At 43.4% G+C, this 410641-nt stretch overlaps 3 protein-coding genes across 5 annotated transcripts; 2 read left to right on the forward strand and 1 right to left on the reverse strand.

Moving 5' to 3' along the window:
• Nucleotides 1-18757: 18757 nt before the first annotated feature.
• NSUN6 (NOP2/Sun RNA methyltransferase 6) lies at nt 18758-38271 on the reverse strand. 3 transcript variants are annotated; one of them, XM_069960527.1, is made up of 12 exons: nt 37981-38271; nt 33548-33647; nt 31508-31663; nt 29205-29281; nt 28205-28314; nt 27797-27950; nt 26508-26589; nt 25977-26096; nt 22496-22640; nt 22138-22289; nt 20630-20755; nt 18758-19405 (listed from the first exon to the last, which is right to left on the reverse strand). In XM_069960527.1, the coding sequence occupies exons 2-12, from the start codon at nt 33620-33622 to the stop codon at nt 19208-19210; spliced, it is 1395 nt and encodes a 464-aa protein (XP_069816628.1). In that variant the 5' UTR covers nt 33623-33647; nt 37981-38271; the 3' UTR covers nt 18758-19207. The 3 variants fall into 3 exon arrangements, with proteins under 3 accessions (XP_069816628.1, XP_069816626.1, XP_069816627.1); XM_069960525.1 differs by having other exon boundaries at nt 29205-29284; nt 37981-38270; XM_069960526.1 differs by lacking the exon at nt 37981-38271 and adding an exon at nt 37917-37955 and having other exon boundaries at nt 29205-29284.
• A 290-nt stretch (nt 38272-38561) lies between these two features.
• ARL5B (ARF like GTPase 5B) lies at nt 38562-53710 on the forward strand. The gene is made up of 6 exons (XM_069959033.1): nt 38562-38769; nt 44631-44691; nt 46564-46711; nt 49427-49510; nt 51378-51529; nt 52944-53710. The coding sequence occupies exons 1-6, from the start codon at nt 38724-38726 to the stop codon at nt 52990-52992; spliced, it is 540 nt and encodes a 179-aa protein (XP_069815134.1). The 5' UTR covers nt 38562-38723; the 3' UTR covers nt 52993-53710.
• A 58705-nt stretch (nt 53711-112415) lies between these two features.
• Nucleotides 112416-400920, forward strand: MALRD1 (MAM and LDL receptor class A domain containing 1). Its single transcript, XM_069959034.1, has 41 exons — nt 112416-112680; nt 131829-131951; nt 140219-140316; nt 141438-141599; nt 152210-152303; nt 159035-159166; nt 181386-181546; nt 185132-185224; nt 187707-187872; nt 193141-193290; nt 198663-198763; nt 203928-204092; nt 208685-208784; nt 210482-210613; nt 212442-212594; nt 213489-213594; nt 215447-215814; nt 217545-217966; nt 226285-226372; nt 231475-231651; nt 234321-234480; nt 243054-243210; nt 252040-252150; nt 255673-255886; nt 263806-264053; nt 265331-265625; nt 266153-266398; nt 276127-276284; nt 294539-294719; nt 311038-311166; nt 313593-313742; nt 326306-326463; nt 328723-328924; nt 342248-342517; nt 354262-354384; nt 355319-355385; nt 390652-390734; nt 391999-392080; nt 392979-393054; nt 394142-394204; nt 400516-400920. Exons 1-41 carry the CDS (start codon nt 112512-112514, stop codon nt 400585-400587), a joined length of 6405 nt encoding a protein of 2134 aa, XP_069815135.1. The 5' UTR covers nt 112416-112511; the 3' UTR covers nt 400588-400920.
• Nucleotides 400921-410641: the final 9721 nt, after the last annotated feature.

Consider the following 410641-nt stretch of genomic DNA (forward strand, 5'->3'; position numbering starts at 1 on the left):
TTTGTGCTACATGCTCTATAACACTCTTGTATGGGGTGGACTCACTTTCCCATGTCTCTTTCGCTATATCCAATAAACCCCTAGGGTGACGACCATAGACTAATTCGAAGGGAGAGAACCCTGTGGACGCTTGGGGTACTTCCCTAATAGAAAACATCAGATAAGGTAGTAAGTGATCCCAATCACGACCATCCTTTTCCACCACTTTTTTTAACATATGTTTCAGGGTTTTATTAAACCTCTCCACTAACCCGTCTGTCTGTGGGTGATATACAGAGGTACGTAGGTGTGAGATTTTAAACAGTTTGCATAGCTCTTTCATCACCTTTGACACAAATGGTGTACCTTGGTCAGTCAAGATTTCCTTGGGGATCCCCACCCTGGAAAACATATAAAACAATTCCCGTGCAATTGTTTTAGAGGTAGTGTTTCTTAGGGGTACAGCCTCAGGATAGCGGGTCGCGTAGTCCAACACCACTAGAATGTACTGGTGTCCCCTAGCCGACTTTACAATGGGACCCACCAAGTCCATTGCGATCCGGTCAAAAGGTACCTCTATGATGGGGAGCGAAACCAACGGGCTGCGGAAATGCGACACTGGAGCGCTAAGCTGACATGTGGGGCACGACTCACAGTATTTTTTTATGTCAGCATAAATCGCAGGCCAATAAAACCTCTGGAGGACTCTCTCCTGTGTTTTATCTGTCCCCAAGTGTCCCCCAAGGACATGATTATGGGCCATGTCGAGTACCTGACGCCGGTACGACTTAGGCACCAGAAGCTGTTCCACCACCTCATCATTAATCCTAGTGACTCTGTAGTAGAGATCATTAGTCATAGAAAAATGTGGAAACTTTCTCTCAGCTTCTGGTTCCTGAGGTACCCCATTCATAACAGTGACCTGCTCTCTCGCATTTTTGAGAGTGGGGTCCTGTAATTGTGCAGTACCAAAATTATCCCTAGACACCTCTAAGTCTGGAACATTTTGCGCAGTGGGAGGAGCCTCTTCCTCACCAGCCAGGACCTGCAAAGGAAAAGCATCATATTCCTCCTGTACATTTTTATCATTTACCGTGGGTAATGCAATAGGCTTAGGGGTCTCCTCACTCCTTTCAGGGGATTGTTGTTTTCCCCATAGAGCCCAGAACAAAGGAAAATCACGCCCCAATATAACATTATGCATAAGGTTTTTAACCACACCCACTTCATATTGTACAGCACCTAGTTCAGTCCCGACATTAGCCCGTACTATAGGGTAAACCTTTGTATCGCCATGTATGCATACCACACTCATATGTCTTGCTGGCACAAAGTCCCCAGTCACCAGGCTGGCATGCACCAGGGTGACAAGGCTTCCTGAGTCCAGCAACGCCTTAACAGGAAAGTCATTTACAGTAATGTTGCAGACTTGTGGTTCAGTCTCTAGTCCAGTGACTGCAACAAAAGACGGCTCCGCAAATAGCGACTGACGCCGGCTAGCGTCACACTCCATGGGCTCAGAGGTAAGAGGGCAATGGGCAGACATATGTCCCGTCTCGTGGCATCTCCAGCACTGGATAGGGCCTGGTCTCCTTGGCAGGGAGTCCTTTTTAGGGCCACTTAGCCACCGGGGTCCCCCACCAGTCTTTTGCCCCTGAGACACCTCCTGAGCGCTCTTCCCTCTATCAGCACCCCTCCACACTCCCCCAATAGATGGAAGTCTCTTACCAGATGATGGCACAGATCTGGCACTCCGGGGAGGTGACGGTGCTGCAGGAACATCACGGAGGTAGTCCTCGGTCGCCTGGAACCTCTCCACAAGGCTGACAAGTTCGTCGGCACTCTTAGGGTCGCCTTGTCCCACCCAGCGTTGTAGATCAGCAGGAAGGGCACGGAGGTAGCGATCCATCACGACCCTCTCTAGGATCTGGGCAGGAGTAGAGGTGTCTGGCTCCAACCATTTTCTTGCCAGATGAATCAGGTCGTACATCTGGGACCTCGCTGACTTGTCCAGACTGTAGCTCCAGTTGCGGACCCTCCGGGCACGGACAGCAGCAGTAACTCCTAGTCGGGCGAGTATCTCTGCTCTTAGCCGAGCATAGTCCTTGACCTCTTGCTCACTGAGGTCATAATAGGCCTTTTGAGGTTCGCCTGTTAAATAGGGAGCAATGACCTCTGCCCACTCAGTGGAGGGTAACTTTTCTCGCTCAGCCACACGCTCAAAGACAGTTAAGTAGGCCTCAACATCGTCATCAGCAGTCATCTTTTGCAGCGCACACTGCACAGCTCTTCTCACAGACAAAGTCTCTGGCGCGGCTGCTGCCACCAGCTGGGGATTAGCACCTGCAGACGCCTCTTGCTTTGCTATCAGGTGCTCAATAAGTCTCTGTTGTTGAGCCATTGCTTGCTGATGTGCAGCCATTGTCTGTTCATGGCGCAGATTAGCGGCTGCCTGATCCTGTTTAGCGGCTGCCTGAGCCTGTTTTTGTGCGGCCAATGCCTGTTGTTGTGCGGCCAATGCTTGCTCATGGCGTAGGTTAGCGTCTGTCAGAGCCTGTTGTTGCTGCATATTCACTTGCATTAACTGCTTCATCATCTCCTCCATGTTGCTTGACTGTTTTTGGAGTGAAGCCGCAGCCTTCACCCAGGACATAAGCAGCTGTAGCCAAGTTGATGCACACCGTTGCCCCTAGCAACCGTTTTGCCCGCTCCGCAGCACCAATTGTAGGGATCTTCCCGGGGGATGGTGTGTTTGGACACAGTTCAGGCAGCAAACTTGGGCTCATAAAACAGCTTTGGGTGTTTATTTGTAGCATAAACAGTCCAGTAACATAAATACAGCAACACTGTGCAGTGAGAATAAACAAAACAAAAAGTCCTGCCCGTCTGGGCGCTTACTAATACAGCAGGTTACCTCTCTGGCACTTCAGTGATCAGTATTGCGGGGTGTGAACAGGCCCCAGCAGCGGCTGTCTTCCCAGCTCTCACCAAACAGCATGCAGGCTGTTCACTCCTGGCTGAGAGAGAGACCTGTCCACTGAGCACAGCTTTTGCCTTCTCAGGCTGATTGGGATCAGAGCTCACCTGATCCCAAAACCCACACTGGATCGAGGGGGAGGGAATGGCAAGTCCCACTACCAAAACCTACCTGCCATTCCATGTAAGTCCAGGCCCGGCAATAATAAATAATAGCTCAGCAGCATAACACTGCTGAGCACAGATGCCTCCTGGACTCACCATCTCACACTGTGTATCAACCTGGGTGAGATGTACATCCCCTCGAGCACTTTACCAGTGACATGTCCACAATATATATATATATATATATATATATAAAACCAAACAGTCTGATAATGCAGCAAATATCAGGTACCAGTGTTGCCAGATTAAAGGAATCTTGCTGTATGTATTTCTATATTTAGAATATTGCTCACATTGTGTAATACCACCACTGATAACTGGACTGGAAATATCTACTATGTGCTTATATTATGGACAGCAGGTATATTCTGCAGTGATGTCCACAAGTTAGCAAAATTAAAGGGGTATTCCAGCACTTAAAATATTCCTTTGTAATCCCTTCCTTATTTCCCAATCACTGCCGTTCTCTCAGAGCTAGTCCCATGACAAACAGTTTTACTGTAAGGGCCCCATTACACAGACAGATTTATCTGACAGATTTTTTACAGCCAAATCCAGGAATGGATTTGAAAAGAGGTGAAACCTCAGGCTTTCCTTTATGACCTGTTCTCTGTTTACAGTCTGTTCCTGGCTTTGGCTAAAACAATCTGTCAGATATCTGTTGGTGTAATAAGGCCCTAAGTTTTCCAATGATACAACCTGGGAGAATTCCCCCACCCCCTGCTAACTCTACTCCACACACTGTAATACAGCATGCTGTACTGTACACAGAGTGGAGAGCAGCCCTGAGTGGAAAGCAGGATTAGCAAACTTACCGAACGTTCAGATTTGTAACAATACGTTAGTTTGCTCATCACTAGTTAGGGGCATTCTGACGTATCATCTTGGTCAGAAGCTGCACAGTGAACTATGTACAGGAATGGCGCAGTCTCTACATCAGCAAAATGGTAAGAAATTTTTAATGAAGAATATTAGAAAGTTGATTTCTTTTGCAATTAAGAGGCAAACAAGCAATGTGATTGAATCTTAGAACATGGACTGAAAAGAAGTCCAAAGCCCCCCCTCCCCCCCAAAAAAAATATCTCAAACATTGAAGGTGATAGATTTATTTATTTCTTCTGAACTGTACCCGGTAGTGAGGCTGAAGAGGGATATACCACTAGGCTATGTTCACACAACGTATATTTTCGTAAATTTGTACAACGGCCGTGATTATTGAGGAAATATGCGTTATCTCTCAGTCTATGGGATCCCGGACGGAGCGTATACACATAGTTTACAACTGACATATCAGTTTTCTGCAGCCGCTATTCATTGAATAGCGGCCGCAGAAAACCCTGTCAGTGCACACTGTGGAGGGAGTGGATCCGGCTGCTCGCTCCATAGCGTGCAGTGGAAAGTTCTGATGCGGGCGTGCACGGATGCACCCGCATCAGAACATTGCGGCCTGAAAGATCATCCAGCTGGTACTGCAGTATCAGCAGGGATGATCTTTTCAGAGACCGTCCGGGTCACGCAACGGCCAGTCTGTTATGCTGTGTGAACATAGCCCAATACTAGATATAGCTCATGGACTAGGGCTGTTTCTGGAACATAAAGAGCAGCTTTCTTTTCCTAACCCTGGGCAAACCCTTCAATTGCAGACTTCAAACAGCAGCAGATCCTGTAAAGCCCGGTCAGTTCCAGTTACACATCAATGAACATGTGTGAAGTTTTAAGACCTTAAACACATATTAAAAAAAAGTTGTCTGGAACTTTAGAAAAAAAACTCTAGCTGTACTGTAAAATCAAACACTGCGCATTGAACACGATGTTATTAAAGGGAATCTGTCAGTGCCTGGACCGGGGCCGAGGTGCTGACAGTGTACAGTAGGTGTGTGTGTCTTTTTATGTATAATACCTTTCTTGAAGCGATCCGTTCAGTAGATTTGCCACATTCTTTGTGCGGCATTTTGGCACGCCTCACCACTAACTTCCTCCTCTCTAATTCTGCTGCATAATTATCGGTGTTCGGACTCCCGCTCCAGCCTGGCGTCACCTACTTAAGTGCATGCGCCGTTGCAGGCAAGGGTTGTGCGCAATGACTGGCCAGTTTGCGCCTGTGCCGTTGATTTCCAGTTCCGCGCTCCTGATAACCACGATTGCACACACACGCTGAGGGCCTGGTTGAGATGCACAGCATGTGTGAGTGTACCTCTGGAACATGCGCAATCACATTTATCAGGGGGACCCTAAATACCCTATTCCACGGGCCGACTGACAGGAGCTAACGAGCGCTATTAGCTGCAGGGGGCTGCACGGGTGATCGCAAGATCATCCGAGCAGCCCATAGCATACAGCAGTGGTCTGCTACCGCCGTTCCTATTCCACGGAGTGGGAGGCCAGACTCATGTAAATATGCAGCAGCATTAGGGAGGAGGAAGTAGTGGTGAGGCGTGGCAGAGTGCGGCACAAAGCCAAGCCACTGCTCCTCTTTTACACTTGGTTCACAGGTGTGAGACAGGAATGTGGCAAATCATACACAAAAAGACACACACACACCTACACTACACTGTCAGCACCTCAGTTCCAGTGCAGGTGCTGACAGATTCCCTTTAAGAACCGAAAGTGCACTTGAAATGTGTGAATCTGTGATTTCTGTTTCCAAAAATCAATGCTTGATGATATATATATATATATATATATATATATATATATATATATATACTCACATCCCTGCCATCTAGCGCCATCTGCTAGACCCTCCAGCTGCCAACATGGCTGGCAGAGATGTGTAGCGCACTTAAGGGGCCTTATTTAATTTGGCCACTCCAGTACTAGTTATTAGGTTACATACGTAGCTAGACCGATTACTCATATGGTTCCTATAGGATGATTTGACTTTGGTATGACCTGGCCAGTCTAAAACGAATGGGAGTTAATGGACAGACTAAAACAGCCTGAAAAACACACGTACACGAATAGAACAGCTGACGGTGGGGCACGATATATTTGCCCTGTTATATCACGGCTCCCATTGTTCTATACAGTAAAGCGAACCTCCATATAATAAAGATTGGATAGAGGCTAAACGTTACATCTACTCCCACAAGTCACAACCCGGGGTCAATGAGTATCAAAGGGAAATGCTGCTTTACATAGAGCCATATCCCTTATGTTTTAGGATGCTACGATATGGCAGAATTTTCAGCAAATCTGCTATCGGCAGGGCAGATGCCGACTTCACGAATCCCTTTAAGCATCACTTTATTACAGTCTATGGAGTAAAGCTCAGATGAAAGCCTTTGGTCCAGTGCTCCTCAGGGTCCTGGCCCTACATAGTTTGTATCTTTTTAGGCCATAAAAGTCTAAGAAAGGGGAAGGAGGAGACCTTGGAATCAAAGAGGTTATATAGGATTTAAAAAAAGAAAAAACGACCGCTACATTATTGCAAAAAGAGCACCACCCCTGTCCTTAGGTCATGTGTGGTATTACAATTCAGCTCTATTCACTTCAATGGAACTAAACTGCAAAACCCTACGCCCAAACTGAGGACAGGAGGGGTGCTGTATGTGGAAGAAAGTGGCCATGTTTTTCTAAGCTTGGATTACCCCTTTAACTGCAGTCCTTCAGGTATGTTGTAAAGCGGATCTGCCAGCTCTCAGGTCTGTTTTAGGGCCCTATTACATGGAACCAGACTGATTTGGCAGATCATTGCTCTGTGTAATAAAGACAAAGATCATCGGCTGATCAGGTCTTTAGGTCCTGACTAATGGTGGTTTTACACAGAACGATGTATCGTTCGAATTTGCACGATAACGATCAAATTCGAACGATAATCGTACGTGTAAACGCAGCGAACGATCAAGCGATGAGCGAAAAATCGTTCATTTTGATCTTTCAACATGTTCTCAAATCGTCGTTGATCGTTGGCAAAAAATTCGCAGATCGTTCAGTGTAAACATTCTTTCAACAATTTCCCCTTATGTGTGAGATAGGCTTAAGCGATCGCAAAACGATTTTTCCGTACGATGTATCGTTCCGTCTAAACGCCGATCGTTATAAAAAAAAATTGTTCATTCAAAATCGTTAATCGTGCGATTGGGCGAATTATCGCTCCGTGTAAAACCACCATTAGGCTTCGTTCCCACTAAGCAAAACTAACGGAATTGTCCGCGGCGGAATGCCGTTAGCCTCCCTCTCGTAATGGAAGTCTATGGGAGGCGCGCGCTCCTGCTTTGTCTGCGCTGAAGAACGAACATGTTCATCCGCCGTGGAATTCCGCTAGTTTTGTTCAGCGGGGACGAAGCCTAAAAATCATCAGCTGCCGGGAACGCATCACTATGTGGAATAGCTGATGAATGTGTAAAGAAAATAATAAAGTACATAGATACATTTCCTACTCCCGGGTCTCTTGTTTCTGTCCACTCCCTGCAGCGGCCGGTGGAACTTCAGGCTGCTCAGCCAATCACTAGCCAAGACAGCTAAGGCCACTGATTGGCTGAATAGCCTGTCACTTCAGAGACCACCGGCCGATGCAGGGAATGGACAGAAGCAAGGAAGAGACCCAGGAACGTGGAAGGTATTATGTACTTTAGTATTTTTATACTTCTAAATCAAGGGATGCATGGACATTGCTACCGATAAAGATAGATAAACAGACCTTGCTGCACGATAGTCGAGCCATGTAAAAGAGTCTGTAAGCGAGCGCTGATCTCGTTTACATTACTCATCGTCCCTTAGTTAATACTTGTATCTCCCATTATAAGCATATTGATTAGAACTCTGTTATTCCTCCTGGAAATAAGTTAATATGAGTATTCCTATTCCTCTTGTGCACCTACACAGCCGCCCACTCTCAGCATTGACTGAACAGCACCAGAGAATGTATGGACATACCCCTGGACTAGGCAAATACTAATTCCCAGTTCACTAATACATTTCCAGGAGGGAGAACAGAGGACCAGCACAATGTGCAGTTCTAAGAAATGCTGCTCTGTAATAAATATTTCAAGGGAAATACAAGAATTTACTAAAGGTGGTCATATATTGTCAATCAGATCTCCAGACCTCCTCATGCACATAGATCTAGGAGGGATAAGCTGCAGCCAGAGAGCTCAGCTGGCTTATTTACCAAGAACAAAGGGATCGGTGGTGAAAATCCAATTCTTCTCTCCGCCAACGATATCTGTTGGAGGAGAGTCAGGAGGCCCCCATACACTTTTGACTAGAAGGCGGTGAGTTTGGTTGATTTTATTATAAGGCGTATAGGTAGCTCACAGAGAACATGGGTAAAGAACTGTCTTGTCTATTTAAAGGGGGATACAAGTATTTGCTAATGGTGGCCATACATTTTCAATCAGATCTCTTCTGACAGCCTCATACACACGCTTAAACGTTAATGTGGGACAGGAGAGGTAAGCCGCAGCCAGAGAGCTCTGGTGTTGGCTTATCCCTCCAAGAACAAAAGGGTGGTGGAAATCTATTATCTGTTGGTGGAGAGTTTGGAGGCCCCATATTCTTTTGACCTGACGGTAGTATGTTTGACCAACTTTAGTATAAGGTGATGGGCACGTCCAGAAGACTGCCAGGTCTCCTTTAATGGTACAGCATTTTGGTTTTAGCACCTATCATATCACTGCAGGGTCACGTCACTATGAAATATGTTGCACCATTACAATATGACGCAGAACTTCATGTAAATAATTTGAAGTACAACATTTCTCTTTGCTAAAAGCCTCAATAAACAGAAGCCGTCCCTCCCGTCCAGCGCCCCGGAGCATGCCATAATCTTATTTCACTAATGCAATGTCCGTCATTTATTTTATCCTTCATATCTAGAATCAATTAACTTGCCAAGGACTTCATCACCTTGTGTTGTTTCCCTCTTTATGGCCATTGTGCCCTTCATCGGCTCCTCTCCATCTGCCAACACGTATTATTGTGTAGTGGAGTCTGTACACATCAGTATTCTCCACAATTATCTACTTGTAACATACTATTTAAAGTCGACCTCCATTAGTGATTATAATGACAAACTTTATCAAATGATTTTATTATATCACTGCATTAGGGAATTTCATCTTTGTGCACAGGGTGCGGTTTAATAAAAAAAAAAAAAAAATTATAATAATACATACTTACCCTCCCCACCACTTCAACTGTCTTGGTTTTGGACTTTCTTGTGTCAGAGTTGGCACACGGACCTTCCTGCTTGGCCAATCAGTGATGTCCACCTCTGCCCCTGAATGGCTGAGCAGGAAGGCCCTTGGAAAGAGATGCTTACAACAGGGAGACAGTGGTGGCAGTAGGGGGAGCAAGGAGGGTGAGTATAGTTCTTTTTTATTCTTTATTCTACCTAACTGCACCCTGAGCACAGTTAGGTAGAAAGGAAAATGTCTTCCAAGTACCCCTTTAAATATTCTAACTTGCATAATTTTTTTTAAACATTCTTGATCTAAATTTGTCAAATACATCGGTTACAGAAAAAGAAAAAGTAGCAGTATATAAGACGTATAAAACAGCAAACCATATGGTACGCCACTAAGACGGAGCACTATGTCCGAAGAGACAACACCGGCCGTTAATAATTCTGCTACAGCAGAGGCTTGGTGTTCTGCTAAAACATATAACACACATAGACAATCACAGCGGTCAGATGAAAAAAAGTGTGGTGGGGGGGGGAAATAGGAGGTAACTTGAATAATCTAATTGGCTACTGTTATTAAAGGGGTTGTCCAGCGAAAATCTTTTTCTTTCAAATCAACTGATGTCAGAAAGTTATATAGATTTGTAATTTACTTCTATTAAAAAATCTCCAGTCTTCCCATACTTATCAGCTGCTGTATGTCCTGCAGGAAATGTTGTTTTATTTTCAGTCTGACACAGTGCTCTCTGCCGACATCTCTGCCCGAGACAGGAACTCAGTCTTGGTTTTCTATGAATCCACATAGAAAACCTCTCCTGCTCTGGACAGTTGTCAGCAGAGAGCACTGTGTCAGTATTTCCTGCAGGACATACAGCAGCTGATAAGTATGGAAAGACTTGAGATTTTTTTAATAGAAGTAAATTACAAATTTATATAAGTTTCTGACACCAGATGATTTGAAAGAGCTGGACAACCCCTTTAAAAAACACAACTTGAACATAACATAGAGATGTCAAACGTTTTACCCCTCTTATTTTTGCTTCTTTAAGGCTCCCATACACCTTCAATAACTGACAGTCAAAAGGTTATCGCTTGCATTCAACCGAAACACAGGAAGGTTTGTCACGGCCGATCGTTCTTGTGTTCTCTATGGGGACAGAAAGCTCTGGCTGTGGTTTATCTCTCCCAAAACAAAGGGGTCCGGCAGTGATTATCCGATTAGACCCCTATCACCACAGACATCATCTGTCGGTGGTCAGTCAGGAGAGCCCCATACACTTTATACTAAAGGCCGAACCTGCTGTGAGCTGCGGGTATGGCCGACAAAATGATAAGGTATATGGGGACCTGTACTGTCCAGACCTACATAGTGACCTCTGAAGTTTTCCTCACTGTGTAACTTCCTTCAAGCTAAAGGCGCTGATGAATAAATCTGGAATAAAGCTACGCCATGGCCATGGCGCAGGTTATTACACATGGACTTGGAGTCCTGCCTAAATGAAATTTACATTGATATGGATGATATGAAGTATGATTCATTACCGCCGCATATGAGCACAGACTATTAGAGGGAGGCAAGGTGCCTTTGTCAGACAATCTCCTTCATAGGGCATCCTTACAGGAAAAGCATTACATACAAATGATTCCTGGTTTATTTAACTATTTTCTGTGCAATACATATACATGTCTCCCTGTCCGCCCTACAGAAAAGGATAAACTCAATGCAACGCTGGATTTTAGCTCCAGGGTGTAAACAGAACAACAATCAAAGATTTGGACTATGGTGACAAAAGGGAATAAAGTAAATGTGAAGATTTAGAGGAGTGTACTGCATACAATTATTATATTAAACCCAATATGAACACTGTATGCGGTATGCTTCTTTTTTTTTTATAACTGTAATATTTATTAAAGTTTTCATATAAACAGTAAAAGAATGCAGTGCACAATAAACAGCGGTAGTATAAAGCAATCTGCAGTATGCAGTATAATCGTGGACATGTTTCAAAACCGCAAGTACAAAAAAGGTCAAGGAGTCAAACTAAGGTGAACACCATAAAGACCTACAGGGGAAGACGTACATAGACAATAAGACATCAAAGACAAGTTGAGGGGGAGGAGATGGGGAAGGAATCGGGAAGGTAGAGAGGGGGTTGGAGGGGGGGAGGGGGGATCAGTTCTGGAGTCCATCAGGTATAACCCTGTTGTGAACAATACCCATCCCATGGGGCCCATACAGCCTCAAAGGCAACCACACTATTATTCAGCCTTGCCGTCAGTGATTCCATCGTTCGTACCTCCTTAATCCTCGCTACCAAGTCAGTAAGGGAGGGAGGGAGAACTGACTTCCATTGTCTAGCGATCAAGGTTTTAGCTGCCGTCAACATTTGCAAGAGCAGCTTGGTGGATTTCTTTCCTACCGACTTAGGGGTCAGGTTAAGGAGGCAAGACACTGGGTCAGGTGGAAAGGGGTGTTGCAATACTAAGGAAAATACCTCGCATACGGTGGTCCAATAAGGCCGAATAACAGAGCATTCCCAAAAAACATGGTATAAAGTCCCCACCCCAGTATGGCACCTCCAGCACAGGGGCGATATGGATCTGTTTAGTTTGTGGAGCAACTCGGGGGTGTGGTACCAAAACATTAGCAATTTATATTGGGTTTCTTTGTAGGTAACACATGGAGAAGACTTAGCCGCCCTGTCCCAAATAATTTCCCAGTGCTCAGGGGGTATTGGTTTGGCCAAGATCGTCTCCCACCTAGTCATGTATGCGTGCCGGACTGGTGAGTCATTTACTGGTGAGCCCAATATCTTATATATGTCGGAAACAAGACCTTTCACACCCGGGCCGGCTCTGACCAATTGTTCAAAGGCCGTGGGCTTAGAGACCGTGGTGCTACCTATGTGCGTCGACATGAAATGCCGCAACTGCAGAAAAGTGTAATGCTCCGAGGTGGGCAGAGCCCGTCTCTCACATAAATCGTCAAAAGAGAGCAGGGAGCGCGTCAGAGGGTTCACAACATCCGCAAAATGAAAGAGTCCTCGAGGACCCCAAGCCTGTACCACCACGGACTCCAAGCCCGGCCGAAAAGCCGGAGTGAGAAGGAAAGAGACCAGGGGGGGAGCTGTGGAAGAGAGTTGAAATCGCTTAGAGCAAGTGTCCCAGATATGCTTAGTGAATCTGATAGGCCCTAAGAGTGATCGGGGCAAGGGGGTGACAGGGTCAGGAAGCCACAGGAGGGAATTTGGGTGTATGGGGGCCAGCCACCTCCTTTCTATTGCCATCCACTTGCTGTATGCATGGTAGGAGGACCAAGATGGGATAACCCTTAGGTGCGCTGCCCAATAATAGTGCAGAATATTAGGCGTCGCCAACCCCCCCTGAGTCTTACTGGCCATCATGACAGTTTTGGGGATTCTATGGCGCTTAGAGTTCCATATAAACCGGAAAATGGCGGTTTGGATCGCTTTTAGTTCCCGCATAGGGACTTTTACTGGTAATGTCACAAAATGATATAGTAATTTGGGGAGGATAGTCATCTTAACCGCCGCTATTCGGCCTAGTAGGGAGATAAAATGTTTATTCCAGGACAATAGGAGGGATTTCACAGTTCGGAAGAGCGTGGGATAATTAGCTAGGTACAAGGAAGAATATGAGGAGGTGAGGCGGATACCCAGGTACCCGATGGAGTCGCAGGACCACCGGAAATGGAAATTGGCTCTGAGGGAGCGAAGTTCATTTTCGGGCAAGTTTAATGGAAGAGCCTCCGTCTTGGCAGTATTCACCTTGTACCCAGATAAGACCCCAAAGTCTTGGAGCAATTTATGGAGGTTCGGGAGAGTGGTGGGTAGATTAGTTAGGGTAAGTAAGACATCATCAGCAAACAGCATCAGTTTGTATTCCATACCCCTAATGTGTACCCCCTGGATATCCGTACTGTTTCTGATGGCTGCCGCCAGAGGTTCTATGCAGAGCACAAACAGTAGCGGGGACAGGGGGCAGCCCTGGCGGGTCCCATTGTGAAGGGAGAAAGTTCTCGAGAGTTGGTGAGGCATTTTAATGGAGGCCGTGGGGCGGGAATAAAGCCCCTGGAGGGCTGTAACAAAGGGACCTGCAAAGCCAAAAGTCTGAAGAGTTTCAAAAAGGAAGGGCCAACCAAGGCGGTCGAATGCCTTCTCCGCATCAAGGCTTAGTATCAAGGCTTTATCCGCTTGTAAGTTAACCGCATCTATAATGTTGGCAGCCCGTCTAGTGTTATCCGCTCCCTGTCGGCCCAGCACAAAGCCCACTTGGTCCTTATCCACCAATCCTGGTAGCCAGAGATTAAGGCGGTTGGCCAAGATTTTCGTGAAAATCTTCAGATCAGCATTGAGCAGTGCAATGGGCCGGTAGCTGGAGCATTCTAGCGGGTCCTTGTTAGGTTTGGGGATAAGGGTGATCAGGGAATGGAGCATAGAGGGGGGGGGAGTCTCAGAGCCCTCCATGAAGGAATTAAACAGGGATACTAGCCGCGGGCCGAGCTGCTCCTGAAAGGTCTTAAAGTACAGATACGTAAATCCGTCTGGTCCCGGCGAGCGTCCCGAAGGAAGATCCTTAAGCACCCCAGATAACTCCTCTAAGGAGATTGGAGCATTTAAGTGCTCAACCGCCTCCTGGGAGAGTGTGGGCAGTCCACACTGTGAAAGGAAGGCTTGTATTTGTCTGGCTCTCGCTGCAGGATCAGAAGGAAGGGAAGAGGGTAAAGAATACAATTTCGAAAAGTATCGCTCAAAAATCGAGGATATGTCCTTAGGGTGAAATTTGGTACGGCCCAGGTGGTCCCTAAGGGCCTGCGGAGACTGAGCAGCCGAACGGTCGTTTAGCATACGTGCCAGCAGGGTATGAGCCCTATTCCCCTTCTCATAGAAGCGTTGCTTCGAGAACAGGAGCAAGCGTTCCACTTTGTGTGTAAGGAGGTCTTTAAGTTTGGCTCTGGCCGCGATCAGTCTACGCAGACCCCGGACAGATGGCCGGGAGGAAAGAGCAGCCTCCAAGGCACTAATCCTTGATTTGGTCTCTTTAATAGCCTCTAATCTATCCTTCTTCCCTCTAGACCCCAGGGCGATGCAGTGGCCTCTAATAACCGCCTTATGGGCTTCCCACAGGGTAGACTGGGCAGAGACCGAACCTTCATTCTCAGCAAAGTAGGTCTCAATACAGTGTTGGATAGAATCTTTTAGAGTCTGCGTTTTCAATAGCGACTCATTGAGACGCCAGTGACAGTGGCGAATAGGGGACAGTAGGGAAGCTAGAGAGATGCTAACCGGTCCGTGGTCTGACCAAGAAATGGGGTCGATATTTGAACCTTTGAGCAAACGCACTGTAGGGATGTTGCCGAAGAGATAATCAATTCTCGTGTGTGTTTGCCTAGGGTGGGAGTAGAAGGAGAAAAGTTTCTCCCCAGGGTGCTCAATGCGCCATAGGTCAAAGAGACTGTGTTGTCGGATTAGCTTCCGAAACTCAGTAGAAAGCCGACACTGGTCGGGGGAGGGTGGGGCGCCAGAGATCGAGTGCCTATCCATCACCTCAGAAAAAGGGAGGTTAAAATCGCCTCCTAGGATCCATGGCGAAGGAGGGTATCGAGAGAGGCGCCTGAGGACCCCGCGGAGAAAGGGAATCTGCTTCCTATTAGGGGCATAGATGTTGCATAACAGTAGAGGTCTGCCTTGGATGGACCCCTCGATTATGACATATCGACCGCCGGGGTCTGAGTAGGTCGTCTCCACCTGTAGGGGACAGGTCCGGGAGACCATGATGGCTACACCCCCCCGTTTACAGCCCATAGAGGCAGAGTGAACTAGTGGATATGAGTGTTTGGCAAAGTTAAAGGTGGCGGAGGCATCAAAATGAGTTTCCTGTATATATGCTATATCAGCTTTCTGAGATCTTAATTCCTGCAGGAGCAGGCGTCTCTTCAGATTGGAGTTTAGTCCCTTAACATTAAGTGTGACAATCTTAGCCATAAGAAGTGTAGGGGGAGAGTACAATGCGTGTGCAGTGAGACTCACCAGACCCCATCCAACGGGCTCCAGGTAGTGGGAAGTCAGGAACAGCGGCGAACCAGGGCAGCAACCTCCAGAACTGCAGGAAAAAGGAGGGGGACACAACAGTGGGAGAGACATGGAGGGAGGGGACGAAAAAGACAACACGATAAACACAAAAAAAAACACATTGGTACAGAAAATCAATTAAGAACAAGGGCTTCCATAAAGGAAAAAAGTGGCTGTGAGCCAAAAACCCATGCAAAAAATGCATGGGTGGGAGCAATAGGTCCTTCCTCTGTCACCAAGGAAAAGGAGTTCGGGGAAGGAAAGGACAGAGGACAAACGCTCCTAGGGAAGCGGGGGAGCCAGGCAATGAGCCCAGAGGGAGAAGAGAACTAAAGACAGCAACCACACAGCAAACGGAAACCAACAGTGTGGGTACTCCGTCCTTGCAGCTTTGTAGCTCATAGTTGGCAAAAAAGTACAGCCCATCAGGGGTGTGGCAAAGGTCCCGGCATCAGGAGAAAAAAATGGGAACAAGGGAAATGGAGGAAGGGTAGTCCCCAAAAGTGGACGGGAAGTAGCCTGTCATCAGCGGCCGCTCAAGGAGGTGATGAAGGGTTTCGGGGATGAGGCCTCTGACGCTTCTGTCGCACAGGCCGCCAGACCTCATCCGGCGGGGGTGGAGGAGGTGGGGCAATCACCCACTCAGAGATCTGCGGAAGGGGGATGTCCAGGGTTTCACAGAGATGCGGCAGGTCCTCCAGGTCACGTAGAGTGGCCGACTTGCCGTCCCTCCTGGCCGTCAGGGAGAAAGGAAAGTTCCAGCGGTACGTTGCCTGGTGATCCCGTAGGACTTGCAGGAGGGGGCGTAGAAATCTCCGCTTCTGTAGAGTGACCCAGGCAAGATCCGGAAAGAGCTGAAGAGGCGCTCCATCAAAGTCAAAGTCCTTCAGGGAACGTGCTTTGGTCATAATGCGTTCCTTTAAAGCAAAATCGTGTACGCAGCATATCACATCTCTCGGGTTGCCGTTAGCTGACTTAGGCCGGAGAGCCCGGTGGGCCCGGTCCAACTTTATCTTGTGGGAAGCGGGTTCCCCCAGAATTGTATTAAATATGGCTTCCAAAGTGTCCGGAAGATCGTCAGCCTGAGTCGCTTCCGGCAAACCCCGGACTCGGATGTTATTGCGGCGTCCTCTATTATCTATATCCTCTAGATGGCGTTGCACGTCATTCAGCATAGATGATTGGGCCGCTACAGTGGTGTGTAATTGGGCTATATAGGCCCGAGTGGCATCATGTTCTTCCTCAACACCCTCAACTCGGTTAGTAATGTGCTGGATGTCTTTGCGAATTTCAGAGATTTCGGTTTTAAACGCTTCCTTAACCTCGGCTATCAGCAGTTGGAAATCATTTTTGGTTGGTAGCTGAGATAGAAGTCTATGCATGCCTCTCTGTGATTGCGGGCCAAACAAAGAGGAGTCAGAGTCTGAGTCTCTGGAGGTCTGCCAGTCATTAGTATCAGGGCAGGCATCCCTGGCAGTGTCTCTGGTTGCGGGCTGGGGTGGAGGCTGTTTAGGTGCTTTCTTCCTCATAGTGCCAGCCTGCCCCTCCTCATGAGGTTGAGGGGCAACAGACATGGCTGGCTGTAGCAAGACAGGGATAGAGGAGGGGAGGGGAGCAGCTCCAGCCACAGGGAAGTGGGCCTCCTCAGTAAGCAATATGCCCCCTGATGTTGTGGGGGTAAGCTGTCTTGGAGCTGGGGTGAGAGAAGCCGCAGGGGGACCAGCCAGGTGGAGGGTAGGCAGTCTCTGTGAGGAGGAGAGGGGCTGCGGGGTGACTGCGGTGTGTCCCCCGGGAGAGCAGTGCCGCAGGCAAGATGGCGCCTCTCCAGCAGGAAGAGCCGACTGAGGGGACCTGCCGTTTTCCGAGCCTCCCCCACTCACCCGACTCAGCAAGTTCGCCCCCCGGAGAGTCCTTGGAGAGGAGGCCTGCGAGCGCCTGGTGGTCCGAGCCGGCAGCCAGGAAATGCCCGGTCTGGATCCCGCACCTCTGCGCCGGACACGTGGGCAAGATGGCGCCCGTCTTCCTCCTCCCTGCTGAGCCGAGCGCGTCAGAGGACCTCTACTCGCCTGTTCCAGAGGGGTGAGCGGATGCGTGACCGGCGGGTCCGGCGGTGAGGTAAGATGAGCCGGGGACCGTGTCTGGCGGGTGGAGACCGCCTCAGCCTCCGACGGGGTGTCCGGTAGGGTGCTGCTGGGCCCCGGAGCTAGGAACCGGTCCAGCGTCTGGGTACGGCTCCTCCGGTGGGTTTCCGGTACGGGGTGCTGCTGCCGGCCTTTGGGGGTCTTCCCCATGTGTAGGGGGAATCTTTGGGGGTGCCGGGAAGGCTAATTATGGGCTGATTTGCAGGCTACAGGACGGAGCTCCAGCACCACGCGTCTGCTCACATCGCTGGCTCGCTCCGCCCCCCGCGGTATGCTTCTAAGCTCCCCCTAGTGGTGGCTGCAGGTGGTGAGAATTTCATCATTTAACTCTACAGGGATTGGTGTTCTGTATAAGAAAAATAAAGTCCGGATATGTTAAGAAATTAAAGGGGTATTCCCTTTCTAAGAGGAAAAAAAGGCTATTAGACGGCACTTCTGTGCCTAGGGTGGTGCTCGCAAAAAGAAAAAATTCCAGTAGTGTTATAAAAGTTCATTCTCGGCACTCACCATCATGCTTCATAAATTTTTATTGTAGAAAAAAGTCCATCAGAAAAATACATACAACGGCAACAGGACGTTTCGGCGTCAAGACAGTTGAGGGAGGCTTGACCCCAAAACGTCCTGTTGATGTTGTATGTATTTTTTTTGATGGACTTTTTTCTACAATAAAAATTTATGAAGCATGATGGTGAGTGCCGAGAATGAATTTTTATAATTCCCTTCCTAAGAGCAATAACTTTTTATTTTTCCATTGACAGAATTTGTTTTTTTGTTGGACAAGATGTACTTTTAATAGAACTAGAGATGAGGAAAATATACAGTAACAGTAATTTACGGCATTTGACTATAGGTGGTGGGAGAAATTGGATGAAGCCCTAGGACTGCCTGGAAAACATGGATACAGCCATAGGCTTATGATATATTGCAAAAAAAACATAAAAAAAAACAGTGAAGTAAAATATATATATATATATGAAAAATTAAATAAATTTGAAAAACATAGTTGCCATCTTCCAAAAGCAGCTCCACCTCTATCTTCAGGTTGTTTGTGGTATTACAACTCACTCCAATGGAATTGAGCTGCACTACCACATCGAAACTGAGGACAAGGGTGGTGCTGTTTCTGGAATAAAGAGGCCACATTTTTCTAATTCTGGAAAAACCCTTTAATCTATAAAACTTTATATTTTAACATTTGCAACATTTTTGAACATAGCGATACCTCTTATTGTTCAGATTTGCATCATTATTTTTCTGCACAATAAATAGGAAGCAAGTAACAATTTTTTTAAAAATTTTATTAATTTAATTTTTAGTCATTTTAGAACATTATTGACATAAAACCCCTTATAAAAGTATAAGCCAAGCTTATTATAACAAGGTTTTATTCCATTAGCGGTCAGGACCTCGGCCGCCATGTAAACAGTGTTTGTTTATGTTAAAAACCGAATTTTGCTTTGTCCTTGACAAATCCCCTGGATGTATTGTATTGATGTGCAGAGAACTAGCCGCGGCCCCTATGAAGCCCCCCAGTAATTCCTTTAACCTGCGGACGCCGAAGTAGCTGATTGCAAAATGAACAGCTGGCAGACTGTCTGCTTCTATGGCAACAGGGACCTTCATTAGTTGTCGTGGTAACAGTGAGATGGCGACGGCTCCACCACCTGAAGGATGCACGGCTTCACCCGCACGCCGTACAGTCACAGGAACAAACGTTAAAAGACGGATCAACTGTTTTTCACGAATTTTGCGATGAAGAATCCAATGGTGTCCGTGTTTGCATGAGGAGTCCGGTCCTTATCGTCGTGGTCGCCATCATTGTGGTCACATAGAACAGCGAGGGAAGGGTCAAACCTCTGCAGGAGCTTCAGCTCATCGGGGGACAATCCGGCACCCATCATTCCTTCTCCTCCAATGTGAGGGTCCTGCATTAGATTGTCATAGGCTTTGTTGAAGACCCATATTGGAGCCTACCCTAGGCCTATCCTAGGTCTAACAAATGTTGCCAAAAGTTATGGAAAACTGCTGCAAATGGGGTAGGGCTGACAGCAAAGGGGGTGGGGCTGGCAACAGAGGAGGAGGGGCAGACAAGAAGGGTTGACAACAGAGGGGGTGGGGCTGGCAACAGAGGAGGTGGAGATGACATCAGAGGGGGTGGGGCTGACAAGGGTTGACAACAGAGGCGGTGGGGCTGACAACAGAGGAGGTGGGGCTGACAGCAGAGGGGGTGGGGCTGACAGCAGAGGGGGTGGGGCTGACAGCAGAGGGGGTGGGGCTGACAGCAGAGGGGGTGGGGCTGACAAGAAGGGTTGACAACAGAGGGGCTGAGGCTGAAAGCAGAAAAAAGGCTAAAAGCAGAGGGGGAGGGCTGACAGCAGGAGGCGGGCTGACTTCAGAGAGGGTGGGGAAGGCAGCATAAAAGGTAGGGCTGAAAGCAGAGGGCGTGGAGCTGGCAGCAGGAGGGTGGAGCTAAAAACAGAGCAAGTGAGGCAGACAGCATAGGGTGTAGGGCTGACAGCAGAGCGGTTGGGGTAAACAGCAGGAGGTGGGGCTGACTTCAATGAGGGTGGGTCTAACACTAGAGGTGGGCAGACAGCAGAGAGGGGCGGGCTGACAGCAGGAAGGGGCGGGCTAACAGCAGAGAGCCTTGGGCTGTCAGCAGGAGGGTGAGGCGAACAGCTGAGCAGATGGAGAAGAGACTGACAGCAAAGCAGGTGGGGTTGACAGCAGGAGGGGAACCTGACAGCAGAGGAGGTTGGGCTGACAAGAGGGTGGGGCTTAGACGATCACAGGATTACGACTCTACAAGTTTGGACCATGCTTTCAACATGTACATCAGCATACTGGCATGGAGGTATGTGTATATTTCACTGTATTTGCATTGGTCTCAAAGGCCCAAATGTAAAAAAAAAAAACATAACAACACATCCAAAACAAATGATATAAATGTGCAGGTGCCACGGATGAAAGCAATACAGCAGTAATGCTATTCATACTGATCCATATGTTAGGGGTCTTAGGGATTACAGTATACCGCTTTGTGTGTTAGCAATGGACTGAATATAACCTACTTGTGACTATGTTTGGTCTAATGGGGGGGGGTCAGTGGGGTCTGTCGGATCCAGTGGGTTTCCCGTATATTTTGTTACCTGAGCCTGAAGCTGGAGGCAGGGAAACGTCCTCAGGGCCCAGGCCACTTGTTCTTCATTCTCCGATAAGGTTATAGTACATGTGCTGTAAACCAGCGTGCCGCCGGGTTTTAATAACGACACCGCCTGAAAAGAAATAAATTGTAATAATAATGGAAGCGACATCGCATATTCTGTTTTATTCCTTCATTTATATTTAGTAAAATTTCTTGTCAGCTGCTTGGGACGCCCAACTATGAGCCAATGCGGTTACCTAGACACTGCAGGCTCTCCATTTATTACGTGGATGGATCTTCATTCAACTGAAAACTATGTATTACTACATTTTAGTTATATATTTTAGTTAGAGATGACTACCCCCTCCCCCTACCTTCAATGCAAGGGGCAACATGTTCCCCCCTCCAAAGCAGGGAATGACATCTCCCCCTTCCCCCCATTTGCTAATGCCAGGTATGAAATCTTCCCTGTTCCAATACAAGAGATGACATCTTCCGCTCTCCAATGCAAGGGATGACATCTTCCGTTCTTCAATACAAGGGAAGATATCCCCCCCAATACAAAGGATGACCCCCCCCCCCCCCCAAATATAAGGGATGGCATCTTCCCCCTCCAATACAAGGGATGGCATCTTCCCCCTCCAATACAAGGGATGGCATCTTCCCCCTCCAATACAAGGGATGAAATCTCCACCTTTCTGATGCAAGAAAAAAAAATCTTAACGTGTCACTGTCGTTTACATTTTTTTGCAGAAATCAATAGTACAGGCGATTTTAATGAACTCTGTATTTGGGTTTATTAGCCGAAAAATGCATTTTTATCATGAAAAAGCAGTTTGAAGCTCTCCCCCCTTCTTCATTGTTTTTTATGGAGAGGGGAGGGGTGGAGGGAGATGAGGCATCAAAACAGGACAACAAAGAGTTAATTTACAGCTACATCACTGGGCTATCTCCTCTGAAGTCAGCATTGACCTCTCTGATCTCTGAATACAGGCTTTCATACAGATGCCACTGTGTAATCATTTGTTCTCTGCTCTCTGCTGGTGACTAATCTCCCTCCTCCCCCTCCCCCTTCCATAGGTTACACAGGACTTGACTGATGTAACGAGTCGAGATTTCCTTATAATGAGCAGTGAATGAGAGAAAGGGGGGAGGGGGAACCTGGGGAAAGTTTTTTGAATGCAGATAATGGCAGATTTGCCTAATAAACCCAATTACAAAGTTTCTTAAAATCGTCTGTACTATTGATTTCTGCAATAAAAATAAAATGACTGACACTTTAACAAGATAACATATTTTCCAAGTGCAATGGGCGACAACTTCTCAGCTGCTTTTAGAATTTCTTGATGATCAGATGACATATTGTTGGGGTACACATATTAATGTAATGATATCAGGGAACTGGCTCATTATAAGCGTTCTCAGACAAGACATGTGACCTGCCAGGAACATACGAGACGGCGGCAGCAGACATAGACGCGACTCACGGAGATCAAAAACATGGAGACTCACGGTGCTGAAGAGTTTACGTTGCAGCGGCTGATAAGAGGTTAATTCCTTCAGGGATAAAGCACAGGCCATGTTAGGTCTCTGTCCCATTCCACTACACGGGGCGTCTAGAAGTACACGATCAAAGGATTCTGGTGGGAATGGAGGACCGCTACCTGGAAGGTGAGAGCAAGTCACAGGAGACAATACATCAGGTACAAGGAACAGATAGGTAACTCTGGGGGGGGGGGGCACAACAACCTCATCTATTGGGCACAAAAAAGAGTGACTACAAAGAGTGTCTCTCATTCTGGAGGACCCAACATGTCCAGATGGACACCACATAATGTTATATTAGCCAAAGAGAAAAATCCCATCTCACCTTGACTACTGTCACCTCCATCGTGCGCCGCGGCCTTAGTACTATTATAGCAATACGCCTGGATGCTATTGAGCTGTAGCATAGATGCGTTTTGCTTTATCTTCTCCACTTTGTTGGCTATCTTGTCCATTGCAATGACTTCTCCCTATGGAGCAGAGCCGTCATCTGTACAGTCATTATTACATGTTGTATTCTTACATGTAGGATCTTATAATACGCGGTTCTCTATTATAATCAGTAATTAAGCGGCTGGTAAGGGTTTTCCCATCTCCTTGTTTCTATACCTCTCTCCCATGTGTATGCACCTAAGCCGCTGCCAGACACCTCTTCAAAAGAAAAACATGCAACTGACATCCAACATGCCTGATCCTCTTTTGGGGGAAGAGTCGGAAGGGCCTCCAGCTGGACCAACTCTTTTCTTATATTTATAGGAGCTTTTAGTCCTAGGATGGGAAACCCTTTGTCCTCTAGCTGTTGCTACACTACAACTCCCATCCTGCCTGGACATCCAAAGCCAAGGCTTTGGCTGTCTAGGCATGATAAAAATTGTAGTTTTACAACAGCTGGAGGGCCAAAGGTTCCCCATCCCTGCTTTAGTCAATCTGATTTCTCTCTATTGCCCTCTCCTCCCTCTTACAGTATGGTTACAGACACAGTGACTAATGCTTCTCCCTCCCTCTCACAGCATGCTGACACACAGTGACTGCAACCCCCTCCTCCCTCTCACAGCTTACTGACACATACAGTTACTGAAACTGCATCCCCTCCTCTCTCTCAAAAGTTGCTGACACATACAGTAACTGAGGCTGCACCCCCTCTCACAGCATGTGGACACACGCAGTAACTAAAGCTGCATCCCAGTACTCCCTATCATAGGATGCTGACACACACTGTATATGAAGCTGCACCCCCCTCCTCCCTCTCACAGCATGTTGACACACACCGTGGCTTAACTGCATCCCTCTCCTCCCCCTTTTTACAGCATACTGACACACAGTAACTGAAGCTACCGTATTTTTCGGACTATAAGGCGCACTTAAAATACTATGATTTTCTAAGAAATTGTAAGTGCGCCTTATAGTCCAGTGCGCCTTATATATGGACCGGGATAGATCCGGCCTCCATGGCGCAGATAGGCTGCCGAGCTCACATCTCGCCGCCACACAGAACAGCGCAGCGCTCCCTCACCTGGACTCCCGGCCCATGGCTCCGCAGGCCTGTCCTGCTGTCCCGCTCTCAAGGTGTCCCGCTCTCTCCAGCAGTAGTAAGCTGAGTGTCAGGGATGCACAGATTGTCAAAGGGATCCTCTACAGGCAAGGACTTAACAGGAGCGGAGGCAGGCAGAAATGGATGCAGAAGAGGGCCTGAGCGCTGCTGTGCTGAGGAGCTGTCTGCATTCCGAATGGGAGGGGGAGCCCGAGTGGAGGCAGAGGGGAACTGATGCTGCGGCTCTGCGGCTAAGCCCGGCAAGGGTCCGGGGAAGCCGGTATTTGCAGGGAGGCTGTTCCGATTGTTACCTCTGTCAGATGAGGGAAGAGTATGGGTTGCCATGGGCTCCCTGTGTGTCCCCGCTGATGCTGTGTGTGATGGAGCAGTCTGCCACACCGCTCCGCGGCCGGCATATGAGCAGGAGGGAGGGGGAGCCACAGGGACTCCGGCGCCATGTTGCTTTGACCGGGCAAAGGGGAGAGAGGCTTCCAGCTTCCTCCGTGCTTCCTCCGCCAAACTTATACACTATAATGCGGTGCGCCTTATAGTCCGGTGCGCCTTATATATGAACCTAGATGGCTTAGCAGGCTAAAATTGGAGGTGCGCCTTATAGTCCGGTGCGCCTTATAGTCCGAAAAATACGGTACATCCCCCTCCTCCCTCCTACAGCATACTGACACACAGTGACTGAAGCTGCATCCCCCTCCTCCCTTCTACAGCATTCTGACACACAATCACTGAAGCTGCATCCCCCTCCTCCCTATCTTATATTTGATCTAATGGAGACTAAAAACATTTCTGAACATGTAGAGAGAACATAGGAAATAAGAGGAAACTAAAGGCTACTGGAATCTAAGGAATATGCTTACTCCCCCCGCAAAAAAAAAACACAAAAAAACAAACAAAAAAAAAAACAACACATTGAGTATTTATTATAGTGCTAAATATGCTGTAAGAATTACTAAAATCAGATTATGTCTGCAAATGGTTAACAGCGTCCCCACAGACCCTGCATAGTGAGCATTTACCGCATTACAGGCCGAGCAGAGGAGACACAACATGGATGAAATTAATACCGCCAAACAATAACTCCACGCTGTGCCATCCAGTAAAATGTTAATTGCCGTTTTTCATAAGGATATAATCACCACAAATAAACGTAGCTAATTATTTATTGCGCAGCTTTACCAAACCGCAGGGATCACGCTGAAACGGAGGTATGTTTAGACAAATGACGGCATTAGTATGGGAACACTCACTCGGGTTTAGTCACTGTATGTAAAAAAGGGAATAAATTACCAGGGCATCCTCAGAGGAGACTGTCACTGTGGGCTCCACAAGGTTTATATTGCTAATACTAAAGACACACAAATAAGTTGCCATAAAAAAACGGAAATCCTAACCGGACCTGTAGGAATGGCAGGCTGAAAGTGTTCTTTCAGAAATTCTTCAGAAAGAACTTCTTTCAGAAATATAGAGAAGACACGGGTTGTGGACACCCTTGTGGTGACTGGTGTTGATTTCTTTCCTAAATGAAGACATTTTCTGAGAGGTCTTCATTAAAAATTCCCTATCATTTAGCTGCTACTCAAAGAACTTTTTGTTCTATCAGTGTTAGAGGAAAGGGAAATTGGAGTTACACACCAACTCAAATAGTGGAAGGGAGGTGAGGATCCTTGGAGGACAGCTCACATACAATGCGGTCTGCATGAAACAATCATATAGGACACAGGTATTAAACCTGCGTGTCCCCCCCCCCAAATGTTGCAAAACTGCAATTCCCATCATGCCTGGACACCAAAAGCTAAAGCTACAGGCTGTTGTACAAGTAGAGAAAGAGAAATGAAGCTCACAAACTACAGAAGCAACAGTAAGCAAAACATTTAATAAAGACCTATGTTGTAAAAATTTTCAAATTTTTTTTTAAAGCAAGAATTTAAAAAGTTGCCCTTTGAAGGTGTCTGAAAGTTTTAAAGTGATACTGTCACCCCTGCTTTTCTGTGTGCTGTTACTAGCACCATGAGTTACAGACAGTGTCACTAAGGTGGGGCTTAGCATCCGTTGAACCCCTTCTTTCTGCCTAATCACAGGGGGAGCGTGGATAATAGCACTGGACCTAGGCAGGAAGAGGGGGCTCAATGGATGCTGAGCCCCGGTTAAGTGACACTGGCTGTAACTGATAACACTATACAGGAAAACTGGGGTGACAATATCAATTTAATCATCGGCTGATCTATTCTGTTTAAAAAATATTAGCCAGATTTTAGATTACCTGGTCATTCATGAGAGTGGCAATGTGAGTGGTCTTTCCTCCAGGAGCGGCACACATATCCAACACCCGTTCACCAGGCTGAGGATTTAAAACGTGACCAACGACGGCAGATGGTAAATTCTAGGAATAAATTTATAAGAGTAAAATAATGAATAGTAGAGAAGGAGGAGGGAGATGCAGCTGCAGTCTCTCGCCCTTTATTAGACAGCTGTGAGAGGGGGCAGCAGTAAGCAGACTTTTCATTGGCTTGGATTGATGACCCAGCACTAGTGTCACCATGAAATCATACATTTTGTGTCTTTATATAGGGAACACCTATTTAGGCACCGAACAGCAGCTGGGGCATGCACATATGCAGACTGGCTCCCTGACCATTGACCATCATTCTTTAAACCAGGCCTGATTCTGTTCTCCCGATAACTTAGGTTCTGACCTATCAAGACATTTATGGCATAACCTTTGGATATGCTATATGTGTCTTAAGTGAGAAAACTAGGTCTAATATAACATTGAAACATACGTAAACATTACCTGCAAGAAGATGTATTCAGGAAGGACGTTATCAAAGGACGGGCTTAAGTACACGGGTTCTGTCATTCTGATGCCTTTTCCCCTATAAAAGAGAACAAGAGGTAAAATGAGTAACAGTAACCTATGGCTGCCATCTCTTTAACAAACGCTCCATGAATCTATGGTACTATCCAATATAAGCAATAGTGAGGTGTTGGAATAAAGGTTACTCGCTTAGATAATGTGGGGCTCGGTCAGACCAAGGAAGTGTTATAATCTGGAGGAGACATTCCTGGGAGACCCTTGTGTGTTGGGGGAGCCTTAACCTGCAGTTGGAAGCCATAAGAGGCATGCGGCTGCAGGATGCCCGATACATATCACTGAGCTGTCAGTGTCCCTCGTATCACTACTATGAGTGGCCGCCTGTATACAATGCACCCCGTCATCATCATCACACTACCAGGAAGCAGTGTGTCCTTCCTACAGCATCACACCAGCAGGGGGCAGTGTGTCCTTCTCACACCATCGGACCATCAGGAAACATTATCACACCAGCAGAGGGCAGTGTTTCCTTCCCAAATCATAATAACAGCAGAGGACAGTGTGTCTTCCCCACATCATCACACCAGCAGAGGGGCAGAGTGTTACTCCCCCATCATGACACCAGCAGGGTACAGTGTCTCCTTCCCACATTATCACACCAGCAGGGTGCACTGTGTCCTTCCCTCATCATCACACCAGCAGGGGGCAGAGTGTCATTCCCCCATCATCACACCAGCAGGGAGCATTGTGTCCTCCCCCACATAATCACATCAGCAACGGACAGTGTGTCCTCCCCAAATCATCACACCAGCAGGGGGAAGTATGTTCTCCCCACATCATGACAGCAACAGAGGGCAGTGTGCCCTCCCCAAATCACCACACAAGCGGATTGGTTGATATAGAAAAGTTTATAAGTTTCCCTTTATATGTATTAGTAAAAAAGCAATTTGTGAGCAAACTGACTTGTCTTACAATAAGGTCTGCAGGGCTGGGCATTTACAAGCATGCAAGTGTGAGAAAATATAGACGAGGTGACATCACCTTAAAAAAAAATACATACACTGCCTGCAGGGCACAACTATTCAAAATACAAATCCTATTTGTTTGCCGAGTTATATTTACATACATGCGGACGTCACTTATACTGGTAGGTGTAGATCATGGAAAATAGACACATTACAAGTTAGTCTACATTACAGGACAGGCATGTATAAGGAATAATGCTCTGCAGTGGTTAAGCGGTCATTGAGACGGATACTATCACTTACTTTATCGGGATGTTTGAACAGAAGATTTCCGAGCGACTCAGTTCTGCAATCCCGTTCCCGATGAAAACTTTGGTTCCATCAAACTCTATGGCCCCCCGCTTACACTGTCCTTCGATATCTGAGTAAACAGAGACCTTGTCGCCCACCTTCATCCCTGCGGTTAACATGAGAAGAACATTTAATGACATCACATGGGATAAAGTTATAGGATTTTCTTAACCTGGTTTTTTGATATGTATGTGAATAAAAAATTAAAGGGGCAGTTCCTATATCCACAGAATAGAGGATAACAAGGGCAAACATATCCAGGGTAGATGCGACATACAAGCTTCAGCCTTGCCTGCTAGTAGTGGACCCTGCAACACTTGGGCTCCTGAGCATTGTATTAGATCCCCTCATTGATCTTACATTTAGAAGCAGAGAGGATTCCGGCGGAGTAAACGTGGGCCCCACGGAGGACGGCATTGCCACACTGCGCTCCGACAATCACTTGTACTGGATGTTGCGTCAGAGCTCTCCTGTAGTAGAAATCAAGGCAGGAAAACTGGTTACGCAGAAGTCTCAGGGGTAATGGATCTCCTTGAGGATTTTTTTTGAGGAAATTTTTAATTGTTTTTGTATGTTTTGTGTGTATTACGGATAGAATAACATTTTCTCTAGAGGTCTTTACTAAAATTGTTGCTTACCTTTGCTGGCACAGGTTCTACAATGTGTTATATAAGCTCTGCCACCGTTAATCAAATGCCGAATGATCGGACTCGAGCATGCTTGAGTTATGCTCATCTTTTTTTTTTTTTAATAAGGGCAGCATTCTATTAAAAGTCACTTTAAGGATTTTTTTTCAAGCTATTGTGATTACTTTGCACTGATTTTTTTATTTTTATTTTTTAAATTGCCGACTTATTTCTTGTTGTGTTTCTTGAAGGCAAAATTAAACAGTTTTTTTTTTCTAATATGATCAATGGCCATCAATTTCTGATCTGATCAGCTGGTTGGCACAGCCCCGACACTGCACAGTCATTGTCTCTGCCCACAGTGTACTGGTTGCCCCAGCTCAGCCCTTGTTTAAATGAATGGAAGCTGAGCTGCACTACCCAGGCCTGGCCACTATGCTGTGTAATGGGGTTGCTGCACTGTAGAAATAGCTGAATGGTCAGGGTGTCCCCACCCCACTGATCGCCCCTTGGTAAAGGCCTGGAAAACATAAAAAAAAATCATTGCAAAGATATCCATAGCCCTTAAATCGTATAATATTTTATGTTGTTTACTATCCTCAGTGAACTCGCATACAGCCAGAAATGTTGCCACCGGTCAAATGTTTAATAACAAGACTGAACTGTAATGTAATGTAATGAAGAGGAGAAATAACATGTACAGACGCTGATCACACATAACACATCGCACTAACCTTGGCCCAATGACGGGAATTAGTAAGAGGTCGCTAAGCTGAGGATGAGGATGGACAGGGATGATGACGCCGGGGAACTGCTGGAGAGTAGGAAGACAAATATCTGTATCAGGGAATGGGAAGGGAATACTGAGATAGATAGGAAATAGATAGATAGATAGATAGGAGATAGATAGATAGATAGATAGATAGATAGATAGATAGATAGATAGATAGATAGATAGAATGTGTCATTGGCATGCATAGGATAATATCTGACTATGGACCTGGCAGACAGCAGTAGGCGCTCCATGGATATAACATACTATGTCTTATACACTATAATTATATATGGCAGCTCTGTATAAGTTGCCCTGTATCCTTCCCCCTGCCCCCCGCACAGCTCTGACTATAGACACTAGATGGACGTTGCTCCCATTGCTCGGGGATTCTGAGTGCTTTAGCCCTTATGTTCGACCTAGAAAAGAGACAAATAAAAAGCTGGCAAATTAAATGTCATTCTGCAGGGCCGGTGAGCGGGACAATGCGGCTTATAGCTGGAAAGCAGATTAATTCTTTGCACTTTCCAGTCATCTCTTAATTGACGCTGGGACGTAAAAGACTAATGTTATAACACACGCCGCCCCGTATAGAGACGCACACAGCCCCCAACATACTGTGCCAGCTGCTCTGTATACACCAGGCCTGGGGGATCTAACCCAGAAATGGCATTCTTTTATTTGCTGGGATCAGATGGAGTAAACGATCTAGGACACAGGTCCCCAAACTATGACCCGCGGGCCACATGCGGCCCCCTGAGGCCATTTATCCGGCCCTGTGTGCATGTCTGTGTGTTAGTGGAGTGTGTGTGTGTTAGTGGAGTGTGTGTGTGTGTGTGTGTGCGAATGGAGAGTGTGTGTTACTGCTCATGTGTGGTTGTGGTAGAACATCAACTCCCAGCATGATCCTGTGTGGATTTGCTAGAACTACAACTTCCAGCATAATCCTGTGCGGCTGTGGTAGAACTATAGCTCCCAGTATGCTCCTGTGTGGCTTTGGTAGAACAACAATTCTCAGCATGATCCTGTGTGGTTGTGGTAGAACTACAACTCCACCATCCTTAGCCACCCCCAATGCTCCTGCCCCGGACCAGAGACAGATGAGCAGTATGATCCTCCATTCCACCTCCTCCTCATGGGCAGAGACAGAGTCTCGGCATGGCTGCCGTTAGCACCATCCTCCAGCTGCAACAGCTCCCTGCGGACCACATATAGCAGCAGCATATAGTTCAGCCCTCCACTGGTCTTAGGGACAGCGAACTGGCCCCCTGTGTAAAAAGTTTGGAGATCAGCGCTCGCTTACACACAGTCATCAGGCTATGTAATAGGCAGCCTGATGTTATTACTCCTCACACTCCCTATGGCAGTTTCACCACACTTTTTCACCCATTTCCCCGTGAATTGAACAACTGTGGTAAAATTGCTCCATTTTTGCTGCAATTTTTACCTAAATGCTGCAAAATGGCGCTATCTTACCTGTTACCGCAACTGAGCAATTAGCGACAAGATAGTGGGAAAACACGAAACAAAAACATCATCTGCGAACACAGCCTTGGGGAAATCAAGGAGTAAGGACACTATGCTGCCTTGGGCCATGTTCAGACGCTGTATAAACATCGGCCGCTGTTTATTGTAAAAATACGTAGTGTGAACGTGGCCTCAGGCTGTGCTCACGCATTGCATCACTTCATCGCTGTACTGTATTATTTCTGTGAATACGCTGCGGTACTGCGATGAGACTTGTGTGTGAACGCAGCCTAATGTTGAATGACGGGCAGGTGCTGCAATGTCCTTGATGCACTGATGCATTCTGGGACTTGTAGTACTGAGTAACTACTCCACCAGAAAGTACAACCGCAAAATACACAAGTAACAGCCTCAAAACAAATGGAATTTCGGTGGTTTCATAACTGGGGTAGACAAGTAAGCAGTGCTATATGCTTCTGCAGCAGGTTTATTTTTTTTCCTGATGTCGGAGTACCCCTTTAAATAATAGTATTTTGGTCCTTTACAGCCAATAAATGCCATCGCTAAGGCTGTGTTCACACAACCCTAACCCTAGACACAGACTATAAGATTTTTTGGCAGTTCCCCATATTTAGAGCTGCTGGAGGTCTGTTCACACCGACTCAAAGAAAAAAATGTCATATAAACATCTTAGTAAGTAACACTTCTGGCGGCCATAGGTTTCCAATATAAAGAGAGAATGGAATCTGTGGAAATAGTCCAATACTGGGAGAAGACTAGGAGGCATAAATGACTAACCTTGTGTATTTCTTCTTTAAGAAGCTGCTTCGCCTTTTCTATGGAGGTCAGTCTTGTGTTTACACGGACGGTGGTAAAACATGGTGGATGGGACAGATGATTCTGCAGGCGAACGAACCTGCTCTCTGCTTCATCTACGCCCAATGCGGCCACGAGCTGTAAGACGCCAAACAATACAAGAATCAGTAACTCCTGGAAGATAGGGCTTCTTCTTATAGAGACACAGCTGGTGTACGGAGTCCTACAACTATAACTTTTCATATTACAGAAACCTCGGCTCAGGGACACATGTAAGTCTATGGAAGGAGCACTTTCACTAGCTGTGATCATGTGCAGGTGATGTCTCCTGGAGGGCCGAGTTACTAAAGGCCCTATTCCACGGAACTTTTTTGAACGATTATCGTTCATAAAATCGTTCAAACGACCGCTCGTTAACGACGAAATAGCGAAATCGTCGTTGAGTCGTTCACTATTTTTTTTCAACATGTCGAAAAAAAATCGTTGGTCTTTCAACAATAATTTGCTAATCTTTTCGTTGAATAAAAAATCTTTCAGTTCTTGAAAATGTCTACCTACATTTCCCCACGTTTTAAACAACCATGTAACGATGTAACGACCGCAAAAAAATCGTTACACTACGTTCACGGTCTCACACGTATTATGTGTTATCGTTCGCTTAAAAAAATCGTTAAGTGCTCGTTAACGAGCGGTCGTTGGAGCAAGTCTAAGAACGATAATCGTTCCGTGAAATAGGGCTATAAGTCAATAGACAGGTAACCCAACCTCCCCGAGAGGAGATCATATGTCCTGTGTCTACAAAGGGAGGGGGGAAGAGGGAACAGTGTGTTGTCAGAGAGGACACAGAGACGATGATTTTAGATGTCCGGAGTGGGTTATTATGAGGGGAAAAAACAGGGAAAGCGTGCAAGATAGGTTATACATGTATATTAGATATAAGGTGGCATTGGGAAGGGGGATCCTTTAGAATATTGTTTTTGTTACCCAACTAACCCCTTTAAAGTGTACCTGTCACGACTGTCCTTTCCAGATCTTGGATGAGGTCCACTGTTCACCCAAAAAAAAAAATTCTTTCAAATCAACTGGTGCCTAAAAAGTGGTACAGATTTGTAATTTACTTCTATTAAAAATCTCAAGTCCTCCAGTACTTATCAGCTGCTGTATGTCCTGCAAGAAGTTGTGTATTCTCTCCAGTCTGACACAGTGCTCTCTGCTGCCACCTCTGTCCATGTCAGGAAATGTCCAGAGCAGCAGCAAATCCCCATAGAAAACCTCTCTTGCTCTCCAGACTGGAAAGAATACACCACTTCCTGCAGGACATACAGCAGCTGATAAATAAATCTCTGGCACCAGTTGATTTGAAAGAATTTTTTGGGGGGTCAACTACCTCTTTAATCTGGAATTTTGGTATTCCATGGATACAAACACAATGAGACCGTAATGTGCGCGACCCCCATGATCAGCTAGTTATATAACGTCTTAAGATAGGAATACCCCTTTAAATAAATTATCCTAAGATTCAAAGTTACCATCTATCCAGAGGTTAGTGGTTTGGTGGGGTGTGATCACCAGAACAGGGGTCCCTTGTCCCCTGCAGTGCACATGCTCAGACTCCAGAGCATAGCTGAGTCCTGTACTATCTCCGATCCCGGCTGCGGGAGCTGCGTGGTAGATGTATGTTCTAGTTCAGGTGTGTCAAACTCGTAGCCCTCCAGCTGTTGCAAAACTACAATTCCCATCATGCCTGGACAGCCTTTGGCTGTCCAGGCATGATGGGAATTGTAGTTTTGCAACAGCTGGAGGGCCGTGAGTTTGACACCAGTGTAGTAGAGGATGGTATATAGTAGTAGACACCCACACAATATTATTATGATGCTATGCTGTAAGGGGTCCGTTTTTTTCTTCAGTCTCGGACAAACACAGCTCATAGAACAGTTATGCCTATGACAATATCATCAATGCTTAGGGCCGGACTGCCCCTTTAATTATCTGAAACACATTATACTGTAATTTTTCACGCACCTCGTTGTTGTGGTACACATGACGCAGATAATCCTCCACTTCCTTTCTCAGACGTATCTTCGGGAAGAATGACATTTCACGCCGGAGAAGCAATTAACTTCTGAAAGCCAAAGGAAGAAGAGAGACGGCGACCATCAGTCACGCAGCGCCTAACAACAAAGGACCCACCGCACATACTCAATGGGGACGGAAATTGTTAGGACAAACGCATAAGCTGCCTTTTTGTTTAAAGGAGACACATGAAGGGAGATTTATCAAACATGGTGTAAAGTGAAACTGGCTCAGTTGCCCCTAGCAACCAATCAGATTCCACCTTTCATTTTCCAAAGAGTCTGTGAGGAATGAAAGGTGGAATCTGATTGGTTGCTAGGGGCAACTGAGCCAGTTTCACTTTACACCATGTTTGATAAATCTCCCCCTTCGTGTTTATATGGACTCATCATAGAGGTGGGCGTCTGGCATGGGACCCCTGGATAAGCCACAATGGCATATCCGACCTGTCCAAGCATAACAATGAATGGCCACCTTCATCATTAGTAGTCATGCCTAAGGTCACTGTACTAATAAACCCGCAAGATCACAGGGAGATATCATATATAGGTGATGGCATATACCATATACCTACAATGCTATGTGTGCACGACATAACATTGCATGCACTTCCCCCCTATTGACCCACGCAATAACACACACACACATGGACAGATTCACATACGTCCGAATATCTGGACACGTTTAAAGGGTTACTCCAGCAAAAAATCTTTTTCAACTGGTTTAAGAAAGTGATACAGATTTGTAATTTGCTTCTATTTAAAAATCTCAAGTCTTCCGGTACTTATCAACTGCTGTATGTCCTGCAGGAAGTGGTGTACTCTGTCCAGAGCAGCACCAAATTCCCATAGAAAACCTCTCCTGCTCTGGACAGTTCCTGTCTCCGCCAAAGATGGCAGCAGAGAGCACTGTACGGAATTTGTGCGGATACAATCCGACGGATTCCGTTGCCTGTACACGCTCACGGCCACGCACCTCTCCGTACGTGCCATAGACACCATTTTATGCACGGGCGGATTCCGACGAAAGAATTGACACGTCAATTCTTTTGGCGGATAGCGGAATCGGCCGGCCCATAGAATGGGGTCTATGGAGCCGGCTGAAAAGTGCGCGGCCGTGAGTGTGTATGAGCAACGGAATATGCCGGATTTTATCAGCGCAAATTCCTTAGTCTGAACCTGCCCTCAGACTGAAAGAAAAACAATATTTCCTGCAGGACATACTGTACTGATGAGTAAGGGAAGACTTGAGATTTTTAAATACAGTGGTACCTTGGTTTAAAAGTAACTTGGTTTAAGAGCGTTTTGGTTGAAGAGCTCACAGTTTTTCAAAATTGTGACTTGGTTTAAGAGCATTGCTTTGGTTTAAGAGCTCCATGTTCTGGGTGGGGCTTACATCAGGGGACAGGACTGTGGGGGGTAATCTCTCCATAGCTGTAACCCCTCTCTCCCCGGACACAGCGCTGCATGTATGTGCCCACATCTGTCCTGCTCCTTCCTTCATGCTCCCTGCAGTCTCTCTCAGCTCTTGTGTTTTCCATCCTCTCCATTACTGTACAGTAGTTTATGATATCACATATTCTGCTGTTTCTTAATCTTTGTTTCATCTGTTTTACATGTAATTGAGAAAAATAAATCATTATTTTTGGGGTGTGGAACTAATTGTCTGCACTTCTATGATTTCTTATGGGAAAATTTGCTTTGGTTTAAGAGCAGATTTGGATTACAAGCACGGTCCCGGAACGAATTATGCTCATAATCCAAGGCACCACTGTATAAGTAAATTACAAATCTATACAACTGTCTGAAACCAATTGAGTTAAAAGAAAAAGACTTTTGCTGGAGTACCCCTTTAATTAGGAGTTAACCTTTAGAGTGCCAAAATCGACACCAGGTGCACCTCATCCAGCCCATTGTATTGGGTGTTCCCATATGGATTGGCTCCAGATTTCTGAACATATGTAAAGCAGACTTTAATAAGGAGCTATATGGCCTTCATGCAGTGGCCTATAGGTTATGTATATACAGAGTATAGTCTCTGTTATAAAGCAATGGTCTTAGGGGGAATACCTATGTATGTATGTATGAGGCATCGATACATACAGCCAGGAGAAGCGCACAGGCTATGGGCTTCAATCCCCAGCTTGTTGCTGCCATCGGTCTCCATTATAAGGGTATGTTCCCACTAAGGAACAGGCGCAAAATTTCTAGTGGACTCCACTTAAAGTTCCGCCTGTCCAATTGACTCAATGATATTCTGAAGCTCAGCCGCTATCCGCCCAAAGAATTGACACTGTCAATTCTTTTGGCAGACGGCAGATTGAACTTCAGAATATCAATGGGACAGGCGGAACTTTAAGTGGAGTCCGCTGTGCGGCTTAAGCTTGAAATTTCCACGCGTGTTCCATAGTGGGAACATACCCTAAGGCCCCGTTCCCACTGAGGAAAGGTAGCGGAATTCCGCGACGGAATTGTCCGCCGCGAAATGCCGTTAGCCTCCCGCTCATAATAGGAGTCTATGGGAGGCGCGCGCTGCTGCCCTGTCCACGCTGAAGAATGAACATGTTCATTCTTCAGCGCGGACAGGGCAGAAGCGCGCCTCCCATAGACTCCCATTATGAGCGGGAGGCTAACGGCATTCCGCGGCGGACAATTCCGTCGCGGAATTCCGCTACCTTTCCTCAGTGGGAACGGGGCCTTAGTCTATGAGATGGATCAAGTGCTGGAGTGAAGGGCACAGACATACACTTCTCCTGGCTATATCTACAGATCACAGGGGTCTAAGCACTGAGACCCTGACTGATGAATACTTTTGATGTGCCAAAAGTTTTTTTTTTTTTTTTTTTTTAATAACAGTAACCCTTTAAATGTAGAACTGTTTCATATGGGGTTTTACTACTAAAAGCATTTGTCACCTACCCATAAGTAAGGAGATAATAACGTGTGATGGCCGGGGGTCCGACTGCCAGGACCCCCACTAATGGCAAGAACAGAGGTGAATTGTCCTGTAAGTGAACAGAGCCATATCTGCATTCTGCACATCAGGCTGTGGGCTTTAAAGGGGTTATCCAGCGCTACAAAAACATTGCCACTTTCCCCACTCTCTTGTCTCCAGATTGGGTGAGGTTTCAAACTGAGTTCCATTGAAGTAAATGGAGCTTCAAGGGGTTATCCAGCGCTACAAAAACATGGCCACTTTCCCCCTACTGTTGTCTCAAGTTTGGGTGGGGTTTTGAAACTCCGTTCCATTGAAGTAAATGGAGCTTAATTGCAAACTGCACCTGAACTGGAGACAACAGTAGGGGGAAAAGTGGCCATGTTTTTGTAGCGCTGGATAACCCCTTTAATTGCAAACCACACCTGACCTGGAGACAAGAGAGGGGGAAAAGTGGCCATGTTTTTGTAGCGCTGGATAACCCCTTTAAAGTCTGCTCCGCTCCATGCTGCTCCTCCCCAGGTGCTGGGAAAAGATGGATCCAGTCCTGGGAAACTGGAAGAAATTTCCCAGCACCCGAGGAGGAGCGGCACAGTGTGGAGCAGACTTCAAAGCCCGCAGCCTGTTAAACAGAATACAGACAGGAATGAAGCAATTTGCTTTATTCCTACAGTAGATTAGCTCATCTTTAATAAATACTTTAAGTGGTAAAACCCTTTAAAGGGGATATCTAGGATTAGAAATACAGGGACAGTGCCACTCTTGTCCTCAGGTTGTGTGAGGTATTTCAGCTCGGTGTCATTGAAGTGAATGGAGTCGAGTTGTAATACCACACACAGCCTAAAAACATGTGTGGCGCTGTTCTTGAAAACAGCAGCTGTGTTTTTCTAATCCTGGATGACCCCTCTTAAAGGGGTTATCTTGCGCTACAAAAACATGGCCACTTTTCCCCCTCTCTTGTCTCCAGCTCAGGTGCGGTTTGCAATTAAGCTCCATTTACTTCAATGGAACAGAGTTCCAAACCCCACCTAATCAGGAGACGAGAGGGGGAAAGTGGCCATGTTTTTGTAGCACTGGATAACCCCTTTAACTGTGACACAGCTTGGCCAATAACCCTATTGCAAAACCTCAACAAATCACAGTAAAGCAGGTAAGGTTTTGCAGCTGGGTTCTCGTCAATTACATCTCCCATAGGTTAATAACCCAACTTTCCCAGACTTCTGAGTGCCAACTCAATTTCATAACATTGTGAAAGATATGAGCAATCCCATTAAAAGCTGCAATATATAGTAAAATGACACTACACATCTGCTGTGGGACTACAGGTCCCAGACTAGCATTATAGAACATATAAATGTATAGTCTGAACTATAGGGATACATACACACAGCAGTCAATTGAGTGACAACCCAAAGGCATCTACATTAGCCACTCCTCTTTAGCAGTACCTGGGTACGGATAGTAGCAAGGGTCAAATATTCTTCATAGCAAACCTTCCCAATCTTGTTATCCGGATTTCAGTTGACCATACACAGTACATGTGCCTCTTCATAGCCAACGTGATTAAAACAAAAAATAAACAATAAATATTCAGTGTCTTCAGTTTAACTCATAGAGTATTCCTGCGGCGGCCATGTTTCTGAAGACCAATCCTCCTAGCCAATAAACGGGAGGCTAAGCCCGTAGCCAGCAGACAGAAATGTGCACTATTACCCCGTTCACCAGTATAGAAAAGAAGTGCTTTACAGGTTATCAGTTTTCCCCCTAGTGTTCAGTTTCTGTATGATTAGCTTTAGCGGCCATCTTTGGTGTGGTCATATACGCCAATCATATAGGGAAATGAGAGGTTGCGATACTACTGGAAGATGTAGTTTTGACGGATAGACAAATCAACCAATCACAAAGCATCTTCTTCAGCAAGCATTTATGTTAACCAATCTCCGATTGGCTGAAAATAAAAAGGTAGCTTTTAGCCAATGGCATTAAAGAGGCGGAGTTTGATGTCAAAACGTCATGACGTGAGCCGGCCGTACGTGCAGAGCGTACGCAGCGGTGGAGCCAGCTGTTGAGCGTTGTGTGTGGGAGAGAAGAGTCTCGTAGTCCGTGAGGGTGGATGGAGACTGCGGCCTGACAGGCGGAGAGAGCCGGTACCGGGCGGGTCCTGTCACACTGGGCTGTGGCCTCTAGCAGCATGGGCCTCATCTTTGCGAAGCTGTGGAACTTCTTCTGCAACCAAGGCAAGTGTCTGCGAGCGGCGAACAAAGAGCCGTCACCCTGCGGCTCCTGCCCCATCCAGCTGCTGCAAAACTACAACTCCCATGATGCCCGGCAGCCGAAGGAGTTGTAGTTTTGCAACAGCTGGGTCGTAAAACAATGAGATACAGTATAGTTACTATGTGAATTCTACTGAACTATTATTGAAACATTATTACACTTTATAATTTATCCTAATAGCTGTTTATACAGTGTCTTCTCTCTCTCTCTCTCTCTCTCTCTCTCTCTCTCTCTCTCTCTCTCTCTCTCTCTCTCTCTCTCTCTCTCTCTCTCTCTCTCTCTCTCTGTATTTATACTAAAATTCCCTTTAAAGGGGTTGTACATGACTACAAAACAGTGCTACCCCCTTGCAGAGGTCAGGTCGGGTATTGCAGCACAGCTTCACTGGATTTAATAATGTTTGGCTGCAATACCAGGCACCGCCAGCCTATAGGAGTGGCGCTGCAGATGGAGGTCGTGTTTTTTTTTTCCTGTAATAGTATCTATGAGACGTGACTGTCGGCCTGGGTTACAGCTCTGTAAGAATACCTTCACAGTATTTTAACCAAATAACATCTATATGTTTTATGCCTTGAAGGGTAATAAGTAGTTTATGACGCTGTGTTTCTCTAAAGACATAAGCATAATAGCAGTAGTAATATTATTTATATATATATATATATATATATATATATATATATATATATATTAATATAATCAAATTTTTTATTTTTTTTTTTCTCTCTGAAAACACTGTAAAGAGACATGGTACACTGTAGCCTCACTCTATGTGGTAGTCAGCCATCTTACTGTATGTCCCACTATTGTTAGGCTCCTATACTGTAAGTTCCCCTATACTGTATACTTCCCCCCCCCCCCCCCATACTGTAGACATGCACTTCCATACCGTATACCTCCCTCCACCTTTGTAGTTGGCCCATGTACCGTCCCTTTCCATATTCAGTCTCCCCTACTGTGCCTCTTCTTGCCCCTCTTGCCTCCCCTGCAGCTTGTGTTGAGCAAGTGGGGGGGGGGGGGGGGGCATAACAAGTCTGGCCCTGATTGGCTGTTGCTAAGTCACCCAGCATCAGGGATCTGGTCAGCTGACGGTAACTGGGGCTTATGTTTCAAGCATATTCCAAAAAGCCTGCAAAATGATGCTAGGTCTTATTTTCGGAGATACACAGTAAGTGAGAACCTACCTGGGGAAGGGAGTCTGTGTGTGTGTGTGTATATATATATATTAGTGGTAACTTGGTTTAAGAGCTCACATTTTTTTAAAATTGTGACTTGGTTTAAGAGCATTACTTTGGTTTAAGAGCTCCCTGTACTGGGTGGGAGTGCGAGTGGGGGAGGGGCAAGGCCTGCATAGCGGGGTCTACAGCACTGTACTCTGACTAAGGATGTCTTCCTCACCTTCCAAATCATAGCAGATCCACTTCAGGCTGTGGCTTACATCAGGGGACAGGACTGTGGAGGTAATCTCTCCATAGCTGTAACCCCTCTCTCCCCGGACAGAGAGCGCTGCTATACTGTGCCCACATATACTCTGCTCATGCCTTCATGCTCCCTGCAGTCTCTGTCAGTCCTGATTGCTCCATGCTGAACACACCCCTCTTCCCCATTACTGTCATGTGATCACACAGATTTGACAGCAGCCCTGCTTCTCTATTCTAGCCTGTTGTACTACACTACTGCATTATGGGGATCTGCAGTTCCATCCTGTATCTACAAACTGCTGCTGTTTTTCAGGTTTATGCCCTTACTATACATTACACACCACATGCTGATTGCTATACTGTACAGTAACTTATAATATCACATATTCAGCTGTTTTTCATTGTTTTTTTATTTGTTTTACATGTTGTTCAGAATATTAAATCATTACTTTTGGGTTGTGGAACCAATTGTCTGCATTTCAATGATTTCCTGTGGGAAAATTTGCTTTGGTTTAAGAGTGGATTTGGATTGCAAGCACAGTCCTGGAACGAATTATGCTCGTAATCCAAGGCACCACTGATTATATTTATATATATTTTATATATTATTATTATTATTATTTTTTTTTACACACACACTTGCAGTGAAATGATAGAATCAGGGATTTGATCAAATCCCTGGAAGTTATGAAATGACCGCGCCGTTCCATCATTTCCCTAGGGAATTGCTCAAATTACTGACCCCTTTCAGGGAAATGATGGATTGAATTCTATCATTTCCCCCTGCGACATAGAATTTGCTTACCGCATTGCCTCTTTGCTTCCCCCCCCCCCCCCTCTGCTCCCAGTTCTGCTTGCTTCCCCTGCTACGCGCATCCTGCTCCCCCGGCCTGTCCGCTCCGCTCCCCATCAGCCCCCGCTGCTGTACGCCTGCTGGGAGGTGTGCCGCTCTGCTCCCTGCCGCCATATGCCTGCTGGGAGTTCCTGTCCGCCATACGCCTGCTGGGGTGTTGTGCTGATCTGCTCCCCCCGTCCGCCTCTGCTGCCAAACATAGAGCGGGGCGACTCCTCGATCATTTCATCGTTTCCCTGAACGGGGTCAGGCATTTAAATCCTTAGGGAAATGAGGGAACGGCGCAGTCATTCCATAATTTCCCAGGATTTGCTCAAATCCCTGGATTCGATCATTTACGGCAACATATAATATATATATATATATATATATATATATATATATATATATATATATATATATATATATATATATATATATATATTTTTTTTTTTTTACTTTTTTTTTCTTTTAATACTTTATGCGCTCAGACGGCTCTTGTCTATCAAGTTGAGGCATAAAGAGGCTCTCTAAGTTGGCAAACTTCCACCTCTTAGAATATCCATAACGTTTCCCCTGTTAGCAGTCATCTCTGTGTAATGCAGGACCTGGGTTTGGACTTGTTGCCATTCATCACACCCTATCTCCCCCCGCCCCCCTTTATATACACATATCTTATGGGGATCAGACATCTTGCACATCAGATGGAATAGACTCCTCCAGCCATTGTGCGGCCAGCTTTAGGCTTATGAGACGTCCCAATCGGTGCAGACACTAGCCTCAGTACGTGTGCGATAATCCGATCTGGCGGTGACACCTGGTTGTGTTAGTCATACGTTGTTACAGGCGAAATGTCTCAGGTTTCTGTCTGGCTGTTCTTCAGTAATAGGATAGCTGCAGGTCGCACCATTGTGTAAGCTGCTTGTTCTTCCACTCTCTATAAGCCAGTATAGAATAGCTGTCTAATACGCTCTTCCTTATGGGAAAAAGGTATGCCGGTGCATTATAGCTATGGGCACTGTCCTGGCAAAGTTAGATATGAATGAGCATTAATGTATAAATGAGCATTAATGTATAAAGTATTAGTGTACCTGTCACCCGCAGCGGCAAGGTCCTCTGTTCATCTGGAAGTTCAGGTCACCATATATACGAATGTGCAATGAGGCCTTAAAGGGTTTATCCAGCAAAAAAACTTTCTTTCAGATAAACTGTTTTCAGAAAATTATACAGATTTGTAATTTATTCCCCTTTAAAAAATCTGAAGTCTTCCAGTACTTATCAGCTGCTGTATGTCCTGCATGAAATGTTTTCTTTTCAGTCTGACACAGCGCTCTCTACTGACACCTCAGTCCAAGACAGGAACTGTCCAGAGAAGTAGCACATCCTCATAGAAAACCTCTCCTGGCAGTTCCTGTTTCTGACAGAGGTGGCAGCAGAAAGCACTGTGTCAGACTGAAAAGAAAACATTTCCTGCAGGACATACAGCAGCTAATAAGTATGGTAAGACTTGAGATTTTCAAATAGAAATAAATTAGAAATCTAAATAACTTTCTGACACCAGTTGACTGTAAAAAAATAGATTCTTGCTGGAGTACCCTTTTAATGCTAGTGGCCGCTTATGGGATATAAGGGGGGGGGGTGGTTTCACGCACATTACAGATTCATAGCGTATCTCGGCACTGGTCTAGCAGCGGGCAGTCATGGCGGCCACACTGTAATGCATGAATAGGGGTGTTTTCTCATGAACTAGCTGTGTACATGGCTCCTTGCTGTTGGGTTTTCTTGTTGACGTGAGACGTCTGTAGATCACTTTGCACTACTATTCAAGCTGGACCTGAGCCTGGAAACGCATCCTAAATTGAGCTGTGACACTTCCTTTGCAGCGCTGTGACTGCTACTGGCACATTACTCCGCACCTACGTTTGTTCACCTCCCCTTTGATAGTCAAATTGAGATCTTTCCCTGTCAATTATACTGGCAGACATTCAACTCACATGCTCTAGATTAAAGAGATACCCAAAACAGCGCCACTCCTGTGTGTACAGGTTGTATGTGTTATTGCAGATTATCACCATTCACTTCTATGAAGCTTCGTTGCAATACTGGAAATAGGCGCGATGGTGTGTTAGAATAAAGCCGCCATGGTTTTCTAATCCCCCTGTAACCCACTTTAAATTTTTAGTTGATCACCTGGTACCTGCGGCTGGATGTGTATGTGCTGTGTACAGGTAACAGACCTTAGTAGTGATCACGTGTACATAGGCGGCTGTGATTTTTATCTCTACAGCTATGTTTACACACGGAGGTGGTGAGTCAGGATCCTCCCTGCCGGTGATGTGGCGGCTTATGTCATGCTTTACCTTACGTGGATCTTTGTTTTTCATGCGATTAGGTGTCCAGTCGCCCCATAACATATATAGTGACGAGAGTGACACGATGAGAGGGAGGAGCACAGAGTGCTTAAACGCAAAGCTTGCACCCCCATAATGGGTAGAAGGGTAATGGAGAATGGTGTGTGGACTTATTAGACGGACAATCTGAGGGGGGATCAAAAGAACACCAGGGGGCATCAGAGAAATTATGCAGCAGCAATATTTAAACACTGGAGCATTATGTTAATGCTTTAAATAGACCTTTTCATTAAATAGAAACTTTACATGTGATATGATTAGCAGGGGGTCTTATTGGTAACACCCTGGCCAATCTAGGTAACAAGCTGGGAAAAGCCTATTGTAATGCGTTTCACTCCCCACTTAGCTGCTGTATGTCCTGCAGGAAGTGGTGTACTCTTTACAGTTGGACACAGTGCTCTCTGCTGCCACCTCTGTCCATGTCAGGACCTGTCCAGAGCAGCAGCAAATCCCTATAGAAAACCTCTCCTGCTCTGGACAGTTCCTGACATGGACAGAGGTGGCAGCCGAGAGCACTGTGTCAGACTGGAAAGAATACACCACTTCATGCAGGACATACAGCAGCTGATAAGTATGGGAAGATTTGAGATTTTTAAATAGAAAGCTATATAGATTTGTAATTTAATTCTGACACCAGTTGATTTGTAAGAGAAAAAAAAACTCCCTAGTGCCCCTTTAAATATAGGTCCTGTAGAATCTGCCTTCTCTAGCAGTCAGACGTATTGTTACAGGCGCTGGCATGTGGTCCGTCCGCTCTGTTATTCTGACGTCTCGTCTGTCCATTATGGCTTCTCTATCTCTGTGTAACGCACTTGGCTCCCTCCTCTTGTCTTAATGCAGGTCTTGGCACTGGATTGTTTACATAGTTCAGCTTGTAGGTAAATGTAATCATTCTTGCTTTATTGATGTAATTATGTGCGTATATATCGTCTGCATGGACGTTTATGCGTCTTGGAGACGCTGATGCCATTCCTCGGGGTGAGAGACTGCGTTACTTAAAGGGGGAATTAACGCTGCGGATTTATTGCAAAAACATATTCGGCTGAATGGAGTTGTAGCTCCAGATTATCGGTATAGGATTCTGTAATCTTCAATTACCTTGTATAGAAATGAGTGGTCTATGGTGGATACCATCTCCTAATCTGTTCTGTTTCTCGTTGCAGAGCACAAGGTGATCATTGTCGGCCTGGATAATGCAGGGAAAACCACTATCCTTTACCAGTTGTAAGTATTACCCATTACCCCAAATATACACACTGACCTCTGCAATATACATGAAGTCACTATTCAGTGACCTTATAACAAGGACTGCGGCAATAGCTGAGTAGTTGGCCTGTTTGGGTCGGGACCTGCATCTACATTACATTAGTAATATCTGTACACCAATGTGAATTGGGGAGGAATCAATCTTTTTGGTGCAATTTATGAACCAGAAGGCCCAGGATGAACAAAAACCAGCTCCCCTGAGAATACAGCTCCAATTTACACACAGGCCCTTAAAGGGAGCCAATCAGCCCAAATGGTTTGTGCCGGGAGCTGCACAGGAGCCCTATAAATTTTTCCAGAGAACCTTTAAGGGAAATCTTCTGGTGTAAGCGTGTCAATGATCAAATTGCGAACAAAATTTTTTTTATATCTATATAATTTTTTTATTTACTTGCAGTTACAATTGCATTAACAGCGTTTTATAACGTTTTGTCATCTTGTCTAAACGCTTTAAAAAAAATATATATATATTGCTGATAGCGCTCACTTACAGAGCCTGTGACATGGCTCGATAATTGCTCAGCAAGGACTGCCCGGTCATTGTTGGCGATGTCTGTGCAACCTTTGCCTTTTTAAGTGTAAAGTATAGTTTGTACGTACCTGTCCGAGCTTCTGCTCGCTTCCCACAGCTACCGTTGGAACTTCAGAGCAGGTGTCTGAAGTGACAGGCTGCTCGGCCAATCACTGGCTACAGTGATGATCAGTCTTGGCCAGTGATTGGTTGAGCGGTCTGTCAATTAAGAGACTGACTCTGACGTTCCAGTGACGGCTGTGGACGGAGAGACGAAGCCAGGAGAACACCAGGGAGCATGGACAGGCATGAAATAACTTTATTTTTTATTTTGCATTGCAGTGGACGGCCAATTTTTCAGCAGGTTGGAAGATAATAATCAGCCTATACACATAATCCTCCCTATACACATGCCAACAATGTGTTACCAAAATATGTGCAGGGTCCCAGTCCGTTGGCCTACCACCTTACTCCAGCGTTGTTTTGCCACTGCTTCCTCAGGAAGTATCTGTGCTATCAGTTTCTAGGGCTGCACAAACCATACAAGTATCAGTCATGCAGCTTGATTTGTCGTGCCATGTAAAGGCAGTGCGCTTGGTTGCGGCTGACAAACCATGGCTCCTAAAGGACCCTTAGAACAGGCCATGAGGTTGCTATCTGAGATCAAAAGAAAGCATGATTGGTCAGATATACCAAAGAACAGCACACAGTTTTGGTCCACACAGCCTTGTGTATATATATATATATATATATATATATATATATATATATATATATATATATATATATATATATATGTATATATATATATATATATATGTATATGTATATATGTATGTATGTATGTATGTGTAATTTTTTTTTTTTTTTTTATTATCCATTTATGGCTCCAAAACAGCCCCAGATAATCGTGACAACATAGCTTACAGAAAATTTTTGAGAGCGATAGGAGCCCAAAAGAATCCAGTGCAAAATTATGATCATGTGTCAAAAATGTTGAGCATTTTAGAAGCTAATGGAATGCAATGGGACCTGCTGGTTCAGTAGAATATGCTTGGCCGCCATACACGCATATCCTTATCTACAGGAGCACATGATGCTGGAAAATTCTTCAGGCAGTAGTCACACAGTCTTTGTTTGCTTCTCCTATATACTTTTCCTTCATCTTGGATCCACTTCTAACTTTGGCTCAAAAACATTAATATTTACTTTCAGAAGTTATACCGCCCCATGGCCACTGTGTTATGACTTGACTGTGTCGGCAATCTTTAACGCTTTCTTTTTTTTTGTTGTTTTTTTTTTCCTTTTTTTTCTTTCAGTTTAATGAATGAAGTGGTTCACACCTCTCCGACCATTGGAAGCAACGTAGAGGAAATAGTGGTGAAGAATACCCACTTTTTGATGTGGGACATTGGAGGCCAGGAATCCCTGCGCTCGTCATGGAACACCTATTATTCTAACACAGAGGTAACTGGCAGTGACGCCTTCATCTGGAGGGCTCTGGCAGGCTTCTCCACTCTGCCTTACATTCAGACTTCTCTATTGGCTCACTTGGGTGGAACAGAGAATTAAAAGTCATGGAAAAGCTACAGTATGTCTCGGCCTGCTGCTTAATCTGAGAAAATTGCTTTAGTGGAAAGTTAAACATTGTCTGCAATATTCTGCTAAGACCAAGATCTGCAAAATAGACGATCAAATAGTCCCAAGTAGGGCTGGGTAATTTTATTCAAATTGATTTGCCCTTAGGGGCGGGGGTCTGACCATTTTTAGATTTATTTTTATTCACCAACTCAATTTTCACACACTGCAGTACATAAAGTGTTGAGCAGGAGGACACTACCAGGCTTACCCGACTCTGTTCCTGCAATCTCCTAATGAGCTTTTATAGTTAAATTCTGTGGACTGACAGAGCAAGCAGCCATTGGTTCCCTGCCCCGGCAGCCACTCTTGTGGCCATAGGCAGCATTCTGCTTACTTCTAGAGGGACTACCAACCTGGGGGAGAGGTATAAGGGGATTCTACTTACTGGGTAGGGGCTACCTGCATGGATGCACACATTGGCCTAACTACTGTGTGGATGCACAGAAGACCTCCTGTACTACGAGGGCAAATATTGGGCATAACTACTTATTAAGGTCTTATGGGGGCACTGATACTATGTAAAGTAATAGTTTCTGCCTAAACAAGTAAAATAGAATCTGAGGTGCCAGCAAGAAGAAAAGTTTTCTGCTTCCAAAACGAAAGCAAAATCGAGGTTTGAATCAACCATACTGAAAAAAAAAAAATTGAGATTTTTATTTTTTGGGCCATATTAGATTAACACTGATAGGATCAGAAACATTGCAAACTTTACCTTTACCATGGTTTTTTTTTTTTTTTTTTTTTTTTTTTGTTTTTTTTAATATGTACAGAGAACTTGGGGTCACTGCCTCCACTTAGAGATGTCAAAAGTTTTGATCTGTCGGTGTCTGAGTGTTCAGACCGCAACCGATAAGAACGAGCCAGGAAGAGTTTGCATGAAGCTTGTTCTCTTTTGGTTGTACTGTATCTTGTGAGCTGGTAGTCGGCATGTAGTGTGCGCTGTGCGGACTTTTGCCAACTTGTGTTTCGGGGTCATGGTCTAAACACTGAAAACTTGTCATGTCAAAACTTTTGACTTGATGGGTCACCCAGCTTTCCTTGACTCCTAAATGGGAATCTTATCACAATATAACTAGGGTTGTCGTTCAGGAACCTAGAAAAGCTGGATGTTCAGACAGGATGGTGTATTTTTCCTGTTGTAGTTCTTGTTTTTTTGAGAATCCAGTTCTAATAGGACCAGGTAGTTGCTGGGCTATGGGAGTTTTCCTTATAATATAACGAGGCTCTGATCACTTTCTCCCATTTAGAAGCCTTTGATCTGTCTGACACTTCTCTATTTAAAGTTTCCGTCATGTGACCTGTAAACCTTCTGGTGGATAATTGTGTTCGTGTATATTGCAGCTCATCAGCTGATTGATCTTCCTGACAGACGGCTTTGTTGTCATAGGAGCTCGGGGAAAAATGTTGCACTTACATGATCTATAGTCCCTATGAATAAAAGAGCATTGTATGTATTGCTGTATGTGTGAAGCCCTTTGTGCCAGTTACATAATCATTTAGCTCACAAGCCTCTGCGTCAGCACCGTGAACTGTGAGCTTTAATAATGCATCTGGCATGTGAGAATACTAAAACGTATGCAATGCTGTAAAGCAGATGGTTACGCTGACTGTACCATCACCTTACAATACATGAAGGATCAGAGCTGCACGTCCTGCACATGGCCTTGTCTAGTGGGGAAAACATACGAAGGTGTCATTGTTCCCAAAGGGGTTGTCTGGTAAAAAAAAAAAAAAAATCATGCTGCTGGCGGACACTTCAGTAATGTATACTTACATGTCCCGTTCCTCGGCCGCCTGCTCTGTGCTGCTGTCAGCATTTTTAAAACATCCAATGACCTGCCGCTCCCACCACAAATGGGGGCTCAGTATAGCCAATGCTGACAGGCTATTTCCTATGGGAATGAGACATCATTTGGAGGTTATAAAAACAGTGGTAAAGAACATCTTGCCTGAGATCTGCCAGTGGCGGGGGGGGGGGGGGCGCGACAGGTAAGTATACATTACTGACATGGCCCCCGCTGCTGCAAGAATAAGTCTGAATTTTTCCTGGACAACCACTTTAACTAGGGATCAGTGAGGGCCCCCCCCAGCAGTCTGAACTCTAAAGTAGCCCCATTAGTGTCTGTTAGGTGTGGAGAAATCTGTATCTGCTGACACCTTGTTGGTGGGGAATGGTTACACTCTGTTGTGTATATGTATGGCGCAATAGGTAGTAATAGATGCTTCAAAAGTGTTTACACACTCAGAGCCAGATCCACTTTAAATCGTAACTTTTTTTTTTTTTTGACAAGTTTGTGTGGTTTGGTGGAGGGGAGTTTTGAGACCTCACTTACTGTTGAAACAAAGGGGCAGAAGCACTCATCTGAGAGCTGCCTTCTCTCCTTGTCACATCTGAAAAATTCTGCCCCTTCATGTCAGTGATTATTGTCGATCTCGGCACCCGGACCTGTCAGTGTTTCAGACATTACCCTTTCAGTAAAGGTAGTAGTGTAATTGCTGCTGTTCTATTGGTTAAGATCTAATTGTATTATTTCTCCTTAGTTTATCATCCTGGTTGTGGACAGCACTGACCGAGAGAGACTCTCCATCACAAAAGAGGAGCTCTACAGGATGCTGGCTCATGAGGTAGGATACAGCACTGGGTCATGTGTTTGCAGCTTCTAAAGCTCCTATTACACAGGGCGATGGAGAGGAGCAAAGAGAGATATAGGCGCTCGCTTGCTCCTCGTTCCCAGCTCGCTGCCAATACTATTATATCTGAACACTTCTGCCCCTTCATGTCAGTGATCGTTGACGATCTCGGCGGGTCACAGGGTATAGATCACTAGAAAATCTACATGTAGTCTAGTAGCCTCTCCATATTTAAAACGTGCACTTACATAGGGGGATTGGTAGAGGTAGATGCTGTCCTCAGTAGGGGGATTGGTAGAGGTAGATGCTGTCCTCAGTCTCAGTTTTAAGGCGGTTGTCTGGTGGTTTATATTACAGCACTCAAACTGTTAAATCTCTGCACTCCTGTACTGACATGGCTGTATCAGTATAGTAGCTTGAAGATTTGACTCTTTCGAAGCTCCCAGCAACCTCATGAATGATTATGCCAGGAGTTCCGAGGTCTGGTCCGTAGTATACAGTCTGTGTGCAGACCGTATATTACGGACATATGAATTGGCCCTTACTGGGAGTGGAGGTAACCCTTTTGAAAGGTTATAAGGACATAACTAATCTCCCTATAGGTCTGTTCAAAAACATCCTGGGTTACCTGTTGGCCTTTACTTTACTTTCAGGTCCCTTTCAACACTGGCTACTATAGCCAGTCGCATCTAGTTTCATTAGATACATTCTCACTTAAAGGAGAAGTCCGGTGAAATTTTTTTATTAAAGTATTGTATTGCCCTCCAAAAGTTATACAAATCACCAATATACACTTTTTACGGGAAATGCTTATATAGTGCTTTTTCCCTGCACTTACTACTGCATCAAGGTGTCACTTCCTGGATAACATCGTGATGTCGCTTCCTGGATAAAATGGTGATGTCACGACCCAACTCCCAGAGCTGTGCGGGCTGTGGCTGCTGGAGGGGAAGATGGCAGAGGGACACTGAGGGACACGGGGTGCTGGAGGGACACTGAGCATCCCTCTGCCATCATCCTCTCCAGCAGCCACAGCCTGCACAGCTCTGGGAGTCTGGTTGTGACATCACCATGTTATCCAGGAAGTGACATCACCATGTTATCCAGGAAGTGACATCACCATGTTATCCAGGAAGTGAAGCCTTGATGCAGTAGTAAGTGCAGGGAAAAAAGCATATAAGCATTTCCCGTAATAAGTGTATATTGGTGATTTGTATAACTTTTGGGGGACAATACTATACTTAAATAAAAGCTTTCATCAAACTTCACCTTTAAAATGGGATCAAATAGTCAATGCGGGTATATACTATTTTAGTGTCTCCATAGAAGAGCATGAGGGACTATGACAGAACACTCTGGCTGGGTGCATACAGGTATATATCAGGAAGAATCCATGACCTACACTAATGTACCTAAAAATTGCATCAAGGACCGTAGTCACGGGCTCTTGTGTCCTGGAGCCGTTCTGTAATGTGGCCTATATTGAGGTAGCACTGAGAAACTTCTTTTGAACGATCCTAATAAAGGCTTCATTCCAGAGGAGAATAATGACTTATTACAGAAGAAATGTGATACTGATGTCTCAATGTTCTGTCGTCCTGGGTGGATCACGTCGTGTAGCACAAAGCTCCATGAATTGAGTTTTATTACTGGTATTGTCACACCAAGAAATATCATGATACACTGTAACCTCAATGACACCCGAGCAGCCTGGTAACTAAAGTGCAGGAAAGCTGAGCCATGACGCCTGTGTGAAAAAAGTCAACAAACTTTGCCTGTGCCGTGTATGTTTTTCTCTAATTTAGGTAACTTGTCTACAGAGTCGATATATAGCTGACTGTGTAAATTTGCTTTTCTTTAGGATTTACGGAAGGCGGCAGTTCTTATCTTCGCAAACAAGCAAGATATGAAAGGATGCATGACGGCAGCCGACATCTCCAAATACCTCACCCTTAGCTCTATAAAGGATCATCCGTGGCATATCCAGTCCTGCTGTGCACTCACAGGAGAGGGGTAAGTATAGCGGGCACATCTGGGACGACTTATTAAACCTCTAAATCAGGGATGGGGAAACTTTGGCTCTCCAGCTGTTGCAAAACTACAATTCCCATCATGCCCGGACAGGCATGATGAGAATTGTAGTTTTGCAACAGCTGGAGGGCCGAAGGTTCCCCATCTCTGCTCTAAATGAACGATCAACATTGGCTGGTCCTTTTACACAGACCAATTGTTGGGTAGATGAGTGTTCTTAGGAAGGCTGACAACTGATAATCGGCTTAGTTATACGTGGTACCTTTCATATATTGGTCTGTGCTTAAAGAATTTAGAAATAAGCTCTTATTTTCCCGTGAAAGAGGCATTCCCTAGTTGCTGAGGTCTGTAACTCCTCTCCCCTTTCCTGTCTCTGGTTTCCCAGAGCTCTGTTTACAAATCCCGCACCAGAAGACAATTTGTACGCACAGCGCAGCTATGAGACTTGCAATTTTGTATTTTGGAAGCACAGACTAATCTATGAAAAGTACCATGTGTCTCCTTGCATTACCAGCTATCTAACCGACGGTGAATTGCAGCTGACATATTCCCTTTAAACTGTGCTAGAATTCTGGTTTGTCCAGTCAAAATATTGGCAGAAGCAGCACCACTCTTGTCGTCAGTTTGGGTGGAGTTTTGCAACTCTGTTTCATTGAAGTGAATGGAGATGAATTTATAAAACCACACACAACCTGAGGATAGGGGAGGTGCTATTTTTGCAAGAAAGTCATGTCCTCTAATAGACATGAGTGAACCGCTCATCTAAACGAAGCGAAGAGCTTCGTTTGATCAGTACTTCACTCAAGTCGGCTGCCTGTCAGCGCTGCTCCACTCCGTCACTCCTCCCAGGATGCTGGGAAAAGCTGGATTCAATCTTGGGGAAACTTCTCACAGTTTCCCAGGATTAGATCCAGTTTTTCCCCGGCACCTGGGGTGGAGCAGCAGGGAGCGGAGGAGCACTGTCAGTTAGCCATCTTGAGTGGAGCACAGATCAGACAAAGCTCTTATCTTCGTTTAGATGATCGATTTGCTCATGTCTACTTACTGCATTAGAGGACATAACTTTCTCGCAAAAAACAGCACCTCCCTTTATCCTTAGGTTGTGTGTGGTATTACAGTTCATCTCTATTCACTTCAATGAAACAGAGTTTTAAAACCCCACCAAAACTGATGACCGGAGTGGTGTGTGCAGTATTACAGTTCATCTCCATTCGCTTTCTCGATCTGCTTATCTATCTAATATATATATATATATATATATATATATATATATATATATATATATATATATATATATATATATATATATATATATATATATATATATATTTATATATATAATTTTATTACACACAAAAGGGTTTGTATAATATAACTTTTATTTCCTTCCTTGCAGGTTATGTCAAGGTCTTGAATGGATGACTTGCCGAACCGGCGTGAGATAACTCCACCCCTCCCTGGTGGGAGGACACCGTTTACCCAATGGACTCTTTTCAGTACCTTTTTACACTACAACATCTCCATGCTTAATTTATAAGAGAATCGGATCTGTCTCTGAGCCACACTTGAATCAAGTGACGCTGCATCAGGAAACTGACGACCATTAGACTGTTCCACACCCGACCTCCGTTTTTCATGATTATTTCGAGAATCCACCCGTACATCCGAAGCATTAATACACAAAACGCTGCTTTTTTTTTTTTTTTTTTTTTTTTTTTTTTTTTAAATAATGACTTCTGTCATTTTTATCGTTTTTAATGGTTCTCCTACATTTGTCAGCATAAGCTAAGCAGCTGTTGGCTTGGCATGCTGGGAGCTTAAGAGGCCACAGTTTGCTGACTTCTGGGTTTAAATAGGTCAATATTCAATTCTGTTATATTATATTTTGGTCTATGGCATATCATTGCGGATGTCACACTGGGACTAGGACTTTATGGGAGCTTTGGTCAACACAAACTTGCATCTGTACATTACTGTTTACTTATGGGTATAGGGATTGCACAAATCAACTTTTTTTTTTTCTACATTTTTTTCTAGAATATTTTTAACTTAGAGGGATGAAAAACAGAAGAGAATTTTCTGACCCCTATAGGTAAAAATTTTCTCTTATCCCAGGAAAAAAAATTCCCTTACTTTGTCTTTGCAGCTGTTGCAAAACTACAACTCCCACCAGTGATGGGAGTTGTAGTTTTGCAACAGCTGCAGGCCCACAGGTTGGTGAACTATGACATGGGAGTTGCCTTTGAGCTTTAGCTTAAAACTGCCTTAGGGTGCGTTCACACGTACAGGATCTGCAGCAGATTTGATGGCGCGCATTTGAAGTTGCAGATTCAATGCAAAGTAACTCTGGGCCATCAAATCTGCTGTGGATCTGCTGCAGATTGAAATCTACGACATCAAATCTGCTGCAGATCCTGTACGTGTGAACGCACCCTTAAAGGGGTTTCCAGGATTAGAGAAGGAAAAAAAAAGCACAGCTACCTCTTTGCAAAAACAGCGCCACCCCTGTCCTCAGGTTGTGTGTGGTATTACAATTTAGCTCCATTCACTGAGCTGCAATACCACACCTAAACTGAGGACAGGAGTGGTGCTGTTTCTAGAAGAAAGTGGTGAAATTTTTCTAAGCCTGGGCAACCCCTTTAATTACTGTGTTTTTATTAATTTTCACTGCCGCCATTCTCATTTCCTGCTAGATATCTGCCTTAGAAAATTCCCCTAACCCTTTTATAGAGATACTATGTTTACTTTGGATTTTAATTTTGTTTCTGTATACATTTTTTTTTTTTACGAATAGCAAAGGATTGTCGGGTTATTTTGGGGCTTTCTGGAGCTTAGACTGCTTTCCATGCTTTATTCTGACACTATTGCATCTCTACGTTCTTACATGGAGGAGAATAGGTAAAATATTCATTATAGGGCAGGTTAAAACTAGTATAATAGGTCAACAAAGCATCAGCTACTGTATGGAAGATCAGTATGCCAATGATGATGCTTCAACTGGGGATGATTATATGGATATTCTATATAGACTAAGGATACAAGAAAATTTATAAATCTAGTTTGGAGAAAGTAAGATCCAATATTGCGGACTGTATACTTATACCAAGGACCCCCTGTATACTGTTTTGTTGATCTATAGCATTTTCTTATGTGTTAGTTTTGTGCATGGTAGACAAGCTTTTTGGGTTCGGGCTCAGCATGTCTCTATGTATATGTAGCCCTTATACATTTACCTTTCTGATCTGATTCTCTTCCCCTCCATCCTGCATCAAGATGCTGACACACACTGGATTAAGGAGGGGTTATCCCAAGATTATAACCTGTCCTATTGCTGGAACATCCTTTGCTCTTTGGAACAGGGGTCCCCCGTCCTTCGAGTGGTGCCGTGGTTGAACATATGCACTGCTGCTCCATTAACTCCTTTTAGGACTGTATATAGCAGATACCTTTACCATTACGAGTGATTTGGATTGGTGGTATATGTGTGCGTGTGCTCTACCGTCGCGTTACTCAGGATACGCAGGTCCTAGTCATCAACTCCAAACAGATCAGATGCTGATCTGTAGTATCGATCATTTCTTTTTATTATGGGATAACACTTTTAACATTGGTTGATTATTCGCAAAATCAATGTTAATGTATATGGGAGCTGGTGCAGGGACAAGTGCTGGGTATATTGGATGCCAATGTATCCAGCCGTTCCTTAGCTCTCAAGGTGCGCTTAGCTGGGGACGTCTGTGTCCGTCCTAGCCCCTCGGGTTGAAAGAAAGTCATACTTGGTAAACCCAAGATTACTGACCGATACATCTGCTAATCAATACCTCATGCGCATAGCTAGCGGTTAATAGAGGGGTTGCCAACTCCAACGTATATTACGAGCCAGTTTTTTGGTGTGAATGTCCATGTGCATCTAAAATCTCAACAGGTGCTAACTGGAAATCTCTAGGAGAGCCCCTAGTGGTTGGTGCTTCGCCTGCACATACATAGACCTAAACTGTGGCAGATGGTTCAGCGACCGGGTGGATAAGTTGGTGGTAGTTATGATAGACCCCTTTTAATCATAAAAATATATATTATTGGGATTCCTTTAGTCACTCGGTCATGAAACAATGATATTTGTATGAGAATTTGTTGGCTTATAAACACTACACTATAGTCACTAATAGCCAGGATTTAAAGTTTGAAGAGTTTATCCAGGATTGAAAAAAGAGACAGATACTTTCTTACAAAAACAGCGCCACCCCTGTCCTTAGGTTGTGTGTGGTATTACAAGTCCACTCCAGTCACACCTGTGGAACTGAGCTGCAATACCATATCCAAACTGAAACCAACAGTTTTTCTTACCCCTTTAGGGTGTGTTTACACGTACAGGATCTGCAGCTGATTTTCTGCAGCAGATTTCATTTAAATAACTGAACACCGCATCAAATCTGCTGCAGATCCGGTACGTGTGAATACACCCTTTAAGTGCATTGGATTGGGCAACTGACCCCATAGATCCACTTTATTTTTATTTCCACCTTTTTTAACTGGGGTTTATCACAGGTGGTCCAAGGAGTAGATCTATAGGATATTCAAAAGAAGGGACTTATGAAATCCACTTCTAAACTTTAATATGTTCCTTATTCAATGTAAAAAAAATAGATAAGGAAACTTAGTGCCTTTTGATATATGCACCATATAGGAATGCTGAATGTGTAGACCTTAAAGGGATTGTCCGAGACTCCAATTTTGTAAGCCCATCTAAGCTTTTTTGTGGTTTTGATGACAGAAAGCAAACCTGGGGACATGGCGGGGCTCACTAGTCGTGTGACTACCCTAGAGATATTAGAGGGGGCAGTGGTGAAAATTGAGACAGTCTTGGACAACCCATGAAGTTTGTTAGAAATTTTTAATGTTTTCTTTAGCTCCATTATTTTGATAGTCTTAACCTTTTTCCATAACCTTGACTTAGTGTTTTTAGAAGCTTTCACACCAACAAAAGGTCAACCCAACCCTGCCATATTAGTGTTTTGTTTGGTCTGTATTATCGATCAGGTGCTTTTTATGTTGCCCCCTTCCTGTCAAACCAAACGGGCAAGCTCACTAGTTTTCTATTCATTTTAAAAATGAGGATGTGACCATAAAGTATTGCATCTTTTGTCGTCAGGTGATGACGATGTGAAATCTATAAATGTCTTTCAAAAACCAATTATTTTTTTTTTTTATTTCTGAATAAATATTTAATGCATTTTATTGAACTGTCTGTTGCTCTTTATTTGCAAACTTTTATTTATTTTCCCATCATGCCTGGACAGCCAAACTAATTATATAATCTCCTTAAACTATATGGGGCAGTGATGGGGAAGCTTTGATTCACCTTTTTTAGGCACAGTGTGAAGGACTCTGGAGGAGACAGATGGGCTACGCTTGCATTTCCACATGTCCAGGCTTTTTCCTGCATGCAGCACTATCTAAGCCCCGCCTTCAATTCCTGTGTTCTGTCCTGGTCTCTGCTGACAGAATTCACGGCATTGGGCATCAGTTTGCTAGGAAGGAAGACATCTAGTGGCCAGACTTAGTGGCAGCACTGAAGTTTTCATCTGGAGCGGCAGGAGGCTGTGGCCCTGGGGGGGTAGTGGGTACATTGTCTTATCCAGGTCTGGGGGAAGGGGGATGCCTGCTGGGGGGGCGTGTCGGGTGAGGTGCCAAGTGGGTAACTGGAGATATGATGGGAGGCACGGCCCACTGAAGATGATGTCAGTGGGGTCACATGTCCTGTCGCTTCAGGGGGCAAGGTTATAATCATTAACCCTGCCCATTGACGAGAGGGGAGGACACGTGATCCATGTCTCTGAAGGTGGGGACCAGGAGGAAAGAGCAAGACGGAGTGGACTTCGTTTAGCTCACTTTTTTGCATCCAGAGGGGATAAGTCTGGGAAAAATAGCCCCAAAACGACTCCGGAAACAGGTAATTACTTGCTTTGAGCATTACATGGAGCTATGGGTGGGCTATTTAAATTTAGTGCTACTGAGCCACTTTGGGAATCAGCCTGTGTCAGTAGCGCTGCAGCACAGTGTAGTGAGCAATGATTGACAGTTATCTGGGAGAAGTTTCCCAGGACTGGATCCAGCTTTTCCAGGCACCCAGAGAGGGACGGCATGAAGTTTAAAGGCCGATAAGCCGACTGCTGAGCTAACAAAGCGATTTCTTTCATTATTACTGCAAATTTGATCATCTCTAATTTCATGGATGTGATTGATATTACAAGTCATTGATTAAATTGTGCCCATTGCCCGTGTCTATCATCTTTATGTAGTATGATAAAAAGGAAGTTCTGTATGTGAACTGTGCCTAGATGTAATATAAGTGTCTGCTTTAACAGCATTATAGTGTTTCTCCTCTAGGTGGCGATAGAGTATTTATATATACCTTATAATTTCCCCCCCCTTTTTTTTTTTTTTTTTTTTTTTTTTACTATGCATTAAAGGGATAGTCTAGTTTAAAAACTCACTTTCATATACCTTATTAGGGAATTCTTTGTTAATATGGTGGTGCAGGAAATAAGGTTTTATATAATTGCATAAATAGCAGTCACTTAATATCCAGGCAGGGCTGACTACTAGTAGGAGACTGGTGACCATTGTTTATAATGACCATTAAAGGGGTAGTTTACAAAAAAAAATTTCTTTTAAATCAACTGGTCAAACCAGAGATTTGTAATTTACTTCTATTAAAAAATACTCAAGTCTTCCAGTACTTATCAGCTACTGTATGTCCTGCAGGAAGTGGTGTATTATTTCCAGACTGGAGAGCATCAGAGGTTTTCTATGAGGACTTGCTGCTGCTCTGGACAGTTCCTGACATGGACAGAGGTGGCAGCAGAGGGCACTGTCAGATTGGAAAGAATACACCACTTCCTGCAGGACATACAGCAGCTGATTAGTACGGGAAGAATTTAGTTTTCTTTTTAATAGAAGTAAATTACAAATCTCTGACACCAGTTGATTAGGAACTTTTTTTTTTTTTTAACTACCCCCTTTAAGGCCAGACTCGAGGTAAATGTCAGCTTTGGCAAACAACCGTATGAGTCCACATACGCCAGCAAATTGTGCTTTAGGCTATGTTTACACTTTTTTTTTTTTTTTTAACCTTTCTTTTTTTAACCTGTTTTTGTTTACCTGTTTTATGGATAACAAACAATAAAAAGCCTAAAAAAACAAGTGTTTCTTATGGGAAAATGACTAAAATAAATTTATTTTGCACAAGACCCCACATTTTTAAGATAATAAACATGCCCAAAAAGCCCCTAAAAGAACAGAAAAAAAAAAAACCATACTTCCCTAACCTCAGTCCATTGCAGGTCCTGTTAGGTCCCCAATCATGTCTCTTGCTTCTGAAATGTTCAGTCTCCTTCAGTGATTGGCTGTGCTGGCCTGGCCTGCTGGCAAATGTTCAGCTCGAAAGAGAGGAGATCAGGGGACTGGACAGAGCTGGAACAGGAACTGCGGGGGATCAGGGCTAGGTAAGTATGTTTTTTTTTTTCTTCCTATTTGTTAGTTTACCAACAAGCTTTTTGCATCATTTCCCTTAGTTTTTCAAGACCTTTGTCATCGTTCAATAGGAACCTTTGTTGTTTGCTTCCAGGGTATATATTCTTTCTCTTGTCATGTGATGTGCACACAGCTGCAAGACTTGGTACAGTGCAGGTATCAGAGCTGTATCTGCTACATGACCAAGACAGGTCTGCACACAGCTGCAGGGCACACAACCATGTACTGTGCCTTATCCAATAACTTGCTCACCTGCATGAATTCTGCACAAGTCGCTTAAGATGGGATTGTCTATTATATTATCCATCAGAGGCAGTGCTGCAGGGGGCCCTTGCAGGGATTAAGTGGCCATATGGCATTTCCGGCAAATGCCAGATGGGTCAGTCCCATCTGTGGGCCAACTGCCACTGGCGATGTGCATGGAAATAGCATCACTAGGTGTGGGCTGGCCCATGAGCAGGGTGGCATATGCCCCCTGGCCTGTCCCCAAGTGGATGCTTTGGGATGCCGATGCTCCGACAGAGTTAGGAGCCCCTTTTAGAGTGGTGTTAGTGGCCATGGGTTGTTAGCTGGAGTTGTCACTGTTACACGGTCCAAGTGCAGTGCCGCTAACACCCCTGTAAGAGCCCCCAATGGCAGAAATTCTACTGTCGTGTCCTGCCCACCAGGTCTATCTATCTATCTATTTCCCCAGAATGCACTGTGTCTGTACTCCACCCCATCACTGTCCTCATTGAAGTATATGGTGTCTGTAGTTGAACCGCATCACAATAAACCTCATTCACAGCCTCACCTAGCGCCCTGTCAGGGGCCGGAGTTTTAGTGAGCCGGCAATGAAAAAAATTGCAGCCTGCAGGTATTTCATTTTAGACTTTTCATATCCCAAGTGACAGCGAGGTCCATTGAGAAAGTATTTATGGATCATGGAGCTGCAGGCTATCTAGAGGGAAGAACATAGAATGCTGAAGAGCAGAGAATCGGCTGAGGCTTCTGCCTGCCGTGAACTGTATTACCTTCTAGTGTGAGCAATACATTCCCATCATCCCTGGCTATACATCTCCTTTATAGTATGCTGCCATCTTATGAATGAATATTCAGCTCTAGATCAGCTGTCTCTATCTATCTATCTATACACATTATACAGCACTAGGTTATGATGTCATGAATAGGCATATGGTAGCTTCCAACCGTCCTGGACAAGTGCCCCGCAGCACTGCTACCAACCGCCATGGCAGGACAAAATCCGCCCACCCCAAATACTGTTCCAAAGTGCTACCTCCTGAGTCAGCAGATTCCGGCCAAATCTACAAATAGGTAAATAATATAAGACCTTGCCTTATGTTTGGAGAAACATAGTAATATATACCGTAGCCTCTTGACTCTTCCCGATGTCAGAGAAGATAAGGACTGGACAGTTGGGTTTTAACCTGCTGGATCCTTTTATTGTCCAGGAAATAAGCCACCAAAGAAGTCTGGCAGCGGCTTTGTCCTCTCCTCCTTTTGAGAATACATGCAGAGAATAGGCTAATCGGTTCGGCAGAGATAGCTGTCGGCTAAACGAGGGCTCAGCCAATGGCTACGTAGTGTATATGTGCCGTTGCCTGGGCTGCTGCACACTGGGGTTGTGGCTGCTGGGGGGCTTCTGGTTTGGGGCAGTTTTGTCACAGCACTCGTACCCATAGATATATATGGGCTTGCATATATTACTCCCCTCTGCCCCACCAGCTTGGAGACCACCAGGTAGATTAGTACGAGTCCTAGGTTTCTTTTTTTTAGGTTTAGCTCCCACTGAAGATTCCCCCAAGTGGATGAGAGTTGTCAGTAAGATACATGGGCACTTAGCAGCTTACTGGGGATCACTCCCTCTTCCTCTCTTATAGGAGGTGACTGTCCTGACATTTAAGAAGATCCACAGCATAGACAAGGGTGTCCCAACCCACAGTTACCCCATTTCTAAGGGCACAGCACTGCATAATGGGGGTCTGAGGCTGCATTCACACATTCCGTACAGAACACGGATGTGGAAGGCCTGTAACGGACTTCTCCCCCCGCCTGGCAGCATCTGTGATTAGATGCTGGGAGTGGGGGAACTGTACAGATATGCGCTGCTCTGTAATGAATCAGCTGCACGGCTCTGTCATTACAGTCATTCCTCTGTCACGGCTCTGTCATTCCCCCGCTCCCAACATCTAATTACGAATGCTGCCCGGGCTGGGGGAGAAGTCCGTTACAGGCATTCCACGTCCGTGTTCCATGCGGAACTCGGAATGTGTGAATGCAGCCTTAGACTCTAAACTGAACTGTACTCCACTAGGTCAAAACCTAGACTGCAACTGCCACTGAACTCAACTGAACAGAAAAAAACCCTATCCTATATAGGGTGGTGTGACAGGAAAAAAGGAGAATGGAGGAGCATAGAGTAGAGTGTCTGCACCTGTGATTGGCTAAACACAAGATAACACAGTTAGGGTGCCTTCACACACACTGGATCTGCAGCAGATTTGATGCTGTGTTCAGTTATTTAGATCAAATCAGCTGCGGATCTGCTGCGAAAATCTGCTGTGATACGGTGTGTGTGAAGCTACCCTTAAAGCATAACTGTCATGTTTTTTTTTTTTTTTATTGCAGAAATCAGTAGTATAAGCGATTTTAAGAAACTCTGTAATAGGTTTTATCAGCCAAAAAAGCCTTCTTCTGTACTCAAGAAGCAATCTCCCAGCCTCCCCCCCTGACTTCTTATCTGTGCATTATCAGGCAAACACGTCTTCATTACAGAGAAGCCAGTGAAGACGGGCTCTGCTCTCTCCATTCTATCCTTATGGAGGGGGGAGGGGCTGAGGGAGATGAGGGAGCAGGAAGAGGTGACATGAAGGTCAGCTGTTTGTAGACTCTCTGGGCACCTAAAACGCTAAATTCAGGTGTCAGAAAGGTCAGTGCTTATCTAGGAACTTACTGAGAGAAGATTGCAGGGTGTTGTGCTTTGCAGAAATCCTCCGTGCTCAGTCACTCCTAACAACCCCTCCCCTCTCCATAGCCACATAATGGAGACAGAAATCCTGCTTCATTTGATGTGAGGGGGGAGGCTGGGAGATTGCTTTTCCAGTACAGAAGGAAACTTTTAGTACATAAAACCTATTACAGAGTTTCTTAAAATCGCTTGTACTGTTGATATTTAATGTTTTCAGAAAAATGGCCCTGAAATGACAGTTACGCTTTAAGTTAAACATTATACACTGCAGCTGTGCACAGGGGAGAGTGAGACACCTAGTGGCTGGATCAGAAAACAGCAGCTTCCAACTATTGGTGTAGCACCTGATAGAGTTACTTTCTGACAGGTGGTAAACTAATTAGTGACTTCTGTACTGGGACATGACATATGGCCATCTGGTCACTCAACAGTGATGTCACTTCCTCCAAAATGACATAATAAGTGTCAGTGTTCAAAATACATTCATTGTATAGCAATATGCTGGCTTAAAGGGGTTATCTAGGATAACAAAAACATAGGGGGAGATTTATTAAACTGATGTAAAGTGAAACTGGCTCAGTTGCCCCTAGCAACCAATCAGATTCCACCTTTCATTCCTCACAGACTCTTTGAAAAATGAAAGGTGGAATCTGATTTGATAAATCTCCCCCATAGTTTCTTCCAAAAACAGCACCACTATTGTCCTCAGTTTGTGTGCGGTATTGCAGCTCAGTTTTATTGTGGTGATTGGAGCTAAGTTGTAATACCACAAACAACCTGAGGACAGGGGTGGTGCTGTTTTGGAATAAAACAAAACAAAAATATATGTTTTTCCTAAGGATCAGGAAAAGGATCCTGAACAGAGGCTCTTCTGTATTAACTCATCATAGAGCATAAAAACATGGCAACTAAGCACTTGCTTCCTGACAACCCCTTGAATACCTTGATGGCATTTTGCCTATATACACCAATATCTGATTAGAAGTGACCCCTTCTCAGGAGTGTAGCTATAGGGGCGCTACAGCGCTATCCAGCGCTACAAAAACATGGCCACTTTCCCCCTACTGTTGTCTCCAGTTTGGGTGGGGTTTTGAAACTCTGTTCCATTGAAGTAAATGGAGCTTAATTGCAAAGCGCACCTGAACTGGAGACAACAGTAGGGGGAAAAGTGGCCATGTTTTTGTAGTGCTGGATAACCCCTTTAAAGTCTCCCATATGAGGAGGCCAGTACTAAGAATGAAGCAATACAGTTGAGGGCCCCTGTGACATACTTTCCACTGGAGCCCATCAGCTTCAAGTTACGCCTCTGCCCCTGCTGATCACTTTAAATAAGGGGCAACAGCACCACTAAAGCTCCACACCATCACTGCTCCCATGTTGGAGTGTCATAGTGACTGGACCCCAGCTGTTCACATGTCATCAATATCTCTTTGAACATACAGTTTCAATCGAGTCATCAGGCCTAAAAATCCATAGCAACCACTGTTGCTATGGACTGTCTGATTGTTCAAGTCTTTATCCTAAGACAGGAGAGGAACACAGACTATTTATATAGTCTTTTCTGACGCTTATTACTGTACTAATATAATTTTTTATTGGCTTCGGCCTTCTAACCAGATCAATGCATTTAACTATTGCGGCCTAGTGAAATCTTACTTTCCTACGAGCAGGTCTTGTAAAACCCAGAACTGCACACAAGAACATGTACCAATAAATGACACAGCGTAGACATTCATTACATATGGCTCATTCCCCTGAATAATAATAGGGATAGCATTTATATAAGGGGACGTCTAACTCACCACAACCATGGTCCTCCATCTTAGGACTGCACAGTGTGTGTTTTGGCATAAAAAATGAGATGTGAGGAAAAATAAGCTTCCTTTATGACCGCCTACGTTCGCCTCTCTCCTTCCTCCGCCATAAATCCTGAAACATTGCCGCAGTTTTATCTTTTTAAATTTCTATTTCTCCTCTGCCGGCGTGTTTTATGGAACCTATTTTTTAGCCTCCGTATGCATAAAATGACAAAAGAATTAGAGTTTTAGTGGCCACGTTGGGCTGAGATAAAGCCGCTTTCCGTGTTGGTTATGACAGATTTTCACTGACAAGAACACATTTATTTATCATGTTCCCGAGTCACCTGGGTGCTTTCTATTGTGCGCGTCCCGCTGCTGCCTGCACAGAGCGCGCTATATCTTATGCGTACATAAAGTTTCTGACAATACAAAGTATGAAAAGATACAAATTTATGTTATGGTTTGTGAATATACAAAAAAACAACAACAACAACAACAAAAACACTTTATTCCAGCTCCATACAACTTCATGTATATGGGACTCTTCCAAAGGGGGATAGGCGGTCAGTGGAGAACCCTCTTATTGCCGGACCATATCCTTTAAAGGGGTTATCCAGCGCTACAAAAACATGGCCACTTTTCCCCCTCTCTTGTCTCCAGATTGGGTGGGGTTTCAAACTCCATTCCATTGAAGTAAATGGAGCTTAATTGCAAACCACACCTGAACTGGAGACAAGAGAGGGGGAAAAGTGGCCATGTTTTTGTAGCGCTGGATAACCCCTTTAAGGTAATGGTTATGTGGTGACCCGGGGTGCAAGGTGTTATATGATACACTAGGTATTGCGGTACCACTGTGGCAGTTGTCATGGGGCTAAGGACTGGTAGTATCTCTCTCTGGGACCCTTAGTATCCCCACTGTAATGTGATGGTGCAAGGTATGAACACACAGACTCCGGGATAACTGTAAAACAATGGATTTTACTTTGTAGTCTCTTTAAAGTCACAGTACAATAGTTTTTAGTGACTGTGTTCACAAGGTGTGGTTTGAGCTTGTGAGTTAGTTTTAATAACAAGCTCCCTTTAGGGTGCGTTCACATGTACAGGATCTGCAGCAGATTTGATGGCGCAGATTTGAAGTTGCAGATTCAAAGCAAATCAAATCTTATGCAGATCCTGTACGTATGATCGCACCCTTATAAGGCTGGGTTCACACTACGTATATTTGAGGCTGTATTTGTGAGGCTGTATAGCAACCAAAACCAGGAGTGGATTGAAAACACAGAAAGGCTCTGTTCACATAATGTTGTAATTGAGTGGATGGCCATCATTTAATGGCAAATATTTGCTGTTATTTTAAAACAACGGCTGTGGTATTGAAATAATGGCCGTTATTTACTGTTATATGGCGGCCATCCACTCAATTTCAACATTATGTGAACAGAGCCTTTCTGTGTTTTCAATCCACTCCTGGTTTTGGTTGCTATGAGGACCTGACATGAGGACCAAATACAGCCTCAAATATACATAGTGTGAACCCAGCCCCCGGGTACAAACCCACTTGACGTATTTGCTGCGTGAATCAGTCTTAAAAATAAGCAGGCAAAACGCAGGTTGGCTTTATACAATTGTTCTGCGTTAAAATACGCAATTGCGTATTTTTGAAGCGTGAAGCTTGTTGTTAGCAAAGCATCAGTTGTTAACAACCTGTGCGAAAAACGCACGTAGCTTCACACGCAATTGCGTATTTTAACGCAGAACAATTGTATAAAGCCAACCTGCGTTTTGCCTGCTTATTTTTAAGACTGATTCACGCAGCAAATACGTCAAGTGGGTTTGTACCCTTAAGAGGTTTTTAGTGTCCCACATTTACAGATTAACTGAGAATAGGTAATCATTTTTTGAAAAAGTTATAGTAAGAAGACTTGTACTTAAAGGGGTTATCAAATCAACTGATATCAGAAAGTTATATCGATTTGTAATTTACTCCTATAAAAATTTTTCTAGTCTTCCCATACTTATTAGCTACTATATGTCATGCAGGAAATGATGTTTTATTTTCAGTCTTCAGTGTTTTTTTGAATCCCCATAGAAAACCTCTCCTGCTCTGGACAGTTCCTGTGTCGGCCAGAGATGTCAGCAGAGAGCACTGTGTCAGACTGAAAATAAAACATTTCCTGCAGGGTATACAGCAGCTAATAAGTATGGGAAGACGAGATTTTTTTTAATAGAAGTAAATTACAAATCTATATAACTTTCTGACACCAGTTGATTTGAAAGATTTTGGCTGGACAACCCCTTAAAGGCTTGTAGCATGGGTACTACCTGGAGGGGACCTGTCCAAAACACATGGCTGGGCAATTCTGACAACCTTGGCTACAGTTGCGATAACTTACAATATAGAGGAATAACCCATACTCATGATCCGTCAATGCTGGCCAGGAGTGGCAAGTCCAGGTGCACGGGTTCCACGTCTGCATGACTAGGCAGAGATGGCTCCTGAACTTATGCTGAGGAAACTGAGCAGGAAAGCAGTGGAGCACATCAGCGATGAGCAATTTCTCCAACTTTTTAAGTCCTTGTACAGACTGGTGGGACTTGACAGAGCCCTGAGAGCCACAATTATCTAGGTGGTTAAATGACTGGGATCGGCACTAGTTCCAATGCCGGTTGGTGCCCATACTATCAGCTACTGCTTTAATACTATTGCCTAGCAGTGCTGGAATCCTGGTTTCAAATTCCACTGACAACAGCTGCAAAGAGTTTGGATGTTCCCCTTGTGTTTGTGTGGGTTTTCTTCCACACTCCAAAAACATACAGATAGGTGAATTTGGAATTTTGATTGTGAAAGTCAATGGAAGTTACGTAAATCACGAAAATGTTCAATGATCGTTTAGCAAGGGCTGCACGGACATGATTAGCAATGTCTGTGCATTCTTGCCCTAAGCTGTTAACAAATTACGTCATAACGCTCCTGGCCTTCTGCCCTCTGCTTGCTTCCCGGCATTGCAGTGGCAGCTTCAGAGCGGTCTCTGAACCTACAGGCTGCTCAGCCAATCACTGGCTGGGACCACGGTCAGTGATTGGCTGAGTGGCCTGTCAACTCAGAGACCGCTCTGAAGCTGCAGCCACGGCTGAAGCTGTAGCTGTCGGCTGTCGATGACTTTGGTGTCAGACCATTTGACACGATCAGTCTGATCCGGGCCATTATTGCTCCAAGTAATAGGGCCCTTAGAAATGTACGTCTACATGGGAATATCCCTTTAAGAGGTTAAAAGATCTAGAGTACATTCCAAGTGCTGAATTACTAGCTGTTGGTAGCTTTTCATGGCATCTCCCAATATGCCGACCAAAGGAACCAATACAAATATATATAATATATACTGTATATATATATGTATATATATATATATATATAGATATATATATACAGGGCCGGCGTTAGGGGGGGCAAAGAGGGCAGTTGCCCAGGGCCCCCATCCCCCAGGGGGCCCCCTGCAGCTGCCGTGATTCCTGTGTGTTTAAATATGTGTGAGATTGTATGTGTGAGGCCAGGTTTACACTAAGTATAACACCGGCCGTTCTGTGGCCCGGTTGGATCACAGAACGGTCGGTGTTTCTGAAGATCATTCCGGATGGTACTGCAGTATCGGCTGGATATTCACTTCTATTGAATTCAGACGCGGGCGCACCTGTGTGCACCTGCATCCGAATTCACCGCTGCACACAATGGAGCATGCGGCCAGAGCCAGACGCTCCATTGTGTGCACTGACAGGTTCTCTGCGACCGCAGAAAACTGACTTGTGGGTTTTTAGTGTGGCCGGATCAGGGGCGTAGCTAGGGGTTCAGCCTAGGGGGGGCGAGTGAGGCTGAGTGGGCCCCCAACCAACGTTACCCATAGGGAACCCCAGCAGGTGACAAGGATTTTTTTGAATAATAAAGGGAATATTCTTCTACATTTCTTATAGTGAATAAGGATACAGAGCCGTGTAAGAGGCTTCTACATCTGGAATATAGAACCATAAAAAAAGTAAAAGTGCTTAACATTAGAAAAATATAGCTGCCTTCTTCCACAGACAGCACCACTCTTGTCCTCAGTTTGATTCTCCTGGTGGCTGCAACCTGTGGGTGACAACCATCAGCCCTGAAGTTCCAGCAATACATCTGTCTACAGCGGCAGGTATCGGAGGATTGTACTACTGTACTACAACTCCCAGCATACCCTGAGGGCTGCAGACTGTCAACCTGGAGCCCCCCTTCCTCGACCAAGTGCATGCTACTGGTATATATATATGGTATTACCAATAATACCAGTATACAAGGGGGAAATATCGCCACAACCACTACCATCACCACCATATTGTTACTGACTAAATCCTCTATACTAAATCCAATAAAACACAGTACCAGATTACAAGTAACAAATAACACCACTACTTACTGACTAATACCAGCACATACCGACTAATACCAGCACATACCGACTAATACCAGCACATACCGACTAATACCAGCACATACCGACTAATACCAGCACATACCGACTAATACCAGCACATACCGACTAATACCAGCACATACTGACTAACACCACTGCTGCAACTGAATAATCCACTGTACACAGAGCAATATCACCTCTTCAAGTCATTTAGCAGTAGCCCCAGCTCTACACAGGCTCTACACACCATATACATTACAGTGCAGATATATTTAGTGACTCACAGGGGACGTCTTCTCTGATCAGAGTTCTTCCCTTTTCATCATCTTCTCCATCTGTCCTGGGCCGTTATGAGAACTTCTCCGAGCCACGAATCCACAGAATCTGCCAGACATACATATTAGGCTCCACACTCTGTCACCATCCTCATCTCTCTACACACTGCACATCTGTATTGGCCCCTTTACACCCTTGTTTAGTGGGTAGGCTGACTCTTATAGATGGCTCCCCCCTGTATTGCCCCCTTATAGATGCCCCCCCTGTATTACCCCCTTATAGATGGCTACCCCTGTATCCCCCCCCCTTATAGATGGCTCCCCCCCTGTATCCCCCCTTATAGATGGCTTCCCTCCCCTGTATCCCCCCTTATAGATGGCTCCTCCTGTATTCCCCCCTTATAGATGGCTCCTCCTGTATTCCCCCCTTATAGATGGCTCCCCCCCCCCTGTATCCCCCCCTTATAGATGGCTTCCCTCCCCTGTATTCCCCCTTATAGATGGCTTCCCTCCCCTGTATTCCCCCTTATAGATGGCTCCCCCCCTGTATCCCCCCCCTTATAGATGGCTCCTCCCCTGTATCCCCCCCCTTATAGATGGCTCCCCTCCCCTGTATCCCTCCCTTATAGATGGCTCCCCCCTGTATCCCCCCTTATAGATGGCTTCCCTCCCCTGTATTCCCCCTTATAGATGGCTCCCCCCCTGTATCCCCCCCCCCCTTATAGATGGCTTCCCTCCCCTGTATTCCCCCCTTATAGATGGCTTCCCTCCCCTGTATTCCCCCCTTGTAGATGGTTCCCCCCCTGTATCCCCCCTTATAGTTTGCCCCCTGCACAGCAGATTAAAAAAAACAAACACACAACTCACCTAACAAGCGCTCCCCCGTCGCTGCTGTCCTCTCTTCTGCCCCCAGCTGATGCGTCCCTCCCTGGGGGATTCCCGGGCAGTGCACACATCCGGAAGCTGAGTGTGCGCCCAGGCCGGGACTTCCGGTACAGGAAGTCCCAGCGACGCGCACCAAGGTTCCTGATACGTGCGCTCCCTGGGAATCCCCCAGGGAGCGACGCATCAGACAGGGGCAAGATTGCCTCTTGCGGCCGCAAGCAAGACCGTGCTTGCGGTCGCAAGAGAGGTATAAAGGAGGGGGTGGGCTCGGCGGTTCGGGGGGCGTGTGCGGATGCGGAGCGCAGCCTCTTGTGGCTGGAGGCATAACGCTGCCTCCGGCCACAAGAATGATTGACACAGCCAGGAGCCAATGGCTCCTGATGCTGTGTCAATCACATCCTGGCCCAGTCGGAACTGTATGCGCTCATTAGGAGTGCGAGCGCATACAGTTCCGGCCACTACTGACGTGTTAATGCTGTCTGCAAAAGCAATAGCTTTTGCAGACAGCATTAACTGTCTAAGACCTCAGTGGGCCCCTGTCTGAGTGGGCCCGGGGGCGACCGCCCCCCTTGCCCCCCACCAAATTTCGCTACTGGGCCGGATGGAACCCCGACTGGAGTGTATACCACTTGTATGTATATATATGTACTATGTGTATACACTCCGGCCAGGATTCCATTAATTTCAATAGAACGTGTATTTTGTATAAATCACGGCCATTGTTGCAAATTGCAACAACAGCCGTGATTGATACAAAACATACGTTGTGTGAACATAGCCTGACACTGTGTATGTCTGTGTTCTCATGTACAAGTAAACATCACAATGCGTAGTGGATATAATACAATGTAGTGCACCTGGCTAGTAACACCTCAATATGGAGTAAATGTAAAGGTCCTCAATACATGAGTATTATAGGAAGTGGCACTATATATATATATATATACACACACACACTGTGTAAGGTGTATTGTATTATATTTATAATATATTGAGGTATTAAAGTGGTGCTGTCATTTGTCTTATCTTGTGACATGTCATTCAGAGACCCATGGCGATCACCAGTTATATATGGGTGATGTGTGCAGCAGTGTGCGCCCCTCCCTGGCCGGCTCCAAGGTCTGATTTCTAGTCTGTGGAGTGAGTGAATCAGCCAGGGAGTGAAGTGCACTAGTGCGTGCTTCACCAACTTATAACTGACAATTTCAGCAGGTCTCTCAGTGACATGTCAGAGGTTTAGATAAGTGACAATACCGCTGTGCAGCGCAGCACTTTTCTGCCCAATTTGACATTAGGTATGTAGAGAAACTGCTGCACGCCATGTGGCACAGCTGCCAAGCAAACCATCTAATGCAGGTACTAGAGAGGAGCAAAGTAGATTAGTTTTGCTTTGTACGAAGTAGAACAAATCTCCTTTGGGGTGCATTCACATGTAGCAAGTTCGCAGTGGATTTCACGCTGCAAGTTTCTCAGCAAATCCGCTGTGATACTCAGTATCATTATAGTCAATGGCCCTGGATTCTTACAATGGATATTCATTCCACTATGAGGATGTAGTGACGGCCATATTTAATTAATTAGCTGCCAGTAAAAATAATAACCAGCCCAAGCGTACCTGCTCGTGCTTACCTGCCCGAGTCCTGCTCACTGATGGCCGCTCAGCCAATCACAGGCTGCTGCAGGACAGCACACTGGCTGAGTGCAGAGACCCAGAGACTCCTGGAGGAGCGTGACGAGGGAGTGCGGGCAGGTATGCAGTTGCTCCTTAGGCTGCATTCCTAACGGATCACGGACGTGGAATGCATGTACCGGAGTTCCCCCGCGCCCGGGCAGTATCTGTAATTAGATGCTGGGAGCGGGGGAAACTGTATTCATAAGCGCCGCGCTGTAATGAATCAGCCGTGCGGTGCTGTTACTACAACGCGGCGCTCATGAATACATTCTCCCCCGGGCGCGGGGGGACTCCGGTACATGCATTCCACGTAATGGATCACAGAACGTGGGAATGCAGCCTTATTATTTTTACTGGCAGGTAATTAGGTAAACATGGCGGTCACTACATGCTAGCAGCAGATATTCAGAATGCAGGGCCAGAGAGTATCGCAGCGGATTTGCTGAGAAACTTGCAGCGTGAGATCCGCAGCTAACTTGTTCCATGAGAACGTATCTTCAAGGGGACATTTACATGTACTATGTTTGCTGAAGATTTTACGCTACAGAATTCACACTGTGAACTATGCTGTGAAAATGAATGACGAAACACCACATCCAATCTACAGCAAACATGGTACCTTTTTGGGGCCCCACTTTTAATTTTGCCCAGGGCCTCACTTAGCCTAAAACCGGCCCTGTATATATATATATATATATATATATATATATATATATATATATATATATATACCAATGGCATTATAATTTTTTTTCAGAACTATTATTATACATAAAAGAAAACCTTCTGGTACCCTACATGTTAAATAATGCCGTCTGACGGCCGTCGCTGCTTTGACAAATATATGTGCCTGTGTTTCTCTAACATTTATACCTTTGTTTCCCAACTTTCTCATTCATTTGGAAAATTAATACAAGTCAGACATCTAAAAAAGCGAGTCGCAGCCCATCAATAATAAGCGAGACTCGGGGGATCTCTCAAGAGTTATCAAATGCATGGGAGAAATGGAGAATGGGTTTAAATTGCATTAACCATTCTGCTGATGTAAGCCGCTGGCGTTCAATGTATTTTCATGCCAAGTAGAATAGATATTTGGCTCTTTGTGAATCGGTCGTATAAATAAAAGCTGCTGCGATTCGGCTCAATAATTGTCAATAAGTTACTACTCCCTGTATTACCCTCTAATTGTTAAATTAAGTTAAGAGCATTGATTTATTCCTCTCACGTGACCGCAGAAATACTTCCGTACTACGTGCGCTAAATTGGTCCGTCCTTTAAACTGACAGCTACATTTAGACTTGGCATAAAAATACTGGGGGAGATTTATCAAACATGGTGTAAAGTAAAACTGGCTCAGTTGCCCCTAGCAACCAATCAGATTCCACCTTTCATTCCTCACAGACTCTTTGGAAAATGAAAGGTGGAATCTGATTGGTTGCTAGGGGCAACTGAGCCAGTTTCACTTTACACCATGTTTGATAAATCTCCCCTACTGTACATAGTAAAGTCATCTATGGATAATAGCATCTCTGCTGACATGTAATATACTGGTCATAGGTGATATTATAGAACAATAGTTGGGATTTGACAAAGTTGTACTGCAAAACAAATATTTTACTCGAAAAAGTCCTTTATTGCATCCATTATTTCTTATAGACTATAAAGGAATAAAAATAATATTAAGTTCACATAATGGAACCTATAAAGTAGGCAATTGATGAATTCCATTAAGGCGGTGTTCACACACAGTATGACACTGGCCATTCTGTGATCTGGCCGAGTCACAGAATGGCGAGTGTCAGTGAAGTTCATTACTGCATTACCAGCTGGATGAACTTCATTTCTTTAGAATTGGGATGCTGGTGCACCCGTGTGTGCCCACATCACAATTAACCATAGCACACAATGTGAAGTGTGGCCGGAGCCACACTCTACATTGTGTGAACTGTCAATGAATAGCGGCCGCACAAAACTGACCTATCAGTTTCTCCTTAAGCTGAGAATTAACAAGACTTTCTGTTGTGTCTGTAGTGATTAAAGGAGGCAGCTGTAAAGTGATGTGCACACCATTGCAGCGTCATGTGATCCCAGTAGATAGAGGAAACAATAGCAGCTGCCTGTGGAATCACAGGTCACAGAGCGCGCTCAAGGATGTTTTACACTTATCACAAGGGGACAGACACTGTCTGTTGTAGTCTATATCCATGAGGCTTGCTGTAAAGCATGTCACTTAGTGGTGTTGAGCAACATGGCATAACATATGACCCATGTACTAAAAGTGAAATAAAAAAAGTCAGAAAATATAAACAGATTAGAATAAAACAATATGTTTTAGTATCTGAGTCTAATCAATAAAAGAAAATTTAGATGACACATTCCCTTTAAACAAACTTCCTATACTTATATCATTTCACCCAAAAGAAACCCAATTAGAGTGGGTGGGATCATATCTGCGCTGAGGCTCCCACCGAAGGATGGATCCTGCCCGGGCCCCAGGTAGTTATGCTTTTAACCCCTCCCCCGTTCCTGCCTCCCTAACGTCCCTCCTACATCCCCAGTCTTGCAGGCCTGCGCATAGACCTACAGCCCCAACCCGGCCCTCCTTTCTCCTGCATGGTTTCTCTTTAAAAGACTTACTTTTCTTCAAATACAGAGCGGTCTTGATGGTTACAGTTCTTAGATGTGGTACAAAAATGTAATGGTTACACAAGTGGCACTTTTAATTAAAGGTTTTTAGAAACCGGAGCAGAACAATATGCAGCAGAGTAGAATCTCTTACAGGTCCCAGTTCTCCGGGAGTTTAGTACGGCCTCTGTCTTGTGATTATTTTGCACCTTTAGACTATCAAGGACTATCAACACCCCCTCCTGCTCTCAGCACCACACAGGACCTAAAATCGTTGGGCGCCCACTGCGCATCGCTACATGTAATAGCGATGCGTGGCTGACGATTGCCCAAACAGCTGATACCTTACCTCTACCCGCTACCAGTCTTCTCTTCGGTGCTCCACAGCTTCCAGGCCGTGGCGGTCCCGTCCTGTGATTGGCTGAGTGGCCTGTTAGCCGACAGCCGCTGGGACTGGGAAGCTGTGGAGCACCGGAAAGAAGACCGGGAGTGGGGAGAGGTAAGGTATCAGGTATTTGGGCAAGGGCCGCATGGACATCGCTAGCCCTTGTTGCCTTATTATTAGGCTGTCTAATAGGTCCAGTAAACCAGCGCTGATTTAGCAGATTGGCGCTCCTTTACTAAAATGATCGGGCCGTAGTCTGCACATGTAATAGGGCCCTCAGGGGTCGATGGGGGCCCGATAATAACTCTAAACGAGCCCAGATCTGCTAGATCGGTGCTCGTTTACTGGGCCTATTACACGGCCCCATGATCATTTAACAAGGGCTACATGGACATCATTACGGATGTCCTTGCAGCCCTTGCTTAAACTCCATACATTACCTATCCAGGCTGCAGGGCTCCTCTTGCGCTCTGCTTCTCCCCGGGTCCTGCACACTGCAGTTTCAGAGCGGCCTGTCTCAGCTGACAGGCCGCTCAGCCAATCACTGGCTTGGCGTTCCCGGCCTGTGATTGGCTGAGCGGCCTGTTAGCTCAGACAGGCTGCTCTGAAGCTGGAGCACGTGGGACCCGGGGAGAAGCAGAGCGCAAGAGGAGCCCTGCAGCCTGGATAGGTATAGTATATCGTCAGCCGCCGGCCAGCGATGCGCGGTCGTCGCCCGACAATTATAGGTCCAAACCTAAATCAACGATCAGCCGATGGTTGTTGTCATCGCCTGATCATTGTGTTTATTACACAGAGCCGGATAGGGCCGATTCGGTCGATTATCATTCCGTGTAATAGGACCCTTACTCTCCCGCTTAGGCTTTGTTGGAAATGTAAGCAGCATTAGAAAATATCAGTGGAGAAATGCAAATCAATATGACTGAAAACCCATTTCTACCCCATTAGCTAAAACAGGTGGGCACAAGACATACACAGAAACCTCTGCCTTACTTTCTAATAACAGAGAATAAAATACAAGTCCTTCTTTAGTGTAACAATATCTCATACCATGCTGGGGTATGCTCAGATTTCTTCCTGTAATGTCACCTTCCGCAGTAAATTTTTCCTTATTCAATCATGAAAGACTGCCAGGCATGTGATTATTTGTCAATGAAGCAAAGCAATGCTCACTATGTGGAAGTCCCAACCGGGTAGGATAGGTGGAGTGGAAGGAACCTCGGCCCAGGATGTAGATGTTATGCATGCATGCATGACCATGAAATCCTAAAGCTATATAATAGATTCAAGATTGGTTTAAATCAGCACAGATGTGTTACAGCTGTCCTAAATCTCAAGTCTTCCCATACTTATCAGCTGCTGTATGTCCTGCAGGAAGTGGTGTATTCGTTCCAGTCTGACACAGTGCTCTCTGCTGCCACCTCTGTCCATGTCAAGAGTTGTTTAGAGAAGGAGAGGTTTTCTATGGGGATTTGCTGCTGCTCTGGACAGTTCCTGTCCTGGACAGAGGTGGCAGCAGAGAGCAATGTGTCAGACTGAAAAGGAAACATAGTTTCCTGCAGGACATACATCTGCTGATAAGTATAGGAAGACCTGAGATTTTTAAACAGAAGTAAATTACAAATCTACATAACTTTCTGAAACCAGTTGGAGTACCCCTTTAATAAACTAGCGGAATGAAAAAGCTTCTTATTAATAAAAAAAACCTTATCTGTTGCTCTGGAGAACTTAAAGGGGCACTTCACATCGAAAAAAAATTAAATCAACTGTTGTCAGAAAGTTTTACAGATTTGTAAATTATTTCTAAAAAAAAAAAATTAATAAACAAGTCTTCCAGTATCAGCTGAGGAATTCAAATTTAATTAATTGGGTGGGGCCTCTTATACAGAATCTTAAAGGGGGTGTTCACCCCCCAAAAAAGGGTTTTCAAATCAACTGGTGCCAGAAAGTGCCAGAGATTTGTAATTAAATTTTATGAAAAAATGTCAAGTCTTCCAGTACTTATCGGCTGCTGTATGTCCTGCAAGAAGTGGTGTATTCTTTCCAGTCTTACACAGTACTCTCTGCTGCCACCTCTGTCCATACCAAGAACTGTCCAAAGCAGGAGAGGATTTGCTACTGCTATGAACAGTGGAAGTGGCAGCAGAGACAACTCTTCCAGTAAGAAAGAATACACCACTTCCTGCAGGGCATACAACAGCTGAAAAGTACTGGAATACTTGAATTTTTTTAAATCAAAGTCTTGTATACCTATGGCGTCCATTGGGAGTTCATGACTTTGACATAACATGACCTGAAAGCAAAGCTAGAGCTATGAACCCCTAGTGACCTGTATAAGAGAGCAAGCTCCTGCTGCGCCAATAGGCTGCGACAATTATAAATCAAATGCATTAAAAAGTTCTACTCTTTCTTTCTTCCGTCTCTGAAGGGCCGTGTAGCGGCTGATAGACCGAGCGACCGTATCATCCCGTCTCTCCGCTTATCACAACCATCATTTCCTCTCCCTACAAATCACAGAGATGGCCGCCGATAGATCTAATTGCACTTTACGCACATGTTTTAGGAAGGGATTACAGCAAAAGTTTATCCCGCTCTTTTCCCTGCAAAAATATTTGCCGAAGTTAATTAAAGATGAAAATCTCTTTGGATAAAATGGAGATATTTATTACCGGAATAACCCAGCGCTGCTGGACGCAGCGGGCGCTCATCCTTCTATACTAAATGCTTTAGAGTTGTTTTTTTCTTCTTTCTTTTATTAAAGGAAAATTACAGTAAAAATAAATAAACAGTTTAAGTTTTAAAGTGACAGTGCACAATTATTTAAGAGTGGTGTCAGGAACTGTCCAGAGCAGGAGAGGTTTTCTAAGAGGATTTGCTGCTGCTCTGGACAGTTCCTGACATGGACAGAGGTGGCAGCAGAGAGCACTGTCAGACTGTAAAGAATACACCACTTCCTGCAGGACATACAGCAGCTGATAAGTACTGACATGAGATTTTTTTATAGAAGCAAATTACAAATCTTTGGCACTTTCTGACATGAGTTGATTTGATTTTTTTTTTTTTTGCTGGAGTACCCCTTTAATCAGTTGAATAACTTTACTGGCAGATTCTTAAAGGAACACAACATTGCAACTCTGGTAAGTTCAGGTTTAGCATTTTACGCTTGAGAATTGATTGCAGCTTTTCCCTGAATAATCTAGAGAATAATCTAGCGGCAAAATGGTTAGGTTAACTTTTAGTTGAAGGCCAGGGGGTACCAGGTAGGAACTGTCTAAGCCAGGGCCTGTGTCAGCACCCGACCCTGCCAGCAGGGGCGTAGCTAGGATTCATGACCATTAGGAGCCCTTATGGTTAAATACATAGGTGCAGGGGCAGACTACCTTCTGCTTAACCCCTTATGTACTGCAGTATCTAGGTGACCCAAAGTTACTTACATGCTGAAACACATTACAGCATTATATGCTGAAAACGGGTTAAAAAGCAGAAGACAAGGAGATCTCTGCTTCATTACTGGTGCACAGATAAGCCCTGACCTGAAATTATTAGAGCAGTGAAGCAGAGATTTCATTGTCTTTAGCTTTTTAACCCTTTTGTTCACTTACACACTGCAGTCCATAAAGGGCTAAGCAGAAGGACACAGGATGGCTCTTACCTTCCCTGTGCAACCTAGGACCCCCTGCAGCACGGGCCCCACAGCAGCTGCCTGGCCTTTCTCTATGGGTGCCAGGTGTCAGACCCCACAGATCTAACATTAGGGACTTATACTGAGGATAAAGCAGGCATGATGGGAATCGTAGGTTCCAACTTCATGGTCTAAAATTTGGCTTGAATAGTAAAGAGGTGGAGCGTTAAATCACTGGTTATCTGGACTGGTGTAGGCTTTATATTTCATCTACATACAGTAGATGTCATGTATAGATCACATGCATCTTACTTATTCTGTCCTATAGGTCAGGGCAGGAGACAGGCAACTATGAAAACCTATTGAATATTAGTGTTAGGACTCGGGCCGTGCGTTCGGCTCAGCGTCTATAGCAACCAATATGCTTATGTTTTTTGCTATACTCTGCTCTGCTGCTCCTGGTAGTAGCAGTGTCCAGTGTTGCACTCCACCTGCTGATCAGCACTAGCTGTTTGCAATCACAGTGATTTGACTGACAGCTGACTCACCCAGTTAGCTGTCAGTATCTGGGTGGGGCTGGGACTTCTAGTCTTATAAGTCCTTCATTCTGTCTCATGTTCTCTGCCTATGATAGCGCCTAGTTTCTAGTGCCTCTACCTGGGATCTCCTGACCATGTGTATTCTGTGATGCTGACCTTTGGATTTCGTGACCTTGACCTCGCTTTTTGGATTCTGACTTTGTACTTTTGCTGTCCATTTGTTGCCGACCTTGACCACTGACCATTCTATTATTTTGTCGTTTGTCTTGTCTTTTTTTGTGTTCGCACTTGATACAGTATAGGGAACGTCGCCCAGTTGTCCGCAGTTATTTATAGCTTTTGTGGCAAGTAGGTAGGGCCAGCTGGGACGGGAGCCGGTTTCAGGGCTGCACTCGTCTGTTGTCTTCCTAGACCCCTATCTGACAATTAGATTTATCATTACCTATGATCCTATTGCAAATATTAATTTAAAAAACAAATCATATATATTTTGCAGTGAAATGATAGAATTCAGGGATTTGATCAAAACACTGACCCCTTTCAGGGAAATGACGGAATGAACGATCGAGGAGTCGCCCGACTCTATGTTTGGCGGCGGAGGCGGACGGGGGAGCAGAGCAGGACATCTCCACGGCAGGCATATGGTGGTGGGGGCGGATGGGAACTCCTGGCAGGCATGGCGGAGGGGGGAGCATAGCGGCACACCTCCCCGGCAGGCATATGGTGGCAGGGCGGATGGTGAGCAGAGCGGCACACCTCCCCGGCAGGCATATGGTGGCAAGGCGGATGGTGAGCAGAGCGGCACACCTCCCGGTAGGCATATGGTGGCGGGGCAGAAAAGGAGCAGAGCGGCACACCTCCCGGCAGGCATATGGTGGCAGGGCGGATGGTGAGCAGAGTGGCACACCTCCCGGCAGGCATATGGTGGCAAGGCGGATGGTGAGCAGAGCAGCACACCTCCCCGGCAGACATATGGTGGCAAGGCGGATGGTGAGCAGAGCAGCACACCTCCCCGGCAGACATATGGTGGTGGGGCAGAAAAGAAGCAGAGTGGCACACCTCCCGGCAGGCATATGGTGGCAGGGCAGAAAAGGAGCAGAGCAGCACACCTCCCGGCAGGCATATGGTGGCAGGGCGGATGGTGAGCAGAGTGGCACACCTCCCGGCAGGCATATGGTGGCAAGGCGGATGGTGAGCAGAGCAGCACACCTCCCGGCAGGCATATGCTGGCAGGGCAGAAAAGGAGCAGAGCGGCACACCTCCCGACAGGCATATGGGAGCAGGGCGGATGGTGAGCAGAGGGGCACACCTCCCCGGCAGGCATATGGCGGCGGGGCGGAAAAGGAGCAGAGCAGCACACCTCCCGGCAGGCATATGGTGGCAGGGCGGATGGTGAGCAGAGTGGCACACCTCCCGGCAGGCATATGGTGGCAAGGCGGATGGTGAGCAGAGCAGCACACCTCCCGGCAGGCAAATGCTGGCAGGGCAGAAAAGGAGCAGAGCGGCACACCTCCCGACAGGCATATGGGAGCAGGGCGGATGGTGAGCAGAGGGGCACACCTCCCCGGCAGGCATATGGCGGCGGGGCGGAAAAGGAGCAGAGCAGCACACCTCCCGGCAGGCATATGGTGGCAGGGCGGATGGTGAGCAGAGTGGCACACCTCCCGGCAGGCATATGGTGGCAAGGCGGATGGTGAGCAGAGCAGCACACCTCCCGGCAGGCATATGCTGGCAGGGCAGAAAAGGAGCAGAGCGGCACACCTCCCGACAGGCATATGGGAGCAGGGCGGATGGTGAGCAGAGCGGCACACCTCCCGACAGGCATATGGGAGCAGGGCGGATGGTGAGCAGAGCGGCACACCTCCCGACAGGCATATGGGAGCAGGGCGGATGGTGAGCAGAGGGGCACACCTCCCCGGCAGGCATATGGCGGCAGGGCGGAAAAGGAGCAGAGCAGCACACCTCCTAGCAGGCAAATTCTATGTTGCAAGGGGAAATGATAGAATTCAATCCATCATTTCCCTGTAAGGGGTCAGTGATTTGATCAATTCCCTAGGGAAATGATGGAACGGCGCGGTCATTTCATAACTTCCCAGGATTTGATCCAATTCCTGATTCTATCATTTCACTGCAACATATATATACTCTTAGGTTAGCATTACGTAACCGCTCTTGTGCACTACAATGCATGTAGTAAATGTATTCAGACACCAGATGGCGCTGTTATATCTGTTAAGCTCAGACAAATCCAAAAATTAAAACAAGTATCTAAAAGTGCTCCCGTGTTCAAATGCGCTCCCCCGTTTGAGGATAACCGGATAAAACCTTATCTAGCACTGAAGCCTGGCTGCTTGCGGGCGCTATTTAAATTTTTTTTTTTATAATAAATATCATAAAGTTGACTTAAACCAAAGTAACTGTTTCATCCCACGCGTACCATCTAAAGTCATTGTCATCCTGGACTTTATAGTATCACTAAACTATCATTGAGATTTCATATTAACAACAACAACGGAAAAAAAAAAAACCCTCCCGGTGTCTATAATGCATCTTTTATGGCAGTATTTGTGCACCGGGATGGCGGTAGGAACGGCCTCATCATTGTAATGTCCTTAATTAAAGTTGGGAGCGATGGGTTTCTCCTTGGATTTTGACATTTGATGGAATGAGATTGCTGGGAGCGTGATTCAGCAGATGCATACTGTGTCACACCATCAATTGATCTGCATCCACCGGGGCTGCACAACCTTACATGTATAATGTTAATGAGGATCATCACTCTGGGATGTGAGCAGTGCCGTGCCAGCCACAAGCTGCTCCAGGCTCTTCCCTTATAAGACGTCTTATGCCATGGAAGGGGCTATAGGATGGGCATCACAGGGGCTCGCTGTTTAGCCCTGCTACTTTGTGCTGACTTAAAAGGGTACTTTTTCTTTCAAATAAAGTAGTTTCACAAAGTTTTAAATTTATTTCTATTTAAAAAATCTCAAGTCTTCCCATACTTATCAGCTGCTGTATGTCCTTCAGGAAGTAGTGTTTTCTTTTCAGTGCTCTCTGCTGACACCTCTGTCTGAGACAGGAGAGGTTTTCTATGGGGATTTGCTACTGACATGGACAAAGTTGGCAGCATAGAGCACTGTGTCAGACTGGAAAGAATACACCACTTCCTGCAGGACATACAGCAGCTGATAAGTAGTGGAAGACTGGAGATTTTAAAATAGAAGTAAATTACAAATCTATATAACTTTCAGAAACCAGTTTATTTGAAAGGATTTATTTCTAGGATAAGATATTATATCAGTAATAGGGAACAACTAAAATAAAAAAATAAAAATTAACAAGCCTTTTTATTGTTGCTCTGAAGTGTCATAGAGGCGTGGCTGGGGCACTAAAGCACTCTAAGCACTTCCATCTACAGGAGATCTAATAATCCCCAGTCATGTTTCAAGTCTCTTTAATGGGGATATCCAGGTTTAGAAAAAAACACTCTTACAGAAACAGCGCCTTACACATCTTGAGGACTGGGGGTGGTGCTGTTTTTGCAAGAAAGTAGCTCTACCGTTTATAATCCTGGATAACTCCTATAAAGGGCCATGCTGTCACTTAAAGGGACACTTTATCCAATAGATAGCATTAGATAGCAATCTCTCTTCCTTCTGAAGGTGAGTAATTTGTCTATTTTTTTTTCCAATAAAGTTTTGTTCTTTAGGGATTCACACACACATTTTAAAGGAGAATCTTTACCCCTTCAATCTCATGACAAAGACCTTTCTGCAGCCAGCAACCTGCTCTGTACTGAGGAGGGACAAGAACCTTGAAATGGCTGCCTACAGATGGGTAACTCTTCCTTTGGGGGAGACATTCTGGCTTGGCGAACAATCCCCAGTCATGTTTTAAGGCTATTTAATCCCTTCACGTCAGCAATACGTATATAACCGTTCCTGACTTCAGGGGCTGTAGAGGTTTGCGGGACCGCTGACACGTTTTCCTCAGAGGACGGCTACCCCTCCTGAAGGTTTAGCACTGCATGCTGGAGATAGTCAGCAACAGAGACTAGAGAGTGTTTGCTCACGTATCTCAGTCCCTCCCCACCTCTACTGACAAAAGACCGCCCTCCAGGAACTAAGCTCCCTTTTATAGGGGTACGTAAACTGAATAGATAGGATTGATAGAAAAAGTGAGGGAAAACACCTGCACCTGGGATAGGACAAAGCAGGACATGTGACAAACAATAGTTTACCCATTACTCCTTCAGCTGTGCCTCATAAACAACACAAGTATTAAACAGAGAGTGACACCTAGTGGGGAAAATACATAACAGCAATACCTTCATCCCCTGCACTACCTGACAGAGATACTTTGCTCATGTAAAAAAAAACTTAGTGGATTCAGGTGTACTGGGACACTACACTGGTGCAGCAGAACTCCACTTAAAGGGGACTTAACCAATGGGCTTGCTGGACCTTGAAGTGCCATTGCCAGTCAGAGTCACATGGGTCTAAGGGGCTGTCAAGTTATATCTATTTCCATGGGCTGGTTCAGGGGTCTGCACTCTTGATCTAATAGGAGACACCCCTTGGGCACTCCATAATGCAGGTGCCAGATGTGGCTGAAGTTGGGGTGCAAAATAATTCCAGACACACGTTTAAATTTAAAGGGGTTATCCAGCGCTACGAAAACATGGCCACTTTTCCCCCTACTGTTGTCTCCAGTTCAGGTGGGGTTTGCAATTAAAGGGGTACTCCCCCCAAGAGCTTAAAAAATGAAATGCTCCCAAACCTAGCTGGCCTTACTCACCAAGTCCCCCTGAGTATTTTGAGCCGTCTCCCATCTTTCTAGCCGCTGCCGTTCCTGAGTTACAAGTTTTTCTAAAAGCCAATCTATATTCAAGATAGGGAACTACATTTCCCATCATGCAATGCTTATGCCTAATGATGGGGAAGTAGCAGAGCTGAGACAATGAAGGAGATGATGACAGTGTAGCAAAGCTGAGATGGCGGTGTCGGTGTAGCAGAGCTGAGTTGGAAGAGACGTTGTAGCAGAGCTGAGTTGGAAGAGACGTTGTAGCAGAGCTGAGTTGGAAGTGACGTTGTAGCAGAGCTGAGTTGGGGGGGACAGTGTAGCAGAGCCGCGGATGATTGGGGGGGCGGAGCTTGGCGCGGGCGATGGGGGCGGAGCTTGCTGTGGGCGATCGCGGGGGCGGAGCTTGGCACGGGCGATGGGGGGCGGAGCTTGCCGTGGGCGATCGCGGGGGGGGGGGCGAAGCTTGTTGTCGGCGATCGCGGGGGGGCGGAGCTTGCCGGGGGGGGCCGGGGGTGAGTGCAGCGGCTATGCTTCGGGTGAGTGAGGGATGCCACGGGTGATGGGGGGGGGGGGGGGGGGGCTGTGTGCTGCGGGTGAGTGCTGCCGGGAGGCTCTGGATACAGGGGGTGAGCTCTGGGCTGGGGGTGACCGGGTGGCTGCTGTTAGAGAGGGATGCAGTCACAGCTGCGCTGATCACTGTCTCCCTCTGTAACAGCAGCCACCGCATCAGTGTTCTCAGTCACTTCACTGTGCTGGGACTGAGGACACGTGATGCCGACTCGGAGGGTGGGGGCCAGGAGCAGGGAGCGTGTCGGTGTGGACTGAGGTGTGATGATTCTATACAATCCGTGGAGGTGAATGCAGCTGGATAACAGCAAAACTGTGCAGAATCCGTAATAACTTTATATTGGAAAGATGGAAAGCTACGGGTGGGCAATTTGTATTAATACAAAAATAATTTTGGGGGGAATACCCCTTTAAGCTCCATTTACTTCAATGAAACTGAGTTTCAAAACCCCACCCAAACTAGAGACAACAGTAGGGGGAAAGTGGCCATGTTTTCGTAGCGCTGGATAACCCCTAGCTAAAAAACATTTCCTTAACTAGTACCAGAAAGGGCCAGAAATTTGTAGTTTACTTCTATTACAAAATCTTAAATCTTCCAGTACTTATCAGCTCCTGTATGTCCTGCAAGAAGTGGTGTATTCTTTCCAGTCTGACACAGTGCTCTCTGCTGCCACCTCTGTCCATGTCAGGAACTGTCCAGAGCAGGAGAGATTTTCTATTTGGATTTGCTACTGCTCTGGACAGTTCCTGACATGGACAGAGGTGGCAGCAGAGAGCACTGTGTCAGACTGGACAGAATACACCCCTTCCTGCAGGACATACAGCAGCTGATAAGTACTGGCAGATTTGATATTTTTTAAATACAAGTAAATTACAAATCTATATAACTTTCTGACACCAGTTGATTTAAAAACCTGTAGTATCATTCATGCATCGAATATAAATGTACATTTACCAGGGTTGTACAATGTGACGGCTTCCAGTTGTCAGCACTTTCCAACAATTACAGCACAAACCCAAGTTGACTGTCCACTTGGGCATCTAGACTTGGCCGGCTGCCTGAACGAAAGCATTTGATGTATGAGTATAGGCTCTGGGCTGCCAACAATTTGGTTCATCTGCTCCTATGGATCTTCGCCTATTTGCAAGTTTGTTGGTCCATTTAACTTTGAACATATGCCAGTAGATGATAAGCCTACAGTAACAGGATTTTACGTTTGTGTCATTTTTTCTCTTTATCCGATACGCTATTCTGATTAAATTGCTGTTTTATTCCCTCTGCACGTAGAGGAAAACATGTAAACAGGAAGGAAATGACAGGAGAATGCAATGATGGGTTAGGATATAAGACAAGTAGATATGGATGCATGTGGTGCATTCATTGCAAGTAGTTAAAAAAAAAAAGTCTTTTTCTTTAAAATAAACTGGTTTCAGAAAAGTTATGCAGATTTGTGCTTTACTTCTGTTTAAAAATCTCCAGTCTTCCAGTACTTATCAGCTGCTGTGTGTCCTGCAGGAAGTGGTGTGTTCTTTCCAGTCTGACACATTGCTCTCTGCTGCCCCCTCTGTCCATGTCAGGAACTGTCCAGTGCAGTAGCAAATCCTTTTAGAAAACCTCTCCTCCTCTGGACAGTTCCTGACATGGACAGAGGTGGCAGCAGAGAGCACTATGTCAGACTGGAAAGAATACACCACTTCCTGCAGGACATACAGAAGCTGATAATTATGGGAAGATTTGAGATTTTTAAATAGAATTAATTTACAAATCTGTATAACTTTCTGAAACCAGTTGATCTTAAAGAAAAAAGATTTTCGACAGAGTACTCCTTTAAAATTGCTTACATCCTGACCACCCCCCGACAGCACTGTGTCAAACTGGAAAGAATACACCACTTTCTTCAGGCCATACAGCAGCTGGTAAGTACTGGAAGGCTTAAGATTTTTAAATAGAAGTCATTTACAAATCTCTATAACTTTCTGATACCAATTGATTTGAAAGAAAAAAAAAATCTTCTGAATATCCCTTTAAGAAAATTGGCTTTCTACGTATCCACAAAGGCTACATTTGAAAGTTAAAGTGAATCTGTAACCAAGTTGATGGCACCACTGGGTAGATATCAAGGAAAGCATTCACCTATTGGTTGCCTGTGTTTTTAATTTCATATAAAACACTTTGATTTGGGCTGATAATGGTGTCAAAGAGGCGGAGCCTATTATTTCTTGGGACCTAGAACCGCTACACGTCAGTATTCTGTATGTATTATGTACGTGGCTGATTATGCAAGGGGCGGGCATATAGAACAGTGAGGCATGGCGGCACTAGGGCTCAGGGAACAATAGGCCCCGCCTCTTTGACAACATTTACAGCCCAAGTAATGGTGTTTTTTTAAAAAAAATGAAAATAGAAAAACAAAGCATATGTTCTAAATGCTTGAATTTAGATCTATCTAGCGGTGCCGTCAGCTTAGTATGCAGTCAGGAGGTCAGAGATTTACTTTAATTTTACCAGGAATCACCTCCAAAAGGAAGAGTCACCCATATGTAAATGTCAGAGGCTCTCACTCCTCCTAAGTATACAGTTGACTAAAAGTTTAGTTTGTGACAAACATTTTCTGTATTGTTTCTTAAGAACCAAAAATTTTTTCATCTTTATAATCTGCCTGTAACTTCAACAACATCTTGTTAAAAGTTACATCCTGAAAGTCCTTCTCGGACCTCCGCCTTGTGAGGGTGCGGCAGAGTCCACACCGATGTTTAGACCATGTACATCCTCTTTAATCTGACACAGGGATAGATCGGCGCCGTCATGGGCAAGCCGATGCTGCGGTCCGTTATTTGATCCGCGTCCCGGTTCCCGTGTACGGCGCCGTTCTATCCACGGGTCCCGAGTTTAAGCAGCAGGGAATTCCCTCCCACTGTATGACGCGGCTCCGTTAGAATCAATGGAGCCGCGTAATACAGGAATTCCCTCCCACTGGGGGCGGGCCGGCCTACCTCCTGTGCTTGAGCACTGGCCCGGTACCTGTGGATAGAACGGCGCAGTTCAAGGAAACCGGGCCGTGGATTGAAAAATGGAACTGGCTTGCCCCTGACGGCGCCGTTCTATCCCTGTGTCAGATTAAAGAGGGTGTACCTGGTGGTACAACCTCTTTAAGAGTCTTCATTCCCAGTCTTGGGGTGCCAGACCTGAAATGATTGATGTAAAAGTAAATCTCATATCGGACCTATTAAAGACCCTTCTCTTAAAGACTCTGTACCGTTTTTTAGGAACTACAAACTTTTTCATCTTTATATTCTGCCAGACAACATCTTGTTAAAAAGTTTCTTCTGGAAAGTTACAGCCACCTTCTAGGACCTCCACGTTCTAGGAGTCCGCACCAATGTTTCGGAGTCTTCGTTCCGAGTCTTGGGGTGCCAGACCTGAAATGATTGATGTAAAAGTAAATCTCATCTGTCTTTCCCTTTAAACATTCGGCATTAATTAGCTTTCAACTTCAATTAACCAGCATCTCCCCTTCCTTCACCCCCGCACCCCCCCTCCCCCGGATACAAGTGCTCGGTCGCTCGGTGATTGAGTTGCTTTTTTATCTTCCGCCTTACAGACTGAAGATATCTCATTAGAATTCACGGCCATGAATCTCCTGTCTACTTGCCTTACAGAGTACAGCGATGCTGCTTTTATCCCCAGTATACCTTTCACGGGCCGGTCCTCTTGACCCAGCCTGTCTTGTCAAATCATCCTTATTATTTGGTTATCTGCCATCTATCACGCCGAAGCTAGAGACAGGCAGTATATTCGCGGTTAGCAGGATGGTAGGCGGTTTCTGTTGTGCTGAATTTCATTACTTTAGCAACTTTATTCATTTGAAGGAAGAGTTTCAGAATAGTCATCACTTAGCGGGAAGATCCAACGCGAAGAGACATTTTCGCGAATGAATTTGAGAACTGCTCAAGTGTAATGTTATTCTTGGTGATGAGCCCGAAACTATTAGCTCCTTGTCACTAATGGGACCGGGGAAACTTTGGGAAGAAAAGAGGTTGGAGATAAAGGTTTCCTGTGGAAAAAAAAGATAAAAACTCTATGGGGGAGATTTAGCAAAACTGGTGTAAAGTAGAATTGGCCCAGTTGCCCCTAGCAACCAATCAGATTCCACCTTTCATTTTCCAAAAAGTCTGTGAGGAATAAAAGGTGGAATCTGATTAGTTGCTAGGGGCAACTGAGCCAGTTTCACTTTTCACAGTGGGGGAGATTTATCAAAGGGGTGTAAAGTAGAACTGGCTCAGTTGCCCCTAGCAACCAATCAGACTCCACCTTTTATTTCCTCACAGATTCTGTGAGGAATAAAAAACTGAATCTGATTGGTTGCCAGGGGCAACTGAGCCAGTTCTACTTTACACCCCTTTGATAAATCTCCCTCAGTGTAAATTGAAACTGGCTCAGTTGCCCCTAGCAACCAACCAGATTCCACTTTCATTCCTCACAGACTTTTTGGAAAATGAAAGGTGGAAACTGATTGGTTGCTAGCGGCAACTGAGCCGGTTTCACTTTACACCATGTTTGATAAATCTCCCCCTATGTCCCAATGTCTACACTTCCTATAATCTCATAGCTCAGTGTTATCAGAGACATAGGACTCAGAGACATATCAGAGACTCAAGGCTACCTGTTACTTTATTTTTAGCACCTTTAGTTAAGGAGTACCTGTCCGAGAGACATGTCAAGAGTTTTCAGTGAATAGTGGCCGCAGAAAACCGTTAGTGCACACTTGCTCTTTTGTGTGCAGTGCGGAGTTCTGATGCGGGCGTGCACGGATAAGCACGCATCAGAACTCTGCGGCCCTAAAGATCATCCGGCTGGTACTACAGTACTTTAGAGACAGATCAGCCGATCTCAGCCGGTCTCTTACGTAATGTGAACATAGCCTTATTCAGCGTTAAAACCACCGATATGACATGTGCAACAAAAACTCCAACGCGTTTCCGATGTACTCTTGACACCCTTACTCATGGCTAGTGAGGGCAGTAATGCAGATAGTATTTATAGTGGCACCAGGTGTATACTGACAGCTAACATCTGGCGTAATTGCTATAATATATTTAGCTATATATACTATTTGCATTATTGACCTCACTAGCCATGAGTTAGGGTCCTATTACACGGAGCGATTTTTAACGACTAACGATAAACGATCAGCAAACGAGATTGTTTATCATTTACCTGAAATCGTTCACCATATTACACAGATCGACGATAATTGAAATGCTGCGTTTACACGGAACGATTATCGTGCGAATTTGCACGATAACGATCAAATTCGAACGATAAGTGTACGTGTAAACGCTGTTGGCAAAAAATTCGCAGATCGTTCCGTGTAAACAGTCGTTTGCCGATTTAACCAATGTGTGAGATAGGCTTAAGCGATCGCAAAACGATCGCAAAACCAATTATATCGTACCGTCTAAACGCTGACCATTATGAAAAAAAATCGTTACTCCGACATTGTTAATCGTACGATCGGGCCAATTATCGTTTCGTGTAAACGCAGCATTAGTTACGATTGTTACTACGATCGTTATTGCGATTGTTTATTCCTTCTGATCCCAGCAAAACAATGAACAATCGCTATAACACTGAACGATTAGTGAAAAAATGCAGAACTTAAGCGAATGAATGTGGAATTACAGTGAACGATTAGCGAACGATTAACGATAATTTTAGGTTCAGATCTAGATCAGCGACATACGAACGATTTTTCGACCGTTGCCTGCAATTACACAGAACGATTATCGTTTAAATTCGAACCATTTAACAATTTCCCGCGTGATAATCGTCCTGTGTAATAGGGCCCTTAGGCTGCATTCAAACATCCCGTAAAACCACGGACAATTTTAGGAACCATTCAAGTGAATGTAGCCATTCACACGATCCCCCTGCCGTCCGGCAGCAGAGATGACAGAAGCACATAATGTGCGCTCCTTTCATCGCATCTGACTACGACCACGATCCTCTCCCCCACCCCCCCCACCCCCCCCACCCCTTTTGTGTGTGCAACCTGGAGGGACCTCACAGACTTTTGATGCTGTTTTTAAAGATAACCCCTGATTGGTGAACTATTCTGCTATTTTTGAAAATTTAAAAAAATCCATATATGTAAATGAGATCTTTTGGGACACTGGTGGCATTCCCTGGACCCTTAGTTCATGGGTTATCCTGCCTGGCAGACTCTTCTTTGCTGTACTTAAGCATATTAATGTATACATAAAGTAGTGAGTGACCCATTTTTCCCTCGGCCCAGGATCCTGCAACGTTAACCAGGTGCCGTGGGCTAGAGGAAGAAGACGATAGACATTTTTACTTTGAATTGCAGTAGTAAGGGGAGACATGGATCAGCTGCTGCTACCAATGGATGCCTCTGGAACTGCAGAAGTGCTGAAGCCCTGGTCCATGCAGCACTAGCGATACTGAGCCTCCCCTGATTTCTATATAAAACATATTAGCATTAGAATAGACATTAGACTTGGGAAAGCTGTCTATGTCAGTAGTGTTGCACCATGTAGCAGAGCGAACAGGGATAATTGTCAATAACTGCTCGCTCCACACCTGTGGTGTGCAGGAAAATTGGACATAAATTACCTTTATCCTATGTGTTTTAAGGGAAACATGTTTTAAGGGAAAGGATACTTGTGGTGCCCACATGTGGACAACCAGTCACTTGCCAGATGGAGCTGAGCGATGCCACTACGGTGGTGTTTGGTCGAGATATAACACAGCCAGGAGATGATCCAAGTATTGAGTAGTGACTGTGTAGGTAGGTGCCGGAACAATAATGCCGTTATTATAAATAAAATCTTCTTTACTGTGAGAATACTTTGTACAGTAGTAGACAATAAACTTCTGACTTGAGTAAACACAATCTGCGTTAAGAGCTTTAGGAGCAGAAGAGCTGTGCTGACTTGGTTGTGTGCTGGGTAGAAGTGTGCTCTGCTGGAAGAAGAAGTAAAATACTGAACAATACTTGAAAATAGAAGTATACTTGTGCCTGTGTTTCGACCTTTGTGGTTGCTGTACCACCTGTTGCCCTACAGTGTCGGGCGACCCGTCCTATTAGGGTGACACAAGCCCCAGACCTTGTTACCTGAGTTGAGCAAGGTGGCCAAATTACCTGGTTACACCTGCGCTGCGAGATAGAGTATTTAGGCTTGCAGCAACTTTGCTCTATCCGGATCAGTTCCTCTTGTTTCAGGATACTGTCCTGCACTTTAGAAATGTTCACGGCGTGGGTTGGGGTGATCTTTGACTTTTCCTCTCTCAAGTAGTTTAGCATTTCATAGTTGGACCAAAGATAGCGTCTAAAAGAAAAGTCTGTCCGTCTCCCATGTGCGTCCGTCCACTACCACAGCAGGGGCCGTCTTGTCTTGCATCCTCTCTCTACCAAGACTTGGGTAAGACTCACTAAATGTGGGCGTTCACTTCCTCTCCCCATGTGACAACTTCCTACAGGAGGTGTAATGCCCCCTATGAGTGGTGGAGAAGAAAGTGTAAAGAGAAAAAGGAAAATAAAGGTAGGTGAAGAAGAGAAGAGAGCTAGCGCTTATTGATGCGCAGATCATAATAAGCAATAACCCTTTGTTCACTACAGCTGTGCAATATACAAGTGCATATACAGATAATAGCGACATCTAGTGGTAAAACCTAAGTGTCACTTCATTACCACGTTAACTTGTAGTACAGGCTTTTGCGAGGGGTGTATAAACTAGCAACACCCGTGGTGGGACACCACATACTCAGCAAGGTGCTTTAAAAGGGTTGAATCTTGGAAGTTAATCTATGAACCAACCTAAGTAGATGAAGAAAGGGAATTGTTTCCTTTCTAGCGAATGTTTCATTAAACTCGATGCATATGTTGTTCTGACAAATTACATAGTTAATGGCATTTCTATTATCAATATCTTTACAATTAGAGCTTGTAATTTAGCCGACTTCTAATGACTGTAAACTCAATACGAGGAGAGAAAAAAACAGTCAACCCTCTGTATTGTGCGGCTGACATTATGATTAACCTCTGTCATTTGCTTTGTATACTGCGCTTTTATAAGAGATTTAAAGTAATGAAGACATTAACTAAAGGCCGGGCAACTTCTGATATTGTGAATTTTAAAGTGGCAGTGATCAGATCTGTATTATATAAGGGAAAACTACAAAAATGCAATTCAGAACAGTATGACCCCTTTACTTTAGTGTGTTCTGGATATGGTTGGTGGGTTACCTACTAGAGATGAGCACAACCGAGCAGGCTGGAGTCTAATCGTTGGTCATTTTATTACTGGTGGCTAAAGAAGATAGATGCAGCCCTAGGGAGTCCTGGAAAACATGGACAAAGTACTTATCAGCTGCTGTATGTCCTGCAGGAAGTGGTGTATTCTTTTCAAGCTGACATGGTGCTCGCAGCAGCAAATCTCCATAGAAAACGTCTACAGTTCCTGTCATGGACTGAAGTGGCAGCAGAGAACCCTGTGTCTAACTGGAGAGAAAACACCACTTCCTGCAGGACATTCAGCAGCTGATAAGTACTGGAAGACTTGAGATTTTAAAATAGAAGTAATTTACAAATCTATATAACTTTCTGCTATGGTTTGATTTGAAAAAAATATATAATTTTTTTTTAACCAAAAGTTACAATTTTAGCTATAATAACTAATAAAACCATTTCTTAGGCTCCGTTCACACAGAGTAAAACTGGCGGAATCCCACCAGCCTCCGTGTCATAATGGGAGTCTATGGGAGGCTCGCGTGCGCGAGCCTCCCATAGACTCCCATTATGACACGGAGGCTGGCGGAATTCTCCGCCGCAGAATTCCGCCAGTTGTACTCTGTGTGAACAGAGCCTTAAACAGAGATGTTAGATGACATAATGGCCAAAGAATTAAAACTTTCAACAACTTCCACAAGGGATTATCCTGCTGTCTTGTTTTTCTCACTTTCACAGGGAAGGAGCTGCATCTGCTGCAATGATCTCATGGTTCACAGGTTCATGCCTTCCCTCAACTCCCAACTATTTCCATAGAATTTTACAGCATGTTTTATTCCTTAAGTGGAAATGATATCTTAATATATCTTGTTTTCACTAAATTGCTACATGAAATATTTCAGTCACTTACAGATGGTGCACGACGAAACATATCCAAATGAAAAGAGAGCTCCCGAGACAACCGAAGTTCATTTATGTTACGTGTAATTGGCTGTAGTGTGGCTAGAGGCGATTTTCATCAGTGTATGGAAAGTATTGCAGGAAAGAGCTGAAGGACCTAACAGGAAGGACTTTATTTTTGTAAATAAAAATGGAATTAGAAAGTTATATAGATTTGTAAATTACTTAAATAAAAAAATCTCAAGTTGTCTAGTACTTATCAGCTGCTGTATGCCATGCAGGGCAGTCTGACACAGTGCTCTATGCTGCCACCTCTGTCCATGACAGTAACTGTCCAGAGCAGTAGCAAATCCCCATAGATAGAAAACTTCTGCTCTGGACAAATCCTGACATGGACAGAGGTGTCTGTAGAGAGCACTGTCTCAGACTAGAGAGAATACACCACTTCCTGTAGGACATACAGCAGCTGATAAGTACAGGAAGGCTGGAGATTATTAAATAAAAGTAAATTACAAATCTCTGGCACTTTCTGACACCAGTTGATTTGAATAAATTTGTTTTTCACTGGAGTTTCCATTTCAAATTACATAAAACATGTAAAACATGTAAACATAAAATTTCACCAATTCCCCTTATAAAAATGATAAGTGTGAATGGGCAGAAAATGATATTAATAAAAATTTTAAAACATTTCAGCAAAAAACAAGCTCCATCTACCTCCATCAAGAAATAAATAAAACAGTACTTGTCTTTGGTATTTAAAATTAAATAAAAATGTTTCTATTGTGGCAAATTAGTGGGGAAAAAAACCTATATAAATTTAGTATAATTTGGTATAATTCTACTGACCCAGAGAATATCATTTCTTACAGAATGGTGAATGGCATGTATTAAAAATCCCAAAAAATAGAGACAAAATTATTTTTTTATTTAAATAAAATTTAATAATAATCAGTCCTGCAAAAAACAAGCTCTCATACAGCTATATAGATAAAATGAATAAGAAAAAAATTAGCTCATTAAATGTGATTTAAAAAAAAAGGAAAGTAAGTTTTTTACTTGCTTTCTATATTTGAAAACTGAGTCTTACATAGATGCCCCTAAGGTCACCATGTAGACCCATGGACAGTATAAGTTACCCTTAGCTGGATTTGAACCCAGGGCTACAACGCAATAGTGCAAACTAGAGATGAGCGAACCTCGAGTACGCTCGGGTCCGTCCAAACCCAATCGCACTATGTTGGTTGTGTCAATGTTTTCTCAGGATTCTATAGGGCTGCATCCAACTTCTTCAGCCACCGCTAATCAAATGCAGAACGTCCGGGTTTAGACAAACCCAAGTGTGCTTGAGATTCGCTCTTCTCTAGTACTAACCACTGGGCCACCCATCAGTTATGACAGTGGCATTGCAAAACATATACACATGAAATGCAAGAGGGTAATATATGCAGCTGTTTCTAAAAGACATACGTGATTCCACCCTGGCCCATGATCTCCATAGGAGATGGATGCCATTTGTTAATATAGGCAGAGTTCCCCTCGGAATTCCATGGAAATTTCTATGAAATAATTTCTCATCCAAGAAAATGTCCTCTGGGAACATTGTTCCTTTATTGTGACCTTTATTTTATATCTCACTCAAGAAATTTTTAGCCTTTTGCATATCGTTGTGTCATTATGAAAGCGTGGCCTATGGCGGAGCCCGGATATGATGCGTGCCATTGAACATAGAAAAGGTTTAAGATTCCATAAATGTGAGCTCAGTAGAAGAGCAGTTATGAAGTTTAATTTGCACTGTAAAAAGCTTGCACCTAACCCAGCGTTCCTCTGCATTATCTTCAGTGATTTCCAATTCGTTCAGTGAAAAGCTTTCTCGCTAGTGAGCACTGTCATTTTATCAACATTGCTTGCATGAATAAGATTAGACAGTTCAAGAGTGCTGTCAGGAGATAGGAGACTCGTGAGAGATACGGGCAGCACCTACCTCGGCACTTCAATACATTTTAAGATTATTTTCTATCACCTCTCAGAAACATTACAGGGTTTAATAAAGAGACTTTCTTCTAATAGGAAAAAACTGCTTTTCTAATATTTCGGTATTATGTAGTGTTGGAATTATCGTCAAGCCTAATGTGACTACGTAAGATTAGGGACAAGGGTCTAGTGGACTGTGCTATTTACTGGCAGAGCTCTAGGCTCTAATAAATCTGGTTGCGCCTCATGATTTTGTAAGGCCCAGCCAACAATCTAATATATGGTGGCTTCCAGATTTCATCACATGAGTCAACAATCTAATGAGTATGGTGGCCTCCAGATTTCCCCCCACACTGGTCAACAAGCTAATGGGTATGGTGGTCTCCAGATTCCACTGACTGGTCAACAATCTAATGGGTATGGTAGCCTCAAGATTCCATCACAATGGTCAACCATCTGATGAGTATAATGGCCTCCAGATTCCATGACACTGGTGAACAATCTAATGGGTATGGTAGCCTCAAAATTCTATCACAATGGTCAACCATCTAATGAGTATAATGGCCTCAAGATTCCATCACACTGGCCAACAATGTAATGGGTATGGTAGCCTCTGGACTCTCCCCAAGATGACAATCTAATAAGTATGGCGGCCCCCAGATTCAATCACACTGGTCAATAATCTGATGGCCTCCATATTGGTTAACAATCTAATGAATATGGTGGCCTCTGGACTCTCCCCAAGAAAACAACAATCTAATAACTATGGTGGTTTCCAGATTCCACCCACTGCTTAATAATCTAATGAGTATGGTGGCCTTTGGACTTTCCCCAAGAAGACAACAATCTAATGAGTATGGTGGCCTCTGGACTCTACCCACATAGACAACTATCTGGTGAGTATGGTCGCCTGCACAATTCACCCACTGGTCAATAACCATGGTGGCCTCCACAATTGACACCACTGGTTAACAATCTAATGCATATGGTGGCCTCCTGACCCCCCCCCCCAGTCAACAATCTAATGGAGGTCAACAATCTAATGAGTTTGGTAGACTTTAGGGTTTTCTGATGAGTATGGTAGTCTTTGGGCTCTCCCCCAATGGTCAACAATCTAATGGGTATGGTGTCCTCCTGATTTCACCCAACTGGTCACAATCTAAAGAGTAAGGTAGTTTGTCGGTGTCTTTCTCCTGTATCCTTGTTAAAAAATACATACAAGATTGGCCAAGGACGTATATGGGGAAATCACCTTTTTCTCAGTGTGGTCATGTGTTATCGGCCTTCAGCTTTATAACATAGATGTCGCACCATCGGTATAATCCTGTCTGTGATGATAATGAGGTGACTGCGGAGAAGTGATCTTTACACAACAGGAAGGGGCACACTATTCTAAGGCCCAGTGGTCAGTGTGAAATCTGTGACATTATAGGATTTTCTTTCATCTAGGTGTTAAATTAAATGAAATCACCAAATATTAATGAAAAATTATAGGATTTTCTTTCATCTAGGTGAAAAATTAAATGAAATCACCAAATATTATTGAAAAATTTGCTTAACGTTGAAACTTCTATTAGGTTCTATTAGACTAATTGATTTTTCATTGTCTCTGATGAACGATAAACAATTGCAAACAAGCGTTTTTGGAAACGACCTGAAATCATTCACTATAAGGCTATATTCACACAACGTATAGAGACTGGCCGTTTCGTGACCCGACCGGATCGCGGAACAGCCGGTCTCTGCCCGGATCATCCCGGCCGGTACTTATCTTTCAGTCACAGGGTTCTGATGCAGGTGCATCAGCGCGCGCCTGCATCAGAACCTCCCATAGCACACAATGAAGCGAGCGCCCGGAGCCGCTCGCTTCACTGTGTGAACTGTCAGGGTTTCCTACGGCCGCAAGTCAATGAATTGCGGCCGCAGAAAACTGACATGTCAGTTATTTGCGGCCCCGTGTAGGATCCTGGCTGGAGCGTAAACGATGTGTATACGTTCCAGCAGGGATCCCATAGAAATATAGGTATTGTTCACCCGTACAAAGTACTGTCGTTGTTGCCGATGGCAACAACAGCCGTACTTTTACGTAGTGTGAACATTGCCTAATACACAAAACGATATATCAACAATTATAATTATGAATAGTGATGAACAAACATGTTCTTAAATGTTCGGATGTTCGTACGAACATGGTGCTTATTGTTCGTATTCGCCGATCACAAACAATTTGTTTAATGATCAGAATGGTTATAACGATCATTTTCGAACATATTCGAACATGAGAATGTTTATCTCGCGATGTACGCAACTACGTAAGTTTCCTTCCACCAATTTGAAAGAGCCAATTAAGGTGTGGGGAAGGAAGGGCACCTCAGGGAATGTAGTAGCCATGGTCACTACTGGCATTACTGTGATTGGCTGTACGATTAGCGTCATTACGTATGTTATGTATATGCTATAAAAACTCAATGCTGAGGCAAATTTTCTCACAGTCTTTCCAGATACTTGTGCGGTTTCGTAGGGAGAGTGACACGAGCAGGGACAGCATCTGAATTTAGTTAGGCAGCAATATTCACAGTGGTAGTTAGTCAGTGTAGGGAAGGGGAGCTGACCAAGTAGGGCTTAAATTGTTGTGAAATTGTCCGTGTAGGGAGGGTGACAGAATCCAGAATTTTAGCACTACAAGGCTATGTTCCCTCTACGTAAAAGACCAGGCGTTCCGTGACCCGGCCGGGTCACGGAACGGCCGGTATCTGCAAAGATCATCCTGCCCGGTACTTAAGTACCGGACGGATGATCTTTCCGGCCGCAGTGTTCTAATGCGGGCGCATCAGTGCGGGTACGCATCACGACTTCCCATAGCGCACAATGAATCGAGCGGCTCCGGTTCATTGTGTGAACTGACAGGTCTTTCTGCAGCCACTATTTACTGAATTGCGGCCGCAGAAAACTGACATGTCAGTTGTTTGCGGCACCGCATGGGATCCCGGCCGGAGCGTATACTATGTGTATACACTCTGGCCGGGATCCCATACAAGAATAGGCAGTGTTCCACACCGTACAAAGTACGGCCGTTGTTGCCGATGGCAACATGTGTTATTTGTCCTTGAATGTTTGCCGAACCTATCACGATAATTTTATTTTATGATCGTGTTCAGGATTTGAACCAAACATCGGGATGTTCACTCATCACTAGTGATGAGCGAATAGTGAAATATTCGAATATTCGTACTTATATCTCCCGAATATTCGATCCCATTAAAGTCTATGGGAACAAGTATTCGATTATTGAAAAACATCCATTCGACCACTTGGAGGTAAAAAACGGAAGCTGGGGGATTTGAACGCTTATCGAATATTCTTCGAATATTTGGCGAACTATTCGATAATATTTGATAAATCGAATACCTTACTATTCGATCGAACAGAATTCGCTCATCACTACTCATCACTAATAGAGATGAGCGAACCTGGAGCATGCTCGAGTCCATCCGAACCCGAACTTTCGCCATTTGATTGGCGGTGGCTGCTGAACTTGGATAAAGCCCTAAGGCTATGTGGAAAACATGGATATAGTCATTGGCTGTATCCATGTTTTCCAGACAATCTTAGAGCTTTATCCAAGTTCAGCAGCCACCGCTAATCAAATGCCGAACGTTCGGGTTCAGATCGACTCGAACCCGAACCCGGTTCGCTCATCTCTAGTCACTAATTATGAACGAACGATGTGGACAGACACTGAAAGATGCGATCAATGTCTTACGCACAAATTTTTGCTAGTCATTTGATCGCTGCCTGCGTAGACAGGGAAAGATTATCACTTTAATTGGAACGTTACAACATTTTTTCGCACGATAATCATTCCGTGTAATAGGACCCTTACTTAAAACAACAGACCGGTTCCTGATGACTCCTTCCCTTTAAGACGCTCTTATCTGCACTTCGGCTCTTGTTTGCATACTGTAATATACGGCTTGAGGAGAAGAATAAATAACTCATTTGTCATGAAGGTGTCAGCCGACGAAACTTTTAAGTTAAAAATAATGAGCGTCTTGATTAAAAAACGAGGCCCAGTAACTACAGTAATTTAATTGTACATTAATCATCACCGGGAATATTTCTCACATTGACAGATTTATGCGGCAAAACAGCAGGGTATTAGCCACAACAAATAGGCGAGATTTATTTTGATACTTTAATTCTGAAGGGTTAAGTATATAAAGTGGGACCATAGTTATAAAGCTTTGAGGAGTGCAACTACTTTTCTCTAAGTCATAGTATTTACCTGATGTATTACTTTTACATTGTTTCTTTAGAATAATAGGAATATAAATAGTATCAGCATATCAAATGACATATACAGTGGTGCCTTGGATTAGGAGAATAATTCGTTCCGGGACCGTGCTTGTAATCCAAATCCACTCTTACACCAAAGACAATTTTCAGTACTCTCTGTCCGGGGAGAGAGGGGTTACAGCTATGGAGAGATTACCTCCACAGTCCTGTCCCCTGATGTGAGCCCCAGCCTGAAGTGGATCTGCTATGATTTGGAAGGTGAGGGAGACTTCCTGGGTCAGAGTACAGGGCTGTAGACCCCGCTATGCAGACCATGCCCCTCCACCACTCCCCCTCCCAGTACAGGGATCTCTTAAACCAAAGCAATGCTCTTAAACCAAGTCACAATTTTGAAAAACTGTGAGCTCTTAAACCAAAACGCTCTTAAACCAAGGTACCACTGTGTGTGTATGTATATATATATATATATATATATATATATATATATATATATATATATACACAGTGGTACCTTTATTTAAGAGTAACTTGGATTGAATGCATTTTGGTTTAAGAGCTCACAGTTTTTCAAAATTGTGACTTGGTTTAAGACCATTGCTTTGGTTTAAGAGCTCCCTGTACTGGGAGGGGGAGTGGTGGAGGGGCATGGTCTGCATAGCGGGGTCTACAGCCCTGTATTCTGACCCAGGAAGTCTCCCTCACCTTCCAAATCATAGCAGATCCACCTCAGGCTGGGGCTTGCATAAGAGGACAGGACTGTGGAGGTAATCTCTCCATAGCTCTAACCTCTCTCTCCCCGGAAAGAGAGTGCTGCTATACTGTGCCCACATATACTCTGCTCATGCCTTCATTCTCCCTAAGAGAATCTAAGCTCTAAGACCGCCCTCCCCTAGCTTCTCCCACCAGCCTCCTTCTTCCCTGGCTTCCCTGGCTGCAAGGGGACATGTATCTACCTACACAGGGAATTGTATCTACCTACACAGGGACATGTATCTACCTACACAGGGACATGGGACATGCACCAGTTCAGGCAAGCCCAGCCCTCCCCCACTGTAAGGGCCCTATTCCATGGGCCGAGCAGGGCCCGAGCAACAATGTAAACAAGCGTTTACTGGGCCTATTCCACGGCCCCAACGATCGTTTAGCGAGGGCTGCAGGGACATCGCTACCGATGTCCTTGCAGCCCTTGCAGCATACATTACCTGCAGGGCTTCTCCTCCGCTCCCTCTTCCTCCTCGGGTCCCGCGGCGTAGCCAGTGATTGGCTGAGCGTCTCCGGAGCTGCTGCTGCACGCGCAACCAAGGGAGAAAGACGGAGCGGAGGAGGAGACTGGCAAGGTAATGTATGCTGCTCTGCTTGAATCGTCGGTCGCTCCCGCGCACCGCTATTCCACCGTAGCGATGCGCGGGTGGCGAACGGCCGATTATCGCTCCTGTGGAATAGGCCCCTAAGTGTTCCCAAAGGTTTTGTACAAGGTTTATATTTCTCACACTCTCCACCCATGTGTGTGTGTCCAGTGTACTACAACAAGCCTGGCGTAGAGCTGCAGAAAAAAGCAGATTTACTGCGCAAACCAGTCAGTCTGCATAAAAATCGGCGAATTTTTTGCAGATGTGCACCCTGCTTACCATATGTGTGAGCGTGGGGGCATGGCCTCATTTTGTGCCTGATTTACCATAATAAAAATCTATACCAGCTTAGACCTGTTGTAGATTTCGCCAAATATACTGAAAGACGTCCACTGCTAAAGAAATCTGCAATGGAACCATATAACCACCTGTGTGTAGTCTGATGGTTTTCTCATATTATAGGTGTTTTTTTCTAATAGTTTTAGGCTGTGTTCACACTACGTAAATCTACGGCCGTAGTTCTCGCCGCAGAACCACGGCCGTATATTTGCGGTGTGGACACAGCCTCAGTTTCAATGGGATCCGGGCGGAGCGTGCACACATCGTATACGTTCCGGCCGGATCCCATGAGGCGCCGCAAAAAACTGACAGGTCCATTATTTGCGGCCGGAACTCAGTGAGTTCCGGCCGCAGAGGAACCTGTCAGTTCACACAGTGAAGCGAGCGGCTCCGGCCGCTCGCTTCACTGTGTGCTATGGGAAGCTCTGATGCGGGCGCGTGCTGATGCACCCACATCAGAGCTTCCAAGGCGGATAGATCATCCGGCCGGTACTTGTACCGGCCATGATGATCCGGGCTGGAACCGGCCGTTCCGTGACCCGGCCGGGGTCACGGAACGGCCGGATGTTCACGTAATGTGAACATAGCCTAAATCTGTACATGAGAATATTCATAAGTTAAAACCCTAAAAACACATTATTATTATTATTGTTATTATTATTAACCCCTAGGTGGCCTAGGACGTATCGGTACGTCCTGGAAGTCTGTCCCCAGATGACCCTGGATATACCGGTACATCCTGAGCTATGAAGCGCGCTCTGGAGCGGAGCATGCTTCATAGCAGGTGGGGGCCAGCTGCAATCAGCAGCCGGCCCCTCACCGTTAATGACGCGCTGCAGCGATCGCGCTGCAGCGTGACATTAACCCCTTATGATCTCGGCGCGGCCGTGGCGTTTAAGTGTAAGTGACTGGGGGAGTCCCCTGTCACTTACCGATCGGGACCCCCGAAGTCACACTGTCCCGATCGTTGAAACGGACCGCCGGAGGTTTCTCACCTGCCTCCGTGCGGTCCGATCGGTACTCTGTTCACTGAGCCTGCACAGGCAGGCTCAATGAGCAGAGTGCCAACACTGATCAATGCTATGCCTATGGCATAGCAATGATCAGTGTAAAAATCTAAGTTATTTATGTACAAGTCCCCTAAATGGACTTAAAATGTGTAAAAAAAAAGTTAAAAATCACTAATACACTACCCCCAAACCCCTCCCCCAATAAAAGTTTAAATCACCCCCCTTTCCCATTATATAAATAAAACATATAAAAATAAATAAACATATGATATACCGTAGCGTGCGTAATTGTCCATATAACAAGCGTCATTGCGAACGGTGAACGGCGTAGGCGAAAAGAGGGAAAAAAGTGCGCGGATTACCGATTTTATGTTACATTATATATAAAAAAATTAATAAAAAGTGATCAAAACGTCCGATCTTCACAAATATGGTATTAATAAAAACTAGAGATCATGGCGGAAAAAATGACACCACATACAGCCTCACAGGTGAAAAAATAAAACTGTTATAAGCGTCACAATAGGCCCATTTTATTAATATTTAATTGCCAAAAAAAAGGATTTCATTAAAAAAATATATATAAGATTAGAGAATCTGTGTAACCTGCATATGGTTGTGTTCAGACTGACCTATAGAATAATAGTATCATGTCGCTATTACTATATAGTGCATTACATAGACACAGGAACCCCCCAAACGTTACCATATTGCATTGCTTTTTTACGATTTCACCTATTTATATCTTCAGAAATAATATATTTGGGATTCCATCATACATGTTATGGTAAAATGAAAGACGCCATTACACAGTACAACTATTCCTGTAACAAACAAGCCATTACATGGCCTTGTAGATAGAAAACTGAAAGTGCTAGAGCTCTTAGAAGGGGAGGAGGGAAAAACGAAAGCGCAAAGATCAAAATTTGCGCGGTCCACTGGGTCATTTAGGGCCTGGTCCTCAAAGGGTTAATCTAAATCCAGTTCCTTATAATATTATTATTATTATTATTATTATTATTATTCTTAATCTAAATCCAGTTCCTTATTTTATTATTATTATTATTCTAAATCCAGTTCCTTATTATTATTATTATTACAATAATAATAATAATAATAATAATAATAATAATAGCTGGATTAATAATAATAATAATAATAATAATAATCTAAATCCAGTTCCGTGTACTTATTCTTAAGCCAAGAGGCAGCGATCGCTCTGATCATGGTCAATATAGTAAATAGATACGCAGACAAGAACGAAGCAACACCAACATAAATTCTAATTCTTTATTCTTTTTATTTTTTAAAAGCAATATGCAACATTGTAATGAAATATTACCGGCCCTTTAATAACCAGTTGATCCGGTGACACTCAGGTCAGGTCTGGTGGAGACCACAGAACGTGCCGCAGTCCTCCCCACCCGTCCACTATTATCCTGATCTGAGAGCCACCGGACCTACAGATCCAGAGGAAGGCGAAGAAACCCCCCGGAGACTTCTACCTCAGGGGGGAAAAAAATTCCTTCCTGACCCCACAAGTGGTGATCGGATCTGATCTCCCTGAATCACCACTAGCCTGCCGCATATTGCTGAATAGATCATATAGGATCAGGAGACTTCATTCTGTAAGGAAAGAGAGAGAGAGAGAGACATTAATGCTGCACAATATGTTGTCCCTATAGAAGTAACTATTATTATTATTATTATTATTATTATTATTATTATTAGTTTGGGAGATCTGCCCTTAAGAGTTTACAAGCTAATATTCACAATACATGTCCTGCCCACAGAGCTTACACTCTAATTTATACAATCTACAAACACAGGCCCTCCTCTTAAGAGCTTACAGGCTGATATATAATACATGACTACATGTCTGCCCCGAAGAGCTTACAATCGAATGTACACTACAATACCCCACTCCTAAGAGCAAGGCATTGCAATGTACCATACAGATGTCGCCAGTGTTAACATGAACACGACAAAGTATTTCTTGGTAACACAGGCTACATGTGTAGAGGCGCTGCTCCAGCCAGGTTCACACATGTGCCCAGATGTGTTTACTAAAATCTTTTTAGCTCCATGTGTGAACGAGGCCTCACCGAAGAGCTCCCTACCTGGACGCGTCTTCTTAAAGCTGCCGACCTGTAACTAACAGCAGAAGCCTCAGCTACAACTGTATATTCTGCACCATGTGTGACATCATCAGACTTGTGCTTGTGATGTCATCATAGCTGACAGTGTTGTTTATGTATCAGGATTACAATTAATAATAAGTGCTCAGCTGTGATTGGTTGCTATGTGAGCGGTGATTGGTTGCTATGGGCAACAAAGGACATTCCCACTGTAAGGCTATGTTCACACTACGTAAAAGTACGGCCGTTGTTGCCGATGGCAACAGCGGCTGTACTTTTGGCACGGTGGATCAATGCCCTACTTTCAATGGGATCCCGGCTGGAGCGCTTCACTGTGTGCTATGGGAAGCTCTGATGTGGGCGCGTGCTGATGCGCCCGCATCAGAGCTCTGCGGCCGGAAAGATGATCCGGCCAGAGACCGGCCATTCCGTGACCCGGACGGGATCACGGAACGGCCGGTCTCTTATGTAGTGTGAACATAGCCTAAGACTGTGTGAATCTTCCCCAAGTGATTCATTTTATCCAAAGGGAACAACGTTGCATCCATTTTCAAGCAATGCATGATGGTCCATATTTATAGGATGCAACTAATTAACATCCATCCATATTAATGAATGAATAAAAGGCTAACAGTGCATAGAAGTTATGTACACACACAATGGGACATGTATGGCTACAAGGGATGAGGTATATAGCTGTAAAGGGATATGTATCTGGCTACGAGGGGGAGGTATATAGACATAAGGGGACATGTATGTGGCTACAAGGGGAAGTGTCTGGCTGTAAGAGGACGTGTATACGTGTATCTGGCTTAGGGGGAGGGGTATAAAGGGGGGATATGTGACTGCGAAAAGACATATATCTGGCTGTAAGGGAACATTTATCTGGCTACAGGGGGAGAGGTATATGTCTCCATGGGGATTTGTATCTGGCTACAGGGGGACGGTATCTGGCCTTGGGTGTCTGTGTGAAGTGTCTTGGACACCTGGAAGAGAAAGAATAAAATAACAAAAGCAAACATACATTTGGGTACCCTCATACACACCACTCAATCATGCCACACAAGCGCTCTATAGGCCAAACACACAAAAAGGCATCCAAGGTGCAATATGTATGAACAAATGTAAACGTTAAGTATGACTATGTGTAGCAACTACGGTGTGTAGGGACAAGACAGAGGTGAACAGACACTGGAAACAGAAGGAAAGGAAATACGAAAGACAACAAATACTGTGAGGTCTGGAGGAGGATTGGCTCACATAACTCTGAAGACATCTGAAGAAAACTGGCTCAAATAATCTTTCCAGCTGTAGATATAATACTGTAATGAGAAATACAAGACTTGTTAAGAAAAGACACTCCTGCAAAACTATACTTTCTCTGAGAGGTATATAAACTGACTTCTCTTACTCAGCAGAGGAGGAGCTATCTGACTCTGACACAAAAACATAGATAGATACTGTTCCTTTTTCAAAAGAGGCACTCTACTCTGAGGTTATCTCTGTGACCTTTTGCTTACTCAGAGGAGGAACATACACGAATAACCTTGATACTACTGGAATATGATACTAGAAATAAGTGCAATACTGACATAAGTGCAATGACAACCTGTTGATACCACATAATTATGAAAAGTGCTTTAGGAAGGAATGGGTTAAGTGTCTCTGTTAGGTAGAGTCTCTTTTAGGCAATTGAAACCATCGTCCATGTAAAAGGCTCTGGGACAGGCACTAGAGAACAGTTTTGTAATGTTCAGTGTCCATCAGCTTATAGCTGGTTAGTACAGGAAACTTGGTCAGGAGGACCAGGCACAAACCTTTAACGTTGCATAGCTAAAACTTAGAACAACAACAGTCAACAAAACAAGAAGAACAGTTTAAATGCTTATTGGGAAGAGGCAGGAGGAACCTCATTAGGCCCCTTCTCGCTCTTCTGCTTCTTCTTCTCCCAGGGGTAATAGAAGCGTGGAGGGCCTGGAGCAGAAGCATCGCTGGAGCCAGTAGTGACCACGATGCTAGACGTTACCGTGGTGATAGGGGAAATTATGGGAGCCACGTGGTAGGTCACGGAGGTAGTCAAGCAGGCAGCTTTAGCCACAGCAGCAGAAGCAGCAGAGCAGGCTGCGGTGGTAGTGGACTCCGCAGCTCTGGAGGTAGCTTTTAGGGAGCCTAGGGGCTTGAAATCGTGCCAGTCCTCGTCCCAATCTTCTGAAGGGGTTGGCAGAAAGGGCCTCTGTACAGCCTTTATAGGCCTGGTAATGGCAGCCGCCCATGGACCTTTCAGAGACCCCACAAGGGTATACTCCACAATCTCCCCGGGGGTGAGGTTATTCAGATAACCCGGCTGATAGTCTCTTATGACAGCCCGGCGGTTGACCAGTACGAGGAGACCGGTGTAGGAGTCCATCACCAAGCCGTAACCCTGTTTCTTATCAAACTTAGTGACAGTACCCCTTCTTCTCTCCAGAGGGGCTGAGCCTGGCCTGGGTCGTTCGAGCTTCTGAATAAAGAGCCGCTCGGACGCAGCGTTGGACTCCAGGTATGGGGTAAAGGGGTGTCCCCAGAGTGGAGCATAATCTGGGTAAGGCACCGCGGGAGGCTGTCCCGGCGCTAGGCAGGTCTTGACAGGGGGTTCCCCGCTGAAACTAGGGACTTGGATGGTGTGCCGGACAGTAGTAGAGGCCGCTGGTACCGTCGTACCCATGGTGAGAGCAGTCTTAGTGACGAGCGGCAGCAAGGACAGTGCCTGTTGGATCTCCTCCGCTAACTTAACAATTACGGGTTCATCCCGGAACACCCACTGGGGTAAGGGAGGTGACTCGGGCCCCGGGAGTCGCCAGGGGCTCGTAAAAGAGGAAGGCCTGAGCTTTCTTTCCCCGCTAGGGACAGGAAGAGGGCCTCCGTAACCCCGGTACTCACAGCCACATCCCAGTCAGGCGAGGTCGACCCTCCGGTAGAGAACACCAGGTCAGAGTCACTCGAGCGGACTGGTACCGGCGACAGGCTGCAGTCGGAGAGGGAGTCCGGGCCCCGGTGACTGATTGCCGGGCTAGCGGGCCGACTAGATTCGGCGGCGTCGGACTTGACGAACCCCCAGCTGTCGTCATCTGATGGAAGCGGGACCAGCAGGCAGGCTGGGTCCAGCTCAGCAAGATGGCTCGGGTATTCTGGTAGCACAGCAGCACGCGTGTCTTCCATACGAGTCGCCATCTTGATACTCTCTGACCGGATCTTGTAGCAGGAAGAGGAGGAGCAGAGGGCTGGAGGATCAGGTTCCAGAGTCTGCCCGGCAACAGTGACGTCATCCGGCCTAGGCAGCCAGTCAGGAGCAGTCAATGTAAAGTCCCTGGCGCCGGGCGATTCCCGCGCTTTGGCAGCATGGCGGTTAACCCCCTCCTCTCTGGGGTATGGCGCAGCCAGAAATTGAAGAAGTCGGCGGCCATCTTGTGTACTGTTTAGGGCCTGAAACACTTCAATCACACAAATAGTAATTGGCAAAGTCTCTGGGGGGGTTTCAGTACAGTTCTGGGCACTTAAAACACAGTCTGTATCCTGTTCGTGACGCCAACATTGCGATGCCCTGACCCGTGTGGGTTACTTTGCAGTGCGGTATACTTGCTACTGGGCATGCGATTCTTCGCTGTTCCTAGTCAGGGCACCAGTAAACGGACACCAATGCCAGGGTTCAGTAACAGCGGTGGTTACACTTTTATTGTAACTGAGGTAACTGGTAGCAACAGTCTCTTCCGGATGCAACCAGGTATATAGCAGACTTATATAGACAGAGCTAAGGTGGTGCTGCATAGGCTGAGGTGAAACGTGCAGGATGATGGGAGTAGTAGTGAGAGAAGACAAGAGATGCTGGGTGGATTTAGAGTACTTGCGGTATGAATCTTGACTTGATGAGGAGATGAATAACAGGAACGACACCCAGATGAGAGGATACTCCAGGCACTTGAGCAGTTGAACAGCCAGGATCTGTACAGCAGAGCACCAAGTCCACTCTTCTGAAGGTGAAGAGGGACACACAGGAACACAACCTCCTTGCTTGGGAGCAGGGACAAGACTCCCTGGCAAGAGGAAGTCACATGGTAACCCCTGGCCAAAGCTCGACGGCCATTGGAGGAACCATGGTTACAGGGCATGGTCACGTGATCCTCAGCCTTTGCATACCACTGCACAGAGTTAAACACATGTACAATATACAGGAACCTGAGAGTGATAGGGACTAAATAGTCACAGTTGCAGTGCAAATAGTTTCCAAAACAGGCATGGCTGTAATAGGGAAAAGAAACTGACAGTGAGAAACAGACAGCGTGTTCTGGGACACTGCATGTACACATCTGGATGTGAGGGGACATGTCTGGATGCAAGAAGGCATACCTGGCTCGGGGCATATCTAGCTCCATGGGGCATACTTGTCTGCAAGAGGCATATTCAGCTGCAGTGGGCATACCTGGTATCAAGGGACATAACTGACTGCAAGGGCTATACATAGCAGAAAGGGACACATCCATTTCCAGTGGACATATCTGGCTGCAGGGGGGGGTATACCTGGCTTAGGGCATATCCAGTTTCAGGCGCATACCAGTCTAGGTAATTATTTGGCTGCAGGAGACATATCCTACTGCTAGAGGTATATTTGACTCAATTGCACATATTTGACTACAAGGGGCATACGTACCTAGCAGAAAGGAGCATATGTGGCTGCAGGGGACATATTTGGCTCCAGGAGGCATCCCTGGCTAGGGACGTATCTAGGCATGTAAGAGAAATATGTGACTGCAGGGGCATATCTAATTGAAAGGGGCATATCTGGCTGCAGTAGGCATACCTGGCCACAAGGGGCATATCTAGCTGCAGTGAGCATACTTGGATGCAGGTGTCATACCTGGCTGAATGGGGCATATCTGGCTGCAAGAGACATTGCATCTAGCTACAGGGTGGGCATTATTACTGGCCACAGGGGCTGTTACTATTGTGAAGGGGGCATTAATCATGGCTACAGAAGGCATTATTACAAGGGAAGGGGGATTTACTATTGGGGAAGAGGACATTAATACTGAGTACAGGGGCATTATTACTGGGACATACAGATCAGTCACATTGTTTTTTTTTTTTTGGGGGGGGGATCTAATCTGGAAATGAAAGGTACCATGTGTCTCCTTGACCTAACAGCTATCTAACAGTGTCAGCAGCTTAAATTGTGAAATGCAGATCTGTTATTGTCAATTTGATATGTCTGTTTAAATTTTTTTAAATGGATCAAAAAATTCTGTCAGTGGTATATTCCACTTATTTTCCTATGAAACATAATAGATGTAATTGTTTGTAGCATGTAATTTATTGATTACATTCTAATGAAAAATAGCATTTCATATATGCCTTCACACGTACCGGATCTGCAGCGGATTTTTACTCTGCGAATTCGCAGATCCGGTCCCATTCATCCCTATGATAGCACAAACTCGCAGCGAGATTGACATCACGTTGCCAGCATGTGCTTTAACCCCCTGCAGCAAAATTTGAAAGTTGCACTTGCACCAACACCTCGCACCTCACCTTAGTCCTAACCAATGTCCGGTAGCTATGTGTCCGGGGGTGGGTGTTACCACTTATGGCCACCGTGACAAGTAGCCTCCAACATACCAGAACCCACCAGCAGGTTCCAACACCAGTTCCAACCGGGGTCAAGGCAGACGTTCTTGGAGAAAATCAAAAGAACACAAGGGGGCGCCAAAACAAATATCTTAGTATACAATAGTAGTGATTGTATATTTGTTAAACAATATTTTTTAATGATATAGTAAAAGATGGATGATCAAAAAAAAAAAAAAATCATAAAACTTCACATAAAGCATAAAACTTTGTCAGGAAATACATTTTATAGTATTCGGTAAACGCAACATGACAATAAATAAAAGATGTATCTTACAGTAACAACGTAGTGTGGCCAGAATGTAAAAGGTTTCTTGTTTGAATAGCAGAAATGAGAGTGCGGCGCGCCCTGGGCCAGGTTCACAGACGAGCGCAGGATTATTTGCCTTCAGGTTTTTAGCTGTAGACTTGCTGTGAAAGTAAATTCCATATTACTTTAGATTTTATTAGTTTTGGTATAATTACTAATTGCCTTTTATATCCTAATTATATCCAAATTATATTCTAATTAACTAGCGGTGAATACAGTCCCTGCAGCCCTTTTTCTTAAAGGGGAATCCAGATGAAATGATCTTCTAAAATATTATCATAGATATGTGGGAGAAGATCAAATTCTGAGGACAACCATTGATTAAATTTCTTGAATTGAGGGGCTGTGTACTGTAGAATGCCCACTTGTCGGCTGATTTCATCTTTTGGGTGGCCCATAAAATAGTTGATATCACCTGCACATCTCTCTGTCTGAACAGAGGATATGTGGCCGATTGTGTATTTAAATGACCACACGAACAATTCACCAATTGTTTGTGCGGCCCGGTTGCCTTGTAGAAGCGCTGCGCCGGGGATCCCCAAAGCTTTCCCGAGCAGCCAAGCGTCTCATCTGAAGTACTTAGAGACACTCGGCTGCCGGAAGAGTTTCGGAAGAATGACAGAGGCTTCAGGTACTTCCTGAGCCTCTGTCATTCTCTCGAAGCTCTCCCGGCAGCTCGGAGTGTCCCTGAGCTCCTCCAATAAGACGCTTGGCTGCTCGGGAGAGCTTTGGGGATTCCCGGCGCAGTCAGTGTACTGTTCTGGGAACACTGCCTGTGCCGGGAAGGGGCCAGGAGACGCGCGGAGGCTGGGAACGGGCCCCAGGTGAGTAAACTGTTTTTTTTTTTTTTTTATAGTGGTTGCCCCATACTGTGGGGATGCGGCCATTTTTTAGCTCCCCCACTGTATGGGACGACGATTCCCGTTGTATAAGACGACCCCCGACTTCTAAGAAGATTTTGTTATTTTGTTATTACACTGAACGATTTTCAAACGATTTGAGAATGATCAACAATAGAGATGAGCGAACCTGGAGCATGCTCGAGTCGATCCGAACCCGAACTTTCGGCATTTGATTAGTGGTGGCTGCTGAAGTTGGATAAAGCCCTAAGGCTATGTGGAAAACATGGATATAGTCATTGGCTGTATCCATGTTTTCCAGACAACCTTAGAGCTTTATCCAAGTTCAGCAGCCCGGGTTCGGGTTCGGATCGACTTAAACCCGAACCCGGTTCGCTCATCTCTAATCAACAATAAAAATAGGTCCAGATTCTATCAAACAATCAATGATTTCTTGTTGGTTATTCAATAGTTGACTGTTATTACACAAAATGATCGAGCAGGAGCAGGTTTAGATTTGTATAATGATTTACACCTATGAGCGGGCATAAATCATGATAAATCTTGGCACCAGGGCAGGGTACAACTACATCCATTGCACCCCCTATAGCTTCACTCCTCTAAGGGTCCAATTATACGAGCCAAAGAAGACCCAATCACTACTGTAAGGGCCCTATTCCACCAGACAATTATTGTTCAGATTATCGTTAAATCGTTCGAATCTAAACTATAATTGTTCGGTTGAAATGCAGTTAACGATTAACGACCGAACGAGAAATCATTGATCGCTTTATAAGACCTGGACCTGTTTTTATCGTTGCTCGTTCGCAAAACGCTCCCAAATCGTTCGCATTGAATAAGACGTGGTTCGGTCGTTCGCAGTAGATACGAACACAATAGCGAAGAAATAGCGAATACGCAAATACGATCATAAGTAACGACTATCGTTCCATGGAAATGAGTGTACATTTTCAGGTCTTTCGCAATAGCGGCCGTTTGAGATTGTTAATTGTTAATGATTATGTGAACGATAATCGCCCTGTGGAATAGGGCCCTAAACGAGTTCCAATCTGCTAGATCATCGCTCGTTTACTGGGCCTATTACACTGCCCAATAATCGCTTAGCAAGGGCTGCATTCGCATCTTTAGCGAGCGATGTCCATGCAGCCGTTGCCCAAACAGTAAATACTTCACCTGACCACGCTCCCGGTCTTTGCGCATCACTTTTGCGCAGTCGGTGGCCAATGATTTTTGGGCAGTGCCTAAAAAAACGATCAGCTGATGATGGTTCCATTGGCTGATGATTGTCTCTACTACACGGAGTGATAACCGGCCAAAGTAGATGCGAGTCATTTTCTGTAATATTACATGTTCTTTTTTCATCTCAATTATTTCAGCATGGCAAAACTTTTTATAAGTCTTCTGTTTCTTCCGGCATTGACGTTAGTTCTCATCACATTCCCATAGCAAAGCCCAAAGTTTATTTCAAGAAAACATGAGGAAAAAAAAAGTCATTAGAATAAGTCATGTTGTACGTTTCACTTGAAGGCTGTTTATCTAAGGGAAGGTATCAGATCTCTCTGCCAGGCACAATAATTGATAATCCTGGAGCAAAAGCACTAAGCGGCCGGCCATAAACCCTGCACAGGTTAAACATTGTCTAAGGACACACCTGCCCATTATAGTGACGGGAGACGATGTGACACCAGTTATGACCACGGAGAATCAGCCATCAAAATACATGTCTCATTTTTTTCTCCTCATTGAAAAATTCTGGTTTTTATTTTACCCAAATGAGTAAAGCCTGCAGATTCTTTGGTCCTCTTATATTATTCTATATCAATGCCATTATAAGACCAAGCCATGGGAACGGATATCAGTGCAGCCAAGGGTTGTCTGTGCCACTGGATTACGTATGTGATTTCACCGATCAGTGCGGGGATGGAAGTGATGAAGTTTCCTGTAAGTAACCATTTTTTTATTACCATTTTAAAAAATAATTTTATTGGACTTTTTGATTTATATGTTTTTTTTTAAATTCTTAAGATATAAAGTAAATAATTTTGCTCTGAGAAACGAGTAAATGAACAGTAACTCTTGTGTACAAACCATTTTTTTAATAATGCTATTGGTCAAAATCTAAAAAAGTTGATAAAGTTTGTAAAAAATTATTTTTACCTTTAAGAAAAAGTATATACAGTATTTATTGTGTCTCCCTGTACCTAGTGTTGTCGATGGTGTTTACATCCAGTAGTAGTAAAGCAGTAAAGTGGAGACAGTACTGGAACTAGGAATCCTCTGTGAGTAGTGTTGGGTTTAGGGCTATAAGTGACGAAGTAAAACTTTTCCAAAAGACCCCCTCCTTGAGAGGACCACTTCCTTATCCAGACTTTTCCTGGGACAGATTTTCCATTCCTTATATATCCTATATATTATACTTACTGACCATCTTCTTTGACAAGACTGTTCCCTAGCTCAGTGTTTCTCGACTCCAGTCCTCATATAACCCCAACAGGTCATGTTATGAGGATTTCCTTAGTATTTTGCAGGTGATATAATTATACTCATCAGGTATCATCTCTTGTGTTCCCTGCATGGGATATCCTCAAGTCATGACTTGTTGGGAGGACTTGAAGACTGGAGATAGAGTAGGGTGACTATTTCAAATAGACTATGTCTATATCTCATCCACTTTGTACAAATTGTTGTGCAAGGTACATTAAAGGGGTTTTCCTGGGATAACCCCCTTAACCCTTGACTAGAGATGAGGGGACCGTCAGACCAAAAGTCCGGCGCTCTCTCGTCATGCCTGTGATCCCGGCCGCATAGTTGCAATCCCGTGAATATGCGGCCAGGATATTCCAGGGATTTCAACATCGATTCTCTGGAATATCCTGGCCGCATATTCCCGGGAGCGCAACTATGCGGCCGGGATCACAGGCATGAAGAGAGAGCGAAGTGCTTTCGGACCAAAAGTCTGAACAGTTCGCTCATCTCTACCCTTGCCCCTATAGAGAATGATTGGATTGCTGCCACTCCGTACTGGGGAAAGAATCAATGAAAGTTCCAGAAGTCAGACACCCACAGATCAGCTAGCTATCCCCTATCCCATGGATAGTGAATGACTTTGCATCTTGGTAAAACCCCTCTAATTTGAAAGTTTTAAGTTAAAAACAGGTGTCGTTTAGCAGGAGGAATGGTAGGGCGGCGGGGGGGGGGGGGGGGGGGGGGTGTTACTATGTTACTACAGCTTTGTAAATTTACTGTAATTAAAGGAGTCATCTAAGACTGGACTAATTTTCCAAAAGCTTGTTGGGTTCTCTGGTCCTATATTTTAAACGCTACAGATGTAGATGTTGGTGCCTCCAGGCTATGCTTCCTCCAAGACTTTCTCAATTGTTACATACCGGTTCTCCTCTGGTCATATCACTGTTAGCAGGGTTCTAGTCCTTAAGGTGCTTCAACAGGTGATGATTGGAGCAGATATCACAATTATATTCCCAGCCCCAAAAATTCTAAAACATGACCATTTGGAGGTCCTCAAGGACTGGGGGTTGCGAAACCCTAGACCGCAAACAAGAATTAAAGAAGCGGAGCTAATATACCAGTATAAGCAACACATCAATAATATGATTGATCATACCCTTGATCAAAGTTTCTTTAGAGGTCCTTGGCTTGAAAACTTCGAGAGACACAACTGTAGATTACCAAGCGACCGACCAATTCTTTCTCCTTTAGGAGATTCTGTATTTTCATTGCTACCATTTCATAGCAGCACACATCAATGAATAATGCAAGAAAGAGGTTAAAAGAAGTTTGGCAAAGTCAGATTTGTATAAATCATGTCGGAAATAAGCCTGCATTAATGTTATGCTACATTAGAATACAAATGGATTGTTTCCCAGTAATGATTTAGACCTGGATTTTGAAACGAGCCTCGGTATAAAGCATTGCCCATCTGTTAGTCTCTACTTCTGGACTTCAAACTCTTTCTCTGTCTAATATGTATTTTCAAGGAGAAAATTATTAAAAGAGGTATCACAGTTCAGGCACTCATAATATGGAAGCTCATTATGATAAAGAGGCCTTAATACACTTTATCGGTGACAAGTGGAGAGAACTTATGGTTCCATACGTGATCTGTTAGCCCTGGGAGGCTATATTTATGAAATCAATTCCCATAAAGTAATAATACCATTATAAGAGATCAGAGCTGGGAATTAATGACACCATATAGTTCTACAGTGCAGTTCTGTAGAATAAGGACATTACTGATATAATAGAAGACATACGTCTGTTGATGGAGCGGATGTTCCTCGCGTGTTTACAAGCATCCTATGGATTCAATTTACCTGTTCTATGGATAAATCTGATTTTTTTTTTTGATTGTGTAAATAAGTATCAGAAACTAGAATTGCTAGTCCCTAATAGGATAATGCTTTGAACTGTACACTGGCTGAGGCACTGTTCACACAATCATTAGATGCTCCACCAGATTTAAAGGGGTTGTTCACCAATTTATTTTTGTCTTTCAAATCAACTGGTGCCAGAAAGTGCAAGAGATTTGTATTTTACTTCTATTTAAAAATCTGGTGTTCCAGTACTTAGCTGCTGTATGTCCTGCAGGAAGTGGTATTTTTTCCAGTCTGGAGAGCGGGAGAGGTTTTCTATGGGGATTTGCTGCTGTTCTGGACAGTTCCTGACATGGACAGAGGTGGCAGCAGAGAGCACTGTGTCAGATTGGGAAGAATACACCACTTCTTGCAGGACATACAGTAGGCAATAAGTACTGGATGACTTGAGATTTTTAAACAATACTGTAAGACTGGAGATTTCTTAATGGAAGTAAATTCAAAATCTCTGACACTTTCTGGCATCAGTTGATTTGAAAGGATCACTAGATCCTTCAGGCAGCCCATAGGATATAGCGGCGGTCTGCTACCGCCGCTCCTATTCCACGGAACGACGGCAGCAGAACGTTGCTAAATAAGTCGTTTGTCTTTCAACATGTTGAAAGACAAACGACTTCAATGATCAGCCGACATGAATGATGTTGGCTGATCGATGCCTCCTATTCCACGGGATGATTATCAGCCGTAATGGCCGATATCGGCCGAATATGGCCGACAATCGTTCCCTGGAATAGGGCCTTTAACCCCTTAACGACATCGGGCGTAAACTTACGCCCTCGCGCCCTGGTACTTGGCGCATCAGGGCGTAAATTTACGCCCGATGTTTCCCCGATCGCTGCGTGTTCACACACAGCGGTCGGGGAAGATGGCCTGCTATAAATCATAGCAGGCCATCTTAGCTTCACGGCACGGGGGGTGGTTAACACCCCCCGTGCTTACGATCGCCGCTATAGGCTGATCAATTCAGATCAGCCAATAGCGGCGATCGGAACCTTTCCGGGTCATCGGCGACCCGATGACCCGGAAAAAAATGGCGGTCGGTGCTGTCCGAGGACGGCACCGACCGCCATTACTGTAAAAAGTAATGGTGATTGCCGTGCCACCGGCCCGATCGCCGTGAACGGCCGGCCGGTACCGGCCGGCCATTCACGGCGATCGGGCCGGTGGCACGGCGATCAGAGTCCCACAATATAGTAAATACCTGCCCTGGACCCCTCAGCTAGGCAGCCGAGGGGTCCAGAGCAGGTATTTGTACATTACTCACCTGTCCCGGGCTCCTGATCGGCGTCTTCCGGGTTCGCGGCATCCTCGTCTTCGTTCGGGTCTTCGGCTTCTTCCGTGACGTCACGTTCGGCTTCTCTCGGCTATTTTCGGCTCCAGCGTCGGCTCTTTCCGTATTTTGCGCTCTGCTGCCCTCTAGCGGCTGATATGTGTAATACACTTATCAGCAGCTACAGGGATGTTCAGAATTTTTTATTTTTTTTTTTCAAATTTTTTTTTTTCTATTTTCCGCACCCTATCGCCGCTGAGTGTTGATCAGCATCGCACGAAAGTGCGCTGCTAATCAGCAACTCCTCCTTTTTGGCGTAGGGTGTTTTTTTTCTATATTCTACTGCCACGGTCTGCTTATAAGTGCCGCACATAAGTGCGGCATTTATCAGCAACTCCTTTGTTGGCGTAGGTTTTTTTTTTATACTTACTGTAAAAAAACACGTAAAAAACACTACATTACACCACACTACATTGAATAAAGTTTGACACTACACCACTACATACCCCATATACTAATCCCCGTATAAAGATGGCCCCCTGGGTGTTTTCGGCGTCAGAGGGATACGTTATTATTACCTCCGACACCGAAACAGCCAGTGAGGATGAATGGGGGGTCCTTCGTTCCTCCATTCATCCTCATCATCCTCATCCTCCAGTGACGTGTCTGGGGGTAGCGTAGCGTACGCTGCCCCCCAGACACATCTTTTCCGCCAGTACCGTCCCAATAAGAGATGACGGTATGGAGTGAAATTCTACAAACTCTGTGAGCGTACCTTAGGGTACACTTACAGATTTCGGGTACGTGCACACTGCGGAATGGCGAAGGATAACCCTTCGTGCATTCCACAGCTGGCACCCGCCGGCGGACTGATGCAGGCATGTGTCTCCACCCGTGTCATAGAATCCATTCTATGCACGGGCGGATTCCATCGTCCATCCAAAGAATGAACACGTTGGACGGAGAGCGGAATCCGCCCGTGCATAGAATGGAGTCTATGACACGTGTGGAGACGCGCGCCTGCATCAGTCCGCCGGTGGGTGCCAGCTGTGGAATGCACGAAGGGTTATCTGTCGCGATTCCGCAGTGTGCACGTACCCTTAGAGTGTATGTAGGAAGGGACACCCGAATCCAGCCCCCAGATGCCCCCCCATCCTCGGAGTTAGTGGGAAGATCGTCCGGGAACTGATCTTCCCACTGCTGGATAAAGGTCACCATCTGTACGGGGATAACTTTTATACCAGCACCCCCCTCCTCTGGTCTCTCGCTGCCCTGTAGCTTGCGGCACGATCCGAACATATCAGAAGTAGTAATAGCGCCCTAATATTTAGCAGCCATGGAGCGGACCCAGCGCTTCTGGATATGAAGGACCCCGTATCGCACCAGGACAACATTTTCCAGGTGACGTCCCCCACACTGGAGAAAGGGAGACCCCAGAAGAAGTGCAGAGTGTGGTGTAACAGGGGGATCAGGAAGGACAACATTTTCCAGTGTGACGCCTGTCCTGATCCCCCCGGCCTCTGTATACTGGATCGCTCCAAGGCGCACCACACGTCATTGGGGTTCTACATTATCTAAATTCTGTCCCTTATTCCTATTTCAGGGGTCACGTTGATCCAGGGATTATTCTGATCGCCATTATGGAGTCGGGAAGGAATTTTTCCCCTGTGATGAGGCTACTGTCGTCTGCCTTACGAGGGTTTTTTTTTGCCTTCCTCTGGATCAACACAGGTTGAATTTGATGGACACCTGTCATTTTCAACCTTATAAACTAATAATTGGCCTAATACCCCCAAAATAAATTAGAATTGTTCCTTTTCCCCAGCTAAATAGGTATGGCCGCCATTCCCATTAGAGGATGCCATGATGCAATTACAAAGCCTCTGTGCGGCCAGGACAGTAGAAACCCCCCACAAGTGACCCCATTCTGGAAACTACACCCCATAAGGAATCTAAGAAGGGGGGCAGCGGGGATATGGCCCCCTGGTGACGGCCACATTTGGGACGTGAAAATGAAAAAAATTGTATTTTTTATTTTCTCGGCACATGTTCTACGTAAGTGCCCGTCACCAGTGGGGTCCATATGCTCACTGTACCCCTTGTTGGATTCCTTGTGGGGTGTAGTTTCCAGAATGGGGTCACTTGTCGGGGGTTTCTACTGTCCTGGCAGCACAGGAGCTTTGTAATTGCGACATGGCCTCCATCCTCCATTCCAGCCTCTAAATGGCGCTCTGTCCCTTTGGTGACTTGCCCTGTGCCCATATGGCACATTATGTCCACATGTGGGGTATTTTCGTACTCAGGGGAAATTACCCTACACGTTTTGTGTTCATTTTCTTTTTTAACCCCTTGTGGAAATGGAAAAAAATCAAGGCTAGACCAACATTTAGTGTAATTTTTGTAAAATTTTTACTCTAAATCATTAATCTTGTCATGTTTTTTCATTTTCACAAGGGGTTAAAAGATAAAAAAAACATTTAATGTGTAGAGCAATTTCCCCTGAGTTTGGAAATACCCCACATGTGGACATAAAGCGCCATGCGGGTGCAGGGTAAGCCTCCGAAGGGAAGAAGCGCCATTTGGTTTTTGAAGGCTGGATTTGGATGGAATGGATTTCGAGGGGCCATGTTGCATTCAAAAGGCCCCTGTGTTGCCAAGACAGTTGAAACCCCCCACAAGTGACCCCATTATGGAAACTGCACCCCTCAAGGAATGTAACAAGGGGTGTAGTGAGCATATGGACCCCACGGGTGACGGACACAAATGTGGAACAATGTGGCGTGAAAATGAAGTATTACATTTTTTACACTATAATGTTGGTTTAGCCTTGAATATATCATTTTCACAAGGGGTTAAAAGAGGAGAAAAAAAACTAAATGTGTAGCGCAATTTCCCCCGAGTCCGTAAATACCCCACATGTGGACATAAAGCGCCATGCGGGTGCAGGGCAAGCCTCCGAAGGGAACGAGCACCATTTCGTTTTTGAAGGCTGGATTTGGATGGAATGGATTTTGAGGGGCCATGTTGCATTCAAAAGGCCTCTGTGTTGCCAAGACAGTTGAAACCCCCCACAAGTGACCCCATTATGGAAACTACACCCCTCAGGGAATGTAACAAGGGGTGTAGTGAGCATATTGACCCCACTGGTGACGGGCACAAATGTGGAACAATGTGGCGTGAAAATGAAATATTACATTTTTTACACTATAATGTTGGTTTAGCCTTGAATTTATCATTTTCACAAGGGGTTAAAAGAGAAAAAAACACACAATATGTGTAGAGCAATTTCCCCCGAGTCCGTAAATACCCCACATGTGGACATAAAGCGCCATGTGGGCGCAGGGCAAGCCTCCGAAGGGAAGGAGCGCCATTTGGATTTTGGAGGTTGGATTTGGCTAGAATGGATGATGAACGCCATGTCGCATTTACAGAGCCCTCGTGCTGCCAAAACACTGGAAACCCCCCACAAGTGACCCCATTCTGGAAACTGCACCCCTCAAGGAATCTAACAAGGGGTGCAGTGAGGATATGGACCCCTTGATGACGGGCACATTTGTGCCATGAAAGTGAAAAAATGAAATTTTTCCCTTTCACGTCACATTGTTCCACATTTGTGCCCGTCACCAGTGGGGTCCATATGCTCACTGCACCCCTTGTTAGATTCCTTGAGGGGTGTAGTTTCCAGAATGGAATCACTTGTGGGGGGTTTCCAGTGTTTTGGCAGCACGAGGGCTCTGTAAATGCGACATGGCCCTTGAAATCCTTTTCAGTGAAATTCAGCTTCCAAAAGCCAATTGGCGCTCCTTCCCTTTGGAGGCTCGTCCTGCGCCCCCTTGGCACTCTATCGCCACATGTGGGGTATTTCTGTACTCGGGAGAAACTGCGCTACACATTTTTTGTCTTTTTTTGCCTCTTATCCCTTTAAGAAAATGAAAAATTGAAGGCTAGAACAACGTTTTAGTGTAAAAAATAAATTTTTCTTTTTTCACGCCATATTGTTCGGAAAATCTGTGAAGCACCTGTGGGGTCCAGATGCTCACCGCACCCCTTGTTACATTCCTTGAGGGGTGTAGTTTTCTAAATGGTGTCCCTTTAGGGGTGTTTTTTAGGTTTTAACACCCCAGAGCCTCTGCCAACCCGAAGTGGTACAGTCAAAAATGACCAAATATAACGGAGGCGTTGAAATTCACTAGGCGCTCCCTTATATCTGAGGCTTGTGGTTGCGTCAAATAGCGCAATAGGGCCACATATGGGGTATTTCTATAAACTGCAGAAACGGGGCAATAATTATTGGGGTGCATTTCTCTGGTAATAGGTTTATAATTATGAAAAATATTGGATTACAATAAAATCTCTGCACAGAAAATTAAAATTTTCAAATTCCTTACACACTTGGCTTTTATTTCTGTGACTCCCCTAAAGGGTTTAAACACTTTCTGGATGTGCTTTTGCAGAGTTTGGGGGGTGCAGTTTCTGAAATGGGGTGCTTTGTGGGGCTTTCTAACATACAGGCCCCTCAAATACACTTTAAACCTGAACAGGTCCCTAAAAATATCTGATTTTGAAATTTTACTGAAAATTTGGAAATTTGCTGCTAATGTTTTAAGCTTCCTATCGTCTAAAAAAAATGAAAGATAGTTTAATAAATGCCGCCAACATAAAGTAGACATGTTGCTAATGCTATTTAATATATAATTTATGTGGTATAACCACTTTCTGTATACGCAAAGAAGTTTCAAAGTTGGAAAAATGCATTTTTTCACATTTTTTCACCTTATTTGGGTTTTTTTCATAAAGATTTGTTATGAGTATCGACTCCAATTTACCAGAAATGTAAAGTACAATATGTCACGAGAAAACAATCTCAGAATCAGCCGGATAGGTAAAAGCATCCCGAAGTTATTAATGACTAAAGTGACACTGGTCATATTCATAAAATTTGTCTCTGTCATTAAGGCCATTTCAGGCTCTGTCCTTAAGGGGTTAATGTCCACGGGGTGACAGATGCATCAATGCCATCGTGAGATTGCCAGCGATAAAAGCAAAAAAATTAACAAACAAAAAAAAATTGTTTGGGTTCAGCAATGCTCTCCTCTCAACACACCACTCCCGATCTCTGTTTTCGTAAATATCTGCAATGCCAATCAAATAACAATTCTGGAACACCTATCCTATAACTCTGTGATGTGCTGTTCCTTTGATATTCTTACTACAAATGAATGGCTCGATAACCAACCGGGCGTTACCAATTAGGGGCGTGTTTCTACACTGCCTTAGGCTATGTTCACACTACGTAAAAGTACGGCCGTACTTTATACGGGCGAACAATGCCTATTGTTCTATGGGATCCCCGACGGAGCGTATACACATCGTATGCGCTCCGACCGGGATCCTGCATGGAGCCGCAAATAACTGACATGTCAGTTTTCTGCGGCCGTAATTCAATGAATTGCGGCCGTAAGAAACCCTGTCAGTTCACACAGTGAAGCGAGCAGCTCCGGTTGCTCCCTTCACTGTGTGCTATGGGAAGCTCTGATGCATCAGAGCTCTGCGGCCGGGAAGATCATCCGGCCGGTACTTAAGTATACGTAGTGTGAACATAGCCTAATGGTGCGTTTACACGGAACAATTATCATTCGAATTTTCGCAATAACGATCGCATTTGAACGATAATTGGCTCGTGAAAACACAGTGAATGATTAAGCAACAAGCGAAAAATCATTCATTGTGATCTTTCAACATGTTCTCAAATCGTCGTTGGTCGTTCGCAAAAAAAATTCGCAGATCCCTTCATGTAAACAGTCTTTCAAAGATTCACCCTATGTGTGTGATGGGCTTAAGTGATCTTAAAAACGATTGCAATAACGATTTTTCTAACAGATTTTCTAAAGAATTTTCTAACGATTTATTCATCTAAACGCTGATCGTTATAAAAACCAAATCATTGCTTCAAAATCGTTAAACGATCGATTGGGCAAATTATTGCTTTGTGTAAACGGACCATGACATTGTCCAATCAGAACTGACAGTTCCAGACAGTGTCCCCAACTGGTAACACCAAGTTGGCCAATTTCCGAATATATTGGACGCTCACTAATCCGACTTGCAAGACATGATAGATTTTAAAGCCAAGTAGTGTACAATAGAGCTGTGTGCATTGATGATCAATCATATATTAATCTACAAAATTAAAAAAAAAAATTCTGGGCGGGTTGTGAATCCATTCCTTAAAATTGTGCAGATCCATTGGTCTATGTTACAAAAGGGAACTGTTTCAGTTTCACGTATAAAAAAATAGTCATCGATTAAAAAAAAAAAGGAAAATCACCTACGTTATATTTACGCTTTGGATTATCCTAAATTATCCCTTTTTGGGTGAATTCTTATCTTTCTGTCACTGATCAAAATATTTGTTATTCCAACGTTAAAAACGTTTCCCCCGACTGTCAAAACTCAGCTGGCGAAATCTGATTCTGATATGTCGTACAAATCACTCGTCTACATAAAAGAAAATCTGCAGATGTTCTCAAAATGCTAAACGTGGTATTTATCAGAGAAGACATTAAACTCTTTTATGCTATCAGTTTTTACATGTCTCAAGGGTTCTTTTACCTAATGTAAAAGCACAATGAAAGGGCTATTCAGCCCTGATCTCCTTAAGGACTCATCAGGCTTGCAAACGTGTAGATGCAATAAAGAACAGAGTGGCTATATGTCAGATAAGATCTCTCTCCGAAGGAATATTTACTATGGGTAAAACTGGCTCAGTTGCCCCTAGCAATCAATCAGATTCCACCTTTCATTCCTCACAGACTCTTTGGAAAATGAAAGGTGGAATCTGATTGGTTGCTAGGGGCAACTGGGCCAGTTTCACTTTACACCATGTTTGATAAATCTCCCCCATATTACTATGTATTAAGGCTGTATACAGCTTTTATCTAGTTTATAAATGGCCATAAGGGTTAGTTGACCTGGGTGACTAATAATAGGGACCCTTGAGTTGGTGTCATGGCCGAGGCGGTCCGTGCTCTGGGCCGATACCGCTCCTGGTCACCAGCGGACAGGGGTCTGGGGCTGCTGTTTCTTCAGCCACGCCGGGCACCTCACGTGTCCACGCTTCTGCTTCCTGTCTTGGATGTCCCCGCTGAAGGTGCACGCCGCTCTTCTATGATTTAAAGAGGCAGTACACTTTTAATTTGTCTGGGCACTCTAACACCACCCTATAAATTCCTGCTTCCTCCTGACTCTGGTGTTGGAGCTCTGGATCCAGCCATGGGTCCTTCTGTGTTCCTGCCTGCCTACATGTCTCCAGCTGCCTGTACCTCACCCACCGCTGCTGGCTAGCCTAGCCAGGGGTAGCGACCTGGTATGCCGCCTTGCTATGAGCACTGGTGAAGACCAGTGGCCCCTTAGACTCCGCTCCCTGGTGCAGCTTATGCCATACATTAACCCTTTAAGGACAGAGCAAATTTAGATTTTTGCGTTTTCGGTTTTTCCTCCTTGTGCATAAAAGGCCATAGCACTTGCATTTTTCCACCTAGAGACCCATATGAGCCCTTATTTTTTGCGTCACTAATTGTACTTTGCAATGACAGGCTGAATTTTTGCATAAAGTACACTGCGAAACCAGAAAAAAATTCAAAGTGTGGTGAAATTGAAAAAAAAAAACGCATTTTGTTTATTTGGGGGAAATGTGTTTTTACGCCATTCGCCCTGGGGTAAAACTGACTTGTTATATATGTTCCTCAAGTCGTTACGATTAAAACGATATGTAACATGTATAACTTATATTGTATCGGATGGCCTGTAAAAAATTGAAACCATTGTCAACAAATATACAACACTTAAAACCGCTCCATTCCCAGGCTTATAGCGCTTTTATCCTTTGGTCTATGGGGCTGTGTGAGGTGTCATTTTTTGCGCCATGACATGTTCTTTCTATCGGTACCTTGATTGCGCATATACGACTTTTTGATCGCTTTTTATTACAATTTTTCTGGATTTGATGCGACCAAAAATGCGCAATTTTGCACTTTGGGATTTTTTTGCGCTAACGCCATTTACCGTGCGAGATCAGGAATGTGATTAATTAATAGTTCGGGCGATTACGCACGCGGCGATAGCAAACATGTTTATTTATTTATTTACTTTTATTTATAACCTGGGAAAAGGGGGGTGATTCAGACTTTTATTAGGGAAGGGGGCTTTTTACTAATAATGACATTTTTTTTTTAACTTTTACACTTATACTAGAAGCCCCCCTGGGGGACTTCTAGTATAAGTGCTTTGATCTCTCATTGAGATTGAGATCCATGAGATAGGCACTCGAGTAAACGAGTGCCGAGCCGAGGACGGCGCCATCTTGGAGCGGTCCCCGGCCGGCTTCATTTATGGAGATCGCTCCTCCGGGATAACATCCCGGAGGAGCGATCTCCCCACTAGACACCAGGGATGACGCTGCGTCCGGTAATCGGATGCAGCTGTCAACTTTGACAGCTGCATCCGATTACTGTATTAGCGGGCACGGTGATCGGACCGTGCCCGCTAATACCTACGGTCCCGGGCTACACGCGGCACCCGGGACCGGCGCGGTTCAGAGCGGGGCCGCCGCGCGGCCCCGCTCTGAACTCCCTTACCGGCATCAGGGCGTAAATTTATGCCCGATGTCGTTAAGGGGTTAAAACAGGCATGGACTCTCGGGACAGGGATATAATATTACCGCTTTATAAAGCTTTGGTGCGGCCTCATCTGGAGTATGCCGTCCAGTTTTGGAACCCGATTCCTAAAAAGGACGTTCTAGAGCTGGAGAGGGTACAAAGACGGGCAACTAAACTAATAAGGGAAATGGAGCATCTTAGTTATGAGGAGAGATTAAAAGAATTACATTTGTTTTGTCAGACTTTTGATGTCCTACTATTTGATTTGCGCACCATATATTTAGTGCTATTTCTGTATAAGCAGATGGTATTTTACGTTCACAACTGTCATGCTTCTTAGCCCATTGCGGGTCATGATTATATGGAGATGATGACACGGATGATTGTAACTTCTTGTATTACTATTTTATACCATTTGTGATACTGAAATGTTTGTTCTCGGTGTGCAATAAACATCTTATTTACCCAAAAAAAGAATTACATTTGCTTAATCTGGAGAAGAGACGTTTAAGGGGAGATATGATTAATTTATTTAAATATATAAATGGCCCCTACAAGAAATATGGGGAAAAGATGTTCCAGGTAAAACCCCCTCAAAGGACAAGGGGGCACTGCCTCCGCCTGGAGAAAAAAAGGTTCAATCTCCGGAGGCGACAAGCCTTCTTTACCATGAGAACTGTGAATCTGTGGAACAGTCTACCCCAGGATCTGGTCACAGCAAAAACAGTAGAGGGCTTCAAAACAGGGCTAGACAAGTTCTTAGACCAAAATAATAGAAATGCATATGTATAGAACCGATCACCCCTCCCCCTTCCCTGTATCCAACCCCCTCCTTGGTTGAACTTGATGGACATGTGTCTTTTTTCAACCGTATTAACTATGTAACTATGTAATCTCTAGTGGTGGTACAGTGGATCCACGACTCTAGTTGTAAGGCTACGTTCACACGTAGCAAAACTAGCAGAATTGTCCGCCGCGGAATGCTGTTAGCCTCCCTCTCATAATGACACTCTATGGGAGGCGCGCGCTGTTGCTCTCCCCGAGCTGAAGAATGAACATGTTCATTCTTCAGCGCGGAGAGACGATGTGAGAACAGCAGCGCGTGCCTCCCATAGGCTCCCATTATGAGAGGGAGGCCAACGGCATTCAGCGGCGGACAATTCCGCCACGGAATTCTGCTAGTTTTGCTACGTGTGAACGTAGCCTTACAGTTTGCCATACACTTTCAATATCTCCCTGCTGAACACTTGTCCAACTGACATTTATCTTAACTGACATCCCTTTATACATGAATTTCATGCATGGCTCAAGGGGTTGGGAAAGGGTAAGCTGCAGCCAGACAGCTCTGGTATTGGCTTATATCTTCCAGAACAAGTGTCGGGCAGTAAAAATCCAACATACACGACCCTCCGATCCACCAACATCATCGCTCGGGGCAGGATCGGGAGGCCACATTGCACTTTAGACTATGATGAGCCAACCTTGAGATGAGCGAACCTCGGTTTGTCCGAAACTCAGAATCAGAATCTAAGCATTTGATTACCTGTGGCTGAAGAAGTTGGATGCAGTCCTAGGGAGTTCTGAAAAATATGGATACAACCTATGGTCTATGGCTGTATTTCCAGAAAGCCTTAGGGCTGCATCCAACTTTTTCAGGCACCGGTAATCAAAGGTTGAGAATTTGGGGTCGGACAAACCCTCCCCCAACACAGTAGAGAAAGAAAAAGGCTTGTGTTCATTATCTTGGAATACTTTTGAGAGTGTGGATACTTGGTGGTTAAGTAGCTCGATGATGGACTAACCATAACACTAATCAAAATAGGCAGCACCGGATATGATGCCTGCCTCCCTGGGATAGGTCCAAGTTCTGTCCTGGTCAATCCATGGATGAATCCAAGGTGTCACAAGGTTCCCCACACTAAAGACCTCTCTAGTTTTGGAAACTTTTTAAAGAGAAAAAAATCAACAACAACGACTATTGGCAGCCATGGCTGCAATACCCTGATGTCACCATATAACATTGCGGACCATTCTCTTTACAGTTTATACTACGTTTGACATATCTTCTATATAAAATGCTATTGCTTTGCCCGCTCATGGTCTATGGCTTCCAGCAATAATCATTCATTAGGTGGAACAGTCCAGGTTTCATGCACCTATAAATTTTTGACATTGAACGAATGGCCATCTATATGCTATTGGAGCGTAGTTTTATGGCTCCTACACAGAATTTGAATCAGAGATGTCTGTATAAAGGGATTTTCTAGAATATACAGGTTTATGAAAGATACAGTAAAGATGTAAAGCAAGGACCTCTTTACCTTGGACACGGGTGTAATATATTTCAGAATTAACAAGCAAAGCAAAAGTCTGCATTATGTTAAAGTTAACCCGGAGTGCAATAAACCAAAGAGTACCTGGGTACTAATAACCCACATGAATCATTTGTCCTATGGGGAGGTACACTAGGAGAATCACTGGTAAAGAAGGATCTGGGTGTACTTGTAGATAATATGTAGTTTCCCACAACGGGTGGTTCTTTTGTCTTTACACACCAAGGTAATGTAACTCCTTCAGGTGTCACACCAAGTCATTTTTGCTGCAATTTCTATTGCAGCCACTAGGTGTCTCACTCCCCCTGGGCACAGCTGCAGTATGTAGTAAGGTTAAGCTATGTTGTTGTGTATTATCTAACTGTATCTAACTCTGATTGACACTCTATCCATTTCTTCTCTATATCCTCCACACTTTCTGTCACACCACCCTATATATAAGAGGTTTCCTGTTCTAGTAAGTTCTTCCTAGACAGTGTATGAGAGACAGACCACAGACCAGAGTTCCTGCTGCAGTAAATAAGCAGGCCTAGCTTAGGCCAGAGCCTTGATGGGGACTATACCTTCTTTCCTATTAAAAAACTGATGCCAACAGACATGCTCTGCTAGAACCTGACTAAGGGGGTAACTGGACAATGGGACAACCCTTGCCCATGCAGAGGATCTTAACATCCGGACAGTCACCCCTTAGAAGCACAGGAAGAGGGACTTATCCACAGTAGAGCACAGTGCAAGTAAGCCACTCTCTACTGACGCTGGCTACGTGAGAAAACTTTCACTAGTTAACTCCACCCAGAGACAGAGACCTGGGACTCGTACTACCTACCAGGGCGGTCTCCGAGACTGTGCAGGTAAAAGGCGGTCAGATAAATCAGAATCTAAATGTGAGTATGAGGATTCTTTCAAGAAACACTTAGCACACATCCCGGCAGAGTACTGATACTAATCGGGTGAGGGCTCCAATCCTGCCCCTGTCTACTCTTCTATTAAACTTCTACTTCTCTACCTCAAGTCATCTCTATTCTCCTATTTGATTTCTAAATAGTATCTAAAGCACTGTTTTATTTTTGCCTTCAGTAAAGTCCAAGTATCTGTTTAAGTGGGACTCTGCCTCTCCTTGTCGCTGCACCGCTGCATCTGCACTTCACACTAGTCCTAACAAAGTTTTGATGCCCATGTGTCTGGGATGGGTATTACCACTCCTGGCCACCATGACATGTCGCCCCAAAACATCAGAGTCCACCGCCTGGTACAGCAACGGTATCCAGCACACTAGGCAATGGCAAATAGACTACAGAACAGTACACAATGTCAATCAGCTACTTCAAAGGCCAGCAGGATATTATCATGTGTTAAAGAGGATGTACCATCAGGTACATCCTCTTTAATATGGCCCACAGATAGAATGGCACAGTCACGGGGAAGCCGGTGCCGCGGTCTGTTTTTTGAACCGCAGCCCTGTTTCCGTATTCGTTCCATTGTGTACATTCTATCCAAAGGTACTGGGCCGGGGCTGAAGCACTGGAGGTGGGTTGGCCCGCCCCCAGCGGGAGGTAATTTCCTCCCCTCTATGACGAGGATCCTTTATAATCAATGGAGCCGCATCATAGAGGGGCGGGGGTTTCCTCCCTTTGGGGGCGGGCCGGCCTGCCTCCTGTACACAGGGATAGAACGGCGCTGTACACCGGAACCGGGCCACAGTTCAAAAAACAGACCGCGACACCGGCTTTCCCTTGACTGCGCCGTTCTATCCGTGGGTAATATTAAAGAGGATGTACCTGATGGTACATCCTCTTTAAAACAGGCCTGGACTCTCGGGACAGGGATATAATATTACCGCTTTATAAAGCTTTGGTGCGGCCTCATCTGGAATATGCTGTCCAGTTTTGGAACCCGATTCATAAAAAGGACGTTCTAGAGCTGGAGAGGGTACAAAGACGGGCAACTAAACTAATAAGGGGAATGGAGCATCTTAGTTACGAGGAGAGATTAAAAGAATTACATTTGTTTAGTCTGGAGAAGAGACGTTTCAGGGGAGATATGATTAACTTATTTAAATATATAAATGGCCCCTACAAGAGATATGGGGAAAAGATGTTCCAGGTAAAACCCCCTCAAAGGACAAGAGGGCACTGCCTCCGCCTAGAGAGACAAGGGGGCACTGCCTCCGCCTAGAGAGACAAGGGGGCACTGCCTCCGCCTAGAGAGACAAGAGGGCACTGCCTCCGCCTAGAGAGACAAGGGGGCGCTGCCTCCGCCTGGAGAGACAAGGGGGCGCTGCCTCCGCCTGGAGAGACAAGGGGGCACTGCCTCCGCCTAGAGAGACAAGGGGGCACTGCCTCCGCCTGGAGAAAAAAAGGTTCAATCTCGGAGGGCGAGAAGCCTTCTTTACCATGAGAAATGTGAATCTGTGGAACAGTCTACCACAGGATCTGGTCACAGCAACAACAGTAGAGGGCTTCAAAACAGGGCTAGACAAGTTCTCAGAGCAAAATAATAGAAATGCATATGTATAGAACCTATCACCCCTCCCCCTCAACTCCATCCATCCCCTCCTTGGTTGAACTTGATGGTCTTTTTTCAGCCGTACTAACTATGTTACGCTGGGTTCACACTACGTTTTTGCAATCTGTTTTTTTGAAAAAGAACTGATGCATTTTTCATTGACTTCCATTATAAAAAAAAAAAACTGATCAAAATGGATCCGTTTTTTTTAATGTACACAAAAATGTAGTCGGCTTCATTTTTGTGTCCGTTAAAAAAAAGAAAGGATCCCTTTTGCTATTTTTTTTTTTAAATATTGGAAGTCAGTGGAAAAACAGATGCAAACAAATGCATGTTTTTTTCATCCGTTTTCCATCCGTTTTTTGCAAAAGACAGATGAAAAAAAAAACGGCTTGCAAAAACGTAGTATGAACCCAGACTTACTATGTAACTCTATTACAGTCCATTAATGAATTGATCTGATTTTCGTCAGGGAAAGCGAAGCATCTGGTATAGCATGAATACGCCGTTGTCCTCTCCGTTACTGTTAATATAACACTGCAGTATCATTAGCTGCGTGAAAGCAAAAAAACAAACATGGTGACCTGCGGTGAGATGGCGGAGAACAAAAACACATGCTGATGTATGAGAACATTGGCCGGCAACCAAGAGTACCCTACTGGAGCAAGGCTCGGGGATACTGTGTACTTAATTTACTTAGAAGATGTACTGTGGATATGGTCAGCATACCTTCCTGCTCATGTAACCTGGAGTTATGTTTGTAAAATAAAGAAAACCTAAGAATTATGGCGGAGTGGCGGTGTATACCACTGCAGTCCGATCTACCGGCAGCAGCAGCCGAGAGCAATATAACACAGATCTCATTGATTTATGCAGCATATCTATACTGCATAGATCTCAATGAGAGATCAGTGTAGGTATACTAGAAGTCCTCCAGGGGGAATAACCCTAACCCCAGGGGGAATAACCTTAACCCCAGGGGGACTATTAGTATGTGTGTAAAAAAAAAAAAAAAAAAAAATATATATATATATATATATATATATATATATATATATATTAATAAAAAAAATCCCCTCTCCTAATAAAAGTCTGAATCACCCCCCTTTTCCCATTTTATAAATAAAAATAAATAAATAAATAAGCATATTTAATATCACCATGTGTGTAGTCCCCTGAACTATTAATTTATTTCATTTCTGATTCTCACGGTAAAAGGCGTAAGCGCAAGAAAATTCCAAAGTGCAAAATTGCGCCTTTTTGGTTGCATTAAATCCAGAAAAATATTAATAAAAAGTGATCAAAAAGTTGCATATACGCAAACAAGGTACCGATAGAAAGTACCGATCATGGTGCAAAAAATGACACCCCACACAGTCCCATACACCAAAGGATAAAAGCGCTATAAGCATGGTAATAGAGCGATTTTAAGGAACATTTATTTTTTTAAAAAAGGTTTTACTTTTTTAAAAGCCATCAAATAAAATAAAAGTTACACAAGTTACATATCGTAGTAATCGTACTTACTTGAGGAACATGCATAACAAGTCAGTTTTACCCTAGGGAGAACGGCGTAAACACAAAACCTCCCCAAATAAAAAAAAAATCATTTTTTTTGCAATTTCACCACACATTTAATTTTTTTCTGGTTTCGAAGGATACTTTATGCAAAAATTCAGCCTGTCATTGCAAAGTACAATTAGTGGTGCAAACAATAAGGGCTCACGTGGGTCTCTAGGTGAAAAAATGCAAGTGCTATGGCCTTGTAAACACAAGAAGGAAAAAACAAATGCGTAAAAATGGAAATTGGTGAGCCAACCGGTTATCAGGTGTATAAGGCGGCCGTCCAAGAAGATTGTTTATGGTTGTTCTATAACAAGATGAAATGGAATATTCTTTCTTCTTACATTTCATTTTTTTTTTTTTATAACAGGCTCCTTATATGAAAGATGTGATTTTGAGTGGGATTTATGCGGCATGACATCTGAAGGATGGGTCCGCACCAACGGGCTAGAGGCTACCAGCGCACTTTATGATCAAAATAATAATCTTACAGGTAAGGTAATGGCTGGTAAGGGCTATGTATTATTTTAGTATTTTTATCATACTATACAATGCCATACAGTGACAAGATGGTAGGAAGATCACTGGTGTAAAGTGTAAGGGCCCTATTACACGGAGCGATTTTTAACGATTAATGATAAACGAGATAATTTATCGTTAACCTGAAACCGTTCACCATATTACAAAGAACGATGGTTGTTAGTTACGATCGTTACTATGATCGTTTATTCCTTCTGATCCCAGCAAAACAATGAACAATGCGCAATTACACTGAACAATTAGTGAAAAAATGCGGAACTTGAGCGAACGAATGTGGAATTACAGCGAACGATTAACAAACGATTAGCCATAATTTTAGGTTTAGATCTAAATCAACGCTCAACGACATACAAACGATTTCCTGATTGTTTCCTGCAATTACGCAGAACAATTATCACTTAAATTTGAACGATATAAGATTTTTCACCCTAAGGGTCCTATTACACAAAGCGATTTTTAAAGATTAACGACTACCTATAAACTATCGCAAACGAGATTGTTTATCGTTAACCTGAAATCGTTCACCATATTACACAGAATGATGGCTGTTAGTTATTGCAATCGTTACTATGATCGTTTATTCCTTCTGAACAATGTGCAATTACACTGAACGATTATTAAACAAATGTGAAACTTGAGCGAACGAATGTGGAATTACAGAGAATGATTAGCAAACGATTAACGATAATTTTAGGGCCCTATTACACGGGAAGATTATTGTGTGAAAAATCGTTGTATCGTTCAAATTTAAACAATATTCGTTCTGTGGAATTGCAGGCAACGATTGAAAAATCGTTCGTACGTCGTTGATCGTTGATTTAGATCTGAACCTAAAATTATCGTTAATCGTTCGCTGTAATTCCACATTCCTTCGATCAAGTTCTGCATTTTTTCACTAATCGCTCAGTGTAATTGCACATTGTTCATTGTTTTGCTGGAATCAGAAGAAATAAACGATCATAGTAACAATCGCAATAACGATCGTAATAATGATCATATCTAACGATTATCATTATGGGTGATATAGTGAACGATTTCAGGTTAATAAACAATCCCGTTTGCAATCGTTAAAAACCGCTCCGTGTAATTGGACCCTTAGGTTCAGATCTTAATCAATGATTAACGGCATACAAACGATTTTTCGATCGTTGTCTGCAATTACACAGAACAATTATTGTTTAAATTTGAACGATATAACGATTTTTCGTCCCGTGTAATAGGGCCCTTAGGGGTAAGGTAATCCTCCGCCAAACTCTACGACCATCGTGACTGGGTTTATTCCAATAGTTCTTGGCATATGTGTTATAATACAGGATGCTTATTCTAAATAATTTAAGGGGATAGTTTAGATACTTCATTCTCATACCCTATTAGGGAAGTCTAATTGAATTATTTGGCTGGGGGCCTCTTATACAGAATCTTAAAGGCGTTGTTCACCAAAGAAAATGTTTTTTTACAAACTAATACCAGAGATTTGTAATTTACTTTTATTAAAATATCTCAAGTCTTCTAGTACTTATCAGCTGCTGTATGTCCTGCAGGAAGTGGTGTATTCTCTCCAGTCTGACACAGTGCTCTCTGCTGTCACCTCCGTCCATGTCAGGAACTGTCCAGAGTAGTAGCAAATCCCCATTTTTTAGTGAGCTACCTTAATACATTGGTCAGAGTGGATATTAATTATAAAGAGTGTCTCTCACGCTGGAGGACCTGCCCTGTCCTACATTACACAGACAACACACATTCTGGGTACTGTGTAATATTTAATTTTAACTATGAAGGTGCTGCAGGGATATTGAACATTGCTGCTAGGTTTCTCCTCAGGTTGTCACTCTCTGGGGCCCATTCTAAACTTTATGAGTGAAGACTAGCGTGGAGCCGACCTGTCAAACTGTTCAGGTTCGGCAACGTTTTTCCAACCGGAACGCTCAGCATTTGATTACCTGGAGAAGTTGGATGGCGCCCTAGGGAGTCCTGTTAAACATTGTTACAGCCATAGGCCAAATGCTGAGTACCCGAACAGTTTGACAGGTCAGCTTAACGCGTAGACATTGAAGACAAAACATGTCCCCTTCCTATTTTTGTATTGTAGTAATCTAGACAGTGTTAGGGATATGAAAATGTTGTTAACCCTCGATGACTCAACTGTTCCTAACATCAGATGACCCAAAAGGAAATCCTTTAAAGGAGGCGGCCATTTTAAAGTAAAATTGTTCAATGTACAGTATTAGTAACTGTACTCACTGTATATACTGACAGCAGCTCGATGTGTACTTCATAGGGCTAATATCAGACTCCCCTCCTTCAGGCTGTGCTGTCCTGCTCTGTGGTGATTCTGTCCATAAGATGGCCGACATGGAGGAGCATGTGACCATGCCCCACCCCCCAATGTCTAACACTGAGCCTTTTATATGCCTGTGGTGGACACTGGGGGAGGCAGAGCATGGTTACATGCTACTCCATGTCGGCCATCTTATGGACAGACTCACCACAAAGCAGGGTAGCCCAGCCTGGAGGAGGGGAATCTTATTTTAGCTCTATGAGGTACACAGGGAGCTGCTGTCAGTAAGTGCAGTACACTTACTAATACTGTACACTGAACTATTTAATCATAGTACAACATATTACATTTGTCAAAGTCATTGAGGTCAAATTTATCATGGCATTACAGCTGGAAAATGAGTCTTGAAAACTTCCCTTGATTGAATGTAGCATGCTTATTATTGAAGAGACTGTGAAGGTTTATTTTCAGGCACTACCTCATGGGAAAAAGAAAAAAAAAACTTCTCTTCAGTGACGCTTCACTTTAGAGTAGACTATAGTCTGACTAGAATGACTGAAATGATGGTGAAAAATACTCTGGCAAAAAAAAATTTTTCTTTCAAATCAATTGGTGTCAGAAAGTTATATAGATTTGTAATTTACTTGTATTTAAGAATCTCAGGCCTTCCAGTACTAATCATCTGCTGTATGCCCTACAGGAAGTGGTGCATTCTTTCCAGTCTGACACAGTACTCTCTGCTGCCACCTCTGTCCATGTCAGGAACTGTTCAGAGCAGGAGAGGATTTCTATGGGAATTTCTGGACAGTTCCTGACATGGACAGAGGGGGCAGCAGAGAGCACTGTGTCAGACTGGAGAGAATACACTACTTTCTGCAGTACATACAGCAGCTAATAAGTACTTGATTTGAAGGAAAAAGCTTTTTACCAGAGTACCCCAATAAAGGAGTGCCTCAGGATTAGAAAGTGGCTTGCTTTTTTTTACATAAATAACACCCCTGTTCCCTATGGAATTCCTTGGTATTGCCATATTAAAGGGGTACTCTGGAGAAAATCTTTATTTTCCAGATCAACTGGTTTCAGATAGTTATATAGATTTGTTATTTACTTCTATTTAAAAATCTCAAATTGTCCACTACTTATCAGCTGCTGTATGTCCTGCAGGAAGTGGTGTACTCTTTCCAGTCGGACACAGTGTTCTGTGCTGACACCCTTGTCCGAGACAGAAACTGTCCAGAGCAGGAGAGGTTTTTTATGGGATTTGCTGCTGCTCTGGACAGTTCCTGACATGGGCACGGGTGGCAGCAGAGAGCACTGTGTCAGCCTGAAAAGTAAACACACTTCCTGCAGGACATACACCAGCTGATAAGTACAGGGAGACTGGAGATTTTTTATATAGAAGTAAATTACAAATCTATTTAACTTTCTGAAACCAGTTGATTTGAAAGAATTTTCTTTTCGCTGGATTACCCCTTTAAGCCCCCATTCACTTCAGGCATAGCTCATGGGCAAGAATGAAACTGTTTCTGCCAAACTTTATTTGTAAACTAAGTAATCCCTTTAATTCCACATCTGAAAAGTAAACTACTAAAACACAATGTATAAAAACCGCAGTCTATGATGAGCATTGAGTGGCAGCAGGTAATAGACTCCTCCACTGAATATGGATCCTCATTATATGACATGATGCTATCGCAATATGTTTTGATAACATAATTTCAACACCAGGACAAAGTCCTTGGAGCAGATTCTATTACCAGAAATATCATTTTACTAAATCATTAACTTGGGCCTGATAATTGTCACTTTGAGTTATGAGTAATTATTTGCATTATTAGCTGCCTAAAGATGCACAAAAAAAGGCTAAACGTCCTATATTAAGCTTAATCTGTATTTTCATGTCTTAAATAAAAATAAATTAATTATGTAACGAGACCAATAATAAAATAAGTAGGCTATAAGGTTAGGTTCACACTACGTATATTTCAGTCAGTATTGTGGTCCTCATATTGCAACCAAAACCAGGAGTGGGTTAAAAACACAGAAAGGATCTGTTCACACAATGTTGAAATTGAGTGGATGGCCGCCATATAACAGTAAATAACGGCCATTATTTCAATATAACAGCCGTTGTTTTAAAATAACAGCAAATATTTGCCATTAAATGACGGCCATCCACTCAATTTCAACATTGTGTGAACAGATCCTTTCTGTGTTTTTAATCCACTCCTGTTTTTGGTTGCTATATGAGGACCACAATACTGACTGAAATATACGTAGTGTGAACCCAGCCTAAAGCATTATATATATATATATATATATATATATATACAGCCCATCATACCATTATATATACAGCCCAACATACCATTATAATATATACAGCCCAGCATACCATTATATATACAGCCCAGCATACCATTATATATACAGCCCAGCATACCATTATGTATATATATACAGCCCAGCATACCATTATATATATACAGTCCAGCATACCATTATATATATATATATATATATATATATATATATACAGCCCAGCATACCATTATATAGACACAGCCCAGCATACAATTATATATACAGCCCAGCATACCATTATATATATATATATATATATACTGCCCAGCATACCATTATATATATATATATATATATATATACAGCCCAGCATACCATTATATATACAGCCTAGCATAGCATTATACGTAAAGCCCAGCATACCATTATATATATATATATACAGCCCAGCATACCATTATATATACAGCCCAACATACTATTATAATATATACAGCCCTGCATACCATTATAATATATACAGCCCAGCATACTATTATATATACACAGCCCAGCATACCATTATATATATATATATATATATATATATATATACAGCCCAGCATACCATTATAATATATACAGCCCAGCATACCATTATATATATATAGCCCAGCATTCCATTATATATATACAGCCCAGCATACCATTATATATACAGCCTAGAATAGCATTATATATATACAGCCCAGCATACCATTATATATACAGCCCAGCATACCATTATATATATATATATATGTATATATATATATATATATATATATACATACAGCCCAGCATACCATTATATATATACAGCCCAGAATACCATTATATGTATATATGTATATATATATATATATATATATATATATATACATACAGCCCAGCATACCATTATATATATACAGCCCAGCATACCATTATATATACAGCCCAGCATACCATTATATATATATATATATATATATATATATATATATATAAAGAAGATGGTGGAGCTCTCTATACTTTACTGCACCTGAGGTCAGAGGTCAACCCAGTACCATGGGCAAAAAATTGCAAGATAAGGAATAAATAAAAAATGACCAATCCTCAAAGGTACTTGCCCAAATGGATATATTGTCAGTTTAAAAATACAATGTAATAACAATCAATACAATAAATTCAATAAATACATATATGTACACAGTTACCATAGGGCCCTAATGGTATAATAAATGCAATAAAAGATAAAAACCAGAATTGAATATATCAAGTGGAGCTTGGTATGGCTCCTAAAACTGGTATCTCAAATGAAGGAAAGAAAAAAGAGGGATTTGTATGGTGCACCTCTCACAAGACCAAATGGCATTGATGATTTTATCATAATATTCTGCGACCTGTGGTACGCCAGAGATGTTATGTCCACACAGGTAACGGTATTTGGAAAAGATCGCTAACGGTACTTGGAAAGAATCGCTAAGTACTCACTATTTGCGACCTGTAGTCCGTCTGTGGTTACCACTGTGGATCGCCAAAATGGAACGCTGAATGTCCGCTATATGCGACCTGTAGTACGCTCGCGGTTTCCACTGTGGAGCACCGTCCTGGGTCTCCGGTCTGAGGTATGGTTGTCTTTTTGTTTATACCGCTTCTAATGCCGGGAGCGCCGGCTGGAGAATGGCGTCTTCTCCGCTCGCGGTGTTGTAGTGAGTCCTGTTCGTGGCGATCCAAACGCGGGAACTCAGCTGTCAATCAGTGTTCCGTGGCGGTATACGCTGAATGTCGTAATCTGTAGTTTGACCAAGTCTCAATGCTCAAGGTCAGAGATGGTGCACTATCGGTACCAAGAGGATTAGCTATACGCGTTTCAAGGCAACCAGGGCCTCTTCGTCAGTAGCTTGTCCACAAGCTACTGACGAAGAGGCCCTGGTTGCCTTGAAACGCGTATAGCTAATCCTCTTGGTACCGATAGTGCACCATCTCTGACCTTGAGCATTGAGACTTGGTCAAACTACAGATTACGACATTCAGCGTATACCGCCACGGAACACTGATTGACAGCTGAGTTCCCGCGTTTGGATCGCCACGAACAGGACTCACTACAACACCGCGAGCGGAGAAGACGCCATTCTCCAGCCGGCGCTCCCGGCATTAGAAGCGGTATAAACAAAAAGACAACCATACCTCAGACCGGAGACCCAGGACGGTGCTCCACAGTGGAAACCGCGAGCGTACTACAGGTCGCATATAGCGGACATTCAGCGTTCCATTTTGGCGATCCACAGTGGTAACCACAGACGGACTACAGGTCGCAAATAGTGAGTACTTAGCGATTCTTTCCAAGTACCGTTAGCGATCTTTTCCAAATACCGTTACCTGTGTGGACATAACATCTCTGGCGTACCACAGGTCGCAGAATATTATGATAAAATCATCAATGCCATTTGGTCTTGTGAGAGGTGCACCATACAAATCCCTCTTTTTTCTTTCCTTCATTTGAGATACCAGTTTTAGGAGCCATACCAAGCTCCACTTGATATATTCAATTCTGGTTTTTATCTTTTATTGCATTTATTATACCATTAGGGCCCTATGGTAACTGTGTACATATATGTATTTATTGAATTTATTGTATTGATTGTTATTACATTGTATTTTTAAACTGACAATATATCCATTTGGGCAAGTACCTTTGAGGATTGGTCATTTTTTTTATATATATATATATATATATATATATATATATATATATATATATATATATAGCCCAGCATATCATTATATATATATATATATATATATATATATATATATATATATATACAGCCCAGCATACCAAGACGTGTGAACATAGCCTTACTGTTAAAGTTATGGCCGTATTACACAGTCTGATATACCCAATAAGCGAGCGTCGATCTGCTAGATGGTAGCTCGCTTACAGTGCCTATTACACGCAGCAAGGGTTGTGTGTGTGTATATATATATATATATATATATATATATATAGTTAGCGACATACTGTAAAATAATAACAATATATACTTACCTTTCCAGGTTCCCCCTTGTCTGTGGGATTCCCCGGTCTCTGCAGCTCCAGCTCTCACTCCTCGTCCTGTCTATGAAATTACAGGATGCTCAGTCAATCACTGGCCCTGGTGTTGTCCCGTATCGACCAGTGATTTGCTGAGCAGCCTGTCACTTTAGAGACGGAAACAGAAGTGAGAGTTGACCAGGAAATCCCACAGACAAGGCTGGAGGACACTGGGAGAGCCCCGACATGTAATTAATAGCTATATTATTTTACACATACAATCATCAGCCGTCGGCCGCGCCACTTATGACATGTAGCGATGTGCGGTCAGAGGCCGATGATTTTTATGTTTGCCCTATGCCGATGATCGGCTCTTCAGCTATTCATTGTCTTTATTACATACATAGAGCAATATCGGACTGATTCGGCCGATCGTTGCTCTGTGTAGTGGGGCCCTTACTCTTGTAACTGTTAAGAAAACATGTAAGAAATTTTTTTTTTTGCAAAAAAAGGATAGAAAAATAAATTTTTCAGACAATATAGATTTTATTAAAAAATTATTCTAGAGGAAACTCAAATATATATTTTTCTATTTTCCCAGCTCATTTCCTGGCGTTCACATCAGAGGGTATCCCTGGTGCCCAGGCCACCTTAAGAAGTATAAATTTGCTTCCGACTGAAGATCTGATTTCCTGTCAGGTAAAGCGTGGCATTATCAGGATATATTTAAAAAAAAAAATATAGTACCAATGGTTAATAGAAGAGAAAACTCCTGTGTACAGTATGATGTATTGCATTTACCATAGAAAGTTTGAACAAATACGAGGTATTAAAAATATAGGTACAGTGGTGCCTTGGATTACGAGCATAATTCGTTCTGGGACTGTGCTTGTAATCCAAATTACTCTTAAACCAAATCAAATTTTCCTATAAGAAATCATTGAAATGCTGACAATTGGTTCCACACCCCAAAAATATTGATTTTTTTTAAAATTCTGAATAAAATGTAAAACAAATGAAACAAACATTTAGAAACAGCTGAATGTGTGATATTATAAGTTACTGTGCAGTATAGCAATCAGCATGTGGAGTATAATGTATAGTAACTGCAAAATCTGAAAAACAGCGGTTTGTAGATACAGAATGGAGATGCAGATCCCCATATTGCAGTAATGCAGTATAACAGGCTAGAATAGAGAAGCAGGGCTGCTGCCAGAGGTCTGTGTGGTCACATGACAGCAATGGGTAAGGGGTGTGTGTTCAGCATGGACCAATCAGGAAGTGAGAATCACAGAGCTGTGCAGGAGGACAGTGACAGAAACTTTTCTATACAGCAGTGTGTATAGCTGAGTGTGAGTGCAGGCAGATTATAGCAGCAGTGTATATAGCTGAGTGTAAGTGCAGGCACATTATAGCAGCAGTGTGTATAGCTGAGTGTAAGTGCAGGCACATTATAGCAGCAGTGTGTATAGCTGAGTGTAAGTGCAGGCACATTATAGCAGGAATGGAGAGGATGGGAAACACAAGGGCTGACATAGACTGCAGGGAGCATGAAAGAATGAGCAGGGCAGATGTAGGCACATAAATGCAGCACTACAAAGAGATAACCTTCACAGTCCTGTCCTCTGATGTAAGCCCCAGCCTGAAGTGGATCTGCTATGATTTGGAAGGTGAGGGAGACTTCCTGGGTCAGGGTACAGTATAAAAGAGAAAAAAAAATTACAGTTCTCTTAATTCAGTGCAAAAGTGAACTGGGGTGGGTGAACCCTCCAATAATAAAGTGGTGACATCACAATATTCCATTATTTCCTCTCTCTAAGCTGAGAATGTACTACTACTTTGCCGATGACAGTTCCGTTCTCATGGTGGGACTGCAGAATCCGACTCAAGATCAAGTTAATGACATTTGGAAACAAGACTCAAGCCATAAAAAGGAGTGGAGACGAGGGGTCATTACTATTAGCAGCTCGGAGCCCTTTCAGGTTAGTCCTGCATAATTTCATTTTTCTCCGTAATGACTTTGACACAATGTTTTTATAAGATCCGCCGGGTGAAAAGGAAATATCAAGTGGTGTTATGAATTGCAAAAATGGTCACGTCTCCGGAGACTCACATCGGAGCGTTTGTCCTTATGTAAGAGTTTCTCTTTAGAATACGAAATTCAAAGGGAAATTTTGAAATCGCAACTTGAATATAAACTTGTAAAAAATTTGGGGAGTATAACTTATCTGTTTTGTTAGATTTATGCAGTCGAATAATTTGAAGAATGTTTGACTAAGACACTTGCTGTCAGTAGCAGCGAACGGTCGGAGCGCGCCGACGGCTTCCCAGGTAACTGGGCCGCCGGTTTCTTGGAGTGCATTGGCAGTGTCCCTAGTATGTCTCACCGCAGCCGGGGCTCGGACAACCCATGTGCTCTGCATTGCTATCATACTGACTGGCGGCCACCACCGCAAGTCAGCTCTGTGAAAGTGTTGGGGGCTGGAGTCTCTGCCCCAATCACTCCCTGGGGCTGGGACTCCAAACTATATAAGACTACTACCCCCATCATGCCTCCTTGCCTGTGATAGAGCCTCTTTAAGTGTGACTGAGCTACGGTTGTATCCTGATTGCTATTCCCTGGATTTCCTGATTTTGGCTTGTCTTTCCGACTATCCCCCCAACTTCTGATTTTGTACCACGGCGATCTGACCCAGCTAGCTGACCCCGCTTATATTGTGTTTGTTTCGTCTTGTCTCCATTTTGTATTTCACCTATACCAGTGTAGTACCAGTCTTCAGTTTGGGGCCGGCCTGCTAAGTAGCCAATCACTCCAAGAGGAAGGGACAGCATTAGGGATTCACTCGTCCTATTTTCCTGGGTGCCCGTCTAACACTTGCATTCAGTTTAAAGGATAGACCATCAATATTTCATAGGTTGGGGTCTGGCACCTGCCCCCCCAGTTGTTTGCTGGAGCTGTGCAAACATAGAGAACAGAACAGGAAATAGGCAGCTCCACACATTGTGTAGTGGCCATGTTGGGGTACTGCAAATCAACTACCATTGAAGTGCTTAGCGCTGAGGTGACGTCCTTGGTAGCTGAGCTGTATAGTGCAACATACACTGGACATTGGATTGCTGATAGATCTGATGTCAGTAGAATCTAATGTATATAGGTACAACTCCGTTTTCTCTTAAGACTACTTTGGGGGAAATAGGATATAGCATTTTGAATCACATATGATCGTTCTTTGTTCAGCTAGGTATAAAGAGATCTAAATCTCTGCCTATTGTCCTTACAATGTGAACAGAATCATAAGCATGAGCACTAGATTTCGTATAGTAAGTAGTAGCGGTGAGTGAACCTCTAGCACACTTGGGTTTGTCGGAACCAGAATTCTCGGCAATTGATTAGTGGTGGCTGAAGAAGTTGGATGCAGCCCTAAGGCTGCCTGGAAAACATGGATACAGCCATAGGCCATAGGCTGTATCCATGTTTTCCAGGACTCCCTAGGGCTGCATCCAACTTCAGCAGCCACCGGTAATCGACTGCAGAATATTTGGGTTCCGACAAACCCAAGCGTGCTAGAGGTTGACTCATCTCTAGTAGTTCAGACTTCGGAGCTTTATATTTTTCACCTCTCAGATCTTACTGCTGGGGTGTCTGGGAAGGACTGCATGGTATAGACCTCTTAGAGGTGGAGGCTCCGGAAAATTGTCTGTTTTGGCTTCCCTATAATCTGGGGCTCTACTGCTGCTTGCAAAGTGGATTGATAGGACGGCCTACCAGAGCTTTTTTTTTTTTAGGACTTTTAATACATTATTACAAGGAAGCCATTGGTCTGGGCATTAAGAGTTATGGCTACATTCACATGTTGCTTAAGTTTGTCCGTAATTGCGGAAACACAATTACAGACAAATTTAGGGCCCATTGATTTCAATTGGGCTGTTCACACTGTCCATAGTTTTACGGATCTGTAATTTGTGCTGCAAAAATTACTAACAAGCTCTGGTATGGGCCATAGACTTCTATGGGCCACACATTCACCCATAGAAGTCTATGAAAGCTAATGTTACATCTGTAATCTCCGCAAAAATTACAGACAACTATCACCTTTCCATTTTTTCTTTTTTTGCGAATCAGCAAAAAATAAGGATTACGGATGAACTATAGATGATTTTTTTTTTTAAATCTGGCTCAGTTGCCCCTAGCAACCAATCAGAATCCACTTTTCATTCCTCACAGACTCTTTGGAAAATGAAAGGTGGAATCTGATTGGTTGCTAGGGGCAACTGAGCCAGTTTCACTTTACACCATGTTTGATAAACCTCTCCCTATGTGTTTATGCTCCGTCCGGAATTCCATACGCTCAAACGCAACATAGGTTTTGCATAAATTGTGATTTATGTAAAACATGCGTTGTGTGAACACGGCCTAATACTGTACACTGAGCAATTTTACTATAAAGTGGCCAACCCATTTAACTACAACTATTTCCCGCTAGCTTTACGACCGTATTGGATTTCTATAAAAGTTTACCAATGACTTTATTCACCGTACAAATTACTTTTCACCAACGCGTTTCCAGTTAGGGGTTACAGTCCACAATTACGGTAAGATTCCTATCAGGTCGTATTGCTGTGAGATGGAAATTACTTGTTGAAGTTTGTCAGGGTGTAAGTGACACGAGGTCTATTAGGAAATATTAAGCTTCATTTGCCGCTACTTAGAATGTCTCCGAGATCTTTTCAAGAGCTGACATGTATTAACTCCTGACCTAGTTTTAACTAAGTTAAAATGACTGCACCTTCAGCCATCGAGCAGGAGACGTGAAACAGTGGAAAAAGTCTATTCTCATTAAAATTCGGTAATTATCTCAATATATTACAATTTTATATTACAATGGAGTTCACATAGTAACAAATGCCTCAGAATGTAGCATGTGTGGTTTTTTTAATGCAGTCAAAAACTAAGATTTATAGGGGTATTCTGGCGAAATCAACTGGTGTCAGAAAGTTATATAGATTTGTATTATATTTCTATTTAAAAATCTTCAGTCTTCCAGTACTTATCAGCTGCTGGATGTCCTGCAGGAAGTGGCGTATTCTCTCCAGTCTGACACAGTGCTCTCTGCTGCCACCTGTGTTCGTGTCACAAACTGTCTAAGGCAGGAGAGCAGTGTGTCAAACTTGAAATAATACATCATTTCCTGCAGGACATGCAGCAGCTGATAAGTACTGGAAGACTTCATATTTTTAAATAGAAGTAAATAACAAATCTGTATAAATTTCTGATACCAGTTGACACCAGTCCAGAGCAGGAGAGGTTTTCTATGGGGGTTTGCTACTACTCTGGACAGTTCCTGACATGGACAGAGGTGGCAGCAGAGAGCACTGTGTCAGACTGGAAAGAATACACCACTTCCTGGAAGGAATAAAAAAAAAAAAAATAGAAGTAAATTACATATCTGTATAATTTTCTGTCACATGTTGATTTAAAATGTTTTCTTTCTCCAGAGTACCCCTTTAAGGCCATGTTCACACAACGTATCTTTTGCATAAAATAGGGCCGTTGTTGCAATTTGCAATAACAGCTGTGATTTAGGCATAAGATACGTTATATGTGAATTAAGGGAATCCCATACACATGGTATACGCTCTGAACAGGATTTCATCCGGCTACATGAAAAACGGACATGTCAGTTTTGTGCGGCCGCTATTCATTGAATAGCGGCCGTACAGACATTTCAGTTAACACAATGGTCCGGCCGCACACTTCATTGTGTGCAACGGTTAATTGGGATGCAGGCGCACACGGATGCTGTTCAAATGCAGTACCAGCCGGGATGATCTTAACTGACACGGCCGGGTCACAGAACGGCCAATGTCATACAACGTGTAAATGTGGCCTACGTCTGTATATTAGCTGTATACAAACATTTTTTTTTGAAGGGGCGCTCCGCCACAAACACTTTAGTTTAAATTTAATGTAGTGTAGAATGATATGAGCATCAACCATCAGCACTGGAAATTTAATTGTTCTTTTTGAGCAAACATGCTGGAACCAGTACAATTAGTGATAACATTATATTAGTGAGTTATATGTCTTGGGGAAAGTGTTATTTAAAAAAAAAAAAAAGATACCAAAATACCCCTTTAAATCTATGTAAAGGTTAAATGGACACTGTTATAGTTAGGCCAAATAAAAAGCCATAGAGAGTTTAGGATGCTTGCTGATGGTTTCCACGTCGCCGCAAATTTATTCTTACACAAGACCGAGTAAAAATATACTAAAAAACATAAAACCAGCAAAAGTTAGATGAATACAAGTTGGATAGATGCTGTTTATTACAGTCGGTGTGGGATGGAGCTATACAGTCAACTTATGAGGATCTAATTAGACGTTTGGTCCTTGAGGAAACCTTGGACGCGTAGGAGGCAATGACAGCGTACAATAAATGCAATATGGCATTCGGGCCTTGAAAAATCACTCAGATTGGTTGTGCTAATAGAAACTGGCTTATTACTAAAGTCCATAGTGGTGATATAATGACAAGACCCGAGCTGGGATTAGTCCTCGGTCTCCGGGGTGGTCGGATGATGAACGTTCTCTGCAGTTATCAGTCTCTTCACTTGTTGTTGATCTATTGCTCTTTTCACGTGCTAATAGTCTTGTGTATGTTGAGTATTAGTATACGGCGGCAGCTGTGGGCGGTAGATACGACTAAATTGATGGGTTTACCGGAAGGACATATGTCATTCCAATGTATTCTGCAAGGTAACCGGCTTCCATTGTGTAGACAAAAGGGGAGATTTATCAAACATGGTGTAAAGTGAAACTGGCTCAGTTGCCCCTAGCAACCAATCAGATTCCACCTTTCATTTTCCAAAGAGTCTGTGAGGAATGAAAGGTGGAATCTGATTGGTTGCTAGGGGCAACTGGGCCAGTTTCACTTTACACCGTTTGATAAATCTCCCCCATAGTGTTGCCTTATGCCGTGCAATTTTCTTGGATGTCACCATAGTAGTAGTAACTGTTTCATTTAGATTGTAAGCTCATATGCCCTACCCTCTGCCTCACCCTCTTGTGCTGTAACTGTTAGGACTGAGAGCTTTGTACACAAAGGCTATATGGCTTCTTAGTATTGAGTTATACAGGATCCATAAGCTACTGTATATACTCCACCTGGTACCAAATGTACCAAAATATTAAGCAATTGCCCACTCAGCCAGTCAGTGACATCGATGGTGTCCCGTCCTAGTAACTGATTGGCTGGGCGGGCAATCACTCAGCCAGGGTTGTGACGTTGCAGCTAGTGGAGCTGCAGGACCCCGGCTGATGTGAACAGAAGCTGGGAACAGCCGTACAGTAGCACGGGGATGGGTTAGTCCACTTGTTTGTTATTTTCTCACCAACCCCCGCCTGCCTGCTGTTTTTTCAGTAAAGGTACCCTTAATAGTAAAAGTAAATAAAGCAGCCATACTTACCTGGCCATGCTTCTCCCAATGCCCACTGGCTTCAGCTCCAGTTACCACCCAGTTACAGCCTGCTCAGCCATTATTTGGTCCACCAGGACAGCACAATGATAGGCTATCACTAAACGGGGGACTGGAGTTGGCGCCGGGGGCATCGTGAGGAGGGAGAACAGGTAGGTAAGTACGACTGCTTTAACTTATTATATTATTTTATTCTAATTTGTTTCTATATTTCGGTTCTTGAAGCGATGGTTACACAAAATATAACAAAAACAAGGAAAAGGTTAACCAGGCACCCTGCGACCTGCTGAGGTTTTTACCTGGCTAAAAACTCAATTTTTCTATTGATTTCAATGGGGATTGTTAATCGAATCGAGCACTCCAGCACTGAAAAATGCTCAACTCGCATAATGAGAACTTGAGTATTTAAAGGGGTTATCCAGCCCTACAAAAAGATGGCCAATTTTCACCCTCTCTTGTCTCCAAATTGGGTGTGGTTTCAAACTCAGTTCCATTAAAGTGAATGGAGCTTAAAGGGGTACTCCAGCAGGGGGGGGGGGCACTTTTTTGCTGGGACTGGGGAGGAGGTGGCTGAGGGAAAACATGTCCACTCACCTCCCCGGTTCCAGCGGTGGATCCCTAGTTATATCCTTTATATTTTTGAAACGTGAATGAAACACATGTAGGATTTTCCCATATTCCATCCTGTTATGTAGCATTTAACCTTCTGCTTCAGAACACAGAGTACAATCATTTCGTCTGTGTGTTTTTTTTTTTAAAAATGTTTTTACGTATTTGGCATTTAGCTAGTAATTAAAATAAACTAATCAAATCACAATGGAGAAACCCTCCACCACGGCTGGCGCTCATTTATCCTCTAACAATAGCTGCAGGATAACAGAACACTTCTTTGCGCTTGGAAATGTCTTAAGAGCATTTTGAGAATAATTTACATTACAGAATGCCAGGTGTTGGAGCGCAGCTGAGTTCACTGAACAATAAAACATCCTTAAGGGACTCACTCTATAAAACTTGACACTTACAGTGGAATGTGACCAACTCCAACGTCGGAATTCTGGAAAACTCCGGAACACAGCGGAGGAAAGAATCTTAATACTGTAAAGAATTAACTGCGTGTCCGCTGGTCGTGTGGGAGGGCTGACCTTTGGAAATTTTTATGGTTGTCTTCATATGGAGGGCTGAAGAATAAAAACTAAACAAACTAAGACTAAGAAGAAAGGAATTCAAGATATAGGGGAAGATTTATCAAACATGGTGTAAAGTGAGACTGGCTCAGTTGCCCCTAGCAACCAATCAGATTCCAAACAGTCTGTAAGGAATGAAAGGTGGAATCTGATTGGTTGCTAGAAGCAACTGAGCCAGTTTCACTTTACATCATGTTTGATAAATCTCCCCCATAGGGTCCAAAAACACTGACTTCACCCCTTTTGGCTAATTTGGCCTTGTTGTTATAGAGAGGGCATTTACTTTGTTGCAGCAGTCAACAACTTTACGGTATAAAGGTCTAAGGTTGTCTCTGATATGTCCCTATAGAGTCATTTACTTACCTTGATCATCATTTTTGGGAACTTTATAGTTTATTAGATATGTAAATGAGGCGTTGAGGTGCACTGGGGGCGGGACTACCACCCTCAGTGCACTGATTGTCTCCAGTTTGGGTGTGGTTTTGCAATTAGTCTCCATTTGCTTCAATGGAACTAGGCTGCAAACCCACACCCAAACTGAGGACAAGAGTGGTGCTATTTCTGGAGGAAAGCAACCATGTTTTTCTAAGCCTGGATAACCCCTTTAGTATGCAAAAAACAAAACAAAACAAAGGCGATTTTTTTTTTTTCACATTCCACCAGAAACAGTTTATAAAAGCTAATCAATAAGTTATATATACCCCATAATGATGCTAGTAAAAAAAAAATGCAACTAACCCCACAAAAAACGAGTCCTTATCTGGCTCTATCTAGAGTTGAGCAAACTTTGAGCGCGCTTGAACCAGAGCATGCAGTATTTGAATACTCGTGTTTGAGTGGATGAAGCCCTAGAGAGTCCTGAAAATAATGGATACAGCCATAGGCCATAGGCTAATATCAATTTTTTCCCAGATTCCTTAGGGCTGCATCCAACTTTAGCAGCCACCACTAATTAAATGTAGCATGCTTCGGTTTGGACAAACCCGGTTGTACTCGAACTTTTCTCAACTCTACAGAAAAGTGGGGAATAGGAAGAGAAAAATGTAAAGAATTGCTAAACCTAACTTTGACGCAAGGGGTTAATCTCGGTAATGTTTTTTTTAGTGGTGACTGCGAGGGGGTACATACTTTCTGAAATACTAAGACCACATAATCCATTGTGATATAACAGAATGAACCGCTCAAAGTCATTTTCCAATTTTTTGCTTTTCCAAATGAGAGGCACACTGTTCCTGACGCGTTCCCAGCCTGGATCTGGGTGGTTGTCCGCATTTCATCACAGATGTGTTTTGCAGGCATGGATGATTGGTCGGAACATAAATTTCGCCTCACCATGTCATCACTGTGTTTTATTTGACAGAAGTGTGTATATTTAGTCATAAACACCAGCGGAGGATTGGCCGGTGCCCAGCGCTATATAAACCTTTCACAAATCTCAAAATGTTTAGATGAAAAAAAAAAAAAAAAAAAAGCTAAGATTAACAAATCTGCCAGGCGAGCGTTTATTTAGAAAATGAATGATAATGACCTCGTCTATTTGCTGTAATGCACATTAGTATTAGTCTAAGTGATTTCTAGCGTGACTTGTAACCAATTTACGAATGGCGCTCAACACGAGCAGAGAATGATAGAGTTTATAGAAGGTAGAAAAAAATAGAGAATTTGGAAACGAAAAGATAGTAGTGACGTTATGCATCATAAATATGTCCTGGTATCCGGGAGAATATTAGCTGTATGTAGTATAATATACAGCTGCTGTTTGGCTATGTTCACACATAATATTTCCGTCAGTAGTTTTTGAACCAAAACCAGCAGTTGGTTAAAAATACAAAAAATTGTGCAAATTTTTCCATTATAATTTTGTCCTGTGAGTTCAACTCCTGGTTTTGGTTGGAAAAAGACTGAAGGAAACACAAACCTGTGACTGTGATGGGCACTGTTCTGTATCCTGATAGACCTTGGGGCAGATTTATTAACTTCGTCCCTGGTGTACGCCATGGTAAAGGCACAAATTTTTGTGCAAACCACCTGGTTCTTGCAAAAATCACCCCTTTTTCTGAGGTGTTAGCCCCGCTCATCTGATGGGCAGGGAAGGGGGGCATAATAAGTACCAGGAGTAAATCATGGTAGAAATCTACACTGGCTCCAGAGTAAGTATAGATTTCTGGGCCCACGGTGGAGTGGAGGGCCCATCTTAGCAAAATCCAGCGGATTGATTAATGTCCCCCTATGTTTACACAAGGTTATTTGAGGGTATTTTAAAATTCAAAACTACTAAATATTTTTGCATTTTTAGGCTATGTTCCAGCTACGAGATCATAACAGGAAAAGGAGGCCTTCTGTTAATGTTCACGGCTGCAAATAATGATCATGATCATTAGCAGTTGTCATTAGCAATAGACAGCCACCTTTGGGTGTGTTCACACAGAAGAATCTGCAGGAAAACATTCCGCGGATTCCACCACAGGCCCCGCACGTTCCTGCTTGACTCTCCTCCCATGCCATAGACTCCATATAGACTCCATTCTGTGCTTGGGCAGATTCTGCCCTCCGTCCAAAGAATTGACATATCAATTTTTTTGGCAAAAGCCTGAGCCTAGAATGGAGTCTATGGCACTGGCGGGGGCAAGCGGCGGAATCTGCATGGGGTTCTCCTTGCTGATGCCGTAGTCTGAACGCAGCCTTTCCCTGATATAAGATGGCATGGCTGTTCTTATTGGATGGATGTCATTTACCAATAAATAATGTTTTTTTCTTAAAATAACAATGGCCATTATTCATATTTTCTGTGGCACTTTTCTTCACTTTTGGTCAGTCACTGGCACTTTGTTTTGGAAACACAGCTTGTTCTAAGCCCATGTTGTTTAGGTAGCTTGTTGCATTTTTCTCCCAGAGAATTCAATTGTATTTTTTCCTTAAAGGAGAAGTCCGGCAAAATTTTTTATTAAAGTATTGTATTGCCCCCCAAAAGTTTTACAGATCACCAATATACACTTATTACAGGAAATGCACATAAAGTGTTTTTTCTCCCTGCACCTACTACTGCATCAAGGCTTCACTTCCTGGATAACATGGTGATGTCACTTCCTGGAAAACATGGTGATGTCACTTCCTGGATAACATGGTGATGTCACTTCCTGGATAACATGGTGATGTCACTTCCTGGATAACATGGTGATGTCACTTCCTGGATAACATGGTGATGTCACTTCCTGGATAACATGGTGATGTCACGCCCCGACTCCCAGAGCTGTGCGGGCTGTGGCTGCTGGATAGGATGATGGCAGGGGGATGCTCAGTGTCCCTCCAGTGCCCTGTGTCCTTCAGTGTCCCCCTGCCATCATCCTCTCCAGCAGCCACAACCCACACAGCTCTGGGAGTCGGGTCGTGACATCACCATGTTATCCAGGAAGTGACATCACCATGTTATCCAGGAAGTGACATCACCATGTTATCCAGGAAGTGACATCACCATGTTATCCAGGAAGTGACATCACCATGTTATCCAGGAAGTGAAGCCTTGATGCAGTAGTAAGTGCAGGGTAAAAAGCACTTTATAAGCATTTCACATAATAAGTCTATATTGGTGATTTGTATAACTTTTGGGGGGCAATACAAAACTTTATTAAAAATTTCCACCAGACTTCTCCTTTAAAGGGGTTATCCAGGATTGGGAAAAAACACAGCTACTTACTTGAAAACACAGCACCACCCCTGTCCTCAGGTTGTGTGCAGTATTACAATTAAGCTTCTTTCGCTTTAATAAAACTGAGCTGCAAAACCTACACCCAAACTGATGACAAGAGTGGCGCTGTTGGAGATGTTTCTTTTTAAAACCTGGACAACTACTTTAAAGAAACTCAGGTGTAAACAGGTGTTGTACTTTCATGTTTTACAAATCATATTTTTAAGATACTATTTTGTATTTCCAGGTTATCATCAGAGCTGTCACATTGGGTAATGACACATCAGAGTCCATAGCCATTGATGACATTTCCTTCAGTGAAGGCTGCAGACCCGCTACTGGTAGGTATTTCCCCATTCTGTGATTTCGATCTGATGTCTGTTCTTCCAGAATGTAGAAAGATGCTTTTAGTCTATTCTGCAAAAAGTCAAAGAGACGTTCCCAGTAGAGAAGAGCGAACCTCGAGCATTCTTGGCTCCATCCAAACCCGAGCGTGCAGCGTTTGATTACCGGTGGCTAAAGAAGTTGGATGCAGCCCTAAAAAACATGGCTTCTACCTATGGCTATGTTCACACAACATAGATTTTGTATTAATCACAAATCGGCAACAACGGCTGTGATTAATACAAAACTTACGTTGTACTGCAGTCAGCGGTAATCCCGACCGGAGTGTATACACATAGGGGGAGATTTATCAAACGTGGTGTAAAGGGAAACTTTCTCAGTTGCCCCTAGAAACCAATCAGATTCCACTTTTGATTTTTCAAAGAGTCTGTGAGGAATGAAAGGTGGAATCTGATTGGCTGCTAGGGGCAACTGAGACAGTTTCACTTTACACCATGTTTGATAAATCTCCCCCATAGTATACACTCCAGGCGTGATCTGGATCCTGGCCGGTGTCTGACATGTCACACAATGTAGAGTGCGGCTCCGGACGCACTGTACATTGTGTTCAATGGTGAATTAGGGAGCGGGTGCACGCCTGCATCCCAATTTAATAGAATAGTACTGTAGTACCGGCTGCGATAAACTTCACTGACACTGAACCCATGCAAACATGGAGAAAAAAGATGTTGCTCTTCATGGGATTTAAACCCAGGGCCCCAAGGCTGCAAAGTCATAGAGGGACATTTTTGAATTCTCAGTCCGAGACCAACGCCAGGGAGAAGGCCCAGATTCGCCCCTTCTCCCTGGCGTACGCCTGCCGTATTCCCCGCTTGCCCAATGGGTGGGCAGGGGGCGTGACAAGGTGGGTAGGGGGTGTGGCCTCATCCTAAGCCACAGGCGTAAATCATGATTTAAATCCACACCTGCTGGAAGCAGGTGTAGGTTTGGTATGCCGAGCGCAGATTTGGATGCCAGGCTGGCTGGATCCACTAAGAGGTGTGCGCCTTTTAGTTAATCTGGTCGCCCAAAAGGGGCGGGGCCTAATTTAAGTCCTGTGTACGAGTACGCCGTTCTTCATAAATCCCCCCCATAAGGTTAAACATGGAGCCACCATGCTACCAATATGCTACCATTCCCTATCTAGGGTTCTCATAGAAATCACACGGCTACACCCTCTATATACTGTATATACGTCCTTGCTGGAAAGGTCTTTTAAATATTTCTGTAACCTTTTCCTGCTATTACTCGCCCTTCTTACATAGAATTAATTGCAGCTTCTTATACGTGAAGACAGGTTGTTGTTTTAGCAGAGGAAAGAAGATAAATTGTTTTCAGACTTTCCTTATGTTCTTTTCCAGCCACAAATAAATTTCCCCTGTGCTGGCGATCACAGGAAACACTGATCTGTGGCGCGGAGTCGGCTGCCCAGAACTATCAGCTCTGAATAATTTATCAATAGATTTTATTTTCAGCAATTGCTACATTTGTTACTGCAAAAACCCGAAACTCAGCTAACGTCCTTCACTCCCAGAGAACGTCATACGGAGAACGAAAAAGCCTTTCCAATGACATTATGAGCATTATATTAGTGAAACGTTAGACAGAGAAACACTCTCTGATATTGAATGGTAGAAAGGGTTCGGCATTGGCTTTTTATGGAGTTACTTAAAGTGACACTCCCAAAATTATTAAAGGGGTACTCCAGCGAAAATCTTTTTCTTTCAAATCAAGTTATATAGATTTGTAATTTACTTCTATTAAAAAAAATCTCGTCTTCCCATACTTATTAACTGCTGTATGTCATGCGGGAAATGTTTTATTTTCAGTCTGACACAGTGCTCTCTGCTGACATCTCTGGCGGAGACAGGAACGTTGTCTTGGTTTTCTATGAATCCCCATAGAAAACCTCTCCTGCTCTGGACAGTTCCTGTCTCGGCCAGAGATGTCAGCAGAGAGCACTTTCTGACACCAGTTGATTTGAAAGAAAAAGATTTTTTACTGGACAATTCCTTTAAGGGTTTTCTGCTTTGGACAACTCTTATTTACAATGGTAAATTGGCAATAAACTGATCGGATAGTGTCTTTATTTTGCCAGTGATATTTGGAAGAAACCTAATGGGGTAGTTCAGAAATTTATATTTATTTATTTTTTCATACTAACTGGTGCCAGAAAGTTATAGATTTTCAAATCATTTCTGTTTAAAATCTCCAGTCTTCTCATACTTATCAGCTGCTGTATGTCCTGCAGGAAGTGGTGTATTCTTTCCAATCTGACACAGTGCTCTCTGCTGCCACCTCTGTCCATGTCAGGAACTGTCCGGAGCAGGAGAGGTTTTCTATGGGGATTTACTTTTGTCTGTACAGTTCATGTCATGGAAAGAGTACACCACTTCCTGCAGGACATATAGCAGCTGATAAGTATTGGTGGTCCCCAGTGGTCTCCAGATCAGCGGGTTGGCATGTGACCTAAGGCGCTATGGAGCTGCCAAGAGGAGCCGAGTACAGCTCCGACCAGAAAGAAAATAGCCTCAGGAGAAAGCCAAGTACAACACACGGCTCTTCTCGGAGGCTCCATAGAGAATGAATAGAACCGCGGGTCACCCGTGGCCGTATTCAAAACAAAGGAGATGGGGCCAATCTGGAGATCTGGAGGTCTGTTCGGTGATGCAGTTATTGTCCTAAAAAAAAATACTTTTAAACTTGCAGCGCTGTGTCAAATTGTCTGTGCCCTAGGCCTGCACCACCTCTCCTTTCCTCCTCCCCGCCCTCTTCATCACTAGGAACGCCCAGGCAGGATTTCTCCTAATCATTACTTGTCTAAACACTGCACATGTGTTGGATTGTTAAAGCCCATGTGCAGTGTTTAGACAAGTGATGAATAGGAGAAATCCTGCCCGGGAGCATGCCTAACGACAAGGAGTGTGGGGAGGAAGAAAACAGAGGCAGTGCAGGGCTAGGGCATTTAGGAAAATAACTGCATCCCCTGCCGAACGGACCCCAGGACAGATCTTGGCTTAAAAGCAGCTATCCGAAGGTACAAGCGGTTTGGGGGGGGGGGGGGGGGGGTCAGATTGTGGGTACAGAGTCACTTTTAGCAGTGAATATTCCCTTATTTTCTGTACAAATCACTATTTAGTATTACTAATCCCTCAATAAAGAAAATATAAAAAAACAAACGCTATTCAACTTAAAGTGACTCTGTACCCACAATCTGGCCCCCCCAAACCACTTGTACCTTCGGATAGCTGCTTTTAATACAAGATCTGTCCTGGGGTCCATTCGGCAGGTGATGCAGTTATTGTCCTGAAAAACCACTTTGAAACTTGCAGCCCCGTGTCCTACGGGCGTGGCCTAGATTGTGTATGCCTTAGGCTGGCACACCCTCTCTGTCCCTCCCCGCCCTCTTCATCATTAGGAATGCTCCAGGCAGTTTTTCTACTATTCATCACCTGTGTGAGCACAGCACATGGGCTGGATTGTTAAGGCACCTGTGCAGTGTTCAGACAAGTGAGGAATAGGAGAATATCTGGCTGGAGCATTCCTGATGATGAAGAGGGTGGGGAGGAGGGACAGAGAGGGTGTGCCAGCCTAGTGCACAGATGCTCTAGGCCACGCCAGTTTGACACATGGCTGCAAGTTTAAAAGTTCTTTTTTAGGACAATAACTGCATCACCTGCCGAACGGACCCCAGGACAAAGCATGGATTAAAGGCAGCTATCTGAGGGTACAAGCGGTTTTCACGGGACAGATTGTGTGCACAGAGTCACTTTAAAGTTCTTTATAAGGCTGGGTTCACACTACGTATATTTCAGTCAGTATTGTGGTCCTCATATTGCAACCAAAACCAGGAGTGGATTAAAAACACAGAAAGGTTCTGTTCACACAATGTTGAAATTGAGTGGATGGCCGCCATTTAATGGCAAATATTTGCTGTTATTTTAAAACAACGGCTGTTATATTGAAATAATGGCCGTTATTTTCAGTTATATGGCGGCCATCCACTCAATTTCAACATTGTGTGAACAGATCCTTTCTGTGTTTTTAATACACTCCTGGTTTTGGTTGCAATATGAGGACCACAATACTGACTGAAATATACGTAGTGTGAACCCAGCCTAAGTTAAAGTGTACTTACCATTTGGAAAAACATTTGACATACCATAGAGACACGTCAAAAGTTTTGATTGGTCCGGGTCTGAGTGTTCAGACCCATACAGACCAGGAGAACGAGCCGGGAGTGGACCGTATTGTTGCCCCATTCTGTGTCCGTAAAATGTCAGGCTCCTTAGACATCATGTGATACGATCTCGGTCTGAACGTTCAGACCCAGACCAATCAAAACTTTTTACATGTCCCTGTGACGTCTCTATGACATGTCAAAAGTTTTTCTAAACGACAGTGACACTTTAAGTTTATTGGGTTTGAAAGGTTTCTCCTGAGATCCTGATAAGCTACAATTATATTTATCTTTGCTTCTGTCTGATCAGGGACATGTCAATAACCTCCATTACACTTTACAATATCTACACATTACTGACAGATAAGATAAAATCATACAATAAATGAGTTTACACGTATTGTCCATCCATACTGGGTATCCACAGATTAGAATGACCCTTTGCCCAATAAGGATGGGATCTATTTAGAGTTTTTTTTTAATTATTATTATTATTTTTTATTTTTTTGGGGCTAAAGGGGGTTGGGTGATCCAGTAAAATCTGCTATAATTAGGGGGCAATAGACTCTAGAAGCATAGTGTATGGCACGTTTAATTTAAAGGGATACTCCAAAGGGACAAAAATGTTTTAAAATCAACTGGTGTCAGAAAGTTGTATAGATGTGTAAGATGCTTCTATTAAAAAATCGCAAGTATTCCAGTACTTATCAGCTGCTGTATATCCTGCAGGAAGTGGTGTATTCTTTCCAGTCTGACACAGTGCTCTCTGCTGCCACCTCTGTCCATGTCAGGAATTGTCCAGAGCAGGAAAGGTTTTCTGTGGGGATTTGCTGCTGCTCTGGACAGTTCCTCTCACGGACAGGACGCTATTTCTTCTTGTTAAGTAAGCCAAAGCCTATAAATTCATATTAGTGTCACCGCCATATCACTTCTATGTTAGATAATAGGATTTGATTAACAACCATGTGGCCCTGGAGCTCGGCCTGGCTGAACCTTTAATTGCATTAGATACATGATCAATCTGTATCCCGATATCGACCCAGCACGAGCTGAACAGTAACAAAACTTTGTTAGGATGTATCGGCAAATGTATTTTTATCTTGTATAATCCATTGTAGCTATGGCACAGACTGTATATATTCTCTGATGAAATGAACTCCTGATTTATTTTATGTTTGTGCTATATAATGGATTTGTATTGTACATGGAAGAGCAATATCTCACAATATTATACAATAAAGTCATTTAAAAAAAATCATCAAAAAAAAAATTGTTACCTCATTCACCATAAGATTTATCTTATATTACTATACCGTACTGTTTGTCCATAACTGCATGGTTATGTATATAGTAGTGTTGAGCGGAACTGTCAAACTATTTGCTTTGGCAACGTTCTCCAAACCCAAATGCTGGCTGAAGAATTTGGATGCAGCCCTAGGGAGTCCTGGAGAACATGGATACAGCCATAGGCCAAAGGTTGTATCCCTGTTTTCCTGGCAGCCCTAGGGTTGTATCAAACTTCTCCAACCACTGGTAGTCAATTGCCGAAAGTTTGAGTTTGGAGAACACTGCCTACCCCAAACGGTTCAACAATTCTATTCAACACTAATCAAGAACACACCAGCATTTTTGTACTGTGGTAAACACAGCCACATGAATGGGAAAAAAGGGTTTTCAGGACTCACCATCAACTAAAGGGCCTACTGTGTTCTAGGGATTGTTTACCAGGCACGGTGCCTTCAGTGCTCCAGAGGATGTTTACCAGGCATAGTGCCTGCAGTGCTCTAGAGATTGTTTACCAGGAATGGTGCCTGCAGTGCTCTAGAGATTCTTTACCAGGCATGGTGCCTGCAGTGCTCTAGAGATTGTTTACCAGGAATGGTGACTGAAGTGTTCTAGAGATTGTTTACCAGGCATAATGTCTGCAGTGCTCTAGAGATTGTTTACTAGGCACAGTGCCTGCAACGCTGTACAATGAGTAGTGGCTGTTTCTAGTACTGCAACATGGTCTCATAAAGTTAGGCCACCATCACTCACATATTGATGGCTTATTCTAAGGATAGAGAGTCAATATTATAGAGTAATTGTAGTAAGCAGGCATGGCACTATTTTCCATTGGAAATGCAATATTGAGTAGAGCATCATCTGTAGCGCACTCCAAAGACCAGTGTTCACACTTATGGATTGGGTCGAGTAGCGTTAGTGCCGAGGAAACTCTTTGTTAAACAAAGTCAATATTATAGTCATGGAACAATTTTAATATTCTCCATTTGTTTAGGTGTCTAGGATAGGGGATCTATATACATAATGGAAACTAAAAGATAAGTGAACTAAATAAATATAATGAACAGGACAAATATCTATAGACATTATGCAGGGAAAAGCTTTATAGTACTGTGTTCTCAGGCTCTGTGTTGGATCTGTGCAACCATAATATAGTCCCTTACCTGTAAGTACCATATTGATCGATTAGCTGCTATAATAAAGCCATCGCTTATATTTTCCCAGAAACCATCCTGTCCTGTGAGTTCAGCGCGGACACTTGCACATGGAGCTCGGAGGCATCCCTTGGACACATTCCCTGGAGACATACGAGTGAAGAGAACACGCCAAACTTTATGTCTATACAAAACTATGGAGGTAATTTCTAAAGTCACAAAAAAAAAGACATAAGCCCATTTACATAAGGCAATCAGGACGCTTGGAAATAATTGTTTTATTAAGCAAGAAATGTGGGATTTATCTATTCGTATAATTCTCCAGAAAAAAAAAAAAGAATGCACTTTAGAATGTGGAATTAATTGCCTAATAGGAACATGTAAAAAAGTCTAATTATATTAGCATAACACCTGCAGCTGCTCCGGGCGACGCGGAAAAGTTACTGCCGAGAACTGTACTAGATCTTATTGTAATTTTCCTTTCTGCTGTGTTCTATTATGTTTAATTTACTTTACGTCTGTGCTGATTGTTTATGTTTACTGAGGGGGGAGAGTTGTTGATACAGCAGGATATGTATAAGGGAAATAAGCGGCTGCCATGTTTCACAATTAAAACTTGCAGGTATGGCAATGGGTAATAGTCCTTTAATTCGGCCAATAAATCGTTTAAAGATTTTGAGGCCACGATTTTATTTTTATATCGATCAGCGTTTAGACGAAAAGATAAATTGTTTAAAAAAATCGTTATTGCGATTGTTTTAAGATCGCTTAAGCCCATGTCACACATCACATGAATATGTGAAAGACTGTTTACACGAAGCGTGCTGAGAATTTTCAGTAAACGACCAACGATGATTGAAAGACCAAGAGGAACGATTTCTTGCTCATCACTTGATCTTTTGCTGTGTTTACACATCCTTTTACACGGAGCGATTATCGTTCCAATTCACGATAACGATATCACATTTAAACGATAATCGATCCGTGTTATGCTGCATTTACACATAACGATTATCATTCGAATTTTCAAAATTTTCGAATTTGAGCGAGAATTGTTCCGTGTAAACACAGCGATCGATCAAGCGACGAGTGAGAAATCGTTCAAATTGATCTTTCTACATGTTCTCAAATCATCGTTCGTCGTTCGCTTCGTGTAAACAGTCTTTCAAAGATTCACCCTATGTGAAAGGTGGGCTTAAGCGATCTTAAAAACGATTTTTCTTACGAATTTTCTAACGATTGTTCTAACGATTTATTCGTCTAAACGTTGATCGTTATAAAAACCAAATCGTTGCTTCAAAATCGTTAAACGATCGATTGGGCTAATTATCGCTTCGTGTAAACGCGGCATAAGTTACGATCGTTACAACAATCGTTACTGCGATCGTGTACTCCATCTGATCCCAGCAAAAGAAGGAATGATTTGGAATTACAGCGAACGATTAACAATAATTTTATGGTCAGATCTAAATGACCGATCAACGACACGCAAACGATTTTTCGATCGTTACCTGCAATTACACGGAACGATTAAATTTGATAAATTCGATTCGTTTAAATTCGATAAAATACGATACGGTCAATTTGTTTAAATACGATTTTCTGCACAATAATCGGCCCATTTAATAGGGCTCTAAAGCCCGTATTACACATAGCATTTATCATTTAAAGAATCGCTATAACGATCGTTTGCTAGCGATAACTAGCGATTTCGTAGCAAAAGATTCTGAGATTATTGCATTTACCAATTACTGTTATGAATGATCCTTTTTACGTTGTACGTGATTGGCTGAACGGGCAGTTCCTGCACAAATGGGATATCACAGGAAGCAAGAAGAAGGAGAAGAAGAAGAGCACTATGGACTAAGTGGCATCAAAGTGGGAGCAAGATACCCCTTTAAACTCCTTTAAAAGCATCTAGTTATAGGTATAGATTTTCCTTGTTGCAAATTCAGGCTATGTTCACACTACGTATATGTCCGGCCGCATATTTTACGCGGCCGGACACATACGTGTGAAACTCCGGCCGGGGATTTACGTAAGTTGCGGCCGGCTCTGTACGGTCCGCAAACTTACGCCTGTAGTCTACTTACGCTTCCCGAGCGCCGTATGTAGCGATCTGACAGCGGTCTTTTACTTGGATATCTTCGGCTAGCCCCGGACACCCCACAGAACCTTTTGGATCGGCAAATCAAAGTGCAAAAATAAATAAATCACCACTCTGTATGGGACCGCATGTTACGCTACGGGCGTAAGTTACAGCATTTACAGCACATACGATCCGGGAGTAAGTTCTTACGTAGTGTGAACTGTGCAGCCGTAGATCGTATACTTTCCATTGTATGCAAACTACGTGAATCTCCGGCCGCTTATTCACGGAACGCGCTACGGCCGGAAACTCACGTAATGTGAACATAGCCTCAGGCTGTATAATGGGCTCGCCAGTATTATTTGCGACATGGATCATGATCTTTTTATGTATGTGTAGCAATTACGGATGTGTAAAAAGTCCATTGAAATGGGTACCAATATTATAATGATGTGTGAAATAGGCCTAAAGGCCTAGAAACATGTAAGAGTTTCAGTGATCAGCCGAGGAGTGGGGAAACACCTGCTTGTCGGCTGATCTCATCTTTTGTGCAACCCTATAAATCATTGTTCATTGGCTGCACATTTCCCTGTGTAAACTTGGCATGTGCGGCCGTTAGTAATTTATGAAAATGGCCGCACAAATGATCAGGGATCATTAGTGTGGCCCAGCTACTTGATTAATGGTGCAGTGTAAAGGCACTGCAATCTTGTGGATCAGTGCTTGTTTGTGAACTCGGTTTGCCGCAGATTGCTCCATCTAAAAGGACCCTTAAGCATAGGACTTATTTAGCTTCAGCCATCAAATGATATATGAGAACCAACCTTGTATTAAAGGGGTACTCCGGCCCGGGGGTATTTTTTAGCTATGGCCGAGGAGGAGGTAGTTATGGACAGCGGAGGTTACTTACCTCCCCGGTTCCAGCACCGTGTTGCAGATCACGCCGCCTGGTACACCCGTCCCGCTTCCTGCTGTGAGCTGCCGCATGAGATGTGCCCTGCCTCGGCCGCTGAATGGCTGAGCTGCCTTGCGACGTCATGTCTCATGCGGCAGCTCACACCAGGAGGCAGGACTGGTGTATCGGACGGCGCGATACGGGACCCAGCGCTGGAACGGGTAGGTAAGTGACCTCCGCCATCCATTACCACCCCCTCCTTGGCTATAACTGAAAAATACCCCCGGCCAGAGTACCCCTTTAACCATTCAACTTCCCTACAGAGGAGGAATGATGCATTACACTATATAGCGGCCATTAAAATAAATTCCATAGGCTTTCAATGTAACGCAGGAATGGGGAACCTTTGGCCCTCCAGCTGTTGAAAAACTACAATTCCCATCATGCACCTGGACAGCCAAAGCTTTAGGTCTCAGATTGCAAAAGCAAAGAGCTCTATAGCTCTTAGATCGCCCAGGCTGCAGGAGATCAGATATGTCTCATATGACGCACCTTTAATAACTGGACATATGATTTGCAGTAGTTGGTTAGTGATATGTAATACAGTCTCTCCTCTCCTCAGCCAGGGAATTAAGGTTAATATATCTAGTCTTATGTACAATGACTGGGAATCAATGAAGCCATCATTCTTACTAGAAGGTAGAGCTTCTTGCAGGAGTTGTATCTCAAAGAAGTCGCGGCTGAGGGACTTCCAGACGTCATACGGCCGGAGACCTTTATACTCATTGTTATAAATAGTGCCAGCTGGGTTGTGCTTAATCTGCCCCGTCCACCGGTCCTACCAGATGCACTATTGATTATCACACTGACAAGATGGGTCACAAAGCTTTAGCCTATATAATGGACTGTGTCCCGGCGGTCATTTCATTCAACATTTCAGCCTAGGATGCAACTTTTTTTTATCCTCCATCAGCTAAAGGTTATTTCTATTAGCATAGTATGTAATTTCCCATTACAGCCGGGACCCGTGCACCAGAGAAAGAGAGGTATAATCTCCCCATAAATGTCAGAATTCAGAGAGAAAAGGCTGAAGATTGATCTTTGACATTTCCAGAACTGGAATCGTTGCATTAAGCAGAACACAAAGGTCTGGCTGCCGAGAGTGGGGGAGTTTGTGTTCCCAGGCATTTCTTAGGCTACTGTAACATGGAAAGGGTAATCCCTTATCCCCAATGCAAACTCCGAAGACTTATAAAGGATCTGAAATGTAAATAGAAGGCATCACAATGTATGTGTGGTGTATCCCCCTCGGTGATGATGTTATATCGGAGAATCGGCCGGTCACTTGCTAGGTGGTCAGGTGTGACTCCAAGCCAGAGGTGGTTGGCCGAGATACAGCCGGACCTTGGAGTGTTGTCTCGTGAAACCAGTGCCTGGTGGGCACACAGGTATGATGGCCACTCTTGGGTTAGAGTGTTCATGGATGGCCAGAGTGGTGTAATGACCCTCCCGGATTATAGGAACCCCCACCCACAGAAAGGGGAAGTGTTCCAAGGCTGCGGTGTGTGCTCTGTCAGTGGATAGCGGAAAAATCACAGAGTCTCTTTCACGTAAAGAAGGCTGGTTTACTAATTACAAATGTGCAGCAGGTAATACAGAGTCAATGGTATGAGGTTTCTCTGGATAAAGCACTGGATCACACACACTTGACAATAGTTCTGAATAAATACTGGACAACACAGCAATCTGTTTGTAGTAGAAGTGCAATGTAGGATTTAGACGTGTTGACTGAGTAGTGCTGAGTAGTACGAAGAAACAGAGTAGCAGAGAGGAGAATGCCCTGAGAGTCTCAACGCATGTAGTACTGTGCTCTGCCGGGATTTTGGAGGATGAGGTAGAATACTTAGAAGAAGAAGACCTGTGCCTGTGTATTGACTTTGAGTTAGTTTTCACACCACCTTATGACCACTAGACTCGGCTGAACCTTCCTAAAGGGTCACACAGGTCCCAGACCTTGTTACCTGGGATGAGCGGAATGCTGAGGGTTCTCTGCTGACACCCATGCTGTGAGATAGAGTTCCTAGGCTTACTGCAACTTTGCTCTATCTAGATCAGTTCCAGGGTTGAGGTTGTCTCTGGCTTGTCCTGTCCTAAGAGGTGTTTGACAGGACATAGTGCTGTGGAGGATACATTAAAGAGAAGCTGCAGGTTGCATCCTGTCTCTGCAGAGTCTAGCTACAAAAGTCTCTCTGGACTGGTTCTACTGTACCTGACAGGGGACCTGGCAGGAGCCAGGGCCCAGCTTGACTGCACCCATGTGACTTCCTATCTCCCAGCATGTAAGGTGTGCTTAGAGTGGGTGAAGAGTGCAACAGAAGAAATAAGGAGAGAGGTGATAGGACAGAAGAAAACAAGACTCCTACTGGTCCACAGATTCAGGTCACACACAAAGAAACAATAACCCTTTACATCCTTCAACTGTGCGGCTTCCAAATACACATACATAATACAGCGACATCTAGTGGTGAAACTTAGTACTGCCTTTATCACCACAATAGTACAATAAGTACAGACTTTTGCAAGTGGTGTATCTAACTGTAACACCTGTGGTAGTACACCACATATGATCGGACCTTTTTGTCTTTTTTTGTTATTACTATGCTTTTACTGAGAGACTCTAGTGCATTCAAGGTGTTATCCTGTTTCTCAAAAAATAAGCCCTATCCTGAAAATAAGACCTAAATAGAATTTTTGAAATAGATTTTAAATATAAGCCCAACTCCAAAAATAAGCCCTAGTTACAGTCAGTGTGCCGTATGCCGGGGTAGCTGCGTGATGTTGTGGCAGCTGCATGGGTGCAGGGTCACTTGGGCACTTGACTCAGTGGCCAGCAGTGGTATTGGAACCCACCCTCAGACAAATGGGCACTGCGTAGGTATATGTGCGACAAAATAGACCAATAGCTTAACAGAGTTAACTTGGTTTACTGGTAAGAACTTCAGTGCAATACAAGTTAGGTACACTTAGTTTGCTGGAGGTACAGGCAAGAGGTAGTAGTAAAAGTTGTAATAGGAGGGTAGAGGAAGGTCTTGAGGGCCCTGTCCAATGTAGCAATGCACTCTGCTGGGATAGCTTAGTGGAAAACAGAAGCAGAAGAAGATACTCGTACTTATGTATAGATTCAATTTTGCCCTACAGTGTCGGCTTCCCGTCCTGGGACCCGGCGCTGGGCTGACCAGACTTTTTCGAGACTTCTCAGAACAGCTGTACGTTGCAGTAGGATATGTCAGCTTTCTTAACGCTATTTGTCCTACTGGGGTCAGTACCTAACTCTAGGTGACTGCCCTGTGTCTTGTAAAAGGTATCTCTGGCTTGGACAAGGTTTTCCTTAGAGGACATCACACCCTCTTAAGGTTTCTAGCACTGCATGCTAGATGTATTCTCCAACATAAAAGAATAAGTCTCTTGGTCCCTTACAAGTGTCCTGTCCTGTCCTGGCTTCACTGTGCAGGAACTGTGCTATCCCGGTCTGGTTCTCACCACTGACTCAATTAGAAAACCCTCCCACCAGGAACTAGCTCCTTTTTATAGGGAATACTTAGCTAGTGTGTGATTGGTGGGGCTGTGTGTGGGTAAGAGAGAAAAGATAGGATAGGCAGAAAAGTGAGGAAAATGAGTCTGTACCTGTGATAGGAGGAAACATAGCAGATAAAAGAAAACAGTTTAACCCATTACTCCTTCAGCTGTGCATGGCATAGTACACAGATAATAAATACAGCGACATCTAGTGGGGAAAAACACACAAGACACTCTCCTTCATCCCCTTCTGTGTGAACCTGAGAGAGTTACTTTACCCAGGTGTATAAAACTTAGCGGCACATCTGTGCTGGGACAATACAAGCGTCTCCAGCACTAGGTTATGTCAGGCACAACACGTTGACGGAAAATAGGCATACTGTAGCTCCTAACCATCCTGGACGAGTGCCCTGCTACCTCTCACCACAGCAGGGCAAAATCCACTCATCTGCTTCCGAGTCCCGCTCCAAAGTCCGCCTCCTGCTTCCTGAGTCCACAGATTCTGGCAGAATCTGGAAATAAGGAGGGTAGATGTATTCGTAAGCTTCAACTTAAAATATATTTCCATTTTAAAGTACAAGATGTAAATGTACAAAATGTAAATTGGCCACACTGGACCTGTTTACAACATAGATAACAGAATGTTGGTTCCTAGACATAGGCGACTCCTCATATGTGATTTGATGTAGAATTCCTCTATTTCTGGCAGTGCATTTGAGCCATCGATGTCTAGGTGCAGAGCAGAGAAGCAAGGCTCAAGCTGTAGAGAATGTCATTGTAGTGTAAAGTGAGACGAAAGAGCTGGCATAGCCTAAAGCGCATAGATAGGAGAGACCGGCAATTCACATCCAGCCTCTGGGTCTAGAGATGCAACCCTGTCACATCGATAACAAGTGCTGCTATACCTTTGGGACTATGGAGCGGCGGCACTCGGCTCCTGAGAACTGCTGGATATATATGAAGTTATTATAACTTTAGGGTAGTATGGAGGGATGTGACATAGTTCATCTTATATATACCATAAGACCAAACTATAAAACAACTCTCTTGTATATTGTTGTAGTCAAGGCACCTTGAGGAGGAGCACAATGCATAAAAAGAATAGGAGATTTTGTTAGGCTTCTAAAATTTTGTCTCTAGCTGTGAACACCACATTCTACTCAAAAAATAGCATGTCATTGTAGAAGTACCAATTGTTAGAGAAAAATCCAAGCAAAACACTGTGTTAGGTCTACTTCAGAGCTAAGATGGTGTATAACATCACCATTGTGTCGAAGTATCACCATTACCCCATAGTAGTCACTCATGGTCCTCACTAAAGTTGATCGAACCTCGGGAAATCCTAAGTTCGATCGAACTCGAACATTCACGAACCTGCCGCATTTGATTGCTGATGCCTTCCCGATCCGTAGAGAAGGAGGAGAGTGCCAGAGTACCGCCCAGAAATTCCGGGATTCAGCCTATTACCTAGGAATTCCCGGAATTCCAGGCGGTACCCGGGCAGTCTTCTCCTTCCCCACGGACCGGGAAGGCATCAGCAATCAAATGCGGCAGGTTTGTGCATGTTCGAGTTCGATTGAACCTAGGATTTCCCGAGGTTCGATCAACTCTAGTCCTCACCACCTAAGCCTTTAGTCACTCTTTCTCGACATCTAACTTGGTGGCTGTCTAATCCCAGACCTCCACTCGGTCTCTCAGCAGGTCTCTCATGAACTTGCTGCACAAATTGACATGGAAGGAACCAAAATACAAACTCTTAAAAGTTGCATCTAATTCTGGCTACAAATATGGCGGCACAACATGGTGTCATCAGCTAACATACAAAATGAGACACCACCCAGACAACAGCTTGTCAGCTCCTACTGAAAATGCTAGGCAATGGCTGGACACCATGGGGCGCAACAAGTGCAATACAATATTAAACAGTGCAATGCAACTACATGCAATATATTGGGCATCCATATGACTCTTCAACATGAATTTTTATGGGAAATGCAACAACCATACAGAATGTGATGGAGCTTGGTACTAGGGTTGAACAAGCAATAAAATGCCTGAGTGCTCATTTTTCAATGCTCGACTGCTTGACATGAGTAACGAACCACATTAAAGTCAATGAGAGACTCGAGCATTTAATATGCATTTAATATGCAGAAGTGGAGGGTATCTGATTCACCTGAAAACCTCAGAAAGTTAGTTTGTCCCCCAGACTGTCTGGCATCCGTATTTAAAGGAGAAGTCAGTCGAAAACTTTTATTAAAGTATTGTATTGCTCCCCAAAAGTTATACAAATCACCAATATACACTTATTACAGGAAATGCACATAAAGAGCTTTTTTCCCTGCACTTACTACTGCATCAAGGCTTCACTTCCTGGATAAAATGGTGATGTCACTTCCTGGATAAAATGGCGATGTCACTTCCTGGATAAAATGGTGATGTCACGCCCCGACTCCCAGAGCTGTGCGGGCTGTGGCTGCTGTAGAGGATGATGGCAGAGGGATGCTCAGTGTCCCTCCAGTGCCCTGTGTCCCTCAGTGTCCCCCTGCCATCATCCTCTCCAGCAGCCACAGCCCGCACAGCTCTGGGAGTCGGGTTGTGATATCACCATGTTATCCAGGAAGTGACATCACCATGTTATCCAGGAAGTGACATCACCATGTTATCCAGGAAGTGACATCACCATGTTATCCAGGAAGTGACATCACCATGTTATCCAGGAAGTGAAGCCTTGATGCAGTAGTAAGTGCAGGGAAAAAAGCACTTCATAAGCATTTCCCGTAATAAGTGTATATTGGTAATTTGTATAACTTTAATACTTTAATTTAATAAAAATTTTTGCTGAACCTCTCCTTTAGACCCCCTAGTGGCCAGTGCTTTGTTTGGGGTGGGTGGGGGGGGGTTATTCTTACCATCTTGGGCTCCCATCAGAGTCTTCTATCAAAAGCTCCTTCTTCTGCAATCAGACACGAAAGGGTCTGAGGTCGGACACGAAAGGGTCCATTTACACAGAAATATTATCTGACAGATTATCTGCCAAAGATTTGAAGCCAAAGCCAAGAACAGACTATAAACAGAGATCAGATCATAAAGAAAAGCGTGAGATTTCTCTTCTTTTCAAATCCATGCCTGGCTTTGTCTTCAAATCTTTGGCAGATAATCTTTCTGTGTAAATGGACCCTTATAGCTGCTGACTGGCTGGGTGGAGACTCCTGCAGTTTCCACTTAGCCAATCAGCAGCTGCAGCGGTGTCCCACCTCATCTGCTGATTGGCTGATTTCAGATGAAGGAGAAGATGCCGCACACTGGGATCCCAGGACTGAGGTGTCTGGTTGAGCATCGCTGAGCACCCCGATGCTCGATCAAGCACTATGCTTGATAAAGTATGCACTAGGTGGTACCTTTTACACGGCAGTAAAGGCTTATGGACAAAAAAGAAACCAAGATGATATTGCAGACTATTTTGGCCGGCTACATAGGCAAAAGTAAAACCACTGCTTTATGACATAATCTCCAGGCTTTCCCCAAACATGGGAGTGAGATTCAGAGCCCCCCTTATCTATAGGGAATGATGTGCTTAATTACGACTTGGCAGAAGGAATAATTAAAGCTATCATTTACATTCTGAACGCTTGGGAAACATCAACAAGTCATTGTCTCCTCTTATGGTTTATGGTTTCTGAATAGACCTTTAACATACAAGATATAATTATAGAGGCCGTCCTGTGATGGAGCAGATGAAGCCAAATTGTGGAGCAATATTTATTATCCATGAAATCCTGGATCCTGTGGTTGAGGGGAGGAGGAGGAGGAGGGCGACAACCCAACCGCGATGTTTGTTTCTCTAAAATGTTAAGCTCTTCTTTATAATAACAATTAAAAAGGATTTACAATACAGTAAAGTAAAATGTCACAATGGACTCCAGAGATCATCACTTTTCTTTACTAGGCAATTTATTTGCTTTTTAACCTATTCCTAACCCTTCCTAGGTCCCAACATATGCTTATTAAAGGGTAGTCTATGGGGTTCCCTGTAGCGTAGTGGTGCAGTGGATAAAGGCACAGAGTCCAGGATAAAATTAAAGGGGTTGGTCACTTTATAATAAAATAGTTTAGTATACAGTATTAGTAGGTGAACTCACTGTATATACTGACAGCATCTCCCTGTGTACCTCACAGAACTAATATCAGACTCCCCTCCTTTAGGCTGGGCTGCCCTACTCTGTTTTGTTTCTGTCCATAAATGGCCGATGTGGAGAAGCATGTGACCATGTCACGCCCCAGTGTCCACAGGGGGCGTGACATGGTCACATGCTCCTCCATGTCGGCCATTTTATGGACAGAAACAAAACAAAGCAGGACAGCACAGCCTGGAGGCGGACAGGGTCTGATTTAAGCTCTATGAGGTACACAGGCAGATGCTGTCAGTATATACAATGAGTACAGTTACAAATACTGTACACTGACTTAAGTGGCCAACCCCTTTAACCAGCAACAATGTTTATTGAGGTTTTTTTTTAAAGGTACAGTACAACAAATAGAAAGTCTCTTGAATGCAGTTTAGTTACTTTAGAAGTTGGTTTGTCAGGGTGACTGCCTTACGAGGTATGCTAAGTTTGATAAGAATCTGAACTTTTTGGCAAAGTCTTATTAGCAGGTGACTTGTTAGGTCTTAGACTTGAGAACTAGACGGACTACCTTAATGGGACCTATCTAATAAGTACAGCACTCTACTGTAGGGACTCTAACCACTTTAAGTCGGTGGTGATATACTTGAAGAACAACCTGTACTTTCAACTATGACGATCCGTCTATTGCTGGGCAAGGACACCAAGGGGGAGATTTATCAAAGGATGTAAAATTTAGACTGGTGCAAAGTACCCACAGCAACCAATCACAGCTCAGCTTTAGGCAGTGCTGAAAGGAAAGCTGAGCTGTGATTGGTTGCTGTGGGCAGTTTGCACCAGTCTAAATTTTACACCTTTTGATAAATCTCCCCCCAAGTGTCTAGTAGTGCAGGCCCAGATTAAGGGTGAGCCAGCTTTAGGTATAATCTTTAGGACCTTGCAAGTTGCAGCAGGGTACGTCGGCGTAGTTTCTCTGGCATGGTGGGAGGACTCTAATAGAGAGCTGAGGGAAAGCAATGCTCGATCTTCTGATCTTCGATTGTGGTCTGAACACTAAAACTGTGACTGATAAAAAAAAACATAACAGAAATTGGCAGCACTCCAATGCATATGCTCACACTGTAGGTTGCACGCCGCATGTGGCTAAAGTACAGACAAAAAAAAAAGTGCAACAGCAACCTACAGGTGCAAGTGCTTACCATATATACTCCCCCCCGGTGTACACATAATAACAATCTGCTCTGTAGATGATAAAAAATGAAGATCTTAGCAAACCATTGTGTGTACACCAGGAGGAGTATATACAGTAAGCCCTTGCACCTTGGACCTGAAGGTTGCTGTTGCACTTTGTTTTTTGTATCTCTCTATTGTGTTTCTGTAACATGTCAAAAGTTTTTTTTTCCGTGACAGGATTTTAGTGATTAGTAAACAACAATAAACATATAAAAGAAGCAAGTTAGGTACACTATCATACATTATATGGACCATCTCTTCAGAGCTGAAACAATGAACATTCCAATATGTCTTCCATCGTGACCAGCCTCATTCCTATTCAGATCTTGTCCTGTAGCGCAATGACTTTCATTTGGTATGTTGCACTTGAAGTACTTTGCTATCAGGTGCAGGTCTTTTTTTTCTCTTTTTCTCTTCTATGAAAAGCATAAAACATGAAGCGTATAATTGCAGTACCATAGGAATGTAAGGAAAGTGCCCTAAGACACCAAACAAAACGCACAGAACATTATTTCCTTAGTGCAATAAATTATAAGCCTGCGAGTTGCGAGGCCGTCGTGTGCGTTTGTCAGTGATTGCTTTTGATACTTGTTAAGTGCGACGCCTCGAACAAACAGGTTCAAATGGTTCCTTTTGTAAATGCAGGAAAATCACCTGAACTAAAAGCAACAATTTCATCATTTGCAGCTATTTGAAGTTCTGATGGCAGGAGTAAATAGAATGAGCAATTACGGATGTGCGGCCTGGCCTAGATCCTGTGTTGTGCCGCAAGTGACAGACCCAACAGTGGAATTACCACCATTAAACATACTTTTCTTTAGGAAAAAATAAATTCTTGCTAGACAATACAAACTGGATCAACGGTTAAGGTTGTTGGTATTGATGACGCATTGTCCCAGCACAGATCCTGCTTTATAGATCACGTTGGTTGTCATATGGTTAAAGTGTTATTACTATGTTTCATTGCCATTAAATTACATTGTATTCTATTGAAGAGGGCACGGAGAGAGGTGCAGCTTATTGTAGGAAAGGCATGACTGGGTTTAGCTGGGATTGGAAGAAATAACAGGGTTAATGGGTAAAGAAAGAGGTGAGGGTCTTTTTTTTCTTCTTTGACATGGCAGCCTGCGGTAGGTAGGTCTGGTCTGGTAAAGGGGGGCCCATAAAAGGGAGAGTACCCCTTCATATGGTTTAAAGGATTTTGTTGTTCCAGTTGGAATAGATCTCAGGGAACAATGGAGTTACAGTGCCCTATGAAGGGTTGTCAGCTCGACGTGGTGCGGCTGGGGGATACGTTGGGTTTGGAACTGACCTCACTAGCTTTTGCACTGATATATGTTTATTATTATATGATTATTAAGTTGATTTATTTGTATTTAATAGAGATGTTATTATGGCCATCTCTTTAATCACTAACCTTAGTGTTTCTTGATTTGTGGGTTAGTAGGGGGCAGTCTGAGTGGAGTGGGACATGGTGGAGTTGTAAGGTGTACAAGGAGAGCATAGGAAATCTGGAACCTGAAAGGGCTTCAGGCCAGTCCCAGAGACAGTGTGGCTATCACATCACACACTTATTCAATGACATGGCAATTTTTCCTCAAGTTACCAAGATACCAATTGTGGTTATTTTTTTTTTTTTTTTTGTCAATTTACCTTTTGGTCAACCCAAGTGATTTCAGCATACTATCACTTACTCCCTTGTAGAGTATACTGCAATACTGCAAAGACCATCTTCTTATTACATGCTGTCTCTAGCAGTATGAAATAAAAGTACTATCATGGCAAACAAGGAGGCCTGAGGAGACTGGTAATGTTTTTTTCCTCCTTTCTTCAATATAGAACATGTAAATGATAGTCAAAGCCAAACATTCATGTAAATGAGCAATCTGGTGAGTTACTGTACCTTTTTGGCTGGCAGCTATTGCATGAGTATGGATACCTTAAAGGGGTTATCCAGCGTTACAAAAACATGGCCACTTTCCCCCTACTGTTGTCTCCAGATTGGGTGGGGTTTTGAAACTCAGTTCCATTGAAGTAAATGGAGCTTACTTGCAAACCACACCTGAACTGGAGGCAACAGTAGGGGGAAAAGTGGCCATGTTTTTGTGGCGCAGGATAACACCTTTAGGCTGGGTTCACACTACGTATATTTCAGTCAGTATTATGGTCCTCATATTGCAACCAAAACCAGGAGTGGATTAATCACAGAAAGGATCTGTTCACACAATGTTGAAATTGAGTGGATGGCCGCCATATAACAGTAAATAACTGCCATTATTTCAATATAACAGCCGTTGTTTTAAAATAACAGCAAATATTTGCCATTAAATGACGGCCATCCACTCAATTTCAACATTGTGGCTGTGTAGGGGTCGTAGTAGGTTTGCTGTGGCCCAGGATGCTGGTTGCAGATGTTGTGTGCAGCTGGTGGGCTCTGGTGTTTTAGGGGCAACTTGTCACAGTGTCTCGATGTAGGTTGAATAATATACTTGAAAAACTTCTCGTACTCACGTTTAGATTCCTTTGTATCTGATCGCCTTTTGCCTACACTAGATCGGAGACCGCCTAGGGAGGTAGGACGTGTCCCAGGTCTCTGTCTCTGGGTGGAGCTGACTAGTTAAGATTACTCCAACTAGTTGAGCGTAGTATTAGTAAAGTTCTTCAGCTTAGTGTACTTTTGCTTTACTGGGGATCAGTTCCTTTCGTTTCTTTTGAGGTTGACTGTCCTGACTTGAAGATCCTTGGCGTAGACAAGGGTTGTCCTGTTTCCTGCTTACCGCTCTTCTAAGGTCTAGCAGCGCATGACTGCTGTTGGTCCCTCTCTAGTGAAAAACAGGTGTTGTCTCTTTCCTTTCTGGAGCTAGACTAAACTGCAGAGGAAGTGTAGGTGAGCGAGTGTAGTGGTGTGCAGAGAGGAGGCACCTGATTGGTTAAAGACATGAGTTCCACAACTGGTCTCGCTGTTTGTAACTTTTATTTAAGCCCATACAATCCTCTAAAGTGTGACTGTCATTTATATTTATTTATTTTTGCAGGAATCAATAGTACAAGCAATTTTGAGAACCTCTGTAATAGGTTTTATTAGGCAAAAAAGCCTCTATCTCTACTCAAATAGCGGTTTTGCAGCCCCTCCCTCTCTCTCATACCTTGTCTGTTCATTATCAGGCAAAGCCATCTTCATTACAGAGGAGCAAAGTGAAGCTGGGTTTGCTGCGTCCATTATAACCTATGGAGGGGCTGAGGGGGATGGGTGAGCAGGAAGAGAAGATAAGCAGTCCTGCTGTTTGGAGACTATCTGGGCACATAAAATACTGGATTTAGAGGTCAGAAAGGTCAGTGCTTATCTGAGATCTTGTTGCAAGAAGATTGCAGGATTTATTGTTTTGCAGGGCTGCCTTTTCTCCTCTCTGTGCTCACTCGTCCCCCCATGACCCCTCCCCTCTCTATAGAGAAGAATGTACACAGAAATCCTACTTCTTCTGAAGGGGGGGGGCAGCTTTTTAAGTGCAGAAGGAAACTCTTTGCTTAATAAAACCTATTACAGAGTTTCTTAAAAACACTTATTAATTTCTTAAAAATTACATTTAAATGACAGTTGCACTTTAAGACCCCATTGGATTCTTATTATGTGGGATTCTTGTACGCGTCTACTCCGTAACCTCAATTATTATCCTCTCAAGAAAGAACAGACATGTCACACTAATAGCTCCAATAGTTTATTGCCATTGCAAAAAGTTCAAATTTATTTTAGAAATACAAATCACTCAGCAATTCACAATGAGGACAGCAAACCTTAACCCGACACCGAGGCAATCCATCAGAGTAAGTTGCGGAGCGCGGTATTAGTATGCATCAATTATCATATTCATGAAGAATTTAAATACAGAATTATTTATAGCATTCAAACAATAAGAAAGCAGGCAGGCGCTCAGCCCCGCTACATACGGCAGAGGGAGAAATAATAGAAATTACATAGATTCAGATGACTTCCATAATCTACATCACATTGGTAAATTTCTATGCATATACATTAAGTCTTCTGTAGTCTCGAACGCCGAACCGGGGATAGATTATTGTGGGCGCACGCGGATGTAAGGAAGTCGTCGGGAGGGAAAAACAAATTGGAATTTGAAAGCAGCTAAGTGATCTTTGCGCCTGTACACGGGACTGGATTGATTGGCGGAATAAGCGGTTTGATGCATAATCATACCAATAACATTTCCTAAAATGTTAATTGTCGCGCCTTTAAAGTTTATCTGCTGCGGAAACCGCCGTAAGATAAAGCTCCTCAACCACTCGCAAAAATGATTTGCTTATGCGGAGTGTGATACCATAACAGAGGAAAAATTAATCTTAAGACTTAACCCTGTCGTCACTCAACAAGAGCTCCATTCACTTTGTGATGATTTAAAGGGATGATTTTTCAATTTTTTTCTAGTTAGAATCAGATAATAAAACATGTCCTAATCTGTTTCTATTCTATTATTTTTTACATTTCATTGTATGTAAATTACTATGGAGGCGGCCATTTTGCCTGAGCTGCTTTTAACAGCATTTAGGCCTAATTCACACGTCAGTATTTTTCATCTGTTTTCCCGGACCAGAAAAAACGGAATTCATTGCAACTCATTATTTTCAATGGTGCTATTCATACACCCAGTTTTTTTGACAGAATCCGTGACAGAAAAAAACAAAAACGGACATGTAACACGGTCAGTAATTACGGAACGGACACCCCAATAGAAGTCTATGGAGAGCACAAACTTTGCGGAAAGTACATTGCAATCCGCAAAACCATCCGTTTCACGGGTCCGTTTTTTTGTGACATCACCAAGCTCCTCCTGCCAGAAATATCCTGCCTAGTAGAAATGACTGTAGAATGACCCCCAAATGACCAGGTGACCTTTTTTGGGGGGTTGGGACAGCGAATGACATCATTTTTGCCACCCCGTCTTTTTACGTTTACACCTTTTATTGCGGATCCGCTAAAAACGGATAAAAATACAGAACACAATACGGATGCAAAACGGATGATTTTTTTGCGGATTGCGGATGAAAAATAGAGGATCCAGATTTTCATCCAGGAAAATATACTGATGTGTGAATAAGGAATCTCTACGTATGAGGGGGCCACCTGGAGGGAGGCAAATATCCGCCTACTGGGGGAAATATATACCATTTACCTTACCTGTCTAGGTTATCAAAATGCCTTGTTCCGGCCCAGACCTATCCTGAGGATAGGGGATAATTAAAGGGGTTTTTCAACAAAAATGTTTTTCTTTTAAAGCAACTGGTGCCAGAAAGTGGCAGACATTTGTCATTTACTTCTATAAAAAAAAATCTTAAGTCTTCCAGTACTTATCAGCTGTTGTATGTCCTGCAGGAAGTGGTGTATTCTCTCCAGTCTGAGACAGTGCTCTCTGCTGCCACCTCTGCTCATGTCAAGAACTGTCCAGAGTAGTAGCAAATCCTCATAGAAAACCTCTCCTGCTCTCCAGACTGGAAAGAATACACCACTTCCTGCAGGACATTCAGCAGCTGATAAGTACTGGTAGACATTAGATTTTTTTAATAGAAGTAAATTACAAATCTCTGGCACTTTCTGACACCAGTTGATTGGAAATATTTTTATTTTTATTTTTGGGTGAACTACCCCTTTAATAGCAAAGCCTCTTTAGGCCCTATTCTGCAAACCCCAGTCTTGTTACAATGATGACATTATCATTCCCGAGCGTTGGCTTCATTTTTCCCTCGCTATATGTCCCCCCATTCCTGTGTTTATTCTTTACAATTTTGATATTTTTTATGTATACATTAATAATTTATGAACCACCCGGAATGTGTGAGCCGACCAAGGGGAACATATGGAAAGCATATACAGTAGATTCTAATAACAAACCTAATCCCGCAGAACATGTGCTCTTGTTTAAGATACAGCCATTTATTTCCTTTCTGAAGATTGTATCTAAGTAATAAAGGTTATAACATCAAAAAATATTAGGCCTAATAGAAACGAATGACTACAGACAATATATATTTATAGGAAACCAATATATTTTATAGTCTATCATGACGCGGGCAACGGCTATCGATATTAGATGTTATGTGCAGGTTTATTCAATATAAGCTAGTAGGTTCCAGTTACAATAAATCTGATATAATTAGAAACACACTTATGGCATACAATATACTGAGAGCTCATGGGGGGACTTAGGTCTGTTTGTATTCTGCAATGGAGCTCCGATAAATGGTTTCTAATAAATCTTAAAGGGGTACTCTAATGATTTTTTTGTGCTTTCATATCAACTGGTGTCAGAAAGTTATATAAATTTGTAATTTACCTCTGTTTAAAAATCTCAAGTCTTCCAGTACTTATCAACTGGTGTATGTTCTGCAGAAAGTGCTGTTTTCTTTTCAGGCTGACTGTACAGAGCAGGAGAGGTTTTCTATGGGGATTTGCTACTGCTTTGGACAGTTCCTGTCTTGGACAGAGGTGGCAGCAGAGAGCACTGTGTCAGATTGAAAAATATACAACACTTCCTGCAGGACATATAGCAGCTGATAAGTACTGCAAGACTTGAGATTTTTTAAATAGAAGTAAATTACAACTCTATATAATTTTCTAAAACCAGCTGATTTGAAAGTATTTTTTTTCCGCCAGAGTACCCCTTTAAGCAGTTAACACTATATAAAGCAGCATCATTTACTGAGAAGCAAAGAACAGCAATCTTGGCCCTGGCAATCTTCCGACAGTAAGCTATAGATGCATAAATCACCTCTGTCTTACTGTTCTGTGACCACTAGTAGGACACCATGAAGATTGTGCAAGGGAGCATGGTTTCTGCTCCATACTTTTTTGGGATGGGGATAGCCCTTTTGTGTACTTCTATTTGGACAGTATAATTACAAATATCCATGTTCCTTAGGGTACTATTACATGGAATGATAATCGGCCGAATTGCCCCTATCCGGCCGATTATCGTTCCGTGTAATAAACACAACGATCAGCCAATGACAACGATCATCGCCTGATCGTTGAGATAGGTTCGGACCTATAATTGTTGGGCACCGACCGCTATGTGTAATATCGGTGCGCGACCGGCGGCTGGCGATTTGCAAAGTGCATACATTACCTATCCATGGTCCAGGGCTCCTCCTGCGCTCTGCTTCTCCCCGGGTCCCGTGCGCTCCAGCTTCAGAGCAGTGTGTCTTAGCTTACAGGCCGCTCAGCCAATCACAGGCCGGGACCGCCGCGGCCAGGGATTGGCTGAGCGGCCTGTCAGCTAAGACACACTGCTCTGAAGCTCCAGCACGCGGGACCCGGGGAGAAGCATAGACCCGGGGAGGAGCCCTGGACCATGCATAAGTAATGTATGCAGTTTAAGCAAGGGCTGCAAGGACATCAGTAACGATGTCCATGCAGCCCTTGTTAAACAATTATCGGGCCGTGTAATAGGCCCAGTAAACGAGCGCCGATCTAGCAGATAGGCACTCGTTTACAGTTATTATTAGGCCATGTAATAGGACCCTTAGACACTTTAAGACTGTGGATATAACTCATAGATCTGACATCTTTTACGGGAAGAGTAAAAGATCCTTAGTGAGTGATTCCCCTAGACTAAAGCCATGTAGATCTGCTTTGATATCAGACATAAAAGGCTGTCAGAGCCCGAGTATTACATTATCGGCATTAGTTCTTATTTGAACATTTAGCTATCCCATGCATTAGGCCATAAAGAGGATCCCCAGAGAGGGGTCATATCTCACAGCTACAGTAGGAGCATTGCTAATCTGACGTCCCAGCAGACAGACCATCTAACCATGAAAAATGGTTAAATATCCGGCTAACAGTGCGAATCAGCGTGAGCTCCGCCATTCCTTGAGAGCAGGAGGAATTGACAGCTGCTTATGTCACGCTCCTATATTCATTGTGCTTCCTATAAGTACAGGCTGAGGCTACCAACATCTTGGAAGAGACAGATGTTGGAGCTGTAATGGGAAAAATTTCAGCACCAAAGTATAAAATGTCAAATTGTCTTTCGGTGGGTCTTGTTAGAGGAGGTCACAGGTCGTGATTGAATCCCATAGTGTCATGTGCTGCGGATGGGAAAAAGACTGGGCAGCTGACAGATTGGAAGACAGGATCAGCCAGCGGTCTGCTGCCGGAGATAGCACGCCGAGCAGCTGTGTGAATGGGAACTGTCAGGATGATCTTTATTCTCTAAAAAAAAAAATGTTCCATACGAAAACAGACAGACTAAAATAAAAGAGCGGCGATAAAACCTGCACCTCCGGATAAAGCGAGACGTACAGCTCCACGAATGAGAACTGAAGGGAGACACAAATATCCCGTTTCTATTTTGATATGAAAAGTCGACCTCGTAAAACATTTACTTTTCTATTGGAAATAACGATGATGGCGAGTTATGGCGCATTTACTTTATGGGGACTGGGACTAGGCGAGTGTGTGAGCTCCGGTTTATTGGGAACACAATAGAGGTTTTATTTGGGTGGCTCGAAACGAGATAGAAAATAGCAATACATAAATGCTATAAAGGGAATGTTCTAGAAACTCAGCTGAAGAGGGTAAAGTTATGAACAGGAAATGTGAAATTAGTGTTGAATTTTCTTGCAAAGGGGGATAGTCAGAGAATCTATCTGGTGCTACCTTTTGGAGGCAGCTTTCAATATTTCTCCTTTGGGGTACGTGCACACTGAGCAATTCTAGCGGAATTCTGCCCGAATTCCGCCATAAAAAGCGGGCAGAATCCGCATGGAATTCCGCCCGTGTAAATGCAACATTGCTCTTTCCATAGAGAACAATGGGATTTCCGACTGCCCATGCACACAGAGTAAATTTCTGTCCGGAATTCCGCACGGATTCCGCGCAGAATCCGCATTCCTCCCAAAGGGCGGGTTCACACTACGGAATTCTCGCGGACAATGTCCGCGGAATTCTGTCAGCTGTCCGCCCGCACGGGCACGCGCTTTTCCGCCGGCTCCATAGACACCATTCTATGGGCCGGCGTATTCTGCGATCCGCTGAAAGAAGTGACATGACACTTCTTTCAGCGTATAGCGGAATACGCCGGCCCATAGAATGGTGTCTATGGGGCCGGCGGAAAGGCGCCCAGATGTGCGGGCGGACAGCTAACGGAATTCCGCGGACATTGTCCGCGAGAATTCCGTAGTGTGAACCCGCCCAAAGAATGTACATGTCAATTCTTTGGGCGGATTCCGCTAGAGGAATCCTATAGAAGTCAATGGGGTTTGAATTCTGCTGGTAATTCTGCTTGCATTCCGCTTGATTTCCGCGCGGATGCCGCTCAAATTCCGCTCAAATTCTGCTCAAATTCCGCTTAAATTCTGCTACAGCAGAATAAGCGAGGAATTTCAAGCAGAAATCTTTCAGCTACAATTCCTCGAGAATTCAGTGCACATACCCAAAAGAAGTGACATGTTAGGCTATGTGCACACTGAGGAATTCTCAAGGAATTGAAGCAGAAAGTTTTCAGGCAGAATTCAAGCAGAATTTAAGCCCCCCTATTGACTTCTATAGGATTCCTCTAGCAGATCTACAGCAGAAAATTCTGCTCGGAAATTCTGCAGTGTGAACAACAGAGCAGAAAACCCATTGAACACAATGGGACTTTGCTCTGTACATATTTTACGGGAGGAATTTCAAGCTAATGGTTAATTGCATTGCAGGCGCACCCAAATGTGTCCGCAATCCAAATAAAATAAAAGGATGTACCTGTGACTGATATGGTAATGGAAGCAGCGGCTGTTCTTTATACATAGTGTGTACATAGAGGAACAACGGCAAAAAAAAAAAATCTTTCAAATCAACTGGTGACAGAAAGTATTATAAATTTGCCATTTACTTCCATTTAAAAATCTTGTCTTCCAGTACGTATCAGCTGCTGTATGTCTTGCAGGAAGTGGTGTATTTTTTCCAGTCTGATGCAGTGCTCTCTGCTGCCACCTCTGTCCATGACAGGAAGTGTCCAGAGCAGAAACAAATCCCCATGGAAAACCTCTCCTGCTCTGGACACTTCCTGTCACGGACAGAGATGTCCCCTTTGGGTTGGAAGTTTTATAACTTATGTTTGGTGCTGATTTTAGGCACTTTATATGCTTTATTTGGTTATTAATACGCAGTATACCAAATGAAGTGGGATCAATAGAAGGTACCACCCAGGGTGACATTCATCATGAAGCCAGCGCTGTTCACAAAGCATAGAAGGTATACGGGAAGCGACTTCATCTGCCAGGATCCACAGCAGCCGCCTATGGCAATAGTCCCATCTCTGCTCAGTTGATATCTAGGAGTCTCCATTCGTAGTCCTTATTCATTTACATTTTTAGGTCTTGGACTAAGTGTACAAAGCTTATGGGAATCGGAATATGAGATGAGATAGAACATTCGCCTGAAGTCTGGAGCAGCAGGCCATCGAGATCTAAATTCCCCGACATCTAACTACTTTGTCTTTCCCCGCAGGACACTTTCTGTTTGTTGATGGGAACCCCGACAATTTGCAGAAAAGGGCTTATATAACAAGCTCACTGTTTCGCAGGAGTGAAAGCGAGCGCTGCCGCTTCCACTTTCATTACATGATTGAGAAAAACAACAGTCTGAGGCTTCTGCTCTACTCCGATGAGGTAAGATTCCATTAACCGCCACGCGCTCGTAGGCGCTTCTGCTCAGCTGGAATATACCGCCATGGCGGGGAAACTGCGTTGTATCATTTCAAATGATAGAAATATTAAGTGGTTTCGTTGCCCACAGCAGTCATTTGCTGTGAGAATATAAAAAAAAAAAAGGGGAACCAAGTCTCTGAACATGGGATGTAAAACTTTTTATTATTTTAGTGACACAAACAATTGGGTGGATATGCAATTTTAAACTTAGGATGAGTTCACACTGCGTTTTTGCATCCACATTTACTTTATGTTTAAAATATATGTACAGAAAAAGGTGGTCTTTTTGTATGTTAAAAAAAATACAAAAAAAAAAATGTCAATGGAAAACAGATCATGCAGTATGGCATACAACAGCATCCATTATTGCCCTTTAAACATATACATTAAACAGGCAGCAAAAAGGAGAAACCTCCGACCACATGAGTCAATGACAGGGCGGGTAGCCGATGGATCCTCACCCTGTCAAACACAGTACTGCATTTAAAGGACAACTCTGGAACTAGGGAGAAAAAAAACACAGACAGAAACAGACACAGATTTTATACTCACCATCCGTCCTGAGTTGATCTCCACTCAAATCTCCTGTCCTCCCTGTCCTCATCTTTGGTTCCTCTTTATTTACGAATTCCTCTGTAATGAATTGGAGCGAAAAGGCTACTGGAGCCCATGCTCACTGGCAGCCTTTTCATTGGCTGGAGCGCATCACATGGCTTCCAGCTTGCTCAGCCAATCAGGGCTTACTTAAAAGTTGCACTTACATTGCCCTCTCCCCCAACACCACAGCTGTACATGCGCCAACCATGTGCCAATTGCGGGGAAGCAGGAAGATAAATGTAGCTTTTTGCGTTCACTTCCTCACTGAGAGTAAGATCCGCATATTCATACTCACACAATGGCAGATCCAGTTATTCTCAAGCCTCCAACCTGGCCCCCATGTAACATGTGATTCAGGATTTCTCTTCTTCCATTATCATACGGTGAAATAATCCACAGAGTCTGCAGAAAATTGTAGGGGTAGTTGCAAGATAAGAATTAAGCAGAGAATACACATATATATATATATATATATATATATATATATATATATATATACCTTTACGGTACGACAACCACCTTAAAAAAGTTGTCTGTAGGTTAAGAAAATTATATATAGGTTATACATGGCGTCAAAATATTAAAGTGATACTCACCTCCCCTGAGTCCTCCCTGCTACAAAACCAAAGCTCCCAGTCCCTGCTCATTACTGCTTCTTCTTGGTCATGTGTCATCTCACCAGGAACTGCCCTGCTGAGTGATTGGATGAGCTGGCACTTACTTGAAAGTATTGGTGGCAAGTGGGAACCAGTACTATTGGCAGCAGCAGCAGGGGCTCGAGGTAGGGGACCTCCATTCTTGTAATTGGTAGAGTTCCCAGCTGTTCAACCCCCACTGATCAGCTAATTTTCACTTATTTTGTAGAAGAGGGATAACCGTTTTAATAAATTTTGTCATAAGTAAGTACTTAAAGGGGTTGTCTGGGCAGGGCTCTTCTATGCTGTATGCCTAGGGATGATGTTAGTGAAAAAAACAACAACATGTACTTACCCTCTTGGCTCCTGCACTGCTGCTGATACTATGCCGCTCTGTCTATGTTTCTTTGCCGGACCCCCCTTGGTGCCAAGCGCTGGTACCCCCTGGTCCACTTGGCCATCTGATGCCCACACCAGAACCAAACTTGGAAAATAAACGGGTGTCCCCCAGCAGCTAAGTCCACCTTCTGCATTCTGGAGCAGGATAAAAAGAGAAAACCTAAAAGGCAGGGATATTCGGCTGAATCAGGACGCTTTGGATGATTATCACTCTGTGTCATAAAGAGAACGATCAGCTGATGAAGCAATCATCAGCTGATCGATGCTTTAGGTCCAGACCTAAAATCATAGGCCGTCGGGCCATGTGTAATATAGATGCGCGGCTGATGGCTGATGATTGTAGCATAAAATAATAAAGTATTTACTTTCCTTACCACGTTCCCCCCGTGTCTTCGGGCTTTCCCTGGTCACTGCATGGACAGGTCGATCAGCCAATCCCTAGCCGAGGCATGACCACCGCCAGTGATTGGCTGAGTGACCTGTCAGTGCAGAGACCAGGGAAGGCCCGAAGACACCAGGGAAGGCCCGAGGACACCTAGGAACGTGGTAAGGGAAGTACTTTATTCTTTTACACTAAAGGCAAGGGATGCACAGACATTGCAAATGATGTCCCTGCAGCCCTTGCTTCCTGATAGTTGGCCCATGTAATTGCTCAGTAAATGATCTAGCAGATTGGCGCTCTTTTACACTTTGTGTACACTTTATGGTCGGACTGTCTAACAGGACCATTAGACTTTGCCCCAAATCTAAGCCAGTTTGGTAGCAAATCGGTTCCATCCCTTCGGCTCCTTCCATACCGCTATACGCATGTACCTCCTGCAGTAGAATTAGGCATTTAATGGTTAATTCATGTTTTGTTGGTTGATGAAGATAACATCACTGGTGGAGTTACTCTCTGTACTCTCTAGAACTCTTAAATACAAGTTTTGAGTGTAATCCAATTCATGGATCTCGAATGTAATCTTCACCTCCAATCGACGTTGTAATTTGTCTAACTCACTTGAAGACGCTCTCATTAGAGCGCTCATCACTTTGTTTTCGGAGTTGTGATTGTTTACTGACATAATGCTTCAGATCTTAATGAACGGAGCCTGATTGCGCCCTTGTTTCGGTCCTCAGGCTTAATCTACTTTTAGACGAGTGTTTGGGTATATGTGACACGCTCATGTTCAACAGGTTTGGCTTTCTTTCACATTATTATGCAGGCGCCACAGAACTAAGAAGGTTCAGGTGGAAACTCAGAGCTAAACAGCATATAGTTTATGGCACCATCATGGAAGTAAGGGTGATACTGATGCCAGACACTCAATGGGCCCAAACTTACAAAGAGTTGTTAAGTCACAGTTAGTTAAAGGGTTAAAGAAATTGTTTCTATATCAAAAAGTTATATAGATTTGTACATTACTTCTACTTAAAAAAAAAACAAAAAACTTAAGTTTTACAGTACTTATCAGCTGCTGTATGTGCAGCAGGAAGTGGTGTATTCTTCCCAGTCTGACACAGTGCTCTCTGCTGCCACCTTTGTCCATGTCAGGAACTGTCTAGAGCAGGAGAGGTTTTCTATGGGGATTTGCTACTGCCCTGGACAGTTCCTGACATAGACAGAGGTGGCAGCAGAGAGTGATGTGTCAGATTGGAGATAATACACCACTTCCTGCAGGACATACAGCAGCTGATATGCACTGGAAGGAAGACTTGATATATTTTGTTTGTTAGATAGAAGTAATTTATGAATTGATGTAACTTTCAGGGACCAGTTGATTTGTAAACTTTTTTTTTTTGCTGTAGTACCCCTTTAATAGACATAATATGGACTACAGTGGCCCTGACTTTTTGACCAAATGGGGTCCAAATATCTCTAATGGACATAGTGATAATGCTTATAATGAATCTTGATGTAATATTTTATTCTTAGAAAGAAATAATACTTTTTGAACAAGATGTCGGAACCGAAGGCCAGTGGATGGAATGGGCGGTGTGTCTGCCGGATAGATCAGAAGGTCTGCAGGTACTGAGAGCTTATCAGAGTAATCTAGCACATATGGACAAGTTTCTTCCTCATCTTCTGATTTGTCTTATGCTGCGCTTACACGTAACGATTATCGTTTGAATTTTCGCAATAACGATCGCATTTGAGCGATAATCGGCTCATGTAAACACAGCAAAGGATCAAGCAACGAGCGAAAAATCGTTCATTTTAATCTTTCAACATGTTCTCAAATCGTCGTTTGCCGCTCGCTAAAAATTCGCAGATCGCTTCGTGTAAACAGTCTTTCACCGGTTCACCCTATGTGTGAGATTAAGCGATATTATAACGATCGCAATAACGATTTTTCCAAACGATATATCGTTTCGTCTAAACACTGATTGTTATGAAAAACACATTATTTCGAAATCATTAATCGTTCGATTGGGCGAATTGTCGTTCCGTGTAAACGCAGAATTATACCTTTCAATCATTATTAACTTACCTACTTCTTTAAAGTTGTAAGGGCTCCTATCCAAGCAGCATAGAGGGAGAGAAGTTGAGTTAAAGGGGTAATCTGGTGAATGTTTTCTGCTTTTAAATCAACAGGTGTCAGAAAGGTTTATAATTTATAGATTTGTAATTTATTTCTTTAAAAAAAATCTCACTCTTCCAGTACTTATCAGCTGCTAAGGAAGCAGCTGCTGCCAAGTGTTTGTGTGGTGGGCGCTGCTGTGCTGCGACCGGTCACTTGCTAGATGGTACTGTGTGATGCCACTACTGTGGTGGTTGGTCGGTGGAGTATAGCTCAGCCAGGTGGTAGGTTGTCGTGACGCCAGTGCTGACTCAGCACACAGGTATGAGGCACACCGGCTTTTAATGTGTGGCTGGCTATACTTTTCCCCAATGGTCGGTGACCTGCCGGGTTGTGATGGGTCCCTTGGGCGCTTATCGTGGTGGTCCGGAGTGGAGATGTGACCCACCCGGACTGTCGGTACCGCCACCCACAGAAAGGGGAGATGACCCAAGGACGGTGTAGCATGTGTGTAGGTGCTGGTGAAATAACCACTGAGTCCCGGTAGAATAAATAAACTTTTCTTTACTGTCTCTGGTAATACAGGACAATAAATAACTGTTCAAATACAGACTTGCATTCACTGAATCTGTGCTGAGAGATACTGAGGTAGTGAGCAGAATAGCAGTGCTGACTTGGTTGCGTGCTGAGAAGAGTAGAGAGTTCAGAGTAGTGGAGAGGAGTTTGTCTTGAGAGTCCCAACCCAATGTAGTACTGTGCTCTGCCGGAACTTCAGAAGAAGAATACTTGAGAAGTGAATACTTGTGCCCATGTTTCGACTTTTGTCGCTATAAACCAGCTCTTCCCTGTAGTGTTGAGCTACCCGTCCTGCCAGGGTGACACAAACCCCAGTCCTAGTTACCTAAGTTGAGCAAAGTGTCTGAAATTATCTAGTGTCACTTGCGCTGCAACATAGAGGACGTAGGCTTTTGGCTGCTTTGCTCTATCCAGATCAGTTCCTCTGCTTTAGGATACTGTCCTGCCCTGTGTAGATATGTTCACAGTGTGGGTTGGGGGGTTCTCTGATTTGTCTTCTCTTTAAGTGTTTAGCACTGCATCTTTAGTGGAAATGTTGCTTTTAGGAAGAAAGTCTCTCCATAGTGTTCTCCATACATGTCTGTCTACGACCACACTCCAGACTAGATTACACTGAACCCTGAAGGTTGTGTGGGTATCGAGAACAGGGATAGAGACAGGGTAGAGAAAAAACAGCATCTCTCATAGGCTGACACAGATCATGTGGTACAAAACAGTAACCCTTAGATGACTACAGCTGTGCAACATAAAACAATGCATAAAAATAATACTGGCACCCTGTGATAAAACTAGAGAATGCACCTTCATTACCACTGAAGGGATAACTCTCTGAGCGGTGCCTAAAGCACTTAACTGTGGGACACCACATTTGTACTAGGAATTTCTACGTATGAGGGGGCCACCTGGTGGGAGGCAAATATCGACCTACTGGGGGAAATATGTACCAATTGTCTTACCTGTCTATGGAATCAAAAAGCCTTGTTGTGGCCCAGCCCTATCCTGAGGATAGGGGATAAATTAAAGGGGTTGTTCACCAAACTGAGTGTCAGAAAGTGCCAGAGATTTGTCTTTTACTTCAATAAAAAAATCTCAAGTCTTCCAGTACTTATCAGCTGCTTTATTACCTGAAGGAAGTGGTGTATTCTTTCCAGTCTGACACAGTGCTCTCTGCTGCCACCTCTGTCCATGTCAGGAACTGTCCAGAGCAGGAGAGATTTTCTATACTGATTTGCTGCTGCTCTAGACAGTTCCTGACATGGACAGAGGTGGCAGCAGAAACCACTGTGTCAGACTGGAGAGGAAATACCACTTCCTGCAGGACATACAGCAGCTGATAACTATGGGAAGACTCAATATTCATAAATGCAGAGAGAAACATGACAACAACTAACGTATCTATGGTATAATGTAAAGCTTGCTTTTGAAGGAACAGTAAGGAGCAGCAGCGGCTTCATTGCCTTGGATCGATTTAAATGTGATGGCTGCCAAGAATATTCTGGAATACCAAATTCTACCAATGGACCGTGCTTCAATGGAGAATCAATAAGTGATGGTGGCGATGAAGACCCAAGAGATTCCAGTACGTCTGGTTTGGACATCAGTAATCTGTTATGTAAAGAACAATTAATGACATTGATTGAATGATGTTTGTAAAACAATCTACTAAATTTCAAGTTTTTCATTTGCCTGGAAAACCCCTTTTATTTGAAAAAGAGTTGGGGAACCTTTTTCTGGACGAGGTCCATTTATAAAACCATTTGAGGGCCATAAATTACACAGCTGCCGCACTCAATGTCGTACTGTGTGTGTCCTGGCATAAGGCCAGCTGACAGCACCCGGGGCAAGTATTGTGCCTCCCGATGCCACTGATATTGTAGGTAATCCCCCAATGATACCCCCTGGTATTGTACCTAATCCCCCCAATAATGCCAGCTTGTATTGCACTCCCCCCCCCAATGATGCCCCCTTTGTATTGTACTTAATCCCCCAATTATGCCAGCTCATATTGCACTTAAACCCTCCCCCCAATGATGCCCCCTGGTACTTTACTTAACCCCCCAAATGTTATCCGCTTGTTTTGTACCTTACCCCCCCCCCCCCCCAATAATGCCCCCTGATATTGTACTTAATTATCCCAATGATGCCCCTTGGTATTGTACTTAATCCCCCAAATGATGTCCCCTGGTATTGCACTTAATCCCTCCAATGATGCCCCTAGTATTGTACTTAATCCCCCCAATGATACCCCCCGGTATTGTACTTAATCCCCCCAATGATACCCCCCGGTATTGTACTTAATTTTCCTCAGTGATGCCCCCTGGTATTGTACTTAATACCCCCAATGATGCCCAGCTGGGAGGAAGGGGTGTGGAAGTCGGCCCTCCTGGACGTAGAAATATAAAATTTAACTTTTATTCGTGCACTTAAAATCTGTTGGTGGGCATAGCAGGACCTACGCGTTTCGCGCTACTGCGCCTAATCATGGTCTAATGTTAAATGAGTCTCTTGGCGAATAAAAACAGGTGACCAACCAATGAGAAGATCCCTACGTCATGGATCATGTGCCTCAGCGGCACAGGTGTAGCGTGAGTGCGACTCCCATTCATTATACACGTGTGCGGTGTCTCAGGGTACAGCATGCTTGGTGACAACACATCCCCCAGCGATCTGCCTCTGCGTGATACGCATCTGAAACCCTGATCCAAAATCTCGGACAGGGTTTCATCCTGGCGTAAGATGGAAATATTTTTCCTAAGAATGTTTACAATTTGTCTGTATTGAGGTGAGTATGTGGTGGAAAATGTTATCGGAGTGGGTGACTCCTGCGCCTTTGATGCACTGCTGGCAGACTTTGACAGCAATGATTCACGGTCTTTGGCAGCCACAATGCTTTGGGCTCTTCGTATTATCTGTCTGTTATAGCCCCTCTTGGCCAAACGAGTTGCAGTTTCTTTGCATTGTGTATCAAAGACCGTGCTGTCTGAGCAGATACGCTTTACCCTTGTGAACTCCCCTACAGGGATAGCTTGTATAGTGTGAAGGGGGTGTTCACTCGTATAGTATAGTATAGTATAGTGTTGCCCGCAGTGGGCTTACGGAAAACTAAAGTGGTGACAGCTTTTTTGAGGGCCGAGGCTTGTAGGTTAATGTCCAAGAAGGTGATTTCTGTTTTATGGAAATAGTGAGTGAAGGATAAATTAAGTGTGTTATTGTTTATATACTGGACAAACTGACGTGCCTCCTCCTCATTGCCTCCCCAAACCAATAGCAGGTCATCTATAAAGTGGCCATACCATTTGATGTGCTGGTGGAATGGATTGTTGGGGGTTAAGATGAACTGCTCCTCCCACCAGGCCATATAGAGACCTGCTAAAGTTGGGGAGAACCTAGCCCCCATAGGAGCTCCCTTGGTCTGCAAGAAGAATTCATTGTTAAAAGAAAAATAATTGTGTTTCAATAAATATGCAGTTAGGTCAACAATGAATTCCTTCAGCTCATGACTGTACTTGCTATATTTATACAAGTGATGTGATAAAGCTGCAATGGCTAGGTCATGAGGTATAGACGAATATAAAGCTGTCACATCACAACTTAGCCAGGATGAGTTGAAGTTCCACACAAAATTTTTGAAAATATTCAACACTGAGCCTGAGTCCTTCAGATATCCTGGTACTCTCACTACCAGGGGCTGAAGTAATGAGTCCAACCAGGCACATACCTTTTCATTAAGGGAGCCAACCCCCGAGATGATCGGGCGTAAAGGAGGGGGGTTGACTCCCTTATGAATTTTAGGTAGGCCATAAAAGATCGGCAAAGTGGGATTGGCAGGGACAAGAAAATTGTATTGTTTTTCCTCCATTATGCCCAATGCTATTCCTTCTTGCACTATGTTAGACAAAGTCTCTCTGAATGTCATGGTGGGGTCAGACCGTAGTCTGCGGTAGGTGATAACATCATTAAGGATTTCATAGGCACTGTCGCAATAAGAAATGCGATCAAGTAGTACGATCTTCCCCCCCTTGTCGGACATTTTGATTATCAAATTTTTGTTGGCCTGGAGTTCTTTTATTGCGTTCCTCTCCCGGTTTGTTATGTTGTTTTGAGTGGAATTAGTGGATAGCTTCTTTAGATCTCGTTCCATAGCGTATTGGAAATGATCCAAGGCTTCAACACGGGATTTGAACGGGTAAAAAGAAGGTACTGGTACTGTACTTAATCCCCCCAATGATGCCCCCTGGTATTACACTTAGTCACCCACTGATGCCTCCTAGTAGTGCGGCCTCTGCACTCAATGTTATATTGTACGCAGCGCACACTGTAGGGCACACATGTCCACAGAAGATCTCGGTGGCCAGATGCATTCTGAGGACCATGGTTTCCCTGACCCTGATTTAGAACAACCAATTATATTCACATGAGATGAAATCAAGATATAAAGTAAAAAAAAAATAAAAAATATATATATATATTTGTCTTTTTGGGATATATGGAGTAATGGTTGTATATAGGATGACTGTACAGTGAGGGGCCGCACACCATTCTCTATTTGTAAATATTCCAATGTTTTTTACTTAGAGTCTGTAATTAGAGTTAGCGAGGTTACCGCAAATGATACAGGAATCCACAGGAAGTAGTGACTGCTGCACTAGATTTAGGATGGGATCAGTCCATCACCTGCAAAGCCACAAATTGATTTAATGGCATTTGTATTTGCCAAAACCTGGATTATGTGAAAGTAAACAGAATCGATAGAGAATGACTCCAAGAAAACAAATCTGGCATGTTCCATCTGTCAGTGCAGCTGTAAATTGCACTTAATCCTTAAATAACTTTGCACCGATCCCTGACTTTTTATTACTTTTTTGACTCAAGAATGCAAAATGAAAGTTGCATATATCTACTGTGTATTCTAATGTTTTACAATCTATGCGGCTTGATCTCCTTAAGGCTGTTTGCATTTAAGCTGTCTCATTGAGGCGAAGGGTGGGTGTATACATCTGCATTCAGTTTGCTTCCCTAAGTGACAACCTTCCGCTTTATAAATACATGCATTTTGCTAACCTGGGTATGCCTATAAATGATGTCTGTACCATAGGAAGAGCTGGGAACCCTAAAGGGGTAAGGGTAAATAGAAGACATAGGGTAGATGCTGTCCGATGTGAGCAGGAATCACATAGATCTTACACAGCCTCATTACTATGTGCAAAAGAAGAGCCTGTGGAGCCTCATTGTCTCGAAACACAGGACTAGCCAGATATCCCTCCAGGATGGACGCAGCCAAGGGCTGGCTCCTGTAAGGAAACCAACAAAACCACAATATTAAGTGGCCCTATAAGTCAATGTAATGGCAAGGGAAAAACCAAGGCCAGGTATCTATCCACATACAGCATACTACAGTTCCGGGTTGTTGCCCTTCATCAGTGTGGAGCAGGATTCTGGCTAGGTGGGATCAATGCCTAGTAGAGCCATACAGGATCGCTGATGTCAGGGAGACCAGCCAAATGACAACACTAGCAAAAGTGCTCAATGCAGTGAAATCCTAGGTGCATTGTCCCCTGGGAAACATGACTATGCAAAAGAAGAGCCTGTTTACTACTATGTGAACAGGGTCATACAAATGTAGTATACAGGAGTTGGGGGTTTCCCTAAGTTTGGGCAGAGGATAGGTCCTGTATTATCCTCATCTCCTGTATAGTACACAAGTGATTGTTATATCATTCATGAGGACCATTAGTTCGGCCATTCTTGGTTGCACATTGGCGGAGGTGCTCTGATGATGTCACCGTACACAATGCACTGGACCTCTGCGGCCAAGAGAGGTCCAGTGCATTGTTGCATGCGACTACTTAAGCCAATGATCGTCTCTATAATTCCTGTCCTCAGTGTATGGCGACTAGAGATCTAGAGATGAGCAAACCTCAAGTACACTAGGGTTTATCCGAGCCCTAGCACTTGGCTTTTGACTTCCATTGTTTGGAGAAGTTGGACACAGTCCTAGGAAGTCCTTGAAAATATTGATACAGCCATAGGCTGGGATAAAACCGAGCATACTCAAGGTTCGCTCATCGCTAATGACGATTTCACTGGGCAGTGGGAGACCAATGGATCGGAAGTGACCAGAGAAACTGTGGTCATGCTGAGTCCCAGCAATTGGTACACACTATTAGTACATTCTATCTGTCCTACTGGGGTCAGTACCTAACTCCAGGTTACTGCCCTATGTTTGGTAGAAGGTATCCCTGGCATAGACAAGGTTTTCCTCAGAGGATGTCACTCCCTCCTAAGGTTTTCTATCACTGCATGCTAGCTGCAGTAACTGGTATAGAAAGAATAAGTCTCTTGGTACCTGACAAGGGTCCTGGCCTGAGCCAGGCCCTGGCTTCACTGCAGCAGGAACTGTGCTCTCTGTGTCTGTCTCTCTCCTCTGACTCAACTAGAAGACCCTCCCACCAGGAACTAGCTTCTTTTTATATGGACAACTTAGCTAGTGTGTAATTTAAAGGGCTGTTTGTGGATAAGAGATAAAAGATAGGATATCCAGAAAACTGATGGAAACAGAAGATTTCTTCCTTCAGCTGTGCATAGTACAGTACCACTGTAAGAAATACAACAGTGACACCTAGTAGACACATAATACAGTCACGGTCATACCCTATTGTGTGAACCTGAGAGAGTTACTTTACCCAGGTGTATAAAGACTTAGTGGCACACCTGTGCTGGGACAATAGAAAGACTCACTAAAAGGTCATAGTTGGGAGACCTGTTGAACAAACACTGGAATGTGAACACTGACAAATATAATAATCTAAAAAACTATACTTAATCTGCTACTTTATGATTATTTCAGAAGAAAACTTTAACACATGTGACTTTGAGTCTGGCTTTTGCGACTGGAACCCTCTCAGTACCAATGGGCATGTCTGGAAAATAACCACAGGAAACACATATAGTGATGTGAGGCTTAATCAAGAAGACCATACAACCGATAAGGAATATGGTAAGTAACACCAACACTCATCATAAATAAGTCATCCTGATGTCTGCCATCCACAATGTCTGAATTTAGCTGTTATCAACCCAATGAGGGCAGCATGGTGGGCCAACAGATAGGACTGTTGCCTTGTAGCATTAGGGTCCTGTGGTCGAATCATGGAGCATGGAGTTTATATGTTCTCCCAATGTTTTGCAGAGTAAGTTTCCTTTCACACTCCAAAAACATACAGATAGATGTCTCGTTCAGACATATGGGACCTCCATTAGTCAAAGCAGAATGTTCCTCTGTCTCCAGAGCACCCTCACATATGCACAAATTGCATATAAGGCTCAATGATTTCAATGAGAACAGTGTAATGATTCATTTCCTGCCTCCTTATGGAGCAGAAAGTTGCAATGACAAAAATTCCAACAGTGTTTTACCTTAAGGAGACATTGAAGTAGCAGCTGTTTTACTGTCTTGATATTTCCATAACTCCTAGGTCATTTTATTCTCTAGACCAAGTAAAGTTTCCAAGTAAAGTATCCCCTATAGAGATGAGCAAATTTTCCGAAGGTTCAGGTTCACGCAAACCAAACGATCGGTATTTGAATCCTGCTACCTGGGGAAGGTGGATGCAGTCCAAGGTCTGCCTGGAAAACATGGATACAGCCTACCACCTTCTCCAGGCAGCAGGACTCAAATGCCAATCATTTGGGTTCTTGCAAACTCAAACTTTTGGTGGATTCTGTCAGTAATGTGCAGTAACCTGGTGTGAACTGGACCTGGTTTTGCTTTTGTGTGACATACCCGATTGCTTCTCAGCTCCCGGCAATGCAGGAGTTACACTGAGCTCTGCTAGACTTGATTTCTGCAGCTGAGCAAGTCTTTTTGATTGACGTTTTCCTTTACCTGTCTGGAACCTTGAGGATCAGAGCGCCGTTCCAATGGGAATCCGGACCGGGCTTTTGATCCTCATAAAAGAAAGCTGAGCCAGTCTCACAGCGCTGGCTATTAAGGTTCATACCCTGATCCCAGCTCCCCTGTCTATTCCTTCGATCCCTGTACCTAATTCCTCTGCTCGATTTAACTGTTACCTGACCTCCTGCCTGACCTTTGACTATGCGATTGTTTACTGATTTTGTACTGCCTTCCCCATTTGGTTTGGACTTTGGCTTGTTTGACTCTCCCTTTGTGTTTGTTCATCTGTCTCATTCTGTGTTTCACCTATACCAGAGCAGAGACTGCCTTGGTGGTTGTCCGTGGCTGCCTAGGGCCATTTGAGGCAAGTAGGTAGGGACAGTGGGTAGGCTCAGCCTAGGGCTCACTGTCGTGTCTTATCCCTACCTCCCTGTCCTGACAGATTCACTCACCTATGATCCCCATGTAAGAGCGGGGGCTCCTGTCAAAATCGTACAAAACAGCAACTCATGGATGCTTCATGTATCCCTAGCTTACAGGTAATAGATCTTCTGGGCCATGTGCTCTGCCTGAAATAGACGTAGACCTTGGGATCCAATGTAATCCAAGTTCTGCAAAAAAAATCTGTTAAAGAACAACCAAAAACTGATTAATAAAAAATAGATACAAATCAAATATATTTACTTATGCTTGATCCAGCATATTCTCTGATCACCACCACAGGATTTCATGGGTGAAAGACAAAGACTCCACAATCCACATGGATCCCTATGGACCACAATCTGTCTCACCTGCCCAGGAAATCCTGCGGCATTTAAAGGGGTACTCTGGTGAAAATCTTTTTCAACTGGTTTCAGAAAGTTATACAGATATGTAATTCACTTCTATTTAAACCTCTCAAGTGTTCCCATACTTATCAGCTGCTGTATGTCCAGCAGGAAGTGGTGTTTTCTTCTCAGCCTGACACAGTGCTCTCTGCTGCCACCTCTGTCCATGTCACGGAACTGTCCAGAGTAGAAGAGGTTTTCTATAGAGATTTGCTTCTGCTCTGGACAGTTCCTGACATGGACAGAGGTGGCAGCAGTGAGCACTGTGTCAAACTGAAAAGAAAACACCACTTCCTGCAGGACATACAGCAGCTGGTAAGCCAGCACTGCATCCCATGGAAGACTTATGGTTATGCATGGCATACAAAGCACCTAACCTAGTGAATATATTAACAGTAAGCCAGGGATGCATCAGACATCCCTAGCTTACTGACCCTGTTCTGCTTTAAAGTTGGCTGTTTGAAGCAAAAAATATATAAGATGAATTCCTGCAGATATATACTGTATATAATAAACAGGGAGGTGGAATGTGTTTTTGTAAGGAGATCAGGCTTGGAGATCAGTATACAGAATTGCACATTGTTTGTCTGTAACTAACTGTGCCAGTAAGAGTAGAAATATTATCTGAGAAAAACTTGTCCAATGAATTAGACATCACTATGGGGGAACTGTTAGGAATATTCATTCTGTTGTTGCCATAGATGAATCCTCATTTATTTATGATCCCGGGGAGCTGTTTTCTAAGCCAGGAACGGCTTAGAAAGGTAAAAAGCAAATGACGATAAATAATACAGCGCAGAAGATGGAAAGCCAACAGAATGCACAGGGCTACTTAATACCACTGCGTCTTCATCGGAGAAACTCGCAAAACATTCGGACATCAGAGGCCGAATGCTGAAAAACAAACTTTTGGAAAGGAAAAAATATATATTTTATTAATCAAACTTTTTGTGTAGAAAAACATATATTTTTTTAATCAAAATAGTGAAAAACATAGATTTCTGTTTGGAATTTACATAAGGTTTCTAATGGCTTATAGACTTGAATTTAATTAATTTCTGTTTCGCCAACATATTCTGCAGCGCTGTATGGAAATTGTCATCAGTCATACCGGGCCATGTGTCCATTGGGGCTCAAGATCTAAAGTCTAAATAGTTTTTTCAGTTTTTTTAAGGTTGAAAAGGTGGGAGGAACATATTAATACCAAGCAATGAAAAAGTTTTAACTGCATTAAAGGGTTATTCTACTCAAAGATAACTTTTTATATGTTGTTGCCCATGGTAAGACTAACAATTCCTTACATACTTGTTATTATCTATCCAGTCTCCTTCTCCCAGTTCTGAGCTGCTGCCTTCTGCTGAAGACACAAAAATCTGTGTGAGCTTTTCTCCCAGTCTCCCCTTTCTCCTCCCTCCCTTCTGAGACGCTGATGTAAACAAGTTCCTATGTGCAACTTTGTAATGCCAGATGGGTTAATCACAGTGATTTCAGTAGCAACTGCATCAATTTAACCCTTCCAGCAAAGAAGCTACAAAGTTGCAGATAAAGCCCTACGATGGACTTGTTTACATCAGCTCTCTCAAAAGGGAGGGGGAAGGAGGAGGAGACAGAGCAAAAGGCTCACGCACAGATTTTTGTGTCTTCAGCAGAAAGCAGCAGCTCAGAACTGGGGGAAGGAGACTGAATAGATAATAACAAGTATGGAAGGAAATGTTAGTCTCACCATGGTCAGCAACATATCAAAAGTTACGTTTGAACAGAATACCTCTTTAACTTACCATTATGTGAATGGAGAAGGTCGATCATTAATGTCTTGCCAAATATGAGTGGGATGTCAAGTGGCGACCATACTGCTTCCTCCATTTGTATTAACCCAAAGAGGCACAGAAGGCATAAAACATGGCAATGCATGGGAATATCATACAAAGAAGGATCAGTGAAGAATACCTCTATAGTGTGGGAGAGAGTATGGCTTCCTAATGTACGTGAACTTGTTCCCTCTAGTAAGTACAAATGCTGCAATACTATAATAAAGTTGTTAGCAGACTAAGTGAGGAAGCGGATCATTGCGCACACATCCATCATAGTATATGGCAGAGACACAACATTTATTTACCTAATAAGCCACTATGGTGAATTATTCACCATTCATGTATTATACAAGTGTGTGATGTACAGACTTGATTTTGCTTTTAGACTTCTATACTATAAAATGGTAAATGACAAAGTAAAGTCACAGTGTGTTCCCAGGTCATAACCGCTGGTATACTATATATAGATTGTGCTCCTCTGTCCCCTGCTCCAGGGACCTCACCTGCTTCTGTACAGTCTGATCTTACAGATTACTACCCCAGGGCCGCTGTATGTCTCCTACCTGTGATCTCCAGTCTTGTAACATTGTTACTTAATTATATATAATGTCATTAATATTACACGTCCAGAGCTCCCTACTGACATTGTATAATTTAGGATCCTGAAGAAAGAAAGAGAGTTCCGACAAATCCCAAAACTACAGTAAAAATTTTAGGACTCATTATTAGCATATTACTATACATATAGCAAGATCCATCCATCCATCCATCTATCATCTATATATCTCCTACCTATCTATCTATCTATCTATCTATCTATCTATCTATCTATCTATCTATCTCCTATCTATCTATCTATCTATCTATCTATCTCCTATCTATCTGTCTATCTATCTATCTATCTATCTATCTATCTATCTATCTATCTATCTCCTATCTATCTATCTATCTATCTATCTATCTATCTATCTATCTCCTATCTATCTGTCTATCTATCTATCTATCTATCTCCTATCTATCTATCTATCTATCTATCTCCTATCTATCTATCTATCTATCTATCTATCTATCTCCTATCTATCTATTTCCTATCTATCTATCTATCTATCTATCTATCTATCTATCTATCTATCTATTTTCTATCTATCTATCTATCTATCTATCTATCTATCTATCTATCTCCTATCTATCTATCTCCTATCTATCTATCTATCTATCTATCTATCTATTATCTATCTATCTATCTATCTATCTATCTATCTATTTTCTATCTATCTATCTATCTATCTATCTATCTATCTATCTATCTATCTCCTATCTATCTATCTCCTATCTATCTATCTATCTATCTATCTATCTATCTATCTATCTATCTATCTATTATCTATCTATCTATCTATCTATCTATCTATCTATCTCCTATCTATCTATCTATCTATCTATCTATCTATTTCCTATCTATCTATCTATCTATCTATCTATCTATCTATCTATCTATCTATCTATCATCTATCTATCTATCTATCTATCTATCTATCTATCTATCTATCTATCAATCTATTTATCATGAGTGGGGGCAGTACAATATCAAAAAATTTTAAGTGGCCAATACCCTTTAAACATGTTAAGCATACACCAGACAGCAAGCGGACCTCTGTGCCCTCCAATGCCTGTGCTAACTTTCAGTCCCAGTCTAGCCTTGCTGGCATGAATCTGAGTTTCAGGGTGTGTGGGTCTGATCCTCAGAGGAGAACATTTTTATGAGATTTTAGCCTCCATGGTGTGCACACCGACAGTACATTGTTCGTTTTACTAATGATTCCTTTTCATTTCTTAGGACACTTCCTATACTTCGGTGCAGACTCTGTATACGGAGAGAACGTTGCCTCATCACAGCTGGAAAGTAACTTCTTGGTGAAGCCGGGAGCTCAATGCCAGGTAGTCACTCTGTGCTCTATTTTAAGTTGTAAGCGTTTTTCAATAAAGCATTCGTTTACCATGTGCCTTTTCAATTACTGGTGTTTTCTTTTGCGGCAGAGGTTGTTTTTTGCCTTTGAAAGTATCGGGTGTTTTGGGGATCATTGTAATGCTTTTGAGGTCGAGATACAAATGAGCGACGATGCATATAGTACTGTATGCATTGTCACTCATTTTACAGTTACAAGAGCAGCTGACCCAGGGGATGTAAATGAGTAATTATGCACGCACAATGTTATGTGGATATAAAATGGAGATGAGATAGTAAATCCCTTCTGTTGTGTAGGAAAATTTTAAATCTGTCCTGACCTTCTTACAAAAGATGGACAAAATGATTCAGCATCAATCCAATTTAAGGCCCTATTACACAAAACGATTATCGGCCACTATGGAGGATAATCGTCTTGTGTAATAGAAGGTACCGATCAGACGACAGGACCGATGTCAGCTGATCGTTGCAGTCATTTGTCTTTCAACATGACTAATATAGCAATGACCTGCTGCAGTCACTCCGCGGAATAGGAGCGGTGGCAGCAGATTGCTGCTATCTGATAAAGGCTGCCTGGATGATCTAGCGATCACCCGGGAAGCCCCCCCCCCCCCTCGCATTTCCACGCGGCCTCCCCTGTACTCACCTGCTCGCTGCCGCCGCATGTAATTGCCTCAGCTGACAGTGCTGGTTTGCTCCTCTCTGTTGCCCTGTGTAATAGGGGCTTTAGTCCAAATTGCACGAAAATTTTAATTCAATAAATTCAGAACATTTTGTGATTCATTCCCAATATTTCATCCCTGTTCCTATACACTGAGTGGCCCAGAGGTGAGTGGTGAGACTGTTTACATTGAAACTTCAACTTACTACAGCCAATGGGCTGGCTGCTCTGCACTTGCCTCAGTTTACTGTTTAGGAGCAGGGGCACCTTTGACTTTGACAGGAGTCGCTGTCATCTCATACTCATGTCTACTTACCAGTTCCCTTTCTAGGTAAATTTTAAATATTTAGTTGTAATATTTAGTACTCGATTCAATGCACATTTTTGCATACAGACCTCTACAGTTTACTTTACTTTCCATATGTAATAGCTAAAAGTATGACGAACCGTAGCAGCCCCCAAGGCCCCTCCACTCCTCTATAGATGGAGAGATAGACCACAGGAAATAAGTGACGTCAAATATTCTAGGAAACACATTTATCATGTGTTTTACTGGGTTTCCTGTGAGATATTGATCTCTCTATGTAATGTTATTAAATGGACGAGGTTCATCATGCCAAGAAATAGTCTTTATAAGATGATGTAATCACTGTGATTGATAAAATCCTAAGTGAATATAATCTTCTGATGGTGGTGTAGGATACATACCACGTATATATACACAGTACTGAATACACCGTTCAGCCATAACATTAAAACTTATGAGTGAATTACATTGAATTGGTGAACCAGCAACAGTGTCATAGGCAGCCAATGCTCATTGATGATGTGTTAAGTGAGGGCTAGCCCGTCTAGTTCAATCCCACAGAAGAACTACTGTAACAACATCCATAGACCCCTGTGCACTTTCATTGACCCCTGTGCACTTCCAACATTGACCCCTGTGCACTGTCATTGACCCTTGTGCGCTGTCATTGACCCTTGGGCACTGTCATTGACCCCTGTGTACTTTCATTGACCCCTGGGCACTGTCATTGACCCCTGGGCACTGTCATTGACCCCTGTGCACTTTCATTGACCCCTGTTCACTTCCAACATTGACCCCTGTGCACTGTCATTGACCCTTGTGCGCTGTCATTGACCCCTGGGCACTGTCATTGACCCCTGGGCACTGTCATTGACCCCTGTGTACTTTCATTGACCCCTGGGCACTGTCATTGACCCCTGGGCACTGTCATTGACCCCTGTGCACTTTCATTGACCCCTGGGCACTGTCATTCACCCCTGGGCACTGTCATTGACCCCTGGGCACTTTCATTGACCCCTGGGCACTGTCATTGACCCCTGGGCACTGTCATTGACCCCTGTGCACTGTCATTGACCCCTGTGCACTTTCATTGACCCCTGTGCTCTGTCAAAAGAACCTACAATAGAAATATGGGCATCAGAACTCGAAGAAGAGGGACTGGTCTGAAGAATTATATTTATTTTTATATCATGTACGGCCGGGTGTCTATATGTCACATAACAGGATGAGTTGGTGCCAGGACACACTATGAGAAGATGACAAGTCGTGTGATGGACAATAGTCTGCTGGAAGCCTTGAGTCCTTGAATCATGTGTGTTGTGCCGCCGGGCTGGAATCCTGTACTTTACCTCCTGGTCGTTCAATTGCAGTCCTTGTGTGATCCATGGCGGCGGGGGTCTGCCCATGTCCTTGATCCTCTGCACTAGAGCTTCCAGAATCTGCTGCAGTTCCTCCCCTGTCCACTACTATGCAGACTCGCAGCCGCCCTCCTTTCATTTAAAGGGCCAGTGTGTCTCCTCCTATTTTTCCTTCACCTATCCTAGGTCATCCCTATTTAAGGCTGTCCCGCCCATTCCATCTCACCTGAGCATTGTCGGTTCCTTGTGTTCCTGGATGAAAGTGTTGTACTTGTATCTGCTATTCTGTGTATGCATGTTCCTTAGTACACTTCCCATGCACTTAAAGCCGACTGCCCTGATTCTCAATCCAATTGACTATGCTGCTGCCGCATCATTCTTGGTACTGTTCTGATTTTCCTGTTGATGACCCACCCTGCTGACTAGCTACCCACATTCTGCCTATTTCTCCAGTGCTTTGCACTGCACCTGTCTGGTTCTCTGTGCCAGCCGAGAACCAATTTTGCTAGCACAGTGGGTCCACTTCTGCAGTATTTAACAATGTGGGTGCAACTATGACATATACCACTTACCTGGTCATTGGACAGACCAAGTCCAGCAGGATAATGTACCGCATTGCCGACATTGTTCAGGAATGGTTTAATGAACCCAGTAGAGATTAGCGAATCAGGATCAGGATTTGCTTTGTAAGAAGGAGAACCATCAGCTTTGGAATCCTGCCATCTGCCTGCTCTGTGGAGAAGATCGAGACAGCCCAAGGACCACCTGGAAAACATGGATACAGCCATAGGCTGTATCCATGTATTCCAGGGCTGTATCCATGTTTTTCAGCTAGCCCTTGGGCTGTCTCCACCTCCTCTATGGAGTGGTCAGATTCAAAAGTCGATGCTTTATACGAAGCTATCGGAATCCTGCTCATCGCTAAAACCCAACAAAGGGCTGAGGGTGTTGACCTTTAACTTCTCAACCCAATGTATATTCTTGAAAAGTATGTTAAATCCATAGTGGACGTGAAGAAATTACTGCCAACGTCTTGGTGCCAAATAGCATAGGACACCTTGTGGAGTCAACACCTCGAAGAGTAAGAGCTGTTTTAGATGCACAAATCAATATGGCTGGTCTTTATATATTAGACGCTACAGTATAAAACACCAAATACAGGAACAAAGCCATAGCAGAATTTATTTATTTGAATAGAATTTTCCTGTAAGATCTCTGCAGCCTATGCTTATATGGATGGAGCGCACTATTGGCCGTGCAGTGATTAGAGGGAGCCGGTCTATGATTAGTAATCACTGCTGGGAACGTTGTCTACCATTATAGTTTCTGATGCATTTTAAAGGGCATCAAATGTTGTTGCTTTGTGAATTTGGGGCGGCTCAGCCCTGCAAAGGAAAATCGCTGATTTCAATGAGAATGGAAATTAGGAAGCCTGGGAAGGGAGGAACATGCAGATTGGCTGCGCTGGAGAATAAATTGTAACTTCTTTATTCTAGAATGAATAATTTAAAATATTCATCTAGGAATTTGCCGAATTCTTGACAGAGCAGGGAAATCCCTACTGTTTATTTAAATTGCTCAATCCTGTTACGCTCGTGTGTATTTAGATTCTCAGTAAGTCTTCGGGGTTGACGGATTCTGTTCTTCTTTTCATACTGTGATATATTGTGCTCTGGTTAAATACCAAGTGTCAAGGATTGGTTTACAAACAACACCATATTAGATTTGTAGGGATGCAGATGAATTTCTCCATACCTAGGGACATGACACTTTTTTTTTGTAGATTCGTATGGAAAGGCAGGAGTAATATATCTGTGCACCCATGTGCATGAGTAAGAGGCCTTACAAGTATATATGAACTTCTTGACCAACATCGGCCTTAGGCGGAAATATTATGTTTGTGGTTTCCTCCCATGAACTGCTTACGTCAGGTCCTTCCACCTCATGTTGGATTAAGGTCAGGTGTTATGTCCTTGCCTGTTCAGGCCTCAGCGCAGTCCTCTGCTTATAAACTATGAACAATGATTCAGTGCCTGAATTGTATATTATTTTTGAACCAGTCTGAACTAGACTAATTAGTGCTGAAAAGGTTCCTTTGCCACTCATCTCCCTTCCCTACCAGTCTGTGTTCTGTGTGGTCTGGATATCAGAGGGCTGGTCCAATCACACCCTGGACCGGGACTTTCCATGAGAAGTCCATTTTTGCTCTTGGACATTGCTTGCAATAGTAGTTTGAGCTGGTGTTTCATATTGGATTGGATAGGATTGCTTTGTCTGTCCTCCTGACCACCCCTTTGTTATCTTTGGTTTGACCTCTATGTGCCCGATTATTCCTTATTATGTTTGTCTGTCTTGTCTTGTTCGGTATTTCACTTGACTCGTAAAGGGAACGTCACCCAGTTGTCCAGCTGGCAAGTCAGTAGGGACAGTTTTTGTATACAAAATAGAAAAATAGGGAGCGCACTCACCCTGATAAAATCTTCCTCTTTATCCATTCAGCATATTAAAACTATCGACATGGTTAATAAGTTTATCCAGTGATTACTGAGCGTTTCAGGAGTTGGATACTTTGTGACCACCTTATTGTCAGGCCACCTTTGTCCATAGCAAAGAACTTCCTCAAATCTTTATAAAGAGAACATGAGGATTATTATTATTATTATTTTTTTTTTTTTTTTACTTTTGTCTTCTGAATACCCAGAGTTTATTGCTATTGTAGAAGGTAGATATAAGAGTATGTATTATGTAAAGTAGTTACTTATATATTATGTGATAAGCTCTATAAGCCTAATACTATTCTTATTTTACAGCTGCAGTTATGGTACCAGATGTGGGAAGCCTCTAAACTCTCAATATTGAGAAAAACATTAGTAAGTGAAGAATTGGAAGTACTACATGAGATCACCGGCACTACCGACAAGGATTGGGTGCAGGCCACTATAACTATCAAGAGTAATTCGCTGGACAGTGCTCAGGTAGGGATCTCTTTTACTCTAACATCATCGGAAACTGCTGATTCTTTAAAAAAAAACAAACATTTTTTTTCTAATACTGGGTCCATAATGGTTGAATCCAACGCCTTCATCTCTGTGTTAAGCACCATAGACAGCACATTGAGCACATCAAATAGCTGTACATCACAGGGAATGTTCACGGTTGTTGCAACTTTATAACTTACAGTATTTTCCGGCGTATAAGGCAGCTGGGTGTATAAGACGACCCCTGACTTTTAAGCAGATTGTCAGGGGTTCGCTTAAAAGCCGGAAAATGGTAACCCCTGCCTGACCGCAGCCCAACTCACACGTTCCTGTCCTCTGCGCGCCTCTGGTGCCGTTCCCGATGCAGGCAGTGTGACGTATGGAGATGCTCGGAGCCACTTGGCTGCCGGGAGAGCTTCGGGAGAATGAAAGAGGCGCTGGAAGTTGCCAAAGCCTCTCTCATTCTCCCTAAGCTCTCCCGGCAGCCGAGCGTCATTGTTAAAAAAATGATCGTTATTGGTTCGTGTTTGCCAAACATTCACGAACAAATAACGATATAATAATATCGGTGCGTACAGATTATCAGGTGCAAAGCGTAAAATACGTAATAGCGGAGCAATTACAAGGTGCATAACATTAGCGTATCCTTTATTTGCCTGTGCGTATATACGCAATGACGTGCACACATGTATCACGCAGTTTGCGAGAGGAATGCTAGGCAGCAGTCAGCTCAGCAAGTCAGGATGTCCCAGCGAGCCTCCTCTTTTGGCCTCGGAGAACTCAAATACATTGTAAAGATAATGGACAGGATGGACTATGATGGACGCCAGGTCACTACAGGGTTAAGAAATGAATCCTTATAGTGCTACAATGCTGGATTCTGTCACCCTCCCCACACCGACAATTTCACAGCATCTAAGCCCTACTCGGTCAGCTCTCCCTCTCTACACTGACTAACTACCACTGAGAATATTGCTGCCTAACTAAATTCAAATGCTGTCCCTGCTCGTGTTACTTTCCCTACTGGACGGCACAAGAATTATGAAAGACTATGAGGAAATTCGCCTCAGCGTTGCGTTTTTATAGCATGTATGTAACGTACGTAATGACAATAATCATACAGCCAATTACAGTAATACCAGTAGTGAACATGGCTACTACATTACCTTCCTTCCCCAAATGTTCATTGGCTCTTTCAAATTGGTGGGAAGAAACTTACGCAGTTGGGTACATCATGAGATTAAAGTTTGCATGTTCGAATATCTTCTAAAATGATCCTAATAACCATACAAACAAATTGTTTGTGATCGTCAAACACTAACAATTAGCAATATGTTTGTACGAATATTTCCGAACCTGTTCGCTCATCACTAGTCATTACTTGCTGGGTCGTTTTCCCTTTGGTTTCTGAAATAAAACGGTTTCCTGAGACGTTTGACTCCCCCGTATTGTGAGCCAAACGTTGTACTTTGTTCTTTCTAATAACTTTGTTCTTTGGCCTAACTTTTCTCATATAAGCAGAAATACTCTACTTGTTCTCACATTTAGGTAATATCTGTCCATATGGCGGAGAGAACATTTATAGAAGAGAACATTAACATAAACCTTACTTCTATATATTTTTTCTTCTTCATATTCCTGCATTGCCATTTAGCGCCTCGATGCAAGCCAAATATTACATCATGTCGAGGTTGATGGATGGTTTTGATATACTCTCAACAGATTGTTTAGTGTGCATTAGCTATTAAAATTAATGTATGCCATATTGTGTTAAAAAAAGAAAAATCTAAGATTGTTCTCCGAATAGAAGGATGAAGAACATATGTTTTATGAAAAGTCAGAAACTGGTACTTCAGAGTTTTTTTTGTTGTTGTTTTTTTTAAGTTATACAGATTTGTAAATTACTTCTTTTTAAAATTCTCAAGTCTTCCAGCACTTATCAGCTGCTGTATGTCATGCAGGAAGTGGTGTATTCTTTCCACTCTGACACAGTGCTCTCTGCTGCCACCTCTGTCCGTATCAGGAATTGTCCAGAGCAGGAAAGGTTCTCTATGGGGATTTGCTACTACTCTGGACAGTTCCTGACAGAGGTGGCAAAGACAAAGGTGGCAGAAAAGAGGAATGTGTCAGACACCACTTCCTGCAGGACATACAGCAGCTGATAAGTACTGAAAGACTTTTAAATAAAAGTCATTTTCAAATCTATATATCTTTCTAACATTAATTGATTTGAATCTTTTTCTCCAGAGTACGCCTTTAAACCAGTCCATGAAGAACTTTGAGATTCCTTAAGTTCATCTATTACAACTTACAGTACTCATACTTCATACTATATCCAGCAATTGGTCTCCAATTGCTTATCTCTATGATTACAGCTCTGAAGGCATAGGTTATGTTTATCTACTTACAAACCATATAGGTATATAAAATTAGAATAAAAGATCTCACTTTCTTCAATGTAGACCACCCTTCATTCTCATGGGCTGTATCTGGTGCTGCAGCTCAGGCCTATGATCCCTTTAAAACACTGTCATTTCTATATACTTGTATATAAAAAAAAGTTTAGATTGCACCGGGTCTCAGCCCCAGTTATAACTAGGTGAAGTGCCCAGCTTTGTGCTGCATTCTTCAGCAGGCTACCTGATCCGACTGATAGCAGGAGATAAGCTCCATAGGCTAGAATGGAGCCTGACTCCCATAATCTGATGGATCAGGCAGTTGGCCAAGAGTGGAGCGCTCTGGCGGTCACTATGTCTGAGTATAACTCATAATCGCAGTGGATTTTAGGACTAAGACCTTGTATGATTTTAACTCTGGGCAGAGCAATTTTTAAAAAAAAATATTATATAAAATTAGAGAAAGTAAGATACGGGCACTCACCAATCTTTGTGAAATCTTTCCTTATTCCATATGCAGATTAGGTATATAACATGCAGGGAGAGGGAGCATGGTCTTAGGCAATTGTTGAAGATTGGTGAGTGGCTGTATCCTACTTTCTCTAATTTTATACTGTATGGTTAGACTGATTCGCGGATGGCACCACCACACGTGTATGCAGTGTCTTAAACCCTTGTTGAGGGCAATATCTCTGGAAAAGTAGTGCCGAGTCACTTTCTTGTGCTCTTACCTCCCCGGCTCCAGCTCTGATGCTGCGTAACACAGCTCCGGGCCCCCGAGTCCCCGGTCGTGATGTGTCAAGGCCACTCAGCCAGTCATCTGCCGTAACGGGGTCCAACTGGCAGAGGGGCACTGACATGTCACAACCCGGGTCCCATCTCTAACTAGGAAGTAGCCGAGGACTCGGGGGACCAGAGTGGCAGTAGGCGGCATCAGCTCTGGAGATGGGAAGGTGAGAGCATGTTATTTCTTTCAGCCTCCATGGCAATTTTACAAAAAATTGCTCTGCCCAGAGTTGTCCTTTAAACTTTTAGTACGTCTGGGTCTCATGTCAAAAGTTTATCTAAATAACAGGCTAATAATAAGCTTTCGTGTCAGCCATGGGTGCGATGTGCAGCCATTTCTGTCTTTTTGGCTTGTGCATATTTTATGTATTCTGTCCCTTTTTTCATTGTGGCTAGCACTCATGCTTTGTAAGACCCATGTGATCCAAATTAGCAGGAAGCACCTGGGTACATCCTAGTATTCTCCCATTCTACCTGCAGAGGAATGGAGAGAGAGGTAAGAGCTTGTTCACACTTGTGTTGCTTGGCGTCCACTTTTTCCGCCGGTGGCGCCTGCGGGGTCGGGGGGGGCCCTTCAGGGTCTGGTCCTGTGACAATGGGGTTGCAGGGCCATTCCGTGGCCCCTCTTCTCTGCTTGCGCACGTTTTGCAGGGATTGTGGTCGCTGACCGGCACAGTGATGTTTTTTGGTTAGGGACTCATGTGTATCAGAAGACCTGCGCGTGGTACATGAGGCAATATGGTTTGGCCAAATTATATACTAACTTCTGATGTTGGTTTTAAATGTAGCTGAATAAGCTTTCGTGTCAGCCATGGGTGCGATGTGCAGCCATTTCTGTCTTTTTGGCTTGTGCATTATCTAAATAACATTACTGCTTTAAATATTGCAATACTACACATGCATCATCAACAGTCCCCGAAGAGTAAATATTTGTTGAAATACATACGTACGGATGTAAAAATAGTGTTTCCACTCAACAACATTATTGGTCCCCAAGATGACGACAGATTGGTCAGCCACTTGGATGTAGTGCGAGTAAAGGTACTAAGGTTTGAATGACTTGGTCCCGGCAGTAACGCCACATCCATGAGCTCTCCTGTACCAGTTGGGTGGAAGCTGATGTTCACACTATGAGTTTCAGCTGCAGTTTCCTCACTTTTGACAGCAGGAATGGGGCAGCATACCGAGCTACTTTTGCAGAGACCCCAATACACTCCATTATAATTCAGTGAGGTCATATAGATCTGTTGTATAATGGATCCTGCACAATGTCCTGACCTCCTTTATAAATGGCAGCCATAACACCAATGTGAACATAGACTCACATAATTGTTACATGGATTTCCTCTATTCCTGTCATGTGTAACCTGAATTGTGAGGCAATATCAATGTCCTTTTGCATTTCAGATCATTTTGGAAGCCAAGCTTTTCTCGCCTGGGGCTTTAGTTGCTGTAGATGACGTCAGTGTGTCTCCGCATTGTGTCACCCATAACAGCACACTGTCAGGTAACACAATGTAGTCAGGGATTTTCCCTCTAAAGTTCATAACCTGGTGTAATTCAGCAATAATGGAGGAAGTTATGAGCGTATGGAAAGTGCATGCCATGAAATTAAAGGACAGAAACCTTACTACACATGAATAAGACTGAATTCTTTCCTTTTTTATTTTTTATGTACAGTATGCACAACACAATGCTATACAATACACACCCAGTATTACAGAGGACAAACAACAAAAATGTGGCTTTCCAGGCATGATGGCAATTGTAATTTTGCAAGAGCTCTAAGGCTGAAGATCCTCCACCCCTGCTGTAAAGCATATCTTTAACTCCCTGGTGCCAGCAAAATGTATATATATATATATATATATATATATATATTACAACTGCTGATACCAGCATAATGACACATCACGCTGCTGTCCGCCATTAACCTATTAAACACCACAATTTATAGCGATCGCAGCATTTAAGGGTGTCAGTGACTGGATTGGTACCTGTCACTGACTGATCGGAACCTCCACAGTGTGACTGCAGAGGATTCAGATCAGTTTCCTTGACAGATGGAGAACTATTACTTATGCCCATCCTGTTGGATTAGCAATTTTTTCATAGAGTGCTGATAATACTGATCAAGGCTATGCAATAAAATAGAATTGACGAGTATAAGCAATCTAACAATTGCTTATGTAGATTCCTAAGAGGGACTTAAAAAGTGCAAAAATAAATAAAAAATATATAATGTATAAAACTATTGCAAAGCCCCTCCCCCAATAAAAGTTTAAATCCTCCCCTTTCCCATTATACAAATAAAAACATGTAATAAATAAAAAAAATATATGTGGTATTATTGGGGACATTTATGAACGTTAAGGCTGGGGCGTACACCAGGGAGAAGGCACAGATTCGCCTCTTCTCCCCAGTGTACGCCTGCCGTATGCCCTCCTTGCCTGATGGGTGGGCAGTTGGGGCTCGGAGGGGTGTGGCAAGAAGGAGGCGTGGCTTCCTCCCGCACCTCATTTATCATTATTTCCCCCGCTTGCAAGCGTAAATCATGATCCTAGTCTACACCTGCTTGGTCGGGCAAACAGCCACCCAAACTCACTAAGACACGTGCACCACTTAGTGAGTTTAGACGGAGAAGAGGGAGCAGGGCCTAATTTAAAACCTAATTTAACCCCACCACCACCACCCCCATAGTGTGCAAAACTGTCCTATTTATTAAAATATAACAATATTGTTCCCGCATACTGAATGCAGAAAAAAAAAAAAAAAAGAGGAAAAGTTTTAAAAAATGATCGATAAAAAAATTAGGATAGGATACCAATAAAAATGATAGATCATGACACAAAAAATGTATGCTTTGTTGGTGGAAAAGTGTTATGCTTTGGTCATGAAGGGGTTAACTGTTGTTAAAATAGCTGGGGCAAGATGGCTGCCCCCATAATAATGTACAAAGTTTGCTATACAAACTCTACAGGAGTATATCTTCACTGTACCCGGCATCGGCTGTGACTTACTACAGCTATTTAAACAGAGCAAAGGTTAATGCTGCTCCTCCAGTAGCATTTATCATTGTCCTGTCTAGTGGAGTTTTATAACACCGGAGTAGTCACTGCCTGGGAATCATGCTCCTAGTAATAATTATATAGACCTCTTAGGATACCATACCCACTGCATATATTCAATTATTTCTATCTACAGGTAAATCAAATCAGCCAATATTTCTTCACTGTCCTTTTGACTTTTCATGTGGAGATGGGACCTGCATATCCTGGAAAAAGCGGTGTGATTTCACTAAGGACTGCGCTAATGGCATGGATGAAATTTTATGTCGTAAGTCATATTTTTTTACGCAAATATTTACTGTGGGAAAACCTGGCAGTAAGTGTTCAGTTTCCTTGCAGCGCCACCACAGGAAAGATGAAGTATTACATAGTGCCCATTCATGTCAAAGTTGCTGTGTAATTGTTACGACTCACAGAGGGATGCAGGAGAGACACAGACAGTGTACCCTAAGCTCAGCCAAGGCCACTGTCCCTGCCTACCCTAAAGTGGCAGCGGGCAACTGGGTGGTGGTCCCTGGACTGGATACGTGATACAAAAATACAAGATAAGATGAACAAACACAATAAGAATAGTAAGCAATCCAGGTCACAACGGTCGGGCAGCAAAAGGACAAAATAAGGATCCAATAGGCGTAGTCAAAGAACAGGCAATAAGGTCAGGGGCAGGCAGCAAGCAGGGATGTTCAGAAATACAAAGCAGAAGGGTCAGAATAAACACAGAAAAGCAGAGTCAGAAGCTCAATAACCAGCAAGGAGTATACAGACTGGGCTTGTTATGTAGGAGGCCGGGGGTCTGGTCCAGAACATAATTGGACCATCCCCCTGATTTACAACCATAGGCACCTGACAACAAAACACATCCACTGGCAGAACCAAGAACCAAAACAAGATTAACCATGACATGGTTCAGTTCAGACTAATGCAAAACAAAACACAGAAACAGAACAAATTCAAGAAAATCAGCCGCACAGCACGAGCCGAGGGGCGCTTCAAGCTCCGCAAAGATACAGTCCTGACAATAATGCAGGAAAGGTCAGGACAGGTCAGGTCCTCCAGAGCAAGAGACACTCTTTGTAACGATTGTGATCAAGAGATGGGATCTTGAATAGGGAATCCAATTACTATAAAGGGATATTCCTCTCTTGGTTTTTTATCCCCTATTCATAGAAAAAGGGATAACAAGCTGATCATTGGCTGATCTTTTTTTTAGGTCCACACCCAAAATCGTCTTGTGTCGGGTGCGAATTGCTCCGTGCAAAAGAGATGCGCGGCCAATGGCTGGTGACTGTGTAAAAAAAAAAACCCCTACATACCTCTCCATGTTCCCTGACTTCCTGCTAGCTCCAGTCCGCTCCTGGCCGTTCAGCCAATCAACGAAATAGTGCCACAGCACTATCCCGGTGATTGGCTGAGCAGCCTGTGACTTCACAAAGTGCCAGGAGTGGGCCAAAGCTAGCAGGAAGTCAGGGAGCGTGGAGAGGTATGTAGGAGTTTTTTTTTTATTTGGATGTAGCCTTAAAAGTTCCTGGATGTCATGGATACAGCCTATGGCCCATGATTGTATCCATATTTTCCAGGACTCCCCAGGGCTGCATCCAACATCTCCAGCCACTGGTAATCAAATGCGGACAGTTTGGGTTCAGAAGCATCCGAAAGTGCACATCTTTAAATTAATGTACACTGCACACTCCATTCACTCTCTATGGGGGCAAAGTAAGTCAAACAATAAGTAGTATACAGTTAGTAATATAGGCCCCTATGTTTCTCCACATATCTATAACCCCACACCCTCCAGGACCTGTATCAACAATGGATTTAATTACTGCTCTACATCTGGTTGGAAAGATGAGTTTATTATGCTCTCATATCCGGCTAAAGGCACCGCGTTAGATCCATATGTATACATGTGCACGAGTCTCGATATGGAAATTCCAGAATTAGGAACAGTATCCTGCCAGAACCAACATTGCACTGGTTCCATTAAGTTCAATAGAGTGATGCCAACTGAAGGAATGTTTTATCGCTACAGTATTACTCTACAGTCTAGTATGTCTTCTAAAACCGTATTATCTCTTATGATCTTCTTCGTTTTTCAGCTGCTAAGTGCGACTTTGAGTCAGATGACTGTGGTTGGCACGAGAAGCGTTACTTTGATTTGTTTGACTGGGTCAGGTACTCCAGGGACAGCGTGGCACCACAATACCTCTCCCAAGCCCCACCTCAGGACCACACCACCAATACAACTCAAGGTAAAACCTATCCAATCACCACTATGAATAAAAGCTATTGTAATTAGCATTGAGAGCATTAAAGAGAGTGTCTGAAAACACCATAAATTCATAGGTCAGGCCATCATTGGAAAAATCCTGGAAAAACTCTTAAGGCCCTTTTCACACTTCACAAAAACCTAGTAAAATCTGGATAGATTTCCTGACCCATAAGAATCTATTGGGCACAGATTTTTCTTATTTTTCCAGAAATTAAGCCCAGAATTTATAGGACATGTCCTATAATTCTCCGGAATTCCAGCACGGATGCCTATTAGAACACTGTAGGGGCATCCAGAATTCCAGACAGTTCTTGATGCGCATCTGGAAACAAATTCTGGATGCAATGCTTGGCAGCCCGGGCAATTGGCTCCCAGCCCTGCCAAACACTCTTCTGGCCGGAGGCAGCATCATATCTCTGGCCAGAAGATTTTACTCTCTCCGCCCCAGCGTTGCAAAGCCCGAGGACAGAGTGAGAAGTTGTTCCATGGCACCGCTGCAGCCTACAGGTAAGTATGTTTTTTTTTCTTCCTCCATTTTTATGGTCAGGAGACACTGAAGCCTCCTTAAAGGCTTCCTGACCAGTATTTCCTGACCATAAAAACGGCCACTATATTGAGAAAAAGGCCTAAAACTGGAATCCTAGCAAAAATCTATTTTCCTGCAGTGAATTCTTATAATTTTCGTGATTGCAAAACTGGGAGCCGGTCTTGACTTCCTGTGGTTTGGCTCAAAGTGCGTCTGACGATAAACAAGATAAAACATCCCTGATGTAGAATCTGATCAATTACTGGGTAGCGTCGAGAGCTATTGACTATACGTGGGCATCATACTGTATGTTTCATCTGTGCTCTTATTTGTTTTCTTATTTATTAGGGCACTTCATGTTTATTCAGAGGAAGGATAGTAACTTCAGTCAGATTGCTGAGCTCAGGAGTCCGAGGTTCAGCCAGGCAGGACAAGGCTGTTCTGTGACCTTCTGGTGAGAACGCTTTTATCTCTTCACTTTAATGCATTAATAAAAATTCTTTTACATGCTGTGCATATTGGCTGAGAAGCAAGAAGGCATAATTATTTCATGTCATTCACGCCTTTAATAAGCATAGATTTTGTAACGCTTATGTAAACATGTCCACTGAGACTGGATCATTCCGGGTTTGCAGTTTTGACATTAAAGGGGTTGTGCAAGATAAAAAAAAAGAGAACTTGCTTACTTTTTCAAGAAACAGCGCCACAACTGTTTACAGATTTAAGTCTGGTATTGCAGCTCAAGTTCTAATATATATATATATATATATATAATTTTTTAATATTTTTATGTATTTATTTATTTTTTAAACTGCTGCCAATTTTTTTCCAATGTGATATTGCAAATGTCCAAATGTATACCTTTTAAAGTCATAGTCTCCCATAATGGAAATTGTTTAAAGCATAATTATTAATTTCTCATTTTTTTTTACTTAAATATGGAAGTGGTTTCAAAAATTTTCTATCACAGTAAATGGATGCCATGCCTTAGGTCAGAGATAGAGCACTGGGTATGCCATACAGGAAACCTATGTACAACTATCAGGGCCGGCTCCAGCTTTTTGTGGGCCCTCGGGCGACAGAGCCACGGCGGGCCCCTTTGAGGAGCAAATCATGGAGAGACAGGTGAGGAAAGATTTGCAGCAAAAGAAACATGCGGCTGCTGCATATCTTTCTCCTCCTGTATCTCCTGATCTGTCCTGTATGCAGCTCCTGCTGTGTGTGTGTGTGTATGTGTATATATACATGCGCACACACACAGAGCAGGAGCTGTATACAGGAGAACTAGCAGCACCAGCATGATATATATATATATATATATATATATATATATATATATATATATATAGTGAGACCCCTAGTTCTCCTATATACAGGTCCTGCAGTGATATACAGTGTGTATATATATATGTGTTCAGTGATGTTCAGTGTGTATGTATATATATATATATATATATATATATATATATATACATACACACTGAACATCACTGCAGGACCTGTATATAGGGGAACTAGAGGTCTCACCATGTTCATATGATAGAGACAGAGAGAGAGACAGATAGATAGATAGATAGATAGATAGATAGATAGATAGATAGATAGATAATAGATAGGAGATAGATAGATAGATAGATAGATAGATAGATAGATAGATAGATAGATAGATAGATAGGAGATAGATAGATACATACATACATAGATACAGATATCTAGTTGTTTTGTGTATAGAGGTCCTGCTGTAACATATATATATATCCTGCTGTAATAGATATATATAGAAACCAGCACATATAGAACACTTAGTTTGCAGAGCCTACCGTGCTGCCCTCTATCAGATCAGGTGTCCGATCACATGACCCGTGACATCTTGGTGCATACTGAAGGCAGGTTTACTAGTAAAGTGGTCAGATATAGTACTATAACAGTGCATTGTACAAGCAATCAATCATTGTGACTCTTTAGAGGAGCAGCACCACCCTTATGACTCTTTGCAGGTAATTTGAAATAGAAATTTTCTTCAACACCATCTGCCCCGACCAGATTGTACAATAGCATCATTTTAACCCTATTACTGTCCTGGGTAAAATGTTGGTGCCAGCCTTAGGGTTTAAATACTCCTTAGTTTCCTTAAGATTCCCTTAAGATTGTTGTAACATATTATAGTAATTCTAAAATTAATAAATCATTGTAGTCAGGGATTATATTACTATTAGGAGGTAGTAAACCAATAAGGGTTCAATACCTCTAGAGGCAAACCAAGTCTTGTCCACTGAATTTACTTTTGAATGCATATTGTTTTTCAGGTATTACAACTACGGATCATCGGTGGGAACAGTAGAGTTGCTTTTATACATAGATAATGAACGCACACCCACGGTGCTATGGAGAACTTTCTTTAGCCAAGGAAATCAATGGTTGAAGGCTTTCATTCAGCTCAATCGCCTGGCCCATCCGTTTCAGTTGTCAGTGATTAAAAAGAACATGGGCTACTATGAAGGGGTATCGGCCATTGATGATATTGTGTTTGAAAACTGTTCCCTCCCCACTGCTGTCCCGAGCTGCAGCGGACCCGACCTCTTCTGGTGTACATATACAAAGGCTTGTATAAGCACTTTACTGGTGTGTGATCTGATTGACGATTGTGGAGACGGATCTGATGAGATTAATTGCAGTAAGTCCCATCTATTTGAGGCCGAACAGGCGTAAATCATGGCCTAAATCTACACCTGCTCAGGAGTTCCCACCCGTTTTACCTCAGAGGCATGCTCCTCTTACTAAATCCAATATCCCTCAATTCTGCCTACTTTATTCACTAAGCAGTAGGTATACAGTGTATGCCTTGTGCTTAGCACATAGTTTTCATGGTGCTTTAGTGTAGGGCTAACTACATAAGAGAGCAGGGACTCCTGTCATTTTGACGTGTGTCCCTGCACAGTTTGGCCCACAGAGGTTAATGGTGGTCTAAAGCATCATCACTTAACCTTATCCTTACACTCTGTAGAGCTATCAAATTAATTTTGCGAGGGTCACTCATTTCTACTGATTACACCTCCTCCTACACTTCCCCTCACACATTTATTTTTATTAGTCACTGATTTTTTATTGTCTTCTCGGTCACTCAGTATATTATACTTTTCAGTAGCCATCTAGTATATTGGAAAATCTTGCAGGAATGGATATTGGTAAGCTAGAGCAATTTTACCATATACTGTATGTGTATATTTTAGATTCCAATACACTTCACTATCATTAGGACGTGTCATGAACCTTTGGCATCACAAGGGATAATTGGTACCGATTACTGGAGTGAAACCACAAGCTATTTTTGTACCTTTTTTAATATTATTAGGGATTGACAGCTTCTACAGTAAGTTCAAGCAAAAGAATATTTTAATGTGATTTTTTTTTTATTCTACCATTTCTGCATTTTATTATATCCGAACATTATTTATTTCATATAAAAATGGTTTAAACATCTCTACATCATTTTCTTCTATTATATAACAGGCATTATTTTCTATACAGTATGTCCTTTGATAAATACGATGACTCTAAACGCGCCCGGTAGATTTGTAAGAGGAAAGAGGAAAAATGTAAAAACTGCCTTTGAAGTCTTTATACTCCATCATAATAACTTAAGAGCCCTCAAAATATTTTTTTTGCTTTTTGTTCTTTTTTTGTACCTCTGCGTTTGCACGGTTGCTGGAAAGGCCACTATGCCGGTTATACCGATGGAAATCTACAGAACATTGTCTTGGGGAATTTTCTGCGTTCAACATATAACAGTTTTACTCTACATAAAGTTGCTTAAAGGGGTACCCCTTTAAATACTTTTTCATTAAAATATCATTACGTGATTTATCTGAAAATAATCATTTTTTAGGTTCCAAATCCTAGGGTGTATACAAGGGAGAAGGCACGGATTCACCCCTTCTCCCTGGAGTACGCCTGCTGTATCCCCCGCTTGCCCAATGGGTGGGCGGGTGGCGGCTCGAGGGAGGGGGCAGGCAAGATGTAGAGGAGGCTTGGCTCGCAGGCATACATCATGATCCAAATGTAGATTTGGTACTCCGGGCACCCAACCATCCAGATTCACTAAGAGGGGTGCGCCTCTTAGTAAATTTGTCTGGGGAAAAGGGGGCGAGACCTTATTTAGGACCGGTCTTCATAAACCCCCCCAACTGTGTGGATAGAGCATATAAGTGTTTCTAGCTTGACTTATTAAATCCCCAGTCTTGTTCTAAGGTGTCTTAGAAGATTAAATCATTGGCTTAAAGAAAAAGCTACCTCCTGAGGTGGTGTATTGCCACGCATTCGTAAGATGTCTCCATTTGTATAGTACATTAAGAATATGAGTTAGATATGTCAATTTTACATGACTATTCTTACAATTCTTTGCAGCATCTGAATTACAGTGTGACTTTGAAGACGGATTATGTAACTGGATACAAGACACCGACGATGACTTTGACTGGACAAGACATCAAGGCCAGACACAGACTCTTGACACTGGACCCATGAAAGATCATACTCTGGGAACAGTCAAAGGCCATTACCTCTACATTGAGACATCAGAACCTCAGCTGTACAGAAATCAAGCCGTCTTACTAAGTCCCGAAATAGAAGCTACAGTTAATAATGGGAATAAATCTTGTATTTTTCGCTTCCATTACCACATGTTTGGAAGGCAGATTTATTCTTTGGCAGTCTATAAAAGGACCATGAGGAACACTAGAGGACTATTACTGTGGCAATCATTTGGAAATAAAGGAAACCGATGGTTAAAGAAAATACTCCTCATAAACAGTTCGGTGCCATTCCAGGTAATGAAACAGACAATTTATTAATATTTCATTCACTTCTTAGATCTGAATATTTTAGAAACTTTACACAAAATGTTTGCAGCTAGTCCCTATACCAAGAGCTTGTGTGATGAATATCTCCCCAGCTATTTAACTCTAAAAGGTTGAAACTATCATAGTATCAGGTCCACATTTACAGATGAGCACCATAGACCTGAGCTTCTAGGTTACCCCAGGTATAGCTTCTAGGTTCCTGTGTATAGAGTATAGAGATGGCTGTCGGCTAAATAAACATTCGGATAATGGCTCGATCACTTTGTTGTTCCAGCACTAAGTTCCTGTCTTATCCATTTCTTGTCCTACTGACTCCTGGGTGACCCTAAGATTGACTTTTTTCTATACAGTGGTGCCTTGGATTATGAGCATAATTTGTTCCTGGACGGCACTTGTAATCCAAATCCACTCTTAAACCAAAGCAAATTTTTCCATAACAAATCATAGAAATGCAGACAATTGGTTCCACACCCCAAAAATAATGATTTATTATTCTGAATAACATGTAGAAAAGATGAAACAAACATTCAGAAACAGCAGAATATGGGATATTATAAGTGACTGTACAGTAATGGAGAGGATGGGAAACACAAGGGCGGAGAGAGACTGCAGGGGGCATAAAGGAATGAGCAGGGCAGATGTGGGCACATACATGCAGCACTCTCTGTCCAGGGAGAGAGGGGTTACAGCTATGAAGAGATTACCCCCACAGTCCTGTCCCCTGATGTAAGCCCCAGCCTGAAGTGGATCTGCTTTGATTTGGAAGGTGAGAGAGACTTCCTGGGTCAGAGTACAGGGCTATAGACCCCGCTATGCAGGCCATGCCCCTCCCCCACTCGCCCTCCCACCCAGTACAGGGAGCTCTTAAACCAAAGCAATGCTCTTAAACCAAGTCACAATTTTGAAAAACTGTGAGCTCTTAAACCAAAACGCTCTTAAACCAAGTTACTCTTAAACCAAGGTACCACTGTATATAATTTCTCCATCATGTATGAGATTTTGCCTCTGGTACCAGGTGCTCTGTTCCCAACTATGACCCTTGGCTCCGCACCTATTTTACAACTTCAGTGCCACTATGCCAATACCTAACTATGCTGGGGACTGTGACTCTGGGCTGCATTGAAGTCCTTACCTGCTTATGGGGATAAGAAGGTGAAGACCAGAAGATCCACTAGATTATGCACCTCAGGCTAGCTAGCCTTAAACTAAATATGGCCTAAAGAGTAGAGATGATCGAACAGCCCTGATGTTCAGGTTCGTACGAACTCGAACCATCGGTATTTGACTCTCTCAGTCTTCCCGTTCCATGGGGAAGGTGTAGACAACCCGAGTCCCGCTGGAAAACAGGAATACAACCTATGGCCCAGGTTGTATTCCTGTTTTCCAGGCGGGACTCGGGCTGTCTCCACCTTCCCCATGGAACGGGAAGACTGCGGGAGTCAAATACCGATGGTCGAGTTCGTACGAACCTGAACATTTGCCCTCTTCGATCATCTCTATGAAAGAGTCCTCAGCTCCAATACATGACTTTAACAATCACAGTGCTTTGAGGATGGGATGGAGGCATTCAATGACGGACAAGGAGAGGGTTGCAGAAGGGGCTACATGTTGTCAAAAGTGAGCCATATTTTAAGGAAGAAAATTTTATAGCCATATATGACTTGTGATTTGACCTGCTTGGTAGCAGAGGTACTGGACAATCTGTGCCCAGAGGCTCCTGAGATCCTGTAGCCAAGAGTGGTAGGCTATTTTGCAAACTTTTTCCAGGGTGCTTTGTTTTTAGTAAAGTAACTTCCACAATTAGGCCATGTTCACACTACGTATGTTTAGCATAAATCACGGCCGTTGTTGCAATTTGCAACAACGGCCGTGATTTATGCTAAACATACGTTGTAATTGAATGAATGGAATCCCAGCCGGAGCGTATACACACAATATACGCTCCGGACATGTCAGTTTTCTGCAGCTGCTATTCGTTAAATAGTGGCCGCACAGACATGACAGTTCACACAATGGAGAATTCAGCTCCGGCCATATGCTCCATTGTGTGCAGCGGGGAACTGGGATGCAGGCACACACGGATACGTCGGCATCTGAATTAACCAGAAATGAAGATCATCTGTCCGGTACTGCAGTACCGATGATTTTCAGTAACACCGGATCTTCTGTGACCGGGTCACAAAACGGCCATTGTTTTACGTAGTGGGAACATGGCCTTATACTGTTTGTCTCGCCCATGGATATAATATTTTTTTTGTTTCCTCTCTGAACAAGTACAGGCTCAGTGGAGACCGACTTCCAGTACTTTCTGGAGATTGCCGTTAAACCGAGCATGTCTTGCCTACCTTAGTGGGTCAAAATCAGGGGCCACAGGTTATCAAAACAAAGCAAGAACATCGTGGATTAGTCTACATATCTCATACATGACAGTTTCAAAAATTCTTGTACTTTTGAAATCAGTTTAATTTCACATAACGCATCGGTTTAGATCTAGTTTTCTTAATGACACAACCCCTTTAAATCTCTCCTCTATCCTTGGTCTCTGCAAGGAATATTAATAACCCAGTGAGTCTAAACCAACTTTCTATTTAAAAGACAAATCTGAATGCAGAGAAAATATTCTTTAATTGATTTGAATATCACAAGTGCTATATTAACTAAACATTAAAAATAAAATCATCAAGTCTTAATGGTCGACATTTCCAACAATTCAGAGATACGGATGCAATTCCTTAAATAACACGTATATAATATATAAAATAAAGTCCAACCACCCGCAAGCCTATATTCCCTTGTATGATTCAGTAAGTACTACTAAAGCTGCTCCATTAAACAGGAGGATTACTCAGTATATGGAAATCTATACTCGAACGGAACGGTTAATAACTTCAATTCACTGAACTTTCATTGAACCTATCTTCATTTGGAATAACAAGAATCAGAGTAAAGATGAAATATAGTCCGAGCTACAAACACATTTTACAATAGATTTCATTCCGCAAACTACATCTCGGGGAAATGAGTGAAGCCAGAAACCGAGGCACAAAGCCTATTCGGTTTCCTGAACTATAAGCTGGTATCTCGGTGTGTAATGTGGCCCTTGGAGAGGTAAACATCTAGCTCATGTCGGACCCTATTTTTTTTCCTATAAGCAATGTGAGTTGGATTGGCTGCCAACACAGTCAAGGAAAGCAGAGACTTAGCTACGTGTACCCGTTGTTGGATTAGCCATGTATATAAGTATATTGACCAGAGCTAGGTAGTTTTTTGGTTTCTTCCTGACAGCAAATGGTGGAATCTAGGCTGTTGGATCATCCCTATCTACAACCCTAAGAGTAGACCTGACTGTAAGGGTCTTATTCCACGAAGCGATGTTTCGGCGATTAAGGATAGACAATCTCAAACAACCGCTATGGCAAACCACCTGAAATCATTCACCTAATTACACAGAACGATGAACGTTAATTACGATCGTTCTTGTAGCTGTTTTGAGTTCGTTTCTGCATTTGTCGCTACTGCGAACAACTGAACGACAATGCAACTGAATGACAAACGTCAGTGCAATGTTCAGACAGGAAAAAATGTTCCAGTGGCATTCCTAATGATGAGTAGGGTGAGGAGAAGGGACAGAGGGGTGGTGCAAAGTTAGGTCACAGATACTCTAAGTTTAAAAGTTTAAAAGTTGTTTTTTAGGACAATAAGTGCATCACTTGCCGAACGGACCCCAGGACAGATCTTGGATTAAAAGTAGTTATCTGAAGGTACAAGTGGTTTGGGGGGGGGGGGTCAGATTGTGGGTACAGAGTCGCTTTAAACATGTGCTAATCTATGAGCTTACATTCATTTACGGTAAGCATTAGGCTGTCTTATAGATCCCTATGGGTTAAAATGGAGGACACGAATAACTCAATAACACACCCAGAAATTCCAATTTTATTGTGTTTCCTGGGGCTTCTTGTGCTGGACCTGCAGGGGTGGGGCATGGCACAGTGATATTCTTATTAGTCCCTAGACTTCTTCTCCTCAGCCCTGCACTAGATATACTGCAGTTTATTCATCTTGCCTGGAGTGTTCCTCCTTTAATATTTTCATATTTTTAGGTTTTGCTATCCTGCTCATTTTAAATTCCAATTTGCAGAGATAACGTAATATATAAATCTAGCCTTCAGTATTGATTTTGTGGTAGATCTTTAGTTTTGGTCTATGAAGCTTCTAAATTCTGTGAAATTGATCTTTTCGTGAGTTATGTTTTAGTTCTCGGAACGTATTCGTCTCAACAGAAAATCTGACATTTTAGGGGTCATGGGTAAAAATTAGAATGCGGTGTCCCACATGGGCAGTTTGTTCTGTAATTTTCTTCGCAAATCTGTCCTTGAAAATAAAAAATTACTTCTGAACCTCTTAAGGAAATTTATTGTGGTATTGAACTTCCATAAAAATGTGTGTGTCGCAATTTATAGGCTCCCAACATCCAAATAGGAGTCAGTGAATGTTATTCTCAACTTTAGTTATGAAGTCCGTGGAGTCTCAGTTACGAGTCTCAAAACAAGGGAATAGCCAGATATCCCTCCAGGGGAGGGAAGCCTATTGCCAAGGGGGTGCCTCCCAGTGGGGAGATCACCAAACCACCCTGATACATAGCCCCTTAAGTCCCACTTGGTTGCGAGTATTGGAACATAAATAAGGAAATACCAGGGTGGCCCCTTTTACGTCAAAGTCTAACTCTGTGGCGAGTATTGCAACATGACAAGGGTTTACCAAGGCAGGCATCCATCCACAGACGATCGGGGTTGTTGCCCCTCGTCAGTGTGGAGTAACTACCCCGAAACTGTGGAGCATCCAGGTGTTTCTGGGTAAATTTGAGATAGGCTATAATATTTTTTTAGACAGTAAGGGTGAGTTCAAGCTATGTAATCTGCGCGGATTCTGTCGCTCTTTCCCGTTCGCGGCGGTGTGGCTTTCTGCCAACTCCACAGACACCATTCTATAGGTGAGGCGATTCCACTATCCGCCGAAAGAATTGACACGTGATGTCCTGACTAGACTCCCAGAGCTGTGCGGGCTGTGGCTGCTGGAGAGGATGATGGTGGAGGGATGCTCAGTGTCCCTCCAGTGCCCTGTGTCCCTCAGTGTCCCCCTGCCATCATCCTTTTCCTGCAGCCACAGCCCACACAGCTTTGGGAGTCGGGTCGTGACATTACCATTTTATCCAGGAAGTGACATCACCATGTTATCCAGGAAGTGACATCACCATGTTATCCTGGAAGTGAAGCCTTGATGCAGTAGTAAGTGCAGGGAAAAAAGCAATTTATAAGCATTCCCCATATTAAGTGTATATTGGTGATTTGTATAACTTCTGGGGGGCAATACAATACTTTAATTAAAATTTTCGCCTGATTTTCCCTTTAATTCAAACACCTTTTAGAATGAGAATTTATTATCCCACAATATTTTCTTCTCCCTGCACCATGGACATTTACTCAATGTACTCAGTTCATGACATTAACAACTCTTTGGAGGAAATTTATCAAACGAGCTTATGAGTACACTGCTCTAATAAATTTCAATCCCTGCGTGTGCTGCACCAGATTTACTAAGGCTCTTAGTAAATCTGGCCAGCCTTGGCGTAAATCATGCTAAATTAAGTGCCGTGCCCCCGTACCTGCCCTTAAGGCGAATGGGGCTGCATTTGGCCAATACTTTAAATAGTCACAGACTGCTCTGTGAAAAAATTAGCAATTATTTCCAAGTAATGGCCAGGCACAGGGCTTTGTGTTTTATTGGTTAGATTTTTCTGTAACAGACTTAGAGACCAATCAGGCCACATTTTAATAGTAGTCAATGCAGAAATCCAAGGATCCACTTACTTTTACTTAGAATATATCTTGCTGATTCTTCCCTATATTGATCCATTGGTTTTCTCGTCCACCTGTCCTCTTCAATTCCTGATAAATAGCTATATTATCTGTGTGCGAGAATCCTGATTAATTGCCTGCAAGGCTTATAGGATGAAATCTATACAACTTAATTTTAAAGAAAGAAAGATCAGGCCTTTAGACTGAGTAGTTCCTGACAATTGGATACAAGGTTAGACCATCTGCCGAGCAGGACGCCCTCTCATATGTAAAGACAATGTAGTGTTATTTGTCCTAATTCACATTATAAATGAATGATAAAATTATCTTCATGGTGGCTGTTCTCCCCGGAGGAAGACGAGTATTGACATGCAAGTTTTGTTAGAAAATGGCAACTCATTGAATGGTGGTCGAAACTTTTTTTTTTCCTTTTTGAAATCCAATTATAAAGATTTACTGAGAGGGTAGAAAAAAAAAATTCTATGAGAATTGGACCCTGCTGCTAAATTCCCAGACAGATTCAGCGTTGCAGAACTGCAAAGATCAGCTGGGCGAAGCTTTCTTATGTAAGTTTCTTTCTCATATTAAGGCAGAGTAAATTTTGGCTTGTCTCCTAGCAGTACTATCGTGAGCGCTTCAGGCCATTGTCTGGTATAAAAAGATAAAATAGAAGAATATCATTTATTTAACTAGTGGGATCACAGAGTATTTCTGGTTGCATTATTTACAACAAAGTCATATTTTCCAATATTACAATAAATTGAAAATAAAATATTGAAATGTAGGATATAGAAAGATTAGGGCAGAGCAGGTGCGGGAAAGGCACAAATCACATTACTGGCACTGGCTCGGTGTGTTTGAATTGGCATAAATAATAAATAAAAAAACCGAAATACAGATTTTTTTTCTTTTTAAACTTTATGAGTTTCTTTATGTGCTTTTGGAAATTTAAAGGGGATGTTCAACGTGTTGTTTTTAAATTTGAAGTTCTATTCTGATTCATTTTGTAATATATCTGTATAGTAGTTGGAGCTAAATGTACATGTATGTCAAGTAGAGATGAGCGAACCGGGTTCGGGTTATTTGATTAGTGGCGGCTGCTGAACTTAGATAAAGCTCTAAGGTTGTCTGGAAAACATGGATACAGCCAATGACTATACCCATAGGGCTTTATCCAACTTCAGCAGCCACCGCTAATCAAATGCCGAAAGTTCGGGTTCGGATCGACTCGGATCATCTCTAATGTCAAGTGTTAGGTTAGAGAGTAGGGAGGGAGTTCAGGAGCTCAGCTTGGTCCATACATATTGGGTGCTGGTTGTTAAAGCCATATTCCAGGAAATATGAACTTTTCCCTTATCCACAGGTTTGACTTCTGTAGCCCCCGTTGATCTCTTTATCAGGCCTCGGCTTCTGTATTGTGAATACACCCATGATCTCCTACTTACAGTATAGGGGAAAGTTTCTTTTTTCATGGAATACCCCTTTAATTGTTGCTGATTATAGATGAAAATATGGATGGGATGGGAAAATATAAAGACATCCTATATGTATCCATGCTTTCCACGACTCCCTAGGGCTACATCCCACTTCTTCAGCCACTGGTATTCAAATGCAGAATGTTCGGACTCGGATGCCCAAAATCAGCAGCTGGGTTGGCGCTAACTATGATCCTGGGTGTTTGACCCGCCCTAGGAACCATGTTCGATAGACAAATCTTTTAAGATTAAAAGTTTCATAGAATCCTAACTAACTACTCTGTAAGGGTCTGACTGCTAAGACCTTCACTGATCATTAGAATTGAGTTGAGCCACAGAGTGGTAGTGTGCATCCTCGGCCACTGCTCCATTCACTCTGTATCAGACCTCAGTACATTGCCAAGCACTGAACTTGGCTATGTTTCAAAAGTCCCATGCCAATCTTCAGTTCACTTTAAGGACAGCTGACCTCTATTATCATGATCAATGTGGATCCAAGTTGTCAGAGACCCCCATCCAGCAGCTGTTTAACTTCTATCTTATAGAAAGAAGATAACTTTTAAGCTTTCTGGTAATCTTCAAGGCTGTAAAGTCTCTGTATCTTAAAATACAGATGTGTCCATCCTTACATTTCCTTGAATTCAGTGCAGGTGTTCAATTTATCATTAAACAAATACAATATTGTAACATGTTAGCAAAGTCATCAACAGGCTGCAATTCACATGACAAAAACTGGGTAAACACATGTAGATACATAAAGCATATACTGTACACTGCAATGTGTTGCAGAATCATATTTTTCCCCCCAAGTTAATCATAAGGGTAAGGATGGACACATCTGTATATCCAGGTAAGTATTTTGAGTATCTTCCACTATATTACTTTCACGATGCTGCAGTGATATAAGATGAGCTCATCAGTAGTAATATATATACATATTTTTTTTTATTTTTAGTTATTAATCGTAGGCATGGTAGGTGATGGATTTACTGGGGACATTGCAATTGATGACATTTCCTTCTCTAACTGTACTTTGCATCGAGGTAAGTTTGCTTTACAGCACTGATATAACATTCATGGTTTGGTTTATGAGAACTGATTTTACATGTAAACATAAAGTTCGGGTCGTCTGAATCAAACCTCAAAACTAAAAATGCTGTTTCCAAAGGTTGGTCATATATACTTGTCCACACTCCCCTGGTATCCTCCTTCTCCAGTCTCCGGTGTCCCCCTGCAGCCACCAAAAGACGGGACAGCACCCCGTCACCAACGATTGACTAAGCAGGCTGTCAGTTTTGTCTCGAGAGTGACAACCCGCTCATCCAACCACTGGCTGCAGTGCTGTCCCCTCTCAGTCAGTGATTAGACAAGCACCTGGAGACATCGGAGACCCAGAAGAAGATACCGGGGGAGCACGGACAGGAGAGCATACCATTTTTTTCCCCTTTTACATGTGCAACGGCTAACTTTACAAACTGATTCTGAACTTTGCCGAAAGGTTGAATCAGTACTGCATCAAACTTTTTGAAAAGTTTGGAACAAAACCTTTGCACCAAACTCAGATATTTATCACTTCTTATTACAAATCATAACTTTGATTTAAAATTGCAGGAGGGTGGAGATAATTATAGAGTGCTAGGAACAATTTCATTATTTGGCAAAAGTCTGTTTTTAAAATGACTCTGTACTCACAACCTGCCCCCCCCTCCCAAACCGCTTGTACCTTCAGATAGCTGTTTTTAATCCAAGATCTGTCCTAGAGTTCATTCGGCAGGTGATGCAGTTATTCTAAAAAAAAAACAACTTTTAAATTGTGTCAAATTGGTGTGGCCTAGAATGTCTATGCCGTAGGCTTGCACTGCCTCTCCGTCCCTCCTCCCTGCCCTCTTCACCATAAGGAACACTCCTGGCAGGATTTCTGCTGATCATTACTTGTCTGAACACTGCCCATGTGTTGGATCCTTAAGACACCTGTGCAGTGTTCAGACAAGTGATGAATGGGAGAAATCCTGTTCAGAGTCATTCCTAAAGGTGAAAAAAGCGGGGAGGAGGGACAGAGAGGTGGTGAAAGCCTAAGGCACACACACTTTAAGCCACGCCAATTTGACACAGGGCTGCAAGTTTAAAAGTTGTTTTTTAGGAAAATAACTGCATCACCTGCCGAACAGACCCTAGGACATATTTTGAATTGAAAGCAGCTATCTGAAGGTACAAGTGGTTTGGGAGGGTTAGATTGTGGGTACAGAGCCGCTTTAAGAAGACTATATGGATCTGAAGGTTTTTTTTTTACTACTCGGGACATGTGTAAAAATTGTCCTAGCAGTCTTATCGGTGTTTGTTTTCTTATGCCATCCATTGAACATATATATGTCAGACTGGAAGCACATATAATGTAGATTTAACAGCACATAATATCTGGTACATGCTATTGCTTTCAGATTGTGTTTGTCGGTCATAACTAGGGATGGTCCGAACCGAGTTCGGTTCGGGTTCGTGCGAACCCGAACTCTCGGTAATGATTCCCGCTGTCTGCCCGCTCCGTGCAGCGGGCGGATCCAGCGGGAGGACCGCCTGGAAAACTGGGATACAGCCTTTGGCTATGGCTGTATCCCAGTTTTCCAGGCGGTCCTCCCGCCGGATCCGACCGCTGCACGGAGCGGGCAGACAGCGGGAATCATTACCGAGAGTTCGGGTTCGTACGAACCCGAACCGGACTCGGTTTGGACCATCCCTAGTCATAACTCACAATCTGCTACACAACAACAATTTCTCCAAACCCCATGAAATTGATCTTATAAGAATTTATCCAACACAGATGGTAATTACAGACTTTTGTCAAGAAATCTATTGCATTCAGCTTTCTTTGTTGCGTATCCAAGTGTCTTATGTAACAAATAAAACCGCATTGAGAAATGAATTTATTTCTGTTCATCATGCAGGTAGATCCATCGTTAGTTAAACTTTCCTGTTAAGTTAAAGTCATTGGAAAACACTAACAAATTTGAACCCAAACCCCCATGGATGTGCGTGGAAATCATATTGACTCATTACAGAGAACAGAATGGACTGGTCTGCTGCTGATAGTACTGTATAGGAGCAGGGACTTCTGCCTTTGGTGTTCCTGCTCCTGTATACTGTATAACATGAATGGGCAACTGAGGCACTAGCTTTTAGAGTACTGAAGTTATATTTGGTATAAAATAAATTAGAGGGGTACCCGGGGAACAAAAACAGTTTTGAAGTCATCTGGTGTCAGAAAGTTATACAGATTTATAAATTACTTCTATTTAAAAAACTCAAGTCATCCAATATTTATCAGCTGCTTTATGCCCTGCAGGAAGTGGTGTATTCTTTCCAGTCTGACACAGTGCTCTCTGCTGCCACCGCTGGCCAGAGCAGTAGAGGTTTTCTATTGGGATTTGCTACTGCTCTGAAAAGTTCCTTTTATGGACAGAGGTGGCAGCAGAGAGCACATTGTCAGACTGGAAATAATACACCACTTCCTGCAGGACATACAGCAGATGATAAGTACTCGAAGAAGGGATGAGCAAATTTAGAGTACTATCCATTGGCTTGTTAGTTGGCTGCCTTTGATCTCTGTTCGGCTCCCCTCAGGGTCCCTGGATAAGCTGGATCCTGTCCTGGGAAAGTAAGAAAAATTCCAAGGACTGGATCCAGCTTTTCCCGGAGTGGAGTGGCACAGAGTTTAAAAGCAGCCAGCTGACAAGCCAATGGCCAAACTTAGCGAAGCGCTTCGCTTCAATAGTACTGTAAATTTGCTCATCCCTTCTTCCAGTACTTATCAGCTGCTGTATGTCCTGCAGGAAGTGGTGTATTATTTCCAGTCTAAAGTGCTCTCTGCTGCCACCACTGTCCGTGACAGGAACTGTCTAGAGCAGGAGAGGTTTTCTATGGGGACAGTTCCTGACTCAGACAGAGGTGGCAGCAGGAAGCACTGTGTCAGACTGGAAAGAATACAACGCTTCCTGTAGGACATACAGCAGCTGATAAGTACTGGAAGACTTGCAATTCTTAAATAGAAATAATTTACAAATCTGTATAACTTTCTCAAACCAATTGATTTAAATAATAATAATAAAAATATATATTCTTTTTTTTTCCCCACCAGAGTACCCCTTTAAATTCTGTATATATTTAAAGTTATTCTTAGTGTAGCGTTATCGCAATACTTAATAAATTACTGTTCAATGAATTGTTCATCAAAGTAGATTGGGACAAGTGGTAAATTCAGCCAGACTACTGGTTGTAGAGAAGCCATGTACTTCTATGTGACGTCTGCATTTGACCTTTTATAACTTGAATACTGTATGTTACATAGTGACATATAGTGAGTTGTGTAATGCATGGCTACATCTAGAGGTATTGTGCCCTAGTGGTCTCCGTAACCTTTTCCCATGTCCTAAGCTGTTTTTGAAGGTGTCAAAACCTAAGACAAGCTAAAAGGCAGGAGACAAGGCACAGAGTCCCTACCTGTTATATGGTCTGTCAGGTCCTTTCCTTAAAGGTCATCACAGTCAGCCTAAGAGAGGGGCTGTTTTGTAATGGCGGCTTCGAAAAAGGAAAAAAAAAAAAAAAAAAAAAGATGGGTCAGGGAATAGTATTTTACTTACTTAACACCAACATATTCTGCAGTGCTGTATACATATTATCCATATATACATCTATGGCTGAAAATCATGGATACTTCTATGGCTGAAAAGAGGTAGGAGCTGAGCTACTGAGCATGTGTGACCACTGACACTGGACACATTAGGTCAGGGCAAGGGAGCCTTGGCTCTCCAGCTGGTGCAAAACTACAACTCCCATCAGCTAAAGCTTTGGCTGTCCAGGGCCCCAAGGTTCCCTACCCCTGCATTAGGTAGAAGTTCTGAGAGGGATTCCATAGAACACCAGGGGTGCCATAGTAAGCATGACAAGTATGTATCAGAATGATTTAGGAGCAGGAGTATTGGAGTATTTTCAATCGAATCAATATTGTTAAAAATTATATTTAAATAACTTTTGTACATATTTAAAGGGGTATTCAAGGAAAAATAAAATTTTCCGCTATCCAGAAGATGGGGGAAAAGTAGGAGGTTGCAATGGGTCTGACCTCTGAACCCCCAGCGATCTCCGTACCAGGCCCCATTGGCTCTGTTATAAAGAGAGCCCTGGGTTGGCACGTGACCCGAGTACATAGCTTTTCCGGCATTCTCGACTCTTTCTGTCGCTCTATAGAAATGAATAGAGCCTTGGGTCGCATGCCAACCTGGGGCTCTATTCATAATAGAGCTGACGGGGCCCGGTATGGAGATCACTGGGGGGGTTCAGAGGTCAGACCCATTGCAACCTCCTACTTTCCCCCATCTTCTGGATAGGGGAAAAGTGAATATACCCTGTGAATAATGAATACAAGAAAAAACTTCAGAAAAGGAAATTGAATGATGTTAGAACTAGTTGAAAAAAAAATCATGGAAATCCCCTAAAAGGCTTTTCTGGGCTAATGTGATCAGCTTATGGTGCGTTTACACAGAGAGATTTATCTGACAGATTTTTGAAGCCAAAGTCAGGAATGGATTTGAAAACAGGAGAAATCTCAGTCTTTCCTTTATGACCTTTTCCCTGTTTATAGTCTGTTCCTGGTTTTGGCTTCAAAGATCTGTCAGATAAATCTGTCTGTGTAAACGCACCATTAGGCTATCAATCACTGATCAACAAGGTGCTCACACCACCTTTTGATCAGCTGTGATACAAAGTGAATGCTGCGCCATTCGTTGTGTAGTGGCCAGGCCTTGTTACTGCAGCTCAGCTCCCAATTACTTGAGTCAAAGCTGACTTGTAATAACATGGTGCCACCACTATGACATCCATGGTATCCATGATATTCTCTGCCCTTTTAAATCTTTCTATGACTGTTAAGTATCTGGCTGCTGCAGGAGCCCTTCCCCATTAATCTTTTTGCAATAGGTGATGCAGAAAGTCTGGGCTTATTAGCCGACCCCAAACCTCATCCATCTTTCAGACACTAATAGAAGAAAGGTTTTCTGGCCTTTATTTAGAGGTTTAATGTTCCTGTATATACAGAGTAAGTGTATGTTCACACCATGTTTTTCATGTTCAAATCAATCACACTATCTATCTACAGGTGCCTTGCCAACTTGGTCACCGATTCCCTTGCAAACGTCTACCGAGGCAACACTTCCAGTCCACAATTGCTCAGAGAATGAACATGTCTGCAGGTCAACGGGACATTGTATCCCCATCTCAAAGAGGTGTGACTTCAGAGAAGACTGCCTAGACGGCTCTGATGAAGGCAACTGTGGTAAGTAGAAACACAATGACAATGATAGTTCTTGATCGAGCATTGGGGCAATTGCCAGAGTTCTAATGTGTCTTGACGAAAACTATTAAATTTTCTTGTTCTAATTTTTGTATATTTCATTTACACATCCCTTCAGGGGATGAAATATACAAAAATTAGAATGAAAAAATGTAATAGGTTAACCAGACACCCTCAGTTCTGCCGAGCAGGGGCACCTGGCTAAATGCTCGAGTCTCCCATTGATTTTAAAGGGGTTGGTTACTTAAGTCGAGCACTTGAGCATTGAAAAATGCTTGACTCGAGTAACAAGGAAACAAGCATTTAAAGTGTCTCTGTACCCACAATCTGACCCCCTCAAACCGCTTGTACCTTTGGATAGCTGCTTTTAATCCAAGATCTGTCCTGCGGTCCGTTCAGCAGGTAATGCAGTTATTGTCCTAAAAAACAACTTTTAAACTTGCAGCCCTGTGCCAAACGGGAGTATCTGTGCCCTAACTTTGGACCACCCCTGTGTCCCTCCTCCCCGCCCTCCTCATCATTAGGAATTCTCCAGGCAGTTTGCCTCCTATTCCCCACCTGTGTTAGCACGGCACATGGGCTGGATCGTTAAGCACCTGTGCAATGTTCAGCATGTAGAAAATGTTCCAGTGGCATTCCTAATGATGAAGAGGGTGGGGAGGAGGAACGGAGGGGTGGTGCAAAGTTAGGGCACAGATACTCCCGTTTGGCACAGGGCTGCAAGTTTAAAAGTTGTTTTTTAGGACAATAACTGCATCACCTGCCGAACGGACCCCAGGACAGATCTTGGATTAAAAGCAGCTATCCGAAGGTACAAGTGGTTTGGGGGGAGGGGCAGATTGTGGGTACAGGTGCTCACTCAACACTAGACGGCAACTAATTTAACCCCTTAACGACCGCGGGCGTATATTTACGCCCTGCGGTCGGTAAGGACGTTCAGAGCGGGGCCGCGCGGCGGCCGCGCTCTGAACCGCGGCGGTCCCGGGTGCCACTTGTAGCCCGGGACCGCAGGTATTAGCGGGCACGGTCCGATCGCCGTGCCCGCTAATACAGTAATCGGGTGCAGCTGTCAAAGTTGACAGCTGCATCCGATTACCGGGTGCAGCGTCATCCCTGGTGTCTAGTGGGGAGATTGCTCCTCCGGGATAACTCCGCGATCTCCGTAACTGAAGCCGGCCGGGGACCGCTCCAAGATGGCGCCGTCCCCGGCTCGGCACTCGTTTACTTCCGGCTGCAGCAGCCGGAAGTAAACGATTGCCTATCTCATGGATCTCTGCAGCATATCTATGCTGCAGAGATCTCAATGAGAGATCAAAGCACTTATACTAGAAGTCCCCCAGGGGGGCTTCTAGTATAAGTGTAAAAGTTAAAAAAAAAGTGTTGCTATTAATAAAAAGCCCCCTCCCCTAATAAAAGTCAGAATCACCCCCCTTTTCCCAGGTTATTAATAAAAGTAAATAAATAAATAAATAAATAAACAAACATGTTTGGTATCACCGCGTGCGTAATCGCCCAAACTATTAATTAATCACATTCCTGATCTCGTACGGTAAACTGCGTCAGCGCAAAAAAATCCCAAAGTGCAAAATTGCACATTTTTTGGTCGCATCAAATCCAGAAAAATGTTAATAAAAAGCGATCAAAAAGTCGTCATGGCGCAAAAAATGACACCTGACACAGCCCCATAGACCAAAGGATAAAAGCGCTATAAGCCTGGGAATGGAGCGATTTTAAGGAACGTATATTTGTAAACAATGGTTTTAATTTTTTACCGGTCATCAGATACAAGAAAAGTTATACATGTTACATATCGTTTTAATCGTAACGACTTGTGGAACATATATAACAAGTCAGTTTTACCCCAGGGCGAACGGTGTAAAAACACACATCCACTAAAAACACAAAATGTGTTGTTTTTTTTTCAATTTCACCACACATTGAATTTTTTCCTGCTTTTGCAGTGTACCTTATGCAAAAATTCAGCCTGTCATTGCAAAGTACAATTAGTGGCGCAAAAAATAAGGGCTCATGTGGGTTTCTAGGTGAAAAAATGCAACTGCTATGGCCTTTTATGCACAAGGAGGAAAAAACAAAATCGCAAAAATAAAAATTGCCCCGGTCCTTAAAGGGTTAAGGTTTTACCAATTATAGGGATTTGTAGAATATTTTAAAGGGCCTACAATTATCTGCCATCGAAGAAAGTTGTCATTGACAACATGAAACTTCCCTACAGAGTTTTTATGGCCAAAAAGTGTTAGTGTTAAAGGGAATCTATCGTCAACAGATCCCATATTGACCTTTTGCAATGTGGTGAAAGGGCAGGTGACCCTGAATAATTTGCCACTTTTCCTTTTAAAATCTGTTATGCAGTTCCTGAGATAGTCTCTAAGAAGTGAGTCATGGATATTTATAAGGAGTAAATTCTGTGCTTGGGACCGCCCCTGATTCACCTAACAAGCCAATTTGCATATCCTATTTTTAAAGTCTATCACAGGAACAATGCAACAGAGTTTATTTTAAAAATTTTTTTAAAACGTTCAGCTGTATTCAGGGTCACCTCACCTATGATCACATACCCAAAGGTCAGTATAGGGTCTGGTGGAGACTATGTGCAACCACTAACTGAATCTGTTATCCGCTTCATTCCTTAGTTTCAGAGTACTGTGACTTCGTAAACGGGAGTTTATGTAAGTGGCTACAGCCAGTAGCGGCTTCATTCCGTTGGGACACAGCATTTCACTGGACTGTTGGCCAAGGAGTCACCATTGTTCCAGGAGAAGAGGGACACAGGCCTCTTAAGGACCATACCACGTGAGTATATAAAATAAGTTTCAAATTTCTTGTTTAGAAAAGTACTTTAAAAAAAAAAAAATTATTAAAAGAATAAAAATGTTTTTTTTTTCCTTAACTTGTAACTTTGTCTAATCACTTATATATTTCAGTCAGTATGCATTGTTCCCATATTATCACTTTCCATGTCAGTAATGTATACTTACCTGTTCTGTTCCCTCGCAGTTACCGGCTCTCTGGCCACCTGTTCTCTGCTGTTGTCAGTGTTTTGGAAACATCCAGTGACATCTTGCTCCCTCTGGAAATGGCTACTCAGCATAGATCGTATACTGTCTATGCTGAGCGACCATTTCTGGAGAGAGCAGAATGTCACAGGATATTTCCAAAACACTCCCGGAGGTGAAAAATGGGCAGCCAGAGAGACGGTAGCTGCGGGGGGAGCAGGACAGGTAAGTATACATCACTGACATGTCCCCCGAGGCTTCAGCAGGAATCCGCAAGTATGAATTTATCCCTGGCAACCCCTTTGAGCAGGAAAAAATGTCATATGTAATGTGAATTATAGCCTATTGAAGGTTTTGCCTCTAATCTGTGATAATATATCAAATTTTTATCATAAGAAATTAACGTCCTTAACAAAATTAGCAGAAAGATGAAGATGGACTAAAAAAATAAGTTTGGGGAAAAAACTTATGTTCACAAGGTAGAGGTAATATTCAAACTTTTTGATGAAAAAGTAAATTAAATTTTTACATAAGTTGCTGTATTCTCTGAGAACAAACCTGAAAAATCCTCACCTGAAACACAGAACTATTCGTTTACGCTTTGCATGTGTTGGAAACAATATTAACAAATTGGAGTATTATGATAGATAATTGTATTTTAGGTTATCATTTGACTTTAGTTTTTTTTTTAGTGAATTATTTGCAATTTCTTTTTTATTGTTTATTTGCCTTGCGGCCAAGTAAGAGGAATGTTTACTTCACCGTCTCATATATTGGTGCGAGCTTCCCTTTGATTTGCAGTTCTTGGCTCGACAAGGGAATATGCAAATAAAATCCTGATGTAGGCAGATTGTATCAATCTGATTTATAATATGTGGCTTTAATATAATTCTGGTCTTAAACTAGGAGGCAATTACTAAAAGTGGAAATAACCGCAAGGCCGGCAAATTAATAGGTGGGGAGGAAATGGGATCAAACTTTGCAAAACGTCTGGTCACCGATTACTGGAAACAGGTATTAAGCATAAGAGCACAAATAAATAGGTGGTCTGTACAAGTAAATACCATGATGCAAGTGTATGTGTAGTTTGCTACTATTTTTTTTTTACTTTTACATGTAGTTTATACATATGTGTATTATAGTCCAGAGTTAGGAGAGTCAATGGGGCTAATCCGACCTGAGAGAGTCCTCAGAATTCTGTCCAGTCATTGAGAGATCTGTCTTAGATCAGTGCTGATGTGCTTGATCGTCACCAGATATTAGCCCCCTTATATACCTTAAAGGAGAAGTCCGGCGAAAACTTCCTGGAGTAAATGGTGATGTCACTTCCTGGATAACATGGGGATGTCACTTCCTGGATAAAATGGTGATGCCACAACCCGACTCCAGGAGCTGTGCGGGCTGAGGCTCCTTTAAGGTGCCTTAGTTGGCCGAACCCATGGATTTTGGTGGACTGCCTTAGGGCCCTATTCCACAGGACGATTATTGTTCAGATTATCGTTAAGTCGTTCGAATCAAAGCGATAATCTTTCGGTTGAATAGCAGTTAACGATTAACGACCGAATGAGAAATCGTTGATCATTTAATAAGACCTGGACCTATTTTTATCGTTGCTTGTTCACAAATCGATCGCATTGAATAAGACGTCGTTCAGTCATTCACAGTAGTGACGAACGCAATCGCTACGACAAGACGACCGCAAGAACGATCATAAGTAACGATTATCGTTCCATGTAAGTGGGTGACAATTTCAGGTCTTTCGCAATAGTGGTCGTTTATATCGTTTATCGTTAACAATTATGCAAACGATAATCATCCCATGGAATAAGGCCCTAACTCTCTCCCAACAGTCAGCAGAGAAGAATTGGGCATGGTAGAGTTTAGTTGCCCTTTCCTTTTGTTTTTAAGGAGATAAGCCACCATCTTCCAGTGCCCTCCCAACCCCCCACCCCATTGAGAAAACGTGAACAAGCTTTTATGGGTATGAATGAATCAGGAGAGATGGTTCTCGACTGAACAAATATTCTGCCCAAACACGTGAGGCTCCTCTTTTCTTTGACCACCAAGAATACGTATATCAACTTTCTTGTACCATAGACCACCAGAGAATTACACATGAACCTGCTCTTCCAGACTACTTGGGATTAGTACCCTAAACAACAAGGGAATCATACATGAACCCCATTGTCTACCATAGACTACAAGGGAATCACACATGAACCCTCCTTTCTACCGTAGATTAACAGGGAATCACATATGCACTCTCTTTTATCCTAGGCGACGAAGGAATCACATATGCACCCTCTTTTCTAACCTAGACTACCAAGGAATCATATATAAACCTCCCTCTTTTACCCTAGACTATCAGGGAATCACATACTATATATACTCTTTGTACCCTAGGCTACCAAGGAATCACATATGCACCCTAATTTTTTACCCTAGATTAGAAAATCATGTATGTACCCCTTCTTTTACTCTACACCACAAGGGGACATTTTAAACCTATCTTCTATTCCATTATAGAGACAGAAGAGGATGGGAAGTTTTCCATGTTATATACCCCTCTTTCCAGAAAGTCAAGTTCCCCTGCACCCTTATGAAGAGGAGCACTCTTTTAAATGACAAGGCCAATAGTGTAACAATGGCAGATCCTTTCCTTTTGTAACCCACTTCTGTCACCCACCCAGTAGCGCTGTAACTGGAAGAATTAGTTAGTCTCTGAATAAAGGCTTCATCTCTGGAAAAGAATCGAGATTGAACTGGATTTTTGCCGCCTATGGTTAAGAATATCCCACATACATTTATTATACTGCCTTTAGGGCAAGCTGCCTGAATGAGCCTGAAGCTCTCAAGATGGCCCCCACTGATGTGGCTAAAAGCCCAGAGGAGGCAGCTGTGGCCACTTTGGCACTAGGTAGGGGTATGTAGGCAATGGGACAAACTCTAACAGGAACAGAACAGAGTACAGGTGATAAATTTAGGAGAGGGATTACGAGTTCCTTGTAGGCCTCAACTGGTGAGAAGCTGTGCTCCAAATGCGTTATTGAGGTGCTAGAGATTAAAGGAGTACTCTGCTCAGCCAGTCCGACCAACTGGGACGTGCCTGAGAATGTGCAATTGAGTTAGGTCCCCCAGATAGCTGGATGTAATGAAGGTACTTGGGGGACTCCTGCAGTATATTCTATGAGCAGCTTTGAGCATTCAGGATGCAGGAGCCCTGGTGTCAAGCAGCCGTACCTGGCAAGGTCCCCCCCCACACACACACACGTTACCTCTGTGTTCATACAGTTTCTTCTTTTCATTTACATTTACGTATTCTGTGATGCAAAGAAACCCGAGCGGAGGAGATAGACTTGATTTATCATTATAACTGCACGTTATTGTGTTCCTTATTTGCTTCCTTTGTCAGTTTCCTAAATTACTATAACACGCGAGGAATAAAATAACATTCTGCCATTATCCAGTAAGAAAGGCGCATAAACACAAAACGAGCCCGTCTTTTCCAGCTATTCCCTGAAATTGCCTCACTAGACGCATATGATTATAAAGTTGATTTTCGCATGCGTTGATTGAGTTGTTGTGGTGCCGGAGTAAAGAAGCGACGCTGCTGAGTGAATCAACATTACGTATCAGAAATCGGCCAGAGGCTTAACCTATTATATAAATTCTGATGTCACGCTTCTGGAAAAAAAAACTAAGTTTAACCTCTTCATGTCATAGTCAGTTTTCATTTTTGGGCTATGTTCACCCAATGTACGGCTGTACTTTGTACAAAAACATACCTTGCCTTCTATGGGATCCCGGCCGGAGCGTATACAAATAGTGTACACTCCAGCTGGGATCTCTCACGGCACCGCAAACAACTGACATGTCAGTTTTCTGTGGCCGCTATTCATTGAATACCGGCCGCAGAAAACCATGTGCACACTATAGAGCGAACACTGCGGTACCGGCCGGGATGATCTTTTCAGAGACCGGCCGTTCCTTGACCCGGCCGGGTCACGGAACGACCGGCCTCTTACAAGGTCTGAACATAGCCTCGAACTTTTTTTCTCCTCATGCTTAAAGAGCCATAGCACTTTCATTTTTTTACCCATATGAGTTCTTTTTTCTTTGTAATGACATTCCTAATTTTTTTTTTTTTTATTTATTTTTAATTGAATTGAATTTATTTTTATTAAAAAAAATGTTTTTCAGGGAAATGATGTGATAAAAAATCTGCAATTTGGCACGTTGGCGGGTTGTAGCGCTTACATCGATTACTATGCAAGGTCAGGAACATGATAGTTTAATAGTTCGGGCGATTCTGCGGGGATACCAAATTTGTTGATTATTTTTCTTTAGTTTTTTTTTATTTGGAAAATAGGAAAAGGGGAGTGCTTTAAACTTTTATTATGGGATGCATTTATTTATATTTTAACCCCCCCCACACTTTTTTTTAGCCCCACCTTCTAAGGGGACTACTATGAGCAATACCATAATTTCTCACAGGGATCAATGCAGTGCATATGTAATGCATTGATCCAAAGACTCTGCACTTGATTGCTTCAGGCTGTTGAAGGCCGATTGCCAATCTCAGGCAAACCTGGCAGGCCTCATTAAGGCCCCAGACTGCAATGAGAAAGGTTTGGCTCCTCACATTCACCCCCACCAGACCACCAATGACCATTTAAATGTCGCTGTCAATTTTATTTGCAGCAGCCCTCAGCTACTGATAGTAGCAGGGGGCTGTCGTGACCCCTCTCTACACCCTCTCGTACAGTTGTACGTCGTGGTTCGGGTTTAAATGAAAGTAAATAAGACTGAACCAATATATTACCCTTTCTACTACTACAATTTTCTCATTGGTGACAATAGTGAGGGCTAGCTCATCCTCCATCTCAGGCCTGAAGAGAATGTACATAGCTTATTGGTATGAGATAAATAGACACAGACAGACAGGTTTAAAGGGGTTTCCAGGCACAACAGATTGAGGTGTCGGGTATCAGCACAATGCTAATCAGTGATTGATTAGCTATCCTGTGGATGGGCCATCAATCTGTTTCACTCCTTTAAGCTGGCCATAGACAAGACCTAGCTGTTGGTTGAATGGTTGTCAGGTGGAAATTATCTCTCCTGAACCCAAGATACACATAAACTGGATGGAGAGAAGGGAGAAGTAAGCTGCTGCTAGCCAACTCAGGTGAAGGCTTATCTCCCCGAGAACAAAAGGATCGGGCAATTTCTCTACCAACATCACTGTTAGAGAGAGGTCGAGACGCCCCCATTCACATTAAATGGTCATCTGGCCCTGTGAAAATATTGGATTTGGTCAAGAATTGTTACAGTAGTGAACGGGGAAGTGGCCAACATCATCTTCTTCTTGAACATGAATAACATAGATGTAACCTCGAACATGACTGCATAACAAGACACAGAGTTTTGACAAATAAATGTAGTGGTAAAGATCCTGAGCGGGCTTTCTTCAATCTCTTTGAGTGCTCTTTCAGTATGATAATGCTCCATTAAAAATTTAAGATGCGTCTATCATTGACAGCATTTAACACAGTAGCTGTTTCCATGGTAATGTATATAAATGTATTTTTTAGAAATGCATGCAGGGGTCTGTATAGTAGCTATTAATCAACATTCACATGCATACAATTCACTGGGGTGCGTGGGTAAATTATTATTCTCAGCAAAAGGTAAAAACTTTATTGTTTGTGTAAACTGATGCATTACAGCTCCACTTAGTAAGATATGTGGAGTCATGAAAAGAAGCCATAGCATAGGAAAATCCAGGGGGGGAAGGTCCAAGTACCTGGAAAGTGTGTGAGAGGCTCAGAAACGTTCTTAAAGGGGCACTCTGGCATCAGAAAATTGTATTTAAACCAAACTATCATCCAACGATATATAACTTACTAATATAGTGTTATCAGTAGTAGTACATGTTCTTTCTTTACCCCTGACAGGAAGTTGTGTAGTCCTTACACTTTTAGGCTATGTTCAAACAACGTATCTTTTCGTAAAAGTACGGTCGTTGTTGCAATCGGCAACAACGGCCGTACTTTTTACGAAAAGATATGTTGCCTCTTCTTCTATGGTATACGCTCGGTCTTCTATAGTATACGCTCCGTACGGCATCTCTCGTGGCGCCGTAGAAAACTGACATGTCAGTTTTCTGCGGCCGCTATTCAGTGAATAGCGGCCGCAGAAAACCCTGTCAGTGTGCACTATGGAGAGAGAGGCTCCGGACGCTCACTCCATAGTGTGCAGTGCGAGTTCTGATGCCGACGCAACGGATGCATCAGAACTCTGCGGCTGCAAAGATCATCTGGGATGATCTTTTCAGAGACCGGCCGTTCTCTTACTGAGTGTGCACATAGCCTCACTGTGATATTGTCTCCAGCTTTCATCTATTCTGAGACCACTCATAATTTTCTCTTATCTCCAAAGAATTGGCTCTTGGATCTCATCCTTGAGCTCAAGCTGTAGTAGATTTCTATAGAGGACATGTGGATGGGAGACAGGGTTACTGATGCACCGGCTTTGCAAGGTGCTGTGGAAAGAGATATTGAATAAACAGCAGCATTACAACATGCACTTAATGCTAGTACACAGACCGCAATCTGCTGGATGACTATACTGTATATACATTATACTACTGTAAATGGCATGTATGGGAGACAGGGTTACTGATGCACTTACTGTGTAAGGTGCTGTGGGAGCAGGAATGGAGTAAACAGCAGCATCACAGCAATCACTCAATCCTAAGCACTCAACAAGCCGCACTGTGCCGGGGGAGGAATTATACAGTGGACTATTATAGATATAGATTATAGGTATGTGGAGTAGAAGGGGTTACTGATGCACCGGCTATGCAGAAATAAAACATCAGTAGCAAAGCAAGGAAAGGGTTGCAAAACACTCTGTTCTTGAGATGAGAGGAAAACTTTTACTTAGTATGCATACCGCAGATCATCTGGAGGCTAAAAGCTTACAGGCACAGACCCCAGTTGTTTTATCGCTGTTGGAGTTGTGGATCGCTTACAGTAAATTACTTTCATTCACCTAATGAGTAATGAACATCTAGTATTTTGGGGTAATCCACCATGTGCCGAGATGTTGACACATCTTTAAGGAATGCAGCCAACAAGAACCAGGCTGCCAATACCAGACATCCCATCATTACTTTACAGTATGGTCCTTAATGGCTGGATTAATGTCCTTGTGTAAGCCTCAGTGACTTCTTACCAGCCAGCAGAAGCTAGCCCCGCGTCCCCCGTGACTACTCTGATGCAGACAACAATTATCAGACTTCCCTGTTTGATCATTGAGAGCTGCTGAAAAGAGATAGTAAGTATATAATTATCCATAGTATCAATGCAGGTGACATAGAAAATATGGTGGAGATCTTGGGACTGACAAAGCTATGGACCTATCAGATATCTCATATAAAATCACTATAGCTAGGCCCTCTGCAGCCTGAGGTGGCCGATAACAATTCATCAAGGAGAGATGCTCTTTGTATGTGGTGTGTTCTCTGAACAATAAATGAGAATAAGAAGACTCCTAGGTTCACACTACGTTTTTTTATCCGTTTTTTGCAAAAAAACCTGATGAAATAAACGAATGCATTTGTGTGCATCCATTTTTGTGCATCCGTTTTTTCATTGACTTCCATTGTAAAAAAAAACGGATCAAAACGGATCGTTTTACTTTTTTTCTGGACACAAAAACGTAGCTGACACTACTTTTGTGTCCGTTTTAAAAAAAGGGGTCCGTTTTGATCCATTTTTTTTACAATGGAAGTCAATGGAAAAATGGATCAAAACGGATGCACACAAATGCATCAGTTTTTTTCATCCGTTTTTCACCCGCTTTTTGAAAAAAACTGATAAAAAAAACAAATTGCAAAAACGCAGTGTGAACCCAGCCTAATCCAGCGAAAATCTTTTTCTTTCAAATCAACTGGTTTCAGAAAGTTATATACAGTAGATTTGTAATTTACTTCTATTTAAAAATCTCAAGTCTTCCCATACTTATCAGCTGCTGTATGTCCTTTTTACTTTCCAGTCTGAAACAGTGCTCTCTGCTGCCATCTCTGTCCGAGAGCAGGTTTTCCACGGAAATTTGCTCCTGCTCTGGACAGTTCCTGTCTCGGACAGAGGTGGCAGCAGGACATACAGCAGCTGATAACTATAGGAAGACTTGAGATTTTTAACTAGATGTAAATTACAACTCTATATAACCTCTTAAAACCAGTTAATTTGAAAGAAAAAGATTTTTACTGGATAACCTCTTTAACCGTATTTGTCAAGTCAAGAGAGAAGAACTGTAGCAATACATTATAGTAATGTGACTGACTATACAACATTGACTTCTTAGGTCCACAGATGAAGGCTGGTATTTATATGCAGACAGCTCCAATGGAGAATTCGGCCATACAGCCCATATCATGACTCCTTTCATATCCCAAACTGGACCTAAGTGCAAGCTGACGTTCTGGACCTACATGGATGGAGGCACTGTGGGGTCATTACAGGTTAGTATAGAGGATAACACCTATTTAGTTACTTATAATAAGGCACCTATAAAAATGAATGGCGTATACTGAGCATATGTTTACCTCCCATTTTACATGAAGGCACGGGTAGTTGTTTTTCGTTAAAATCTTCTTCTTTCAAATCAACTGATTTTAGAAAGTTATAAATATTTGTAATATACTTCTATTTAAAAATGTAAAGTCTTCCAGTACTTATCACCTGCTGTATGTCCTGCAGGAAATGGTGTTTTCTTTCCAGTCTGACACAGTGCTCTCTGCTGCCACCTCTGTGTGACAGGAAGTGTCCAGAGCAGGAGTAAATCCCCATAGAAAACCTCTCCTGCTCTGGGCAGTTCCTGTCTTAGACAGAGGTGGCAGTAAAGAGCACTGTGTCAAACTGGAAAGAATATACCAATTCCTGCAGGACAAACAGTAGCTGATAAGTATGGGAAGACTTGAGATTTTTAAATAGAAGTATATTACAAATCTGTATAACTTTCTGAAATAAGTTGATTTGAAAGAAAAAGGTTTTCTCTGGATAATATATATTTTTGTGTAAGATTCCATAGATTCCTATGGTAGAAAATATGATGTACGGAGATGTAGACATAGACAGAAGGTTTATAGGACAGCTTCAGTTATTTCTTGTTCTCACTTTGTTAACACGTTGTATTAATATGTCGGATAAGACACAACCATGTTAAGATTCCTGTCATATCCCAGCCTGACATTCCTGACATCTATGACAGCCTAAGCGTCACGATTTCCATACCTGTCACTCACCGCACTCTTTTCTTTATGCATTGTAAATAATACAGATTTATCCTTTCTTAAAGGGGTTATCCAGATTTAGAAAAAAAACTACTTTCTTGTAAAAACAGCGCCACCCCTGTCCTCAGGTTGTGTGAGTTATTACAATTCGGCTCTATTCACTTCAATAAAATGAGCTGTAATACCTCACCCAAACTGAGGACAAGAATGGCGCTGTCAAACCCGTGGCCCTCCAGCTGTAGAAAAACTACAATTCCCATCCAAATTAAAGCTTTGGCTGTCCAAGCATGATGGGAATTGTAGTTTTGCAACAACTGGAGGGCCACACTTTGAGACTTATCTGTATGGGTTTGCTCAGTGCAGCAGGGGATCATGTCCTGGCTGAAGGAACAGCACAGATAGGAGCAGCAGGAGCCAGCAAGCATGCTCCCCAACATGATGCCAAGACTCCCTCCTCCTCCGGTCATTGCTACACTCGCTGTAAGTACAGGAACAGACATGGCCCCATGAAGTCCAGCAGTCACCTACTTCTTACTGTGATCCTCTGCAGACAGAATCATTGTATGTAGCACAGGTTCAGACTATGTTCACACTCTGTGCAAATTCAGAAGACAACAGCCATTCCTATCACTTATCAGTGTGTCTGATTCCAGACACAGCCAGAAGGGGCAGCAGAGAGACGGCGCCTGGTCTCTCTTTACTAGAGATACTAACATAGACAAAACTTTCCATACAATCTGAACATAGATTACTAGAAATGAAATTTTTATTCAAATTTAATTTTCATTAATTGTATGTTTTAATTTTTTTATTGTTTTAATGTTGTATGTTAATAAGATCATGAGATAAATTTCTATAAAAAAAATAATTCATTGCTTCATCAGTGATTTTATAGATGCTGAATCATGTTTGTAGTATATTATAGGGTAGAAAGCCTCTAGGATTAAGGCCAAGAGCGCTGGATTATCAGATGTATTCAAGGGATGTTTCTAAAATAAACTTTACTGGTCACATAATCGATAATTCCAATTAGTCAATGATCAGCAGGAAAACGTACAAGGAAAGCAATTAGGGGCACTCAGTGATGGAACTTCTAAAGGCCGTGTTCGCATGTGACAGGATTATTGCCGAAATTTCTGTGAATGTTCTTTATATCTTAATGGGGTTCATGAGAATGGATGCCAGTGCTGCAAACGCAGCTACAGGTATGTGTACGGCATACATTTTAATTGGCATCAAAGTGTGTAGATAGTATTCTTATGTCCCAGGTAGGGATGGTCCGAACCTGGTTTGGGTCGGGTTTGTATGAACCCGAACCCTCGGTAATGATTCCCGCTGCCTGCCCTCTCCGTGGAGAGGATGGATACAGCGGGAGGACCGCCTGGAAAACTGAGATACAGCCATAACCATAGGCTGTATCCTAGTTTTCCAGGCGGTCCTCCCACTGTATCCACCCGCTGCACGGAGCGGGCAGACAGCGGGAATCTGATGCCGAGCGTTTGGGTTCATACAAACCCGAACCTCAGCAGGTTCGGACCATCCCTAGTCCCAGGTACAATACAGAGCTGTGCTGTGCTGTCCACCCTTGCTGCTCCCTTCTCCCTCTCAGGCTATGTGCACACTGAGGAAAAGGCGAGGAATTCAGCTTGAAATTCCTCCCGTAAAAAATGTGCAGAGCAAAGTCCCATTGTGTTCAATGGGTTTTCTGCTCTGTTGTTCACACTGCAGAATTTCCGAGCAGAATTTTCTGCTGTAGATCTGCTAGAGGAATCCTATAGAAGTCAATGGGGGGCTTAAATTCTGCTTGAATTCTGCCTCAAAACTTTCAGCTACAATTCCTCGAGAATTGCTCAGTGTGCACATAGCCTCACAGCATGAGTCTCACAGGATTTTTTGGAACATTTACAGAAAGTCCATAAGCATTGCCGAAAGTTGAGGTTTGCATGAAACCGAATGATCAGCATTTAAAGATGTTATCAAGCGCTACAAAAATATGGCCACTTTCCCCCCTCTCTTGTCTCCAGGTCAGGTTTGGTTTGCAATTAAGCTCCATTTACTTCAATGGAACTGAGTTTGAAACCACACCCAATCTGGAGACGACAGTGGGGAAAGTGGCCATGTTTTTGTAGCGCTGGATAACCCTTTTAAATACTGCTGCCTGGAGAAGGTGAATGCAGCCCGAGGACTGGCTGGAAAACATGGACACAGCCTTGGATATACTTCTGTAGAAAGTCTATGGGATGGTCTCCGGTCATTTGCACATCATGTGCAGTAGAAGCAGTGCTCGCCCGCATGCTCTTTTCACATCTTCTCCTTCATTCTAGCAATTGGTGGGGATCCAAACAAGTTTTGACATAACTTTTGACACGTCATACATCAATGACTAGGGGCTTCCTGACATCATGCTCTTCTTTTTAATAGGAAAGGAACAACAAAAAAGATGGTGGCACTGTATTTGTTTTCAGTGACATTTAACAGATTCCATGGATTATAATGGGGTCCATCCAATCTCTGTCATAGTTTCTGGCATTTTACCAAAGTAGGGACGTAAATGGTGTAACAGTGGATGGCAACCACCATCACCACAACATGAGTGACCATAGAGGAAGTGACCCAGTGCTCCAGCAACACCACTGCCACCAGATCTAGACCCCTGGCCAACAAATACCAAATTGCAGGAACAATGGCTGCCGCACAGCACTATACCAGTGTGAACAGATGGATAGGCTCACCAGCCGGCAGACTGAGGGAAACTGATACTGACTAGAGATGAGCGAACTTCGAGCATGCTCAGGTCCATTCAAACCCCAACTCTCTGCATTTGATTACCAGTGGCTGAAAAAGTTGGATGCAGCCCTAAGACAGCCTGGAAAACATAGATACAGCCAAGACTCCCTAGGGCTGCATCCAACTTCTACAGCCACCGGTAATCAAATGCAGAGTGCTTGGGTTCAGATTAGCCTGAGCCTGCGCAAGGTTCACCCATCTCTAGTATAGACCCTGACTCCTATCAATTAAAGGAAACAACACGGAAACCTAATTAAAGGGAACCTGGCACCCGGGGCAGAGCCCACCCTACCGATGGATAAAGAATCATATATGTACCCTTCGCTGTCAGTCACGCGGCGGATGCCGATCCGGCAGCAGAGAAATTGATGCCTGCTTGACTACGTGCTCAGTATGCAAATGAGCAGAGATGAGTCCGATGTCCATAGGAAATCCCTTCGCAAGTAGTTTCCTATGAACATCAGACTCATTTCTGCTCATTTAGCGCATAGACCGGCATCCGGAGCGAGACTGTCCTTTATCCATGGATAGGGTGGGCACTGCCCCGGGTGTGAGACCGGCATCCGGCATCCGGAGCTGGACTGTCCTTTATCCATGGGTGGGGTGGGCACTGCCCCGGGTGTGAGGCAGGCATCCAGAGTGGGACTGTCCTTTATCCATGGATAGGGTGGGCACTGCCCCGAGTGTGAGGCCGGCATCCGGAGCGGGACTGTCCACCAGACTCCAGACGTACTCACTACTGCGAGATTCATTAGCCTGAAGAAGGTCCGGGAAGGGCCGAAAGCTTGCTTTATATTTATGGTCTCTACTTCATAGTGTTTCATATTGGTCGGAGTATACATTTTTTGTCTATCACTGTAAAATAAACTATCACTTCTGCATAATATTGAGTGCCGTGGACTTTACTACTTCTTGGTATACATGGTTGAAGAACCACAACCCACTGAGCACCAACCAGCGAGAGGTGTGCAACACTGATTTACCCTATATTGTCCTTTATCCATGGACAGGGTGGGCACTGCCCCGGGTGTGAGGCCGGCATCCAGAGTGGGACTGTCCTTTATCCATGGATAGGGTGGGCACTGCCCCCAGTGTGAGGCCGGCATCCGGAGTGGGACTGTCCTTTATCCATGGATAGGGTGGGCACTGCCCCGGGTGTGAGACTTGCATCCGGAGCGGGACTGTCCTTTATCCATTGATAGGGTGGGCTCTGTCCAGAGCGCCAGGTTCCCTTTAAAGCTTCCAATAGGCAACAACTGACTGTGCCCAACCAATTGATATCTTTCTGATATAGGATTTCTTGAAAAAAATCCACAAAAAACATAGGAAGAAGAAGAAAACTATGAGTCAGGCCCAATCCTAGAAACCCTAAGCATCCTGTACCATGTACTATGATAAAATTTGGTTGGCCATGTCTAGGATTTACAGCTTTGATGTTGATAGGAATAGATGCTTTACATGTCCCTTGTCTGCCTTTGGCTGACTGTATTGAGCTGTGAACCTGAGACTAGGCACATACTGCTTATCCCTTGTAGTCTAAAATGAACAGAGTGTCAGATAGAAAGGCCTCGTCTTACTTTCCCTGCGGTGCTTTTGTACGGAGCCCATTTGGCAGCTAACAGTAGGTGAACATTTAACTAGGAGCCAGGTCCCCACAATGCCGCGGCCGCAGCTGCCTTCTGATGGAGAGACAAGTGAGATATTGAACGTCCCTCTTCCCCAGGTTTGCCAGGTATCATTTAGAGAACTGGAAAGCAATCAATATATAACAAGGGCCGTACAATGCTAATGAGGGAGAGGAAAAAGCCGTAATGATACAGCGAATGCCGCCGCGCATATGTTACATTAAAGCAAGGCGGTGTCAATTAAAACTGCAAAATGAGGCTCACGGAGGTTCCCTGTAAACGTTATTGTGCGATGATTGATGTTGAGCGTTCTTGTTCGTGTCTATGGTTTTATCTTCATTTCGCACAAATTGACCTGCAGCATTTATTCGGAGTCCTATCAGCGCTGTAGAGATGTGCGCTAGATGCCGAGCAACAGCTGCTATCCCTGCTGGGAACTTTTATAGGGACACATGTATTATAATAAAGATAACAGTCTCGGTGGGGAGTCTAAGAAACAATAAGCGGGGGAAAAAAGTGGATTTTCACGTTCATCGATTTGACTGGTAATTCTAAGGTGAGAGGTTTGGAAATGGCGACCTTAAAGGGGTTTTAGATAAAGGAGTGAAGATAAATAGGACTGATGCGGTGCACTGTGTGATGAAAAACATATTTTCTATGTACAAGTATTTATTTCGAGATGTATATGGGGGAGATTTATCAAACATGGTGTAAAGTGAAACAGGCTCAGTTGCCCCTAGCAACCAATCAGATTCCACCTTTCTTTTTTCAAAGAGTCTGTTAGGAATGAAAGGTGGTTGCTAGGGGAAACTGAGACAGTTTCACTTTAAGCCATGTTTGATAAATTTCCTCCATAGACTTGGCCCCCTTCACTAGTCCGAGAAATTTACCCAGATTTCTTATAATTTTCTCCCTGGTTCCGGGTACGTCATGACACGGTTGAAATGACACAAGTGGGTGGGATTTAGCCTGCTCAGCCAATCAGTGACTGCAGCAGTGTCCCATCCTGGCTGAGTGGGGCATCCATCAGCCCGGTCATGACATAGCCAGAGGGGAGCTAAGAAGACAGCTGGCTGGGGTCCATAAGCAGGACCCCACCCCCATCCCATGCTTGTAAGGATTTTTGTACCCCCCCGGCTGGACTTATCCTTTAAATAATAGATCACATTCCGCCTTTAAGAGGAGTGTGTTTTTTAAAGGGAAACCCTATAACCCAAGGTGGGGGATGAAGATAATTTTCTTACCTTGACCCTCAGTGTCTTTTTCAGGATATATGTAGGTCATTGCAAATGGTAATGAGGCATTTTGTTGCATTGGGGGCAAGACTACCACCCTCAGTGCACTGATCCACCAGACTTGTCTCCCCCCCCCCCCCTATATATTGGGGTGGTGCTCTGGTCTTTTAATATCTGTTAGGAGGAGTGGACCAGCCCATTGATAGGTGCCTTTAGGGTGGTAGTTCCTCCCCCAGTGCTCCAATATGCCTCTTTAGTATATATATTAAACCTTAAAGTACACAGAAACTGCGCTGAGGTTCAAGGTAATATATTTGCAATGCAATATATAGAAGTTGCATATAGTCAGTAATAATGAATCCTCTATAGTAGTCTCATGTTTCATACTGTTATGTGTGCCTAGGAACTCCAGGAGGCAAGGTAAATATCTGCTACACATAAACCATTGATGTTCTGTGATATAATTTGATGTTTTTCTTCTTCTTGCAAGTTGTACATCAAACACAAACACTATTCAGGGTAAATATCCAACCAATATATCTTCAAAGTGACACGACTCAATTGTTTCACACCACAAAATGCCAATAAAATATTTCACAATTTTATTTCTAAGATAAAAAAATAAATATATAGAAAATTGTTTTGTGAGATACCAAAAATTCTCCACAAAATGTTATTCTTCTAATATTAACATGAATGATTATGGCCCGATGCGGTTTAGGATTCTCAGTTATTTAAATATCTCACAAAGTGGCGGCTATCGGTTTACTGAAGAAGAGTAATGGCAATGGGTTAGAACATACAATTTATTTAGACGCCATTTCTCAAAAAGCCTTATAATAAAAAAGCCATGTATGGAATGGAATAATTGGTCGTAGATTGCATGATGTTTTGATTTTCTTGTATTTTTGGCTGATTTTTGTTTTTTTTGTCGGGACCGGTCACAGTGAATTAACAAAACGCTGTGTGATTGATCAAGAGTCTTTAAGATTAATTTACATGGGCCAGATCCAAAAATGCATTAGATTTAATTTTCTACTATTACTTAAATGGGCTCTGAGAGGGTCGAAAGTTTTGATTGGTCGGATTTGGATGACACAAACTGAAAATGAGCTGGGAGAAATGTGAACTACCTGCGTTCTCTACCAGCTTAGTCCCATAGTTTTGAGCCGAGTTGCCGAACTGTTCAAGTGTTATCCGAACCTTTGGCAATGTTATCCTAACGTTTGATATTTGACTCAATAAAATGCCACCCTAGGGAGTCCTGTAAAACATGAATACAGCCATAGGCCATAGGTTGTATCCATGTTTTCCTGGACCTCCTAGGGCTTCATACAACTTCTTCAGCCGCTGGTAATCAAATTCAGAGCTTTCGCATTTGGAGAATGTTGCCGACCCCAACAGTTTGACATCTCCACTCAGCACTAGATCTGAACACTTAGACCCTGACCAATCAAAACTTTGACATGACAGTACAAGTGAAATATACACTTAAAGGGGTAGTTGAATAAATATAAAAGGTATTTATAACGTATCAATAATATAAATGTTTTATTAGTATGTTTCATATTGGGGAGAGGGGCACATGCTGAAACTAGATACCCAAAGTTTGCACTGAATTTATCTGTATAAGAGGCACATGCCTAAACTGGGTTGGGCCTTTAGAGAACCAGAGAATCCTTCATGGACCCATGCTTTGGCACAATAAAAGGTTCTGCAGGTTCAACAGACAACAATCCAACCCAACCCAACCTAAAAGTGTATAATAAAATTAGAAGTGAATGTGAAAGTTCTGTATAGACAGAAGTTGGCCCATTGGAATCATTTTTCTTGTTTTCCCAAGGATAATGTGTACATGTTTTGTAGAAACGGAAAGTGGACACATACAATAATATACCCTGGTGGTCCCAGGGTACCCTAGTTTGGCATTGAGTCTCTCCAGGGCCATATCTACTGCTCATGTTGCCTGAGACGACAAGGCTAAATATCTCCTATAAGTCTTCTATACAGCAGAATAATTGGAGTCCCCTATTCTAGTCAACCATACAAAACCAGAATTATTTTATGCCAAGTTCCCATAGTTTGAGGGTGGCAAAAAAACACATAGCATGACGTTCGAGTTTAAACAAAACTCAGGATCCACAGGTTTGACTCTAGTCCTTACAGTCCATGTGTCGTTTACATTGCTGGTGTCATTTTTGTGTGGTCCATGGACCCTCTCAGCCACCAGCAACTGGGGACAGCAACTACCCCTGTACCCCCCAGTACCTAAGAAGATTGGAAAATAGCCCCACAGATAATAATAGCAAGTATAACACACAAAAAAGAAAAAGTGTATATAGGATGGAATTTATTATTCAAGATTATCAGTCTATTTTTCTCAAATTTTTCCCCCCTCTTATAAATCTCAGGTACTTCTTAGACTCGTCAATGTCACATATGAAGTTTGGTTTCAAAGTGGAAAACAAGGAGCTCGGTGGAGGAGAGCAGAAGTTTACTTGGGGGCATTGTCTAACTTTCAGGTTTGTACTTTTGCTTTGTCATTTTAGTTTTTTCTTTTTTGGAACTAAAACAGTTCTGGCCTATCCTAAAGACCAAGTGATGGGAGTCACCAAACTGTTGATCAATAAATAGGGCTTGGCTGTAGTACCTGTCACAGCTACAAGTATGCACACACCATTGTGCCTGAGTAAAGAATGAAGGGGTTGTGGCTCTTTCTTATGCACCATGACCCCTTGTTTAGTAGCAGCGGTCCCAGGGTTGGAACACCCATGGTATTACCAATCAATTGTCAATCACTCCTCTGGCCAGTGGCAGCATTATGCCTCCAGTTACATGAGGCCTCTCTCCCCCAAGCATTGCATTGCAGAGTGATGTCACTTGTGCGCTAATAAAGCCCAAGGACAGAAGGATAAGCTGGAGGACAGTAAAAAAGCATACTCAACTGCTGCAGATGCCCTACTCCGGCTTATCCTTCTGTCCTTGGGTTTGTTAGTGCACAAGTGAAGTCACTCATGATCTACAATGCTTGGGGGAGAGAGAGGCCTCATGTGGCTGGAGGCATAATGCTGCCACTGGCACTCTATGGTAGAGTGTAGTCCAGATCGAAGAGCTTTAGGCTTTTAAAATTTTTGAAATTGAGGTCAGGATGGGCCAAAAAGAAAAAAATAATGGATACTCACCTGTCTGTTCCCATGCAGCTGACATTATGATGTCGGGGTTACATTTCCACACACAGGACATACACACTTCTACAATGGTGACCAAACTTAGCTGGTGATAGGCTGAGCGGGCACTTCCTGTGTGTCAAGACATCAGCAGGACATAGTAAGCAATGGGACCCAGGCACTGTCAGGGGACCCAGGCAGCAGAGGGGGATCACGTAGGTGAGTATCCCTTTTTCTTTTTAAGCCAGCCTGACCTCTTCTAGTAATACATTTTTTTGCCAGACAACCCTGTTAACAAAAGTTTAAAGCTTTATGGGCATCATGTAATCATACCTCATGCTGAGAGCTCTATAATGATCTCATCACATCTACATTACGATTTGGAAAACTGCTTGTGATTTCTATGATGGGTTTTAGCGCAAAGAGCCGAGAAGCCCGGACACAATGATTGCAGTAGGAGCTTAATAACATATTTCCCATTCTGTTACCCTCATAATACTCCCCAGTGAGTTTAACAGAATGTCTAATTTACTGAAGTGAAGCTGAAATCTAGCGCCATAAACAATGTCAGCGGCGAGGTAATTAATTGGACTTACCATATGTTCCACATTGTGTCTCCTAGCCAAATAATTAAAGTGATATGTCTTTGCGTTTGGATTTCATGTTTAGCTTACAGTACATCCAGGAAGATAGTCTATCAAATGTTAAAGAGGGGGATGCCACTTGCCTGGGTAATGAAGCAATCTGCTACAAGAGCGGATATTTTTAGCATGACATTTTGTTATTGGCTCGGTATACAAAAGTTAGACAACTAGAATGGCAAAAATACTTGGAAAATAAAGGCTCAGCAGATACTTCACCCTGGAGACTTAGGGCAGAGAACACTTTAGTATATGCTAACAATGAAATATAGCCATTGTGATTGGGGGTACTGAAAGAGAATAAAGTTACAGCTAGAGATGAGCAAAGCGGGCTTAGTTGAGGGTTGCACGAAGCTGAACAATGGGTTTTTTAAGCCCACTGTCGGCCTGCTCCATGGAGAAGGAGTAGTTAGAGCATTGTCATGGATAAATGCATAATTCATAGGCTGTATCCATGATTTCCAGGCACTCCTTTGGCTGTATCCACCTTCTCCACAGAGCAAGAAGACAGCAGGATTTAAAAGCTGATCGATCATCTTCATACAAACCTTAACAAAACCTGCTTTGCTTATATCTAGTTACAGCCCATGAGTGCAAATACAAACTCTATTGCAGCCCCCCAGTACCTTGTGTAATCCTTTAATATTGCAGTAGTACTTTGTCCAGGCGTAGCTCTTTCCTGCTTACCTCCTGGCTATGCAAGGAAATGTCTTCACTCATTGGGGGTCCCCAGATATAGCAGCTGCCAAAAAGAGTGGTGGACCACTGGCTAGTTCTGAACAATGGCTAGTAAGTGCATGCAAAAGGACGCTGGTTGACCTCAGGGAGATAAACCAAAACACAGCAGAGACACCATCACATCTCTTGAGGTCAGTGTATTCTAGAACATTGCCACCTGGGATATCAAATATGCAAAAGAACACTGCAGACACACCATCACGTGTCTCGACGTCGGTGAACTAGCCAGACCTTCCTCCGGAAAGTACCAACCAAGCCAAGGAATGTCTCCAATCAAGGAAACCACCCAAGCAAGGTATCCATCCACAGACAGCTGTTTCGGGGTATTTGCCCCTCATCAGTATGGAGTAGGATTCTGGCTAGTGGGAGCAATGCCTAGTAAGTGACCAGGAATAGACCGGTGCCATGTGCGGGAACTGGGCCACAGTAAAAAAAGAAAAACTGCAGCGTCGGCATCCCCGTGCCGGCGCTGGTCTAATGATGTAAAGATCCTAAAGCGATGTACCTGCAGGTACATTCACTTTACACAGACAGGTCAGGGGTGGTGACAGGTTCTCTTTATGCTGATCATAACAATAATTTTTCTTCTAGATATGCCTTTTCAGCAAGTTTGAAATCTTTGTAATATCAGTGATGAACATAAGTCATTCCCATGTTGCAATATTAAGCCAATAGTACTTTTCTTGATTTGGGGGACCCTGTGCATTGCACTGACATTGATTTTAGTGGACGCAGAGTAATGCATAATTTCACCTATGGTGGCACTGCAAAGTATTTTAACTAGTGTTAAGTAAGCACTAAAATGCTTGAGTGCTCATTACTCGAGTCAAGAATTTTTCAATGTTTGAGTGCTTGGGTAACGAACCCCATTGAAATCAATAGGATGCTCTAGCATTTAAGGGTACCTATCATTTGGAGCGGGCGGCAGGATACGTAGGAAAAATCCTGCTGGCAGGATGTCCATTTGGGCACGCACAAGAGACGTATTTCCTCCATCTTGGCATTTGCCTACATTGTAAGTGCATGCAGCCAAAGGCTGAGCCAGAAGAACTCTGTCTCCAGCATGCGCCCGAACGGACAGCCCTCCGCCAGGAATTCTGTGGCGTATCCTACTGCCCGATCCAAATGATAAGTACTCTTTAAACAGGTGCTCCTTGCTCGGCAGAGTGGAGGGTGCCTGGTTCACCTTCAAGGAATGTGTAAACGAAACGTACAAAAATGTAAACGTTCAGTTGAGCATAGTGCTTGATCTAGCACCCGAAGCTTGGTCAAACACTAAGCTTGATAGAGCATGCTCATTTAACCCTGGCTGCTTGATCCCCCCCACTGATTACAGTTAAAATCTAAAGATGCCAGAAGCAGGATCCCCTGTGATCAGCTGGGGAGGGGGTCCTTATAACAAAAAAGGGTTGTTGTCTATTGTGCAGAAAACCTGGAACATATTTTTGAATCTTTTATCCTCCAATAACTCTAACAGCAATAGATTTTGCAATTGCAGATTGTCCTTCGTGCCAAACGTGGGGTCAGCTACGTCGGAGATGTCAGCGTGGATGATATTTCTTTTGAAGACTGTGCGCCGGTGCTGCTAGATGACAAGCCGTGCACATCGGAGGAGTTCATGTGCTCCAATAAATACTGCATTCCCAAGAAGAACATGTGTGACCTAGCCAATGACTGCTCGGATAACTCCGATGAGGACCACTACTTGTGTAGTAAGTGACTCCATGAACTCTACAAACCAAATACAGCAATGAGATGTGTCATACATTTGTATAATAATCTTTTATTTTCTTGTTTTTATTAGTGGATATTAGTGGAGATAGTAATACCCCTTTAGCCGGCATATTACAGATTCAGTCTCAGTTTTAGGGTCAGTTCCGACTACAGAATTTGGGCAGAATTTCCAGCGGAACATGCGCCGCGGACCCCACTTGTAGTTCTGCCTGTCCTGTTGATTGAATAGGATGTCTCATGCACACTCCGCCATCTGCCCAAAGAATTGACATGCCTATTCTTTGGGCAGACATCAGAGTGTGTATGAGACATCCTATTCAATCAACAGGACAGGCAGAAATTCAAGTGGGGCGGCTCCTCTTGAAATACTGTGCAAATTCTGTAGTGTGAATGGGCTCTTACAAAAAATGGAGCAAGGGCAACAAGCAACATAGGGCCTTACAGAGCTTTTCTGACTTTAGCCTACATCATACCAACATATTCTGCCACATACAGATAGTACCCAAATACCATGAAGTATCCAATAAATACTTCTAACATAATACTTTTCCCACCTACAAATAACGGAGAGGTCTGTAATTTTTATGGTAGGTACACATGACTTGTGAAAGACAGAATCTATTTAAAAATATTAGAAAATCACATTGTAGAATTTTTAAATAATTAATTTGAATTTGATTGCTTAAAATAAGTATTTAATCACCTATCAACCAGCAAGAATTCTGGCTGTCACAGCCCTGTTAGTCCTCCTATTCTGCACTCATTAACTGTACTAATTGCACCTGTTCAAACTTGTTACCTGTATAAAAAAAAACATCTGTCCACACATTCAATCAATCAAACTCCAACCTCTCTATCATGACCAAAATCAAAGAGCTGCCTAAGGAAGCTAGCGACAAAACTGTAGACCTGCACAAGGCTGTGATGGGCTACAGGACAATAGGCAAGCAGCTTTGTGAGAAGGCAACAACTGTTGGCATAATTATTAGAAAATGGAAGAAACACAAGATGACTGTCAGTCTTCCTCAATCTGGGGCTCCATGCAAGATCTTACATTGTTGGGTAAGGATGTTTCTGAAAAAGGTCAGAAATCAGTCCAGAACTACTGTACATGGCAGGACCTGCTCAATGTTGCCAGGCTAACAAAGGAGTGGCTCCGTAAGAAGTATTTCCAGACTTGAACCCAATAGAAAATCTTTGCAGGGAGCTAAAACTCAAACCTGAAAGATCTGTAGAAGATGTGTATGGAGGAGTGGGAAACAAACCCTGTGTGCAAACCTGGCCAAGAACTACAGGAAACGTCCAACCTCTGTAATTGCAAAAAAAGGTTTCTGGACTAAATATTAAATTCTGTTTTTCTATCGTATCAAATACTTATTTCATGCAATAAAATGCTAAATAATTATTTATATATCATACAATGGAATTTTCTGGATTTTTATTCTCCATTCTTTGTCGGTGGGAAAACTTGCAAAATCAGCCGTGTATCAAATACTTCTTTTCCCAACTATATGTGCCTTCTATATGCTGTATATTTCTACATGCATGAGGTCTCATTGAGTATATTTCCGCTTCATTTAGTATGCAAGACACTATGATTCCAGCCAGATGTCCTTCTCCAAGTGACAGTGATGGAGCTGTAATCTCCAGGGGGGCATACAACATCTCATACAGAACCCTACATTTTTTTTTACTCTGTATTATATCCCTTTAGTGAAGAAATATCTTTTTTGCTTATTATCATATTTTATAGCTTTGATCTTCTATAGTAAAATATCATTGCAGAACAGATTGACTTTGAGCCCATATTGTACTGTACACATTAGATTTATTGATGATATATTACACAGATACACAGAGAACAGATTGACTTTCAGCACAAACAATATATTGTGTAATTCCCCGCAGTCGTCTCATGAATATCAGAAACTTTTTTTCTTTTTTTTTTCCAACTGAAGTGTTTAACTAGGTTACTGCAGCAAAAGGAAAGGAAACTGCAGCACAATAAGTAAGGACTCCGGCAGACAGCTGTGTTAAAGGGGTATTCCCACCCATAAATGTGTGATAGATGCAAGTTTACTAAACAAAAATTTCAAGGATCATAAGCCCAAAACACACCCAGGTATGCTCCCTACATGGATGCAAGTCTCACCCCTGGGACACACACCAATGTAGAGATGGAGTCCTCTTGGCTCCCTCTATCCTGTCTGGAGTCATTGGAGGTGGTCGGAAAGCGGCCAAGCTGGGTTTACTCTACAAGAGAGCTATGACCACCACGGACATTCACAAAAAGACTGAAGAGTGTTGGAGGACTCTCGATCTTGAGATAGGTGTAGGTCCCACAGTTTTACTGGTCATCAGAAAAACTTTTGAGATGGTCCCTTGCGTTTGTGGTGCAGAACTTCACTTCCCCGTTGTTGATCATCTCTATCAGGGAAGCTTAATTATAAGTCTATGGGGCTGTATAGATCATTGGGAGCCAGACAGTTGAGTGTGCTACCAGCTCTTTCTCCTGAACAGTGGGGGTCTCACCTGTGAGATCCTGATTGATCAAAACTTTTAATTTTAAAACAAATGACGTTAGAAAGTTATGGTGCTTCAAAAATTTTTGGCTTAAAAAATCTGTCAGACAAATTTGTAAATTACTTCTCTTTAAAAGTCTTAAGCTTTCCAGTACTTAGCTGCTGTAAGCTCTGTAGGAAGTGGTGTACTCTTTGCAGTCTGACACAGTGCTCTCTGCTGCCACCTCTGTCCATGTCAGGAAGTGTCCAGAGCAGGAGAGGTTTTCTATGGGGATTTGCAACAGCTCTGGACAGAGGTGGCAGCAGAGAGCACTGTGTCATACTGGAAAGCATACACTTACACTTACTGCAGGACCAGGACCACACAACGACTTTTTTTGGCCATTTGATGGACGCTTTTAAGGCCGGCAATCGTTGGCACACAAATGATGGCCGTTATTTGTGTGCAAAGGGACAGCCATACAAAAATAATAGCTAATAATAATGGCCAAAGAAAGAAGTTGTGTGGTCGTGGCCAAAGGAAGCTTTGTAAAATGCGGTATATATAGCCAGTAGTGATGAGCAAATAGTATTTGATCAAATAGCTATTTGATCGAATAGTACGCTATTCATTACACTCTAATATTCGAATGATAATGTAGTAAAAATTTGATTCGCTCTCCCACCCCTGGTGCTTCTTTCCAGCCAATAAACATGCAGGGGGGAGGGACAGGCACTAAGAATAGGCAGGACTTGATTGTGATTGGCTGGCTAAACTACGTCACCTCCTGAGTGTAAGAATAGTGATTTCAGGTTTGTGTCACTTGCTGGTTGGCGCTAGAGAGGGGCAGGCTCTATACCAGGGAGAGAAAGCTTTTAGGTGAAGTTAGGTAAGAAGGGACCCCCCAAAGCCCTTGTTAGGGCTAAAAGTATAAAAGCCATATATTTAGAACCTGTTGTAATAGTGTATACGGCTGTAAACTGTGATTGCAGGATAATACCTGTTATCTTGCTACTACTGATTTGCGCAGTCTGCATCCTGTAAATGAGTTGAACGGCTTTTTCATTTTATTATTGTAAAAAACAATTATATATCCGGTATACGGCTGTATACTGTGATTGCGGTATAATACCTGCTATATTTCTACTACTGATCTGTAGTTATCGTTAATGTTCGTTATTATGTATTTTACACTGCACCTGACTCCTGATACATACACAAGTTCGTACCTCTAGACCACTACTTTATGTTCATAATTTATTAGTGAATCGTCGTCGTACACGAACACAAACCGATCGCAAGCTTTTTTTGTTGTTGTTCGTGTTCGGGATCCGAACCGAAAATTGGGATGTTGGCTCATCACTAGAGTTAGATGCAGCCAGGCATGCTTCCCCTGCTGTCCCATATACATCCAGAGGTGTTGGCATCATTTCCTGAGGTGTCATTGTGCCCTCCTAATGGTCGAATATTGATTTCTAGGTCCCAAGTATTTTTCTCCCATAGACTATAATGGGATTCGATATTCATTCGAATATACGAATTTCGGGAGCTATTCGAATCGAATCCAATCGAATATTTCACTATTTTTTCATCTCTAGTAACCAGCACATCATTCCTGGTACTGTACATGGTGTTTGCTATTCCCGATTCTCTACATGAAACCTTTGGCGTTCGTTGTTGCTCATTTTACATTTTCTGAGCTGGAATCTTGGAGGATGAAAGGCTCCGGTTCATGAATAACGCAACAATATAGGGACATAGGACATATGTCATAAAGAACTGCAGGCACTTCATAATTTATCCAAAACTCCGGTCTATTCGCCAGCAGGAACCTCCGAACCTGTACTGTACAGATTGAGGTAGAATTCCTATTCTGTGCTTGCTGTCTCATATAACAGTTTGTGAATAGATTGGAACTAGATCCAGTATGTTATATTATAAGGGATACCTGATACTTGTATTTATAGTACTGCATAAAGTTCTGGAATTTTCTTAACATGCATCTCTCCCCAGTATGAGTGAATAGAATGTGGTGACCATTGTCTTTGTGCATTCATTGATTTTTAGAAGCTACAGATTGCTATTATGTTCCGACTCCTTTCAGGGCTGTACAACTCAGAAATACTATATTATCGACCCATAGACACCAGTGTATGGTGGTCCTTAGAGGGGCTGTATTCTAGCCCAGGAACAATGCCTCTAGGGAAGCTAACTTGTGTCACACGGACTATGATGAGCATTGTGTAATGAATAGAGGCAGCGGCAGTGATGGGTTTAGCAGATCAGTTCAGCTCTTCCTGTGACTAATGTCCCCGTGGGGGGCTGTATGTCTCTGTCACCGGAGCTGCTAACCCGCTACAGTGCAAGGAATAAATGTGGTTTGAATGGCTTGGAGTGATTTTTATTTTGTGTGTGTGTGTAAAAAAGAAAAAAAGTGTAAAAAAGAGTAAAAAAAAAATAAAGCAGAATAAAAAGGAAGATAGCATATATGAAGTAATGGATGAAGGGCTATCTTTTTGGCTATGTCCGGAACATGGCCGCCATCTTGAAAGCCACCATATTGGATCAAGTGCAAGTTTTTATATTGGAGAGTGGTTATGTAGCATGTCATAGAAGAATAGAATAGTGTATGAAAGCTATTGCTATAATCAGATTTCCTATATCTCTTCTGGTTTAAAGGTTATCAGTACAGAAATTTGCAATAATAACCCAAGAACTATTGGATCCAGAATAGAGATGTGCACATCTTGAGCATGCTTGAGTTCGCCCGAGCCCGGACGCTCTGCATTTGATTACTGGTGGCTAAGGAATTTGGATGCAGGTCTAGGGAGTTCTGAATAACATGGATATAGCCTATGGCCTATAGCTGTATCCATGTTTTCCAGGACCCCCTAGGGTGGCATCCAATTTCTTTAGCCACCGGTAATAAAAAATGCAGAGGGTTTGGATTTGGGTGGACCTGAGCATCCTTGATATTCACTCATTTCTAGATCAAGAGCCTTCAGCTCTGTGTTCAGCACCATGGACAGCACACCAAATAGCTGTATGTCACAGGGAAATTGCGATTGTAGTTGCAAAATCAGGGATGGCAGCCCACCTATGATGCATTCTAAACACCGTGCTGTCAGTTTTAACAGTGATATTTAACCAGTTAACAGCCAGCAAGAAGTTATTGCTATTACAGACTGCTGGATGCAGAGATGCCGACAGGTATAGAATTGGCCTGCTCCATACACGCTCAGTCATGATTTCATGGTGGGTTTTGGGGTTAGGATAAGGCATAGTAAAACTGAGGGTTTTTCGTTACAGGTAAACGGGTAAATAAAGTGCTAACCTAGAAGTGCAGAGATCTGGAGTCAGTCTACTGTGATACGTAGGGTTTCTATATTATTCTATGTAGTTTTTGGTACAATAAATCCTGAAACAAACAAACAAACAAACAAACAAAAAAACAACATAAAACAAACAAACAAATTAGGGCCATTGGGCCGCCAATACCACAAACCAGTGCCTGGTCACATAGAATCAAAAGACTATGGGGTTAACTTCTTATGTTTCAATAATTTTTATTAAAGTTTCCAAATTTTTCAGTACATACAAATAATGACAATAAAAGGTAGCAAGGCATGTAAAGTAGCATACAAAGAATTGGTGTAACATGCATAAAGGAACGGTGAGAAGTAGCTAGCATCAAAGGTTAAAGTACAAAAAACTAGCGTTATAGCATACACTAACCAAGGTATGAAGCCTAAGTGGTCTACTGATAAAATTGCTACATGAATTGTGTATCCACAGGTGAGTTGTTCATGAGATCCGAACTAGCTTTATAGAGGGCTATGTGCTGTTTTGTTAGTCCGGCTCCAGAGTATGCTGCAATAAGTGTAATTTGTTGCTAAAGTAGGCTAATATAACTATGCAAAACTTAAGCATTTAGAATAGGCAATAAGGAATTGTACACACAACAAAATTTGCTATAGACCACTTTGCATAAACAGTAGGGCTGCGGGAAAACAGTGACCTAAACATCGCAGCCAGAGCACAGGAGGGGAAATAGTCCGGTTCAGGTTGGAGAAGAAATATGATGTTGACGTATAGCTGTAGATCATCAGAATGAGTCCTGCACAACATATCCGAAGTACACAGAGTCACATTTCCATAGATAGCTGAAGATAGTGTAATGTCACTGAGGAGAACTGGTATGCAAACAGTAAGACGTTATCCAATATTGTGGTCTTTTAGGAATTGAAGGCCCGCATTGACATCTGGTATAAAGGTAGAATTGGAGTCTCGTTTGATTATAAGACCATCTGCCCTGCTCCACTGGTACAAAATCCCATGGCGTCTCAGAGTTGAAGTGACCTGGGAGAATGGCCTCCGTACAGATAGCGTATGGGCTGAGAGGATCGGGAAAACTGGGACATGCGCATAGCGCTGTGGGATCGCAGTTTGTTGCCTTGTAGCTGCCAAGAACAATTTTTTCACATGCATATGTCGTACTCTTACTATGATATCTCGTGGGGCATCGAGAGGGATATGGCTTTGTTTAGGGACACGACGTGTCCAATCCAAAGATAGGTCCTCTTTCTGCAGATCCAGTAACACTGCCGCCATATACCCCCGAACAAAGTTAGGAAGCTCAGGCGCTTGAATGTTTTCTGGGACACCCCTTAGCTTGAGGTTATGGTCCCGTGTGCGATTATCCACTGTCGCCACAGTCCTTTTTACAGTTCGCAGCTCAGATCCCAATTGGTGGTGAGAAGCAAGTAATGCATTGTGTTCAGTTATAACAGCTGATAATGTGTCTTCCAGACATTGTATTTTGCCCATTGCTAATTGAACCGAGTCATTGATGGCTGATAGCGCCCGATCAAGATCCTCTCTGATAGAATTACGCAGGGCCAGCAGTAACTCCCTCAATGGTGCTGTGTTAGAGGAGTCAATGGCAGATAAAAGTACATCTAGCGGGTCACTGTCAGCAGACAAATATGAACATTTAGCCATAGGCGGTAATTGTTTTGCAGCAGGGTGATGGGGTCCCCGAGGGCAGTCGGTTGGCAGAGAGTCCACAACAGAGCTGGGTAATAATTCCCGTTCCTCGGAGAACAGCGCGGGCAGGCAGAGGTCAGAAAGTGAGCGCTGTATGTCAGGAGCCACGATCGGCGAGAAAGGAGGCATCTGGAACGGGGCAGCAGATGGGGATAAAGAGCACTGTCTCTGCGGCTGTGCTTGCTGCTGCCGCTGTGTTAATTCCTCTGAAGTCTGCCGTCTCGCTGCAGCCCCGGCAATGGGGTTAACTTCTTAGACTTACGCTGAATTTAACTACAATGGAGACTCTGAAATATTGAATTGTATTCTATACCTTTACAGTGACTGTCACCTTTTGTATACTCTCCAGACTCCTATCTTGGACGCTGTCATTTTGAATTTGACCTTTGTGACTGGAAGCAGAGTCAGATCGATAATTTTGACTGGAGCATGAGATCAGGGAGCACCCCAACTGTCGGCACCGGTCCGGTGACTGATCACACTATGCAGAACCCATCTGGCTCATATATCTTCATAGAAGGATCATTTCCACATTTACCAGGCCAGAGAGCTAAGCTGACTGGACCAATAATAAGCAAATGGAGCAGAAACTGCACAGTAGGTTTAACCCCTGAGAAATCAGGATGTACTTAGGAAGCAAAGCTGAATTAAAATATTGTAAACAAAATGGTGATCTATTAATTTCTCTGTTTAGAGGAGTATTCCACTGAAAAATCTGTGTGTGAGACTTTCTCTCTGTCTCCCCCTCCTCCCCCCTCCCTTTTGAGACTACTGATGTAAACAAGTGCAGATACAGCCAGTCAGGGACTTGTTTACATCAGCTGTCTCAGAAAGGAGGGAAGAGGAGGGGCAGACAGAGAGAAAGGCTCACACAGATTTTTGTGTTTTAGGAAGAAAGCAGCAGCTCAGAACTGAAGGAAGGAGACTTAATAGATAATAACAAGTACGGAAGGAATTGTTAGTCTTACCATGGGTAGCAACATATCAAAAGTTATGTTTGAGTGGAATACCCCTTTAATTAAAGTCAGTGTTTTACTACAATTTGGAGTCATAGGACATGACTAGTGATATATGCCAAGCCAGGAATTCCTCCAAAATGAAAGATTACCCATTTGTAGATGGGTCTCTTGACGGTTATTTTCCTTTGTTAGTACTTTGCAGGCTTGGTATATGTCCCCCAGTCATGTTCTAAGACTCTTAGTTGAAGTAAAACACTGACTTCCAATAGGTGGCAAAAAGGAGGTGCTGTTCATATTTTAAAAATGTACAAACATACGAAAATGTACTCTTATGTACGGCGATCAGATCCACCCAGCAGGGTCTTCATACTCAAGATCATGGAGGGCCCCAGCAATTAGACCCCCCCAACATCTGTTTTCAAGATGGAAATACCACTTTGTAGGGGTTTTCTAAGCTGCTGAGAATATATCTCCGCAAAGCTGCATCCAACCTCGATTCAAGAAGGGGAGCAAGTGGGGGGAGCAAGGACAGGACACAGCGGTTTTGAGCTGAACAGCATTGTTGTGTCTCCAACTCAGTTTACAAGCCTCTAGGGTCAATCCACGCCCTGCAGACTTGTGTGGCCTCTATACTTACTGCCGCCAATGATCCTGGCCACCCGAGTGACGTCACAGCCTGGCCCCCGCTTTCATAGCCGAGAGCAGTGATCAGGAACCTAAGCAATAAGCTGTCAACTGTATCGGAACACGAATGGGGCCACTTGCAAAATTGCTTTCTTTTGCATTCCCTGTCACCCAACAAAAGTTTAAGTGATGGGATAACCCCTTTAAATTGGAATAGATATTTTTTTTAAGCATATTCATACTGAGCAATAAATAATAACTCACAGTATGTGGCTATCTTCTTCCCCACAGTTTATCTTTTATTTCCACATGTATGGAGAAGGCATTGGATCACTCATCGTATATCAGGTGACAATGAGCGGTCAGGAGAATCTCCTGTTAAACTTGACCGGCGATCAGGGGAATTTCTGGCAGAGAAAAGAGCTGCCGCTTTATGATCTGGAAGACGATTTCTACATCACTTTTGAAGGGAAAGTTGGCAAAGATCAGAGAGGAGATATAGCTGTTGATGACATTGTTCTCTCGAATGAGTGTCTTCCATCCTACGAATTTGTGCCAGGTTCTTCAAAGCATAGACCTGGGAAAGGTAAGACTTTGTATCTTCATTTGAACCAATATCCCAATAAAAGTTTAGCCCATTTGTATCCCTCTTTTGGTTCTTTTGACTACAAACTTAAACAATCTTATCTGTTTTTCAAGGGGGTCTTTACCTTTGACTTCTTACTTTTAACCACTTCCTACTAACAATGTATGTTTATGTTCATCACTAGAGATGAGCGCAACTCATGCATGCTTGAGTCCAATTGTTCGCCATTTGTTTACCGGTAGCTAAAGAAGTTGGATGCAGCCATAGGGAGTCTAGGAAACCATGGATACAGCCTATGGCCTATGGTTGTATACATGTTTTCCCAGACTCACTAGGGTTGCATTGAACTTCGGCAACTTCGGTATTCAAATGCTGAACAATCGGACTTGTGTTCATCTCTACTCATCACCAATGGGCTGAAATGGATACATCTATGGGTTTATTCTCCACCAACTCTATTTAGCAAGAATTATTTGTTGTATACATGGTGGATAGAAAGTGTTTAACCCTGAATTCTTTTCTCTTAGATAATTGCCAAAAGGGATATTTGGAATGTCAAAATAAAAAGTGCTATACGCCAGAAAAGTTGTGCGACTTTGTGGATGACTGTGGCGATAATACAGATGAAACAGAATGCGGCACCTCGTGCACCTTTGAAATTGGCATGTGTGGTTGGATAAACTCAATGGCTGACAATTTTGACTGGATTTTGGGTGGGCATTCATCCCAGTTTCTGAGGCCTCCCATGGACCACACACTTGGAAATAAAGATGGTAAGATTGTTCTTTAGATGCATACGTATGGTAAATAAATGGATGGTCAAAATGGATGATGGTGTATTTCCAGCTATGGTGGCCTAGCGCTGATAGGGTCATATATTGGCTTTCTTTTACTTGTATACATCCTTTATTTATGTATAATTATTAGAGTTGCTCAGACAAGCAGCTTGTGCTGCTTGGGTGCTCGGAATACAAAAAGCTTGTTGAAAGGCTGCTGAAGTTTGCAATTCCACAGCCTTAAACCAATGGGGGGGATTATACTTAGTGCTCTGGTCTTCTATCTTGAAGCTTCACTATTGCCGCTCAGCCAATCAGATCAGCGGCTGTAGCGGTGTCCCATCTGGCTGAGCGGCAATAGTAAAGCAAGAAGATAGAAGACCAAAAATATCATTTCAACCCCCCACCAACAGGGCACAATTTCCAACCCCCATCCCCCCTCTGGGAACCAGACTGTCACTGTGTAACATTTCAGGTTAACAGGTACCCTCCGCTCTGCCCAGCAGTGGACCCTGGTTTAATGCTCGAGTCTCTCATTGTTTTCAATAAGGCTTTTTACTCCAGTAACAAGCACTCAAGCTTTTTAGTGCTGGATTAACACTAGTCATTATTTTAACACAATTTATTATTATTATTATTATTATTATTATTATTATTATTATTATTGAGAATGGTGTTACTTTTAGCTTAGTACATTAGGATCTTCAGTCTTGTAATGTATATGTATCAGGAGGCATTTCTAGACTCATTGTTGGGGTATGTTGGGTTACTGGTCAACTAAGGAAGGGTAATTACTGAGGATGTGGATATGTGATGATGATCAGCGGCAGTGAGATTCCTAGGGCACCTTGCATGAACTATCCTGATCCTATAGAGACAGTGAGTCAGCTACAGCATTCTAGACAAATGGATAGAGCTAGGTTGGGAGGGGGAAAAGTCAGTTGACCCAAGACAGACCACTTCTTCTTATACATAAAACCATGCAATTTTTTTTGTGGAAATGTATGGCTGCAGCTGGAATGAAACAGATGACACTGAGGTTGTTACTATTTTTTTTTTTTTTTTTTTTTTAATGGGGCATTGGTGGAGAGATTTATTCTCACATACTTGTAGTTGCGAAAAAAAGTTTTTCCTGGTATCAAGCAATTGGCATCAACCTCACAGGGTTTTTTTTTTTTTTGCCTTCCTCGGGATCAATACAGAAGTATATGATGGACTTGATAGACGCAGTTTCTCTACAATGTTGGTCTTTCTCTTGGCATTCACCTACGATGACCACCCCAGTAGAAATGTCTGGTCTGCCGGTTGCCCTGGGCTAATTTTGAAAAAGTTGGAGTAATATATCATATGTAAGAAATTACTTTCCATACACATCTTAAGGCAACATCTTTCTGTATGGAATCTAACCTTTGGCGGTCAGCTGTTACTGACATGGGAAACCATGTCTGACTAGGCATTCGCGAAGCATACATTTCCATGTCTCATTACTATTATAGGCTGTTCTTATCTGTCTATTTTGGAGTGAAAATGTCGTAGTGAACATTCCCATTTCCATTCTTTTGGCATTTATTAGAAAAAAAAACCATGACATTTTGGTAATGCTACGTTTCAATTTTGTGGGCAAAACTCATACATAAATCATGAAACTCCTAGCCGCCATTACTCTAATCCAGTGACAACCCCAAAACATCTACTCTACATGAGATAATGTCACTCAGGCTCAATACGTCGACAATGGACGTCTATTATAAATTACATAGAGATATGTATTCCTTTCGAGTAGCAATTTACAAATTAGGATAATTGGGAATAATTGACATTTGAGAGCAGAAGATATGGAATCAGGTTAATGTTTCCCCCGTATTAACCTTGCATAAACCTGCTACCATTAAAGTCATCTTACCCCCTGAACACAAGGGAGGGATTCATATTGTTGACTTATTAAGAATGTCAGGAACCTTTGAAGCCCTGATTGAGTGATATTTACAAGGTCTGATTTAGATTCATGAGGTTGTCAATGAATTCATATTAATACAGGCAGGAAATGGATGCCTCCACTGGGACCTATGTATCTGCTTGTAAGTAAGAGAAAAATTCAATAGTGTAAAATATAGAGCTTGAAACATTTACCATATTTGCCAATGTTGCTGCTTGTGGGCCCCAAAGCAAAAATTGCAACAGGACCCCCACCTACCATGAATTATTTATAATATTGGTGTTTTTATGTGGAAGTGGGGCTTTTGGTCCCCTCATATATACCAGGACATAGTTAGGACTTCTACCCTATAGATATGCAATGGATTGCCCTTTTCTCCACAATTCCCAATTAGAGATGAGCAAACCTCATCTAAACCCGAATGCTCTGTATTTGATTACCGGTGCCTGAAGGAGTTGGTTGCTGCCCTAGGGAGTCATGGAAAACATAGATACAGCCAATGGCCTATGGCTGTATCCCTTTTTTCCAGGCAGCCTTAAAGTGTCAATGTCGTATTTATTTTTTATTTTTTTGCAGAAATCAATAGTACAGGCGATTTTTAAGAAACGTTGTAATTGGGTTTATTAGGCAAATATGACATTATCTGCATTCAAGAAGACTTTTTCCAGGTCACCCCTCCCTCCTCTCTCTCATTCACTGCTCATTATTAGGAAATCTCGACTCTTTTACATCAGTCGAGCCCTGTCTAACCTATGGAGAGGGGAGGGGGAAGCAGTGGCGCCGCAATGATGCTGTTATCATGGGGGCAGCATTCAGTGGCGTAGCTACCACGGTCGCAGCGGTCGCAGCAGCGACCGGGCCGCTACTGTACTGCCACTGTACTGCTCCCATCCCACTCCTTCTTGTGACCGCAAGCAATGTTTTGTCTGCGATCACAAGAGGCAGGCTGGGACGGCCCCCGGCTGACTTGCGGGGCTGGGAGCATCTTGAGGGCAAAAAAAACAGGTCCCGCGAAGCTCCGCCCCCTCCGCTGGAAGCCCCGCCCCCAGCCGCGGTAAGCCTGCCAGCGCGCGTGACAAGAAGACTAGAGGAACCATTCAGGTGAGTAAAGATTTTTTTGTTTTAAAGGGCATGATGGGGGTGTAGTGGTATGGTGGTGGAACAAGAGGATGATGGGGGGTGTAATGGTATGATGATGGAACAAGAGGATGATGGGGGGTGTAGTGGTATGGTGGTGGAACAAGAGGATGATGGGGGGTGTAATGGTATGATGATGGAACAAGAGGATGATGGGGGGTGTAGTGGTATGGTGGTGGAACAAGAGGATGATGGGGGGTATAGTGGTATGATGATGGAACAAGAGGATGATGGGGGGTGTAATGGTATGATGGTGGAACAAGAGGATGATGGGGGTGTAGTGGTATGATGATGATGGAACAAGAGGATGATGGGGGGTGTAGTGGTATGATGGTGGAACAAGAGGATGATGGGGGGTGTAGTGGTATGATGGTGGAACAAGAGGATGATGGGGGGTGTAGTGGTATAATGGTGGAACAAGAGGATGATGGGGGTGTAGTGGTATGATGATGATGGAACAAGAGGATGATGGGGGGTGTAGTGGTATGATGATGATGATGGAACAAGAGGATGATGGGGGTGTAGTGGTATGATGATGATGGAACATGAGGATGATGGGGGGTGTAGTGGTATGATGGTGGAACAAGAGGATGATGGGGGGTGTAGTGGTATGATGATGATGATGGAACAAGAGGATAATGGGGGGTGTAGTGGTATGATGGAACAAGAGGATGATGGGGGGTGTAGTGGTATGATGGAACAAGAGATTGATGGGGGTGTAGTGGTATGATGAAGGAACAAGAGGATGATGGGGGGTGTAGTGGTATGATGATGGAACAAGAGGATGATGGGGGGTGTAGTGGTATGATGATGAGGGTGTAGTGGTATGATGATGGAACAAGAGGATGATGAGGGGTGTAGTGGTATGATGGAACAAGAGGATGATGGGGGTGTAGTTGTATGATGATGAGGGGTGTAGTGGTATGATGATGGAACAAGAGGATGATGGGGGGTGTAGTGGTATGATGATGGAACAAGAGGATGATGGGGGTGTAGTGGTATGATGATGGAACAAGAGGATGATGCGGGTGTAGTGGTATGATGATGAGGGTGTAGTGGTATGATGATGGAACAAGAGGATGATGGGGGGTGTAGTGGTATGATGAAGGAACAAGAGGATGATGGGGGTGTAGTGGTATGGTGGTGGAACAAGAGGATGATGGGGGGTATAGTGGTATGATGATGAGGGTGTAGTGGTATGATGATTAAGGAACAAGAGGATGATGAAGGGTGTAGTGGTATGATGATGAAAGGGCAGGAGGATGAAGGGGGTGGTAGTATTATGATGGAGGTGTTTGTAGTATGATTATGAAAGGGCAGGAGGATGAAAGGGGTAGTAGTATGGTGATAAAGGGGCAGGAGGAGGGGACAACATGGGGGGCATCTGTAAGGGGGATAAAATGGGGGGCCATCTATATGGGGGATAACATGGGGGCATCTATAAGAGGGACAACACAGGGGGCCATCTATAAGGGGGAAACTTTGGGGGCCATCTATAAGGTGGACTACATGGGGGGTGTATACAATAGGGCATGCACAGAGGGGGGCATGTACTTTAAGGGGGATCACATAGTGTCAGGGCTACCTACTAAATGAGGGTGTAAAGGGGACAGTACAGATGTGCAGTTTTTAGAGAGATGATGGTGTCAGTGTGAGGAGCCTAATATGTCTGTCTGGCAGATTCTGTGGATTCGTGGCCCAGAGAAGTTCTCAAAATCGCCCACAATAGATGGAGAAGATGAAAAGGGAAGAACTCCGATCAGAGAAGATGTCCCCTGTGAGTCACTTGATATAACTGCACTGTAATGTATATGGTGTATAGATCCTGTGTACAGTGCGTCCACCTCTATATGACTGTATGAAGTGATATTGGTCTATGTACAGAGGATTATATTCAGTAGCAGCGGTGGTGTTAGTCACTATGAGGTGGTATTATTTGTTACTTGTTATCTGGTACTGTGTTTTATTGGATTTAGTATACTGGATTTGGTCAGTAACAATATGGTGGTGATGGTAGTGGTTGTGGTGTGGCGGTAATATTTCCCCTTGTGTACTGGTAATATTGGCAATATTGGTCTCAGTAAACAGGATTTGTTTAGTAACAGTATGGCGGTGATAATATTTCCTGTATACTGGTATTATTGGTAATATCAGTCTTGAGATACATATATATATATATATATATATATATATATATATACCAATAGCATCGAGAAAGGGGGGGGCCCAAGTTGACCTCTTGCACCAGGGCCCAAGAGACATTAGCTACGCCCCTAGGGGCGGCATTCAGTGGCAGATTATAATATGGGCGGTTCGGGCGGCCGCCCACATTATAATCCGCCACTGATTGTACCATGTACCAGAGACCCCCGCGCCCGGACAGCATCTGTAATTAGATGCTGGGAGCGGGGGAGACTGTATTCATAAGCGCCGCGGTGTAATGAATCAGCCACACGGTGCTGTTACTACAGTGCGGCGCTTATGAATACAGTCTCCCCCCGCTCCCAGCATCTAATTACAGATGCTGTCCGGGCTCGGGGGTCTCCGGTACAGGCATTCCACGGAACGTGGGAATGCAGCCTTTAGTCCCCCGGCCGATGTGTGGCTGCCGGAGGTGTCCCATCCTGTCTCCGGCAGCGCGCGCATCAGAGAGCTCCCTGTGCACTGGAAGTTACAGCCACAGGCGCACGGGGAGCTCTCTGATGCGCGCGCTGCCGGGGACAGGACGGGACACCCCGGGCAGCCGCACATCAGCCGGGACCAGACCAGAGAGGCTCGACGGGGGAACGGATGGCAGGTGAGTTGTGTGCTGTTTTTTGTTTTTGTTTTATCTGCTGTGCAGGGGGGGGGACCATATGTAAGGGAGAGGGGAAAGGGGGACTATCTATAAGGGGGGGGGGGGAGAGGGGGACCATCTATAAGGGAGGGGAAAGAGGGGGACCATCTATAAGGGAGGGGGAGAGGGGGACCATCTATAGGGGGGGGGGAGAGGGGGACCATCTATAAGGGAGAGGGGACCATCTATAAGGGGGGGAAGAGGGGGACCATCTATAAGGGGGGAAGAGGGGGACCATCTCCTAAAAGATCAGCACCCTCCTCTCCTGACATCCTCTGTGCTGCTGGGACTTCTCCTATAGGATTAGCACCCTCCTCTCCTGACATCCTCTGTGCTGCTGGGACCTCTCCTATAGGATTAGCACCCTCCTCTTCTGACATCCTCTGTGCTGCTGGGACCTCTCCTATAGGATTAGCACCCTCCTCTCCTGACATCCTCTGTGCTGCTGGGACCTCTCCTATAGTATTAGCACCCTCCTCTCCTGACCTCCTCTGTGCTGCTGTGACCTCCCCTATAAGATCAGCCCCCTCCTCTCCTGACCTCCTCTGTGCTGCTGTGACCTCCCCTATAAGATCAGCCCCCTCCTCTCCTGACCTCCTCTGTGCTGCTGTGACCTCCCCTATAAGATCAGCCCCCTCCTCTCCTGACATCCTCTGTGCAGCAAGGGACCAAACATTATGTTTATTGGGGACAGCAGTTGGGGGGGGGGGGGCAGTAGTGGATTATAATGTGGGCGGATTGACCGCGGGGGGGGGGGGGGCGTCATCCTATAGTTCGCCTTGGGCAGCAGAGAGGCTAGAATCACCCCTGGGGGGAAGATAGGAGATTAGTCGCCAGCAGAGAGCAGAAAACAAAGGATTACACAGCGGGACTTGTGAGAAAGCCAGTATTCAGAGGTCGGAAAGTTCAGTGCTGACTTCAGTGCCTTATCTCCCTCCACCCCTTCCCTCTCTATAGAAGACAGGGGGGAGAGCTTCAAACTGCTATTTCATGATAAAAATGCATTTTTCGGCTAATAAACCCAATTACAAAGTTTCTTAAAATCGCCTGTATTATTAAATTGAATGACAGTGACACTTTAAGGCTGCATCCAACTTCTTTAGTCACTGGTAATGCAATGGTGGGCATTCAGGTACGAACAAACCCAAGTGAACTTTCCGATTTAATATGACAAAAGAAAGGAGATAACAATGTAGTATTATTAGGTGACTTAGAATGTCATACACAACTGTTCTGATGTGCACTTACCTTTTAAGAGTTGTTCTAGCCAAGACACAATGATCACTTATGCCTTAATAGTAGAAAGGTTGCTAAATTGCTCTGCCTCGGATCTCCAAGATATAGGTTCCCGGTGGCTGGGTTAAGAATGATATGTTGCTTCTGTACACCCCAGCAATTCAGAGATAACTCAAGAAGAAGACTTCTATCATTTAAAATCTAATGATCCATGCCAAGTGTTTTCTGTTGGATTCCTAATTCCTGTATTAAAGGGGTGTTCCCATGTCAACTAATATAACTATACTTGTAAGATTAAATATTAAAGGGTTAAATATTTTTGTAAACACATTCATTTAGCAACCCTGCCTTCATCTGGTGCAGTCATATGCTACAGTCTACCTCCCCTTGTGGACAGCTCGTTGTCTAGGTTACCAACAAGCACTCTGCTCTAAAAGCAGTGGTCTCGCTGGTCTGTAGACAGCTATAGTGTACATATTTATATATTTTATACAGTATATATACACTATGGCACAGATTTATTAAGCTGTATTACACTATGATTCTTTATGTTGACCATAGCAACCAACCAGACCTTAGCATTCATGTTACCAGAACAATTCTAGAAATGATTGGTTTCTCTAGGTTTTTTTCTCAGTTTTGATCATTCTGACCCTATATCTCTATCTATCTATCTAGTCCAATGGAATAACAGCAGCACCACCAGTCAGTTAATAAATCCGAGTGCCAGCAGGTCCGTATCCGACCAAAGATACACTTGTTTTTGTCTTCTATATCTATCTATCTATCTATCTATCTATCTATCTATCTATCTATCTATCTATCTCCTATCTATCTATCTATCTATCTATCTATCTATCTCCTATCTATCTATCTATCTATCTATCTATCTATCTATCTATCTATCTATCTATCTATCCATCCATCCATCCATCCATCCATCCATCTATCCATCCATCTCAGCTTGATCACTGCTTTTAGAGCAGAGTGTTGGTCGGTAACCCAGACAATGAGCTGTCCACATGGGAAAGGAAAGAGCAGCATATCAGGAGACCGAGACAAGTTTGCTATGTATGCAATGAATATGTTTGCAATAAGTGTATCAGTAACTTACCTGGACACGCTCCTGTGAGGTCCTCTCCCGACATCACGGAGACCTGGCAACCAAGGACGCTGCGGGTCTCGCGTTACTCACAGCCGGCCGACCATGCAGCTGAGAAGCATTGCACTCAGGCTGAGTGACAGATCGCTCTTCCATTCAGCCTGCAGTGCCTCAGCTGCAATGTGGCTGGATTCAGGAGGCTGGACCAATAAGCTTTTGGTCTGGGCTCCTGATCGATTATAAAGTTTAGTGAAGGCCAGCATCTCATTGCTGGCTATTAGTGTATACTAGTCCCAGCTCCCCTGCTCCTTTCCCATCGTTCCCTGTCCTAATACCCTTGCAATTGTTCTGCCCATTCTCTGACCTCTTGCCTGACCTCCGACTTTCCACTGGCTTTCCGATTTTGTACTTCATTGCCTGTTTGGTTCTGACTTGGCTAGCTGACTATCCTCCATTGTGTTTATTTCTGTAGGGACCAACTTCGTGGTTGTCCATGGCCGTTTAGGGCCGTCCGTGGCAAGTAGGCAGGGACATTGGTTGGGTTGAGCTTCAGGGCCCACTGTCTTGTACTGTTCCTTGTTTCCCTAGCCGTGACAAAGTGTAATTGCAAAAATATTTAACTTGAACACTCCTGCAAGTTTAGCTATTTTAGTTCAGCTGGGAATACCCCTCTTGTATGACAATGGTCAGATGCAGAAGTAGATAACTTGCCCATAGACTTTTATGGATGCTTTTTTACAACTTGTATTGAGCATGCATATATATATATATATATATATATATATATATATATATATATATATAGTCTGCTTCAAAAGAAGTGAAAAAATATTACTTTTTCCTATGTATCCCTGAGCATGGAGGACCCTGATTGGCTGAATGGAGAATATTGACTCAATGCAAAGTTGCACTCCATGGTCCACAAATTGTCCTCTCTGCATGTCCGGTGCACCGAGCTTCTTCTTGCAGGCAGAGAGGCAAGTCATTCCTGGTCAAATAAGGTCGACTGTTTCACTGTCCCTTATGGAATGGTTGGCTGAACTTACAGTATGTTTTCCTTGCCACAGATAAGCTTATGAAACAGAAATACAAATTATGGCGTCCTTTCTGTGGCCTTTCATTCTTGGCTGGCTACTCTACCTTGATCCTTAGTGTAACCCTGAGACTTCTGAGATACATCAATCCCGGACTTCTCCTTTAAGATAATTTAGCTTTAACTATAGCTATTAATATGTATCGGTTTTACCATGATGACTATGTTGTGTTTTTTGTTCCTTGTTAACTGATTGAACCATAAAATCATAACCTTGTCCACAGCATCTAATCAAAACCTACACCTTTCAGGTGCGACCACCCTAGCTCATGAGCTATGAGGAAGAATGGTCACATCGGAAACAAGTAGGCTTGGATTTAGTGAATGTCCTATTTACTATACTTGTTCTAACTCTTCTGCGTGCTCCATATGATCCATACCATAGGTCACTTCCTGTACCTCGAGACCTCTTATGTTGGATTACGTGGTGAAAAAGCTCATCTGAGAAGCTCCAAGTGGAAGGAGTCGGGAAGAGATTGTACGCTGAGGTTTTGGTACTTCATGTCAACGAAAGCTACAGGACAGATTCAAGTTCTTATAAAAGTAAGAGATGAATTCCTCTTTCTTAATATAAAATATACTGTTTTGTCATCATTAAATGGCCTCCGATCTAGTCATACCCTGCCTACCCCCATGCTCACACCATGCCATCATATGCAACAGCTTGACTTCTTTTCACGGTCAGGGGCAAATATTTGATTTTCTAGAAACCACCATATATGAAACACACCCGGCTGTGAATTTACCCTCACTACCAGCAGTAGTTACAGAGAGCCTATCTATCTCATGACTAGTGCCTGCTGGGTATTTAAAAATGCACATAAAATGTTGCTTAAGGCCATTATCCAAAGTGTCGTCACATGCGGGAATATTTAATCACGTCAGTGTAATTTTTGAAACCAGACCAAACAAATATGACACGACTGTATCTAATACCAGCAGCGTTTGTATCCTCGGTGTATGTGTGTTCCAGGCAATACATACTGTGATCAGTCCAATGGGTTCTCGCACTGTCTCCATGCTGTGCTTCTGATTGGTGCACTACAGTGTACGGTCTTTGCTTGAGGTACTTTCATGTATCTAATTTGAGTTGGGGTTACTTGGCTAAGATATCACTGAAGATGAAATTGTGATGTGAAAATCAATCACTTTGTAACAAATCTGCCTGGTTAATAGGAGTATTCAAGATTGCTTGCTTGCTGTGATGACATACATTGCAAACAAGGCTCTACAGCTAATAATTTGCCAAACAATGGCAATGGCAGGCGTTTAGCTGTTTAAGTACCTTTAAGCATGTTCACTCATCGTACTTACCTGTCCTCCTTCTACCACTTCCAGTCTTCCCCACAACCACCTACAACCCCCTCAGCCAATCACCTGCCATGGTGCTGTCCCGTTTCTGTCAGTCAGTAACAGAGGCTGTCACACTTGTCTTGGGTGTGACTGCCCTCTTAGCCAATCACTGACCGAGACAGCAACGAGGCCAGGGATTGACTGAGCAGACTGTCACTCAGCCAATCAGCTGAGCAGGCTGTCACTTTTGAAATGAGAGTGACAGCCTGCTTAGCCAATCACTGACTGACTCAGACAGGACAGCCAATAACTGGCTGTGGTGCTGACCCATCTCAGTCAGTGATTAGCTGAGCAGGCTAGAGGTGGCTGGAGACACTGCAGACCCATAGGAGATCTTTTTGCAATGTTGATAACAAATCTGGTTCAAAAGATTAAGTCCGCTTATCCCTAGTCACGATCTACATGTATGGTACATGACTGTTGAGGCCAGTGACTGAGGCCAGAGAAAAGTAGACTGTGTGAAGCCATGAGCCATGGGCCTAAAGGTGGACAATGTAGATATACTGGCAGACTTATAGTTCAGCATAAGTTAATATTATATATATATAAATATATATATATATCTTGTAGATACCTGTTTTTTTAGCCATCTTGATTCCTTTATCCTCACTCATGATTTCATAGGGCCGCATGCAAGTTCTTCGAATCAAATGCTTCTTAATCAAATGCTGAGACTTCTGGGTTCGGATGGACTTGAGCAAGCTTGAGTTGCATCCATCTCTACCCGTTACCTATAAAACCATGTAATCTTCTAGTGGTCTAAATGCTGGTCACATGACCTGTAGTAATAAAATGTGTAATTGCAGCTGGGATAAAACAGTTGACACTGTAGCGATGGTGATGGTACATAATATGGACATATAAATATCCATAAATGAATGAATTCTCTGCCACAAGATTATTTTGATGGTCGCTTCATTGAACAAGTTCTAGGTGTTACAAGTGCTTGGCACCAGTTTCTGAAGATGGAACATTGATCCAGAGATTTAGTAGAAGGACTGTTTCCCATAGTATGGGGGAAATTAAAGGGGGATTCCACATAGGGAAAACTATTTTTTTCTATTAAAAGTACATTAAAAGTTATATAGATGTGTCTATATAATGTATTACCATATCTGTACGGTTCTGCCACACTGGTAGCTGATAGAAATCCAGGAAGTGAAGAAAAATGGACCCTGTGCCAATTCACATTGTCTCCTGCTCCCACTGCTCTCCGACCTTAGGAGAAAAATATTCCATGCCTCTGTCTCACATTGTGTGTGTTTGCTGGGCACAGGCTGATGATGCAGACAGGGGGCAGGGCGTGATGTCACAGGAGGCTTGTCTGGATCCCCCAATCCCCTGAGTGATTCACCATCTCTGACCAGCCAGAAGCAGCTGCTGCAATTTCACTGATTGTGCAAAAGTCTGCACTGAAATTTGGCCTATGTTCACACATGTTGGAGTCTCATTGCAGTACTGCAGCGTCTTCACAAAAATGATGCAGAACTGCAATTATGTGATGCTAAATGGCACAGAGGATCAGAGCCGGCACAGCCAATGCCACCTGGAGAAAAATCAGGCATAAACAGTATATCCCATGTAAGATAATATCGGATAAAGTCCTTATTGTGGGGCTTAACCTCAAAGATAAAAGATGCTTGATCATAATACTTGCGTGGAGATGAAAAGAAAAAAAAATTAAATTCAAAAAGTTCCAGTATCGGCGTTACAGGCAGTAACAGCGCACTGTGTGGGTGGAAACACAATGAAATTATAAAGTACTGCAAATAATTCAGTAACGCAATGAAACTGTAATGTGTGAACACAGCCTAGAAGTTCAGCAACAGATTTGGGTGGGGAATGGGCAGGGCGGGGGACTGTGATGGAACAGCTGAGGGAAAGCATTGCATTCTGGAACCTATGGTACTATGTACAACTGCTCCACCGGGAAGTACAACCACACGATAGAGAACAAAGACTTCCAAAACAAATGGATTTTTGGTAGTTTCAAAACTGGGTTAGGCAGGTAAGTAATGCTATATGCTTCTGCAGCAGTTTTTTTTTTTTTTTTTTTAACCTCTACCTGGCAATCCCCTTTAACATGACTTCATAGGGGATTTTGCTTACGTATGGATCAACAAAGTAGTATAGACTGGACTTGATAGACACAGTCTTTTTATAATCTTAGAAAACATGTAAATCATCTCAAGCTTTAGTAAAAGTTTTTGTTTTAGAAAAATATTTAGTTTACTGCTCTAGCCATGTATCTTTGGCTCTTGCATGTTGGTCTGGCTCTTGGCACTCAGCTATAAGGGCCACCCTAGAGGAAATGTCTGATTTGCCAGCAACCCTGGACAGTCAGTACCAGTATCTTATGATATTTTTATATTTTTTTTATGTCTATTTTTGTCCCTTTTCAGTATCCCTGCTTTGGAGAGATCTCAAAATCCTTCTTGTTAGGCCTTAATCCCATGTTCTGCACTCTGCCTGTATATAAGGATGGTGTGCGACAGATACTCCTGGTACATGATGCCGAGAGTTCCGATACTCGTTCCATTGCACATCGCCCATATATACGTACCAAGCGCTGAACTTGGGAATAAGGCCTAAGAGCATTAACATTTATTATCCTGGCTACGAGGTTGGTTGACTAGATTAGAATATACTTTTTTTTCCAATCTCTGCAAAAAACTGAAGATATGAAACTTTTATCTCCCCAAGCTCTCTGATATAAGCCAGTGCGATCGATAACCTTTCCAGAGCTGAAGACACAACTACAGTACATGATATGTAATAAAACACAAAGCCCTCTTAATATGAGTCTCCTTATTAAGTTACCGAGTCATTGTGCAATTTCTCCAAGTGCCAGATGTTGAATTAACCTTACTTAAAGACTTACTCAGAGATCGAGATAGATTTGTTAATAAAGAAACTAGATTTTTGCTCCAACAATTGTAGCATTGCGGATGCTACGATATTAAGCTGCCGGGAATATGAGTGATGCCGATCAATATCCGAGTGGAGAAACTAAATTCCAAGTTGTCTTTAAGGAACTTTTCAAAAGTCACAAAACAGTATTTAAACTAAGGTGGCAATTATTATGGGCCTTCAGGTTATGGAAGAATCTATAAAGCACTGTAAATCCTTTGAGTACTTAAAGCCAAGCTGTTGACTGATTACAGGCTTTAAGACGCTCCGAGTGAGCAGACGGACATCTTAATATCGTAGAAATACTATTCTTTTCTTACAAGTGGTTCAGATTGCATTCTGTACGATGGAGTAACAGGGCATTCGTATCACGTACTGGCTGTACGCCTCAACTTTACCATCAAAACGGCTTTAATAGACCAAACATAGTCTACTTGAGACCTAGTGACTAGACATGGTCAGCTTTACGCCTAATGTCTTATTTGAGGGATCAGAAATTGTTGGATGAATCTTATTGACAAAAAGAAATAATGCACCAAGATGGAGTTGTCGCAATTAAATGAAACTTATTAGAAGAAAGGAGATGATTATTGGGAAACTGTACAATAGAAAAGAGGTTCTACAGGCTCTACTTTCCCTTGGGTGCCTCAAGTCTAGATATACTGTACCATGAGATACGGTTGGGCATGGAGGATACAGGTTGTGTATGGCAGCCTACAGAAGATTTGCCCTTAGATTGCAGTTGGGCCTATAGATCCTACAACCTTGAAGGTTGCTGAGCTGGCGTCCCATCTGGTCTCAGAAAGGCTCAATTGGCAATAAATCTGGTGATAGGTCAGGCCAAGGTAGCGTTACAATGTGGCGAAGACATTCCTAGGAAACCCTTGCAGTGTGCGGGGAGCAATATGGAAACCACAATATACAAATATGGCTGCAGGATGACTTGCACATATCACTGAGCTGTTGGTGTCTCTCATGTCATTACTAGGGGTGACAGACTGACCTAAATGATGGCCCCCCCAGATCATCATACCAGCAAGGGGCTGTGGGCCTTGGTTTTTCTCTTGTCACGTTGACTTATAGGGCCACGTAATATGGTGGTTTTGGTGTTCTCCCTACAGGAGCCACCCCTTGGCTGGGTCCTTCTTGGAGGGATATCTGGCTAGTCCTGTGTTTCAAGACTCTTTAATGAGGCTCCACAGGTTCTTCTTTTGCACATTTGCCGATATCGACATGCAAAGACACCTTTATGTGCAACATTCGTACAGTTGTATTTCTCAATAGCAAAGTACCTCCATGATCACATGATCTATGTATGACACAGTGTGTCTAAGGTAAATATCTACTTCAGCATGTTGATGATATTATATAGCTAAATCAATGGCTGTTTCCATGTAAGTGCCCCAACAACATCTCTATCAATAGTAACACATATCAAACGGTTAATGTATCCAATGAGTCACAAATTGCCATAGAGACTTTTGACAGAAGATACAAATATGACAGTAGAGACTAATTGCTGGCACTACGTAATATGGGAATAAGTGTTGACTTCCTTTGCTCAATCTTAGGATTTATGGTACAATTTTCTTTTTTTCTCTGGTTTATTGTCCATCATATTGATGTGCATTTCAGTACAATAGTGTCTCTCAGGGCCGGGACAAGGAGTTTTGGTGCCCTAGGCAGAGAAGGCAAATGGCGCCCCCCTCCCCCACATTAGAATTGGTGCTCCCCGCACAGTATAATGCCCTGAATGTACCCCCACACTGTATTAAGAGCCCCAATACATACAGTAGTTACCTTATAACACTATTTCCACCATACAGTGATTACATATTACATGAAAACTGCACTGAACAGAACAGAAAGATATCCGCAATGATACCATTCCATAATACCGCCACACCATGACCCCTATCACTACAACCCTATAACTGAGCAGTTACATCCAGTGACTCACATGGGCCGTCTTCTCCGATCTGTCACATTTTCTTTTTCCCTCCATCCAGCCTGGGCCACCTAGAAGTCGTCTTCTGGCTGTGAATCTTCTCTCCAGAATCTGTCAGAGAAACATTTTAGGCTCCAACACATACAGTAGTTACCCCCCTCTGTACCCCTATATAGTAGTTACACTCCTCTGTGCCCCCATAGTTTTAAGGTGTCCCTGTGCCCCAGTATTGTAGTAAAGCCCCTCTGTGCAGCCCCAATATAGTATAGACTGCTGTGTGCTGCCCCCAGAAATATATAGACCCCCTGAGTGCTCCCCCATAAATATATAGATCTCCTGTGTGCTCCCCCAGAAGTATATAGACCCCCTGTGTGCTCCCCAGAAGTATATAGAACCCCTGTGTGCTCCCCCAGAAGTATATAGACCCCCTGTGTGCTCCCCAGAAGTATATAGAACCCCTGTGTGCTCCCCCAGAAGTATATAGACCCCCTGTGTGCTCCCCAGAAGTATATAGAACCCCTGTGTGCTCTCCCAGAAGTATATAGACCCCGTGTGCTCCCCCAGTTATATATATAAATCCCCTGTGTGCTGCCCCCAGTTATACATAGACCCCCTGTGTGCTGCCCCCAGTTATACATAGACCCCCTGTGTGCTCCTCCAGTTATATATAGACCCCTGTGTGCTCCTCCAGTTATATATAGACCCCTGTGTGCTCTTCCAGTTATATATAGACCCCTGTGTGCTCCTCCAGTTATATATAGACCCCTGTGTGCTCTTCCAGTTATATATAGACCCCTGTGTGCTCTTCCAGTTATATATAGACCCCTGTGTGCTCTTCCAGTTATATATAGACCCCTGTGTGCTCTTCCAGTTATATATAGACCCCTGTGTGCTCTTCCAGTTATATATAGACCCCTGTGTGCTCCCTAACCCTTCCCATATAACAGTAATTCTCCAAAACAGACAAAAAAAACCCACTTATACTCACCTGGGCCATGCGTCTTCTCTTCACTGCACTCTTGTGGCAGAGTTACTTGCGGTCACAAGAGGCCGCTCTCCCCATCGCATAACAGTGCACCAACACACCCCTGACCCTGCAGAGCATCACATAACAGTGCACCCACACACCCCTGACCCTGCAGAACATCTCATATCTATGCACCCACACACCCCTGACCTGCAGAACATCTCACATCTATGCACCTACACACCCCTGACCTGCAGAACATCTCACATCTATGCACTCACACACCCCTGACCTGCAGAACATCTCATATCTATGCACCCACACACCCCTGACCTGCAGAACATCTCACATCTATGCACCCACACACCCCTGACCTGCAGAACATCTCATATCTATGTACCCACACACCCCTGACCTGCAGAACATCTCACATCTATGCACCCACACACCCCTGACCTGCAGAACATCTCATATCTATGCACCCACACACCCCTGACCTGCAGAACATCTCATATCTATGCACCCACACACCCCTGACCTGCAGAACATCTCATATCTATGCACCCACACACCCCTGACCTGCAGAACATCTCACATCTATGCACCCACACACCCCTGACCTGCAGAACATCTCATATCTATGCACCCACACACCCCTGACCTGCAGAACATCTCACATCTATGCACCCACACACCCCTGACCTGCAGAACATCTCATATCTATGCACCCCCCCCCCTGCAGAACATCTCATATCTATGCACACACACACACACACACACCTGCAGAACATCTCATATCTATGCACACACACACCCCTGCAGAACATCTCATATCTATGCACCCACACACCCCTGACCTGCAGAACATCTCATATCTATGCACCCACACACCCCTGACCTGCAGAACATCTCATATCTATGCACCCACACACCCCTGACCTGCAGAACATCTCACATCTATGCACCCACACACCCCTGACCTGCAGAACATCTCATATTTATGCACCCACACACCCCTGCAGAACATCTCATATCTATGCACCCCCCCTGCAGAACATCTCATATTTATGCACCCACACACCCCTGCAGAACATCTCATATCTATGCACACACCCCCCTCCCCCTCCCCCTGCTGACCAGTGCCCTCAGTGTGGCTTACCTCCTGCTGATCTTATACACTGCCCTCACTGCCTCATAAACAGCCTAGGAAACTAGCTGCCTCATAGAGCCTAGCAAAGGAAGATAGCTCCTCCCACACTGGTCACATGGGCATGATGTCATCAAAGGTCCTTTACACCTCCTGGACACTCTATTCCTGCTGCTGTATGTAACAGTTACAGTGCAGGGCGGGCCGGCAGACAGGCAGGGGGGCGAGCGGGGGGTAGGATGGATGGGTAAATAAATTACTTACCCATCCAGATGGCGCCCCCTCACGTTTGGCGCCCTAGGCCATCGCCTACCCCTGCCTACTCTTTGTCCCGGCCCTGGTGTCTCTTACAGAATACAGCTGATCCACTAGCCCAAATGTTAAATGAATATTTACCTTGAAATAAAAGCAACATATTTTAGCAATAGTGGAATTTTTTCTTTTTCTGAGCTTTTTGTTTATTGAAAGAAAGAACTACCATTGATTGTATTTGACATTCCAGACATTTCTGTTGGTTTGCCTTTGGCTGACATATCATCGTCTATTGCAGCAAGTAGAACTTTTTGTAAACAATCTGTAATCTTAATGAGCACAGATCCTGTCTATGGTGATGTCATCTTCTAGAAGTTATACATCTAGGAAATGCGCAATAGAACAGGACAGATTTTTCACATTTTTCTTTGTCAGATTCTGTGGAAAAACACTCAATTCTGTGTCAAAACCCTGAGTTATAACCCTGTTATACTGCTCAGTACAAACATACCATGTGTGTGAGCTCTTATGAGAATCTCACAATCATGACAACCAAAATAAGTAAATTATTGGTATTATGTAATTTATTAGAAATTTCTATGCATACTTTGCTATGGTATGTAGCTGGACCATATTGTTGCAAACCTTTTTCTATTGGAGGCTTTACCACGTGTCCTTATCCAGGCTTAATTTTTTTTTTTTTTTTTTTACAATGTATCTTCAATTACATCAATGAAATTAGTTTAACACTAAAATAGGAACCACATTGGTCAACCAGAGGTTGTTGCATGTAAAGGCACACAATCAGTTCTGTTAATACTGCCTTTGAGATGTTCCTCAGCAACAACTGTTGGCTTCATACCAGTTCTGTCTGTCAAAAAGTCAGCTGCCTGTGTTCCAAGCCACTCATACCTCAAATCCCTTTTGTTTCAAGTTATTCATTCTACTTCCCTTCTTTGTTTCAGGGCACTTTTTTCTGTTTGTTCCTCTGTGTTCCAAGCCACTCCTTTTCCTCTCTTCCATGCCTCAAGCCACTCTTTTCCCTCTCTTCCACGTCTCAAGCCACTCCTTTCTCAGTCCTCTTATGTTCCAAGCCACTCCTTCTGTGGTTCTGTCATGTTCCAAGCCACTCCTTTCTTGATTCGCCTACGTTTCAAGCCACCCCTCTGTTCCAAGCTACTCCTTTCTTGGTTCTCCTACATTCCATGCCACTCCATCCTTGGTTCTCCCATGTTTCAAGCCACTTTTTCCCTGGTTCTCCTACATTTCAAGCCACTCCTTCCTCAGTTATCCCATATTTTAAGCCACTCCTTGCTTGGTTCTCTCTGTTCCAAGCTGCTCCTTTCTTGGTTCTCCCATATTCTATGCCACTCCTTCCTCAGTTCTCCCATGTTCCAAGCCACTCCTTCCTCAGTTCTCCCATGTTCCAAGCCACTTCTTCTGTGGTTCTGTCATGTTCCATGCCACTCCTTCTTCGGTTCTGCCACGGTCCAAGCTACTCCCTTCTCGGTTCTTACATATTCCAAGCCACTCCTTTCTCAGTTCTCCCATGTTCCAAACCACTCCTTCCTCAGTTCTCCCGTGTTCCAAGCCACTCCTTCCTCAGTTCTCCCGTGTTCCAAGCCACTCCTTCCATGGTTCTGTTATGTTCCATGCCACTCCTTCCTTTGTTCAGCCATGGTCCAAGCCACTCCTTCCTTGGTTCTTACATATTCCAAGCCACTCCTTTCTCAGTTCTCTCATGTTTTAAGCAACTCCTTCCTCAGTTCTCCCATGTTACAAGCCACTCCTTCCATGGTTCTGTTATGTTCCATGCCACTCATTCCTTGGTTCTGCCATGGTCCAAGCCACTCCTTCCTTGGTTCTTACATATTCCAAGCCACTCCTTTCTCAGTTCTCTCATGTTCCAAGCAACTCTTTCCTCAGTTTTAAAACATTTCAAGCAACTCCTTCCTCGGTTCTCCCACTTTCCAAGCTGCTCCTTTTTCAGTTCTCCCAAATTCAAACTACTCTTTCCTTGGTTCTTCTAAGTTCCAAGCCACTCCTTTTTTGTCTGTTCAATTTTCCAAACCCCTCCTTGCTTGGTTTTCTCATGTTCCAAGCTACTACTTTCACGGTTCTGCCATGTTCCAAGCCATCCCTTCCCCATATGCACAGTGCATCTCACTTACATGTAGATGACAGACATCACTCTCCCCCTCTGTTTTGTTTTGTAAACCATTTTAAATAAATCTTCTCCCACAAAGATAGTTGAGTGAAATTATAGAATTTTATAAAGTATAACATTAGAAAAAATTCAGTCCCTCCCCACCCCCCAAACAGAGTTCCCATTTTGTTCATAGGCAACATATATATCCCTGGTGAAATAAAAATGTCTTTCCTTCTAGTATCATGTAACCCCTTTAACACAGCCTTGGATATGGACAATTTTAAGATGGCCTTTTAGACAGAGTTTGATTATTTTATTACTTTTGTGTGAACTTTGAGGCACCTCATAGGTAATTCCTGGCAAAGAAAATCTCTTCCCTCTTCTCTCCATAATAACTTGTACAAGGAGGAAAAGGACATCTGGAAAATATTGTCTAACAATATAAAATCTCTTTAAAGCTAATAAACTCACTCTTTATGAGTAAACTCAATATTGGGGAAGGCTTCTACAGGGCATCAGTTCTCTGTGAAACAATATAGCACAGCATTCTTAAATGAGTCATATCCATTATAAAAAAAAAATAAAAAAAATAAAGAATAGCTTCTTTATTCCGGAAAGCTCCACCCTTGTTGTCAGTTTATGTGTGGTACTGTAGCTTATTTCCATTATAGAAAATGGAACTGAGTTGCAATACCATATACAACCTGAGGACAGGGGTGGCACTGTTTTAGAAGAAAGTAGCTATGTTTTGTTTTTCTAATCCTGAATTCAATTAATTTTAGCTGCAGAACTCAAACCTCCTAAGGGTGCCTTCACACACACTGGATCCACTGCTGCGAGTATGTAAGTTAACCCCATGGAGGCCGGAGCATACATCACCTCCTCCCCGCTCCGGCTTGCTCCAGGGGTTCCCGACGTCTGTTCGTCCCGCTCAGCCAATCAGTACGCTGCCCCGCCGCAGCCACTGATTGGCTGAGCAGAACGTCCGGCTGAGAATCCCAGAAGCAAGCCAGAGCGGGAAGGAGGTGATGTATGCTCCAACCTCAATCCTGCTGCGAGTATGTATTCTCATAGGGATGAACTGACACTGGATCCGCAGCGGATTTCCCTGCGAATTCGCAGCGTGAAATCCGCTGCGGATCCAGTGTGTGTGAAGGCACCCTTAATGTGAAGATAGCACATCTGCTCCTTCATACTAATAAGCAACTATAGACACAACTGCTACAGAAGGTCTTTTAGGTATACCTCCAATACTTCACTTAATATCTTACAAAATAATGTGCTTTTTGTGTAAATTAAAGTTTGCAATATATAATTAACAGTGAGTTCTTAATGTTATATTTTAGATTTATTCAATATCAGGTTGCATATTCGATTCATTTGTACAGCAAAAAAAAAAAAAAAAAAAGAAATACTAAAGTGCTTTTTCCCTGAAGTTACTACTGCATCAAGGCTTCACTTCCTGGATAACATGGTGATGTCACTTCCTGGATAAAATATTGACGTCACTTCCTGGATAAAATGGTGACGTCACTTCCTGGATAAAATGGTGATGTCACTTCCTGACTCCCAGAGCTGTGTGGGCTGTGGCTGCTGGAGAGGATGATGGCAGAGGGATGCTCAGTGTCCCTCCAGTGCCCTGTGTCCCTCAGTGTCCCTCTGCCATCATCCTCTCCAGCAGCCACAGCCCGCATAGCTCTGGGAGTCGGGTCGTGACATCACCATGTTATCCAGGAAGTGACATCACCATGTTATCCAGGAAGTGACATCACCATTTTTTCTAGGAAGTGAAGCCTTGATGCAGTAGTAAGTGCAGAGAAAAAAGCACTTTATAAGGATTTCCTGTAATAAGTGTATATTGGTAATTTGTATAACTTTTGGGGGGCAATACAATACTTTAATAAAAATTTTCACTGGACTTCTCCTTTAACCTCTTAAGGACATATGACGTACCCCTACGTCATATGTCCTCACTTGCACTTCAAAGCGGGGCCGCGCGGCGGCCCCGCTTTGAAGTGCCGCGATCCCGGGTGCCGCGAGTAGCCCGGGACCGCTGCTATTAGCGGGCACGGTCGGATCGCCGTGCCCGCTAATTAGCTAATCGGAGGCAGCTGTCAAAGTTGACAGCTGCCTCCGATTACCGGAGGCAACGTTTCCCTGGTGTCTAGTGGGGGAGATCGCTCCTCCGGGACCTTGTCCCGGAGGAGCAATCTCCGTTACTGATGCCGGCCGGGGACGCGTCCAAGATGGCGCCGTCCTCGGCTCGGCACTCGTTTACTTCCGGCTGCAGCAGCCGAAAGCAAACGAGTGCCGATCTCATGGATCTCTGCAGCATATCTATGCTGCAGAGATCTCAATGAGAGATCCAAGTGTATATACTAGAAGTCCCCCAGGGGGGCTTCTAGTATATGTGTAAAAAAAAAAAAAAAAAGTGTTGTTAATAGTAAAAAGCCCCCTCCCCTAATAAAAGTCTGAATCACCCCCCTTTTCCCAGGTTTTAAATAAAAGTAAACAAATAAATAAATAAATAAACATGTTTGCTATCGCCGCGTGCGTAATCGCCCGAACTATTAATTAATCACATTCCTGATCTCGTACGGTAAACGGCGTCAGCGCAAAAAAATCCCAAAGTGCAAAATTGCGCATTTTTGGTCGCATCAAATCCAGAAAAAATGTAATATAAAGCGATCAAAAAGTCGTATATGCGCAATCAAGGTACCGATAGAAAGATCACATCATGGCGCAAAAAATGACACCTCGCACAGCCCCATAGACCAAAGGATAAAAGTGCTATAAGCCTGGGAATGGAGCGATTTTAAGGAACGTATATTGGTTAACAACGGTTTGAATTTTTTACAGGCCATCAGATACAATATAAGTTATACATGTTATATATCGTTTTAATCGTAACGACTTGAGGAACATGCATAACAAGTCAGTTTTACCCCAGGGCGAATTGCGTAAAAACACATTTCCCCCAAATAAAAGAAATGCGTTTTTTTTTTCAATTTCACCACACTTTGAATTTTTTTCTGGTTTCGCAGTGTACTTTATGCAAAAATTCAGCCTGTCATTGCAAAGTACAATTAGTGACGCAAAAAATAAGGGGTCATGTGGGTTTCTAGGTGGAAAAATGCAAGTGCTATGACCTTTTAAACACAAGGAGGAAAAACCGAAAACGTAAAAACGAAAATGGGCCATGTCCTTAAAGGGTTAATGATCATGAACATTCATGATGTCTGTCTTTACCAAAAGGCTAACATTTCCACGTAAGCAGATGTTGTTGAAACATAGCCAAAGAGTGAAATAAATAGCAGGGTTGGGCTATGGTCAAACAACTTCTTTTTTTCACTGTTTTTTGGTGCAAAATGACGGCCGTCTAAAAAAAAAAAAAAGTGAAGATAGCCTTAGACAGTAAAAGGATGAAAGATAACCTAGCGCAGATCAAGTAGTTCATCTAAATGGTGGATGACAAATTGGGAACTTGCTAATTAAAAAGTTCTGTGATCACAGCAGCATAGGCAGTGACTGAAACCAGTTTTGTGTTAAAGAAGGTATTAAATACTTTGAAAGGCAATTGGAATTTAAAGCTAATGTACCATCAGGTACTTTGCTTTAAGATTTTTACATCAATAGACTGGCGCCAGTGCAGTGATGGTGCGATGTGGTCCTTTTTTTGAATAGCGGCCTAGTTCCTGTGCACGGCACAGGTCTATTCCCGGGCACCGGCCCGGCCTAAAGCACCGGAAGCGGACTTGCCGAAGGCTCCATTAGAATCAATGGAACCATGTCACAGAGGGGAGGGGTTCATCACACTGGGGGTGGGCCTCCAGTTCTTCAGGCCAGACCAGTGCCTAGGAATAGACGGGCACCATGCACAGAAATCGGGCTGTGGTTCAAAAAAAGGACCACCAGCATCCCCGTGTCGGCGCCAGTCTATTGATTTAAAAATCTTAAAGAGGTGTATCTAATGGTACATTCACTTGAAGTTAGCAGTCTTGGAAAAACAGTGATCATGACCAGTTAAAATTACAGTAAATTGGGTAAATTGGAAAAAAGAGAGGTCTATAACACAAACTGGGAGTGATGAAGCTTCCCAGAGGTGCCGTAAAAGAGAAGCATAAAGAAGTTTTTTTCTTTTTTATCTGAATTCATCTATGAAAATGAAAGACTTTGTGGAGGTGTCCTTCTACTTTTTACCCCCCATAACTTAAGTCAATTGAAACATTTACTTGGCCGGGTAATTAACCTTTCCCTGTTTCAATAATAATAATCTAAGAGCCACTGCATAAAAATGTGCAAAATCCAACCAAATGGTCATATCCACTGGAGTCTCACAACTCATATTTATAGATTATATTAACTCAAATTTTCATGTGCAGCACATTTAATTAATTTAGGATCGCCATCAGGAGATTCTGCAATCTCTGCCATCTTTTGCAAGCAGATTAACTTCCTTAGTAACAATATACATCATCTGAATTACAATTTAATGAAAAATACAGGCTGAATTATAAGAGGCCTCGATGCAGAATCTAGTTAAAAGATAAATTCTGCATCTTAGATGGAGGGAATACGGGGCTATCTATGCAGATAGAACTACCTCGTTGGTATGCAGAGGAAAAAACGCTAATAGGGTTTTATGTTAATTTCATGGCGCTATCTGACCATTCTTTTAAAATAAATTTTTGCTAACTTCGAAGGTTTTCGTTGCAGCTGGTCTTTGGAGAACTTTTTTTTTTCCTCCTTAAAATCGTCTCTTTTGTGACGCCTTCATTAATCTTCTATACTGTATGTTTTAATTTATGGCTTAGTCAATTTAATATATACATATATATATATATATATATATATATATATATACACACACAGTATATATATATATATATATATATATATATGGTATTTCTCTCTTTACAAGACTCACTTGACTATTAGACACACATCATGTTAATAAACTTCCCTGATGGTCTAAGGCAGTAAAGAGGTGAATGCATTGAAGTGGTCAAAGGTAACACTCTCCATGACAGTACATCATATCCATACATATACAGCTCTGCAGCATGCACAATAGACAACTAGCTCTGCTGCATCATACTCAGCTCTGCTACATCAAAACACACACACACAACTCTGCTGGATCTTACACATCCAGCGTTGCTACATCAACACACACATGTAGCTCTGCTATATTATACACATCCAGCTCTGCTACATTAAAACACACACACAGTTCTGTTGAATAAACATACCAACAGACATACACAGGGCTACTACATCAATGTACAGGCACACACCTCTGCTACATTTCCATACACAAACAGCCCTCATACATACTTTCAGATAGACACACACACACACACAGACAGACACGCAAATTTATACAGATTGTCCCTACTTACAGTATCTATAGGGAGTCCGTCTACCAGTCATGTAACTAATCTCTTGACTGTGACATCACTGAAGGTCCTGCAGGTTCTTCAGCTCCTGCTCTTGGCAAGTTCTTATGGGGCTTCTACATACAGGAAGCTACAGGTGATGCACATCCCCTCCAGTTTCCTCGCCTGCCCAGCACTGATCTCACTGATCGGTGACAAGCAGGATAAGGGAGAGGACTGTGCAGTTATCAGTAGATGTACAGTTCAACCAGCAGCTAACCATTAGGGAAGCAGTCAGGGTGGTCTGATATCGATCTCTACGACCCTTGTGACAAAAGCAAGCTACCCCCCCATATGTTTGCAGTGTCCCAGTACCTACCTACATGCTACTGAAATATATAGGTTCTAGCTGCTACAGGTGTACTGTAATTCCCAGCAGGCCCTACACTACTTCTCCCATTTTCCGTGAGGTTACCCCTCTATAACGACTGACTCAGTTACAAATTTAAAAAAGGTTTAAAAAATGTCAAACTTTGTGGAAAGTCACATTGAATTTCCAGAACTTATTACTAACAATGCAGATATAACAAGGCATTGTGTGCATCTAATATAGTGTATACGGAGTTTTACATTACCTTGTCTGCTGCGTGACCCCTGATGCTTGAGATACCTTCTACATAATAAATTGACCAGTAGAAACCATATAATCCGTTTCTGTATCTAACATGAAAGGACAAATTAATTAACATCACTCAAAATCCGCACGTCTGGGGATTATTGATGCAGCCGATGTAAGTGCTGCAATACATTAGGTTTTATATATGCAGAGAGGAGAATAAAGAGAAAAGGCAGAGTGTTGAGATACATGAAACATAGCATTTTGCTAGAGGCTCATTGGACCTAGTGTAAAAGTTCAGCTCCAACTCCTACAACAAAACAAAAATCTTACCATGTATACATTTAGACTACAAACCATAACATTAATTTGGATCGTAGATCAGACTCAAAGTTAAAGGGGGTATTTGGAGACATAAACTTTTTTTTTGCTTCAGTTTTATTAAGGTTTTTTTCAGTATACAAAAAAAAAAAACAACTAACAAAGCATTTTTTTTTATAATATATACTTACCTCCCTCAATCCCTTACAGCTACTTGTGTTATGTCATCTGGTCCCTAATTATCACTGAACCATCTCAGCAGGAACTGTTTACTTAGCCAACATCTGGCTGAGGTGGGACACCATCATCCTGGATTTCCCTAGAATCAGGAAGGAGTAGTGATAAGCAAGGATCAGAGGATGTCCCACTGACAGCTGTGAGGGATTGAGGGAGGTGAGTTTAACTTTTTTTTCACCACCCCCAGCCATATATATATATATATATATATATATATATATATATATATATATATATTTATATCCCTTAGACAACCTGTTTAAGTTAGACCCTAAAGCAGGGAAGCGTTAGCTTTGGCTGTCCAGGCATGATGGGAATTGTCATTTTGCAACAGCTGGAGGGCCGAAGGTTCCCCATCCCTGCCATAAAGCCTACTCTGACCTCAGAGTCAACACTTACTTTGTTAGGCTGATCACACAACATATTTTATGAATTAATTATTGACGTTATTGCAATTTGCAACAACAGCTGTGATTAATTAAAAAAATACTTTCAATTGAAAATAAATGAAATCGCAGCCGGAGTATATACACATAGTATACGCTCCGGCCGGGATCCCTAGCGGCTGCAGAGAAAACTTACATGTCAGTTTTGTTCATTAAATAGCGGCTGCACAGAACTAACAGTTCACACAAGGGAGAGTGTTGTGCAATGGTGAATTCATCAGGAAAGAAGTATACACTACGGCCGGGGTCCCTAGCGGCACTGCAAGAAACTGGCATATCAGTTCTCTGCAGCCACTATTCAATGAATAGCAGCCGCAGAAAACCCTGTCAGTTCACACAATGGAGCGCTCAGCTCCAGCCGCACGCTCCATTGTGAGCAGCGGGGAATTCGGATGCGGGCGCGTATGGATGTGCCCGCATCCGAATTCAGCGGCACTAAACATCATGTGGCCGGTACTGCAGTACCGGCCGGGATGATCTTTTCTGACACTACCCGTTCCGTTACCTGGCCGGGTTACGGAACGGCCGGTGTCTTACAAAGTGTGAACATAGCCTTAGTCAGTATTTGGCCCTCATTTTTAACTAATATAAATTAAACCCACCCTATAAAAAAATTATTTATGGAAATATTTGCTATTTAATTTTGGACCAACTCCTGGTTTGCATGGAAACCATTTTGGGCTCTATCCGGGGCTAGAAATTATTCAGACAATAAAAGGTTTTGCTCAATTCTATCCAACCAAGGCAATCCTCAGTTATATAGGAATGATTGATGTAAAATGACATTGAAGGTGTCCTATAGGGCTCCATACAGTTTAGTACCTGCAGAATCTAAACGGCGTTAACCAGAGTTAACATAAGAAATGTATATAAAAAAATATTCTGCCCTCCATGAATGCAAATCATTGTATGTTTCCCACTTTCCCCACATAATTTATGGATGTGGTGTGCGGAGAAAAAGCATTTACGTCTTTCTGCATAAGTGTCAGTCATTATTATGGCATGGAAATGTATTGATGGATGTCACCTTCTATGACTCATCTCTCCTAACGTTTATGTTACTCTATATCTAGACTAAAAACAACCTAATTAAAGTATGGGGAGAATCCGAGAATCACGACGGCAAATGGAACATGGTGGAAATTCATTTGGGAAAACTGAGACACTTTGAAGTCATATTTGAAGGTGTACGCACGAGAGACTTTGGTGGAGGAGCGGCCATTGATGACATTGAGCTTGTAAACTGTTCCACATGTAAGTAGCAGTGGATTTAATATATACTTTAAATCCGGCAGGGAAGTTTTTATGTAATTTGGTGACCAGGGTGAATCTGTAAAAAGAAAAAAAGAAAAAGAAACCCATCGGCCCTGGTCCCCAATTCAAATGATTTTTGGATGTACATAGGCTAGGCTATATTCATATTTTCCAGGCAGTCATTGGGTTGCATTCACCTTCTTCAGGCAGCAGAATTCAAGTGCTAATCACTCAGGTTCATGCGAATTCGAACTTTCAACGATACCACTAAATAATGCTGCCACACCATGCCAGCTATCATTACCATTACATATATAAATGATTACAGGGCAGTTAAATCCAGTGACTCAGGGGCGTCCTCTCTGATGAGAGTCTTTTTCTTGTTTGTCTGGCTCATAACATTTCCTAGAGCCACAAACCACCTCCACAGTATCTGCAGGACAAACATCTCCTCATTTTTCCAGTACCCTATGGATAAAACCCCAAACAGTAATAATGTTCTCCTGTGTGTCACATACAGTACATTCGGTTGGAAAGAAGCATAGAAGGTAGGTTTTCCTATTAGGTACAGTCAGTGTCGAATCCTCCGGTGGGCCTCCAGCTTTAGAGCCTGCACAAACACTTACTGACATGTTGTTTTTCACTGGTTCTTTATTGGTGGGCCCCCAGGACCATTTCCTCTGGTGGGCTCCAGATACCCCAGTCCGACACAGGTTACCGTAAGTCCCCCCATTTGGTGCAGTAAGTCTCTCCATTAATGATATTTCATGTATCTTACATAGCTTGTAATCACTGAAATCAGCTCCTTTCCCAATTGGGATTCACTATCTAAATGCCAAATTCATCTATTTTGAAGTTTTGGAGTGTGGGAGGATCCCACTAGCACTTAGCAACAGTGCTAACCACTGAGCCACCATGCTGCCCATTAGGTAAATCAACCAGTGCATTAGATACGTTCTGCCCTGTAGGTTAAACATTCCCGCCATCAGGTTGGTGTCCTTACTAGATAGCCACACCCTATGGGGTGGGGTGGGAGTAACTACCTATCAGAAAAAAAAATACTCCTGTCCTTTTATCATCCTCAGTCTCTTCCTTCTGTGCTCAGATGTCGGTCGTCCGATAAGTGACAGTGTACAGAAAGAAGATTTAACACTAACCAGCTGATCAAAAATCAAAAACTCCAAATTTGCGTTTTGCATCTGTTTCACTATATCTGTGTCTGTTTGCTAAATTTTAACGTACACAAAAACATAGTCAATCATCTCAGGGAGGGAGAAGCAGTGGCCACCCCTGGTGTGGGGGGGGGGGGGGGTGAAAGCCCCGCAGCGGCAGGGAGAAGCAAGGAGAAGACGAGTGGTGCCAGGGCTAGGCAAAGGTCTTCGGAGAGCTGCTGCTGTCAGGAGCTGGTTTCGGGTAGTGACATCACCATGTTATCCAGGAAGTGACATCACCATTTTATCCAGGAAGTGACATCACCATGTTATCCAGGAAGTGACATCACCATTTTATCCAGGAAGTGAAGCCTTAATGCAGTAGTAAGTGCATTTCCTGTAATAAGTGTATATTGATAATTTTTTGGGGGGGCAATACAATACTATATAATAAAAAATATAAAAAAAAATTGCAGCACGTCTCCTTCAAAATACAGCCCCCTCCACTTATTAAATTCTCAATAATTTATAAATCAGTTATGAGCCCTATGGAATCCTCATAGAAGATTAGTTAATAACAGCACTCGATCTCCCAGTAAAATAGCCACAGGTATATAAAACCAATCACAATTTCATGAAATGGAATTCATGTAGTACACGTTGTCCATGGATTCCTGAGGTCATTTAGTGGCATAACATCATAAAGTGATCATGAATGATTCCTGAAAGGCTCTTCATGTGCCGCATACATTGCTAACACAAAGACAGTGCCAAGAAAAGATGGTGTGTGAACATAGCCTTTCTGTGCTTTCAACGCACTCCTGGTTTTGGTTGCAAAATACTGTGTGGGAACATAGCCTCAAAGTATAATACTGGGTACTGTTAACTTTTTAGGATTCTTAAAAGGAATGCATTTTCTATTTTTTTCCTTTTAACTGAGTAGAGTCAGATATCAAAACATTATCTAACCTGATATTTTTTGTACCTTACAATGGAGACAGCCATCTTGCCTGTACATTTTTTTTTTTTTAAATTAACATTTAGTGGTACGCTTTACAACAAGCCTCATGGATGCAGACAACAATGGACATGAGCTATCCCATTGATAGGAATGGAAAATAGTACTGAGCCCACCCCCTGTAACCTTTGAAGAAGCCATACTGAAGGGGGGGGGGGCTGAGCTATGATCTTCATGCAACATAATTATAAGCTGTGTGACCGCCTGTCTGTGTCACTATCTGATATGCTGCTAGTCAGTCTATGCATTCTTAATGGAGGAAGCAGCTATATGCTGTCTGTGCTGTGTCTCTCCTGCCTACAATCTTCTAAAATCCTCACTGTCCCTACTCCAAAATCTATCTGCTCAACTGCCTGCAACATGTACACTGAAGGAGGAAGTGGATACACTGCAGCCTATTCTTCACAGTGAGCAGCCGCGGCTGTATATTTGTAGCCCTAACAAGGGCTTTTGGGTTCTTGCCTTCCTACAATCAGCTAAATACTCACTGTCCCTACTTCAATCTCTCTCCCTGCTTATCTTCAAGATGACATCTGATGATGAGCAGGAAAAGCCACGTTCTTATACTTACATGAGTAAGCCAGCCAATGAGTGAAGACGCTGTTATCGCAATGGCAGCATGCTCCTAGTGCCTGTCACCCCCCCACCCCCCCCTCCTCCAAAGTTATTGGCTAGAAAAAGGTGCCAGGGAAGGTGGGTGGAGAAACAAATTTTTACTGTGTGTTTGGTTGGATGCTCGATCAAAAACAAGTATTTCAAATAATGTAGTATTGGATTGAATACCTACTCGATCGAGTACTACTTGCTCATCTCGATTGATTTATTATTTCACTTTTTGGTCCTACAGGTATATTATTTGGGGAGGAGGGTCCCGACCCAGCTTACCTACTGCATTATTATAGTTTCAGAAATTATAGTTTTCAGACAGAACAAGAAGTCCCAGCTTAGCTTTAGTGGTGAGAATTAAAATGGCAAGGTTTCAGGATTATGTTATATACTTATATACTAAAATATAGCATTAGAAAAAAAATAAAAAAAAATGAAAAATGTTATAAATATATATGTTGATTATAAAGCTTGATTTAAAAAATAGGTAATAGCACATTGCCTTATGTGTTGAATTAGTTGAATTGAATTATGCCGAACAGTTGTATTATGCTGAACACCTACTGTGTTCACATCTTCTGTATACTGCTATTGATCTTCTATATCTTTTTATATTTTTTTAAGTTTTTATTAAGCAACGGCCGTGTCACAGAACGGCCACTGTCTTACATAGTGCGAACAAGGCCTAAATCTTCCCCTGCGCTATGAGCTGAACTCACCCTTGTGCTTATTTCAATGAGTTATCCATCATTAGAAACACACAGCTTCTTTCAAAAACAGCACCACACTTGTCCTCAGGGTCCTATGTGGTATTACAACTCTGCCTTATTCACTTTAATGGAATTGAGCTGGAAAACTACATCCAATGTTAAAAATTTGGGATGAGTTCCTTTCGACCTATAATTGTTCATGGTAAAATGAACATGCAAACTGCATACGTCCTTGCAATAGTATATAAAAAATGTATAAAAAAAAATTAAATATAAAAACATTAAAACTAAAAAGCCATATGAGTTCTCATATAATAGGGCTGAATGTAACTCAATGCAGTCATATAACCAACCTTGTGTTAGTAATTTATGCAGCATGCAGGGAGACTTTGAGGAATTATTCATGCTCATTATATGATGTTATGCTCTCCTTTTAAATGACTTTAGGAATCATTGGATGACATGTACTATTCCATTACATGAAATTGTGATTGGTTTTATATACCTTTGGCTATTTTATAATGGGAGAGCTGTTATTAACTAATTTTCTATGAGACTTTCATAGATTGCATCTCATTTTATGATTTAATTTTTTTGGTATATTATTTGGGGAGGAAGGTACGGGCCCTGGCCTACCTACTGCATTGTCACAGTTTTTTTTTTTCTCAATAAGAAATTATCAGCTTTACTTTACTCTCCATGTACCCCGGATGTGCCGCATCACAAGCTCCAAGATCCCGACCGGAACTCGTTTTCTGCTGAGTTCCCATGTCGTCATGACTCCACAACCATTAGACACAACCTGGCTAATGGATTGCACAATCAATCAGTGACCGCAGCTGTGTCCCGCCCCAGTCACTGATTGGCTGAGGAGGCAATCCATCAGCCGAGTTGTGACGTTGCTGGAGCCAGGGATCCCAGAGCCCAGCTTTGGGGTGCGGGGAGAGGAACGTTACGATTCCTACCTGCCTGCTGGAAATTTTTTAAATATCTACTTTAGGAAAATGATTATAATATCAGTGAGTAAGGTATGAATGATGTAGCTGGTTATGCTAAGAAACCAAAGAAATTGGTAATTAGCAATTGTTAAATCATAAGACACAAGGAACTATAGAATTTCTGTAGAGTTTTAAAAGAAAATGTCTACATAGTCTAAACCTTTAACAAATGAATGAATAAATAAATATAATATATCTTACCAAATGTAATATATCTTACCAGAAACAGGACCTCCTTCACCACAAAGTATCCTTTTCTGCTTCCAAAACTGATCAAGACAGCATAAAGGCCCTAAACAACGATCCAACAACCAAAGTTCTCTCCCTTCCTGCCAGGAATATACTGCCCAGACTTCTCCTTTGTGATACTCCTTTGTGATACTCTCATGTGTGATACCCGCCTTAAAAAGTTGGAAATATTTGCTAAATATGCTTAGTGTTTGCACTAAACACTGGAAAGGTGGAAATTTTTGAGCACATATAGATAGTTTGCATAGTGCATAGTTTCATATGTACCTGGGTGTGGGAGGATCGGAGTGGCGTGGTTTGCTTATGGAGGGTCCAAGCACATATTTTGCACAGGGGACTTACAGTATGCCGTCTGTGTCCACCCCTGATGCACCTCCTAATGTTCTGTGACTTTATAATAATATACATAATATAATATTCTTATAATTTATGCAAAATAAAAAATAAATAAACCTATTTATAGTATATAGAAACTTTAGAGTATATATTGAAACTTTGATATATAAAGTTCCCTCTGAACAAACATTGTTCTTATCCGGAGGATATGATCATTATTACTATGTGATAGTGTCTATACACATGCACTGAGATAAGTGAATGCAAGCAGAGTGTCATTTCTCAAAGAGATGAAACCCCTTAAAGGGGAGTGATATAGTACACAGGGCCTGACCGGCTTTGTTGTCCTTTCTCTACCGCTGTGGGATATTTTCCAGAATTTTGATGCTGCTGAGGTTTATCCTATCCCTGTGTGTTTTATCTCTGCAGGTTTCTCATTTAATGATAAGACTTTCACCTACCTCCGGGATAATAGTGTTACTACCTTTCCCTCCAGCTTTCCGCTCGCCGTTTTTACAATGTTCAAGTTAAAATTATATAAGTACTTTAGAGCTTGGTCACTTCGATGTGTTTGAGCTTTACGCCCCTTTACCCTTCTCTCTGGTTACCAAGGATGTTCATATAGATTCATACAATTCATATAGATTCATACTCGTCATCAATATATATATATATATATATATATATATATATATATATATATATATATATAAATAAGGACAGGATTATGTATGTCACCATAAAAAGAAAATGTATAACACATCATACGTACACTTTTAGGATAAGTAAGGCCTAAGAGAATCTCCGGTGGGTCCCTACCTGCACTAACACTGACTGACATGTCTTTTCGCATTGGTTCTCCATTGGTGGGCCTCCAGGATCATTTCCTCTGGTTGGCCCCAGGTACCCCAGTCCGACACTGTCAGAAGTTACTGATCACAGTGAGTGCTCAGACTTGATGCAAACCTGAGAGTATGCGACAGTGTGTTCCAACTGCCAAACAACTGAGTGTCTAGCTCTTTTTCTTCAGTATTCAGTTCTATTCTATTCTATTCAATCCATGCCTGGTGTAAGGCTTCTCCTTTCTCCTGGTGCCAGTATTCAGGTGAAAAACGTATTTTATTCTGGGTTTCAAAGAGGTGCAGCCTGGAGCATCTGTGACCTAGGCCTGCAACGCCTCTTTCCCCGCCTTTCTTCTTTGTTGCCACACCCCTGGCTGGATCTTTATCTTCAGCCGACCTACGGAACAGATGGTACAGATGCTAGAAGCCCAACCACTTTGACACCCGCAGCTTGGTTAAATATCGTCTCACTGAGGAAATTGTTGTACTACACCACATTTTTGTGGATAACCTTTGAAACCCTACCGTGCCGCGCAACCAAAATGAAATAAATTTTTCACCCAAATATCGACACCAGGATAGAAAAAAAGCTCTGGACCAGGCAAGGTTAAAAATTATAATGGAGGTTTGGGGGTGGTGCCATACAGATTTGCTTTAAGGCTATGTTCCCACAGCGGCAACGAGCTGGCATTTATCTGAGAAAGGTGGCCAACTACTAATAATGATGGCCGTAAAAAACCATTATTAATAGATGGCCGCCTTTTCCCAATAATATCCCGTCATGAGAACATAGCCTAAAGGGTCAGCCTTCTGTAGTATCCACAGAATACACAGGATAGGGCATAACTTAAAGATTGGGGGGTCTTCGGTGGCTCTATAGAGAATGGATGGAATTGTGGTGCACAACTCTTGTCTGCGTGGATTTCAGGGTCCTCGTTCTCGAGATCGCATCTGTCAGACCCACAAGCCATAAGGTCCCATGTGTTTATATCCTACTAAATAGATTTTATAATATTCCTTTCTATCTCACATAAGCAGACACATTCTTAGTCAATGTCTTTCCCCAGAAGAAGCTTATTCAAGGTTATACTATGTAAATGCTTCTACAATAAGACACGAGACACGTGAGATGATTTGCATTTTAGCAGGATACGACCATAGTTAGGTGGATTGTATTGTTAGTGGGAATGTTTTCAGGCCACGTACTGCTCAGGTAACCTCAAGGTCAGTGATGTGTAAAGAACTCATCTTTTATCTTGTGTCAGTATCTGCAGAAGTGCGTTAGCCCTCAGATCAATTCTATTTTTTAAGTAGTTTATCTTTTTAGCACTACGTAAAGCCATGAGCAATGTGCTTACGTGGGAAGTTCCGTTCATGTTCTTTTGTAAAAGGAAATTGAAAATCGGTAAACTTTTTAGTTGATCTGCTGACGCATGATGCAGCACAGCTACCATTGGCTGGGGTTAGATGGCAACATGACCTCATTGGCAAACAGAGGACGAAGATCAAACCATTGCCAAAAAAAAAAAATCCCAAAAGAAAAACTTAAGGCTAGAAAAATACACAGCAGTTTTTGTTTATTTGTTTGTTTGTTTTAAACTGCCACTGCAGTTTTTGTGCCAAAACCAGAAAAGGATCCAACAGAAAAGAGAAGTATAAGTACTCCCTTTATATATTTTCTATTCCATTTGAACCCACTTTGGCTTTGGCACAAAACTGCCATGTATGATTCCAGTCCAGGGTATGTTCACACGGCATAAGAGACCAGCCGTTCCGTAACCCGGCCGGGTCACCGGGTCTCTGCAAAGATCTTTCCGGCCGCAGTGTTCTGATGCGGGCTCATCAGCGCGCGCCCGCATCAGACCTCTCATAGCCCACAATGAAGCAAGCGGGTGGAGCCGCTCGCTTCATTGTATGAACTGACATGTCTTTCTGCAGCCGCAATTCACTGAATTGCGGCCGCAGACAACTGACATGTCAGTTCTTTGCGACGCTGCATGGGAACCGGGCCGGAGCGTATACTAAGTGTATACGCTCCGGCCGGGATCCCATAGAAGAATAGGCAGTGTTCCACTCCGTACAAAGTACAGCCGCTGTTGCCGATGGCAACAATGGCCATACTTTTACGTAGTGTGAACATAGCCTTAAAGCAAATCTACCAGCAGGTACATCGCTTTAAGATTTCAATATCAATAGACTGGTGCTGGCACAGGGATGCCGATGCCGCGGTCCTTTTTTTTATTTGCGGCCCAGTTCCCGAGCATGGCGAAGGTCTATTCCCAGTTACAGGCCTGGCCTGATTCTAAAAATTCCAATGGAGCCGCATCACAGTGGGAAGGGGATGTCATGCCTAGTCTACTGACACTACAGGCAGCCCAGGGTGGCTGGTCCCAGCGTCTAGCCTCTCCGTGATGCCGGACCAGTTGTGCGGCCCGGCGTTCATGCAAGTTTGGTGGGATTTTTAAACAGGTGTCTGCATGTAGCAATCTCCTGTTCTTGACTTGCCACAACTTCACCAACAATATCCTGGGTTCTTATACTGTTTCCTGACCTCAGTGTTTGACCTCAGTAAGTTTTACTGTTTTTACTGTTTTACTGTTTTGCCCTCTTGGTTCTGACTCTTTCGGTAATCCTCTTTGGAGTCTGATTTGTGACATATACGTACCCGGTTGGTTGTCAGGCAGACTGTTGACTACTTTTCTCTGAAAGCCTCAGCACTTAGCAGTAGAGGGATCAGTTGGGGTTTCCTGGTTAGGGCAGCATATCAAGTAGGTAGACACAAAGGGCCTTGAAGAGAAAACCATACTGTAGAGAGAAATTTAAAGCGCATATACCATCAGATACATCGCTTCAGAATTTTTACTTTAAAGGACTGTCTTCGGCACAGGAAGGCCGGTGGCATGGTCTTTTATTTTAACTGCCGTCCGGTCCCCATGCACAGCATCGATCTATTCCCAAGCACCGGCCCGGCACAGAGCACTGGGGGCAGGACCGCAGGCCCCCATTGTGATGATCTTTCCTCCCCTCTGTGATGCCGCGCCATTAAAGAAGCAGTTCACCCCAAAAAATTTTTGGCCCCCCGGTAGCCGCTGGCATGTATACTCACAGAAGATGATCGATGTCCCGCGGCGTAATTCCGTTCCCATCCCGCAGTGCCGTTCAAATCTGGCGCGTGCTCACTTCCGCTGGCGCTGTGACTCCTCTTCTCTTCCTTGTAATCTGAACGCCTTAAGTCACGCACTTCCATAGAGAATGCATGGAAGCGAGTGACTTCCAGCCTATAATGACAACTCAGAGAAGAGGACTCACAGCGCCGGCGGAAGTGAGCGCCCGCCGGATTTGAACGGCACTGCGGGACCTGAACGGAGCTACGCCGCTGGATATCGATCATCTTCCGTGAGTATACATGCCAGCAAATTTTTTTGGGGGTGAACTGCTTCTTTAAAATCAATAGAGCAGCATCATAGAGGGGGTTTCATCACACTGGGGGGGGGGGGGGGGCTCATGAATAGACCGGCACCGTGCGCAGAACCAGGAGGTGGTTCAAAAAAAGACCATGCCACCAGTATCCCCGCTCCGGTGCTGATCCGTCCATGTAAAGAAACCAAAGCAATGTACCTCATGGTACATTCACTTTAATGTTTTAGTCTGATCACAAAGGGTGAAAATCCGGTGCCTCCGAAGTTCTTCTCCATGTAAAACTTTATCTTTGCTCCATTTCTGTCAATACTGTTTGCTTCTGTACATAATACGAGACCTTGGTGTTTAATATTCTGTATACTTCATGTAAATCAAACTGGATTTGGAAAACACAAGGCTCAGATTTCTAAATGTTCTGCAGTTCAGCCGATCTGACGATGTTCAGCCGCACTACTTGACAGAACATACCGAGCACAGAATGCCAAAAATGTTCCTGATTGATCAATAAGACCAAACAACACGTTTTTATTTGTGTCTGTAGTGCATTTAACTTGACACCGAGCACACACCCCATCGTCTGCTATCTAGCGCCATCCATCATTTTCATCTCAACTTGCCTTGACATGACCTTGTTCTGACAAGACGTCCGCATAGTGGACTGGCAAACAGACCACTTCTTCAGTCTAGACTAAGATGTATATATCACTCAGCGCTGATAACCTTCCTGTATTTTATCGAGAGCTTTTTTTCTTTCCTATTGTCGGAATAAACTGAACAACCTTATGAAATAAGACACCGAGTCTCGAGAGGAAAGGAGTGGAAAAAACTGATATCTAGTTACTTTACTCTTTGACATAAGTTAGAGTAGCGAAACTTAAAGGGGTTATCCAGTGCTACAAAAACATGGCCACTTCCCCCCCCCCTCTCTTGTCTCCAGATTGGGTGGGGTTTCAAACTCAGTTCCATTGAAGTAAATGGAGCTTAATTGCAAACCACACCTGAACTGGAGACAAGAGAGGGGGAAAAGTGGCCCTGTTTTTGTAGCGCTGGGTAACCCCTTTAATTCTCTAAAGAGGCACTTGGGCGCATATAGAAAAGAGATGGGGCCATTCTACTGGTGCTGGATAATAGTCATTTATAAAGAGGTTTTGGCCAATATAAGGAGGACGGAGAGGGCAAGGTCCCCTCCTACAACTTTATAGGCTTCAATGCTTGCAGAGATAGGAAGCTGTATGAGGGTTTATAGACCCAAAATGGCACGGTTGAGAAAAGCCTCTTTCCATGGACATTATAGAAGCAGGGGAGCTTTGGAAGAGATGGAACCAGACAGCCAATGCATCCAATATTTTACTGATTCACAATGAATGGTTACTGATTCTTCTTAATGAAGGGTCTATTTGGTGGGTCTAGTCAACCTTATAATGGTCAGATCTTTTGCATCAAAGAGAGTAACCACTCAAGAGTTTATGAAAAAAACATGGAGTTCTAAAAGTGAATGTACCACTAAGTAGATTGCTTTGTGGTTTTTTACATGAACAGTTGGGGACCGGTGCAGGAATGCCGGTGGCACGGTCCTTTTTTTGAACCACCGCTCTATTCCCACGCACGACGCTGGTCTATTCACGAGCACCAGCCCCCCAGTGCTTCATGCCGGGTTGGTGCTCATGAATACACAGTTGCCGTTTGCGGGAACCAGGCAGTGGTTAAAAAAACACTACGGCACCGGCATCCAGTCTGTTCATGTAAAAAACACAGCGGTGTACCTAATGGTACATTCATTTTAAAGTGATGTTCTAGCAAATATGTTTTTTAGCCTTTCTTTAATAAAGGTATCTAACTTTAATATAACTTAAAGCAATTAAATAAAATGTAGGAAGGTAGGAAGGGGTGGCATGACCACTCTGCTGCCACCAATGGCTGTGTCAGGAACTGTAGGACTGCACCAGCCATAATTCCTGTTTTAGCATTAGAATAGACACCACTCTTGGGTAAGCTGTCTGTGTCAGTAGTGCTACGGCTATGGCATCATGTATCAGAGTGAGTGGTGATTGACAGTTACCCCAGCTTTCTCTGCTACACTGTGCCGCAGCTGCAGCACTGCCGACGCAGACAGCTTCCTCAATGCAATGTCAATGCTAATGCTAATATGTATTATATAGACATCAGAGGAGACTCAGTATCGCTAGATCTCTATGCAGCGGAGCTTCCGATATTTAACTGTGCTGGGACCACCCTGCAGTTCCTGGCACAGCCATTGGTGGCAGCATAGGGGCCATGTGACTCAAATAAAGTTGCATTACAAGATTATGTAACTATATATAAAAAACATTAAAAAAAAAATCACTGGAATTCCCCTTTAAAATAAGAACATCAATCAGATCTCTAAGATATTTTAAAGTAGTAGGCACTGAAGGCCCTTCAACTACAGTCCTTCTCAGAAAAAATGACGGGATATTAGTAGCCTGGCACTGTCAGTAAGCAGATTTACCTATCACCAAACATTTGGCATATCCTAAAGACATGTCAAAACTTTTGATCGGTCTGGGTGCTCTCTAAGAATTTTTAAGCTGGACTCCGAATTATCCCCTTTAAGGTCACAATCCCCATCCATCTATATTACCAGTGCACAGGGAAGTTAATGTTATCGTTTTTACACCAGCCGGCATCCCGCCTATTTTTCCAGGTATTAATCCTGGCTGGTATATACCAAGAATCCTGGTACTAATAATTAAATCTGCGGGGGCACTGATCTAATAAGACAGAGAGACATGCAGAGACGAGCGCCATTAGAAATGATCTGACAGAAGAAGCTTCAGGGAGCAGATAAAGCGCGAGGCAGAGAGAGGCCAGATAACAATTCATCAAGATGAAGTACAACAAATGAAAATGCTTGGTGTGAGAATGAACGGTGATACTGATGAAGACTGAATGTACAGATTCTAGGAATAGTGACGGTGTGTATATATATATATATATATATATATATATATATATATATATTATATAACTCAGCTCATGGAATAAAGAATATATCAGAGCTGCTGGAAAGGAAAGATTTTGGTATAGAGGGCTTTATCGTGGTAAATACTTGTAATCAAAGTATTTTAGGAGTGATACCTTTATGTGGCAACAAAAAATTGTTAGAGCTGTGAGCTTTCGGGATTTAAAAGATCCCTTCGTCAGACAAGTTCACAAATGAATGACATAGGCCGGGTTTACATATGTCCGGCGGTGCGGCGGCGTTTCCCTCCGGCGCAGGAGAAAAGCGCCGGAGGGAAACGCATCTTTGAACTGATCCCATTGTTTTCAATGGGATCGTTCAAAATGTGCGGCGGTGAACTAGTGGCCGCCGCATCGCCGGACCGTCGGTGCGTTAGGACGCATCTTGCAGCGTCCTGGTGGATTGCCACTCCGGTGATGCGGCGCCGCGCCAATTCAATGGAATAGAGCGCCGGATGCCTCGCCGGGCAGGACGCATGTCGTTCGGCTCTGGCATCCGGCGTTCAGGCAAATAGTAGCACAAAATAAACATATATCTCCCCCTGTGTGCTCTCCCCCTCCCCTATAGTCCCCCCTTGGTCCCCCAGTAGTATATCACCCCCCCCCCTGTTTCTCCTCCAGTAGTATATAGCCCCCCTGTTGCCCCCCCAGTAATATTTAGCTTCCCTGTGTGCTCTCCCCCAATTAGTATACAGCATTGCTGTGCGCGCTCCCCCAATAGTATATAGCCCCCCATGTGCGCTCTCCCTCTCCCATATAGCCCCCCTGTGCGCTCTCCCCCTCCCATATAGCCCCCCTGTGCGCTCTCCCCTTGTAGTATATAGCCCCCCTGTGAGCTCCCCCAATTTAGTATATAGCCCCCGTGCGCTCCCCCGCAAATCCCATTGAAAATGACAGGAAAACATACTGGGGAAAAAAATGTCAACTGATGAGCGCAACTTGTGACAACTGATGACAACTGATGACAACTGATGGAAACTGATGGCAACTGATGGTTTTTAATGAAAAGACGGATAGAAAAACTGATCACAACTGATGCATTTTTGGCATCAGTTGTGACATCAGTTGTGGTCAGTTTTTAGGCAAAAAACGCAACTGATGCCAACTTATATATGTAAACCCAGCCTTACAGAAACAGCACAACATTTAAGGGATGTAAGTCATTCATTTGTGAACTTGTCTGACGAAGGGATCTTTTGAATCCTGAAAGCTCACAATTCTAACAATTTTTTGTTGGCCAATAAAGGTATCACTCCTAAAATACTTTGATCACAAGTATTTACCCTGATATGGATTTTTCTGGCTAACATGGTACCATACTATTTTTTTTTACCCAAGATAGAGGTCTAAAAGTGGTTTTGCAGGACTTTTATTATAAGTCTTCAGATAAGGATGACTGCCATGTCCCGGGTTGCTGCAATCGGTGTTGGGCCTGCTGGTGGGTTCTGGTGTTTTGGAGATTACTTGGTGGCCAGGAACGGTAACAGCCAACCCAGACACACAGCAACCACACCTTGGTTAGAACTAAGGTGAGGTGTGAGGTGTAGGTGCAAATGCGGCCACTTTAAACAACTTCAAACTTTACTTAGAAAAGGTCAAAAATAGTAACAATCAGTGTCCAGGTACAGCAAAAATACTCCAACAGATAGAAAGGTGAGTTGATAAAAGAAACTTTAACAGGTGTCAGGGACTGGAAAGGAGGGCCCTTGCCTAATGTCCTATGTACTCTGCCGGGATGTGATTAATTGTCTTGAGAGTATTTGAAGAATATCCTCGTACTCACATATGAATGAGTCCCAGGTATCTCACCTAACTGCCTTCTGCCCTACAGAGTCAGGTTTCCCACCTACTGGGGTAGTACGAGTCCCAGATCTCTTCTCTTGGTGGAGCTGGCTTGTAGAATCCTTCGTACAAAACTGAGCATCTGGTCAGTAGAGAGCGGCTTGATGGCGCTGTGCTCTACTGCAGGTCCAGTCTTGAGTTATCCGTTTCTTTTCTCTAAGGTGGTCGACTGTCCTGTTTTAGCAGTAAAATCCACGGCGTAGGCAAGGGTGAAGACTCCCTTGTCTCCGGTTTAGCTAGTGGTCTTGTTTAGGAACCCATAGTGGTTGGGTAGCTAGCTGCAGGAACAATTATATACATGTCCTTCCTGAAGCCAGGTACTGACTGAATAAAGGGAAGTAGTTACTATAAAGGGAAGTGTGTGTGTGAAGCTAGACCTAGAGATAGCTATAGCTGTGCTGTGAGAGTGTGACATCTAGTGGTTGGAGTAAGGAACAGCAACCTCCTGTCCTATCCAGTGACACTAGAGAGAGACACTTTAACAAGGTGTAAGAATAAAAGAAAAACACTTAATGGGACACTACACAATGACCTAATCTAAAGAGTGCTGCAGCTGTTTAGAACAGTATTAAATCACCATAGAATATCTCTCCTGCTCTTGACAGTTCCTGTCATGGACAAAGGCGACAGTAGAGAGCACTATGTCAGACTGGAAAGAATACACCACTTCCTGCAGGACATACAGCAGCTGATAAATACTTGAAGGCCTGATATTTTTAAATAGTAATTTACAAATCTATATACCAATTCATTTGATTTTTTTTTTCTTTCTTTCTGGAGTTTAAAATTACTTTAAAATTACTGGTATGTTACAAAGTCCATATGATAAACTGCATGCCATGCCTTTGGGTTACACACAACGTCCAGGACTTATTTCATAGCCATTTAGACAACAACTTTAAAGAAATTGCTACAACGGGGAAAGAACGTCTGAGGAGCAGAGAGTTTGACTTTAGAACTCACACAAGTAATAAGCTTATCATTGGGCAAGTGACCCTGCGAGACTCATTTCAATTCACCTTCAGGTTTCTGACTTATAAGTAAATAGTTGAATCTGACTTTACTTGTCCGGAATCTGATGAACAGCTAGAAGACACCTTGCAGGTTCCTTGTATTTTCTGACCTTGTTCTATAAGTGAAAACTAATGAAACCTATGTTGTTGACTGATGCAGGACATATTGAGCTATGATACCCTGCCAGAAACATTTATGTATACTATATATCATAGAGAAGGGATCTATGTGCAACCTCGCAAGACTTTATACACATCTGTAGTAGTTGTAGAAGCTATTGGTCTCCAATGCTGAATCTGGAATATGGGTCTCCGCTAACTATGCGCCATTTTCCATACTGATCATTTGGAATCTTTGAGCCTATTCAGACACCAGGGTCTGGGTGTAACGGCTTCAGACCTTTTAAAGCGACTCTGTACCCACAATCTGCCCCCCACAAACCACTTGTACCTTCGGATAGCTGCTTTTAATCCAAGATCTGTCCTGGGGTCTTTTCGGCAGGTGATGCAGATATTGTCCAAAAAAACAACTTTTAAACTTGCAGCCCTGTGTCAAATTGGCGTGGCCTAGAGTGTGTGTGCCCTAGGCCTGCACCACCTCTCCATCCCACCTCATCATTAGGAATGGCCCTGGCCCTGGGCATCACCTGTGTGCACACAGGTGATGAATAGGAGAAATCCTTCCAGGGGCATTCCTAATGATGAGGAGGGTGGAGGGGGAGGAGGGACAGAGAGCCGGTGTGCACACACTCTAGGCCACGCCAATTTGACACAGGGCTGCAAGTTTAAAAGTTGTTTTTAGAACAATATCTGCATCACCTGCCGAAAGGACCCCAGGACATGCCGCAGCTGTCTTGACACCCTTCTTATCCGTCGCCATTCCATAGTGTGCACATACTCTAAGAGTGAAGGCAGTGATAAGGTTTCATTTCACAGACTTTGGATACACTTCTCCTTTAATTCTTAAATAGAGACAACAAGTGACTAAATGATGTAGTAAACCAGTGCGGATAATGGTAAAGAGATGGCACAATGTTAATGGAAACAATGTGTTACTAAACTTAAATCAACAAATGAAATGGAGCAGACATCGATTCGCCTCTGTATTGATTTTCATGTCTTGTTGGTTGCAGTTGGAGAGGAGCCTGGAAAATGCCTCGAAGATACAGATTTTATATGCAAAAACCGAAAATGTATTGAATCCCACCTAGTATGTGACTACAAGCCTGACTGCGAGGACTCGTCGGATGAAGCTGACTGCAGTACGTACGCTATGGCTTTTCTGCTATCACTGTTAATCTTACATATGTGCTGGAATATTGATCATGTATATGACCTAGATCTGGCCTCCCTAATATACTGTACTGTATCCTGGTACGCTTAAAGGGATTGTCCAAAGCATTTATTTTAAATTTGATAAAAAATAAAAGTATACTCACTTGTTGGTGATCCCTTATCGGATCTATTCCCACAGTGCAGGTCCCTGCTGTCAAGCACTTCCAACTCTACTGCTGACACATAGGGAATCACTGGCATAGGTCACTGGGCTGACAGGGAATTTACTATGTGATGAGTGAGAGGGAAGTGGCAGCGACTGGAACCTTAGGCTGGGTTCACACTGTGTTTTGCAGTCTGTTTTTTGTAAAAAACGGATGAAAAAAAAACGGGTGCATTTTTGTGCATCCATTTTGATCCATTTTTCCATTGACTTCCGTTATCGATCCATTAACGGATCTGGTTTTTTTTTTCCGGACACAAAAATGAGATGGACTACATTTTTGTGTACGTTAAAAAAGTGATTCCCTTTTATGAAAAGAAAAAAAAAAAAAAGATGGATGAACCTACCCTAACGGATCATCCTACCCTAAGGACTTATAAATATAAAATTCCTGCTCCAAGATAAATCTTTAAGGGGAATGTTACCTATTCTGCCAAAGCCAAGCAATGTTCAGCTTCTTCTCTCTTTACACCCTTTTGCCCACAAGTAAACAGCCAGTCTGTTAAAGGGGTATTCCCATAACCTAAACGTTTGATGATGGTGATAAACAATGCAAAAGAAAGCAAATTTGCAAATGATTTGTATTAGCAAAATTACTTTCTTCTAAAGTTTGGCCCCTTTCTCTCCCTGTAGTGTTTAAAGCATAAAAATGGAGGGAAAAAACAACTGTGGTGACCAATGGCAATCCAAACGCACTGAATTGATGAGTATGGCCTTTGGTCACCACAGTTGTTCTTTTTCCATTTTTATGCTTTGCTTTACAAGCCCCTTACTGGGAGCATCCCATTATTAGTACTCCAGCTACCGTGTTTCCCTAAAAATAGGACATTGACATAAAATAAGACACCCCACTACCCTTCCAACTAGCCTAAAGAAAGACATCCCCCCGAAAATAAGGCACCCCCACCCTATACTAAGGCACCCCCTAAAAGTAAGGCCCTGACCCCCAGCTACCAATCTAATCCCCTTGTGGACCTTCACAGATGGTGCTGTGTTGCCGCAAGTTCCACTGCACGCTCCGCCATATATCCCGCCGCATGCCCCACCAAACATCCCACCGCACACTCCACTGCATGCTCCAGGTCCTCTCCTACACCTTGGACCTTGGTGAGTGAGTCGGGGTTGAGAGCCGGGGGCTGAGGAGCCGGGGTTGAGAGCCGGGGGCTACGGTTCTTTTGTGGTTACGGTATCACATGAGGCGCCGCCTCTTGTTTGTTTTTTATCTCTTTCCCTCCCTGTAGTGTTGTCACCTTGTTGCCTATGTTCTGGATCATTGTTCTCCGCTCTGGGAGCAGTGGCTGGCCTTCTCGGCAGCAGTATAGTTTCACTCCCCTGTCTCTCACTGAGCTCACACACATCTCTAGGGCTTGGATTGTCCCTAGAGATATGTGTAAGCTAAGTGGGAGACACAGCAATGCAGAGCTGATTCAGCTTATCACCGCTGCTTCCTGTACTTGCTTCCCCATGGCCGAACCAGGAAGTGAGCAAAGACGCAGCAGCGCCAGATGAATTCTTAAATGATGAGAAAATCCCTTTAAGATTGACAGGCCAAATGTTGCTGGCGATCCCCAAGGGAATTCCCCATAATGCATATACCTTTTAAAACTTATATCTCAGCGCTGGAGCGACAGATTGAAATAAGAGTTATATCTCCTGATTCGGGGTTAGAAGCCATATTGTACACTGCCTTTACTTTAGTCACTTCAAAGTCTATGATTTTTATTGGAGTTTCCCTTTAAAGGTGTTATAAGAAAATTTTTATATAAAAAATAAAAATCTTGATAATAGGCGTCATAAATCAGGTTCGCTTTCTCAAGATCACGGATACATTTCATTTAAAATGTAAATGATCTTATTTACAATTTTCACACTCGGGTGAACGGCGCTGAAGCAAGTACTGATATGAAAAATAGGAATTCCTTTGCGAAATTAAGTAAATGTGTTAAGCCAGGATGAGCTAATCCCTTAATAGACTTATAGGAAATCGTACATGGTTCCAGCAGCAGCAGCAGCAGAAGATGGCGATGCATGAGAGCGGGGTGCGGCGGGCGCTGATGTAAGTAAATTAAGCATTTATCTTGCTGCTTTCATAGTAAAGTGATTTTTGGTGTGAATTACTGAGCACATATTGAGTGAATGTCTCCCATGTGCTGATCCATTATAAGCAGACATTACTTTCTGTATACATAGGTGAGTACATGGACGTTCCCGGCAGCTGCAACTTTGAGCATCCAAAACAAATTGATTATGGATGCGATCTCTCCCAGGACGACACAGATGACTTCAACTGGACTGTACGGGACCGAGTCAACCGGCATCTAAATACCGACCACACCCCAGGCAAGTAGTCATCTACTGTATGGTATTAGGCAACAAAAGCGTTAAAGTTGAGCTGCTATGGTGACCACCATTATGCTTAGCTGTCACCAACTCTCCCATCCTCTTTGGAGAGTGACTTTACACATATGGCCACCTGCAGGAGTTATATTTTTGAATGGTATCATTTCATGTATGAAGGATGCAAGACCGGTTGAACACAGAGACACCCTCTTTCCATGTCTTGTTTAACTGCCTAGATGCCATGGTGGATGTTAACTATAGCATCTAAGAGGTAAATGGCTGGGATTGGAGTTGTTTGTACTGAAAGGGGTACTCCAAAATTTGTGGTGTCACAGAATTATACAGATTTTTAAATTACTTCTAGTTTAAAATCTCAAGTCTTCCAGTACTTATCAGCTGCTGCATGTATTGCAGGAAATGGTGTATTCTTTTCAGTCTGACGCAGAGTTCTCTGTCCCTGTCAGGAACTGTCCAGAGTAGTAGCAAATCCCCATAGAAAACCTCTCCTGCTCTGGACAGTTCCTGACATGGACAGAGGTGGCAGCAGAGAGCACTGTGTCAGACTGGAAAGAATACACCACTTCCTATAGGACATACAGCAGCTGATAAGTACAGGAAGACTTGAGATTTTTTAAATAGAAGTACATTACAAATCTGTAACATTTTCTGACTTCAGTTGATTAAAAAACATATTTTATTTCAGGGGTTCCCCTTTAAAAGTCAGCACCTTTCATATATATCTTCTATATCTACACTGGAAAAATGTGTGTGTGTTGATGTTGGTGGTGTAAGGGGCAGGGGGAGGGGGGGCAGCTTACCCTAAACCTAACCCCAAATCCCTTCCAGGCAGAAAGGTTGTTCTGGTACTTACTCATGATTTCTATACTCTGGTGGACTCAGAATAATGGATGTTATGCTGCTGCTGCCTATTCCTGGCATACAATTAGTTTTCTGACCACTTAATGAATGTTAAAAGAAAGAAAAAAAAGGGAGAACATTGTGTCCTTCTATTTATTCTCTGCATTTGGATCTCCTCCTTGTATCAGACCTTTGGCGCGGAGCTTGTTTGTCCTTGAGAGCTAATTAGGTGGAGACTATTGTAACCACATGACTCGCCTCATAGGGAGCCAGGAGCGTCTATTCCTTCTCCAAGAAGTCAGCCCGGGCCTCACATCTCGGCCTATTCTGCTTCTAGAGGCCAAATAATTGCTTGTTAAGGTGTCAGGTTAATTTCACTACTGCTGCGTACAATCTAGGCCTGCAATGTTAACATGCAAAAAGATCTATATTATAAACTTCCAGTCCTCCATATTACATAACTATTGGACAAGTCTGTAAAAAAGACAGAAGCAACAGCACTGTTATACCGCATATGTATGATCATTAGCATTATATACTGCACTAAGCTATGTTCACACTGGCGTATATGTCTGAGCTTAAAAGAGTATACAAGGGTGGGATAATAATAAAAAAAGAAACTATACTCATCTCCCCTGAGCTGACAGCTGCCATGCCGATGCTGTTGGTCTATGCTTCCTGGTTCCTGGTGATGTTTGGTTCCTATGAAAACTGTCTGTTCAGCCAATCACTGACTGAGACGGGATATCGCTATGACCACTGATTGACTAAGTGGGGCAGAACCTGCAGAGACAAGTCACCAGGAAGTAGTGGGGACAAATAGAGATCAGGAGCATCGGCACGACACCTGTGGGAACTCAGGGGAGATGAGTGGGAGATGTAGTATTATGTTTTCCCCACTAGGTGTCACTACTGTTCTACCCAACTTGTTGCACAGCTGAAGGAGACAAAGGGTTAATTGCTTTATACCGTGAGTTATGTGCTGGCCAATCCCAGGTGCTTGTTCTTTCTGTCCTATCTCTTTTCTCCTCTCTCTCATATACACTTAGCCCCACCACTCACAGGATTTAGTTTTGGCCTCTGTAGGAGGAGTTAGTTCCTGGTGGGAGAAAGTGATGAGTTAGTAGTTTAAGGTTAAAGCAGACGGACGTGGGAGATACTGCTCCATTACAAAGTTTTCCTACTAGACACTAAGATCAGTATGCAGTGCTAAACTCTTTTTAGAGGAGAGAAGCAACGTAGGAACACCCTTGCCCACGCCAGGAACCTCTCTAAAAAAAAGCAGGGCAGTCTCCTGCAGGAAGAGGAACTGACCCCAGTAGGACAAAGCTACCATGCAAAGGTCTACGTATGCTACTGTGCAGCGTGGACGAATGGGAAACCTCAGAAGTCTGCTACACCCAGATAAGCAATGACTGGGGCTCGTATTACCTACTTAGGATGGGTATCCCGCAACTAGAGGACATAAGGCAGTTCAGAGCCGTATTGGCATCCATGAGTATGAGTATCTTCTTATCTCTTCTGTACCTACACCTGTTACGGCAGAGCACAATCACTACTTTGAGCAGGGCTCCTCTGTCAGCTCCTCTCCTCTTCTCTCTCTACAAGGCACCTACTACTTTAAGCACTGGTTCTACCTCACTGTCAGCACTGTATTTATCATGTGTACTGTTCATTTTGAGCTTTTATCCAGTAAAGTATTATATTTTTACTAAATGCATAGGATTCTGATCTACTCTGTAAGCACCTGCACCTACACTCTATCATATACTTGGGTTATTTCCCCTTTCTGTGAGTGGCGGTACCAACAACGCGGGGTGGGTCTGTTACCACTCCAAGTTACTGTGACAAGTGCTCAAGTGACCCAAAATACCCCCGGAGGCTACTGACCATAGGGGCAGACGGCGGCTGAGCTATATCCATCACCTATCTTTTATCTATCTATCTACGCTTGAAAAAGACGGTGGAGGCCGTTGGAACGTTGCACTTTTTTGCTGTGCTGTACCACTATGAAATAAAAGAACATGTTTTTTGCAACTTGCCTGGAGTGCTGTGGGCGATCCTTTGGAGTCTATAGTGGAGGTCTTGGTCAAGACTACCTGCGGGCACCCAAGAATACTTATTACGTAGTGCTGCTCAAAGATACAAAGACTTTATCTATCTGTCAATCTAGCTAACTATCTCTCTATTTCATATTTAGCTATCATCTTTCTGTTATCCATCCATCCATCTATCATCTTTCTTTCTTTCCATCTTCTATATGTATCTATCTACTCATCTACAGTATCTACAGACATGTATACAGAACAAATATAAGGCCATTGTATTTTCTTAAAAATTATTTAAAAGAAAAATAGGGAAAAATAGGAAAACACCATAGTTGCCAGTAAAGAAACATGAAAAGAAAGTAATAGAGACTTCCCACAATGCAGTGCCTTCAGTGTCATCTTATCATCAGGCTAATTGTAAATTGTCCTTCAAAGGATTACCTCTCTTTGAAGTGTAAAGAAGAAAAAACACAAAGGCGGCTGAAGTGATTTCTAATGGAGAAAAATATATTGGATGTATTGATGTTTGCAGTCTATGGATCCGACATGACAAAAATCATTACAGTAGTGGAGTGGATAAATGGTTATTGAATGATTATTCTTTCATTACATTTACAATATGGGCCACACATGCTGGTAGCTGGCTATTAGCTTAATTGTCCGACAGAAGCAGGGGAGATAGATAGATAGATAGGAGATAGATAGATAGATAGATAGATAGATAGATAGATAGATAGATAGATAGGAGATAGATAGATAGATAGATAGATAGATAGATAGATAGATAGATAGATAGATAGGAGATAGATAGATAGATAGATAGATAGATCCTAGCTCCAAATTATTTAAATTCATAGCCTCCTGATACCGGTGCAACTCTGTAATAGGAGCCACAGCTGCAGCAAGTCAATTCCTAAGATGTCTTCCTCCTAGATCTTCCACCATTACCTTTAAGTAGTATTATTATTTAGAAGTGGAAGCATTTAGGAACCATAGCAACTAACACAGCAGAACATGTACAGTTATAGAGCAGGGTCACCGAGTTACAAAAGAAATCACAAATGGAGTGATTGCACAAAATTTTGCAGCTTTTTCCACTAAACCATAGACGTACAGCAATGATAAATTCCCCCCGAGTGCATAAAAGTCACCAATGCTCTGCTGCCTTAATAACTGCACAGACGAAACCTCATCTGGCAGTAACAACAGCCAAAAACTGTTCTAAAAGCGTCATGGCATGGGTGACAATGGCTAAGCAGCTGCATGCAAGCCTTATATCACCAAGCACAGTGCCACAAGGGGGGGTGTAAAGTCACCACTCCTGGACTCTCGAGAAGAGGAGACATGTTCTTTGGAGTGATGGATCACGCTTCTCTATCTGGCGTGGCGTCTGATGGACAGGTCTGGGTGTGATGAACTTTACCTGCCTGACTGCATTGTGCCAGCTGTAGCGTTTGGTGGACAAGGCCCTTTTCTATTCTGGTATGACTGCACCCCGGTGCACTCAGCGAGGTCTGTGGAGGAGGAGTCTGGTGCGAGAGACCCAGAGCCCTGACCTCAACCCCATCTAACACCTTCGGGATGAATGGAGACTTTGAGCCTGGCCTTTGCCCAACATCAGTGTCTGTGTGTAAATGCATCAGCAAGTGGGTCACATGGATAACAAAAATCCAATAATTCAACTGACTTTGGTCATTATCCCTCTTTGAATCTAGACCTGATCCAATGGCCGCTGGGTGTCATCCCAGCTTTAGGTCTTCCCAAATTAGTTTAAAAAAACTTCCACAAAAACTCCTTACCAACCAGAAGGGATCCAATCAAGCGTATCCTTTATTGTCTGAGATCCCACCATTAACTCTTAAGTATAAAATCTCTTATTGTCTTCCATTACAAAGGAGAGAGGAAAAAGATTTTCGCCGAAGTACCCCTTTAACCATTGACTTAAAGGGATACTTCGGTGAAAATCTTTTTCTTTCAAATCAACTGGTTTCAGAAAGATATATAGATTTGTCATTTACTTCTATTTAAAATTCCCAAGTCTACCAGAACTTATCAGCTACAGGAAGTGATGTTTTCTTTTCAGTCGTACACAGTGCTCTCTGCTACCACCTTTGTCCATGTCAGGAACTGTCCAGAGCAGGGGAGGTTTTCTATGGGGGTTTGCTGCTGCTCTGTACAGTTCCTGACATGGACAGAGGTGGTAGCAGAGAACACTGTGTCAGACTGGAAAGAATACACCACTTCCTGCAGAACATACAGAAGCTGATAAGTATGGGAAGGATTACAATTTTTAAACAGAAGTAAGTGACAAATCTTTATAACTTTCTGAAACCAGTTGATTTAAAAGAAAAGGATTTTTACTGTAGTACCCCTTGGTTCTTATGAGATAAAAAAAAATCATTATTATGCTATAAAAGGACAATTAGGAGAATAAAGTAGTAATTAAGAGACAGGCAGTAATAACCATGATAAATAATTTAGGATTCTGGCAGTTGAAGTTCTAATTGTGAGTCAGAAAATACATAGTTATCACTTCAATGGTCATAATTAGTGAGGAAGACGTCCTAATCATGTCATAAGGAGACGATAATTATCAGAGGGAATCGTAATTGTTGGGATGCAAAGACAAAACTTTCCAAGTGTGAATGTGATGTTGTATGTGGGATATTCCATTATTCTGCAGTCACCTCATGCCCAGTTTATATCCGCATTGCCGTTTCCATTATAAACAGCAAACAAGATGTAGTGTTGGGTCTATTGCACCAGTAGTGCCTGACTGACCCCATTGACTTATAATAGGGTGCACTGGTTCTGATGAAGGGTCTATCACCTTGTGGGTTCAAAACAGCTGACACTGTTAGATAGCTAGTAGGGTAATGAGATATATAGTGCCTTTCATTTATCCCTCTGTCCTTCCAGAACAGTGAAGTATAACATATCCTCGCCCCTCCTCCATCGCTAAACCTGCTTGATAGCCAACTCCCTCTAATTCTCACACCTGTGCTCAATTTGTATGCTAAGTGAGGTTAGGAAGCAGGGCTCAGCGCTGGAAACTGACTGATAACGAAGCTGGGTCAGGGATGGGAGGGGGAGCAAAGAGGTATTAACACCATCTGCATTTCAGGAGCTCAGGAATGCATCTTTATGGAAGCACAGACAAATATATGGAACATACCATTTGTCTCCTTGACTTAACAGCCATCAAACAGTGTCAGTAGTTTGGAACCTGAATTGAAGAAGACATGACACTGGAAAACAGACATTGCACCTAAAAACCCAACCCCAGTTCATTTAGATTCTAGACCCCCTGTTAGGAACTGGTGACACCAGACACACAGAGACAGTGAGCCCTAAGCTCAGCCCCGCCCACTGTCCTCTACCTACTTGCCACTATCCGCCCTAAGATGGCGGCGAGCAACTGGGCGGCAGTCCCTGCACTGGCTAGGTGGAACACAAATACAAAACAGACAGACAAACACAATGCAATCAAAGTCAACAGTCCGGTTCAGCAACAGCGGGCAGCGAAGTACAAAGCAACAGGCAAGAGAAAAGTCCAGATACAGGTACAAGGTTCAGGGCAGGCAGCAAACAAGGATAGTCCAAGCAGAGAAAGCCAAGGGTCAAACACAGAGAGAGATACCATACAAGCTGAGCAGGAATTTAGAACTGCAATAACCAGCAAGGAGTGCTGGAGCTGAATACAATTTATGCAGGATCAGGGACTCAGTCCAGCAGCAGATTGGACCAGCCCCTGATCCTCTACACAGCTCACCTGCACAGCAGCAGGGTTAACCCTGAAGCTGCCAGGCAGCAGCGAGCAAGACGGGTGGGGCTGAACAACCCTATGTTCACCTGTGTTCAGACAGGACTAAGGAAACTGCAAAGAAACCTCAACTCAGCGCCTTCTCGGCCGCACAGCCCAATCCAAGAAGTGGCAAGACACAGTCCTGACAGTACCCCCCCTCTTATGAGGGGACTCAGGACCCTCACTCAAAGGAACCGGCTTAGAGAGATTGCGAGCATGAAACTGGTGAATGAGACGGGAGGCGTGAATATCTTTGCTTGCCACCCAAGTTCGCTCCTCTGGGCCGAATCCCTTCAAATGGATGAGGTATTGGACAGAGTTCTGCACCCGGCGAGAGTCCAGAATTTTTTCTACCTCAAACTCAAGATCCCCCTGAGTAACCAGAGGAGCAGGAGGAGTAGATGGCAACACCGGAGTAACGTACATTTTCAATAAAGATTTATGAAACACATTATGAATGCGCATGGTTTTTGGCAGTTGCAACCTGAAAGATACAGGGTTAATGATTTGAGTGATGCCATATGGACCAATGTACTTAGGTGCAAGCTTTCCAGACGGTACCTTGAGTTTCAGATTCTTAGTGGAAAGCCACACCTTGTCCCCCACCTGATATTCTGGGCCAGGTATGCGTCTTTTGTTGGATTGTTTTTTGGATACCTCCTGGGCTTTAAACAAGCTCCTAAGAGCTTGAGCCCAGACTGTGCACAGTCTTCTATAGGTAGCTTCAGCTAATGGATTAACAGATTCCGGACCATGGACAGATGAATATCTCGGATTAAAACCATAGTTACAGAAAAATGGTGACATTTTAATGGAACTGTTTTCCCTATTATTTAGAGCAAATTCAGCTAGAGACAAATACTCCTTCCATTTGTCCTGGACACTGGAAACAAAGCATCTGAGAAATTGCTCCAGAGATTGGTTAACCCTTTCAGTCTGCCCATTAGTCTGAGGATGAAAGGCAGATGAGAATGACAAAGAAATCCCCAACCGTCCACAGAACTCCCTCCAGAACTTAGAAACAAATTGCACTCCTCTGTCAGATACAATATTTTCAGGAACCCCATGTAATCGTAGAATGTGATTGATGAACAAAGATGCAAGTGTACGAGCATTAGGAAGTTTCTTTAGAGGGATAAGATGACACATCTTAGAGAATCTATCTATAACAACCCAGATAACAGTTTTTCCTTTTGATGGAGGCAAATCAGTGATAAAGTCCATTGAGATGTGGGTCCAAGGTCTCTCAGGCAAAGGAAGAGGATGCAGAAGACCTTCAGGTAATCTGCGAGGGACCTTGGACCGGGCACAGACTTCACAAGCCTCCACAAACACTTTAACATCTCTAGACCATGATGGCCACCAGTAATGACATGAAAGCAGATATTTTGTGCCAGCAATGCCAGGGTGACCCGCTAAGACTGAACTATGGGTTTCTTCAAGAACTCTGAGTCAAAGGTTAAGGGGAACAAAGAGTTTACCCTCGGGGTTGTTCCTGGGAGCTAGGGACTGTGAGTTTACTACCTGAGCCGCAAGGTCAGGTTGGAGGGTGGTGACGACCACTCCTGGTGCTAAAATATTCTCAGGTTCTTCCCTGGGGGCATTGCTGGCATCAAAACTGCGAGACAGAGCATCAGCTTGGACATTCTTAGAACCAGGACGGAAAGTAATTTCAAAATGAAAACGAGTAAAAAATAACGCCCACCTAGCCTGTCGAGGAGTAAGGCGCTTAGCTTTGTCAAGGTATAAGAGGTTCTTGTGATCAGTTAAAACCTTGATTTTGTGTTTTGCCCCCTCAAGGAAATGTCTCCACTCTTCAAAGGCCCATTTAATGGCCAATAACTCTCTATTTCCAATATCGTAATTACACTCAGCTGGGGAGAATTTCCTTGAGAAGTAGGCGACTGGCCTGAGATTAGTGAGTGTCTCAGGACCCTGTGAGAGGACCGCTCCAACCCCCACCTCTGAAGCATCCACCTCAATAACAAATGGTTGTGCTAGGTCTGGCTGGATAAGTACTGGGGACTCAGAAAAACATTTCTTTAACTGTTCAAATGCCTGTACCGATTCGGGACTCCAGTTCTCCAGATCTGCCCCTTTTCTGGTCAAATCAGTCAATGGCTTGGCAATGACAGAGAAACCTTTAATAAATTTTCTGTAGTAATTAGCAAACCCCAGAAATCGTTGCAGGGCTTTGAGATTAGTAGGCCATTCCCAATTTTCAATTGCTGCAACTTTTAGGGGGTCCATACATAATGAGTTAGGAGTGATAATGTAGCCCAGAAAAGTGACTTCCTGGATCCCGAACTGGCATTTGGACAGTTTAGCATACAGATGATTTAGTCGAAGCAATTCCATGACCGTGCAAACATGGCGTATGTGAGAGGACCAGTCTGGTGGGAAGATTAAAATGTCATCAAGGTAGACTACTAGGAATTGCCCAAGGTATTCACGAAACACATAATTTACAAACTGTTGAAAAACTGCCGGTGCATTACTTAACCCAAATGGCATAACTAAATACTCAAAGTGTCCTTCGGGAGTATTAAAAGCAGTTTTCCACTCATCTCCCTCCCTTATTCTTATCAGATTGTAGGCCCCACGAAGGTCGATTTTGGAGAACCACTGGGCGCCCACAATCTGATTAAAAAGATCCGGAATAAGGGGTAGGGGATGCTGGTTTTTGATGGTGATCTTATTGAGTTCACGATAATCTATACAGGGTCTAAGAGCACATGATAGGCAACATTAATTTGTTCTTATTCTCAAAATATACCTGAGCGCCTGAGTGACTCCCTCGATCATCACTCAGACACTGGAGTTTTTCTGTCGGTCGGTCAGGCCTAGAGGAACATTCTCTCACACGGTGACCAGGCTTGCCACAGTACAGGCAGAGGTTTTGCTGAAGATGATAAGCTCGTCTGGCCTTGGCGTCCACACCGCCAAGCTGCATGGGTTTGTCTTGAGACAGAGGAACAGGAGGATTACACTTAGGAGCAGAATTAGCAGAGGGGAGAGATTTAGAAGACTCAGAGATTCCCTTGTCCCTAAGTCTTTCTCTAAGCCGTTTGTCAACCTTGATAGCCAATGTCATAATTTCCTCCAGGGTGTCAGGGGTAGGATACCCTACAAGTAAATCCTTAAGCTGATCTGACAACCCCAATCTGAACTGACACCTAAGCGCTGGATCATTCCACCCAGATGGAACACACCACTGGTGAAACTCAGCACAATATTCTTCTACTGGTCTCATTCCCTGTCTCAGAGTGGTTAATTGTCTCTCAGCTACTGCTGCCCTGTCAGGATCGTCATATAGTAGTCCCAGTGCAGAGAAAAAATGGTCCACAGAAGTCAATTCAGCGGCCTCTGGAGGCAAAGAAAAAGCCCACTCCTGCGGGGGTCCTTGCAAGAGGGACATAATAATGCCCACCCTCTGGCTCTCAGCCTTCCCTGAAAGTTCGAAAGGCCTTTCTGTCTCCTTTGAATTTTTCAGGGAGCTGAACAGGAGGTTCTTGGGAAATCGTAGCAGTCACCATAACATTTTGCCTAGAGGAAGACTCCTGTTGCTGCACACGTTGTGCAAGGTCCAAGACACGCTGGTTTAGACCTTGCATTTGTTCCACTATGGCCTTTATAGGTTCCATAGCCAGGTCAAAGGGGAAAAAAAAAACTGGTAGGCTGGTTATTCTGTTAGGAACTGGTGACACCAGACACACAGAGACAGTGAGCCCTAAGCTCAGCCCCGCCCACTGTCCTCTACCTACTTGCCACTATCCGCCCTAAGATGGCGGCGAGCAACTGGGCGGCAGTCCCTGCACTGGCTAGGTGGAACACAAATACAAAACAGACAGACAAACACAATGCAATCAAAGTCAACAGTCCGGTTTAGCAACAGCGGGCAGCGAAGTACAAAGCAACAGGCAAGAGAAAAGTCCAGATACAGGTACAAGGTTCAGGGCAGGCAGCAAACAAGGATAGTCCAAGCAGAGAAAGCCAAGGGTCAAACACAGAGAGAGATACCATACAAGCTGAGCAAGAATTTAGAACTGCAATAACCAGCAAGGAGTGCTGGAGCTGAATACAATTTATGCAGGATCAGGGACTCAGTCCAGCAGCAGATTGGACCAGCCCCTGATCCTCTACACAGCTCACCTGCACAGCAGCAGGGTTAACCCTGAAGCTGCCAGGCAGCAGCGAGCAAGACGGGTGGGGCTGAACAACCCTATGTTCACCTGTGTTCAGACAGGACTAAGGAAACTGCAAAGAAACCTCAACTCAGCGCCTTCTCGGCCGCACAGCCCGAACCTGGGCTGACTCTGGAAACAACACACAAAGAACTGTTTTGCAAAAAAATTGGCCACAGCAGCCATTTATTAACATAACATAAATAAATTAAAGAAAGTAAACATGTATAAATAGTATACATCAGCAATTTATACATAAATATACATTAAAGGAGAAGTCCGGTGAAAATTTTTATTAAAGTATTGTATTGCCCCCCAAAAGTTATACAAATCTCCAATATACACTTATTACGGGAAATGCACATAAAATGCTTTTTTCCCTGCATTTACTACTGCATCAAGGCTTCACTTCCTGGATAACATGGTGATGTCACTTCCTGGATAATATGGTGATGTCACTTCCTGGATAACATAGTGATGTCACGACCCGACTCTCAGAGCTGTGCGGGCTGTGGCTGCTGGAGAGGATGATGGCCGGGGGACACTGAGGGACACAGGGCACTGGAGGGACACTGAGCATCCCCCTGCCATCATCCTCTCCAGCAGCCACTGCCCGCACAGCTCTGGGAGTCGGGTCATGACATCACCATGTTATCCAGGAAGTGACATCACCATATTATCCAGGAAGTGACATCACCATGTTATCCAGGAAGTGAAGCCTTGATGCAGTAGTAAGTAAAGCACTTTATGTGCATTTCCCATAATAAGTGTATATTGGTGATTTGTGTAACTTTTGGGGGGCAATACAATACTTTAATAAAAGTTTTCACCGGACTTCTTCTTTAATAGCATAAACTTAAAAAACATCCTAACAACCAGATGGGAAAGAATGCTTGAAATGCCAACATCTATACCAATCTGCTCAACCCAATTTAACCCCTAGCCATTCACTAATGGCTCAGGAGCCATCTATAAATGACCAGCAGATGGCTTAGTACCCAACCAGGAACATCACTCCCCGGGATACCCCCTGACGGGAGCCCAAATCTCGGAATTACACTGGATAATACAATAGCTCGGGGGGATTGCCTTACTATGTACACTTTCCATCCATTTTGCGACCAACCCCAAGGACCCCCAGACCTCCAATTAGCTGCCATGGCAATGAATAACCCCTGCTAATCCTAACCAACATAGGGAGGGTGGACTGGACTCTTCTACTTGTTCCCCCTCACATGAGGAGAAGGAAGGGGATTATTTATTAACTCTAACTCCTCCTATCTCCCCCCCCCCAGACTGCAATGCGTCTGTACTGCAATGTATTATGACAGTCAGTATTATACTAACAATAGTTTCCACTCATAGGTGTGTGCACATAGTAAACTGGATGCCGTTATTACCCATTGGCATCCAGTAATATTTTGTTCCCTGTCTAACCACTTAGATGCTGCCATCAGCTTTGGTGTCAGCATCCAAGGGGTTATTAACTGGGAATGGAGCAAGCTCCACTTCTGCTTATTGCAGCAGGGTTTTATATTATGGCTTAACTAATTCCTTTAGGGGGGATTATGGTATGTTTGTGGGAGAGAATATTATCATGATATATTGCTGTATTACTTTCTAGCTATGAGATATGGAGAAATAACTATCTGTGTTTTTTCTTAAAAGGTAAAGGAAAATTCTTTCTCTATGCCAACGCAGTCAGACAGAAAGATGGAGACACTGCCCGGATAGTTACCAGGAACGTTTTTCCTGCCACCAATGAGAAGTGCAGAGTGCGGTTTTGGTATTATCTGTATGGACCTCCACTGTCTGGGATGTTAAAGGTGAATATAAACTATTATACTGAGTAGAGCTACATAACGCAAAGAACATGAACAAAGAACAGATATGATGTTAGTGTAATATCCTGCTGTAATACGCACACACAAATCCACAATGGTTTCTGCTATATCCACAGTAAAGACCCCACATGCTTCTATGTTTACCCTGTTAGGGGTCTACATAAGGAACTGTAATACAATTAAAGGGATATTACGGCAATCCACTTTTTTTTCATTTCTAATTTTGCATAGGATTCTTTAAAAGTTAAAAAAAAAAACGTTCATATTCACCTGCCCCCTCAGCATGAACATGTCTTGTTCTTTCGTCTGTGGTAGTTAACCCCTTGGAGCTTTAGCAGGCCATAGCCTGGCTTTCAGGAACTTGAGAAGAACAGGAACAGCTTAGACTTGGTTATTCAGGCACTGGCCGCAGGGCCAGGCCCGGGAAAGAGCAACCTCAGGACACTCAGCTATGCTCTACTCTGCTCAAGCTGAAACTAGGAAATCAAGTAAAACTCACCCCACATGGCTCTCTCCACCTGTACTAGTAAACTACAAGGGAGGTCCCTATTGGTGGAGAGTAGCCTGAGTTATCTAAGGGCAGGATTGGTCAGAACTGACGGGAATCTTTTGCAGGGTTGTGATAGGCCCAGAGGTAGGAAGGTGGCTGGCAAATGTTCCCTTAAGCATGTACAGGCTGTCACGTACACAATTAACCCCTGCAGAGAGCATTATTAAAAGGTATAGAGACTTATGGGCCTTTCATGTGCCGCTGGGAATTCTAGGAAGAAGAAAATCCAAAGCAGCAATTAGAACATGTTAAAATGTGGTTGATAGGATGATAGGCTTTTCTACCGCCATTTTAGACCCTGCTCAGTATCCAAAGCAGCTGTCTACCGTGGAATAACCTCTCCCTCTGCACAGTTTTCTAGCTTGGAAGAAAAATCCCCAGTCATGTTTTAAGGCTTCTAACTAAAGTCCAATTGTGACTTGAAGGAAAACCTACCTCTAACTTTATTTTCTAAGAATTCCCAGCGGAGGATAAATGACCTATAAGTATCCACGTGTCTTTAGGAAACTCTCCGCAAGGAGGAACATTGCTCCTTTGGTCTCAAAGGGTTTCAAAAACAAACGATACCCTTTTCTTAAATTGCTTGCCGCATAAAAGTAACTAGAAATCTCAGTGGTTGGTGCCTACACAGATTGTAGATCACTGAGGTTCTCACCATCAGAATGCCATGTGATCAGCTTGTCACTTTAAGACTTTCCTAAAGAAAAGAGAGGTTTGTCCAGATGAGGCAGCCATAATAATTCCAATCTCAGGCTATGTTCACTCAGGGTGCGTTCACACCTACAGGATCTGCAGCAGATCTGCAGCAGATTTGATGCTGTGTTCAGTTATTTAAATGAAATCTGCTGCAGAAAATCAGCTGCAGATCCTGTAGGTGTGAACGCACCATCAATGTATATTTTCGTAAAATTTTACGTAAATATACGTGCCATTGCTGCGTATAGGATCCCGGCCGGAGCATATATACATAGCATACACTCCGGCCGGGATCCCTTGCAGGGCCGCAAACAACCGACTTGTCAGTTTTCTGCGGCCGCCATTCATTGAATAGCGGCCACAGAAAACCATGTCAGTGCACACTATGAAGAGAGCAGCTACTGCCACACGCTCCATATTGTGCAGTGGGGAGTTCTGATGCAGCCGGTCTCTTACAGTGTGTGCACATAGCCTCAGTCAGTATTCTACCATGTATTATGGCAGCTTTCTTTCCAATGGCTGCCATGTATATTGGCGCTTCATCCTCTTAGCCTCCCGATAGTAAACACCTTCCTGAATGTCACCTTTTCTGGTTCTCTCTCATCTGCATAGAATAAACAGGATGTTTTTGCATATTCGGACGCTCTGTTTATGCATGTATTTCCTGTTTCACATCATCCTATTGTGTCAGTGGAATAGGAGAGGAAATTGATTATTTAGACATTTGCCTTTTTGCAGCTTTTCAAAGTCATTCACTTTTTATGATAGGTTTGCATGCATCACGCACAGAGTTCTTTAAAGCAAGACTGATTGGTTTTATCATCGGCATAAATTGTTGTCTGGGTGACGCCGTCTATACCATCAATCAGCCCGCAGGGTCCTGGGAGCTGGAAATTATTTCTAAATCCCGTAAAATGTGATTAATGGAAGTTTGACTATAAGTTAGTAACGTGGTGGATTGTTTTATAGAGTGCATTTTATATACTTCTTTACAGGTATATAGAATCACTGAATATGGACTGAAAGTTCTTCTGTGGTCGGCGACAGAGAGCCTGGAGCAAAGGTGGATATACGGCAGTGTTATTCTGGCTAGCAATAGTCCATTTCGAGTGGCCTTTGAAGCCCAAGTAGGGGGCAGCAAATACATTGACATCGCTTTGGATGATATATCATTTACATTAGACTGCCAAGCAGAAGGTGAGTAGTTTTAGTTGGGTTGTATAAGCTTCCTGGTTGACTAGAGACTAAGCAGTTATTCATGTAGGACTGGAATGATGTCATATTGAACTCATGATGTCATAATGTACTCATTGTATTACTAGGTGGCCCTGCTATTGATTATTGTAGTAAAGGTTCACCAAAGGGTTTGAGTGATGGGAAGGATTGCGAGAGAATGAGAGGGACATATTTTCTGGGTTTCCCCCAAAACACCCAGGAATACCCACAAAGTACCTAAACCTCCTTCCCATCTGTGGTCAACCCAACCTGAACTACAACTATGTACTCGAGATCACCCATCCATGAGCCAGAAGAGTAGGATTTATCGATGGCCACTCGCCTGACATCATTCTAAGTCAACCTTTTAGAGGAACTTTGCTTTGTTTCTACTGGGGGGGGGGGGGGTGATGTTATCCAAATACTTAAAGGGCAAAACCAATGAAAGTTATTTTTTTCTTTCAAATTAACTGGTGCCAGAGATTTGTAATTTACTTATATTAAAAAACACCTCAATTCTTCCAGTATTTATGGGCTGCTGTATGTCTGACCTATCTATGTCCATGTCTATGACAAACAGTAGCTGCTAAGTACTAGAAGACTTGAGATTTTTTTTAACAGAAGTAAATTACAAAACTCTGGAAGGTTCTGATACCAGTTGATGTGAAAGGAAAAAAAATTGTTGAAGTTGCCCTTTAAGACATGGCAGAAGCTTACATGGTGAATTGTGTCACATGCCACAATTGATTTCCTGTTATGTGATGAAAACTTTAGAAAAGAGCTCAATGAATCTGGATAGTTGTGATCATCCAAACTCATGGACAAACAAGTCTTATAGAGAAAAGTCTGGTCTTTTTTCTTGACCATGATACTCTGTGTAATTTTTAAATAATGAGACCACTTACTTAGTTTGCAGGTTGTGTATTATTAAAAGTGATAGTGATAGTGGGTGTTGCTATTAGTTACACCCTTCGCAAAAGCCTGTACTTATTGTAAGTGGTGATGTAGTAGTGATAAAATTTCACCACTAGATGTCGCTATTATAGCTATGTGTGCTCAGTTGCTGCACGGCTGAAGTATGGAAAGGGTTATTGTTTATCTATGTGTCACATGGATCTGTGAACTTATGGGAGTATTATCTACTGTCCTATCAGCTCTTACTTTACTTCTTCTTTATGCGCTCTTCACCCACTGACAGCACATTTTAGCTATGCTGGAAGTCACATAGGTAGAGGAAGTGTAAAGGTCTTTTGTGTTGTAGGTTGTAGGGGAAGGACGCAAGCTAGAACACTCCCTACAGTGGTTCCTTTGGCCCCTGGCCCTCTGCCAGGTCCCCAGCATTAAGGAGTAGTCTTAGGTTCCTGTATGGTGAGGATGTAAGACAAGACGCACCGAACAGTTTTTTCTTCACGTAACCTCACTAAGCAGTATGCAGTGTTAAACCCTTCACAGGAGAGGACACGTCAGAGATAATCTCAACCCACGCCGTGGACTAAGAGAGTGACAGTGCAGGACAGTATCCACAACAGCAAACAAGCTAGGCACTGATCCGTATAGAGCAAAGTTGCTAGAAGCCTATGAACTCTATCTCGCAGCCCAGTTGTTAGCAGGGAACCCTCAGCATTCTACTCATCCCAGGTAACAGGGTCTAGTGCTTGTCTGAACCATTAGGACGGGTTCCCTGACACTGGTAGGGCATTAGGTCGTGCGAAGACCCAAAGGTCAAAACGCGGGCACAAGTATTCTCTCTTTCTTCCTAAGTATTCTTCTACCTCATCCTCCAACATCCCAGAGTGGCGTCACACTCTACCATCTGGAAAGTGACCGGCTGTACCTCCGCCATAGCACCACGGGAACTCACCACATCTGTATGATAGCCAAAGGTTCGGAAGTGAAGAAGCATTGGGTACCACAACAGAATGTTATCAGTAAGGATTGCCACTCTATTGCCTTAAGAGCCTCTGGTCATATACATAAAAAAAACTTGTCCAAATGCTCCCCTTTTTTTTAACTTCTCAGCCATGCGTATGTGTTCTGACTGGGGTGAAAGCTGTTTTCAGACTCCTCTGGTGGGCGACTTATCTCCTTTTAGAACACAAGGTCAAAGTTGTTATCCAGTGTTAGAAAATACATGGCCACTTTCTTTCAGAAACAGCACGACTCTTGACTTCAGTTTGGATGTTATGCAACTCAGTTCTATTGAAGTCAATGGAGCTCAATTGCAAACCACACCTGAACTTGAGACAAGAGTGGTGCTGTCTCTGGAAGAAAGTGGCCGTGTTTTTCTAATGCTGGATAACCCCTTTAAAGCAGTTAAATTGCATCTTGCTTTTTTTTTCTGTGATTTGACATAGTTCATAGGGACACAGTCTGGAGGCCACCATATACATTAGATGGTCAGCTAACCTTGGTGAAATACTTGGGTTCAGCCACCACTACTTAACCATAGGCTCAGCTTTATATAGGCACATAAAGTTGACACTTTTGTAGTTTGTTGCCGTGTTCCTTCCATCACTCTTTTTGCTGTCTGCTATATACATGAGAGGAAGAAGACATCACGTCTGCACAGATGCTTTTTACGGCAATACTTTACATGCACGGCCGGCGTTAATGCATAAACGTTGGAAAATATTTGTTATAATCCGTCCTACATGATACAAGCAGAAGTAGAATGAGCAGCGAGATCGGAGAATTAAATCCTTTGAAGCCACTTAATAAAAATGAGGGACAACAACAGATGCTGAAAGAATTTTTCACTTCTGCCAACTACGAGAAGGAACAGCAGGTGATATGGAGATGTTGTGGAGTGTAATATGAAATATTATCATGATGTGTTGTCTGTGGTTTTCCATAGGACTGCGGGTAACCTTAGCTGGTGAGCAGGGGCCCACTGTAGCAGTCATAGCGGCGCTATGGGGCCCACAACATCAAGGGGCCCATCCCTGCAATGCACTGTTCCTCCTGAGCTGTCATCATACTATTAAAGCATTGGTGTAACTACCACTGTAGCAGCCATAGCGGCTGCTATGGGGCCCGCCACATCAGATGGCCCACTCATTCAATACACTGGGCCCGTTGAGCTCTCATAATTTGTAGCAGCAAATGGCCTCCTGGGCTCTGCAAATTAACTATTAACTGCAAATTAACTATTAACTGCAAGCACTCTTGACGAGTGCTTGCAGTTATGACTACACTTGATGGCTTAGTGGTTAGTTGGGGGTGGGGGCACACTGAAAAGTTTGCTATGGGGCCCACACATTTCTAGTTACGCTCCTGTATCAAAGGAGATGCCTACAATGGAAGACACTATATACTGCTGGGTGGGATAATGGGAGAGATGTCTATTTTGGGGGACACTATGTACTGGGGGGATAGGAGGTGAGACGCCTAACATGGGGGACAGTAGGGGAGATGTCTACTCTATCTACTGGGGAAGATAGCAGGGGATATGCCTAACATCTGCTTTCTACTGGGCAGAGGGCTAACAAACAGGTGGATTACTTACAGTTGGATGGGGGAGAGGAGGGGGGGCCCAATCAAAAGTTTGTTATTGGGGCCCATCCCTTTCTTGTTACGCCCCTGCTGGTAAGTATCACAAAAGACAGATAACTAGAACATCCACAGAAGATTGACTGCTGGGACCCTGATATCAATATATGGGGGGGGGAGGTGTCAGCAATTGGACATATTGGGTCATTACACAGTAGTTCTGAGTCAAAAAGTTGTCTCTTTATATTGATCTCTCCCCCTGCTGCAAGCACGCCTCCTGTCTATAAATTGACAGCTGATGTCACAGCAAGGTGCGCCATCAATCATCAGGCAGGAGGCGTGCTTGCAGCAGGGAGATAGAAAGGTGTAGAAAGGGGACTTCTTGACTTGTTTATAACATTCCAGTGGTTTCATTTTAAGTTTTTTGGAGGTCACCAGGGATGTTTTCATTCGCTGACAGCAAATGGAGAGCGTTAAAATTATGAGGAACTGGAACAAAAAGGTGCAGATGACTAAAACTGCCTAATACTCTGCCAGTGTAAACTCAGCTTTATAGTTACAGTACTTGTCCAGAAGTATTGTCCAGAAATTCAGTTTTTCACACCGCAAGCATATTGCATTAATATGTTTTCACATCCAGGTAGCTCATGTTAAAACGCGTCGGCATCTGGTACTGAGTCAGAGCATTATGGCCGGACTATAAAGGTGTCACTTAAAAAGGGATGAATTCTGTGAGCACCAGAGGAGCGCAGCTCAGACTCTTTGTAGCTTTTTTTACCTTGTGTTTTAGTAGTTAGATCTGAAAGTTTACATGCATGAAATGTTTCCTCAATGAAGTCGGCATTTTGTGGAACAGTCCTGCGGAGACACATATGCCTATCTGCAACGCATACAGTACATCTTTATAAGTGTCCTGGATGTTGCACTAGACTTCACGAAAGCAGGATTTAAGGCCTCCAGGATTTAAGGCTCCCCCCCCCCCCCGTGCCGGTGAACATGTGAGCCGGCTGGCATGGGGGGAGTAGGGGAGTCGTTGTCTTCTGCGCTCCTATCTTCTGTACTCCTGCTATCCTCTGGGGGGGGGGGTCAGCTGCACTTTGGGAGATCTGTGCCACGATCCTTCTTTGGTCATTGTGGTGTGGATTGCAACACATGCCGTATGAATGAGGCCTAAGAAATAGGGGGCATTCACATGTTCTCTGCACAGTCCGTAAATACGGATGATGGGCCTGGAATGTGGAACTCCCGGTATCATTTATCATTATGATGCCAGGAGCTTTGAAAATGATACATGATGCCAGGAGTTCCATATTCCGGGACCGTGTACGGGATGCGTGAATGCCCCCTTATATGTGTAATATAAAACCAAAAGAGAAGGTGCAGTGTTTTCCCATTGAATTCAATATAATTTAATGGTTAATGCATTATGGATATAAACTAGATACATTTTGGTTTCTAATCCAACATTTTACAGCTGAACCTTTACCTCCACATACAATCCCTTGCGAACAGCCTCTCCGACACAGCGATCTGTCACAGGACACAGACCACTAGCTGAGACATCTTGTCACAAATCTTAAGTTAGAACCTGATTACAGGCCAGCTATGTCTTTAAATGGTGCAGAAACTCAATTCTGATGGTAAATTTTGACAGTTTTACTTTTTCTTTAAAACCTAAACCACTTCATATGACCGGCACATCCATCTAAGAGAGCATATTAGGAACCAGAGAATTACATCCTGATATATATTTAATATATTCAAGCCACCCGAATGCTATAGAAATAGATGAATATTAGCATGTTAGGCTATAAACATGTTTTACAGTATGGAGCTGATTCTTTCAATAGTCTATTGAGCTTTGTGGATAAAGTGCAAATCTATATGGATCTAAAAAGTGTGGAGCAAGGAAATAAATGGCGCTGAAGCCCTTTGTCCAAAGCATTAAAAAATATATACAGTATATTAGAAAAATACCACAGTTTGAACAGGTGTAAAAGACAATGCTGTAGTTGTAGCTAAATAACAAACCCAACAAAGCTACACTGACTAACAAGCTCTGATACCATCTGTATCTGCCTCCATTGTGCGCCAGAAGTGTGCTCAGAGCAGTTGTCATTTCTATTCCCCAACTCCTCCAGGCAGGTCATATAAAGTGCGGTACACAGCAGGGGGCGCCGATGAGCACAGGGATAAGTACATAGATTGTGTTTTGTCCCCAGGCATGATGGGAGTGACACACTCAGAATGCAAAAAGAAAAAAAAAATCAATTCTTCCTGCTTAAGTATAATAATAATAATAATAATAATAATAATAATAACAACAACAATTATTATTAACCCCTTAAGGACGGGCCAATTTTCGTTTTTGCGTTTTAGTTTTTTCCTTCTTGTGTTTACAAGGCCATAGCACTTGCATTTTTCCACCTAGAAACCCACATGAGCCCTTATTTTTTGCGTCACTAATTGTACTTTGCAATGACAGGCTGAATTTTTGCATAAAGTACACTGCGAAACCAGGAAAAAATTCTAAGTGTGGTGAAATTGAACAAAAAAATGCATTTCTTTTATTTAGGGGGTATTTGTTGTTACGCCATTCACCCTGGGGTAAAACTGACTTGTTATGCATGTTCCTCAAGTCGTTACGATTACAATGATATGTAACATGTCTAACTTTTATATTATCTGATCGCCTGTAAAAAATTCAAACCATTGTTAACAAATATATCCTTAAAATCGCTCTATTCCCAGGCTTATAACTCTTTTATCCTTTGGTCTATGGGGCTGTGTCAGGTGTCATTTTTTGCGCCATGATGTGATCTTTCTATCGGTACCTTGATTGCGCATATACGACTTTTTGATCACTTTTTATTACATTTTTTCTAGATTTGATGCAACCAAAAATGTGCAATTTTGCACTTTGGGACTTTTTTGCGCTTACGCCATTTACCGTGCGAGATCGGGAATGTGATTAATTAATAGTTCGGGTGACTGCGCAGGCGGCGATAGCAAACATGTTTATTTATTTTTATTTATAACATGGGGAAAGGGGGTGATTCAGACTTTTATTAGGGGTGGGGGGCTTTTTACTAACAACAACACTTTTTTTTTTTTTTTTTACACATATACTAGAAGCCCCCCTGGGGTTAGGGTTATTCCCCCTGTGGTGAGGGTTATTCCCCCTGGGGTTAGGGTTATTCTCCCTGGGGTAGGGTTATTCCCCCTGGGGGACTTCTAGTATATGCACTATGATCTCTCATTGATCTATGCTGTATATAGTTATACAGCATAGATCGATGAGATCGGCACTTGATTGCTTTCAGCTGCTGCAGCCGAAAACAACCAAGTGCCAAGTCCGGGTCGGCGCCATTTTTACTGGAGACCCCGACAGGTAAAAGACACGGAGATCACTACTCCGGGACGACGTCCCGGAGGAGCGATCTCCACCGCTAGACACCAGGGAACAGCTGCATACGGTAATCGGATGCAGCTGTCAACTTTGACAGCTGCCTCCAATCACTTAATTAGCGGGCACGGCGATCAGACGGTGCCCGCTAATAGCCGCGGTCCCGGGCTACACATGGCACCCGGGATCGTGGCGGTTCAGAGCGGGGTCGCCGTGCGGCCCCGCTCTTAATACCTCTTCCGGACATGTCCCTAAGAGGTTAATAATAATAATAATAAACTTCAACAATAAATACTACTACTACTAATAGTGTTATTATTATTATTATTACACAATTTTGCTGGAATTTATACCTCCTGCCGACTCATTTACACAGCAGTTCCACTTGATTGTATTGTCAACATATTTAGAAGCAAATGTATAGAATTCAGCTAAAGCCGCACAGCAGCTCGACACACTCTTCCCATAGCTGGCCGTCCCTGCTGAAAATAATTTGTTTCTTTTGGGAATTCTGAGCATTCCAACCATTGCAAGTCTAGTTCCCACAATTTAGAGGAAAAGGTTTCTTTATCCCCGACATCTTAATAATTCATAGGCATCTTATATTACAAACTCTTTGTCTACTAGAGTTATTGTGGTTTCGTTTCTTACTTGGCTGTAAATGGGCCACATTGGTGGTCTGCCTAGGATTCGACCACCAGGAACTTCACTGATCAACTCAGTACTGAAGCACTGCCCCCTGACATTGTTCACATAGTGCTGTGCTGTACTGTACATGCAAATGTGGCCATGCCTGGTATTGTAGCTCAGTTACATATGGAACATTTGGCACCATGGACTCATATCCCCTACCTCAGCATAAGGGAAAAAAATATGAATGGGGGTAAGACTGCTGGGACCCTCCGAAATCTTAACAGACAGGACTTCCAAAGCCCATGTTTGAATAAAAAAGCAGTGTGCAAATTCAACCACTACTCATTCCCTGTCTATAGTGGTGTTTCTCCGCTCCAGTTCTTTTCCCAACAGGTCATGATTTTAGGATATCCCATACAAACCTGTGGTGATACCCATACCACTGATCACTATCCAAGCTCCTACACTCACACATGGTCACGAAAGGTTGATTATATTCTACAGTATTCATTGCTGTATTCTATAGCATCCAGAGATGAACGTGACTCGTGTATGCTCAGGTTGGATCACTTGCAATTGGATTACCGACGGCTGTAGAAGTTGGGTGCAGCCCTAGGGAGTCCAGAAAAACATGAATACAGCCATAGGCAATAGGTTGTATCCATGTTTTCCGGCACTTCCTAGGGTTGCATCAAACCCTAGGGATTGCGAGTGATCCAACCTGAGCATACATGAGTCACGCTCATCTCTTTAGTAAACCAATGCAACAGCGCTCTCCACTCATTCTTTCCTTTTTTCCATCACCCCTCCTCCCTCACGCTCTGTTATCACCCAAACCCTTTCTTCTTCCATATATTTTCTTCAACCATCCATTACACCACTAATCCTCCATCATAAACTTATCAATTCCGCCATGTCACCTCAAGCGAACGGCCCATATTCATTTTGTCCCAATCTCTCACAGAGAAATCAATGATCTCCCAATATGTTATGCTAATATCCAAGAAGCAATCAGAAGGAGAACGAAATCCAATAGACATGGCGCCTCACACCACTGTAATAAGAGCTCCCTATAATAAAGTCATTGCATTCGAATGCCAGGCATGCACCGGCAAACAAAAAATACTACAAAGAGGTGAAAGGAGCAAGACGCAGATTAATGAGAATATTCTGCAAATTGTTTGTTGAACATCCTCAAATTGTCGCTGAACCCTGTCGAGTTTCGTGTCACCAAACGCTCCCGAGTTCCCGCTCTCCGTTTAATGGAATTTATTTGGTTTCTGTAAATTTTAGAAGAGCGGCATGATAATCTCCTGTTGACAGTAGGCTTACTACGGCAGAACGGGACTCTGGGAGATCTGTAACTTTCCCGTCTACTTTTTTTTTGTCATTATTTAATGTGTTAGTATTGCAAGGGCAAATGTATGAATAATGTACTTCATCTGCGAACTCCCCGGAAAGATAATAGTGGGAGACTCCGAGTGTCATAGAAGGGAAGAGGCAATTATAAAATCCAATTAGATTCTCATACATTAGACTATTGGATATATGTAATTTATCTGCGCAACTGGACCGGTGACAAAAATTCACTGAGCTGGAAATGCGTTGGGTTTCAGGTCTACGACATAAGGTGTGTAGGCCAAAATGTAAGGTAATGGAAGAGCGGTACATCAAAGGTCAAGTACAGTAGATGATTCATCCACCCATAGTCCCAAGGTGAATAAGTCAAGTATTTCATTCGACCTTTGCATGGTTGCTTCTCCTATGTATACTGGATTGATTGGGGTCCTCGGAGTCTCAGCTGTAACCATCATTTGTAAAGCTGTTCGATACTGTCGTTTTTCTGGTCTTTCTTTTTCATACATATACAGATGTAGCAGAGTTAAGTGTAAAATTTAAAGGGTTTTCTAGGATTTGAAGAAAAAAAAAAATAGCAAGACTACAGGCCTTAGTGGTCTCCTCCTATGGGTATGGCTCATGCCCTCACTTGTATTGTTGGTCTGATTAAATGGGTCATCCTAAGATCCTATCTACAGGGATAGCTAGTTAATTGTTGGGGATCAGACCACTGGGACCCCATTGATCACAAGACCAGTAGTCTAAGTGAATGGAGTGACTCCATTCACTCCATTCACAGCCTTCCTTTCACCCAAAAGACCTCTGTTTCCATGTTCGGCGGCGGTCCTACCATTCAGATGTTTGGAAGTCCCATAGAAAATGAATGGAGCAGTGGTTGTGAATTTGTGTTACTGTTCCAGTCATCGAGAGACAACTGAACTTTAATTTTAAGATCAGCAAGAGTGGGCCGGCCGGGTTTATTAAGAGGTGTGCACCTCTTAGTAAATTCGGCTGGGAAAAAGGTGTTGTGACTTTATTCAAGACCGGTGTACTAGTACATCATAAATGTCTTCATAAATGTCACCCTATAGGTCTATATCAGTCTACAGCACAATAGTATGTGGCAGTATCATATATTTGATATTTATTGTATCCTTATAGGCCTTTAATGTCAGATGTCATATCATATACCAGGTGTACAAGGATATCACCATAATACAGTGTTATACACGTGACCTGCCTACAGGTCCATAGTATGGTGTCACATGTGGCCTCTCTGATTCATCCGTCCTGGTCATGTGAAGATACAATATAACTATGTTGTTACAATATAAGTACATATAGAAATACAAAGGCATATTAACTCCCCACTGAATAGAAATGTTTGGGGAAAACTGGGAGAATATAAAGCTACATAAAGAAGACAGCAATTGGGACCATCAGTAGCATGCAGACCAAAGAGGAGATTCTCCAGCGTCAGTGCATATTAACTCTGACCTTACTTTTATTACTATATAGTTATAATAGTATTGGGATTCCAGTCCCATGAAAAACCTCATTTATATGTATTTTAGACAATTACGGTCACAGTGATCATCCAGAATGCGTGGAAACGAGTTTTTATATGATTGTTCATCCTGTTGCTATTTTAACATTTTACTAATAAAAGTTAAAATTTCTATACATCCTGTGATCCTGTGGCGCAGTATATTTATAGTTTATTATGGTCACACAACCAAGATGAGTTTCCTCCACTTGAGATTCCCATTCCCTGACCACAATCACTTACTGTATAAGTAGAGATGAGCGAACCAAATCTCACAAACTGCAAAAATCTCAGTTCGGTACCAAACCAAACTTTTTGCACATTTCATAACTATTTTGTAAAGGTGGCGGCTGCACAATTTAATACACAAAAGAAATACAAAAAATAAAAATAAAAAAAGGGTATGCTCACCTGTCCACGCTCCCCTGGTGTCCTCCTTCTCCAGTTTCTCTTGCAGCTGCCTCCAGCCTCCTCAGCCAATCACTGACTGAGACGGGACAGCACCGTGGCCAGTGATTGGCTGATCCAGCTGGAGGTGGCTTCAGGGGACACTGGTAACCAGTAAGGAGGACACCGGGGGAGTGAGGATAGGTAAGTATTGATGTGAGAACTTGCTGAACTGTACTAAAACAGATAAACGCCTGAAGGGTCTAGCTGTTTGATTGTGAATCGTTTAAGGTTCTGTTCAGACAAACCCAAACTTTTCTTCAAAGTTCAGAGAACTCTGCAGAAACGAACCTTTAAAAGCTCAACTCTACTAATAAGGAAAGCTAAAATAATTGACCCTTAAAGAAATACCAGATAGTGAAAAGAAAGAAAAAAATGTGCCTTCTAACTTACAGGGCACATTTGTATGTCTGGGACATGCTGTATATGAGGATAATCCTGTATATTAGAGAGAGTGGTAAGCTAAAACATCTTCTGAGACGTAATATTAGCAGTGATTACAGTCTAGTATGGTAACACACTGCAACAAAAAGACGTCCTGTTCCCGGCACACTGTGAACCGCATACACGTCCCATCTTTCTTCCTGTTCCAGCTTTCGCTGTAGGGTGTTTGTAGTAATGCGGAGCTTTTACAGCGCACAGACAATGCTCTGAAAGAATCAGACATCAAATGCAAACACATTTTCCGCCCTAGGATTCTTTTACAGATTCTCGCTGCTCGTTCTTTTACTTACAGTTTTCGTGTGGCTTTTGCTTTGTAATTGCTGATGTTTCAGAAGGTGTTAACTATTGACAGACTCATAGCTTGGTTAACACCATGGTTATAATTACTGAGCAGATAGTTAGTGTGGACCTCCAAGACCTCTATACAGGAGAGACACAATGACCCCTTATTTATACTACCCATCTCCTTAGATAGTCGAAAGTGATCTTGTAGGCCACCCACAATCTCCTCGCCCCCTAATATGTCATAGAGATTAATAGAATATCTACTAAACACCAAATTGTTTATTTTATTGCTGAAGGCCGAAGATTCATATTACCTAATATGTATTAATTTGGTCAAACCTCCAATTTTATTATACAGAGCTCCCTATCCCCTGTATAGAATATTAAGTTAAATTTAAAAAAAAAATGTAAATCCACAGCTTCCACTAGGGGGAGCTTAGGAGCATACTGCACACTGTCTTGTTATTGAGTTCAGTCAATGCTAGTACTGTATCATTCTAAAGCTCCCTCTAGAGGTGGCTTTAGGTACCCTGAGTTTTATCATTGAATTCTATGTCTGCAGTTTAGAGGCTTTGTATTAGTAAAACCGAACTCTGGCCGTATTATTATCATTACACAACTTTTGAAAAATGACAACCCTGTACCTGCTTTGACAAAGGATGACAGTATATACTTAGAGTTAAACAAACTTCGAATGCGCTCGCGGTGGCTGCTATAGTTTTATGCAGCCCTAGGGAGTCCTAGAAAACATGGATACCACCTATTGCCTATGGCTGTCTCCATGTTTTCCAGGACTCCCTAGGGATGCATCCAACTTCTTCATCCACAGGTAATCAAATGCTGAATGATCGGACTCGAGCATGTTCGAGTCACGCTCATCTCGAATTATTCCATAACGAGTCATCCTCAACAATGAGTGATCTGGGACTTTCCTTGAAGTGAGTTGAAAGGGGTTGTCCATAGAGAATTGTGGGTAAATAGAGAGGGGTCCTCTGTTCATAGGATGGAAGGGGGCCCATAGGAGATAGCAGACCATCGCTATTGTTATCAGTATTTTAGGTCATTCTTTAAATTAGCAATCAGCCGTCATCTGTAATTTAAAACACAACCTATTCCCCCAAAATTATCGGACGGAACAGCCGGCAATTGGCCAAGTACAGCCGATAATCGATTTGTGTAACAGTACCCTAAGAAACATGTTATGCCAGGTTTCCCCACAGATCACAGCTGATCACTGGGTGTCCAAGCAGGAGGATGCTATGTGATCTGCTTATAGTCAGACCATCCCACCTGCTACAAAGCATTGAGAATAGGTATTAGACATTGTTCTGCTCCACCCTACACAGTGGCCTCTTTATCACATACCACCTCTATATTACAGTGACCTCAGAGATCACAGTGCATGCCCACAACTCCACCAAATAAAAAAAAAAAATCCATACATCTGACATGCATGTTCTTAGGCAAATGTTTGAAACTTTTTTTTATAGCAGCTCAGGCAAGATGCCCGTCCTAAAATATAATAATAATAATGATAATAATAATAATAATAATAATAATAATAATAATAATAATAATAATAAATATTATTATTATTATTAAAGAGGTAAAAAAATGCTTTAATATAAAATTTTGATTCTTAAAAAAACAAACAAAAAAACCCCTCTTTTTACTGTTTTTGTTTGCTAATATTTTCAGCTACTTTCCACTTTTTCAGGCCCATTGATTCCATCAGCTCCCTGCTCTTCGGACTCATTCACCTGCATGTACAGAAAAGAGTGTGTCCCCTTATCAGCTAAATGTAATGGAACAGAAGAATGCACGGACGGTACGGATGAGATCCTCTGCCCTACTTCATCCCCCGCCACCAGCCCTGAGACACGGTGCAGCGCCACACAGTTCCGGTGCTTAGATAAATGCATCCCATTGATTATGCGGTGCGATGGGGTGACAGATTGTCTGTTCGGAGATGATGAAAAGACCTGCAGTAAGTATTTAATACTACTTTATATAGGCCAAAAATGCAAATGCACCGATTGGACATATCCCTCTGATTCTCTGGATGCAGCAGAGCTGAATTTGTCATTTGGTACAATTTATAATGTAATTCTATGGGGGAGATTTATCAAACTGGTGTAAAGTTGAATTGTCTTAGTTGCCCCTAGCAACCAATCAGATTCCACCTTTCATTTTGCAAATAATCTGTGAGAAACAGGGGCTTAACTAGAAATGGCTGGGCCCCATAGCAAACTTTTGATTGGGGCCCCCACCCCCTCAATCGACCACTACGCCATCAACACACTCAGCTCTACACAGGTTCTGTACACCATATAAATTACAGTACAGTTGTATTAAGTGACTCACAGGGGACGTCTTCTCTGATCGGAGTTGTTTCCTTCATTTTCTTCTTCATCCTTCATGGGCCATTAGAACTTCTCCGAGCCACGAATCCACAGAATCTGCCAGAGAAACATATTAGGCTCCTCACTATGGCACCATCCTCATCTCTATACAAACTGCACATCTGTATTGGCCCCTTTACCCCCTTGTTTAGTGGATAGCCCTGACACTATGTGATCCCCTTATAGTATATGCCCCTCTGTGTATTCCCCCTTACCGATGCCACCCTTGTTGGCCCCTTATAAATTACCCCCCGTGTTGTCAATCCCCCTTAAAGATGGTCCCCCATGTTGTCCCCCTATAAATGAACTCTCATTTGGTCCCCTTATAAATGCCCCCTCATGGTGTCGCCCTATAGATGGCCCCCTGTATTATCCCCCTATGTATACCTCCCTGTATAATCCACCATAGATTGGCACCCCTGTATTATCCCCCATAGATGGCCCCCTGTATATCCCCCATAGATGGCCCCCTGTATATCCCCCATAGATGGCCCCCTCTATATCCCCCATAGATGGCCCCCTGTATATCCCCCATAGATGGCCCCCTGTATATCCCCCATAGATGCCCCCCCTGTATATCCCCCATAGATGGCCCCCTGTATATTCCCAATAGATGTCCCCCCTGTATTATCCCCCATAGATGGCCCCCCTGTATATCCCCCATAGATGGCCCCCTGTATTATCCCCCTATATATACCCCCCTGTATATCCCCATAGATGGCCCCCCTGTATATCCCCCATAGATTTCCCCCCTGTATATCCCCCATAGATTTCCCCCCTGTATATCCCCCATAGATGTCCCCCCCTGTATATCCCCCCTGTATATTCCCCATAGATGGCCCCAGGGGTGATTCTAGCCTCTCTGCTGCCCGAGGCGAACTATAGAATGACGCCCCCCCCCCGTCAATCCGCCCACATTATAATCCACTACTGCCCCCCCCCCCCCCCCCACTGCTGTCCCCAATAAACATAATGTTTGGTCCCTTGCTGCACAGAGGATGTCAGGAGAGGAGGGGGCTGATCTTATAGGGGAGGTCACAGCAGCACAGAGGAGGTCAGGAGAGGAGGAGGCTGACTTTATAGGAGAGGTCCCAGCAGCACAGAGGATGTCACGAGAGGAGGGGGCTAATCCTATAGGAGAGGTCCCAGCAGCACAGAGGATGTCAGGAGATGAGGGTGCTAATCCTATAGGAGAGGTCCCAGCAGCACAGAGGATGTCAGGAGAGGAGGGTGCTAATCCTATAGGAGAAGTCCCAGCAGCACAGAGGATGTCAGGAGAGGAGGGTGCTGATCTTTTAGGAGATGGTCCCCCTCTTCCCCCCTTATAGATGGTCCCCCTCTTCCCCCCTTATAGATGGTCCCCCTCTTCCCCCCCTTATAGATGGTCCCCTCTCCCTTATAGATGGTCCCCCTCTCCCCCCCTTATAGATGGTCCCCCTCTCCCCCCTCCCTTATAGATGGTCCCCCTCTTTCCCCTCCCTTATAGATGGTCCCCCTCTTCCCCACTTATAGATGGTCCCCCTCTTCCCCCCCCCTTATAGTTGGTCCCCCTCTTCCCTCTCTCCCCCCCTTATAGATGGTCCCCCTCTCCCCCCCTTATAGATGGTCCCCCTCTTCCCCCCCCCTTATAGATGGTCCCCCTCTTCCCTCTCTCCCCCTCCCTTATAGATGGTCCCCTCTCCCTTATAGATGGTCCCCCTCCCCCCCTTATAGATGGTCCCCCTCTCCCCCCTCCCTTATAGATGCCCCCTTATAGATGGTCCCCCTCTTTCCCCCTCCCTTATAGATGGTCCCCCTCTCCCCCTTATACATGGTCCCCCTCTTCCCCCCCCTTATAGACGGTCCCCCTCCCGCCCCTCCCTTATAGATGGTCCCCCCCTTATAGATGGTCCCCCTCTTTCCCCCCTCCCTTATAGATGGCCCCCCCCTTATAGATGGTCCCCCTCTTTCCCCCCTCCCTTATAGATGGCTCCCCCCTATAGATGGTCCCCCTCTTCCCTCTCCCCCTCCCTTATAGATGGTCCCCCCCCTTATAGATCGTCCCCCTCTTTCCCCCCTCCCTTATAGATCGTCCCCCTCTTTCCCCCTCCCTTATAGATGGCCCCCTTCCCCCCCTACCTTATAGATGGTCCCCCTCTCCCCTCCCCCCTGCACAGCAGATAAAACAAAAACAAAAAACAGCACACAACTCACCTGCCCTCCGTTCCCCCGTCGAGCCTCTCTGGTCTGGTCCCGGCTGATGTGCGGCTGCCCGGGGTGTCCCGTCCTGTCCCCGGCAGCGCGCGCATCACAGAGCTCCCCGTGCGCCTGTGCCTGTGACTTCCGGCGCACGGGGAGCTCTCTGATGCGCGCGCTGCCGGGGACAGGACGGGACACCCCGGGCAGCCGCACATCAGCCGGGGGACTAAGGCTGCATTCCCACGTTCCGTGATCCTGACGGATCACGGACGTGGAATGCATGTACTGGAGCCCCCCCGCCCCCGGGAAGTATCTGTAATGAGATGCTGTGAGCGGGGGAGACTGTATTCATAAGCGCCGCGCTGTAGTATCAGCACCGCGCGGCTGATTTAGTACAGCGCGGCGCTTATGAATACAGTCTCCCCCGCTCACAGCATCTCATTACAGATACTTCCCGGGGGCGGGGGGGCTCCAGTACATGGTACAGTCAGGGCCGTTTTAATACATTGGTGGGCCCAGTGCACAGCCCTCAAGAGTGGGCCCCCCCTTACCTTTCTGCACATTGTATAATGTACTGAATTTGCCCCCACACTGTATCAAGAGCCCCAATACATACAGTAGTTACCTTATAACACTATTTCCACCATACAGTGATTACATATTACATAAAAACTGCACTAAACAAAACAGAAAGATATCACCAATGATACCATTACATAATACCGCCACACCATGACCCCTATCAGTACAAGCCTATAACAGAGTGAAGTTACATCCAGTGACTCACCGGAGGCGTCTTCTCCGATCAGAGTCTGTCACCTTTTCTTTTCTCTCCATCCAGCCTGGGCCACCTTGAAGTCTTCTCCTGGCTGTGAATCTTCTCTCCAGAATCTGCCAGACAAATATTTTAGGCTCCAACACATACAGTAGTTAGGTCCCTTGTACCCCTATACAGTAGTTACACCCCTCTGTACTCCTACATAGTTACACCCCTCTGTGCCTCCATAGTTTTAAGGTGTCCCTGTAGTATATAGACCCTCATGTGCTCCCCCATTAGTATATAGCCCCCCTGTGCACTCTCCCCAGTAGTATATAGCCCCCTGTGCTCACCCACAATAGTATATAGCCCCCCTGTGCTCTCCCCCAATAGTATATAGCCCCCCTATGCTCTCCCACAATAGTATATAGCCCCCCTGTGCTCTCCCACAATAGTATATAGCCCCCCTGTGCTCTCCCACAATAGTATATAGCCCCCTGTGCTCTCCCCCAATAGTATATAGCCCCCCTGTGCTCTCCCACAATAGTATATAGCCCCCCTGTGCTCTCCCCCAATAGTATATAGCCCCCCTGTGCTCCCCCTCAATAGTATATAGCCCCCCTGTGCTCTCCATAATATATAGCCCCCTGTGCTCTCCCCCATAGTATATAGACCCCTGTGCTCCCCAATAGTATATAGCTCCCCTGTGCTCCCCAATAGTATATAGCCCCTGTGCTCCCCAATAGTATATAGCTAACCTGTGCTCCCCAATACTATATAACCCCCTGTGCTCCCCCATAGTATATAGCCCCCTGTGCTCCCCCATAGTATATAGCCCCCTGTGCTCCCCAGTAGTATATAGCCCACTGTGCTCCCCATAGTATATAGCTCCCCTGTGCTCCCCCATAGTATATAGCTCCCCTGTGCTCCCCCATAGTATATAGCCCCCTGTGCTCCCCCAAAGTATATAGCTCCCCTGTGCTCCCCCATAGTATATAGCTCCCCTGTGCTCCCCAATAGTATATAGCCCCCTGTGCTTCCCAATAGTATATAGCTCCCCTGTGCTCCCCAATAGTATATAGCTCCCCTGTGCTCCCCCATAGTGTATAGCCCCCTGTGCTCCCCCATAGTATATAGCTCCCCTGTGCTCCCCCATAGTATATAGCCCCCTGTGCTCCCCCATAGTATATAGCCCCCTGTGCTCCCCCATAGTATATAGCCCCCTGTGCTCCCCAATAGTATATAGCCCCCGTTCTCCCCCATAGTGTATAGCCCCCTGTGCTCCCCCATAGTATATAGCTCCCCTGTGCTCCCCCATAGTATATAGCCCCCTGTGCTCCCCCATAGTATATAGCCCCCTGTGCTCCCCCATAGTATATAGCCCCCTGTGCTCCCCCAAAGTATATAGCTCCCCTGTGCTCCCCCATAGTATATAGCTCCCCTGTGCTCCCCAATAGTATATAGCCCCCTGTGCTTCCCAATAGTATATAGCTCCCCTGTGCTCCCCAATAGTATATAGCTCCCCTGTGCTCCCCCATAGTGTATAGCCCCCTGTGCTCCCCCATAGTATATAGCTCCCCTGTGCTCCCCCATAGTATATAGCCCCCTGTGCTCCCCCATAGTATATAGCCCCCTGTGCTCCCCAATAGTATATAGCCCCCGTTCTCCCCCATAGTATATAGCCCCCCTGTGCTCCCCAATAGTATATAGCCCCCATTCTCCCCCATAGTATATAGCCCCCCTGTGCTCCCCAATAGTATATAGCCCCCGTTCTCCCCCATAGTATATAGCCCCCTGTTCTCCCCCATAGTATATAGCCCCCTGTGCTCCCCAATAGTATATAGCCCCCGTTCTCCCCCATAGTGTATATAGCCCCCTGTGCCCCCCCATAGTATATAGCCCCCTGTGCTCCCCCATAGTATATAGCCCCCTGTGCCCCCCCATAGTATATAGCCCCCTGTGCTCCCCAATAGTATATAGCTCCCCCTCCCATATAACATTGAAAAAAACAAACACTTACTCACCTAGGTCCACACGTTCCTCTTCTCTTCCCTCCTGTGGCCGCACTTCCTGTGGTCACAAGAGGCTGCACTCCCCTCACCCTCGCGCCGACGCTCCAGTGACGTCGGGCGCTAGAGGGAGAGTGCGGCCTCTTGTGACTGCAGGAAGTGCGGCCACAAGAGTGACTGACAGGGAGGGAGCCAATGGCTCTCTCTCTGTCAGTGTCGCTGCTGCTGCAGCGCTGAAGCGCCGCAGCAGCAGCGGACGGGGGCAGCGGCGGACGGGGGGGGCCCTGCAGGGGGCGCCATGGAGGGGTAAGTAGATTACCCATCCATGGCGCTCCCCCCTGACAGGCTGGTGGCCGGAGCCCTGTGCGACCGCACTGGTCGCACATAGCCACGGCCGGCCTGCTCGGGGGGGCCCCTTTAACCAGTGGGCCCGGTGCACGTGCACCATGTGCCCTCTGGTTAAAGCGGCCCTGGGTACAGTCAGTGGCGGATTATAATGTGGGCGGCCGCCCGAACCGCTCATATTATAATCTGCCACTGAATGCCGCCCCCATGAAGATAGCTGGTGGCGCCGCCTGAGGCAGACGATTCAGGTCGCCTCATCATTGCGGCGCCCCTGGATGGCCCCCTGTATATCCCCCATAGATGTCCCCCCTGTATATCCCCCATAGATGGGCCCCCTGTATATCCCCCATAGATGGCCCCCCTGTATATCCCCCATAGATGGCCACCCTGTATATCCCCCATAGATGGCCCCCCTGTATATACCACATAGATGGCCCCCTGTATATCCCCAATAGATGGCCCCCCTGTATATCCCTCATAGATGGCCCCCTGTATATACCCCATAGATGGCACCACCCTGTATTATCCCCCTTTGCAAAGCAGATAGAAAATAAAAAAAAACACAACTCACCTAACTCCCCCGTCGGCTGTCTTCTCCTCTTCTCCCGGGGGGGCGTCCTGGGGATTCCCAGGCAGCACAGGTGTCGGGCTCAGAGTGGCTCAGTGTCCGCCGGGGCAAGTACTTCCGGCGCAGGGTGCATCTCTAACAAGTGCTCCTGTGCCGGAGGTACAGGCTGGGGGCGGACGCTGAGCTCACCGGTACCTGTGCTGCCGGGACAGCAATACGGTGGCAAGGGGGGGGGGCAGCATCCCCGGAAGCACCGGTAACAGTGAGCTCAGAGTCCGCCCCTAGCCTGTACACAGGAACGCTTGTTAGTGCTTGAAGTCCCTGCGCCAGAAGTACTTACCCTGGCCCCCGGCGGACGCCAAGCCACTCCGAGCCTGTCACCTGTGCTGCCTGGGAATCCCCGGGACACCCCTGGACCCAGGGGCGTAGCTAATGTCTCCTGGGCCCTGGTGCGAGAGGCCAACTTGGCCCCCCCCCCCTCCTTTCATGACCAGGTGATGCTATTAGTGTGTGTGTGTGTGTGTGTGTGTATGTATATATATATATATATATATATATATATATATACACCAAGACAGATATTACCAATAACACCAGCATATTGGAAGAGAAAGTATTATCAACGTACATATTCCTGCCATACTGTTACCGACCAAATCCTGTATACTGAGACCAATATTACCAGTAATACCAGTATATAGGAAGGAAACATTACTGCCACACCACAATCATCACCACCATATTGTTACTGACCAAATCCAGTACACTAAATCACCTCATCCAGTCATATAGAGGTGGCCCCAGCTCTACACAGGCTCTATACACCATATACATTACAGTGCAGTTATATCAGGTGACTCACAGGGGACGTCTTTTCTGATCGGAGTTCTTTCCTTTTCATCTTCTCCATCCGTCCTGGGCCATTATGAGAACTTCTCCGAGCCACCAATCCACAGAATCTGCCAGACAGACATATTAGTCATAGATGCCCCCTGCTTCCCCCCACCCGCATAGATGCCCCCCTCCTTCCCCCACCCTCATAGATGCCCCCTCCTTCCCCCCACCCTCATAGATGGCCCCCTTCTTCCCCCCACCCTCATAGATGGCCCCCTCCTTCCCCCCACCCTCATAGATGCCCCCCTCCTTCCCCCCACCCTCATAGATGCCCCCCTCCTTCCCCCCACCCTTATAGATGCCCCCTCTTTCCCCCCACCCTCATAGATGCCCCCTCTTTCCCCCCACCCTCATAGATGCCCCCCTCTTTCCCCCCACCCTCATAGATGCCCCCTCTTCCCCCCCACCCTCATAGATGCCCCCCTCCTTCCCCCCACCCTCATAGATGCCCCCCTCTTTCCCCCCACCCTCATAGATGCCCCCCTCTTTCCCCCCACCCTCATAGATGCCCCCCTCCTTCCCCCCACCCTCATAGATGCCCCCCTCCTTCCCCCCACCCTGCAGGCTGATAAAAAAAAAAAAAAAAACTTAACTCACCTGACAACGAGCTCCCACGTTGATTTTCCTCCTGGTCTGTCCCCAACTGCTGCGCGGCTGCCGGGGGTGTCGCGTCTTATCCCCGGCAGCGCGCATCCCAGAGCTCCCTGCGCGCCGGAACCGGAAGTCAGGGCCCAAGGTGCGCAGGGAGTTCTGGGATGCGCGCGCTGCCGGGGATAAGATGCGACACCCCCGGCAGCCGCGCAGCAGCCGGGGGAGCAGGACTCTTGTGACCGCAAGCAAAACAATGCTTGCGGTCACAAGAGTAATTGATCGGGAGGGCCCCGCGGGCCCCCCTTCGTGGCCACTGCCTGGACCCCAAACAGCTGTAGCACCGGGAGGCCTGCTCGGCCGCCGGGTGCTACAGGCTATATGAGCTCCGGGGGCCCGCGCCACGGGCCCCCGATATGGCGGGGCCCCGTAGCGGCCGCTACGGCTGCTACGGCGGTAGTTCCGCCACTGGTGAGAAATGAAAGGTGGAATCTGATTGGTTGCTAGGGGCAACTAAGACAATTCAACTTTACACCATGTTTGATAAATCTCCCCCTATGTGTTGTGTGTGCTTTAACATAAGATGAGTAAGAAGTAAATTTAGAGAGATTTTAACTCTTTGATTTGCCATAATGCACAACAGAAATAGCTTAATGTAGTCCTGTTATTTCTGTATAAGTAAAGCCTAATTACCAGCTTTTATATCTACAGTGTGTCAGTCAGTCAGTGTCAGTCAATCAATCAGTGTCAGTCAGTGAGTCAGTCAGTGTGTCAGTCAGTATCAGTCAGTCAGTGTCAGTCAGTCAGTATCAGTGTTAGTGGTTTCTCAAGTGATTGTACATAGTGTGTGGATGATGGGTGCATAGTGGATGGATGAGGGATGGTCAAGAGACAGTACATGTTAGAAAATCAGTTTTATTTCTTTTAAATTAGATATTTAATCGTATAGATGTTTTTGCCCATGTAATATACTTAGCCTTGGTATACCTTTAAGTATTATGCCTTGTGCCGGTGAGATGTTGACCTATTATATTGAACACTCGGACACGTATTGCTTTTAATGAGATCACGGAAGGCGTCGATATTCTCCGCACCTTATCCCTTCATAACCTTGAAAGGTCTTTCATGAGTTCTGACTAACAAAGCTCTTCCCCCCCCCCCCATCTTTTCTCTTAAATTATCAGAATAGATACAATTGTACCAATGCCTCGGTTTCGAGGACAAAAAAAAAAAAGTTTCCTTATAATGCTTTGATTTACTTTGAAATGTAATCACAGAGCGACAAATGTTGCCTTCACTTTGTAGTTGAAAATACACTTTCCTGATAAAATAATCTTTGGAGGTGATGACATATTTAAAAAAAAAAAAAAAATCCGTTTTTTTCCAAGATAAAATATGACGGATGGAGAACTAAAGTAAACAAGACTTCCGATGGAAAAAAAAGATTCAATAAAGTTTCTAACTAGACAGAGATCTGAATATTTTTTTTGCAAGGTTTTGAAGTTGAATTTTTATGTAAGGATTTTGAAGGTTACGCAGTGACTTCTATTCATCTCTATCGACAATAAGAAATATATATATATATATATATATATATATATATTAAAATAGGCCTCTGAATGACTGCCTTGTATATTTCCATGTTGTATGGAGCTGTAATGAGGCACCTAGAGAGGTTTACAGACCATATGTGATTGATGACCTCTCTTTAGGACAAGCTGTCAATCAAAAAGTCTAGGAAAACCTCTTTAAATGTCCTCGTCAAAACCACAGCATGTGGGTAGGAAGCAGACCCTTTATGTTAAAGGGAATATGTAACTAGGTTTATACTGCCTTAAATAAGGACAGCATAAACTAGTGACAGAAATACTAAACAGATCTGTGTATTACTTACATCATTCTATTCATCCGTTCTCCAAATATGTAGGAGAATTGGATTCTTGCCGCACCCCTTCCCCCCGCCCTTCAGCTGATTGACAGTTGACTGCACACACAGCATGGATAGATAACTACGAATCAGCAGCTGGTGGGCAGAGTTTGCTGGTGCTCATGAATATCCAGGAATACTAGGCTCACGCTCATAACGGAGAGGACAACTTATTGTCCATGTTATTCAGGAGGATATCTCTGGATAAGCTGCACAGAACAATGTAAGTGATACATCATTCTGTTCAGCTTCTCCGTCACTAGTATATGCTACCCTGACATAGGACAGAATAATCCTACTGACAGAGTCTCTTTAAGTGCACTTGCACTACTATTATAGGTGATCTCTTGTAATCTCTTATACTGGGGAGAATGCTCTATAACCTGTAGGCAGTAGCATAGTACCTTCAATCGCATATAGTATAATAATTTTTCTATCTACTTTTCCCAATCTGTAGCCTAAAAATACACTTTCAGCCATCACCCCTGTGTGTAGCGTCTGGTGAGTGGAAGGCGCTACGTGCCCACACGTTCTCACACATCGGAGATCTCACTGCTGTTAGTTTACCCTGCTGTTAAATAGAGAACATTAGATGCCTAACAAGGGTGCATTTATATGGAGCCTTATGTTACCGACAGTTGGCTAAATGCTTGTAGCTTATTAATCCAGTTTTATGAAATCTATCATGAAATATTCGTCTGGTAATTATTCAAATTGTAAGAGAGGAAAGAGAAAGAAGATTTATCTAATATATGGAGATGGGACCAATATATTCCTTTTTAGTTCCGTTTATACGTATTAGATTAAAGGGGTATCCCAGGTTAAAATAATTCAAATCACCTGGAATCAGGTGTCATCCAGTATTTCATTTCTTTTCTTTTTTTTTAATTGTTCTTTATTTGAATTTTCAAAACGTACAACCATTAGCAATATACAATACATTTGACAAACGCATAAGTGGACTCATAGATTCCATTTAAATATTACATCCTCCCTTCCTTAATCCAATTTATATACTTATATTTATTTCCTAATTGCTCATGGTAACAGTCATCCAGTATTTCTGTCCTTATTTAACAAAAAAAAAAAACTGATACTGACCTGCCTTTTGCTGCATCACTGCATTTCTGGTTCTACCTGGTCCCCACTGCTCACTACTTCCTGTTTCCTGTCTCAGTGGAAGGAAGTAAACTCCCAGATAAGCACTGGGTGAGGAAGATTGTTGCTGTGGTCAGGGATTAACTGACCTGGAGTTTCTTGGGTGTCAAGAGCACCGTGCATAGGGCATCAACAGAATAACAGAGGTCGGGACTTTTTTTGTTTACAAGAAAGTTAAAGTAACATATATATTATGATTGGCGGCAGGGTAATCTATAGATCCCCCCCCCTCCTGCGGGGGGCACTCAGCAATGGGGCCTAATGTGCCCTGAGTGACTACACAGGTTCCATCCTCTCAAGCTGTTCTTGATACTTATACATGGTAGGTGGATGGTATTTACCGTATAAATAGAGTTGAGTAAGAAGTAAAATGCTTGAGTGCTGGTTACTTGAGTATTTTTCAATACTTGAGTGCTTGACTGAAGTAATGAGCCCCATTGAAATGGTAGACTCAAACAATTTACCAGTTGCCCCCTGGTTGGCAGAGCTGGGGGTGCCTGGTTAACCTAGGCCATTATGTTTCGAAAACTGTTCTCCCCTCAGTTATATCTCCTGCACAATTTTTTTTGTTCTAATTTTTGTATATTTTGTCCCTTTGAGGGATGTTTAAACAAAAATTTGAATCAAAAAATGAAGTTGATTTGTACAAGACACATTAGAAGTCCGACAGGATGCGGCAATTGCAGGCATCCTGCCGGACTTCTAATGTCTCTTGCATTATTTCATTTTGTCATTCTAATTTTTGTTTCTTTAGTTTAAACATCCCTCGAAGGGACAAAAATTGCAAAAATTGGAACAAAAAAAAAAGCTATAACTGACGGCCAATCATTTGGCCGTCAGTTATTGATTGTCCCAGCATGCTCGCTTAACATCACCTATTAATAGTTTTGTCTTTTTTATTACAGCTACAATGGTTGTCGTCAATGGCTCTGTGCTGTGCACTCCCTCAAACACATGGGTGTCTCTTGAACAGCGATGTGATGGATCACCAGACTGCAGTGACCATATCGACGAGTCCGGCTGTTCAGGTATTAGGTCCTGTATGACTGTATTGTGTGTTTGATACATTACAATGTATGTAACTGGAACTGATTCCAGTGTTATTATGTTAAAGGGGAACACCTGGGATATGTCTTAAGATTGAGGGCCCTCCAGCTTCCTCTGTTCTATTTGATGCATGACGTGGTCGGGAAGCCACAAAATTTGCACAAAAACCTATTGACTTTAACGGGAGTTGCATAAACGGCGTAGCCCATGAGTTACATTGTGTACGTAACAGGCTGAAGCAGCCAGGGAGTATAGATGTAGTTCCCAGAATTGGTCACTAGGGGACACTTGACTTCCTGTGCATGCTGTATGACATAGGTGTCCCAAACGGTGTACCTGCAGTAAAATTCCTTTAAGTCATTACTTTAGCTTATTTTATGCAGATTTTATTCTAACAAAATCAACATGTTTCTTTATGTTTAGATTGTAGTGATCTGTCTAATATGTTCCTCAGGCTGGGTTGACATGTCATTTTGTGAGGCATGAATAAGTTGGCAACATCTGAAAATTGGCTGCTGAATTGTATGTGTACGAACAGACATGGACCTTATTTAATTCAATTACCCAAACTTAGCTGGTGAATGCATATTGTGTCGGCATAAAAATCTATAACTAAGGTAGACCTGCAGTTCCCGACATGAACACTGGTGGCAGCAAAGGGCCGTGTCACCCCTTACTGCTGCCACTGGATGTATAGCACTGTATAAATAGAAAACTACACATTTATTAAAGCACCAAGTAATATAACATTATTAAATCAAGGTGTATAAAACAAAAAATATTCAGTATAACGGTGCGGCATTATGTCTTGTGTTCTCCACTGGAAGGCAGAATGCAGCCCTGGTACATGGCCGCTCTGACTCACATCATGTATAAATCAATACAAACATTGTTAATGATTTTATGACTTTTCAGAATGTCCGATCAGATACTGCAGGAATGGAGGAGATTGTGTACTAGAAAATAAAGTCCCTGTATGCAGGTAAGGGTCATACAGACATTATGCTGAATTACCATATACTGTATCCAAACCAGCAGTTATGCTCCCACCATACAGAATATATTACAATAGTTTATGCTAGGTCCAGTCTACTGACTTGGAGATGGTTATGTAACCGTGTAAAGTGCCTAGATGGCAAGTACTATATATAGGGCAGACAAACCCCATGTGTCACCCAATGTTATCTCTTGTTATGCCTTGTTATCTCTGTAATCTGCTAATAATCCGTCAGTGTTGTCTCCTATGGGGATTTGCTACTGTTCTGGACAGTTCCTGTCCTGGACAGAGGTGGTAGCAGAGAGCACTGTGTCAGGCTGGAAAGTATAACATGACTTCCTGCAGGACATACTACGGAGTACATTACCACATTGGACAGGGCCACTGTGTCACTGTTGTCCAGGTGATTTTAAAAAACTTTGTAATAGGGTTTATTAGGCAAATATGCCATTGTATGCGTTCAAAAAATCTTTCCCCAGGCCCCCCCCCCCTCTCTCTCTCTTCTTCTGCTTATTATCAGGAAATCTCAACTAGTTTACATCAATCGAGCCCTGCCTAATCTATGGAGAGGGGAGGAGGGAGGAAGGACGAGGGAGATTAGTCTCCAGCAGAGAGCAGAGAACAAAAGGATTTCACAGCGGGACCTCCGTGAAAGCTGGTATTCAGAGGTCAGAGAGGTCAGTGCTGACTTCAAAGGAGATAGCCCGGTGATAAAGCTGTAAATTAACTCTTTGTTGTCCTGTTTTGGTGCCTCATCTCTCTCCCCCCTCCCCTCTCCATAGAAAACCATGAAGGCAGGGGGGAGAACTGCTTTTTCATGACAAAAATGCATTTTTTGGCTACTAAACCCAATTACAAAGTTTCTTAAAATCTCCTGTACTATTGATTTCTGCAAAAAAGAAATAAATAAAAATTAAACAACAGTGACACTTTAACGTGTATTGTACTGAAGTTCTTACTAGTAAACCAAGTTATTCTGGTTAAGTCACTTGCACCTATACATCTGTTCACACTTGGGTGATGCGAACCTCAAGCGCAGTGTCCATTTATCCGGGGGTGGGTTCCAACACCACTTCTGACCACCGTGACTAGTACCCCTACACCCACAGATCTGCCACAACACTGCATAGCTACCCCGGCATACATCACACTGACACAACCTCCTCTAGTTTCCCAGTACTGTACAGAACCCTGGTATCGGTATTTGTCCGTGAATATCACATTGGCGTCTGCACATGTCATTCCACGTTTCTGAATCTTTAACATTTTTATGATATTTTACAACCTACTTTCCGCTGCAGCACAATGTAGTCATTAATCATTCGGCAATGGCCTGTCGGAGATGCTATATGTGATTTCATGGACCTGATTTCTAAGATCACGGGTGGAAATTTTAGCAGTTATGGAATTGAACATATCAGCTCTCTGTAGAATAGAATTCAAATAGATTACTTAGTAGACATCAATGGCTTCCTATTGCAGGATCAGTCACAATAACCCATCCAGACTATGATATAACAGTACAGACCGGTATGTAAATGGCATTAGATACAAAGCAATATGCCCTGATATGTTAGACTAATCAGAGGCCTGTGTCGGCCTGTGCCATGGGGCTGTGCCGGCTGTAGACTCTGCGGCTGCTGCATGATCTGAATGCTCTCCCAGACAGGAATAATGTTGGGGGCTCGGTTCACACGTTGTAAGAGTGCGGCTGTATGTGCGGCTGTAATTGTGCGGCGGTATTTTTGATGGTTCGTGTGTATGCTGGGAAGTATAGGATATGCGGCTGCACAGTGCACACTATCTCTGAATCTACGGCCCTATCGTAAACGGACCCGTAAAAAATGAACAAGACCATTGTTTGCGGCTGGACATGCGGCCGTGGATTGACAGGCGGTCCGTACGGAGTACTTCAAAAATAGCCGGCAATGATGCCGAATGCCGATGCCTCTAATAGTTAATATATTAAATTAATCAAAGACATTTTATTTGTAATCAAGACACTTTCGTTGATCAATAATTTATTTCTAATGAATCCATCATTTTGCAATTAAATATACTGTTAAAAAAATAGATATATAAATAAATGTATATTTATCTATATATTTATTTTTTGACAGTATATTTAATTGCACAATGATGGATTCGTTAGAATTAAATTATTGACCAACGAAACTGAATTTATTTCCAAGAAAATGTGTTTTATTAATTAAATATTAATTAGTACAGGAAGCTCCATAAGGCGTTAATTCATATTCCCGGCAATAGAGCATTCTGTACTAATCATCACTTTACATTAATGAAAACATCAAATGTTTCTTCTAATTATGTTATGACAATAACATTATTAGAATAAACATTTAGATTTATATGTGCGCTCAGCTGATTGGCTGTTCGGCTGAGCGCACATATAATAAGCCGGTCCGCAGTACAGTGACTTCATTGTGCTGCGGACCAGCGAAGAGGACACATCGGGGTGAGTATAGAGCTCTCCACACCCCCTCCCCAGCACTGCACCCCTCCCAGCAAGGAAGGGGGGTCACTTAACCCCTTCCTTGCTGGGATGGGTGCAGTCTGACATCAGTCTGGCCCCCAGGGGGTTAAGGGGGATGCAATACATCCTCCCTTAACCCCTTGGGGGTCAGACTGAAAGCAGCGATCTGTAAAGATGCTGCATACTGTAAGGTGCACAACACCGCTCACAATGATGGGTGTTGTGCTCCTGTTTGTGTGTTTTTTGTGTGTTTCTCCCTTTTTGTTTTTCAGATATCGGTATCCTGGGGATTACGTCGGATTCCATGGACTACGTCGATGACCAGCGGTTGTTCTTTGAATTTTTTAAATAAAATGGTCAATGAGGGGTGTGGGGGTGTTTTTATTTGAATAAAAAAAATTTTCAACTCGTGTCTTGTCTTTATTTCTTTACTTTTTAGACTTAGTAGTGGAAGCCGTCTAATAGACGGAATCCATTACTAAGTTGGGGCCTAGTGTTAGCCGGTATAAAATGGCTAACACTAACCCCTATTATTACCCCAGTACCCAATGCCACCAGGGGTACTGGGAAGAGCCGGGTGCCAGTGGTCCCGGAGCGTCAAAATTGGCGCTCCTGGACCGGGCGGCAGCAGGCTGGTAAGATTTAGGCTGGAGAGGGCCTAAAACAATGGCTCTTCCCACCCTGGTGTTACCAGGCTGCTGTCGTTTGGTTTTTAACCCGGCTGGTTATAAAAATAGGGGGGACCCTATGGTTTTTTTTTTTAAATAAATAAATAATTAAAAAAAAAACGCATAGGGTCCCCCCTATTTTTATAACCAGCCGGGTTAAAAACCAAACGACAGCAGCCTGGTAACACCAGGGTGGGAAGAGCCATTGGTTTAGGCCCTCCCCAGCCTAAATCTTACCAGCCTGCTGCCGCCCGGTCCAGGAGCGCCAATTTTGACGCTCCGGGACCACTGGCACCCGGCTCTTCCCAGTACCCCTGGTGGCATTGGGTACTGGGGTAATAATAGGGGGTTAGTGTTAGCCATTTTATACCGGCTAACACTAGGCCCCAACTTAGTAATGGATTCCGTCTATTAGACGGCTTCCACTACTAAGTCTAAAAAGTAAAGAAATAAAGACAAGACACGAGTTGAAAATTTTTTTTATTCAAATAAAAACACCCCCACACCCCTCATTGACCATTTTATTTAAAAAATTCAAAGAACAACCGCTGGTCATCGACGTAGTCCATGGAATCCGACGTAATCCCCAGGATACCGATATCTGAAAAACAAAAAGGGAGAAACACACAAAAAACACACAAACAGGAGCACAACACCCATCATTGTGAGTGGTGTTGTGCTCCTTACAGTATGCAGCATCTTTACAGATCGCTGCTTACAGTCTGACCCCCAAGGGGTTAAGGGAGGATGTATTGCATCCCCCTTAACCCCCGGGGGGCCAGACTGATGTCAGACTGCCCCCATCCCAGCAAGGAAGGGGTTAACTGACCCCCCCCTTCCTTGCTGGGAGGGGTGCAGTGCCGGGGAGGGGGTGGGGAGAGCTCTATACTCACCCCGACGTGTCCTCTTCGCTGGTCCGCAGCACAATGAAGTCACTGTACTGCGGACCGGCTTATTATATGTGCGCTCAGCCGAACAGCCAATCAGCTGAGCGCACATATAATTCTAAATGTTTCTTCTAATAATGCTATTGTGATAACATAATTAGAAGAAACATTTGATGTTTTGAGTAAAGTAAAGTGATGATTAGTACAGAATGCTCTATTGCTGGCATATGAATTCACGGCTTATAGAGCTTCCTGTACTAATTAATATTTAATTAATAAAACACATTTTCGTTTAAATAAATACAGTTTCTTTGTTCAATAATTTAATTCTAACGAATCCATCATTGTGCAATTCAATATACTGTCAAAAAATAAATATATATATAAATATACATTTATTTATATATATATTTATTTTAACTGTATATTTAATTGCAAAATGATGGAATCGTTTATATTTAATTATTGAACAATAAAAGGGACTTTATTAGACAGAAAATGTGTTTTATTAATTCAATATATTAACCATGAGAGACATCGGCTATAGTGCAGAGGATCGCAAACCCCGGTAATAGCGATTCATGTAAACTGTTTCCCTGCTTTCCCAGATGCATCCAGAGGTGTTTCCATCACTTTCTTAAGATTTTATTTGTTATTTTTAGTTGAACCAGATTTCCAAGTAAATGACCGTATGTTTTGAGCCGCATGTCTATTTTTTCCCACGGCCGGAGTTTCACCCGCACATTTACAGCCGCATAAAAAATACAGCCGCACAGTTACAGCGTGTGAACCCAGCCATACAGTTTATAAGCATTATGCACTGATAGAGTAAATTAGAAAGGGTGTCCTGTCACTTTCTGTTATTTGCAGCTGTATTGTGTTTGTATAGACGCTGAGATTGTCTTCACTGTACAGCAGATTTCAGCATGAGCGTATATTGTGTGGCATTTAGAGGGCTTGTCTAGTTTAGGGGAAAAAATTTTAAGGGATAAAGAGGGTTTTGCAAGAAGAGCTCACAGTTTTTTAAAATTGTAACTTGGTTTAAGGGCTCCCTATAGTGGGTGGGAACAAGAGTAAGGGAGGATGGCCTGCACAGGGTGGTCTACAGCACTGTACTCTGACCCAGAAAGTCTCCCTCACCTTCCAAATCATGGCAGATCTGTAAGCCCTGCTATAATGTGCCTGCACTCACACTCAGCTATACACACTGCTGCTATAATGTGCCTGCACTCACACTCAGCTTAACACTGCTGCTATAATGTGCCTGCACTTACACTCAGCTATACACACTGCTGCTATAATGTGCCTGCACTTACACTCAGCTATACACACTGCTGTATATAAAGTTTATTTCACTGTCCTCCTGCACAGCTCTGTGATTCTCACTTCCTGATTGGTCCATGCTGAACACACCCCTCTTCCCCATTACTGTCATGTGACCACCCAGACCTCTGACAGCAGCCCTGCTTCTCTATTCTAGCCTGTTGTACTACATTACTGCATTATGGAGATCTGCAGCTCTGTTCTGTATCTACAAACTGCTGCTGTTTCTTCAGGTTTATGCCCTTACTATACATTATACTCCACATGCTGATTGCTATACTGTACAGTAACTTATAATATCACATATTCAGCTGTTTCTAAATGTTTGTTTGATCGGTTCTACATGTTATTCAGAATAAAAAAAAAAAATCATTATTTTTGGGGTGTGGAACCAATTGTCTGCATATCAGTAATTTCTTATGGGAAAATTTGCTTGGGTTTAAGAGTGGATTTGGATTACAAGCGCGGTCCCGGAACGAATTATGCTCGTAATCCAAGGCACCACTGTATATGTGTATATACATACTGGAAGACTGGAGATTTTTACCAATTTCTGGCACCAGTTGATTTGATTTCTTTCTTTTTTTTTTTTTTGCTAAACTAAACCTTTAAATAGGTTGTCCGACCAATTTTTCTTATTGGAATAGAAAATAATGTGTAATCTATCCCTTTCCTTTAGGGCCCTATTACGCAAAAAAAATTATCATCGGTTGAGTGTTGAAATAGCGATTTGCGGCACACGACTGATGCATGTATAAAAAGGGAACAAAAACTTTATTCATATCTGCCCACGCTCCCCGGTGTTCTTCACGTTTCTTGCAGCTACGGCTGGAACTTCTGGGCCAGTCTCTGAAGTGACAGGCTCCTCAGTTAATCACTGGCCGGGGCACTGATTGGATGAGCAGCCGGTGATTGGATGAGTGTCCAGCGTCTTTCCAGTATAATTTGGTAAATTATACTTATTCCAAAGTCCCAGCTATAAGAATTGGTGATTGATAGGAATCGATCAGCTCAGACAGATTAAAGGATGTGCACAGTACTGTATGAACTGTTTTGGGGGAATTTATTAAAGGGGTATTCCAATAACCGCTTATACAGTTACACTTGAAGGATTCATTGTTACTGACCACCACTCTGCTCTTGCTGTGGTCTGGCTGGTTTATATGTAACTATAGTTAACAATTTTATATAGATTATACAGTATATTTGCACTAGGGTAAAGGAGATTTATCAAACATGGTATAAAGTGAAACTGGCTCAGTTGCCCCTAGCAACCAATCAGATTCCACCTTTCATTCCTCACAGACGCTTCGGAAAATGAAAGGTGGAATCTGATTGGTTGCTAGGGGCAACTGAGCCAGTTTCACTTTACACCATGTTTGATAAATCTCCCCCTATGTCTTTATACATCTACACTCAGGGGCGTAACTACCACTATAGCAGCCGTAGCGGCTGCTATGGGGCCCACCACATCAGGGGGCCCCATTGCCCGCTCCTGCAATACAGTGGGCCCCTACAGTCATCATTTGCAGCAGCAGGTGGACAGCTTAGGGTCCGTCGGGAAGGAATGGGGGCCCCAATCAAAAGTTTGCTATGGGGCCCAGTCATTTCTAGTTACGCCACTGTCTACACTATAGCTGTATACACCAGCTCAGGGACGGAATAACTTTATTATAGGTCCCGGGCTGTTCACCAAGTTTGGGCCCCCCAACCCCATTGTAACTATGGCAGCACTAGCGTGGTGTTCATAGTACTGGATAGATAATGTCATGTTGCCTTGATTTGTGCAAAATTGTGGTAAAAAAAGTAAAGATTTTTGCAAATCATGACAGAACTGTAGCCAGGAGATAATACATCACTGATAATATAAAGTCTTTTTGGGTGGCCATGGGTCCCCCCAGGAGCTCAGGGCCCTGGGCTACCGCCCGAAACGGACCTATTATAATCCACCACTGCGTGACCAGCTAGACCACTGCTTTTAGAGCAGAGTGGTGGTCGGTACTGCAGACAACAGTCTGTCAACAATGGGACGGAAAGAGCTGCATATCAAAAGAAAAGGGCAAATTAGCTCAATTAATGTATTTGCAAAATTATTTAATTTGACAAACCCAAACTATACAGTATATGGTTGTTTCAGCAACTGCCCCACCCCAGGTGAAGCCACATCTGGCCATACCAGGTCAGAGGTCGGAGCAGGCATAGAGATGCTCTATATAACTTCTTTTGAGGATTTTTACCTTTACGTGTTTTAGGTTTTTGTTCAAACTTTGGCTACTTCTGGGGGCAAAACAAACCCTGTGACCAATTACTAAAACAAGAGACTGTTCCTGAAGCCATGACCGCAGACGTGTAAACCTGGGCTCCCTCATTGTCTGTGTAGCGGTAGATTATAGCGGTTTTCTTTTGAGGATTATGCTATGGCTGGGTTCTGGGGAGATTTAAGTGCAGCATCTTTTAGTCTGCATTTCTTTCTGCTCACAGAAATCAAAGCAGAACCCTGGGGAGGTTTACATCCCGGGAAACGAATAAAGCTGGAAGGATTTTCAATAAAAAGTTGTTTTTATTACTGGATCGCTGCCCTTATTTTCTCATGTAATCCCTGTAACGCTATTATACCTGCATGGAAGCTTCTGGATTTTATTGGCAAATAATTTTGGAGTTTCATTTATTTTTTGAAATTATTTACTTTAAATTTTCAATGTAATTATTTACTTTTAATTTGACTTATTATTTTATGTATACGATATATTTGTATACTGTGTTGGCCTATGCATTAATAGATAAAGTATTGTATATTCTAAACCGAATAAGCCAAGGGAAATGTCTTTTTTTTTTCTTCTTTTTTTGTATCTGTATTAGGTGTTCCAGCTTTATTTCTTATGCTCCTATGTATGAGTCTCTACAACGAGAGTTTGAAGTCAATGCTGGATTTTTTGTAGTGTTTTTATACACCTTTCCAACCTTATGTTCTATATAATTTTTTTTTCCGGATATCAGAGCAGCTCTCTACATTGATCTGCAGGGGCTGGCGGTGTGGATTGGTGCACTGAGGGTGGTAGCCCCGCCCCCTGTGCATCTAACCACCTAATTTGCATATCAAATAAAGTCAAAATTTGTAGAAAATAGCGCTGATCAAGATCAATAGATCAAGGTAAGAAAATTGCCTTCAACCTTAGCACCCTTTGCACTATTGGGATATAACGTGTACAAAAAACACACTCAGATTAGATACTTTTCCTCTGATGTTAGTTTTCCTTTAAAGAAGTCTGGTGAAATTTTAAAAAAAAATAAAGGTTGAAACATAATAACAAAAGTATATTTACCAGACCCCCACGCCGCATCGCTGGGCATCCAGTGATGATCCTGTGTAATTTAGCCCGCTCAGCCAATCGGTGACTGCAGCAGTGTCCCGCTGCTGTCAATTTCCCTATAGAAACATAGAAGATTATAGGCAGAAAAAGACCACTTCTTATTTCCCTTCTTATTATCTTAGGATAGACATATGTGTTTCCCAGGCAGGTTTACATTTTGTTATTGTAGATTTACCAACCACATCTGCTGGAAGTTTGTTCCAAACGCCTACTACTCTTTCACTAAAGTAATATTTTCATTTGTTGCTTCTTAAGGCTGTACCTCACTTTTCTGGCATACAAAAGTAGCATATTTTTGTGCAAAATTAAGGTAAAGTAACTAAAGTAAAAATAAGGTAATCTGTCCCTTTAACTGGTTGGCGCTGCAGTTGGATTGTTCATTTTTGAAGTTCGAGGCTGTGAATATAATTTATTTTCATTGTTCGGGAAGATGGGAGATGAAAGGATTACTAAACATCACAGAGCGTCCTATTAACTAGATGTTGGCGTACTGAGCATCGGAGGACAATGTTTCATTATACCTATTGTTCTGTTGTAAATGAGATCTATATCTCCACTATAGCCATTCCTCTCTTTTAATTCACACCGCGCTGACACAAATGAAAATGAATGCAATTAATAAAGAAACCTGTCAGGAAAGAACAGCTTTATTCATTGGTTTTATGATTTTCGGGAAGTTTTAATGGTGATATCCAGCAGAATTTCCATTTATTTAAGTTAATTATCTGCCCTGTTTTGCATTTATGCACTAGCAGCTTCCATATTAGATCACAATGAAGACGACACATTTCATAAGTTTGGAAGAACAGGGATAGTGGTGTTGGGCTTACATCCCTACATGGCCAAATTATTGGTCAAGTCATTGGTCCAATCCAATAATTTGCAGGAGGACTTAACTTTTCAAATTTCGATGGCTTATTATACCATGGGAAATCTCTTACATTGCTAAGTCAGTCAATAAGGAACGGATGGAGTTAACCCCCATGTGGGAGGGGTATATACATGAGTTTTCCCCATAGGATAAAGAAGGTGAAGTCCAATATACCAGATACTTTTCCCCACTGATGCAAATGTGTCACAGGTAAATCGGTAAGCCCCCTTTAGATTGTTGGCTAGTTCTGCCAAAATTGGCAGATTTGGGTAACTTTTTTTTTTTCTAATGGAACTGGAACTCATTATCCGCTAACATAACCAAGTTACTTTGACACCAGTGTTTTATTCAGCTGCAGTTTCCTTAACTGAGCACCTCCTGGTCACCTCCCAGTGCTTGACAACCTCATCTGACCCCTTTTGTTTGGAATTGTTTCCTTCCAAGGGATTCTCTTTTTCTTGATGACACCATTCTCGGTAAATTCTCGACATGTGGCAGGATAAAAGCCCTCTAGGTTAGCAGTGATAACCTGCCCAGGCTAGTCTAGCTTTGATGCCCAGTCACTCCATTCTTATGTGGAGTCACTCCAAAACTGATCCAAACAAAACCAAACACTGGATTTTATGCTACGACCTGGAGTCATGCGTCTAATGTCTACATAAGGACACTCCAATCGGGAAAGGGCAGAGGTCTCTAACAACATGGCCACGCTGTGTACGTTTGGAGATTTTCCATATTGAGAGCTTGGTGTGTATTCAATATTGTGAATGGTGGAAATCTGACGTCACGAGACAAAAGACCATCCAGTGAATGTGCTTTTCCTAACTTTACTGCCGTCACTACGACATAACAGCTTGGTAATGAAAGACAGAGGAAACTTTTATGGGTTTTTGTTGGAAATTGCCAAAGACAAAACATTTAAATGCGATGTTTATACATCTGCAATGGTCTCAAAGGGCAGAATCTTTCTGCATATTCCAAAATAAATGGCTGCTTACCAGTAATAATCGATGAGTAGCCACTGCCTATAAACAGCAAAGGCCGTTATTATGTGGGCTGAATGCTCAGCCAGTCTATTAGCAGCCAGTGATATGACCGAGGCATGAGTCAATTTGTACCCCATACCTCATTTATGTCTCTAAGTCTTATTGAGTTGGCAATACAGATGTAAGAAGCCTCGATGTGAACAGAATAATGCTTCCTTCAATAGTTTATTTGGATTCAGATGTCTTATAGGCTTGGACTTTGGATGGCTTTCACGCATATTATTATATGAAATGTCAAACCTTCATTCGTTTTCCTGATTGACTGAGACAGTACCTTGTTCTGCAACAATGTAACCACAAAATAAGCTCTTCCACTGAAGGCTAAGGATTGTAATGCTAACAACCATTCATTACGATCCCACAGATGCGGTCTGTCTGCAGCCACCACAGTATTCTCGCTCAATCTGTGGCTTCTGATTTGCACTGAAACATCCAGCCTCAATATATTATCTGTCTGTTCCCGTCAGATTTTGGCAACAATGTCAAGAAAATCGGCGTCCGTCCAAGCCACAAGAGACATGTCAGCAAACAGTTTAACTTCCTTTTTTCTGTGTGGGTGACCAAAGTATGGAAAAAAAAGTTTTTTTTGTTAAAACCTCATGCATCTCTATAGACTTGACTCCTGCTCCATGTGATATGTAGACCTTTACGTGTTAAAGGGGTTATCCACCTAAGAACGAATAAATGAAATAAATAATTTGAGCCATCTCCTGTCTTTATAGCTGCTGCCATTCCTTGGTTACAAGTTTTTCTAAAAGCTGATCTACAACCAAGATAGAAAACTACATTTCCCATCATGCATCTCCCTGATTGGTCCATTTATGTACTCACCCCCTTAGCATTCTTTCCTGACCACTGCTGTCATTACTATTGCACAGTAAACACAGGACTGTTTTTTTCACTGATTTTGCGTCAGGTCACCCCAATATTTATTCCATACTAGATGTTGTAGCAGAGCTGACGTGCATGGTGTCTCTATGTGCTGCATAAAGGGGATCTGTTAACCGGGGGTGGGGTGTAGTGTGGGTTTAGATCACTGCTTGCTGACTGTGAATGAAAACATTCTAGTTCTATCCAGACTCTAAGAACAACTATAACACTTACAATACGCATAGCTGAGACACAAGGACAGGTACATATGCCTAAATTTACTGACAGCAAGCAGAGATAAAACTATAACGCTTCATATTACAGAAACCTAGGCTCAGGGGCACATGTAAGTCTATTAAAGCAGCACAGGTGCATGGAGATGATTAAGATGAATTCTCCTGGGGGTCGGGTTACCAAGTCAATAGACAGATAACCAAGCCCCCAAAGAGGAGATCACATGTCCTGTGACCACAAAGGGAGGGGGGAGAGGGAGCTGAGCATGGTCAGAGTGGACCCAGAGAAGATGGTTTTACATGTCCAGAGCAGATAAGAAAGAGAAAAAAACTGGAAAATGGTGCAAAATAGGTTATACATGTATATTAGACATAGGGTGGTATTAGGAAGAGGGGTTGTTTAGAAGATTGTTTTTGTTACCAAGATAACCCCTTTAAGTGCAAACATAGTGGGAAGACAATTCCTGTCCATATGAGTTAAATATTTAATTAATGAGGTTATTCTAACTTCTGGAATAATTTTTTGTAAGTCCTCGTTGCCAAAAAGATAATGTAAAGATGGACATAAACAAGTTTGGCTGACCATTAGCTTACCCAACATGGCCATAAATACAGTATGTCCGGTCAACTTGGGAAACTGAACATGTCAGGAAAAGTCAAAAACCCATGTAGCTACCATGTAACTGCAAACAAAATTGCTAATATTGTTAATATTGGTCACATGGGGTACAATCTGACCCATCTGATTAGTGGAAGACATTTAGGGTTGATTTCAGTTCTAGGTGTTGCCATACACATTAAGGTGCCCATAGACTAAAGTTGTCCAAAACTGCTGACTTGGTGGGTTTGGACAAATTTCTACAGTGTATGGCAACCCCCCAACTCCTGGTGACAGATGATGTTAGTGGAGGGAAGGGTCAGGCATGATGGATTTTTGTCTCCACAATCCACTTGTTCTGGAATGGATAAGCCAACACCAGATATGTTTGGCTGTGGCTTAAAGGGGTTATCCAGCGCTACAAAAACATGGCCACTTTCTTTCAGAGAAAGCACCACTCTTGTCTCTAGCTTGGGTAGGGTTTTGCTGCTCAGTTCCATTGAAGTGAATGGAGCTTAATTGCAAACCGCACCTGAACTGGAGACAAGAGTCGTGTTGTCTCTGAAAGAAAGTGGCCATGTTTTTGTAGCAGTGGATAACCCCTTTAACCATCCCCATAGAGGACATATGAACGTTGGGCTGTGCCATTTGAAATTTACTCATGAACTCATACATTGTTTTAGTCGACCAATCACAGACTGCTATTATGTATAAAGAAGTCAGCTGTGTTTGAATTTTTTGAGGAACGGTTGTTGTTAAAAAGATCATCGGTGAAAAAAAGATTTTCCGGGTAGGAATATTCCTGTTTCTAAGCCTGTTTCCGCAGGCTTTTTTTGGCTATAAATTTGTATTAAACAATCAGGTGTTTTTCAAACCATAATTCACCAAAGAAATGGCATATCAATTACTCACTGCCATAAAATGATTCTGAGTGTGCACTAATGGCTGTGTAAATGTTGAATTTAATAGAACACAATAAAAAAATTCCCAATTTTTAAGCACAAAAACAAAATAATTTTATAACGAAAAATGGGCAAAAATACATTGTGTGAACACCAGGCCGCCGTACATAAAAGCTCAATCCTTTATGTATTGTTATGTATAGTAACCTAGTAACAGGGTTTTACAATTCATAGTGGACACATAGCAGAAGCCAAAATAATATATTGGTTCCTGGAATGAATCTTAAAACAAGAATGAAGGGTGAGAGGTGGCGTTCCTAGAATTTTTATGTTCTCAAAAATAGTATTTGATAAAAATCTTCCCTCCGAGCACATTCCTGACTGTCTGTGAATATTGCTGAGTTATGTTTCGTAGCCGGAGGCTCAATCACCATGACAAGACAATAAAGGTGCAGAAATAAATTTGGGTAAAACCATCTCTTCTTATTGCTGATCTTGTAGCTGATGAAATTCCTGTTTGAAGCATAGTGAGACGACACCTGTGTGATCAGCACGTGATCAGGGCAGCCCCCCCCCCCAGGTCACATGATCCATTCCTAATGACAACCTCTGGAGCCCCAATTACTCCAACCGTGTCCTGCTCTAGATTAAACACCATATGGCACCATGTCTGTGTAGTATACTCTGCACCCTATGGTTAGAGATGATCGAACAGTGGAAAATCTTAGGTTCTTTAGAACTCGAACCTTGTTGAACCTTCCACATTTGATTCCCGATGCCTTCCTGGTCCATGGGGAAGGAGGAGACAGCCCGGGTACTACATGGAATTCTGGGATACAGCCTATTAACTAGGCGGAATCCCAGAATTCCAGGTGGTATCCGGGCTATCTCCTCCTTCCCCACGGACCAGGAAGGCATCGGGAATCAAATGCGGAAGGTTCAACAAGGTTCGAGTTCTAAAGAACCTAAGATTTTTCGCTGTTCGATCATCTCTACCTATGGTTTCTTGGCTACAGTGAGTCCATGTTTTTAAGACACCATTGAGTCCAGGTTTGCAGGTGTTGAGTGGCGTGCTATGAAAAATGAGCGCTGTTAGTTTACTAAAGGTTGCTCAGTGGGAATGATTATAAATGGGTTTTATATATAATTATCCCGTCTCTTTCTCTATACAATTCCTATTTTCCTGCAGTCATTAATCCTTCCTCCTGGCAGCACAAGGCTCAGTAGCCTGATGTGAATATTAGCATATCTGTACAAATCCGTGAGCAGGTGGGGGGATGCAGGAGACCAGGGCAGCTCCTATGCTTATACAGCCGGCCTTAATTCTTGCCAGAACTGAAACTATTCATTCAGAAAAATTGGCTAAGTAATGTTTTTCTCCGAAAATATTGTAGACTTGCTATATAAGCCCTACTCCAAATATAAGCCCTAGTTACAGTCAGCTGACCAGATCCCTGACACTGGGTGGCTAAGCATCAGCCAATCAGGGCCAGACTTGTTATGCTCCGCCCCCACCTGCTCAAAACAAGCTGCAGGGGAGGCAGGAGGGGTAAGAAGATGCACAGTAGGGGGCATTGAATATGGCGGGACAGAGGGTACATAGGCCAACTACAGGGGGGGGGGGGTATAAAGTATGAGGACTCAATTGATATAGAAAGAAGTATGTTGAGGGCATTCACCATTAAAAATCAAAAATTCTTTATTTTATCTTCATTAAAATATCCACACTGTGTGCAGCAGTGAATGGGGGTGCGTCCATAGAAGCACAATCCCACGTGCGAAACAGCTTTAACGCTTGAACCAGGGCTCTGGCGTTCCCGCTCACTGCTGCACACAGCGTGGATATTTTAATGAAGATGAAATAAAGAATTTTTTATTTTTAACGGTAAGTGACCTCAACATACTTCTATCAATTGAGACTAAGCTTTTGTCTCTTAGAGTGAGCACCTCCGTATATATTTTCTCAATCCCTACTGCTACCATGGCCCAGTCAATAGAGATCTGGTAGTGCCAAACCGCTGTATCTGAGTGGGTCAAAGTATGAGGACTACCTGCAGAGGGCGGATGTATACAGTATGGAGAAACAACTACAGAGGGGGGAGGGAGCAGGGGCGGATTAACTATACCATAGGCCCCGGGCTGTTCACCAAACTGGGCCCCCCCAACCCACTAACTATGGCAGCACTAGCCTGGTGTTCATATTTCAGGATAGATAATGTCATGATGCCATGATTTTGTGCAAAATTGCAGTAAAAAAGCAGTGTTTTTTGGGTTTTTTTGCAAATCATGGCAGAACTGTAGCCAGGAGACAATACATCACTGAAAGTATACTTTTTTGTTGGGCCCTGGGCCCCCCATAAGCTCAGGGCCCTGGGCTACCGCCCAAAAAGGACCTATTATAATCTGCTACTGGGAGGGAGGTATACAGTATGGGGACTACCTGCAGAGGGGGGATGTATACAGTATGGGGACCACCTAAAGAGGAGGAGGGTATACAGTATGCAGACTGCCTGCAGAGGGGGAAAGTATACAGTATGGGTGCCTTACTGCAGAGGGGAAGATATACAGTATGGGGACTACCAGCAGAGGGGGATGTATAGAGTATGGGGAAGAACTACAGAGGAGGGAGGGAGATATACAGTATGGAGGCCTAACTACAGGGATACTTACAGTATAGGAGCCCAACAACAATGGGACATACAGTATGATGGCTGACTACCATATAGAGTGGGGCTACAGTGTAGGGACATACTGTATTTCTCCGAAAATAAAACCTACCCAAAAAATATACCCTAGTCAATTTTTCTGAGAAAAATTATATATATATATCAGAGTAACACAGTATTTCAAGACCAGGATGGGGCGTTTTGGTGCCCTGGGCAGATAAGACGAGTGTCCCCCTCCCCTTCACAAAACACACACAAATTTCCACCACAACATAAATATAAAGGACATTTTAATATGTGATAATAACATTTACCTCTAAATTATAGCCGTACAGCTACTAAACAATACCACTATGCAAGGAACAAATATTATCACCATACATATTACCATCATACTGTTACTGATCAAATCCAGTATTCTGTGACCACCATTACCAATAATACTAGTATATAAGAGGCACATGATCCAGCCATACCATGACTACTACAAAGTGACTGGATAAAGCCTGTTACTGGACAAAATCCAGTATATCATGACCAAAGTTACCAATAATAGCAGTATAAAAGGAACAAATAATACTGCCACAGTAAAAAAAAAACATAGCAACAAGGTGTCTGGTTATTATCTCCATACTAAGAAAACAAAACACCTTATATACAGAGTAGTATTGCGCCACACGTTGACCATATAGTGGTAGATACACAGGCTCTGGAGACCACATAAGAGATTACATCCAGTGACTCACAGGGGGTGTCTTTCTGACTGTAGACATTCCTTTCTTCATTCCTTTTCCTTTCTTCTCCATCCAGCCCAGACCACCATGATGACTTTTCCAATCCAAGATTTGTTTCCAGACAAGCATTTTTCTGATATCATCTTCACCTTTTCCAAACCCAAAGTTCCCCAAATTGGTAGGTAGAGCCCCATAAAGCTATGTACCCCAGTAGGTAAATAGGAGTTCTCCCAGTAGGTAGTCAAGTTCCTCTGTGGTGCACTTCTGTGAGGCTCGACCGGTCACTTGCAGTAGTGGTTGGTGGGGATATAGCTCAGCCAAGTGTTATGTTGTCGTAACGCCAGTGCTGGTTGGGCACACAGGTATGATGGCACACCTGCTTTTATTTTAGGGAGGCTGGCTATACCCTTTCCCCTGTGGTTGGTGACCTGCCGGGCTGTGAGGGGGTCCCTTTGGCACTTATCACGGTGGTCTAGAGTGGAGCTGTGACCCACCCGGACTATCGGTACCACCACCCACAGAAAGGGGAGATGACCCAAGGAAGATGCAATTACTGTGTAGGTGCTTAAGAAATAATCACATTACCATAACCATAAATAAACTCTCTTTTACTGTAGAGATACTTGATACAGAGATATACAATGAACTTCTGACTTGACAATATACTTACTTAGACTCGACTGACAAGACTTATGCTGAGAGCTTGAGAGGTAGTATAGCAGTACTGGCTTGGTTGCGTGGAGAAGTAGAGTAAGTTCAGAGAAGTAGAGAGGAGGATGTCGAGAGAGTCCCAACCCAATGTAGTACTGTGCTCTGCCGGAACTTTAGAAATAGAATAAGTAGACTTGAGAGTAGAGAGAATACTTGTGCCCGTGTTTTGACTTCCTTATCTTTACACCACCTATTGCCCACCAGTGTCGGGCAACAAGAGTCCCAGAGAGTGACACAAGCCCCAGACCTTGTTACCTGGGTTGAGCAGAGTGGTCCGAATTTTCGGCATACACTCGCGCTGTGAGATAAAATACGTAGCAACTTCTTCTAGCAACTTTGCTCTATCTGGATCAGTTCCTTTTTCTTCAGGATGCCGTCCTGCACTTTTAAACTCGTTCACGGCGTGGGCTTGGATGATCCCTGACTTGTCCTCCCTGAGAGTGTCTAACACTGCATAGTGTGTAGGTGTTGCTTTCAATAAGCGAGTGTCCTTGTCTCCCATGTGTGTCACTACCACACCTCACACTACACTGGAATTTGGCTCTAGCAGGGGACCTGGCATAAGCTAGGGCCCAACGTGGCTATGGGGTGGACTGTTCTGGCTTGCGTCCTCCTTGTACAGGAACCAGACTAATGGTACTTTTACACGGAGCGATAATTCGCCCGATCGCACGATTAACGATTTTGAATGAATGATTTTTTTTTTTATAACGATCAGTGTTTAGACGGAACAATACATCGTATGGAAAATTCGCTATGCGATCGTTTTGCGATCGTTTAAGCCTATCTCACACATAGGTAAAATCGCTGAAAGACTGTTTACACTGAACGATCTGCGAATTTTTTGCGAACGATCAACGATGATTTGAGAACATGTTGAAAGATCAAAATGAACGATTTTTTTGCTCGTCGTTTGATCGTTCGCTGCGTTTACACGTACGATTATCGTTCGAATTCGACCGTTATCGTGCAAAAACGAACGATCAATCGTTCCGTGTAAAAGGACCATTAGGGTCCTATTCCACTGGACGATTATCGTTTGCATAATCGTTAACGATTAACGATCTCAAATGACCGCTATTGCAAAAGACCTGAAAACGTTCACTCATTTCCATGGAACGATAATCGTTACTTATGATCGTAATTGCGATCTTTTTTTCTTCGCTATTTATTCGCTATTGCGTTCGTATCTATTGCGAACGACCGAACGATGTCTTATTCAATGCGAATGATTTGCGAACGAGCAACGATAAAAATAGGTCCAGGTCTTATAAAGCGATCAACGATTTCTCATTCGGTCGTTAATCGTTAACTGCATTTCAACCGAACGATTATCGTTTAGATTCGAACGATTTAACAATAATCTGAACGATAATCGTCCGGTGGAATAGGGCCCTAAGACTAAGTGTGACTACACTTTCTCTCCCCATGTGACTACCTTCTATAGGGTATGTAAAACCTGCTGTGAGTGGGTGAGAAGAGAGTGCAGAGAAAGAAGGAGAAAAGGGTTAGGTAGAGAAGAGGAAAGAGCTCTTATCGGTGCACAAGTCATATACAACAATAACCCTTTGAGTACTAAAGCTGTGCAATACTTAAGAATACAGTATCTATACTAGCGACATTTAGTGGCAAAACTTAGGTACGACTACATCACCACTTTTACTTAGAGTACAGGCTTTTGCGAAGGGTGTATACACTAGCAACATTCGTGGTGGGACACCACACCTCCTCAGAAGCTGGATAGATGCCACCAGTAGCCTGTCGCCCCCCCATTAGGCAGATAGATGCCCCCAGTAGATAGATAGGGGTGCCCCCTAGAAAGTAGTTTCCCCATATAGGTAGCCAGGTACCCTATAAATACATAGGTGCTGCCAGTAGGTAGTTGCCTATTGCTAGACCACTTTTCGAGCTCATTGAAGACCTCATTGAGTTATTTCCAGCATTCCTAGTGCATATATGTTCACATGTATTTTAATCTGCCCCCCCCCCCCCACCACCACCGGCAATAAATCCAGAGACTTGAAATGCGGCAGCTGTAAGAAGGTCTTCATTATGAATCCATTTTTTTACTTCTACTTTTCTGGAAATGTGTCAAGTCTTCGCAATATGCAGGCAAAGCGTTCGTCCAACATTTCTCATCTCTCCCAGCCATCCCTTTGTCTTCACTCCTAGATGTTGTAGAAAACTCATAAATAACTGAAAGTTTATTGGCAGAACCAAGAATTAAATACAAGTTTTACTAAAAAAATAAATTACATAGCCGTGATGTAGATTGTAGCTTCACCAGTGCCCCTGACTTCGACAATATACGTTGCAGACAGAGCTAAGCTTGATGATTTAGTGTTGTCTCCTGTGGGGAAAGATGCATTTTTGATTGTCTGGGAACGACACAATGATTTATAACGTTCTACAAGCTGTATTATAATACACAGAGCCAGCGAAGAGGCAGGACGTACACTAGAGAGTCAAGGGTTAAGGTAGATGTATCTGGAACATGTTAATAATAAGTTTACTGTATTGTCGGGGAGGTTTGGTAATATGCCAACATGGAGAATGCATCGCTCCTCTATCGGTCTGAGAAACACTTTCGGCAATTACTTGACTAATGCAAATGGCGGGAGTTGCGAATATAAGTCTTTTACGTTGTTTGGACTATGTGACAGTAATGCTTTGGCAAAACCAAGTCTTAAGCTGGCAAGACACATAGTTGTTGGCCGAAAGCTTGTTTTGCCAATCTCTTCCAAACTTACCATACACAACCATGCCTGGTTGAGGATTCCTATGTTCTCAATTGAAAAAAGAGAGAAATGAGATTACAAGGGTCTGACCTCTGAGCCCCCCAAGGATCTCTAGACCGGTATCCTGACTCCTTTGTTTTGAATGAAGCCACAGGTCGGTGCCACCCCATTTGTTTTTCACAGAGCCACCGGAGATAGCCAAGTGCTGTACTCAGCTATCAACGGGGGCTCCATAAAGAATGAATAGCGTGGCAGGTCACGTGCCGACTTACGACCCACATACTCTTACTTGTCCCCTACACATAAGATAGCTGTCTGCTCAGCCAATAGATATTCCTCCTGATCCCCCTATGACCAAGCATACGTGGTGTCATCAATAGGAAAAGAGGAGAAAACCAGACTCCTCAGATGATGGTTTAATTCTTTGAGAACCAAAGGGTTAGGCAATTGAAATCCAACATAGTCAATTCTTCTCCATCTGCTGTCAAGGAAAGTCAAGAGACTCTTAGGGCAAATTGGGCGGAATTCCCCCTCAGAGTCTAAGGGCCCTATTACACGGGACGAATATATCATTCGAATTTAAACGATAATCGTTCTTCGTAATTGCCGGCAATGATCGAAAAATCGTTCTTATGTCGTTGATCGTTGATTTAGATCTGAACCTAAAATTATCGTTAATCGTTTGCTGTAATTCCACATTCGTTCGCTCAAGTTCCGCATTTTTTCACTACTCGTTCAGTGTAATTGCACATTGTTCATTGTTTTGCCGGGATCAGAAGGAGTAAATGATCATAGTAACAATCGCAATAAGGATCGTAGTAACGATCGTATCTAACGACGATCGTTCTGTGTAATATGGTGAATGATTTCAGGTTTACGATAAACAATCTCGTTTGTGATCGTTTATCGTTAGTTGTTAATCGTTAAAAATCGCTCCGTGTAATAGGACCCTAACAGTGTGTCTATGGAGGGCTTTGAGCGGAGAGTGGAGGCACACGAGCCTTCCCATAGACACACTCTTTGACACTGAGGCAGGCGGGATTCCGCCATGGAATTCCATCGAATTTGCTCAGTGTGAACAGGCCCTTATACACCTTAGATTGCCCGCCAGTCCCAGCGGCTTTGGCCTACATTTATCTACTGAGTATGGCTAACTTTTGTTCTGAGCTATGGCTGTATCCATGTCTGACATGACTCCCTAGGGTGGCATCCAACTTCTGCAGCCGTGGAGAGTTAAATGCCAAACTATTTGGGTTTGGTGGTCTGTGAGCACCGTCCGAGAAGGGGCTGGGGCTGATTGATTTATTCATTTAAACCTCAGCTTATTCTATGCTTAGGAGTCCAGTGGGTGGTCCTAATCACTGATTGACAGTCATCTTTTCCTAAGCCCAAAATGGTCATTGATTTTAAATGAATAAATTACTAGTTCTACTAAATATCAATGAGCTCAGCTCCTCCTGCCCTATAACATATCGGGCTACGCGTTCAACGTGACAGGTTCCCTTTAATATGAATGCTATAAACAATTGTGTTTGGCAGATCTTTATTAACAACGTTACATTGACATTAATAGGAGACCGGCAGTCTACATAATGATTCATTGCCTAAAACCATCTGCAATTACATCAAGTAATTAGTCTGTACCGGCCGATAGGGCCAAAGTGCTGTGTCAGCAAAAACACGGCCACATTTAGTCTCGCCTCATCTGAACCGTTTATCAACATTCAGTACACGATGGCAGCGGCAAGCGACTATTGTATATGTAAGGTGATTATACCCACCTCCTCTCACATGGACTCATCCAGATACTGCTGCCAATCAGTATTTACCATTGACCAAGGACAAAAGTGATGGTAATGAGCGAGCATTAACTGGGTGATCAACACAAGACAGCTCATCTGCATGCATATAAAGTATAATATAATCTTCATTATTAGCAATTACATATTTCAGCAATCCATAAACTGAACATTAAATCACGGTTCAATGCTGATTTTTTTTATTTTTTTTTGCAAGTGTCTATTAAATAATAATGTATGATGATGACTTACACATGTTATGTACTGACGTACGCTAACATGGTTTCCATATGTTGTCATTCAGCCCATTCTTTTGCAAAATGTGTAAAATAACTGTGTGAAAAGAATCGGTAATTAGAACAAGGTCCTTTAAATGAGAGAATGTAATGCTAAGGATTGAACGTGCTCACTTGATGCCCAAGGCAGGGGGTTCAGGAGTGCAGCCGTTCTCATTCCTGAAGGTTAGCATGAGAGATATTGGATGGACTCTCAATTTTTTTGTATAATTTTAAAAATGGTTTATAGCTAATCCTGCTCTCTGTGGTAACGGTCACACTGAGCTCCTGGTTTTTGAGTGGCCCCAATGACTTTTGAGCCATAGGAGATATAAACGTCCGGTGCCATTTGGGGTCCTGGTACTATTTTTTGCATTGATCATCTGACTATACTGGCAGAGGTGACTATGCTTTGACCATACCTACAAAGGTGTCTATGGCCTCACTATACCCACAGAGGTGCCTATGGCCTGACTATACCCACAGAGGTGCCTATGGCCTGACTATACCAAACAGGTGCATATGACCCAACTGTCACCTACAGAGGTGCCTTTAGCCTGACTATACCCACAGAGTTGCCTACGACCTGACTGTACCTGCAGAGGTTCCTTTAGCCTGAATGTACCTACAGAGGTGTCTATAGTCTGACTATACCTGCAGAGGTGCCTATGACCTGACTATACTAACATAGGTGGCTATGACCTGACTATACCCACATAGGTGCCTATGACCTGACTATACTAACATAGGTGGCTATGACCTGACTATACCCACAGAGGTGCCTATGACCTGACTATACTAACATAGGTGGCTATGACCTGACTATACCCACAGAGGTGCCTATGACCTGACTGTACCTACAGAGGTGCCTTTAGCCTGACTCTACCCACAAAGGTGCCTGTAGCCTGACTATACCTACAGAAGTGCCTATAGCCTGACTATACCTACAGAAGTGCCTATAGCCTGACTATACCTACAGAAGTGCCTATAGCCTGACTATATACACAAAGGTACCTATGAACTTACTATACCTACACAGGTGCCTATGACCTGACTGTGCCTATAGAGGAATCTAGTTGCCCATTCTTTCTTCTTCCTCCATCTGTGATGAGTTCTCAAAGGCAGGACCTGCCAGCACAGCCAATCACAGGCCCATATGGGACAGCTCTGTGTCAGTGATTGGCTGAGCTGGCAGGTCGTGTTCTCGAGCGCTCATCTCAGATGCAGGAGGAAGAGAGAATGGGCGACCATATACTGCTGAATGAGGGTTGGGGGGGGGGGGCAACAGTAGATCATAGTTATGTACAGTAAGGTTTTTTTTGTTTTGTTTTTTTCCTATTTTGTAAGGCACCCAACATAATATACATTTTAGGGGCTGGAATATCATTTTAAAATTCAGAAAGTGTCGCTGTAATCCCAAACTTGGGACTATTATCAGACTATTATCGGACTCACCTTATTTCTCTGTATGAAAACCGTTTAGTCTTTGTATTCCGTCCTTAGATGCAGTTAGAGTTTAATTTTAGCTATTTATGGAAAAGTGATGATCTGCATTGATCTTCTTAGTTGGGCTGATAAATAATTCCCGTGGAAGTGTTCACAATGCTCTTTTCTGTTATTTGATTTACTCCCCATTACACTAATGGAACAAAAATGGAAAAAGAAAAAAGAGACAAATTATGAAAAAAAAACAAAAAAAAACAACACTTAACACAGCAGCATATTTTTCTTTACTTGTCTTTTTTTTGTTTTTGTTTAATGCAGGCACATAATAGCCTATTTTTCTTTATTTTGACTTGTTATATAATTATATAACTAAAAGATCTACCAAAGTCGTGATACAATCTATGCTTGTGTATTGTACTTGTATCATTATAGAATGAAGTGTATATACAGCAATAGATAAAAAGCATTGAGAGAGAGAAAGCGGCCATAACAGGTTAGGGAACCATCTGGTCCCAAGTGTTGGCCAGGGAGGTGTGACTGGTGGGAAAGGTGCCTCTGGTTGTGAGTGCCAGGGAGAGGGCCAACAAGCTGTTCTGTCTTTAGCCAACAATGCCATCCACATTATACTAAAAGAAGACTGACAGGAATGTTCTATTCTACCTTATTACTGGACCACCTCTTAAAGCAACTCTGTACCCACACTCTGACCCACCCAAACCACTTGTACCTTTGGATAGCTGCTTTTGATCCAAGATCTGTCGTGGGGTCCGTTCGGCAGGTGATGCAGTTATTGTTCTAAAAAACAACTTTTAAACTTGCAGCCCCGGGCCCAACGTCCGGGGCTTAGAATGTCTATGCATTAGGCTGGCACAACCTCTCTGTCCCTCCTCCCCTCCCTCCTCATCATTAGTAATGCTCTAGGCAGGTATTTTCCTATTCATTTCGGCACATGGGCTGGATCGTTAAGGCACCTGTGCAATGTTCAGACAAAAGAAAATGTTCCAGTGGCATTCCTAATGATGAAGAGGGTGGGGAGGAGGGACGGAGGGGGTGGTGCAAGGTTAGGGCATAGATACTCTAAGCCCCGGCTGTTGGGCACGGGGCTGCAAGTTTAAAAGTTGTTTTTTTAGGACAAAAACTGCATCACCTGCACCATCGATCAATAGATAGGAGATAGATAGATAGATAGATAGATAGATAGATAGATAGAGGATAGATAGATATTGGATGGCTAGATGATGCCAGTGGGTAAGACCTTTGACTTGGGTCCACAGCTATATTAGCTGTAAAGTTAGCTGTAAAGTTCAAACGTGAATATATTCCATAAAAGTTTGCAACGTTTCAACCACCTCTTGCGGTCTTTTTCAAGTATGATAGATAGAATGATAGATAGATATAAGATTGATAGATTGAGGAATATTGCACTTGCCTTGGGCATTGCTATTGGCCCACCAGAGACTGGGATCATTAAATGTCCATATAGTATATTCAATGTATATATCTTCATACTTAGCTTTATCTCTAGGTGTGGTCCTTGGTTTAGGTAAAAGGTGTAGTACATTCTTTTCACTATACTGTAGATTGTTGTGCAGGTATCTTGTTCTTTATATAGTGGATTTCCCTCTTTCATATACGACTCTGAGCTCGGCTCATTCTGTCCTCATCTCTTTGCTCTTTCTGATATGTACATGGCATTTGCTGCAGCCAGGATGCCATTGTACTATGCCTGGTATATTTTCTACCTTTCCATCATTCCTTATGCATTGAGACTTAGATGGCAGCTTTCTTCTATTTACAGTAATTCTCCAGCATTTAGACAGTATCAGAAAAGACCTGAGCACAGGTCTTTTCTGGGCTTCAGTTCCTTACACAATAATGGGGTTCTCTGCTTTCCAAAATTCCTTGTCCCAGACTTCTGGCACAGGAAGCGTCTGTAACACATATTGCCTTTGCCGGACATGAGAACAGTGTCATGGCCGCGGCGACCTCTCCATGCAGCTGCCGGGGTCCATGTGCAGGGACCCGGCGCTGCTACTAGTTCGGCCCCAGGGGGCGCCTTACATCGCCCCACTCCTGATCCTTCTACGTCCTGCCCCATTCTTCTTCCACCATCCTCCTGGGACTCCCTTGGCTGCGATTACATGCCCCTAAGCTGGACTGGAGAACCGGGAAGATTCTTAGTTGGGGTCAGGACTGTTCCAACCAGTGTCTGAGGTCACCTCAGCCCAAGTACTCTATGTTGTCACCCAACCCCGCCAAGCCTCTATCCGGCCTACCGGCGGAATACCAAGACTTGCCTGATGCCTTCTCTGCCACGGAGGCGGACTCTCTACCACCTCATCGGGCGTACGATTATCCCATAGACCTCCTTCCTGGAACTTCTCCTCCACAAGGTCGGGTGTACCCTCTCTCAGTGCCCGAGACTGAGGCCATGTCCTCTTACATCCGGGAGAACTTACAGAAGGGTTTCATCCGCAAATCCACATCCCCTCGCCACATAGGGATGGACTTCATCACTGATTTGCCTCCATCTGCAGGCAAGAAAGAGGAGGAGGCCAAAGGGGGGGGTACTGTCACGGCCGCGGCTGCGTCCCGTGCTCCGGACCGCCGCCGCGACCTCTCCATGCAGCTGCCGGGGTCCATGTGCAGGGACCCGGCGCTGCTACTAGTTCGGCCCCAGGGGGCGCCTTACCTCGCCCCGCTCCTGTCACCCGATGTGCCGGCCGGCGCGTGCGTCCCCGCCTCCTAGGGTGCGCACGCTCCGGCTGTCTCAGATTTAAAGGGGTAGTGCGCTCCTAATTGGCTTGAATGTTAATCACTCCCCTATAAGTTCCAGCCCTGCCCCCTTCCAGGTGTTGGAGCCTCTACATGCTTTCCATAGCGTTTGGCCCAGCTCCCTGTTGTTCCTGATTCCTGTCCGCTACCTGGTCCCTAGTCCTCGTTCCTGGTTCCTGCTCCTCTGTTACACTATTGCTCCTGTGTTCAGCCTGTCACCTGCGGTTACGCCTACAGACCTCTGCCAGCACCATCTCCTGCCTACTGCTCCTGCCACGCCTCGCCTGCCGTCACTAGCAACCAAGCCAGGGGTAGCGACCTGGGGGTCGCCTGCCGCAGCAAGTCCATCCCGCCTTGCGGCGGGCTCTGGTGAAAACCAGCGGCCCCTTAGACTCCGCTCCCTGGTGAGGTTAGTGCCATCGCTAGTGACGGTCCAGTGGATCCACTACTCCAGGCGTTACAAACCGGGTATAGAAGTGTCAGGAGGCCTGCAGTGACGGGGGAGTGTGTGAGAGGTGATCCATTAACTAAAGAGGGACTACACTGGGGGCCATTTACTGAAGGGGGGGACTACACTGGGGGCCAAATACTGATAGGGGAACTAAACTAGGGGTCATATATTGATGGGGGAACTATACTGGAGGCCATATACTGACTGGGGGCCATCTACTAAAGGAAGACTATATTGGGGGCCGAATACAGATGGAGGGACTACACTGGTGGCCATATACTGATGGAGGAACTACACTGGGGCTATATTTTGGCAGGGGGACTAGTCTGGGGGCCACATTTTGAGTGGGAGAAGTACACTGGGGACCATGGACTAAAGGGGGGGCTACACAGGGGGTTAAAAAGGCTAAAGGGTAGTAGATGGCCCCCTAAGGGGAGGTAGCTGTCTACCTCTAAAGGGGTCAGTGGATGGGGGCAGTAGTGGATTATAATAGGGGCGTTTCGGGCGGCAGCCCGGGCCCCTGAGCTCCTGGGGGGCCCATGACCACCCAAAAAGAATTTTGCACAAATCAGGGCATCATGACATTATCTATCCTGTACTATAAACACCACGCTAGTGTTGCCATAGTTACAGTGGGATGAGGGGGCCCAGGCTTGGTGAACAGCCCGGGGCCTATGGTAAAGTTATTCCGCCCCTGGATGGGGGGAAACTGATATTTGTACAGTGGATGTTGATTTTACTTTCGCCACATGATTTGCTCCAGAAAGAGGCTCTGTGGCCCGAGGGGCCCAAGAAAACCTGGAGCCGGCCCTGGAAAGCAGCTATGGTTTTTCTAAACCTGGATAATGCCTTTATGGACTGGAGTACGGAGTAGGATTAAGGAGTGATATTGTGATATTCTATTTCACACTCTGGGATAAGTTAACACGTTAGTGATTAAGCTAAATCGCGCTACATCAGAAAATGAGTATATATTATAAAGAGCTGGGCTGGCACCGCAAACAATAACGACAAGGAGTGCTAGTTATCCCAGCCTAAACAATGTATACAAACAACAACAAAAATGGCTGAAAAAAGTAAGCTGCACCTCCTGATAGTAAGAAAATATATCTATGAAATCTTTATTAATACATCAATGCAAAGGGACAAACATTTAAAATCATTTAAAAATACACACATACCAATTCACCGGTTCCAATACAACACGGCAAAAACTGACCTAACATAGACTGATGTACGGAGCAGCAACAAAAATCATACAAGAATGACAAACATATTACAAAAAAGAGATGTGTATAATCACAAATGATAAATCCTAAAGACCACCAAAAATGCAGGAAAAAATGATTTGAGGCACAAGGCCAAAGATCACCCAAAGAAACATCAATTGCAAAATAATGAGACAAGTATTAAGCGGCTGCTGCCACTCCAAGTTAGGTCAGACCAGAGAACCCCACGCGTTCTGTCACCAGGACTTTCTCAAGGGTGAAGCTCTAGTCCCTCTTAGCACATATTTATATCAAAAGATAATTAATAATAAAGAACAAGTGTGTGGCGTTTGAATCGACTACTCACACATGAGAAGAGGATCCCAGGACGCGTAACCCGCGCCGGCGTGGCTCCGTCGCCATTACTATCTGATCACATGTCTAATCATGTGAGCGCTGCAAAGTCACATGGTAGTGACGTAGGTTGTAGTTCTATACGCATGCGCCAGAGGTTAACACTTGCGATGCCGAAGGCATCGCTGTGTCAATAGTGGCCACTATATGAAAAGATAGGATTAGATTTGTCAGCGCAGGTGATATGGTATATAGATATTAGGTAAAGGATGCAAGTAATAAAATAATATACAAAAATTCAAAGCGTAATGGTGACACTAAACATGGGTCCACACCGGCGTGGAAAAACCAATGATCAAATCGATATTGGTACGGGCCATATAAGCAAATATTCAAAGCCCTAACCACAGGGTAAGGTTAGGTGTAAGACAGTCCAAGATCAATTCATTTGTATATAGAGATCATGGAAAAACAACAAGCTTTGCTTGGTCCAAGGCAGACTTTTATGAACTTTTAAGAAAGTTGTTGCTGCTGTTTGCTGCTGAAGAGGATGTGGTTCTGTGTGAACGTGTCCAAGGTCAATCAGGGGATCCTAAGTGGCTTTCCAGAAGTTTAGGCAGAAAAAGGAGGTCATATGTTAATATCGACAACCAACTGATCCTAGAATTGATGACAAGAAACCATCAGGTTGATATCTAGAAATAGTGACAAAATACATCCTGTCTGCTCTAAATAAAACACCCACCAAGGTGGCCCCTCCCCCCTCCCCCCCCGGGGAGCCCCCCCCAAAGCCCCCCACCCCCACCCCCCCAGAAGGAGGAAAAAAGGGGGGGGAAAGGACAACCCCCCTCCACTCACACACCCACACACAGCATCCCCCCCCCACCACCACCCCGAGCCCCCCCACCCCCCACACAAAAACAACTGTCCTAGACTGGTGCAAAAAACCTCAAGATACAAAATAGAAGGCAATAAGGTGAAGGCAGGGTGAGAGCATAAAATATATAAGTGAAACTGATGAATTATGCATGAAAGTAATCTGTGTTGAGATTGGCTAATAAATGTGCTCATGTGACCCCTTCTAACCTAGGTATATCCATGTTGAAAAGAGTGGTTATATGAATTACATAAAGTGTAGCAAAAAGTGAACAAAATGCATATTTAACAAACAATAGTGATATACAGGAATCAAAAAGGGGGGGGGGCGGAACTCAGGGGAGAAGAAAGGAGGAGGGAACACGGGAGGGAGGGAAAGGGAAGGGGGGAAGGGAGGCGGGACCCAGGGACGGGGGGCGGGGAGACAAAGAAAGAGGGGCCAGGGCCAGGCGAGAGGTGGACAAGGTCACAAATGAAAGAAGAAGAAAAGGAACAGCCACATATAATCAAAGATGACAAAATAGAAAAGAGTCCCGAGTGAAAAAGGGGAAGAGGGGACAGCCACATGTTATTATGAATGGTAGGATAGAAAAACAAAAAGACCACCTACCATTAGGTTTGGTAGAAACCGGTGAAAAGTAATTCTTCATTAAGTCCGTGGGGGGTTTTCGTGTTGAGCTCGAAGATCCAGCGTGATTCCTTACGTAAGAGTAAAGGGGTTAAATTCCCACCCCTGATGTTGCCCTGGACCTTCTCGACTCCCACCACTCTCAGGTCACCACACTTACCTTGATGGTATTTCTGAAAGTGGGCTGCCACCGAAGTTAACGTCTTCCCCAAGCCCAAGTCTCGATTTGCAAGGGAAATTGTAGAAATATGTTTTTGGACTCGTTTCCTAAGTTCCTGTGTCGTTTGTCCGACGTACAATTTATGACACGGACAGGAAAGTACGTAGATGGTATTTTTAGTCTTGCAGTTGATATATTGACGGATCGGAAACCGTTTTCCGTTAGATGGATTGACAAATACTTTTTTTTTGTTGTTGTTTGTATACATCAGAAAATGAGATCTGAACAGATCCGAACCATCAGTGATCGACTTTGACCTTCAGCAAAAAGTAATTCATTCTTCTACAGCACCACCTCAGGAGGAAGGGGGCATTACACAGTTTGCATTTAAATGACTTAACAATCTTTGGAAATGCTGGTTCCTCTACAGCATGGGTCTCCAAACTGCGGCCCTTCAGCTGTTGCTAAACTACATTTCCCATCATGCCTGGACAGCCAAATCCAAAGCTTTAGCTGTCCAGGCATGATGGGAGTTGTAGTTTTGCAACAGCTGGAGGGACGCGGTTTGGAGACCCATGCTCTGCAGTCATTCTTCGTAGCTTCTCTCAGATTTGGCTGATGTATGACTTTACAGTCAAACTCTCTGTTAACCCAAGGTCAGAATGGGGTTCATAGTGCTTGAAATAGCCATAATAGTAGTATCATTGTCCTTGTTCCTCATTGCAAAACCCATGAAGATCACAGATCTTGGGAACAAAACCAATTTGAGATGGACGCCTTCTCTCCAGAAGCTTTATATGCCAAGTCTACCTTGCCTTACCTATTGCCAGCTCCTCTCTCTTTCTCTCTCTGCCAAACAGTTACCACCTTCGATTTGATGTACAGTGGATCTGGCATTGTATCTTGACTCCGATAATGGAAAGAAACCTGGATGAATACATATCAGTTATCAATTATCGCAAAGCACATGGGCAAAACTCGACAAAACGTAGAATGCCCAGCGGTGCCCATTACCGTAAACATCACCAAACTTTTCCATCTCATTCCCTCTATATTTGCTGTGATTTAGCATCGCTTCCTACAACAAGTCTTCTATTTGACCTTAACAAGTGTTGTTCATTGAATTATCTCTTTTGACATGAGCCTACCTATTGGCCTCCCGGCACCGGTCTAATGACTTATCCATCATCATCCTGTCACTAGAATAGAAATAAACGCATGGCGCATCCACTGGCAAATTCATTTAGTATTGCATCTGGGATCTGCAGCATGGAGAGTCAGCACATCTCCTGCCCGGTCATTTGAACAAGATCGTGGGATGAAAATGCTGAAAAGCGAGTCCATAGGGAGTGTAACTGAGTAACTATGAGGCCTAATGGTAAAGCTGTAGTCATTCTATCTTCATTGAAAAGTTTTAAAGTGAATCTCTGCCTTTTATCATTACATTGTTTTTAGGTCTTGGGCTCTGTGATGATTCATGTCCTATTATATGCAGGATATTAATGCGGTCTGTGCCAGTAATGTGCTTGGCCGCGCTCCCTCTTCAACCTGCAAAGTCCTGTAACCTGCTCAGCCCTATGGCTACACTACCCAGGCCCAATACTCCAAGGGGCCGATGATTTTCCAGGTCAAGTGTTATCAATATGAAAGTCAACGGCTTCCCAGTCAACCAACTGCACAACCTTGCCATAGGCCACCATCACATGCCTTGGCCTCTAGTCTACTGTCTTCCCAGCAGAGGACAAGCTCCTCTAATCTCACAGCCAACCTGTGCTCCCCCAGTGCACAAACCCACCCTGACCCTCAGTTTTCTGTTATTCTTCATTGCAGCAAATTTTACAGTCCAACTCAACTCGATTCATGGACTTTGCATCCATTGCATTGCCCCGCTACAAAGAATTTGTCTCTCAAGCAGCAGACACATATTATCAGACACACAGGGTCTCCAGGCCTGGGATGCTAATGCTTTTTGTAAAGGCCGACCATACAGTTATCATGTGTGTCTTAATGTTGGCGATAACACCTGGTAACTGGTAGCCATTTAGAGCATTGAAGTAGAGATCACACCTCATGGCAGTCAAATACCTTAGTGGAAGTAAGTGAAAAAAAAAAACAGGACCAGGCCTTAAAGCAATTGTTCACCCAAAAAAAAAAAAAAAAATCTTTCATATCAACAGGTGCCAGAGATTTCTAATTTACTTCTATTAAAAAATCTCAAGTCTTTAAAGACCAGAGCCCACTTTTAAAATCTGACCTGTCTCACTTATAATGTTATAGCTCTGTGATGCTTATCCTAGCAATTCTAGAGATTCGCCCCGGATTAGCTGTAAATTTTAGCAGATATCGGTACAATTTTCTTTAAGAAAAAAAATGCCCGCATTTCGTGAAAAAATGACAAAGTTATCATGTGATAATTTTATTGCCAGCGTTGTTACGCACACGGTGATACCAAATATGTGTACTTTTTTTTTTTACATTTATTATTTCTATTAGGTGATATGGGGATTATGGGGGAGATTTATCAAACATGGTAAATTGAAACTGGCTCAGTTGCCCCTAGCAACCAATCAGATTCCTCCTTTCATTCCTCACAGACTCTTTGGAAAATGAAAGGTGGAATCTGATTGGTTGCTAGGGGCAACTGATCCACTTATACCATGTTTGATATATCTCCCCCTGTGTGTCTATTTCACTTTTATTTATATTCTCTTAGTGTTTTGTTTTGTTTTTTAATTCTTTTTACATTTTTACTTTATTTTACTATTCCCTTGGGGACTTCACTATCTGATTTCCTGGTGATAGGCATAAAATACTGCAGTGCTGATCTGCACTGCATTGTATTGTGTCTGTCATAGACATAACTGATCAGGCTCTGCCTTAGAGCTGATCAGCCACCGTAGCGATGACAGTGGAATCATCAGGGTGGCCTCCAGTTGTCAAAGCTACCATTAGCTCTGTACCATCGCACAGCCCTGATGGTGGACAGAGAGAGAATTTTTCCTGTGTTCTTCCCTATAGATTCGCACTGATCGCAGCATCTATAAGGTTAACTGCTCTGATCTGAGTATGTCTTGGATCCCGGGAGCTGTGGGGGGGCCTTGCTATCACTTACAGCTATGCCCCACCACGGATGGCACAGACATTGGCTTATGTGACCGTTTTATGCGTGGATATAACTGTACATCCATGAGTGGGAACGCACCGCAAAAATGGACATTCAGTTACGACCTTGGTTATTTAGGGGTTAATAAAGGTTTAAAAAAATAACTAAAAATATAATATATATATATATATATATATATATATATATATATATATATACAGTATATATCACAAATATAAAAAATAAAAAATAAACTCTTTGAAAAGTTTAAAAAACTTTCTCATCTTAGTTTTATTCTGAGCTACTGAAAGATCACGTCATTTACCCCGCACGCTGCCATACATATAAAATACCCAGCGCCGGAATAGCTTTTTTTATTGGTCATGCTTCCCAAAAAATATAATGAAATATAAACTACTAAATAAATTGTAAGGAACCAAAATAACAGTTTTTGCCCCAAATCACTGTGCCTGGAAGGGGTCAAACAACCTGGTTTTGGTTCTGGTGGTTTGTATGTCATTGGGACAGAGGCAGGTCACTTCTATATCACTTGGACACAGCGCAATTGTTAAAAAAAAATAAAAATCTATATCTAGAGTAATAAACAACACTATGCAGATCATGATTTACTGCCTAAGCCTGGTGTGTGTATAAGTCTGCAGACAGCGGTATATAGAGAGGTATGAGCCAGCTCTGCTATATGACAGGATTCCTGCAGTCCCACAGTATATATCTGATAGTATAGATAACACTGAGTAATAGCTGTCATATAAAATATATTACATGAGAAGCTCCTAAATCATAGGGAAAACTCTCAGAACTGCTGTCTGACTATAAATACAGTTTTCTCAGAATATTAGAAAGTCCACTAAACGACTGTATATACATGCTATAACAAAGTATTGGGGGGTGGGCCAGCTCAGCTACTAAGTCAGTTTGATTTAAGGGCATGTTCACACTACGGAATCCGCGCAGAGACTTCAAGCGGATTCCGATGCACGGCCTCCGCTTGAAATTCCGCCCGTTCTATAGAATAAATGATATTCGCCAGCGAATTCTACCATCGGCAAAAGAACTGACATGTTAATTCTTTGGGTGGATGGCGGAATTCGCCTGTGAATATCATAAGGGACAGAAATAACAATGCAAGTTGGGGGCTAGAGGACCTGGTAGTATGGGTATGGAACCAGTGTTACAATACCTTCTTCACATACCTGCAATTACATGTAGTGTAGATGGAAAATTCTAAGGAAAAGCACTGCTAAGGCAGAACCTCACCTAACAGGAGTCTTCACCACATCAGGACCTGAGAGGAAGACCCAACCCATCCACAACTTCATCTCAAATGAAGCCCCACCCCATTCATGACTTCAATTCATATGAAGCCCACCCCATTCTTAACATCATCTCATATAAAGCCCGCCCCATTCATGACTTTATCTCATAAGAAGCTCCGCCCCAATCATGACTTCATCCCATAGGAAGCCCTATTCATGACTTCATCTCATAAGACGCCCCGCCCCAATCATGACTTCATCTCATATAAAGCCCGCCCTATTCATGACTTCATTTCATAAGAAGCCCTGTCCCAATCATGACTTCATCTAATAGGAAGCCCAATTCATGACTTCATCTCATAAGAAGCCCTGTCCCAACCGTGACTTCATCTCGTAGAAAGCCATGTCCCAATCATGACTTCATGACTTCAGCCCCATTCCAAACACAACTTCACCCGAGATGCTCTGCCCCAGTTAGGACTACACCTGAGAGGAAGCCCAGTCTCAGAAAGAAATTTTCCTAAAACTGGAACTCCATGAACAATTATGTATGTAATCCCATTCAGATAGCATTTAGGAGGCTAGTCACTTGTGCCCATTAGCTGTCTCCCACAGAAAACAAAAAAAAAAACATGATGTCCGAAATATCCAAGATAGTGCATTACCTACTTACTGTATATACTCCATATTTGTGTCCTGTAACACCTATGTATGACTTCTCAAATTTATTGTTGCTGTATTTACGCATCATATAATTTTTTAAACCTCTTGATCTGTTCACTTTTAGATGCAAAGCACAATGGCATGGAACAAGATGTCATATCAGTTCTCCGGGAATATCTCCCCATGCACCAGAAGCTGATTCCACTGGTAAGAACATGCGCAGTACAATACACCGGCTTTATTTCAGTTACATTACCCATCTTTAGCTAATATTATTGGTTTTGTCTGCTGCAAACATATTAGATAAGAGCCCAAAGTGCTACTTCCTTTCCATTGATGGAAATTTGGCAAAAAGCTATATTGGCCCTCAGATCTCACAATATCTAAGGCAGTACCTGCACAGGTCAAGCAGTGATGGTCTATTCTTTGAATAAGCCATAAGTATGTTTTCTTGGGAATGTATGTATGTATGTATGTATGTAAATATGACTATGGGAATAGACTACTCATTATTATAGACCTAGAGATAGGCAGGAAAAGGGAGCACAGAAAAAAAAAATTGTTTGTATAACTAGGTGACTCCCTCCAGTAGGTGTCACTAGAGATGCAGCTTCCTATCTCCCATCCCTAGGAGAATAATGTGCACAACAGTTTTTCCCCAAGAAGCATTGCCTGAACTGTAATACACCCTACACCACCTCGTAGTCTCCACAAGGAGAATTGGTACTCACCATGACTGGGTGGCCAAAGACAACTTCCTATAGGCTCCAAAATGGAAGACGTTGGTTGTAATTCTCTATCTTAGAGCATCTCTGTATATTGGCCTTTTAGCTAAGATCAAGTGTAGTATCTGTTCTTCGGGAGCAGACAGCCACACAGAGGGAATAAGGGTTGAGCTGATGGTTGGCATGGATAGTCGGCTGGTGCAAGATTCCATGACCCTCTGGATCTGTGCCGGGGGTTAAAAGTCCAGGTACCAGAAGTGCCCTGGGTGCTGGAACTGAAACAGAAGGGAATTTCGGAAGTGAAAGCAATTAGCACGGTACATGTGTGGCAATCTGTGTTCCTTGCCTCCCTGAAACCCTGGGGCACCTTTGGGAGATAGCCATCCTATGAAAGTTTTGCTAATTGGTGAACACTTCGGCTGATGCTCAGGTGGGAACCACAGGCACTATTGGTCCTCTCTAATCTTTGGCAGAAGAGGACATTTTCCCCAAACACTTGCAGATACTCCCCGGCCCACCCCAGAGGGGGAGCGAATGTGGTTGATTGGGGGTCTATCTCTTTTTAGAGTGGACTTGTGATAGACTGCATCCTTGTTGCACTTTTTTGTGTGGCACATCTGCACCGTTTTGTGCACTTCGGTGTGAGTGTGCTCCTTGGACTCTCAATAAATAATAAAAAAAAAATCTCTGTAAATTTCTCAGTACATAACTTGCTAACTCGCGGTATCTTGCTTCTTTCCATACAGGTCTATGGATTGGTATTGGCGTTGGATTGACTTTTCTAGTGACTGAAGTTTTTATTGTTTTCTTTTGTTACTTCTTTAAAAGGTAAGATGACTCTCTTTACTTTAGTCATAGTCGTGACATTGGCAAACAACTTTTAACACTTGCTAGAAATGAAACCAGAAAATAATTATGGCATGCTCCATGGAATGCCATGTCAAGGAATTCTGACTCTTGATCTTATACTGACATTGACAAGATACGGTAATGCTTGTGCTGAACCCTCTGGATTTTCTTTCTGGTATCTGTTGTTTTGTACCCCCAATTGTAAAATTGTCATTTTACCCCCTTGTGCCTCTCTTCTGGTAACAGCCTCTCCACTACTAATGCCTCAACCCCACAGTTCTGGAGCTACAACTTGGGAATCCAACTGAGAGAGCCCACACTTCCTTGCAGAGTATAGGGGTGAGAAACGTGGGGGATTTGTTAACCCCCCCCCCCACCACCACCATCTTAATGGCACCAAACCAATTAGAACTTCTATATATCTATACCTCTAGCAAAAAACATATCTTGAAGACTTAAAAGTTCTAGAAGTCAACAAGGCCACCTTATATTCATCCACAAAACTTCCACCTGGGGTGTCCTAAGGTTCCAGATAATGGGGTGATCCCAGTTTACCATTGGCATTAGGGATTATTTTCCCTAGAAACGTAGAAGATTGTCAGCAGAAGAAGACCACTTGGTCCACCATTGCTTATTAGACCATCCAGACCACAAGTCCCTGTCCTGTATACCTAAGCTGCCTATAAGACTCAGACTGGATACCAGGGCCCTCATTACTTTTTGCATTCTGTTTTCCATTCATCTCTACTCGTATATGTGAATAGCAGGAGAATAACAATCCTCTGTTACGGTCTAATACATTTAGACATCTCTTCCTTTAAAACTTCATGATCTCGTGATTAAAATTGATGCTTCCTTTCATTTTATTCTCCAACAGGAAAGATAAAGGCGATATTACCAGTGGGTTTTCCAATCCAAATTATGCAGGAAGCAGCACGACTTCACAGAACGAGGTGCATAAAATCTTTATCAACCATTACACTACATTTGCTTAGAGCCATAGAGGAACAACAGGGCACAGTTCAGTCTTTATTCACATACTTATTCTTTTATGAAATATGTTTTTTTGTTTGTTTTTTGTTTTTTTATCCAACAAGTTACATCCAACAGGTCATCTAATCTAATGCTCCGCTGTGGGGTCAGGGTCCCATGTCACATTAGCATATTATAAAACCCTATACAGCACAGTGTTTAAATTAGTAAATTTTACATAAAGTCATGTTAATGATGACGAAAGCCTTTGGTTTGATGGTTGGTATGAAAATCCATGTGATTTCTGATTTCCAATGACAGCCATATTTATTTGAACCCTGTTATCACCTAAACAGACGTATGTTTTTAGCGGTGGATTGTCTCTTGGCTACCGTCTTGCCATGATTTGCAAGATTGCTGCTTTTATACCAGGAATTTCCACAAATCAGGACAAACAAGGATAAATTCCAATTGTGGAAATACACCTTTAAATAAAGAAAACTCCTGGTCCTTTATTATGTATTATTTCACTATAAGGCTATGTTCACACTGCGTATATGTCCGGCCGCATATTTTCGCGGCCGGACATATACGCGATAAACTCCAGCCGGAGATTTACGCTACTTGCGGCCGGCTACGTACGGACCGCGAACTTACGCCCGAAGTCTACTTACGCTTCCCGAGCACCCTACGTAGCGATCTGACAGCGGTCTTTTACTTGGAAATCTTCGCCAAGCCCCGGACACCCCACAGAACCTTTTGGATCGGCACAAAAATGAAGAAATCCCCACTACGTACGGGACCGCATGTAACGCTACGGGCGTAAGTTACGGCATTTTCGTCCACAAACAATGGTCTGGTTTATTTTTTACGCCGCCGGGCGTAAGTTCGTACGTAGTGTGAACTGTGCAGCCGTACTTCGTATACTTTACATTGTACGCAAACTACGTAAATCTCCGGCCGCTTATTCACGGAACGCGCTACAGCCGGAAACTTACGTAGTGTAAACATAGCCTAAAATTGTATATATTCATTTCTTTAACTTTTTTTTTCCCTTAACTTTTTTAGTTTTGTGAAAATGTGCATCCAAATGTTCAAATCAGTGTTTTTCCATGGAAGTCCATTCACGAGGTACATGTAGTTAATTTATTATACATTGTTAATGGTGCGGGGGGGGGAATCAGCATTCTGGTGGCGGGGCAGTGCTCCTAACAGCCTTACCGGTGACACCATTACAATAACAACTGCATGAAACAGCACTGAGGGTGAAGGTAAGAGACATATCTTCATTTTCAGCACCCCCTGCACAATAGGGGCATATTAGAAGGTTAGATTGGCCAAACCTGCTGATACTTTCCCTTTAAAATGGTAAAAATAAAACAAACGTTGGATAACATAAAACTATGTATACTTTTGTAATTTGTGTACTGTTTGAAATGAAAGAAAAAGATTTGGTATTTAAAATATGCTTACTTAAAAGCCCCATACCTTTTTTTTGTCTGCAGCCATACATCTCCATGGTAACAGACTACAAATAAACCCTGTGTAGTCTGATCCTGCAATCATGGTCCAATGCTCATGAGCCCTGATCTTGTAAATCAGTTTTTTTTCATACAGAGCATATTACAAAACTTAAACAAAGAGCTCCTAGCTCCTTTTTCTTCATATGAACTGTATAAGTTTCTCCACCTTTAATGATAATAATAATAATGCTTTTATTTGTATACAACATGGAGAGAAAGGAGCTGCTGCACATCACACCTATGGCTGACACTAATACCACTCGGCTACATTTAAAAACCAACGCCAGGATGTTGGTATATAATTTGATCAAACCATATTGCCCCATGTAACACATGCCCGTCTCCTGGTTCACATGAGTCCCTACACTAACTCCACACTGTGTCGGTCAGCGACCGCTAACCCCTCAAAGCATGCACAAACAGAGAAGGGAGGCCATGGAATGGCCCTGCAACCCCAATGTCACAGGACCAAACCCAAACTGCCCCCCCAAAACCCAACAGGTACCACCAGCGGAGAAAGCTGCCGCCAAACAACATAAGTGTGAATATGGTCATGTACTCACCATTACTGCTGCAGATAGAATTGGAAAGAAAGGAGCACAGGTGTATCCTGCTAATTTGGGTAATGTGTATATTATTGTATAGTGCCAAGTGATTTCGCAGAACTTTACATAGTTTGTTAATTTTGGTCCCTGTTCCCATCATATCTCACAATCTAAATTCATTGGGGTTTTTGGGTGTGGGGGGAAACCAGAGTACCAGGAGGAAACCCATGCAAAATCTTGGCAGATCTTGGCTCCCCGAGCCGCCATGTTAGATATATTGAAATAGTAAAAAGGAAGCAAAACTGTATCCTGTAACTTTTTACATTGGGGAGGAGCGGACTCACTGGATATTCTGGAATTTTTCTTTCGCACTAAAGTTTTTTGCTTATTTAACCAGAATTATCAGTAGGTAAACAAAGAGCGGCCGTCAGAACCTGCTTTACCGACCTGTGAAAACAAACCATAGAAAGCAATTGACTTTTTGTATCTCAGAATTGTGTGTGCATTATAGACCGAAGCCCAGGTTTCCAACAATGTCACGCTTTTCAAAATTGCAATTTTCAGACTACAAACCCTGGATCTTACTATGGCGAGCGTATTGTTCCCTGCTGAGTAGGGTCAGAACAGGATCCATGTTACGCGGACATCCTTGTCTCATCCCTTTTCCTGCATTATCTGTTTGCGTAGGGAACGGCTATCTGCGGATTGTAATTGACAAAGTATCACAGGGACTGTTTCCAGTGCACAGATTAAAATGATGAACCGGAGGGTATGAGTGATTTCGTGGAGAGATCTCATCTGAAGAGGACGAAGAGCGATATTGATAGTCGGCAGGCTGCACTATATCAACCACTCGCAGATGCGCTCCTTGTGGTCCCTTATGCACATCTAGTATCGTCTTGATGCAAAAGAAAAAATGTTGTTGACCCGTTTAATAAAGAAGCGAGTCGATCTATCAGCAAGGGACCAGTCTCTGAACCCTCCAGCAGTGTTAGCCGGTTGCAAATATAGTTCTTCGCACAGATTGCTGCAGAAACATACATAGTATTGCCTCCCGCCTATTCCAATAATAAGCGGTTGGTCTCACTTTCTGATAGCAGATCTCTACTTCGGCTAATGCAGAGGACCCTCCTCCATGTGTGTCCACAGTGCAGTGGAATATAAGTCAATGGGGGGTTTCCTATGCCATTCACTTGTACTGGAACTTTTTTCCCGCTAAAGATTTTAGGGCAAGTTGCAAATTTGGAAGTGAAAAACGTGCAGCATATCTACAGTATTGATCTACAATATGTCTTCAGATTTATATTAAAAATTAATCAACTACAGTTTTTATCAGAAAAATCAAACCTCCAAAAATAGGACCTACCTTGCCTTTTTTTTTTTTTTTTTTTTTGTGGGGGGGGGGGGGGGGGGGAGAAGACTTGAAATATAAGCCCTATTCCAAATATAAGCTATAGTCAGCTGACCAGATTCCGGACACTGGGTGACTGAGCATCAGAGTTCTTATGCTCCGCCCCCACCTGCTCAACACAAGCTGCAGGAGAGGCAGGAGGGGTAAGAAAATGCACAGTAGGGGACATTGAAAATGGGGTAACAGAGGGTTCATACAGAGGGGGAGGGAGGTATACAGTATGGGGGCGACCTGCAGAGGGGGAATGTATACTGTATGGGGGATCAATTACAAAGAAGGGAGGAAAGTATAAAGTATGGGGGGCTACCTGCAGAAGGGGGAATGTATACTGTATGGGGGAACAATTACAGAGGGGGGAGGGGGGTATACAGTATGGGGACTACCTGTAGAGGGGAAATGTATACAGTATGGGGGAAGAACTACAGAGTAGGGCAAATACAGTATGGGGGGACAACTTCAGAGGAGGGGATATACAGAGAATGGGGGAAGAGGAGAGAGGGGATGTATACAGTATGAAGGCCTATCTACAGGGGAGCTTACAGTATAGGAGTCTAACAACAGTGGGACATGCAGTATGGAGGCTAACTACCGTACTGGAGGAGCATAAACCATCTCTTTTTTTTCTTTTTCTTTTTTTTTAAAGAGAAAAACCATACCTTTGAATTGGTGGTGGTGGGGGTGGGGGTGTCAAACCACAAGTCACTAATATAGTCACACATTGAAAATCTGAAAAAAGTCTGAACGTCATGTCTGAACATGGCCTCAGTGGGGTTGTAAAGGCAAAGAGTATTGTAAAAGTAATGAACCAGCTATACTCGCCCACCTTGTTCCCTAATAGCTGCTGCGCCAATGCTCAAGGTCATGGCCTCTTCTTGGTTCCTGTGGTATGCTGGAAGGCAGGAACTAACTTTCTTAGCCTTGAGGTGGGGCACTGCTGAGGCCACTGATTGGCTGTGCAGGGCAGTTCCTGTGTAGTCAGCAAATCACAGAAACCAAAAAGAGGCCATACCAGCAGACATCCTGGAGCATTGGCGCAGCAGCAGAGGGGTAGTGAGGAGGGTGAGTATACCTTGTTTGCTATAATCCCCACCAATCATATCCTGGTGTTTTGTTTTTTTTGTCAGAAACCTTTGGCCCCCCTCAGACACTAGGGCTTTGGAACAACTACCACCTCTTAAACAAACTATGTCCCTGTTGGTAAGAAATATAAAGAATTTAGATTTAGTTTTAGACATAAATGAAGAAGAAAACATCATGCAGCTCCAGATCAATACAAGATCATTAAGGAAAAGCAATTCCACAGCCGTGATGATCTAGTCGAGATATTTTACTCAGTTTATCATCCGAAAGGCTCAATTAGAATGATAAATGGCAGCCGCTTTTCTGAGCAGGTAGCATAGAGAGGCACGGCCAAACACTGTAGACTATAGGAGGCGAATTATGGGTCTATACAACCATATGGCTAATGTATGGGTCTATGATCATCTCTGTTGTTATTAGTTCCCATCCCCCAATACTTTTGTCAGCATGCATTACCAGGCAGTGACAATAAGCATAGAAAGGGTTATCCTAAAGCTGACTATACTCATACAATCTGCTAATTTCGTCAGGATCAGTTTATGTTTATAAAGGTCATTTAATTAAACAATCTATATATTGGAAATTGTTGGGCATGTTGATACAGTAGAGGCTGATGGGCTGGGTCCACATGCAGTGGTAGTGTGCCACATGGTCAGTTGCCATATAGCAAAAGACTTTGTGATTGTGATAAGACAAGACAAAATCAATACGAATTTGGTGTTTCTGTAATCGTTTTTAAATAGATTACATGGCACATTTAAGGGGTTATCCAGGATTAGAAAAACAGAAACAGTGCCACCCTGATCCTCAGTCTACGTGTGGTATTGCAGCTCAGTTCCACTGAAGCAAATAGAGCTGCAATTGAGGTGTACGCTCAACCAGTCACTTTCTAGGTGGTAAAGTGTGATGCCACTTCTATGGTGGTTGGTCGGAATAAAGCTCAGACAGATGTTAAGTTGTTGTGATGCCAGTGCCGGTTGGGCACACAGGTATGGTGGCAGACCTGCTCTTAGTTTAAGTAGGATGGCTATTCCCTTTCCCCTGTGGTCAGTAGCCTGACGGGCTGTTTGGGGGTCCCTTGGGCAATTATCACGGTGGTCCGGAGTGGAGTTAGGACCCACCCGGACTATTAGTACCGGTCCCCACAGAAAGGGGAGATGACCCAAGGAAGATGCAATGGCTGTGTAGGTGCTTAGTGAATAACCACTGAGTCCAATTAAAATAAATAAACTTCTTCTTTACGGCAGGAAGGCTTAATACAATGATATACAGTAGGACCTTGACCTGATAATATCCTTGAATCTTTAGCGACCCAATCTGTGCTGGGAGTTTAGACAGAATTCAGTTGTACTGACTGAGTTGCGTGCTGAGAGGTAGAAGAGGTTCAGAGTAGCAGAGAGGAGGATGTCGAGAGAGTCCCAAGCCAGGGTAGAAATGTACTCTGCTGGAACTTTAGACGGAGAATAAGTAGAATGCTTGAGAGTAGAGAGAATACTTGTGCCCGTGTTTTGACTCTTTGGTCTTTGCACCACCATTGACCCACCAGTTTGGGGTAATCCGTCATAGAGGGTGACACAAGCCCCAGACCTTGTTACCTAGGATGAGCAGAGTTGTCAGAGTTCTTTGATGACACCCGCACTACGAGATAGAGTACGTAGGGGTCTAGCAACTTTGCTCTATCCGGATCAGTTCTTTTCCTATGTTGGCTACTGCACTTTTAGACCGGTTCTCGATGTGGGTTGAGGTGATCCCTGACTTGTCTTTTCTAAGTAGGTGTTCAGCACTGCATAGCGTGTAGAGATTATGCTTTCAAGAAACAAATGCTAAGGTGGCTCATGTGTGTCTGTTCTCTACAGGGACCAACCAGAACACTGGCATAAGCCAGGGTCCTCCTTGGCTCTTACAGGGAAGGTTCTGGCTTGTGTCCTTCCTCTACCAAAGCCAGAGTAAGACTCACTAAGGTGTGCCTATACTTCCTCTCCCCATGTGACTTCCTTCTACAGCATTTGTAAGGTGTGCTGTGAGTGGGTGAGAAGAGAGTTGCATACAGCTGCGCAATACTTAGGTACACAATATACATACTAGCAACATCTAGTGGCAAAACCTAGGTACTACTTCATTATCACTTTTACTTTGGAGTACAGACTTTTGCAAGGGGTGTAAAGACCAGAAACTTGTGGTGGGGCACCACACAATACTATATACAAACTGAGGAGAGGGGGAGGGGGGCATTCTTTTTTAAATAAATGCAGCAATTTTTTTTCTAATCCTGGATAACCCTTTTAAATGAAGGCACAAGTAACATAGTTTGTAAGGGTGAAAAAAAAATATATATGTCAATCCAGTTATGCCTATTACCCTATAGCGTTGATCCAGAGGCATTCTAATCCAGTCTAATTTTCCTTATTTTAGGAAGCAAATTCCTTCCTGGCTTGAAATCTGCCAATCATAGTGAATCCCTGAATCAACACTATAACCTGCAATTAAAAAAATTCACACATCAACATAAAACTAAAAATTGAAAACACAAAAACTGTATGTGGCGGAAAGGTGTTAAAGGGGTTATTCAGGAGTAGAAAAAACACAGCTACCTTCTTGCATAAACAGCACCACCCTGTCCTTAGGTTTTGTGCGGTATTGCAAACCAGCTTCATTCATATCAATGGAACTTAGATGCAGAATCCACACCCAACCAAGGACAAGATTCTGGAAGAAAGTGGCCATGTTTTTGTAAGCCTGGATAATCCTTTTAACAGTCATGACAGGAGAGCTTACAAATCGGTAGTGTCTAAGCATACACCATTTACTTATTTCATGTAGATTTTATGCATATGACATAACAGAGGAAAGAAAAAAATTCTAATCATATTTTTCATCCTGTAGGATTCCCCTAAGGAGCGGAAGGCCTGCGGATTCTCCAACCCTCTATATGGCAAAAAGGAAGAAAACCTGTAATTTCCATGTCACAGTCATCTTATTCCGAGCAGAAATTTTCTAGAGATAAATTATAATATCATTTACAGCTCCTGCGATAGTTAATGTAAATACCACCTGCTGTTCCAGACAGACAAAGTAGGTAATAAATGGTTTGTGTGCGGTGGATGTTAATACACGCCACTGGCTCGCGGGTAATAACATCAGCGAATGGATGTGTTCCTGGCAGATATTGTCTGAGCCAAACATTACCGCATGGAATAAATTCATCTCCCTTTATATTGGTTCTATACATGTCACAAATCGAATCATTATGGCGGCGGCCGCAATATAATTAAATCATATATAAACCTTCTTGGTGTGTGGTTTGAGTTTCTTGAATATTATTCACATATTAATACAGTCCCTTTGTTTTCTGCATAGAAAATATATGCATCTACATAGGGGCATAGGTGTAAAGGTTCAGCTTTGGCTCCTTAGCTCTCTAGGATAAAAATAGTACATCTACAGCAGGATTAGATGCAGTTGTTAATACCTATATAAATAATAATGGTCTCATTTTAGTTCTACACCCTGAAAACTGACTATAATACAGGTACATCCAGTGTCTCACAGGTGACGCTTTTTCTAGTTGGATTAATTCACATCTGTATTCAGTCCACCATAACTGAAAGAAGATGCATCCAATATAGAGAAAAAAGGGTCGCCACTCACCAAATGCTGAATCTTCTGAATAAACTTTATTTTGTAGAAAACACAGTGACAGGGTGGATTCACATGGGCAGACATTACAAAAAAAGCATTTACAAGCCTGTTTCGCGCGTTCCGCGGTTTCACAGACTTCTGTGCTTACAGTCCGTGGAAGTGCGGAACGTGTGAAACAGGCTTGTAACTGCTTTTTTTGCAGCGTCTGCCCATGTGACTCCCCACTGTGTCACTGCGGTTTTTACAAAATAAAGTTTATTCAGAAGATTGAGCATTCCTCTATATTGGATGGATATTACTGTGCCTTGTTATTTTGGTCAGCACCACCGCTGTAATTTTTTGTATCATTTTACATAATTGGCCCATCATGTGAACAAGAATGTAGTGCCAACTGCATATCTGTATGATTTTTTTTATAACTGGAAGAAGATTTTTCACACATATCACCATCTTGTAGCTGTAACTCACAATGTCCTTCTCAGTGCCCCCTATATAGTAATGCCCCACAGAACACTTGCTCCCTCTTGCGTGTGAGGGAATAATTACCTCATTGTGCCCAATGCAAAACTTCATATCCTATTTCATATCCTCCTTTGTGGACACAAACTTCATATCCTATTGCTAAACTAAAATGTCCTTCTCTCTGGCCCTATATAGTTACAGTGGCCCCTACAGATCACTAGTCCCCTCTTTTATGCCCCACTAAGGAATAAATCCTCATTAAGCCTAACACAAAGAAAACTATGCTTTACAGTTGTACAGCTGTGCCTTGTGCCTCTACAAATTTTTTGGACCACTGTTTCAGGCATCACTTGGAGAAACAGGTGCTAAGTCAATAAGAGGAGTTGTCTCATGATGACAACCACATTTCTAATATGCCTGCTCAGGATTGCTCTCCAGTCCTTTGATCCACAAAGAGCAAGATGTAATGACCATTTAAACATTTATTAAAATGAATATAAAAAACAGACTTTCGCACGAGTTTCAAGGCCGTACTGGCCCCTTCTTCAGGTGAATAGCATGAACCTGAAAAAGGGGCCAGTACAGCCTTGAAACGCATTGTGCAAAAAGTCTATTTTTTTTTAATATACCTTTTAATAAATGTTTTTATGGTGATGGCCCCTTGTACTTTGTAGACGACCTGTGCCCAAAAAGCCTGTGATTGCTTTTTGTGGATTGGATCATTCCATCGTTTAACTTCTCCGGTGAGAGTTCACAGGGAGGCTGCGGTCCTAGTCCTTTCATGCTATTGGAGAAGTTGGATGCCTCCCTAGGGCTGCTAGGAAAACATGGATACAACCTATGGCCTATTGCATCCAACTACTCCAGACGGCGGGAGTCAAATGCCGAGCATTCAGGTTTAGAGAGAGTTGCAGAACCTGAACAGTTCGGCAAGTCTTATCAATACTATGTATAGGGAGTCGATACCTCGGCTACCCCTGTAGCTCTTATAGATTTCAATGCAGAGGGCTAAGAATATGCCGCCTCATGTAGTTTCTTCAATTACCTTCAAAATAAAGAAACCAGAGCTAGAAATTGTCAACAATCTGAGCAGCTAAACATCCACGAGACATGAGACAAGCGATAGTTGTGCCGCTCTGACATAGGGAATGAAATATCTAAGAGAACGTACGGCATGAAAGTTCACTACATCAAGGGAACCATCTCAGTGAACCGCAGCAGTTTCATGTTGGGGAATGTACATGTGTTCGATTTCCCGCTCAATATTTTAACCCTGGTAAAAGATGTTTTTTTTTTTCTGCCTTTTCTCATCTTTTGCTGGGGAGTTGGGGGATGTGGCTCTTTATGTGTTCTTTATATATTTTTCTTTTTATTCTTCAAACACTGGTCTGTAATCTGTTCACTGTATATGCTGGGAAACATCCAACAAGTATAACCCAAAGATATAGTCCTGGTGTATAAAAAGTATGGCATATAGCTTCTAGTCTTTTAGTACCCTGCAGGAAGTAGTGTTTTCTTTCCAGTCTGACACAGTGCTCTCTGCTGCCACCTCTGTCCATGCCAGGAATTGTCCCAAGCGGAAGAGCTTTTTTTTTATGGGGATTTACTCCTACTCTGGACAGTTCCTGACATGGACAGAGGTGGCAGCAGAGAGCACTGTGTCAGACTGGAAAGAATACACCACTTTCTGCAGGACATACAGCAGCTGATAAGTACTGAAAAACTTGTTTTTTAAATAGAAAAAATTACAAATCTGTATAAATTTCTGACACCAGTTGATTTAAAATCTTTTTTTTTTTTCTGAGTACCCTGGGTTTTCTTCTTCTTCTTTTGGATCCTCGGTTAAGAGGACATGTAACTGTACATGATTCATGTGAAGGGCTTTGCCTTCATTTACCATATCCCTATTATACGGTCCAGCTCTTTTCAGCTGCTCATATAACTATTTCACCGGCATACCATCACATATACATTTATTCATTTGCCTATGCACCTATTCAGCAACACTGCACGTATTACTTTTTGTCACTTTACAACATGCATTATGCATGACCACCACAGTGCCATAAATTCCTATACATGCATTTGTCTGGGCATCCCTATGATTTTTCCTGTCGTCAGCAGGGTTCCGGGATGCATTTTTCGCTTGTTATCGTATGTTTATACATTCACAGCAATTTTCTGCTTTTAAATGTCTTTAATATATTGAATAAACATTGATTTTTATCCCATTAAAAACGCAATTTTTCTTGCTTATTATGTGCAGCATACAGAGACTATTGTAAGGTGCTATGTTAGCAGAAGAGCAGGGCAGTAAGGAAAGGCTTACCCTAAGCACAGAACAGGCTGAAACAGTCCAGGTAGATCATTTATACAGTATACTATTCTAAAAATCATATTGTGGAAGAAGGGGTTACTGATGCACTGGCTTAGCAAGGTGCTCTGAGCATAAAGGAAATAAGAGCAGCAGTAAGGAATAACAGCAGCCTTAAAAGTGTAGCTGTCACTGGAAAAAAAGCTTTTGACATGTCACAAGTTTTGATCAGTTGGGGTAAGAGGGTTAGACCCTGACCGATCAGATTGAGAGTAGTCTGTGCTACCATGCATTTCTCTCCCTACTCTGTGTTATGTGACCTGGACGGCGCCATAATTTATGGGGGGGGGGGGAGGAACATCCAGACTGGACTAAACAGTTGTGGTCTTAACACTCAGACTCATAACCATAGGCTGTATCCCAGTTTTCCAGGCGGTCCTCCCGCTGTATCCACCCGCTGCACGGGCAGACAGCGGGAATCTGATGCCGAGCGTTCGGGTTCATACGAACCCGAATCTCGGCAGGTTTGGACCATCCCTAGTTCACATAATCAGATTTTTAGGTATTGTTTAGTAGAAATAGCAGCAACAGCAGGAGAAAACGCAAAAAGCAAAAACGCAGCCAACTGTCACTCTATCACCCAACCCCTATATAAACCAGTCGTTGGTGGTCACACATGCTCAGTACTTAGAATGGAAGTGATTGATGCTACTGACAGAACAAGCAATAAGAATTAACGCATAGAAAAAAGAAACAGGTCCAGTCCATCTTCTTTCTGCTTCTGAAACAAGTTATTGGGAGGGGAACCTTTCACCTGAGCCAATCACTGGCCAAGACGGGACATCGCTGTGGCCAGGGATTGACTGAGCCAGCAGGTTCTCCTCCTAAGTACTTGCTTTGGAAGCAGGATGGAGAGAGAAGATTGGTGGACAAGATGGTTATGATAAAGAGCTGCGGGAAGCGGGCATTGGCAAATATGTTTTTTTTTTTTCTATTTCTCCATTCCAATGGATATTTACACTAGGACGGTGATGAGGAACCTTTAGTCCTACAATTCCCATCATGCATGCTAGGAATTGTCATTTTGAAACAGCTGGAGGGCTGAAGGTCCCTTATCCCTGCACTAGGATCAGACTATAACTTTTTTAAAAATCACCCCTTTAAGACATCTTACTCGTACTGTTCCATAATGGTGTCTGCCTCTTTAAGACACTCACATAGAAAACCTTTGTTTTATCCTCGGGTTCCATATTTACAAATTTGCTTCCCGGCTTCACAGTAGGAAAATTATATGAAAACTCACATATGAAAATGAACAATTATAAAAGATCTACCGCGGTGATAATTACAATGTATCAACATGAACAGAAAATAAACAAGGTGAAAATTCCAAATTAGCCAAAATCTCTGCTGCGGCGCTCACCGTATGAGAGGCGATTTAGGCAGGATTACAGCTCGGGACCTTTCTCCATTCTGTGTATTGATTCCAGTTGTTTCATAGCGGAGGTCTATATCACTGCCGGTGTTCCCCCCGCTCTCATGTATTGAACTGATACAAGATATTAACATTAAATTAGAAATTCTTATGAAACACATTTATAGGCCACTCAGGAGGGTTTTATTCTGTAATAAAAAGGAATGTCTAGAAATTACAGAAGGTAACACTGCCGTTATAATACCGTGCTTGTTGGGCAGGTTCCTGATTGAAGAACATCTTACAATAATCATTGTCCTACAAAGTAACATTATGTATCTATGTGGAAGAACAATTCCCATTATTGTACTGACCTCCCAATAAGAAGCAGAGCACAGGAAGCAGCTTCTTCTCACCAGCCACCACCATAAAAAATTGGACAAAGTCCGGTCACGGAACAGCCGGTCTCATACGTAGTGTGAACATAGCCTAATATTGTAAACTGTATACTTTAATTCATCCAGCATAAAGTGCATAGTAAAAAAGTGCAAGTGCCAGTTGCTACTGTACGCTAATAGGAAGCACACACACACATATATATATATATATATATATATATAAACAAATACATATGGATGGCAATAGTAGTTACCAGTATATGACACAGGTCCCAGTCCACTAGTCCCCCACCTCATACTCCAACGCTGTTTCGCTTGCCTAGCTTCATCAGGGAGTCCTCCAAAATAGTCTTCTACAGTAGCCAGCCCTCCCCATTAGTCTCATATAGTAGCCAGGCCTCCCCTGTAGTCTCATATAGTAGCCAACCCACCCCCATAGTCTCATATAGTAGCCAACCCACCCCCATAGTCTCATATAGTAGCCAGCCCTGCCCCATAGTCTCGTTTATAGTAGCCATGGCGGGCCAGATGTAATTCAAACTCTGAATTGCCTGGTGGGCCAAAAATAATGGCCAGAGTTTTACATGACTGTACTAGGTGGACACTCTAAGACTACGTTCACACTACGTAAGCTTCCGGCCGTAGCGCGTTCCGTGAATAAGCGCCCGGAGATTTACGTAGTTTGCGTACAATGGAAAGTATACGATCTACGGCTGCACAGTTCACACTATGTACGAATTTTTACGCCGGGATCGTATGCGGCGCCGTAAAAAATTAACCAGACCATTGTTTCAGGACGGAAATGCTGTAACTTACGCCCGTAGCGTAACATGCGGTCCCGTACGGAGTGGTGATTTCTTCATTTTTGCACTTTGATTTGCCGATCCAAAAGGTTCTGTGGGGTGTCCGGGGCTAGCAGAAGATATCCAAGTAAAAGACCGCTGTCAGATCGGTACGTACGGCGCTCGGGAAGCTTAAAAAAAAAGCGTAGACTATGGGCGTAAATTCGCGGACCGTACGTAGCCGGCAGCAACTTATGTAAATCCCTGGCCGGAGTTTCACACGTATATGTCCGGCCGCGTAAAATATGCGGCCGGACATATACGTAGTGTGAACATAGCCTAAGGCTATATTCACACGTCCGTTGTTCTGTCCGCAATTGCGGACAGAACATAAAACCACAATGGGTGTGCGAATATAGCCTAAAAGAGAGGAGAGGGGAGGGGGGAGAAGGGAGATTAGTCGGCAGCAGAGAGCAGAGAACAAAGGATTACATAGTGTGAGCTGTGTAAAAGCCGGTATTCAGAGGTCAGAGAGGTCAGTGCTGACTTCAGAGGAGATAGCTCAGTGATGTAGCTGTAAATTAACTCTTTGTTGTCCTGTTTTGGTGCCTCATCTCAAAATGCTTTTTCATGATAAAAATGCATTTTTCAGCTAATAAACCCAATTACAAAATTTCTTAAAATTGCCTGTACTATTGATTTCTGCATGAAAAATTTAAACAACAGTGACACTTTAAATTGCAAGGCACATATAGCCAGACACAGGTCACCTTTACCAGTTACAGGAGCTTAACAGTCTCATGGGAGCCAGGCTCACAATCTAACAGATCTAACAGGAACAGAGAAATTATCAATGTGGTAGTTTAACCCTTTAGATGCTGCAGTCAAATCATGACTTTAGCATCTTAGTGTTTTCTGTTATATCTGTGATCTTTTCTTCACCTGCAGAACACAATCTCTGGGTATAGATGTATGCTTTAATGAGGCACGGTTGCAAAAAAGTTTTTTTTTTTTTTTAAGAAAATCAGCTTTGTAATGTACTTGCTTTATATTTATTTTTTTGTTTGTGTGTTTTCATAGTTTACATCAGTGTTATACATATGGCCAAACTGCGCTTCAAGCTCTTTCCTTAGTGATTTTTGGTCTTTTCTCTGTAGCAAAAAAGAGACAAAAGGAACACACAGGAAGTCCTAGTCCTTTGTGCACCCACGCAAGGAAAGACCCCTGTTCATCATGCAGGTTGTATATCACCTGAAGGCAATTACCTTAGGTTAATTATACTATTAACTTTTACCAATTCTATTATCAGCTCTGCAGCTTAACAGGAGTCAATGCTCTTTGTTATGTAACAATTCAGTCAGTATAATGTCACTGTGTTGTTACAGAAGTTTGGTGCTGTGTCAGAGGAGAGCTGACCATACAATGCAAGTACCCCCAGGATTGCCTGCTACTGAATGTGGACGCAGCTATACACATGCACAATGAAGACTTGTCCTGCTCAGTGCATGCTCAGGAATGACTGTCATTTAATACCAAACCATGTCTGTGAGAGCACAAAGGACTGGGACTTCCTGTGTTTGGTCTCTTTTTTGAACAGAGAAAAGACTAAATATGTGTACGGAAGGAGCACAGACCACTTTTTGACAGGAAGAGAGACATCTAGTTGCTATATATATTTTTGAAAATAAAGAGATATTGGCCTCTAGAAGCAATAACTCTGTAATACAGCATCTGATGGAACTTACCAATACTGCCCAAAAAAGTTCAGTTTTTATGGAATTAAAAGCCTATAGAATTACAGTATGGTCCATAGACTTTAATGGTTATCCATACAGCTCAGTGATTGTGTGAGCTGTAATACTATTGTGTGCATGAGGTGTCATAGCCGTACAGTTCTACATGTCCTGTAGTGATGAGCGAATACTGTTCTATCGTATAGATTTTCGAACGAATAGTAAGGTATTCGATCTATCGAAAATTATCGAATAGTTCGCCGAATATTCCAAAAATATTCGATAAGCGTTCAACTCCCCCAGCTTCCGGTTTTTACCTCCAAGTGGTCAGATAGATGTTTTTCAATAATCGAATACTTGTTCCCATAGACTTTAATGGGATCGAATATTCGATCGAATATTCGGGAGATATTCGTACGAATATTGAATATTCGAATATTTCACTATTCGCTCATCACTAATGTCCTGGCCTTCTGGCTCTATGCACTTATCATCTTATTTCGTTGCTCTCCATTATAACATACCACTTCCAATTTTTGGAAACATTCATGGTCATGGTTCACCACATCCTCTTCATCATCATTCCAGAAGTTACAGTCTACAAGCAGCCAGGAATAAACAATCCCACTTGTAAAATGTTGATTTAACACATCCCCGATGCATTGCTGATAGTGGAGAGAAGCGCGACGCTTACACGATGAAGCCGCCAACCTGACACCAGTGCATTTGTTCCATCACAGACAGAGCAAGGGCTTCTGGGCAACCGTCCATGTAGTCATTCTGCAGCGACAAAAACTCCGATCGCATTTATTTGCTACGGAGATGGTGCCAAAATCTCAGTGTGATTAAACCCAATCTGCAGAAAATAAACTGTACAAGTGTAATGGAAGGGAGATAAATCTAGTGCTTTATGAAGAGCCGATACCGCTCACCGCACATGCTTCAGGGAAGTGGATGTCAACCGAGGAACCAGGAAGTGATAGCCGCGTCGGGTCTCATACATAGCGCAAAGTACAGAGTCTGGGGAGATTTATCAAACATGGCGTACAGTGAAACTGGCTCAGTCGCCCCTAGCAACCAATCAGATTCCACCTTTCATTCCTCACAGACTCTTTGGAAAATGAAAGGTGGAATCTGATTGGTTACTGGGGGCAACTGAGCCAGTTTCACTTTACGCCATGTTTGATAAATCTCTCCCTATGTGCGGACTCCATTTGGTTACGGTGGCGGAAGAAGTTTGATGCCTGGAAAACATAAATATAGCCTATGGCCTATGACTGTATCCATGTTTTCCCGATTCTGCATCGAACTTCTTCAGCCACCAGTATTCAAATAACAAATGATCTGACTCAAGTTGCGCTCATCTCAAATCTCTATGTGTGCTTCCTATACGGAAGGGTAATCTCTGGCAGTGGCTAATCCCCTCCAGAACAATAGGGTCAGACATTGAAAATATGCCCAACCCTTCTCTCCACCAACATCATCTGCTGGTGAAGAATCAAGAGTGCCCCATACACTGTATACTCTGTTGTCTGGTAGTGCAACTCCATAACTCATACAGTGAATGCAGTCTCATTGCAACCTCGCAGTTGCAAAAAATTCACCCGGGGTGGACACCGCCCCATTCACTTATATGATTGATGTAGTCGTGCAACATGGTGGTTCCTGGTCATACATTTCAGCCCCAGGCTTAAAGGGGAAATGTGGTTACTTTTTCTATCAAATCAACTGGGACTAGAAAGTTATACAGATTTGTAAATTACTTCTATCTAAAAATCTCAAGTCTTCCTGTATTTATCAGCTGCTGTATGTCCTGCAGAAAGTGGTGTATTCTTCCCAGTCTGACATGGTGCTCTCTGCTGCCACCTCTGTCCATGTCAGGAACTGTCCAGAGCAAAAGAGGTTTTCTATGGGGATTTTCTACTGCTCTGGACAGTTCCTGACATGGACAGCGGTGGCAGCAGAGAGCACTGTGTCAGACTTTAAAAAATCCACCACTTCCTGCAGGACATACAGCAGCTGATATGTACTGGAAGACTATGAAACTATATAATTTATTGAAAAAAAAATATTAAAAATTAAGTTCAGGCTCAAACCCTAGAGGGGTGTTATTAGGACCGGGCGTATGCGGTGGACTCTGGATGGAATACCTTTGACCTCTGTTCTATTCCATTGCGCTGGATCATTTCTAGACCCTACAATTCCTAACAATTCAGAGCCAAGAAATCCTCCATCTGTGCCTCTCCCCGTAGTCTGGAGCGGACGTT

This window comes from Dendropsophus ebraccatus, chromosome 2 (genome assembly GCF_027789765.1).
Source record: "Dendropsophus ebraccatus isolate aDenEbr1 chromosome 2, aDenEbr1.pat, whole genome shotgun sequence".
Classification (NCBI taxonomy): Eukaryota; Metazoa; Chordata; class Amphibia; order Anura; family Hylidae; genus Dendropsophus; species Dendropsophus ebraccatus.

What these genes read in the sequence shown, in the direction of transcription:
- NSUN6 (XM_069960525.1), bottom strand. Translation starts at nt 33,622, where the DNA reads ATGTCATTCTTCCCGAAGATACGTCTGAGAAAGGAAGTGGAGGATTAT. An exon ending in TTAAAGAAGAAATACACAAG is followed by an intron (nt 29,285 to 31,507) that starts GTTAGTCATTTA and finishes CCTACTCTCCAG; the next exon opens with CAGTTCCCCGGCGTCATCAT. An exon ending in AACGTAAACTCTTCAGCACC is followed by an intron (nt 20,756 to 22,137) that starts GTGAGTCTCCAT and finishes ATTTCTTTTCAG; the next exon opens with GCGGTGTCGTTATTAAAACC.
- ARL5B (XM_069959033.1), top strand. Translation starts at nt 38,724, where the DNA reads ATGGGCCTCATCTTTGCGAAGCTGTGGAACTTCTTCTGCAACCAAG. An exon ending in GAACTTCTTCTGCAACCAAG is followed by an intron (nt 38,770 to 44,630) that starts GCAAGTGTCTGC and finishes TTCTCGTTGCAG; the next exon opens with AGCACAAGGTGATCATTGTC. An exon ending in TGTGCACTCACAGGAGAGGG is followed by an intron (nt 51,530 to 52,943) that starts GTAAGTATAGCG and finishes CCTTCCTTGCAG; the next exon opens with GTTATGTCAAGGTCTTGAAT.
- MALRD1 (XM_069959034.1), top strand. Translation starts at nt 112,512, where the DNA reads ATGAGTAAAGCCTGCAGATTCTTTGGTCCTCTTATATTATTCTATATC. An exon ending in CACACTTGGAAATAAAGATG is followed by an intron (nt 266,399 to 276,126) that starts GTAAGATTGTTC and finishes TCCATACCATAG; the next exon opens with GTCACTTCCTGTACCTCGAG. An exon ending in CATGGAAGTCCATTCACGAG is followed by an intron (nt 394,205 to 400,515) that starts GTACATGTAGTT and finishes TTCATCCTGTAG; the next exon opens with GATTCCCCTAAGGAGCGGAA.